We start from the raw sequence: 545,560 nt of genomic DNA on the forward strand, positions 1-545,560 counted from the left end.
GCCGTGGGGGCTGCGGGCCCGAGGCGGGGCGGGGCTGCGGGCGTGGGGGCGGAGCTGCGGGCGCGGGGCGGGGCGGGGCTGAGGGTGTGGGGGCGGGGCTACGTGCGTTGGGGCGGGGTGGGGCTGCGGGCCCGAGGAGGGACAGGGCTGCGGGCGTGGGGGCGGAGCTGACGTACAGGAAGCAGCTCCCATTCGCTCTGGGCGGTGGGCGGAGATCCGGACGGTACCAGCTGTCCCGGCCGCGGGGGGGGGGACGGCCTGGACCACCCCACGGTCGGGGGTTAAACAGTACGAGCTTTTCCAGGATACTGATCTCTCCGGGCAGAATCCTGCATTAAACAGTGTTTCCAAGGTGGAAGGGAGACCGTTTAAACGCCTCGAGACCCCTGGCTGCAGGGAGTGGTACCTTCCTCATTTCAGCCATTTATTTCCCGCTCTGGTCCTAGTGGTTCCAGTCAACGGGCGGGACGGGACGGAGGGGCCCGGAAGAGGCGCCGTGCACTTCCGGGTCGAAGAGCGCACGGCGGCGGCGGCGGTGGCGGCCGGGCCGGGCCTAGCAGCGACTCTCGGTCGGGCAGCGGCGGCGAGCCCTCAGGAGCGGCTACCGGACGCGAGGTTTCCGGGTACGTGCGGCGGCCGCGCCGGCCCTGGGGCCCCTGCTCCTCCGGGCCGCGGGCCGCCTGTGGGCGCCACGCGCTTTGTCTGCGGCCTGCACCGTGGGGCGAGGCCTGCTCCGCGCTGGCCGCGGGCCGGGAGGGCGGGCGGGCGCGCGCGTTGGGAGGCCCTGCCGAGACTGGGAGGCCCGTGGCCTGCGGGCGGACGTCCGGGGCTTGCGGGGACGCGGCGGGAGCCCACCTGCCTCGCCCCGTGGCACCCACGCGCGTGCCCCCTGCGAGTCCGCGCTGCCGCGTTTGGAAGAGAGCTGTGACTTCGCTGCCTTGTTTCCAGCCTCTGTGCGTGGTTGCCTTCCTGGGCTTCGAGCCTTGTCTGCATGTCCCCAGGCCTGTGTGGCTGGCGCTTTTCCTATTCCTTAACTTTTGCAGTTCTCACAACAGCCTCTCTGGAGTAGGCTTTGTTCCCGTTTTACCGATGAGGGGATTGGAGCCCAGAAAGGCTAAGCAACTGCCCAGCGCCACACAGTCGGGGAGGGGCAGAGCCGGCAGCCGGGTCCGCGCCAGCCCCGACTCCGACCGTGCTCTTTTTGACGCGGCTTGTGTTACCCCTTCTTCGGAGTTGACGTGCTTTACTTGTTTGGACAACAGCAGAACAGCAGTCAGCTGGGTGAACCACATTCTGGCCTGTGGTCACTGGACAGGCTCTGAAGCTGAGCTGAGGTTTGACTTCGGGGTTGGCATACTTGACCTCTCTCCTGGACCATCCGGTTTTCTTTCTTATGGGAAGAATGTTAAGTCAGAGTACTAGTGGATGGATGACACCTCAGCATCATGGCTACGACAAGCCTGGCCGTGGCCCTCAGCAGCGCTGCGTTCATCTCAGGCCCGCGGAGACCTTTGTTCACACCTGACTTTTTGACTATCATTGCAGTTTACAATTTTGAGGTCTTCTAGCTGATACAGCAAATGGTGAATACAAGAATAAAAGTTGGCCTGAGTTGAGATGTTGGACTTGGCTGCAGGCTTGTTCAGTGCCTGAGATGGGCACTCAGGTTCCGGGACTGGCATGAAAAGGGATTGCAGGCACCCCGGACACCAAAGGCCCTTTTCCTTCCTCAGTGACAATTGGGACTGCCAGTGCGTTGGTTCCCCTGAATTCGAAGAGAGAGAGAGAAATAGCGTTTCCGGTTTTCTTTTCCTCTTTAATCCCCCAAATCTGGAGTCTAAGCAGGAGAGCTACAGTGATCCCTCCACCCCAGAGCTCTGCTAGCCCAGCCAAAGGTGGCCAACAGCTGGGAAGGGCTGTGGTCTTTTCTGCAGAAATGGCTTCCTGGCCTGTGGCCTGGGACATGGCAGAGGTGGATATGGGGAAGGGAAGATGTGGAGTTGGGGCTGCTGGTGCAACCAGGAGGTCCTAAGCTAGGGGCTCCCATTAACCCGCGTGCTGACTACAGGATTCTTGGTGGTCCCAAAATGTCTTATTTCTGGTGGTTGTGCTAGAGGGTATCTGCAGAGACTTTCTAGGTTATTTTCTAGTCTTTGGCAAAATAACCCCTAGTTACTGTTGTGTGATACCCAGGAAAGGATGTTGTTCAGCCTCACATAACCTGAACCTTCCTGCTGCTGTGGTGGAGGATTGTAAGAGGCCCCTGGAGGCTTCCCTCACCAGCTTTGGTAAAGTTCAAAGGCCTCAGGACTTAGCCCCACAGGTACACGGACTCGCAGAGTTCAGTCTCTCTCCTGAGCTGGTATTTGTAGCGAGCTCCTATGTGCGAAACCCCACATGGCCTCACTGGTCTCTTCTGGCAGCCCTGGGGCAGGCCCAGCCATTGCCTGTCGCCCTTCCTATCCCTTGGAGGTGGTCCTCAATCTCAGTGCATCAAGGGAGAAGCCAGGAGCTATTTGTTCACATATTATGGCTCACTGCAGCCTCAACCTGCTGGAGTGAAGTGATCTTTGGACCTCAGACTCCCAAGTAGCTGAAACTACAGGCGGTTTCCACCACACCTAGCTGGTTTTTAAATTTTTTTGTAGAGACAGGGTTTCGCCATGTTGCCCAGGCTGGTCTTGTAACTCGCAGGCTCAAGTGATCTGCCTGCCTCAGCCTCCCAGAGTGCTGAGATTACAGGCGTGAGCCACTGCGCCCAGCTAATTCACTTTTTTTTTTTTAGGAGACAGAGTCTCGCTCTGTCACCCAGGCTGGAGTGTACTGGCGCAATCTCAGCTCACTGCAACCTCCACCTGCCAGGTTTAAGCAATTCTCCTGCCTCAGCCTCATGAGTAGCTGGGACTGAGGCGCACGCCACCACGCCCAGTTCATTTTTTGTATTTTGGTAGAGATGGGGTTTCACTGTGATGCTTAGGCTGGTCTCGAACTCCTGAACTCAGGCAGTCTGTCCGTCTTGGCCTCCCAAAGTGTTAGGATGACAGGCGTGAGCCACCGTGCCCGGCTGTCGATTCACTTTTTTTTTTGAAACGGGAGCCTCGCTCTGTCGCCCAGGCTGGAGTGCAGTGGCATGATCTCCACTCACTGCAAGCTCCACCTCCCGGGTTCACGCCATTCTCCTGCCTCAGCCTCCCGCGTAGCTGGGACTACAGGCACCTGCCACCGCGCCCGGCTAGTTTTTTGTGTTTTTAGTAGAGACGGAGTTTCACCATGTTAGCCAGGATGGTCTCGATCCCCTGACCTCATGATCCACCCGCCTCGGCCTCCCAGAGTGCTGGGATGACAGGCGTGAGCCACCGCACCCGATCCGATTCACATTTTTTACTTTCTGTGTGAAATACATCATCAGAGTGAGGATTTGCACTCGGAGTAGTTGGACCCTGGGACTCCCTCCAGCCCTGCTCTGTTGTCTCTTAGGTGGTCTCCTTTAAGTGTTCCCCGGTAGATTCATGTGAGAGAATCTGCCTCCCTCTTTCAGATATATTTCTCCAGGGCAGGGACTGCATTCACCTTGTGCTGCACAAAGTAGGGGCAGGGTAGGTGTTGGAGCAGGTGTCCCAGGAGGATGTGGGGTCCGTTGTTAGGGTGGTCACAGCTATTGCCAGGGAGTTAAGGTCCTCTTAGCTGCGGCCTGAGAGCTGCGGCCACTCTAGGTCTCAGTGCACACCATGGGAGAGGGGTCACCCTCCTGGGTGGGCCGTGGCCCTTGTGTGTCTCTGAATGGGAGAGGGGTCACCCTCCTGGATGGGCCGTGGACCTTGTGTGTCTTTCAGAGCCGGTGTCTCTAGGATTCAGACGCAGGACAAGCAGGGTGTCTCTGGAGTTGCTGGGTCCACCAAGCAGCAGGGCTGCAGACTCCCTTGAGTGGGAATCTTGGCCAATTGTCTTCACCTTAGGGTGGCAGGTAGAAGAAAGGTCAATTACTGATTTGGCAAAACCACTTCTGCAATCGCTGTTTCCAGGCGGTAGTAACATATGGCAGTTGACAGTTTGGTGGAGTTGACATTCCTCAGTATTTTAGAAGGCATCATCTTAGAATCTAGGGTTGGCCGGGCGCGGTGGCTCACGCCTGTAATCCCAGCACTCTGGGAGGCCGAGGTGGGTGGATCATGAGGTCAGGAGATCGAGACCATCCTGGCTAACACAGTGGAACTCCATCTCTACTGAAAAATACAAAAAAAAATTAGCCGGGTGTAGTGGCGGCCGCCTGTGGTCTCAGCTACTCGGGAGGCTGAGGCAGGAGAATGGCTTGAACCTGGGAGGCAGAGCTTGCAGTGAGCTGAGATCGTGCCACTGCACTCCAGCACTCCAGCCTGGGCAACAGAGCAAGACTCCGTCTCAAAAGAAAAAAGAATCTAGGGTTTTGCACTGTTTTGTCAGATGGGAAGTGAGGCCGTCCTGCTCTCTGAGCCTTAGCCCCATTAGGGATAGTTGTCCAGGGGTGTCCAGACAGCAGTGGCGGTGACAGCCCCTTTCCCCAGTTGCTGTGGTACATGTGCAACCCGCGGTGGTGGCAGGAGCTGAGCTCCAATGCGAGGAGGCCCTGAGCTCAAGGGCCCCTGGCTCGGGCCCCCCACTTCCTGGCCTCTTGTGTGATGCGCTTTTGTCTGACCATGGATGGAGCTTGGACCTGGTGGGAAACAGTGCTACAGGGCCGGCTTCACTGCCTTGCCGGATTCCTGACTCACTCTCCTGGTCGAGAGACCTTTCCTCCCAGGGTCACCTGGGAAACAAGGTGGCTAGCACTGATGAGAAATGAACCACGTGCACGCATCTCATGCCTTATCTGGGACCAAAGTTTGAGGCCCTGTTGTGGAAGGAGGAGCGTGTCCAGCTAGATTTCCCAAGGCTTTGTACGGCGTCCTGTGTAGCTTCACAGTGACCTTGCAGAGTGGGAAGGGCAGGGGTCCTGGCTGATGGGTTAGTGCCTTGAGCAAGTGGCCTTGGGAGCCAAGGGGTAGGCCTGGCCTCTGTGCCTTCTGCATCCTCAGCTCTGGGTACCACCGGGGACTCAGCAACACCCTGGTGGATGGGGTTGGGGTGCGGTCAGAAGAACCTCCGGGCCTCCCGACACTGGCCAGCCTTGGCAGGGAGAGCACCCTACGTGTCACCGAGGCCCCTCTTGTGCCCAGCTGATAAAGCCCGGCTCTGCCTCAGCTCAGGATGAGGCCATTTTGTTTGTATATGGTGTTGTGATTCGTCAGGAGTGTTGCAGTTCAGTGGTCAGTGACCTTTTATTTATTTATTTTTTTTGAGAGATGGAGTTTCACTCTTATTGCCCAGGCTGGAGTGCAGTGGTGCGATCTCAGCTCACCGCAGCCCCCTCCTCCCGGGTTCAAGCAATTCTTTTGCCTCAGCCTCCTGAGTCGCTGGGATTATAGGTGCCCACCACCACGCCCAGCTAATTTTACTTTTTTTTTTTTTTTTTTTTGAGACGGAGTCTTGCTTTGTTGCCCAGGCTGGAGTGCAGTAGCGCAATCTCAGCTCACTGCAACCTCTGCCTCCCAGGTGCAAGTGATTCTCCTGCCTCAGCTTCCCAAGTAGCCGGGATTACAGGCACCTGCCACCACGCCCGGCTAATTTTTATATTTTTAGCAGAGACAGGGTTTCATCATGCTGACCAGGCTTGGTCTCAAACTCCCGACCTCAGGTGACCCACCCACGTCGGCCTCTCAAAGTGCTAGGGTACAGGCGTGAGCCACTGCACCCTGCCGACCTATTTTTTTTTTTTTTTTTTTTTTAGTTAAAAACAATTTTTTTTTTTTCCTGGCCGGCTGCAGTGGCCAGCTGGGATCTGGCTTTTCAGGTAGCTGTGTAAATGTGAATCGTGTGCAAGGCTTACTGGTGAGGGTTGTTGCGTGTGTGATATCTTAGGGCTCACCCTCCACGTGCTGTGGCGGTGGATGTGACACTGGGATGCGGCCTGTGGGGAGAGGTCATCGCTCTTCAGAGGGCTCTTTGCAGCCTGGGACAGTTTCGAAGTTCCCTGACTCTGGTTTCTTTCAGAGCTGAGCTCAATGTGCAGCAATGGATGACGAAAGCCTGGATGAGCTTGTGGCCCGGAGCCCAGGGCCGGATGGACGCCCACAGGTCGGCCTTGCGGACCCGGCAGGTGACTTTGGTGAGCTGCCCAGTGCCGGGTAGGGGCGTCCCCAGGATGAGCAGGGTGCCTGGTGTTTCCCTTTGGAGGTCATCTGTGTGTGTCGCTTGTCAACTTTCAGTCTAAAAAAATTATCCTTTGATTTTAAATTGTGGAAGTAGCGTATTCTTTTGTCTAATTTTTAATGCAAACAACACAAATGTTGAACGAAAGGATGTTCCCTTTCCCTGCGTGTGCCCCCACCTTGCCAGCCCTGGGGAAGCTGTTAGCCGTTTGGCAGGTGCTCCTAATGCCTCTACGCCTGTGCAAAGCTTCCCTGCTCTCTGCTGCATAGTCTTGATGCCCCTGCGGCCTGTGTCTCACCCTGGTGTCTAGAGGAAAGCAGCGAGGGCAGCAGTGGGGACTCCGGGGACGACAGTGACAGCGAGCACGGAGATGGCACAGACGGAGAAGATGAGGGGGCGTCTGAGGAGGAAGACCTGGAAGACAGATCTGGTGAGACAGCTGGTGTTCACGCCGGCTCCTGTGTTTCCTATTGTCATGGTGGGGACAGCCTTTTATAACACATCCTCTGTGAGAGTGCTGTCATCACCACAGCTGGCCCCATCCCCATGGTCACCTGCAGTGAGGCCTCGTCTTCAGCTGTGATGACGGCTCACTTTATTCGTAGTCCTTTTTTTTTTTTTTAAGACGGAGTCTTGCTCTGTCGCCCAGGCTGGAGTGCAGTGGTGTGATCTCAGCGCACTGCAAGCTCCGCCTCCTGGGCTCAAGCAGTTCTCCTGCCTCAGCTTCCCGAGAAGCTGGGATTACAGGCCCCTGCCACCACGCCTGGCTAATTTTTTTTTTCTTTTTTTTTTTTTTGAGATGGAGTCTCGCTCTGTCGCCCAGGCTGGAATGCAGTGGCCGGATCTCAGCTCACTGCAAGCTCCGCCTCCCGGGTTTACGCCATTCTCCTGCCTCAGCCTCCCGAGTAGCCGGGACTACAGGCACCCGCCACCTCGCCCAGGTAGTTTTTTTTGTATTTTTTAGTAGAGACGGGGTTTCACCGTGTTAGCCAGGATGGTCTCGATCTCCTGACCTCATGATCCGCCCGTCTCGGCTTCCCAAAGTGCTAGGATTACAGGCTTGAGCCACTGCGTCTGGCCTAATTTTTGTATTTTTAGTAGAGATGGGGTTTCACCATGTTGGCCAGGCTGGTCTCGAACTCCTGACCTCGTGATCCACCCGCCTCAGTCTCCCAGTGCTGGGATTACAGGTGTGAGCCACTGTGCCCGGCTGTAGTCCTTCATTTTGAAGTTCAGTTTGACAACGTAGTAGGTCTCTTCTCTGTTGAGGGCAAAAAATTAAAATGTCTAAGAACACTGAACAACATGATGTGATGTTTTTGGAGAGAATGTAACCGAACTGGAATTCCCCATGGAAGGAGCAGCAAGATCTTGGCAACCGCCTGCCCCCCACACCCCGACAAAGGCCTGCCATCATCACCTAGGTACAGGATGGGTTTAGCGTGACCTGGGGTTTGCCATGACCTGGGACCTCCTGACCCACTTGTAGTTCATACATTCATCTGAGCAGAACTCCTAAGAGAGCTGACAGATGCATTGTGCGATTTTATGATTTTATTAAGAAATTCAGGCCAGGCTCAGTGGTTCATGCCTGTAATCCCAGCACTTCGGGAGGCCAAGGCAAGTGGATCATCTGAGGTCAGGAGTTCGAGACCAGCCTGGCCAACATGGTGAAACCCCATCTCTGCTAAAAATACAAAAAATTAGCCTGGTGTGGTGGCACACACCTGTAATCCCAGCTACTCAGGAGGCTGAGGCAGGAGAATGGCTTGAGCCCAGGAGGCAGAGGTTGCAGTGAGTAGAGATTGTGCCACTGCACTCCAGCCTGGGCGATAGAGTGAGATTCCATCTCAAAGGAAGAAAAAGAAATTCTGGCTGGCTGGGCACGGTGCTCACGCCTGTAGGCCCAGCACTTTGGGAACATGAAGCAGGTGGATTTCTTGAGCTCAGAAGTTGAAGACCAGCCTGAACAACATAGCGAGACCTCATCTGTACAAAAAATACAAAAATTGACCAGGCGCGGTGGCTCATGCCTGAAATCCCAGCACTTTGGGAGGCCGAGGTGAGCAGATCACGAGGTCAGGAGATTGAGACCATCCTGGCTAAGACGGTAAAACCCTGTTTCTACTAAAAATATAAAAAAATTGGCCGGGCGCGGTGGCTCACACCTGTAATCCCAGCACTTTGGGAGGCCAAGGCGGGCAGATCACGAGGTCAGGAGATCGAGACCATCCCGGCTCACACAGTGAAACCCCGTCTCTACTAAAAATACAAAAAATTAACTGGGCGTGATGGCGGGCGCCTGTAGTCCCAGCTACTCGGGAGGCTGAGGCAGGAGAATGGCGTGAACCCGGGAGATGCAGCCTGCAGTGAGCCGAGATCACGCCACTGCACTCCAGCCTGAGCAACAGAGCGAGCCTCCGTCTCAAAAAAAAAAAAAAAAAAAATTAGCTGAGCATGGCGCCTGTAATCCCAGCTACTAGGAGGCGAGAGAATTGCTGGAACCTGGGAGTTGGAGGTTTCAGTGAGCCAAGATTGCCACTGCACTGCAGCCTGGGCAACAGAACGAGACTCTGTCTCAAAAAAAACAAAAACGCCCCACAAAAATTACCTGGGCACAGTGATGTGTGCCTGTAATCCCCACTACTCAGTAGGCTGAGGTTGGAGGATCGCTTGAGCCCAAGAGGTCCAGGCTGCAGTGAGCTGTGATCGTGCCATCACACTCCAGCCTGGGCAAAAAAAAAAATTCTCAGCTCACTTACGATTGGTTGATGATTGTATGTACCCTTGAACTTCTTTTCGGAGAACAGAGCTTTAAAGGGCAGGTCTGGGCTGGGTGTGGTGGCCCAGGCCTATGGTCTCAGCTACGCAGGAGGCTGAGGTGGGAGGACCCTTGAGCCCAGGAAGTTGAGGCTACATTCTAGCCTGGGTGATGGATCGAGACGCTGTCTCAAACAAAACAAAGGGGAGACAAGTCTGTGGGGTGCACTAGTGGTACCTCCTTCCTTGTGCCCATTGCTGTCACCCTCAGTGGTGTGTAGCCTGTGAGGCCACCAAGGAGGTGGCCCTGCCCCCCGACCCTGCCCCTGCCCTGCCCTGCCCCGACCCTGCCCCTGCCCTGCCCCGGCCTTGCCCCGACCCTGCCCCTGCCCTGCCCTGGCTCCACTGTGGTGGCTTCCTCAGAGGGAGGCTGAGCTCAGCCTCAGAATTTTGCCTTTCTACTGCTTTCCTTCTGACATCACCCTCGGTTTGGAAAATCCGTGGTCCTCAAGTGGCTACTGTGATCTGTGTGTCACAGTCTTTCAGGATAGCCTTGTGGTTATCAGGGTTAGAACGTTCCGGAAAGGTAGCCCTCCTGTTTTTGAGACTGTTGGTGAGGGAATGGCGCTCATGGCCTGAGCCAGTGTGTGTTGGCCGTGTCCTTCCAGAGTTCGATGTTTAGCTCTGCGCGTGACGTGCTCTTGCTGGTCTGCTGGGTCTGCAGGTCCCAAGGGGGCTCCCCTGCTTACTCCCAGCGTTGGGTTAGGGCTCTGGTTCGTCTGTAGCAGGTCTCCGCACGGATTCTGGCATTGCCAGGGCTGAAAGCGTGGGCCATCAGGGTGACTCTCTGTCCTTGAGATCTGAGGGCACTTTGGATGCCAGAGACTCTGGGTTGCGGGCTGGAGTGAGGGTGACAGGAGCCTCAGCAGGGCCCCCACCGTGTCTGCGCTCACCTTCTAGCAGCAAACCCAGTGCATCAAGCAGCAGCTGGGGGACAGGGTCATAGACATTGAGAGCTGTGGGCGTCCGGGAAAGGGACAGGCTCCATGGACCTGGGGTGGGGACAGGCTTCTGGAGAATACAAGCTGCCACCTGAGGGGCAGGAGGAGGTGGCTGGGCAGGGGCGGCAGGGAGGCCAGGGCTGGGGGATGTGAAGTGACAGAAGGTTTACAGAGACCTGGAGCCATGAGGGCTGAGCGCCCTGAAGGAAGGGGATGGGAAGGCACCAGAGAGGTGTTGGTGTAGCCAGTGTCTGCAGAACTTGAGTGAACACCCCTCTCCTCTTTATTCCTCCAGGACCTTTTTTTTTTGTTTTTTGAGACCGAATTTCGCTCTTGTTGCCCAGGCTGGAGTGTAGTGGTGCGATCTGGGCTCACTGCAGCCTCCACCTCCCGGGTTCAAGCAGTTCTCCTGCCTCAGCCTCTCAAGTAGCTCGGATTACAGGCGCATGTCACCACACCTGGGTAATTTTTGTGTTTTTATTAGAGGTGGGGTTTCACCATGTTGACCAGGCTGGTCTCGAACTCCTGACCTCAGGTGATCCACCCACCTTGGCCTCCCAAAGTGCTGGGATGACAGTCCTGAGCCAGTACGCCTGGCCAGGACTGTTTTTTAAACAGGAAGAAGTAGCCAGTGGGTCCCTAACTGGTGGGAAACATGTTGAGGAAGGAGTTACTCCATGGGCAAGGCCCGCGTCGCTGGGCCCGGGAACTTTCGTTCTTGTTGCTTTTCCCACCCTGGTGTTTCCTGCTGGAAATCACTTGTTACACTGCCCTCTCCAGCTTGAGGTAGTAGCTCTTCAACTCTTTTTTTCTTTTTGAGACGGAGTCTCGCTCTGTCGCCCAGGCTGGAGTGCAGTGGCGTGATCTCAGCTCACTGCAAGCTCCGCCTTCTGGGTTCACACCATTCTCCTGCCTCAGCCTCCCGGGTAGCTGGGACTACAGGTGCCCACCACCATGCCCAGCTGATTTTTTGTATTTTTATTATGTATATATTTTTGAGATGGAGTCTTTGTCACCCAGGTCGGAGTTCAATGGCACAGTCTAGGCTCACTGCAACCTCCGCTTCCCAGGTTCAAGCGATTCTCCTGCCTCAGCCTCCCGAGTAGCTGGGATTACAGGCACACACCACCACACCCAGCTATTTTTGTATTTTTTGTAGAGACGGGTCTTGCCATGTTGGCTAGGCTGATCTCAAGCCCCTGACCTTGCGATCCACCCTCCTTGGCCTCCCAAGGTGCTGGGATTACAGGCTTGAGCCACCACGCCCGGCAATTTTTTGTATTTTTAGTAGAGACGGGGTTTCACCGTGTTAGCCAGGATGGTCTCGATCTCCTGACCTTGTGATCCGCCTGCCTCGGTCTCCCAAAGTGCTGGGATTACAGGCGTGAGCCACTGCGCCCAGCCAGTAGTTCTTCAACTCTTTTTTTTTTTTTTTTTTTTGAGGCGGAGTCTTGCTCTGTCGCCCAGGCTGGAGTGCAGTGGCCGGATCTCAGCTCACTGCAAGCCCCGCCTCCCGGGTTCCTGCCATTCTCCTGCCTCAGCCTCCCGAGTAGCTGGGACTACAGGCGTCCGCCACCTCGCCCGGCTAGTTTTTTGTATTTTTTTTAGTAGAGACGGGGTTTCACCGTGTTAGCCAGGATGGTCTCGATCTCTTGACCTCGTGATCCACCCATCTTGGCCTCCCAAAGTGCTGGGATTACAGGCTTGAGCCACCACGCCCGGCCAGTTCTTCAACTCTTAACATGGAAGATGAAAACTTAAAACTCTTCTGCTGCCTCCCTCGCAGCTCTCACTTCTCCCAGCCTCTTCAACAGTGTAAATTCCTGTTCTGGGTGTGCCTTTCCCTTTGCGGGATAACAGCAGGGTCCTGGGAGTGATGCCCCAGTGCTGGCAGGGTCCTGCCCGTATGCGTGGAACCAGGAGAGTCTTGGGGCTGAGGAGGAACCTGCCACCCACACCGAGTCTGCTCCTCTTCCCATGTGAACTTGTGTTCTGTTTCTTTTAGCATTGTTTCAGTGGAGTTGGGTAGGAAGAAGATAGCAGTGCACGTGTGGGCTCTGCCGTGTTGAACTCAGAGCATTTCCCTGCTGCTGGTCAGGGTGTAGCCTCAGAACCACTCCACATTGACCAGAGCGGTTGTGGTCAGTGGCCCAGTTAGGAGCCTGTGCTCTGCCTCCCACAGGGAAGAGGAACGGGTGACCTCAGAAGGAGGTCCCGTCTGCGGGCAGATGGTTCATGGTCCTCAGGCTTTGAGAAGGGGGTGTTGGAAACGGGGGCTGCTCTCAGGGGGCTGTTGCACTGAGGGGCTCGCTTGGAGGCTCCAAAATGAACCTGATGATCTCTGGGACCTGTGCTGGGCCCCAGGGTTGCCGTGCCTCTGGAGGTCTGCCTCAGCCCCAGGCTCAGCTTAAGAGGAGCTGGTCTGGCACTCAGGACGCTCAACTTCCCACGCCTCGGTGCAGGGCGCCCGAGCCTTCAGGATAGGTGCGGGGAAGGGCTCCTGGGGTTGTGGATGTGCTGAGCGTGGACGTGGAGATAAGTGGCAAGATGTGAGCCCACAGGGAGGCGGGCTCTGCATCGCAGGCAGACCTGTTGTCCGGAGTGCAGCCCGGGCCGATGTGAGCCCACAGGGAGGCGGGCTCTGCGTTGCAGACCTGGTGTCCGGAGTGCAGCCCGGGCCGATGTGAGCCCACAGGGAGGCGGGCTCTGCGTTGCAGACCTGGTGTCCGGAGTGCAGCCCCGGCCTGCTTGCCTCCAGTGCCACAGTTCATGCTGCCAGGCCTGCTTGCACCAGTTGGAACATTTCCTCTCTCTCCAGGTTCCGAGGATTCTGAAGATGATGGGGAGACGTTACTGGAGGTAGCAGGTACTCAGGGGAAACTGGAAGCTACCGGCTCTTTTAATTCTGATGATGATGCGGAGAGCTGCCCGATCTGTCTCAACACATTCAGAGACCAGGCCGTGGGGACGCCAGAGAACTGTGCCCATTACTTCTGCCTGGACTGCATTGTCGAATGGTCCAAGGTGAGTTCACCTCTGGTTGGGTTCTTCCTCCCTTCAGGATAGCCTCCCTGTTTATAGGTGACCCAGCCTGTGGTCAGCCTCTTGCGAGGTTGTAGCTCTCTGCTCTGTGGCTGACCCTGGAGCCACAGGATTGAGTCTGGCTTGGCCTTTGCTTTGTGAGCACCATGGCTCCTGGGGGTGTGGGTGAGCTCATGTGAGGTGTTTGTGGTGCATTGGTCAGTGGCAGGAGAGAGGACGGCTGTGGATCTCTCAGGACCAGCTGCAGAAACCCTGGATGACTTAGGGGCCATCTCGGCCTGCAAGCCAGAGGCAGGTGTGCTGTGGTACTTGGGCGGTTTGCTGCCTTGACATGTGGTTCTCAGTTGATACAGAAAACACCTGTAGTAGCCGGGCGCGGTGGCTCAAGCCTGTAATCCCAGCACTTTGGGAGGCCGAGACGGGCGGATCACGGGGTCAGGAGATCGAGACCATCCTGGCTAACACGGTGAAACCCCGTCTCTACTAAAAAATACAAAAAACTAGCCGGGCGAGGTGGCGACGCCTGTAGTCCCAGCTACTCGGGAGGCTGAGGCAGGAGAATGGCATAAACCCGGGAGGCGGAGCTTGCAGTGAGCTGAGATCCGGCCACCGCACTCCAGCCCAGGCGACAGAGCGAGACTCTTTCTCAAAAAAAAAAAAAAAAGGAAAAAAAAAGAAAACACCAGTAGGGTACAGCACTCAGTCACAATAACCGGCATTGACTTTTTTTTTTGTTTTTTTCCTTTTTGTGGAGAACGGGTCTCGCTGTATTACCCAGGCGGGTCTCAAACTCCTGGGCTCAAGCTATCCTCCCGCCTCTGCCTCCCTGAGAGCTGGGATTACAGGCGTGAGCCACCGCGCCCGGCAATAACAGGCATTGAAAGGGACTGTCCTTTTTTTTTTTTTTTTTGATTTTTTTTTTTTTTTTTTTTTTTTTTTTTTGAGACAGAGTCTTGCTCTGTCGCCCAGACTGGAGTGCAGTGGCCGGATCTCAGCTCACTGCAAGCTCTGCCTCCCGGGTTCACGCCATTCTCCCGCCTCAGCCTCCCGAGTAGCTGGGACTACAGGCGCCCACCACCTTGCCCGGCTAGTTTTTTGTATTTTTTAGTAGAGACGGGGTTTCACCATGTTAGCCAGGATGGTCTCGATCTCCTGACCTCGTGATCCGGCCGTCTCGGCCTCCCAAAGTGCTGGGATTACAGGCTTGAGCCACCGCGCCCGGCGGGACTGTCCTTAAAACAGGTGAAGAGAGTTTACTGTAAACATGCAGTGTATTTTATATTTCAAAATGAACCTTTAGAAGCAATCGGCTCCCCCTGCCCTTTCTGAATACTTGATTGTGAAAAATGTCAAAAAAGTAGAGCTTACAGTGTGAGGATGACTGATGAGTCCCCAACTCATGCGCAGTCCTCTGTGCTCAGGGCTCAGCTGTGACACGGCCACCTCTTGACTCCTCCGCTCCCTGCAGCTGCACCGGCAGCCATGCTGCCCCGACTCTCCTCAGAGCCAGGACCTCACCCAGGATTCCTAGTGTCTGGGTCTTCCTGCTCTGTCTCCCTGAGTAGCTGAAACTGCCTGTATGCTTAGTTTGAAGCAGTACCCAGACATTGCTAATGCTGCTGGTGGGGGCAGGCTGTGACATCACCCAACGTCTGGCTCTAGTACTTCCTAGTCCTGTTCTGTTGTGGTGGGTCCACAGCCCACAGTAGATTAAGGCTCAGATTTTTCTTTTTTTGGGGGGGGGGGTTCGCTCTTGTTGCCTAGGCTGGAGTGCAGTGATGCGATCTCGGCTCACTGCAGCCTCCACCTTCCGGGTTCAAGCGATTCTCCTGCCTTAGCCTTCCGAGTAGCGGGGACTACAAGCACCTGCTACCACACCAGGGTAATTTTGTATTTTTAGTAGAAACAGGGTTTCACCATGTTGGTCAGGCTGGTCTTCAACTCCCGACCTCAGGTGATCCGCCCACCTTAGCCTCCCAAAGTGTTGAGATTACAGATGTGAGCCACTGCACCCGGCCACTTTTTTTTATTTATTTTTTTGTAGATGTTTCTTTTGGCAAGTGAAGCTTTCATTTAAATTGAGGAACAAGATACAGTGTTTGCTGTGTATTTTCTGTCTGGCATTTATTAGATAAGTATTGGGCAGGAGAGGGAGGGCATTTACAAATAAGTTTATCAGTATAGAAATCTTACAGATGAGTCCAGGCACAGTGGCTCATGCCTGTAATCCCAGCACTTTGGGGGGCCGAGGTGGGTGGATCATGAGGTCAAGAGATCGAGACCATCCTGGCCAGCATGGTGAAACCCCATCTCTACTAAAAATACAAAAATTAGCTGGGCGTGGTACCACGTGCCTGTAATCTCAGCTACTGGAGAGGCTGAGGCAGGAGAATCGCTTGAACCTGAGAGGTGGAGGTTGCAGTGAGCTGAGATTGCACCACTGCACTCCAGCCTGGCAACAGAGGGAGACTCTCAAAAAAAAAAGAAATCTTACAAATAAACTGTTAGAATGCTGCTTAGAAAGATTGCTGGATACAAGGTTAATAAAGATTAAACGTTGTATTTAGAAATAAGTCATAAAGAGACGTGTAAGACATTTAAAGAGCTTTTCCAACACAGCTGTGATTGAAGGAAGCAAGGCCCCTTCCCTTTCTTTCTTTTTTTTTTTTTTGAGACGGAGTCGCGCTCTGTCGCCCAGGCTGGAGGGCAGTGGCGCAGTCTTGGCTCACTGAAAGCTCCGCCTCCCAGGTTCACGCCATTCTCCTGCCTCAGCCTCCTGAGTAGCTGGGAGTACAGGCGCCGCCACCGCGCCCGGCTAATTTTTTGTATTTTTAGTAGAGATGGGTTTTCACCGTGTTAGCCAGGATGGTCTCGATCTCCTAACCTTATGATTCACCCGCCTAGGCCTCCCACAGTGCTGGGATTACAGACGTGAGCCACCGCGCCCCGCCAGCCCCTTCCCTTTCAAGACGGCTTACTCCGTAGAGAGGTCGGGCGGGGATGCTGATTCCGTCCGTCCGAGCAGGAGTTCAGAGCTCTTGATGTGTTGTGAAATCAACACACAAGGACAGGAAGGCACCAGGAATTGCCAAGATAGCTTTGAAAAGGGGAGAAATTGCCTACTGGATATTATGATTTATAAAACTACAGTGATTGACCTGGAATCAGTACAGGAATGAAAAGCAGTCCTAGGGGTTTTGCAGGGGCCCTGAAAGAGACCTGGACATACTCGGGGAGACAGGCGGTGCCTGTGGGACTGATCAGCCTGGGGGCTGCTCACAACACACACACGATGCTGGATGGATTCAAGATTTGGAATTAGAAAGCGAAGCTGAAACTTTGAAAGGAAAGCATGGCAGCTCTGTGATAAAAAAAGGGAAGGATTTCCTTTTTTTTTTTTTTTTTTTTTTTTGAGACGGAGTCTCGCTCTGTCGCCCAGGCTGGAGTGCAGTGGCCGGATCTCAGCTCACTGCAAGTTCCGCCTCCCGGGTTTACGCCATTCTCCTGCCTCAGCCTCCAGAGTAGCTAGGACTACAGGCGCCCGCCACCTCGCCCGGCTAGTTTTTTGTATCTTTTAGTAGAGACGGGGTTTCACCGTGTTAGCCAGGATGGTCTCGATCTCCTGACCTTGTGATCCGCCCGTCTCGGCCTCCCAAAGTGCTGGGATTACAGGCTTGAGCCACCGCGCCCGGCCTAAAAAAGGGAAGGATTTCCTAAACAATCTGAGAGAATGTCTGCAAACAGGCTCTGAGCGTGCGGGGCTTAGCCTGAGAGAATGTCTGCACACGGGCAGTGTGCGGGGCTCCGCAGCAGGGCTCCTCTGGGAACCCCAGTCCCACCACGGGAGGTGCTGCTGCACGCCCCTTGAGCTGGTGGGGAGGATGGCGCCCCGGACTCCAGAGGGGAGATATCACACGTACAACCTCAAAGGCACACGTATTCGTGGGTTTTTACCTGAGAAACAGAAGTGCACCCACACAAAGACACGTCCGTCGATGTGCACCACGGGGGATGGACACGGGCCGTTTGTGTGGTGGCATCTCCTCACTGCTAGGGAGGGCAGAGTGCCGTGAGCAGGAGTCCATGCTGTGACTCCAATCCTGAGAAACCCCAAGGAAGACGCACCTAACCACACGGGAGACAACAGGAAGAAACAGCCAGGTGGGAGAGGGAAGGGCCCGAAGACCAGGGTGGGGACTCTGCAGGATGTACATTTGTCAGGGCCCATTGAATTATTCAGTTAAAATCAGTGTTTTCTTGTGTATGGTATAAAACTAACTCAAAGATCTTATGTGGGTCAGAATACTATTAATAAAGGCAAAAAAATTTTTGCCACACATACCTGACTGTTATCCACACTATGAAAAGAAATTTTTTTTGAGATGGAGTTTGGCTCTTGTTGCCCAGGTTGGAGTGCAATGGCGCCATCTCGGCTCACTGCAACCTCCGTCTGCAGGGTTCAAGCGATTCTCCTGACTCAGCCTCCTGAGTAGCTGGGGTTACAGGCACGCGCCACCACGCCTGGCTAATTTTGTATTTTTAGTAGAGACGGCATTTCTCCGTGTTGGTGAGGCTGGTCTCGAATTCCCGACCTCAGGTGATCCACCTGCCTCAGCCTCCCAAAGTGCTGGGATTACAGGCCTGAGCCCCTGCTCCCGGCCTATGAAAATAAATTCTAAAAATTTACTAGTAATGTCCAACAATCTTTTGGAAAAGTTGGCAGAAGATTTGAACAGGGCTCACTGCAGAGGGACCTGTGCACGATGCTGCCCCCCTGCCTCCCCGTCCTCCCTTTATTGTCACCAGATGCTTCGCGTTCATGGAGCTGCTCTTCCCCTACCACCAGGGCTGGCAGCTCTGCAGGGAGGCATGGCTCGTTGTGCTCCCTTCACTGCCATGTTGCCAGAAGCTTAGTGGAGGGCCTGGCACACGGAGGCACTTAGCAGATACTTGATTTTCAGTGTAAAAGAAATTTTTGACCTCTAAGTGAAAGTGATTTATAAGATTCTCATCCTGTTTTTATTTCTCACAGAATGCCAATTCCTGTCCAGTTGATCGAACTCTCTTTAAGTGCATTTGTATTCGAGCTCAATTTGGTGGTAAAATCTTAAGGAAGGTGAGTGTGAATGCTGCTGTGGAGACCCCAGGCGTGCTTATATCCCTACCCTGTGGGACAGAGTGCCTTCCAAAGTGGGCTTGCTCTCCTGAAATGAGTGTTGGTTAAATGCTTCATAGCAGTCCACTCAAGTGCCCCTGTGGCCATGAGCAGGAAACCTGGAGCTTGAGTTGTGCCCTGTCTGGGGGTTTGTGGTCCGGGTTGGGGGTGAGAGGCAGAGATGTTGCCAGCTCCTGGGATGTCCCCTGGACCCCAGCCCTGTACCCATCACATCAGGGAGCGGCTCTCTGGCCCGTCTGCTCAGAGCTCTTTATTTTATTCTTGAGACACCATCTTCTCTTTCACCCAGGCTGGGGCGCAGTGGCACAGTCACAGCTTGTTACAGCCTCAGCCTCCTGGGCTTAAGCCATCCTCTCCTGCCTCAGCCTCCTGAGTAGCTGGCTCCACAGGCCTTTGCCACCACACCTGGCTTTTTTTTGTTGTTATTTAAGTGGAGACGAGGTCTCACTGTATTGTCCAGGTGGGTCTCGAACTCCTAGGCTCAAGCCGTCCTCCTGCCTCAGCCTCCCAAAGTGCTGGGATTACAGGCGTGAGCCACTGCGCCCAGCTTTTTTTTTTTTTTTTTTTTTTTTTGGAGACTGAATCTTGCCCTGTCGCCCAGGCTAGAGTGCAGTGGCACAATCTTGGCTCACTGCAGGTTCACGCCATTCTCCTGCCTCAGCTTCCCAAGTAGCTGGGACTACAGGCGCCCGCCACCACCACGCCCAGCTAATTTGTTGTATTTTTTTTTTTTTTTTTTTTTTTTAGTAGAGACGGGCTTTCACATGTTAACCAGGATGGTCTCAATCTCCTGACCTCATGATCCGCCCAGCTTGGCCTCCCAAGGTGCTGGGATTACAGGCGTGAGCCACCGCGCCTCGCTTCCTTGCTTTTTTTTTTTTTTTCTTTTTTTTTTAGAGGCAGACCTTGCTCTTACGTGGCAGTCTGGCACCTGCTGCCTTGCCCTGCTTGATGACTTCACTTAGGGGCCACGGGGCTTACCCGCTCCTTTCCATGCATCATACTTTGCTTTCTGTTGAATATTTTCCTCTTAGATCACCACCCTGAGATGGCAGAAAACATAAAAATTCTTGTGTGCATGTCGAGGGAGACCCTCTGGGCCTGTGGAGCCCACTTAGGAATCTGAAGCCGATCAATCGATTCTGGATTAACTGTGTATCGTGATGGGAATTGACCATAGGGAGTCTGGGTCCCGTGTGGTGTGTGATCGCTTATTCTGTCCTAGATCCCAGTGGAGAACACCAAAGCGAGTGAGGAAGAGGAGGAGGACCCCACCTTCTGTGAGGTGTGCGGCAGGAGTGACCGCGAGGACAGGCTCTTGCTCTGTGATGGCTGCGATGCGGGGTAAGGGACGCTTGGGACTGGCACACGTGCCCTGCTGCGTGCGAGGTGGGCCAGGGGCAGGAGGGACGCAGAACCTCGTCCCTCTGTGAAGTCTGAGTCCCAGCACCTGGAACTGAGCTCACCACCCTCAGCAGCGCGGTTCAGTCCTGCGGACCATGGGCACCTGCAGGCCTTCCTATTACACCCATTTACACCTCTATCTTTCCCCAAAAAACATTCTGAGGCTGCTCACAGAAATGCAGGTAATACATCAAGACAAAAAAGAAAACAGCCAGACAGGAGGCTGTGGGGCTGGCCAGCCAGAGGGTGGGACATGTCTTGGTCCCGGCCTTTCTGCGTGGGGGAGTGGCTCTGCCTGCGTCCATCATCCTGGCTGCCTTGGTCCCTCACCTTTCACCCTGCTCCTCCTCCCCCAGTTACGCTGCACCTGCTGCTCTCCCTGGCACAGCTGAGTGCCTGCTCTGGCCCTGTGTGGCCCTGGCTTCCCTGGAGCCTGTGACACTCGTCTCCACATCCCTGCTTTGTCTCGTTGGCTGTAGGCAGGTGCCTCCTTCCCCATTAGCCTCCTGCGAGGGGCTCTCCCTGTTGATTTGAATAATTTTTCTGCTGTGATGAAATTATGGCGAGAGGATTCTGGAAATCTTTCCCTTTTTGAAAGAACCAGTGAGGCTGCTCGATCTGGAGCCTTTTCTTCGGCGGAAAGTAGCTGGGTCAGGGTTTGGACTATGGAACAGCCAGAGCCAGGAGGCCTGGACGTGCCGTGGCTGGAGCCGCACAGAGGACGGGCTCCTGGTGAAGGCCTTTGCTCTGTGGTGGGTGGTCCTGGTCATCCCAGCTTTGACTCGCCCTTGACCACAGCTGCTTGTGCCCCCACCTGTCACCTCGTTCTTAGCCACATAGGCCTCTGCTCCGCTCACGCTGCTGTTGGTGCAGGAATCGCTGGCTGTCCTTTCGCAGACACTGCAGGTGCCTCGTCGAGGGTCCTACAGGTCACCACCATGTTTGTCTCATCGTCAGTTCGCCCTCCTTGTGGCCTGTGGGAGTATAGGGGCCTTGCAGTACGCTCCACCGGCCCCTCCAGGTCCCAGCCCCTGCTTGGTCCTGCCCTCTGCTCTCAGCAGCCAGGAGACGGCTATGCCCTGCTCACATTCGCAAACATCTTGCCTTCCCTCCTTTCTTACGAGTCTGCGCCTAAATCCACGTTTTGTGACAGTTTCCTGAGTGCTCTCCCCTGATGGTCTTCACCTCCTTGGAGTTCCTGGGAGCGTCTGCTGCCAACTGCCCTGGCGTGTGCTGAGCTGGTGCCGCAAGTCTGAAGGGCAGAGCTGCTGCCTTGAGTATCCTAGGAGCCTGGTCACTGCAGCCCTGGGCACAGTGCTTATTGGCTGTTGATGACTGAGTTACACCTTGAATATACACAGAATGCTTTTTTTTGTTTGTTTTGTTTTTTGTTTGAGACGGAGTTTCGCTCTTTTTGCCCAGGCTGGAGTGCAATGGCGCGATCTTGGCTCACCGCAACCTCCGCCTCCTGGGTTCAAGTGATTCTCCTGCCTCAGCCTCCCGAGTAGCTGGGATTACAGGCATGCGCCACCATGCCTGGCTAATTTTGTATTTTTAGTAGAGACGGGGTTTCTCCATGTTGGTCAGACTGGTCTTGAACTCCTGACCTCAGGTAATCTACCCGCCTCGGTCTCCCAAAGTACTGGGATTACAGGCGTGAGCCACCACGCCTGGTCAAGCGCAGAATGCTTAAAAAGAAAAAAAAAAAGGTGGAGGAGTGGCTTAGCGCTCCCTGCCTGTGTGTAACACTGGTCCTCTACCTGTGGCTGTGGCCACTCTGGGCATGTGAAGGAGGGGCCTGGGCTGGTCTAGAATCGCTGGACACGGCCCAGGAGGCCAGGGTGTGATAGGAGAGACCTGGTCCTGGCTGCCATAAGCACCATCCCAGGCAAGTCCCTCATCTCAGGCCGGGGCTGTGAACCTTCTAGCGGCCAGAGGGCAACTGGTTGGCCAGATGAGGCTGTCAGTTTTCAGGCACAAAGCCTAGTTTTCATGTTAGCTTTTATTTTACTCATTTACTTATTTTTTTCGAGGCAGAGTCTTGGTCCGTCACCTAGGCTGGAGTACAGGGGCGCCATCTCGGCTCACTGCAACTTCTGCAGTGAGTCACTGCAGCCTTGGTTCAAGCTTCAAGTGGCTCTCCTGCCTCAGCCTCCTCAGTAGCTGGGATTATAGGCATGTGCCACCACATCCGGCTAATTTTTGTATTTTTAGTAGAGACAGGGTTTTGCCATGTTGGCCAGGCTGGTCTTGAACTCCTGGGCTCCAGTGATCCGCCCACCTCGGCCTCCCAAGGTGCTGAGATTAAAGGCGTGAGCCACTGTGCCCAACCTAGTTGTAGTACCTTCCAACAAGGCTCTTGGGGAAGTTTAAAACTTAATTAAGGCCGGGCGCGGTGGCTGAAGCCTGTAATCCCAGTACTTTGGGAGGCCGAGACGGGCGGATCACGAAGTCAGGAGATGGAGACCATCCTGGCTAACACGGTGAAACCCCGTCTCTACTAAAAAATACCAAAAAAAACTAGCCGGGCGAGGTGGTGGGCGCCTGTAGTCCCAGCTACTCGGGAGGCTGAGGCAGGAGAATGGCGTGAACCCAGGAGGCGGAGCTTGCAGTGAGCTGAGATCCGGCCACTGCACTCCAGCCTGGGCGACAGAGCGAGACTCCGTCTTTTCAGACTTTGGAATTCTTTGAAAGAAGGTACTGCTTAGTTCTTGCCTTTGCCCGCAGAGAACTTGTGTAAGAGCACATGTTAGGAGGGGACCTAGTTAGGGCTCTTTGTAGCTCCCCCGACCTGCCGCCCCTCTGTGCTGGCCTGGCAGGGCGTGTCATGCGTGGGGGGAGTCTGCTTCTCTTCCTGCATACCTGTCTCCTGTCTTTCTTGTGTGAGGCCCTAGCGAGGGTCACATAGCGGACACCTTCTCCTAGGTGCAGGATTCTTGGGGGAATGGGTTTACTTTTGTTTAACTCATATCTTAGATCCTAGGACAGTTCAGCACTGTGGTTAGTAAGTGGTAGTTAAGGTCAGTTGAATTCAGGCTCAATTTTTAGGGTCACCATCAGCTTGACTCCCTTGCCTTGATTGTTTTTGCCTTACTCAGGGCTGTCTGGGGTCTTTGGGGTGAAGTTTCAAGGATCTTGGCGCAGACTCCCGAGCCTCGGCTGCTTGGAGGGGCCCAGACACCTCACACCAGTGGCAGCACTTCCCAAATTACTTTCCTGGAAGGCCTGATAGAAACAATTAAAATATAGTTTCCTTTCAGCAAAGAAACCTTCGCCTTCTTCACTGGCTTGGTGTGAAGTGCAATGTTTGAAACCCCGTGAGTGCGGGTGGGTGAGACAGGCCTTTCTGGGAAGGGCCCCCATAGGCAGCACCGACCGCAGGAGCTCACCTGAGCCACTGTCGGCCTCTGGGTGGGCGTCGTGGTCAGCTCAGCTGCTGTCAGGATACCACAGGCTGGGCAGCGTAAACCACAGGTCTTCCTTTTCTTGGTTTTGGAAGCTGGACCTCTGAGATAACAGCAGGCCTGGTTCCTGGGGAGGCCCTTCTTCCTTCTCACAGACGGCCACCTCCCCACTGTGTTCTCCCCTGGCCTTCCCTCCTCTGAGGACACCAATCCTGCAGCCTTGTTCAGCCTGAATTACCCTCTTAGAGGTTCCATCTCCACCTGCTGTCACATTGGGGGTTAGGGCTTCTTAGGAATTGTTGGGGGACGCAGGTCAGCCCCTAACAGAATGCGTCGTGGACTTGGGTGCCGTTGGAGGCCTGCTGTGTGGTCCCCTCACTGGAGGAGGTTTGGGAAAGCTGTGAGCAGCACCCGGACGCTCTGCTCTGGCCCTGCTCTCTCCTGTAGGTACCACATGGAATGCCTGGACCCCCCTCTCCAGGAGGTGCCGGTGGACGAATGGTTCTGCCCGGAATGTGCTGCCCCTGGCGTTGTCCTTGCCGCTGGTGAGGACGCTGCTCCCATCTCAAGGCGCGCATGGGCCTTCTCACCGTCCGCTCTGCGGCCCCGGGGTTAGGGTCGGCTGCGGCGTGGGGAAGACATCTCAGGCTGTCTCGGGCTTGTCTTCTCAGGGCTGTGTGTGGTGTCCATTGGCTGGGAGGGTTCCGGTCCTCAGTGGTAGAAGCACCGGGCTCCATGAGCAGCCCTGTGTCCTGTGCACAGGCCAGCCTAAGCCAGGGCGGCTGCGTGGCCAGCAGCCGGGGGGGAGCCGCTGGGGAAGGTGTGTAGCCTGAATGTGGCACATCAGCCTGGTGGTTCTTCCCAGATGCGGGTCCCGTGAGTGAGGAGGAGGTCTCCCTGCTCTTGGCCGATGTGGTGCCCACCACCAGCAGGCTTCGGCCTCGAGCAGGTAGGACCCGGGTGATAGCCAGGACGCGGCAGAGTGAGAGAGTGAGAGCAACTGTGAACCGGAACCGGATCTCCACGGCTAGGAGGGTCCAGGTGGGTGGCCCAGCCCCGACGCCCGTCCCAGAGCCCCAGCTGCCCAGAGTGGTCTCAGGGGCCAGGTGGCTGGGAGAGGCGTCATTGGCACTGTGGGGTATGCCTGGCCCCAGTGGCTTGTGTTCCTCGGCCTGCTAAGGGGAGCAGATGAGTGCACCCCGGGGTGAGCCCAGCGGCCAAAGGTGGGGCTGCCTCTCTGAGCAGCTGGAGCCAGGTGCTGAGGGGCAAATGGAGCCTGGCCCTGGGGATGGGGGCTCTAGGAAACCCCCTTGTTCCCCAGGCCACATGCCAGCACCACTCCCTCCAGGCACCTGTGAGCGCCTTCCTCTTGGGCTAGACCTGGTGCTCGGTTTCAGGTGCTCCCTGCGGCCTCAGTCCTCACAGCAGCCTTTCCCTGGGCATTGGACAAGCAGGAGGGTCTGGGCTGTGGGCATCTGGTGTGTGCCCTTGGCAAGCCTAACGCTGAATTTGGAGTGGACTGAGAAGGCTGGGTGGGGCGGGGGCTGTCCCTCTCCAGTGCCCTGCCCAGCACCTGCACCGCCCCCACCACAGTGACTGGTGCTCTCCCCTGTGCCCCTGGGATGCTGTCTGTCCCCCACCTGCCTGCCCCTTCCCTCATCCCTGCTGCATACCGTCCCCACACCTGTGCAGGAGCCCAGCTCTCAGGGCTTGCCATGGGCTCTGCTCTGAGCTCCGCCCTGTGCCCTTCCTCCTCCACCAAGAACTCCACTGTCCTTGGTGTCTGCCTGTCCTCGCCCTCCGTTCTGGCCGTGAGCTTGCCTCTCAGAGCTGTCCTGGGCTGTCCTGGCCTTGCCCCCGTGGGAGTGCTGGGCAACCTCTCTGGCAAGGGAGAGGAAGGCTGGGCCGTGGCTGCTGTGGGTGGCGGGTGGGGAGGCTGTCCTGCTTCTTTGGCTGCCATTGCAGGCTGTGCTCTGGGCTCCATTTGGGGTCTGTGCTGGCCCTGCTGAGGCCCCAAGGGCATCTGACGGCACCGCCCCTTTGCCTATAGCACACACCAGGACCCCTTGGGTCTTCCCTGCTGGACGAAGCCATCGAGGCTGTGGCTACTGGCCTGAGCACCGCCGTGTATCAGCGCCCCCTGACATCGCGCACTCCTGCCCGACGGAAGAGGAAGACAAGTAAGCCTTGCGGGATGGACTCTCCTGCCAGCCATGTGCCGGGACCCACGCCCAAGGTCCACTCACTGCTTCCCTCAGGGCCAGGGCTGTGGGCATTTCCGTTTCTTCTTTCTGCAACTTAATCTTCTCAGCTGGAAACACTACACGGCTGGGAGGTGTAGGTCTGACGTGCAGATCTGTGACCGCACTGCCTCTGGTGTTGTACCAGCAGGATGGTGCCGGCCTTCCCGAATTGTTCCCCTCTGCTTTCTGGAAGGATTGCTTCCTGAGGTTCGTGGAAGCAGTCTTGTTATTTTTGCTGTAAACATTTGTCAGAATACGCTCTGAAGCCATCTGGGCCTGGACTTTTCTGTGGGGGCCGAGTTGAGATGAGTGATTTCACGTCTTGTCTTGCTTTTGCCCTGTTCAGGTTTTTCAGTCCTTTTCTGTGAGTTTTGGTCATTTTGTCCCAGTGCTGGTTAACTTTAATTACTTGGTTCTCAGAGGTCCACTGTGAGGTGACTAATTCTCCCTTAAAACTAATGGGCAGCTCCTGCGGAGAGCCGTCGACCGCATCTTGTCAGACACCCCAGGAAGATGAATTTGGACTGAAATGCTGGGTGTTTTTGCAGTTAAACATTTTTTCATCTTGATGTCACTACAGATGTGCAGCGAGCTCGTTTGTGTTAAGATCTCTCAGCAGAGTTCTTCTCTGGTGTTTCTACCGAGGGGCACAGCTATAGGTTGTTTCATTTTACCTTCCATTGTCACCGTGTGCTTTTTTCTGATTTAGTTTTCTTTAATAGTTTCTCTCTCTCTTTTTTCTTTTTTTTTTTTGCGGGGGGGAGTCTCACTGTGGAGCTGGAGTGCAGTGGTGGGATCTCGGCTCACTGCAACCTCCACCTCCCCAGTTCAAGTGGTTCTCCTCCCTCAGCCTCCTGAGTAGCTGGGACTGCAGGTGCACCACCACCATGCCCAGCTCATTTTTTTTATTTTCGTAGAGACAAGGTTTCACCTTGTTGGCCAGGCTGGTCTTGAACTCCTGGCCCCAAGCAATCCACCTGTCTTGGTCTCCCAAAGTGCTGGGATTATGAGTGTGAGCCTTGGCGCCCGGCCCTGCTTCACGATTATGTAAGATATTTAATGGTACACTCAGGGAGGTCAGGCTCTGTTCTTAGATGCTGCTCATTTTCTGTCTCTTCCCCCAATAGGAACACGTTATTTTTATTCCTTTTTTTATTGAGACAGGATCTCATTTTGCCCAGTCTGGAGTGCAGTGGCACGATCTCAGCTCACTGCAACCTCTGCCTCCCAGGCTGAAGCAGTTGTGGTGCCTCAGCCTCCTGAGTAGCCTGTAATCCCAGCACTCTGGGAGGCTGGGGCAGGTGGATAGCTTGAGGCCAGGAGTTTGAGATGGCGCCACTGCAGTCCAGCCTGGTTGAGAGAGTGAGACTCTGTCTCCAAAAATATATATACAAATATATGGTTTATTTCTCCGTTTATAAAACTTTAGGGCTGGACGCAGTGGCTCGCGCCTATAATCCCAGTACTTTGGGAGGCCAAGGTAGGTGGATCACGAGGTCAGAAGATTGAGACAATCCTGGCTAACACGGTGAAACCCCGTCTCTACTAAAAATACAAAAAATTAGCTAGGCATGGTGGCGGGCGCCTGTAGTCCCACCTACTCAAGAGGCTGAGGCAGGAGAATGGCATGAACCTGGGAGGCGGAGCTTGCAGTGAGCCGAGATCGCGCCACTGCACTCCAGCCTGGGCGACAGAGTGAGACTCTGTCTTCCAAAAAAAAAAAAAAAAATACAAAAATTAGCCAGGCGTGATCGTGCATGCCTGTAATCCCAGGTACTCGGGAGGCTGAGGCAGGAGAATCGCTTGAACCCAGGAGGCAGAGGTTGCAGTGAGCTAAGATCACACCAGTGTATTTCGGCTTTGGTGACAGAGCAAGGCTCCGTCTCAAAAAAAAAATAATCTGGGCAGGGGCAGTGGCTCACACCTGTAATCCTAGCTCTTCAGGAGGCTGAGGCAGGAGGATTGCTGGAGCCCAGAGACCAGCTTGGGCGACATGGTGAGCCCTATCTATAAAGACAATGAGCTGGGCACGGTGGTACATACCCATAGTTCAAGCTGCTTGGGAGGCTGAGGCAGAAGAATCATGTGAGCCCAGGAGTTTGAGCCTGCTGTGAGCCGAGATCATGCCACTGCACTCCAGCCTGCGTGACAGAGCAAGATCCTGTCTAAAAAGAAAAAAAAAAAAAAAAAAAAAGCAAGGCAGGCAGTGCGTGTGGCGTGTGGTACTGCTGTGTTGGCTCCTGGGCTCCATCCTCTGGGCTGGACTCATGGGAATGGGGTGGGGAGGGCCCAGCACAGAGAAGCACAGACTTCAACCTCTTCTTCTTAGGAAGACGGAAGAAAGTGCCGGGAAGAAAGAAAACCCCATCTGGACCATCCGCCAAAAGCAAGGGGTCAGCGACAAGATCTAAGAAACGCCAACATCGAGTGAAGAAGAGAAAAGGGAAGAAGGTAAAGGTGAGCATTGGCTGGCAGCGCCTGAGCCTCCGCCGGCCTCAGCCCCCTCGCGGTTACGGAGCGGGGATCGTCATCGTCACTGCTTTTCTGTATTTACTCAGTGATTTGCTGATGGAAATGAACATTTCTGTAACACAGACTGAAGATGGGCTTGAGGCCAGCTGTTTCCTAAGGCACACTGAGGGGTTGAGGGCTGGTCGTGTGCCCCCCAGGAACCTTCCTGAAGCCATCCATCCGCTGGTCGGGGAGCCAGGTGTGAGCCAGGCCAGTGCATGCCCTCTGGCAGAGACCCCTGGGAGCAGCTGTGGGTTTCAGGCAGACCTGGCTAGCCTGGCTCTGAGGAGTGACACAAGCCGTGTCTGACAGGCCCTGTCCACCTCCTCTGACCCACGCTCGCTGGGCCCTGGGGGCGGCCTCCTTGGTATATACATCGTGGCCTTTGTTGTCCCAGGCCCCTTTCATCTGAAATCATGGACCAGACATTTAATATTTATTTTTAGTTGATCCCTAATTATTGTCGGTGTTTATGGGGCGGAGGGCAGTGTGTCATTCGTGTGTGTGTTTGTGATGCTCAAACCGGGACTAAATGCATAACCTCCTCGGACTGCACATTTAAAACATCTTAATATATAAAAACTTGAATTGCGGCTGGGCGCAGTGGCTCACGCCTGTGATCCCAGCACTTTGAGGGGACTGAGGCAGACAGATCACCTGAGGTCAGGAGTTCAAGACCAGCCTGGCCAACATGCTGAAACCCCATCTCGACCAAAAAGACTAAAAATTAGCCAGGTGTGGTGGTATGCACCTGTAGTCCCAGCCTCAGGAGGCTAAGGCAGGAAAATCACTTGAACCCCGGGAGGCAGAGGTTGCAGTGAGCCGAGATGGCGCCACTGCACTCCAGCCTGGGAGACGAGAGAAAAACTCTGCCTCAAAAAAAAAAAAAACTGAGTTGCAGCCGTTGTTCAAGTGTTTGCTGAATCTTTTTGTTTGTTTGTTTGTTTTTGTTTTTTGAGATGGAGTCTCCCTCTGTCCCTGGGCTTGAGTGCAGTGGTGCGATCTCGGCTCACTGCAGCCTCCGCCTCCCGGGTTCAAGCGATTCTCCTGCCTCAGCCTCCTGAGTAGCTGGGATTATAGGTGCACACCACCACACCCAGCTAATTTTTGTATTTTTAGCGGAGACAGGGTTTCACCATGTTGGTCAGGCTGGTCTTGAAACTCCCGACCTCGTGATCCGTCCGCCTCGGCCCCCCAAACTGCTGGGATGACAGGCGTGAGCCCCGCGCCCGGCCTTTGTTTTGTTTTTTGAGACTGTGTCTCTCTGTGGCCCAGGCTGACGTACAGTGGCGCAATCCCAGCTCACTGCAGCCTTGACCTCCCCAGGCCCAGGTGAGCCTTCCACCTCAGCTTCCTGAGTAGCTGGGATAGCCCACCATGCCCAGCTAATTTTCGTATTTTTTGTAGACACATTGTAGACAGAGAGGTTCGCCATGTTGCCCAGGCTGGTCTTAAAACTCCTGGGCTTAAGCAGTTTGTCCACCTCAGCCTCAAAAAGTGTTTTTGTTTCTTTTAGGTTGGGGCGGAGACAGAGTCTGGTTCTGTTACCCAGGCTGGAGTGCAGTGACATGATCCTGGCTCACTGTAGCCGCCTTGACCTCCCAGGCCAAGGTGATCCTCCCCCATCAGCCTCTCAAGTAGCTGGGACCACAGGCTCACACCACCTCACCCAGCTAATTTTTTTTTTTTTTTTTTTTTTTTTTTTTTTGGTAGAGACGGGGTCTCACTATGTTCCCCAAGCTGGTCTTGAACTCCTGGGCTCAAACGATCCTCCTGCCTCGACCTCCCAAAAGTGCTGGGATTACAGGTGTGAGCGCCATGTCGGCTGCATTTTTATGTGAATTTATACTCGAGATTATTATTCATTTCCTAGTGAATATAAACTTATATAGTACACATTTATATAAAACTATATTTTAGTTTTTTTTGTTTTTGAGATGGAGTTTCACTCTTGTTGCCCAGGTTGGAGTGCAGTGGTATGATCTCAGCTCACTGCAACCTCGGCCTCCTGAGTTCAAGCAATTCTCCTGCCTTAGCCTCCCAGATAGCTGGGATTACAGGCATGTGCCACCACGCCCGGCTAATTTTGTATTTTTAGTAGAGATGGGGTTTCTCCATGTTGGTCAGGCTGGTCTTGAACTCCCGACCTCAGGTGATCTGCCCGCCTTGGCCTCCCAAAGTGCTAGGATTCCAGGCGTGAGCCACCATGTCTGGCCCCCTTATTTTAGTTTGTTTTTTTTTTATTTTTTTATTTTTATTTTTTATTTATTTTTGTTGTTGTTGTTGAGACGGAGTCTCGCTCTGTCCCCCTGGCTGGAGTGCAGTGGCGCGATCTCGGCTCACTGCAAGCTCCGCCTCCTGGGTTCACGCCATTCTCCTGCCTCAGCCTCCTGAGTAGCTGGGACTACAGGCGCCCGCCACCACGCCCGGCTAATTTTTTGTATTTTTAGTAGAGACGGGGTTTCACCATGGTCTCGATCTCTTGACCTTGTGATCCACCCGCCTCGGCCTCCCAAAGTGCTGGGATTACAGGCGTGAGCCACCGCGCCCGGCCATTTTAGTTTTAAATGGAGTATTCGAACATCTGGTTATTCATTCAGACAAAATTCCTGGAGTGAGTAGAAGCTAAAGCCATGACCAGGTGTTGGATAAGGACCTACCGTTTCCCAGTTCTCTGGTCCCCTGGGCTCTCCCTTTGCTTTGCAGGGTGCCCTGAGCCTGGGTTGGAACCTCCTCTTCCATCCCTGTGCCCAGAACACTCCTGGGCGTCCTCCCGAGCTTTTTGTCCTCGGCTGGCCTGCGTGCCGTTTCTGTGGTTCGTTTCTTCTCCTGCAGACAGCATGCTGGGACCCCTGCCTGGGGGCCTGGTGGCAAGTGAGGGTGCTTGCCCTCCGGAGGGGCGGCGCCTGCCTTCAGGCCGTGCTGTCCCAGCCACAGCGGGAGGCTGCTGTGTCCGCTGTGCCTGGAATCAGAAGGAAATAGCTAGTAACTCTTAGGAGTTTTCATAATTTAGGAATAATGACAGCGCTTAAAATCTAAATGTGTGTCTTCTTCTCAAGGGTTTTTTGGTTTTTTTGGTTTGTGTTTTTGTTTTTGTTTTTGAGACGGAGTCTCGCTCTGTCACCCAGGCTGGAGTGCAATGGTGCGATCTCCACTCACTGAAGCCTCCGCCTCCCAGGTTCAAGCAATTCTCCTGCCTCAGCCTCCTGAGTAGCTGGGATGACAGGCACCCGCCACCACGCCCGGCTGATTTTTGTATTCTTAGTAGAGATGGTTTTGCTATGTTGGCCAGGCTGGTCTCAAGCTGGCCTCAAATGATCTGCCCGCCTCGGCCTGCAGAACTCTGGGATTCCAGGTGTGAGCCACCGCGCCCGGCCTGGCCTGCAGAACTCTGGGATTCCAGGTGTGAGCCACCGCGCCCGGCCTTCGAGGGGTTTTACTGCCGGCCATCAGTTGAATTTTTTGTTTCCCTCTGTGAGTTTTCACTTAATGCTAAGTACCATGTGATGGTGATGGTGACGCTGCAGCACCCCGGTAGCCTCTCATAATCTGCAGTGAACTTCGCAGCCGACGTGTGCGGCGCTGGGTGTGCGTCTCAGTGATCAGTGCCTGCAAAGCCTGTTGACTTTGGCTTAGTGTTTTCCCGCCTAGTGTTCACTGTTGCTGATGAAGCCTTCACATAGCATTTACAGAGCCCTCGTGGATGCCATCCCTGTCTCTCTGTTCATCTTTTTCTTTGTTACTGGATTCAGAGTGAAGCCACCACTCGCTCTCGAATTGCGCGGACGCTGGGCCTGCGCAGACCTGTTCACAGCAGCTGCATCCCGTCGGTGTTGAAGCCAGTGGAGCCCTCCTTGGGGCTGCTGAGAGCGGATATTGGAGCTGCATCTTTGTCTCTGTTTGGAGACCCCTATGAGCTGGACCCCTTCGACAGGTGACCGAACTGGTGATGGTCCTGCCTGGGCACCCGCTCCTCTGCCTGGGGCTGTGGGCATGGTACCTGAGGTGCATGTGGAGGCGTTAGGTTTTGTGTTTGTGAGTGAGGGTGACCATTCCTCCACCACCACACTCAGTGCGGGTGGGCAGCGTGGAACTTAGAGGTCTGGTGCGGGGCCGGAATCACACGTGCCGCCACGTGGCCAGTGCTCGGCCATCCTTCTCCGTGCCGTCTCCCTGGGCTGGGGGTTCTGGGAGCTGGGAGTCACCTGTTCCCTTTGGCCCGTGTCCTCCCCTCTAGCAGTGAAGAACTTTCTGCAAACCCTCTTTCCCCTCTGAGTGCCAAGAGACGGGCTCTGTCCCAGTCAGCCCTGCAGTCCCACCAGCCCGTGGCCAGGCCCGTCTCCATGGGGCTTTCCAGGTGTGTGAGGGCAAAGGCTTCTGGGGAGGTGAGGGCAGCAGTGGGGCAGCGGATGGGGGTTCCAGGGTGGGGCTGTGACAGCCTGGCTCTCTGTGGCCCTGGGTGGCCTCAGCACCTCCCCTCAGCTGTCACGCTGATCAGTCGGCTCTTGGCATGAGGCAGTGCTGCAGCCTGTCCTGCGTCAGAGGCCACGGCCTGCCCGTGAGCGTGGACTGGAGTTGCTGCAGCTCCACGAGGTGGCCCCTCTGCCCCCCACCCTGGCTTGAGAGCCACCAGCACAAGGACACCGCCTCAGGCAGGAGCAGTGGCTCTGGTGAATAAGGCTGTTATCAGAGTTCACCTTTTGGCCAGTTCTTTTGTTTCGCCACAAGAACAAAAAAAGAATTAACCAAAACCAACAGAACAGGTAAAGATGCTTGTCTGTCCCCCCCACCGCCCGTTGGTGGAGTTGGGGGTGGCAAAGGCACCAGAGGTGACTTCTCCCAAAAACACCTGGTGTCCCTGGAGCCAGAGCTGCGAGGTGGGGCTCCCTCCCTCCCTCTGGGAGGCCCTGGTGGGCACCTCTTAGAACAGCAGCCAGAGCCAGGACTGTGGGGGAGGCGCAGGCCCCGCCCAGCCCCACTCTCCCCAGCTCCTGCCTGCTGCAGGGCTCTGCCTGGGTGCCGGCCCTCAGGCTGTGGGAGGCAGTGATGGCAGGACCTTGGGTCTGTGCCCACAGGAGGCATCTCCCTGCTGCGGTGCCGGAGCCAGACTTGGAGGAGGAGCCAGTGCCTGACCTGCTGGGCAGTATCCTGTCGGGCCAGAGCCTCCTGATGCTGGGCAGCAATGACGTCATCATCCACCGTGATGGCTCCCTCAGCGCCAAGAGGGCGGGTGAGCCCCTCCCTGCCACAGCTGCCTTCCTCTGTGGGCTGCTGGTCCTCAGGCTGTTCCCCAGCACTCAGCCCATGTCTCAGTCACAGAAGATGTAATTGAAGTTGGGGGACTATTCCTCAGCCATTTTTCTCCGTTGATTTCCCTTCTTGAGCAGTTTCCCAGTTAGCTCTGAGTTCTTACCCAGCCCCACAGCTTCAGAGTGGAGCCCCTAGTACCTGGTTAAGAACATGTCCTACTGGGGGACTGCCCCCGCCCCGGTTCATATCGCGTCCTAATGGCCTCAGGCACTGTACCTTGTCATCCACAGAGTGGCTGTTGAAGCAGCTCTCCGGGTGTGGAAAGGCAAGGTGTCCACCTCAACAGGCAAACGGGAGTTTAAAGCACACGACCTCACAGAAAACCAGTTGTGATAAAAGTTAAAACACTGACATTTAAGAGTGGGTGGGAAATGATTGCCATTGACTTTTTTGTTTTTTAGCTCCAGTTTCTTTTCAGCGAAACTCAGGCAGTCGGTCCAGAGGGGAAGAAGGATCTAAGGACTGCCTACAGCCCCGAGCACTGCCCTCAGGGAGCCCAGCCCAAGGCCCCTCAGGAAACAGGCCACAGAGCACAGGGCTAAGCTGTCAAGGCAGGTCCTGCATCCCCGCCCGCACCTCGGGCGCACCTGTGAGGCTGGACTCGTCAGCAGCCCCTGGGTCGGTTCAGGCTCGGAACTTGTCCAATGGGAGCGCGCCTGGCTTCAGACAGAGTCCCAGCCCCCGGTTCAGCAGCACCAACAAGCACACTTTGCCCCTTGCTTCTGCCGCGTCTAAGATCTCAAGCAGAGATTCTAACCCCCCGTGTCGCAGTGCGGTGCCAGGGCCTCCCCTGAAACCCGCGCCCAAAAGAACAGACATCTCTGAGCTGCCCAGGATACCAAAGATCAGGAGAGAGGACGCTGGCGGCAGATGGGGCGCGGCCCCAGCCCACGGGCAGAGCATCGAGATCCCCAGCGCCTGCATCAGCCGGCTGACTGGCAGGGAGGGCGCCGGGCAGCCAGGGCGAGGCACGCGGGCAGAGAGCGAGGCCAGCAGCAGGGTCCCCCGGGAGCCCGGCACGCACACGGGCAGCTCCCGGCCCCCAGCCCCCAGCTCCCATGGCAGTATGGCCCCGCTGGGACCATCAAGAGGGAAAGGGGTTGGGTCGACCTTTGAGAGCTTCAGGATCAATATTCCTGGAAACATGGCACATTCCAGCCAACTCTCCAGCCCCGGCTTCTGTAACACGTTCCGGCCAGTGGACAACAAGGAACAGAGGAAGGAGAATCCCTCGCCTCTCTTCTCCATCAAGAAGACGAAGCAGCTCCGGAGTGAGGTCTACGACCCGTCCGACCCCACCGGCTCCGACTCCAGCGCCCCGAGCAGCAGCCCCGAGAGGTCTGGCCCTGGCCTCCTGCCCTCTGAGATCACACGAACCATCTCCATCAAAAGCCCGAAGGCCCAGACGGTTCAGGCTGTGCGCTGCGTCACCTCCTACACAGTGGAGAGCATCTTTGGGACAGAGCCTGAGCCCCCTCTTGGACCGTCCTCCACTGTGTCCCAGCTCCGGGGTGCAGTGGCTGCTGAGGGGGCCTCTGACACGGAGCAAGAGGAGCCTGCAGAGAGCCAGGGCCTGGCTGCCCGGGTGCGGAGGCCATCCCCACCGGAGCCCTGGGAGGAGGAGGACGGGGCGTCTTGCAGCACCTTCTTTGGCTCTGAGGAGCGGACAGTGACCTGTGTGACTGTCGTGCAGCCAGAAGCCGCACCCAGCCCGGACATGCCGCAGGCAGCCACCCACAGAGTGGTGGAGCTCAGGCCCCCTTCCCGGTCCCGCTCCACATCCAGCTCCCGCAGCAGGAAGAAGGCCAAGAGGAAGAAGGTGGCCAGGGAGCACCGACGGACGCGCTCTGGGACACGCTCTGAATCCAGGGAAAGGAGCTCGAGGTCAGCGTCACCGTCAGTGGGTGAGGAGCGCCCCAGGAGGCAGCGGTCCAAGGCCAAGAGCCGGCGGTCCTCCAGCGACCGCTCCAGCAGTCGAGAACGAGCTAAGAGGAAGAAAGCCAAGGACAAGAGCAGGGAGCACAGGCGGGGCCCCTGGGGCCACAGCCGGAGGACGTCCCGGTCGCGCTCGGGGAGCCCGGGCAGTTCTTCCCACGAGCCCCATGAGAGCAGGAAGAGGAAGAAGAGGAGATCGCCATCCAGGCCTCGGGGGAGGGAGTGCTCCCCCACCAGCAGCCTGGAGAGGCTCCACAGGCACAAGCACCAGCGGGAGCGCAGCCACGAACGGCCAGACAGGAAGGAGAGTGCGGCATGGCCCCGAGAGCGGAGGAAGCGGAGGTCCCGGTCCCCAAGCTCCGAGCGCAGGGCGCGGGAGCACAGGCGGCCACGGTCCCATGAGAAGCGGCCGAGGCCCCGGTCCCGTTCCCCAGAGAGGAAGGGGCCTGTGAGGGAGGCTTCCCCAGCACTCCTTGCACAGGGGGAGTCAGGGCGGGAAGACCTCCCCACCAGGTCACCAGCCTTGGGGGAAGCACATGTCTCAGTGGAGGTGGCTACCGCAGACAAGGCCCCCCTGCAGGCCCCCCCTGTCCTGGAGGTGGCAGCCGAGTGTGAGCCCGACGACCTGGACCTGGATTATGGCGACTCTGTGGAGGCGGGGCACGTCTTTGACGATTTCTCAAGCGAAGCTGTTTTCATCCAGCTCGATGACATGAGCTCGCCACCTTCTCCCGAAAGCACAGACTCCTCCCCAGAGCGAGACTTCCCACCAAAGCCCGCGCTGCCCCCAGCCAGCCTGGCCGCCATCCAGAGGGAGGTGTCGCTGATGCACGATGAAGACCCTTCACAGCCCCCACCCCTGCCAGAGAACCCCCAGGAGCCACATTTGCTCAGGCCGGATGCGGCTGAGAAGGCTCAGGCGCCCGGTCCCCTGGATGTGGCGCCTGTGGGGAAGGAAGATGGCCCCTCCATGAGCGGGAGGGTACACGAGGCAGCCCGGCCTGAGGAGGTGGTTTCGCAGACCCCCCTGCTGCGGTCCAGAGCCCTGGTGAAGCGGGTCACCTGGAACCTGCAGGAGTCGGAGAGCAGCGCCCCTGCCGAGGACAGAGCCCCCCGTGAGTAGGGTCCCGGCCCCCACTGAGGACAGAGCCCCTAGTGAATCCAGCCCCTGTTGAGAACGGGAGCCCTGAGTGAGTGGGGCCCGGGACACCACAGGGAGCTTCTGGAGCCAGGGAAGACTGGGATCGTGGGTGTGGGGGTCTCCTGCAGGTGGGCAGAGCCGGTCATGGTGGGGGATCAGTGGCTAGGAGCTGGCACACCTCGCAACCTCCCCTTGCTGCTGGGGGTGGATCTGAGGGCTGCTCTGTGGTCCTTGCTCCTGGCGCTTTTCTGGATTTTTCCAGCTGTGAAACAGCATTCTGGGCAGGGGCGGGCACAGAGCACCCACCTCCCTGTCTGTCGGGCCCCCAGGGGCACTGTTTCACAGGCCACAGAAGCCCCGAGAAGGAGCCTGGGATGTGGAGGATGTGGCCCCCACAGGGGTCAGGCAGGCGTTCTCCGAGCTGCCCCTTCCCAGTCATGTGCTTCCGGAGCCTGGGTTCCCAGACACAGACCCCTCTCAGGTGGGTGCCTGGGCTGGAGGGCTGTGGGCTGTGGGCAGTGGCCTGGCACCCATGCCACACACGCCACACTCAGCTGGGGCTGAGGCCTCACAGCTCCTGGGCAGAGCTGCCAGCCGTAGGGCCCGGTGCTCAGCGGGGATGTCCTTCCCAGGTTTACAGCCCCAGCCTGCCACCTGCCCCAGCCCAGCCCTCAAGCATCCCACCCTGCGCGCTGGTCAGCCAGCCCACGGTCCAGTTCATCCTGCAGGGGAGCCTGCCGCTCGTGGGCTGTGGGGCAGCACAGACCCTGGCCCCAGTGCCCACTGCCCTGACCCCAGCCTCAGAGCCAGCCAGTCAAGCCACTGCAGCCAGCAACTCAGAGGAGAAGACCCCGGCTCCCAGGCTAGCTGCAGAGAAAACCAAGAAGGAGGAGGTGAGTCCTGCCACTTCCCACTTTCCCCACGTTCCTGTCTTATTTTGAAACTAACTCTGTCAGGGCTGAATTTAGGGGCGGAAGCCAGTCCCTGTGCCTCCGGAACTGGAAGGGTGTCCAGAACCGCAGTGCCTCTGGCCAGAGGGACTCCAGGCCCCTTGCCTGGCCACTTCACACATTTGTCCCTCTCTAGTACATGAAGAAGCTGCACATGCAGGAGCGTGCTGTGGAGGAGGTGAAACTGGCCATTAAGCCCTTCTACCAGAAGAGGGAGGTGACCAAGGAGGAGTACAAGGACATCCTGCGCAAGGCCGTGCAGAAGGTGGGCTGCGCGCGAGCCTGTGTGTGGGGCTCGGGGTCACGGGCAGCCCGTCGCTGCTGTCTGGTCAGCACGGACTTTGGGGTGACCATGAATGCAGGTCCGAGGTCAGCCAGCCAGGTCAGGTGGCTGTGTTGCCACATCCTGCAGGCCTGGGGTCAGGTGGGTTTGCCTGTGGCTGTCCCTGGCAGATGGTTAGGAAGAAGGGTGCCTCAGTGCCTGTGAGGCCCACACAGATGTGTTTTGTGATATGTGAAATTACCCAGCCCACGCCTAGCTTACAGGTGGGAGAACAAGACGCCCAGAAGTGAGCAGGTGCCTGGTGACGTCTCAGCCTGTGCTCCCCCCGACACCGTGGGCCCCTCGGTGGCCCTGTGAGCGGCATAGCGAGCAGGACGGGGGTCTCACATGTCAGGAGGGCAGGTGGGGCAGCCTCTGCCGCTGTCTGCGTGCCGCACGCAGGGCCTGCTTCTGAGCAGGGCAGGCGAGGGACCCCAGCTTTGGCCCTGGGCTCCAGCCCGGAACATCGGGATGGGAAAGGGTGTTTGGTGATTGCTCCTCTTTCTCCAGATCTGCCACAGCAAGAGTGGGGAGATCAACCCCGTGAAGGTGGCCAACCTGGTGAAGGCGTACGTGGATAAGTACAGGCACATGCGCAGGCACAAGAAGCCAGAGGCCGGCGAGGAGCCGCCCACCCAGGGGGCCGAGGGCTGAGGCCAGGCAGTCACGGGCCTTGCCCGGGGAGCTGTTGGGAGTAGTGGGAAACGGGGGCACCAGCATGCCCGCTATCAGGTTCCTGCGCTGACACCTGGTCTGTGCACCTGTCTTGCTTACAGTTGAAAACTGGACACTTTTGTATGTATATTATAGATACACTGTTTCCATTCTAATTTATCAAAAATGGATTATCTTTAGAAACCTCTTGATTGATTTAATACTTGGAAGATAAAGCGTTTGGTGGCCAGGAGGGGCTCCCGGTAGGGTGGCGTGTCCTTGATAAATCTCTGGTGGCCTTCCGCCAGCAGCTGCTGTGTACCTCTGCCTCTGAATTAGGAATATCTTTACTTTCTCTTTTCCAATTACATTGTGCTCTTGTAAATAATTGCTCAAGTTTGCACTCAACACAGTTGCCTCCTGGAGGCAGGGTGCAGCAGTGGCAGCCCGAGGGCTGGTGACAGGTGTCGGGTGTGGGAAAATGTCGTCCCTGCCCTTGGCACAGCTGGTGGGAGTGGCTTTGGTGGCCACCTGCCTCTCAAGGGCCTTGTTTGAATCAAGGCTTGGCTGTAATGTGTGTGGTGAAGACAGAAGTGAGTTGGTGTGCAGGGAGGTCCCCTCCCTCCCTGGGCCTCACCCGTGTTCAGCCGGCACCCATTTCCCCGCCAGCCAAGACGTCAGTGCGTGTTCTGGAGTTCTCTTTATTAGATTGGGCTCTAGACGGGGTGCTCCAGCTCCATGAGCAAGCACTCAATGTCATCATAGAGGCTGTTGGTGCTGGACAGACAGAGGCTGAGGCTGCTGCTATCCAGGGAAGACACACCCTCACGTTGCGTGCCCTCCAGGTGCACTCGGCACAGCCAGGGCTCCAGCTGCCAGGAAGGCATCGGGCGTCTGTCAGTGACCCAGCGTGTGGCCTCCCCTCCCCCTCCCCAGGCCCTGAGGCTCTGGTCTCACCTTCACAAGGACCAGGCTCTTCTCCTTGGGCCTCCTGGCTGACAGGTCCTGCCCGAAGCCCAGGTAGATGGTATAGCATGGGGAGCCGCGGCGCTGCCGTGCCCGGAATTCCACCAGCTCTGGAGAAGGGGGCTCTGCTGAGTATCTGGCAGACCCATGCTCCCAGGGGCTCCTGGAGACAGCCCCCCAGGCAGGAGCCTCACTGACCTCGGAAGAAGACTCTGAAGTCAAAGATGGGGGTGTCGCAGTTCCGAGGCAGCAGGCAGGCTGGGGTGGAGGGGCTGGCAGAGCCCGGCGGGCCACCCACCTCCCAGTACACCTTGCACTTGCCCATGCGCCGGGCCCACAGCTGTGGCCCCCGAAGCTCCAGCTGCAGCCCAGGGGCCACGTGCCGCAGCAGTTCCTCCGTGTAGCGCAGCTGCTTCTGGTCGGGGAGCTCAGCAGGGCTGGGGAATGCTACCTGCTGGGGGTCTGTGGCCTGGACAGCTGGGTCGGGGGGGCCATACAGGAACATGCAGCTCGCGTGCCCCACCACCTTCTGCAGCACTGTGCGGCCCTTGTACATGATGGTCACGTCCAGTGCCCCTGGACTGGGCTCTGTGTGGAGACCAAGCTGTGAGCGGCGGAGGTGGGCAGGGACAGGCTGCCCCCTTCCCGGGACCCACTCACCTTGCACTGCAGTGCAGGCACTTGGGGAGGGTGCCAGGTACGGCTCTGCCTGGTGCGGGGGCTCTGGGGCCGTGGCCTCGCCTGCTTCGAGAAGGGAATCCTGTGCTGGCACCTCATCCCCAGCCCCTCCCTGTGCCCCAGGCCCCCCAACCCCTACCCCTCTCACCTGTCATAAGGGCCGCGGGCTGGGGCCCGGGGCTGGTGGTTGCCTCTACTGACCATGCGCACAGCTCCCCGGCAGGGAAACCTGGGCCTGAGGAGGGGAGTTCAGTGGGAACGGTGGTCCCTTCCTACTTCTCCAGCTCCCCAATCCCTAGCCCCCTTCTTAAGTGTCCATCCAGGTGCACTGGCCCCTTCTATGCTTCCCCCCCACCCCCCGACGGCACTGCCCATACCTCCAGCACAGGCCCCAGTCAGGGGAAGACCCTCTTGTCCCTCTCCAGGAGCCTGGGCTGGGACTGGATCTGCCCCCCATGACGCTGTCAGCAGATGGTCCGCCAGGCAGCTCTGTTGCACTGCCTGGAGCAGGAGGTCCCCCTTGTCACCAGCTGGGGCAGGGAGGGGGCCTGGGGCTTGGAGTCCAGCATCTCTGTGTGCCAGGAATGGGTCTGGGGGCCTGCCCTGTAAGGAAAAGTTAGGGTCAGCATAAGCAGCTCCGTGGCCTGGCAGGAGGAGAGAGGCAAGCAGAGAGAAGACTACCTGCGGTGGCCGGACAGCCGCGGGGGCCTCTGCCTCAGTCTGGTCCGTGCCTGGGCCTTTGAGGGAGAATGGGGCAGGTGTTAGGCCCCGAGGCCAGGGTGAGAGACGCAACGAGAGCCTGGCGTAACCCGCACCAGCTTCCTCGTGCTGCGGCCTGAGGAGGTGGGGATGCGGCTCCAACTGTCCTGGGCCTGCTGGCAACCTCTCCCAGAACAGCTGCTAAAAACCCAATTCTGATCCAGAGAATGTTCTTTCCCCAGGCAGGACGAATTCCAACGCGCTTAGCAGCCGGCGTGGCTCACCTCGCCAGCACAGCTCCGGGCCCAGCGCATACACCTTGTGCGGGTCGGCCGGGTCCCCCGAGTTGTCTCGCAGCATCACGAAGCGGCGCGTGCTGTGCAGTGCGCAGCGGAAGTTGGTTTTCCAGCCAGCGCGCTCCGCAGCCTCAGCCTCGGGGGGCGGCGGGTCACCGCCTCTGCTGCTAGGCGGCCACCTGCCGCGGGCCACGGCCCAGGCCTGAAGAGGGGGACAGAACACGTGGGCTGGGCCTGCGGGGTCCTAGGCGGGTCCTCCTACCCGGGGCGAGGCCGGGGTCCCACCTTGAAGATGCGCGCGTCAGCCTCGCTCAGGTCCTTGCGCGCGAAGTGCTTCCAGGGCACGCGGAAGCAGGTGCGGGCCTCGTCCAGCCACTGCAGCCCCTCGTAGCAGCCGCTGCTGATCTCTCCCAGGAGCCACTCTCCGAACAGCACGCGTGGGGCCGCCCTGCGGGTGCCCGGCCGCGGAGAGTCAGGGCCGGCTGCAGGGCGCTCGGGGATGGGCATCTGGAGAAGGTGGGCCGGGCTCTTACCTCTCAGGAGCCAAGGCCATTGCTCCCTCTGCAGGGGCAGTTGGCTGGCGGTCAGGTGTTAACAGGGGAGGTAAGGGCTCCTGTCACTGCAGACGCCAGGCCGCGGCCACAGGTCGTGTGGCCAGGTGCCACAGGTGGTGGGGGTCACAGGTGCGGACTGAGGCCTTGTAGCCAACGACGCTGCCTCGGTGTAGATCTCTTGGCAGAGGGGCTACAGGTGTGACTGCAGGTATGGCTGGCGCGCACACATGAAGTCACAGGTGTTGAACCAGTGTCCAGGCCTGCCGGGCCGGTGCAGGCCGGACCCTGCGGGGACGGGAAAGGCCACGTCCGGGGCGGGCCAGGCTTCCGAGAAAGCGAAACCTGAAACAGTGGCGCTTCGCACCCTCCCCGATCCCATCTCCGTCCCGTTCTCATCTCCGCGGAACCCCGCCCCCGCCCCCGCCTCCGCCTCCCTCACCTCCCGACCCTCATCCATCAGGCTCCCCCAGCCCTTGGCTCTGCCCTCCCGGTGAGTCTTACTCCCGGACCTGCGCCGCGTGGGTCCGGGGTCCCGGGTACCTGGTGCCAGCGCCGCCGGGGCGGGAGGGCTCTCACCGCGGAGAAGCGGAGGGCCGGCGCTTTTATGGTGCCGGGGGCGGGCCCCAACGAGCTGCAGGTGCAGCCAAGGAGGTCACGTGACCAGGCGGGCGTTTTCGGGAAGGGCGCGCGCAGCCTGTTCCTGCTCTCGGATGCGACCAGCTGAACCCCGCCCCGGGCAGCGCGGAGTAGGGAGTGGCGGCGAGGGGGCAGCGGTGGGCCCTGTCTGCCTGTGTGGCTCAGCCCTGCAGGGTCCAGCCGCTTCTACACGCCTGGGGCCAGGGGCGCCGGCAGTCATCGGAGGTGGGGGACACAGTGGGATAAGGCGGGGACCCCCGAAACGTAAGCGAAACCGGACCCCAGGCAAAACCAGGCCCTTCTTGTGGCGCTTTTTTTTTCCTTTCTTTTTTTTTTTTTTTTTTGAGACGGAGTCTCGCTCTGTCGCCCGGACTGGAGTGCAGTGGCCGGATCTCAGCTCACTGCAAGCTCCGCCTCCCGGGTTCACGCCATTCTCCTGCCTCAGCCTCCCGAGTAGCTGGGACTACAGGCGCCGCCACCTCGTCCGGCTAGTGTTTTGTATTTTTAGTAGAGACGGGGTTTCACCGTGTTAGCCAGGATGGTCTCCATCTCCTGACCTCGTGATCCGCCTGCCTCAGCCTCCCAAAGTGCTGGGATGACAGGCTTGAGCCACCGCGCCCAGACCTTGTTGCGCTTTTAGAAGTGGGTAATGGGGCCGGGCACGGTGGCTCCTGCCTGTAATCCCAGCACTTTGGGAGGCCGAGGCCGGCCGATCACTTGAGGTCAGGAGTTCGAGACCAGCCTGGCAAACATGGCGAAACCCAGTCTCTACTAAAAATACAAAAATTAGCCAGGCGTGGAGGCGCAGGCCTGTAGTCCCAGGTACTTGGGAGGCTGAGGCGGGAGAATCACTTGAGCCCAGGAGGTCGAGGCTGCAGTGAGCTGAGATGGAGCCACTCCACTCCAGCCCAGGGGACAGAGCATGACTGAGTCTCTAAAAAAAGGAAGTGGGTAATGGGAGGTGGACATGCCTCGAAAAAGGGGCAGCTGCACCGTTTGGGTTCCTTTTTTTGAGATGGAGTTTCGCTTTTGTTGCCCAGGCTGGAGTGCAGTGGCACAATCTTGACCCACCACAACATGTGCCTCCTGGGTTCAAGTGATTCTCCTGTCTCAGGCTCCCAAGTAGCTGGGAGTACAGGCATGAGCCACCATGCCCGGCTAATTTTGTATTTTTAGTAGAGACAGGGTTTCTCTAAGTTGGTCAAGCTAGTCTCGAACTCCTGACCTCAGGTGATCCGCCCGCCTTGGCCTCCCAAAGTGCTGGGATTACAGGCAGGAGCCACCGTGCGGCCCCCTTTGGGTTCTTTAGATTGTTCGGACAAGAATATCAGACGCTCTCACAATTAAAACATTTGGAAAGGAATTAATAGTGTCTTCATCGGGGCAGTGCTGACGACCCACAAGGGACCCCTTGATGGTTCTGGGCATGGGCGGCCAGCCTGGGCTCTGGCCTTGGGAGAAGCGACCGGGAGGTGTCTCTCACCCCTAGGCCTCCTGGTCCCGCTCCTGCTCAGGACACACGCGCGCACCCACCCCCAGCGCGCCTCAGTCCAGGCCTCTGGATGGGTGTTTAATGCTGCGCCCCAACCCAAGCATGTCGATTTCAGAAGGGGACTAGGACCCCCGGCCCAGCAGATGTTTGAGACCACTGGCTTCCAAGCGCATCGTCTTGGGGATTTGCGTTGGCTCCTCAGCCTCCCCAGGCAATCTCTGTGTAGGGTGGGCAGTGGTAGGTCTGAGTTGAGCGGGTGCCTGAGATCCCCAGTGCAGACTGGGGGAGGGGAGTGCCCTCTCGGGCTGTGGTTAGAGCAGGAGAGGAACTTCGCGGGCCAGCTGGCACGGAAGCCTCGGGAAGACAGTGGGCACAGCAGGTGGTTTACAGGAAGCGTTGCAGCCTTCGGGTGGGGACAGCGCGGCCGGACCCGCCACCCCCCTCTGCACACCCGGGCTCGAGCGCCGAGGACGATGGGGGACGCGAGCAAATGGGGCCCGCACGGACCCGCGCGCCCGCCCCACGCCACGGCCTGGGTTTCGGGAGCCTCGCTTTATTCTGCCTTGGGTCGGGGGTTAGGGGAGCGGGACCTGTAGCGCCCGCGCGGCAGGGGGAGAGGGTGGAGGGGCCGCTTAGATGTAGGAGTCGTCCCCGTCGGGCTCATCGTGGGGACCCTGTGCCCTCGCCCTCGTCGCCGCTGCCGGAGTCGCTGGCGCCATCCACGTCCAGGGTGGGCGTGTTGAGAACGACCACGTCTGCCTCCGCCCCGATGTCCTCGCCGAACCACACGGCCTTGTACCCGCCCTCCGGCCGCCGCTCCTTCGTCAGGATGGACCTCACCGCTGCGGGGCTTCCCCCGGCTCGGGCCGCTGCCGGGGCCTCAGGGGCACTGCCTGGGGGCGCGGGGCCAGGGGGCGCGGGGCCAGGAGGCGCGGGCTCCGCGGGCGTCGGCGGTGCCTCCGCGGGCTTGGGGTCGTGCGTGGGGCTGGGGGTGGGCGCCCAGTTGGCCTCGTGGTCAGGGAGGACCGCCTGGTTGTCATAGCCTGGGGGCTGGGGTTCCTGCTAGCGGGAGTGAAGGCGTCAGCGGGGTCCCTGGGTCTCTGCTGCCTTGTGGCCTCTCCACACCCTCATTCCACAGCGGACACCCCTCCGCCTCCACATATTCCCCTCTGTCCTCCCCTCTCCTGTCCCCCACTCCCTGCGGGTCGCCTGCCCTGCCCTCCACCTTGGGCCTTACCGGAGCTTTGCCAGAGCAGCACTTGAGCCGGGAGCCGTAGTGCTTGTGGACAAGGACAGTGAGGCCAAGGAGAGCCAGCAGCAGCAGTGCACTCAGCACCCCACCCAGGGCTGCCATGTCCACCACCGAGAAGCGCTTGTCCTCTGAGGGGCCGCCACCTGGTATCGTTTTGGAAAATGCCATCACCCCGCACTGTTGAGCGCCCCAGGCATTCCCCATGCCAACCTGTGCCAGGCTTGAGACACTTGGAAATCACCTAGGCCTGGGCTGTCTCCCAAATCTCAGGCTCTGCTGACCCTGGCTCGAGGGGCCTGTGTGTCCCAGTGAGACCCTGGGCTCCCCCCGCAAGGAGGCCAGGCTGCTCACAGGAGGCGCAGGGGCTTGCAGGGTGAGCCGGCAGCTGTGGGAATCACGGGATTCGCTGGACCCCAAATCTGGCCTCTGTCCTACACACATCACAGTTCACCTCACTGGGGGCCTTTGGCCTGTCTGTGTCTGTCAGTCCCAAACAGACCCCTCTGGGATTTCATAGTCAGGCCAGGTCAGCCTGGGGTGGACCCTTGCTACAGCATTTCCCCTACCACCCAGTGACCTGAGCCAGGGAGGGAAGGCAACGGAGTGGGTGCTACCTGAGGATGGGGTGTTCCTGCTGGGGGTCATCGGCAGAGCGGTTCCTGGCTCTGGGGTCTGAGCTGTGCCCCCACCGGGTATGGCTGGTTGGTGGGAGGTGCTGGTTCCCACACCGGGGGGCATCAGCTGAGAGGTTCCTGGTTTTGGGGTCTGTGCTGTGCTGCCACCGGGTGTGGCTGGTTGGTGGGAGGTGCTGGTTTCTGCACCCGGGGGCCTCCCGGGTGTGGACAAGGTTGGTGGCCTCAGAGTTGTGCCAGAGGGTGGATGAGGGCCTGTGCCTCCCCCAGAGCTGGTTGTGGAGGCTCCCTGGGAGGGCACAGGGGGTCTGGGGGCCTCGGAAGTGGTGCTGGTCCAGGGCCCAGTTGTTCCTCCAGCCTCTGGGGATGGGGGCTCACCTGTGGAGGGGGGCTCCTGTTCGGAAACTTGTATCTCAATGACTGTGGTCGCAGTGCCAGAGGTCACCGTGTTGTTGGCCTCAACCTGGGGCAGGAAGGGGCTTGTCCCTCCTGGGCACGTCTTTAAGCCCCACATCCTTGGAGATGCCCACCTGCCCTGCCCTTCACCTCTGCGTAGAAGGCCCCCGCCTGGGTCAGTGTGGTGGTGGTCAGCACAACCTCTCCCTCCATCCGGAAATGTGAGTGGTTGGTAATTCGATACGTGATGGCCGAGTTGAGGTCCTGGACAGGGTCTCATTGAGTCCCCGGCCAGGCTGCCTCCCACGTGCAGCCCTGACTCACCCACAGAGGGGAGGCCGGGTGAGCACAGGGACCCTGGGCAACAGGAAGGCTGCCGTGGGGGTGGCAGGCATCAGCCTTGCATGTGCTACCTACCGAGAACTCCGGGTCCCGAGCCTGGATCCTCAGAGGCTGAGAGGGGGCAGCTGCATCCTTGACCACAACACCTGCTCCGGCGCCAAGTGCCACGGTGCCACGGTACAGGCTCTGGGGGAAGCGGGGTGGGCTCCCGGCTGCAGCCATAGCCTCCACGGTGACCTGGGTCACTGAGTAGCGGGCAAGGTCGGCCTGCTGGCCCTGGAGGCAGGGGAGGCAGCCGTGACTCGTGGGGTTGACGGTGGAGCTGGCGCTGAAGCCTGGGGCTCAGGAAGAACAGATGCAGACTTGGCAGGGGCCCTGCCCTGCCCCCCAGCCCTGACCCCCGCCCTACCTTCCACCCTGCCCGCACTGCCTTGCCCCCCATGCAGGTCCGCACCTCACCTTCACCAGCAGAAGGAAGGTCGTGGCGCTGGGGACACTCCTGGCCATGGTGAGGTTGCCGGAGTCTGGGTGGATGACGAATGTACTGTTCACGTTTCCTGGGAGGACGATGGAAGTGCTCAGTCCCAGCCCCCAGCTCTGCCTTGCTGTCAGGTGCCCCTGGGGCTTCCCCAGCCCCAAGGTGGGGATGGAGACAGGGACAGAGAGGGGTCCGGGGCATTGTTGAGGGCTGGGCCCCACTCACCACTGAAGATGCTGTAGATGATGGCTTGATGGATGCCGCGGTCTCCATCCTCGGCATAGATGGGTCCGGGACGCAGGACGAGGGGGGATGGCTTCAAGGATGGTGGAGAGGAGGGCACGTCGTGGGGCTGGGGTGGATGGCCCCAACCTGGCCCCTCTGGCTCCCCATCAAGGTCAGCCAGGGCAGGGCTGGCTGAGGAGGGGCCCAGTCCCGCTGGTGGCCGGGCGTCCCTGCCTGCCTGGGACTGTCCCTTGTCCCAGCATCACCATGAGTCATACCCCGTGGGTCCCTCACGAACGAATAAGTCAAGTTGCCCAAAGATACTGAGTCCCATTTGCACAATGCTTGTGTTGACGGCTAAGCAAACATTTAGGAAGCGGGGGGCTCCCGGGTCTGCATTTCTGCCTCTCATGTGCTGTGTGGTGGCCCCGGGTGCCTTGGTGCCGTGAAGGTTTGCAGACAGCCTGTGTGGGCCTAGTGGTGACTGTGAACAGGGCAGAGATGTCATCATCACTTAAGAATTCCAGGGCCTGCCGGGCGCGGTGGCTCAAGCCTGTCATCCCAGCACTTTGGGAGGCCGAGACGGGCGGATCCCGAGGTCAGGAGATCGAGACCATCCTGGCTAACACGGTGAAACCCCGTCTCTACTAAAAAAAATACAAAAAACTAGCCGGGCGAGGTGGCGGCGCCTGTAGTCCCAGCTACTCGGGAGGCTGAGGCAGGAGAATGGCGTAAACCCAGGAGGCGGAGCTTGCAGTGAGCTGAGATCCGGCCACTGCACTCCAGTCCGGGCGACAGAGCGAGACTCCGCCTCAAAAAAAAAAAAAAAAAAAAAACTCCAGGGCCCCAGCCCACCTCCCCAGGCGCCTGAGACCGCCTGGCTCTGGGGCCCACACTCCTCTCTGTGTGTTCAGGGTTCGCTCCCTCACCCCCTCAAGATGGGAAAGATGGGTTTACAAGGAGAGTCTGTATTTGTTTCAAAATCACAACCAAAATTGGCCCCACCCCCTGACCCTGACCCTGCCCTTCTGATCCTGGCCGTCCCTGCCTCCAACCTGCCTAGAAGGCCCCGCCCCGTGCACTGTCCCTCCCTCCCCATTACCAGTGTGTGCCCTGTGGGGACAGCCCCGTGGTACTGAGCTTGGATGCAGACGTGGCCGTCTGAGAAGGCGCAGGGCAGGAACCAGGGGGGCCGCAGGTCGGCAGGCACCACGTTCAGCACCAGCGTGGCGGTGGCCGTGTGGCTGGGCTCCACATTCTCCTCCGCAGTGTCCTGCAACAGCCAGATCAGGCCTGGGAGCAGCTGGGGCCAGGGGGGCCTCAAGCATGTGGGACTCAGGGCTGGGGTGAGCCGCTCACCCGCACCAGCAGCCAGAAGGCCATGTTCGGCCGCTCGTAGAAGTCCAGGGTCCGGTCCAGCCTCAGGGCGGGATGGTTTACACCCACCAGAGAGAAGTAGTCACTAGCACCCTGGGGAGGATCAGGGAAGACAGAGCCTAAGAGCCTGGGAGGGCGAGGGCGGCTGTGGGTGTCAGAGGCGAGGGGCTCACGCTGGGGCAGGGCGGGCGGCACTGACTGCGGTCACTTCCTGGAGGGTGTAGAACAGAATGTCATCCTTGTCTTTGTCCTCGGCCTGCAGTTCTGTCTCAGGGATGATGGTGGAGTTCACTTTAGTGTCCTAGGGAGGGAGAGGGGCTTGGTCTGGCCACACTCCTGGCCCCTTTGGACCCCCGCTGTGGTTGAGCCCCCGGCCACCACTCGCCCCTGCCCTCACCCTGGGCTCCCGCACCCCCTGCCCAGCCCCGGCAGCTTCGCTGGCCTCACCTCTTCCACCCTTATCTCCTTGGTTGTAAAGGGGAATTCGGGGGCGTTGTCATTGACGTCCAGCACTGACACGAACACCCTCAGCTGGGTCACCTGCAGGGTGTGGCCGTCAGCCTCTCCCACAGCTCCTCCCCATCGTGAGTGAGGTGCACCCCTCGACGCTATCCTTCCCCATCATGAGTGAGGTGCACCCCTTGATGACTGTCTGTCCCCATCGTGAGTGAGGTGCACCCCTCGACGCTATCCATCCACTCACTCACTCAGTGGTGTTGGGGGGCTGCAGGGGGGCTGCACAGCTCTAGGTGCTGGGATGCAGAGATCACAAGAGACAAATCTCTGCCCGGTGGTGCCTGTCCTGGCAGGACTTACAACAATAGACAAAAAGGGCTTTATAAAGCCAGGAGGTGGCAGGTGCGCCACAGAAAAATAATGCAGGTACTTGGGGATGCAACCAGCAGAATCTCAAGTGAGGAAAGACAATCCAGTTCTTTTCCTTGTTTTTTTGTTTTTTTGGATACAGAGTCTCATTCTGTCACCCAGGCTGGAGTGCAGTGGCGTGATCTTGGCTCACTGCAACGTCTGCCTCCCAGGTTTAAGCGATTCTCCTGCCTCTGCCTCTCGAGTAGCTGGGATTACAGGCGCCCGCCATCACACCCGGGTAATTTTTTATTTTTAGAAGAGATGGGGTCTCTCCATGTTGGTCAGGCTGGTCTCAAACTCCCGACCTCAGGTGATGTGCCTGCCTCGGCCTCCCAAAGTGCTGGGATTACAGGTGTGAGCCACCGCGCCCAGCCGACAACCCAGTTTCTTCACAAATAAATCTCCAAGAGAAAAGATGGGAGAAAGGGAAACGTGAAGATGAACAGAAACTCAGGAGAATTATCAGCTACGTGCATAACATGGACCCTGATTCAAATAAACAATTATTAAAAAACCCTTCAGAGACCACGGGGAATGCGGCATCCTGGACATTCGAGGTAGAAAGTGACCACTTTTCCCAGGTGTGACGACATTGTGGTTATGTTTTAAAAAGAAGAGTCCTGGCGGGCATGGTGGCTCACGCCTGGAATCCCAGCACTTTGGGAGGCCGAGGCGGGCAGATCACCTGAGGTCAAGAGTTCGAGACCAATGTAGCCAACATGGTGAAACCCCGTCTCTACTAAAAATACAAAAATTAGCTGGGTGTGGTGGCGGGCGTCTGTAATTCCAGCACTTTGGGAGGCCAAGGTGGGTGGAGGCCAAGGCAGGAGAATCGTTTGAACCTGGGAGGCCGAGGCTGTAGTGAGCGGAAATCGTGCCACTGCATTCCAGCCTGGGCGACAGAGGGTGACTCCATCTAAAAAAAAAAAAAGAAGGGTCCCGGCCAGGCACAGTGACTCATACCTGAAATCCCAGCACTTTGGGAGGCTGAGGCGGGCAGATCACCAGGTCAGGAGTTTGAGATCAGCCTGACCAACATGGTGAAATCCTGTCTCTACCAAAAATACAAAAATTAGCCAAGCGTGGTGGCGGGTGCCTGTAATCCCAGCTACTCGGGAGGCTGAGGCAGGAGAATCACTTGAACCCGGGAGGCGGAGGTTGCAGTGAGCCGAGATCTCACCACTGCACTCCAACCTAGGTAACAGAGTGAGACTCTGTCTCAAAAAAAAGAAGGGTCCCTCTCTATCAGGGACACATCCAAGATATGTGTGGGTGATGTGCTGTGGTGTGTGGAGGGCACAGAGCCCGCTGTCTGCTGGTAGGTGGGGGGGGCCTGTGCTGGCCCCAGGATTCTGCAATTTTCCTTAATAAAGTCGAAAAAAATGCCGCTGGTCAAGAAGTAGGATGCTGGGGGAGTGGGGCTGGGATGCAACTATTCCCTAATAGAGCAGTTGGGATTTCTCTGAAGACTGCAGACCTGAGCAGGTGAGGGAGGAGCGTGCCTGCGGGAGCTCTGAGGCTGCAGCAGAGCCTCCGCACAGTACACCTGGGTTGGACTCTCGGTGAGAAAGGAGCTACGGAGGGCTGGGGTGGACTGGGCAGCCTCGGTTTACGGCATCCACAGAGGCTGTTCCGCGGCATGGAGTGGACTGGGACCGGCAAGGGGCACCAGGGAAGCCAGTGGGTAGCTGAAAGTTTCCCAAAATGGGTGCTGGTGTCCCGGCCCTGGTGGGACTGGAGGTGGGCAGACGGTGGATTTCTGGGTCGAGCTGGGGCAGAGCCAAGTGATTTACCAATGAGGGGCTTAACGGGGGACGTGGGGAGGGAGGGTGAGTGGAAACCAAGGTGGTCCCAGTGGCTGGCAGGATAAAGGTGCCTCCCTTGTGGGGGCAGTGGTGGTTGAGGGAGTGGGTGGGAGTCTTGGGCACACTGGGTGGGGGTATCTGCTGGACAAGGGGTCAGTGACGGGGATTCCACAGTACAAGGCAGAGTCTGGACTGGAGGAAATGTGAGCATCACTCTCGGAGGGATGGCATTTGAAACCACACCCTAGGTGAGATCATCAAAGACTGGCCCTGGACCGGCAGGGCAGAGCCCAGCTGAGGTGGCCTGGTGGGCGGGGAGAGCGGGGCAGGGAGAGCGGGGCGGGACTCACCAGTGTGCTTCCGCTCTGACACAGCAGCTGAGCCTCAAGTAGTGAGTTCTCCTGTGGAGGCAGATGGGTCTGCAGTCACTGTCCTGCCCCACAGGTGGTGAGACTGAGGCCAAGGGGGCAGGTGCTGGCCCAGGGTCCCCATCATCAGTGGTCAGTGCTGAGGGTGTGGGCCCAGCCTTCATCCCGAAATGGCCCAGCCTTCTAGGGCAGGCACCACCAAGCATGGGTGTTAGTGGATGCCTGCAGGCATAGAACTCCTGGGCCCTCGGGGAAGGTGTGGCCTGAGGATCCAGGTGCCCTTCTCCCGGGAGCCCCCACTCCCCACCCACCTGCCGCCCACACCTCGTAATCAGGAGTCACGTTGAGAAACAGCTGGTTTCCCTGGATCCGAAATGCGAAGGGGGTGGACAAGGACCCGAGGATCACCTCCTGGCCCTCCGGGACATGGATGTCCACCAGCGGCTCGGTGACATTTGTGTTCTCCTCGACTTCAAAGAAGGACTTGTTCACAGAGCAGTCTGTAAGGTTGCAGAGGAGGGGTCAGCACCTCCCAGCCCCTGGCTCTCCCCCTCGTGCCCCCACCTACCTACCCCTGCCCGCACGTACACTGGGCCTGGGCCTGGGCCACGGCCCCCGGGGGTCGGCCAAGCAGCCCGGTGAGCAGCAGGGGAGGCCACAGCAGGGCCCAAGACCCCATCTTGGCGGCTGTCACCTGGCGGGAGGGTCCGAGTGGGTTTGGCGTCCAGGACTGGCGCAGTTCCTACTTCAGCGACCTTCGCCCCAGCCAGACGCCGCCCACTTTATGATCCTTTACAACCGGCCTCTGCCAAGGGGGCTCCCGCTGGCCGGCGGGTCCAGCCCACTGCCAGAAGGGGGGCAGTCATTTGGCCCAAGTTAGACTGAGTACAGGGATCAACTAGGGAGCTCAGGCCACAGGCACCGAGGCACAGGGCGGAAAGGACTGGAGAGCGGCTCGTGGGCACCATGGGGCTAGGGGCAGGGCAGGGGCAGAGCCAGGGTGTTGGAGAGAAGCCCTTGGTGTTGGAGTGTCTGAAAGCTGCCTCCCTAGCCCAGGCTGCCCTTGCTTGGCTCCTCCCCTAAGCTCTCCCTTAGGCAAAATTCCTAAGGCCAACCCTTGGGGCTCAGAACCGGGTGTTCCCCAGGGAGTACCTCCCTGCCTGCCTGATGCAGGTTCTGAAGGAAGAGGCTCTCCTCACTGTGTCCTAGGACACCCCTGCCTGCCTGCCCCAGAGACAAGCCAGCTTCTCAGGGTGGGGCTGGACAGGGCCTTAGTGACCAAGGCTAAGGCGGGGCTGTGAGGGGCAGCTGGGAGCTCCTGGGCAGCCCTGGTGCCCAACAGGGGGTGAGGTGAGTCTTGACACTTGCCCTGCTCTTTTCATTGGCCCCACAAGCCCCCAGCTCTAGGGAGAGGCCACTAGCTGGGGTGGGGGCGAGGAAGGGGCTGTCATGAGGCGGGGAGTGGAGTCAGTCCCCTCCAGGCCTGTGCACCGAAGCTTCTGGCCTCTCGTGGCTGGGGCTGGGCTCAGTGCAACCCTGCACTGTACCCTCATGGTCGCCTGCAAGCCCTGCACGCTCCGTACTCCGCAGGCTCTGAGGGGTCAAGCCACTGGTCTGAGGCCACACAAGACAGCGGGTCCGGAGTCCTCATGCCAGAGTGGACTCCTGGCACCCCAGGTGACACCTCTGCCCTCCCCTCTTCCTGCCTGCCTGAGCCTCCCTGGCCCTTCCACACCCTCCCCACTGCCCCTTCTGAAACACTGACCACACGGCCCCCGGCAGGAGCTGAGAGTATGTCCGGGCTCCCCCTGAGCCCTTGAATGTGTCCTAATGATGACAAGGGGTGGGGCGGGGCCCTGCGGTGCTTAGTCCATGTACAGGAGGCGGCCCTGATGCCAGAGATAAGGATGAGGGGCCGGCTGTGGCCGTCAGGTGTAAAGGGCAGCTGGGTGTGGTCACAGTCCCTGCTGGGTGGATGGGGCCCCCTTCCATCTGACAGCCCTGCTACACAGGGGTTGCCTCGATTACACCAAGTGGACACGACCAACTCCCAGTGTCTGGGTCTGATTTCTCCTTTATTGGTGCCGAGTACCACCCCTCCCCCTCTCCCCCCAGCCTGCCCACCGCCCCAGATGCAGCTCCGCTCCTAGGCTGGGCAGGTGGTGAGGGGGTTCCTTCCTCATCTCGCTCTCAGGGTTCCTTCTCCAGCAGCACCGGCAGGTTCTGAAACCATAACCCCAGGCCGGGGCCCAGGGGGCAGCCAGGGAGACCAGGCCCCGCCCAGGGGCATCCTGCAGAGACAGCACGTGAGGGGCTGGGGGCTGGGGCTGGGGCTGGAGACCCCGGCCCCGCCGCTGGAATTGGACCTCCGGTGGCCACTAGCGCTGACCCAGGGAGGCCACGGACAGAAGGAAGGGTCTGGGGTGGGGTCTGGAGTGGGGTCTGCGGTGGGGCGGGCGCTCACCAGGCCTGCAGGGTGGGCGTGTCGGACCCGGACGGGCAGAGCAGACCCGCGCCGAGCCTGGACCAGGCCGTGCTGTTCTCTGCGTCCTGCTCGCTGTCCCCCGCCCCAAAACAGAGTTAGTCCTGGAGCTGGGGGGTCGCGCGTTGCTGCTGGGGCACCACGGCAAGACCCCCGCCCCACCCGGCCTCACCTGCGCTTCCCCACCAGGCCCTGCAGCAGCCGCTGGAGCCGCGCGCCCTCCCGCAGGCGGCTGAGCTCGCTGGTGAACGTCCCGTCCGAGTGTCGCCGGGCCCTGGGGCGGTCGGGGGTCGGGGTCAGGGCCGCGCGGGGGGCGGGTGGGGCCGGGGGCGGACGGGCCTGGCGGGCGGCTCACCTGGGGGGCGCGGGGCGCGCGGCGGAGCCCCCGAGGAGCAGCAGCAGCAGCAGGAGGGGCCGGGGGGCCATGGCGGGGTCGGGCGCGGGAGCTGAGCGCGGCGGCCACGGCCAGGGCCCCGCGAGGCCCCTTTATGGCGGCGCCCGGAAGGGGGACGGCCCGGCCGCGCCCAGCGATCCCGGGAAGGTCAGGGCCGCCCCCCCAGCTGTCGCCCCGGCCCGGCCTCCCGCCCCCTCCGCCGCGCTGGCGCCCCTCGGCCGGCTGGGGGAGGGGGACGTCCCGGCCTGGGGGGCGACGGGGACGCGGGCCCGGGACCCGCAGAGGGAACCGCACCGCGAAGCCTCGAGCCTGCGGGGCGCGGGGACGGAGGGGCCGTGGGACTTGGGGGAGGATTTGGGGGGACTGGGGGACCCCGGGGAAGGGGCGGCGGCAGGAGCTCCGGAGGCCCCTGGAGCACCCGGCTGGGGCGAGTTCGTCTCCGGCTTCAGCGTTGGGACAGCGCCTCTGGTCCCGGGAAGGCCGGAGCGGTGTGACTTTGTTGTGGGGGCCGGTGTTGCCATTTTATCCGCTTTGAAGTGCACGGTTCAGGATCATTGGGTTCGCTGACATTTCCGTGCATCCGTCCCCACCATCCGTTCTCAGACTGTGCGTCCTCCCAAAATCCGTTCTCAGGCTCCTCCGTCCTCCCAAAATCCCTTCTCAGACTCTCTCGTCCTCCCAAAATCCCTTCTCAGACTCCCCCGTCCTCCCAAAATCCCTTCTCAGGCTCCCCCGTCCTCCCAAAATCCGTTCTCAGGCTCCCCCGTCCTCCCAAAATCCCTTCTCAGACTCCCCCGTCCTCCCCAAATCCCTTCTCAGGCTCCCCCGTCCTCCCAAAATCCCTTCTCAGACTCTCCCGTCCTCCCAAAATCCATCTTAGACTCCCCCGTCCTCCCAAAATCCCTTCTCAGGCTCCCCCGTCCTCCCAAAATCCCTTCTCAGACTCTCCCGTCCTCCCAAAATCCATCTCAGGCTCCCCCGTCCTCCCAAAATCCCTTCTCAGGCTCCCCCGTCCTCCCAAAATCCATCTTAGACTCCCCCGTCCTCCCAAAATCCCTTCTCAGACTCTCCCCCGTCCTCCCAAAATCCCTTCTCAGGCTCCCCCGTCCTCCCAAAATCCATCTCAGACTCTCCCGTCCTCCCAAAATCCCTTCTCAGACTCTCCCGTCCTCCCAAAATCCCTTCTCAGGCTCCCCCGTCCTCCCAAAATCCCTTCTCAGGCTCCCCTGTCCTCCCAAAATCCATCTTAGACTCCCCCGTCCTCCCAAAATCCCTTCTCAGACTCTCCCCCGTCCTCCCAAAATCCCTTCTCAGGCTCCCCCGTCCTCCCAAAATCCATCTTAGACTCTCCCGTCCTCCCAAAATCCCTTCTCAGACTCTCCCGTCCTCCCAAAATCCCTTCTCAGGCTCCCCCGTCCTCCCAAAATCCCATCTCAGGCTCCCCCGTCCTCCCAAAATCCATCTTAGACTCCCCCGTCCTCCCAAAATCCCTTCTCAGACTCTCCCCCGTCCTCCCAAAATCCCTTCTCAGGCTCCCCCGTCCTCCCAAAATCCCATCTCAGGCTCCCCCGTCCTCCCAAAATCCATCTTAGACTCCCCCGTCCTCCCAAAATCCCTTCTCAGACTCTCCCCCGTCCTCCCAAAATCCCATCTCAGGCTCCCCCGTCCTCCCAAAATCCCTTCTCAGACTCCCCCGTCCTCCCAAAATCCATCTCAGGCTCCCCCGTCCTCCCAAAATCCATCTTAGACTCCTCCGTCCTCCCAAAATCCCTTCTCAGACTCTCCCCCGTCCTCCCAAAATCCCTTCTCAGGCTCCCCCGTCCTCCCAAAATCCCTTCTCAGGCTCCCCCGTCCTCCCAAAATCCCTTCTCAGACTCTCTCGTCCTCCCAAAATCCCTTCTCAGACTCTCTCGTCCTCCCAAAATCCCTTCTCAGGCTCCTCCGTCCTCCCAAAATCCCTTCTCAGACTCCCCCGTCCTCCCAAAATCCCTTCTCAGGCTCCCCCGTCCTCCCAAAATCCATCTTAGACTCCCCCGTCCTCCCAAAATCCATCTCAGACTCCCCCGTCCTCCCAAAATCCCTTCTCAGGCTCCCCCGTCCTCCCAAAATCCCTTCTCAGGCTCCCCCGTCCTCCCAAAATCCATCTCAGACTCCCCCGTCCTCCCAAAATCCATCTCAGACTCCCCCGTCCTCCCAAAATCCCTTCTCAGACTCCCCCGTCCTCCCAAAATCCCTTCTCAGGCTCCCCCGTCCTCCCAAAATCCGTTCTCAGGCTCCCCCGTCCTCCCAAAATCCGTTCTCAGGCTCTCCCGTCCTCCCAAAATCCGTTCTCAGGCTCCCCCGTCCTCCCAAAATCCCTTCTCAGGCTCCCCCGTCCTCCCAAAATCCCTTCTCAGGCTCCCCCGTCCTCCCAAAATCCCTTCTCAGGCTTCCCCGTCCTCCCAAAATCCCTTCTCAGGCTTCCCCGTCCTCCCAAAATCCCTTCTCAGACTCCCCCGTCCTCCCAAAATCCGTTCTCAGACTCTCCTGTCCTCCCAAAATCCGTTCTCAGGCTCCCCCGTCCTCCCAAAATCCCTTCTCAGGCTCCCCCGTCCTCCCAAAATCCCTTCTCAGACTCCCCCGTCCTCCCAAAATCCGTTCTCAGACTCTCCTGTCCTCCCAAAATCCCTTCTCAGACTCCCCCGTCCTCCCAAAATCCGTTCTCAGACTCTCTCGTCCTCCCAAAATGAAGCTCTGTCCCCATCAAACGCCCCCTCCCCTCCCCAGCCTGGCGCCCCGTCCACTTGGTGTCTGTGGATTCAGCGCCTGCAGGGACTGCGCGCAGGGGGAGCCTCACGGGATGTGTCCTTTGGAGACCGGCTGGTTTCTCAGCTCAGCGTCCTCCGCCTTTGCCGCCGCGGCCTGGCCTGTGTGGGAATCTCCTTCCCTTTAGGGGGAACCGTGTCCCGCCGTGTGCAGGGACCGCGTCCACCGCGTCCATTCATCTGTGGGCCTCTTCATGGACACCTGGGCTGCCTCCCCTTTGGGGCGAGGGCGAATAACGCTGCTGTGAACACGGGTGTGCAAACGGCCCTTCCCGATCCCGTTTTCAAGCGTTCTGGGTGTATAGTTGTGAGGGAATTGCTGGGTGACAGAGTAATGATGTGTTAAATATTCTGAGGAAAACAGCCAAACTGTTTTCCACAGCAGCGTCTCAGACGGACACGTCCCCCAGAAGCGCAGCAGGGACACGGCTCTTGTCCTCGCCACTTTCTGGCTTTTTGTTTGTTGTGTACTAACGATGCTGGTGGGTGCAATGTGGTGTCTGGCTGCGGTTTTGATTTGCGTCTCCCTAATGACCGGCACCTTCTCGGGTGTCTGTGAGCCATTTATACCTAATGGAGAGGACGGAGAAATGACCGTCAAGCCCTTGATGTTCTGCTGTGGTTGCGAGCCATGCACTGTATCCGTCTGTTAAATCGACCACACTATTTACCCCAGCATTTGCATCACAGCCCCGCCAGCCACGTGGGACGGACGTACCTTCCTTCCTTCCCTCCTTCCTTCCTTCTTTCCTTCCTCCCTCCCTCCCTCCCTTCCTCCATTCCTTCCTTCCTTTTCTTTTTTAGATGGAGTCTTATTCTGTCACCCAGGCTGGAGTGCCGTGGGGCCATCTCCGCTCACTACAACCTGCAACCTCTGCCTCCTGGTTTCAAGCAATTCTCGTGCCTCAGCCCTCCAAGTAGCTGGGATTACAGGCACCTGCCACCATGACTGGCTAATTTGTATATTTTTAGTAGAGACAAAGTTTCACCACGTTGCCCAGGCTGGTCTCAAACTCCTGACCTCAAGTGATCCACTTGCCTCGGCCTTCCAAAGCACTGGGAATTACAGGCGTGAGCCACTGCACCTGGCGGCCTCACTTTCTCTGCACACTGTCAACATCGCTGCAGTTGCTATTTTTTTTTTTTTTTTTTTGAGACGGAGTCTGGCTCTGTCACCCAAGCTGGAGTACACTGGCCAGCTCTCAGCTCACTGCAAGCTCCGCCTCCCAGGTTCACGCCATTCTCCTGCCTCAGCCTCCGGAGTAGCTGGGACTACAGGCGCCGTCACCTCGCCCACCTAGTTTTTTGTATTTTTTAGTAGAGACGGGGTTTCACCGTGTTAGCCAGGATGGTCTCGATCTCCTGACCTCGTGATCCGCCCGTCTCGGCCTCCCAAAGTGCTGGGATTACAGGCTTGAGCCACCACACCCCGCCTGCAGTTGCTATTTTTAACCTTCAGCCATTCTCTCTGCGGCAACACCTCCTTGTGGTCTTGGTTGCATTTCCCCAGTGGTGGGTGATTCGGAACCTCTTTCCAGGTGCTTGTTTCCATTTGCACATTGTTGTGGGTTAAATGTATCTTTACATACATCTCTTGCCTGTTTTTAAATTGTTCTCTACTGCTGAGTTGTTTTTTTTTTTTTTTTTTTTTTTTTATTGCAGGAAAATACGCAAAACATGAAACTTACCAATTCAGCCATTGTAAACAGTCACGGAATTGTACAACCATTACCACTATTTGTTTTTTTTTTTTTTTTTTTTTTTGAGACGGAGTCTCGCTCTGTCACCCAAGCTGGAGTGCACTGGCCAGATCTCAGCTCACTGCAAGCTCCGCCTCCCGGGTTTACACCATTCTCCTGCCTCAGCCTCCCGAGTAGCTGGGACTACAGGCGCCCGCCACCTCGCCCGGCTAGTTTTTTGTATTTTTTAGTAGAGACAGGGTTTCACCGTGTTAGCCAGGATGGTCTCAATCTCCTGACCTCATGATCCGCCCGTCTCGGCCTCCCAAAGTGCTGGGATTACAGGCTTGAGCCACCGCGCCCGGCCCATTACCACTATTTAGTTCCAGAACTTTTCACTCCCCAGATGGAAAACCTCAAATCCAAAAAGCATTTACTTCCCCTTCCCCAATCCCTTCAGCTTCTGAGTAACAATGAATTTGCTTTCTGTCTCTCTGGATCTGCCTATTCTGGGTATTTCATACAAATAAAATCATAAAAGCTGGGCATGGTGGTGCATGCCTGTGGTCTCGGCTACTTACTTGAGAGGATGAGGCAGGAAGATGGTTTGAGGCGAGGAGTTTGAGACCAGCCTAGGAAACATAGCAGGACCCTGTCACTATTTTTATTTATTATTTTTGAGATGGGGTTTCACTCTTGTTGCCCAGACTGGAGTGCAATGGCGCAATCTTGGCCCACTGCAACTTCTGCCTCCTGGTTTAAGCAATTCTCCTGCCTTGGCCTCCGGAGTTGCTGGAGGGATTAGAGGCATGCACCACCACGCCCAGCTAATTTTGTATTTTTCATAGAGGCGGGGTTTCGCCATGTTGGTCAGGCTGGTCTCAAACTCCTGACCTCAGGTGATCCGCCCGCCTCGGCCTCCCAAAGTGCCGAGATGACACGCATGAGCCACCACGCCTGGCCCCAGAGTTTCATTCATTTTAATGGCAAAATCACACTGCATTTGGTTCATCCATGCACCTACTGAGGACACTTGGTTTATCTCTACCTTGTATATATTGTGTGTGTTTGTTTGTTTGTTTGTTTGAGACGGAGTCTCACTCTGTTGCCCAGGCTGGAGTGCAGTGTACAATCTCGGCTCACTGCAACCTCAGCCTCCTGGGTTTGATCCCCCTGCCTTAGCCTCCTAAGTAGCTGGGACTACAGGCATGCACCACCACACACCCCCCAATCTTTGCATTTTTAAAAATTTTTATTTATTTATTTATTTTTGAGATGGAATCTCGCTCTGTCGCCCAGGCTGGAGTGCACTGACCTGATCTCGGCTCACTGCAACCTCTGCCTCCTGGGTCCAAGCTATTCTCCTTGAATACAGGCACCTGCCACGTCTACCGTAATTTTTGTATTTTTGGTAGAGATGGGGTTTAACCGTGTTGGCCAGGTTGGTCTCCAACTCAGGGCCTCAGGTGATCCACCCTCAGCCTCCCAAAGTGCTGTGCTGGGATTATAGGCGTGAGCCACCATGCCTGGCCAGGACGTTGTGTATTTTCAGTAGAGATGGGATTTCACCATATTGGCCAGGCTGGTCTCGAACTCCTGGCCTTAAGCAGTCTGCCCACCTCAGTCTCCCAAAGTGCTGGGATTACAGGCGTGAGCCGCCATGCCTGGCCAGTACTTTGTATTTTCAGTAGAGACGGGGTTTCACCACATTGGCCAGGCTGGTCTCGAATAGGCATGAGCCACCATGCCCGGCGTCTTTTGTATATTGTGAATAGTGCTGCTGTGAACATTTACATACAAGCTTTTATTTGAACACCTGTTTTCACTTATTTTGGGTATATAACATATCCACGGAGTCATATGGCAACTCTGCGTGGAACTTGTTGAGGAACTGCTGGACTTTTTCTAACAGTGACTGTTTTACATTCCCAACAGCAGTGAATTTTTCCTCATCCTTAACGCTCGTTAGTTTTATTTATTTATTATCATGGCCATCCTAATGGATATGGAATGGTATCTTATTGTGGTTTTGATTTGCATTTCCCCAGTGACTAATGAGGTTGAGCATCTTTTCAAGTGCTTCGTGGCCATTTTTGTATGTGTGTATATATATATATATTATTTGTTTGTTTGTTTTGGAGACGGAGTCTCGCTGCTGTCACCCAGACTGGGGTGCAGTGGCGTGATCTCGGCTCACTGCAACCTCTGCCTCCCAGTTTCAGGCGATTCTCCTGCCTCAGCCTCCTGAGTAGCTGGGACTACAGGCGCATGCCACCATGCCTGGCTAAGTGTTTTGTATTTTTAGTAGAGATGGGGTTTCACCATGTTAGGCAGGATGGTCTCGATCTCCTGACCTCATGATCTGCTCACCTCAGCCTCCCAAAGTGCTGGGATTACAGGCGTGACCCACCGTGCCTGGCCATATTTTTTTTAAGATGGCGTCTCGCACTGTTGCCCAGGCTGGAGTGCAGTGGTGCGTTCTTGGCTCACTGCACCCTTTGCCTCCCCGGTTCAAGTGATTCTCCCACCTCCGCCTCCCAAGTAGCTGGGATTATGGGCACCCACCAGCACACCCGGCTAATTTTTGTGTTTGTAGTAGAGACGGGGTTTCACCATGTTGGCCAGGCTGTTCTCGAACTCCTGACCTCAAGGGATCCGCCTGCCTTGGCCTCCCAAAGTGCTGGGATTACAGGCATGAGCCACTGCACCGGCCATTTGTGTATCTTCTTTGAAGAAATGTCTGTTCAAGTCCTTTCCCCATGTTCATTATTTATTTTATTTTGAGGCAGCCTGGAGTACATTGGCTCAATCACAGCTCTCTGCGGCCTCAACCGCCTGGACTTAAATGACCCTCCCACCTCAGACTCCTAAGTAGCTATAACTATAGGCTCATGCCACGACACCCAGCTAATTTTTAGTAGAGACGGGGTTTCTTTCTTTTTTTCTTTCTTTCTTTTCTGTTTTTGAGATGGAGTCTTGCTCTGTCGCCCAGTGGCACGATTTTGGCTCACTGCAAGGTCCACCTCCCAGGTTCACACCATTCTCCTGCCTCAGCCTCCTGAGCAGCTGGGACTACAGGCGCCACCACCACGCCCGGCTAATTTTTCCTATTTTTAGTAGAGATTGGGTTTCATTGTGTTAGCCAGGATGGTCTCGATCTCTTGACCTCGTGATCTGCCCGCCTCGGCCTCCCAAAGTGCTGTGATTACAGGTGTGAGCCACCGAGCCTGGCCTGTTTTTGGAGGATCTTCTATACATAAGACCATGTCATCTGCAAGTAGAAATAGTTTTCTTTTCCAATTTTGGATACCTTTAATTTCTTTTTCTTGATTAATGCTCTGGCTAGAACGTCCAGAACAATGTTGAACAGAAGCAGCAGCAGTGGGTATCCTCGTCTCTTTAAAAGGCTTTTAGTTTCTCACCAATGAGTATGATGTTAGCTGTGTTTGTTTTTTGTTTGTTTTTTGAGACAGTCTCCCTCTGTTGTTCAGGGTGGAGTGCAGTGGTGCGATCTCGTCTCACTGCAGCCTCCACCTCCTGGATTCACGTAATTCTCGTGTCTCAGCCTCCTGAGAAGCTGGCGTGCGCCACCATGCCCAGCTAATTTTAATTTTTGTATTTTTAGTGGAGATGGGGGTTTCAACATGTTGGGCAGTCTGGTCTTGAACTCCTGACCTCAAGTGATCCACCCTCCTCGACCTTCCGAAGCGCTGGGATTACAGGCTGCGTCACCGTGCCTGCCCTGATGAAGTTGTTTCTACTCCTAGTTTATTGAGTCTTATTATCATGAAAGGATTTTGAATTTTATGAAATTTTTTTTCTGCATCCATTGAGATGATTGTGTGGGTTTTTCTTCATTCTGTTAATCTGGTGTATGACATTGAATTTCGTCTGTTCACTCACCCTTGCATTCCTGGGATAAATCCCACTGGGTTATGGTACATAATCCTTTAAAAAATGCTGCTTTTCAACCGGGCGCGGTGGCTCATGCCTATAATCCCAGCACTTTGGGAGGCCGAGGTGGGCGGATCATGAGGTCAGGAGTTTGAGACCAGCCTGGCCAACATGATGAAACCCCATCTCTACTAAAAATACAAAAATTAGCCGGGTGTGGTGGTGCACGCCTCTAATCCCAGTTACTTGGGAGGCTGAGGCAGGAGAATTGCTTGAACCCGAGAGGCGGAGGTTGTGATGGGCCGAGATCGCGCCATTGCACTCCAGCCTGGGTGACAGAGCGAGACTCTGTCTCAAAAACAAAACAAAGCAAAATACTGCTTCTCTGACGGGCAGCACTTTAAAAGGGATTGTGTTTGCTCATATTTTGCCGAGAACGTTTGCATCTATGTTCATAAAGGATACTCATCTGGCATTTTCTTTTTGTGATGTCATTAATGTTGAGTTTTGAGAATTATTAGTATTTTTTGTATGCAAGCCATTTGCTGGATATATGATTTGCTAATTTTTTAAATTTTTGTTTCTATGTTTTTATATTTATTTATTTATTGAGACAGAGTCTTGCTCTGTTGCCCAGGCCGGAGTGCAATGACGTGATCTCTGCTCACCGCAACCTCTGCCTCCTGGGTTCAAGCAACTCTCCTTCCTCAGCCTGCCAAGCAGCTGGGATTACAGGCACGCACCACCACACCCGACTAATTTTTTGTATTTTTAGTACAGATGAGGTTTCACCATGTTGGCCAAGCTGGTCTTGAACTCCTGACCTCAGATGATCCACCCGGCTTGACCTCCCAAAGTGCTGGGATTACAAGAGTGAGCCACTGCACCCGGCGTAGACAACCCAATTTTTTTTTTTTTTTTTTTTTTTTTGAGACGGAGTCTCGCTCTGTCGCCCAGGCTGGAGTGCAGTGGCCGGATCTCAGCACACTGCAAGCTCCGCCTCCCGGGTTTACGCCATTCTCCTGCCTCAGCCTCCCAAGTAGCTGGGACTACAGGCACCGCCACCTCGCCCGGCTAGTTTTTTGTATTTTTTTTAGTAGAGACGGGGTTTCACCATGTTAGCCAGGATGGTCTCGATCTCCTGACCTCGTGATCTGCCCGTCTCGGCCTCCCAAAGTGCTGGGATTACAGGCTTGAGCCACCGCGCCCGGCTTGAGTTAATTTTTTAATGTGTAAGGTATGAGTGGAGGTCCTTATTAAAAATTGTTTAGGCTGGGTGTGTGGCTCATGCCTGTAATCGTAGCACTTTGGGAGGCTGAGGTGGGAGGATCATTTGAGCCCAGGAGTTTGAGATCAGCTGGGCTAACATAGCGAGACCCCCTCTCTACAAAAAATAAGAAAATTAGCTGGGTGTGGCACCACTCATCTGTGGTCTCCAGCTGGGGCCGGAGGATCACTTGAGCCCAGGAGATTGAGGCTGCAGTGAGCCATGATTGCAGTGAGATGCGATCACATCCAGTTACATTTGATTTTCAGATAAACAACAGAAGTATATAGTATATGCTGGGGGCAGTGGCTCATTCCTGTAATCCCAGCATGTTAGGAAGCCATGGCAGGTGGATCACCTGAGGTTAGGAGTTCGAGACCAGCCTGGCCAACATGATGAAACCCCGTTTCTACTAAAAATACGAAAAAGTTAGCCAGGCGTGGTGGCAGGCGCCTGTAATCCCAGCTACTTGGGAGACTGAGGCAGGGGAATTGCTTGAACCTGGGAGACAGAGGTTGCAATTGCAGTGAGCCAAGATTGTGCCACTGCATTCCAGCCTGGGCGACAAGAGTGAGAAACTCTATGTCAAAAAAAAGAAAAAAAAAAAAAAAAAAAAAAAAAGAAAGAAAGAAACTGGAGTTGTCTGTCTTTTCTTATTGTTTTAAAAGCACTCTTTATATATTCTGGATCTGCATTCTGTACCAGAGATGTGTACTGCAAACATCCTTTCTCCACCTGGCTTTGTTTTCACCCTTGGTGGTCGCAGACATCTTGGGGGCCACTTGAAGGAACTCTAAGCCAACCAGAGGCTGGGCTGGACTCACCATTTGGCACCCAGTCGGAGACCCCAGGGCCACCCTCCCCGGTTCCATCCTGGGAGAGAAGAAACGTCCACTGTCCCAGTCTCTTCTGTGGTGACTTCTTTTGCACAAGGGTTCACGGGCAGGAGTCTGGTCTGCACAAGAGGGACTTAGCCTGAGTGCAGCTGCACCTGATGTCTGTGCACACCTGGCCCTGGTGCAGGCCCTTCCCCTACAGACCCCGGGACCTTGGCTTGTGACCCTCACGGTGCCTGCTCCTTCTCAGAGCCCTCATTTCTCCCTTTAATGCACACCCCGTCAGTGCCTCGTCCAGCCTGTGTCCTCCATACGTTTGAGGTCAGGGGCCTCAATTCCTAGCACAGCCCCTCCACTCCAGTCCTCTCAGAAACAAAGACAAGAGCGTCAGCATGTGCATCGCCTGGGGTCCCACAGAGTGGTGACCCCTTTTAGTGCCTTCTAGGCCCCTTTAGTGACAGGACTACAGAAAATACCTCTCAGGTCATGGGTCACCCCGATTTGATGAAGAGTCCATAGAATTGTCTCTGCTGCACTTTGCAAGCACTTTCTCTTCTGCACGTTTGGAACCTGCCAGGGCCTGTCTTGTCTTTCTCGTTGCCTCCTCGCGGGCTGATCCTACTGTCCGGTCCCTGGACCCCCTGCCCAGGGTCAGAGGGATGCCTACCTAGCTCAGGGTCTTGGGCTGGAGCGACTGGAGGAGGGACCAGGGTCGACCGCTCAGCTGTCCGCCCGGGGTGCAGGGTCGGGGGAGGTGCTGACCCACTATCGGAGGCGGCCACGGGAGGACCAACTGTGCAATGGGTGGGGCCGCGGCTGACTGTGGTGGTCGCGGGGGCTGAGGACCAGAGGCTGCTGGGAAGCAGGGGTACGAGCCAGGCGTCGGCGGTTGGGTCGGGCGCGGAGTCGTGGGCAGGGGGGTGCGCGCGAGGTGCAGGCGAGTCCGCCGGGTAGGCGGGCAGAGCCTAAGCTCCGGTCTTCCCGCGTCTGGCGGAACGGGCCTGGGAGGGACGTTTTCCCAGACACCAGGTGGACTAGGTGGACGGCCCGAGGGCCGGGACGCACGCAGGGGCCGGCAGGATGGCGCTGGCGTCGATGCCCGCGCGCTTCAGGGCCTGGACTGGCTGCCCCTCCATCCTTGTTGGTTTCTCGGGGTGCGGACCCCGCGCCGCACCGGGCGATGCTGGGTCTGCCGGTGGCCACCACCTCGCTTCATTCTCGTCTCTTTGGGCCGCCGCATTCGTCCGCCTGCCCGTCTCTCCCTGCGCAAAATTCCAAGATGAGCAAATACTGGGCGCACGGTGGAGCGCGGCGGGGCCCCCCCTGAGCCGGGGCGGGGCGGGGGCGGGACCAGAGTCTGGCCGGGGCGTGCCCGAGGGGAGGGACTCCCCGGCTTGCGGCCCGGCGCTGTCCGCGGTGCTCAGCGCCCGCCCGGGCGCCTGGGGCCGGCGCGCCATGGGGAACCGCAGCACCGCGGACCCGGACCGGCTGCTGGCCGGACGCGGGCCGGGCGCGGGGGCGGCTGTGGGGCTGGCAGGGCCGGGCGCGGCGGCGCTGGTTGGGGGCGTGCTGCTCATCGGCGCGGTGCTCGCGGGGAACTCGCTCGTGTGCGTGAGCGTGGCCACCGAGCGCGCCCTGCAGACGCCCACCAACTCCTTCATCGTGAGCCTGGCGGCCGCCGACCTCCTGCTCGCTCTCCTGGTGCTGCCGCTCTTCGTCTACTCCGAGGTGAGCCGCGTCCGGCCGCACGAGCATCCTCACCTGCTCCTCGGTTCTCCGTCCCTGTCCCTGCGGAGGACCCGGCGCGACCCGGCCCCTTTCTGCTCCGGAGCCTCCAGCTGGGGCGGCGGCAGGGGCGCTGCGCCTGGTCCCTCCGCGCTACACCCACCGCCGCCACCTCGCGACTTCCCCCCGCTGCGCTGTCCCCCGACCCCCGTTCCTCTCCTCCCTTCCCCTTCTGTCTTGGCGTCTGCTGTCCAGGAGATGCCGGTCCTTCGATCTAGGGACCCCAGAAATAGGCGACTTTGTCAAGCCAGCCCCCTCCCCCCGCCCGGTAGCTGGATTTCACCCCCAGGGCAACCAGCTAGACAGACAGGCAGATGCGGGCTCGGCCCCCTGGCTGCCCTGGGACACACATACGCACACACACACACTGCACACAGCCACAGACCACCACGCACACCCCGTGCGGATGCTGGCTCATCCCCAGAAGGAGGCTCACAGCTCACAGGGGAGACCTGGGCTGGACAGAACCCAGGGGAGGGTGTGTGGGGGCCAGGCCCCTGCTGGGGAGAGGCCCCTGCTGGCCAGGCCCCTGAGGAGAAGCCCGAGGGGGAATTGGGGGATGGATCCCACACTCCACACCAGGTCTGGCCCTCGGGAGGGTTGGACTTGGTGCCAGCCCCTCTGCAGCCAGAGAAAAGCAGCTTAAGGCTGAGCTGGGGACGCGGTGTCCCGGACTGTGGAGGAGGGGGGACTCGGGGTTTCCCCTTGGTGGACACGGTGAGTCCTGGCGGCTGGGGCAGAGACCAGCAGCACGGGACACGCATGACCTGTGCTCCTTTCGAGCCGCAGACGTCACAGTGACGACGTTTAAGCTCCTAATCTTCCCAAATCGGTGGGAAGGGATTAAGGGGGCTGCCTGCTCCTTTGCCCTTGGAGAGAGTCACTCCACGTGGAGTCCTATGCTGGGCACTGGGCAGGTCTTCATATTTTTAATTATAATTTATCTTCAAGACAATTATGTGGATACTATCATCATCCTCGTCTTACAGATGAGGAAACAGAAATGAATCAATGCGCCCGAGTCTCCCACAGAGAGCTTCACCAGACAGGCTGGCTCATGCCCTGAATGACGGAGCAGCCAGCTTCATGTCTAGGCCCAGCGGGGACCCTGACTACCCCAGGCTGGGGAGGGGGCTCTCCTTGAGCCCGATGACATCGGGCCCTGCCCCCAGGGAATTCCCCAGGCCGTTCTCATGTTTGTAACAAAAGGGAGACCAACGTCAGGAACGGTGGCTCATGCCTCTAATCCCAGAACTTTGGGAGGCCAAGGCAGGAGGATCGCTTGAGCCCAGGACTTTGAGACCAGCCTGGGAAACATACCGGGCCGGGTCTCTACAAAAAATTAAAATATCGGCCGGGCGCGGTGGCTCACGCCTGTAATCCCAGCACTTTGGGAGGCCGAGGAGGGCGGATCACGAGGTCAGGAGATCGAGACCATCCTGGCTGACACGGCGAAACCCCGTCTCTACTAAAAATGCAAAAAATTAGCTGGGTGTGGCGGCGGGTGCCTGTAGTCCCAGCTACTTGGGAGGCTGAGGCAGGAGAATGGCGGGAACCTGGGAGGCGGAGCTTGCAGTGAGCTGAGATCCGGCCACTGCACTCCAGCCTGGGCCACTGAGCGAGACTCCGTCTCAAAAAAAAAAAAAAAAGAAAGAAAATATCAGCCGGGGATGGTGGCATGCGGCTGCTGTCCCAGCTATTCGGGGGAACTGAGGCAGGAGAATCGCTTAAACCCGGAGGCGGAGGTTGCAGTGAGCTGAGATCGCGCCACTGCACTCCAGCCTGGGCAACAAGAGTGAAACTCTGTCTCAAAAAAACAAACAAAAAGAAAAACAAAAAGAAAAAAATAAAATAAAATAAATCAGCCGGGGGGTGGTGGGGCGCGGCTGTAGTCCCAGCTACTCTGGAGACTGAGGTGGGAGGATCGCTTGAGCCCAGGAGTTCCAGGCTACAGTGAGCCATGATGGAGCCACTGCACTCCAGCCTGGGTGACAGAGCGAGACCCTAACTCCAAACAAAGGGAGACCTGAGTGGGGAGGGGGTGTTTCTCTGACCGCTCCTCTGGCCTCTGGTTCACAGCCGAGCCCCCTCCTCCATATTCAGCCCTGGAACTACCCATAAGAGTGGGGGTCACAAGGGCCCGCGGTGGCTGGGAAACCTCAGGGCCTGTGGTGTCGCCGCGCAGGTCCAGGGTGGCGCGTGGCTGCTGAGCCCCCGCCTGTGCGACGCCCTCATGGCCATGGACGTCATGCTGTGCACCGCCTCTATCTTCAACCTGTGCGCCATCAGCGTGGACAGGTGCGCCGCCCTCCCCGCCCTCCCCGCCCGCGCCCCCGCGCCCCTCCCGCCGCCGCCGCCCTCACCGCGGCCTCCGCGCTGTCCGGCGCACCCTCGGCGCTCCCCGCAGGTTCGTGGCCGTGGCCGTGCCGCTGCGCTACAACCGCCAGGGCGGGAGCCGCCGGCAGCTGCTGCTCATCGGCGCCACGTGGCTGCTGTCCGCAGCGGTGGCGGCGCCCGTGCTGTGCGGCCTCAACGACGTGCGCGGCCGTGACCCCGCCGTGTGCCGCCTGGAGGACCGCGACTACGTGGTCTACTCGTCCGTGTGCTCCTTCTTCCTACCCTGTCCGCTCATGCTGCTGCTCTACTGGGCCACGTTCCGCGGCCTGCGGCGCTGGGAGGTGGCCCGTCGCGCCAAGCTGCACGGCCGCGCGCCCCGCCGACCCAGCGGCCCCGGCCCTCCTTCCCTTGCGCCCCGCCTTCCCCAGGACCCCTGCGGCCCCGACTGCGCGCCCCCAGCGCCCGGCCTTCCCCAGGGTCTCCGCGGCCCCGACTGCGCGCCCCCAGCGCCCGGCCTTCCCCAGGGTCTCCGCGGCCCCGACTGCGCGCCCCCAGCGCCCGGCCTTCCCCAGGGTCTCCGCGGCCCCGACTGCGCGCCCCCCGCGCCCCGCCTTCCCCAGGACCCCTGCGGCCCCGACTGCGCGCCCCCAGCGCCCGGCCTTCCCCAGGACCCCTGCGGCCCCGACTGCGCGCCCCCCGCGCCCCGCCTTCCCCAGGACCCCTGCGACTCCAACTGTGCGCCCCCAGACGCCGTCCGAGCCGCTGCGCTCCCACCCCAGACCCCACCGCAGACCCGCAGGAGGCGGCGTGCCAAGATCACCGGCCGGGAGCGCAAGGCCATGAGGGTCCTGCCAGTGGTAGTCGGTGGGTTCTTGTCCTGGGGGGCGGGAGAGAGAAGGGGAGGAGTACTAGGCGCGGAGGGGCAGGGGGCTCTGACGTGGCTCTCGGCGCCCCCAGGGGCCTTCCTGCTGTGCTGGACGCCCTTCTTCGTGGTGCACATCACACAGGCGCTGTGTCCTGCCTGCTCCGTGCCCCCGCGGCTGGTTAGCGCGGTCACCTGGTTGGGCTACGTCAACAGCGCCCTCAATCCCGTCATCTACACTGTCTTCAACGCCGAGTTCCGCAGTGTCTTCCGCAAGGCCCTGCGTGCCTGCTGCTGAGCCGGCACCCCACCCCCACCCCCCGCGGCCTGGGCACCGGCCTGGTGGGCCAGGCCTCAGGGACCAAGGATATGGGGAGGACGGTTTTGTACGTTAATTAAACAAATTCCTTCCCAAACTCAGCTGTGAAGGCTCCTGGGGTTGATGGGGAAGGGGGGAGGAGGGGCTTCTGCCCCAGTGGTCCCAGGCCCCCCAGCCAGTTAACCCTCCTTCCCGCCAAGGAAGCCCACAGAGCAGACCCCACCAAGCCGGCCGCCTGCTCAGGGTGAGGGGGAAACGGGCCCCCGGAGATCCACTCAGTTCAGGAGTGCTCTGGCCCAGCCTCCCCTCTCTGCAGGCACCGAGCAGGGCAAGATGTCTCCTGGGGAAGCCCAGTTCCAATGGGAAGAAACGAATGAGGCGAAAGGGGGTGGGGGGGGTCAGCTGCCAGGCCCTGCCCAGGCCAACTCCCACCTCCAAGGACGAGGCACAGGGTCTCCTGGCTCTGCTGTCCCAGCAGACCCAGGCAGGGGAGCCTGACATATCATTTTAGAAGCTGCCTTGAGGTCAGAGCACAGCTCCCTGCCAGTCCCTGGCCAGAGGATGCCCCAAGCCCCACAGGAAGGGGCCTGTGGTGATGGGTGGGGTCCCACCAAGAGGCTTCCCTGGAGGGAGCTCCATGCTCAGCCACCCAGCCAACCTCTGCCCAGCATCCACCCCATGTGGCTGGGCCAAGGGGTAGGAGCAGGGAGGAGGCAGCAGGGTCAGAGGGTGGGCAGAGCAACCCAAGCCGCCTGTCTGCCCTGGGCTGCCTGGCTTCCTCAACCATAGTACAGCCCCTGACCCTGGGGGAGGAGGGGTGGCTCCCAGGGCCCTCAGTGCAGCAACAGCCCATCCTGGACTGGATCCAGCTTCTCCCAGGCCCAGGCTGTGGGAGAAATGGGGGGCCCTCCGCCTCCCAGTCCTGCTGGCTGGAGCTTTACTGTGCTGGGGATGCGGCATCTACAGCCAGGGCGGCCAGTCATGGTGCCAAGCTCCCATCTGAACATTGAGAGACTGGGCTGTGCAGTCTACAGCAGTGGGTACAACCTCAGCTAAAATACTCAGTGCAGGCTGGGTGTGGTGGTCACACCTGTAATCCCAGCTACTCGGAAGGCTGAGACAGGAGGATCCCTTAAAGCTAGGGGGTCAAGGCTGCAGTGAGCCGAGATCGCGCCACTGCACTCCAGCCTGGGTGACAGGGTGAGACCCTGTCTCAAAAAAGAAAAGAAAATAAATATTGGGTGGAGAGACGACCAAGCCCAATTACAACTTCAGTGCAGCTGCCCTGTCCCGTCTGCTGACCACGTACTTCTGTCACGGCTTCAGCGGCTGCCTCCTCCTGGACACCTTCCCTGACTACCTACTTCCCAGGACCAGCCTGTCCCAGCCAGCCCCTGGAACAGACTGAGTCACAATGGATTCTTGTCGGACACCCATGAGAGTAAAGGAGGGGCTCCCGCCAGCTTTGTCCCAGGACCCACGGCCCCACACATGCCTCACTGACAGTGCTGGAGGCCACGGGAGGTGCACACACATCTGGGGATCCTGGGGGTGCTGACAGCCCTGGGGCAGGGCGACCTCTGGCCATCACCCTCCCAGGCTTGGAAAGGAGGAGCTGTGGGAACCTGGGATCCCAAGAGATGTGTGGTGCTCCGGCTTCTGTTTTACGGAAAATCGGGGAAGAGTAAGTTGCCCCCACAATTCCAGGGAATACCCCCACTCCACTCCTGCAGAACCTGGTTGCAGGCGGCCAGGTGCATCACTGCTGGTGGGGGTCACTGTGCCAAGGGCTCCCATGGTGCCTTCCCCACCAGGCGGGGGTTTGGCCACTTCCTGCGGCTGTGCTCTCCGCACAGAGATGCTGGTGTTTTCAGCTTTGGGGGATTCTTCTTAAGAGGTGCAGGTCCTCACTTCCCTGCCACCTTTATGTTGGTTAAAACCCCAAGGAGCAGGCCCAGCCCTGCTGCCTCACGGAGGTCAACCCACGGCCCGCCTGCCCGGACAGTGCAGAGGCCAAGCAGAGCCTCTAAGATGCCTCCACCTTGTGGCAATGGTGGACCCTGCTGGGTTGGACGAAAAGCCACTCAGTGTAGAGTCTCAGAGGAAGGGCCAGGCGGGGTGAGGGTCAGAGGAAGGGACAGGTGAGGTGAGGGACAGGAGGGACAGCATCTCGGTGGGGGAGGCAGGAGGGACAGGCGGGGTGAGGGCAGCATCTGGAGTGCGTGCTGCAGCAGGCCAGACACTTCTTCCAGCCTCCACTGCTCACTGGCAGCACCAATGGGGCAGCACCGAGTGCGCCTAAGCAGGACGATGAAACATCAGTGGGGCCTGGCCCGGCTGGGTGGAGACTTTACTAAGTAAATAGGCCAGGGCAGTGGCTCACTCCTGTAATCCCAGCACTTTGGGAGGTCGAGGTGGGTGGATCACCTGAGAAAGGAGTTCGAGACCAGCCTGGCCAACACGAAGAAACCCTGTCTCTACCAAAAATTCCTAAACTAGCTGGGTGTGGTGGTGTGCACCTATAATCCCAGCTACTCAGGAGGCTGAGACAGGAGAATCGCTTGAACCTGGGAGGCGGAGGTTGCAGTGAGGCAAGATTGTGCCACTGCACTCTAGCCTGGGTGACAGGGTGAGACTGTCTCAAAGGAAAAAAAAAAAGAGAGAAAACCAGAATAAACCAGGTGGTCCTGAGAAACCCAGAGACTCAAAATATGGTGGGGGGGCCTCTGCAGGGCCCCCAGAGCCAGTGAGCCCTGCCCCCGTGCACAGCCCCTTCCAGGGGGACTCTGGCAGCCTCTTGTACAGCTCCAGCTGGTGCAGAAAGCGCTTCAGAGGCAAACATCAGAATCGTTGGTGCAGGCTCCTCCTGGCGCTGCCAGCCCACCCCAGGTGCCTGCTGAGCTTTTGCTGAGTCTGTACTTTCTTGCCCCAGTGCAGCCACAGCCGTGGAGCCTTCAGTGTGCAGAGAACACAGGCCATGAGAGCAGAAGCTTCCAGAACAAGAGTGATGCTTCTCCAGCAGAGCTCTCAGTCAGGAGGGCAGGTGGGTCCCATGTCCAGGCCCAGCCCAGTGCCCAAACACGCTGGACATGTCCCCTTGTGCCCCCTGTGGGCTTCAGTCCTTTCTCTTTCCTCCACCTGGCACCAGGGCCATGAGAAACAAGCGGGAGACCAGGAGGCCATGAGGCTCTGCATGTGGATCCCTGGACCGAGGACACCAAGCTGTCCACATGGACTGAACAGGCTGCACTAGGCCGTCGGGCTCGCTCAGGAAGCCTGGGCACAGGAGGGTACCGGGTGCACAGAAACCTGGCGGGAAGGGCCGCAGGCCTGCTGCACTTGCCAGCAGCCACGAGGTTCTCATGGAACAGAAGGAATGAAGACCTCCTGGACTACAGGTGCCACCAGACGCCAGGGCTCCAGCCTGGCCGCGCTGCCCCGTGCACTGGAGATGCGGTGGGCTTGGGATTCCCATCTGCACAAGGAGGAAGGGGAGGAAACGCCCAAGGGCTGGCACTGAAACCGGCCGCCCGCGTGGGGCAGGGAGACCTTATTTACACTTTATTGACAGACACAACACGTATGTACACGCGTCGCAGCACAGGCCCTGTGGGCAAGACCGGACGCTCATGATCCCAGGGATAAAAAATCTCTCCGCGAGCGGGCGGGGGGCCCGGGCAGGGGGAATCCGCTCCCCAGGGCACCATTCGCTTAAAGTGTGTTAATAACTTGTCCAGCAAGTTTCTTTACCTTCCCACACCCCTCTTCTCAACGTCCCCCCAGAGTCCTCAGGGGGGCCTTCGACCTGCAAAAGCCTCACAGGAGTGCGAGGGGTCCCAGCTCCCAGGGCGGCCGATGGAGCCTCACACGGTCACCTTCTCCATCACGCTTTCAGCCACGTGGACTTCGTCTGCCTGGACCGTGACAGCTGCTGACTGGCCACATATGTGCTGGTGATCCTTCCAGTCCTGGAAGGGAGGACACATCCATGTCCGTGGGGTCAGTGGGTGCAGCAGGGCCTTAGAGCAGGGTCCCCAAGGTGGACCCCAGGCCCCTCACCCCAGAGGGTGCAGCCCCCTGTGAGCTCACCTGGGGGTGCTGAGAGAATGCCCTCCCCAGTGCCCGCACGCCCACACTCTGATGGCCTCTGCTCCAATACAGCCTTCCCCACACTCTCTTGGTTTGAGGAATTGGATCAAAGGGCAAACAACAGGTGGGGCATGGTGGCTCACGCCTGTAATCCCAGCATTTTGGGAGGCCCAGGCAGGTGGATCCCCTGAGGTCAGGAGTTCGAGACCAGCCTGGCCAACACGGTAAAACCCCGTATCTACTAAAAACACAAAAATTAGCTGGGCATGGTGGCAGGCACCTCTGATCCCAGTTACTCGGGAGGCTGAGGCAGGAGAACTGCTTGAACCTGGGAGGCAGAGGTTGCAGTGGGCCAAGACGGTGCCACCGCACTCCAGCCCGTGGGAGAGAACAACTCTGTATCAAAATAAAAGTCGAACAACAAACCAGGGTAAGACTCTCCAAAGCAGTTGTTTTGTGTTAGGGATGTAAACAAAAAATATCAGACATGCAGAAAAACATTTAAATATATGATCAAGTTCTGTGGGTTTTCTTGTTGTTTTTGGGACAGAGTTTTGCTCTTGTTGCCCAGGCTGGAGTGCAATGCGAAATCTCGGCTCACTACAACCTCCACCTCCAGGGTTCAAGCAATTCTCTTGCCTCAGCCTCCCTAGTAGCTGGGATTACAGGTGCCCGCCACCACACCTGGCTAATGTTTTACATTTTTAGTAGAGACAGGGTTTCATCATGTTGGTCAGGCTGGTCTCGAACTCCTGACCTCAGGGGATCTGCCCACCTCAGCCTCCCAAAGTGCTGGGATTACAGGTGTGAGCCACTGTGCCCGGCCCCAGTTCTGTTTTTAATGGCAAAGATGAAAAAACAAACTGGAACCACTCTGTGGCTGCAGAGGGGCTCTGCAGAAAGAAAGTGGGGGATGGTGCTTGGGAGAAGTCACAGCTCCGGTGAGGTCAGCACACCGAACCAGGCCCCACCTCCCTGCTACCTCAAGCACCTCAGAACACAGCAGAGGTCTAAAGGAAGCGCCAGGTGCTGAAGCTGAGGCGGCCTTGTCAGACAGAGGCAGCTCCGTGCACGAGGGCGTGATAGGTACATATGTAACACACAGAGCAGAAATAAATGCATCCAAATGGTGACAGGGTTATTCCCTAGAGGGCAGAATTCCAGCTGATTATAATAAAAAAGCAAAATTAGGCAGGGTGCAGTGGCTCAGGGCTGTAATCCCATCATGTTGAGAGGCCGAGGTGGGCAGATCACCTGAGGCCAGGAGATCAGGAGATCACCTGAGGCCAGCCTGCCCAACATGTCAAAACCCCATCTCTACTAAAAATACAAAAACTAGGCACCTGTGGTCGCACACGCCTGCAATCCCAGCTACTTGGGAGGCTGAGGCACGAGAATCACTTGAATCTGGGAGGTGGAGGTTGCAGTGAGCTGAGATTGTGCCTCTGCACTCCAGCCCAGGCAACAGAGACTACGTCTCATAAAAAAAAAAAAAATTACCTGGTAATAGACTATAAATCTACATGGCATGAAAACACACATCAGCAAACCGCTGCATTGGGTGCAGACCCACCGCCCGCCCCTCCCTGGCCTCCACTCCGGGGCAACCAGGAAGGGTTCCGGTTCCTGCCCAGACTCTGTGTGGGGCGAGGGGCCTGCACCCCGCATGGGAGCTGCCCCCACTGAGAGGATGTGGGCCCCGGATAAGGCCCCAGGAGTTCTAGATGCTTCCTTCTCTGGTCTGCAGGTTTGAGCCACTGCCTGGGGCCTGCGCAGACGGAGGGACAGACTACCGAAGCTTCCATCAAGTTCTCCAAGCAAAGAGGCAAATGCCCAGGGTTGACTTTTAAAAATCAGACATACTGGAGTTCTTTTTTAAAGCAAATTTTTCCATCTTAAACATCAATGTGATGCTTCTTACAGTATAATGTTAAAATACTTTTGAAAAAAAAAATTATCTGAAAAGCCAGAATTAGAAATTAGTGTTTTAGTTTTTGAAAAACAGAAAAAAATGGTTAAATTCACAAGAAGGTAACAGTGAAAGTGCCTGGTGCAAATAAATGACAAAAGCCAACATCACAGAGTTAAAAACAATGACTTTGGGAGGCTGAGGTCACCTGAGGTCAGGGGTTGGAGACCAGCCTGAGCAACATAGCAAGACCCTATTTCTATAAAAAAAAAAAAAAAGTGTTAAAATTAGCTGGGCGTGGTGGCTCATGCCTGTGGTCCAAGCTACTTGGGAGACAGAGGCAGGAGGATCACTTGAGCCAGGAGGTCAAGGCTGTAGTGAGCCATGATGGCACCACTGGACTCCAGCTTGAGTGACAAAGCGAGACCCTGTCTATAAAAAACCTAAAATAGGCTGGGCATGGTGGCTCATGCCAGTAATCCCAGCACTTTGGGAGGCTGAGGCAGGCAAATCACGAGGTCAGGAGTTCAAGACCAGCCTGACCAATATGGTGAAACCGCATCTCTGCTAAAAATACAAAAATTAGCTGGGCGTGGTGGCATGCACCTGTTGTCCCAGCTTCTTGGGAGGCTGAGGCAGGAGAATTGCTTGAACCCGGGAGGTAAAGGTTGCAGTGAACTAAGATCATGCCACTGCACTCCAGCCTGGCAATAGACCTAGACTCAGTCTCAAAATATATAAATAAATAAAAATACAAATACAAAAATTAGCCAGGTGTGGTGGCACGGACCTGTAGTCCCAGCTACTAGGGAGGCTGAGGCAGGAGAATCACCTGAACCCGGGAGGTGAAGGTGGCAGTGAGCCAAGACTGCACCACTGCACTCCAGCCTGGGTGACAGAGCCAGACTCTGTCTCAAAAACAGAAACAAAACCAAAAACAAACGAACAAAAACCAAAAATAAGTAAGTCATGAAATGAAAACAGTGACTAAAAATCCAATTAAGCAACAATCCAAATCTGACTTACAGTGATCGAGGCCTCACAAATGAAAATAATGATGCATGGGGCTTGCTTTAAAATGCTTAGCCCTCAGCCCAAAGAGGGGGGGACAAGCCAGAAGGGCAGGTGCTAAAGCAGCTGACACAGGTGAGGGTGACGGGCCTCTCCTGGGCGATCCCACTCATGTGCACGTGTCACATTTTTCAAAGTTAAGGGTTAAAAGAAAGTGCTGGCACCACAGCAGGGAGGTGACTCAGTCCGGGCGGTGCTGGGAGCAGGCCACAGGCAGGACACCCGGGCTGGGTGGAGAAAAATGCCCAGAGCCCCCAGACCGTCCTGGGAACAGGCCCTGCTGTGGGGACTGCAGAGGTGCCCTGTCTACAGGCGCGCATGTGTGGAGAAAGCATAAAGAGCACGGGTGCCAGTGAGACTCCGTCTCAAAAAAAAAAAAAAAAAAAAAAGAACGAGATGTGTTCATTTTGTTGGTGAAAGGAGCTCAGTGAGTGCTTATACTGGGGCCCAAAAAGCTTCTGCCAGGAATGTATATACTCGGCCTCTGCAGTACGCTTTCTCTGCTTGAGGAAATTCTGTCCTCCCACTGAAATTGAGATAAATTAAAATGTATATTGTAATACCTATAGCAGTAAGAAAGTAACTCATAACGTAAAAGATACTGTTTAAAATTGTTCAACAAAAGAACTGGTACACTAGAAAATACACATTTAACAGAAAAGAAGTTAGTGAAAGAACAGAGGAGCAAGACATGAGACATAAACTGCAAATATAAACACAAATCCACTCACATCGATAATTACATTAAACATGAGTAGATTAGGTTTTGAGAGGTGGCTCATGCCTGTAATCCCAGCACTTTGGGAGGCCAAGGTGGACGGGTTACTTGAGTCGAGGAGATCAAGACCAGCCTGGCCAACATGGCAAAACCCTATCTCTACAAAAAATACAAAAATTAGCTGGCCATGGTGGCGCATGCCTGTAATCCCAACTACTTGGGAGGCTGAGGCAGGAGAATCACTTGAACCTGGGAGGCGGAGGTTGCAGTGAGCCGAGATTGTGCCACTGCACTCCAGCCTAGGAGACAGAGCAAGACTGTATCACAAAAAACAAAAAACAACAAAAAAACGGGCATGGTGGCAGGTGCCTGTAATCCCAGCTATTTGGGAGGCTGAGGGAGGAGTATTGCTTGAACCCGGGAAGCGGTGGCTGCACTGAGCTGAGATTGTGCCACTGCACTGCACTGCACTGCACTCCAGCCTGGGTGACAGAGCGAGACTCCCCTTCAAAAAAAAAAAGGCTGGGCGCAGTGGCTCACACCTGTAATCGCAGCACTTTGGGAGGCCGAGGCGGGCGGATCACTTGAGGTCAGGAGCTCAAGACCAGCCTGACCAACATGGTGAAACCCTGCGTCTACTAAAAGTACAAAAATTAGCCGGGTCTGGTGGCACCCTCCTGCAGTCCTAGCTACTCGGGAGAATGAGGCACGAGAATCCCTTGAACCCAGGAGGTGGAGGTTGCAGTGAGCCGAGATTACACCAGTGCACTCCAGCCTGGGAGACAGAGCGATACTCTCTCAATTCAAAAAACAAAACAGGCTTAGTGCCTGTGTGGTGGCCCACACCTGTAATCTTAGAACTTTGGGAGGCCAAGGCGGGTGGATCACCTGAGATCAGAAGTTCGAGACCAGTCTGACCAACACAGAGAAACCACATCTCTACTAAAAATACAAAAATTAGGCCAGGCACGGTGGCTCCCACCTGTAATCCCGGCACTTTGGGAGGCCGAGGCGGGTGGATCATCTGAGGTCGAAAGTTCAAGACCAGCCTGACCAACATGGAGAAACCCCGTCTTTACTAAAAATACAAAAATTAGCCAGGCATGGTAGCGCATGCCTGTAATCCCAGCTACTTGAGAGGCTGAGGTAGGAGAATTGCTTGAACCCGGGAGGCGGAGGTTGCAGTGAGCTGAGATCGCGCCATTGTACTCCAGCCTGGGGAAAAAGAGCGAAACTCCGTCTCAAAAAAAGATACAAAAATTACCTGGACGTGGAGGTGCACGCCTGTAATCCCAGCTACTCAGGAGGCTGAGGAAGGGGAATCACTTGAACCCAGGACATTGAGTTTGCAGTGGGCTGAGATAGCGCCACTGCACTCCAGCCTGGCGACAGAGTGAGACGCTGTCTCAAAAAAAAAAAAAAAAAAAAACGCTGGGTGCGGTGGCTCACGCCTGTAATCCTAGCGCTTTGGGAGGCCGAGGCGGGCGGATCAAGAGGTCAGGAGATCAAGACCATCCTGGCTAACACGGTGAAACCCCGTCTCTACTAAAACAAATACAAAAATTAGCCAGGCGTGGTGGCGGGCGCCCATAGTCCCTGCTATGTGGTCCCTGCTACATGGGAGGCTGAGGCAGGAGAATGGCAGGTGAACCCAGGAGGCAGAGCTTGCAGTGAGCCGAGATCGCACCACTGCACACCAGCCTGGCCACAGAGCAAGACTCCGTTTCAACAACAACAACAACAACAGCAGCAGAGGCTATCAGACTAGATTAAAACCTAAGATCCAAGCACATTCTGTCTCTAAGGGAATGCTTAAGAGTCAAGGACACAAATTGGAAGTAACAAGATGTTTGTTCATTTATATATTATTTAAAAAATAGAAACAGGGTCTCGCTTTGTTAGCCAGGCTGGTCCTGGGCTCAAGTGATCCTCCCCGCTTGGCTTCCCAAAGTGTTGGGATTACTGCTGTGGGTTACCGCACCCAGCCAAAAAGATGTTTTCTAAAAAGATGCAGGCTGGGTGCAGCAACTCACGCCTGTCTTCCCAGCACTTTGGGAGGCCAAGCAGGGGGCAGAACACTTGAGTCCAAGGGTTCGAGACCAGCCTGGGCAACATGGCGAAACCTCGTCTCCACTAAAAATACAAAAAATTAGCTGGACATGGGGTGTGTATCTGTAGAGGATGCAGTGAGTCAAGATCATGCCACTGCACTCCAGTCTGGGTGACAGAGTGAGACTGTCTCAAAAACAAAAGATGCAAACATTAACCATAAGACAGGTGGAGTATCTATACTACTATCAGAAAAAATATATATATTATTTTTGAGACGGAGTCTCACTCTGTCACCCAGGCTGGAGTGCAGTGGAACAATCTCGGCTCACTGCAACCTCCGTCTCCCAGGTTCAAGCAATCCTCCTGCCTCAGCCCCCCTAGTAGCTGGGATTACATGCATGCACCACCACGCCCGGCTAATTTTTGTATTTTTAGTAGAGATGGGGTCTTACCATGTTGGCCAAGCTGGTCTCAAATTTCTAACAGGTGATCCACCTGCCTCAGCCTCCGAAAGTGCTGGGATGACAGGCATGAGCCACCGTGCCCAGCCAGAAAAAATAAATTTTAATATAAAAACTTCTATTGGCTGGTGTAGTGCCTCATGCCTATAATCCTAGCACTTCGGGAGGCTGAGATGGGAGGATTGCCTGAGGCCAGGAGATGGAGACCATGCTGGTCAACATAGCAAGACCCCATCTCTGTAAGAAAAAAAAAAAAAAAAGACATAAAAAATAAAAAACTTACTGAGACAAAGAAGGATGTTTTATAATGATAAAAGAGCTAATTCATCAGGAAGACACAATAATTATAAATTAAACATTTATGCACCTAACAACAGAGTCCCAAAATAAATGAAGCAAAAACAGGCAAAACTGCAGATAAAAACAGATAATTCGGCTGGGCATGGTGGCTCATGCCTGTAATCCCAGGACTTTGGGAGGCTGAGGCAGGCGGATCATGAGGTCAGAAGATCGAGACCATCCTGGCTAACACAGTGAAACCCCGTCTCTATTAAAAATACAACAAATTAGCCGGACATGGTGGCAGGCGCCTGTAGTCCCAGCTACTTGGGAGGCTGAGGCAGGAGAATGGCGTGAACCCGGGAGGTGGAGGTTGCAGTGAGCCAAGATCGCACCATTGCACTCCAGCCTGGGCGACAGAGTGAGACTCCGTCCCAAAAAGATAAAAAGAAAAAAAAAAACAAAACAGATAATTCAACAGTTAATAGCTGACAAGTTCAACACTTCACTCTAAATAAGGGGTGGAACAAGTAGAGAAAATCAGCAAGAATATGAAAGAGTTGAACAATACTATTAACCAACCTAACTGATATCTATCTAACACTCCACCCAACAGAGCAGAATATATAAGCAACGTTCTCCATAAGACCATACGCTAGGCCCTAACACAAATCTCAATACATTTAAAGGTACTGAAAAATACTAAGTATGTTCTTGAACCACAATGTAATTAAAGTGGAAATCAATTATAAAGGTACATTTAAGAAATCCACAAATATTTGAAATTAGTATACTTCTATTTCTTTTTTAGATCTACTCCTGAACCCAGCACTCACTTCCAAATAACTCACAGGTCACAGAAAAAAATCACACGGCAAATATTTTCAACTGAATAAAATATTCAAACTGAATAAAAATCAAACACAGGCCAGGTGCCATGGCTCGCACTCGTAATCCCAGCAATTTGGGAGGCTGAGGCAGGCAGATCACTTGAGGCCGGAAGTTTGAGACCAGCCTGGGCAACATGGTAAAACCCTGTCTCTACTAAAAACATAAAACTTACCCATGGGTGGAGGTGCAAGCCTGTAATCCCAGCTACTCGGGAGGTTGAGGTAGAAGAATCACTTGAACCCAGGAGGCGGAGGTTGCAGTGAGCCGAGATTGCGCCACTGCACTCCAGCCTGGTCTACAGAGCAAAACTGTCTCAAAAAGAAAATGGACAAGGAAGGCAGAAGGGCATACTTCCCAGCTGCTTTGAAGGCCAGCGTTGCTCTGATACCAAAATGAGACAAAGACATAGCAGGACAAAATACAGACCAGCATCTCTCATAAATATGAGAAAAAAAAACAAACACCAAAAAGATTAGTAAAGCTGCTGGGCACAGCAGCTTATGCCTCTAAATCCCAGCACTTTGGGAGGCCAAGGTGGGCAGATCACCTGAGCTCAGGAGTTTGAGACCAGCCCGGGCTAACATGGTAAAACCCCATCCGTCTCTATTAAAAATACAGAAATTAGCTGGGTGTGGTAGTGGTTGTAATCCCAGCTACTCGGGAGGCTGAGGCAAGAGGATCGCTTGAACCCAGGAGGCAGAGGTTGTAGTGAGCTGAGACTGCACCACCGTACTCCAGCCTGGGCAATAAAATGAGACTCTGTCTCAAAAAAAAAAAAAAAAAATTAGAGTGACTAAATGCTCCTGAGTACTCTGATTATGGTAGAAAAAGTTATACAATGCTGAACTACCATTTTTTTTTTTTTTTTTTGAGACGGAGTCTCGCTCTGTTGCCCAGGCTGGAGTGCAGTGGCCGGATCTCAGCTCACTGCAAGCTCCGCCTCCCGGGTTTACGCCATTCTCCTGCCTCGGCCTCCCGAGTTGCTGGGACTACAGGCGCCCACCACCTCGCCCGGCTAGTTTTTTGTATTTTTTTAGTAGAGACGGGGTTTCACTGGGTTAGCCAGGATGGTCTCGATCTCCTGACCTCGTGATCCGCCCGTCTCGGCCTCCCAAAGTGCTGGGATTACAGGCTTGAGCCACCGCGCCCGGCCCGAACTACCATTTCTAGCCTACAAAAGTTCTCTTGAATTTTTGTGGAGCAGAGGGCTGAATAACAGAAACAGAGGAACTGTGGACAGTCTCTCTCGCGTGGCTCTGCAGGGGTGTGGATGGCTGGGAAGCACTGACCAGCAACCCTCAGGGTTTCTGGCCACCACGTGTGGGGCCTCCCATGAGAGCACTACCTGGCCATGGCTCATGCGAGCCTCCTGCAGGGTCTTCGTGGAGCCAAGCAGCAGCCCCGGATTCCCAGAGGGAGGGACAGGGAGGGGAGTCAGGCAAGGTCCGAGGCACCAGGAGCACACGGGGAGGGAGGGCCACCCAGGGGTCTTCACAGTGAGGGAGGAGGCAGGGGCACTGAGCGCGGTGTGGGTGAGGCCTACCTTGCGCTGGCAGAAGGTGGAGCAGTAGTTGACCTTGTGGCAGCCGGTACACTCACTCATAGCCTCCCGGCCGCAGTTAACGCAGGACTGCTGCAAGAAGGACACAAGAGGCCAGTCAGTGACGTGGCTGCAGAGGGCCCGAGACACCGGGGACAGAGGCAGGTGCAGGCGGGAGGCCCCGAGGTCTCCCCATTGGACTCCTGACTGCGCCTCTGCCCCAATGCTGCTCAGAACGTTCTCGTCACCTCCAGAATCAGCTCTTTCCTGGCTTCAGTGCAGTTTGCCCCCTACACTCATTCACTGGAAGATCAGCATGGCCCGGGAGCAGTGGCTCACACCTGTAATCCCAGGACTTTGGGCGGCCGAGGCGGGCGGATCACCTGAGGTCAGGAGTTCAGCACAGCCAACATTGCGAAACCCCGTCCCTACTAAAAACACAAAAAATAGCTGGGTGTGGTGGTGGCCGCCTGTAATCCCAGCTACTTGGGAGGCTGAGGTGGGAGAATCACTTGCACCTGGGAGGCAGAGGTTTCAGGGCGCCGAGATCGCACTACTGCATTCCGGCCTGGGCAACAGAATGAGACTCCCATCTCAAAAAAAAAAAAAAAAAGGAAAATCAGGGCCGGACGTGGTGGCTCACACCTGTAATCCTAGCAGTTTGGGAGGCTGAGGTGGGCAGATCACGAGGTCAGGAGATCGAGACCATCCTGGCTAACATGGTGAAACCCCGAGACCGTGCCACTGCACTCCAGCCTGGGCGACAGAGCGAGACACCATCTCAAAAAAAAAAAAAAAGGGAAATCAGCATGGAAATCTTTCTCCAAACTCCAAGGAGCTTCACTCCAGCCAGGCCAGCACAGAAAATCAAACTCAGGAGTCCACCACTCCCAACACTCCTGAGCAGGTAGCCTGGGTGGCGCCAGCCTGGGTGCACCGTGGCAGGCGTGTGTCCCAAACTGCCGCAGCGGCACCACAGCAGACATCCCCACCCCACACCCAAGCCGGTTTCTGTGGTGGATTGAAAAGATGACATGGGGCCGGGCGTGGTGGCTCACACCTGTAATCCCAGCACTTTGGGAGGCCGAGGCAGGCAGATCACGAGACCAGGAGATCGAGACCATCCTGGCTAACACGGTGAAACCCCGTTTCCACTAAAAATACAAAAAAGAAGCCGGGCGTGGTGGCGGGCGTCTGTAGTCCCAGCTACTCGGGCTGAGGCAGGAGAATCCCTTGAACCCGGGAGGCGGAGCTTACAGTGAGCCGAGACTGCGCCACTGCACTCCAGCCTGGGCGACAGAGCGAGACTCCATCTCAAAAAAAAAAAAAGAAAAAAGAAAGGTGACACCAGAGGTTTGTGTACTTTCTCCTGGAATTACATTGGAGCTTTTCTTTCTAATCAGCGCATAGATCAACATGCTGTCAATGATTAACGTTTGTGGCATGACTAAGGTGCTTGACAGTTGTGAGTTCCGCCGTCAATGCTCTGGGAGAGGGAGAAGGCCACTGGGCCTAGGAGAGGCCTTGGCGCCGGGACCCGCAGGCCCGCTACGCGCCCAGATCATCCGCAGGCACTGTGGGAGGGGCCGTGGCCAGTGGGTGAGTGGCAGCCTCTGCGAGCAGCTCCGGAAGCGACCCCAGCGCGGCCTCGCCCTTCCTGCGGTTCCTGCGGTTCCTGCGGTTCCTGCGGGCAGACCTGCTCTGAGGCTCTGTTCTGATGCTTGCTCCCTTCTTCGCAAACGTGAGCTTTAGCATTTTTCCAGTTGTGAGACATTCAGAGCTCCAACATTCAGTCACTCACTTCAGAAAACAGGAGGCATTTTGGTACGAATTTAGGTTGTCCCCTGCCTCTACTTTATTTATTTATTTTTATTTTATTTTATTTTTTTTTGAGATGGAGTCTCAATCTGTTGCCAGGCTGGAGTGCAGTGGCATGATCTTGGCTCACTGCAACCTCTGCCTCCCGGGTTCAAGTGACTCTCCTGCCTCAACCTCCCGAGTAGCTGGGACTACAGGCACCTGCCACCACATCTGGCTATCTTTTTGTTTTTAGTAGAGACAGGGTTTCACCATGTTGGCCAGGATGGTCTCGATCTCTTGACCTCATGATCCACCTGCCTCGGCCTCCCAAAGTGCTGGGATTACAGGCTTGAGTCACTGCACCCTGCCTTTTATTTATTTATTTATTTATTTATTTTTGAGATAGAGTCTCACTCTGTTGCCCAGGTTGGAGTGCAGTGGCGCGATCTCGGCTCACTGCAACCTCCACCTCCTGGGTTCAAGCGATCCTTGTGCCTCAGCCTCCCCACAGCTGGGACTACAGGTACGCACCACCACGCCCAGCTAATATTTTTGTATTTTTAGTACACATGGGATTTCACCATATTTGGTCAGGCTGGTCTCGAACTCCTGACCTCAAATGATCCAGCTGAGTTGGCCTCCCAAAGTGCTGGGATTACAGGCATGAGCTACCACACCTGGCCTGTGCCTCTACTTTAAATGACAAAATATTTCTTAAAAAGTCTGTAACTACACAGAAGTTTCTCGAAGAAGAACACAGCTTCTGCAGGGCTTTATTAACATCCTGGGTTGCTCTGTGGATGGCCGGGTCAGGAAGGACCCTGGTCCAGCCCCTCAGAGACATAGGTCAGGTGGGGTGGGAGGCTGGCGGGAGTGTGGTCGGCGTGCCCCCACGCTGAGAAGGGCACGAGGCTCCGTGTCCAGCAGTCCCTGTGCCCCACACACCAGGACGTCCTGTACTTGCCCCCCAGCATGGTTCCTGGAGGACAGCACCCCTGAACTGAACGGAAAGCCTGTCCTGTTGCCTCGCAGGCACCTCTTTGGCCTCAGCTGGGACTTTCGACCGCTCAGCCCTTTCGCAGTATGCCCTTTGCAGAACTTTAAAAAAAATAAATAAATAAATAACGTTTTAGGAAGATTAGAAGGAACTTTGGGGTCTGAATTAGAGTCAGAGGCAGTAGCATGAACTCATGTTCTCTTCACAGATACAGAAACGGCTGCGGAGATGTTCATACACACAGGTGACACCCTCGTCCCTGCTCTGCAGCTGAGGGCCTCCAAGCGACAACATCCCAGCAGCACCGGACCCACCTGGCACCCAGGCCTCACTCTCTTTAAAAAAAAAAAAAAGTAAGAGAAATGTAAATCAGACTGGATTACTCTCCCTTGAGCAAGCAACAGAAATAAGAGAAAACCCTCGTAAAATCAAGCAGATCGATCTGAAAGCTGAGCCGCACGCTAAGGAGATCAAAGGATTAGTCTAATAGCATCTTTTTGAGCTGAGACAGTTTGCCGTTTCTATGAAATGACCATGATACAGATCTCTGAGGAAGCATGGGGCAAAATCAAATTTACAACCTGCCCCACCCCTGCCCCCGGAAGCCCACACACCTCATCCTGCTGGTCAGGCTGGGTCCCGCTGGTCAGGCTGGGTCCCGCTGAGGTGGGAATGCGAAGCCACCTCTGTGCTTTTCCCAGCCTGCCCCGCCAGTGCCGCTTCACCCTGTCCCAGGCACCTGGCCGCCCCTCCCGTCTCACCACACCCCCAGCTCCCTCGGGGGACTCCAAGGCAGCGTTTCTGGGGGCTTCCACACTGCCAGCCGTGCTCCGAAGAGTTCCCTGGGGACGTGGGGATGCCGGGCTGCTCCCGATTATCCCAAAGACACCAGCAACCCTCGCTCACTGGGCCACGGCAGGACATGGGTCCGGCTTTGGAATCTGACCTTTGATGCAGAACAGGTGACTGAGAGCTGCCTTGGGTCTGGCCAGGCCGATCTGGCTCACGTGAATGTTAGGCTGACACTACAGAACAAGGCAGGCAAAAGCCCTCATTTACAAAACCCCCATGCCTGGACTTCAGGGAAATGTCACCGAAACACAAGCCCCTCTCGGTGCTGCCTGTGGCACCGGCGGCCTTACTGTGTCGGGAGACGCCCGCGGGGAAGCAGCTGCTCTGGGGTCTGGCTCCACCCTTCCAGATCCCCAGGCACGGAGGCACCATCCGGGCACAGCACAGACCTATTTCTGAGCTCCCTAGGAGTCAATGACATTGTTATTTACTGTCCAACTTACATATTCTTCTCCCTTTCATACACTTCTGTGCTGTGCTATATTTAACACTTTAAAAGGAAGTTAGGGAGACTGAAGAAAGCCTGAGAGAGAGCTACTAGGAACAGGGACATGCTGGAGGAATGGGGTTTGGGCTCAGGGCAGCACGGCCAACAAGTTGGGGCCACGGCAGTGAGTCCAAGACCCTGCAGCCACTCGGCTGGCTTCCACTGGACACTGTGCCCTTGACAGCCAAGGGCATCTGCTCTTCTGCTTTGCTGAATCTCTGCAGAGCTCATTACATACACACGAATGCAGATTTCCCATGGTTAAAACTGGCAACAATCTCCTTAATAGCTTCAGCTGGGCTACATTTGTTTTGTTTTTTTTTTTTTTAATTCCAGATAAAAGGCCGGGTACGGAGGCTCATGCCTGTAATCCCAGCACTTTGGGAGGCCAAGGCAGGCGGATCACCTGAGGTCAGGGGTTCAACACCAGCCTGGCCAACATGGTGAAACCCCGCGTCTACTAAAAATACAAAACTTAGCCAGGCATGGTGGCAAGTGCCTGTAACCCCAGCTACTTGGGAGGCTGAGGCAGAAGAATCGCTTGAACCTGGGAGGCACAGGTTGCAGTGAGCTGAGATTGTGCCATCACATTCCAGTCTGGGCAACGAGAGCAAAATTCCGTCTCAAAAAAAAAAACATTCCAGATAAAATGTCAAAGTGGCAGCATCAGGCCTGCCCTCCCACTGCTGGAGGCACAGGAGCTCTGTGATGGGTGCTCATGAGTAAGGCTTCCTCATCCCCACGCGTGGACTTTTCCATTCAGAGACAGTGCTGTCCGTCTGTCAAACCTTGACTTTCCAGCACTAATTACAAATAACTATTTAGTGGCACAAAATAAGCTTGTCCAACCCACGGCCGGTGGGCTGCATGCAGCCCAGGATGGCTTTGCATGAGTCCCAACACAAATTCATAAACTTTCTGAAAACATTATGGGCCGGGCACGGTGGCTCATGCCTGTAATCCCAGCACTTTGAGATGCCAAGGAAGGTGGATCACGAGGTCAGATGTTCAAGACCAGCCTGGCCAACATGGCAAAACCCTGTCTCTACTAAGAAAAATAAAAAAACTAGCCTGGCGCAGTGGTGCGCACCTGTAATGCCAGCTACTCGAGAGGCTGAGGCAAGAGAATCACTTGAACCCGGGAGGCAGAGGTTGTGTGTGGTGAGTTGAGATCACGTCACCGCACTCCAGCCTGGGCAACAGAGCAAGACTCCGTCTCATAAAAAGAAAAAACAAAAAAAAGATGAGATTTTTAATGTGTGGCCCAAGACAATTCCTCTTCTTCCAGTGTGGCCCAGGGAAGAGAAAAGATTGGACACCCCGGCATAAAGCCTTCCTTCCACTCTGCAGTGGCATGGGATCAGGGAACGGAAACTCACTTTCATCCTACTGTTGGCGGGGAACCATTCAGTCCTCCCTACAGGGCAGGAGGAGGCCAACATGCAACCACCTTCCTCCCCTCGCCGACTTCCAACTCCCGCCCGTCCCAGTCCGCACCCCCAGGCTCCTGGAGGCTGCTCTGTGCTGCTGTCGCCACAGGCTGAAGGGACACAGTAGTCCTTGTAGGATGGGCCTCACCGCCGAGCTCTTGTAAGAGGCCTGTGGGGCTGATCTCAACAGAATCTCCGCGTCTGATTCAGAGCCATCATCCACCAGACCCCAGCGGCCTTGCTCCAGCCTGGGTGCTGTAGCCATGATGTCACCACAATGGTCCAAGTGACCATCACCTTTGCTAGAATGGCTGCATGCACACGGCATGAGAACGGGCAACCACGTCTGCAAGAGCCCGTGACTGTTCACCAGGTCAGCCCTCAGCAGGGCAGCAGGGCTGTCAGCAGGCAGCAGAGGGGTCAGCAGGCAGCAGAGGGGTCAGCAGGCAGCAGAGGGGTCAGCAGGAGAGCAGAGAGGTCAGCAGGAGAGCAGACGTGTCAGTAGGCAGCAGAGGGGTCAGCAGGAGAGCAGGGGGGTCAGCAGGGCAGCAGAGGGGTCAGCAGGAGAGCAGAGTCGTCAGCAGGACAGCAGGGGGCAGCGGCACCATGAAAATCTCTTCTAGTCAAGTGAGCCTGCCGCAGCCCCAGAGGGCACGATGCCCGTTCCCAGCCTCCCTGAGCACAACCGCCGTCCTGGGGCTCTGAAAGGGATGGTATCTTGTTCTTCACTGCTGGCCTGGGGGCCAAGAGCAGGGGCTCATGCCTAGAGTCCCAGACTCTGGGAAGCTGACTGGGCGAATTTCTTGAGACCAGGTGTTCAGGACCAGCCTAGGCAGCATAGCGAGATCCTGTCTCTATAAAACACATAAAACTTAACTGGGCATGGTGGCTTACGTCTGTCATCCCAGCACTTTGGGAGGCCAAGGAGGGTGGATCACTTGAGGTCAGAAGTTCAAAACCAGCCTGGCCAATATGGCGAAACCCCATCTCTACTAAAAACAAAAATTAGCCAGGCGTGCTGGTGCGCACCTGTAATTCCAACCACCTGGGAGACTAAGGCAGAGAATGGCTTGAACCCGGGAGGTGGAGCTTGCAGTGAGCTGAGATCCTGCCACTGCACTCCAGCCTGGGTAACAGAGCAAGACTCATCAAAAAAAAAAAAAAAAAAGACGCCTCTGGAGTGAATATCAGGCTTTTGACCTTTCCTCCTCCATCTCCTCAGTGGTTTTTCTTGCAAAGGTCTGGTCTGCTGGACTCTAGGAGATGGCCCCATCACAGGAAGCACTGTGGTCCTGTCTGCTAGCGTGGCTTCCCGAAGTTGCAAGTCCATTTATTTAAGATGTCTCAAGAAAAGGGACAAAACAGGGCTGGGTGCAGTAGCTCACGCCTTATAATCCCAGCACTTTGGGAAGCTGAGGCGGGCGGATCATGTAAGGTTGGGAGTTCGAGACCAGCTGACCAACATGAAGAAATCTCTAGTAAAAATACAAAATCATCCAGGCATGGTGGCACGTGCCTGTAATCCCAGCTACGCAGGAGGCTGAGGCAGAAGAATCGCTTGAACCCAAGAGGTGGAGGTTGCAGTGGGCTGAGATCACACCATTGTACTCCAGCCTGGGCAACAAGAGCGAAACTCTGTCTCAAGAAAAAGAGAAAAGAAAAAAAAAAAAGTTCACTTTTGTAGCCACCAGAAAAAAGAAAAAAAAAGAAAAGAAAATGAAATCCACTGTGTCTGGGCCACCATGCAGGAGTGTGAAGCAGCGTCCACTCCAAGCCATGGCACTGAGAGGAGGAAGAGAGAAGACAGGGCGTCACACTCGGTCCCTCTAAGTCCTCACTCAGCGATTCAACTAATGGCTTTACAAATGACACGTCCGATACACAGCTTGAGAGAAAGGGCACACAATGCTTCTAACACTTCCTGACATTTCTAACTCCTGACATTTTCAGAAGCATGGGATGTTCACTGCAACAGCTGCTTCCAGCTGAGAAAGGGGCTGCCCTTTCTAACTTTTTAAAAGGCTTAGCCGTCTACCAAATGGGATTTTAAGGAAAAGGGATTTCATGTCACGTTTCTTTCACAGAAGTACATAAAATTACAAATAAAATTCAAAGCCCAGCCTTTCAGGGCGGGGACCCAGCTGATCCAGTAGCATCAGACACTCTGACTGCCAAATGGGCAGGGGAGAGAGGCAGCCAGGTGACGCAGCAGGGACAGGTGACGTAGCAGGGACAGGTGACGTAGCAGGGACAGGTGACGCAGCAGGGACAGGTGACGTAGCAGGGACAGGTGACGCAGCAGGGACAGGTGACGCAGCAAGGAGATGGAGCCAGGATGGCTTCTCCCAGAGGCCGCTCCAGGCCACCAGAGGTGGGTGGCCACAAAGTGGTAGGAGGCTGCAGTCACCCTGGCCAGAGCTGACAAAGCGCCTGGAAAATGAGGGGAGAAACCCCAGAAAGAAGTAGGCACAGAGAGAAGACATCCCCATCCAGCACATAAATGCTCCCCACGTACTTGTCTGACCCTGAGCTGCTGACGCAGTGTGTGGGGAAGACACCAGGGGCCCAGCAGAAATGGACAGCTGGAAGACGGAGAACACTGAGTTGAGACGGCGGCTGCTGTTCACCACCTGAGAGTCTGGAGTTTCAACCTTCACAAGTTAGAGGCTTAAAAACACCACAGGCTTCCCAGGAACATCCAGAAAAACCACACCTTCGCAGATCCAAGACTCAGGATGTGTCAGGAAGAAGCAAACCCAGTCAGACCTGCCCTAACAGCATAAACACTGAGCCTCTGCAGGGTGATCGGCGGGAATTCAGGCTGCGAGAACAAAGCCCACACTCTTCAGGGGAAGACAACAGAATCCAACAGAATTCAGAGTCTCTACCATATAAACTCCACCATATTAACAGTATAACAACTAAAATTCCAACAGACAATCAGGAAGTACTAGATGTGTGAAGAAGGGATGACAGGAACCATGGTGAAGGGAAAAATTAGCCAAAAGAAGTATATCCTGAGACCAGGTGCGGTGGCTCACGCCGGTAATCCCAGCACTTTGGGAGGCCGAGGTGGGTGAAACACCTGAGGTCGGTCAGGAGTTCAAGACCGGTCTGGCCAACATGGCAAAACCCCGTCTCTGATAAAAAAAAAAATACAAAAAATTAGCCGGGCATGGTGGTGTGTGCCTGTGATCCCAGCTACTCAGGAGGCTGAGGCAGAAGAATCACTTGAACCAAGGAGCTGGTGGTTGCAGTGAGCTGAGATGGGGCCACTACACTCCAGCCTGGTGACAGAGCAAGACTCTGTCTCAAAAAATAATAAATAAATAAATAGGCCAGTGTGTTAGCTCATGCCTGTAATCCCAGCACTTTGGGAGGCCCAGGCGGGTGGATCACTTGAACCCAGGAGTTCAAACCAGCCTGAGCAATATGGCAAAACCCCGTCTCTACCAAAAATACAAAAATTAGCTGGGTGTGGTGGCGCACACCTATAGTCCCAGCTACTCAGGAGGCTGAGGCAGGGGAATTGCTTGAATCCGGGAAGCGGAGGTTGCAGTGAGCCAAGACTGCGCCACTGCACTCCAACCTGGAAAACAAGAGTGAGACTTGTCTAAAAACAATTTAAAAAAAAAGAAGAAAAAAAAAAATATATATATATATATGTATGTATGTAAGTGACAACCCAGAATTCCACGTCACTCAAAAATGTCCCTCAAAAATAAAGGTGAAAGAGGGAAATTACAGATAAAAACAGAATTCAAGGCCAACAGACCGATATGAAAAGAAATGCTAAAAGTACATCTTTAGGTTGAAGAAAAACAAGATTTGAACCACACTATGAACCACCTTGACGTTACAGAAAACGAAAACCAATGACTGAATAAAACTCTTTTCGAGGGTATATGTAATACTCACCACAAAGAATATATCCATGATCATAAAACACATCTTTTTGATTTTTTGAGACAGGGTCTCCTTCTGTTGCCGAGGCTGGAGCACAGTGGCGTGATCACGGTGCACTGCAGCCTCTATCCCCTGGGATCAAGTGATCCAGCTAATTAACGAAACATTTTGGCCGGGCACAGTGGTTCACGCCGGTACTCCCAGCACTTTGAGAGGCTGAGGTGGGCGCATGGCTTGAGCTCAGGAGTTGCAGATCAGCCTGGCAGCACAGCGAGACCCTCTCTCCACAAAAAATACAAAAATCAGCCAAGCATGGTGGCACATGCCCATAGTCCCAGCTACCTGGGGGGCTGAGGCGGGAGGACTGCTTGAGCTTGGGAACTTGAGGCTGCAGTGAGCCGAGGTCACATCTCTGTACTCCAGCCTGGGTGACAAAGTGAAATCCTCTCTCCAGCTTACTCGGGCTCTAGTAATTTCTCTCTACTCTATTCATGTCACCCACCCAAACCTTTACATTACCTAAAAATCTTCAATCTAAGTAAAGGGTTCATATGAAGTAGAGACTTCATATGAAAAGAGCTCAAAGGGCCTAAGTGACCTTTTGCTTGTGCTGCAGTAAGAGGAAGCTGCAGGAAACATGGGCACGACGCCTGGGAGCCTTCCACCACGCACAGGAGCCGCCTTCTGAAGAACGTGCCAGAAGCTGGCAGGGCTTTGTAACAGCAGATGGAGGGAGCGCGGCACCAGGAAGGCGCTGAGCATTCGCCCTGCCAGTCACTGATACTCAGACTCAACAGATGATGTTCTCCAAATGTCATAAAATGTAAGCACATTTCACTAGGGGAAGACAACCTGAAGTATGAATAACGTCTAGACAAGCTGAGTATTCAGAATGGCTGATGTGCATAAAATCGTTTCCCTTTCCGAAACAAGGAACCCTTCTTTACAAAACCAAAACCGCCTTGACACTAATAGCTGCCACTTTTCTGTAGGAAAAGCTTCATTTGTAAATGACTCTCCACAGTTCCCTTCTCCAGAAAGGTGGGGCAGGGGCCTTGTGGGCCGAGGTGGGTCTTACACGGCTGGGCACAGGCGCCAGGGTGGCCTGGGGGACTCAGCACAGGTCGTGTCTACCCATTTATTCCAAGGTTACCTCCTTGCGCTCTGCGTCAGTGTGGATCTTGGCCTGGTTTGCGGCAGCTTCTCGGTAGGTGCTGGCATGTTTGGCTTGCTCAAACAGCGTCTTCAGCTGCTGCGCGGTGGTGAGCAAGGAGTTGACCATCTCCTCCAGGTACAGCCAGCTCCGCGGCTCTGACAGCTCCAGCCCATTGACCAACGCGGGAGGTGCCGCTTTGGTGGGAGTCGGGGGTGGGACGGCAAGCGCAGGCAGGGATGTCAACACTAGAGCATTTGGAAAGCAAAATAAACCAAGAGATGAATCAATGTCCTAGTTTCAAAATGGCCTCCGTTAAAAATTCTCAGCCGGGGCCGGGCGCGGCGGCTCACGCCGGTCATCCCAGCACTTCGGGAAGCCAAGGCGGGCGGATCATGAGGTCAGGAGATGGAGACCACCCTGGCTAACACAGTGAAACCCAGTCTCTGCTAAAAAAATGCAAAAAATTAGACAGGCGTGGTGGCGGGCACCTGTAGTCCCAGCTACTCGGGAGGCTGAGGCAGGAGAAAGGTGTGAAGCCAGGAGGCGGAGGTTGCAGTGAGTCGAGATTGCGACACTGCACTCCAGCTTGGGTGACAGAAGGAGACTCTGTCTCAAATAAATAAATAAATAAATAAAATTAAAAAAAAAAATTCTAATCACTCAGTGCAGTGGCTCATGCCTGTAATCCCTACACTTTGGGAGGCTGAGGTGGGAGGATCACTTGAGCCTAGGAGTTCAAGACCAGCCGGGCAACATAGCAAGACCTTGTCTCTACAAAACAAAAATCAAAAACAAAAACAACTAGCTAGGTATGGTGGCATTCACCTGCGATCCCAGTTACTTAGGAAGCTGAGGCGGGAGGATGGTTTGAGCCCAGGTGGTCGAGGCTACAGAGAGCCATGAATGCACCACCGTCCTTTGGCCTTGGTGACCTAATGAGACCCTGTCTCAAAAAGAAAAAATACCAGGCATGGTGGCTCACACCTGTAATCCCAGCACTTTGGGAGGCTGAGGCGGGCAGATCCCTTCAGGTCAGGAGTTCGAGGCCAGCCTGATCAACATGGTGAAACGCGATCTCCACCAAAAAATACAAAAATTAGCTAGGCGTCAAAGTGTCTATAATCCCAGCTACCTGGGAGGCTGAGGCATGAGAATCATTTGCACCCGGGAGGCGGAGGTTGCGGTGAGCCGAGATCATGCCACTGTACTATAGCCTGGGTGACAGAGTGAGACTCCACCTCAAAAAATAAAACTCTCACACAATGTTGGGAAGTCAGGTAAAAAACTGACCAACAAACAACAAATCACTGCCCGATGACATCTCCCCAGCACCTGACACCCCCCAGCACCTGACACCCCCCAGCACCTGACACCCCCAACACCTGACCACCCCCAGCACCTGACACCCCCAGCACCTGACAGTCCCACCTAGCACCTGACCCCCCCAGCACCTGACAGCCCCCTAGCACCTGACACCCCCAGCACCTGACATCCCCCAGTACCTGACACCCCCCAGTACCTGACAGCCCCACAGCACCTGACACCCCCAGCGCCTGACAGCCCCACCCAGCACCTGATACCCCCCAGCACCTACACCCCCCCAGCACCTGACATCCCCCCAGCGCGCAAAAGAGGCAGGAAGATGTCTCATCCCTTCCCGCTCCACCCACCCAGCTCCACGTTGTAAAACTCATCCGAATGTGGCTGCTGGACCTGGAAACGTTCACGGAATCAGCGCTGAGGACAATGACCGGGGAGAGAAGCAGCTAAATCAGGGTCTTGCTCTGTTGCCCAAGTTGGAGGGCAGTGGTGTCATCTTGGCTCCCGGCCTCCCGGGTTCAAGCGATTCACCTGCTTCAGCCTCCCAAGTAGCTGGGATTACAGGCATCCACTACCACGGCCGGCTAGTTTTTATATTTCTAGTAGAGATGGGGTTTCACCATGTTGGCCAGGCGGGTCTCCTGACCTCAGGTGATCCAAGGGCTCCCAAAGTGCTGGGATTACAGGCGTGAGCCACCGCGCCCGGCCCCAGGCTAAATCTTCTAAAGAGTCAGGCTGACAAAAGAACCCCTGCTTCCAATTCCACTTACCTGGAAAGTCTTCCTGGGCGCCTGCAGTCACACATAGGGGGTTTATTAAAGACAATGGTAGGTGGGTTTCTTTTCTTTTCTCTCTCCTTTTTTTCTTTTGAGATGGAGTTTAGCTTTTGTTGCCCAGGCTGGAGTGCAATGGCGCCATCTCGGCTCACTCCGCCTCCCGGGTTCAAGTGATTCTCCTGTCTCGGCCTCCCGAGTAGCTGGCATTACAGCCATCTGCCACCAGGCCTGGCTCATTTTGTATTTTTAGTAGAGATGGGCTTTCTCCACGTTGGTCAGGTTGGTCTCGAACTCCTGACCTCAGGTGGTCTGCCCACTTCGGCCTCCCCAAGTGCTGGGATTACAGGCATGAGCCACCGCCCAGTGGGGTTTCTTGCAATTGGAGAAGGAAGTTACAAAGTGGGAAAGGAAAGGAACTAGAACAAACCCTGAGGTTCTGCACTGGAATTAGAGACACTGGGGCAAACTCACAGCTTGCAACACACACAGACCTGGAGCACAAACGTGCACATGTGCACAGGAGAACGTTTCCGACTTCTGCCCACCAGGGGCACCCGGGGACAGAGATCCAGGAGCCACATGCACACCTTGCACCAGGGGTGAGCGGTTGATGCGAACCCCCAGCCCTCCTGGAGAAAAAGCCCTGATTTCAAGCATTTGCTCATTTCTTTGTATAAATACTTCCAGGCTGGTCTCAAACTCCTGGCCTCGGTCTCCTAAAGTGCTGGGATAAAATGGGTGATTTAATCACCCCTGTAATTGGGATTACACGTCTGTAATCCAAGCACTTTTGGAGGCCGAAGCGGGCAGATGATGAGGTCAAGAGATGAAGACCATCCCGGCCAACATGGTGAAATTCCGTCTCTACGAAAAATACAAAAATTAGCCGGGCATGGTGGTGCGCACTTGTAGTCTGCACTCCAGACTGGGCAATAGAGCAAGACTCCATCTAAAAAAAAAAGGGGGGGCCGGGCACAGTGGCTCAGGCCTGTAATCCCAGCACTTTGGGAGGCCAAGACGGGCGGATCACGAGGTCAGGAGATCGAGACCATCCTGGCTAACACGGTGAAACCTCATCTCTACTAAAAAACACAAAAAACTAGCCGGGCGAGGTGGCGGGCGCCTGTAGTCCCAGCTACTTGGGAGGCTGAGGCAGGAGAATGGCGTAAACCTGGGAGGCAGAGCTTGCAGTAAGCTGAGATCTGGCCACTACACTCCAGCCTGGGCGACAGAGCGAGACTCCGTCTCCAAAAAAAAAAAAAAGGGGGTGAGCCACCATGTCCAGCCCTGAGGTAAGCTTTAAAGATGGAAAGAGTTTAGATAGGTGAAAGAGAGAATAATGAAACAAGCAAATGAAAATGATACGGTAAGTTTTTCATGAACAAGTTTCTTGCACTGTCTGTGATAGTGAAAAATGGAAAACATGCATTTGCCACCAGCAGGGGAGGGTTCAATAAATCATATATTGATCATTTAAAAAAGTATAACGCTTTAAAAAAGTATAACGGTGGCTGGGCACGGAGGCTCATGCCTGTAATCCTAGCACTTTGGGAGGCCGAGACGAACGGATCACGAGGTTAGGAATTTGAGACCATCCTGACCAGCATGGTGAAACCCCGTCTCTGCTAAAACTACAAAAAAAAAAAAAAAATTAGCCGGGCATGGTGGTGCACGCCTGTAGTCCCAGCTACTTGGGAGGCTGAGGCAGGAGAAATGCTTGAACCTGGCAGGCAGAAGTTGCAGTGAGCTGAGATCATGCCACTGCACTCCAGCCTGGGCGACGGAGTGAAACTCCGTCTCAAAAAAAAAGAAAGTATAATTATACAGAAATCTTGGCTGTATGTGGTGGCTCACACCTGTAATCCCAGCACTTTGGGAGGGTGAGGCAGATGGATCACTTGAGGTCAGGAGTTCAAGACTAGCCTGACTAACATGGTGAAACCCCGCCTCTACTAAAAATACAAAAATTAGCCAGGTGTGCTGGTGCATGCCTGTAATCCCAGCCACTTGGGAGGCTGAGGCAGGAGAATGGCTTGAACCAGGCAGAGGTTGCAGTGAGCCAAGATTGTGCCACTGCACCCCAGCCTGGGCAATAGAGCGAGACTCCATCTCAAAAAAAAGTGCAGTTAAATGAAAAATCAAAGTTAGAATGTGTTTACAGTGTATCATCATTTTAAAGATTTAGGCCAGGCCGGGCGCGGTGGCTCAAGGCCTGTAATCCCAGCACTTTGGGAGGCCGAGGCGGGCGGATCACAAGGTCAGGAGATCGAGACCATCCTGGCTAACACGGTGAAACCCCGTCTCTACCAAAAAAATACAAAAAACTAGCCGGGCGAGGTGGCGGGCGCCTGTAGTCCCAGCTACTCAGGAGGCTGAGGCAGGAGAATGGCATGAACCCGGAAGGCGGAGCTTGCAGTGAGCTGAGATCTGGCCAGTGCACTCCAGCCTGGGCGACAGAGCGAGACTCCGTCTCAAAAAAAAAAAAAAAAAAAAAAGGCCGGGCGCGGTGGCTCAAGCCTGTAATCCCAGCACTTTGGGAGGCCGACACGGGCAGATCACGAGGTCAGGAGATCGAGACCATCCTGGCTAACACAGTGAAACCCCGTCTCTACTAAAAATACAAAAAACTAGCCGGGTGAGGTGGCGGGCGCCTGTAGTCCCAGCTACTCGGGAGGCTGAGGCAGGAGAATGGTGTGAACCCGGGAGGCAGAGTTTGCAGTGAGCCGAGATCCGGCCACTGCACTCCAGCCTGGGTGACAGAGCGAGACTCCGCCTCAAAAAAAAAAAAAGATTTAGACCACATGTGATACCAATCTTGGTTTTTCTTTCTTTCACCAGACACCGAATGCCCATGCCAGCACTGGGGAGACCAACACCTGCCACTGGGGGTGTCTACTTTCAAGAGGATAACAGCAAACTCACCAGAAAAAACTTCAGGCTTCACAGGCCAATTGGTTTCTAGGGGTGTGCCCTGCTGTTGTACCAAAAGCAGCTTCCACAGCACACACATGAATGGAAGTGGCTGTGTGTCAATAAAACTTTATTTACAAACATAGGCAGTAGGCCACAATTTGCCAGCCACTGATCTAATGCATCAATAACAACAACAGGCCAGGCGCGGTGGCTCAAGCCTGTAATCCCAGCACTTTGGGAGGCCGAGACGGGCGGATCACGAGGTCAGGAGATTGAGACCATCCTGGCTGACACGGTGAAACCCCGTCTCTACTAAAAATACAAAAACTAGCCGGGCGAGGTGGCTGGTGCCTGTAGTCCCAGCTACTCGGGAGGCTGAGGCAGGAGAATGGCGTAAACCCGGGAGGCGGAGCTTGCAGTGAGCTGAGATCTGGCCACTGTGCTCCAGTCCAGGCGACAGAGCGAGACTCCGTCTCAAAAAAAAAAAAAAAAAAAACAACAACAACAACAAAACAAACCAAAACGAATCCCATTGCACCTAGAAATTCTTTCATAGGAAGCAGTTCTGAGGACAATAACCTGTACATGTGGGAATTCTTTCAAACCTACCTATTTTGGGATGTGACGTTGGCAACGCAGCTTCTGGAAACGGTGCGATCTGGCAGCTGTCCTGATAGCCAGGGTAGTGAGGCTCAGGATGGCTGGCCCTGCATGGGGGCTGCACACTGGCCTCTTGGACTGTTGGCGAGAAAAGGGACAGGGAACCTTGGGACGAATGTCCGCACAGCAGACCCTAAATATCACACTCTAAGGCTGCGCCATTCAGTACACATAGTAGCTTATGGCCACACGCGGCTACTGAGTCCCTGAAAGGTGGCAAGCCTGAATTGTTGACATAGGATTGGGGCTATATCAGTTAAAATAAAATAGATTATAAAAATCAGTTGTAGCTCTTTCCTTTATTTTCCTCAGTGTGGCTACTAGAATATTCTCCAGCACACATCCGGCTAGGCTGCACTTCTGTTGCACAACTGTAGTCAGAAGCAGAAGCCGGCAGACAGAGTATTTTCAGCTTTGCCGGCCCTGGCGTCTGTCACAAGTAACCCACTGCCACACGCCAACCCCACCCACACTGCACCGCCCAACTGACGTGGCTCACACGCCGTCCCCACCAACAAACGCCTGGTTCAAGGTCCCTCTCGAGGTACCCAGCAGCCTACGAAGCCCAATATGGCACTGGGGATGTGATGTCATGGTCAAGGATATGCTGAGGACATGTCAGGCAGGCACTGGAGCAGCTCACCTGTGGCTCCTGCGAAGACGTCACCCTGGGCCGGACTCTCGGATATGACAGCAGTGGCCTCTACTGTGGATGCCCGGTCAAAGGTCAGTGCCCCCGAGGTTGTGATCTGTCCCGAAGGGGTCACGGTGACTGGAAAGGCAGAAGCACATTTCACGCGGCCAGGCAATGGCACCCACGGCACACAGGTCCTGTGCCACCCGCAGGCACCAATCCTTGAGGGGGCCTGGGCTGAAGTGCAGGCAATGGTAACCGTACCCTTCCATGTGAAGGACACGTGGGAAATCCCAGACCTTGGAGAAGACCTCAGAGGAGAAAACCAGGATGGCCAGGATGGCAACTTGCCACCACCAATTGTTCACTGTTTAAACTGTGTTCCCCAGCATGGAAACGTGCTGCCCAGCCAGAAAACAAACATAAAATAAAACTTCCAATGATTTTTAAATACTTTGTGGCTCAAATTAAGAAAAAGTCTTTAATCCAAGCTGAAGGTAAAAAGCAGCCATGTCCCACAGCAAGGCTGCCTCTTCAGCTCAAAAAAAAATCCTGGCGACAGATCTCGAGACTCTGCTGCTGTGGGACTCTTCCCGCACCCACCACCCAGGGCCTCGAGAAGGAGCCGACAGGGTGTTTTAGAAAGACCTTGCTCTATAAAAGCAAAAACCCAGACTTACATTAGTTAACAAAAGCCTGTTACAAAGACATTTTCTCCTATTGCTACCTCTCCCCGTTTAAATCCTGTCTGTACAAAAAAATAAAAACATTAGCTGGGCATGGTGGCATGTGCCTGTGGTCCCAGCTACTTGGGAGTCTGAAGTGGGAGGAGTGCCTGAGACTAAGAGGTCAAGGCTGCAGTGAGCCTGGATCCTGATGCTGCCCTCCAGCCCCGCCAGAGTTCTGTGCAGCCCTCATCCAGCGCACTGAGAATCCCTCACCAAGGACACCCTTGTCAGGAAACGTCCCCCGAGCGTGTGCTGGGCACTCGGCTGTGCTGACACTGGGAAACAGCCCGGGACGAGGCCGACAGCGCCCAGATCCCAGGGATGTAAGACAGAGCTGGGCACTGGGACAGCCCTTCCCACCCGGGGGCCGCACTGCAAAGGAGCATGAAGGCGTCGACATCCCTCCGGCCACGCGATGTGCTTTAGAAATGAGAATCCCACGTGGCCGTGGGAGTGGTGACGAGAGAAGGCGATGCACTCAGGTCCCCTCAGTGAACCAGAGCCACGTTTTCTCAGACTCACAGGTGGTGGCCGCGGTGGCCGGAAGCAACGTGATGTTCTTGGGGGAGTCCTTCTTCACGGGAGTTGTGGGCAGCTCGTTCTCCTTCTTGCGCCTTTTGTAAGGCACAAAAAGCCTGACTGGGCCACTCTGGGGGAGAAAGGAGACAGGCCACCGCGTTGGTGTGTGCAAAAGCTATGCTGCGCTTGCAACTCCTTACGTGGGGGCACCATGGGGTGTGTGAGTCACATGGTGAGACCACATTAAGATGGTAAGCGCCCCTAAAAATCCCACCTCTTTTTTTTTTTTAGACGGAGTTTCACTCTAGTTGCTCACGCTGGAGTGCAGCGGTGCGATCTCGGCTCACTGCAACCTCCGCCTCCTGGGTTCAAATGATTCTCCTGCCTCAGCCTCCTGAGTAGCTGGGATTACAGGCACGCACCACCACGCCCGGCTAATTTTTGTATTTTTAGTAGAGACGGGGTTTCTCCATGTTGGTCAGGCTGATCTCAAACTCCCGACCTCAGGTGATCCGCCAGCCTCAGCCTCTCAAAGTGCTGGGATTACAGGTGTGAGTCACCGTGCCCGGCCAAAATCCCACCTCTTTAGGCCAAAAATCCCTTAACATGACAGAAAGGATACTTTAAAAAATAACATAGGAATACTAGTGCAGCAAAATAACAAAGTGTCATCGACAGATTAAAGGTCAGGAATTCAGGGCCGGGCGCAGCGGCTCAAGCCTGTAATCCCAGCACTTTGGGAGGCTGAGGTGGGTGGATCACGAGGTCAGGAGATTGAGACCATCCTGGCTAACATGGTGAAACCCCGTCTCTACCAAAAATACAAAAAATTAGCCGGGCGTGGTGGTGAGCGCCTCTAGTCCCAGCTACTGGGAGGCTGAGGCAGGAGAAGGGCGTGCCTAGGAGGCAGGGCTTGCTAGCAGAGATCGCGCCACTGCACTCCAGCCTGGGGGACAGAGCGAGAATCTGTCTCAAAAAAAGAAAAAAAAAGGTTAGGAATTCCTAAAAGACAGAAAATAGATGGGGGCCAGGGCCAAGCAAGGGAGGAATGAGAAGAAGCCACAGAGGAGAAAGTTGGCAGCACAAGGGCATAGCTTCAGCAGCACCGCACCAGACAGGAGGAGGCATGGGATCAATTAAAGAAAACGGTAAAAGTCACCAAAGATCTCCCCATGGAAGAGGCCAAACCCTCACGGAGCTGGGCCTGGGACACTCCCGCCTCCGACCTGAGACCCTCGCAAGCCCAGCACCACACAAGGCTGCTGGACACATGCTCAGAACGTCTCTTCTGTCAGTTCAAACCTGTTGAAACTCTAGTGAATTTTTCATTCAGTTATTCTTCTTTCCAATTCTACAATTTCCATTTGACTTTTTTTTTTTTTTTTTGAAAGACAATCTCACGCTGTTACCCAGGCTGGAGTGCAGTGGCGCGATCTAGGCTCACTGCAAGCTCTGCATCCCGGGTTCACGCCATTCTCCTGCCTCAGCCTCCCAAGCAGCTGGGACTACAGGCACCGCCACCACGCCCAGCTAATTTTTTGCATTTTTAGTAGAGACGGGGTTTCACCATGTTAGCCAGGATGGTCTCAATCTCCTGACCTCATGATCCGCCCGCTCTGCCTCCCCAAGTGCTGGGATTACAGGCGAGAGAGCCACCGCGCCCAAGTGATTTTTTTTTTTAAATAATTTCTGGCCGGGCGCGGTGGCTCAAGCCTGTAATCCCAGCACTTTGGGAGGCCGAGACGGGCGGATCATAAGGTCAGGAGATCGAGACCATCCTGGCTAATACGGTGAAACCCCGTCTCTACTAAAAAATACAAAAAACTAGCCGGGCGACGAGGTGGGCGCCTGTAGTCCCAGCTACTCGGGAGGCTGAGACAGGAGAATGGCGTGAACCCAGGAGGCGGAGCTTGCAGTGAGCTGAGATCCGGCCACTGCACTCCAGCCTGGGCAGCAGAGCAAGACTCCGTCTCAAAAAAATAAATAAATAAATAAATAAATAATTTCTATCTCTTCATTGACATTCTCCAGTGAGGAGACAGTGTCTTCAGACCTTCCATGCAGTCTCTAGCTGTGGTTTTCTTTAGTCCTCTGAACATACTGAGGATGGCTGTTTTAAAGCTTTTGCCTGTTAAACCCAATATCCCGGCCTCTCCAGGTTATTTCTGTTGCTCTCCTCCTGTGTATGGTTCACGGTTCTTTGCATGTCTTAGACTCTTTTGTTAAGAATCAGACACACAGGTGATATACTGTAGCAACAGTGGAAAGCTGTTCTCCTTTCCCCCAGCTCCTTGCTGCTGTCTGCTTGTTTATTATTCAGGGATGGGGCTGGACTGTGTAACTGAAACTGTTCTCCTGGGGCGGCCTCGGCTGCCGTTCCTCTGAGGGCTCAGCCCTGGGGGTGCAGTCACCTCTGGTGGTGGGGATTTTGCCTGTCTCTCTCCCTCATCTCTGTTAAGCTGTTGGTTTAGTCAAGTGTCAGAATCAGCTAACTGCCAGCCGCCTGCTCCATTACTCCCAACAATGCCCTGGGGCACACAGCGCTCCACTGTCTGAGCCAATTAAATTAGGGCTTCTTTACCAAGAGGTTAGATCTTGAAGGCTTGTTTCCCAGGTGGGTTCTTAGCTGTGGCTTTCCTCGCCTCTCTGGTAAACCTGCTGACCTAGTTTAGTTTCTTGCTCTAACAGAACTGCTGGCCTCCTCTTAACTGCTTACCACCAAAATGTCCATTGTTTTCCAGGGCACTTTTAGGCTTGAACATCCCCATACTGTTTCAAATCAAGTCAGTTCCTTTGGGAAGGGCTTTGGAACTCTCTGTTCTTACAGCCTCTCTCTCTTTGGGGCTGAATGTCGGAGCCCCTACTCCAGACCTGGAGGCGGGAACAGTGCCTGAGTCTATCAGAGGGACTCTGTTGCATCAGCCGGGCTCTGTGAGGGGGGGCGGCAGCCTCTCACCGCATGGACGCTCCACCCTATGGGCAATCTGGGTTGAGGGAAATTGGGGCCTCCCTATACTTGGCCTCCCATGTCTGAGTAACGCCTCTGCCCTCTGAGTGGGGCTGACTGAAGAGATTTTCAGTCACACTTCCCAGGAATCTACTGCAAATTGGAGCTGAAGGGGTTGAGAACCGCTAGTGGCCTGCCCCTCCCAGTGAGATATCACATCCCTTGACCGGGAGCTGCAAGGAGTGGGAACCCTGTTCTCTTGGTCACAACCACCCCGAATGGAGCCTCCTCCATAGGGAGTTGGGGGCAGAAAGGGAGGGAAGGAGCTGGTCCTAGCTTAAATGTCACAATCCTCACTGCTCTTTCCAAGACTCAGGACATTTTCTTGGATGTTTCTTTATTTGCTATATGCACCTAGGACAATTTCCGGAGACCTTAAAGGGTTATTTTTTCACAGTTTTCACTAGTTATTTCTCTGGAGAGTTGGTCCACTGAGCTTATCACACCACCATTCCCCAAGTGGAAGCCAAAAGTTTTAAAATGTGATAAAGTCCAATCTAAGAAATCCTAGTTCTAACTCTAGGTCAGGAAGATTTTCCAATGTGCTTTCTCCTAAAAATGTTATAGTTTTACCTTTTACTTTAGATCTGTGACCCATTTTGAATTCATTTTTGTACCAAGTGTGAAGTTCAGGTCATCCTTTGTCTCTGCCGATGAACGTCCAGTTGCTCCAAGGCCATTTGCTGGAGTCTACGACACTCTAGTCTGACCCAGATTTGGGGGTCTCTGCTTCTGCCAATGCCACACTGTCTTGATTACTGTCACGAGCTAGTAAGTCTTAAAACCCCGCAATGTGATTCCAACCATTTAAATGTTTATTTCAAAACTGTTTTGGCTTTTTAAATTTCCTTTACCTTTCTATATAAATTTTAGAATCAGCTTGTCTGCATCTAAAAAGAATCCCGCTGGGATTTTGATAGTAATTGTGTTAAACCTATGAACCAACTTGAGAAAAAGTCACATCTTTACTATATTGAGTCTTCTAATCCACGGACACAGGATGTCTGCTGATGTATTTCAATCTTCTCTGGTCTCTTTCTTTAGCATTTTTTTCAGTACCTTCCACAGACAGACCCTGTTCATGACTTCCTAGACTGACATCGAAGTACTTCAGCGTTGGAGCCCCTGCAAATGATCTACCCGCAGGCTCAACTGCCAATGGGACCGACGCCTCCTCACAGCCCAAAGGGGACCGACACCTCCTCCCGGCTCTTTTACTCCTCCAGCATCTCTAAGAGTCTCACCTACTGGCTTTTCCAAATCAACTTCAAAATTATTTTACATTCACAAAATTGTTTTTTCCACTAGAATCACATGAAATCTATATACGAACTAGACAATTCTAGGACGTTTACTGTTTCACCCCAAGAACACGGTAGGTCTCTCCATGGTTTTTTTTTTTTTTTTTTTTTTTTTTGAGGTGCAGTGGCTCACGCCTGTAATCTCAACAGTTTCGGAGGCCGAGGCGGGCAGATCACCGGTGGTCAGGAGTTTGAGACCAGCCTGACCAACATGGCAAAACCCCATCTCTACTAATAATACAAAAATTAGCCGGGCTTGGTGGCTCACGCCTGTAATCCCAGCTACTCGGGAGCCTGAGGCGGGAGAATTGCTTGAATCTGGAGGTGGAGGTTGCAGTGAGCCGAGATCGCGCCACTGCACTCCACCCTGGGCGACAGAGTGAGACACCGTCTCAAAAAAAAAGAAAAAGAAAATTATTTTGGGTCTTTGTCAAATAGTTAAGAATTCAGAATAAAGAAATACATCAAAAAGACATTAAAAGCTCTATTCATGAATAAGTTTACAGTAGCATTTTTCTGACACGTTATAAAATGCAGAATATCTAACAGCACACATACAAGGAAAAGTGCATATGTTTAGTTTTAGAGTTAAGGCGGTGACATTATAACCGCTTTTCATTACTTAAGATTTCCATAAATGTTCTTTGAGCAACATCTTGGGGGCCAACCACGTGCCCCCGCATCGAGACATCAGGTTTCATTGTGGTGTATCAGGGAGCAGGGGACAGAGCAGCCCAGGAGAAGCGAGGACAGTATCCCTCTCCAAGGCAGAGGGCAAGAGGGAAACAGCCAAGGGGCCAAGGGCTGTGGGACCCACTCAGCCACCCCCAGCCCCACCAAGTGCTCCTGCTCCAGACATGCTGGCAACTTACTAAGGTCATGTCGTCGCAGCAGGCAGCACAGGTGCAAGAGGCAGCGTGAGGGTTTAAGATCCCGTCCTGAAATGTAAAAAGAAGCACCACGCATTAGAAAGTCAGCCCCTAAATGTGAATCATTCAATAATAGAAGATTTCAACCACTTCTACCATTTACCTGTCATTCATAAATACAAAAACTCTTTTTTTTTTTTTTTTGAGACAGTCTTGTTGGGTTGCCCAGGCTGGAGTGCAGTGGCACGTTCTCGGCTCACTGCAACCTCTGCCTCCCTGGCGCAAGCGATTCTCGTGCCTTAGCTTCCCAAGAAGCTGGGATTACAGGCTTGTGCCACGACACCCGGCTAATTTTTGTATTTTTAGTAGAGATGAGGTTTTGCCATGTTGGCCAGGCTGGTCTCGAACTCCTGGCCTCAAGCAATCAGCCCACCTCGGCCTCCCGAAGTGCTGGGATTACTGGAGTAAGCCACCGTGTCCAACCTCATAAAGACAAAAATTCTGAGAAATGAGGGCCGGGCATGGTGACTCGTGCCTGTAATCCCAGCACTTTGAGAGGCCGAGGCGGGCAGCTCACTTGAGGTGGGGAGTTCGAGACCAGCCTGGCCAGTCTGGTGAAACCCGATCTCCATTACAAACAAAAATTGGGCCAGGTACTGTGGCTCACGCCTGTAATCCCAGCACTTTGAGAGGCCGAGGTGGATGGCTCACTTGAGGTCGGGAGTTCGAGACCAGCCTGGCCGACAGGGTGAAACCCCATCTCTACTGAAAAAAAAAAAAAAGCCGGGTGTGGTGACGGGCGCCTGTAATCCTAGCTACCTGGGAGGCTGAGGCAGGACAATCCTCTGAGCCTGGGAGGCGGAGGATGCAGTGAGCCAAGATCAAGCCACTGCACTCCAGTCTGGGCAACAAGGTGAGACTCTGTCTCCAAAAAAGAAGCAAACAACAACCAGTAATTTCCAGAGACTTCTCCTTTTCACAGTGCCATTATTGGTGGCAGAACCTATCTCTTTCCTTTCAAGATTTGCAAAAGGCCCTAGAAGAATTGCTTCCTTAACAACACACAAGGGGCCGGGCACGGTGGCTCAAGCCTGTAATCCCAGCACTTTGGGAGGCCGAGACGGGCGGATCACGAGGTCAGGAGATCGAGACCATCCTGGCTAACACGGTGAAACCCCGTCTCTACTAAAAACTACGAAAAACTAGCCGGGCGAGGTGGCGGCGCCTGCAGTCCCAGCTACCCGGGAGGCTGAGACAGGAGAATGGCGTGAACCCGGGAGGCGGAGCTTGCAGTGAGCTGAGATCCGGCCACTGTACTCCAGCCTGGGCGACAGAGCGAGACTCCGTCTCAAAAAAAAAACACACAAGGAGCTGAACTGGAATAGAAATTAGAAGTCTAAGAGAGGTTAGGTGACTTTGAAAGGGTCACACGCATTCAAACAGGAACGATTATCTTAACTTCCACTGTTTTCATTTTTTGTGTATTTGACACGCCCCCTTCCTGCAGCTGCTCTGTGCCAGGCACTGTGACCTCATGTACTTCTCCCAGCAATCCTCACAGGGCCACGATCATCATCATTCCCAATAGAAAAATCCAGTAACTGAAATACGAGAGGGTCAGTCACTCATCCAAGGCCACACAGACATGAGGTGGAGGCTGCAAACCCCATGTGTCTGACCCCGGGGCCTGTGCCCTCCCTCTGACTGGGCCACCTCGGAGATCCCGCATCCAAGCTGCGTGTGGAGCACAGGTGAGGACGCACGGACGATACCTGGATGAGGCACTGCAGGGGTCGGCCTGCGTAGCGAATGCTTCTTTTCCAGTCCTTACTGCTGGCTCTTCCTGCCATGGCCTCAAACTCGGTGGGACTGTACCAGTTCTCCCCCTGCTTGATGCACCGTCCACGGCCGCCTGCAAGGAAGAGCAGCAGTCACGATGACAGCAGGTAGGAACGTCGCCTCTGCCGTCGCCTCCCTCCTGGGACCTCCTCCGCCAGTTCCACCAGCACCAGTACCCCAGCAGCTTGTGTGATCTCACCCACCCGTGTACTTGGCCCTGACAGGGCCACCACGGATCTGCCTTTGCAGCCTGTGCCTCTGATCCCCTACGTGATCTCTCCAGCCACTGTCCGCAGGCACTGCAGGCTCGATCAGGTCCCACACTGAGCACCTCTAGTACCCACTTCCAGAGCCTTTGTCTACAAGTCCCAAGCTGACCTGGCAACTTGAGAAACACGTCCCAGCCCTGCCTCCCTCCCACTCCTTCTTGCTTGTCTCCTATCCCGTAGGTCACGATGGTTTTTCACCCCTAAAGGGTTCCCAGGCCCAGCCCTGCCTAGTGCCTCTCCCAGGCCTCAGCTCTAGTTCACAGGAACTGGGTGTCACTTGCACCTTCTGTCTTGTTGTTTTTTTCTTTTTGAGACGGAGTCTCGCTGTTGCCCAGGCTGGAGTGCAGTGGCTCCATCTCGGCTCACTGCAAGCTCCGCCACCCGGGTTCACGCCATTCTCCTGCCTCAGGCCTCCCAAGTAGCTGGGACTACAGGCGCCGCCACCACGCCCGGCTAATTTTTTGTATTTTTAGTAGAGACGGGGTTTCGCCGTGTTAGCCAGGATGGTCTCAATCTCCTGACCCCTTGATCTGCCTGCCTCAGCTTCCCAAAGTGCTGGGATTACAGGCGTAAGCCACCGCGTCCGGCCCTGTCTTCCTAACTAGTTCTAGGTGCCACGATTTTTATCTTTCTCAGCCCCCAATTTATCCTAGGGGGGCTACAAAGGGAAATACAACTTTGGAGTCTGAAGCGGCAGCCCTCACCTGAGCCAAGCCTGTTCTTGTACAGAGTGCCGCTGATGTTCCGGCACCGCACGGGCAGCTCACTGTCGTACACAGAGGGGTCCCAGTTGTATTTAGTTCCACCTTTTTCTTGGCCGGGAGCCAGAGGGGTTGGAGGAGACTGAGGACCTTGGGCAGAGAAAGTGTGTGAAGGTGAGAGGCCGGACGCCAAGAAGTACATACAGCATGCACTCACCTCACAGACACCCACCTCCCCGGAAGCACCACCTCCTTCAACGGCGGGAAAACTCTTCTCCGCCAGGAAAATTCCACTGCTTCTACTTAAAATCCATTAATATTTGATATTCCAAATTTACCACAAAAAGAACTAAATAAATTCCTGAAATAAATTCTAGCTATTCTGAAACATGTTTTGCCCAGGCCTGGGGAGCAGGCACTGCTGTACCTGGGGTGAGGGGAGCTGCCGGGCCCTTCAGCCCGGTGGTCTCCACGATGCTCCCATCTGTGTGGACGACAATCAGTGTGGCTTTTTCGGTGTTCAGGCTGTCCCCGATCTGAAGGGCCGTCCTACCAGACTAGAAGGAAAAACCGCTCCGTCAGGTCACGTCCGAGCATGACACGAGGCATGTCACTGAGCCCAGCTGGGCCGTCCTCCAGCAGGGCTCTATGGCTGTTCTCACCAAGAAGGGACGTTCGCCTAGGCACCCCATATCTTCTCCAAAGGTATCTCTCAAAGACTCAAAAACAGAGCCAAGAACAAGAGCAGGCAGTGCCGAAGTCTGTGTGGTGCTGAGGAAAATGCCTGCCATCACTTGTCAAAAGGAAAGAAGACATGTGCTCCACGGATAGGAAACACCCTGACTTCTGCCTGAGCAGCTCCCACAAGGTCACCGTCCTCATGCAGGGTCTCCAACAGACCGCGCTGGCCACCACAGACGAGGCCTTGTGCAGGACCACCCTCCAGAGCCCCTTCCAGATGGCGACTGGAGACCGGGGCCTCAAGTCATCTGACAAACTCTGGTCTGCAGGCTCTGCCCCAGCAGTGGGCAGACCAGAGACTTCCAGGGGCCTCCTCGAACCCAGCGTTCTGGGTGCCCCAAGGTTTTAATTCTGAATACAAAACCAAACGAGGCAAAGCGAGAAGACAACTGTTTCTTTTTTTTTTTCTTTTTTTTTTTTGGAGACGGAGTCTCACTCTGTCCTGAGGCTGGAGTGCAGTGGTGCCATCTTGGCTCACTACAAGCTCCACCTCCCGGGTTCACACCATTCTTCTGCCTCAGCCTCCCGAGTAGCTGGGACTACAAGCACCTGCCACCAAGCCCAGCTAATTTTTTGTATTTTTAGTAGAGACGGGGTTTCACCGTGTTAGCCAGGATGGTCTCGATCTCCTGACCTCGTGATCCGCCCACCTCGGCCTCCCAAAGTACTGGGATTACAGGCGTGAGCCACCGTGCTCGGCTGACAACTGTTTCTTACATCTGAAAATGTCACTGTCGAATCAGGGCACTTGAGGAGAAGGTTCTCATGCAGTTGAGGGTTCCCCGACACACATGCCTGGCGCCTGGGCTCACGGAGGCCCAAGGGCCAACACCTCACAATGGGGGTCCTACCACTGTGCCTGAGTCACCAAAGACCAGCAGCTCTTCACAGGAGAAAGGCAATGTCTTGTGTCTGTTTAAGAGTCACAGAGTATTTTTCTTAGGAAGGGAACATACAGTTATTTCAGACCGTGTCCCGCTTTGTTGTCAGTTTCTAAACAGGAACACACCAGTCTCTGGTCTTCCTGGCCTGGAGGGGAGAAGACTAGCCTCGGCCTCTGCAGGCACTTGCAGGATACCGCCGCTCCATGTCAGCATGTTCCAGGCACCCGCAGGTGCCTTGGGTTTCAGCCCTTCCTAGGAAATGAGGCGCCCAGACCCCGCTGCCAGGAAGGAGCAGCCTGACTGAAAGCACAGATCACCGCATGGCCATGGGTCAGCCTGTGTGTGTTCTCACACCCATCAGAAATAAACCAAGTTTCTGGGCTGGGAGCAGTGCCTCATGCCGTAATCCCAGCACATTGGGAGGCCGAGGTGGTAGCTACCTGAGGTCAGGAGTTTGAGACGACCTGGACAACATGGCGAACCCAGGAGGTGGAGGTTGCAGTGAGCTGAGATCACTCCACTGCACTCCAGTCTGGGCAACAGAGCAAGACTCTGTCAAAAAGGAAGGAAGGAAGGAATGGAGGGAGGGAAGGGAGGGAGGGAGGGAAGGAAGTTTCCAAGTTTCTTATGTTTTTACTGAAGTCCTTCACAAGTTTTCTGTTTGCTGCCATTCTAACAATAACTCTGATTTCTGGCCGGGTGTGGTGGCTCACGCCAGCAATTTGGGAGGCCAAGGCGGGCAGATCACCTAAGGTCAGGAGTTTGAGGCCAGCCTGGACAACATGGTGACCTATCTTTACTAAAATTACAAAACTTAGCTTGGCATGGTGGCACACACCTATAATCCCAGCTCCTCAGGAGGCTGAGGCACAAGAATGGCTTGAACCCAGGAGGCAGAGGTTGCAATGAGCCGAGATCGCACTACCGCACTCCAGGCTAGGTGACAGAGCAAGACTCCGTCTCAAAAACAAAACAAACAAACAACCACTCTGCTTTCAGGTATATGAGGATGATGTCCCAGGTGCGTGACCAAGGCTGAAAAGACTACAAGTAACAGGTGCCAGTGGTCCCAGGGAAAACCCCTTTCTGGAGACTGGACCCACCCCGGCATCTGCCACTTGGAAACAAGGTTGCCTGTCCTGGTTGACCCAATGTCCCCAGGTCGCCGAAGGCCCCACATACAAAACATAAAACAAGCTGATACAACATGATCACGAAAGGGCTCTGAAGGTGGCAGAGACACTATCTGAAACATAATTGGCTTTCAGCAGTTTCCTAAGCAGAGGGCAGTCAGGCGTGCAGAATGAAGGAGGGTGGGAGACTGCGCCATAAACGCTATGAGAACAGGATATGGGGGAGGGAAACGCCCCGCTTCTTTTAGCTGGCCCTGCAGCTACAGGAGCAAGGAGCGCAGGCAGCGCCGGGCCTCGGGCAGAGGCTGAACTGTGGGCGGACGGCAGCTGGGCTGGGTCAGGAGCTGGGAGTCCCCACCCGATGCAGGCCACCAGCCCATCTGATGAGGTGTGACTCTTCACCCCACCTTGTGAGGCAGCTTCTGCCTCAGCTCTAAGTTCTCCCACCCCAGCACAGCCTAAAGGCTTCTGAGAGCAGAGCGAGCCAGTGCCTCCCTCCCCAGCTCACAGAGCAGACACGCACCATGGGCTGAACCCCAGGAGAGCCTCAGGGAAGCCCAAGGCCCCCAGCGTGGCACCACTCACACTGGGCTATGCCCCTCAGAGCAGCTTACGCCCTTCAGAGCAGCTTACCAGAACATGTCCTGAGATGGACGCCGCGTTGGCCACAGACGTGGTGAAGACATTGTCTGCAGCAGCCCCCACGTTGGCCACTGTCACTGTGGTCACCTCTGCAACAGAAGGAGCCTCATTTAAGAAGCAACGAGAGCCAGAACGGACAAAGTGAGCAGCCTCACTCAGGCGCTTCAAAGACAGTGACTCCCCCTGGGGTATGTGCACTTGTAACCTGGAAGATCTTGACACTCGCATGAACGGCGCTCGACCTTTATTTCTATTCCACAGTCTAAGTCACTCGGCTCTTCCAGGAAAGAGAGAAGAAATCTATTCTTCCCCAGTAATGCCTTTTATGTGCAGTAAAAAGTGCACACAACAAACCCACCCGTCCCTATGCCCCAGCCAGCCCCAACTCTACCAAATCACCACTGGGACTCTATCTCCCTCTGCGGCACGGCTGTGTCCTGCCAGTCAGGTGTGCCCTGCGCCTACAACGAGCTCTCGGCCTCCCCACAGGTGAGGACACTCCTGGACCCACTCTTGCAGCTCCATTCCTGCCTCTCCTCCACCACAGGGGTCAGGCCACCACCGTCAGGTGACCTCAGCCCCATGCTCACCGCCATTGCCCTTGGTCTCTGACCACTTCCTCCTAAAAAGTACATCTGCCGGGCGCGGTGGCTCAAGCCTGTAATCCCAGCAGTTTGGGAGGCCGAGACGGGCAGATCACGAGGTCAGGAGATCGAGACCATCCTGGCTAACACGGTGAAACCCCATCTCTACTAAAAAATACAAAAAACTAGCCGGGTGAGGTGGCGGGCGCCTGTAGTCCCAGCTACTCGGGAGGCTGAGGCAGGAGAATGGCATAAACCTGGGAGGCGGAGCTTGCAGTGAGCTGAGATCCGGCCACTGCACTCCAGCCTGGGCGACAGAGTGAAACTCCGTCTCAAAAAAAAAAAAAAAAAAAAAAAAAAAGTACATCTAACCTGCCTGTGCCACTTGGTGCCACCCCACCGCACCCCCTACAACATGGAACTCGGCCCCCTGGCATGCAGACAGGCCCTCTGGCAGCGTCTGCACACAGGACAAGTACCACAGAGGTCAGCTACACCCCACCTCCTGCCCCTGTCATCCCAGATAGGTCCTGCAGCTCCAGCCTCTGCGTGTTGCAGTGTTTCTAGAGAAACACTTTCTGCCACCAACACCCCCACACTCTCCTCTCTGCCTCTGCGAAGGCTTCCTGTGATGCTCCTAGGCCAAGCAAGTGGCTCTTCTGTCACCGAGTTCTAGAATGTCCTGTGCCCAGGGCAATCTCTGGCACACAGCAGATGCTTAAAAGATACTGGTTGAGGCCGGGCGCGGTGGCTCACGCCTGTAATCTCAGCACTTTGGGAGGCTGAGGCGGGCGGATCACGAGGTCAGGAGATCGAGACCATCCTGGCTAACACGGTGAAACCCCGTCTCTACTAAAAATACAAAAAATCAGCCAGGCGTGGTGGCAGGCGCCTGTAGTCCCAGCTACTTGGGAGGCTGAGGCAGGAGAATGGCGTGAATCCAGGAGGTGGAGCTTGCAGTGAGCCGAGATAGCACCACTGCACTCCAGCCTGGGCGACAAAGTGAGACTCCATCTCAAGAAAAAAAAAAAAAAAAAAAAAAAAGATACTGGTTGAATGCGTCCTGACCATACCATTAACCCAGCACTCACCAAACTGCCCTAAAAAATGCCTGTTTGCAGTCAAGCGCGGTGGCTCACGCCTGTAATCCCAGTACTTTGGGAAGCAGAGGCGGGCGGATCAACTGAGGTCGGGAGTTCGAGACCAGCCTGACCAACATAGAGAAACCCCCCATCTCTACCAAAAATACAAAATTAGCTGGGCATGGTGGCGCATGCCTGTAATCCCAGCTACTCGGGAGGCTGAGGCAGGAGAATCGCTTGAGTCCGGGAGGAGGAGGTTGCAGTGAGCCAAGATCCCGCCACTGCGCTCTAGCTTGGGCAACAAGAAGGAAACTCCGTGTCAAAAAAAAAAAAAAAGCCTGTTTGCTGTCCTTCTCCACGACCAGATCACACCAGGTGCCGGGCTCACTCATCCTCGCCTCTCAGCACCACAATCCCCAGCAGGCGGCGTGGGGCCACAGTGAGAGCTGAACGCCAGGCCCGCCGCAGCCCTGGGAGCATCCGCCCAAAGCCTCCTCAGGCGGCAGCGTGTCCTGCTGAGTTACTTAAACCTGGAAACCACTTGACTTCAGCTTTTACCACATAAAAAGACAACTACCATATTTTTCAGAAGAAAACATACGTCAACATATTTCTCTGACATCACGATGAACAGCATCACTTTTCTTTTATGCATTCAGAAAAATACGTGCAAAAATGACAAAAACCTGAAGTCAACCTCATGGCTCCAAATCCCAATGTCAAACCAGAGTTTAGCCACGAAAGCCAACCCGAGAGTCACAAAGCTTTCCCTCCCTTTTTCTTCTTAAGCAACCAAACAAGCAGCAGTGACCCCCTTGCCTTTGAGGGCCATTCAGTTGACCAAGGGCAGCCCAGACGCTGCTGGGACAGCCCCCAGGCCAAAGACGCACCCAGAGCACATGCAATGCCCTGACATACCTGGGACACCAGGACTGGGGTCCAGTTCCTAAACCCGCAAAGCTCCTTAGGAGAAAAGTGCCTCACAACGCAACAAGGAGCTCCTCCAAGGGTCTGAACACTGAGCTGCGAGTCCCTGGGGGACACTCGGGAGCTCCAATGGGGAAGAGTGCAGTGCGTTGGGAAGCTAGTGGGCAGGGAAGTCTATGCCCCACTGACACGAGGGCGGGACACAGGAGGTGCTGGATGGCAACAGCCCCGTAGGGCATCTGTGAGCTCTGCCCCGGGCTCCCAGTGTTTTGGAGCCTGAGGAGGCTGCTCTGTGTGGCAAGAAACTATGAGCAGCTTACAGAAAAATATGGGCTGGCAAGCCACGGCAGCCTCCCCAAAGGGAGCCTGACAGGAAGGGGGCAGAAGGAGCAGGTCCTTAGGGAAAAAGGCAAGAGGAAGAGGGAGGACTGGGATAGGAGCCTGCACAGGTAACTCCACGGTCCCCCTGGGTCACCACACAGCCACGCTGACCTCTGGCATCATGGCCTCCAGCAGGCTGCCCACCCCTGGCTCCTCAGTGCTCAGGTCATACTTGAACTGGCCCTCAGGACGTGGGGGGGTTCCTGGTGACCACAGATGCCCACCCACCCCCAGGCTTCTCCAGGACAGGTGGGTGGGGGGAGCCAGGATGAAGGCAGGGCAGGGGCAGGGCTGCACAGGGGAACCAGTAGGAGGCAGGGCTGCCACAAAGAAAAGGGAGGTGGGGCCGGTGTGTGCCGCGCAGGGCCAGGCCAGGTGAGGCTGGGTGGGTCACCAGGGGCAGGTGTGCGGGGCAGGTGGGGCAGGCTGGTCACCTGGGGCAGGTATGTGGATCAGGTGTGCGGGGCAGGTAGGCCAGGCTGATCACGTGGGGGCAGGTGGGGCAGGCTGGAAACGTGGAAGAGGTGTGCGGGGCAGGTGTCTGTGGCAGGTGGGGCAGGCTGGTCACCTGGAGCAGGTATGTGGGGCAGGTGGGAGGGGCTGGTGGGGCATTGTGGTCATGTGGGGCAGGTGTGAGAGGTGTGCGGGGCGGGTGGGGTGGGCTGGTCACGTGGAGCAGGTGTGAGGAGCAGGTGTGGCGGGCTGGTCACGTGGGGCAGTTGTGCGGGGCAGGTGTGCGGGGTAGGCGCGCTGGAACCGGACGAGGCGAGAGGCCGGTGGGCGCACTTGCCTGCGAAGGCTGCGGCAGCAGCGGTCTCATCGGGGCCGGGCAGGGCCTCGGCGCCCATGTCCATGTGCCCGGGCTCCGCCGCCATCACCGCCACTGCCGTGACCCGCGGAGTCTCCCGCTCCGCCTCCGAGTCTGCGTCCTCCTCCGAGTCCTCGTCCCTGCTCAGCACCGGCTCCTCCGCCTCGCCTCCCGCCGCGGCCGCGGCCGCCGCCGCCACAGCGGCCGCGGCCGCCACCGCTGCCGCTTCAGCCAGGCCCAGCTGCTTTGCCGCCGAGTCCGAGTCCTCCATCCGGACTCCGCCGAGCCTTCCCGAAGGCGCCGTCCGGGGCCGCCCGAAGCACCGGTCGCTGAGCCCGAAGCGGGGCCCGAAGAGGACGCCCGAGCTGGGCCGAGGCCGCCCGAAGCCGCCGCCCGAAGCCGCCGCCCGAAGCCGCCGCCCGAACAGGGACCGAAAAGGCAGCCAGCTGCCGAGCAGACCCGAGCCGAGTCTGCCCGTAGAGCGGAGCCGAGGCGAACCGAGGCTGCCCGAATAAGAGCCGAACCTGCACGAAGCCGCCGAGCCGAGACCGAGTCCTGAACCGAGGTGGGTCGAAGCTCCCCGAAGTGGGAAGCCGAGTCAGTCCGAATAGGTCCGAGTCTGCACGAGGGCTTCCGAGAGACTGAGCCCCGGCTCTCCTCACTGCCTAACAGGCTGAGACGGCTGTTGTCCCCGGCCGACAGGGCTGGACGGCTCTAGGCAGATTCTCGCCGGCGCCCGGCGCAATTCTGCCTCTCAGAGACAGAGCTTAGTGCCGCGGGTTTCGCCCCTTCCCGCTGCCGGCGGGAGCCGAGTCAGCCCGAGGCCGAGCCGAGACGAGCCGAATGTCCCCGAGCCCGAATGCTCCCGAACCTCGGTTCTCCGCCTCCTCCCTTCCGAAAGTGCCCGAGCGGTGCCGGACGGACTAATCGAGCCTCGGCCGTGGCTCGGACGTCCGCTCCCGAAACGCGGCGCGGTCGGGCCCCTTCGTCAGGAGACGCGAAAATGGCCGAAGGAGCGCGAGCAGCGCGGGCCGAGAGGCTGCCGGGATCGCGACAGACCGGCGGGCGGGGCGGGTAAGATGGCGGCCGCGCGGCGAGGTGAGCTCGGGCGGGTGGGGGCTTCCGGGCTAGCCGCGGCGGGCGCGGCGTTTCCCTGTGGTACAATCCGGTTTCCGTCTTCGGTGCGCACACGGGGCTGTGCTACCATCTCTACGCGAGCGAGACAGCTCCGTCACCCCATCGAGAAGCGCGGCCTGGCCTGGGTGGCGGGCGTCCTGCGCCCCGAGGAGCTCGCCCGCGCGCGGGCGCCTGGGCCCGGGCAGGGTGGGTGCGGAGCGGCTTTGGAGCGGCTCTCGGGGACCCGGTCCCCGACAGCTCTTGTCCCGCGCGTGGCTTTTGTGAAGACACGTGGGCAGGATGGGCGCGGGGTTTCGGTAGCCTTGGAACCTTCGCCAAAGAAACCGCGGGTGCCCCTGCCGCCGCCGTCCTGCGTGAGAGACTCGCCTCCGAGGGGAGGAAGGGACAGACCGAAGCAGTCAATCGGCCGTCCTGCAGCGGGGCCGCTTTCTGCTGTCTGCGGGTGCAGCCAGAGCTCTCAAACGCGGGCGCTGAAGTGCCAGACCTTCGAGCGCGTTCTCTGGAAATTAGGTGCTTTGTTTTAAAGGAATAACGAATGGCCGTTCCATAGGCAGGGCAGCCTCTAGTAATCAGGTTTGTGTATTTTCATTAGGTTAAAAATTAAGTTTAGGTTGGGCGCAGTGGCTCACGCCTGTAAGCCTGGCACTTTGGGAAGCCGAGGCTGCAGGATCATTTGAGACCAGCCTGGGCAACATAGCAAGATACTCTCTCTACAAAAAAATTGTAAACATCAGCCGGTCGTGGTGGCGCACCCCTGTGGACCAAGCTACTTTGGAGGCTGAGGCTGGCTGATCGCTTGAACCCAGGAGGTGGAGGCTACAGTGAGTCGTGATGGCGCCACTGCACCCCAGCCTGGGCGACAGAGCGAGACCCCCCACTCTACAAAAAAAAAAAATTAAAAATTAGCCCGGGGAGCCTGTGGTCCCAGCTACGTGGGAGACTGAAGCTGGTGCATCACTTGAGCTCAAGAGATTGAGACTGCAGTGAGCTGTGATCACATCACTGCACTCCAGCCTGGGCAACAGTGCGAGACCCCCTTCTACAAAAAAAAAAAATTAAAAATTACCCCGGGGAAGGCCGGGCGCAGTGGCTCATGCCTGTAATCCCAGCACTTCGGGAGGCCAAGCAGGGCAGATCACCTGAGGTCAGGAGTTCGAGACCAGCCTGACCAACATGGAGAAACCCCGTCTCTACTAAAAATACAAAATTAGCCTGGTGTGGTGGTGCATGCCTGTAATCCTAGCTACATGAGAGTCTGAGGCAGGAGAAGTCACTCAAACCCAGGGAGGCAGAGGTTGCAGTGGGACAAGATCGCACCATTGCACTCCAGCCTGGGCAAGGAGCGAAACTCTGTCTCAAAAAAAAAAAAAAATTACCCCAGGGAGCCTGTGGTCACAGTTGCGTGGGAGGCTGAGGCTGGCAGATCACTTAACCCCAGGAGGTTGAGGCTGCAATGAGCTGTGATCACGCCACTGCACTCCAGCCTGGGCAATAGAGCAAAACCCTGTCTCTAAAAAAATTAAGTGTATACCAGAGCAAGATCTCGTAACACACCTTGTCCGTTACATCAGGGAAAACATTTGTTCTCTTTTACTTCCATGTTTAACTTCGCCTGACACAGCTATTCATAGCCACATTGTGATTACAGTAAGTCACTGACCAAAAATGTCCTGAAAGCCAGGGCTACGTTCAGTCAGAATGAGCTCCTGCAGGTCTAGAATTGTTAGAACAGCCGCCCTGTAACAGCTGGTTATAGCCGCCCTTCATATTAATTATTTAAATGTTACATCACTTAAGACTTTTATACAGTTTCCCCCAAATGCCACAACTTCAATCTGTAGCAATGAGCAACTAGCAGACACATTGGAAGTGTTTAAGAAGCCAACCTCTAAGAAAAGGAACAGAAGGAACAAAAACCCCAATTAATGCGAAATCATCCCAGATAATGACAGGTATTTAGGTAGCCTGGTTTAGCTAGGGCCTGGAAAAGAACAGATCGGGTTTAAAGAGTGGTCTGCCGGTAACACGATGCAACGCGGTTTGCCGTGCACTTGGCTTCCTGCTTCCAGCCTGTGGCGCCTCTTTCAGGAGCCCAGTTCTGAGTCTCTGATGCCGATGTCCTATATTTACCGACTCAAGACGCTTGCCCATGTGAGAGTCCACAAACTCTGGCACAGAAGGCCCCAGATCTGCTCAAGAAGCTGTGGGATCAGCCACAAAATCTCACTAACGCCAGGTTTCTGTCCTGCCCTCCCTGGCATTGAAGTGGAAATGGAACAGAGAGGCTGTGTTCAGGTTGCTGTCCTGCCTGCCGCCCAGCAGTGCAGCTTGAGCCTCCTTTTATGAGAGGTTTCCGCCCAATTCTAGATCTATATTGATGCGTTTACACATGTAGAGACGTGCACATATCACATGTGCAACTAGCGTGAGCCCTTTTCAGACAATTAGTCCGACCCAGGTCACCGTGGATCCAGGATGAGTCAGGGGAGTCTTCATATGCAAAACCTCAGAATCGAAAATGCGGAAAGAGGCTCCATTCACTCCTCAGGCTTCCTGTCATCTCAGGTCGGGGTGGGAGAAGGCCTAAGAGGTTGCATGATAAAAAGATTGGACTGCTGCATTGCTAGTTTTGAAAATTCTTATTTTTGGAGGGATGTTTGGGGATAAAATTCCAAAGGAAAGCAAATGTCTCTTATAAATTATGAAAAAAGTTTTGTTACAACCTAAGTCAGAAAAGATTTTCTTTTTTTTTTTTTGAGACAGAATCTCGCTCAGTCGCCCAGGCTGGAGTGCAGTGGCCGGATCTCAGCTCACTGCAAGCTCCGCCTCCTGGGTTCACGCCATTCTCCTGCCTCAGCCTCCCGAGTAGCTGGGACTGCAGGCGCCTGCCAACATGCCCAGCTAATTTTTTTGTATTTTTAGTAGAGACAGGGTTTCACCGTGTTAGCCAGGATGGTCTTGATCTCCTGACCTCATGATCCGCCCGCCTCGGCCTCCCAAAGTGCTGGGATTACAGGCGTGAGCCACCGCGCCCGGCCGAAAAGGTTTTCATTAGTCATATATGTGTGGCAAATACAGAGAAGCCACAGACAACGAGGGGAGCTGCGGTTTGGGTAGGCTCAGGGTGCTGCTTTCCCTGAGGGCCAGCTGGGTTTGGCCCAGGGTGAAGTGGAGCATTCACTTCCCACCACGGTTCCTCCCGTACTCGCTGTCTCCAGCCTCAGGTTCTGAAAGGCAGAGACTCCTAGCCTCGTTGAAGGATGGCTAGAGAGCCACGGGAGATACCTAGGGGCAGGCCCACGGTATATGTTTACTGCTTTCTACAAATATGAGATCTAAAGAGAATAAAGCAGGGGTGGTTCCTATCAGTGTGGAGCGAGCCCCAGGAAAGCCTCCTGGTGGCTGTCGGGCCTTGCTCACGGCCCCTTTCTCTTTCAGGGAGAGGCTTCTCCACAGTGGTATCCTGCTGCGTGCCCCTCCAGGACAGCACCCAGAGGCCCGAATTGCTGCCACGCAGAGAGCGCTCGGCCTCACCCCACGTTTTCCTTAAGTTCTGTCTAGTAATTCCACTTTGGAGAGGAGGGTGTTGCTTGACAGATTTAGAGAGTTGATGTAACTTCCTTGGATCAGTTGTGTTGGCTCCATCCCCTACCTGCTCAGCCCTGCACAAAGTGGCTAAGCACGCCAGACTGCCCGGCTCCGAAGAGGATGGCCACCTGCCTCTGTCCCGGCCAGTCGTGGCAGGAAGATGGAAATTCCTCACTTTGAATGTCCCTAGATTCATTTTATTTTTGTTTGTTTATTTTATTTGAAGGACGGAGCCTTGCTCTCACCCTGGCTGGAGTGTGGCAATCACAGCTCACTGCAGCCTCAGCCTCCTGAAGCTCTGGCATCACAGGCGTGAGTCACTGTGCCTGGCCCCATAGACTCATGTTAGCATAAACAAATAGGAAATGTACACAGCTCAGGAAATGGCTAATAGATACTTAAGTCCCCCCAAACAGAAATATATTTCCTCTGAAGAGCGCAGTGGCTCATGCCTGTAATCCCAACACTTTGGAAGGCTGAGGCGGGCAGATCACTTGAGGCCAGGAGTTTGAGACCAGCCTGGCCAACATGGTGAAATTCTGTCCCTACTAAAAATACAAAAAATTAGCTGGGTGTGGTGGTATACGCCTGTAATCCCAGCTACCCAGGAGGCTGAGGCAGAAGAATCACTTAAACCCAGGAGGCGGAGGTTGCAGTGGGCCAAGATTGTGCCACGGCACTCCAGTCTGGGCAACAGAGCAAGACTCTATCTCAAAAACAAAAAAAAAAAAGAAAATGACAAAGTTATTTTTTCTCTCTAACTCATAACTGGGGCCAGAGTCAGGGTGACATCACTGGGAGTGCCAGTGTGTGGAGGCTGTCCCCTGACCAGTCCACAGTCACCAAGGGCAGGGGCTGCGGTGCACAGACTGCATTGTTCTGGCGTGGAGGGGGGTCCCACAAAGGCCTTGCCAGCTCATGGGACCCCACTGGCAGCCAGCACAGTGGCAGAAGCCTCCGATGGGCAGTGAGCCGTTGCCAGGACCCTGTGGTCCCGTGGTGTCTGTGGCCACCAAACAGATGACAGAACCAGCCCCTCTTGTTCAGCCGCCTGGGAGGCTGCTCCCAGGCCCATTGAGCTTGAGGATTCTTAACCACTCACCAGCTCTCTTCAGTTCCCCTTCAAATGCTGTTTTGTCTCAGCGGAACGTACTACACCCTGTATTTCCTCGCCACGCTCCTGATGATCACATATAAAAGTAAGTCAGGCCGGGCGCGGCGGCTCACGTCTGGAATCCCAACACTTTGGGAGGCCGAGGCGGGCGGATCACTTGAGGTCAGGAGTTCGAAACCAACCTGGCCAACATGGGGAAACCCCATCTCTACTAAAAACACAAAAAGTAGCCGGGCTTGGTGGTGGGCGCCTGTAGTCCCAGCTACTCAGTAGGCTGAGGTGAGAGGATTGCTTGAACCCACAAGGCAGAGGTTGCAGTGAGCTGAGATGGCGCCATTGCACTCCATCCTGGGTGACAGAGCAAGACCCTGTCTCAAAAAAAAAAGGAAAAGGAAAAGGCAAGCTGAGGTGGCTGCTGCTGCTGTGCCAGGTAACTTGTGTTCCGTCTGCACCTCTGCTCTCCAGGTCAGGTATTCAGCTGTCCTCACCACTACCTGGTCCTTGATCTTGCTCTGCTGTTTCTGATGGGGATTCTGGAAGCGGTGCGGTTATACCTGGGTGAGTGGACGTTAGCACCGTGAAGAACCTGTCCTAAGAGTTGCTATCTGTTAGCACAGCCTTTCAATAGTGATTATTTTATAGTATGGTTCTCGGAGACGTTTTTTATCCAAACTGCTTACCCAGTTGCTTTGCAGGCTCACCTTACAGTGTCATTAAGTATTAATTGAGAAGTTTTGTCCCAGAGACAGACAACGCTGGGGGCATCGTTGGGAGAGACTGTGTTTGGAAGTGTGTCTTGTAGAAGTCACTGGTTAATGGCACTGAGATCAGAAGCCCAGCCCACCACCACATCCGGAGCTCTGGAATATTCACCAGCACCCCCTTCCCCTTGGCCTTAGCTGTCGGAGGAGAGAGCCCTGGAGAGTTCTGCCAGGTCCCAAAAGGCAGCAGAGTCTAGAGGGGTGGGAGCCCCCAGCCTCCCGAGTCCAGCTCTAGGGATCCCCAAGTCTGCAACCCCTTCAAGTGACCTACTTTTTTTGAGAGGTCTCACTCAGTTGTGCAGGCTGGAGTGCAGTGGTGCAATCACAGCTCACTGCATCCTTGACCACCTGGGCTCGAGCAATCCCCCTGCCTCAGCCCTCCCCCTCTTCCCAAGTACCTGGGACTATAGGCACCCCCCACCATGCCTGGCTAATTTTTTTTTTTTTTTGTAGAGACAAGGAGACAGGGTTTCTTTTTTTTTTTTTTTGAGATAGAGTCTCACTCTGTCGCCCAGGCTGGAGTGCAGTGACGCAAACTCGGCTCACTGCAAGCTCCACCTCCCAGGTTGACAGCAGTCTCCTGTCTCAGCCTCCTGAGTAGCTGGGACTACAGGCGCCCGCCACCACGCCCGGCTAATTTTTTGTATGTTTAGTAGAGACAGGGTTTCACCATGTTAGCCAGGATGGTCTCAATCTCCTGACCTAGTTGTCTGCCCGCCTCGGCCTCCCAAAGTGCTGGGATTACAGGTGTGAGCCACCGCTCCCTGCTGGAGACAAGGTTTCACTATGTTGCCCTGGCTGGTCTTGAACTCCTGGGCTCAAGCAGTCTGCCCACCTTGGCCTTCCAAAGTGCCTGACCTCACTCCCCTTTTTTTAACCACAGTTTGTTCAAGGATATATTCTTGTACAAGATTCAAGGGGTGCAGAAGTAAAACATGGAAATTTGCCCTCCCCAGAGCTCACCTCTGTGGCCAGTGGGGTGCAGGCTTCCAGCCGTCTGCGTGCTCATGGTCATAACACGTGCACCTAAACACATGTGTATGTGAAACATTGCTCTACCGTGGGGAACGCAGTGGGCACTTCCAGGGCGCTTTGCGCTTGCCAGGCTGGAATCTTGGACCCCTCTTGTTCACAAACAGATACATCTCTGATGCTGGATGTCCAGTGAGGAACCGAGGCTGCAGAGAAGGGTGTCCCCCACCCTTCCTCTTGTTATCAGGCCTCAGACACACTAGGAGGATGGAGGCGAGTTCTCTCAGTTGCCCATTCCACTGAGGGGTGCCCGGCCGTCAGTGTCTTGTCTGCACTTACAGATGGTCCTGGAGCCTCTACAGCTTGCCCCCCAGAGTGGGCACTGCTGGGAGGGTGCGAGCGCCACTGCTGCACGGAGGCCCGGTTCTTGGCCGGATCTTCGGGGACCTGGGCCTGCCCCAAGGTGGTGGGGACAGGGTGTTGTCTGGCCCTGCTGGGGGCTGCTAGGCCAACGGGGACCCTCCCCAAGCGTGCCGCACGCTGCAGGGTCTCCAGGCACCTGGGCTCAGCTAGTGACTGACACATTTGTTTGCTAAATACGCAGTTTCGTTTTTAATACGTATTCATGAAATTTTCCAGACCTGGCCTTGGACCAGAGAAAAATATTTTGCGAATTTTTCAAAAAAATCCCTTCAGTTCCACTTGGAATTAGGAAAAGGTGGCAGATGCAGTTGAATCATTTTAGAAACCAAATTCACCCTCGCCCACACAGCCGACCCAGAAGACCCAGAGACAGATCACACTGGTTTTACAGGGGCACTTGCCCCAGGAGGGGCTCATGCCCGTGCTGCACATGCTCTCTGGCTCTCCTGAGTTCTGGGTGGCCATGGGGGCTGTTTCCCTGGAATTCCCCGGGCCCCGGAGGAACATAGGGCAAGGATCTGCTCTGGTCCCAGCAGCCTGCCAGGTACCTGTGGGCGGTGGGCTCTGGGGATCACCATCCACCACCTTCACTCCCCCTTTTGCTCTGTTCTCCAGGTACCAGGGGCAACCTGACAGAGGCTGAGAGGCCGCTGGCCGCCAGCCTGGCCCTCACGGCCGGCACCGCCCTCCTCTCTGCCTACTTCCTGCTTTGGCAGACCCTGGTGTTGTGGGCCGACTGGGCCCTCAGTGCCACACTCCTGGCCCTTCACGGCCTGGAGGCCGTCCTGCAGGTGGTTGCCATTGCAGCCTTCACCAGGTAGCTGCGGGCACCCAGAACACCCCACACTGGGGCCCTCCTCCTGGGCCCGACCAGTCCCCCAGCTGTCACCTCCCCGTTCCTGGACAGGAAGGCACTTTTCCTAGTGCCTGTCCATCGATGGTTTTGGATGGCTCCATCTGTCCTGGCAGGGGTGGAAGCAGGAGCCAGAGCAGAACAAACTGCTGGAGGCCCTGGTGTTGGGAACAGCTGCAGGGAGGGTAGGGACCACACAGAACTGCCTTCAAGGTGAGTCCTAGGAGCGCATACTCAGCCCTGTCAGTGGGGTCTGGCTTCAGCAGCCAGGCCTCCATGGACCCCCATGGGCCTCCAGGGCTGAGAGGGAGGACAGAGCCCTTCAGAACAGAAGCCTCGTCTCACCGCCTCCCCCATCATCCCCTAGTTCCCTGATGGTCCTAATTTGTGTTCTGAGACCCCAGTTTACTCCGTGGCCAGGCCCCAGCTGTGTTTCCAAGTCCGGCTGGAGAAGCAGGATGGGGTAGGCCTTGTGCTCTGAGTGCCCCCAGCTCTGCCTCACAGGCAGGCAGGCCCCGGGGGCAAGAGTGCACTCTGGGTTCCTAAAGCAATAAATGCAAACAAGCCAACAGCTCTGGTGCTTGAGAATTTCCATCTCAGCCACACTCCTCCCTTTAGGGGCTTCGGAGGAGAGGTCAGGGCTGAGGCCGGGGATGGGACTGCAGGAGAGAGAGCAGCTGCGGGGGCCCACATTCTGAGCCTCCGTCCACTCCAGTTTTAGCGACTTTTGCCTTTTGCACTGAGTGCTAAACAAATTCTAGCTCTGTGATTTTTTTTTCCCATTCCCAGATTTACTGTAAGTTCTCCTTAAAAAGTATCTAAGCTGTTAATAGTAGCTTTCCCTTCATTTGGTTCTATTGTGTGTTTTCTATGTTTGGAATAATCACATCCTAATATCTATAGATATTTTCTCTTCACCGCATTTTGTAAATAAAGAGATGTGTATGCCTCCTTGAATTCTCCTAATTATGGCCACCTCCCCGACCCCATCACCGGTTCTCCCACCCTTCAAGAGAGCACACCCTGCTTGCCAGCTGGTCAATTCCTGGCTGGCCTCGCCCTCGGGCCCTGGCTGCTGGGCGCCTTCCGTTCGGTGGACTCCTGAGGGCAGGAGGCTGCGGGACTGTCCTGGGCCTCCACTGGGGCTCTCTCAGCTAGGGTGGCTGTGGCTGTAGCACCCGGACAGACTTTCCTGCCTGTCTCCGTGGAAGCGATAAGAGCACCCCGTTGTCCTGGGCGGACTTGCTTTGACCTGCATATCACCCCCAGAGGCCACAGTGAGGACCTGCAGGCTGACTTGCAGGACAGCCCTCAGGACCCGCTTCCCACCCCTGCGCCCTTGCAGCAGAACCACACACGCCAGCGCCTGAGCTCCTTGGGCCCCCTCCCTCACCAGCGCCTGCACTCGCAGAGGACCGGCTGGGCGTGCCTGCCATCTGAAGGACTCAGCCCATGAACCATGCAGACCAGGGAAGGGCCTCCTCCCCAAGGCTGGAGACCTGTTACCTTCATGGTTAATGGATCCTGACACCTCCAGTCTCAGTGGGCGCACAGGCAGTGGTCACCTGTTCCACAGGGAACGCCATGGCTGCAGGTGGCCCCGGAGTGGATGGAGCCTGAGAGACCATCCTGTACCGTCTCCTGAGGGTAGGCTCTGCACTCACAATCGTGTTGACAGGCACCCATTCAGGAGTGGAGAGGGACACCCCCCCCGGCTGTGCCCTCCAGCGCCTGTTTCCCACTTGGCCACTCCCAGCTCTGCTTCCAGGAAGGGTGAGGGCAAGGGTGCACCGTGGGGTTGGCGTGTGTGATCCCTGAGCTCTGGGTCAGGGCAAGCTCATGCATGGAGCAGGATCATGGCATGCAACCTGCAGGATCAAACTGCAAAGGCCGTAAACCAGGAAGCCAGGCCTTGCCCGGGCTCAGGGGCAGGCACTGGGCCCGGAGGAGGAGGGCCACTTCCTGCCACCCCTCCACCGAGCTCACCTGTGGCACCTCCCCAGGAAGTGCTCTGGCCAGACCAGGGTAAACACGCTAGCCCTGCCCCTCTGGGACCGGGGACCGGGGACCCAGACTCTTGGGCCACACTCATTCCCACCCCTACCCAGAACGGCAGCCGGAGCCTTGGGTCCCTGCATGGGCCTGGGGTGCCCTGTGCCCCTTCACCTCCTCATCCAGTTTACTGCTGTGGCAGCCGGTGCTACCCGCTGTGTCCGCTGCACCCTGGCCTGTTCTGAGCGGTCAGAGCAGCTGGGCAGCAGGACCATCCTGGGAGCCAGGTAGATGAGGACAGAACCAGACACTCCCCGTGTAGTGGGCAGAGGGTGGGGCCTGGGCCTGGCCACTGGGGCAGTGCAAGGAGAGGCATCCTGAGAGGGCCTCAGGTGTCCCCACCAACCCCGACACCCCATCTCTCAGTGTCCAGGCTGGGCAGAAAAGGGGCCTTGGAGGAGCCCCTGCACTGTGAAGAAGGGAGGCCCCGTCCCACTCCGGGAGCTCAGGGCCCCAAGCCTGGGTCTGTGGCATGGTTAGGTCCTGCCTGACACCCACCCACTCACAAGCCTCTACCCAGCTTCCCCAGACCTGGGGCAGGCCCGCTAAGGGAAGCGACTCTGCTCCACGCCTGGGGCACCTGGCTCGGCGAGGCTCTGACCTCCCCAGGGCTGGGGCCCTTCCAGCATCACGCCAGCGCTGCCCCCGAAGTCCCATTGGCAGCATCCCCCTGTCCCCCCCGGCCTGCTGGGGCGCAGCTAGGCCCTGTCCAAGGAAGAGCTCGAGGCCTCGCCCTGCTCATCCCGCCCTGCTCATCCCGCGGAGGCGGCCCTGCGCCCCGCCTGTCCCCAGGGCCCCAGCGCCAGGGGCGAGGCCCGCAGAGGGGCCCCCCAGGTGGGTGTTGGGGAGGGCGGAGAGGGCTGGGGCTAGAGCCCAGGCGGGGGCGGCGGCGGCGGCGGGGCGGAGCTGGGTCCGAGACCGGCGGGGGCGCCTCCATCCCACGCCCTCCTCCCCCGCGCGCCCGCCCGCTCGCTCTCTGGTGACTCCGCAACCTGTCGCTCAGGTTTCTCCTCTCCCAGCCCCGCCCCGGCCCGGCCCCGCCGAGCGTCCCAGCCGCCCGCGAGAGACCGGGCGCCGCGGCCGAGGCGCGAACAGACGGACGCACGGGCGAGCGCCGAGGGGACAGGCCGAGCGCGGGGCGCCGGGAGCAGGTGAGCGCTGCGGACCCGGGGGAGCGCGCCCACCCGGGCCTCAGTTTCCCCGGTGGCGATGGGACGCGGGGCTTCTGGTTCCGGACACCGGGCCGGGCGCGGCGTCGCAGGGCGCGGAACACTTGGAGGGCGGCTGGGCCGGGGGCGCGGGGCAGGGGGCTGGGGTCCTGGCCGGGCCCCCGCCTCTCCTGGACGGGTCCTGCTGCAGCCCGGCCTGCCCGCGTCGGTCCTGGGCGGCGGCTGGCGAGCAAGGATATTTTTAAGCCAGCGATGGGTGACTCACCCGCCCCGTCCTGCCCCTTCCCAGCTCTGGGGCTTGGTGGGGGCAATCCCTGCGTGCGGAGAGCGCAGGTGGTACGGAGGCTTCTCCCGCTTCTGTGGGCCGCAGGACCTTCCCGAGGTGAGCACCGCACGCCCACTCCCTGTGGGCCGGAGCCAAGAGGTACTTCCTGGGTGTCGGAGCCCAGAACGAAGCCAGTGGCCCGGGAAGCACCAGCTGGGTCAGTCTCCAGGTCAGGGTCGGGGGTGGGAGTTTCAGGGGGGAGGAGAGGCTGGGACGGGGGCTGCAGAGGCCCTGCCAGGTGAGGCAGCAGGGTGGGCTGGCAGGAGCCTGTGGGCAGGCGAACTTCGGCCATCCTAGATTCCTGGTCTCTGGGTCCAGCTGCCTGGCGTTGCCCCTTGCTGTGGGGTGTCCCTGGTGGCAGGGGAGGGGGAGGCAGGGCCAGGCATGCCTGGACCTCTGCCCCCACCCACCCTGTGCCCAATCCCAGGGAGGCAGGCCCAGCTGGCGACGGCCCCTCCCCTCACGGCCCCTCCTCCCCTTGCTGGCCCTCCTTGGTCCCAGCCTCTCCTGGGCCTGCTTAGCACCCAGGCCTTGTTGGCACAGCGCTCCCACGGGGCCTTCTCTGCCTGCTTGGGTCTCCTTCCCTACCCTCAGCTTCCCCAGCTTATCCCTTTCTCCTTCAAGACATAGCTTCCAAACCAGGACACGGCCAGGGCCTGAGGGGCACCCCCATTCCAGGGCCCCACCCGGCTCCCATGAGGGCAGCCTGGAGCCCCCATGACTCAGCTGACCCCTACCCAAGGTCACTCAGCATGTGGAGCTGGAATTTGAACTTGGAGCCTGTCTCTCTACCCTCTTGCCCTGCTGGGACCGCCTCCCCTCCACAGCCCGACTGACAAGGCACCCGGCTCTGCCTCACTTCACACCGGGAAAATGACCACAGTACAAAGTGCAGCCTGGGCCTCCAGGGCTTGGACCCCACCCCCAGTGGGCCAAAGAAGCCTCCCCAGGGGGCGGGGCTCCCACGGGTCAGGAGGCAGCCCCATACCCAGGTGCTTCAGACCCAGACACCACACCTGGACCCACCCCACTGCAGCCTGGCCCTGCCTGGGCCTGAGGTCCCCCATACCCTGGAGGCAACCGAAGGACGGGAACCTGGCCTTCCCCGGGGGGGTCGTGTGTCACAGCCCTCCATGTTTGCGTGCCTGCAGGCCTGGGTGCGAGGGTGCGTTGGTGTCTTGCCCAGGTGTGTGCCTGGACACACGTGCCTGGCGCCCTTGGTGAACCCCGCCAGGAATCCCATTAAGCAAACACTCAGGCTTGCCACTGAGCCCGTGAACATTCCAGACATTCTCCACGGAGAGAGAGACAGAGGAAGTGGCCACGCCCCCTTGGTGCACCCAGCCCCTCATGGCAGAGGCAGTGCCCCCGGGCCCCCCAGACCCTCCCTCTAGGCCAAACCTGGTCAAACCAGAAAGTCCTGGGTGCTGCGGGCCACTCCCTTGACCCTCCATACCAGCAACGCTGGCCGGTGACCCCCACCCTGGCAGACCCAAACTCTGAAGCCACAGGGGACGGCCCTGTGGCCCTGGCAGGAGGCGGATGGTGTGGACCTGTGGGGAGCTGGTCACAGAGCCACAGAACAGCCAGGTTCCCACAGGGCATAGTCCCCTTGGGGCAAGTCAGCCTGGTTCAAGGCCATCAGGCTCTGCCCATCACCCTGGGAAGGCCCCAGGGTCCAGCCCAAATCAGACCCACCTGCCTGCCTTGGCAGCTGGGCCTTAGTTTCCCCAAAATGCATCAGGGAAGAGGGCGGCGCTGGGAGCCCAGAGACAGGCTCTGGGGATTCTACCCCTGGGGAGGCCAGAGGCGCCAGCTGCCTACCCCACAGCCACCCTACCTCGTTGCAGGGGCAGTGATACTGTGTGTTGGGGCCACTGGACTGGCTCCCAGTCTCAGCCCCCACCACACCCGCCCTCCAGTCCCTCCCCTGGGCTTGGCTGCCAAGGGTCCTGTGCTGGCCGCCTGGACACATCCCTGCCCTCGGGGTGAGGACACGCCACACCCCGGGACCCCAGGGTTTCCTGCCCGCACGGACTGTTCCCAGCCAGGCCTCCCAGGCCCAGGAAAGAACTAAGAGCTGGCCTCTTTGCTGGGGCCTGGACAGAGGTGGCATGCGTGGGTGGCAAGTCCACATGCATGTGCAGGAGCCCCTTGGGGTGCAGGCCTGGGGTGGGGCAGGAGTGGCAGCTCCAGCCGGGCTCCCTCTGGACTTCAGGATCCACCCCCACCCCCAGCTCTAGCCTCACCTCTCCTGCCATCCTGCAGCTCCCACCCACCCTCCCCCAACCCCCACCACACCCCCTCCCCACCCCCATCACACACTCCTGCCCCCTCCACACCCCCCACCACACTCCCGCCCCCTCTCCCCACCCCCTCCCCCAACACCCCCAGCATGTCCCCCTCCCCCTACCCACCCCATCCCCTCTCCCCCCAGCACCAGGGCCTTGAACTCAACGCTGCCCAGCTTGGAAAGTGCCTTCTCCCCCCAGGACCCTCATCAGAGCCTCCCAGGCAGCCTCTGGGGGTCCCTGTGGAGCACCTAGGGTCTGGGGCATGATGAGGCTGAACGACTGCCAACTGGGACGTGGGGCCAACTGGGATGTGGGGCAGGAGTTCTGTCCCCCAAGAGACCCCTGCCCAGGCCAGGCCAGTCAGGGCTCTGGCCCAGGGAAGGAGGGGAGACGCCAGCCAGGCCGGGAGGAACTGTCAGCACAGCCCCTCTGTCCACCCAGGTTTGAGACAGGCACTGGCCTCAGACCCGGGCCACACTGAGGTCTGCCCTTCTCCTGCTGGCCGCTGCCCGGGACACCATGAGCCAGTCCGGGGCTGTGAGCTGCTGCCCGGGTGCCACCAAGTGAGCCCCCCCGCCCATCCCGAATACCCCACCCTCACCCTCCGAGCAGTCCCCGGGGAGGGGTGCAGTTCGGCCCTGCCCTCACAGCCCCTCCCCTGCAGCGGCAGCCTGGGCCGGTCCGACAGTGTGGCCAGGATGAGCCCCAAGGACCTGTTTGGTGAGTGAGGTTTGAGAACGTGCTGGACGTCACGGGAGAAATGGGCGCTGCGTCCAGGCTGGGGACAGCCGCCCCTGCCCCACAGCTGTGCCTGGCCTGGCCCAGGGGATCCCTGGGTGCCCAGGGAGGCTTCTGGACCCTAATCAACCTTCTGAAAGCTCCTGGCCGCTGGATCCCCTCCCCCACAGCTGTAAGGGGAGAGGCCTTTACTAATAATTCAGGGAGCATCAATATTGATTCCGCTGCACTCCTTGCTGCAACCTGATCACAGGGGGGTTCAGGCAGGATGAGCCGCCAGCTGTCTGCTCCAGGAGGGGGGCCTGGCCAGCCCCCACTTTCCTGCACTCTGCCCTTCCCCAGACACGATCCCACCCTCTCCCTAGCTAGATGCACCCTTCCCTTGTGACTTTGGACAAGGTGCCTAGTCTGGAAAGCGAGAAGCCCTGGGAGGGCAGGGATGGTGAAGCTGGCAGCTCTCAGAGTGGGAAGCATGGCTGCGACCCCCTCCTGTCCCCTCACCCTCTGGGACAGGAAGCCCCCCGGCACAGGCTCCCCAGTCCCCACTCTGAGCGAGCCCGTCGCCTTCTCGGAGCTGCGTCCTTCTCCAAGGGGGCTTCCTGCAGGTCCTGATTTCACACCCACATCCTTCCTGGTGGCCAAGAGGTCCACGGAGCAGCCCCCTCTCTGCTTGACTTCACCTTCCCTTGTGGGTCCAGTCCCAACTGGATGGAGGGCTGTGGGTCCCGCCCGTGGGGGTGAGTGACTGGTGTCTCCCGGTTCAGAGCAGAGGAAGAAGTATTCCAACTCCAACGTCATCATGCACGAGACCTCGCAGTACCATGTCCAGGTAAGGCCCCGCCACCAGGTAAGGCCCCGCCCCCAGGACATGGCTGTCCTCATGCTCCCGTCTCCACAAAAAATAAAATAATTAGATGGGCATGGTGGTGCCTGCCTGTAGGCCCAGCTACTGGGGAGGCTGAGGCAAGGGGGTCACGAGCCTGGGAGGCAGAGGCTGTAGTGAGCCAAGAATCACGCCACTGCACTCCAGCCTGGGCACCTGGGTGACAGAGCTAGAACCTGTCTCAAAACAAACGAAAGAAAGAGAGAGAGCTCCAGGGAGAGTGGTCAGCCCAGGTTCCGACACCCACAGGGGCCGGGGGAGGCCAGAGCCAGAACTGCCCACACTGTGCCGGGCTCAGCCATGGGATGGGGGAAAGCGCCTCTCTGGTTCCAGTCCCGGGAACTTGCGGTCTGAGGGGTGAGGCAGCCCAGGGTGTGCTGGTAAAACACTGTGGCTGCTGCACAGCCGTGGATGGGAAGAGCCGGTGGAGGAAACGATCATCCTGGCCCCAAAACAAGGAACTGGATCGGGAGGGAGCAGGCAGAACAAAGACGCCCTTGATGGAGGCTGCAGGGAGACCCAGGCTGCTTCTCAGGGCCCAGACTGGGCTGCCTGCGCCCGCAGGACCAGCAGCCAGCCCCGAGGGCTTTTCTGTTTTCCTAGGTCAGTTTCATTGACACAGAGAACTCAGGAAACATGTTTTTTTTTGGTGTGTGTGTGTGTGTGTGTGTGTGTGTGTGTGTGTCTTCCTCTCTCTCTTTCTCATTTGTTTTGAGACAGAGTCTAGCTCTGTCACCCAGGTGCCCAGGCTGGAGCGCAGTGGTGCCATCTTGGCTCTCTACAGCCTCCGCCTCCCAGGCTCGTGACCCCCTTGCCTCAGCCTCCCCAGTAGCTGGGCCTACAGGTGAGCACCACCATGTCTGTCTAGTTATTTTATTTTTTGTGGAGACAGGATCCCTATGTTGCCCAGGCTGGTCTCAAACTCCTGGGCTCAAGCAATCCTCCCACCTCCCAGCCAGGCCTGGTAGCGTGAGCTTGTAGTCCAGCTGCTTGGGAAGCTGAGGCAGGAGGATCACTTGAGCCCAGGAGTTCAAGCTAGGATCCCACCGCAGCCCTCCAGCAGCCTGGGCAACAAAGTCTTAGGCCAGGCGCGGTGGCTCACGCCTGTAATCCCAGCACTTTGGGAGGCTGGATCACCTGAGGTTAGGAGTTCGAGACCAGCCTGGCCAACACGGCAAAACCCCATCTCTACTGAAAATACAAAATTAGCCAGGCATCACGGTGCACACCTGTAATCCCAGCTACTCGGGAGGCTGAGGCGGGAGAATCGCTTGAACCTGGGAGGTGGAGGTTGCAGCGAGCCGAGATCATGCCACTGCACTCCAGCCTGGGGCACAGGGCAAGACTCGGTCTCAAAAAAAAATCCAGAAAAAGAAAAGGCCCCTGTGCCCGGGTACGAGCTGGGCTCCCGGTTGTGCTCCAAGCCTGGGTGCGAGCTGGGCTCCCGGTTGTGCTCCAAGCCTGGGTGCGAGCTGGGCTCCCGGTTGTGGTCCAAGCCTGGGTGCGAGCTGGGCTCCCGGTTGTGCTCCAAGCCTGGGTGCGAGCTGGGCTCCCGGTTGTGCTCCAAGCCTGGGTGCGAGCTGGGCTCCCGGTTGTGCTCCAAGCCTGGGTGCGAGCTGGGCTCCCGGTTGTGCTCCAAGCCTGGGTGCGAGCTGGGCTCCCGGTTGTGCTCCAAGCCTGGGTGCGAGCTGGGCTCCCGGTTGTGCTCCAAGCCTGGGCGAGCTGGGCTCCCGGTTGTGCTCCAAGCCTGGGTGCGAGCTGGGCTCCCGGTTGTGCTCCAAGCCTGGGTGCGAGCTGGGCTCCCGGTTGTGCTCCAAGCCTGGGTGCGAGCTGGGCTCCCGGTTGTGCTCCAAGCCTGGGTGCGAGCTGGGCTCCCGGTTGTGCTCCAAGCCTGGGTGCGAGCTGGGCTCCCGGTTGTGCTCCAAGCCTGGGTGCGAGCTGGGCTCCCGGTTGTGCTCCAAGCCTGGGTGCGAGCTGGGCTCCCGGTTGTGCTCCAAGCCTGGGTGCGAGCTGGGCTCCCGGTTGTGCTCCAAGCCTGGGTGCGAGCTGGGCTCCCGGTTGTGCTCCAAGCCTGGGTGCGAGCTGGGCTCCCGGTTGTGCTCCAAGCCTGGGTGCGAGCTGGGCTCCCGGTTGTGCTCCAAGCCTGGGTGCGAGCTGGGCTCCCGGTTGTGCTCCAAGCCTGGGTGCGAGCTGGGCTCCCGGTTGTGCTCCAAGCCTGGGTGCGAGCTGGGCTCCCGGTTGTGCTCCAAGCCTGGGTGCGAGCTGGGCTCCCGGTTGTGCTCCAAGCCTGGGTGCGAGCTGGGCTCCCGGTTGTGCTCCAAGCCTGGGTGCGAGCTGGGCTCCCGGTTGTGCTCCAAGCCTGGGTGCGAGCTGGGCTCCCGGTTGTGCTCCAAGCCTGGGCGAGCTGGGCTCCCGGTTGTGCTCCAAGCCTGGGTGCGAGCTGGGCTCCCGGTTGTGCTCCAAGCCTGGGTGCGAGCTGGGCTCCCGGTTGTGGTCCAAGCCTGGGTGCGAGCTGGGCTCCCGGTTGTGGTCCAAGCCTGGGTGCGAGCTGGGCTCCCGGTTGTGGTCCAAGCCTGGGTGCGAGCTGGGCTCCTGGTTGTGCTCTAAGCCTACAGGACTCTGCCCTCTTGAGGAGGATCCTGGAGCCTCTCAGCCTGGCTCCTGGACTTTGGCCCCAGCCAGCAGGAGCCTTTCCCATCTGCCCAGAGGCCAACAGAGTGAGGAGTGAGTGGTGGGTGGGGTTTTCCTGCCCCTCCCTGATGAGGACACTGGGGCCCAGAGAGAGGGTGAGAGTCTGGTGGGAAATCTCTCCAGCCAGGTGGGAGCCACCTGAGCCTGGGTCCGTGGTTTGCTTTTTTCTAAATTATCCCACAGTAAAAGCCATGTGCATGTAGGGGTGTGGTTCTGTTAGCACCACAGTCAGCCCCATCAGCTCCATCACTGCAAACCTGTGAATCCCCAACATTGGTGGCCACCCCCAACCTCTGGCAACACTGCCTGCCCTTCATCACCACAGTTTTTGTTTGTGTGTGTGTTTGTTTGAGACAGAGTCTCGCTCTTTCAGCCAGGCTGGAGGGCAGCGGTGCGATCTCGGCTCACCGAAACCTCCGAATTGTTCAAGCAATTCTCCTGCTTCACCCTCCTGAGTAGCTGGGATGACAGGCACGAGCCACTGTGCCTGGCTAATTCTCGTATTTTAGTGGAGACGGGGTTTCACCATGTTGGTCAGGCTGGTCTTGAACTCCTGACCTCGTGATCCACCCGCCTCCGCCTCCCAAAGTGCTGGGATTACAGACGTGAGCACAGCACCCAGCCGCATCACCACAGTTTTGTCTTTTTGAGAATATCCTATAAATGAAGTCATATAATTTATAGCCATCTGTGTTCTGGTTCCTAAACTTACTTTAAGAAAACTCTGGGGCCAGGCACAGCAGCTTCTGCCTGTAATCTCAGCACTTTGGGAGGCAGAGGCAAAGCAATCACTTGAGGTTTGGAATTCAAGACCATCCTGGGCAGCGAGACCCAGTCTCTACAACAAAAAATTAAACATTAGCCTGGTGGGCACATGTCTGTCATCCCAACTCCTCAGGAGGCTGAGGCAGGAGGATTGGTTAAGCCTGGGAGGTCGAGGCTGCAGTGAGCTGTGATCATACCACTACACTCCAGCCTGGGCAACAGAGCAAGACCCCGTCTCAAATAAATAAAAAGAAAAGGAAAACAGTGTAGAGGAAGGATCCGACTGGGCTATGCGGCATCTTCCCCAGGGCCCCTAGTGGCCATTTCTTCCCTAGTGGCCATTTCTTCCCAGGGCCCCTAGTGGACAGGACATGTCCTTATGGGTGGCTGGGGGTTCTCTATAGAGAGATTTGGGTGTGTGGACTGGCCAGCTCTTCTCCCAGTCTGTGGCTTGTCAATGCATATGCATCACTGTCTTTTTTTTTTGAAGATGGAGTCTCTGTCCCCCAGGCTGGAGTGCAGTGGCACGATCTGGGCTCACTGCAACCTCTGCCTACGGGGTTCAAACCATTCTACTGCCTCAGCTTCCCGAGTAGCTGAGATTACAGGCATGCATCACCACGCCTGGCTAAATTTTTTTTTTTTTTTTGAGGTGGAGTCTCGCCCTGTCGCCTAGGCCGGAGTGCAGTGGCGCAATCTCGATTCACTGCAACCTCCGCCTCAAGGATTCAAGTGATTCTCCTGCTTCAGCCTCCCCAGTACCTGGGATTACAGGCGCGCGCCACCACGCCCAGCTAATTTTTTGTATCTTTAGTAGAGGCGAGATTTCACCATGTTGGCCAGGCTGGTCTCGAACTCCTGACCTCAAGTGATCCACCCGCCTCAGCCTCCCAAAGGGCTGGGATTACAGGTGTGAGCCACCGCGCCCGGCCTAATTTTTGTATTTTTGGTAGAGATGGGGTTTCGCCATGTTGGCCATGCTGGTTCCCAACACCTGACCTCAGGAGATCCACCTGCCTCCCAAAGTGCTGGGATGATGGACTGAGTCACTGCGTCCTGAGTCACTGCATCCGGCCTCCATCACTGTGGTTTGATAAGTGGAAATCAATTTTGATGATGTCCGTGTGTATGTTTTTCTTTTACAGTTTAGGGTTTTGGTATCCTATGACTAGAAGAAGTCATCCCTTGACCAAATTTCTGCAGATTTCTTCCGTGTTTTCTTTTATTTTTTGTAAATTAGGAATTAATTGTGGAAGTTCCTGTGTTTCCTTTTTTTTTTTTTTTTTTTTTTGAGATAGAGTTTTGCTGTGTCGCCCAGGCTGGACAGGCTGGAGTGCAGTGGTGCAATCTCGGTTCACTGCAACCTCCAACTTCTGGGTTCAAGCAATTCTCCTGCCTCAGCCTCCTGAGTATCTGGGATTACAGGCACCCACCACCACGCCCGGCTCATTTTTTTATTTTTAGTAGAGACGGGGTTTCACCATGTTTGCCAGGTTCTGGATCTCCTGATCTCAGGTGATCTACCCGCTTCAGCCTCCCAAAGTGCTGGGATTACAGGCATGAGCCGCCCCGCCCGGCCAGTTCCTGTGTTTTCTTTTCGATGCTTCACAGTGTAGGCTTTTGCGTTTAGGGCCAGGATCCATTTTATTTTATTATTTTTTTTTGCGACGGAGTCTCAATGTACTAGACCATACTGATTGTTTTGAATGTTGAACCAGCCTAGTTGTCATTTATTCCAAGTGTGTGATCTTTTTTCCTGTGTTGAGGTACTGATGTGGTAATAGTGTGGTTAGGAATGTTTTGTGTTGATGTCTGTTAGACGTACTGGTCTGTAATTTTCTTATAATGTCGATGGCAGGGTGTGTGGTAGGGTTATGTTGGTTTTATAAAATGGGCAGGTAAGTATTCCCTCCTCTTCTGTTTTCAGAGTTTGTGGGCCAGGCACGGTGGCTCACGCCTGTCATCCCAGCACTTTTGGAGGCTGAGGCGGGCAGATCACAAGGTCAGGAGATCGAGACCATCCTGGCCAACACGGTGAAACCCTGTCTCTACTAAAAATACAAAAAATTAGCTGGGCATGGTGGTGGCCGCCTGTAGTCCCAGTTACTGAGGAGGCTAAGGCAGGAGAATGGTGTGAACCCGGGAAGTGGAGCTTGTAGAGAGCCGAGATCGCACCACTGCACTCCAGCCTGGGCGAAGAGCGAGACTCCGTCTCAAAAAAAAAAAAAAAAAAGAGTTTGTGAAAGCTTGTTATTGTTTCTTCCTTAGATATTTGTTAGGATTTGCCAGTGCCGCCCTCAGAGTGCAGGATTTTCTTTGTGGGAAGATTTTGGTTATTAATTCCTTCTCCTGCCTGAAATGTCTGTAGTGATGCCCCGTCTTTCGTTCTGGTTTTTGAGAATTTGTGTTATCTCTAGTATTTTTCTTGATCAGGCTTGCTAGGGATTTACCAATTTTATTTACCTTCTCGTAACTAACTTTGGGCTCTGTTGATTTGTCTCTATTGATGTTGATGTCTGTATACAAGTGCGCTAACCTCCTCTTAATTTTCTACCTTCCACTTACTGTGGGTTTTATTTCATTCACTTTTTCTTTCTTTTTTTTTTTTTTGAGATGGAGTCTCGCTTTGTCGCCCAGGCTGGAGTGCAGTGGCACCATCTCGGCTCACTGCAAGCTCTGCCTCCTGGGTTCACGCCATTCTCCTGCCTCAGCCTCCGAGTAGCTGGGACTACAGGCACGCACCACCATGCCCAGCTAATTTTTTGTATTTTTAGTAGAGATGGGGTTTCACCGTGTTAGCCAGGATGGTCTCAATCTTTTTTTTTTTTTTTTTTTTGAGACAGAGTCTCGCTCTGTCACCCAGGTTGGAGTGCAGTGGTGTGATCTCGGCTCACTGCAAGCTCTGCCTCCTGGGTTCACGCCATTTCCTGCCTCAGCCTCCCTAGTAGCTGGGACTTAAGGCACCCGTCACCACGCCCGGCTAATTTTTTTTTTAAATTTATTTTTAGTAGAGACAGGGTTTCACCGTGGTAGTCAGGATGGTCTCGATCTCCTGACCTCGTGATCCGCCCACTTCAGCCCCCCAAAGAGCTGGGATTCCAGGCGTAAGCCACCGCGCCCGGCATTGATTCACTTTTTCTACTTGCTTAAGGTGAAACCTTAGATTGTTTATCTTTTTTTTTTTTTGTATTTTTTCTGAGATGGAGTCTCGCTCTGTCACCCAGGCTGAAGTGCACTGGCGCAATCTCAGCTCACTGCAACATCTGCCTCCTGGGTTCAAGCGATTCTCCTGCCTCAGCCTCCCAAGTAGCTGAGGTTGCAGGCGTGCACCACACCTGGCTAATTTTTGTATTTTCAGTACAGACAGAGTTTTGCCATGTTGGCCAGGCTGGTCTCAAACTCCTGAACTCAAGTGATCCGCCCTCCTTGGCTTCCCAAAGTGCTGGGATTACAGGCATGAGCCACCGTGCCCGGCCAGATTATCGATCTTAAGTCATTTTTCTTTTCTAATATATTCATGGAAAGCTCCACATTCCCCTTGCAGCCCTGGTTTAGTTGTATTCCACAAATTGTGATATGCATGTTCAGTTCGGAATGTATCGGGGAAACCTCAGGATCCCTGACTTCCCGCAACAAGAATGCCTTCTAGTTTTCTTGTGACTTCATCTTTGATGCATGGGTTATTTAGAAATATGTTGCTTTATTTATTTCTTTCTTTTTTTTTTTTTTTTGAGACGGAGTCTCGCTCTGTCGCCCAGGCTGGAGTGCAGTGGCTGGATCTCAGCTCACTCCAAGCTCCACCTCCCAAGTTTACACCATTCTCCTGCCTCAGCCTCCCGAGTAGCTGGGACTACAGGAGCCCGCCACCTCGCCCGGCTAGATTTTTGTATTTTTTAGTAGAGACAGGGTTTCACCATGTTAGCCAGGATGGTCTTGATCTTCTGACCTTGTGATCCGCCCGTCTCGGCCTCCCAAAGTGCTGGGATTACAGGCTTGAGCCACCGCGCCCAGCCATGTTGCTTTATTTCTAAACATTTAAGGATTTTCTGTTTTATTATTACGGGTTTCTACCTTAATTCTGTTATGGTCAGAAAACATATTCTGTACTGTTGCAGTCACTTGAGATTTACTGAGACTTGCTCTGTGGCCCAGCAGCCTGGTTTTGCTTGTTTGGTTATATTGTGTGTTTCAGGTTTTACTCTGCCTCTCACAGAGACATAGCGGCCTCATAGTCCCTTGCATGTTTCTGCTCACTTATTCTTTTTTTTTTTTTTTTTTTTTTGAGACAGAGTCTCGCTTTGTCACCCAGGCTGGAATGCAATGGCATGATCTCGGCTCACTGCAACCTCTACCTCCCAGGTTCAAGCGATTCTCTTACCTCAGACTCCTGAGTAGCTGGGATTACAGGTGCCCACCACCATGCCGAGCTAATTTTTATATTTTTAGTAGAGATGGGGTTTCACCATGTTGGTCAGGCTGGTCTCGAACTCCTGACCTTGTGATCCACCCGCCTCGGCCTCCCAAAGTGCTGGGATTACAGGTGTGAGCCACCATGCCCGAGCTTTTTTTTTTTTTTTTTTTTTGAGACAGAGTCTTGCTCTGTTGTCCAGCCTGGAGTGTGGTGGTGGGATCTTGGCTCACTGTAACCTCTGCCTCCCAGGTTCAAGTGATTCCCCTGCCTCAGCCTCCCGAGTAGCTGGGATTACAGGCGCCCGCCACCATGCCCGGCTAATTTTTGTATTTTTAGTAGAGACAGGGTTTCACCATGTTAGCTAGGCTGATCTCGAACTCTTGACCTCAGGTGATCCACCCGCCTCAGCCTCCACAGTGCTGGGATGACAGACGTGAACCACCGCACCCAGCCACACAAACTTTTATGCTTTGCGTTTCATGGTTGTCTTTGACTGTCCTATAGTTCACGTCAGTGTTTATCCAGCTGTGCCAGCATTGTGCACCGAATGGCCGACCTTTCGTAGGAGGGTTTTACTCAGCGGACAGGGCAGCTTGGCTGGAGGAGGGGGCCTGAGCCAGGCCTGGAAAGAGGAGAGATGGAGGGCACAGGGCAAGGGCCAGGCTGGCCGCAGATCCTCAGGGATGGGTGCATCCCATACGCACTTGTTGAGGGTCCGCTGTGCACCAGGCTCTGCCCTGGACCTGGGAACACAGCTTAGCAAGTGGCAACTGGAACCCTGCCTGGGAGTAGCAAGCACGCCAGACACATAGCACGCCACGTGCAGTGCGACGTTGGGTCTGATTCAGGGAAACAGGGCAGGTCGGGGATGGGGTGATGGCTGGCATTGTAGCCAGGTGGCCACAGAGGGGACGTCTGAGAAGGAAGAGAGCTGGGGAGGCTGGCGCAGCCAGTGCAGTGGGCGGGTGCTGAGCCTGTGCCAGGAGGTGGGCAGTGAGGATGGTGGCGCGGGGCCAGGCAGCAGTTGGAATTCTTTTGAGGGTATTGTCAGGACACAAGCATGGTGCCCACAGATGCCTGCCAAGGCAGAATAGAGACTTCCCCCACCAAAGGCGGGGCCGGGCCCCCGTCCTACCGCCCTACCCAGGGTTGGCTGTGGCCCCTCAGCTCCCCAGGTTGTGACCCCTGGGGGCTGGGCTTTCAGCACAAGGAGGGCTCTGCCTAACAGTGACCGCCCGCCCACCCCCAGCACCTGGCCACATTCATCATGGACAAGAGCGAAGCCATCACGTCTGTGGAGGATGCCATCCGGAAGCTGGTGCAGCTGAGCTCCAAGGAGAAGATCTGGACCCAGGAGATGCTCCTGCAGGTGAACGACCAGTCACTGCGGCTGCTGGACATCGAGTCTCAGGTGGGGCCCAGCGCCCGGGGGGAACAGGTAGCACGGTGGGTAGAGGCGGCAGCAGCCACTGGCTGCAGCCCACATGTGCGGCCAGGCCTCTCTGCAGGGCCGGCCATGCCCCATCATTCTGCTCCCTGGAAGAGGATGGGATGAGGGTGGGCAGAGAAGGCCGCATGGAACTGAGTCCAGGGAAGTTTGGAAGCCTGGGTCAGCCTTGCTGCACAGCTGCGGGGCGTGTCAGGGCCTCATTCTCATCTTTGGGAGCCCATTTCCCAGCAGCGCCAGAGGGGCTTGTGCTCCAGGCGTGTCCACAGTTCTGGCCACTCCCTGCCGGTGTCTCGCGGCTGCTCACAGCTCCGGTCACTCCCTGCCGGTGTGAGTCGTGTCGGCGCGACGTGTCCCCGCAGGAGGAGCTGGAAAACTTCCCGCTGCCCACCGTGCAGCGCAGCCAGACGGTGCTGAACCAGCTGCGCTACCCATCCGTGCTGCTGCTTGTGTGCCAGGACTCGGAGCAGAGCAAGCCCGACGTCCACTTCTTCCACTGCGACGAGGTGGAGGTGAGGTGGCACCGGGCAGGGCAGGGCGGGGCTCCGCAGCGTTGTGCGCCGCCCTCCCGGCTGCCTGATGCCCGCTTTCCCAGGCAGAGCTGGTGCACGAGGACATCGAGAGCGCGTTGGCCGACTGCCGGCTGGGCAAGAAGATGCGGCCGCAGACCCTGAAGTAGGGCAAAGGGAGAGCAGGGTCGCAGGGGGCAGAGAGAGGAGGAGCTGGGCAGGGAGGGAGGGTCAGGTGTGTTCCCGTCGGGGCTGAGCAGGACCCCCTCGCCCTCCAGGAGACACCAGGAGAAGATTCGGCAGCGGCAGTCCATCCTGCCCCCTCCCCAGGGCCCGGCACCCATCCCCTTCCAGCACCGCAGCAGAGACTCCCCACAGGCCAAGAATCGCGTGGGCCCGCAGGTGCCACTCAGCGAGCCAGGTAGGCTGAGGGGCTGGCGGTGGCTCCACAGGGCTCATTGTGAGGGGCTCGGTGAGCAGCCGCCATGTCCCCCATCAGGTTTCCGCCGTCGGGAGTCAGAGGAGGAGGAGCCGCGGGCTGTGCTGGCTCAGAAGATAGAGAAGGAGACGGTGGGTGCCTGGGCATGGCAGGTGGCCCCTCCCTTCCAGGTCCCCAGCAGTGGGCACTGGTCCTTGCCACCCCTCCGGCCAGTCCCCAGCCTGTGGCTGCCCCTCCGCAGGTTTGGGGCCATCCCTGCAGCAGGGCGGGGCAGTGGGGAGTGTCTGAGACTGACCCCGACCCACTCTGACCCCAGCAAATCCTCAACTGTGCCCTGGACGACATTGAGTGGTTTGTGGCTCGGCTACAGAAGGCGGCCGAGGCTTTCAAGCAGCTGAACCAGCGGAAGAAGGGAAAGAAGAAGGGCAAGAAGGGGCCAGCAGGTGCAGGGGACAGGGACGGGGCCAGGGACAGGGCCACTCATGGAGCTGGGGAAGGTCTGGCCCACACAGATGGGCTGCATGGGACACAAGGTGCAGGGTCTGGGGAAACCAGGGCCAGCCCAGCTCACATGGTGCCTCCCATGCCAGAGGGCGTCCTCACGCTGCGGGCACGGCCCCCCTCTGAGGGCGAGTTCGTCGACTGCTTCCAGAAAATCAAGCTGGCGATTAACTTGCTGGTGAGTCCTGCGGCCCCAGCCCTGGCCCAGCGTCTGTGCTGAGGGGTGGGTGGAGGCCCTGCCCCGGCCCCTGCTCACTGGTTCCTGCCCCCAGGCAAAGCTGCAGAAGCACATCCAGAACCCCAGCGCCGCCGAGCTCGTGCACTTCCTCTTCGGGCCTCTGGACCTGGTGCCTGGGGCCGGGCAGCAGGGGCGTGCGGGGCGGGAGCCCAGAGGCCTCTGGAGTATCTCTCTCCCCGGGGTGGGGGTCGGGGCAGCAGGTGCCCATTTTGGGCAGCCTGGGTCATGCTCTGTGGCCACACTCCCTGGGGTCCAAAGTCCCTTCCCAAGGGCCAGCCTGTGGAGCTGCGGGGGTGCTGGATGGGGTCTGTGGGCCCGTCTGTTCAGTCCCTTCTGAACCTCGCTGTGCTCCAGATCGTCAACACCTGCGGTGGCCCAGACATCGCATGCTCCGTCTCCTGCCCACTGCTCTCCCGAGATGCCGTGGACTTCCTGCGCGGCCACCTGGTCCCTAAGGAGATGTCGCTGTGGGAGTCCCTGGGAGAGAGCTGGATGCGGCCCCGGTATGGCAGGGCAGAGTGGTGCCGGAGCTGCATGGGGGCCAGCACTGCACAGGGGCCAGCATGGGGGTCCTGGTTGGGCCAGTTCTGGAGGGGCAAGGCTGACTTCAGGACCTCCCACCCCAGCTCCGAGTGGCCGCGGGAGCCGCAGGTGCCCCTGTACGTGCCCAAGTTCCACAGTGGCTGGGAGCCCCCCGTGGATGTGCTGCAGGAGGCCCCCTGGGAGGTGGAGGGGCTGGCATCTGCCCCCATCGAGGTGAGAGCACCAGCAGCCCCCATCCCCACCCCAGCCCCAACACCACCCCTCCCCAGAGCTCCCCTCCCCGGTCCCGACACCCACCCCTCCCCAGAGCTCCCCTCCCCGGCCCCAACACCCACCCCTCACCAGATCTCCCCACCCCGGCCCCCACACCCACCCCTCCCCAGAGCTCCCCTCCCCGGCCCCCACACCCACCCCTCCCCAGAGCTCCCCTCCCCGGCCCCCACACCCACCCCTCCCCAGAGCTCCCCTCCCCGGCCCCCACACCCACACCTCCCCAGAGCTCCCCTCCCCGGCCCCCACACCCACCCCTCACCAGATCTCCCCTCCCCGGCCCCCACACCCACCCCTCCCCAGAGCTCCCCTCCTCGGCCCCAACACCACCCCTCCCCAGAGCTCCCCTCCCTGGCCCCAACACCACCCCTCACCAGAGCTCCCCTCCCCAGCCCACCTCCACCCACCGCCCCTTCAGCTGCAGCTCAGCTGCCCCCAGCCCCGCCAGGAGAGGCAGCCCGTGCCGGCATCACCAGGCTTCAGGCTCCGTCACCCTCAGTGGTGCGTCAGTCACAGCACATTAGCCGAGCCCCTGTCTTATGCCCCCTTGTCCTGGGACCCAGTCTGCCCCTGCCCTCCTTAACCAGCCCTGCCCCATGTCTAGCTCAGGCCGCCCACCTTCACCACAGGTGAGTCCAGTGAGCCGACAGTCCATACGAAACTCCCAGAAGCACAGCCCTGCTTCAGAGCCCACCCCCCCGGGGGATGCCCTACCACCAGTCGGCTCCCCACATACTCAAAGGTAAGCCCCCCTCAAAGTGAGGGAGCGTGAAAGTGAAACCCTTCAGAACCTACAGGCTCTAAAAACATATGGGTACGCTGCCACCAGGTGGTAGCAAGTGCATTGGTCAAGTGGTTTAAAATACCACTTTTCCAGATTTGAAGCAGTTTTAACTGTATGATATATAATTAAAGGAAACATTTCAAAAGTCATGCACACATTCTCTACCCTAATATATCAGCTCTGTCTGTGCGTCCACATGTATGTTTTAGAACCAAGGTTAGAAACTTAATAAACCACTGAACTTGAGTGGTTTCACCAAAAACTGTCATCCTGTTGTGACTGCTTCAGGCCCAACCTCTGGTAGAGCCGCAAGAGGAGACTGGGGTCCTGGGCTAGTGAAGCTCTCCCCTCCCTCCACCCCCAGCCCCCACCGTTTCCACAGAGGACAAAGAACAAGCCCATGGCACTACGGGGAGTCCTGTCTTTCCTTGCCTCCCCTCTTCCCTTCTGTTCCCATTCCTGGTTCAGGATCTGTATGGGAAGCCCCTGACCCTGCTTCACCCCAGGATTCAATTTTGGGGGGAAGGGGGGCCAGAAATCCATCTTCTAAGCAAGCATGGCCTCCCCTTGCCCATAATGTCAGCCTGGCTCCCATGGTCCCTGGCCTAGGACCACCCTTAGAAACATTTTACCCTTTGACTTCAGTTCCTGGTCTGTCCACCCTGGCTCTGTCCTGACAGTCCATGGCCCCTTCATTTCCCTGAGCGCCTGGACATGGGAGCTGCCCTGATGACCAGGGCCACACTGACCAGGACGGACAGACGGCCTGGCCAGGTGACAGCCACAGGCCTGCTACATGCCAAAGCCAGGACCCCTCACCCACACGTGTTTGAGGTGCAGGTCCCACGCCACAGAGAGGAGCTGGAGACCCATCCTCCACTGGACCATTTGGGCTGTGTTCAGTCCTCAGAGGGGCTGTGGCTCTGAAGACATGCTGGCCCTCACTGGCCAGCTGGGGGGAGCTGTGACCCCGGCATTTCCCAGGAACGCCCCTGGCTCTGGTTCCCCTGGGGTGCTGGACTAGAGACCCCTGAGGTGGCCTGGGATGGGCCAGCCTTGTTGTGCCACAGGCCCCTGCGCCACTCCCACCTCCTGCCTGCCCCGCCTCCACGCCAGGCCCCAAAGCTCTGGGGCTGTCACAGTTTCCATTCCCGGCTGACGCTGCCTGCAGCCTCTCTCCACGGTGACCTCCAGAGCAGAAAAGAGGCAGCCAGCCGTGCACCTGGGAAGCTGCTGCCCCCCAGCCGCTGCCCAAGTCTCAGAGAAGACCCCAACCAGCCTGGGCCTCAGCCCCTCCTGTTCCTCACAGGGGCTACCAGCCAACACCAGCCATGGCCAAGTACGTCAAGATCCTGTATGACTTCACAGCCCGAAACGCCAACGAGCTATCAGTGCTCAAGGATGAGGTCCTAGAGGTGAGGGGGCTGGACGAGGGGGTCCAAGAGGGGGAAACGGGGCAGGTCTTCAAGGGAGGGGCTATCAGGGGAGGCGGGGAGCGGTCTAGGACCAGGCTGGGTGATGCCAGGACGGGGCACAGCTGCCTGCCCCTTTCTCCAGGGTCCCCGCCCCTGGGCTCTGATCAGGATCCGCAGCCTGTTGGAGGGGCCTCCCCATCTTGGGGATCTCCAAAGGCATGCAGGGACCCCTGTGCCAGGCTGGGGGGAGCGTCTGCACCACATGGACCCAGCAGGGGCCTGTCATTCACACCCACCCAGGAGCCCCCACGTCTGCACTGGCTGCATCTGCCAGCCGGAATCCAGGCCACCCACTGCGGGACAGAAAGTGGAGCAGGCTGGGGGGAGTGGGCCACATCCACAGCCTGGTTAGGCGGTTCATGCCTGTAACTGCAGCACTGGGAGGCCAAGGCAGGAGGATCCCTTTAGCCCACGAATTTGAGACAAGCCTGGGCAATACCTAGAAACCCAATCTCTACAAAAAATAGAAAAATTAGCTGGATGCGGTGGTGTGCGCCTGTGGTGCCAGCTACTGAGGAGGCTGAGGTGGGAGGATCGCCTGAACCCAGGAGGTCGATGCTGCAGTGGGGAGTGATTGCACCACTGCACTCCAGCCTGGGCGGCAGAGTGAGACCCTGTCTCAGAAAAAAAAAAAAAAAAACGGTCTCCCAGACTCCCTGAGGCAGGGTGGGGGAGGAGTAGCCCAGCGAGGGATGGAGGAGTGGAAACAGGGCTGCGGAGGGGATGGAGTGAGGCGGGGGTCTGGGAGACCCTAGGGCACGCCCCGACCTCTGTAAAGCGGAACCAGCGGGTGGTCCCAGCCCCGCAGAGCCTGGGTGTGGGGAGGGGCTGACGGCGCGCCCCACAGGTGCTGGAGGACGGCCGGCAGTGGTGGAAGCTGCGCAGCCGCAGCGGCCAGGCGGGGTACGTGCCCTGCAACATCCTGGGCGAGGCGCGGCCGGAAGACGCCGGCGCCCCCTTCGAGCAGGTGAGCCCGCGGGGGTCCCTGGGGTCGCAGCCCCCGAGCGTCCTGGAGCAGCCCCGCCTGCGCCCAGCCCCGCCCCAGGGCCAGCCCCGCAGCTGAAGAAGCTGGGGCAGGTGCAGGGCTCCCTGGGCAGAAGGGAAGGGCTGGTCCGCAGGCCAGGGGAGGGGCGGGGTCCCGGGCAGGTGCTGGGAGGCGGGGGCGGGGCGTGGGGAGCCTGATCGCCTCCCGCCCCCGCAGGTCGGTCAGAAGTACTGGGGCCCCGCCAGCCCGACCCACAAGTTGCCCCCAAGCTTCCCGGGAAACAAAGACGGTGAGAGCTGCTGTTTCGAGGCGGAGGTCCCGCGTCCAGGCCACCTGGGGGAGGGAAGGGTGGGCAGGTCCCTGGGCCGGGGGCGGGGACAGGGGCAAGGCAGCGGGGGGCCTGAGTCGCGCCCCCCCTTAGAGCTCATGCAGCACATGGACGAGGTCAACGACGAGCTCATCCGGAAAATCAGCAACATCAGGGCGCAGCCACAGCGGCACTTCCGCGTGGAGCGCAGCCAGCCCGTGAGCCAGCCGCTCACCTACGAGTCGGGTCCCGACGAGGTCCGCGCCTGGCTGGAAGCCAAAGCCTTCAGCGCGCGGTGAGCGGGGCATGAGCGAGGGATCCGGGTGGGGGTGGGAGGCGCGGCCCAAGGTGCGCAGCGGTCGGGGCGGGGCCCAGGCAGCCTCGCCCACGGTGCGGCCCTGACGCCCACCCGCCCGCCGCCAGGATCGTGGAGAACCTGGGAATCCTGACTGGGCCGCAGCTCTTCTCCCTCAACAAGGAGGAGCTGAAGAAGGTGTGCGGGGAGGAGGGCGTCCGCGTGTACAGCCAGCTCACCGTGCAGAAGGCCTTCCTGGAGGTGAGCCCGCCTGCGCTCCCGCCCCCCCGCCCCTCCCGCCCCCCCTCCTGCCCCCCCCCGCCCCTCCCGCCCCCCCTCCTGCCCCCCCCGCCCCTCCTGCCTCCCCCCGCCCCTCCTGCCCCCCCCCGCCCCTCCTGCCCCCCCCCGCCCCTCCTGCTCCCTGCGCCCTTCCCGCCCCCGCCGGTTCCTGGGGTCGCAGAGCAAGGGGGAGGCCGGCACCCGGACCTGTGGGACCTCCGGCTGAGGCTGCCCCCATTTCTCCCTAGAAGCAGCAAAGTGGGTCGGAGCTGGAAGAACTCATGAACAAGTTTCATTCCATGAATCAGAGAAGGGGGGAGGACAGCTAGGCCTGGCTGCCGCGGGCGGGGGCCTGCGGAGGGGAAGCCCACCCCCAATGCATGGAGTATTATTTTTATATGTGTATGTATTTTGTACCAAGGACGCGGAGGGGGCGCGGTGCTGGCTAGGGGTCTCTGCCTCTGTCTGGAGGCACAAGGCCCATCCTTAGGACCACCAGTACCCAAGGCCCCAGCCCACACCAAGACCAGTCTCAGCCAAACCTGCCCCCTGGTGGTGCCAGCCCCTTGTCCGCCTTCCCCTGAGGCCACAGAACTCCCTGGGGCTGGGCCTCTTTCTCGGCCTCCCCTGTGCACCTGGGGGGTCCTGGCCCCCGTAATGCTCCCCCATCCCCACCCACTTTTACATCCATCCACACCCCAGGGTGGGCTGGAGCTCCAGGCTGGCTGGGCTGAGCCCCGCACACACGCAGGGTTCTGCTCCCTGAGGGGGACCTGGGAGGGGCTCCAGCAGGAGGCTGTGGCTGCCATTGGGGGGAAGTGGGGGAATGACACACGCTTCACCTGCAAGGGCGAGGATGCAGCAGACACCATGCAGGCTTCAGACACCCCCAGCGCCCACCCTCACAGGCCCAGGAGTGGAGCTTTCTCTGGCCAAGTTTCAGGCCAATGATCTCCGCATGGTGTTGGGGGTGCTGGTGTGTCTTGGTGCCTGGACTTGAGTCTCATCCAAGAGATAAGAGGTGGCCCAGGCACCAAGGCGAAACAATTAAACCAGTTAAGTCTCCCAGGAGCCGTGTGTCTCAGTTCCCTGGGAGAGAGAGTGGACCCTGGAGTCCCTGAAAACTGCACCTTTTCTAAAAACTGCTGGGCAGAGGGCGGGCCATCAGCCAGGCTGCTCGGCCCCTGAGCTCACAGGGGACCCTGCCCACTTCTCTTCCTGTGGCCCTCCCAGTCCCGGTGACCAAAAGGCCCAAAGCCTGTCACCCAAGCCCAGCTTTCACTGGGCACAACCCTAGTGGGAATGGTGGGGACAGAGCTAGCTCGGCCAGATGTTCGGCAGGCCCCGGGAGGGGCATGAGTCAGAGGGCAAGGCCGAAACTGGATTTGGAGATCTTAGCCCAGGCTGACGGAGGCTCCCGAGAAGGGGGAGCGGGCCACACTCAGCGCCCTGCCGGAGAGAGGCACCTGACCGCCCATCTGGCGTCCACCTGAGCCGCACCCTTGGAGGAGCCTTTGGTGCCCTCTGCCGGCCGCTCCATGTGCTGCTGTGGGTGGCCACCAGGGGTGCCCTCGCCCTGGATTGGTGGCAGGAGGCAACCCATAACCCATGTGTCCCCATAGCAGCCGTGCACCCAACCCTGGTGCAGAGCATCTGGGGACGAAGTCCTGGGGTCTTGGCCTGGACAGGGGCAACTGTGGGGCTGGGCTGGAGGGGTGTGTCCCTTGCCTGGTCCACCACCCAGCCAGGCCTGGATACCAGGCCACAGAAGCCCTGACTCACAGCTCAGGCCACACTGGGCCAAGTCGTAACCACAGTGTCTGGTTGGGACAGCGGGGAGTGTCTGGTGCCCTCTGAGCCACGACCTGGACTTGACGGCCACCACCGCTCCTCCAGGCCCCCAGAAGAGGCCCCCAGACCCTGTCAGATGGACCCTGCGGAGAGAGACAGGCCCAAGAGGAAAAGGGGAGGGATGGGGGCGCTGGCCCTCCTCCCTGCAACCCTCAGCTCCTGCTGTCTGCCGAGCCCCCATCTCGGGACTGGGATAGGCACTGGGGCTACATCTGCTCCTAAAGGGGCTTCTGTGGGCCCCGGGATGCCGGGCCTTGGAAGGGAGGGAGGCTGCCCACTCCCCGACCACCCCCAGCAACAGGGCCCTGCCTTCACCAGGATGGTCTGGGCTTCATATGCAGCCTCCAGGCTGGGCTGCTCTGCTCCTGAGGGTCCCAGATGTACACCTGCTTCCGCAGTCCCCTCCCTGCCCACATCCCCCAGCCCCATTTAGAGCCCCCCCGACCTGCTATGCCCCACTCTGCCTGCTGGACAGCTGAGGAGGCCCCAGGAAGCCAAACCCCCAGACTCCAGCCCCCAGATCCCAGCCCTAGGCTTCAAACAGGCTCCCACCCCAGGAGCCCTGAGTCCGAGGTACCCTGGCCCCAGCTGTCTGCTCAGACCTCTGGACTTCCGGAAATTACCCCCCTTTCTTCCAAGGGGCTTCCTGCCACCTCCTGAGACCTCCCTCAGGAGCAGATGGGACCACCAACCCCACTGGCCTGGTGATGGGTACAGGGTCACCTGGCATAGGGTGGGCTGGCTGTGTTCCCTCTGGCTAGCCGCCCCAGGGGTGAGGATTACCCCCCTTCCTGCCCTGAGGGCATCACTGTTGGGGATCTGTGGTGTTTTGAGTGCTGCCCATGGCCTCCGGAGGCCCCAGCGGCAGCCCTGTGAGGCAGGCGTGGATAAGAATGACCCATAGACAGACCAGGTCACCTGCTCGAGGCCTGAGTTTGGGGCAGGGGCCGGGGTTAACATGCAATCTCTCTTAGTTCCAACGTGTCTCTAACCACTCACCCCCTACCCAGCCTCCCTACCCACCTCCCCATCAGGCAGGTCCACAGAAAGAAAGAGGGTCTGCTGGTGCTGGCCCCGGTGGGACCCGGGTTGCCAAGGGTCTGGCTATGGGTGTGGGAGAGTCCACACTGGGTGAGGAGGGAGGGCGGGGCTTTGAACCTCAGACCTCAGGGTGGGTGGCCTGAGCTGCCAATGGGGCCGCCAGTAGCCACAAGTAAATATCTCCACCAACAAGGCCCATCTGTCTCCAGACAACCATGTCTTTGTGGCACTCGCTCCCATTCTGTCCACCCCCACAGCTGGCCCTGTCCGCCCATTGCCCAGTCAGGCCCCGCAGGACCCAAGAGAGGCTTCCCATGCCATTTAGGAAGGGCTGTCTCTTCTTTTAAAAAAAGTAACAAAACGGTTGATTTCCCAAGAGGCTGACACAGCAGCACGTGCGGTAAGATGTTCCTCACACCTGTGCGGATGCCGCGGCCCCAGCCCAGGGCACCCGTTACCTGGGAAGGTGGTGAGAATGGTGCTGGGAAAATGTGTGGGGAAACACAACAGGGACCCCCACTAACCCCACAACGCTGAACCAGCCCCAGAAGTACTAGACGTCATGAGAGGCAAAACGAATGAGTTCACAGAAGATGCCAGGATATCCATGTGACAAAGGGGAAGAAGAATTTTCTGTCCAAAACTTCAAAAGCAGTGGAGGCCGGGTGCGGCGGCTCACGCCTGTAATCCCAGCACTTTGGAAGGCTGAGGCAGGTGGATCACCTGAGGTCAGGAGTTTGAGACTAGCCTGGCCAACATGGTGAAACCCCGTCTCTACTAAAAATACAAAAATTACCCAAGCATGGTGGTGCGTGCCTGTAATTCAAGCTACTTGGGAGGCTGAGGCAGCAGAATCACTTGAACAACCCAGGGGGCAGAAGTTGCAGTGAACCAAAATCATGCCCCATTCACTCCAGCCTAGGCAAAAGAGCAAAACTCCGTTTCAAAAATAAAATAATAACGATTTTTACAAAGGAATCGATGAGTTTGATTTTGGCAAAATTAAAGACTTGCAGCCAGGTGCGGTAGCTCACACCTGTAATCCCAGCACTTTGAGAGGCTGAGGCAAAAGGATAGCTTGAGCCCAGGGGTTCGAGACCAGCCTGGGCAAATGGCTCGACCCTGTCTCTACAAAAAAAAGTTATTCGGACGGGAGCGGTGGCTCACGGGTGCGGCGGCTCACGCCTGTAATCCCAGCACTTTGGAAGGCCGAGGCAGGTGGATCACCTGAGGTCAGGAGTTTGAGACCAGCCTGGCTAACATGGTGAAACCTCATGTCTTCTAAAAGTATAAAAAATTAGCCGGGCATGATGGCAGGCACCTGTAGTCCCAGTTACTCAGGAGGCTGAGGCACAAGAATCGCTTGAACCCGGGAGGCAGAGGTTGCAGTAAGCCAAGATCGCGCCACTGCACTCCAGCCTGGGCAACAGAGAGACTGTGTCTCAAAAAAAAAAAAAAAAAGAAGAAGAAGAAGAGAAGAAAAGAATTATTAAATTAGCCAGGTGTGCTGGTGAGTGCCTGTGGTCTCAGTGCCAGTGCTACTTGGGAGGCTGAGTGGGGAGGATCCCTTGAGCCTGGGAGGCAGAGGTTGCAGTGAGCCAAGACTGCACCACTGCATTCCAGTCTTGGTGATGGAGCGAGACGACTCCTCAAAAGAAAATAAAAAAAAAAAACACAAAAATTAGCTGGCACAGTAGCAGGTGCCTGTAGTCTCAGCTACTTGGGAGGCTGAGGCAGGAGGATCACTTAAGCCCAGGAGATCGAGGTTGCCGTGATCACACCACTGCACTACAGCCTAGGCAACCGAGCGAGACCCTGTCTCAAAACAAACAAAATGTATAACTATTATAGAACTATGCTCTTTAAGTGTGAAAGCGCTAGCTCCCCAGACAGCCACGAAGCCACGGGTCATTGACACAGCCAAGTGGGCGCCACTGCCGGAGCCGGAAGCCGCCGGAGGGTCCTCGCAGGACCTGAGTGGGCGCCACTGCCGGAGCCGGAAGCCGCCGGAGGGTCCTCGCAGGACCTGAGTGGGCGCCACTGCCGGAGCCGGAACCCGCCGGAGGGTCCTCGCAGGACCTGAGTGGGCGCCACTGCCGGAGCCGGAAGCCGCCGGAGGGTCCTCGCAGGACCTGAGTGGGCGCCACTGCCGGAGCCGGAACCCGCCGGAGGGTCCTCGCAGGACCTGAGTGGGCGCCACTGCCGGAGCCGGAAGCCGCCGGAGGGTCCTCGCAGGACCTGAGTGGGCGCCACTGCCGGAGCCGGAACCCGCCGGAGGGTCCTCGCAGGACCTGAGTGGGCGCCACTGCCGGAGCCGGAACCCGCCGGAGGGTCCTCGCAGGACCTGAGTGGGCGCCACTGCCGGAGCCGGAAGCCGCCGGAGGGTCCTCGCAGGACCTGAGTGGGCGCCACTGCCGGAGCCGGAACCGGCAGACAGGAGGGCTAAGGGTGGGCGTGTGGAAGGTTTTGGGTCTGGCTTAAGGTGAGTCTTTAGCAGGCGTGGTTAGGACTGGGCATGTTTGGGACGGAATTGGCTCAGGATTGACGGATTTATGAAGGGTTTGGAGGGAGTCTGGAGACTGTGAGCCCAGCTGAGCTCTCCACTCACAGGTCCTAGGCAACGACTCTCAGAAGTTCCCAAAATAAGCCACTCACAACCTCATCTTCCTGGGTAAGTTTCCTCGTATGTTCCACAGCTCAGTGGTCTACTCTTGTTTTATGTTTTGTTTTGTTGTATTGTGTGTGTGGTTTTTTTTTGAGACGGAGTCTCGCTCTGTCGCCCGGGCTGGATTGAGTGGCCGGATCTCAGCTCACTGCAAGCTCCGCCTCCCGGGTTCACGCCATTCTCCTGCCTCAGCCTCCCGAGTAGCTGGGACTACAGGCGCCGCCACCTCGCCCGGCTAGTTTTTTTTTTTTTTTCTTTTTCTTTTGTATTTTTAGTAGAGACAGGGTTTCAACGTCTTAGCGAGGATGGTCTCGATCTCCTGACCTCGTGATCCTCTCGCCTCGGCCTCCCAAAGTACTGGGATTACAGGCGTGAGCCCCCGCGCCCGGCCTGTTTTGTTTTGTTTTTGGGGCAGCCTCTCGCTCTGCTGCCCAGGCTGGAATGCAGTGGGGCAACTGGGGTTCACTGCAGCCTCGACCTCCTGGGCTCAAGGGATCCTCCCAGCCTCCGCCTCCCAGAGCGCTGGGATTATAGGCGCGAGTCACTGCACCCGGCTCCATCTTTTTTTTTTTCCCCCAAAATTGGCTGTCAAGAACAAGGATAATTGGAAAAAAAAAAAAAAGGAAAATTTACCGTCTTTAACCATTTTCAGGTGTACAGCTCAGTGGCATTAGAAAGTGGAAAAACTCACACCGTGTTCCCTCTGCTCTCACTGCACAGCAATAATCAGCACAGAGAACTTTTGTTTCTCCGCACACCGAGCAAGCAGCCAGCTCCGTTTTCCCGCACACCCAGCAGGCCGTCGGCTGTTTCTCCCTCTCACCGAGCAAGCCCTCAGCTTTGCCACGGACACCGGCTGGGTGTTCTCCCTTTCAGTTCGCTTCCGATGCTGTCTACCTGCAGTCAGTTCGCTTCTGAGGCTGTCTGCCTGCAGTTAGCCCCAGATCCACAGGCTGGGGGCTCAGTCCCACAAAACTGCCCCACACTTCCCACCAGTTGTGAGTCCAGGCCTCTGGAAGGTGTCACCAAATGGCATTAAGTTGGGGTTCCCGCCACTGCCCTCTTTGGATTTGATTAATTTGCTAGAGAGGTTCACAGAACTCAGGGAAACACGTTTACCGATTTATCACAAAGAATATTTAAAAGCAGAGAAAGACAGCCAGATGAAGAAACGCACAAGGTGGGGTGTGGAAGGGCTCCTAGAACAGGAGCTTCCGTCCCCGTGGAGTTGGGGTGCTCCACCCTCCTGGCACGCAGAGGAGTTCCTGTTCACCTTCCTGTTGGCCCCCATATGTTCAGTTATCCGAACGCTCCCCAAGCCCTGTCCGCCTGGGACTTTTGTGGAGACTTCATTGGATAGGCATGATTGACAGCCGTGTACAAATGGGACTGGACCAAAAGGGTGTGATCTAAACCCAGCAGGGCCTGTCTGTGCAGATTCTTCCTGGCCTCTCTGTGCAGCATTCCTTCCCCCAGGGTGTGGGGCAGGGCCCCTTCTGAAATGGGGGTCTTGTGGCCCACAGTCAGACAAGGTAGGTCAGAGAATTTATTTATGGCCAACTCCAAGACAGAAAGGCAAAGGGAGGTTAGAGTCCAATTTTTAGTTTTTTGTTTGTTTGTTTTTCCTTTGTGAGACAGAGTCTTGCTGTGTTGTCCAGGCTGGAGTGCAGTGACGTGATCTCGGCTCACTGCAACCTGCGCCTCCTGAGTTCGAGTGATTCTCCTGCCTCAGCCTCTCAAGTAGCTGGGATTACAGGCGTGAGCCACTGTGCTCTGCTAATTTTTTTGTATTTTTAGTAGAGATGGGGTTTCGCCATGTTGGCCAGGAGCAGTGCCAGGATGGCGGCTCGCTGCAAGCTCCGCCTCCCGGGTTTACGCCATTCTCCTGCCTCAGCCTCCCGAGTAGCTGGGACTACAGGTGCCCGCCACCTTGCCCGGCTAGTTTCTTTTGTATTTTTCAGTAGAGACGGGGTTTCACCGTGTTAGCCAGGATGGTCTCGATCTCCTGACGACGTGATCCGTCCGTCTCGGCCTCCCAAAGTGCTGGGATTACAGGCGTGAGCCACTGCAACTGGCCTATTTTTAGTTTTTTTGGCTGGCTTTGGGGAAAAGTGGTTCTGGTTTCTATGGGAGAAAGAGGAACCAGAGACAGAAGGGCAGAGAGAAATTTTGCTTCTAAGGCTTAAACCGTGTCAACATTATAACGAGACTGTAACAAGAGCTGTGGGAGGTAGAAGGCAGGAACCCTGCATAAAAACCTCTGTGGGGCTGGCAGGTGTGCTGGCTCACGCCTTAATCCCAGCACTTTAGGAGGCTGAGGTGGGAGGATCACTTGAGCTCAGGATTTTTTTTTTTTTTTTGAAATGGAGTCTTGCTCTGTTGCCCAGGCTAGAGTACAGTGGTGCGATCTTGGCACACTGCAACCTCTGCCTCCCGGGTTCAAGTGATTCTCCTGCCCCAGCCTCCTGAGTAGCTGGGATTACAGGCGCCCGCCACCACGCCTGGCTAATTTTGTATTTTGGTAAACAGGATTTCATCATGTTGTCCAGGCTGGTCTCGAACTCCTGACCTCAGGTGATCTGCCCTCCTCGGCTTCCCAAAGTGCTGGGATTACAGACATGAGCTGCCTTGCCCAGCCGAGCTCAGGATTTCAAGACCAGCCAGGGCAACATAGTGAGACCTCGTCTCCAAAAGCTATATATACACCTCTATCAATACATGGATTGATCAATCTATCTAATCTGTATCTATATTTGCCTATCTCTGTATCAATCTACCTGCCTATGTATCTATGTCTTTGTAATCTATATCTGTCGCTCTATTATTTATCTAATTTATCACAATATCACAGGATTAAGTATACTCGTAATGTTGTACAGCCATCATCACCACCGTCTCCAGAACTTTCTCATCTTGCAAAACTGAAACTCTGTCCTCATAAAACACTCACTCCCCATTTCCCTCCTCAGTCCCTGGCACCCACCATTCTGCTTTCTGCCTCCGTGGGGCCACTCTCTGGACCTCAGATGACCGAATCGCACAGCGCTTGTCCTTTCGGGACTGGCTTGTTGCACTCAGCGTAATGTCCTCAAGGTTCATCTGTGTTGTAGCCTATATCAGAATTCCTTTTATTTTTTTATTCTTTTTTATTCTTTTTTTTTTTTTTTTTTTTTTTTTTTTGAGATGGAGTCTCGCCCTGTCACCCAGGGCTGGAGTGCAGTGACTCCATCTCAGCTCACTCCAACTTCTGCCTCCCAGGTTCAAGCGATTCTCCTGCCTCAGCTTCCCAAGTAGCTGGGATTACAGGTGCCTGCCACCATACCCAGCTAATTTTTGTATTTTTAGTAGAGACAGGGTTTCACCATGTTGGTCAGGCTGGTCTCAAACTCCTGACCTCGTGATCTGCCCACCTTGGTGGGCTCAGTGACTTATGCCTGTAATCTCAGTACTTTGGGAGTCCAAAGTGGACAGATTGCCTGAGGTCAGGAATTTGAGACCAGTATGGCCAACATGGTGAAACCCTGCCTCTACTAAAAATACAAAAATTAGGCTGGGCATGGCCGGGCGCGGTAGCTCACACATGTAATCTCAGCACTTTGGGAGGCCAAGGCAGGCAGATCACAAGGTCAGGAGTTTGAGACCAGCCTGGCCAACATGAGAAAACCCCATCTCTACTAAAAATACAACAATTAGCCAGGCATGGTGGCACACACCTGTAATCCCAGCTACTCGAGAAGCTGAAAAAGGAGAACAGCTTGAACCTGGGAGGTAGAGGTTGCAGTGAGCCAAGATTGTGCCACTGTACTCCAGCCTGGGTGACAGAGCGAGACTGTCCACCCCCCAAAAAAATTAGCCCAGTGTGGTGGTAGGCACCTGTAATCCCAGCTCCTTGGGAGACTGAGAGAGGAGAGTTACCTGAACCCGGGAGGCGAAGGTTGCAGTGAGCCAAGATCATGCCACTGCACTCCAGCCTGTGAGACAGAGCAAAACTCTGTCTCAAAAAAAAAAAAATTAAAAAAAAAAAAAAAAAAAGGCCGGGCACGGTGGCTCATGCTTGTAATCCCAGCACTTTGGGAGGCCGAGGTGGGCAGATCTTGAGGTCAGGAGATCGAGACTATCCTGGCTAACACAGTGAAATCCCATCTCTACTAAAAATACAAAAAAATTAGCCAGGCGCGGTGGTGGGTGCCTGTAGTCCCAGTTACTTGGGAGGCTGAGGCAGGAGAATGGCATGAACCCGGGAGGCGGAGTTTGCAGTGAGCTGAGATCACACCACTGCATTCCAGCCTGGGCGATAGAGTGAGACTCCGTCTCAAACAAAACAAAACAAAATGGGCCGTGGTGGCTCATGCTTGTAATACCAGCACTTTGAGAGGCCAAGGCGGACAGATCACCTGAGGTCGGGAGTTCAAGACCAGGCTAACCAACATGGGGAAACCCCGTCTCTACTAAAAATACAAAATTAGCTGGGTATGGTGGCGCATGCCTATAATCCCAGCTGCTACTTGAGAGGCTGAGGCAAGAGAATCGCTTGAACCTGGGAGGCAGAAGTTGCAGTGAGCTGAGATGGCGCCATTGCACTCCAGCCTGGACAACAGGAGAGAAACTCTGTCTCAAACCAAAAAAAAAAAAAAAAAAAAAAGAATTCAAGGCGAGTCCATAATGTGAAAACAAGTTTATCAGTCCAGGCACGGTGGCTCACGCCTGTAATCCCAGCACTTTGGGAGGCCGAGGCGGGTGGATCATCTAAGGTCAGGAGTTCGAGACCGGTTTGGCTAACATGGTGAAACCTCATCTGTACTAAAAATACAAAAATCAACCGGGTGTCGCGGCGTGTGCCTGCAGTCCCAGGTACTTGGGAGGCTGAGGCAGGAGAATCACTTGAACCCAGGAGGCAGAGGTTGAGGTGAGCTGAGATCGCACCATTGCACTCCAGCCTGAGCAACAAGAATGAGACTCTATCTCAAAAAACAAGAAAAAAAGAATAAATAGAAAAGTTAATCAGAGAAGTAAAGAAACTAAAGGACGTCTACTCCATAAGCAGAGCAGGGACATGGCGCATGTGCCACTCTACTGAGCATACTTAAGGTTCTTTCTTGATTACATGCTAAACAAGGGTGGATTATTCATAGTTTTCCAGGAAAGGGGTGGGCAATTTCCAGAACTGAGGGTTCCTCCTCTTTTAGACTGTATAGAGTAACTTCCTGACATTGCCATGGCATTTGTAAATTCTCATGGCCCTGGTGGGAGTATCTCTTAACATGCTAATGCATTATTATTAGCATATAATGAGCAGTGAGGACAACCAGAGGTCACTGTTTTTTTTTTCCTTTTTCTTTTTTCCCCCGAGGGGGAGTCTTGCTGTGTTGCCCAGGCTGGAGTGCAGTGGTGCAATCTGGGCTCACTGCAAGCTCCGCCTCCCAGGTTCATGCCATTCTCCTGCCTCAGCCTCCCGAGTAGCTGGGACTACAGGTGCCTGCCACCTCGCCTGGCTAATTTTTTGTATTTTAATAGAGGCAGGGTTTTGCCATATTAGCCAGGATGATCTCAATCTCCTGACCTCGTGATCCGCCCGTCTCGGCCTCCCAAAGAGCTGGGATCACAAGTGTGAGCCACCACGCCCAGCCGACCAGAGGTCACTTTCATCACCATCTTGGTTTTGGTAGGGTTAGACTTCTTTATCATGACCTGTTTTATCAGCAAGGTCTTTGTGACCTGTATCTTGTGCTGACTTCCTGTCTTGTCCAATGACTAAGAATGCCTGACCTCCTAGGAATGCAGCCCAGCATGTCTCAGACTCATTTTACCCTGCCTCTATTCAAGATGGATTTGCTCTAGTTCAAACACCTCTGACACCTTGGCCTCCAAAGCACTGGGAATCCAGGTGGGAGCTGCCACACTCTGTATATGTGGGCCTTCTTTCACTCACCACATCCCTTGGGAGCCATCCCTTTGTATAGTCGGCAGTGTTCCCCTTTGTGGAGAGGCTGCTCCCCTTTGTATGGTGGACAGTGCTCCCTTTGTATGGTGGGTAGTGCTCCGCTTTGTATACTGGGCAGTGATCCCTTTGTATGGTGGGTAGCGCTGTCTTTGTGGAGGGGCTGCAGTTTGGCCCATTCTCCTGCTGATGGCCATTTGGGTTGTTTCCAGTTTGGACCTTTTGTCAGTAAAGCCACTATGAAGATCTGTGTGCCAGTCTTCTTGTGGATAACTTTTTATTGAGGAGTGGAACTGCCAGTTCCCACGGTAAGTACATGCTTAAGTTTATGAGAAATCATAGGACCATTTTCCACAGCTCATTTTGTTCCACTTTCTCTTTTCTTCTTCTTCTTCTTTTTTTTTTTTTTTTTTGAGATGGAGTCTCGCTCAATTGCCCAGGCTGGAGTGCAGTGGCACAATCTTAGCTCACTAAAACCTCCGCCTCCCAGGTTCAAGCGATCCCCCTGCCTCAGCTCCTCTAGTAGCTGGGATTACAGGCACATGCCACCTTGCCCGGCCTTTTTTTTTTTTTTTTTTTTTTTTTTTTTTGAGACAGAGTCTCACTCTGTCGCCCAGGCTGGAGTGCAGTGGCGCAATCTCAGCTCACTGCAAGTTCTGCCTCCCGGGTTCACGCCATTCTCCTGCCTCAGCCTCGCAAGTAGCTGGGACTACAGGCGCCTGCCACCTCGCCCGGCTAATTTTTTGTATTTTTAGTGGAGAGAGGGTTTCACCATGTTAGCCAGGATGGTCTCGATCTCCTGTCCTGGTGATCCGCCCACCTTGGCCTCCCAAAGTGCTGGGATTACAGGCGTGAGCCACCACACCCGGCCTTTGTTCCCCTTTCATTCCCTCCAGCAGCACATGGGTATTCCTGCAGCTCCACGTCCTCACCAGCACTTGGTGTTGCCAGTCCTTTGTTCTCACTGTGATCCATGTGGACAGATCTCATGGCAGTTTTCATTTGCATTTCTCTGATACTGTATACCACCAAGCTTGTCCAGCCCTCAGCCTGCAGGCAGCATGTGGCCCAACACGAATTCTCAACCTTTCTGAAAACATGAGATTTTTTTGCAATTTTTTTTAAGCTCATCAGCTATTGTTACTATATTTACATGTGGCCCAAGACTGTTCTTCCAGTGTGGCAAGGGAAGCCAAAAGATGGCTACCTGCTGGCTAGGCGCAGTGGCTCACGGCTGTAATCCCAACATTTTGGGAGGCCAAGGCGGGCGGATCACGAGGTCAGGAGATCAAGACCATCCTGGCTAACACGGTGAAACCCCGTCTCTACTAAAAATACAAAAAGTTAGCCGGGCGTGGTGGCGGGCGCCTGTAGTCCCAGTTACTCGGGAGGCTGAGGCAGAATGGCATGAACCCAGGAGGTGGAGCTTGCAGTGAGCTGAGATCGTGCCACTGCACTCTAGCCTGGGCTACAGAGTGAGACTTCATCTCAAAAAAAAAAAAAAAAAAAAAAAAAAAAGATGGCCACCTGCTCTATACCTTCTTCTGTGATGTATATTTCCTATTTTTGCATTTCAATGGAGAGAAGAAAGTCCTCTCAACAGCTGCTGAAACAGGTGGAGAAAAACTACTTTCCATTTCCAGGTCACAGAGACAAAAATCAAGGGGGCCTGGCACGGTGGCTCATGCCTGTAATCCCAGCACTTTGGGAGGCCAAGGTAGGAGGATTGCTTGAGCTCAGGAGTTCAAGACTAGCCTGGGGAATATGGTAAGACCACATGTCTACAGATAATACGAAAATTAGCCAGGCATGGTGGCGAGCACCTGTAATTCCAGCATTTTAGGAGGCTGAGGCTGGAGGATCACTTGAGGCCAGGAGTTGGAGACTAGTCTGGGAAACATAAGGAGTACCTGTCCCTATAGAAAATTTTAAAAATTAGCGAGGCACAGTGGTGTGCATCTGTAGTCCCAACTGCTCAGGAGGCTGAAGTGGGAGGATTGCATGAGCCCGGGAGGTGGAGGCTGCAGTGAGCCATGATCACACCACTGCACTCCAGTCTGAGTGACTGAGCTAGACCCTGTCTCAAAAAAATAAAACAACTGGAGTGGCCTCAAAGACTCTTAACATAAAAGCTGAAAACCAAAACATCTTCAGAAGACATCATAAGAAAATATTTTTGACACTTTGGAGCAAGCAAAGACTTCTTAGAGAAGATACCGAAAAAGGAGTAAATATAAAGTTAAAACTTGATACATTGAACTTAATCAAAATAAAAAGCTAATTTTCAGGCCAGGCGCGGTGGCTCAAGCCTGTAATCCCAGCACTTTGGGAGGCCGAGACGGGCGGATCACGAGGTCAGGAGATCGAGACCATCCTGGCTAACACGGTGAAACCCCGTCTCTACTAAAAAATACAAAAAAATTAGCCGGGCGAGGTGGCGGGCACCTGTAGTCCCAGCTACTCGGGAGGCTGAGGCAGGAGAATGGCATAAGCCTGGGAGGCGGAGCTTGCAGTGAGCTGAGATCCGGCCACTGCACTCCAGCCTGGGCGACAGAGCGAGACTCCGTCTCAAAAAAAAAAAAAAAAAAAAAAAAGCTAATTTTCATTAAAGACACTGCTAAAATGAAAAGGGAACACATACTGAGAGGAAGTATTGGAACCACCTTTGCAAAATTATAACTAAGGAAATTATGACAGTGAAAGATAACAGACAACCAATTCCATCTTGCTTGTAACCGTCAAACGGTCCTTGTCCATTACTGGCCAAGGGCCAAACAAGCCTTGGGAAGGAATTTATAGTTTAAATAATAGCCGTTCCCCAAAACTAGAATGTTCTTGTAAAATGAATGAAAGGCCATCAGCCACCAAGTTAGGATGACGGGGGCTGGAAGTCTAAATATTACCAGCCATTATTCCGGAGGTCATAAGATTTGCAACTTCCCCAGTTACTTGTAAAGATACCAACACTGTTGTGAACCTAGGGTTGGCTCTTTTTTTTTTTTTTGAGGCGGAGTCACGCTCTGTCGCCCGGGCTGGAGTGCACTGGCCGGATCTCAGCTCACTGCAAGCTCCACCTCCTAGGTTCACGCCATTCTCCTGCCTCAGCCTCCCGAGTAGCTGGGACTACAGGCGCCCGCCACCTCGCCCGGCTAGATTTTTGTATTTTTTAGTAGAGACGGGGTTACACCGTGTTAGCCAGGATGGTCTCGATCTCCTGACCTCGTGATCCGCCTGTCTCGGCCTCCTAAAGTGCTGGGATTACAGGCTTGAGCCACCGCGCCCGGCCTTTTTTTTTTTTTTTTTTTTTTTTTTAATGGAGTCTCTTCCTGTAGCCCAGGTTGTACAGTGGGACGATCTCAGCTCACTGCAACCTCCACCTCCTAGGTTCAACCCATTCTCCTGCCTCAGCCTCCCAAGTAGTTGGGATTACAGCTGTGTGCCACCACGCCTGACTAATTTTGTATTTTTAGTAGAGACGGGGTTTCGCATGTTGGCCTCCCTGGTCTCCAACTCCTGATCTCCTTATCGCCTGCGTGGGCCTCTCAGTGTGCTGGGATTACAGACGTGAGCCACCGCGCCGGCCTAGAATTTGCCTTTTTTTTTTTTTTTTTTTTTTTTTTTGAGACGGAGTCTCACTCTGTCGCCGGGGCTGGAGTGCAGTGGCCGGATCTCAGCTCACTGCAAGCTCCGCCTCCCGGGTTCACGCCATTCTCCTGTCTCAGCCTCCCGAGTAGCTGGGACTACAGGCGCCCGCCACCTCGCCCGGCTAGTTTTTTGTATTTTTTAGTAGAGACGGGGTTGCACCGTGTTAGCCAGGATGGTCTCGATCTCCTGACCTTGTGATCCGCCCGTCTCGGCCTCCCAAAGTGCTGGGATTACAGGCTTGAGCCACCGCGCCCGGCCTAGAATTTGCCTTTTAAGACGTCTTTTCGGCCGGGCCCGGTGGCTCACACCTGGGATCCCAGCACTTTGGGAGACCGAGGTGGGCGGATCACGAGGTCAGGAGATCGAGACCATCCTCGCCAACATGATGAAACCCCGTCTGTACTAAAAATACAAAAATTAGTCGGGCGTGGTGGCGCGCGCCTGTAATCCCAGCCACTTGGGAGGCTGAGACAGGAGAATCGCTTGAACCCGGGAGGCGGAGGTTGCAGTGAGCCAAGATCTCGCCACTGCAATCCAGCTTGAGCAACAAGGGCGAGATTCCATCTCAAAAAAATATTTTTTTTTCAGGTTTTTGTAGTTCTGACAACCGGGACCTGCCAACCAGTGTGTGGCCTCTACGCAGGAACTGACTCACCCTAAGCGGACAGCTTCGACTCCCTGTGATTTCATCCCTAGCTGACCAGTCAGCACTCCTGACTCACTGGCCCCCTACCCACCAAATATCCTTAAATACTCGGATCGCCGAGTTTTGGGGGAGACTGAGAAATAAAACTCTGGTTTCCCAAACAGTCGGCTGTGTGTGAATTATGCTTTATTGTAATTCCCCTGTCTTGAAAATAGACTTCTGTACCGGCAGCGGGCAAGGCGAACCCATGGGGCGGTTACAGTGTCTGCAACACAGACACAAGCGACAGAGACTTGATCAAAATATACAAGGAAGGCCGGGCACGGTGGCTCAAGCCTGTAATCTCAGCACTTTGGGAGGCCGAGACGGGCGGATCACGAGGTCAGGAGATCGAGACCATCCTGGCTAACACGGTGAAGCCCTGTCTCTACTAAAAAAACTACAAAAAATTAGCCGGGCGACGTGGCGGCGCCTGTAGTCCCAGCTACCCGGGAGGCTGAGGCAGGAGAATGGCGTGAACCCGGGAGGCAAAGCTTGCAGTGAGCTGAGATCCGGCCACAGCACTCCAGCCAGGGTGACAGAGCGAGACTCTGTCTCAAAAAAATATATATATAATATATAATATATATAATATATAATATATATATATATATATATACAAGGAACTCCTGCAAGTCAGCGATGGTAAGAAGCCGGGCAGCTGGGCCTCCTACGCCTGCCTCGCCGTTCGGCCGGACACCTCTGGGCTTAGGACTCAGGGGTACAGATTCCCAGAAGCATGTTCCCCGCCGCGTCCGGCGCCCAAGCTCTGCAGCCGCCCCCTGCTCTGCCTCCCGCACCTGCAAGGCGTCCCCCGCCGCTCCCTCCCCTGCTTCCTGCAGCGGCCCCCGACCCCAGTCCTGGCCCCACCACGGATCTCGCCTCGCCTCGCCGGGTTCGGCCCTGGCGGGTTCGGCCCCGCGGGGTCGGCGCCTGGGCTGGGTCCATCTCCTCCAGCCCTCCCGGTGCGTCCCGCAGGGCAGGAAGGAGGCGAGGGCCAGCCGCTCCGTGTCGTGCCGGTGTTTTCCCAGGTCCGTCCGCGGCAGCTGCTGCGAACCCGGGGAGACCCCGCCCGTAGGACCCGCGCGGCGCTCTCTGCCGTGAGATGCGCGACCCGGCCTTGGGGCTGGAGCCCGTCCCCGGGGGCGGGGCTTCGTCCGGGCGCGTAGGGACCCGCCGGCCTCGCCCTCCCGCGCCGCTCTCCGATTGGCCGGCGCCCGCGGGGCATTGTGGGCCGCCCGCGCGCCCGTCGCGTCGCCGCCGCAGCAGCAGCCCCCTCGGCCTTGCTATGTCGAGCTCACCCGTGAAGCGTCAGAGGATGGAGTCGGCGCTAGACCAGCTCAAGCAGTTCACCACCGTGGTGGCCGACACGGGCGACTTCCACGGTGAGGACGGCGTGGAGTCCGGGCACGCGGCGCAAGCGCCCTCCGGAGGCCCCGGCGCCCCGATTTCCCCAAGTCCCCAGTTCCGGGACGCGGACCGGGTGGCGGTGCCCCAGGCGGCTCGGTTCCGGGGGGAATGAGCGCAGGTGCCGGATGCTTGGGCCAAGGGCGGCCGTGAGGGGAGCGGGGCCGGGGGCAGCAGTGAGGAGCTGGGGTCAGCCGTGAGGGGCTCGGGGCTGGGGTCAGCGGTGCGGGCGGGACCGACGGGTCCTTGCGAGCCGTAGGGCACGAAACCGGTATCCCAGCCTCGCCCTCGCCCTCCTCCCAGGGTGGGTCGGCTGCGCCCTCAGGCCCCGCCCCCGGGACTGGCTGTGGGCAGCCCGCGGGAGCCCCTCTGCACCCTCATGGATCGAGGCAGCTTTCAGTGACTTTGAGTTCAGGAGAGATTCGGGGTAGAGCTTCGAGCTGACTTCCACGTGGCCGGTTTGTGGTCAGTGAGCTGCAATTTTGTTGGGCTGATGTTGTCTGTAGAGCGGGGACATGAGCTAGCTCTGACCAGAAGCTGCCAGTGCCGCCACCGCCCTTGAGCCCTGCGGTGCCCAGTGGGACAACCCCGTGGGCGGCAGGTGCCCGGCCTGGTGGACAGCCACCGCCAGGCGCACCGGGTGGGTAAAAGCCGGTGCCCATGACAGCACAGGGTTGTTCCACTGTTAAATACTGGATTTTCCTGGGCTTGAATTGTTTACATTGGAGAGAACTTGGAAAATACAAAGAAGGGTTATTTTATTAATACTTAGCTCTTCTGTCCTCTGCAGTGCAGAGTAGACGAGCCTTGTGTCTATGTTTTGTTGAGAACAAGTGATATTTTTTAAGAAAATCATGAAACGCTTCATGGATGAATGCTGTGAGCACCTAATACGGAAGTGACTTCCTCTCTTTTCTGCTTTCTCATGGTGACTTGAGAAACAGGCTTTAATTCCTCTTCGGTAACTGAGTAAGGGCATTGTTTATCTAACAGAGCCTAGAGAGTGAACTGGCATATTTGGCTGCTTAACCGTCAAAGATGGGGATTCAGCGACTGGCTTGGGGTGCTACAGTCTGCTCCAGACCCCTCTTTGGGAGATCCAAAGCTAGAGCTGTGAGTCCCTCACACACACAGCCCCCTGTTGTAGTCCAGACCTCTCTCTCTATAAGAAAGAAAGCTCCAGAAAAGGGGCTACACATTTTTCTGCTGCTCAGTTTATTCCCTTCTTTTTTCTTTTTTTTTTTTTTTTTGGTTGAGACGGAGTCTCCTCTGTGGCCCAGGCCAGAATGCAGTGGCGTGATCTCGGCTCACTGCAAGTTCTGCCTCCCGGGTTCACGCCATTCTCCTGCCTCAGCCTCCCGAGTAACTGGGACTACAGGCGCCCGCCCCTGCACCCAGGTACTTTTTTGTATTTTTAGTAGAGACGGGGTTTCACCGTGGTCTCGATCTCCTGATCTCGTGATCCGCCCGCCTCGGCCTCCCGAAGTGCTGGGATTATAGGCTGAGCCACCGCGCCAGCCTTGTATTGTTTTTTTAAATAAATCTTCTGGCCCGGCGAGGTGGCTCACGCCTGTAATCCCAGTACTTTGGGAGGCCGAAGCAGGTGGATCACGAGGTCAGGAGTTTGACACCAGCCTGACCAACATGGTGCATCCCTGTCTCTACTAAAAATATAAAAATTAGCTGGGCGTGGTGTTGCATGCCTGTAATCCCAGCTACTTGGGAGGCTGAGGCAGGAGAATCGCTGAACTCAGAAGGCGGAGGTTGCAGTGAGCGCCACTGCACTCCAACCTGGGCAACAGAGCGAGACTCCATCTCAAAAAAAAAAAAATCTTCTAAACCCAAGTCCTGACATATTTTTTTTTAATGAATATTAACAAAAAAATACATTCATTGATAGTATATGTTCATCAGTGTTATGTAGTTGTAAAATAATCTGTTGGGTTTGTGATCTGTGTTTTGTGAAGTGAAGGTTCTTCACTCCTTGTGGGAGGGAGGCACAGGCCTCTGGAAATAGAAGAAAACTGTGAATGCTCTCCCCACAGTGTGACTGTGACCCTCCCCATTTCTCTTCCCACAGTGTGACCCCCTCAGTTTTCTTCCCACAGTGTGACCCCCCCAGTTTTCTTCCCACAGTGTGACCCTCCCCAGTTTGCATTCGGTTTAAGGGACCCTGGACCCTGAAACCCATTTTTGCCCCAGTGGGCCTTGGTTTTGTTTTAATTTTGTAAAAGCCATTTGCTAAAAGCTGACTTTATCAAGGGGTGATTTTACAGGATGAAATGGGCTGTTTTCAGTGCCTCATTCAGGGCATTCTGGCAGACCTGCGTCAACACTGTGCCAAGACAGGCTTTTTCTTAACTTGTCATGTTGAAATGGGTATAGATACACAGAAGTTGCAAAATCAGCCCATACAGTCCTATGAACCCTTCAACCACTGTCCCTCGTGGTGACATCTCATGTAACCATAGCATGGTATCCACACCGGGAAGTGGGCACTGCTGTGATGCTGATGCTGTTACAGACTGCAGGCCTGGCTCAGGGCTCCCCAGTTTCCCCCTGTACTGGGGAAAGGAGACTATGTGACAGTTTCATAAAGTGTGTAAATTCCTGTGACTGCTGTGACAGGACATAGCTGTCCCATTGTCACTGAGATCCCCGTGTTCCTGAGAGACACCTCATTCCCTGTTCCTTGGCAACCTCTAACCTGTTCTCTACCTCTATAGTTTTGTCATTAAAAGACCCTTTGAAAGTACTTATTCCAGCCTTGGCAACATAGTAAAACCCCATGCCTACACAAAAAAAATAGCCAGGCATATTGGCGCACACCTGTAGTCCCAGCTACTCAGGAGGCTGAGTTGGGAGGATCACTTAAGCCCAGGAGGTTGAGGCAGCAGTGAGCTGTGACTGCACCACTGCACTCCAGCTTAGGAGACAAAGCAAGACCCTGTCTCAAAAAAAAATACTTATTTTCCAAATAAAGTTACTGAACTGGCTAATCTGGAGCGATGGGCCATTCTATGGGTGTCAGTGGGCATACCTCTTCACCTCCACTCTCCATCTGGACAGCCTGATCAACAAAACCCCAGGTTAAGCCTCGTTGGCTTCTTTGAATTCCTAGCTTGGTTACTTGAGAAAGAACTAATGTGTTAAAAGAATAAAGAAAATAATTCTTGGGTTTTTGTTTTTGGGTTTTTTTTTTTTTTGAGATAGGGTCTTGCTTTGTCACCCAGGCTGTACAGTGGTGCAGTCACGTGGTGCAACACGGCTCACTGCAGCCTTGACCTCCTGGGCTGAGGTGATTTCCCCCACCTCAGCCTCCCAAGTAGCTGGGACTACAGGTATGCGCCACCACGCCCAGCTAACAGTCCTTGTTGAAGATAACCATGTGGTATCTGTGTTGAAGTCAAAATGTAGAGACGAATCTCTAAATTTAACTTTTTATTTGGGAAGAAAAAATTGCAATTCAAGCAGACTGGGTGGTCTTCGATCTGTCCAAAGAACAAGAGAAAGTTGGGGCCAGCCTCAGTGGCTCATGCCTGTAATCCCAGCACTTTGGGAAGCTGAGGCAGGTGGATCACCTGAGGTCAAGAGATCGAGACCAGCCTGGCCAACATGGTGAAACCCTATCTCTACTAAAAATACAAAAAATTAGCTGGGTATGGTGGCAAGTGCCTGTAATCCCAGCTACTTGAGAGGCTGAGGTGAGAGAACTGCTTGAACCCAGAAGACGGAGGTTGCAGTAAGCCGGGATTGCGCCACTGCACTCTAGCCTGAGCGACAGAGCGAGTCTCCATTTCAAAATAACAATAATAATAATAAACCATGAACCTCATTTGAAGGTAATTGTTATGTGTGCATGCATGCATGCGTGTGTGCACAGTTCCTGTCTCATAACTCCTACAGTCCTGTTACAATGTTGGGGCACTCTAGGCCTCAGGAGCAGGCCTCGGAAAACAGAATTTCCGTCGCTGACCTTCTTCTCCTCTCTTACTTGCTCCTTTCTCTCTCCAAGGGAGGAATCTTTCCTCCCTTTCTTTCTGTTTTGGAGCTGTCCATAAAGAAATTCTCTACTTGCTTTTCTTTTTTTTCTTTTTTCTTTTTTTTTTTTTTTTTTGAGGTGGAGTCTCACTTTCTCGCCCAGGCTTGAGTCAGTGGCGTGATCTAGGCTCACTGCAAGCTCTGCCTCCCAGGTTCACGCCATTCTTCTGCTTCAGCCTCCTGAGTAGCTGGGACTACAGGAGCCCGCCACCACGCCCAGCTAATTTTTTGTATTTTTAGTAGAGACGGGGTTTCACTGTGTTAGCCAGGATGGTCTTGATCTCCTGACCTCGTGATCCGCCCGCCTCAGCCCCCTAAAGTGCTGGGATTACAGGCGTGAGGCACTGCGCCTGGCCCTCCACTTGCTTTTCTAATTGTGGGTCCTAAGACCCTCATTTCAGAAGGGGTCCCACCACATAGCCTGGAGGAAGGAATGTTGCACAGAGGACAGTCAGAATGTGAACAGAGAGGCGTTGCTGGGTTTCCTTGCTCATTAGATGATAATAATTCAGTCATGTCTCTCCAATGGAGTCTCCATAAAAGGCCCAAGAGGACAGGGTTCAGGGAGCTTCCAGATACTCCCTGAATGATGGAGTGAGACTCTGTCAAAAAGAAAAAAAGCTACTCGGTGGCTACAACTTTGGACTTTTTGAACTGTTTAGTTGGTTACTCTGAAGAAAAAAACTTTTTTTTTTTGGTCCTTGCAACAGAGTCTTGCTGCCATTGCCCAGGCTGGAGTGCAGTGGCACAATCTCAGCTCGCTGCAACCTCCACCTCCCGGGTTCAAGCGATCTTCCTGCCGCAGCCTCCCGAGTAGCTGGGATTATAGGCATGCACCACCATGCCTGGCTAATTTATATATATATATATATATTTTTTTTTTTTTTTTTTTTTTTTTTTTTGAGACAGAGTCTCGCTCTGTCGCCCAGGCTGGAGTGCAATGGCCGGATCTCAGCTCACTGCAAGCCCCGCCTCCTGGGTTTACGCCATTCTCCTGCCTCAGCCTCCCGAGTAGCTGGGACTACAGGTGCCCGCCACATCGCCCAGCTAGTTTTTTGTATTTTTTAGTAGAGACGGGGTTTCACCGTGTTAGCCAGGATGGTCTCGATCTCCTGACCTCGTGATCCGCCCGTCTCGGCCTCCCAAAGTGCTGGGATTACAGGCTTGAGCCACCGCGCCCGGCCTAATTTTTATATTTTTAGTAAGGACACGGTTTCACCATGTTAGCCAGGCTGGTCTCGAACTCCTCACCTCAAGTGATCCACCCCCATCAGCCTCCCAAAGTGCTGGGATTACAGGTGTGAGCCACTGTGCCCAGCCACTGAGTAGCATTTTATGACTGGGTTTATCAAAGCAAAGAATGTCGACTTTGATCACCAGTACAATTTGAACAAAAACTTGAGACGTTGTCAAAGTTGCCCACTCCAACTAAAAGGATTCTTAGATCAGGTTTTGTCAAGTTACCGGGAGAAGCTACTGAATGCGATATTTATTTATTTGTTTGTTTATTTATGAAAGAGGGTCTCTGTCACCCAGGCTGGAGTGCAGTGGTGCGATCTCGGCTCATTGCAACCTCCACCTCCTGGGTTCAAGCGATTCTCTTGCCTCAGCCTCCTGAGTAGCTGGGATTACAGGCATGTGCCACCACGCCCATCTCATTTTTGTATTTTTAGTAGAGACGGGGTTTCATCATGTTGGCCAGGCAGGTCTCGAACTCCTGACCTCAGGCAATCCACCAGCCTTGGCCTCCCAAAATGCGGGGATTACAGGTGTGAGCCACTGCACCCGGCCTGAATTTATTTTCTTAAGAGATGGGTTCTTGCTCTCTCGCCCAGGTGGGAGTGTCGTGGCATAATCACGGCTCACTGTAGTCTCAACCTCCTGGGCTCAAGCGATCCTCCTGCCTCAGCCTCTTGAGTAGCTGAGACTACAGGCGTGCTAATTTAGTCATTTTATGAAACCTAAAGAGAATGATTGGTGAGTGATGGCAGTGGGTAAAATTAGTCTTAAAGTTGCAGCAGTGCGGTTCAGCAACTATTAGATAAGCTGATTTCCGGTTAGAGGCCGCTTCGGCAGCTAGGCTTGCAGATAATTATTTTTGGAGCAATGCTGTGTACCCTGAGTGCTTTTCCCCTTGGCTTTTTGACTCTTGTAGCTGATCTCTGTAACCCAGAAGATCAGCGTTCACAGGTGGGTCATTGACTCTAGACCGTGCGCCTCCTTGTGGTGGTATGGCAGCGGGAAGCATATTTTCCTACGGCCAGCGTTCTCCCAGTTGTCTCACCTCTCACTCCCATGCTGTTACAAGTCAGCTCTTGCAGGGGCATATTTGATCTCTGGGCACTTAGTGCTGTTGTTTCATCATTGTGCAAACAGCCGCATCTTGACAAACCTTCGGTGACCAGGAAGGTGTGAGAAGTGTGGGCTGGACCCCACTTTGGGAAATGCTCTGGACTCCCCTAACGTCCTGGGGACTTACAGGGTTCCTTCACGTGTTTCCAGTTGGAGGCAAGCGCTCCACTTACTTTGGCTTTTGAAACTATTTCCCTAGCCATCGACGAGTACAAGCCCCAGGATGCTACCACCAACCCGTCCCTGATCCTGGCCGCAGCGCAGATGCCCGCTTACCAGGAGCTGGTGGAGGAGGCGATCGCCTATGGCAGGAAGCTGGGCGGGTGAGTGCCTGGACTCGGGAGGGTCCCAGCTAGGCCCTCATGCTAGTCTAGTTGGCCTTGTTTCCCTCCCTAACTGAATTTTAGCTCTCAAACACCATGAACTCAAGGGAAGAAAAAACCCTGTCTTTCTGCCTGTTTTTGTTTATCAAAGTGTAACCTGCATGGAGTGACCTGCACCCGTGGTGAGCAGCTTGGAGTCTTGCCAATGTGTGCACACCCAGTGAACACCACCCCAGTCCGGATGCAGGGCACTCGCAGACCCCCAGAGGCCCTCCTCCCCTTCTGCAGTCAGTCTCCCCAGCTCTGGTAATACTTATCTTCTGGCTGTCATTTTATTTTATGTTTTATTTTTCAGACGGAGTCTCGCTCTGTCACCCAGGCTGGAGTATAGTGGAGTGATCTTGGCTCGCTAGAACTTGCGCCTCCCCGGTGCAAGTGATTCTCCTGCCTCAGCTTCCCAATTAGCTGGGATTACAGGTGTGCGCCACCACTCCTGACTTTTTTTTTTTTTTTGAGACAGAGTTTTGCTTTTGTTGTCCAGGCTGGAGTGCACTGACATGAACTTGGCTCACTGCAACCTCCACCTTCTGGATTCAAGTGATTCTCCTGCCTCAGCCTGCCAAGTAGTTGGCATTACAGACATGAGCCACTATACCCGGCTATAATTTTTTGTATTTTAGTGAAGACAGGGTTTCACCATGTTGGCCAGGCCAGTCTCGAACTTCTGACCTCAAGTGATCCACCTGCCTTGGCCTCCCGCAGTGCTCAGATTATAGACATGAGCCACCGTGCCTGGCTTTTTAATTTTTTTTTGAGACGGAGTCTGGCTCTGTCACCCAGGCTGGAGTGCTGTGGCCGGATCTCAGCTCACTGCAAGCTCCGCCTCCCGGGTTCACGCCATTCTCCTGCCTCAGCCTCCCAAGTAGCTGGGACTACAGGTGCCGCCACCTCGCCTGGCTAGTTTTTTGTAGTTTTTAGTAGAGACGGGGTTTCACCATGTTAGCCAGGATGGTCTCGATCTCCTGACCTCATGATCCGCCTGTCTTGGCCTCCCAAAGTGCTGGGATTACAGGCTTGAGCCACCGCGCCCGGCTGCTTTTTAATTTTTTAATAGCTTTTATAACTCCCAGAATGTTCTCTGGCACCTGTTTGCAGTAGGTCCCACCCCCTTACCCAACCAAGCACCTGTAGAGCACTCTTCATGCTCATGGCTTTGCATATTTTAGATTCTCTTCAGGGTAATAATTCAAAGCTTGAAGATGGTGCCGAGCAGGCAATGTGGGCACCACACAGGAGCAGGTAGGTGCTGGCTCTGGTACTGGCTTTGCTTAGGTCCAGGTGGCTGGTGAGTGGGAAAGCCACTCTGGACGCTGAGTCTGACCCTCTCCTCTCTCATCGTAGCTCCCCTTTTCTCCTCTCATGGTGTTGCGCCCCTGTGGCATCCGCGAGGCCTTGGTGCTCTTGTTATTGGATGACACTGTTGCCTTTGCTTAGCTGGGTGATCAACAGATGAGCCCTGCCCCCATGTCCAGGTGGCCTAATAATTTTTTTTTTTTTTTTTTTTTTTTTTTGAGATAACGTTTGACTCTGTCAACTAGGCTGCAGTGCAGTCTCACAATCTCAGCTCACTGCAGCCTTGATGTCCTGGACTCAAGCCATCCTCCCACCTCAGCCTCCCAAGTAGCTGGGACTACATGCAGGTGCACGCTACCACACCTGGCTAATCTTCATATTTGTTTGTAGAGGCAGGGTTTCACCATGTTGCCCTGGCTGGTTTCGAACTCCTGAGTTTGAGCAGTCTGCCCACCTTGGCCTGCCAACGAGGCAGGGTTTCACCATGTTGCCCTGGCTGGTTTCGAACTCCTGAGTTTGAGCAGTCTGCCCACCTTGGCCTGCCAACGTGCTGTGATGACAGGCGTGAGCCATCGCACCCAGTCTGGCCCAAGAATTCTGACCCCCGAGCATCTAGCTGAAGATCTTCCTGTGTGTAGTGGGCTAACGAGGCCACTCAGATTTTGGAACAGCATCATGGACTTCACCTAGTGTCTGTCCAGTGACTTTGAAGAGATGGAAAATATAATCATATTTTGCAAGTGCCAGAAGATAGAGGGATGCAGTTTGGGATGACGAAAAGAGCTCTGGAGAGAGATGGTGACGGCTGTACAGAATTGTGAATGTGCTGAATATACTGAAAAATGGCAGGTTGGGGGCAGTGGTGCTCGCCTGTAACCCCAGTGCTTTGGTAGGCCAAGATGAGAGGATCCCTTCAGCCTAAGAGTTCGAGAACAGTCTAGGCAACAGGGCGAAACTCTATCTCTCCAAAAAAATTTAAAAATTAGCCGGTCATGGAGATGTGCACCTGTAGTCCCAGCTACTTGGGAGGCTGAGGCGGGAGGATCACTTGAGCCCAGGAGGTCAAGGCTGTAGTGAGCCGTAATCACACTACTGCACTCTAGCCTGAGCGACTGAGTGAGACCCTGTCTTGGAAAAAATTTAAAAAAAAAAGGATAAGATGGGAAATTTTACCTTATATGTACTATTTGGCTACAATAAAAAAATGTTTTTTTTTTTTTTTTTTTTTTTTTTTTTGAGGCGGAGTCTCGCTCTGTCGCCCAGGCTGGAGTACAGTGGCCGGATCTCAGCTCACTGCAAGCTCCGCCTCCCGGGTTTACGCCATTCTCCTGCCTCAGCCTCCCGAGTAGCTGGGACTACAGGCGCCTGCCACCTCGCCCGGCTAGTTTTTTGTATTTTTTAGTAGAGACTGGGGTTTCACCGTGTTAGCCAGGATGGTCTCGATCTCCTGACCTCGTGATCCGCCCGTCTCAGCCTCCCAAAGTGCTGGGATTACAGGCTTGAGCCACCGCGCCCGGCAAAAAAAATGTTTTAAGAGAAAAGATGGAAGGAAATTTGGCAAAGAAATAACAGAATTCATTTTGTAGACTCTTGTGCACTTGAACCTTAGAAGCTTCTAACCTGCTTTTTTCCCTTTGAATTTCAGGTCACAAGAGGACCAGATTAAAAATGCTATTGATAAACTTTTTGTGTTGTTTGGAGCAGAAATACTAAAGAAGATTCCGGGCCGAGTATCCACAGAAGTAGACGCAAGGTAAGGATGCTTGCTCCTGCGCTGGACAGGCTGGTCAGGTGTCCACAGTTGCACACGTGGACGTCAACGTGAGGTCAAGCGGCTGCTCCACCCATAGTCTCCATCCCAGGGGCCCAAGAGGTTTATTCTGAGCTTTCCCACAGTTGGTACTGACGACCAAGAGCTCCTTGTTTAGCAACTGATCTCTAGTGGTTTTTATTTTTATTTTTATTTATTTATTTATTTTTGAGATGGAGTCTTGCACTGTCACCTAGGCTGGAATACAGTGGTGCAATCTCAGCTCACTGCAACTTCTGCCTCCTGGGTTCAAGCATTTCTCTGCCTCAGCCTGGCAAGTAGCTGAGATTACAGGCACTCGCCACCACAGCCCAGCTAATTTTTTGTATTTTTAGTAGAGATGGGGTTTCATCATCTTGGCCACGCTGATCTTGAACTCCTGACCTCATGATCCACCCACCTCAGCCTCCCAAAGTGCTGGGATTACAGGCATGAGCCACTGTGCCTGGCCGCTAGTGTTTTTTGTTTTGATTTGTTTTGTTTTGTTTGTTTTTTGAGACGGAGTCTCGCTCTGTCGCCAGGCTGGAGTGCAGTGGCCGGATCTCAGCTCACTGCAGCCTTCGCCTCCCGGGTTCAAGCGATTCTCCTGCCTCAGCCTCCCGAGTAGCTGGGACTACAGATGCCGCCACCACGCCCGGCTAATTTTTTTGTATTTTTAGTAGGGACAGGGTTTCACCATGTTGGCCAGGATGGTCTCGATCTCTTGACCTCATGATCTTCTCCCCTCAGCCTCCCAAAGTGCTGGGATTCCAGGCGTGACCCACCGCGCCCGGCCCAGTGTTTTTAATACAAAGTGTGGCCTGTGGATCCCCCTGAGGATCTTTGTGAGGCTGGGTGTGAGTCGCTGTCACAGCCATTTTGCAAACCTCAGGTGAGGGGAAGGTTGGGGGCAGTGGTTGGTGCTTACAGTGGTGCAGCTCAAAACTGACCTGGGCCGACGCCCGGCCTCCAACTTGCTCTGCTTTTGGGCAGCCTGCATGATCTGAGGGGATGGGTCCTTGCTCCTACAGGCTCTCCTTTGATAAAGATGCGATGGTGGCCAGAGCCAGGCGGCTCATCGAGCTCTATAAGGAAGCTGGGATCAGCAAGGACCGAATTCTTATAAAGCTGTCATCAACCTGGGAAGGAATTCAGGCTGGAAAGTAAGTGGTCCCCCACAAGGAAGGAGCTTTCAGAGACTTTTCCTCTGTTGTCGGGGCAAGGTGTACGTGGCATCAGGCAAGTTTGACTCTCAGCCCTGGGGAATGCCAGCCTGGGGAGCACAGCCCACAGCTTGGACTTGACCAGCTGGTGCCAATCTAGACCTGCCCTCTGCTCCAGAGCCAGCTCCCTGACTTGCTGGTGATCAGAAATGAGGGATTTCCCAGGAAGTACCATCCACCCACCCAGCAGAGAAGAAAAGCCACGAGTTAACACCTGCAGATTCTTTCATTCCTCTGTCCTGATCAACATAAGCCTGTATTTACATGATTTTTAAAAAGTAAACTATTGTTATATAAAATATATGCTGCCTGGGCAAGATGGCTCATGCCTATAATCCCAGCAATTTGGGAGGCTGAGATGGGAGGATCACTTGAGCCCAGGAGTTCCAGACCAGCCTGGGCAATGAAGTGAAACCTTGTCTCTACAAAAATATAAAAAAATTTTAGGCCGGGCGCAGTGGCTCACGCCTGTAATCCCAGCAGTTTGGGAGGCCGAGGCAGGCAGATCATGAAGTCAGGAGATGGGGACCATCCTGGCTAACAGGTGAAACCCCGTCTCTATTGAAAATATAAAAATTAGCCGGGTGTGGTGGCGGCGCCTATAGTCCCAGCTACTTGGGAGACTGAGACATGTGAATGGCGTGAACCCGGGAGGCAGAGCTTGCAGTGAGCCGAGTTTGCGCCACTGCACTCTAGCATGGGTGACAGAGTGAGACTCCATCTGGAAAAAAAAAAAAATTAGCCGGGCGTGATGGCACACACCTGTGATTCCAGCTACTTAGGAGGCTAAGGTGGGAGGATCGCCTGAGCAAGAAGAGGTTGAGGTTCCAGTAGCTGTGATCGCACCACCGCACTCCAGCCTAGGTGACAGAGTGAGACCCTGTCTCAGAAAAACCAAACCAAACGTATGTATGTTCAGAATGGAAGAGACAGAAAATGTGTAAAACAAAGGCCGGGCGCGGTGGCTCACGCCTGTAATCCCAGCACTTTGGGAGGCCGAGACGGGCGGATCACGAGGTCAGGAGATCGAGACCATCCTGGTTAACCCGGTGAAACCCCATCTCTACTAAAAAATACAACAAAGTAAAACTCCTGTATGATGTTCTCACCCAGGAGCAGCCAATGCTACACTCAAATAATTCACATCAGGAAGAAGTGTTTTGTTTCCACATCTGTGTGTTTACATGTTCTACCACGTGCCATCACTGACCGGCTCTGAGATAGCATCTCACTTTTTCACCATGGCTGGAGTGCAGTGACACAAACTCAGCTCACTACAGCCTTGACTCCAGGCCCAAGTGATCTTTCCATCTCAGTCCCCCAAGTGGCTGGGATGACAGCACGCACACCACTCCTGGGTAATTTCACCATGTCCCCCAGGCTGGTCTCGAATCCCTGGGCTCAACAGATCTCTACCCATCTTGGCCTCCCAAAGTGCTGAGATTACAGGCATGAGCCATTGTGCCTGGCCTCGTTTGTGGGTTTTTTTTTTTTTTTTTTTTTTGAGATGGAGTTCGCTCTCGTCCAGGCTGGAGTGCAGTGGTGCTATCTCAGCTCACTGCAACCTCCACCTCTTGGGTTCAAGTGATTCTCCTGCCTCAGTCTCCTGAGTAGCTGGGATTACAGGCAGGCGCCACCACGCCCGGCTAATTTTATATTTTTAGTAGAGATGGGGTTTCTCCATGTTAGGCTGGTCTCAAACTCCCAACCTCAGGTGATCCACCGCCTCGGCCTCCCGAAGTGTTGGGATTACAGGTATGAGCCACCATACCCGGCCCATTTGTTTTTATATGTTGAAAAATACTCCATTTCATGGATAGGCCAGTTATTCATCTGTTGATGGACACCTGGTCGGTTTCCACCTCTTGAGCTGTGATGTATAGTGCTGTGGTCGGTTTCCATTTCTCGGGCTGTGATGTATACTGCTGCTTTGAACACATTTGCTGCTTTGAACACATCTGCTGCTAGGAACACAGATGTGCCAGTTTTGTCCTGGACACGTTTTTGTTTCTCATGGGCGTATGCCTAGGAGTGGAGTCTCTGGGTGACTGCTGGAGGAACTGCAGGCTGTTTCCCAACTCAGCTGTGCCATCTGCTGTCCCCCTCGAACAACCCCGGGTGGCCATGTGGCAGAGGCGCCTGGGGAGGGAACTTGTGTCTGGAGGTGCCTGAGCAGTCTTGGCTGTCTCATCCCATGCCCCAGCCACATGGCAAAGTATGGGCACTGCCCTGTCCTTGGGGATCAACCCCAGGATGTCCAAAGTGCACTGGGACTTGGGCAAGGGGCCTAGTGTGGCCAAGAGGCTCCTCTCAGCAGAAACCAGGGTGCTGTGGGCCTGCTGCGGGGTGGCCCCAGGAATGGCTAGGGTGGAACAGGGTGAGGACTGGAATGTGGTCAGAGACAACCCAGTGGTTCTAGCCTGGGAGCTGAGCCCTGGTGAGTTCTGGAATGAGTTGCTGGCCTGGCACAAGAGCACGGGCACCTTGGAGGGCCTCCCTTGACTTTGTCTATTGTGTAATGTGGGTTGGAGAAAATCCTGGTCACCGATAACCCACTATCCATTTAGAACCCTCTTGAGTGTTACAGATTTGTTCTTAACAATGGCATGAGCCTGTTCCTGCCGTTTTTGTTTAAGGCCCGTGAGCATGTTTGGCAGCCTTGGCTCTGGGTGGGCACCTGGCCTGCACTCACCTGCCCCCGCCCCACAGGGAGCTCGAGGAGCAGCACGGCATCCATTGCAACATGACGCTACTCTTCTCCTTCGCCCAGGCTGTGGCCTGTGCCGAGGCGGGTGTGACCCTCATCTCCCCATTTGTTGGGCGCATCCTTGATTGGCATGTGGCAAACACCGACAAGAAATCCTACGAGCCCCTGGAAGACCCTGGTGAGGGTCCCTCTGAGGTAATGGGGTAAGGGGAGCAGCCTCAGCAGCACCTCAGGCAGGAAGAGCCCAAGATGGAGCTGCCGCATCAAAAAGCAGTGAGGTGCACAGGTCTGCGCAGGGCAGGCAGGGGTGGCGGCTCAAGGTAGTGCAGCCAGCAGGCATTGGGAGGGCAGGTGCGGTGGTACCTCTGCTGAAGCCTTCCTGGTCACAGCTTGGTTTCTTCCCAGGGGTAAAGAGTGTCACTAAAATCTACAACTACTACAAGAAGTTTGGCTACAAAACCATTGTCATGGGCGCCTCCTTCCGCAACACGGGCGAGATCAAAGCACTGGCCGGCTGTGACTTCCTCACCATCTCACCCAAGCTCCTGGGAGAGCTGCTCCAGGACAACGCCAAGCTGGTGCCTGTGCTCTCAGCCAAGGCGGGTGAGGCCCCACTGCCCAGCTGTGGCTGCTGCGCGGGCAAGGCCAACACCGCCCTGCCGCGCTGCCCTGTGGGTGATCCCTCTCTCCTGTGGGGCGAGCACATCTCGGGAGACATCAGGGTGAAGCAGACCTCAGTGGAAGGCTTGGCTTTACTAACAAGTCTCACTAAAGGCGTCAGCCGAGGCTCTGTGGGCTGAACCCCACTTCCAGCAGGAGCCTTGCTGGGGCTGAGGCCTGGCCCTGGTGGAAGATGCTTGGGTGCAGCAGGTTCAGGCCCTGAGCCCAAGGGGCCAAGGTGGGCAGGGACATGGGCAGGCATGGAAGGCGGGGTCTTGTCCCGTAGCCCAAGCCAGTGACCTGGAAAAAGTCCACCTGGATGAGAAGGCTTTCCGCTGGTTGCACAATGAGGACCAGATGGCTGTGGAGAAGCTCTCTGACGGGATCCGCAAGTTTGCCGCTGACGCAGTGAAGCTGGAGCGGATGCTGACAGTGAGTGTTGTGTGTGGGGGGCCACATGTGCCAAGCCCCATGAGAGCCCGGGCCTGGGTGTCAGGGTTCAAGCTGGGCACCGTTAAAACTTCGGTGAGACCCCAGGTCTCATTCACGTGCTGCCCAGCAAGCGGGGCCTGCTGAGGCCATCCCAGGGTGGAGGGTGCCTGGCACCTAGGGCTGCCCCCAGGATGCTTGGTGGGTCCTGGCTCCTCTCTGGCCTGTGTGGTGACTGTGGTGTTGGCCAGCCTGTGGCCCTGGCCCACACAGAGTGCAGACCCCACAAGGGCCTCCCTCCTTCCACATGGTGCCTTGTGGGGCTTCAGGGTGCAGAAGGCAGGATTGGGAGACACAGCTCATGCTGTGTTTGTTTCTAGGAACAAATGTTCAATGCAGAGAACGGAAAGTAATGCAACTCTGAGGGTGGACTCCAGATCTGCACCGTCGGCCAGCTGGGGTCTGACTGCACATGGCTTCTGATGAATCTTGCGTTTTTTACAAATTGGAGCAGGGATAAATCATAGATTTCTGATTTTATGTAAAATTTTGCCTAATACATTAAAGCAGTCACTTTTCCTGTGCTGTTTCATTCACTGTCTCCATCCCCTTTATCCCCTAAGCATCACTTGCCCCAGCTGTGACGGGCTGTAACCGAGGTTAGGACTTAAGAGATGGGGTTGGGGTCAGGGTACTCCAGACACAACCCACTGCCTGGGCCACCACCTGGGAACCCAAGTCAGGGTTGTTGCTGGGAGGCCTTTGATGGGGCGACCCTTCCTGGGTAGGGACCCGCCTGAGCCCTGAGGCCTGTAGAGTGCATGGGTGGAGTTAGGCAAAGGGCAGGCTTCTGATGCCAGGGGCTCCCAAGGTGCTGTCCCAGGTGGGCCACAAATGGACACTGAAGCAGTCTCAAGCGTGGGCACATGTGGGCACTCCCAGAGGAGCGGTCCCAGCCGCACCCTCCCTCCTGCTTTTGAGGGCCTGGGCCTCCTATGCCCTGTCAAGGCTGCACTGCCTATGCCCCCCCGCCCCCACCCCCCTCCTGACCTGTTATGGCCAAGACCTTGCATGGGATGCCAGGTTCCTGCATGGGGTCATGGTGCCACCTTGTGGGGGCAGCACACGCACCAGCCACTGGCCTTCAAGTCGCCACCCCCATTTCTTTTTGAGACAATCTCATTCTGTCGCCTAGGCTGGAATGCACTCAGGCAGTGGTGCAATCTCCCTGCAACCTCTGCCTCCCAGTTTCAAGTGATTCTCCTTACCTCAGCCCCCGCAAGTAGCCGGGATTACAGGCACCTGCCACCATGCCCAGCGAGACAGGGTTTCACAATGTTGGCCAGGTTGGTCTTAAACTCTTGACCTCAAGTGATCCACCTGCCTCGGCCTTCCAAAGTGCTGGGATTACAGGCATGAGCCACCGTGCTTGGCCTTTTTTTTTTTTTTTTTGAGATGGAGTCTTGCTCTGTCACTCAGGCTGGAGTGCAGTGCTGTGATCTGGGCTCACTGCAACCTCCGCCTCCTGGGTTCAAGAGATTCTCCTGCCTCAGCCTCCTGGGTAGCTGGGATGACAGGTGCCCGCCACAATACCCGGCTAATTTTTTCATTTTTAGTAGAAACGGGGTTTCACCATGTTGGCCAGTCTGGTCTCAAACTCCTGATCTCAAGTGATGTGTCCTGCTTTGGGCTCCCAAAGTGCTGGGACCACTGCGTATGGTTCTCCGTTTTCGTTTTTCTTTTTTTGAGATGGGAGTCTCACTCTGTCACCCAGGCTGGAGTGCAGTGGCACGATGTCAGTTAACCACAGCCTCCGCCTCCCGGGTTCAAGCGATTCTCCTGCCTCAGCCTCCTGAGTACCTGGGATTACAGGTGCCAGCCACCATGCCTAGCTAATTTTTGTGTATTTAGTAGAGACTGGGTTTCACCATTTTGGCCAAGCTGGTCTTGAACTCCTGACCTTGTGATCCACCCACCCCGGCCTCCCAAAGTACTGGGATTACAGGCATGAGCCACCCCGCCCGTCCTCTCCCCGTTTTTCTTTTTTTTGAGACAGTCTCTCACTCTGTCGCCCAGGCTGCAGTGCGGTGGCACGATCTCGGCTCACTGCAAGCTCCGCCTCCCGGGTTCATGCCATTCTCCTGCCTCAGCCTCCTGAGTAGCTGAGACCACAGGCACCCGCCACCGCGCCCAGCTAATTTTTTGTATTTTTAGTAGAGACGGGGTTTCACCGTGGTCTCGATCTCCTGACCTCATGATCCGCCCGCCTTGGCCTCCCAAAGTGCTGGGATTACAGGAGTGAGCCACCGCGCCCAGCCCCCATTTTTCAATACAGGGCTTTCACTCTGTTGCCCAGGCTGGAGTGCAGTGGTGCAATCATTGGCTCACTGTAGCCCACCTCCCAGGCTCAAGTGATTCTCCTTCCTGTAGCTGGGATTACAGGTGTGCACCACCATGCATGGCTAATTTTGTATTTTTTGCAGAGATGGGGTCTCACCACACTGCCTAGGCTGGTCTCAAACTCCTGGGTTCATGTGATCCTCCTGCTGCAGCCTCCTAAAGTGCAGAGATTACAGGTGTCAGCCACTGCACCCGGCCACCTTTTTTATGGATCCTAACCCGAACCTGAAACCCAGTGCAGCAGGTCAGCCCTGCAAATAGTTCGTCAACTGGAGTTTGAATGCAATGGATTGCACTACGAAGGGCTTGGTGGGGCTAGAGATTGGCGGTCTATGGGGTGGTCCCTCTGTTCCCAGAAGCATTACAGGGTGACTGCCACAGAGAGTCTTGGTCAGGCTACAGGGAGAACAAGGCAAGGGGGCTCCTGGACCCACACCTGTCCAGCCTCCCAGTTGTGGACATGAAAGTCCAGCCTTGCCAGTGATCCAAGGACTGCCCTGGGCCCCACCCAGAGGTCAGCAGGGGACCTCCCCACGACTCTAGGGCGGCCCCTTCCTCCTCCCCTCCCTGAAAGCCTCTGCCAGGTCTAGACCCATGTGCCCCATGCCTTTTTGCAGGTTGCAGGTTAGTCCTTCCTGGCTCCAGGGATACCAGGCACTGCAAAAAGAAGGTCCCTTGAGCCCCCATTTGCTAGGGTCTGGAGCAGCTTCTGGACTTGCCCCCACCCCTCCAAAGGCACTGGGCTGTACGATGGAGCTGCAGCTTCTCACCCTGAACCTAAAACAAGCTACCCTACCTTACACCAGGCATCTGGCCGTCTCTCCTCAGTTCCAGCCTGGGTTGGGCACGCCTGGCCCACCCAGGGTGCAGAGGAGACAACCCTGGGGCAGAGCAGCAGACCAGAGGCAGCTGGGCTGCCAGTGCCCCTGATCAAAACCAGTGCAGGGCTCCTCCCCACACCAACCTCCACTGCTGAGGAGTCCCTCCTATCCTTCAAGGCTTCCCACAGTAGGTCAGGCCTCTGCCTCTGAGCCCGTCAACAGGCTAAGTCCTAAGAGGACATCAAAGGTCCTGTGGCTCCCAATTATTAACAGCACCAGTATCTCCAAGGAGACCCAGCAGAACGAGGCTCTGGGGATGTGACTACGTTTGTGTCGTTTGCAAACACCAAGTTCACCCACTTGCCCCTATAATTCAGTCATCTTAGAACTGTGAAACCATCACCCCAAAATGAAATCTCAAACCTATTTGTCCCCATTCCCAGCCTCAAACAATCTACTTTCTGTCTGACTTCCATTTTCTGGATATTTCACAAAAATGGAATCACAGGGCACAGGCCTTTTGAGACAGGCTTCTTTCACTCAGCATTCTGTCCGGGTCCGCCCACATCACAGAACGTAAAAGAACTTCACTCCTAGCTGGGCATGGTGCTGTGTCCTGCAGTCTCATCTACTGGGGAGGCTGAGGTGGGAGGATCACTTGAGGCCAGTTCAAGGCTGCGATGAGCAGTAACTGCGTCTGCGAAGTCGATGTACTCCAGCCAGGGCAATATAGCAAGACCCTATTAAAAACAACTTCATTCCTTTTTAATAGCCAAATAATCCTCCATATGGATACATTACTCTTACCGACACCAATGATTACTAAACATTGACAACTCATTGTATGAAAACAACTTATCCATTATCATGAGCAGTTCTGCTGTGAACACCGGGCACCATCTGTGTGGAGCTGCATGGTTTTATTCCTCGTGGGTAGATGAACACACACTGGTACATGGGGAAATCCTCACCCACCCTCCGCTGCCCTTCCGGAAGTTCGGTCCTCTTGCTTTCCTCCTCCGCCCCAGCCTGGTGCTGCCCCAAGCCCTGCCCTGGCAGAGAGAGAACTGGGCACAGCAGGGAGGCTCTCTGAGCCAGAGACTTTGCACGCAGCTGAGGGATGACGCGGGCCTGCAGGCGGCTCACTCGGGGACAGGTCTGTAGGACCCTGCGTCAGAACCCACTTCACATCCCAAAGCCACACCTGCCTTGATCTTCAATGCTGGGCTCAATGTCAGATCTGGCTGACCAGAGGAGCAGAGGAGCTCAGTACAGCTCACTGGCTCTTCATCCACCCTGCTGTGGCCTGAACACCTGCCCCCAAAACCCACCTGCTCAAGTCCTCACCTGCAAGGGGATGGTATTAGGTGGGGCATTTGGGAGGTCATCCAGTCACAGGGCAGGATGACTGGGCCTGACCGGTTTACAGTATGTTCTTACAGGAGCCCAAATGGACTAAGACATTAAGATATGAGTTTGTCTGTAATCCCAGCACTTTGGGAGGCTGAGGCGGGTAGATCACAAGGTCAGGAGTTCAAGACCAGCTTGACCAAGATGGTGAAACCCCGTCTCTACTAAAAATACCAAAAATTAACCAGGCGTGGTGGCGGGCGCTTGTAGTCCCAGCTACTCGGGAGGCTGAGGCAGGAGGATCACTTGAACTCGGAGGGCAGAGGTTGCAGTGAGCCGAGATCGCACTACTGCACTCAAGCCTGGGTAACACAGACTCCATCTCAACAAAAAAAAGACATGAGCTTAAATTTTTTTTTTAAAAAGGACTTGTTGGCTGGGTGCGGTGGCTCACGCCTGTAATCCCAGCACTTTGGGAGGCCAAGGCAGACAGATCACAAGGTCAAGATATCAAGACCACCCTGGCCAGCATGGTAAAATCTCATCTCCATTAAAAATACAAAACTTAGCTGGGCGTGGTGGTGTGCACCTGTAGTCCCAGCTACTCAGGAGGCTGAGGCAGGAGAATCACTTGAACCCAGGAGGCGGAGGTTGCAGTGAGCCAAGATTGTGCCACTGCATTCCAGCCTGGCGACAGAGTGAAACTTCATCCAAAAAATAAAATAAAAATTAAAAAGTACTTGTTAGCTGGGCATGGTGGCTCAAGCCTGTAATCCCAGCACTTTGGGAGGTCGAGGCAGGTGGATCATCTGAAGTCAGGAGTTCAAGACCAGCCCGGCCAACATGATGAAACCCCGTCTCTGCTAAAAATACAAAAACTAGGCCGGGCACGGTGGCTCATACCTGTAATCCTAACACTTTGGGAAGCCGAGGCAGGAGGATCACTTGAGGTCTGGAGTTTGAGACCAGCCTGGCCAACATGGTGAAACACGGTCTCTACTAAAAATACAAAAAATTAGCCAGGCGTGGTGGCGCATGCCTGTAATCCCAGCTACTCCGGAGGCTGAGGCTGGAGGATCGCTGGAACCTGGGAGGCGGAGGTTGCAGTGAGTCAGGATTGTGCCTCTGCACTCCAGCCTGGGCGACAAGGGAGAAACTCTGTCTCAAAAAGTAAATAAATAAAATAAGACATAAAGTACTCGTCCAGAGAAGTCCATCACCACATGGGGGTGAGAGTGGACCCGGGACAGAGCAAGGCCCTGCAGTCAGTGCTAAGTGGGCATCTTGACTAATCTGGGAGGCACTGGAGGGACGCGGCCTTCAGGGCGGGGATGTGGCTGCAGTGCTTTCTTCTTCCACTTTTTTCTGCATTCTCCTTATTGAACGGCTTTATTAATTTTTGAGACGGAGTTTCACTCGTTGCCCAGGTTGGAGTGCAGTGGCACAATCTTGGTTCACTGCAACCTCCGCCTCCCAGGTTCAAGCAATTCTCATGTCTCAGCCTCCCAAGTAGCTGGGATTACAGGTGCCTGACACCACGCCCAGCTAATTTTTGTATTTTAGTTTCACCATGTTGGCCAGGCTGGTCTCAAACTCCTGACATCAGATGATGCGCCCACCTTGGCCTCCCAAAGTGCTGGAATTACAGGCGTGAGCCACCGTGCCCAGCCAACTGAATGGTTTTATGATCACAAGAGGCCTCCTGGCAGGTCACTGGCACCAGGAGCCACCCTGGTGCTTGGGAATGGCTGTGGCTGAGATGGGGAGGTGGGCAGGAGGAAGACCTTCGATGGCTCAAACTGGGGAACTGTGAGGAAGAAGAGGGCCTAAGCTTCTCCTAGAGGCCCTAAGCTGGGGCTAGCAGGCAGCCCGCTGGAGGGCCAGGGCCCAGGCCAGGTGCCCAGCAGGCCAGACCACTGTCTGCTCTTGACAGCCGCTGTACTCGAGGCCACTCTGCAAGGCCGTGGGGAACAGCACTTTCCTCTCATTGAGAATCTCATGGTCTCATATTCACAACTAAACATGCCTCTTGATGCTTAGACAGGACAGGGTGCATCGCTGAGGTGCTTACACTTTGAAACCACATGCCAGGAAGACTTCAACAGGAAAGTAGTGCCAGTGCCGGTCAGCCTCGGGGCGGGAGGCTGCTGCTCCCAAAATATTCCATTCACCTTTGGCCGAAGTTCTGAGCCAGCTCCCGCCGACTGGGTCCTCCCCTCAAGGGCCACACCAACGGTGAAAGAGGTGGTGGGTGGCAGACAGGCCACGACAGGGCAAGCCCCCACAGAGGACCCCCGAGCCGACTCTGTCTAGTCAACAGTGACCGCACTTGGCAACCAGTCCTCCCTGGAAAACCCGGCTTGGAGTTCTCGAGGACCACCTGGCAGCTAGCACACCTCCCCGGGCACCTGGGGTCTCTTCTCTGCCTCCTACCAGAGAACATGCAGGGGGATGGGGGCTTAGACCCTCCAGGAGAGCCGACACCCCCTTGAGCTGATTCCAGGCCTCCAACAATCCCATCAGGGCCAGACCGGGCTGCCATCCACGGCCCTTGTCAGGAGGGAAGAGGTGGGGTCCCTGAAGCCTGAGATGGGGCTGTCTGCCTCTGGAGACACCTGGGCTGTCTCGGGGGTGCATCTACCCAGCAGGTTCATTTCCTGCAGGACAGACGTGTGGTCAGGGCTTGGGCAAAAGCAGTGGGTGCAGCTCTGCTGATATGGCAGGAATGTGCCCAGCCCTCACCGGCTGCCACAGAGGAAGAGCAGGTTCTGCACGGCCGGGACAGTGGAGCTGGCATTCTGGCCCGTGACCAGGTGGCGGTCCAGCACAACGTGCACGGCGTCAGGCTCGCTTGCTGGGGAGGACCAAGGGCACCAGCCTCAGGCAACGTCCACCTACCCACTGAGAGCCCCAAGCTCCAGGCAAGCGCCCAGGGTCAGCAGTCGGTCAGCCTGTCTGGGTCTGAGTCAGTGCCATGGGGGTCTGAAGGACCCAGGGCCCAGGAGGCTTCTCCCCCAGGCTGCCGCAGACAAGCCCCCCACCCCATCTACTGTAAGTGCAGTGGGCACCCTCAGAGCTCACCACTGAAGCAGGCGCCCGAATCCTTCACAAAGTCCTCCACCACGAGCGGCAGGCGGGCGAAGCCGGGGGCCCTGACGAGCTCACACACAGAGGGCTGTGGGAGGGGAGTGGGGGCTCCTGAGCCAGGCCCAGGCCCTGAGGCCCACCCGGGGGTCAGGAAGGTCAAATCAGGGCCGGGAGCCTCACCCAACCAAGTGGGACTGGGTGTGTCACTGCTCATAACAGGGACAGCTGCTAAGGCTGGAGGCCAGAGAGATGACGAAGTCCAGCCACCTTCCCATGGGGTGTCCCTGAGAGCGACAAGGCCACTACAGGAGGAGGGGCAGCTCCCCCAGCACCAGAGCACACAGGTGACTAGAATGAGAAGGGCTTAGTGGGGTGAGCCCCTTGGGGCGGGGCACCCTCTGGGCAGGAGTGAATCTAAGCACTCACTGGAGGGGTCACGCCCACTTGTAACCTGAGACTGGGTTAGTGTCACCCCTCAGGGGGCAGCACTGAGTACCCACTGAGGAAGGGTCCCCTCAGCAGGGAAAGTGACATCTGAGCTGGGGGCCAGTATAACGTCCAGTGAAACCAGCCTCGGCACAGCAGCCACCACTCCCTACCTCAGGGCCTGTGCATCAGCTGCTCCCACAGCCGTCCCCGGTGTCCACTGGGCCCACTTCACAGTCTTTGGGCCTCAGATCGACACAGGCTGTGTCTCCGAGGGCACCCCGGCTGGACTCTCAGCCCCTCCGACTGCACACACAGGTCTGATGCCCCTCCTTCCCCACGTCCCCTGGTGAGTGGGCCTAGGCTTCCAGGAGACTAGGGGCCAGAAGTTCTGGAGTCTCCGTCCTCATCTCTGGCTGTCGTGGGGGAGGACAGAGCAGGGAGCACAGAGTGCCTTTGTCCTCCAGGCACTCACCCCTGTCAGGCTGTAGCCGTGGAATACCCAGGATCTGTCCTCGTTGGTGGCACAGCACAAGGCGGCAACACCGTGGCCAACGGCGCAGATGGGCTCTGAAAGCGGCACAAAGCGTTGAGGCCCTGGGCCCCGCCCCCTGCACCCTGAAGCCCCCCCCGCCAGACGCCCCTGCTTGTGGCTCCCCCAGGCCTGTGCCGCCTGCCTGGCCCCCTCCTCCCAGGTTTCCCTGGAAACCGGGCTCAGCACCTGAGGTGTCCTGGCTCAGCCTGCATAGCTGGCAACAGGAATCTGCTCAGGGCAGCTGGTGCTTCAGGACTAGACTCTGGTTTAGAGCCCAGATCTCAGGTTTTGGCGGCTGAGACACACGGAGAGGAGGTCCTGAGGTTCCAGGTCTGTTTACCAAACCCCAGGACACTGCCCGGCAACCCCACTGCATAGCTGGCCAGGCCGCCCACCACACTGGCAGGTGCTGTGGGTCAGGCCCCTCCCCGGCTAGACAGGATGCCCCTGTGCAGGTGGGAGGTGAGTCTAAGATAGTGCCTGCGCCTTGCGGTGGGGCCACCTTGGCTCCATCCGAAAGGCTGAGTGTGTTCCCATGGCTGAGGTGGCCACAAACAACTGCTGCCTGTCCAGGCCATGCTGCAGACAGCGGCCCAGCTCCCACCCACAAAGGGTGCTGCGTAAAGCACTGGCTTGTCCACCCCGGCCAGTGGACACACTCATCACACCCCAACCCTGAGCCGGGGCAGCTGCCAGGTCTCCTCAAACAGCTTTCCTCCCTGCACCCCTGCCAGCCTCGAGCCACAAGCCCGGCCCTGGATGCCAGGCTCTCCCAGAAGGAACCAGGCCGGTGTCCTGCCTTGCTCAGGAGGGCATGGCCACCCACCCTCAGGAGACTGCCCAGAGGCCTGCAAGATGGTCACCAGAAGAGAACAAAGTGTGTGTCGGGAGAGGCGGCGGTCACTGCCTCCTGCCCACGAACCACTGCAGTGGCCACTGACCAGTGACCCAGAAATGCCTCCCTGGGGTCTTCCCACCTCTCTTCTGCTGGTGGGAGACCCATTTTTTGTAGGGCTGCACATCCAACCCCTCCCCTGAGTCCCAAGGGTCACCTACTGCTCTCAGAGTGGAAGTGCTGCAGGATACGGGCCAGGGAGCCACTGCTGGCCAGGTCGGTCAGGGCCCCAGGACAGCTGGGGATCAGGAGGGCATGGTACCGGGCACCTGGGGGGAGACCACAGACCAGGGAGCAGCCACACGTCAATCAAAGTGAGACCACCTGCAGGACCAGGCCCAAGTGCGTGGCCAGGGCAGACCCTCCACAGGGACCAGCCGGCCGGGTGATGCCATCTGTCCCTTTTCCTCCACGGGCTACAGCTCCCAAGGGCCCCCTGACTTTCCCATCTCTACACACTCATCACCTCTCCTCCTCAGAGGAGCTCAGAAACTCTGGGGCCCAGGATGTGGGGCTGGAGGCTGCCCCAGATGGTCACAGGGCTTCAGGGGCAGAATCAGGGAGCTCACTAAGACCCCAAACCTATCTGGAACCCTTGACCCTCCAAGGTCCCAGGCACCCCACCCCAAGGAGTGGGTCCCAGACCTACCATCAATGGACTCGAGCTTGGCGGGGCTGGCATAGGCCTTGAGTCGGAAGTCTTGCACCCAGCGTGCATTGCTCTCAGTCACATCCACAAATTCCATGGCTTTCCCCTGGAGGAACAGAGCCCAGGGGCCAAGGATCAGCACCAGGAATATCCCTGTCGGCTCAGAGGGAGCCTGAAAATGCTGACGAGGAACCAACAGCATCCCCTTGAGGTACAAAGGCACCCGACCACCCAGCCTCCTCCACTGGGTCTCCCAGGTTGGGGTGGCCTGTCCCAGCAGCAGCCTCAGTGGTTTATTTCCTATCCAACCCACCAACCAAAAATGTGTATACATCATAAATAAAAACCTGCAGTGACGAACACATAATGAATGCATCCTTACTGTGACTTATCTACATCTGATATCCCTGGGTCACCCTCGATTGGAGGGTGAAGAATTGCTCCCAGTGGAAATATGTGTGCCCCTTACAGCAGGGCTGCGCTTTGGTCTCCAGCTCACACACGTGCAGGACAGACCCGCAGTGAAAAGGTCTCCCTTGGGCCGGGTGCGGTGGCTCACACCTGTGATCCCAGCACTTTGGGAGGCCGAGGCGGGCGGATCACCTGAGGCTGGGAGTTCAAGACCATCCTGGCCAACACAGTGAAACCCTATCTCTACTAAAAATACAAAATTTGCCAGGCATGATGGCATGTGCCTGTAATCCCAGCTACTCGGGAGGCTGAGGCAGGAGGACTGCTTGAACCCGGGAGGCAGAGGTTGCAGTGAGCCGAGATCACTCCAATGTACTCCAGCCTGGGCGACAAGAGTGAAACTCCGTCTCAAAAAACAAAAAAGAAAAAAAAGATAAGAAAAGAGGCCGGGCGCGGTGGCTCAAGCCTGTAATCCCAGCACTTTGGGAGGCCGAGACGGGCGGATCACGAGGTCAGGAGATCGAGACCACCCTGGCTAACACGGTGAAACCTCGTCTCTACTAAAAATACAAAAAAAAAACTAGCCGGGTGAGGTGGCGGCGCCTGTAGTCCCAGCTACTCGGGAGGCTGAGGCAGGAGAATGGCGTGAACCCGGGAGGCGGAGCTTGCAGTGAGCTGAGATCTGGCCACTGCACTCCAGCCTGGGTAACAGAGAGAGACTCCGTCTCAAAAAAAAAAAAAAGAAAAGAAAAGAAAAGATAAGAAAAGAAAAGGTCTCCCTCATCACAGGTGGGGTCAAAGCCCAGGAAATGGGGACCGGGACAGGAGGACACAACCAGGGTTTGGTTACAGACCCTTCACCCCTCTACCAACTACAGGGGCTCCCCACTCCTCCCAGGCAGCAGAGGCACTCTCCTGACCTTGCCCCCAGAGAGGTGGAGACAGACCCCAAGTGTCCAGTGGGGAAGGAGAGGCTGGACTTACCCCAGGGGTGGCCACCTGCAGGTTGAAGGCGGTGCTGGCCATTGTGAAACAGTGGAGGAAGGACTGGGCCGACACACCTGCAGAGGGTCCCAGTGAGTGTGGGCTCCACAGGACTAGCCTGCCCCGCCTCAGGGGGCTACCCAGACCCCAGAACACCCTGAGGAGCAGCCCTCTCCCCTACACCCAGGGCCCACTACTTGAAGCCCTGGGGCAGGGCCAGCCACCCATTCACGTCCAGGAGGCGGAAGCTGGGAAAGCTGAGGCAGAGGGGCACAGCCAGGTATGCCAGACCTGTAGGCCATCCCGAGGCCTGCATCCCCCCTGGCAGGCTCTTTCCCCAGCCTGGCACTGTCACCTCCAGCCCCAGCCAGAAGCCGGGACAGGATGCAGCCCACCTCAACTGTCCATGCCACTCCCACACCCCAGCCTCATCCTGGTGCTACCAGAGCCATGAGAGGCCTTTCTGGAAGGCAAACCTGGGTGTGAGGGTCACAGACTTCAGCTCATCCTCTCACCGAACCACCAGGGACTGAGGCCCTCAGGCACCACGGAGAATGCAGAAGTGTCCTGGCCCCTCCTCACTCACTGCAGGGAAACTGCTCAGGAACCCTTTCCTCACACGGGTTCTGGGACTCTGTCCCTCTCCTCCAGCTTTTCCCAGCCTCCTTCTGCCCCTCAAAGAACTTTTAAAAAAGAAACCCAACACACCACGCCCAATCCAGAAGACTCTGGGGGCCACTGTCCTACCAGGGGAAGGACACAGCCCTGCCCACTCTGGCTGCGGAGAGCACATACAAGTTTATTCCAAAGTAGCGTGAGCTGCATCTTTCTACATTTATTTTAATTCTGGGGCCCAATCTATCACTAGGCTGGAGGGCAGTGGCACGATCTCGGCTCACTGCAACCTCCGCATCCCAGGTTCAAGCGATTCTCCAGCCTCAGCCTCCCGAGTAGCTGGGACTACAGGCGAGCGCCACCACACCCGGCTAATTTTCATACTTTTAGTAGAGACGGGGTTTCACCACGTTGGCCAAAAAGGTCTCGATCTCTTGACCTCGTGATCTGCCCGCCTTGGCCTCCCAAAGTGCTGGGATTACAGGTGTGAGCCACCGCGCCCGGCCTCTTCATTCTTATATAAGTTAATACATATTCACTGTAAAATGTCCTGTAAGACGCCCAGTAGCCTGCCGCAGGCTCTGTTCCCCCAGCTGCCGGCCTTTCCGGCCTCCTGAAGTGCTGTCCCCAGCCTGCTGGCCCTAAGACCCCATGTCCCCAACATGCGGGACCTGCTCTGGAAACAGGCCCCAACCCACACCCCCAGGACTGAACCCCACTCAAGGCTCCTCCCACCCGCAGTCTGGCGGCACCGCTCAGGACCCCTGGAGCTCAGCACATCGTGACGCCACAACCCCATAGCCCCACCTTCCCTGTCCACACTTGAGGACCTGCAGACTTCAAGAGGGAGACCTCCGGATCCCAACGCCAGCCCCCAGCTCTCCATGGTGCGGTGACCTTGGGCTGGTCACTTCCCTCTGCAAAGGGCTCAGAACAAAGCCAGGCACCCTCGGGCTCCGCTGCTCATCCCTCCCCGGCTGCCCGGAGACCCTGCAGGCTCAGCGCCAGCGGACGCACCCCGCTGCGCTCAGTCCCGCGCGAGCCCCAGGCCAGCAGCGCCCTAGTACCCTTGCCCCAGGACGGGGGCCGGAGGGCGCCTTCTCCAGGAGGAGGCTCCGGGCCTCCTCAGGGGCCGGCGGTTCAGAAGGCCAGGGTCCCCGCGGCCGCCCGACCTCAGAGCGGGTCAACTCCCCGAACGCCCCGTCCCCACACCCGGGCTCCCCTCTTGAAGCGCAGCGGCCTCGGGGACCAAGCCCAGGCACGCGGTTCCCTCCGCTAGAAACGTCGGGCCCGGGCCGTCCCGCCGCGCAGACAATACCAGGAGGAGCGACGCGGCGCCTTGATGCCCCGCCCCCGCCCCAAGCTCCATCCCGACCCCCCGCCCCGAGCTCCATCCCAACCCGCGACCCCTTCCCTGTCCCCGTCCCGGTCCCCGCCCCGAGCTCCATCCTGACACCGACCCCGCCCGCCCGCCCATCCCAGTCCCCTGCCCGGCGCCCTCAGCGGCTTCGGCTTCCGGCGCCACGTGACGCGCGCCCACCGTGTCCCGAACCTCCCGCCCCGGGCAGCCCCGTCGCGGACGCTCTTCGGACACCGGTCCCGGCCGCCGGACCTCACCTTCCGCGGCGCCGCTGGCCACGAGCAGACAGGCCGGCCGGCTAGGCAGCCGCTCCGACGCCATGGCGCGGGCTCGGCGCTGGGTCTGCGCGTGCGTGCGTGCGCGTGCGTGCGCGTGCGCGACGGCTGGGCGCTCCCGGGAGGACGCGGGTCACGTGCCGCGGCGCCCGGGGGCGGGGCTCGGGCGGGGCTGGGCGCCTGCGCGTTTGTACCCGGCCCGGGTCGACTGCCCGCCCCTCCGCGCGCCCGGGCAGTTCTCGGTAGCGCCTGCTTTGGCCCCGGTGGGTTCGGCATCCGAGCCTGGCGGGGGCCAATAGGTAGTAGGGTCGCGAGGGTCCTCCCCGGCCGGATGCGCAGCCTGAGCGCGCGCGGGATAGGGCTCCTGGCCTGGGGTGGGGTGCGGGCTTCAGCAGAGCCAGGCGGCGGCGTCGGGGCGCGAAGGTGCCCGTGGTGTACCGGTGGCTACACCCGAGGAGCAGGAAAGGCCCCGGGGCTGCGAGGTCAGAAGCTCCGCGTGTCCCCAAAGACCAGGGCGGGGGGCGGCGGGGTGGGCTCCGTCGGTCCGGACGTCGCGGGGAGTCCTGCAGGGTTGTGGGGCGTCGGGCTGAGCTCCTGGGAGGACGGGGTGTCACTTCCTGAGGTGGGGACACCTCGGGCGTGCTGGCTTTGGTGAGGAAAATTGAAGTAGTTTTTCCCTTTTTTTTTTTTTTTTTTGAGGCAGGGTCTCTGGAGTGCAGTGGCATGTTCTCCTCTCCCTACAGCCTCTGCCTACCGTGTTCAAGCGATCCTCCCACCTCAGCCCCTTGAGCAACCGGGACCCCAGGTGCACGCCACCACGCCCAGCTGATTTTTTTGTGTTTTGAGTAGAAACGGGGTCTCACTGTGTTGTCCAGGCTGGTCTCGACCTAAAGCGATCTGCCTGCCTTGGCCTCCCAAAATGCAAGGACTACAGGCCTGCACCACCGCGCCCGGCCTGAAGCAGTTTTTCCTTAGACTGTAGTTGGAGGGGGTGGTCGGCAGACAGGCAGGCAGGCTTTGAGGCCAAAAGGGCGCTTGAGACAGAGCCAGCAGGTGAGCGGGCCGTTCAGGCCCCTGGCTCCCTGCTGCCAATATGGAGGTCTCAACAAACCTCTGCTCCTACCAGGGGAACCGTCGTGGTTGGGAACAGCCAAGGTGAGGGCTTCCGTGAGTCCCACCCCCTCAAAACCACTGGCCTCCGCTGGGTGCGGTGACTCACGCCTGTAATCCCAGCACTTTGGGAGGCCCAGGCTAGTGGATCACGAGGTCAGGAGTTCAAGACCAGCCTGGCCTAGAAAACCCCGTCTCTACTAAAAAAAAAAAAAAAAATACAAAAATTAGCCAGGTGCGGTGGCAGGCACCTGTAATCCAAGCTACTCGGGGGACTGAGACGGGAGAATCGTGTGAACCCAGGGGGCAGAGGTTGCAATGAGCCAAGATCACGCCACTGCACTCCAGCCTGGGTGACAGAGTGAGACTCTTTCTCAAAAAAAAAAAAAAAACCACTGGTCTCTGGTTCCCCCTGGCCCAGCCTGGAGAAGGGTCCCTGACCCCTGTCAGACAGGCAGTGAACCCTGCCTCACCTGACGCAGAGCCCTCCTGCCACAAGGGAAGTGGGAGCTGGAAGCTCCTGGCACAGGCAAGGCCGAGAGTTGGGCTGGGTAGCAGAGACAGAGCTCAGTGAGTGTCCAGTGTTAGGCGGCGGTGGGTGTTAGTGGGTGGAGGTGTCTGAAGCCTTGCAGGCCTGCGGTCACAGCGCAGGCTGGGCCTAGTTCCTTGGAGAGCTTTCTGAATCTGCACAGGATCTCGTCCCCCACAGGCACACTGTGGGCCTCAAACCCGGGAGCAGGAGGGCTAGGTTGGAGCAGATCTCCAATAGTGTTGGCATGTAATCTACACGTGTCCTCCTGTGTACTTTAACTCATTTCTAGATTACTTATAATACGTAATACAATGTAACTGCTGTGTGAAGAGTTGCTGTATCTTGTTGTTTAGGAAATAACAAGAAGAAAAAAAAATCAGACACAACCACTCATGTTTGTTTTTTCAAATATTTAATATCCTTGGTTGGTTGAATCCATGGATGCAGAACCCATAGATCCTGAGGGCCGACTGTACCCCCTTGCTGAGAACGCCCCTCACACAGTGGCTGCCCTGGGTGCCCTCTGTTAGCTCAGCCCGATTACCAGGTGGACCTCTGGTTGGGGGCTGGGACCAGGAGACATGGGTTCCTTTCTTGGGAAGGGGCGTGTTGGACAGTCCTTGACTTTCCCAGCGGGGGCTCGGCCGGGTTCCCCTTTGACCAAGGCTGGGCTGGGTGGTCTGGAGACTTAGACCCCAGCACCTGTGAGTCATGCAGACCCAGAAGCAGGAACCAGACAGTAAGTGACAGCTGCTAAGACGCAGGGAGTCTGGGCCAGGGCTGTGGGCTGGGGCACGAGGGTACCTTCACCTGGGCGTCAGAAGCACTTGAGAGAACAGGAGCTGCTGGCTCTGACATCTGCCCCCCTGGCATGAACTGGCCAGAGACGTGAGACACGGCAGGTGCCGGCCTCTGTGGTCTGGAGGGGGTTGCAACAAGGAGGTAGGCCCTGTCGTAAGTTGGCCTAGCCTAGTGCCCAGGACATGGAGGACAGGGTGCAGCAGCCCCAGGGAGGGGCATGACAGTTCCCTCCCAAACACACTTCTGGAGCTGCTGCACTCGGGGGTGACCCTAACCTACCTTGTGCCTTCCTTCCCATGTGCTGGGGCGGGTCCCAGGGGGTGGCCTCAGCACTGGCTGCACCACACACATCTCTCCTGCCCCGATTGACTCCCACCTGGGGCACACAGTTGGGCAGCACAGGCCCCGCTCTGCCCAGCGAGCCTCTAGGGCAAGTGCAAGTTCAGCCTGGGCCTGGAGACAGCAGATCAGAGCGTGTCCAGGTGCTCAGGGACTGGTCACTGAAAGGCAGGGAGACTGGTCCCTGCCCATCCCTCCCTGGGACCAGGGAGACACGGAAGACCCGAGTCAGGCCAGGACCTGCAGCAGCCCAGGGTGGGAGTCCGGAACAGTGAGTGCCCCCATGAGCCTTGCTCACTGTGCCCTGCTTTTGGAGGATTCTGCCTGGGCCCCTGCCCGTGTCTAGGGGAGGGCCCGGAGGTGACCAGCAGCCTCACCAAGAATGCAGTAGGGTGGGAGTCCCGGAAGAGGAGGTGCACCCTCTCAGCAGTGGGGAGGGGATGCTGGAGAAGAAACAGAAACCTCCCCCCAGCCCACCCTGTTCTGCACCAGGTGATACCTACCACATGCGCCCCAGGAAGCCACACGTATGTCGCTGGCTCCTAACATGAGAATGGGGGACCTGACATGCTGGTGCAGGTTCCCAGCAAGGCTCAGAGCTGCAAGTCTCCAGGCAGTTCCCGCAGAGCCTGGGGGGCACAGCCTGCCTCAGACAGTCCCTGGACCCCGGATCCACGGACGCCTCTGTCCCTAGAGATGATGCTGCACATCAGCGCTTTCCCGTTTTCCAGATTTCCTTATAAGCGATTTGACTTCACAGCATGACCTTTGTATACACATTTTCTATCTGGTGTTTGTTTAGACCTCAGAAGTGTTCTGAGGCCAGATGCAGTGGCTCATGCCTGGGATCCCAGAACTTTGGGAGGCCGAGGTGGACAGATCACCTGAGGTCAGGAGTTTGAGACCAGCCTGGCCAACATGGTGAAACCCCCGGCTCTAAAATAAAATAAAATAAAAATAGCCAAATGTGGTGGTGGACACCTGTAGTCCACTCGGGACTACAGGCTGGGGCAGTACTCCGGAGGCTGGGGCAGGAGAATAGTTTGAACCCAGGAGGCGGAGCTTGCAGTGAGCCGAAATCGCACCACTGCATTCCAGCCTGGGCGACAGAGCAAGACTCTGTCTCAAAAAACAAAAAAAAGTGTTCTGTAATAAAAGTGAACTGATAAACTCTGGGCATCCCTGAGAATTTGTTTTCCTTTGGGAAAGGTTCCTACACTGCTGAGGTTTAGGGGCACTGTGAAGCAGAAGCCAAGCCTCGGAATCCCAGACGGAGACTCCGACCTCCTCCCGGGAGGGAAGCCAGTCACTGAGCACCTGCGGGAGATTAAAGAGAGAAATAGGGAGGTGAGATCATGGCAAAGCCACAGTTGCAGGCAGTGGGGCGTGGCTCAGAACAGGCTGTGCTGGGAAGTGGGAGCAGGAGCTGGCGCCGCCTTGCGGGCTGGCAGAGGACCATCCACTCCCTGGCATCGGGGCAGTCCGATCTCATGGGAAAGAAACGTGAGACCCCTGGCTCGCTCCACACACAACCTAAGTGCCAGATGGATGAAAGGCCTGCGCGTGAGTGAATGCCAGGAATATGAGACTCGAACGTGGCAGGATATCCTTCTGCCCACGATTCTAAAAGCTTACTCGGTAATGGGAGAATGGTTCCAATTTGATAAACTCAGGGTTTTAGAACGTCTGTGCTCCAGAAACACTGGAAGGCCAGTGGCTACTGACTGGAGGAGAGAATTGGATGCTGCAAGCAGCAAAGGGCTCGGGACACAAAACACCGCGAGAAATCCAACAAATGAGGAGGAGGCATTCCTGCAAAGAAAAGACACACAGGCTGAGGGCAGTGGCTCATGCCTGTAATCCCAGCACTTTGGGAGGCCGAGGCAGGTGCATTGCCTGAGGACAGGAGTTTGAGACCAGCCTGACACACATGGTGAAACCTCGTTTCTACTAAAAATGCAAAAAAAAAAAAAAAAAAAAAAAAAAAAAAAATTAACCAGGCATGGTGGCAAGTTCCTGTGGTCCCAGCTACTTGGGAGGCTGAGGCAGAAGAGTCGTTTGAACCCGGGAGGCAGAGGTTGCAGTGAGCCAAGATCATGTCACTGCACTCCAGCCTGGGCAACAGAGCAAGACTCCATCTCAAAAAATAAAAAGGAAGGGAAGTTGAACAGACTACAGCATGGAGGGACCCTGAGTGAAACTGGCCAATCAAAAGGACAGATGTTACATGATACCGTTTATCTACAATGCTAGATTTAGGAGAGCCGTTGAGGCAGAAAGTAGATGGTGGGTGCCAGGGGTTGAGGGGAGGGGACGGGGAGTCCCTGTGTAATGGGGACAGAGTCTCTGGAGCGATGCAACGTTCTGGAGGTGGACGGTGGTGATGGATCCCCAGGAGGCTGCTGAACTGTGCACTTCAAAATGGTTAAGACAGTGGACTTTGTGTTTATACAATAAACCCAGAAAAGACGTGCATGCTATATCACAAACCCAGAATAGGTTTTACAGAGATTTTCTTGGTGTTTTTGTTGTTGTCGTTTGAGACAGGGTCTTGCTGTGTTGCCCAGGCTGGAAGGCAGTGGCACAGTCATAGCTCACTGCAGCCTCAACCTCCCTGGCTCAGGCAATCCTCCTGCCTCAGCCTCCTGAGTAGCTGGGACCACAGACGCACACCACCATGCCTGGCTAATTTTTATTTATTTATTGAGATGGAGTCTTGCTCTTTCACCCAGGCTGGAGTGCAGTGGTGTGATCTCGGCTCACTGCAACCTCCGCTTCCCGAGTTCTAGCGATTCTCCTCCCTCAGCTTCCTGAGTAGCTGGGATTATAGGTGCCCGCCACCAGGCCTGACTAATTTTTGTATTTTTAATAGAGACAGGGGTTCACCATGTTGGTCAGGTTGGTCTCGAACTCCTGACCTCGTGATCCACCTGCCTTGGCCTCCCAAAGTGCTGGGCTTACAGGCATGAGCCAGTGTGCCTTGCTATATTTGTATTATAGAGACAGGGGTCTCACTATGTTGGCCAGGCTGGTCTCAAACGCCTGAGCTCAAGCCATCTGTCCACGTTGGCCTCCCAAAGTGCTGGGATTACAGGTGTGAGCCACCGTGCCCGGCCTGCAAGGATTTTCATTCCTGCTCTGTCTAAATTAGTTGACAAAGTTTTGGAATATCTAAGCATTGTTTAATAGAGAATCGCTAAGTAAATGAGGCAGCATTGTGAGTGGAATGTCAGCACCAAAGTACCAAGCCTTGTGGTTAAAGATGGCAGACCATTTTCAGTCCTCTCGGCCCCTTTCAAGTCCCCTGCTATATCAGACAGGGTTGGCTGGTTGGTTTTAAAGAACAAGCCACAGAAGGGAGAGAATGGGTGACTGGAAGGCAGGCCAAGAGTGGTGAGGGGCCCTGCTGGCCAGTCAGAGAGGTAGCCTGGCACCCATGGGGCAGGTGAGCTGGGAGTTGGAGGTGTCAGCAGCGTCTGCACAGAGCCTTCTCCTCTATACGCTGCACTCAGGTCAGCAGGCTCAAGGGGTAGGCTGCCTCCTTGACTTGTAGGATGCAGCGGCATGGGTGGATTAAGGGAGGCTTTCGCAGGGCAACCTGGGTGGGAGGAACAGGGTCAGCTTAAGCTGGTTCTACCCCGTGGGCCCTCTGTATCTGTCTGGGCTTCAGTGTGGGTGCATGGACGAGGACTGCTGCTCTGGGGAGGGAGTGTACCAGAAGGGCAGGAGGAAGACACGGCTGTCCCCCACACCAGCTGGAAGAAGGCTTCGGGGAGGAGGTGATCAGGGAGCTCTTGTCTGCCAGCCTCAGCCACCCGTCAGGTGAAACCCAGGGGCCAGGATGACAGAGGTCAAAGGAGCCCTTCCCAGGCACCGCAGGCTTTGCTCCCTGTTGGCCCGCATGCTGCAGCCTCACCCGTGGCCAGGCCCACCAGGTGGACACCTGGTCAGAGTGGGCTGGGTGCCATGAATGAGGTGTTGAGGGGAGCCACTCCTGCACTCAGGATGTGGGGGCTTGCTGCAGTGGAGCTACGGAAGGGCCCCTGCCTGGCTGGAGAGCTCGGCCTGAGCAGCAGGGCTTGCCCTCCCCGCACCCCATGTCCTCACTGCTCCTTGGTCCTGTAGCCCTCGGGTGCCCACCTTGGGTCAGGACCCACAGGAAGGCCAGGGAGGAGGATGGGGCAGGGTGTGGCTCCGGGCTGAGCCCCCCAGGGTAAGGGCATAGGAGTGGCAGGGGGTCCCGTCAGAGGGTCCTGGATGCAGCACCCCTCCCCTGGAAAGCCTGGGGTGTGGACGTGAACCCCTCATTCCCCAGTGGGAAGCCCCTGCGTCTCCGCCACATGCAGATGAGGATGCAAGCCCAGCCTTTAGACAACAGAGTTTATTTCAGACTCAGCCTCCACTCAGGCCCAGGGTTCCTGTGGCCGCTGGCCAGTGAGGGCAGGCCGCGTTCTCACAGTGCCCACCACCACCTTCCGGGAGCTTGCCTGCTGCCGCACGCCAAAGGCCACGCTGGGACTGGATCCGCTAAGGAGGGGCTGCACAAGGGGCCTCCCCAGGTACGGTGGGCTGAGGACAGTGTGTGACGGTTGCCGCCAAGCAGTTCTACTCTACCTGTTATTGCATTTATACGCTGGTTAGACTCAGATGGTGCCAGGTGCAAGCTGAAGGGGCAGTCTAGCAGGGCAGGGCGGGCACAACTGTGAGGGGCCCTCGACATCCTGCCTCCCCATCAGCATCGGAGCTCCCCTGGAGCACAAGCTGGGGAAGGCGACCCTTGGGCAGCACCCCCTCCACAAGCAGGCCTCAGGCTCCGTCTTCCCACCCAGCTAGGCTTGGGTGGCGTGGGGAGGTGGCACTGAGGCTCTGCTGACGTGACTGCCCATCCCAGGTCTGTCCCACTGCATTGGCCCAGGCAGACCCCCAGGGGTACACAAAGAGCAGAACTGGGGCAAGAGGAGTAACAGTGCCCTTTAATGTCCCCACGAGGGCCGGGCCCAGGCAGAACCCATCCCGGCACCACCACTCAGAGACCAGCCCTGGGGGCCCAGGATCACCCAGCCGCTGGGGGGTGGGGGGCCCACACACGGGGTCCACTCCTTTCTTGCGGTCCCCCAGCTGTGCCTTCTCCCCGCATCCTGTGCTGTGGACCCCGGAGCCTGGACTCTTTCTGCCCTGGAGGTTGGGGAAGTCCTGGGTCAGCAGAGGTGGGCTTGGGCATCCTCTCCACTTTGCGCGTGTGTTGGGGGCATATGTAGGTGTGTAATGAATGTGCGTGTGTACACGTAGATAAGGGTGAACGCTGCATGCACTGGCTTCCTCAGGTCTGTACAGGAAGTGGCTCCGTGCCCCCCGCCTGGCCCCCAGGTATTATTTTTTCCGGGCCAGGAAGGCCACACCAAGAATCAGGGCTATGGCTGCCATGGCCACACCTCCAGCCACCAGCAGGGGGTTCAAGTTCTCGCAGGACCAGGGACCTTGGCCCCCAGGCACCCCACCGGCAGCTCCGTCCTCCTCCGCCCCGTCCCCAGGACCCTTGGCCTCTGGGGTTGCATCGGGACTGCTGGGGGCCGCGGGGGCCGCCGGGGCCGGCTTCAGGTTACTGTGGTTGTTGAGAAGGGCAGGGTCAGCCTTGGCTGGGGTCTTCTTGGCAGGTACGGTGGTGGGGGCCGCTGGCGGCTGCTGCTTCTCGGCTGGGGCCTCCTTCTTCGAGGGCTTGGTCAAGGGGGCCTTCCCATCGGCTGCCGGGGGTACCTTGGCCTCGGTGGTGGCCTGGGGCGCCTTGGTGTCAGGCTTGGGGCTGCTGGCCGACTTCCCTCTGGACTCCATGGTAGGCGGAGCGTATGGGACAGGCAGGTGGGTGCACCAGAGGGGCTCAGGACAGCTCGTCAGCCCTGTGCATTCTATGGGCCTGGAGGGAGACACAAGGGAGGCTGGTGTGGGTCCAGTCCCCCCTGTGCTGCCCCGACTGCCTGGTCCCCAGGCAGCCCCTGCCCAGTTCTCTGGAGTCCCCGGAGCCCCAGCTCAGGGGCCTCCTGTGGGCCTCTGACGCTTCTCTTTCACAGCCTGGCCTCCGTCTCCATGACCACTCCGCGAGGAACCTCGCCAGCCACAGAGGCAAGGGCCACGCACAGGTGGGAGGAGCTGGGGCCCCCCGGTGCTCCGTAAAATGGCCCACGCAAATGCCATGTCCTCCTACCAGCCAGGGGCAGGAGGCTCTTGGTGGGGAAGTGAGGATCAGACCCCGAGAACTAGAAGGAAAAGCAGTCTCCCCTCCAAGGAGGGGAGGTGATGGGAGCCGCAGTGGGAGAGCCGACTGCATCCCCTCCTCAGGAGAGCGCTCCTGCTTTGCAGAGATGGACACTGAGGCACCCAGGCTGAGACATGGCCAGGATCCTGGTGAAGGAGGGCGGGGAGGGGCAGGAGCTGGGATCTCAGGCAGCCATCAGGGTGGGTGGGCCCACGAGATAACAGACTTGAGAAAACCGGGGTGTCTCTCCAGGAAGGCAGCATAGGGCTGTGCTTGCAAGGGCCATCTGCTCCTCCCCAGCCTCTGAGGCCCCCTCCCCAGCACAGGTCCTGCCTCTCTCCAGCCCTGGGGCAGAGTCCTTGCGGAGCCCAAGGCTGTGCTGTCTCTGTGGGCAAAGGGTTCCTGGCATTAAGCAGGGTGGACACACGCTGCTCTTGGCCGGCGAGTCAGGGTGGAGGACAGGGTTCTGGGCTGTGGGAAAGGCCGTGCCCAGATTCTCAATGACTCAGGCAGAGGTGGGAAGAGCCCTGGGGGCCCAGCCGCCCCGAACCTGAGTGGGTCTTGCCCCAAAGCCTCAGAGGCCGCCTGTCTACCTCTCCCAGGGAATGATGAGAAATCCCCCGACCTTCAGAGAAAGGGAGGCGCGTTTCCCACCCCCCCCGCTAGGTGCACTGACCACACTGAAGGTCACCCGAAGGTCACAGCGTGATGAGGGTGTCTCCAGGAGAGGCCCAGCTGCTGCCGACCTCCCAGGGAAGCCCAGCCGCCCCTTCACCCCTGCAGTTCTGGGGGGCGCCCAGCTGCTGGGCATCAAGTTTGCAAAGAGCAGGTGGTCTGCCCCCCAACCTCGCTATTTGTGTCACTTACATCCCGGCCACCGCCTCCCTCTCCCAAGAGCAGCTGCACCCTGGAGAACTGGGGGGCCCGCACGCAACCCGGTGACCTTCAAGGCTCAGAGCCGCCTCCTCGCCCCGCAGGACCCCGCGCCTGCCCCGCCCCGCCGGCCGGGAGCCCCCCGCCTTACGCGTCCTCCGTCCTCCCCCGGGCTGCGCGCTCCTCCACGGGACGACGGCGGCTGCGAACGCGGAGGAGAGCTCGGGAGTTTCCCACAATGCACTGCTCCCGGCGCAGGAGGGCGGGGAGGGGGAGGGGGAGGGGGAGGGGCGACGGGCCCCGCCCCGCCGGGAACTGCGGGGTCCGCAAACCCAGCTCCACCCTAGATGGTGGGGGGGAGAACCTTAGGGTCAGGGAGAGCAACTGCAGGGTTCAAGTCCCATCTGGGACTGCCAGAGGCAGGAGGCGGGTCCCGCCCAGCATCCCCTCCAGGCTAGGGTGCCCCTTGGTCGATGAGTGGGTGCGCAAGCATAGCCCCGCAATCTGAAGGAAGCCAGTTATGGGAAGAGGGGACTGCCCTCCCCTGCCCCCAAGCAGACCCCCAGACAGTAGCATCTACTTAGAATATTTATTTATCCTCTGACATGACAAGACACAAAAAGTTACAACTTCTTAAAACTCTTCAAAAGAAAAAAATATAATTCTGTAAAGCAGCAGCAGCAGCTTCCAAGGTTCAGATGTGACGGGAGGGGCAGCTCCCAGGAGCAACCGTGAACTGGAGGGGTCCAGGCCTGAGCCCCAGGTAGTGTCGCTGGGAAGGGGCCTCCGTGGAGGGCCCCGGTTTTGGGGACACAGCACCAGCACATCAGGGTCTGTCACCAACACGATCACATGGCCAGGGCGGAGCAGGGAGAGCTTCGGCTCACAGCAGGGCTGGGCCTGGAGACAGCCGGGAATGGGGCTTCTGAAGTGTGGTCAGGGGCCTTATGCCCGGAGGCAGGAAGGATGGGGCTTCTGGAGCGTACCCAGGGGCCTTATGCAAAGGCCGAAAGAGGAGGGTGGGCCCTGAGAGGACTTGGGGTGGGCGGCAGAGCAGGGCAGGCACCCTCAGGCTCCACACTGGTCCCCTTGCCTGCCCTGCTCCCTGACCAATCTCAGAAGAGAGGCCAGGCTGGGTAACTAAGTTCCTGGACGGGGTCAACAGAGCCTGGGACACACACAGCACACAGAGCGCCTGGCCACAGCAGGAAGGGGGGCAGTCCCCGGCAGCCCCATCCCCAAGGGTCAGGCCAGATCCCCACAACACACACACACACACACGCACGCACACAGACCTCACAGTCTGGGCCCCAACCTGGGGTGGGAGCTGAGGGGCCCACCACAAAGTCCCACAGTGGGTGATTGGCTTGCCCTGAGAGTCAGACCCCGGGACAACCCCTCACTTGGGATTCCTGGTTCAACAGAGAGGGCAGGAGACCCCGGTCCTCTTCCAAGGCTGGCCAGGGAGGCAGAGTCCAGTCCTGCCAAGGCGACAAGAGCGGCTGGGGAAGGACGGAAGGGCTGGAGAGCCGCTTGGGCCCAGCAGGTTCAATAAATAGGTTTGTGCAGGGTCCATGTGTGGACCAGGACGGCCGTGGAGACTGGAACCGGTGGACTGGGGGTATGGTCCAGCCTGCCCAACCCAGGCCTGGGGGCCCCTAGCCCAGAGACCAGCTCTGTCCCGGGGGGTGTTCAGGCCAGGGCAGGATTGGGGCAGGGGCTAGCTTGAGGAATGTAAAGATTTCTGCATTTTCTACATAAACAAGACATTGATCCCAACGATGCAGGCAGCACCCCGGGGGGCTCACGTGTGCACCACCTATGTGGACCCTGCACCCCGTCCCCTGCCGCCCCTGCCGACAGGAGGGCTGGGGAGTGGTCTTCCCTTGCTCCGTCCTGGGCTAGCTGCCTAGCTCCAGCCCCACACCAGCCCTGCCCGGCTGGCTGGGGTGGAACGGGTGCTGGGCTCAGGCCTGGGGGTCCTGCAGTAGCCCCAGCAGGGACTCTGCGATGCCCAGGAAGTAGACCACCTGTGCAATGCCAAAAAGGGGTGCGATGACCAGCGCGCGGCAGTAGGCGCCCTTCAGGAAGGCGGAGGGGCCCTCGTGCCGCAGGATCTTCCTGTGGAGGAAGGAGGGGAGGGTCAGCCCGGTACGCAGGCCCCCAGGCCCCACCCCCTCTGGGACCTCCCCACCTGGCACAGTCCAGGAACCCAGAGTAGGTGTCCTCATTGACGCCTCGCTGAAGTGACTGGAGCCGCGTCTTCACCACTGCAAGGGACGCTCGGGTCAGTGTGAGCCTGGCCAAGGGCTCAGTCCCACCCCATCCCCAGCCGGGCGCTGTCCCATGCGCTGACCATCACAGGGGTTGACGGCCACAGCGGCGGCACTCCCGGCCACACAGCCAGCCAGGAAGGACACGTAGAAAGGCGACTTCTCCTCGGACGCCGGGCGGCCCAGCTGGTTCAGGTTGGCAAAGAGCGGGAAGTAGACCACGGAGAAGGGAACGTCCCTGTGGGGAGTGAGGTGGTCACGGGGACAGGACGTGGTAGACAGGAGGTGGTGGGTTGGGCAGGCCGGCCTCCCCCCTGCCATCCACCCTGTGCCTCCTACCTGAGCAGCGTGGCCCCAAGTCCCTTGTAGAGACCAGCAATGCCGCGGCTTCGCAGCAGGTCACGGGTCAGCTGGGTGGCCGTAGGCCGAGGGGCAGCTGCAGCCTCCACTGAGGGCTGGGCACCCCCCTGGGCCGAGAGCTGGCCCTGGGCAGCCAGGATCTTCCTCTGGGCGGCTGTGGACAGAGGCTGCTGTCTCTTCCTCTGTGCAAAGCGGGCAGGGGACACACTCTGGCCCTCCCTGTGTCCCTGCCCTCCCCTCGCCCTCACCCCTTCCTGTACCTCTGCCCTCTCCCCTCCTTCCTCCCACCCTCACCGATGCGCCCTGCATCCTGCAGCTGGATTTTCAGCATCTCCATGGGCGTGGTCACAATCACCTGGCAGGTGCCAGCCCCACAGCCTGCCAGCATCTCTTTAAGCAGGGTCAGCTTCTGCCTGTGGTAGGGGCAAGGCCGTGGTGAGCGGGAAGAGACAGGCCTACCTGCCACTCTCGGGGCTGCACACCGTGCCTGGGCACAGAGGATGGTGGGAGCTGTGGAGGCAGATGCAGGCCTGTGGGGGTACAGCCCCCAGCCTCTGGCCCCGCAGCAGCAGGCAGGGGGGAGCCCGATGGACAGATGGCCCCACAGGCAAGGGCCTGGGGAGGGCAGTGGGGCTGTCTCCAATAAAGGAAAATGGGAAATTGGGGGTCGAGTGCCCTAAAAACGGGCTGCCCTTGCAGCCCCTCTCCAGCAATGGGGGAGCCAGTCAGTGCCCTCAAGCCCTGGCTTACACAGGCAGCAGCTGGGAGCCAAGGCCAGGCCAGAGCCCCACTGATTTGGCATCTGCTCTGCTCCCCTGGTCAGAGGAAAGGAGGGAGGCCACCCCACAAGCTCAAAGAAGCCCCAAGGAAGGGGCTGAAGACAGGCGGAGCCCCCAGGCGGGACCCAGCTGGCTGGGTGGACCCATCCTTTGTCTGGAGCCTAAGACCCCTTGAGTGTCTGCCAGGCAGGGCCCTCACCCATCCTTAGAGAGCTGATGGCGGAAGAAGTCATTGGCTGCCAGCTTGATGGCCTTCTCGGGGGTGACGAGGGTCAAGTTCACAGCGGCTCCTGTGGAGCAGGGGGTCAGCTGGGGGACATGCTTGGTGGCCTGGGTGGGGAGGTGCTTGGCCAGGACTTGCTGCCTGGCTGTCAAAGCTCTATCCCAGTCACTCCTGGCCACCATCTCCTGCCCTCACTCACATTTGGGCCTGGTATGTGCCAAGTGGTGCGGGGCCAGGCAGGGATGGGGCAGCACCTCTGGTTCAGGCTTTCCCATGCCCACTGCATCTGTCTCTGATTCTGGACAGCATCTTGCTGCTAATGGCATGGGGATCATCCTGGAGCCCCTGAGGCCTCCCTGGGAAACCCCTCCCTCCCTAGGGAACAGAGGGTGCTTGTGCTGGCAGCGGACTGGGGCCAGAAGTCACCCGAGCATGTGTTCTGGAGTGGGCCAGAGTTCGGGGGAGGCTGTGGAGAGCCCCCATCTCAGTGCCGAGGGCTCAGGGCTGCAGAGCTTCTACCAAATCCAGACTCCGGACTGCGTCCTAAGCCGATTTGCGGTAATTCCCCCTACTCCCTCCCATCCCCAGCCATAGATGGGGTCCAGCCTGTCCCAGAAAGCAGAGGCGGCTGTGGCCACCACAGAGGAGACAGATGTACTGTGGCATCCCACGCACCAGACACTAAGCGGGGGCGGGAAGTTGCCACGGGAGGGGCTGAGAACTGCCACTCACCAGAGATCCAGTCCCCTGCACAGGCACAGCCCCCCCAGACATGTCCAAGCTCACACACCAGGCCCAGGCTGGCTGCCCTGCCCTGCCTCCCCCACCGCTCCTTGCCACGACTCGCGGGCGCCATCCAGGCCTGCCCATCTCGAGACAGCCAAGTCAGCCTTACCCCGGTACATGCCGAAGTATCCCTCGGAGCGGATGGTCTTGATGAGGCAGTCGGACCTGTGGCCAAGGGGACAGGGTGAGCCGGAGCCAGCTGGGGCCAGCTGGAGGCCAAGGTCCCTGGACTGTCTAGGGCTGACGTAAGAGGCCAAGTCCTCAGCCCAGCCCTGACCCCAGTCCTGACCCACATGGGATCTCCCCCAGGCCTGCCTGCCTCCAGTTTCCCTTCTGTCAAACAGGGTGAGGGGCACAGGAGCAGCGCCCCCCCGCCTCGCCTCCCGTGCTGCCACATGCTGGGCCTGCTCCCCACGACCGCCTGGCACACTCACATGCTTGTGTACATGCGCTGGCCGTTCTGCTGATTCTGCAGCCGGGTCTTGGCCAGGTCGATGGGGAACACGCAGGTGACTCCGATCAGCCCGGCGATGCCGCCATTGATGAGCTTGGCTGGCAGGCTGTGGGGACAGGAGTGTCAGGACGGTTTCTGCGACCGTGGGTCAGGGTGGGGGCGGGGCAAGCAGCCAGGACTGGAATCTGACCTGATCTGCTTATCAGCCATTTAACTGGATCGTGCCCAGGGAGGAGCAGAAGAGGTGAACGCCAGGCCAGGCGGGGTGGAGGTGGAGGTGGAGGTGGAAGAGGCCTTGAGAGAGGCTGGGATCCAGGGGGGTTGGGCGGTGCTCCACCTTCAGGGGAATTTCCAGGCTTCAGCAACCGCCCCTTCTGTCCTGGAAGGAAGAGGGGATGGGAATGAGTGAGGGTGGGGCCGCCCGAAGAGTAATCCTCCCCCAGCCTCCCTCTCACATGCAGCCTGTCACCCACCACCCCAGACGGGAGCCGTCACTGCGTCCTGAGAGTGCAGCAGCAGGAGGCACCTGCCACCCAGTCCCATGCCCTCCCCTGGGACCACCTGGCTTCCTTTCAATCCCCCCCTCCCCACCACTAGCGTCTTCCCAGCCAGCCTCACACGCGCGCTCACGCTCGGGCTCACGTGCACCCCAGCCAGCTCCGGCTTTTAAAGGGCCAGGCACCTCTGAGAGCAGTGCCAGGGGCCGGTGCCAGGGTGCCTACCGGAGCACCTTGACCTGGACAGCTGTGGTGACCATCCCCCACATCCTTCAGCACAGAAAGCAGCAGCCAGCACCTGGCCCCTTCGAGCTTGGGGCTGAGGTCCCAGGTGCCCTAAGACCCCCCCCCGCTGACCTGGGCTCAGCCATCCCGGGTATAGCTCTCCTCCCACAGCAGCTCCACCCAGGGCCTGCAGAGCTCCTCCCCAGGAAGCCCACAGCCCCCACAGCCAGCCCCTTGCCCACCTTTCTCCCCTCCACCCCTCCCAGGAGTTTCACTCATGGATACACAGAAGCCAGTGATGGGACCCCTGGAAGCCTTGGGGGTGGGGGATGGCTGGCCTTCTGAGGCCCCCTGTGGCTGGCACCCCCATCCACTACAGAGGAGAGGAGAACGGGCCTCTCCCACTAAGCGGCAGAGCTGGGGAGCCACAGCCTCAGGGGCCTCCCATAAGGTCATGGCCATAAAATCCCAGCGTCGGGGGCCTTCCCTCCTCACCCTGGGTCCCCCAGAGGCCAGCTGTTTCGGGCACCGGCACCGCCGTTGCCCAGGGCCACACAGCTGGCTCACACCCACAGATCCTCAGGGACTCCTGACCTTCACCTCGGTTTTCCAGGGCTGGGCCCTCCACCACCGACCCCCACTCCACCACCTGCCCGCTGGTCCTGTTCTCACTCTGCCCCAGGCACTCACTCTGGATGGCTTCTCCACACTCCAGCCCGGCACTCACACAGGAGGGGAAGCTGCCGGGGGAGGAGGCGAGGGGCCGCAGGGATTGGCCATGGGGCGGGGTGGGGCGGGCCTGCAGGGGGCTACTTTCTCTTTCACTTTGGGCAAGCGGAGGCTTCCTGTAGCCTTGAGAGGAGGGATGAGCAGGGGCGGGTCTGACTCAGGCTGACCTGGCACAGCCACACCACCCACCAACAGGGACCTCAGCGCGTGGCCACCACGCCCCCAGCACACATGGGTTCCTGTCTGCTGCCTGTGGGTTGAGCCCTCCAGCATTTCCTGGCCTGGATCTGTCTAGGGCTGGTACTCTGAGGATGAGGCTTTCTCCGGGCCAGGGTACCCTATGTGTACCTGGACAGGGAATCCGGTGCTGTGGGGCAGAGATGGGCTGACACCCACTCGTGTCTGTGGGATCTGTCAGGGCAGATGCATGTCAGGGCAGCCTCATGCTGGGCCACACAAAAAAGCCTGCTATCCATAGGGAAGGGCTGGCTGGGTCTCAGAGGCCGCTGGTGCCACCCACAGGTCCTGCTCACCTGACAGGTCCAGAGGGCATAGGAGCTGGCATGCCCAGAGCCCTCTGCCCCACCCCCGTCCCACTCAGGGCTTCACCGCCAGGAGACCTGCCTCTCCCTGCCTCAGCCAGTGGTGGTGACGAGCTGACCTCTGAACTTCAACCTGATCTCTCCCAGCAGCCCGCCCCCCCCCGCCCCGGCCCACTATTTGGGTGCAGACTGGCCACAGCTCTCCAGGCTGCTCTGGGCCCTTCATCTCTGCTCTAGTCCCTCCCAGGGGTGTACCCTGGCCCACCAGGGACTGAGCAATCCCCTTCCTCCTGGGAGCCTATCTCCAATCTGGGATGAGGACACCTGCATGATGGGAGCAATCCTGGAAATCAGTGGAGAGCAGCCATTAGTCCCAGGAAGAGAAGCAGGCCTAGAGATCCCAGGGCGGAGAGGCAGGCCTGGGCCCGCACAGCACCCACTGCAGCAGAGAGGAGCTTCTGGGTGGAGAATGAGGCCAGTGAGGGGCTCTGCCTAGGGAGGAACCAGCAGGGGTTCCGTCTGAACGCCAACCCCACCTTTCTCTGTCCTCACTCGGCAGTTCCCACCCCTGGCTTATGAGACAGCTGGCCAGGGCCCTCCCCCTGCACTGATGTTGCCATAGAAACCCTGCAGCCCCGGCCGGGCCCAGGGCTGTGAGCCATCACTGTCCCCCCTTCATAGTCAGGCAAACCGAGGCCACAGGCAACCCAGGGAGACAGCAGGAGAGCAGAGACCACACCACGGGAAAATACCGCTGCTTCCGAATCTGCAGGGGTAAAATCCTCCTCCCAAGAAGCCGCCAGGCTCCTCCTACCCCCAAGAAAGGCAATGGGGGTGAGGCTCCGAGTCTGGCTGGCGGCTCCCCATTCAATCTCCCGCTGTCCCCGTCCTCTTGGGGCGGTGCTTTCTATCCTGCTGGCTGGAGGGTCCCGGAAGGGGTCTCCAACTTCGCGATACCTCGGCCAGAGGACAAAGGAGAAGCAGGTGGCCGCTCTCTGCGCTCGGAGGCCGGCTCAGGCCCCTGCCCCACTGCTGGGGCTCGGCCGACCGCTCCGTCCTCCGCCTGGCCACCGCGACTCCGGCCACGCACGTGTCCACAGATGTCCGGTGAACGCCCACGTGTGCGTCCCACATGGCGCGGTCTCTCTTCCTTGGACTCGGGCCCCAGACATCTACCCTGGGGCACACGTGTGTGCGGTAGCGCGCCCGACACCGTCGGGGCCGAGCACGGCCTCTCACGCCAGGGCAGCCGCGGATCCGAGCATCCGCTGGCCCAGGACCCCCCGTCCCGCCCGCCAGGCCACGTTGTTCGGGCACCTGTCACCTTCCTCGGCCGCCGCGGGACCTCTCGCCCCCGCAGCCCGGCCGCGCTCGGATGGGCGCAGAAGGGAACCGCCGGGCACTCACCGCGCTCGCCGCCGCCGCCGCGCTCGCCTCCCCGCCCCGCCGCGCTCGGCCAGCACCTAGGCGGGGAGGCGCGTCCGCTCGGCGCCGCGCGCGCTCCGCCCTCGGCCTCCTCTGGGCTTCGGCTCCCCCTCCCGGCCGCCGAGGCTACTGCGCCCAGCCAGGCTACAGCCACGCGCCCACCCGCCTCCTCGCCCCGGGTCCCCCCTCCCCGGGCAGGGTGGCAGTTCTGCGCGTAGAGGCCGGGCCGCGCGTCCCCAAGGTCCTTTCTTGGTTTCCAGGCCTCAGGCCCCTGCAGGGACAAGGACCGGCGGGGCGCGGGCAGGTGGCAGAGCGCCGGTGGATGAGGGTGCCCTGGGGGAGGCGTGGCCTCCAGTACAGACACAGGTGCTCCGTGGAACTGCTGGGCCAGCGAAGTGGAGAAGTGGAGGCACAACCCCGCCTGCCGAACAGCGACTTTGTATCTAAAGCACCCCACTCGTGGCTGGGCACAGTGGCTCACGCCTGCAATCCCGGCACTTTGGGAGGCCAAAGCAGGCTGATTTCACTTGAGGTCAGGAGTTCGAGACCGGCCTGGCCAACAAGGTGAAACCGCCCCCTCCTCCTCCGCGTCTACTAAAAATACAAAAATTAGCCCAGTGTGGTGGCGAGTGCCCCTAGTCCCAGCTACTCAAGAGGTTGAAGCAGGAGAATTACTTGAACCTGGGAGGTGGACGTTGCAGAGAGCTGAGATCATGCCACTGCACTCCAGCCTGGGTGACAGAAATTCCATCTCAAAAAAAAAAAAAAATTCCCACACGGGTTACTTTGTAGCACAGCTCCTCACTCCCAGGAAGATGAGGACCCACAGGAGGCCCCAGGCACAGTGGGAGAGAACAGGACCAGGCTGTCAGGCATCTGTGCACAAAGGGCTCCCTCCCCGCAGGGTCCAGGCCTCTGATTACCCCGCCACCCCCACCCTCCAACGGCTTCTCCATCCAACAAATAAATCGAGCTCTGAGACGGTGAAACAGTGTGCGTTTGTTGCCCACGGGGACCCCTGTCCCCACACACTGGAGAGGCTCAAAGGTGGGGGCTCTGCCCATCCGCTGGGGAATGTCTGGGCCAGCCCAAAGTCTGTGGGGCCTAGGCCTGGGCAGGCTCTGGGGGCTGTGGAGCTGACGAGCCAGGCAGAGCGGGGTCCTTGGGGGCCAAACCCGTGCGTTGGATGCGGTCCTGGTACTTGCGGCAGCCGAGCTCCAAGACTGTGCGCACCTCTTCTGCCACGTCCTGCCGGTCACTCTGCTCCAGGGCCTGCACCAGGAGTCCCACAGCCCCTGGCTGCCCAGCCTGGCGCTCAGCCCAGGAGAAGAGCATGTGGCGGATCTGCCCATCCAGATCATCCCTGCAGGCAGAAGACGGGTGACAGAGGGGTCCTACCCACCTGCCCAGGACCCGCCACCACACTCTGCCCTGGAGCGTGGGGGAGTTCCCGGCTCCTTGGGCCAACTGCGGCCAGATCTTTCCTTTCCAGCCTGGTGTTTGCCCTTCGCCCACCTCCCCTGGAAGAAACTTCTGTCAGCATCAGGTGGGCCCTCCAGGCAGCCAGGGCTCAGCCCTGGGGCTGGCAGCCAGCGGGTAGTGGGAATCTCACCGGAACTCGTGCCGGATGCGCTGCAGCTCACGGTAGGACACGCCCAGGTGCAGGGCCACAGTTGGCCAGTCTGGACCCAGGCGCCCAGCCACGCTCAGCAGGTTGCTCTGTGTCAGAAAGCCAGTCTCAGCATCTCCCAGGTTCAAGGGCGCCAAGGAGAGGCCAGCCCCCCACCGTGGCTCCTCGGAGCTCCGAAGTCTCTATTGGAAGGAAAAAGTGCAGTAAGCCCTGGGCTCCACCCCAACTCCACCACGTCCCCCTGGTCACCCCTAGGCCTCGGTCCTGCCCCGCCCCTCTGCTGTCCCTCAGTCCCACCGGCAGCTTGATGGGCAGAGTGGCCATCCACAGGGCGTCTGCGCCCTTCCTCTGCCGGGCAGCCTCAGCCTCCTCGGGTACCTGCACAGGCACCGCGCCACGGTAGAAGGACACCTGAAGGGGCATCAAATGGGGTTCAGAGCTCGGTCCTCTGCCCAAGTGGCCTGGGGGGCCTCTCCCCTCGCCCACCCCCTCACCCACCTGGCCCCGCACAGCCTGGGCCTCCCGGTCCAGGGTGGTGGTCACGTATACCTCCTTCACATTCTTCAGGTGTGAGTAGAAGACAAAGCAGATTCTGCCCTCCACACAGTCAGGGCGGTCTAGGGGGCAGGGGTGGGCTGAGCAAGGAGGGCGCAGGGAGGACGGTAAGGCTCCCTCTCTAGGACAGGGAGGTCCTACCAGCATCCACGTTGATGCCGCGCTCGAAGGCCGCAAAGAACTCTTCACCCTCGAACATCTCCACCGTGTCAGAGGGCTCGGGGCCCCGGTACCGCTCCAGCAGCCGCCGAAGGGTGGCATCCACCTGCAGGGAAGCCCGTGTAGCTTGGGACCCAAAGCCCTGCACCCCAACCCAGAGAGCCCTCCAGCCCACGCCCTCACCTTGTTTCGGGGCAGGCACTGCAGAAGGACCTGCTCAGGGTCCCGGCGCCGCTGCAGAGCGATGAGGTTCACACGGTGCAGCCGCAGCCGCTCCCAGGCCTTCCGAGCCAGGCCTCCCACGCAGTTCTTGGTGGTGTACCAGAGCCAGTACCTGGGAGGGCTGGGGGTGAGGGGGGGCTGTACAGACTGGGGGAGGGGGGCTGAGAAAGCTGGGGGGCACTGACCAGGAGAAATGTGTGACCTGGAAGCGTGCATACAGGTGGGTGAGCTCCAGGACCACCTGAGCTGTGATGTCATCCCAGGTGGCTGCAGGAGGGGCCCAGTACAACAGGTGCAGGCGGGAGCGGTCCAGACTGAGGCCTGGGGATGGGAGGGTCAGCGGGCTGAGACCGCCTGGCTGGAGACTCCCCACACCCTGCGGCCACAGGGCCACCCCTCACCTGTGACGCCAGAGGGCAGAGGCAGCTGCACGGTGACTGGTTGGAGGAAGCTGGGGGGACCGCTCTGTGAGAGGCACAGCAGGGGGCTGACTGCAGCCTCTGGTTCTCCCAGGAGGGCCTGCAGTTCTCGGCCAGCCATGCGCACCACCTGAGGCAGATGGGCCCCTGAGCACCTGCCTGTGGGCCGAGGCGCCACCTGCTACCCTCGGTGCTGCCCTGGCCATACCTGCATGGAGACTCGACGAGGTTCCTCAGTGGCCCCAGGGGGGAAGATGACCTTGACCCCAGGATGACCCGAGGAGCACAGCAATGTCCCCTCTGGTGGCACCAGGCAGGCATTGGACACAGGGCGGGAAACCACAAGGAACCAGGAGAAGTGGGGTGCCTGGCAGTGAGCCCAGAGGCGCTGAGACGGGGGAGCAGGGAAGTCAGAGGAGCCTGGGTCAGGACACAGGAAGCAGGATCCAGGAGAGATGGGGCGGGGTGGAAGGTGCCCGGGACATGGGGGAGCGGGATCCAGGAGGGACGGGGCGGGGTGGAAGGTGCCAGGGCGAGGCTCTGGGCAGGGGTGCATGGCTCAGGGAAGTGGCTCCCCAGTCGCCACCGGCAGGCCTGGGTGGTCCTCACCTGGGGTGCCTCTTCCTCCAAGTAGGTCTCCAGGTCACCCCAGCTGTTGTCATTCCGGGTCCTGACCACTACTTCACGGCAGCGCCGGGCCCGTGGTGGGGTGAAGAGCAGCCACAGCCCCACATCCTGCCAGGCAAGGGCAGTGTGAGGGCTGGGGCCAGGCCTGGGCCCACACACTGCCCCCCGCCACACCCTAGCCATGCCTGCTGGAAGGCCACCCCATGGGGCTGCAGCTCCAGCACGTGGCTGAGCAGGGCATCATGAGGACCCAGGGGGACGAGGCCTGGCTCTGGCAGCAGCAGCCGATAGCGGATGGTGATGGGGGTGGCGGTGGCTCCCGCTGGGAACTGCAGGCGGACACCACAGGCCAGGGTCACTGAGCAGCCTCGAGGGGTCACAGGAAAGCTGAGTGAGGAAGGAGCGAGCCACGGGTTAGACCCAGAAGGGCCTACGTGTCGGAGCCTGGACCCAGGAACTCTGGAGAAGGTGTCGGAGGGGCTGGGGCGACAGGCAGACAGACTCCCCTCCAGCCCCCTCAACCCACCCCATACCTGTCCAAATCCGAGGTCAAGAACAGTCTGGGCATTTCTGGAATGAGAGCTGCCACTGTGGAGGGGATAGACGTGTGGTCAGGACAGTGAGGAGACCCACATCCTTTCCCAGGTCTGCCCCGTTTAGCACCAAGCCCACCTGGTGAACTTGGGACGTCTGGTGAGGCCTCACCCAGGGGGTTCCCCTGCAGGCGCACAAAGGGGGCGTCTAGCAGCTCAGGGGGCAGGTCCCGGAGCTGGTTGTCCCTCAGGTCGAGCCGGGTGAGGAGTGGGAGGCGGGCCAGGCTGGCTGGCACAGACGCCAGGAGGTTGCTGTGCAGGACAAGGAGCCGCAAGGACCGAAGACCCGCTGCGGGCAGGTGCTGGCTTAGGCTCGGCACCAGCCCGGCCCGTGGCACTGGGACACTCCTGCCACCGCCTCCCAGAGCAGCCGTTTCAGACTGTCCACAGCTGGGCTCAGAGAACTCCGACAAAGCCGCTGAGGGAGTCTCAAAGGCCAGGGAGGTGGAGGGACTCCCAAGAGGCAGCTGTGGACCAAGCCTGTGGGTGCAGAGGCCCCTGCGGAAGACGGGCAGGCTTCAGGGGTCCTCCCGTGGGGCCAGTGTGCCAGGGGCGCAGCAGCTACTCACCCAGGGAGGCCGGGAGGCTCTGTAGCCGGTTGGAGGCCAGGTTGAGCTCCAGGAGGCTGCCCAGGCCTCCAATCTCAGGAGGTAGCGTATCCAGCAGGTTCTGAGAGAGATCGAGGCGCTGCAGGGTGGATAGGGCCCCTAGTGCTGGGGGCAGCGTCTGCAGGCAGTTGTGTGTCACCGCAAGGAAGGTGAGGGCGGGGAGGGCCCCCAGAGCCTCAGGCAGCTCAGAGAGGCAGTTGTGAGACAGCAAGAGTGCACCCAGACCTCGCATCCGCAGGACACAGGCCGGCAGCGTCTCCAGGCTGTTGAAGCTCAGGTCCAGGTGGGCCAGATGGGCCAAGCCACTCAGACTAGAGGGCAGGGTGGTCAGGGCACCCCGGAGACAGGCACCCAGTGTGTCCCGGCGTTGCCCTCCTGGGAAGGGGGGAGGCGGATGTGGCCCTCAGAGCCAAGTCCCAGATCGACCCTGCCAGCCAGAGAAAACAGCTGCTCGAGAAGCACCGACCTCCCACCCCACCCCCACCCCAGCCAGACAGGGACTGACAGAAACACTGGAGAGGTGCCTGCAGATGGAAGGAGGCAGGGATGGAGACCACCGGCTCATCTCAGCTGAGAACCATCACCCAAAACCTTCCCCAGGAACATCATCTGCACTGTGGTAGGGAGAGACCCCCGCTGGGCAGCTTCAGGGTCCGGGAGCCAGGGCCCAGCCAGCCTCACGTTGGGGGTGGTGATCGCCGAGGATGGCGATGGGGCTGGACATGACCAAGAGCAGAACAGTTCACACCTGGGGAGCCGGGAGGGGCGGACTGGAGCTGGGGCTGGGACCCGGGTTTGCCTTTGAGAACGTGCAGCAGAGGCAGGGCAGAGCAAGAGATGGAGACAGGGCCCAGAACAGGTGGAGCTCACCTTTGAGGACCAGGGAGCGGAGGCAGGACAGGCTCTGAGGCAGCTGGGCCAGGGTGGCCTCCAGCAGCTGAGGGTCCTCGTGAGTGCTCAGACGCAAGAATTCCACCTGCAGCAGCTGAAGAGGCTGCTGGACACACAAGTGCAGCAGTCGTTGGCAGCCCCCGGGATACAGGTCCAAGCTCAGCCAGTTGCCGCCCAGGAAAGGCAGCGCCCTGGACCCTGCGTCCGCATCCTCCGAAGCATCTCCTGCAGCAGCAGCTGCCTCCAGCTCTGGCCCCTCCACCGCTGCAGCCATCGCCCACCGACGGTCCTTGGAGGCCAGACATGTCCCAGCACGCAGGCAGGCCTGTCCAGGCAGGGCCCAGGAAAGCTACAGAGACAGGAGAAGTGAGCGGGAGTCGGGGTGGGCCCTCCTCTCTTTGGGGAAACAAGGACTCTGGCTGGAGTGGGGAGCTCTTGAGCCATCTGGGCCTGGGCTGCAGAGTGGGGGAGACCTTGTGGTCACCCTGAACCCCCAAGGCCTGGGTCACCACTGGAAAGAGGGTTGGAGAATGGGACTGCCATGGCTCACAAGAGCACCGGGCAGTGAGACCTCACTATTAGCAGCACAGCCGGGGGAGGGAGGCTTCAGTTCTGGTCCTGGAAATCTGGCCAATGGAGCCGTGGAGCTGCGAGGTCATCGGGGCTGTCCCCCAGCTCTGGAGATGAGCCCCCCCCTTCTATTTACATCGGCTTTACCAGGAGGGCCGTGACCCTCCTCTACTGCCCCGAAAGTTAGGGAAGGCGGTGTAAGGGTTAGGGCCTGGGACGTAAGCCATTGGGCAGCTTCGGGGTCCTGGGGCCGGGACCCCAATTCGTGAGCCCTGGAGGAAAGCTCTCCCGCCCTTTCCAGTTCGGTCCACTGGGGAGGGTGGTGCGCCGCGCACGACAGCTCAGATGGCGTGGGGGGCGGGCTCCAGCCCCGAGGCAGGCTCGGGATCCCCCGGGCGTCGGGGATGGGAACGGCCCCCACCCTCCTGAAAGCAGACGTTCCCCCCGCGGCAGCCCCCCGCCCGCCCGGGCCGGCGCGTACCTGCGCTCCAGGCGGCGCGCAAACGGGGGCTGCTCAGCGCGCGCTCGGCTCCTGGGATCCCGCCCGCGCGTTTATGGGTGGGCGGGGACTGCAGACCCCGCCCCTTGGGCCCGCCCCGTCAGAACTCGCCCCCTGCGCCGGGATGGGGTCCACGGGGGCGGTGTCTCAGCTCCTCCTCGACCCGCCTTTCCTCCGCCCGTCGCAGCCCCGGAGACGCGGACGCGACCCGTCCATCTGCCGAGCCGCCCGCGTAGCTGCGCTCGGCTTCCTGTTAGTCCACGGGGACGGAGCCGTCCAGCCTCCCCCGCCCGGAAGGCTGCGAAACCCGCCCTTTCCGAGGTTCTCGGGGTCCCGGGCCGCTCCGAGGCTGCAGCCCCGGCCACAGGTGCGTTCCCAGGCCGGGGTGACAGGCGTACTCTTGCGGCTGCCCCGCACCCACCCCTGCTACAAGCCGGAACAATTGCAGTGCTTTTCCCAAACCAGCCCCAACGGCCTCCTCCGGGAAGCCTGCCCGGACCTCCTCTCTGGACCTGCAGAGACCCTTCCTTTCGAGCCATCACTCTGGGCCAGAAGCAGTGAGCCTCCTGGCACTGCCTCCTTGAATCACGTAGGGGAGAAGGAGGTTTTAACAGAGAAGATATTGAGCGGACGCGGTGGCTCACGCCTGTAATCCCAGCAGTTTGGGAGGCCCAGGCAGGTGGATCACGAGGTCAGGAGTTTCGGACCAGCCTGGCCAACATGGTGAAACCCCGTCTCTACTAAAAATACAAAAATTAGCCGGGCGTGGTGGTGCGCGCCTGTAGTCCCCAGCTACTCAGGAGGCTGAGGTAGAAGAATGGCCTGAACCCGCGAGGCGGAAGTTGTAGTGAGCAGAGATGGTGCCCCTGCATTCCGGCCTGGGCAACAGAGTAAGACTCCATCTCAAAAAAAAAGAAAAGAAAAAAAAAGATCAGATACTGCCCGAGGCTTACCCGAGGCCCTGTAGCTGGTGAGGGTCAAAGCCAGCGGAGAACCTGAAATTTGCCCTGCCTTCCCCACCAACACGATACCCTCAAACGGGCCTGTGCTTCATTCACCAGCTTTCTCGCCCAGAAGAACAGGTGCTTGGGGGAGGGAACAGACACCAGCAGCTATGCCTGCTTCTTTACTCAGGTCACATCAGTGGCTCCTTCTTCCTTCCACTTCCCAGCTAGCACTATCCCTCCCTCTGGGACAGGCAGGTCTCTTCCAGGACTCCCTGCTTCCATTCTCCCCAGCCCCTTCCACGTAGGGCCCGGAGGGATCTTTTTAAAAACTACCACAGGCGTGATGCTGTGGCTTACACCAGTAATCCCAACATTTTGTGAGGCTGAGGTGGGTGGATCACTTGAGATCAGTATGGTGAAGCCCTGTGTCTACTGAAAATACAAAAATTACCCGGGTCTGGTGGCAGGCGCCTGTAATCCTCCCAGCTGGAGGCTGAGGCACGATAATGGCTTGAACCCAGGGGGTGGAGGTTGCAGTGAGTTGAGATCTCCGCACTGCATTCCAGCTTGGATGACAGAGTGAGACTCCCTCTCAAAAACAAACACAAAAAGCCAGGCGCGGTGACTCAATTCTGTAATCCCAGCACTTTGGGAGGCTGAGTCGGGCAGATCACGAGGTCAGGAGATCGAGACCATCCCAGCTAACACGGTGAAACCCCATCTCTACTAAAAATACAAAAAATTAGCTGGGCGTGGTGGTGGGCGCCTGTAGTCCCAGCTACTCGGGAGGCTGAGGCAGGAGAATGGCATGAACCTGGGAAGCAGAGGTTGCAGTGAGCCAAGATTACGCCACTGCACTCCAGCCTGGGTGACAGAGCGAGATGCCATCTCAAAAAAATGATAATAAAAATAAATTTTAAAAATCCACTTATATCTGCTGCTCATCCAAGTGTAAATTCAGGGCAACTTAAATCTATGTCTAGGACATAATCCTCAAGCTTGGCCCACATAAACTACTCTGTATTTATATTAAATTTGTCTTAGCATCTTCCTTTTAGGTAGGTACTTGAAATTTGAAAATACGCTGAATGAAAAAAGCCAGACACAAAGGCAAAATACTGTATTATTTCAGTCTTACGGGGTGCTACCATTGTCAAAATCATAGGAACAGAAAGTAGAATGTGTTTATCAAGGGTGGGGGAGCAGGGAATAGGGACTTTAATGCGTACAGTTTGTTTGGGATAATAAAAAAAAATTAAAAAAAAGTAAAAAAAGAGATGGGGCTGGGCACAGTGGCTCGTGCCTGTAATCCCAGCACTTTGGGAGGCCGAAGTGTGCAGATCACTTGGAGTCAGGAGTTTGAGACCAGCCTGGTCAACATGGTGAAACCCCGTCTGTACCAGAAATACAAAAATTAGCCAGGTATGGTGGTGGGTGCCTGTAATACCAGCTACTCAGGAGACTGAGGCAGGAGAATCGGTTGAACCCAGGAGGCGGAGGTTGCAATGAGCCAAGATCATGCCACTGCACTTCAACCTGGGGAACAGCGAGACTCCTCAAAAAAAAAAAAAAAAATTGGGGGGCCGGGCACGGTGGCTCACGCCTGTAATCTCAGCACTTTGGGAGGCCAAGGCAGGCGGATCACGAGGTCAGGAGATCGAGACCATCCTGGCTAACACAGTGAAACCCTGTCTCTACTAAAAATGCAAAAAATTAGCTGGGCGTGGTGGCCGGCGCCTGTAGTCCCAGCTACTTGGGAGGCTGAGGCAGGAGAATGGCGTGAACTCGGAAGGTGGAGCTTACAGTGAACCGAGATAGCGCCACTGCACTCCAGCCTGAGCGACAGAGAGAGACTCTATATCAAAAAAAAAAAAAAAGTTGGGATGGATAGTGGTGATGTTTGCACACCAATGTGAAGGGACTTGCTTAAAACATTGAATGAAACCATAATCCTGGCCAGGCATGGTGACTCTAGGATTACACCTGTAATCCCAGCAATTTGGGAGGTCCAGGTGGGACGATCGCTTGAGCCCATTCCTCAACAACGCTCTCTACCAAAAAATTTTAGCCAGGTGTGGTGGCACAGGCCTGTGGTCTCAGCTAAGAGGCTGAGGTGGGAGGATCACCTGATCCCAGGAATTTGAGGCTGTAGTGAGCTGTGATCCAGTCACTGCACTCCAGGCTGGGCGACAGAATGGGGCCCAGTCTCAAAAATTACAAAACAAAAAAAGTCACATTGTTCCCAAGATGGTTTCCCGCCTTTATCCCAGAAGTGTGACCTCGAGCAAGAAAACCTTTCTGTACCCAACTGCCTCATATATAAAATGGAAGTAATGACACCGAGGGCACAGAAGGCGACCGTGAAGTCGAGTTCCAGTGCTTGATGTATACACATCCCAGGGTTTGCACTGTTGTTTGAGCCCCACAGGAGCAGGCGCTGCCTGCTAGCACCTTAGATACCTCCATCTGACCCCTCCCTGTTCCTGGTGCTAGCCCCGGATATTGGCAGGGTTGGCTCCTTATCTCTCATCTCAGACTTTCTCAGGCTGCCCAGACCAACTCGCGCTCTGTCCCTATCCCTCGCATCGCCTCCTTATTCACCTCCTGCGTCCTCGCACAAGAACTAAAGTCCTTAGGAGGCAGGGCCAACCCTGTTCCCTCCCAGGACCCGAGAATGTGGCAGGGTCCCCTGATGTGCTATGTCCACATGGACACCAAGGTCAGTTCTGGGCCAAAGCGGCCAGCGCAGGGGCTGACCGCTCGGACCTCACTCTTCCCAGGGGTGAGTGGGCGACGCTGCCTCACGTCATTGTCCTGCCCTCTAAGGCTCGCGCTCGTCCTCTGGCAGGACGCCCTGGCCCCGCAGGACGGGGGTGGCCTCCCAGGTAGGGCTGCAGTCGCTAAGTCCGAGGCGGCTGGCTCACCTCACTGAGCCCGGCTGGACATGGGGCCTGCGATCGCCGCGGCCAGGGAACCACCAAAGAGTCAGGGCGAGCCTACCGCGAGCAGCCTCCGCTCGGGCCCACGTGCCGTTCCGCGTAGGCCGGCGGCGCAGGCCACTTCCGGCAGCGGTGCACCATGGGACTTGGAGTTCGCGGGCAAAGATTGCGTCCCGGGCGTGGCAGCCGCGCTGCATGTTGGGAGCTGTAGGCGCCGCGTGGCATGCTGGGGGCGCTAGGTACCGAAGGCAGATGCAGTCTCTTTGGGCTCGCTTCGTCCGTCGCCACCACGAGTTTCGGGGGACCTTCGCCCCATGCTATAAGAGCAGCCACTTCCGGAACTACTGCACTTCGCCTGTGCCGCGGAAACTGCCAAAGGGGGCGGGGGGAAGTGTCAATGGCTTCTCCTCCGTCGTCATTGGCTGAGCGCCTCGTGACGCCATTCTGAGGCGCCTCATGCGGCGCCCCGCTCGGGTCCCGGAGGCTTCTGGGTAGCGGTTTACCCCCGCCCCTCGCGTCGGCGCCTTCCTTTTCCTCCCTGACACTGCAGAGGTCGCACGCGTGAGGGCTCTCCGCCGCCGCCGCAGACGCCGCCGCGTGAGTGTGGTGACCCGGCCTGGGGTGCGGGCTGGGGACGCGGGGTCCGCGGGGATGCGAGGTGGGCGGCGGGGTCTTTCCGGGACGGAGGCCTGCTGGTCGAGCCCCACGCGGCCTCGTCCGGCGGCCCCGGGGTGGGCAGGCCGGAGGCCACCGGGGTAACTCCCCCGTCGTGTCCTCTCCGCCCGCCCCAGGATGCGCTACGTCGCCTCCTACCTGCTGGCTGCCCTCGGGGGTAACTCCTCCCCCAGCGCCAAGGACATCAAGAAGATCTTGGACAGCGTGGGCATCGAGGCGGACGACGACAGACTCAACAAGGTAGCTGCCGCCCTTGCCCCGCAGCCGCCGTAGAGCCCCAGTGTTCCATACAGGCGGTTTTTCTGCCTGATCCGGCCACATGCTGGAGGGTTCGGGGAGAGGCTTGTTTCAGTCCAGTTGGCGATTTCTCGGGTAGAGAAGTAAGCAGGGTGGGGGCCAGGTGCAGTGGTTCACGCCTGTAGTCCCAGTACTTTGGGAGGACGAGGCGAGCGGCTCACCTGAGGTCAGGAGTTCGAAACCAGCCTGGCAAACATGTCGAAGCCCCATCTCTACTAAAAATACAAAAATTAGCCAGGCGTGGTGGTGGGTGCCTGTAGTCCCTGCTACTTGGGAGGCTGAGGCAGGAGAATCGCTTGAACCCGGGAGATGGAGGTTGCACTGAGCCAAGATTGTGCCACTGTACTGCAGACTGGGTGACAGAACGAGACCCTGTCTCAAAAGGAAGAAATAAAAAGTAAGCCGGAGGGGTACGAGGCAAAGTCGTGAATAATGAGCGTTGGACGTTTAATACAGATGAGATGCATAAGATGCCTTAAAAAACAAAGAAAAAAGGCAGTCCTGGCGAGTGGCTCACCCAGCACTTTGGGAGGCCAGGGCGGGTGGATTGTTGGAGCCTCGGAGTTCAAGACTAGCCTGGAAAACATCGTAAGACCTGGTCTCCAGAAAAAGTTAAAAAAAAAAAAAAATAGTTGTAGGCAGTGGTGCACGTCTGTAGTCTCATTACTCAGGAGGCTGAGGTGGGAGGATCATTTGAGCCTGGGAAGTCAAGGCTGCATGGAGTAGTGATTGTGCCACTGCAGTCCCACAGAGCCAGGCCCTGTCTCTGAAATACAATAAAAAAAATCAGCTGGGTGTGGTTGCTCACACTTGTTGTCCCAGACTGAGGTGAGAGAGTCGCTTGAGCCCAGGAGGTCAAGGCTGCAGTGAGATCCCACCACTGCACTCCAGCCTGAAATCAAAGGCAGTTTCATTGACAGCTTATTTTGCCCGTGTTGAAGATACCTGTGAGTAGTCAACATAAGCGGTGAGACACCGTGTGTTCCGTTCTCAGTCCTGAGTCTAAGAAACCTAGTGTCCATTTATTTTTATATCACTTACCAAGTGAGGGTGGTGGCTCCCTTTGGGCAGTGCAGGTCTAGAAACTTCGGGGCGTATTCCTATGTGGGGGACCCAGTCCTGCTGTGATTCTGGAAGGGATAGGGCCAGGGATACACTTGCACTTCCCTGGTAACAGCTGTGTGATTGTCTGCTCCAGGTTATTAGCGAGCTGAATGGAAAAAACATTGAAGACGTCATTGCCCAGGGTGAGTTGATGTGGAGGGGCTTTCGTTTGTTTTCATGGTCCATCCTAATCCCTGCCGGTCCGTCTGTGGCCTGCCAGGTTTCGCTTGTGGACCAGAGCACCCTAGAAGCCTCACCCGAGGAGTCGGCAGGGCTCCAGTGGGCTCGTGTCCTGGGTGCTTCTAGACACTCCCAGGAGCAGGGCAGCAGGGGGCACCCTGTGTTCCTAGTAGACGTTTAGGTGGCCCTGCCTCTGAAGCCTGGCTGCCCCTAGCCCTGAGGCCGTTCCCCAGAATTTCTCTGAAGCTTGGTGTCTGGAGAACTGAGTTCATGTCAGCAGTTCTTACCGCATGTTTTCTGTGAAGGAGCTGGGGGCAGGGACTGCGGGTGCCAGGGATGGTCACAGGCTCCTTGCCTCTTTGTTGGGCAGATGGTTTTTTGTTGGCGTCAGCTGAGCTGGTGGGAGTTGTTTGGAAGTTGAGCTGATGGGGCAGCTGTTCCTGTTTTCCATGCATGTGACCAGGACAGGGCCGGCTCAGCAAACGGGCCAAGCCATGAGCTCATGGCTGTGGCCAGAGATGTGGACATTAGAGCAGCATGCTCATTGTCCAGGCTGAGCACAGTGGCTCACGCCTGTAATCCCACCACTTTGGGAGGCCGAGGCGGGCGGATCACAAGGTCAGGAGATCGAGACCATCTTGGCTAACACGGTGAAACCCCATCTCTACTAAAGATATGAAAAATTAGCTGGGCGTGGTGGTGGGTGCCTGTAGTCCAGCTACTTGGCAGGCTGAGGCAGGAGAATGGTATGAACCTGGGAGGTGGAGCTTGCAGTGAGCCGAGATTGCACCACTGAACTCCAGCCTGGGCAACAGAGCAAGACTCCGTCTCAAAAAATAAAAAACAAAAAACCATGGTTGTCCAACGGATATCTGAGGGTGGAGGTAGGGAAAGTGGGCAGGCAGGCAGTGTGGGCCTAATTCCTAGAAGGCAAGTTTCTGGAGAGGAAAAGTCCCTGTTGAGGAGTGGCTGGGGGAGGGAGTGTTCCAGAATAACGGGAGACACTGGCGTATGGTGGGTCCATATATGTTGGGTGCTCTGTGCTATCCCTGGGGCCATCTGACTTCCCTGTGGAACAGCCTCCCAGACTGGGCAGCTGCTCTGGTCTCACCTCTCTGCTTTCCGTAGGTATCGGCAAGCTTGCCAGTGTACCTGCTGGTGGGGCTGTGGCCGTCTCCGCTGCCCCAGGCTCTGCAGCGCCTGCTGCTGGTTCCGCACCTGCTGCAGGTAAGTGGTGGCCTGGCGAGTGGGCAAGGGGCTGGGGCTCAGACTGTTGCTGTAGTGGAGTCTCCATGGGGGGAATGGCCTGGCACTTGGGCAGTGCTCACCATGCCTCTCCTTTTTTCCACAGCAGAGGAGAAGAAAGATGAGAAGAAGGAGGAGTCTGAAGAGTCAGACGATGACATGGGATTTGGCCTCTTTGATTAAATTCCTGCTCTCCTGCAAATAAAGCCTTTTTACACATATCTCAAGTATTCCATGAGCACTTTGTCAGACGGTAGCCTCTGCCCAGGTTCGCATCAAAGAGGGCAGGTTTGGGGCTGAAGTGTGGACAACATGGTGTTGGGGAAGGGTTTCTGGTGCAAAATGAGCATGAGGAGGGGAGTCTGGGCATCACAGCTGCCTGGGACCCCTTCCTGTGGGCCTTAAGCGGTATCCTAGCTCTTGAGTAGACCCCAGCAAAATGTGAACGGGTTGGGCACAGTAGTTCGTGCCCATGATCCCTGCACTTTGGGAGGCCGAGGAGGGACGATCACTTGAGGCCAGGAGTTTGAGACCAGCCTGGGCAAATAGCAAGATTCCATCTCTAAAAAACAAACTATCCAGGCGTGGTGTACACCTGTAGTCCCAGCTATGAGAAGTTGAGATGGAAAGATGACTTGCCCAGGAGGTTGAAGTTAACAGTGGGCCATGATAGTGCCACTGCGCTCCAGCCTGAGCGGCAGAAATCCTGCCTCTAAAAAGAACAGCAGAGAACCTGATTTGAAATGGAGTTTGCGTAATCGGGGCTCTGTCTTTGGGGTGGCTTGGTGCCTGGCCTTGCAAGGACAGGATTGGTAGCTCCTGGGCTTTACAAGTGAATGCAGGAAGTGAGTCCAGTTTGGGGGTGGTGTACGCCCCTGGGTTTCCCTGCAGGGGTCATGGCTCCGCCATAATACCCTGAGCAACTTGGGCAATCACTCCTCAGGCTTGTTTTTCTGCCGTTCACAGCCAACGCCTGCCTTACTGGGCAGATGTGCCCAGGGCTTGTGGGCAGTGACCACAGGGCCATGTGTTCACTGAACTAGGTCTTTTCGGGGTGGGCCTGCCCTCCCCTGACAGGCTCTGGCCTGGAATATGGGGCTAAGGACAGGCCATCACCCACCCCTCCCAGCCTCTCTGCCCTCCTGGCCCTACTCCGTACACTGTCTCCCGGGCCTCATGGTCTTTGCCTGCCAATGTAGGCACCCAGAAGATGGTCTGCTGCTCCCACCCTGGGCTTGGGGTCAGCAATCCACCAACTGGCTTTGGTGTGGGGAGCACCTGCTCTGTGATCACCTTAGTTCTGGGAGGATAAACAGGAGGGTATAGCACAGAAGACAGTTGGGGTGACTTGGGGAGGCCTCCCTCAGATGGGGAGCCAAGACCTGCAGTAAGGCAGAGTCCCTGGAGGGGAAGCAATGTGGGTTGTCAGGGGAGCCGGGGAGCCACAGAAGGTACTGAGATGGAGAGGGATCCAAGGTGATTTTTATTTATTTTGTTTTTTTTCTTCTTTTTGAGATGGACTTTTGCTCTTGTTACCCAGACTGAGTGCAGTGGCACGATCTTGGCTAACTGCAACCTCCGCCTCTCTGGTTCAAGTGATTCTCCTGCCTCAGCCTCCTGAGTAGCTGTGATTACAGGTGCCTGCCACCAGTCCCGGCTAATTTTTTGTATCTTTTTGTAGAGATGGGGTTTCACCACGTTGGGCAGGCTGGTCTCAAACTCTCGGCTCAGGCAACCCACCCGCTTCGGCCTCCAAAGTGCTGGATGTGCCCGGCCTTAATAATATTTTTAAAAAGGCCTTTTTGGATGCCCGTAAAAGCAGAGACTAGGGTGGGAGTAAAGCCAGGTGAGCAGTGGAGGAGGCTGGAACCTGGGTAGTAGGGGTGGGGCAGCAGATGGAGGAGGAAGCAAAGAGAAATGACCCTAGCAAGGTACAGCTAAGGAGTGCAGGGAGCAGTGCTCCCTACAATGGGGCAAGGGTGAGGCTGGGGCTGTGGATGGCCCAGGCTTGGGGAGCAGTGCTCGCCACAACAGGGCAGGGGTGAGGCTGGTGCTGGGGATGGCCCAGGCTCGGGGAAGGGGCCCGCAGCAGGAGTGAACCTAGGCTTCAGAGTGCAGACCTGGCAATTCCAGCCTTGGATCCCGAAGGGAGGGGTCCTATTTCGCCCGGAGGTCACCATGAGCGGGGGACGTCACACTGCCTGGGGTTTCTCATTGAGCTGCCCCTTGGAGCTTGTCCTAATGGCGGGGTGCTCCCAGACCCTGCCAGGATTCTGGGAAGGACTGCCCAGTTCCTGGCTCCTGAGCCTCCCAGGGGCCTGGAGATTATGTACCCAAAACAGCCTGACCCAGTGTGGAAATGGGAGCAGAGGTCTCCCTGCACTGGGGCAGCACCACCCATCAAGGCGACAGTCCCTCAAATGGGGCTAAGGCTGAACCCTGGCCTTTCCCAGCCTCTCCTTGGAGAGGGAAGGACCCTAAGTCCCTGGCGTCCCTGTCAGTGGTTGTCCTGACGAGCCCCTGGACTTCCATCCCTACTTCACCATACCCTGAACCCTGCTGGCTCCAGCAGCATCGCCAGAATCCAGTCACAGGGGGCTCCTGACACCTGGCTCCGCCCTCCATACCCTGGCCCTCCCTCCCCAGTCCCACAGTGCATTTGCCGCAGTGTACCTCCATCCGAAGATTTGGAAGAGGCCCCACGTGCGCCGGAGAGTCTTGTTTGGTTTTTGAGACAGGGTCTCACTCTCACTCAGGCTGACATGCAGTGGTGCAATCATGGTTCACCCCCAGCCAGGCCAGACTCAGTCGATCCTCCAACCTCAGTCTCCTGAGTCACTGAGACTATAGGTGGGCACACTACACCTGGCTTAGTTTTTGTTTATTTATTTATTTTTTATTTTATTATTTTACATATATATATATTTTTTTGAGATGGAGTCTCACTCTGTCGCCCAGGCTGGAGTGCAGTGGTGTGATCTCGGCTCACTGCAAGCTCCGTCTCCCGGATTCACGCCATTCTCCTGCCTCAGCCTCCCGAGTAGCTGGGACTACAGGCGCCCGCCCCTACGCCTGGCTAATTTTTTGTATTTTTGGTAGAGATGGGGTTTCACTGTGTTAGCCAGGATGGTCTCGATCTCCTGACCTCATGATCCACCCGCCTCGGCCTCCCAAAGTGCTGGGATTACAGGCGTGAGCCACCGCGCTTGGCCTTTATTATTTTTTATTATTTATTTATTTGTTTGTTTTTTTGAGATGGAGACTCGCTCTATCGCCCAGGCTGGAGTTCAGTGGCTGGATCTCGGCTCACTGTAAGTTCCACCTCCTGGGTTCACACCATTCTCCTGCCTCAGCCTCCTGAGTACCTGGAACTACAGGCGCCCACCACCACGCCTGGCTAATTTTTTGTATTTTTAGTAGAGACGGGGTTTCACCGTATTAGCCAGGATGGTCTCAATCTCCTGACCTTGTAATTTGCCCGCCTCGGTCTCCCAGATTACTGGGATTACAGGCATGAGCCACCGCTCCTGGCACTTATTTTTATTTATTTATTTATTTATTTATTTATTTTTGAGGCAGAGTCTCGCTCTGTCGCCCGGGCTGGAGTGCAGTGGCCAGATCTCAGCTCACTGCAAGCTCCGCCTCCCGGGTTTACGCCATTCTCCTGCCTCAGCCTCCCGAGTAGCTGGGACTACAGGCGCCCGCCACCTCGCCCGGCTAGTTTTTTTTGTATTTTTAGTAGAGACGGGGTTTCACCATGTTAGCCAGGATGGTCTCGATCTCCTGACCTCGTGATCCGCCCGTCTCGGCCTCCCAAAGTGCTGGGATTACAGGCTTGAGCCACCGCGCCCGGCCTTATTTATTTATTTAAGATGTTGTCTCGCTCTGTCGCCCAGGCTGGAGTGCAGTGTCGCGATCTGCGCTCACTGCAAGCTCCGCCTCCCGGGTTCACACCACTCTCCTGTCTCAGCCTCCTGAGTAACTAGGACTACAGGCGCCCACCACCATGCCCGGCTAATTTTTTTTTTCGGCTAATTTTTTTTTTTTTTTTTTTTGGATTTTTTAGTAGGGACTGGGTTTTACCGTGTTAGCCAGGATGGTCTTGATCTCCTGACCTCGTGAACCACTCACCTCAGCCTCCCAAAGTGCTGGGATTACAGGCGTGAGCCACTGTGCCCGGCCTATTTTTTAATTTTTTTTGTAGGGATGGAATCAAGCTATGTTGCCTAGGCTGGTCTCAAACTCCTGGACTCAAGCAATCACCCCACCTCAGCCTCCCAGAGTGCTGGGATTATAGGTGTGAGCCACTGGGCCCATCCTAGGAGTCTCTTCAAGTCAAGTATGGTCACGTCCTCCCTGCTTGACCCTCTCCCACCGCTGGGGCTCAGTTACTCTCTCCCCCTCACTCCCCCACAATCTTCGCCTGTCCTGGTCGGCTGCCTGGAGGGGCTACAGCCCTGTCTGCTCATTTACCCTTCAAAGTCCAACTTATCCTTGCTTCCCACAGGGGAGCACTCCAGAACCCCTGAGGTGCCCCACAAGACCTCCTCTCACTCATTTTTTCATTTTTCATTTTTTTTTCTTTTTTCTTTTTTTTTTCTTTTTTTTTTTTGAGACAGAGTCTCGCTCTGTCGCTCAGGCTGGAGTGCAGTGGCGGGATCTCAGCTCACTGCAAGCTCCGCCCCCCAGGTTTACGCCATTCTCCTGCCTCAGCCTCCGGAGTAGCTGGGGCTACAGGCGCTGCCACCTCGCCCGGCTAGTTTTTTGTATTTTTTAGTAGAGACGGGGTTTCACCTTGTTAGCCAGGAGGGTCTCGATCTCCTGACCTCGTGATCCGCCCGCCTCGGCCTCCCAAAGTGCTGGGATTACAGGCTTGAGCCACCGCGCCCGGCCATTTTTTTTTTTCCTGAGATGGAGTGGGTTGGAGTGCAGTGGCACGATCTGGGCTCACTGTAAGCTCCGCCTCCCGGGTTCACGCCATTCTCCTGCCTCAACCTCCCGAGTAGCTGGGACTACAGGTGTCTGTCACCATGTCCAACTAATTTTTTGTATTTTTTTAGTAGAGATGGGGTTTCAACATGTTAGCCGGGATGGTCTCCATCTCCTGACCTCGTAATCTGCCCAGCTCGGCCTCCCAAAGTGCTGGGATTACAGGCGTGAGCCACCGTGCCCGGCGTTTTTTTTTTTTTTTTTTTTTGAGAAGTCATGTTCTGTTACCTGGCCAGGCTGGAGTGCAGTGGCACCATCTCAGCTCACTGCAACCTCTGCCTCCCAGGTTCAAGCGATTCTCCTGCCTTAGCCTCCTGAGTAGCTAGGACTACAGGCGTGTGCTACTGCGACTGGCTAATTTTTGTATTTTCAGTACAGAGGGGGTTTCGCCATGTTGGCCTGGCTGGTCTTGAACTCCTGACCTCAGGTGATCTGCCCGCCTTGGCCTTCCAAAGTGTTGGGATTACATGCGTGGGCCACTGCCGCGCCCAGCCTCTTTTTATTCTTTCTTTTTTTTTTTTTTGGAGGGGGGGGACAGAACCTGGCTCTGTAGCCCAGGCTGGAGTGCAGTGGTGCAATCTCAGCTCACTGCAACCTCCACCTCCTGGGTTCAGGTGATTCTCCCACCTCAGCCTCCCAAGTGGCTTGGATTACAGGTGTATGCCACCCTGACTGGCTAATTTTTGTATTTTTAGTAGAGACAGGGTTTCACCAGCCAGGGCGGTCTCAAACTCCCGACTTTCCGTAATCCGCCCGTCGCGGCCTCCCCAAGTTCTGGGATTACACGTGTGAGCCTCCATGCCTGGCTTCCTCTCATTTTCAGCCTATGTAGATGCCTACCGGCCCCCAGTAGGGCTGGGGCAGGGTTGACTTTCCACTGCTCTCTGGGATGGCTGGGAGCATGGAGGCTGAGGACTGGGCAGCATCCCCCTAGATCGTCCCATTCTGGGAAGGCCCTGCTCTGGCTTCTCTAACTCAGCTTGGGTTGGGGGCAGCCCCAAGCTCCGTCCCAGACCCTCTGCAGCCCTGACAACAGCTAGGGCAAGAGATGACCTCAGCCTGGAGAGCCAGTGTTCCTGGGGAGACAGAATCTCATTGCCTCCCACCCCACCCTAAGAGAACCTCTCGTTTGGGGGTGGGGTGAGGTTCAGGGACGGATCCTGGATCCACACCAAGCCCGATTTGCTCCACTGACAAGGAGAAAAATGCGGAAAAGGGACGGAAGGGTGACATCACCCAGGATTGCTCCACCTTTGGGGCAATTATCAGGGGGCGGGGCGGCCCCAGTCAGATGCAGACAGCCCCAAAGCCTGAACAGGCAGGGCGGGACCCAGGTACAGACCCAGGTAAGAGGCCAAGGTCGGGAGGGGTCGCGAGCGCGGGGCAAGGCTGACGCCCCACGTCAGGGCGCGTGGGTCTGCGGAGCTGGGGTCCCCCACGAAGGGTTTGCGGGACTGGCATCCGGCCTTGGATGTTTATGGGTCCGTCTGTGGGTGAGCCAGTGGGTCCCGGGGCTCCCGAGGCCTGTGCGGCTTTCAGGTCTGGGGTGCTGCTGGTGAGTCTCTGCCGGTGACTGCCGGTGACCAGCTTCTCTGTTCCGGGTGGGTGTGGGAGGCGGACCCGGTGGGGAGGACCGGCGGCTGCCCTGAAACCAGAGCCCCCTCTCGCGGGTACCCAGGTCTGTGTGAGGCCTCCAGCCCCCAGGCTTGGGGGCCTGCGCCCGGCCCACCCCGCTCCCGTAGGCGAGTGCCCCATCCGTGCCCAGCAGGGGCGGAGGGAGGGCGGGAGGCTTCGCTGGGCCGCAGCGGAGGGCGGGGCTCCAGCGCGGGGGGGCGGGTCAGGGACGGGGGCGTGGCCCGAAGGCACGGCCGTTCCCCGCGCGCCCCGATTGGTCTTCGTGTGCCGGCCCCGCCCCCGCCGTGAGTTCACACTTAAAAGCGCCGCCTCCGCGCCGTCCGCGTAGCTTCCTCGCCTCGGCCAGCGGAGACCCCGAGCTAGAGCGGCAGCTGGACCCGCCCGGTCCCCGGCTCCAGCCAGCGAGCGGCGAGCAAGCGGCGCAGAGAGGCCCGGCCGCCCGCGGAGCCCGGAGCCCGGCGGCCGCCGCCGCGATGTTTCCCCGGGAGAAGACGTGGAACATCTCGTTCGCGGGCTGCGGCTTCCTCGGCGTCTACTACGTCGGCGTGGCCTCCTGCCTCCGCGAGCACGCGCCCTTCCTGGTGGCCAACGCCACGCACATCTATGGCGCCTCGGCCGGGGCGCTCACGGCCACGGCTCTGGTCACCGGGGTCTGCCTGGGTGAGCGGGGCCGGGGGCGGCAGGCGGGGCTGGCGGGAAGGCCGCGCGGGGCCGGGGGATGGTCTCGGTGAGCGGAGGGGCCCCGCGGCGAGCCGGTGGGTACCGTGGGGAGGGCTCCTGTCCGCGCCTGGGGAACCTGGCGAGGATCCAATCCGGGTGGTTGGCCCGGGGGCGGAGCCTGGTTTGTTTTCCTCCGAGGGTGCCCGGGGCCCGCCTCTCGGGCGCAAAGGTTGAGGGACGGGCAGGTGCAGCAGAAGCTGCTTAATTGGACAGAGAAAGTAACTCGTGGGCGGGACCGTGAGAATCCAAGGAGGGACCTAAGTCACCCCGTGGCCCTGGATATTACACCCGGTGCCAGCGGTCGGTCACAGTGTCCTGGGCCTCTGCAGTTCCAGGCTGCTATCAGAGGGCCTGGCATGGGGGTGGCCTCTGAGAGGCGTCTGGGAACCGTGACCTGGTCCTTCCCAAGGGCCCGGAGGAGGAGCCCCGCTGAGGTCAGGGCTGGACGCGAAGGGGCTCTTCTGCCCTCTCCTTGCACACGGTGCCCTGTGGCCTGGCTGCCCGCTGAGGCCCACCGCGTTTGCACACTTCATGGTGGGGGTGCTTCTGGGCTCTGGTGCCTGTGGTCAGGAGTGGATGGGTCTCTGGGTGCTGGGCTGGCCTCGGCTCCCATGAAGGAGCAGCATTTACAGCACACAGCTTCAGGAGTCCTGGGAACTGCTGCCCAGCTCCTAGCCTGTGAGGACACCCGAAATGACGGGCACCCTGCTCAGCAGGAGCTTGTCCGGGGTTCACCCCTGCCCTCTTCCTCTGAACTTTGTCCTGGGAGAGAGGGGGCTGGACCACAGAAGTGAACCCCCCAGGTACCAATAACTAGAGCTGTTATTGGAGGCCCTCAGACAAGCGCCTCAGTCGGCCTCCTGGCTTCAGGACACATCAAGGTTCCTGCTGCCCGAGCCAAGGACACTTCTCCCGTAGCTTCCCCACCCTGCTCCCAACAAGACTCCTTCTCACGGGTGGTCTTGCACAGCTGGAGCCCATAGTGCAGCAGGTGCTGTCTGAGGAGCTCCTGGTTCCACATGCCCCACTCCTGACAAGAGTGATGCACTGGAGGAGGGGCTTGGACCTCAGCTCTTCCCACAACGCTCGTGACCACTTCCAGGGACTAGCCCCAAGCTGGCCAGCACCCTTGGGCCCAAAAGGAGTGTTTGGGGTGCTTCCTCTTGGCTGCAGTGGGACACAGGTGTGCCTTCTTAGGAACTGGGTCCTGACTACTTCCAGCCCAACACGCCCGGGCCTGTGAACTGTGACCTGTGGGCCGGGCTGGGCTTTGTGGGTCTGCCCCATCCCCCCACTGCTGAATCTGGCCAAGTGGGTGAAGGCTAATGCTGGTCAGAGTTGAGTCTCTGCCTTGTCCCCACTCCTGGGCTAGATGCCACACCAGGCCCAGTGACTCATGGGGACAGACAGTTGGGAAATACCAGGCAGAGGGCAGGTCCTGGTCTCAGCTGGCCAGCCTCAGCTGTCTGCCATCTCAGGGAAGGTGGCCAAAGTCCCAACTATGAGCCAGGCCCCAAATGCACTGGGCCTCCTCCAGGGTCTGTATGCCATGGAACCCTGGACATGGGGCTATGAAGGAAGGTGGGCTGCAAAGCCCAGGAGCACGGGCCCCTAACCTTGGCCTTGTGCCCCAGGTGAGGCTGGTGCCAAGTTCATTGAGGTATCTAAAGAGGCCCGGAAGCGGTTCCTGGGCCCCCTGCACCCCTCCTTCAACCTGGTAAAGATCATCCGCAGTTTCCTGCTGAAGGTTCTGCCTGCTGATAGCCATGAGCATGCCAGTGGGCGCCTAGGCATCTCCCTGACCCGCGTGTCGGATGGCGAGAATATCATTATATCCCACTTCAACTCCAAGGACGAGCTCATCCAGGTGGGGCCTGGTGGAACCACGCTTGGGGGCGGGAGCAGTGTGAACCTCAAGGACCCTGCTCACTCTCTCCCACTCTGTCCCTGTCCTGAAGGCCAATGTCTGCAGCGGTTTCATCCCCGTGTACTGTGGGCTCATCCCTCCCTCCCTCCAGGGGGTGGTGAGTATCCCTAGCCCTGGGCATCTTCCATGGGGTGGGCCGTGGGATGAGGGACAGAGGGGGAGGCCGCCGAGAGCCATCCTTCAGGCCCTTGCCCTGCCACTGCCTGTTACCCCATTTCCCCTGTGTTACTCAAAAAGCAGCCATGGCGACGCACACTTCCTGCCCTGCCCCCCGCCATCCCTTCCTCTGTCCCTGCCCTCCCCCGACTGCCATCTGCTCAGTGCCCAAGCTGGCCCACAGTCAATGCCCAGTGGGTAAAATGCCCAAATGAAATAGCCACTGAATGGGGCCCTTGGTGGCCGGGTGGGGTGGCGGTGGGGGGGTGGAGCTGGCCAGTGCAGCCGCAGGCCCTCACGTACAGTCCTGTTTGTGTGTCCCATGGAAGCGCTATGTGGATGGTGGCATTTCGGACAACCTGCCACTTTATGAGCTTAAGAACACCATCACAGTGTCCCCCTTCTCGGGCGAGAGTGACATCTGTCCACAGGACAGCTCTACCAACATCCACGAGCTGCGGGTCACCAACACCAGCATCCAGCTCAACCTTCGCAACCTCTACCGCCTCTCCAAGGCCCTCTTCCCACCCGAGCCCCTGGTGAGCTCTGCTCCGGGGACTGTGGCCTTCCCAGCCACTCCTCACTGAGCACCAAGGGAGAACACTGCTCCTTTGACTTCTGAGTGCCCAGGGTAGGGTGTGGTCTGTACAGCCTCTTCTGAGGGCTGGGGGAAAGTGCGCAGCCTCTCTAGGGGCAGATGGCCCATCCAACCTCTGTCCAGGCTCCCCGTCCAGCCTCTCTTTTTTTTTTTTTTTTTTTTTTTGAGATGGAGTCTCGCTCTGTTGCCAAGGCTGGAGTGCAGTAATGCGATCTCAGCTCACTACAACTTCTGCCTCCTGGGTTCAAGCTATTCTCCTGCCTCAACCTCCCAAGTAGCTGGGATTACAGGTGCCTGCCACCATGCCTGGCTGGCCTCAAACTTTTTTTTTTTTTTTTTTTTTGAGACGGAGTCTCGCATTGTCATCCAGGCGGGAGTGCAGTCGTGCGATCTCGGCTCACTGCAAGCTCGGCCTCTCAGGTTCACGCCATTCTCCTGCCTCAGCCTCCCGAGTACCTGAGACTACAGGCACCTGCCACCATGCCCGGCTATTTTTTTGTATTTTTAGTAGAGACGGGTCTAGGATAGGTTTTGGGGTGGGGGCTGCGGGTGGTGAAGGGAGGTGGCTCTCAGGGGCGCCAGGGACTCCAAGGGGCAGAACACGCATCCCTGGCTCTCTCTACTCCGTTTAACCCTCTTCACCGCAGGTGCTGCGAGAGATGTGCAAGCAGGGCTACCGGGACGGCCTGCGCTTCCTGCAGCGGAACGGTGCGTGGACCCCGGCAGGACAGGGCGGGGTGGGCTCGGCTCTGCTGCACCCTGAGGGTCTGATGAACTGGGAATCCCTTCTGGCCCCCACCCCAGGCCTCCTAAACCGGCCCAACCCCTTGCTGGCGTTGCCCCCCGCCCACCCCCACGGCCCAGAGGACCAGGATGAGGCCATGGAGAGTGCCCAAGCGGAGGACCACTCACAGCTGCCGGGGGAAGATCACATCCTGGAGCACCTGCCCGTCCGACTCAATGAGGGTGCACACCTCGGGGACTGGAGGGGAGGAGGGGAGGCAGGAGGGGAAGATAGAGGACGGTGAGCCGGGGAGGGAAATCTAGGGGGTCGTGGGCTCCTCTGCCTCCACTGGCCACTGACCTCCCGCCTACCCGCAGCCCTGCTGGAGGCCTGCATGGAGCCCACGGACCTGCTGACCACCCTCTCCAACATGCTGCCCGTGCGTCTGGCCACTGCAATGATGGTGCCCTACACGCTGCCCCTGGAGAGCGCTCTGTCCTTCACCATCCGGTGTGGGGGCCGGGGGGTTGGGAGAGGGGCCCTGGGGACGGACTTTGGGATCATCCGCGAGTGATGGTCACCAGGGAAGGTGGGGTGGGGTGGGCAGTACCGAGTCAGGGCACAGACAGGGCCCGGCGGGTGGGCGTGCGAGCCCCTGAACGTGCTGCTTGCCCTGTCCCCAGCTTGCTGGAGTGGCTGCCCGACGTTCCCGAGGACATCCGGTGGATGAAGGAGCAGACAGGCAGCATCTGCCAGTACCTGGTGATGCGTGCCAAGAGGAAGCTGGGCAGGCACCTGTCCTCCAGGTGAGCCGCCGACCGCGTGTCCACCCGGGGCCCACGGTGCTAGTGCCGGGAGCTGAAGCCCTCCCTGCCACGTCCCTGCCCCGCAGGCTGCAGGAGCAGGTGGAGCTGCGCCGCGTCCAGTCGTTGCCCTCCGTGCCGCTGTCCTGCGCCGCCTACAGCGAGGCACTGCCCCGCTGGATGCGCAACAACCTGTCGCTGGGAGACGCGCTGGCCAAGTGGGAGGAGTGCCAGCGCCAGCTGCTGCTCGGCCTCTTCTGCACCAACGTGGCCTTCCCGCCCGAAGCCCTGCGCATGCGCGCGTCCGCCGGCCCCGCCCCCGCCCCTGCCGATTCCGCCCCCGCGGACCCACCCGACCTCGCGGACCCACGCGACCTCGCGCCCCCGCAGCACCCGCCGGGCCTGCCCCCTTGCTGAGCGCCCCTGCTCTCTCGGCCCGGCCTGTGATCGGGGCCCTGGGGCTGCCTGAGACCCCAACCCTCTCCAGGGATCCTGCCTGAGATGCCTCCTTTACCACTGCAGAGTGAGGAGATGGGAGGAGTTACAGCTGCCAAGAGGGGCCTTTACCGTGGGTCCCTCGCCAGCCACTCACCAGCTGCACTGAGTCGGGAGGTTTCCACACCTCTCCCCTGGGCCTCTGAGGCCCCGCGCACCTGTGCCTTAATCTTCCTTACCCTGTGCTGCCTGAGCACCTCCCCCGCCCCCTTACCACCGAGAACTTTGCAGCTTCCCTTCCCGCCCCATTTTTTTTATGTCCTGCTGAAAAATGTGTGTGCAGAATTATTTATTTTCGCGAAAGCACATGTAATAAATGCTGCAGCCCAGCCTCTGCCCACTTCGCGTGTATGTGACTGCCCGCTTGCTTGCAGATCCTGGTGGCCAGGGTCTGGCCCTGCCTCGACTGACTAGCGTCTCCCCAGCTGCAGGCCGGGTCTCCCAGCATCGCACTCCTGGACCTGGCATTTGGAACCTGCCAGGTTGCCCTGGGAACTCCCCGCTACAGGCACATGTGAGCCTGCTGCATTCCTGCGCACCCCCCTGTCTAGGACCCATCCACATGCCCCCCAACTTGCCCTCTGCCTCCTGGCTGACCCTTGGCCACAGCCTTCTGAGGGCCAAGGGAAATATTTGGGACCAAGATCTTTGGTAAATAAAAACCAAAATGTTTACAAAAGGTGTCACCTGCCCCTCCCCACACACAGCGGGGATGTGGCTGCTTTCAGGCTTGGACAGCTGTGGGGGCTGAAGTTCCTGAAACTGAGCACAGGGGACCTGGGAAGGCTGGGCGCTTGCTCCACTTGGGCGTTTGGCCCAAAGTTCTCTGTCCCCCCACCCTCACAAGTGTCTCTGGCCTGGTGCACATACCTTCTTGTTCCTGTGCCCAGCCAGTACACAGGTTGGGGCTGGGATATGGAGGCAGGTGAGGTCCCAGCTGAAGGGGACTCAGCCTTGTGCTGAGGAAGTGGTTCCCTGACAGCATTCTCTGCATGACGGGGAGGCCATGAGGGGAAAAGGCCAGTCCTCCTTGGTAACCAAAAGGGCCCCATGGCCTGAGGGTGCTGGAGTGGAGCCCTAGGCCTGACTGGCTGTCCAGAGCTCTTAGCCCTGTCAGTCAGTCCCCACCTGCTCCTCCCAGAAGGTGTGGGGTGGCTGTGGTGGCAGCCCCCTGCCAACAATAACGGTTGGTTCTGGGATCTGGGACTGGGCGAGCCGGCCAGGCAGGTCCCTGGTGCGCCTGTGCCAGAGGCCACCCCCCTCCCCTTGGTTTCAAGGTCCCGTCCTATAAGCCCAGCCTTTTGTGGTTCAGCTGGGTCGCAGGCTGGATCCCAGGCCCCTTCCTTGAGAAGCAGAGGCCTTGCACCTCTCCAGGGTTGCTGGGCGGGAGAGTGATTCCAGCCCTTCAGGTGGGTGCAGGGGCCAGACGGGCTGGGGAGGGCTCCTCGGTCTTGGGTGGAATTTTCTCCCCACATGGGAGGGTTTCATTCCAGCCTCAGGCAGCTCCTCCTTCCAGTCCTCTCCCAAGGGGAGCCCCAGTCAGGGCTGGGCCCCAGAAGGAGAACCAGGAGGGGCTGTGGAGGTGGGACCTCCCTGTGTCCCCAGCTCGTTCACCCGTACATGTACACTGAATACTGCTAAGTTAAACATTTTCTAGCATTACATGTTCATTGTTGTTTTGAGATGGAGTTTCGTTCTTGTCGCCCAGGCTGGAGTACAATGGCACAGTCTCTGCTCACTGCAACCTCTGCCTCCTGAGTTCAAGTGATTCTCCTGGCTCAGCCTCCCCAGTAGCTGGGATTACAGGTGCTCGCCACCACACCTGGCTAATTTTTTGTATTTTTAGTAGAGATGGGGTTTCGCCGTGTTGGACAGGCTGGTCTGGAACTCCCGACCTCAGGTGATCCGCCCCTGCCTCGGCTTCCCAAAGTGCTGGGATTACAGGCGCCTGGCCTACATGTTTATTGTTTAAAAACTGGGAAAGTATCGAGAAGAAAGTAAAGGCTCCCCACCCCTAGAGATAACCACTTAAAGTATTTGGTCTGTTTCCTGCCCGGCTTTTTCCTACACACACTTTTTGGTGCCTTAAGTCAGGCTCCCCACGGACAGGAGCGGCCCCTCCCAGACGCTGGTGTCTGCGCCCGCCCCCCGCAGCCTTGTCCCTGCTCCGGGGGGTCCCTGGGTCTCCCGGGCACATCGCTGTTCCACTGCTCGCTCGAGCCTCCACGGATCGGCAGCCGGGGCAGCGCAGAGAGGCGGGGACAGGCGACAGCCGCTCCTCCGGGGGCCGGCCCAAGCAGGGGTCTCGGTGCCTGGGAGGCAGCAAGGGTCGCTCCGGGCCCAGTGCCCCCGGCGCCCCGTCCGGGTCCCAGCTAGGGCGGGGCGCGCCCAGCGTTTCCGGGAGGAGCGGCCCGGGCGCACGGCAGGTGCGGCGGCGCAGTTCGCAGGTAGGCGACCGCTGGTCCCGCCGCTGAGGCCCCTCCACCGCCGCCCGCCCGGCACCCCCTCGGGGCCGCCGTGGCCCGCGCCAAACCTGAGAGTCTCGGTCGGGAACTCCAGTTACCCACTCGGGGCGCGCGGCGGCAGGGGTAAGGGCGGGCTTGTACCCCAGAGTTTCGGGGCGCGCAGGCGGCTGGCCGCCCCACCCAGCCAGCCCATCCTCCCAGCTCCCTGGGGCCCTGCCGCCACGCGGCTTCCGGCCTGGGTGGACCTCCGGTCTAGCCGGCAAGCCGGAGGGAGAGGCGACAACGTGGCTTGGAGGCAATGGCCCTGGCCTCTTGTGTCCCCTTCTCTCACCTGCCCAGACTTGCCCTCTTTGAAGGTCGCCTGGGCTAAGGAACCTGGAAGGACCCTGGGCGGGGAGTGAGGGGAGAGGATCACAGCTCCCTGGTTGGGGAAGGCGGGTTTTGCTGGGGAGCAGCTTTGGGAAATCCGGGATTAGGACACTGTGTGAAGGACAGGTGGCTCTGGTTAGGGGGAGGGGTGTCCCTGCAAGGAGGTGGGAAGGGAGGCCCCAGGGAGTTCTGGGACAGGGAAGGGCCTTAGTGTTGGGGGGCAGGGGTGTTAGGTCTTGAATCTGAGTGTTTCTGAGTGGAGCGTCAGAGGCGCAAGGCTCCGCAGGCTGGGACCTTGCCCCTGCAGGGTGTCCGCTTAGTTGTGGGGAGGGAGGGGCCAATGGGCAGAAGGGAGAAGTTTGCCTTGCCTGCCAGCTGTCATGAGGCTGGGCCACACAGGCCCAGGCCAGGGGCTAAGGACTTGGTCAGGACTGGTTGAGCCCTCACTTGGGATCAGATCTCCAGTTGCAGAGCGTGACGGGCTCCTCCCTCACTGACCTGAAGCCAGCTCCTCTCAGCTTTCAGGATCCCACCTTCCTTATCACCAGGTTTTCTCCACTGGCCCCTGAGATTGCCCTCACCTCCAGCCCCTCTCCCAAAGTCGGCAGCCCCTCCTAGGGCTGTAGCCTGTCCCTGGGTTCCAACCTCCTGAGATGCCAGACCCATTGGGGCAGTACTCACAGGTCCTGAGCCTGCATCACCCACCCCAGTGATACCCCAACCCTGCAGCATTTTCCTCCCCCACCCCCTTGGCCCCACCTTGCCTTCCGCCCACCTTCCCACCTGCTGCAGGGAGGGCTCTCAGCTGAGCCGTCAGACATATTTGCACCCCATCTTCTCCCTTCCTGAATTTCTTCTGACCCTCCCTTGGCTTCACAGCACCTGAAGGCCAACTGAGGCCCTCTGCTCCCATGGCCAGCCCTGGAAAGCCTGGGGCTGATGAGGACCAGGAGGAGGAGGGGGAACTCGAGGGGGGCTCTGCAGGTCCATGGGCTACAATGCTGGAGCAGGCCCAGGAGCTGTTTCTGCTGTGTGACAAGGAGGCCAAGGGTTTTATCACCAGGCACGACCTGCAGGTGAGTCCCCTGCCCCAAGAGACTGCTTCGGCCCTGGTTGACCACAGCAGCTCATCTCTGCTCTCCTTCCCTGACCAGGGTCTCCAGAGCGACCTGCCCCTCACACCAGAGCAGCTGGAGGCCGTGTTTGAAAGTCTGGACCAGGCTCACACTGGCTTTCTCACTGCCCGGGAGTTCTGTCTGGGCCTGGGTGAGCCTGAGGTCTGCCTATCTCCCACTGCCCAGAGCTGGAGGCCTGATCGGGAGGCCTGGCACCTGTGGCACCCCGAGGGCTGCCTGTGCCTCTCCTCCTCCTCCCTCCAGGGCCGGTGCTGGTGTCTGCACGCACTGGCGCTTGGGGGCTCCCAGCTGCTGTCCAGTGTGTGGAGCTGACCTTCCTGCCCCCCACCTCCTCTCCTGTGCTAAGCTCCGGAGGGGCTGGGAGCCGGCCTGTCACCTCTTGTTCCCAGGCCAATAGGACCAGAATAAGGAAGAAAAACAGGAAACTGGGCCCTGAGAGAGGGCAGGATACTTGTTGGGAGGGTGAACGGGGACAGAGCCAGGGTGGCGACCCACAGCGGTGGTAATCCCTCGCTCCATGCCCACAGGGATGTTTGTGGGGGTGGAGTCGGCCCAGGGAGCGATCCCCCGCAGGACTCCCGAGGAGACCTTTGAGTCGGGCTGGGGCTGGCTCGACGTGCAGGACACGGGGGCCTCTCTGGATGAGGAGGAGGAGGAAGAGGAGGAGCGATTCCACACTGTGTTGGAGCAACTGGGGGTGGCCCCGGTCCTGGGCGAGTGAGTCGGCGCTGGCCCCGCTCCCACTGCCCCCTCTGCTGTTTCTCTGCCTGCATGCTGTCTGCCCTTGTCACCTGCACAGGGTGTCTGCCCTTGTGTTCCTGCACAGGGTCTCTAGGGCGGGTCAGGCCTAGCCTAGCGTCAGCTGCGACTCCTTGGGAGGGACCCGGCGTGATTTCCCGCAGAATTTGCATTTCATGAGGCAGCAGCCAGGGCTGCAGGGAGGAGGGGCAGCGCCGGGCGCGGGGCCACATACTGGCACTGCCCGGCATAAGCACACCGACCACGCACGCCGGGCAGGGGCGAAAGCGCTCACGGGAGGGATGCCCTGCACCCTGCAAGTGCTCCTGTCCTGCCCAGGGACGAAGGAGTCTCCTAAGGGTTTGCCGTTGGCGGAGGGAAGCCTGCTCCCCGCCTCTGCCAGCTCCAGCCTCAGTTCCCGCCCGCCCTCCAGGCAGCGGGCTGTGAGGACGCTCTGGGCCCGGCTGCAGCGCGAGCGCCCCGACTTGCTGAGCTCTTTCGAGGATGTTCTGATACGCGCGTCAGCCTGCCTGGAGGAGGCGGCCCGGGAGCGCGACGGCCTGGAGCAGGCGCTGCGGAGGTGAGGGCCAGGGTGGGGTCTGGGAGCCAGTGGAGGGCCTCAGGGTAGCAGCAGAGGTGGTGCCGGGGGGCTGTAGCACTGGCAAGTTCTCATCCGGGGTCGCCTGGTCCCCCGAAGGCGCGAGAGCGAGCACGAGAGGGAGGTGCGCGCTCTGTACGAGGAGACGGAGCAGCTTCGCGAGCAGAGCCGGCGCCAGCCGAGTCAGGTGGGTCTCGGGCCCCGCCCCTCCCGCCAGGCCCAATCCCACCGCGCTGGCCTCCCTGGCTCCGCCTTCTCCGAATTAATCCCTCCCCGACGGCCCCACCTCCGCGGGCCCGGGCTGCCCTCAGCCCTAGGAGACCCCGCTGGGCCTCACCCATCACCCCCGCCCGGTTTTCTCCACCCGACCCCGCTCCGCCCTGGCCCACTCCCAGCCCCTGGCCCTCCGTGTACCTCTTTTGCATGGCCGGGCGGCCAGCGGAGGCTCAGTGGTCCTCCCTGCGTCCCAGAACTTCGCCCGCGGGGAGCGGAGAAGCCGCCTGGAGCTGGAGCTGCAGAGCCGCGAGCAGGACCTGGAACGCGCGGGCTTGCGGCAGCGGGAGGTGAGCACCTGGCCCCTGCCCCGTCCCCAGAGTCACCCGTGCACTCTCCCTCTGTGTCTCAGCGTCCCCAGTCCCCGGGTTGTCTGGAGCCTGGGGCCCGCGCAGCACCCCGGGGAAGAGGGGCCGTTCCATGCCGGTCTCCATCCTTCCACGCTTCCACCCTCCAGTTAGAACAGCAGCTGCAGGCCCGGGCTGCGGAGCACCTGGAGGCGCAGGCCCAGAACTCCCAGCTGTGGCGGGCGAACGAGGCGCTGCGAACGCAGCTGGAGGGGGCGCAGGAGCAGATCCGCAGGCTGGAGAGCGAAGCGCGAGGCCGCCAGGAGCAAACCCAAAGGTGCCGGGGGACGGGGCTGGGGCGGGCCCCGGTATGTGTCCCGCGGGCGGGGCCGACAGGCGCTCAGCTCTGGGCCACTTTCATCCCCATCTCAAGTCCCAGGCCCGCCCAGTGGGAGGGAGGGTCTTCTAGGGGGTCCTGGGGCTCCCCAAGGAGCCTTCCTGCAGCCGGATCACCACCTCCCACCCACAGAGAGGTGGTCGCCGTCTCCAGGAACATGCAGAAAGAGAAAGACAGCCTGCTACGGCAACTGGAGCTGCTCAGGTACAGTCAGGCTCAGGTCAGAGAAGGAAGGGGCTCAGCAGAGCTTGGGGGCTCCAAGCTCCCCAACATTCTTGGCTGCCGCTGTACTCCACTGGAAGTCTTTTCTTATGTCTGCCTTTCACCCCTCACGCTGCAGTCCCAGCCAGACACCTCTCTCTTCAGTCTGAGGGGAGTCGGAGCCCGCCTCCCCCCAATCTTGAGACCCCTCAGACCCTCTCAATGTCCAACTCCTCCTTCCCTAGGGAACTGAACACACGGCTGCGGGATGACAGGGACGCCTGCGAGGCCAGGCAGGTGGGTGGCAGCCGCAGGAAGGCTCTGACAACTGCCCACCTGCCTGGGCCCACCTGCTGCTGCTGCTGCTGCTGCTGGCCTCGGCCCCACAGACGCGGCTCTGGCCACCTTCCCAGTACCCGGTGACCAGCTCCGAGTGACTCACAGAGCATCAGCTAGAAGCTGCTCTTCTGGGAGGCTTGTCATGGGTAGGGGGTGCCCACTCAGGATGCGGGCTCTCCCCAGAGGGCCCCAGGCTCACCTGACTGAAGAACTGAAGACATGAAGGACCTAGCCTGGGAGTGGTCAGGGTCCAGGGAGTGGTCAGGGTCCCGTGTGCCCTCTGCCAGTCTTCGCTCTGTCCCCGATCAACCCCAACTCAGTTCAGCAGAAAACCCCCCTCCTCAAATAAAACCTACTGACTGCCCTGCATCCTCCTGGGCCTTCCGTGCGTCTGGGAGCCACAGCCTGTGTGTACCACATGCATGAGGTGGGCACTGTGCACACGTGCTGTGTGGGTGAACACAGGGAGAGCGGGCCTGCGGCGATGGGGCTGAGGTCCTGCGTGTCCTCTTGTGTCCCTGGTCATGCCCCAAACTCACACTACCCATCAAGGCTGGAGCCTCCAGAAGGCCCTCACCAGTGTGTGGATCAGGGTTCCCCACTGTCTCACCAGGGAGCCTGGGCAGTTCCTAGCCTCAGTCGGCTACCCCCTCCCATGCTGGTCCTCACCTGTGGCAGTGATGAATGAGCTTGGTGGGTGGGGAGCCCCCTCCTTCCTCACTCCCACTCTGGGTGTCTTGCTGCAGCCCTAGACCGGCCCTACCATTCCTCCCTCACCTCCTCGCACCGCTCCCAGTGGCCCCTTCCAGTCTGGAGGGCATGGGCCCCCCAGAACCCCATGGGTATCTCTCGCTGGGACCCCAGGCCTGCCCGGGTCTCCAGGCTGTCCACACTGCACGCAGAGTAGCCCCTCTCCTGCATCTACCCACAGCGCTAGGCCCTCCCCTCCCCCAGGCCGGCATCCGTTCTGCCGACCCCTGCAGCCTCTGGGCGGTTCCTGGGTGCTGAGAAAGAGATGGGGGTTGGGCATGGAGGAGGGCCCGGTCGCCACAGCCCAGGGCCTCTGGCTGGGCTGGTCGCCGTCTTACCTCCAGGCCCGCCTCCCGCCCAGCTCCTCTGTCCCTGGACCAGATGAGCCCTTGATGGGCTGTTGGCACCCCCAGGGCTGCAGCTCGCCCGGCCTCCGCAGTGTCGGGTCGACCCCCAGCGCCTACACCCACCGGCTCCCGACCGCCACGCGGGTTCAGACCTGCGGAGCTCCTGCCGCCGCGGGCGGGGCTTGAGGCCGGGGCGGGGCCGGGGCGGGCCGGGGCGGGGCGGGCGTCCCCCTCGCAGGCGCCGGGCCGCGCATTCTCAGCGCTGGGAGCCGCCGCCCCCGCAGCCGCCGCCGCCGCCGCCCGGTCCCGGACTCCAACGAGTGGTAGGTGAGTGCGACGTCACGGCGGCCCGGCCGAGCGGCGCGAGGGGAACGAGGGGAACCCGGAGGCCGAAGGCCCTGCGCGCCCCAGTCCCGGAGGCCCAGCCGCAGGCGCCGGGAGGTTCCGGGAGGCCGCACCCACCGCCTGGCCCAGCTCCTTCGCTGGCCCTTCCGCGGGAGGCGGACGCGCGTCGGGTGAGGGAGGCGCAGTGGCAGGGAGAGGCGCGCCCCGGACCCTCGGACCGGCCTGACGGCACCCTTCGGCCCAGGGGTCCCGGGACGCGCAGCCTGGACACCCTGCTCATTGTCCCTGGACACGGCCGCCTTCCCTCCGCCCGCAGCCGCCCCCGCCCGCGTGCCTGTGGGCGCGCCATTGGCCGCGCCGGGCGGGGTCGGCGGCGGTGACCTCATTGCAGTGCCCCAGGGACGCTTGGCAGGCGCGGAGTCCCAGGTCCCCCCGACTGGGGCTCCCCCTGATAGGGCGCGGGTCGCCCAGGGGCCTGGTGCGGGTCCCGGGGACTCCGGGAGGGCCGGAGAGCTATTTTTGGATGGCCTTTTCCCAGGGGGTTCAGAGGGACTAGGCATTCCTGGGAAGAGGGGCCACTCCTCAGCGGGTCGCCTGTGTCCTCGCGGTGGAGGCCGCATCTGTGCCCTGAACCAGCCTCTCCAGAAAGCCTGGGACCTCACAGCCAGGCCAGGGGCAGATCCGTGAGGGGCTCACACATCCCCCCACCTCGGTGACAGACACACATTCCCGCATCAGTGGCAGGCACACCGCCCCTCTGGTGGCAGGGTCTGCTCGTGCCACCCCTCGTGGGTGTATTTAGGCCCCGGGCTTCATGGAGGGTGAATGTCCCCTCTCAGCTCAGTGGTCAGGTCTGTCCCCCCCAGCTTCATGATGCCTCTTTCCCAGGCTGTAGCTGCTGCTGCTGTTTGGAGGGGAAGGGCCAGTGATGGGCCTGGAGCGAAGGCCAAGAGTGGGGCACCTGGGGAAGGCATGAGGTCCCTCCCAGGATCAGACACTGTCCGGGAATGTCCTCTGCCCTGGGAGGCCAAGGCGGGTGGAACACCTAAGGTCAGGAGTTCAAGACCAGCCTGGTCAACATGGTGAAACCCTGTCTCTACTAAAAATACAAACATTAGCTGGGCGTGGTGGTGGGCGCCTGTAATCCCAGTGACTCAGGAGAATGAGGCAGGAGAATTGCTAGAACTCAGGAGGTGGAGGTTGCAGTGAGCCGAGATCGAGATCCTACCATTGCACTCCAGCCTGGGTGACAGAGCGAAACTCTGTCTCAAAAAAAGGGAAAAAAGAAAAGACATGTTCTCTGCCTTGCCCCACCCTAGCCCAGACTAAAATACCAGGCTTGGCCACTCCTCTCTCTGCCTCCAGAATGAACCCAGCCCACTCTGGCCCTTGGGCCAGACCTGTAACCTGTGACCTGACATGTCCTTGCTCCTCTAGCCTAGCGTCCTGGGGAGCTTCTGTCCACGTGTCCTGCAGAGGAGTCGTTCCCAGCCCGGTTGGTGTGTGCTGGGCAGGGTGGGGCAGAGCAAGCGGGGCGGTGAAAGTCCAGGCCTGGCTGTGCTGTCTGGAAATGTGGCCCGGGGCACTCACCTGCTGTCTGCATCCCATGCCCTCCCTGCCTTCCCTGTGCTCACAGCTTACCCACTGCTGCATGTTGGGCAGGGCACGGGGCCTCTGGGGAGGGGCACAGCCTGTCTGCGCTGCCCCCTCGTGTTGGTGTGGCTCCCCTGTCCAGGAAAAACCCTCGCAGTCTGCCAGGCTCCACCTGCCTCCACGCTCCATTCTCCCCACTCCGGCCAGGAGGAAGGAAGGGCTGCCCTTTAACAGACCGTAAACAGGCCTGGAGAGCCTTAGGAAGGGGCTGAGCTGGGGCCTGTCTGAGCCCCTGCCCCTCTGCTGTCTCTGAGCGGCCTCCTCTGCCCTCACTGCAGGCCAGTAGGCTCCTGTCAGCCTGTGACGTGGGGCCTCGGGAATGCTGTGGGGGGCGGGCAGGCTGGCATGAGCTCACCCGAGGTACCCGCTAGGGCTTCCTCCCCGGGCCGCCAGCAGGGGTGAGTCAGCAGTGATGATGGGAGGTCCTCCATGACCCCCATCCTATCTGTGGGCACCAGGGGTCTCTCGTGGCTGCACCTGGTCAGGGCTCCTGAGTCGCCAGGAGGTGACACGTCCTGTTCCCACAGGGGCTCCTTCGCAGGTCTCCCAGGACAGTGGCTGGCTCCACCCGACTCCTGGGCTGGCTTGGGCATCTGTGTTCCCTCCTCCTATCTGTCCCCATCAGGCCCCGCTGACCCCTCCCCTGCCTCCCCAGCCCCAGGATGGGTGAGTTCAACGAGAAGAAGACAACATGTGGCACCGTTTGCCTCAAGTACCTGCTGTTTACCTACAACTGCTGCTTCTGGGTGAGGAGGGATCGCCTTGCCCCCACCCCCGCCCCTCCTGGACCACCATCAGACCTGGGCAGACGCAGTGAGTGGTGTGTACTGCTTGTAGCTGGCTGGCCTGGCTGTCATGGCAGTGGGCATCTGGACGCTGGCCCTCAAGAGTGACTACATCAGCCTCCTGGCTTCGGGCACCTACCTGGCCACAGCCTACATCCTGGTGGTGGCGGGCGCCGTCGTCATGGTGACTGGGGTTTTGGGCTGCTGTGCCACCTTCAAGGAGCGTCGGAACCTGTTGCGCCTGGTCAGTAGGGTGCAGGACCACGGGGCGGGGTGGTTTGGATGGGGCCCAAGGGGGTTGTGGCTGCAGGCTTTGAACCTGTGCCTTGCTGTGCTCACCTGGGGGGTCACGGTCCTTCCACCCCTGCCTAGTCCTGTGGGTCCCCACATTCCCGCTGGACCAGCTGAGGGAAGACACTAGCTCCATAAGAAACCTTCAGGGAGGGTGGCCGCCCCCAGCCCCCACCTGGAGCCTGGGGAGCCGGGGTGGGGACTCTGCTCTGAAGTGCCCAGGCACTAGGCCTCAGAACTAGGCCTCCTTGTGCACCCCTCCCCCCCCACCCAGTACTTCATCCTGCTCCTCATCATCTTTCTGCTGGAGATCATCGCTGGTGTCCTCGCCTATGTCTACTACCAGCAGGTGAGGGGCCTGGGCAGGCCGTTCAGAGACACAGACATGTACAGGTGGGGTGGACAGACACAGATGCACATGCATGGCTAGCCCCAGCCCCTATCCCCACGGTCCCAGAGCTGACCAACGGGTCACTGGGCCCTGGAGGTGGGGTTTAGGTCTCTGCAGGAGCACATGGGGTCAGGCAGGTGTCCAGGGGATCCGGAAGCCATCTCTGCCTCTGCCGCACTCCACTGTCACCCTGGTGACGGTCCTGGCACTACCCAACCTCCCCTCACGCCGAGGTCTGACCTCAGCCCTTCCCTCTGGCTCTGAGCCGGGACCTGGGCCTCCCCGCAGGCCATCCTGGGGCTCTGCCAGCCCCAGTTTGGAAGGTCTTAGACTGAGACTGAAGTTTCTTGCACCCCAACCCCAGCTGAACACAGAGCTCAAGGAGAACCTGAAGGACACCATGGCCAAGCGCTACCACCAGCCGGGCCACGAGGCCGTGACCAGCGCTGTGGACCAGCTGCAGCAGGAGGTGGGTGGGTGGTGCTAGGAGGGCGCATGCATCCCCAGGGCCTCCCTGGACCTCTGCAGGAGCCTCTGGTCCCAGGTCTCACCCCCAGCCTTGTTCTTGATGCAGTTCCACTGCTGTGGCAGCAACAACTCACAGGACTGGCGGGACAGTGAGTGGATCCGCTCAGGGGAGGCCGGTGGCCGCGTGGTCCCCGACAGCTGCTGCAAGACGGTGGTGGCCAGTTGTGGGCAGCGGGACCATGCCTCCAACATCTACAAGGTGGAGGTGGGTGGGCAGCGGAACCACATCTCCAGTATCTATGAGGTGGTGTGGGGTCACCCCAGTGGCCGGATGTGGGCAGTGAGACCATGCCTCCAATATCTTAGGAGGAGGTGAGTAGGCAGCCCAGTGGCTGGCTGAGCTGTCAGTTGCCTGGCTGCCTAGGTGCTAGGGGTGGGCATGGCCACACCCTGAAGGTGGTGGGGGCCAGTGGGAAGTGCCCCCTGGGCCCACCTTCAGCACCCATCTGTGCCCCACAGGGCGGCTGCATCACCAAGTTGGAGACCTTCATCCAGGAGCACCTCAGGGTCATTGGGGCTGTGGGGACCGGCATTGCCTGTGTGCAGGTGAGGGCACACGGGGTGACGGGCATTTTGTTGGGGACATGGGGCAGGGCAGTGGCTGCTGGCCCCACGGCATCTACTTATGCCCGCCTGGCTCTGCACACAGGTCTTTGGCATGATCTTCACATGCTGCCTGTACAGGAGCCTCAAGCTGGAGCACTACTGACCCTGCCCTGGGCTTGGCCGTGGCTCTGTGCCTTGCTGCTGCTGCACCCAACTACTGAGCTGAGACTACTAAGTGCCAGGGGCTGGGCTCCCTGATGACACCCACCCTGTGCCATCACCATAACCTCTGGGGACCCCAATCCCAGAGGCAGCTTCAAGTGCCTTTCGCTGCACACCAAAGCCCAGCAGGGAAGTGAGGGGGGCTGGTGGGACGACGGTATCAGGGGTGTTTTGTGGGGCTCCCTGAACACACTGCCTGGTGGTCACATGCAGGCTGGAAGGGGCCTTGCTGAGTGGGGCAAGGCCGAGTGTTCCCAGCAGGGGGAGAAGCCCTTCACACCCCAGGCCCTTCAGGGACTGGGGCTTTGCCTTGCAGCCACATGGCCCCATCGCAGTCGGAGAAGCCGAGTAAGCTCTGACCCTTGGGCCTGGGCCTCTGCCCCTCCCCCCCAGGCCTCGTCTCCGTCAGAGCCCCTGCTGTCTTCCCCACCGCGGTCACTGTGCACTGCCCCGTCCATGTGCCTGTGCGGGGCAGGGGCCTCCTGGTTTTGTTCACTGCTGTACCCAGATGCCTACAACCATCCCTGCCACATACAGGTGCTCAATAAACACTTGTGGGGCAGATGGGCGAGCTCGCTGTGCTGGTGACAGACAGTGGTCTGTTCTCAGGGCCCCTCACGTCCAGCAGGGTAGACGGACCCCCCCTCTCAGCGTCAGGACAAAGAAGGGCAGAGCCAGGACACAGCCCCCATGGGGCTCCAGGGAAGGGGGAGGTCTGATGCCAGGGACAGCCAAGCACAGGTCTCACAGCAGAAAGAACTGAGCATGTTCCTAAATGGTGAGATGGTGGTGTGTTCAGAGCCCCTGGGGGAGAGGAAAAATGGGTTTCCAAAGACCCTTCTCGTCATGGTGGGGAGCAGACATGAAAACGGTGCAGACTGGGGACTGTGCCCAGGTAAGAGAGGCGTCAGGCAGATGGGTGGGGGAAGTAGAGTGAGGGGGTTTACATGGTGAAGCCTACAGGCCCTGCTGGGGGCGAGGGTGGGAGGTACCAGAGCCTGGTGTCTGGCAGAGGTACCCTGGAGACGGGAGCCAGGGCTCAGTCACTATACCCCTTGCTGCCCAGGCTCCTGTCCCTAAGGCTCAGAACTGAAGACCCTCAGGCAGACCCATCCTCCCCCACCAGAGGACACCACGCCAGGTATCTCAGCAGCAGGGCCATCTGACCTGGGGTGCTTGCTGGTAGCACTGCCTGGACAGCAGGGCCGCCTCCCAAGCCAGCCAGGGGCGTCTTAAGGCCTGCCCTCCCTGCTAGGCTCGGGTGGGACCCTCAGGGACAGGCAGCAGTGGGCAGGGGCCAGCAGGTGCTGGCAGCCGTGACCATAGCAAAGACTGGGCCCCAGAAGATCTGGTTCTTTTTTTTTGGAGATGGATCACTGTCACCCAGGCTGGAGTGCAGTGGTGCAATCTCAGCTCACTGCAAGCTCCCCCCTCCCAGGTTCATGCCAGTCTCCTGCCTCAGCCTCCCGAGTAGCTGGGACTACAGGCGCCCGGCACCTCGCCTGGCTTTTTTTGTTTTTGTATTTTTAGTAGAGATGGGGTTTCACCGTGTTAGCCAGCATGGCCTCGATCTCCTGACCTCGTGATCCGCCCACCTTGGCCTCCCAAAGTGCTGGGATTATAGGGGTGAACCACTGCACCTGGCCTAAATCTGGCTCTTCTGATTCCAACAGAGAGGGTGCAGGAGCCTCTGTGCTCAGCCTGAAGAGCACCCAGAAGGAGGGAACCTCAAAGAGCCCCAAGATGGAAGGCTGTCCTGGCAGCTCCTGCTGCCGGGGTGCCTGTGGAACAGGCTGGCCCCAGGGCTGGGAGCGTTCATGGCCCAGTCGGCTTCCCTGGGCTGCCGCAGTGTGAGAGCTGGGCCTAGTCCTGGCCCCTGACATCCTAGTGAGGGCTGGGACCTTGGTAGTTCTGAAAAGCCTTTACTGGCTGGTTCCTTCCAGAGTGGGGGATGGGACACACACACGCTGTGGCAAGGCATTGCGCCAGCTCCTGGATGCCTCAGCCTCGTGAACTTGGGGCAGGATGCTCATGGCCCATGGTCAGCATGGCAGGTAGGCGGACTCCAGCCTGATCACTTCTCCAGGGGTGCATAATTGAGCAGCTTCTCGATCAGGTCCACGTGGGCCAGCAGCATCCGGCGGCAGCAGTAGCGCTTCAGGCCCAGGGCGTCCAGCGCATCCCTGTGTCAAGCGAGGGGAGGAACAGAGAGGCCAACTGAGTTCTCCACGGTCTGCACAGGCCTGGAGCCCACATCCAAGCTGCCTCTCACTGCCTGCTGGCCTCACCCCCCTGCTACCGGCAAGGCGAACACATTCACCCGGATCAGAAGTTGAGACCTAGCAGTTCGATCCTGGCTGGAGTAACCTGGCAATGCTGAGATCCCTGGATGGAGCGTGAGGAGCCTCCTCTCCCACCTACTCTGGCTGTACATATGTGTGTCTAACACGTGTAAGAAATACAAATGAAACGAAAACTGGAAGTAATTGGGGGGAGCATAGAAAACCAAGGCCACCAAGGTCCTGACGTGCAGCTGCCCTCATCCCGTGCAGCTGCCCTCATCCCGCACCAGCCACAGCAGGGTAGCTCTCCAGGGCCCTGCCCTCAGCTGGTTCATCCCCCACGCCGGCCAGAGCAAGCCGCCTCTGCCGCTGTGGGGTCTTTCCTCACCTCTGCTGCCTTCAATCAGGGGGAGACTGCTTCTCCAGGGAGCCACCTCTCCCATTTCCCAAACCAATTAGAAGCTTTAATTTCCCTGGGACCAAGGTCCAGTCACCATCAAGACCTCCAGAAAACTCCCACACTGATGGCTCCAACGTGCAGAGACAGAAGCTTGGGAAAGGGGAGGCCACATGGGAGGCCCCTGCCATTCATATCCCTGGGAAAGGGTCTGGACAGACCACCAGCCACTCACTATAGCAGCCCACTCGCTTTCCTCATTCGTCCAGCAAGCTGCACTGAGAGCCTATGGCAGGCTGGCACACACGAGCCTGGGGATTCACATGTGACCAGGACTCAGCAGGCAAGGGTCAGACTCCAGCAGGGGCACCAAGACTCAGGCATGGTGGTGACAGCAGTACTGAGGGACAAGCACAGGAGGATACCTCCCCCACAAAGCCCGATGATGAGGGTGGTCAGCAAGTCTGCCCTACATTTCTTTTTCTGTGTGTGTGTGTGACACGGAGTTTCACTCTCTTATCCAGGCTGGAGGGCAGTGCCGTGATCTCGGCTCACTGAAATCTTCACCTGCCTCCCAGGCTCAAGCGATTCTCTCACCTCAGCCTCCCAAGTCGCTGGGACCACAAGTGTGCACCACCAAGTCCGGCGAATTAAAAAGATAAGAGGGCCAGGGGCGGTGGCTCACGCCTGTAATCTCAGCACTCCAGGAGGCCGAGGCAGGTGGATCACTTGAGGTCAGGAGTTCGAGACCAGCCTGGCCAACATGTTGAACTCCTATCTCTACTAAAAATACAAAAATTAGCCGGGCATGGTGGCACACGCCTGTAGGCCCGGCTACTCGGGAGGTTGAGGCAGGAGAATTGCTGGAGCCCAGGAAGCAGAGGTTGCACTGAGCCGAGATCGCGCCGCTGCACTCCAGCCTGGGGGACAGAGCGAGACTCCGTCCCAAAAAAGAAAAAAAAAAAAAAAAGAAAAAATTTCTGGAGATCAGGGTCTCCCTAGGTTGTCCAGGCTGGTCTCGACCTCCTGGGCTCAAGCAAGCCTCTCGCCTTGGCCTCCCAAACTTCTGGGATTACAGGCGTGAGCCGCCGCGCCCGCCTGTCCTGCAGCGAGGTTTGCAGGACATGGGGTGGGTCTGGGGGCAGAGACAGGAGATTAGGGCGGAGGCCAAGGGCTTTACTGCGGGTGACAAGACGCTTGCCACCCTCCAGGCCACCTAGAATCCCCAGGACACCACTGGTTTGAAGCCCAACTCCGCTCTCTCCCCAGACTTCAGGAGACAATGTTCTCCCGAAAGCAGATCACAGAGCCGGGCCGGAGTGGCCGGGCATGAAGCTGCTCATGGAGCGCCGGCCCCAGGCAGCGCTGCGCCTCCCGCCCCGGCCCGCACCCCAGGGCGGACTCAGCCCCCAGGCCCGGCCCCAGCCCGCGCCTCACCCCTCAGTGTACTCGGCCTGCAGCAGCCCCAGGTAGGCCTCCCATTTGTTGCCGACGATCTTGCCGCAAGTGAAACACCGCACAGGAATGATCATGGCGGCGGCGCGTCCCAGACTGCCCGGCCCGGTCCGGCCGCACGGGAAGAACTCCCCCAGGCCCCGCCCCGGGCGCGTCCACTGTCGCGGGGGGACCGGCTCTGCTGGTTCTCCGCTGCCCCGGCCGTTCATCCACTGGCCCCGGCGCCGCTGGCCGCAGTTTCCGCCGCCATGGGGATTCCCCATGCGGCCCGGGGCTCCTGGGCCTGCGCGGCCGCGGCAGCAACAGACGACACACCCCCGCCCACCATCTTGGTGCGTCCCGGAGCTACGGCGTCTGAGCAGGGCCGAAAGCCGCGGCGGCGGTTCGCGTTTCTCGTGTCCGCTTGACTGACAGCTGCGCGGCGGGAGCGGACGAAGCGAGCGGGAGGCGAAGGCGCAGGTACAGCGCCCGGGGGTCGTGGGGGCGTGCGGCCAGGGTCTCGCGGCCCGAGGTGTCCGACCGGGAGCGGCTGGAGCCGGACGCGAGCGGGGCGCGCCGAGTTCGAGCCCAGAACCGACACGCAGCAACAAGTGGGGTCCGGCGCGGGAGCTTGGGGAGAGGGCGGGCGGGGACCGGGGTGGGTCTTCCTGCTGCTCTTCTTGGCCCCGCCGGGTAGTGGGTCTCTCCGCCTCTACCCGCGGGGTGTCCGGGGCTCTCGGTGCCGAGTTCGGGGGTCCCATTCTGGACGCGGCCCAGCCCCTAGGGGCGCCGCCCTGGCCTCGGCCGCGCAGTTACGGCCCCCGCCGGCTGCTCCCCGCCCCAGGCTCTTGTCCGCGTTCTTTCTGCTCCTTCCCAGGAAGGGGTCGGGGTGCGCCCTCCCCGGTCCCGGCTCTGCTGGGCTGCTCGCCGTCCCGACGCTGAGACGCGCCTCTGAGCACGGGGAGAGGGGGCCTGATAGGGAGGACGGGAAGGGCGTCGTGGAAGAGGTGCTCTTCGAATTGAACCTTGAAGACCCCGGCATAGGGGACCCCTGGGCAGACTCCCGGAGGCTGCACTGGCAGGACCCGCTGAAGGCCGCAGCTCTGCTTTGCCCTGGAGCTCAGGGCCTACGGAGGACGAGGGTCGGGGAGCCCGTGTCTCTCGGATGGAGTGCGGGGGGGCTGGCACCAGCACCCTTCTTGCTGTGCCCCTGGGGTGGGGGTGAGGAAATGGGGGGTCGGTGTAGCAGTAGGAGGCAAAGAAGACTCCTTGGAGGTACGAGGTGGGCTGTGGGGAGTGGGTGGGCTGCAAAGTGGCACCCATGAGGGGGCTCTGGGCTGGGGCTTCCAGCTGGGGTGGGACCTGTGCTGGGTTCCAGGCATCAGCTGCCGCTTTCTCAGGGCAATGCTGGGTCTGCCTTAGTTGCAGGGGAGGAGAATGAAGGGTTTTCTGGGTCCAGAGTGGTGCTGGCCAGATCCACTGCACACTTGGGATTTCTGCTCCCACCCTGGCCAGGGCCCTGGGCAGCTTCCCCAGTGGCATTTGTCATACCTCACCCAGCCACATGCAGGGCCACGAGCGGAGGCCACTTCCCTTCCCTGACCCCCTCCCCCCAGGATGAGTGGACGCACATCCTGCTCTGGGCAGAGGGGTAGGACAGGGGCCGTGAGTAACGGTGGCCTGGGATCAGAGCCAGGCTCAGCTGCAGAGGCTGCTGGTGGCTGTGGAGGTGAGGGAGGCAGGGGGGTCCGGGATGTTAGCAGGGTGGGCCCTGGGGAGTGGGTGGGGGCCCGGAGACTTCCTGGAGGAGGGTCCAGGGCCTGTCCTGCCCCTGTTCCTGCCTGCAGGAGTTGTTTACTCGGAGCACGGGGCGGGGAGAGTAAGCTGCCTTCCAAATCCTGGCTTGGGCCGAGCTGACATTCTTGAAATTCCAAGTGTGTACGCTTCCTATCCCTCCATTTCCTAGCAGAGCCCCTGAGACCTGGAGACTGCCCCCAGCCTCAGGCTCTGTGCACCTCCCCCGAATCCCCACCACATGTGTGCGGAGGCTCCTGGGGAGCCCAGGCCTGTCCTCAGCCCTGACTGGGTTATACCTGAGGACCATGGGGAGCCTGGGGCTGCCTCAGCCCTGGCTGGTGCGTCCCCCTGAGAGCCTGTGGGGCGGAACAGCCTGGGGCCTGGGCCCGGCCCTCCTCAGGCTAGCGGGGGTGGGAGGCAGCCTGGTGGGGGGGCAGGGCACTGTGCTGGCCAGCAGGGGCGGGTGGGGGCCTCTCTCTCCTGGGTGTGGAGTGTTGGTACGGACTCGGCCTGGCTTCTCCGGAGGGCCTGGGATGGGGCCAGGAGGGCGAGGCACTGGTTTTGTAGAAGGGGGCGTTGTGGAGCCTCCTGTGGTCAGGACTGGGCACAGGGAGCGGAGGGTGGGCTCCCCCAAGCACTTCCTGCTAGAGGAGGGGTCACTTCAGGGCAAGTGACCAGGGGAAACCCATGATTGAAGTTTTAGCTGCTGAGCCCCTCCCACCCCGGGTGTTGCCCTGGAAACAGGCCAGCCACGGGACTCGGAGGGCTGGGGGCGGAGCACGGGCTGCCCTCTGGCTGGGATTCAGCTGAACTTGCACTCTGGTCTGGGATCACAGCCTGTGTTCCCCTATCTGTGAAGCTCAGGTGGGACCAGAAACTGCCCACCAGGAGGGCTGCATCCCTCCTGCCCCTGAGACTGGGCATGGCCTTTGGCTGGGAGAGGGTGATCATGGTGTGTGTCCCCAGCCTCGCCCCCACACCTGTGCCCTCTGGCCCTGTCCATGCCTGGGACAGATGTGTGCTCATCCTGAGGATGTTGTGGGGTGGGGTGGGTGCACACGGCGTCACGAGCACACGAGCCGGACACCTCAGCGGTGCACACAGCCAAGGCCACTACCCACCATACCCACGACATCCGTGTCCTCCCTGCAGTCCTGGGAGACCGGCATTTTGAGCAGTGGGCTCTGTAGATGGGCTGAAGGCTGAACCGGCCCCAGCCTAACCACTCACATGCCTGGGCTGGTGGCATTTGGGGATGTCCCTGCCTGCCACGCAGCTGCCCAGGCCTGATGTGCCCCCCAGACTGTTCTGAAGGGGTCTAGGTTGCACGGGTCAGGGCCAGGGCTGTGGTGGGATGGCACCTGAGGTGTGGCTGCTCCTGGAGCCTGGGGGTTGTGGGAAGGTGCCCCCCACCCAGGATCCTAAGTGTGTTGCGTTCACCCCCAACTCCCAGCAGAGAAATACCCAACAGTGCAGGGGAGGGTTACAGGGAAGGCCTGGAGTGTGGGGTTGGCCTCGGTGGTCCTCAGAGGAAAGACTGGGGAACCTCTGGACTGTCTGTCCCTCCCCTGGGGCTGGTGGGGGGATCAGAGTGTTGTCTCCAGCCTCCAGGGCTCAGGTTTGGGTGGGAGAGGCCTGGTCCCACCCAGACTCTATGTGCAGCCCCCAGTCCCTGCTCCTTGTGTGCACGAGGGGGTGCTAGCTTGCTTGGGACCCCCCGCCCAGGGTGAGGGCCTGGGACAGGCACTGGGGCCCCGCAGGGGCTGAGGCAGCCAGGAAGCCCACAGCGTAAGCTGTTTGTGTTGGCGGGCCTCCCTGCTTCCTCAAAGCTACCTCAGAGCCTGTGAGCCTGGGGAGTCAGGGTGTGTGGGCTTGGCTCTGCTATCTGTCCTGAGCTGCCCCTGCTGGGCCATGTGGAGACCCCGGGCTCTGGGCTGGGCCAGGACTGAGCTGCTGCTGGGGCTCAGAGAGGCCGCTCCACTGGCCTGGCACCCAGGCTACTGCAGACAGGCTGTTCTGTCACGTGGGCAGGCCCCTCGTGGGTGTCTGAGGTCTCCTTGCAGCTCAGTCCCCCGGGCTTTTCCAACCTGCAGAGCTCTGGGTGTCTGTCTTGGGGCCCTCGCTCAGCCAGGGTTGGGTTGGAACCTCTGTGGTTCCCTCCTGCCCTCGGGCTACTGGACGGACAGTTAGCTCACTCCAGAGAGCCGGGTATTTGGGGCGAGGTGTTGCGGGGTGGAGCCAGCAGGGCAGGGAGTGGTGGGCACTGCGTTTGGCTGCCCAGGTGAGTTTGGGGCCTCTCCCTGGCCAGAAATCCATGAGTGCCAGGAGGAGGACAGACTCCCCAACCCATGGTGGAGGAGGGCCTTGAGGGGCCTTGCTGACAGCTCCATGGGGAGGGCACGAGGCCCCCTTCCTGAGCTGGGGTATCTGCTCAGAGCCCAAGGCAGGGTGGGGTGGGAGTGCTCGTGCCTGGCAGGAAGCAGACAGCAGGCTGGTCCAGGGGTCTGGGACCCCAGCAGGGAGGCACTGCTGCGTGTCTGTGTGGGTGCAAGCGTGTGCCTTGGCCTGTGTCTCTGCATGTCCCTGTGCTGTGAGTATATGTCTTTGAACATGTGTTCTCTGCACACCATGTCTCTGTGAGTGAGCCTATGTCCCTGCCTGGCTGTCTCAGAGGCCTGAACGGGCAGAATTTGGTGATTTCAGTCACTGATTCAAAGCTCTCCTGGTTGGGGCTACTCCTCAGTGGTCTTTGCCCCCGAGTCTGGTGGTGTATCCCCTGCCCACCCCCGACTGTCCCTCTGCCCTGTAGGGACCTGGCCCCAGGTGGGGGTTCCCTGCCCTTGTCTAGGAGCATCTCTGGCTGTGCTGAGGGTGGAAGCCAGGGCTCCACTCTGCCCATCTTTCCTTCCGCAGAGCTTGGGGCTGCCTTGGTCGCACCCACCGCCTGCCTGCCCACTGGTCAGCCTTCAGGGACCCTGAGCAGCGCCTGGCCTCTTTCCTGTGGCCAGCCCAGGTATGTCACAGCCCGGCGGGGCTGGATGGTTGTGGCGGGCAGCAGTGGGCTTGCCTCTGGGTCTCACTTTGCCGGCCCAGGGGCCTTGCCAGCCGGACACTTTGACAACACACCTGAGTGTGTAATCGGAGCTCCCGTGAAGGGGGGCTGGACTTTGGAGACAGGGTCCCAGAACACCCTGGCTGGGTGTTGAGGAAGGACCCTCCCCGACTGAGTTCTGACCCTGTGGCCTTGCCCGGGCCCCTGCCTGTGTCTGAGCAACCCAGTGTGAATCCTGAACTTGGCAACAGCAGCAAGCCCAGGCCCTGCCCCTACTGGCCCTCGGTGGTCTTGTTTGAGGTTTTTGATGTCTTCTTGAATAGGCCTCATCTGCTCACCTGGGTGATGTGTGCAGGGCTTTGTAGATGGGAAAGGGGGTGGCAGGGGTCTTCGGGGGCACTGGGACTGCATCCTGGGTGCTGGGCTCAGTGCAGGCACCCAGACCAGCTCTCCCTTTGCCCTCCCACCTGCGTGGGACCCTCGAGCCTTGCCCGCCACTTCTCCTTCCAGCCCCAGCCACAGAGGGATGCAGGAGAGATGGGGCAGGGGTGCCACTGGCTAGCCTGGCAGCAGATGTTCTCCTTGGGGTGGTTCAGGTGGTGTTTTTGACTGCAGCTGGGGTCTGGCTTCTCCCAGTCAGCCTGGGGTCCTCCCAGGTCCCCGTGGTACCTCCCCTTGCCTGGTCCACTACTAGGTGCTCTGAGCACTGCCCAGGTCACATGCGAGCTCCCTGGAGGCGCTGCCCACGGCTGAGTGTCTGCCCTCGGGTTGTACCTGCATGGTTGAGGGAAGGGGGCCGGGCGTCATCTGCTCTCTGGGGAGAGCTGCGGGTGTTTCTGTCACGGTCGGGGTCCCAGGGTTCCTGGGGTCTCTGCTGGGCCCCGATGCGTGGCCTCCGTTCTGACCCATTCCTGGGGCCCAGACCCACCAAAGAACCCTCAGGGGAAGGACAGGGTAGGGGCCATGGGAAGCGCCAGGATGGCCGTGTGGGCCTTCAGGGGACCTCCAGACTAGCCTCCTGTTCAGGGGTCCCCCTGTCCCCTTCCCCCAGCGAGGACCTGGGCATGGGGTGCTGCCCTGGGGCTTGGGCTGCAGTTCTCTACAGAGCCCTTGGGGGGCAGCAGAGGCTTGGGGCAGGTCCTCAGGGGTGGGCAGAGGTGCAGGACCTCCCTGGGCACCCAGGTCTCCCACTGCAGTCCTCCCCAGACCTGCCAGCTCCCACATCAGTTACTCCAGGAGGACCCAGGCCTCCAGAGATGGCCAGCCCTGCCATGGAGCACCCCTTGCCCTCCCTTAGCGGTCTCTCCCTCCTCTTCCTCCTTCCCTTCCTCATTCCCCACCTCTGGGCTTCATGTCACCTGCCAGGAATCTGGGTCACATGCTGGTGTCTTCCCAACACCGTAGGGCCCTTGTGCCCTGCAGTGGTGCTGGGGCTTCAGAGACGTGGGGTAGGCTGCGGGGCACAGCTGGGGGCCTCTGTCCCCATCTCCGGCTGTGGGAGGCGTGTGCGCACCCGGCGTGATGACACCCAGGAGTGCAGGCACATCTGCGCACGGGGCCAGTATGTCTGTACCTGTCGGGGGCGGGGTGAGGTCTCTTACAGGCTGACTTCCAGCCTGGGCTTGAAGAAAATGAAATTCTGGGCCTCTTGTTTAAAAAGTATCAAGAATTTCAAGACGGGAACAGCAGAGCATCAAGCCAGCTGGAGTGGGTGCGAGCAACTGTCCTTGAAGCCGGCCCCGCTCCCGCCTTGGGGACTACACGGGGCGGAGGCCGAGCCGTGCCCACCTGGAACGCTCTGGGTCTGGCCTGGGGCTGCCAGCCTCCCGCGGGGCTGCCTGGTGGGGGGGATGTCTCAGCAATCACACCTGCGCTCTTCTGCGTTGTGGAACCTCTCGTATAGTCAAAGACTCAACGGCACCCGCTCCATGCACTGCAGGCTGACCCAACCCGCGCCCCCCCGCCGGCACCCAGGGCTTCCCAAAGCGCCCGGGGCGGGGCCGCCCCAAGTTGCCACCAGACAGTAGCGGGGTCACCCTCCATTTGCGTAGTGCTTTGCGTATTGTTCGCGTGGTCAGAGGTCTCCAAGCCCGACCCGGGGCCGGGGTCCAGGCGAGGTACCGTGGGGGGAAGGGCTGCGGGCGTCGCTCGCGGGCCAAGAGCTGCCCAGGTCTCATCCCCAAGTCCCGGCCCCGGCCCCCAGTCCCCTCAGGCGCCCTTCACGAGCATCTTCCTGCCGCGCGTGCAAGGCGGGGAGGGCTGGGGCGCCGGCGCGGGCGGAGGGGCCGGGGTCGCGGCTGGTGCGTTGCCGGGGTCTGCGATTGGTCGGCCCGGGCGGAGCGCTGGGGTTTGCCGGGCGGTGCGGGAGGAGGGGAGGGGGTCCGCGCGTGGGCGGAGCCGCCGGGGATTGGCTGGGAGGGCGCGGGGCGGGGCGCGCGAGGTCGCGGGGCGCGGGGGCCGCAGCGCGCGGGCTGGGCAGGTGTCGGGGTCCCGCAGCCGGGGTCCGTGCGGATCCGCGCGTCCCGCTGCCACCGCGGGGGCCAGACCGGGAGCGGGAGCGGGGCCGGAGCAGGCACTGGCCGGCGGGATGGGGGTTTCCGGGGCGGCGGGCGTGGGGCGCTGAGCGGCGGCCCCGGCACACCCGGGCGAGATGCGCCGCTCCAGCACGGACGAGTCCACGTACCGGCGCAGCCCCTCTCCGGAGGGCAAGGAGCCGGGCTTCGCGCGCGGCGGCCCCTTCCGGCGCTACAGCAGCCTGTACGGGCGCGCGGGAGGCGGGGACGCCGGGGGCGCCTTCTTCGGCCTGCACGCGAATCCCGGCCCCAAGGCGGCCCAGGCGCGCTACACGTCGCCCAAGGGCAACAAGTACGTGGTCTTCTACCTGGACCTCTCCTTCATCTTCCTCCTAGAGCTGAAGCGCTGCGGCATGGCGCGCGCCTGCCTCCAGGCCGTCAAGTATCTCATGTTCGCCTTCAACCTGCTCTTCTGGGTGAGTACTGGGGCCGGGGTGGGTGCCCGGGAAAGACCCGGGGTCCCTGCCGCGGCGGGTCGCGGGGTCTGGGAGGCCGGAGTCGCTGCCCCAGCCGGGCGTTGGGTGCGGTTGGGGGATGGTCCAGGAGGACCCAAGACCGCTGCTCCGGCTGGGGGCTGGACTGGGCGGGTGGGGAAGGTTTTCGCCATCACTGGGTCTGACCCCTGCACTCCGAGAGGCTGCCCCACGCCCCGGCCCCCTCTCCTCTCCTCTCTTGATGGGACGGGACACGTTGCACACGTGCGCGCCGGGCAGGGCCACCCGGGCACTGCGCCTCCCCTAGGGTCGGGATTCGAGTCCCGGTCGTGGCCAGTTTTGCGCGGGGCCCCGGTGCCTCCCCTGGGCCCGCCCCCTCCTCGGTGCAGCTGGCATCCTTACCTGGGCCCCGCCCCTCCAGGCAGGCGACCTGCCCGCCGGCCAAGGGACTCACTTCCGAGGGGTTGAGCCGGCTGCCGCCAAGGTTCCCCAGTCGCCGGGAGGCGCTGCGGAAGGGAATCCCGGACACTGAGCAGGGCCGTGGGCCATGAGTGCTCGCGGCAGACCCTGGCTTTCCCGCGCCTCCGGCAGCAGAGGCTTCCCTAACTTTTGCCGAGGTGGTGTCAGGTGTGCTCAGACCTGGAGTGGTGTCCAAGGTGGGCCCTGTGTGCTGGGCGGAGCAGAGCTGAAGTAGAGGGAGGATAAGGTTCCACCCCAGCCCCAAGTCATTAGGAGGTGGGGCAGGACTCCCACCTGGCCAGGAGCCGCGGCCCTGTCCTGTTCCTGGCCCCTGTGGAGGGCAACTGGAGTTGGGGGTGGCCAAGGATGACCTGGGCCGGGCCTGGGGCTTTGCTGGCTGGGCTGGGGGAGGTGAAGTGATGCCAAGGTCATTCTGTGCCCTATCCTTAATTCCTGAACCAGCTCCTGCAGTTGGGAGTCAGGGGTGTGGCCTCAGCTTCTGCCTGGGCTCTGGGCTTCAGGAGGCTGTCCATCTGCATGAGATCCAGCTGGGGCCAAGTACCCAGAAGCCTGGGTCCGCCTTCCCACTTCTCCCCTCCTGAGCCCTGGCTCCTTCTCTCACCAGCTTGGGGTGGGGGCTGGGGGGGTCCTGGGAGGGACAGCCAGCCTGGGTTGCCAGCCAGGTGTGACCCAAGGAGCCTCCTGCTCCAGACATCCACCTCCAGAAGGAGTCACCCCAAGGGTTTGTTTTCTGCAAGAGGCTCTTGAAGGGGTGACGCCCAGGCCTGAGGGGTGCCTTGGAGGTAGGGGTGGTGGGAGACATGGGTGTGGGCTGGAGCTGGTGGGTGTGGGGGGTGGGCTGCAGGTGGCTGAGTGACCAGAGTGTTTCTGTGATGGGGGACGGGGCCGAATGACTGAAGGGCAGTGGGTGTGGGGGCCCGGCAGGCAGGCAGGTCCGGGGAGGGGAAGCCCTCTCCTCTGTCCACCCCCCTCCCCTCCTCCGTGGCCTGGACACCTGCCTTCAGGAAGAGAGAATAGGGTCCTGGGGGGGGATCTCTCTGCCCTGAGAGCAGCCCACCTTCATGGAAGACCCCAGGTGGACCTCTCTTTGCTCTGTGAACCCCAAAGAGGCCTCCATTTCTGCCGCTGGCAGACACACTCCACCGTCCTCAACCTGGGAAGGAACACACCAGGAACCCTCCTGGGACCCTGTTCTGGGCTGGAAAATCCAGTTCTCTCTTTTTTATTTTTATTTTTTGAAATGAAGTCTTGCTGTGTCACCTGGAGTGAAGCAGCGTGATCTCGGCTCACTGCAACCTTCCGCCTCTGGGGTTCAAGCGATTCTCCCACCTCAGCCTCCCAAGTAACTGGGATTACAGATGTACATTACCACGCCCGGCTAATTTCTGTATTTTTAGTAGAGACGGGATTTCACTATGTTGGTCAGGCTGGTCTTGAACTCCTGTCCTCATGATCCACCGTCTCTGCCTCCCAAAGTGCTGGGATTACAGGCGTGAGCCACCGTGACCGGCCCCAATTATTTTTTATTATTCAATCACCACCTGCTGCCCAGTCCAGCAAACTGGAGCCCCACTGGCCTCATACACCAGCCTTGACGCCCCCAACCCTGGGCTGGTGCCCAGTGGGGGTCTGAGGGTGGGAGCAGGGCAGGGGAAGTAAGAATGGGTGGGGGTTTTGTCAGGAGAGTCTGTCCTGGGCTGACGTCCGCACCTGCTGTGCCCTGAGTCACTGTGAGCTAAGCCCCCTCCTCCTGGCGTGAGGTTATTTCGGGAGTCAGGCCTAGTGCCCCTTCCCCAGGCCTCCTTTCCTTTTGGGGGTGCCAGCTCCCTGTAGTAGGGCTTTTGCATTTCCTACTCATCTGTCCTACCGGGGGACAGAACCGGCCCTTTCCTCCTCAGAATCATTTCCTCCATCTCAGGAGTGAAACTCAGGGGTTAAGGTGGTGGGAGGGGCATTCCCCTGGTGGGACCCCAAGAGCCCATGTGTGTCTGTCCTGACCCCCTGCTGCCGGAGTCTTGCTGGGCCTGTGGGGAGAGCATGGGGGAGCCCCAGTGGGCAGCCAGTGACCAGAGCCATGGGCAGTGGTGGGAGCCGGGACGGGGTGAGGAAAGTTGTGTGTGACTGGGGGGCTGTGCCCGTCCTGGGTGTGGCTGTGGGTGTGGAGGCAGGGGCTGAGCCCTGTAAGTGGTACAGGTGTGGCCAGGATGAGGGGTCCTGTGGCACTGGGAGGAGTTGGGGGGCTGAGAGTGGAGCACCTGTGCCTGGCTCCTGTGCAGCGGTCAGGATGCAGTGACAGTTCTGCAGCTTCCCTCTGCCCCCACCGTGCCTGCCTGCCCCTTAGCTTTGCTCTCCTGTGCCCTCAACCCCAGCCTGGCACCTCTCTCTCCTCCCTTTGTCTTCATGCTCTTCTCAAAACCCCCCTTCTTCCAAATGCAGACCCTCCAAGGCCCTGACAGTACTCCTGGCTTCCAAGGTCTCTTTGGGTCCAGACCTGAGCCCCCCTCCACACCCATGGTCAGGCTGGGCCCCTGGCTGAGACCACAGTCACTAACTGGGCCTGGGACAGCCTCGGGGCCTACTTGAGGCAGGAAAGGAAGGGGCTCGCTCCAGAAGACTGATTGACATATTTCTTTACAGCGTTGGTTTGGATTTCCGGGGCAGGCATCTTTGTTGGGGTCTGGTAGGGTAGGGCTGCTCGCAAGGGTCTATACTCAGAGCCTCCAGCTTTGGGTGGAGTGGAGAGGGCTCCTGGGGCAGCCAGGGTGGGGAGGTAGGATGTGTCCTGGCTTGGTGGTGGGGCACCCGGTGGGGCCTTCAGAGTTTAGAGCAGTGGTGCCAACTCCTAGCCCCATGGACATCTGGGGACACACTGCCTGCCTTCAGCAAATAGGAGCCCCACCTGGTGACGGCAGCTCCACTGGGGCACAGCCACTGAGCCTGCCTTTGAGCCCTCCCTGCACAGGGTTAGCTGCCTGTGATGGGGCCTGGGAGTCTCCTGGGAGCCCCATTCTGGGGGAAGGTGGGTGCAGGGCCCGTGAGCCTGAGCAAGGTGTCCTGGGTCCAGGCAGGTGCCGACACAGACACAGGTCAGCAGTAGTGAGGGCATGGGGGCTCTGCTGCCCCGGGACCCCTACCTTCAGGCCTCTGTGCTGCCTCGTCAGCTCAACCTCTGCCAGCAACGCTCTTCCCTTAATGGAAGTGGAGGTCCCAGGGGCGGAGGGGAGAGGACGGGGCCTGCTCTTCCTGCCGGTCAGGGGTGGAGGCGGCTGAGCTCCTTAGCAAGGTGCCACCACCAAGGGCTGTCCTCCTGCCCGCCTGGCCTCGGCTCCTTCCCGACGCTGCTTCTCAGGGTGGGTGCTGCTCCCTTTCCTCTCCCCGCTCCAGCACCAGGAGCTCAGCAGAAGCTCAGGCCCTCTCTGCACTGTGTGGTTAGGGCCCGTCTGGGGGGCCGGGGTGGCGGTCGGAGTCCTGTCTCCCACTGTGGGACGCCGGGCAGGTCCTGCCCTCCTTGGGGCCTCATTTTCTCATCTGTGCCATGTGGGGCAGTACAGGATGAGGTCCCCAGGTGCTGGCCTGACCCGGGGGGTGAGTGGAAATGTGGGAGGCCCGTCAACCCCTTGCCACCTGCACTGACCCCCAGGGAGACACCCCAGGTGGGCAGTGTGTCGGAGCCAGGTGGTCCAGGGCCCCAGCCTGGAGGGGACACGGGGACTGTCCTGACTCTGTCCTGCTTGGGCTGTCAACCCTGGATGTGTGGGGGCCCCTCAGCCTGACTGCCCACTCTCTTGTTGTCCCAAAGGAAGGTCCTGGCTGCGCTTGGGGCCTCTGCTCTGAGATCGGCAGTGAGCCTGGTGGAGGGGTGCAGCGGGGGCAGTCCTTGGCTTCCCCTCCCCTGGGATGAGCTGAGGCGATGTCTGGCAGATGCCATGGCGGGCCCGCCTGCGCTGGCCTCTGGGCAGCACAGTGTCCCCAAGGGTGGCAGAGGGCTCTGCCTCCAGCTCCCAGGCCTCTCTGAGGTGTTTAACATCCCAGGCCAGCCTTTGGGGTGGGGATGGCGGCGAACTCCCAACATCCATTTCTGAAGGAAGGCCCTGATGCCAGCAACCACAGTGTGTCTGAGCCTTGGGAAGTGTGTCGCTCCCTGTGGGTGGGGAGCAGCAGCGGTCGGTTGGGGGACGCTGCCTGCCCAGCTGCGGGCTCCAGGTAGCTCTGGTGCTGTTGGGGGTAGGTCAGACTTGTCCACCTGGTGACACAGGCCTGGCACCATGGACCTCTGCAGGTTCCAGGTCTCAGCTGGTGGCAGGGCAGGCAGGCTGGGCCTTGGTGTGGAGTGGGCTCTCCCCGGGGGCAGAGATGTGGCATTGGCAGCTCAGGGCTGCAGGGGGCAGGCAGAGAAGTCAGGAGGCCCACGCAGGGGGACGGGAGTGAGCGTGGGGGCCTGGGCTCCCAGCCGCACCTGTGTCATGTGAGCGGTGGCCCTGGCCTGGTGATGGCCGGCCTGCCTCCTTGCAGCTCCTACACAGCCCTGCTGCACCCACAGCCCTGCTGGGTCACAGTCTCCTCCTGGATTCCTCCCCGCCCTCCAGCAAACTCCTACTCACCCTGCAGGACCCAGCATTGGCACCCTGGGCAGGTGCCCCCGACGAGGGCTATTCCGCTCTCCCTGCCTTGGACACTGGCCTCAGGATGGGCCTTGCTCACTGGGTGGGGCTGGTCTCCTCATCTGTGGGCCCTGGGGGAAGGGTGAGGGGTTCAGGGGTGAGGGAACAGAGGACAGATGGGGGTGTGGAAACAGGATGTTGCTCGGGACCCACAGCTTTAAGGAAACAAATCACAGTGAACCACACGTTGTAAGTGGACAGACTTGTAATCCCTGGAAACCAGCATCCCAGCCATGATGGGATGTTCCTGCCAGCCCAGAGGGTCCTGAGGCTGTGCTGGCTGCCAGCATCTCTGTCTCTGGACAGAGCCCTGGCTCCTGCGGGGACTCAGCCCCCCCATCCTATTCCAAGGACGTGGCTGGCAGCCCAGCCATCTGCCACACAAAGACACGTGGCCGGAGGGGCAGTGGGCTGAGGATGGGCAGCCGGTCAGCGCAGCCCCCGCGGGCCTAGAGGGAGCACACTCCATGGACTGCAGTGACTGCACCCCGGCCTGAGGCCTCCAGGAGGCTCAAGGGGGCCGTCCCCCAGCACCTGCCCAAGAGGCTCAGGTGGGCTATCCAGACCAGAAAAGAAGGGCAGAGCGGAGAATGCACAGGCCTCAGCAGCACCTGCACACGCTCAGTGCTGGGGGACGGCCCCCCGAGCCTCTTGGGCTCCTAGTCTTGGGCTGAGCCATCAGTTGCTGCTGAAGATCAGGGTGAGCAAGTGTCTGATGGACTGAGCCTGGGGCCAGGTGTGCTGGACGGACATTGGCCAGAGATGGTCTCAGGCAGGTACTGGGGACAGGTTCTGGGCAGCGGACAGTGTGAGCTGATGCCTGGGAGAAGGACGGGCCCCAGGCACCGCTGACTCGAGGTGAAGAGGTCTGGGATGCAGCCGCTCGCCTGGGCTGTTCCCTCAGCTGCCATCCAGGGTTCCTCTCCCATCTGTCATGGGGCGGGGTCAGCCTCCCACCTGAGCTTGTGTCTGGCCTGGTGGGGGCAGCAGTGAGGGAGAGAGGTTTTCAGCCTGTTCCTATTTGTATTGAGTGGTTGGGGATGGGGATGGAGTTCCTCTGGTTTCCGGGCCAGGCCCAGATGCTGGGTGGGACCCTGGTAGGGTACGCAGGCTGCCAGCCACACCCCCAGCTGCTTCCCCTCTGGCTGCATTTGACCAGAGGGACCTGGCCCTCCTGGCCTCAGCCCTGCTCATCCTGCCTTTGATGTTCTGTCTACAAGCAAATGGGGTGCATTTTCTCTTGCACTTTGAGGCTATAATTTTCCTGCCAAAATGTTTTAAAAGCTGCACACACAGAAACACTTTCAGAATTGCAGGTAATTTTATTAACCACGTGCACACGCTTTATCTGTGTCGGTCTACTAGCGTGCAGGTGCAGCACGCTGGGGCCTCGGGGACGCTGGGTCGCAGGGCAAGACTGTGCGTGTGTGGCCACGTGTGATGGTGTGAGGCGTCTGTGGCAATGTGGGCTGTCTGCCACAGTGTGTGTGACCGAACCCGTCTGGTGACAGCGAGTGGGTGGGTCTTTCCTGCCGTCTCGGGTGGAGGTGAAGGATGTTTCGTGGAGTGTTAATTAGGGAAATCAGTTCCCACCAGGGCTGGGGCCATTGTGGAAGGGGTCCAGGGCTGGAGGTGTAGGGCCCCTTCCTGCCCAGCCCCCGTGGAACGGGGGTGTCCCACACCTGGCTTGGCACCAGTCACTCTGCACACGTCCTCCCTGTGCCCTTCGATGCATCCCCTTGGGGCGAGGGGAGCTCGGAACTGCTTATTTTCCTGCTGACAGGAGAGGTCTGCCGTCCTTGGAAGGCAGAGGCGGACGGTGCAGGCAGTTTGGTTTTTTTTTTTTTTTTGAGACTGAGTCTCTGTCGCCCAGGCTGGAGTGCAGTGGCACTGTCTCGGCTCACTGCAAGCTCTGCCTCCTGGGTTCACGCCGTTCTCCTGCCTCAGCCTCCCAAGTAGCTGGGACTACAGGCGCCTGCCACAGCGCCAAGCTAATTTTTTGTATTTTTAGTACAGACGGGGTTTCACCGTGTTAGCCAGAATGGTCTCGATCTCCTGAATTCGTGATCCACCCACCTCACCCTCCCAAAGTGCTGGGATTACAGGTGTAAGCCACCGCGCCCGGCCCCAGTTTGGGTTTTAAATGACAGTTTTCTCTGTTGCGCCAGCACCTCCCCTAAGTTCAGGGACCTTCACCCCCCAGCCTGGGCATTTTAGCCTGGAATGCAACTTGCGGGGTTGCTTGGTGCTTGAGGCCAGGATATGCTCTGAGCTGGCGATGGCCATCTCTTCTTCTGGGGCCTCTCGTTTCCCTCTGACCTTCTGCCCTCATCACCTGGTGATCTGGACCCAGGGCCATATCCCTTCTTCGCCCAGTTCTTGGGGCAGTGACCATGTCAGGCCATGTGTGGTGCCCTGTCTGCCCCTCCATGAAACCTGGGAACTGTGGGAGAACATGGGGACAGCCCAGGGGCAGGCTGGGGTTCCTGTGTGCTCCTCAGGAATGCCCCTCAGTTCCACACGGCCTTGTCTGAACTGGTCTGTACCTGGTGCGCATGTCCTTGTGCCCAACGGTCTGGAGGGAGCACTGAGTGAGCCGTTGCCTCCAGGCCTCTCCCGTGGTCCAGGATGTTACAAGGGACACCTCTCCAAAGATGCGTGGGTGGGGGTGCTGAGTTAGCAGTCGGCACCCTCTATAGCCCGTCCCCCAGCTGCTGGTGCATCCCGTAGCAGGGCCAGGTCCCCCAGGAAGTGGGGGCATCTCTGTAGAGTTGGCAGACCCTGCCCATCCTGGGGTTGTGGCCCAAGCCCGGTGCTCCTTGTGAGGACAGATTCTCTTAATTAGGGATGTCCCCGGCACTTGTGCCACAGAGCTGGCCTCTGGTCCTGCACACTCCAGACACATCCACCCTGGCTCACACACCCCGCTCACAAGCACCCCGGTTTCCATGCACCCCAGGCTCCCATGCACCCTGCTCATATGCACCCCAGTTCCCATGCATCCCCACTCACACGCACCCTGGTTCCCACACACCCCAAGCTCCCACGCACCCCGGCTCACATGCACCCCTGCTTACATGCACCCCCATTCACATGCACCCCAGGCTCCTCCGCATCCTGGCCAACAAGCATCCTGGCCCACATGCACCCCAGGCTCCTACGCATCCTGGCCAACAAGCATCCTGGCCCACATGCATCCCTGCTCACATGCACCCTGGCTCCCACGCACTCTGGCGCAGATGTACCCCTGCTCACACGCACCCCGGCTCACACAGCCCCCCTGGCTCACATACATCTCTGGGGTCACATGCACCCCAGCTCACACCCATCCCGACTCGCACCCCAGCTCACAGGCATCCTGGCCCACACACACCCTGGCTCACATGCACCCCGGCTCACACGCTCCCTGGTCCCCATGCACCTCAGCTCACACGCACCCCGGCTCACACGCTCCCTGGCCCCCATGCACCTCGGCTCACATGCACCCCGGGCCCACACGCACCCCCTCTTGTACCCCAGCTCACATGCACCCCTGCTAACACACCCCCTCTCACAGGCACCCCGGCTCACACATGCCCCAGGCTCATGCATCCCTCCCCTGGTGCATCTCTGGGCCGCCCTCTGCCAGGCTGTGCTGGCTCCCATCCCCAAGCCTTTTCCTGGTCTCCTAGGAAGCCTCCCCTCTCCCCCTAAGCTGCTTCTGGAGCTGGGTTTGCTCAGAAGCAACACCCAGGCTGGGCACTCTGCCCAGGTCTCCTATTGGCTCCTTAGCAGCACCCCTGGAGCCATGAGGGGCTGTGTGGTCAGAGCCAGCAAGTTAGCCCCTGCCTTGGTACTCCGAATCCTGGGGCCCAGAGCACAGGGGTGACCCGTCTTCCTGCACCCGGTCTGTCTAGCGCCCCTGCGTCCCTGCATCCCGTGCCTGGCCTGCTGGGGAGGGGCTCTGGGCTTGGGTGTCAGAGCTCAGCAGGCACCAGGAGCACAGGGGTGACCCGTCTTCCTGCACCCGGTCTGTCCAGCGCCCCTGTGTCCCGTGCCTGGCCTGCTGGGGAGGGGCTCTGGGCTTGGGTGTCAGAGCTCAGCAGGCACCAGGAGCCAGCGGCTCGGCAGGGCTTCCCAGGACAGGCCCTGAGCCAGCAGCCTCCGGACGGCATTCTGGTGTGAACGTTCAGCAGAGATGCTGCCTTGGGAAGGCCGGGGAAGGACAGCCTGCATGCTCCCCAGGACGGCCTGAGCACGTGTGGGACTTGTGGGCCCCAGCAGGGGGGATTCTGCTTTGAGGGGATTTCACCCTGAGGAGCCCAGAGGGACCCAAGACACCAGTGAGAGGCCTGGCCTGAACCTCTGGCCACCAAGTGACCACGCCGGCCTTGGGCAGGGAGCCACGTCCCATCTCCCCAGCATAGGCTCCTGCCTGCCTGCCAGCCAGTGAAAGGGTGGCGGTCTCCAACCTGCAGCCTGGCCTGGCTGATGCACTGCTCAGGGAGGGGCAGGGGAGCGTGCACACGAGGAGGGGGCATCTCCCACCCCCAGGCCCCCTGAGGCAAGAGTCTTGGGGCCCATGGGGCCTGCGGGAGCCCTGCCAGGGTGGAGGCCCCAGGCCTGTCGTGAACCGAGCTGGTGTGGCGGGTGGGGGTGGGCCGGCTGCTGGTGGCCAGCAGCTCATCTCCCAGCCTTGGTTTCTGTCTGGAAAGTGGGGTGTGAGTCTGCCACTGGGGCTTGGGAGGCTTTTATGGGGTGACTTGGGGCTTCTGGTAGCCCCCAGGGAACCCCCAGAGCCTGTGGTCTGGGTGCTCTGAGGGGTTCCATCGGGTAGAGGGGTGGCTTTGCCAGCCTCCTCCCAAGTCCCGTCTGATCGGGTGGGGCAGGGATCCCGCAGGGCTGTGTGGCCCTTCCCCAGAACCAGTCCACCGTCGGCAGCCCAGGACGTCTACCCACCACCCGCCTGGGCGCCCACACTGCGGACCAGGAGCTGGTCAGCGTTTTCCGGTGACTGCTTACCCCGTGCCCAGGTCTGGAACGTATCTTCCGTCTCCCCCTGAAACGGCCCAAGCCCGAGGCCTCAGCGTCTGAGGGTGGGGGTCCGACAGGACCCCTGCTTCCCTTGAGGCCTTGCTGAGCTGGCAGCCTAGCACCCTCTCTCCGGGCGCAGGACCCCCTCGTCTCCCCCGCCTCTTCCTGTTTTAATTGATTTTTATAAGAACAAGCACTTAGGAAACACAGTAAGAGCTCCAGCGGTTACAGAGGCTGCGGGAGGTGCTCCTGGGGGACCTGCCTTCTCCGTTCCCGCCAGTGCCTGTGTGGCTGTAAGAAATCATAACTTGGCTGGGCACAGTGGCGCATGCCTATAATCTCAACACTTTGGGAGGCCAAGGCGGGCGGATCACGAGGTCAGATCGAGACCATCCTGGCTAACATGGTGAAACCCTGTCTCTACCAAAAATACAAAAAGGTAGCCAGGTGTGGTGGTGCACGCCTGTAGTCCCAGCTACTTGGGAGGCTGAGGCAGGAGAATCACTTGAACCTGGGAGGCGGAGGAGGTTGCAGTGAGCCGAGATGGCGCCACTGCACTCCAGCCTGGGCAACAGAGTGAGACTCCATGTCCAAAAAAAGAGAAAGAAAGGAAAGAAAGAAAAGGAAGGAAGGAAGGGACACAGGGAGGGAGGGGGAGAGGGGAGGAAGGTAGGGGGAGAGAGGAGAGAGAGACAAAGTGTGAGGGAATCAGCATTTCTCCTGCCATGAGTGACAGGGGACAGCCGGGGACATCACAGAGACCTTCTTGGGAAGTGCGCACCAGAATCCTGAGACCACCTGCCAGGAAGCCCCATCCCGGAGTGAGGGCAGGGCTGGGTCTCCCTGATAGCACAGTCTGGAAAGGCTGGAGTGGCCTGTCAGGTGGGGAGTGGGCTTCTGTGCTGGGCAGACCAGAGGGTGAAGTGGGGTTGGGGGTGTGCAGGCTGCGTCCTGGGGCCTAAGGTCCCGCCCCTTTGGCTGCAGACCTGGGGGTGGGCAGATCCCTCCTAGAGGGAGTTTCAGGGGCACAAGGGAGCCCCCACCACTGTGGCCATGGATTGTGGGTTTGGGGATGGGGTGCCAACCCAGGGTGTCGGGAAAAGACTGGCCTGCCCTGGACACCCGCCAGGGCTGCCGTGGGATTCAGCAGGACTCCGGGTGGTTCTGCCTCAGGCTGGCAGGCAGTGTGGCCTTGGCTTGCGGGCCGGGCTCTGCTCTGGGGTCCAGAGCTTGTGTTGGGGCCTCACCCTGTCTGTGTCTCTCATGTTGCTGTGCCCCAGCTGGGGGGCTGTGGCGTGCTGGGCGTCGGCATCTGGCTGGCCGCCACCCAGGGGAGCTTCGCCACGCTGTCCTCCTCCTTCCCATCCCTGTCGGCTGCCAACCTGCTCATCATCACCGGTGCCTTTGTCATGGCCATCGGCTTCGTGGGCTGCCTGGGCGCCATCAAGGAGAACAAGTGCCTCCTGCTCGCTGTGAGTGCCGGGGTCCAGGTGATGCTCCGGGTGGGACGATGCAGGGTGGGGCTCCGGTGGTCCCCAGGCCTTGTCTGCTGCAGGGACCTCCAGATGTGGGCACCACCTCTGGGGCCTGACCTCCAGGGTGGGAATGTGGCCACTGTTGGGTCTTCCAGGCTGCATTGGGGCTGGGGGCTGATTTGTGGAGTAGGGGCGGAGGCGGGGGTCACTCGAGAACATGCTGTAGCTTGTCAGGAGCCTCTCTTGACAGGACACTGGCCCTGGTGAGCACAGGCACAGCCCCATACACGTGTGCACAGGCATGCACAGCCTTTCACGGGCTTGTGGTCTCCAGGACTCATTCCTGACCACCCCACCCCCACTGTGGCCCCTTCCCCAGCTCCTTGTCCAGGGCCTGGTCTCTCAGCTCCCTGGGACTGTCTGCTGGGACCCTCCCAGCCCCCACCTCGCCTCAGGGATGGACTTATAGGCAGGGATGTTTATCCTCCTTGGAAATGTTCATCACAGATCATTAAAAAGGAAAAGGGCTCCTAGATGGCAACACAGGCTTGCTACCGATTAATATGCCTGGCTGAGGCTGTGGGCCCGAAGCAGGTCTGCAGCCTGCTGAGGTCCTAAATCATGAGGCTTCAGATCACCTCTTTGTCTGAGAAGCCCTGGATGGGGTAGGGCCTCCCTTAGATCGCCTCAGCCAGCCCACTCCCCTCCGTGCCCCTTCCTGGGGGTGAGCCCCACATCTCTCAGCCTCCCCAGCATCCGTTGGGGCCCAGAGGCCCCTGGAGGCAGTCGGTGGGGGTCTGTGGCAGCCCTGCTGGGGCTTGGAGCTCCTCCAACAGTTGAGGAAGCTGCTGTGTGTGGGCCCCGCCAGGCCTGCAGGGACAGAAGCCCTACCCCCTTTCCCACAGGTGACTTGGGACCAGAACCCTGGGTACCTCCTGGGGGTGAGGGGCTCCTGTGTCCTTAGCCCAGGACCCTGTCTGCCCCACTCACGCCTCACGCCCACTCTGCCTGGGCCCCCCAGTTCCTGGACACACCCTGTCCATGCCTACCCTCCTCTTGCGGGTGTCAGTGACCTCTGTATGGAGGAGCAGCAGGGCTGGGGTCAGGCTGAGCTTCAGGGCTGCCGCCAGGAGGGGGAAGCTTGTATGGTCAGAGGTGGGGCTTGCAGCCTGTGGTCTTGCTGGAGGGGGCATCAGCCACCCTGGCTGCCCTGAGGGCTGTGACATGGGAGTGGAAGGGGCCTCTGCAGCCCAGGTGTGACAGGCACCCCGCGAGGCACTCGCCAGACACTCACAGGCCCCCGGATGGAGGTGTCTGAAGCCAGCTGACAGGGGCTAGAGCCTCGGGAACAGGGACTTGTGCCCACTTGGGGGTGTCTGGGTTGCCCCAGGGATGGGGACAGGGGAGGGGAGCCCAGGCCAGCCTGGGGCCCTACACTCAGGGGCTGAACAGGACACGACAGTCACAGTCCCTGGACCTGGGGCCGAGGTTGAGGGTTCTGAGGTGGGGGTGGCATTCTGGGGTCTCGGATTGGGGGCCTGGCAGGGGTTTCCTGGCAGCACCAGGTATCCATGAGGTGTGTGGCCCTGGCCCCTGGCATGCTATGGGGTGGAGGCCGTGGGGCCTGGCAGGTCCCTGTCTGAGCCTGCCCCCTCCACAGTTCTTCCTGCTGCTGCTACTGGTGTTCCTGCTGGAGGCCACCATTGCCATCCTCTTCTTCGCCTACACGGACAAGGTATGGCTGCCTCAGCCGCAGGCCCAGCTGCAGGGCTGGGGGCTCCATCCTGACTCCCAGGGAGCACCGTGGGCCCGGTGTGGACAGAGTGGCCCCCCATCTGCCCTCCCTGGCGGCCAAGACAGCGGGTGTGGATTTACCAGGCCTGGAGGGGAAGCACCCCCAACCCTGGGAGGCTGTGCTGTGGCTCTGTGGTGACTGGGGCACAAGGGCACTGCTCCCCCACCCGGAGGGCGCGCCTAGGTCGTCCCCCGACACAGCGTCCCGGGCTGTCTGCTCCCAGCGCCTCGTCCTGGCTGCTCACCGTGGGGTTCTGCTCTGTAGAACGGCCTCTTCTTGGTCACTCATTTATATATTCAGCCATTTGTTTATACTGGGATGAAGTCACGGCTATTGAGGCTGCACTCTGAGCTAGAACACAACACTGCTTTGTTTTGTAAATCACACTGTCCGTCCTTGGCCCTGGGGAGCTCTTGCCGTCGGCTGCTGGGTCCCCTGACGTGCCCCCATCAACAGACTTTTCATTCTGGGGCCACATCCTGACTTCCTGGCACTGTAGGGCGCTCCAGGCTCCTCCTGCATTCCCTGCCCTGGCCCGGGAATCAGCCCCTTTTCCAGGATGCCCTGGGTCCTCACTGAATATTGGGGACCGTGGCCAGGGTGCTGGGTGGGCTTGACACTCATAGCTCCTGGCTTTCAGCTCACAGAGCACGGCTGCACGTGTCCTGACACGTGGAGTCACCTGTATCCCTGTCTTCTGTCCCCCCAGGACCCATGGTCCTCCCCCAGCCTGGGGAGGAAGCCCGGAGGTGGGGACCCTGGGCCTCAGGGCTGCTGGGAGGACATGGGGCTGGTGTGTCTGCAGCTTGGTGGGCTAGGAAGGGCAGGAGACACTTCAGGACCAGGTGCAGGCTTAGGGGCCAGCGAGGGGGTCTGGATGAGGGAGGCGGGGTACAGTGGGAGGGGCCCTGCTGATCCCCCCGCACCCCCAGATTGACAGGTACGCCCAGCAAGACCTGAAGAAAGGCTTGCACCTGTACGGCACGCAGGGCAACGTGGGCCTCACCAACGCCTGGAGCATCATCCAGACTGACGTGAGTCCTGGGCAGGTGGGCAGGGTCAGCGGGTGCCCCCTTCCCTCCCGCCTCAGCCCGACCTGAGCTTGTCCCCCAGTTCCGCTGCTGTGGTGTCTCCAACTACACTGACTGGTTTGAGGTGTACAACGCCACGCGGGTACCTGACTCCTGCTGCCTGGAGTTCAGTGAGAGCTGCGGGCTGCACGCACCTGGCACCTGGTGGAAGGCGGTGAGACCCCCACACTGGGGGCTGGCGGGGGCCTAGAGGGTGGGACTGGCAGGCCCTTCCATGACATGCAGGACATGCCTCCTGCAGCCGTGCTACGAGACGGTGAAGGTGTGGCTCCAGGAGAACCTGCTGGCTGTGGGCGTCTTTGGGCTGTGCACGGCACTGGTGCAGGTATGGCCTGGGGACTGTAGACTCCCTGCTACCCCTTTGCTGGGGCCTTCTGAGCCCAGGGAACAAAGTAGCAAAGGCCTTGCCCCCAGGAACCCATGATCAGGGGAGGCTGGGGCAAAAGCAGGAGGATGAGTTCGGGGGGATGGGCAGGGACGGCCTGTGGGGACGGTGGGCTCCCTCCTAGTGGACAGAGGCAGAGGCTGGTGTGCGGTGGAGGCTGGCGGCCGTCTGTGCTGGTTGGTGGCCCAGGACTGGCCAGTGTGTAGAGAGTGGCAGCTGGGGTCCTGGTGCCTGTGGCCCCTGCTCTCCAAACTCCACAGCCCCCAGGAAGTCCTGGGTGTCCTCATGCTTGCAAGGCTCAGGGGAGGGTGCTATGGCTTGAGCCGCAGGGGTTGGGTGGGGGGTGTGAGCCACCAGGAAGCTGAAGGACTCTACCGCTGTGTCCCCTGCTCCGGGGTCAGGGCCAGGGCACCTGCTGAGGACAGGGACCGCTCTGGGCTTGAGGCCTGAGGCCATGGAGCTGCCGTGCCCAGCCCTCCTCCCTCCCCACAGATCCTAGGCCTGACCTTCGCCATGACCATGTACTGCCAGGTGGTCAAGGCAGACACCTACTGCGCATAGGCTGCCCGCTTCTCTGCCTAAAGGACGCCCACAGGGAGACGGCCGTGCCCACAGCTGCCTTTCCCACCACCAGCCTCGGTGCTCTGCCCCATGCTGGGAGGAGGAAGGGAGGGACAGGTGCCCGGAGCCCCCGGAACAGTGTTTCTGGAAGGCCTGGCTGAGGTGGCTTCCAGGCCTCCAAACCCCCCCGGGAGGGGTGGCCACATGCTGGTATGGGACCCAGGGCGGGGGGGCGGTCTCCAGCACTTTTTATATTTACGCATTCTCCAAAGCAGTGTCCACACGGGGGCCAGCCTGTGGCCCCCAGCCTCCCGGGAAACGGGTTGGGGCTGCAAGAACAGGGGCTTGGCATCCTGGAAGTGGCCCCACTGGTCCTGGTGCTCCAGGCAGGGCCATGGACCCCTTACCTACATTCCACAGTGGGCCCGTGGGGCTCCTGGTGCATCCTAATAAAGTGTGAGCCACAGCCCTTGCGTCTACTGCTAGTCTGCCTTCCCTACCCCATCTTCCCTTCTGGCACCCAGGCCTGGGGCAGGGCAGCCTCTGGCATGAGGCTTAGGCAGAGCCCTGTGGCTGTGGGGTCACCTGGTGCACAGGCCTGGGGGAGCCGCCTGCAGAGGACTCTCCAGACTTCTGGTTTTAAGGAAATCGTGACATTAGCTCTAAGAAGTGATGATGAGGTCAGACACGGTAGCTCACACCTGTAATCCCTTTGGGAGGCCAAGGTGGGTGGATCACTTGAGGTCAGGAGTTTGAGACCAGCCTGGCCAACATGTTGAAACCCTGTCTCTACTAAAAATACAAAAATTAGCCAGGTTTGGTGGCGGGCACCTGTAATTCCAGCTACTTGGGAGGCTGTGGCAGGAGAATCGCTTGATTCTGGGAGACAGAGTGGTGAGTGGAGATCGCACCACTGCACTCCAGCCTGGATGACACAGGAAGACTCCATCTCAAAAGAAAAAAGATAGTAATAAGAAAATTTTTAAAAAAGTGGCAAGGGCCCTCAGCCGGGGGGTGGGGGGCGCGTCCCTGAACTGCCGGCCTGTGCTGGGGGTGGCTTCCCTCTGCTTCACCCCCAAGACCAGGGTCTTCCTCCCCAAGTGGGGCTCTCCTGCTTCACCCCCACCCCAGGGCCTCCTGAAGCAGGGCTCCTTCCACATCACCCCCACCCTGGGGCCTCCTGTCGAGGCGTAGAACTCTGCCCTTTAAGTGAGCTGGCAGCACAAAGCAGTTATCACAGGGCACAGAAAAAACATGCATCAAGGTGCGTGCCACGGGATTCTCACAGCCAGGGTGAGGGTTGTGTGGGGACACTGACCACAGAGATGACGGTCAGTTCAGGTTGGGGCATCTGATCCCCAAACTGTACCCCACAATCTCAATTTCCAGCTAATTCCTGCCTCACCCTCTGCCCATCACCCTGGAGACACAGCCTGCTCTAGGCATCCTATCCTATGTGGCATCCCCACCCCTGCTTGCACCCAATGCTGATCTGGCAATGCCTAGCTCCAGGCCCACACCACCCTCCCAGACCTGCGTGTCCCCTGCCCTCATTCTGACGGAAGCCACAGGATCCCTGAGAACCAACTCAAATGTTAAAGTCAGCGCCTCTGGGGACACAAGGTCAGTGCCCCAAAGCCACTGGCAGCTTTTGTTTTTTTTAGACAAGGTTTTTGGAGTGTAGTTGATCACAGCTCACTGCAGCCTCAACCTCATCAAGCGATCCTCCCACCTCAGCCTCCTGAGTAGCTACGCGTACAGGCACATGCTACCACATCTTGCTAACTTTTGTATTTTTAGGGGATAGAGACAGGGTTTCACCATGTTGTCCAGCATTCCTCCCGCCACAGCTTTCCAAAGTACTGGGATTACAGGCATGAGCCACTGCACACACCGCTTGTATCTCCTACACCCATGTCAAACAGCAGCAAAACGGTGGGAAGGGCTGCACCTGCAGTGTGGCGGCTCGCAGGCCTCCCTGACGTCCAGGCCTTTCTCAAGCGTGGGTGCCTTGGGGCCGACCCAGGACCCCCTCCCCAGCTTATGTCCTGTGGAGGAGACCCCACCATGCTGCTTACCACCGGCTGGAGATGTCCTGACCCCCCTGCCCACCACACCCTGATGTTACTGACTCTGAACCAGAACACAGTGCCCACCCTGGCCTCACTGTCCTCACCCCACGGCATTTTCAGGCACGCCCAGGCCCATCCACTCCCTGGACTCACTTCTGTCCCCCCAGGAGACCCTGCCTGGGATGTGTACCCACCTATGCCCTCTGCCGCCCACCTCAGCCTTGTGGGTCCCAGTGGTGAGGAGGGGAGTTCTCACGGCCAGCCAAGGACAGGATGGCAATGAGGGGCAAGGGAATGAAAGCTGCCAGGCCTTGGCTCATGCCTCCAAATTCCCCAGGGCCTCCCCAGAGCCTGGACACTGCTGCACTGGGGGGTGGGTGCAGACTGCCAGCCACGTGTCCTCTGCCCCACCCTCACTGGAAACGGCTTCCCGATGTGGCCCATGGGTCCTGCCGTTGCCCCTTACCATGCTCCCTGATGTGGCCAGGCTGGCCTGGGGGTCACGCTACCTGAGGCGGCAGAGCTGAGTCAAGGTCCAGGGCCAGTTTCTTCTGTGCCCATTTCCAGGGCAGCCCCTGCGCCCTTGCCGCGCTGGACTCGGTGGGGACATCTGGGTGGCTCTCTACAGATGTCACACATACGCTGTGGCTGGCGAGGTGGGTGGTGACGTGGGCGTGCAGCTCTCAGCTCTGTCACTGCCAGACCCTGGGGTGATGCTGGGCAGAGCTGTCCCTGCCAGGGCCCTCGAGTCCGGGAGTGGGCGAGTCTGGGATGGTTCCAGAGCTTCCAAACCCACATCTGGCCCAGGATGTGAGAAGCAGCCCAGAAAGGCCTGAGCCAGGCTCTCCTGGTGGGGCAGGTACTGTGGGTCCTGCCTGCCCAACCGACAGGAGGCAGCCAGCAGATGCCCAGGTGGGAGGGGCTTGAGCTCTCGGGGTGCCCCCCAGCCAGCACTCATCCCAGGGCAGGGACCCCTCATGAGAGGGTGGGGAGTCACACGGTGCCCAGCACCCCCGAATGAGGATGGCAGCAGACCCGTCACAGCAAACGGAGTGGAGGCCTGTATTTCACACCTGCTCACTCATTCCATGGCTTAGAAAAGAACACGTCCACCACGGAGGCTGCAAAGCCCGCCTAGAGCAGGTCGTAGAAGTAGTCCAGGCCCTGGCCCAGCTCCCAGATGGAGACCCCAACGCCCAGCTCCCGGGCCAGCTCCAGCCGCACCTGCAGGGACTGAGCACAGATGGAGGTGTGAGCGCCTGCTGGGGCCTGTCCCCCAACACCCAGGAGTGTCCTCCAGGCCGAGGGGCAGCACTGTCTAGACCCCAGGGACCACAGGCCAGTGCCTGCTGTGCTGTCGCATGCCCCATCTCTCCCCTGGTCCCATGGCTGGCAGCACACGCACCTTCAGGGTTGGGTAGAAGACGACGTGCCTCCCACTGCGGCTCCTGCAAGACAAGGGGACTGTCGGCCCGTCCGCCACCTCTGCTGGTTCCAGGCCTCCTCCCCTCACAGCCAAGGTCCATGGCCTGGACTATTCCCACCCGCCAGGTGGCCACCTGCTGTCCAGCTGTGCTCCAAGGCTGGGAGCAGCAAGTAAGCTCATGACCCCAGGACCCCCTGGGCCCTGCTGGCTCCCTCATCTCCACCTCCAGGGTCCCTCCCTGCACACAAGGCCGAGGCGGACCACACACTTCCCAACACTCACTTCTTGTACTCGAAGAAGTGCTCCGAGGCCTGGCTGTCCCACACCATCCGGGGCCTGTGGTCCTTCAGTGTCTGGATGTACCTGGGGAGACCAGGGTGTGGGTTTGGGGGCCCACCCAGCTCCCCCAAAGGCTGTGGCTATCAGCAGGGGCAGGGCCACTTGGGGCAGCAGGTAGAGGGAGCCACTGTCCCCAGTGGTCTGGGGGACGATGGCTGGTGGGGTGGCCAGAGCCTCAGGTCCTGTGAACCCTGTATTTGAGGAAGCACATCCTCCAGGAGCTTCCTCAGGAGAAGCTGCCCCAAGTCCTCTTAATGGCCTGGAGAGTGACACAAGGCCTGAAATTGCCTCACCCTGGGGATGGCCCTCAGGCTACACAGTGGCTGCTGGACGGGGCTCCTCACTCTGTCTAGACCCCAGGTGAGAGGCTAACCAGACAGGCCTCAGGCCGCCCTGGCCCCGCTGCTGGCCCTGGACTGATGGGCAGTGCCTCATACTGGGGATGGCTGCCTGGGGCAGTGGTTTCTGCACCCTTTTTTTTTTGAGATGGAGTCTCGCTTTGTCACCCAGGCTGGTGTACAGTGGTGCGATCTTGGTTCACTGCAACCTCTGCCTCCCAGGTTCAAGTGATTCTTCTGTCTTAGCCTCCTGAGTAGCTAGGACTACAGGCGCGCACCACCACACCCAACTAATTTTTGTATTTTTTAGTAGAGACGGGTTTCACCATTTGGCCAGGCTGGTCTGGAACTCCTGACCTCGTGATCTGTCCGCCTTGGCCTCCCAAAGTGCTGGGATTACAGGCGTGAGCCACCATGCCCGGCCTCTGCACCCTTTCAAAGGCTAAGTCTGCCTCAGTCTTGAACAACCACCGCCCCATGCCCAGGACTGCAGCAGGGCCCCCCTGAGCACCAAGAGCCAGTGGTTTGGGAACCACCCCCTCTGTCACAGAGGACAGGCTCATTCCCAAGGTGCTGGGGACACAATAGCGGTTTCCAGGTCATAGGGGACCTTGAGTGTAGGCACATCTCACACTGCACATTTGGGACCAGGGCAGGTGGTTCCAGAACACTATGGACCACAGCCACCAGCAGCAGTGACAGATCGTTCTGGAAGCTTCTGGTCTCCACAGACAGGAGTGTGTGCAGGTGGAGGCAGCTGACAACAGAACATGACCAGTGGCTGCTGCGTGAGGAAAGTGCCCCCCACGTGCCTGGGGCTGCAGCCTCAGGGAGGAGGCCTGGAGTGGGGCCTACAGCCCGGACACCATGCGGGAGGGGAGGATAGGCAGTTGGCAGCTACAGGGGTACAAGGACCTGGGCTGTGTGGCATGGACATCTGCAGGACCGTAAGGGTCATGGCTGGACACTGCAGGGTTTATCCAAGTGAGAAATGGCAGCCACAGGACCACACCTCGAGCCACCTTCCTGCTCCTGCCCAGGAGGAATGGGATGTCTGAGGATCCCAAACGGGAGAGGCTACTGTTGTCCTGAGCGGGGCAGAGTCCCCTTGACACTGGGAGCCTCTTCCAGACTAGGGCACATCACTTCAGAGCTGTGAGCGGGAGCAGCTGCCACCCGCCCAGCAGTGCTCAAGAAAGTGCCAGACCCCATCGGGTAGCTCTGGCCTTTTGGGGCATGGGGGCTGCTCTGCAGACATCAGACCCCGGTAGACACATGGCAGGGAGGGTGGGAATTAGCACTCGGGCGGCCTCCCCAACCCAGACAGAGTTTCCCTTAGATGCCTATTTGTTTTTTTGAGACAAAGTCTCACTGTCACTCAGGCTGAAATGCAGTGGCAAGATCTTGGCTCACTGTAACCTCCGCCTCCTGGGTTCAAGCAATTCTCCCACCTCTGCTTCCCAAATAGCTAGGATCACAGCCACCCGCCACCACGCCCAGCTGGTTTTTGTATTTTTAGTAGAGATGGGGTTTCTCCATGTTGGTCAGGCTGGTCTTGAACTCCTGACTTCAAGTGATCTGTCTGCCTTGGCCTCCCAAAGTGTTAGGATTACAGGTGTGAGCCACCACACCCAGTTCCCCTAGATGCTGGGAATGGGACGGCAGCCGTGGCTAGCAGCTCCAGCCATCCCAGGCCTGGAAAAGCACTGCTGGACCCCTGCCCTCCTGAGGCTTGGCCAGGCCCCTCAACAGCCATATGCAAGCATGGTCTTTCCAGAAGCCCCTCCAGGCCAGGCAACATCACGGAGGCTGCCGGCACAGCCACAACCCCATTGACAGCGCCATAATGACTGCCGTCTCCTGAACTGAAACACGGCTCAAGGTGGTGTTGGTGTCATTTGCAGCTTCCCCTCAATATCTGCTGGGTGGCTCTGTGAGAAGAATGGGACATGCAGGGTCGTGGGCAGATGCGTCAGGGCAGGGATGGCCCTCGGGCTGTGGGGAGCTCTGGCCACGCCACACACTCCTCCTCCTGGGGGGCCTCTGTGGTCACTGCTCATAATCTGCTGCCTCCAGGAGGAGGTGAGGCTGTGGGTGGCCAGGACTCCTGAGAGCACCGAGTGCCTCCCACTCAGGAGCCCCAGTCTGGTGGTTTGGTGAGTGGGTAGTGACCACGCTGTGGGGGCGGCCATGACCAGGGCGTTGTCAGGGACCCCAACCCCGGGAATCGCTACTCCCAAGCAGGCCCTGGGGACGAGGAGAAGATGGAGCCCAGGTGCTGGGTGGGGGTGTGTGCCCAGCTCCCAAAAGCCCAGGGAGGGTCCGAGAGTCACTCCTGGGGAGGGAGGGTGAGGCCACCGGGTGTAGGGGTGGGGCTGAGTGAGGAGGGGTGGCTGCAGGCACAGGGAGGGAGTCCAGGCCCATAGCGGAGGGAGGACAGTCTTCAGAAGGCCACAGACACACAGAGGGGCTGGGTCCTTGGGGGGCCTGAGTGGCCACCCAGGCTGGTAACTGGGACCCCCTTGAGGGCTTATAAGACCCCAAGGAGCATGGCTGGTGTGATGGACAAGCACACCAGGGGGCCAGGCTCCTAGGAGGAACAAGAGCCACACAGGTCTTTAGGGGAGCAGGCACCAGCCTCGGTGAGTGGGGAGCGGGCAAGGGGCCTGCCTGGGAGGAAGGAAGGGTCACAGAGAAGGCAGGGGAAGTTGCAAGTCCGAGGGTGGGTGTGGGGAGCACCACAGGAGCCCAGGGGAGGGACAAGCACATGGACGGGGAGGAATAAGGACTCAATTAACACGGACAGCCTCGGCCTCACAGAAACATCCAGAACAGACAAACCTACAGAGACGGTGGACTGGAGATGGGCACAGGCTAGGGCAGGGAAAGAGGGCACAACTGCTAAAAGGCAGAGGGCTTTTGGGGAGCAGTACTGAGGGTTGCACAGTTCTGTGAGCATACTAAATGCCACTTTGAAATGGTGCATTTTGTGGTAGGTGAATTTCATCCAACCTCAAAAAAAGTTACAAGGCCTCAAATGGAAAGGGTCAAGGAAAGCCAAACAGGATATACACACAAAACACACCGAGACACGCCACAGAGGAATTCAGGAGGACCGGGGACAGAGGTCTGACGCGTTTCTAGGGAGAAAGCAGATCAAGTGTGAGAAAGATGTTCTTGGACCTCCTGATGTAGGGGGCGGGGGTCACCCCACGGAGACCAGCTTGGAAACTTCTCTTGGAGAAGGTTCCAGAAAACCAAAATAAGTGGGACGAGGGGCTTGCTCCAAAGCCTGGGGAGTTTGCCAAGGTCTAAAAGGCAAGGATGAAAAACAGAGATGCCCGAGGGGGCTGGGCGCGGTGGCTCACACCTGTAATCCCAGCACTCTGGGAGGCCGAGGTGGGTGGATCACCTGAGGTCAGGAGTTCGAGACCATCCTGGCTAACACGGTGAAACCCTGTCTCTGCTAAAAATACAAAAATTAGCTGGGCGTGGTGGTGGGCGCCTGTAATCTCAGCTACTTAGGAGGCTGAAGCAGGAGAATTGTTTGAACCTGGGAGGTGGAGGGTTGCAGTGCGTTGAGACTGTGCCACTGCACTCCAGCCTGGATGACAGAGTGAGATTGTCTCAAAAAGAAAAAAAAAAAAAAAAAAAAAAGCCTGTTGGAGGGAGGGAGAGAGGGAGGCGGCACTGGCGGGTGGGGGAGGGAACTCCCAATACCTGGCCTCCACTCTGTGCTGTGGCCCCGGTGGAGTGGGCGTGCCGACCCCCCAGAGCAGCCAAGTCTGAGCAATCCCTCCACCCTGCTAACCAAAGAGGCCCACGGAGGACTGGCCCACATGGACACACTGCTGCTGTCATGCTGGCCTGAGAGCCCGGGCTCATGACTCTCAGGAGGGCAGTGGGCCATGCTCCTCCACTGCCCTGAGCGGCGCCGGGCCCAACCCTACAGTCTTGGCCTAGTGGCTGGCAGGAGCCCTGGTCATCCACCAAGAAGGGCGTCCCACTCTTGGCCCCTAAGTGGAAGCCAGCTCATAGGAGGCCTTAGGGGAGGCCAGCATCAGAGGCTGATGGGCGCCGCTCTCCTTGAGTCTGCCCAGGCAGCCTCCTGAGACACAGGGCTGACGAGAGCATCTGACCAGATGTTCCAGGACACCTTGACTCCATGTGCAGAGCCAGCCTGGGCTGAGCAAGGAAGGAGCCTGGGGGGGTGGCCCCAGGATCTCAGCAAGGCAAGGTATGAGAACTCTAGGCCAGCTGGGATGGGGAGACATGGGATAGGACAAGGAGTGGGAGCTATGCACCTGTATCTCACCTGCCTCCAGGTGTGTGCCTGTGTGTACCTGTGCCACAGCTGGGGCCGGGAGCTATGCACCTGTGTCTTGCCTGTCTCCAGGTGTGTACCTGTACTATAGCTGGGGCTGCCTCACCCGAGGACGCAGTTACCAGATATGGTGACGGAGCCTCCAGGACCCTTCCTGGCCACGCCCAGAACTGAAGTTGGGTGGCTGCCTCTCCCTAGACTAAATTTTTTTTTGTTTTTTTGAGATAGGGTCACCAGGCGTAGTGGCTCATGTCTATAATCTCAGCATTTTGGGAGGCCAAGGCAGGTGAATCACCTGAGGTCAGGAGTTCCAGACCAGCCTGGCCAACATGGTGAAACCCCGTCTACTAAAAATACAAAAAATTAGCCAGGCATGGTGACAGACACCTATAGTCCCAGCTACTTAGGAGGCTGAGGCAGGAGAATTGCTTGAACCTGGGAGGTGAAGGCTACAGTGAGCTGAAATCAAGCCACTGCACTCCAGACTGAGCGACAAGAGTGAAACTCCATCTCCAAAACAAAAAGAGATAGGGTCTTGTTCTGTCACGAAGGCTGGCATGCAATGGTGTGATCATAGTGCACTGCATGCAGCCTGGACCTCCAAGGCTTGAGCGATCCTCCCACCTCAGCCTCCTGAGTGGCCAGGACTATACAGGTGTGCAACACCACACCCTGCTAACTTTTAACATTTTTATAGAGATGGGGGTCTTGCTATGTGGCCCAAGCTGGTTTCAAACTCCTGGCCTCAAGTGATCCTCCCACCTCGGCATCTCAAGTTGTTACGATGACAGGCGTGAGTCACCACACGCAGCACCCCTTGGATGTGACCAAGCAGCTGCTAGGGCTGTACTGGCTCCAAAGGTATAGCAGTGTAATCACCCAATCATGGTATGCTGTGAGCCGCCCTGAGCTGCCATTAGGAAGCCATTCTGTGTCCTGGAGGCAGCAGGCAGAAGACAGCCTGGCGGCACACAGCTTCCTGCAGGGAAAAATGCACGAGGCCCGGCTCTGGTCTCAGGAGTATGTGTGGAGAGAAGCCCTTCGTAGGACCCCTCAGGAGCCCCCACAGGGCTCTGCAGCCAGCTCCAAGGAAGTGGTCCAAGGGAGTAGAGCTGCTGCTGGCTGGTGGGAGGAGGGGCTTGCAGGCTCCGCCCAGGGCCAGGGCTGCTGTGGGCAATGGTGAGGCCCCCAACCCCAGGCCCAGGCCTCCTCCTGGAGGGAGGACATAGCTGACAGCTGCCCCTCCCCAAGCCTACCCTGCAGACACTGAAACCCCAGGTCAGGTGCTCCTATCTTCACCCGTTTCAGTCGCCTCTCAGAGCTTGAATTCAACCAGACAGCCCTCCTCGGTGGGTGGCCATCCTTTTCCAGGGCTGTCCTGTCTGAAATGTGGGATCCAGCAACGTCCTGAGACCGGAAGCCCCGAGGCTCACCGTCTCCCTCCCATGGAGGCGGGCGTGGCTAGTCCACAGATACATGCCAGCCAGTCCCTGCACCCAGCCCCACTGGGGACATGCACAGGAGCTGCTGCTAGCCAGCCAAGGCTGGACAGAGCCCAGGGCTCCCAGAGGCACAGGCTGGAGACACCGAGGGCCCTGGGCATGGAGGAGACCTGGCCCCTCGTCACTGGCTAGCAGAGAGCGCTGGGGTGTTGGGAGAACATGGTGAGCGTGAGCCTGGGGATCGGGGCTGGGGTTGCTGAAACCCTTGGCGCCGCATGAGGCCGAGGGAGTCAAGTCCTGGGGTGGCCATGAGGGGCTTGCCACACCATTCTATGCACTTTTATGCTTGAAGATTCTCACAGTAAAAGATTCACAAGACAGGAGGAAAACGCCCAGGTCCACCGAGTCGCAGCAGCAAAAGACGCCAGGGCAGTGATGAGGGCCACGTGCCTAAGATTCAATCCCTGCTGCTTCCAGCCCCCAGACATCCCCTGGGGGGTGACAGACAGGATGAAGGGACAATGGGCTCCACTCTGCAGAGGACACAGGAGGCTGGAGGAGCGAGGAGGCTGGGGCTGGACCACTGGCTGGTGTGGGTGGCAGGCGCCGCATTGCTTGGCGGTGCACGTGGTGTGTGGGGGCATGTGAGGCTGGGGGCGTCTTCTGCTCTTTAGGGTGGCTGCAGCTAATAAGTGAGATTTCAGCTAGAAAAGCAGACATTTGGTGCCAACAGAAGGTGAGAACAGAGGGTGAGGAGAGGCGTCTGAGCTGATGTCGCCAGAGCTCAGCAGGAGCACAGTTGCGAGGACCGATAAGCCTCGAGAAAGGGCTGGGAGAGGAGCCCCAGCTTCTGGAACAGATAGGGAGGACCCACAGAACACCCCACAATGGGTGGCCCATCTCACCCTGTGCACGCTGCAGGCAGTGAGCCCTTGGGCTGGACTTGATGTCCGGAGTGGATGCCACCTGTCCAGGGCAGGACCACGGATGGGGTGCAGATGAACAGTGCAGCTGAGAGGGAGGTCGGGGCTTGGGGAGGGGCCAGACGCCACCAGGGCAGAGCCAGGGTCAGGAAGAATGTTCTGAGGAGCTGTGAACACGGCCCCCCCCCCCGCGCGGACATTCAGGCGGAGACAGGAGTGCCGTCCACTCGCAGAGGGGACTCTGTCACAGTTGGGAGCTAGGAACCTACCCAGGGAAGACTCTGGTGGCTGTCAGGCATCAAACTCCCAGCGGCAGGGATGCCTCCACCTGTGATCCTTGCCAGTGTCCCCCCTGGACTAGAGTGGGGGCGCCCTCCCTGCCATACCCTTGAGGCAGGAGCCATGGCTGTGCAGCGTCAGCGCTCTCTCGGCCGGCTCAGCAGCTGTGAGGATGCACGTGTGAGCAAGCCTTGGCAGCTGGTTATTTATTCCAGCCTTGTGGGAGGTGGCCCCGCTGAGCTGGCATCTGTGCTGCTGCCCTGGCCAAGGTCTCTGGGCAGGGTCAGACAGGGCAAGAGCTACTGGCCACCCAGGATGGGACGTGGGGACAGGCACTCTAGGGGCCCCTGAGACCCAGATCTCCCCACGGCCTGCTCCCCTTAAGTGGTCCTGCGTCCAGGCTGGAGACTGCCAGGTGCCCACACCCCTCCTCTGTGCCACTCAGGCCCAGGGGTCATTAACAAGGGCACTTTGGGTGGGCGAGGAGGGCAGATTAGGAGGGGACTTCTCCGATGGGAGTGAGGACCCAGAAGCAGTGCCTTTCTTTCCTGACTGGGTACACCCAGATCCCAACTTGTGCAAAACTGGGGGGTCTTGAGGGCATATACCCCCACACACTCACGTACACACCTTTGTAATCAGAATTCCTTGACCCCAAACCCACTAGCCAGTTCTCAGAACAATCATGGGTGGGTGCAACTGCCCAGGGGAGGCTGCTGAAGGCTTTGGTTGTTTTGGAGACAGGGTCTTGCTCTGTAGCCCAGACTGGAGTGCAGTGCAGTCCCCACCTCCACAGCTCAGGCATTCCTGAGTAGCTGGGACCACAGGTGTGCACCACCATACCTGGCTACTTTTTTTTTTTTTTAAACTATTTGTAATGACGGGGTCTATTTTACACAGAAGGTCTCGAACCCCTGGGCTCAAGCAATCCTCCTGCCTTGGCCCCCCAAAGTGCTGGGATTACAGGTGTGAGCTGTTGTGCCAGGCCACACTGATGCCTTGTGTGACCTGACCCAGGCTCTTGTGCAGTGAGTGAGCCCCAACTCTTCACCCTCAGATGGTGTGAATGGCTGAGCTGTTCCCCTAAAATCCACAGGGTGAAGTGTGTGATGTCTTGAATGTTCTCTGCAAAATTCACACTGAAATGGGATCCCCACTGTGGCACTGTGGGGAGGCAGGGTCTTTAGAAGGTGACTGGGTCATGAGGGCTCTGCCCTGGTAAATGGATTAATCCATTCATGGACTAGTGGGTAATGGACCAGTGGGTGACCATGGGCATGGGACTGTGGCTTTCTAAGAAGAGGAAGGTGGCCTGGGTAGCTCGCTCAGAGCCTGTACCACGGGACGCCCTGCACTGCCTCTGGACTCTTCGGAGTCCCCACCAACAAGAAGGTTCTCACAGAAGTGACCACGGACCTTGGAATTCTCGGCTCTATAAGAAATAAATCCCTGTCTGGGTGCAGTGGCTCACACCTGTAATCCCAGCACTTTGGGAAGCCAACCCGGGTGGATCACTTGAGGTCAGGAGTTTGAGACCAGCCTGCCCAACACAGCAAAACCCCATCTCTACTGAAAATATAAAAATTAGCTGGGCGTGGTGGCACGCACCTGTAGTCCCAGCTACTCAGGAGGCTGAGGCAGGACAATCACTTGAACCCAGGAGGCGGAGGTTGCAGTGAGCCGAGATCGCATCATTGCACTCCAGCCTGGGGACTCTGTCTCAAAAAAAAACAAAAAACAAAAACATGGTGGCACATGCCTGTAATTCGAGCTACTTGGGAGACTGAGGCAGGAGAATCGCTTGAACCCGGGAGGCAGAGGTTGCGGTGAACCAAGATCGTGCCATCACACTCCAGCCTGGGCAACAAGAGCAAAACTCCGTCTCAAAAAAAAAAATAAATAAAATAAAATAAATTTCTTTTTTTTATAAAGTACTCAGTTTCAGATATTCTGTTATAAGCAACAGAAAACGAACTAACACAAGTCCTAATCCCCAGTGCCTCAGAGTAGCACTATATTTGGAGAAAGAGTTTTTTTTTATTCTTTTTTTTTTTTTTTTTTTTGAGACAGAGTCTCACACTGTCACCCAGCCTGGAATGCAGTGGCGCAATCTCCACTCACTACAACCTCTGCCTCCCGGGTTCAAACGATTCTCCTGCCTCAGCCTCCCAAGTAGCTGGGATTACAGGCCTCCCGAGTAGCCTGCCATCACACCCCGGCTAATTTTTTTTTTTTTTTTTTGAGATGGAGTCTCGCTCTGTCACCCAGGCTGGAGTGCAGTGGCACGATCTCGGCTCACTGCAGCCTCTGCCTCCCGGGTTCACACCATTCTCCTGTCTCAATCTCCTGAGTAGCTGGGACTACAGGTGCCTACCACCACGCCTGGCTAATTTTTTGTATTTTTAGTAGAGACGGGGTTTCACCATGTTAGCCAGGATGGTCTCGGCTTGTGATCCGCCCGTCTCAGCCTCCCAAAGTGCTGGGATTATAGGCGTGAGCCACGGCACCTGGCCACGCCCAGCTAACTTTTTGTATTTTTAGTAGAGACAGGATTTTACTATGTTGCCCAGGCTGGTCTTGAACTCCTGGGCTCCAGTCATCCTCCTGCCTCAGCCTCCTGAGTAGCTAGGACCACAGGCCTGAGCCTGCACTGAGAAAGTCTTTCAAGATGTGAGTAAAATGATGTCACAAGGGTGGGCTGTAATGCAACATGACTAGTGTCTTATAAGAAGAGGAAATAAGGGCCGGGCACGGTGGCTCACGCCTGTAATCCCAGCACTTTGGGATGCCGAGGCGGGCGGATCACGAGGTCAGGAGATCGAGCCCATCTTGGCTAACATGGTGAAACCCTGTCTCTACTAAAAATACAAAAAATTAGCTGGGCGAGGTGGCGGGCACCTGTAGTCCCAGCTACTTGGAGGCTGAGGCAGGAGAATGGCGTGAACCCGGGAGGTGGAGGTTGCAGTGAGCCGAGATGGCACCACTGCACTCCAGCCTGGTGACAAGCGAGACCCCATCTCAAAAAAAAAAAGAAGAGGAGATAAGGACACACACAGGCGCACACGGGACCCTGTCAGGACACATGGAGAAGGGAGTTATCTACGAGCCTAGGAGAGAGGCCCTGGGAGGAGCCGACCTGACCTTAACGGCACCTTAATCTCATCTCCCACCTCCAGCCCCCAGGACTAGACGAAGCTATTATTTCAGCTGCCCCACCTGTGGTACTTTGTTACCCTTGAATAGTGCGGTGGCGACTCAAGGTCAACACCTATCTGCCTTCCAAAAGCCCAATCAGAAGTGAGGCTTCCCTGAAGGCCTGGTGAGCAGAGCCCACAGCTGGAGCTGAGTCAGGGCTGGGTGCATGGGGAAGCCTCTTGCTTTGCACAGGGGACCCTGGGCTGGGAGTCCAAGCTCCACCCAAAGGCCCCAGAACCAGGCACTATGTCAGGGATGTGGTAAGGTGGGGAACAGGAGCTGTGCTTCCAGAGCCTTCCTGGGATTCCCAGCGTCAAAGGAGGGCTGTGGTGGGGGAGGGTGCAGCACGACTGAAAGAACAGTTGGGCAGACAGGGTGGCTGGGCCCCTCACGCTGCATTGCAGGAACATGAGAGCTGGCACCCAGTGACTGACCCGTGCCCCATCTCAGCAGGAGCAGGGGACCCAAACAAGCCAGGGGCCCTGGGGCAGTGCCCTCACCGGTGTGGAGCCCCGCGTGTCTCAGCGTGTGGCTGACTCACTGGGTGAGACGCGGGACAGAAGACGCCAGGCTCCTCGCCCTGCCTGATGCCCAGGCTGGCCCCAGGCCCTCCTCAGCCAGCACCCGCTCGCTGTCCGCCCCCGCAACAGCGTCAGGCCCTGCTCAGCGACCCAGAGCCCACCTAGGGCCAGGAGCCAGAGAACAGTGGGAGCCCAGGCCTGTGCTGGACCCCAGGACCAGCTGTGTGGACAGAGAGGAGTGTGCACGTAGAGTGTCGGGGGAGGGCCTCCACATACAACCCTGGTCTTGCAACATGGCCCACCTGACATCTGCCATGGAGGGGCTCACGGAGGGCACCCCTGGAGGCCAGGCAGGGAACACTGCCCCGACATGCTCCTCTATCCACTGCCGCCACCCTCAGGACCCGCGAATCCAGCAGGTTACCTCTGCCCCTCCCCACGGCCGACCAGGAAGAAGCAGGGGTGATGGTCTGGCCTCTGCTCACCTGCCTGGGCTGACACACACATACCCCTCACGGAGGGCAGGCCTGTGGGGGACCTGCAGAGACTCACAAAGACGACAGCTGAGGCCTCCACAGAAAGGACCAGGTTCTCCAAAAAAGCGAGCAGCTAAAACTGTTTCTAAGAAACTCAACTACACCCAGAACAAAGATTAAGATGATTTATAGAAATGCTAGGCCGGGCGCGGTAGCTTACGCCTGTAATCCCAGCACTTTGGGAGGCCGAGACGGGCAGATCGCGAGGTCAGGAGATCGAGACCATCCTGGTTAACCCAGTGAAACCCCGTCTCTACTAAAAAAATACAAAAAAAATTAGCCAGGCGAGGTGGCGGCGCCTATAGTCCCAACTACTCGGGAGGCTGAGGCAGGAGAATGGCGTGAACCCAGGAGGCGGAGCTTGCAGTGAGCCGAGATCGCGCCACTGCACTCCAGCCTGGGTGACAGAGCGAGACTCTGTCTCAAAAAAAAAAAAAAAAAAAAAGCTAAAACACCCAGCACTCAACATGGTAAAATTCGCAATGCCCGAGGCATCAACCCAAGAGTACCAGGCCCACAGAAAGGCAGCATAATAGGACGCCAAACAAGGAGGAAAAGCAGTCTACTGAAACTGACCCCAATATCAGAACCAGCAGACACGAGCACTCAGCAGTTATTACAATTGAATCCCAATCTGCAAAAGTTTAGTAGAGACATGGAAGAGGGAAAGGGGACCCCAAACAAGCCTCTAGAGAATTGCAACATGTTGGCCAGGCTCGGTGGCTCGCGCCTGTCACAGTAGCACTTTGGGAGGCTGAGGCAGGAGGATGGTTGAGCCCAGGAGTTCGAGACCAGCCTGGGCAACATAGTGAGACCCTCCCATCTCATAAAAAATAAAACAAGATTGAATTACAACACATGAGGTGACAAAAGCACTGGATGAGATTAATGGAAGGTTGGGTGGTGAGAGAAATGACTGCGTCAGGCTCGATGGGATTCAGGGCAGGTTGGGATTAATGGCAGGTTGGGCATAGGAAGAGAAATGGCCAGGCCAGGCGCGGCGCTCACACCTGTCATCCCAGCACTTTGGGAGGCTGAGGCAGGAGGATCGCTTGAGACTAGGAATTTGAGACCAGCCTGGACAACATGGCAAAACCCTGTCTCTACAAAAAAGTACAAAAATTAGCAGGGCGTGGTGGCATGCACCTGTGGTCCCAGCTATTTGGGAGGCTGAGGTGGGAGGATAGCTTCAGCCCAGGAGGTTGAGACTGCAGTGAGCTATGATCACACCAGTGCACTGCAGCCTGGACGACAGAGTGAGACCCTGTCTCAAAAAAAAACAAAAGGAAACAGAAAAAAGAATCCCGGCCGGATGCGGTGGCTCACACCTGTAATCCCAGCACTTTCGGAGGCTGAGGCAGGAGGATCACAAGGTCAGGAGATCAAAACCATCCTAACATGGTGAAATCCCATTTTTACTATAAACACAAAAAATTAGCAGGGCATGGTGGCGGGCGCCTGTAGTCCCAGCTACTCAGGAGGCTGAGGCAGGAGAGTGGCGTGAACCCAGGAGGCAGGGCTTGCAGTGAGCCGAGATGGCGCCACTACACTCCAGCCTGGGCGACAGAGTGAAACTCCATCTCAAAAAACAACAAAAAAAGAGATTCCCAAAAGGTAAACGGTGTATTCGTGAGCTGTGGGACAAATTCAATGGATCTAGTGTTTGTGGTCTCCAAAGGAGAGGACAGAAGAAATAAAAAATATTTGAATAATTTGGCCCCAAATTTTCCAAATTTGCTAAGAGTACGAATGCACAGATTCAAGAGGCTCCATGAACACTATGCAAAAGGAAAAGGAAGACATGTCAATCAAATTGTCCAAAACCAGCCATAAATACAAGATAGTCCTAAGAGCAGGGAGGACGGCAACACAGGCGGGAGAACGAGGTGGCGGTGAAACGCCGTCTGTCTGAATGAGAGGGCGGCAACGTGCTTAAGGTGCTGGTGAAAAAACCGACAGCCAGAATTCTACAGCCAGGAAAATGTCCTCCAGAAATGAAGTAAAGTAATGCCAAAAAGAAACCACACTGGCAGAGCACACCAAGAACACACAAAGCAGGAAATCAGTCCTGGGCAGAGGAGAGGAGCATTCAAATTCAACACAGGAGGCCCCGGCCGGCCTGGGTGCTGTTGGAGAGGCTGACAGGTGGGGGAAGCCTCAGTCCCAGCCTTGCCCCGATGTGGGGACAGCTGACGTGGCGGTGTCGTGGGTGGCGACCACAGTGGGGGCTGCGGTGGGGCGGGCACCAAGCAGGACTGACTCCTGGCCCAGCCCCTATCTCTGACTCTGTGGGGCATGAGCCCCAGGGGACCGGGACCCTTCCCATCACTCCGTCTCCTTACACCCACACCCACCCACACCCAGTGACACCTTCAGCACGGCAGGGAGAGCCCTTGGCTCACCTGGCCCCAACAACAGGCTCACGGGCATCCTTGGAGGTTGCGTAGTCCATACCATAGAAGTTGAGCCCCAGGAGGATTTTGCTTCGCCACTTGGACTTGGGGTCCAGGACCTGGACGCAGGCTCGAACCCAGGACAGGGGTGCATTAGGGCCAGGCCTGCAGGGCAAGGGGTGAGCGAGTTTCAGCAACAGGGAGGGCGCCGCACCTGAGCCACTGTTGGGGCCCTCCACCGAGGGGTGCATTCTCCCCATGCTGCGGCTAACACCTCTAGAAAGTTGTGAAGAAGGCCGGGCGCGGTGGCTCACGCCTGTAATCCCAGCACTTTGGGAGGCCGAGGCGGGCGGATCACAAGGTCAGGAGATCGAGACCACAGTAAAACCCCGTCTCTACTGAAAATACAAAAAAAAAGCCGGGCGCCGTGGCGGGCGCCTGTAGTCCCAGCTACTCGGGAGGCTGAGGCAGGAGAATGGCGGGAACCCGGGAGGCAGAGCTTGCCGTGAGCCGAGATCGCGCCACTGCACTCCAGCCTGGTGGACAGAGCGAGACTCCGTCTCAAAAAAAGAAAGTTGTGAAGAATAGAAGTGACCCATCATAACGGGCTATCAGCAGAGCGGCCCCAGGAGGCACACCACATCCAGGGCCAGGAACTCATATGTGGCCCCCACCCCAGAACCACAGGCAGGAGTCCACATGACACAGTGGGAAGGTCAGCAGACATGAGGCCTTCTGAGCATCCTTCCTGCGGTGTCCCTGCCTGCGCCGTGTCACATGGCCCACCCACAATAGCGTGGCTCAGGCCAAGGAGGACAGGGTGGCATCGGGCAGCAGCAGGACTGTGCCTGTGCCCCGCCCGGGACCCGGCTCCACCAGAGGCAGGGCCCCATCCACAGGACCACCACAGGGCATGGGACAGGTGCAGTGCCACTGGCTTCCCCCAGGTGGGCGTCCAGGTTCAGCAGGTGGCCTTGTGCACAGAACCACAGGTAGGAGGGCGTCAGCTGTGCCCAGGAACCCCCCAGGTCCACACTGACTGCTGCGCTGTGGAGTCTGCTGTACCCTAGAAGCCCCCAAGCCCACACTCACTGATGCGCTGTGGAGTAGTCGTAGGTCATGAGGCTGAAACCATCCAGCACGGGGGCCAGTTGCTCAAACTCCTTGTGCGTGAACATGCCCAGCTGGTCGGTCCTGCAACAGACAGGTGCAGCCACCTCAGGCTGCTATGCCCTGCCTGAAACCTCTCCCCAGCTGCGGTGCAGCTGGGGTGAAAGCAAGCTGGCTGTGGGGGACTTGGGTCACTTCTTCCAAGGGGAAAAGTGTCCTCCTGGGGTGGGGACAGCCTGCAGCTTGGTCGGGGCCACAGAGCCTGGGGGCTGGGAGACACTGGGATGTGGTCATGGGGGCCCAGAGGCCTGAGACCAGGATACAGTTGAGAATGACAGGCCTCACGGTGGGGAGACCTGGGCCAGGGCTGCCCGTGGAGGGGCAAGGTCTGTGGAGAGTGGCTAAGAGGATGGGCCACTGCCGAGAGCTGGAGTCGCTGAGATGGAAGTGACTGATCCAGGCTCCCAGGAGCGTCCCCTCCCGGGTCTGCACCAAAGCCTCCCTGAAAGCAGAGGCAGCTCCTGGGACACAGCCCTCAAGCCCACTCAGGGTCAGCCTGGCCCAATCAGACTGTCCAAAGCCCTCACTGGACCTCAGCAGGTAGATGGGAAGTACAAGTGCTTGGCTCCCAGGGATGGAGCAAGGCTGTGTGGCACATTCCCTGGTCGGCTGCGGACACCTGTGGCATGGGAACTGCAGAGGAAGCAGTCCTGTTCTATCTGCCTGGCCCCTGGGCCATCTCTGGATGGCAGCCCTTCCCTCGGAGACCTGCTCCTTCCTGACCTAGATCCACTGGGAACTAGTGTCTCCTGGGGCAGCCCTCCTGCCTGGCCCAGGGAGAGTTGGGCGCTGGCCTATGGCCCCTCCACACCCAGGTCTGTAAGCCAAGGGGAGATGGGAGTGGTACACAAAGGTCAACACTGAGGGGGCCAAGGGACCCCACAGCAGCAGGACACAGGACAACAGCATGGGGGACGCGGCCGGAGGAGCGGCATTCACCAAAGTGAGGTGGGGCCCCTGTGAGGCAGTGAGCCCTGATCTCCCTCAGCTGTGAACCCTCTTCTGCTCAAGGGCCACTGGGCTTCCAAATCTGGACCATGCCAAGGGCCTCCGTGCTGGGGCTTCTGTCAGGGGCTTCAGGGCCCAAGACACCCCTGCAGATCCCTGGACCCACCTGGCAGGTCTGAGGAGCCCCTCTCCAGATGTACAGTTTTACCCCAGCCCCTGCCTTGAGTCTACTAGGACCAAGGTCTGGGCCTTCCTCCTCTGCTGAGCACCAGGAGACCCAGGCCCCAGAGTCTGTCCGCCCCATGCTGTCCCGGCCTGCGGGTACATGGAGCATCATCAGTGGTCCCCTCAGCCCCGACCTCTTTTCCTGATGCCTGCCAGCCCCACCGCTCAGGCATGGTCAGCCTCCCTGGATCCCTGAGAAACACCTGCCAGCGCTATGCCCATCACTCCTGGTGGCCTCCCTCAGTGCCTGGGCCCCTCTCTCTAGCCAGGTGCCCCTAAGACCTCAGCCCCAGATCCAGCTGTCCACTCAACCCTTCCCGCCCTGCAACCTCCCTCTGGGCCGAGGCCTCCACCCAGGTCCTCTCACCGACACCCAAGGTCATTTCTATTTTTGAGATGGGGTCTCTATGTCACCCAGGCTGGAGTGCAGCAGCACAATCCTATCTCGCTACTGCCCTTGAACGTTTGGGCTCAAGCAATCCTCTTGCCTTTTTTAGTTGATTCAAAAAGGAAAAATGGTTGCGTGTGGCGGCTCACACCTGTCATCCCAGCGCTTGGGAGGCTGAGGCAGGTCGATCTCTCGAGCCCAGGAGTTGGAGTCCAGCCTGGGGAACACAGCAAGACTCTGTCTCCACAAAAAAATGAAAACATTAGCCAGGCGTAGTGGTGAGTGCCTGTAGTCCCAACTACTTGGGGGGCTGAGGTGGGAGGACGGCTTGAGCCAGGAGGTGGAGGCTGCAGTGAGCCATGACCACGCCACTGCACCGCACTCCAGCCTGGGCGACAGAGCAAGAGCCATGACCACGCCACCACCGCGCCGCACTCCAGCCTGGGCGACAGAGCAAGAGCCATGACCACGCCACCACCGCGCCGCACTCCAGCCTGGGCGACAGAGCAAGAGCCATGACCACGCCACCACCGCGCCGCACTCCAGCCTGGGCGACAGAGCAAGAGCCATGACCACGCCACCACCGCGCCGCACTCCAGCCTGGGCGACAGAGCAAGAGCCATGACCACGCCACCACCGCGCCGCACTCCAGCCTGGGCGACAGAGCAAGAGCCATGACCACGCCACCACCGCGCCGCACTCCAGCCTGGGCGACAGAGCAAGAGCCATGACCACGCCACCACCGCGCCGCACTCCAGCCTGGGCGACAGAGCAAGAGCCATGACCACGCCACCACCGCGCCGCACTCCAGCCTGGGCGACAGAGCAAGAGCCATGACCACGCCACCACCGCGCCGCACTCCAGCCTGGGCGACAGAGCAAGAGCCATGACCACGCCACCACCGCGCCGCACTCCAGCCTGGGCGACAGAGCAAGAGCCATGACCACGCCACCACCGCGCCGCACTCCAGCCTGGGCGACAGAGCAAGAGCCATGACCACGCCACCACCGCGCCGCACTCCAGCCTGGGCGACAGAGCAAGAGCCATGACCACGCCACCACCGTGCCGCACTCCAGCCTGGGCGACAGAGCAAGAGCCATGACCACGCCACTGCGCCGCACTTCAGCCTGGGCGACAGAGCAAGAGCCACGACCACGCCACTGTGCCGCACTTCAGCCTGGGCGACAGAGCAAGACGAGGCGTCGGTATTGCTGTGGACAGGGTGCTTGTGTCCCCACAAATGGTGATGCTGAAGCCCTAACCACTGACGTGATGGTTCTGGAGATGGGGCCTTTAGGAGGTGGTTAGGGCTAGACAAGGCCATGACGACGGGCCCCAAGGCAGAGTTTTTGTCCCTATGAGAAGAGACACCGCAGCTCTTTGCCACGTAAGGACACAGCAAAAAGGTGCCAACTGCACCAGGAAGAGGCTTCGCCAGAAGGCAGCCTCCGGGCTTGCCAGCGCCTCTCCGAGTCGGTCCCAGACAGCCCCTTGGCCCCTCCCACACAGAGCCCCCCGGCTCACAGCCCACAACACTCAGGCCCTGGCGGCAGATGCCAGGTGGCGTGGGCTGTCGGTTCCATCCCACCCCGGCTGCTCCTGAACTGAGATCTCCCAGTGACTTGCATTTGCGCTTCCCTCATGAATAACGTGGTTGAGCATCTCCCAGCCTGCCCACCAGCTCCACGCACACGTCTGAGGCCTCTCGTGGCTCCGAGTCCAGGTCTCCTGCCCGCTTTTCTGTGGGGTCTTTGTTGCTTGCTTGCTTTTCTTCTCTTCTGTTTCTGAGTCAGGGTCTTGCTCTGTTGCCTCCTGAGGAGCTGGGACCACAGGTGCCACCACGTCCGGCTAATTTTTAAATTTTTTATAAGGCCGGGCGCAGTGGCTCAAGCCTGTAATCCCAGCACTTTGGGAGGCCGAGGCAGGCGGATCACGAGGTCAGGAGATTGAGACCATCCTGGCTAACACGATGAAACCCCGTCTCTACTAAAAAATACAAAAAACTAGCCAGGTGAGGTGGCGGGCGCCTGTAGTCCCAGCTACTCAGGAGGCTGAGGCAGGAGAATGGCGTAAACCCGGGAGGGGGAGCTTGCAGTGAGCTGAGATCCGGCCACTGCACTCCAGCCTGGGCGACAGAGCGAGACTCTGTCTCAAAAAAATAAAATAAAATAAAATAAATAAATAAAATTTTTTATAAAGATGGGGTCTATGTTGCCCAGGCCGGTCTCAAACTCCTGGGCTCAAGCGATCCTCCCGCCTCAGCCTCCCCAAATGCTGGCATCACAGGCGCGAGCCTCCACACCCAGCCCCTTGCTGCATTCCCACCACCGTGTTCGCATTTTCTCTCCCTCCAGCTCTCTCAGGTGGTCATGTGCTCTTGGTCAGTGGCGTGGGCAGCACCGCTCCTCCTGGCGAGAGGCTGGTCTTCTCACTCCTCACTCTGGTATTCAGAAGATACCAGAAGGCTGGTATCTTCTAATGTGCCGACATCCTGGTCAGAGTTGTCTGTGTCTGTCAGTCACTCCTTCCTCTCACGTGCCCCACGGTTCTGCTTCTAACTTGGGCCTTTGCTGCACCCAGGACCGTGGCCAGCATGACTGCCTGTCCCTTTGGCTCCTCCTTTGCCAATCTCATGGCAGCCCTGTCAGTCGCAGTTTCTATTCTGCAGGGGCCTATCCCAGTCCAACTCCTCCCCTGTGGCCATGATGCCCTTCCGAGCACCCAGTCCTGTTTCACACGCTGCTATATCAGACATGTGAGCTCCTGCCGTGAGCCGGGCTTGTGTGCCACCCCCACATCCACAGTGCTGCAACACCCCTGTCCCTCTTGTGGGCACCATACTTTCTACCATCTCATGGCCTTGGCCTCACCAGACACTCCTAGCAGAGCTGGCTTCACTCCACAAGGCCTTGGTAGGTGAGGCCATGTGTCCAGGATCTGGCTCCCACCGGCTACAGAACGTGGCACAGAAACCACGAATGCCCCTCATGCCTCCACCAGAAATGCAGCTCCACGATGTCCCCAAGCAGGAAGGGGCAGTCCTGCCAGGGGACAAGGCTCCACACTGCGCCCCTTAGTGCAGCATGCCAACACGCCACACGCATGTGGCACAGCCTGCGTTTTCCCTTCGGGGCTCATGTTGCTGCCCACTGACTCAACAACTCTGCTACAGCCAGGCACCAACCACGGCCACAGGCTGGGAACGGTCCTCACGCTTTCAAGGGTGGTAACAACACGAGGGAACAAAGCAGGCCCCGTCCAGAGGCGGACGCAGCTCACAGTGGTGATCAGTGGGGGAGAGGGGAGGGAACCAGGCCTGCGCCCCTGGTCCTGCCACCCCCTACCTGGCGCTGGCCCTGGGGACCACCCGGGAATGTGGACCTCCTCTTATCCGCAAGAAAGACTACAAAGGGGCCACTCCCAGGACCGCCCCTCCCCAGCCTGTGTCCCTCACCCAGACAGCCACGAGAGCCGGCAGGGGAGCCATTTGTCTCTGTGCCCCATGGCACCCGGACAAGAGGGGATCACCACGGCTGAGAAATGAGGTAACAGCTTGTCATGGATTAGACGCAGTGTGACTTCAGATGAACAGGAATTACCGCTCACACCGAAAACACCATGTTCTGAATTCATTTCTGAGGAATGAAAGCCCCGGGAGGAAGGAAAGAAAGAAAAGGAGCTCATCACAGCCAGCTGCCCACCCTCCCATCGCCCATGTCCTGGGTGGGCCCCATGCAGGCAGCAAGGAAGGTGAGTGCCCACTCAGCCTCGACTGGATCCTGGGCCTACACCAACGCCAGTGCCCCTCCAGATGGCTGGACGCACTCTGCTCTGCCAGGGCTGCCCCTGCACGAGCTTGATGCTGAGACAGGGCGCTCTGTGCCCCAGGGCCCTGGGGGTGCACTGCCCAGCTGGCTGCCTCACACTCTCCTCCCCAAGTCACCCTTTCTTTCCCTCTTTCCAGAAAGAGGGGATGAACAATCCCAGGTTGGGGCCTAACCAGGTCCCTCCAGCCACGTGGACCCCACAGCTGCCAGAGGCCAGGGTGGATGCGGCCTCCAGAACAGCGTCCTCCCACATGCCGAGGGGAGATGGTAACACAAGTGAGCCCACAGTCTTCTGCCACGTACCCACACTGTCCCTCCAGCACAGCACGACTCCCACGTTCTACCTACGACCTCCCTGAAACCCCCACCCACCCACCTTGGTCCCAACACTAGGCCCATGTGGCAGATGCCCCCTCTTCCCTCGGCTGACCAGGTACCATCTCCGGGTGATGTCTGCCTCACTGCATCGACGCCAGGCAAAAGGAACGTTGGCTCCACGTCACCCCCTCCCGCCACCATCTGCTGGGGTGGGCCCATCTCTTCCCTTCTCCTGCACTGCAGCTACCAGACCCTATGGGCTTAGCCTCCATCTCTCCCTAGATTCTCATCTTCCAGCCACCCAGCAGGGGAGGGCCGTAGTCTGTCCCCAGTTGACCTCCCTCCAGGCTGACTGTGAGGAAGGTGTGGGCTCAGACTGTGGTCCCCAGTCCCTGCCAGCCACACCACCTGGCCCCGCAGTTCCCACCTGCAGAGCCAGGCCCCACAGCAGCCCTGAGGGAATGCCAGTTCCCAATCCTAAGAGAGATGGTGGCATCAGTGTCAGGCCCCACAGCAGTCCTCAGGGAATACCTTTCCCCAATCCTAACAGATGCTGGCATCACTGTCCCTGCAACCTCCCACGCTCAGGGCATCTGCCCCCAGCAGCCAGTGCCCATATCTGTTCCTCCACCCACAGCTCCCCTCCCCCTCTGCCTACCTGTCGGAGATTTCTGAACCTGTCTCCCATGGCCTTGGGTCGCCTGACCCATCTGCTGCTGCCAGCCTCCTCACCCCCTCACAATGGCTGCTCTACTGTCCATCAGCCTGCAGGCCTAGCCTGCTCCCTGACTGGCCTGTCAGCACCCTTCAGCTCTTTGGGGACTGACCCCAGCCTGGACCTCAGCCTGTCCACACTGCACAGAGTGCCTACAGTCCCCCCCAAGAGGCCTCAACACAAACTGCCAGCACGCAGCCTGCCCCATCCCCCGAGGCTGCAGACAAGAGGCAGGTAGGCGGGGAGCAGGGGCCTCTGTGCAAACGTGTTTGCTGGGGATCTGGTGATGGCACCCCCATGCGTTACCTTTCTCTGACTGCTGAGTCGGGCTCCCCATACAGTGATGGCCTGCCCTAAACCATGGGGCTTAGAGGAGATGGCCAGCGTCATGGCCCCACCCACCTCAGAGTGGACCACTGCCTACAAGGCCAGCAACAGCACCAGCAGGGCCCAGGAAAGAACCCGGCCCTCCCTGGGTTTCTGAGATCAGCTCCCTGGACCCAAGAGGGTCCCAGTAGCTAAGGACGCCCAGAAAACAAGAGGGGCCAACTAGAGACTAACCCAAGGGCTCCGCTCCCCACATAAGGGTGGCACCACCACACTGGCACCTGGGGACAGTCTGCTGGTCCCACTGGCCTGTGGGGTTTACACTGTGGCTTTGCCCCTGGGTCTCCTCCGTTGCCGAGACTGTGACCGTGGAAGCAGGGCTGGAGGTCAGCAGAGTGCTCAGTTCCAGGACCAGACCCCCTGGGGTCTGTGGCAGCTGAGTTAGGGCTGCCTCTGTCTGCTGACAAAGGACACGATAAATTTGCATTTGGCGACTTGGGGTGCCCCTCCCTGCAGCACGCAGACCTCCCTCCCGGGGCCATTGTTCCACGGACAGCGCCCCTGGAAAGAGAGAGCCCATGTGTTGGCAGCGTGGCTCTTGTGAGGTGAATGACAAGCAAAATTATGTTCTGCTGCAAAAGTGCCAGGGACAGGGATTTATGAGGCTTCTCTGCAGTAGCTACTCTTCCTTCAGAGTGGGGTTGGGAGGATAAACACAGATGATAAAACAGCCCTCCTCACCTCTGGGGGTGCAGCCAGAGCCTCGGGAGAACCCAAGGGAGTCTTAGCACCTTCACGGGCCCTGCCGACTGGGAGGGCACAGCCCCGCGCTCCAGGTGAGCAGGTGCACAACAGCAGCGCCCAGCCCTCTGCCCAGCTGGGCCCCACTTCCCCGGGGACCCCCACGGCGAGCCTTGGCCCCGCCCCCAGTCTGGTCACAGTGCCCACAGCCCTGGCATGCATCCCACCCTACAGCTGCAACCCCCACCAGCGCCATGCAAAGGGAGCTGTGAGCTTTGGTTGCTGTGGGGTGAGGGGCAGGGATCTGGCCCAGCTCAGACTGTCCACTTCCTGCCTAGGGCCAGAAGCTCAGGCAGAGGCTGCCACCAGCAAAAGGCAGGCACCTGGCCCTCTGCCCCGGACTCAGTAACTGCCCTGGGCTCCTGAGCTGGTCCCCACCGATGGCTGCTTCTGCAGCTCCCCTAAGTACAAAGGGCAACCCGGGAGCTCCATGAAATCTGTGCCTCACAGAGGTGGCCAGGCTCATGGCCTCTGGACAGGGAATGTCTGCCACCCCAAGGAATTTTCTCCCAGCCCCAAGCCTGCAAAATCCTCCCAACCACCTGAGACAAGTGCTGTCAGCTCAGGAAGGGCATGTCCTCACAGCCAGCACCTGCCAGCCCCCTTCAAACCCTGGGAACACAGGTCAGACATTAAGTGTCTCACGTTGGAAAAGGCTGGCCATGGTGCCTTGGGAGGCCGGGGTAGGACGATCGCTTGAGCCCAGGGGTTCAAGACCAGCCTCGGCAACATGGCGAAACCTCATTTCTACAAAACAAAAAACAAACAAAAAATTAGCTGGGCGTGGTGGCATGTGCCTGTGGTCCCAGCTACTTAGGAGGCCGAGATAGGGGAATCACTTGAGCCTGGGAGGCAGAGGTTGCAGTGAGGTAAGATCGCACCACTGCACTCCAGGCTGGGTGACAGAGTGAGACTCCATCTCAAAAAAAAAAAAAGAAGAAAAGAAAAGAAAAGAAAAAAAAAGATGCAATGTGGGGGATGACACAGGCCCCAAACCCAGAAGAGAGGTGAGACTCCAGGCCTGGACTTGGGCCCGTTCTTGCTGGGGAAGGTGAGGTTGCTGGGCTGCGGGAGCACAATCGTCAAGGCAGAGCCGGGCTCCTCCCCGCTAGCACCACCCACAGATCAGCCCAGCTGGCACATAAAGGAGAGGGAGGGGCCAGGGCACACAGCAGTGTGGGCTCGGTCTGGGACAGGACCCCGAACGCCTGGTCACAGGTAGAGCGAGTCCTGTCTGCACAATGCTGGGTACGTGTGCAAGCTCAGGCCATGCACAAAGCAGCCCCCAGGGCTCAGCTCTCAGCACCCCTTCTGCTTTCCACTTTCCAAGGTCTTCCATCAAAGGGTCAGTCTGGGCCCACCAGGAACTAGGAACTGCGTTGTGCTGGGAGCCAGAAGGGTCTGAGCACAGCCCGCCCCAGCTCCAGGGAAGGAACCTGGCCACGACAGCGGGAGCGGGGCACAGGTCTGAAACCCGGTCTGCAGGACATGCTGCCATGTCTGTCCCAGCGCTGCCTTGCCCGGCTGAAGCCCACACTGATCAGCGGAGAGCCCTGGAAAGCTTGGAGAGAAAAGTCGGTGGACCGTGCAAAACGCCCTCAGCAGCCTCCAGGCTGTGAGGGAGGCCACCAAGCTGCCTGCTCAGCCAGGGGTGCCACCCTGAGGGCATGGCCGGCCTGTGCTGGGACAGGCGTCTGCAGGGTGGCAGCCTCCTGTGAGCACAAACTGGCTCTTCTGTGAGTCCCTCTAGACATCCTCGGGCTTGGGGGTACACCCAACCACACACGGTGAGTGGCCCACAGTCACTTCTCTGCCTCTGAAGGGACAGAAGGCTGCAGAGGTGCAGAGGGTTGGCAGCTTCTTTCCAGAGTCTGCCTGAGGGGCTGCCCTGGGCAAAGCCCTGGGTCTTTTGCCTCGACACCTTGGGGTGCCCCCAGCCAGGCCAGCCCTGCCTGGGCTCTGTGACTCCCCAACCCAGCCTGCTTCTGTCCACTTGGCCCCCAGGTCTGCCCCTGGGACTCACGTGCTGACTTGGAGCCTTCTCTGGGCCCAGCACAGGGGCACAGAGTGTGTGTGGCAGCTGAAGCCTCTGTACAGACGGGCTGGGGTTTGGGTGTTGAGCAGGAGGGCGTGGGCCCTTGGCCAACACCCTGTACCGGCTGCCCCAGACCCCAGAGACCTCCACAGTCACCCCCACACCTCCAGAGCAGCACTTACCCGGGGGTGATGGCAGGTGGGATGACCAGGAGGGCCAGCAGCCGGGCCTGGTGCAGAGCTTCGGCCAGGTGAGTGAGCATGTGGATGAGGCCCCTGTAAGAACCGAGAGGTGGGGTTGGCAGTGCCTGGCACTGAGGCCTCTCCCAGGGTTCTGCGACACCCACTGCCTCAGGGAGGGGTGGGGCTGGTCCCCAACCTGACACCCTGCAGCAGGGCAGGTGAGGCTGCGAGTCCCTTCGTGGGAACTTCCTATCCATCTCTGGATGTAGCCCCAACAACACTGTCTCATGCCCCAATGGGCCCCCCTAGAGTGGGGGCCTATGCAGTACCCTAGGAACCCCCAGAAAGAGGGGCTCAACCAGAGACAGCCCCACGTATCCACACCACACTTCAGACACGGCAGATTTAAAAAAAAAAAAAAAAAAAAAAAAGACACACCAGTTGAGGAAAGGCCCCCAGCAGGTCCAGGACACTGACCCGAGGGCAGCCGCAGGGCACTCCAAGGGCCACACCTGCCTGGTGTGGCTGAGGGAAGGAGGGGGCAGGGCAGTGGGCAGGGGAGGAGACAGGGAGCAGCAATGAGGCCTCCTCTGGACCCTGGAGTGGAGCAGTGCTCCCCAAGGGACGGCACTAGCCTCCCTCCTAGCATGGCCTGGGAGCAGCCCTCAGGACCCAAGCCTGCCATGTGCACACGCTGGTGCCCAAGAGTCTACCTGCAGGTGGCCGCTTTGCAGAAACTGGCCTGGAGCACATGCTGCTGCAAAGTTGGGTTTCAGGGTGAGGCGTCCACACTGGGCCGGCTCTGGCTGTTACCGAGCATGGGAGACTGTCACTGTCACGCTGCAGCCCCGGGAGCCCCATCTGGGGAGGAGACCCAGACCCACCCCTCAGGGGATGACAGGAGGGCTGAGGGCAGGGCAAGAGCCGGCCCTGCTGGCCTCAGGTCCCGCCCTGCTCCAGCACAAGCCTCTGTGGGGCTCGGTGAGAACCAGGTTAGGTCAGGATGGGGTGATGGTTCCTTAGCCAGTACCCAGAGGTCCTGGTGCTCCCGATGGTGCCAGGACCAGGGCCTGCATGTGCAACTGCTGCATAGTGGCAGCTCCTGTTTCCCTGACATGGCCCAAATGGGACTGTCATTTTCCTTTTTCTTTTGAGACGGAGTCTTGCTCTGCCACCCAGGCTGGAGTGCAGTCACCGGATCTCGGCTCACTGCAAGCTCCGTCTCCCGGGTTTATGCCATTCTCCTGCCTCAGCCTCCCGAGTAGCTGGGACTACAGGCGCCCGCCTCGTCGCCCGGCTAGTTTTTTATATTTTTAAGTAGAGACGGGGTTTCACCGTGTTAGCCAGGATGGTCTCGATCTCCTGACCTCGTGATCCGCCCATCTCGGCCTCCCAAAGTGCTGGGTTTACAGGCTTGAGCCACCGCGCCCGGCCTGGGACTGTCATTTTCCAAGCTAAGCCCCCATCAATTCCTGGGTAACTCTGGCCCAGATCATCCGGTGTTAGTTCTGCCGGCTGCAATGCAGGCACAGTCCTCAGCAGGGAGCAGAGTCTTTGGGCAGCCTGTCCTCACGCCTCTGCAGCTGTGTCCACAACTCTATGGGTGCCAGAGGCTATCACGCACTGCGTGCCACTTAGAGGTGGTGGTCAAGGAGGGTGCTGCCCCCGCCCCTGAAACGCCAGAGCAAAGTGAGCAGAGTAAGCCCTGCCCAGATGCCTGGGGAAGTTGACCCTACCTGGGGGTCTCCTGCCTGGCTCCCAGCCTGTGGGCTTTGTGCTGTCTGCAGGTACCCACAGCTCCTGAGGACAGTGGTGGGATGGCCTTCTTCCAGGGCCACACCAGACCTGAGGGCCAAAAGGTGCCCCCACTCTGTGAGGGGCCCAGGGAGCCTGGGTGTCCACCCGCAGTCAGGCTGTGTTGCCCAGATGTACCTGGGCCCCCAGGAGACAACATGGGCCCTGGAGGCGATGTGGGCTGCAGCTACAGTGGTGCAGCATTGCCCGGAGTGCTCCTCACGACAGACCCCCTCACATTGCCAGCTGCTGGCACTAGTGGCTCCGAGTGCCCCTATCACAACCCCTCTGGATGTAGGGACAACAGTAAGAGGCTGACTCAGCGCTCAGGAGGGACCAGAGGCAGCAACACCCCTGCCAAGGACACTGCCAACAAACTGCAGGAAAAGCTGCCCTGAGCCTCTGTACAGGGCCCAGTGCATGGGACCAGAACCTGCTGAGCCCAGCCTTGGGCCTGGCACACTGGGGCTGGCGTCAAAGTGGTGGTCAAAGGCAGGACTGTGCTGAGGTAGCTCCGAGGCAGCAGAATGCCCAAAGGAATCTGTGGAGCCTGGATACTGCCTGCCCCTGCCATGCTGGCAGCTCCCCACCTTCCTGCAGGAGCCTGGACACGAGGTGCTCACAGGCTGCTCCCACCCGTCCTCCCCTGCCGCGGCCACTCCGGCTCGGCAATTCCCCTACTGCCTCCTGCCCTCCCACCCTGACGTTAATGACCCGTCAGGAGCCCTGACACGAGGTTGTCTCAGCACCCTCAGCCTCCACCCCAGACACGAGGCTGTCTCAGTGCCCCCACGCCACCCCAGACATGAGGCTGTCTCCTGAGGAGCCTCTGGTGCTGTCTCACTGCCTACCTAATGCCCTGAAACAGAAATGAGTTACGGCAAATCTGATTAATAGACCCATTCTCCCAGGATGAGTGAGAAGGCTGGAAGCTGGCAGACTCTGTCTCCTGCTGAGACACCCCTCCCCTCAGAGGGTAATGGAAGGTCAGCCCCAGCAGGGTCCTCTGCCCACTGCTCAGCAAGGAGCCCCCTCAGGCAGGGCCTGGGATTGTCCCTCAGCCAGGAGCGCAGGCACCTGATCCTCCCGCAGAGCTGGGGCCCCTCAGGGGCTGTGCAGACGACAGGTTCCCCACAGTCTTGGGGACATCCTTACCCCCACTGCAGTGCCCCTCCCAGCCTCCCTCCACGCAGCTCCTTGTCCTCCTGCTGCTGCCAGGCCTCCCAGGAGGAAAGCAAACAGAGGAGCCTCTCGGACACATCCAGTGAGGGGCACACTGAGGGGTGCTGGCTGAGGGAGTGGGGTCTGGGCACCAGGATTCAGTGGGGAGCACACTGAGGGGTGCTGGCTGAGGGAGTGGGGGGTCTGGGCACCAGGAAACAGGACTCCAGGGCTCTTCTGGAGCCTGGGCCTGGGAGCAGTTCCAGGAAGAGCCTTGGACTGCTGCCTCCCAGCCAGTGAGTCCCTCAGAGCCCAGTGGGAGGAGCGGCGGGGCTGCAGAGGCTGGAGCCACCCACAGGGGCAGGACCTGTACGGGCTCCAGGCTGAGGGTCCTCTGAGCCCCTGGGCGGGAATCCTGCCCTACCCCTCATGGGCTCTGCCTCAACAATGTCCCTTTCCTTCCTCAAACTTAAGATCTGTGTGGGGACGCTGCCCCGGGTTGGCAGAGCCTGGACCTGCAGCTCCTCTGCCCACAGCAGCAATGGGATGAAAGTGCCATGGCTGCTGCAGGGGACACCATGGAGCCTGAGCTCAGGCCTGGGCTCTTAAAGCACAACCAGAACTATTTCAGGTGGCAGGGCCGGGGAGCCGATTCCAGAACCTACGGCTCGCACAAAAGGCTGAAAAGCTGGACAGCTGCCACAGGACTCTGCTGTCCAGGCACCTGCGGTAGAGACGATGCCAGCCTCACTCGCTGCAACCAGTGGAGTGAGAGGAAGCCACCTGTCCCGAGCACATTGAGGACGCCCCTACCAACATCTTGGGCAGCAGTACTGCCCCCCGCCATCTTGTGGGGCAGTCGCCCACTCTGGCAGAACAGGAAAGGTGGCTGTTTCAGGTGAGTTGGCTGGGCTGCTTGGGCAGGACCAAGGAAGAGCCATTCCTCAGGGCTGTGGCCAGTACAGTCCAGGCGGGGGAGCACTTTCCGTCACTCCCTCCAATCCTGGTCAAGTGGCCCACGGGGAGTGGGAACCCGCACGGGTCATGGGAGGGCTGGGCTCTGATGTGGCAAAAGGAGGCGTGAGGGAGTGCCGTGGCCGCCTCCCAGTGGTGTGGACTGCTGCAGAGCCTGGGGGCCTGGGAGGCATTCCCCAGAGGCCACCATGGCAGTCCACACCATGGGTCCCGGCCATGCTCAGGGACACCCCCAGGAAGGTTCCCCCATGTTGTGAGGAGTTTCTGCTTGTGTCCAAGTTCAACCTGCTGTCACCACCTGGGCCATCTTTCTCTTGCCAAGTCCTCATGAATGAGGGTCCTCGAGTTCCTCTGACCACCCAAGAGAGGCATCAGGGCCGGTGCAGCAATGAGTTCAGAGCCGGCTGCGTGCCACAGGCTGCTTCCACTTTTCTGAGCAGGTGTCCATCTTTTGTGCAGCCCCATCCCCAACCCAGGCACAGGGACTGTGGAAGGAAGGCCCTCCCCAAACCCCTGGTCTTTCCTCCAGCCTCCTTCAAACACCAGGGCCAGGAGGAGGGCCCCCCACCACCACCTGTGCCCACTCACACGCGCTTCTGGCTTAGCAGCTGGTTCCAGACCTCCACCACGAAGCCATCAAAATGCTGGTTCTGAAAGAAGCAGTCACAGGTAAGGAGGGCCTGGAGGTCCAGGAGGAGGAGTGGAAAGACAAGAAGCCTGCCACCTCGGCCCACATGGTCAGGTTGTGGCCTGGTCACTCATGAGGCAAGACCCAAGCCTGGGCTGTATGCCCAGAAGTGCCTGTCTAAAGGAGGAAGTGTGGGGGTCCCAGAGGAACAGGAGTGGAGGGGCCAGTGCTCTTCTGCATCCCGCCCACACATGTGCCTCCCCCAACTCCACCCCGGGGGCATGGGGGCTCCCTGACCCCTGCAACCCAGACATACTGGCAGCCAGCAGGGCTGGGTCCCCTCCCAGGAGGGTAGCAGGCAGCTGGGCTTTGCCCAAGGGAAGCACCCTGGCCCAACAGACAGGTCTCCCATGCCTGGGACCTCCAGAGGAACCGTGGTCAAGAAAGTGAGGAGCAGCCTGAGCCTGGCTGATGCTGCCTTCCCTGGAAGACAGGGGCCGCACCAGAAGGTGCCCAAGGAAGAAGCCAGAAAAGCCGAGTGGAAGCCTCGCAGGAGGCCCAGCCAGACGGCCAGGTGGGACCTGGGGGGGCTATGCTCAGAGGCTGGAGCAGCACACAGGCCTCACCTTTGCCACCTGGACCACGGTCTTGCTCAGCTCCTCTATCTCATCCTCACTGTCTAAGACATTCCGGAAATCATCGTAAGTCCAGTCCTCAAACAGGAGCCGAGGCACTGCGGTGGCAACAGACACACATGGGGGCCGTGAGTGGGAGATGCTAGAGGCTCCTAATGCTTGCTGCCTCAAAAGGGCATCCCCTTGGCCTCCAGAGGGAAGTGAGACCAGACAGTGAGGGGCAGGGAGGCCACCTGGAGCAGCCACGCGTCCAGAGAGGATGTCCCAGAGCCTCACAGGCTGGAGAGGGAGGGGTGGTGGGGAAGGAGCGAGCAGATGCTGACAGTCCTGATATCCTGACAGCAGCTCCCCACAGGGCTCCGCATGGTAGTGGCCCCACCTTACAGGAGGGAGGCTGGGACAGACTCCAGCTACTCCAGCTCAACCCTGTCACCTGCTTCTAGCATCCCCCAGAGTCTCTCCCTCAGCAACTCGTACTCTTAATCCACTGCCTCTGAGGTTGCCACTGGACGTGGGGACACATGTCTCCCCATCCCCAGCCATGAGCTACAGGGGCACAGGTGAGCCAAGGTCAGCATCACCCTCAGGCCGAGCCCAGGGCTTGGTCCCAGCTGCCCTGATAGGACTCATCAGGTGAATGAAGGAAGAAATGGAAGGGAGAACAATGAAGGCAATGACACTGGCCAAGGAGGTGCTGGCTTTGGAGGGCCACAGCCTGTGTGGGGAGGAGAGCCCAGGACTCCAGCCAGACCAAGGGCTGTGAATGCCAGGCCAGGCCCAGCCTCATCTCGGAGCAGTCAAAGTAACCTGTGCCGCGGCAGCACAGCTGGGTGATCAGGAACATGTGGAGACCCCAGCGCCCACTTGTCCACCCTCGGAGGTCGTGCCATCAGGGCCTTCACTCCTGGCCTGCCAGACTCACCTATGTGCAGGCCCTTGGCATTCTTCCTGATGGCTCGCATCCACCCTGTGGGACATGGAGGGGACAGTCAACAAAGGGACGCGCGCCCAGCCGGAAGACCCAGCCTATCTGAGGAGGAAAATGTGGCAGCTACACCATACGCAATGGGAAGGACGGGGCGGGGAGGCAGGTGTGAGAACCCACCCCTCCCTGGCCCAGGGCTGGCCCTCCACACTCCCTTTCTGACCCCAACTCTCACCCTTCTGGCCAAGGTCCCCTCCTGACCCTGCAGAGAAGCTCTGAGCTTGCTCTCCCTGAGCTGGGACAGATAAGAGCCTGTGGCCAGCCAGGGGGACAGGCAGTTGCATCCCAGGGCCTGGGGAAGGTCAGGGTTTCTCCGAGCTGAGGGATGGCCAGACCCGCCAGGCCCTGACACTGGCCGACACTCCATCACCTCCCCACGGTTCTCTCAGTGTCAGGGAAAACCACTCCTGCTCTCCAAACTCCAAAACTGGCTAACACTTCCCCTGCCATTTCTCTCTGTCTGAGACCAAATGTAAGGTGTGGCCATGTAAACTTGGGCAGATGTCATCAGGATGTGCCATCAGGAGGCAGCCTCTGCCTGAACCCCACCCTCCTCCCTGGCATTGAATGAAAATTGCTGAGAGGGACAGAGGAGGAGAGGCCAATGGCCTGTGCCCTTTACGGCCCAGAGGCCGCCCGAGTCATTGTAGAGCCCGTCCTGCTCATGCTTGTGTGCGGCCCAAAAGAGAAAGGGAAGGCCCACCTCACAGCCACCTGGACCACGCAGCAGAGCTGGGCACAACACTCTGAGGCACCAACCTGGCCTTGCAGAGGATCCCACAGTGGCAACCACCTCAGAAACCCCCTCCACCAGGCCTGCCCTGCTCCACTCCCCTTCCCACTCAGGACACCAGCCCACACCATGGGCCTGCTCTCCAGGCTTGGCCACAAGGGGTGAGGGCAGGGGCCTCACGGCCATCACACTCACACACCCACTGTCTCACACTTAAACATGTCCATACTCACAGTCACATTTAACACTCACAATCTCTTCTCTCCCACATCATCAGTCTCACACACACTCACATTCACACTTAAATCACACACACACACTCCCATACCGAGACACCCACAAAGAGAGACACACCCATTTACACACACCCCTGCTCTCACACTCACACTCTTTTCAGCCTGTGGGGCAAGCACAGTCAAGCAGGAAGGATGAGAACCTTGGTCCACGTCGTGGAGGCCCGTGACCTCAAACATCTCACGGCCACGTCTCTTCAGCTGCAGCCAGACGGGCGAGATCTGTGTGAACTTGCTCCCAAAGACCTTGGTGACATCGTAGCCATGGCTGTTCCACTGACAAAAGATGGAGACATGAGATGGAGGACGGGTGAGTGAGCGCCTGCCTCAACGTGGTGCTGTCATTCTGGCGGCTCTGGACATGCCCAGGGCCGGCCAGTGTAGACAGATCTCAGCCCGGACTGACATCAGCTCCTGGCCTGGGGTATCCTTCTCCCACTCTGGACTGCCACTCACAGCCTGGGACCCAGGCCACGACATCCCTTTCACCAAAAGTGACCAGTGCTTGTCTCAAGCCCTGCCCAGAGCTAGTGCACACCACTGCTGCAGGCTGGCAGCTGGGAACAGCAAGAGAAGAGGACGCTGGGTGTCAGAACCCACCCCTCCCTGGCTCAGAGTTGGCTCTGCACACCCGCTTCCTGACCCCAGACAACCTGAGAGCCCACCTTGGGATTCAGGGGGAACCCACAGAGGTCACCACACCACAGCAAGCCACTGGAGAGACCCCCAAGGCCTTACACTCTGCCATCTCCAGAATGGCACCTCTCCCACTGTAGCCTCACAGCAGTGACAGTCCCGGGAGATCGGAACACAGACCCCCATCACTGACTGGCCAGAGGAGGCCACCGCGGGGCCAGGGCAGCCCGCCTGAGCCTCAGGACCTCCCTCTGCACTGCGAGGGCCCCAACTTACTGGAGTGACATAGCCCAGTACGTCTCCAGCAAAGTGTCTGTCCCGGGCCTTTGCCGAGCAGTAGCTGCGATGCTCAAGAACCACGCTCTCAGCTTTGAGGTCCGTCACCACCAAACCCCGGTCTTGAACTGGCTTATCTGAAAACTGACTCTGAAATAAAAGCAATGAGACAAAGCCATCAGCCATCTGTCCTCAGTGTAGAACACAAAACCCCACCCAGCAAGCCCTTTCCATTCAGCCAGCAGCCGAGTCTCTGGATCAACACAGTGCTGCTGACCTGCAGACGCTGCACGTAGAGGATCGAGACCACAGCAGGCAATTCAATTCAGAAGGGCTCTGGCTATCAACAGACACTGGCCGACTGTACAGGGCCTTTCCCACCCTTGCTCCGAGCCGGAAGGCGCGCAGGCAGCCAGACAGCTATGGTGGCTCCCTCCGCTCCGAGCCGGAAGGCGCGCAGGCAGCCAGACAGCTATGGTGGCTCCCTCCTTGCATGTGAGGGTGGATAGTCTTGCACCAGCTCTGGCCACTTTATACCCATCTGGGCACTCCAGGGCCACACACTTTGCTGGACAAGAACATGCCAGGTGGGCTGGGCGCGGTGGCTCACACCTGTAATCCCAGAACTTTGGGAGGCTGAGGCAGGTGGATCACCTGAGGTCAGGAGTTGGAGACCAGCCTGGTCAACATGGTGAAACTCCATCTCTACTAAATATGCAAAAATTAGCCAGGCATGGTGGCAGTCGCCTGTAATCCCAGCTACTCGGGAGGCTGAGACAGGAGAATTGCTTGAACCTGGGTGGCAGAGGTTGCAGTGAGCCAAGATCGTGCCACTGCACTCCAGCCTGGGCAACAAGAGCGAAACTTCATCTCAAAAAAAAAAAAGAACATGCCAGGCACACGCCACCATGCTGGCCAACCACTGCCTGCCACCGCCCCCACCAATGCAACCCTGCTGGCCAACCACTGCCTGCCACCACCCCTGCCAATGAGAGTCTTTTCCTGCCATGTCACACCTCCCCCTACTCCACCTCTGCTCCTGGAAACCTTCCATCCAGTTATCAACTCGTCTCTTCTGTCCACACTCTGAGGCCTGGCTCAGCCTTCCCTTGACCTCGCCCCAAGAGGCTCCGTGAGAGAGAGATTTCCACTGCATAGTTTATTTGCCCCCAGACAGCACAGAGAGCATCTGCCAATCCAGGACTAGGTCATAGGAACCGTCCTGTGGCAGGGTCTAGCCAGCGGCATGGGGACTGCTAGGACTGAAGGGTGGTTCTATGAGTTTACACCTTGAACATGCAATCCCAGGGCCATCCCAGGGGAACACCCCAAAAAGCATGAGGCAAACACAGCTCAAGGCCATGACACAGACGGCAAGATGAATATGTAGGTGATATAAGCAAGAGGTGGAGGACGGAAATTGGCAACTGGCACATAAAACAAGCCCCATGTGGGTGAGTGGGGAGGCACCCTACCCTCAAAACTTGGCTCCAGAGGCTGCTCACTCAGAGGCACTGACTGGCCAGAGCACCAGAACCACACAGGCCGCCCACCAGCTGCGGGCTCATCAGGTACCTTTGTGAGGAGCCAAGCCCCTCGAGCCTCCTGACTCACAGGCCCCAGTGGACAGAAAGGAGAAGAGGATGATGGATCAGCCCTCAGCCAGGACAGTTGCCTCAAGTTCCCAGGCCACCCCTACCTTCTCCAGCAGCGTCTTTGAGGCGGCTTTTTTGGCATCTGACTTTGACAGCGTAGTATGAACAGGGCTGCAGGCCAGAGCAAGCCAGAGGAGGTTGAAGAGTGTCCGCATGGTAGGTATGTCACAGGAGGGTCCAACCTCGGGGTCCAGAGGGCTGCAGGGAGAGCAGAGCACATTCAAACAACCAGTAGAGATAGGCAGCACATGGGCAACCCCTTTGCTGAGGGGACCACTTTCTCCTAATAGGGCCTGGGTCCTCATGGCACTGGGCGAGGCCTTGGCCACTGGGACACAGCCTTGCCCTGGACCAGCCCTGGTGGCCAGAGTCCATTCTCCAGTACTCCTGGGCCTCCTGACTGAGCCACCACTTCCTCCTAGACACCCAGAAAAGAGCTTCCTCACCATCAGCCACAGAGCCCTCCCCTCACAGTCCAAGGCCGCCCTGACCACCACTAGCCATCTAGGAGAGCATTGGTCCCCACCTCCTCCTTCAAACCCAAAGAAAGCCAAACCATGGTAGGGCTTAAGTGTAAAATAATGAAGTCACGAGCTGGGCCATGTCGTGGCTCACACCTGTAATTCCAACACTTTGGGAGACTGACGTGGGAAGATTACTTGAGCCCAGGAGTTCGAGACCAGCCTGGGTAACATAGTGAGATCCTGCAAAAATTAAATATTTGGGCCGGGTGCAATGGCTCATGCCTGTAATCCCAACACTTTGGGAGGCTGAGGCAGGCGGATCACCTGAGGTCAGGAATTCGTGATCAGCCTAACCAACATGGTGAAACCCCACCTCTACTAAAAATACAAAAATTAGCTGGGTGTGGTGGTGTGCACCTGTAGTCCCAGCTACTTGGGAGGCTGAGGCAAGAGAATTGCTTGAACCCAGGAGGCAGAGGTTGCAGTGAGCCAAGATCACGCCACTGCACTCCAGCCTGGGGACAGAGCAAGACTCCATCTCAGAAAAAAGAAAAGAAAAGAAAAGAAAAAAATCGTAGACTCAGAGAAGCCTACGATAATGACGACGATGGTGGTGATGCCACATAAGTACTAAGAGAAAATATAGATACCCATTTATGCAATGTCAGGGTAGAGAAGGCTTTTCCAGCTCTATGAGCAACGGGACAGATGAGGAAAGAAAACACCACTGGAGTAGAACTACATACAAATGTAAGACTTTCATTCAGGAAATAAAGAAGGAAATGTGAAGACAAATAATAAACCAAAGAATATTTGGAACATACTTGACAATAGTTTTCTACCCATGATCTACTCATAACATGCAAATAAATCTCACAAATCAAGAAAAGGCACTTGAATAAAAAATGTCCCGGCTGGGCGCGATGACTCAAGCCTGTAACCCCAGCACTTCGGGACGCCAAGGCGGGCGGATCATGAGGTCAGGAGATCAAGGCCATCCTGACCAACAACGTGAAACCCTGTCTCTACTAAGATACAAAAAATTAGCCAGGTGTGGTGGTGCACGCCTGTAGTCCGAGCTACTCAGGAGGCTGAGGCAGGAGAATCACTTGAACCTGGGAGGAGGAGGTTGCAGTGAGCCAAGATTGCGCTACTGCACTCCAGGGTGGTGACATAGCAAGACTCCAACTGAAAAAAAAAAAAAAAAAAAAAGTCCCACAGCCGGGCGCAGTGGCTCACACCTGTAATCCCAGCATTTTGGGAGTCTGAGGTGGGCGGATCACCTGAGGTCAGGAGGTAGAGACCAGCCCGGCCAATGTGGTGAAACCTCATCTCTATTAAAATACAAAATTTAGCCAGGCGTGGTGGTGGGCACCGCAATTCCAGCTACCCAGGAGGCTGAGGCAAGAGAATTCTTGAACCTGGGAGGCGGAGGTTGTGGTGAGCCAAGATCTTGCCACTGCACTCCAGCCTGGGTGACAGAGTGAGACTCCATCCCCGCCAAAAAAATGTCCCACTATAAAAATATCAGATGAAGCCGGGCGTGGTGGCTCAAGCCTGTAATCCCAGCACTTCGGGAGGCCGAGATGGGAGGATCACGATGTCAGGAGATTGAGACCATCCTGGCTAACACGGTGAAACCCCATCTCTACTAAAAAGTACAAAAAATTAGCCGGGCGAGGTGGTGGCGCCTGTAGTCCCAGCTACTCGGGAGGCTGAGGCAGGAGAATGGTGTAAACACGGGAGGCGGAGCTTGCAGTGAGCTGAGATCCGGCCACTGCACTCCAGCCCGGGCGACAGAGCGAGACTCCGTCTCAAAAAAAAGAAAAAAGAAAAAAAAATCAGATGAAAAGAGGTATAACACAGAGACACCCAGAGCCCCAGAAATGAGCAGCTTAGCCTGATTAGTGACAAAGAACCGAACAAACCCTGAAATAAGACGACATCTCCACACGCTCTGTGAAGAAGTGGAAACAGTGATGCTATCACAGGAGCTGGACAACAGTGACTCTGCTGAGCTGTTAGTGGAAATTCAAGTTGAAAAAGCTTTTTTGATGACAATCTGGTCATGAATATACTTTGCAACATGTACTTCCTTTTTTACTTATTTTTGTTATTTTGTTTTTTCTTTTTTTTTTTTTTTTTTTGAGACGGAGTCTTGCTCTGCCGCCCAGGCTGGAGTGCAGTGGCCAGCTCTCAGCTCACTGCAAGCTCCGCCTCCCGGGTTCACGCCATTCTCCTGTCTCAGCCTCCCCAGTAGCTGGGACTACAGGCGCCCGCCTCGTCGCCCGGCTAGTTTTTTGTATTTTTTAGTAGAGACGGGGTTTCACCATATTAGCCAGGATGGTCTCGATCTCCTGACCTCGTGATCCGCCCGTCTCGGCCTCCCAAAGTGCTGGGATTACAGGCTTGAGCCACCGCGCCCGGCCTATTTTGTTTTTTCTTTTTCCAACATGCATTTCCTTTCTTTCACAAATTCCACACTGGGGGAATTTCTTTCTTTTTCTTTTTTTTTTCTTTTGAGATGGAGTCTCGCTCTGTCTTCCAGGCTGGAGTGCAGTGGCATGATCTCGGCTCACTGCAACCTCCACGTCCTAGGTTCAAGTGATTCTCATACCTCAGCCTCCCGAGTAGCTGGGATTACAGGCGTGTGCCACCACATCTGGCTAGTTTTTATATTTTTAGTAGAGATGGGGTTTTGCCTTGTTGGCCAGAATGGTCTCGAGCTCCTGGCCTCCAGTGATCCGCCTGCCTCCCAAAATGAGCCACCATGCCCAGCCATGGGGGATTTTCCACGTATGTAGAAAACATGAGGATGTTCATGGACCTGGCTTTCCCAGATGCTGGAACACCGACAGGCACGGCCATGCTTGTGACGTGCCAGTCAATGAAGACACTACAAAGCAGCACTGACACAGTGCAGTCCCACAGAGAAAGCATGTAGGGAGGGGTGCTAAAAATCAAATGATGTGCCCTTAAGGTGGAAGCTTAAGAAACAAAACAAAAAAGTAACCCAAGAGCGGGGGCTCATGCCTGTAAACCCACCACTTTGGGAGGCCAAGGCGAGTGGATCCCCTGAGGTCGGGAGTTCGAGACCAGCCTGACCAACATGGAGAAACCCCGTCTCTACTAAAAATACAAAATTAGCCGGGTGTGGTGGTGCATGCCTGTAATCCCAGCTACTCAGGAGGCTGAGACAGGATAATCACTTGAACCCAGGAGGCAGAGGTTGCGGTGAGCCAAGATCGCGCAACTGCACTCGAGTCTGGGAAACAGGAGCAAAAACTCCATCTCAAAAAAAAAAAAAAGAAACAAAACAAAAAATAAACGAGCAGGCTATCTGGAATTACCGGTCATTCTGTTTCTTCTCTTCTGCTTTATCTGTATCTTCTGGTCTTCCTGCACTAAACTTTTATTATACTGTTTACTTTTAGGTTCTACGGACCACCAACAAATGTGATTCTATTTTCTGGCCGGGCGCTGTGGCTCACGCCTGTAATCCCAGCACTCTGGGAGGCCGAGACAGGCAGATCACAAGGTCAAGAGATCGAGACGATCCTGGCTAACATGGTGAAACTCCATCTCTACTAAAAATACAAAAAATTAGTCGGGCATGGTGGCGGGCGCCTGTAGTCTCAGCTACTCTAGAGGCTGAGGCAGGAGAATGGTGTGAATCTGGGAGGCGGAGCTTGCAGTGAGCCGAGATCGCGCCGTCTTGAAAAAAAAAAAAAAAAGTGATCCTACTTCGCATCTTTCACTGGGGTTGGGGGCGGCGGCAGGGGGAGCTGAACAACTACCACAGCCCAGCCGGGCTGTTAGTCCTTCATGAAGCTTCGGGACACTGCTGAGAAGTTCTTGGCTAGTTTCACAGCTCTGGCAGCACAGATCCCTCTAGACCAGCTGAGGGGCCCACACAGCCTGGGCAGAGACAGAGACCTGAAAGGTGGGGAGCTCAGCCCAATCCACTACCCAGCAAGTGGGCACATGGCCTTCCCCTCAGGTCACAGGGTCCTGAGGATATGGGAGCTCAGGCCCAAGAGGCTCCGGGAAGCCCAGCCAGGCAGGTGCACCTGTCAGAAGATGCTGCCAGAGCCAGGCCTACCACAGTGCCTACCCTCCTACTCAAAAGACTTCCCGGCCAGGAACCTGTTTTCACTCCCTCTGAAACCGTCCCCTTGACCCGCTTCCTTCTGCAGAGGCACACGCTGTCCCACTTTGCCCTGTCTCTTCCCTGGGTGAGACTGGTGCTCCTAGTGCAGACTGAGGGGACTGTGGCTGCCCCTGGGCAGGGATTTTGCATGCTTTGGTACCCAATACACCCACAACACACCTGCGTGGGAAGAACGCGGTCCTAGAGCAAGGTCGACCAGTGAAGCTCCCCCACCTAGGAGGCAGGGAGCCACGAGACAGCCTGACCTGCACGCTTACGGGAAGTCAGGAAGGGAATTCACAGGACAAGCACAGCAGCACCCAGTACATGGAGCCACAGGCAAAGCAGTGAGTGCTTCAACAGCCACGGCAGTTCCGAGGGCTGTGCAGAGGGAATAAGAAGGCCCAGGCACAAATCACCACCCTGTGCCCCAACGCCCAACCTCTCCAGCCCTTCTCCTCAGTGACACATCCCAGAATCACAACCAAGGGCAGCAGCCTGCTGTCACCTGCCCCTAGCCCCACTATCTTTCTGCTGCAGCTGAGGCTTGGTCTGAGTCAGCAACAGCCCCAGGGAAGGAGGGGGAGGGTTCTGGCCACGACACAGGGAAGACGGCCCAGAATTACTTGCCTGGCCAGGCTGCAACGGCGGCTGCCTCAGTTCCCAGGCACCCAGTCTTTGACCCCAGCCCATTCCATGACCACTGGCTCCTTCTCTGTCTTCTGGGTGGAAATCTGGGTCAGGGACGAAGGAAAGGAACGAAAAACCAAATGGGTGGTTCTCCAGGAGACTGGCTCAGGAGTAATTTGAGGGCACACTCAGGTACCAAATGACCAACCACTATGGGGCTGGGTCTCTGCCCCTACCTGCCGTCCTGCAGATTTGAAACAGGGCCACTGTCCACCCACCTAGAGGCCCCTCTGCCTATGACCTCCCTGCCCCCCAACCTGTGATTTCACACTTCAGGGAAGGAAGAGGAAAGTGTGGAAGAGGAAGACAGTCCTGTCAGCATGTGTCCAGCAGAGGGGGCACTAGGAGAACCTGACTGAGCACAAGGCCAGGGCCGGTACTGCCCCTGTCCACTCACACTCAGCTCGCCAGCTCAGCGATGAGGTGCTCGGATACAGGCTGCTCACAAATGCTGGGCTGCTTCTCTGACTTGCCATGGAACTTTCCAGACAACGGCCCCAGGGAGATGGTGTGTGTGATGTGTGAGGGATGCTCACACTGCAACCAGGTCCTTGTCTGGGCTTTGGTACCTCCCCGGCTCCCCACTGCTCACCAGCCGCTCTGCTCTGAGGCCTGTGAGGACACTCTCCATCATGCTCTTCACGTAACACCGACTCCCAGGCTCGCACACACTTTGTTCCTGCATCAAAACGTGTTTTTTCCCCAAATGCCAACGACCTTCCCTTGGGCAGAACGGCTCCGCACACAAAGGGAATGTGGTGTGTTATGAAGAGGCACAGGCCCCGACCCTGGTCATCCAAAGTGGTCCCAAAAACCATTCTGTAACAAGCTAAGGTGGAGAGCTACTGCTCCCACTTTCCTGCACTCCCAGTCCGTAGGCCCAGGACCTCCTCGGTGGTGGTGATGGAAAGGATGGGAGTCACAGCAGGGGCTTTCCAATGCTTTTCATGGAGACCAGCAGTAAGAAATGCACTTTACATCACAGCCCAGCACACGTGTATGTCATGTGCGCACACATGTAAAGCGACAGCAGCCAATCAGAGCTAACTCCATTCTGTGATGGACACACTGACAACTCCTGTTCTGTTGTGTTTTGAAGAACTGGTGTATGGTGGCTCCGGCCTGTGATCCTAGCACTTTGGGAGGCCAAGAGTTCTTGACTGGTTTTGGCAACAAAGCAAGACCTGGTCTCTACAAAAAATATTTTTCTGCCGGGCGGATCACCGCATCAGGAGTTCAAGACCAGCCTGGCCAACATGGTGAAACCCAATCTCTAAAACAGAATTAAAAAATTAGCTGGGTGCAGTGGTGTGCGCCTGTACTCCTAGCTACTCGGGAGGCTGAGGCAGAAGAATCCCTTAAACCCAGAAGCGGAGGTTGCAGTGAGCCGAGATCGCACCACTGCACTCCAGCCTGGGCGACAGGGTGAGACTTTGTCTTAAAAAAAAAAAAAAAATTCTTAGCTGGGTGCGCTGGCGCACACCTGTGGTCCCAAGTGGCTAGGAGGCTGAGAGATGACTTGAGCACAGGAAGTCGGGGCGGACGGGCGGGCGGGTCACCCTCCAATTCCGACAGTCTAATGGAAGCGTCAAGGTCTGGGGCTGAACCAAGGGTGGGATCCGGTGTGATGCGCCCGCCTTTCGCGGGGACCGCGTACCCCTCACTGGGAGGGCAGCCCGCCTGGAGCCCTCCCGCCTCTGCTCCCCCGGGGGTCCTGGGGACCCAATGGCCACCACTTTGCCACACGAGCCGCGCGCTCACACACTCCTCACCCGCCGGCCACATCCCTTATCTGCGCAGTCAGGCCCCTTCCACCCAGCGCGCCTCGCTCTCAGGCTCGCTCGCCCTAGCGCACGCGCTCCACCTCCCACTCGCGGTTCCCCCGACACGCGCCCGCGTCCACACTCGCCCTCCACCCCCGCCTCGCTCACCCTCGCACTCACAGCAACCTTCTCTCACCCTCGCTCACCCTCGCTCTCACACCCTCTCACACGCCTCCTCACACACTCGCTCTCTCTCACGCGCCCGCGCGGCGTCGCCCGCGACCCCATGCCCGTCCCGCCCGGGGCCGAACCTCGCTGCCCGGCGCGCCCACTTCACGAAAGGGAAACTGAGGCCGTGCAAGGAGGAGAAGCAGATGCCGGCCGCCGCGGGGCTCACCTGCATGTCAGGGAGGCCTGACGGCCACACACTCACAGCCGGAAGACGCTCCAGCGCGCCGGAAGTCCCGCCCCAGGCGCCCGCGCGCCGCCGTCGCGCACGGCATGCTGGGACGGAGAGGGGCTGGGCCGGGACTGGGGACGGGCCGGGGCGGGGCCGGACCCCGGGCCAGGGGCGTTCACCTGAAACTCCTGTAGTGCTCGCGCTGGAGCCGGAGCCGGCTCCCAGGTTCCCGGCCCAGGGGGCACTAAGTTCCCAGCGCCACGGCTCCAGGGCAGGCCTGGTGCCCTCGGCGTGGGGCCGCACGGGGCCTCGGGCTCCAGGGCCTCTGCCCTGCTGGGCGGTGCCGGGAGAACCCCGCGGTGGGCTCCGCCCCGGCACACTCCTCCCGGGACCCGGAGTCCCCGCCAACTCCGGCCGCACCGCCGCCTGGGTGGGCCATCTCCATCCCCAGGCCGATGGCGCCCACGACGCAGTCTCCAGCGGGGACGGCCCGAAACGCGCGCTCTCTCGGTCCGCAGCCCCGCCTTGCACATTGCACAAGCCGGAGCCCCTGGAGGCAAACCGAGTTCCCGACTCAGCCCCTCGTGCTTGGATGAACGCGCGCGTGGCCAGCACTTTCGGTAACCGCGCATTCTACGCGGCACAGGCTGTCCGACCGCCACACCCAGCCCTAGCCGTTCCCAGCGCAGTTTCCTGCAGAAAACCGCGCGGCGGGCCTCACCCTGCCCCGCTCTGCCGTTCCCGGGCCGCGCGTGGGCTCCGAGACACCCTGCACGGCTGCTTCCCCATTTCTGCTGCTTGGGAGCTTTCTCCTTAAACTAAGCTTTGTTCTTTCTTTCTAGTCACGTTTCCTTCTTTCCCTTCCCGGTATTTTCTGCCAGCTGACGCCCAAGCCTTTCCTAGAAGGGGCTGGGAGCAGCATGCAGTGCGAGGCACGTCCCCCACCAGCTGTGGGCTTTCACCCAGCTCAGCACTAGCTCTCAGCAAACGGCTTGGATGGTGGCCTGACACCTGACCTTTGGGGGTGAAGACCTAAAGTCGGCAGAGCTCTGGAAAGGGTCCCAGTAAGCTATGGCAGTGTCCTCAGGGACATATGCGTAGTCCCCGCAATGCTAAGGAGGCCATGCAACTTGTCTTAGGAAAGGCGCTTAGCCATTTTAGGATCACATTGAAGTAAGAGGTCTTTGGCGCTAAAGAATTGCAGAATCGATCGGGAGCCACCGCCTTTAATCCCAGCACTTTGGGAGGCCAAGGCGGGTGGATCACTTGAGGTCAGGAGTTCCAGACCAGCCTGGCTAACATGGTGAAACCCTGTCTCTACTAAAAATACAAAAATTAGTCAGGTGTGGTGGCGCACGCCTGTAATCTCAGCTACTGGGGAGGCTGAGGCAGGAGAATTACTTGAACCTGGGAGGCGGAGGTTGCAGTGAGCAGAGATCACTCTGCACTCCAGCCTGGGTGATAAAGTAAGACTCAGCCTCAAAAAAAAAAAGAAAGAATTGCAGAATCTACTTAGGGTTCACTCTGGGCCAGAACTACAGACCCCAAGAGCAGATGGGGCCCGCAGATGGGAGGATAGGAAGCCCAGAGCTAGGCCCCTCTGCAGAGCTCCCACCGTGTCCGGTTCCTGGGGTAGTCTTGTCAGTTGCCAGCACAAAGTGGTCCGCCTCCCAAACTGCATAGTTTGTGCCAATGGGCCCTGTGTACCTGGATTGAAAACGGACTTCTTTAGGTGGGCACCCATCTTTTAGCCTCAGGAAGATGTTGAATGAGACATACCAAGATTTAAGAGAATCAGAACCAAAGTGTTAGCATTCATGTATTAAGTGAAACTTGAACACATTTCGTATTTCATGTTTTTGGAACATCTAAGATAACTTGCAGTTTACCACGTTGTATGAGTTTTTAGCTGGGTGCAGTGGCTGACCCCTGTAATCCCAATGCTTTGGGAGGCCAAGGCAGGAAAATCACCCCCCCCCCAAAAACAGTATTACAATGAAACAGGGTTTCACTCTGTCACTCAGGCTGGAGTGCAGTGGATCATGGTTCACTGCAGCCTCCACCTTCTAGGCTTAAGCAATCCTCCTGCCTCGGCCTCCCCAAATGCTGGAATTATAGACATGAGCCACCTCACCACGCCAATGCATGAGTTACTGAAGCACCCAAGATTCTGTTGTCAATTCAGACAACCTAAAGCATGCAAAAAAACCTAAAGCATACAAAAAGGAGTGAAAAGAGACTTCATTTATAAATTGTTTGAAATGTTGAAAATTGCTTGAGTTTGTAGATGGGACCGAATATTATGCAGAAGCCCCTTTAAAGTGGCCACAGGCCAGGCGGGATTGCTCAAACCTATAATCCCAGCACTTCGGGAGGCCAAGGTGGGCGGATTGCCTGAGCTCAGGAGTTCAAAACCAGCCTGGGCAACATCTCTACTAAAATACAAAAAATTAGCTGGGCTTGGTGATAGGCACCTATAGTCATAGCTACTTGGGAGGCTGAGGTGTGAGAATCGCTTGAACCGGGAAGGTAGAGAATGCAATGAGCCGAGGTTGAGCCACTGCCCTCCAGCCTGGGCAACAGAGTGAGACTCTGTTTTAAAAAAAAAAAAAAAAAAAAGCCGGGCACAGTGGCACCTGCCTGTAACGCCAGCATTTTGGGAGGCCAAGGCAGGTGGATCACTTGATCTCGGATTACCTGAGCTCAGGAGTTCAAGACCAGTCTGGGCAACATGGTGAAACCCCACTCGCTACTAAAAATACAAAAAAATTAATCGGGCATGGTGGTGTGCACCTGTAATCCCAGCTACTTGAGAGGCTGAGGTAGGAGAATTGCTTGAACCTGGGAGGTGGAGGTTGCAGTGAGCTGAGATTGCGCCATTGCACTCCAGCCTGGGTGACAGAGCAAGACTCCATGTCCCAAAAAAAAAAAAAAAAAATGACTATAAAGTCTTCTAGGCTTACAAAGGGAATAATAGGGGTTTGTAAAATTGAACTTAACAGGTTAATAAATTGGGTTTTGAATTTATAACTTCAATGTATTGAAATTAAATTTTAATAAATCAAATCCTAACTGTTGAAATGTAATGTAAATCCAAGCATAACCACCTTGCCCAGGCACTAAACCGGCCCTCAGTCCCCATTCCCAACCCTCCCTACCAGGGGTGGGTGTGGGGTGCTCTGGCGGAGGTCCAGGCTCTGCCCTGTAGGCCCAGGTCTGACCTGCCCTGAAGCCCTCCTGCTTGCCCACGGCTTGTCTGCAGTGGGCATGGGGGGACAGAGGAGGGCAGGGGCAGCCCGGTGGGGTGAGGAGGCCTAAGGCCTGTAGAAATGAGTGTTTTTGCTACCGACTGGATCCCTGGCTCCTGCTTTGGGAGACCCCATGCCTTACCTGGCATGTTCCTGGGTCTCCAGCCTGAGGATACCTCTCAGAGACATTCTCAAAAGCACTGGAAGGCTGAGAGTGGTGGTTCACGCCTGTAATCCCAGCGCTCTGGGAAGCTGATCACTTGAGCCCAGGAGATCAAGGCTGCAGTGAGCCGTGATTGCACTGCTGCACTCCAGCCTGGGCGACAGACAGGACCCTGTCTCAAAAAAAAAAAAAAAAAAAAAAAATTACTCACACCTGGTTGTTGGAGGTGCCTGGTGGCTGTGAGGTCTTTGGGGCTGGGTTTTCGACTTCCCCGGGTTGGCCAGTGCTCCCGGGTGGGGTCGCAGGCAGCTCTGGGCGACTCCTCATTTGCGGAGTCAGCATAGGCAGGGCCCTTCTCGACAGTGGCAGCCTCGTGACTCTGTCCTGTTCTAACTAGGAGACCTTGGCCTGGGTCACCCAGAGGGCAGGACCTGGGCCACTATTGCTGACCACGTCCTGTCACTCCTAGGCCTTGAAACATTCCAGTTTAGAGGCCGGAAGCCCAGGAAGAGAAGGACACACACCAGCACTCGTTGCTGCCGAGCCCTCCCCACCCGTGGACGGAGACATCCTCTCTGGGTGCTGGGATAAGCAAATCCAGGGCCAGCAGGAGGGAGAAGTGGCACACTCATGCCCGGCGGAAGCTTCTGGATCCAGTGCCAGAGCCAGCACAGCAGATCTCTGTCTGTGTCCCACGTGTGGGCCCCTGTTGGCCTGGCCAGCACTTGCCAGTGACAGCTGCGTGTAGGTGTCTGGTTGGCTGCTGGGCTGATGCTGAGCCCCGAGGCAGGCATATGTGGTGGTACATGGCCCTAGCTGTGTGTATTTGCCTTTTGCAAAGGGCTGTGCGTCATGGCATCATCGTGGGTTTCATGCTTCTGTCTGTCACACAGCCAACTTAAAGTACCGCAAGCTGGCCGCGTGTGGCGGCTCACATTTTGGGAGGCTAGGACGGGCAGATTGCTTGAGCCTCAGGAGTTTGAGACCAGCCTGGACAGCGTGGTGAAACCTCGCCTCTACAAAAACATTTATAGATTAGTTGGTCGTGGTGGTGCGTATCTATAGTCCTAGCTCCTCGGGATGCTGTGTGGGAGGGTCATCTGAGCCCAGGGAAGTGAAGGTTGCAGGGAGCTGTGATCACGCCACTGCACTCCCGCCCAGGTGACAGAGCCAGACCCTGTCTCAAAAAAAAAAAAAAAAAAAAAAAAAAAAATCTGAAAGCAAAGGGGAGGGGCTGGCTGCCTGGCCTTGATGAGGTCAAAAGGTAGCATTTCTCCATGGTGGTGGGTTGAATGGTGGCCCCCGAAAGCTTCTCTAAGTCCTCGCCCCCATACCCATGAATGCAACCGTGCAACTGTATCTAGAAATAGGATCTCAGCCGGGCACAGCGGCTCACACCTGTAATCCCAGCACTTTGGGAGGCTGAGGCAGGTGGATCACCTGAGGTCAGGCGTTCAAGACCAAGCCTGGCCAACATGGTGAGACCCCATCTCTACTAAAAATACAAAAATTAGCCAGGCATGGTGGCATGCACCTGTAGTCCCAGCTACTCCAGAGGCTGATGCAGGAGAATCCCTTGAACTTGGGAGGTGGAGGCTGCAGTGGGCTGAGATTGCGACACTGCACTCCAGCCTGGGAGACAGAGTGAGACTCTTGTCTCAAACAACAACAACAAATAGAAATAGGATCTCTGCAGAGGTAACCAGGGTGAGGGTCTTGGGATGAGATCATTCTGGATATAGGGTGGGCCCTAAATCCATTGACAGAGGTCCTTGTAAGAAGAGAGGGAAGGTTGGGCACAGTGGCTCACGCCTGTAATCCCAGCACTTTGGGAGGCCAAGGCGGGTGGATTACTTGAGGTCAGGAGTTCAAGACCAGCCTGCCTAACATGGCAAAAACCCATCTCTACTAAAAATACAAAAATTAGCTGGGCGTGGTGGCACACGCCTGTAGTCCCAGCTACTCGGGAGGCTGAGGCAGGAGAATCGCTTGAACTCAGGAGGCAGAGGTTGCAGTGAGCCAAGGTCTTGTCACTGCACTCCAGCCTGTGCAACAGAGTGAGACTCCGTCTTTTTTTTTTTTTTTTTTTGAGACGGAGCCTCGCTTTGTCGCCCAGGCTGGAGTGCAGTGGCCGGATCTCAGCTCACTGCAAGCTCTGCCTCCTGGGTTTACGCCATTCTCCTGCCTCAGCCTCCCGAGTAGCTGGGACTACAGGCACCCGCCACCTCGCCCGGCTAGTTTTTTGTATTTTTTAGTAGAGACGGGGTTTCACCGTGTTAGCCAGGATGGTCTTGATCTCCTGACCTCGTGATCCGCCCATCTCGGCCTCCCAAAGTGCTGGGATTACAGGCTTGAGCCACCGTGCCCGGCCTCTAACTCTCTTTTTCTCAGACCAACCTTAAAATTGATGAATATTCCATCAGCTCACCTGACTGGGCCTACAGAGAAGCCTGGGCTGGAGGCCAGGTGGGTGGGTGCTGGCCCGGAGGGAAGTGCTTGCTGCAAAACCCCCTGGTCAGGGAGCCCCTCGGATGCTGGGAAACTGACTGTGAGCAGGGCTGGTCTGACCAGTGGAGCCAGGGGGCATTGCTCCACGGGGGTCTGAGGGAGCCCGAAGGCTGTAGACTCCTGCTCTGGGGCTAACAGGAGGCCTGGAGTGGCAGCATCTGTAGGTGGGGGAACAACAGGATTTTCATGGCACCTCCCCACCCCTCCCCCAGCTGGTGTCACCTGCTGTATGGCTCCTGTGTGGCTCTGGGCATTTCCTGATGACTGATGGTGCCTGTGGGAGTGGACTTGGCGGTACTGATGAGGGGACACAGGACAGAATGGGGGACATCCTGACATGCCCTGGAGCCCCAGAGGCTGCATGACACCCCCCACGTTGTCCTTGGGGTGCACCTTACACGCTGAGGCCTGGTAATCATTCGGTGTTCCTTAGGATCTAGGTTTGTCTGGGTGTGGCAGAGCCCCCAGCCACGCTGTTCCAGACGGAGTGTAGCCATCAAACTGTTCTGAGGAAGGTGTGGAAAGGCAGGAATTCAACATCCTGCCCCAGATGGGCACACATCACCTCTGTTACGGGGTGAATTTTGTTTCCTAAAAACATATGTTAGCCGGGCGTGGTGGTTCACACCTGTAATCCCAGCACTTTGGGAGGCCGAGGCAGGCAGATCACCAGGTCAGGAGATCGAGACCATCCCGGCTAACACGGTGAAACCCCGTTTCTACTAAAAATACAGAAAATTAGCCGGGCATGGTGGCAGGCTCCTGTAGTCCCAGCTACTCAGGAGGCTGGGGCAGGAGAATGGCGTGAACCCAGGAGACGGAGCTTGCAGTGAGATTGCGCCACTGCACTCCAGCCTCGGTGGCGACAGAGCATGGACTCCGTCTCAAAAAAAAAAAAAACCCACATATGTTAAGTCCTAGCCCCAGTGCCTCAGGATGTGACCTAATTTGGAGGATTGTGGCAGATGTAATTAGTTCAGATGAGGTCACTAGGGTGGGCCCTAATCCAATAGCACTGGTGTCCTTTTTGGAGGAGGAGATTATGGCCTTACGCAGTGGCTTGCACCTGTAATCCCAGCACTTTGGGAGGCCGAGGCAGGCAGATCACTTGAAGCCAGGAATTCCAGACCAGCGTGGACAACACAGTGAAACCACAGCTCTAGGTCAGACGTGGTGGCTCACTCCTGTAATCCCAGCACTTTGGGGAGGCCAAGACGGGCAGATCACAAGGTCAGGAGATCGAGACCATCCTGGCTAACACGGTGAAACCCCATCTCTACTAAAAAATACAAAAAAAACTAGCCGGGCGAGGTGGCGGGCGCCTGTAGTCCCAGCTACTCAGGAGGCTGAGCCAGGAGAATGGCGTGAACCCGGGAGGCAGAGCTTGCAGTGAGCTGAGATCCGGCCACTGCACTCCAGCCTGGGCGACAGAGCAAGACTCCGTCTCAAAAAAAAAAAAAAAAAAAATATATATATATATATATATGTATATATATATATATACAGAAAATCAGCCGGGCGTGTTGTCTCAAAAAAAAAAAAAACAAAAAAACAAAAAAAAAAACAGAAAATCAGCCGGGCGTGTTGGCAGGCACCTGTAGTCCCAGCCATTTGGGAGGTCGAGGCAGGAGAATGGCATGAACCTGGGAAGCGGAGCTTGCTGTGAGCCGAGATTGCGCTGCTGCACTCCAGCGTGGGCGACACAGCAAGACTCCATCTCAAAAAAAAGAAACCACAGCTCTACTAAAAATTAAAAAAAAAAAAAATTGGCTGGATGTGGTGGTGCGTGCCTGTAATCCCAGCTACTCAGGAGGCTGAGGCTGGAGAATCACTTGAACCTGGGAGGCAGAGGTTACAGTGAGCTGAGATCACGCCATTGTCCTCCAGCCTGGGGGACAAGAGCAAAACTCCATCTCAGAAAAAAAGAGGAGATGAGGACACAGAGGAGCACCCTGTGCAGACCCAGGGAGAAGATGGTATCCGTAAAGCCAGGGAGAGAGGCCTCAGGAAGAGCAGGCCTGGTGGACATCTGGATCTTGGATTTCCAGCCTCCAGGACTATGGGAAGACAAATGTCTGTGGTTCCAGCTGCCCAGGCTATGGGACGCTGCAGGGCAGTCCCAGATACAATCTCCCTGCATATTCTGTTGTCACCAGGCAATGCCTAGCTGCAAAGGAGGCTGGGAAATGTAGTCTTGATTCTGGGTGGCCACACGCCCACCAAGTCAGGAGATCAGCTACTGTAGAAGGAGGGGAGACTCAGCGGCAGTGGTGGCAGTGGTGGACTCGCAGTCTCTGCCTTGCAGCGTGTGTGCAGGTCTGCAGAGCACACAGAGTACGTGCTGCTTCCTGCTCGTTGGGTAGTCATGTGACAACTGAGTCCCTGGGAATAAACCAGCAGAGAGCTCAGCTCTGCAGGGAGGTAATAAAGGTGTCCTGCCATCCCTGCCAGGCTGAAGCAATCAGCAGTGCTGACACTCTCTGTATATTTGGAGTGCCAGAAACTGTGGGTTTTTTCCTTCTTTTTTTTTTTTGAGAGTCTCACTCATGTCACTCAGGCTGGAGTGTGGTGGTGTGATTTTGGCTCACTGCAACCTCCACCTCCAGGATTCAAGCAATTCTGGTGCCTCAGCCTACCAATAGCTGGTATTACAGGTGCCCACCACCATGCCGGGCTAATTTTCATATTTTTAGTAGACATAGGGTTTCACTATGTTGGCCAGGCTGGTCTCAAACTCCTGACCTCAAGTGATCCACCTGCCTTGGCCTCCCAAAGTGCTGGGATCACAGGTGTCAGCCACCACGCCTGGCCAGCTGTGGGTTTTTTCTTAGCTTATATTCCTTCACTCTTCCTTTTAACGTTAGAATTCCCAGAGCTGGGCCAGGCGCAGTAGCTCACACCTGTAATCCCAGCACTTTGAGAGGTCAAGGCATGGTCCTGGGCTGATGCGATTTGCTGCTGTGGGAGAAATGGCCAGGACAGTGGCTTCCCTTGGCATCACCAGTGAGTGAAGCTACAGAGGTTCGTGACAGTCCCCCAACCCCACTTTGCTGCCAGGCTGGCTGGGCATTGGAGCAGAACGGGTGTGTGCTGTGCATCCACACGGTGTGGTTGGTGTCTGATGGTGTGGAAGTCCAGCGCGGGATAGTCAGGCTGGCAAAATGGGTCACACCTCAGAACTGCCTTGCATGCTCTTAAAATCCCCAGCACTCAGGCTGTACACCCTGGCCCGTCCCATCAGACCCTCTGAGGGTGTCACTAGTCATCAGCCACTTCACTGGTCTACCCCTTGGGTTAGGAAGGGGCTCTCAGGATTTCCACGTCGCCTTCCTGTTACAGTAGGTAGCCAGTCAGACACTAATGGGGTGGGAGGGGGCTCCCCCGCTCCCCGCTCCCCCGCTCCCCGCTTCCAACCAGGAAAGTCAGTCGACCATCAGGTGATGGTCAGGGAGCTATTTGTTTGTTGTTGTTTTGTTCTTTTTTTTTTTTTGAGATGGAGTCTTGCTCTGTCACCCAGGCTGGAGTGCAGTGGCACGATCTCGGCTCACTGCAACCTCCGCCTTCTGGGTTCACACCATTTTCCTGCCTCAGCCTCCCGAGTAGCTGGGACTACAGGTGCTCACCACCGTGCCTGGCTAATTTTTTGTATTTTTAGTAGAGACGGGATTTCACTGTTTTAGCCAGGATGGTCTCGATCTCCTGACCTCGTGATCTGTCTGCTTTGGCCTCCCAAAGCACTGGGATTACAGGTGTGAGTCACCGTGCCCAGCCTTTTTTTTTTTTTTTATTTTTTGAGACGGAGTCTCACTCTGTTGCAAGGCTGAATTGCCTGTTAGTTTGTTTTTGAGATAGAGTTTCGCTGTGTTGCCCAGGCTACAACCTCCGTCTCCTGGGTTCAAGTGATTCTCCTGCCTCAGCCTCCTGGGTAGCTGGGACTACAGGCATGCACCACCTTACCCAGCCAATTTTTTTTTTGGAGACGGACTCTCGCTCTGTCACCCAGACGAGTGCAGTGGTGCAATCTTGGCTCACTGCAACCTCTGCCTGCCTGGTTTAAGCAATTATCCTGCCTCAACCTCCCAAGTAGCTGGGACTACAGGCATGCACCACCATGCCCTTCTAATTTTTTATTTTTATTTTTATTTTATTTTATATATTTTTTGAGACGGAGTCTCGCTCTGTCGCCCAGGCTGGAGTGCAGTGGCACGATCTCGGCTCACTGCAAGCTCTACCTCCCCAGTTCACGCCATTTTCCTGCCTCAGCCTCCCAAGTAGCTGGGACTATAGGTGCTCGCCACCACGCCCAGCTAATTTTTTGTATTTTTAGTAGAGACTGGGTTTCACCATGTTGGCCAGCCTGGTCTTGAACTCCTGACCCCGTGATCCCCCTGCCTCAGCCTCCCAAAGTGCTGGGTTTACAGGTGTGAGCCACTGTCCCTGGCCTTGACCATACATCTTATGCAGGAGCTTAGGGGGCTGCCCCTCTGTTGGCCCAAGGGTCCCCTGAGCAGGTATCCCCCACCAGAGGCTGCTTGGGACAGACCTTGATGATGTCATCACCCTGCTGCCTAGTGAGGTGTCTGGCCTCCTTGGCCTTGGTCACCTCCGGCTGCTCTTCTCCTTTGAGAGCAAGGGGCCCACTGATGTGGCTGCACCCCCACAGCCTCAGAGGACGGCCCTGAGAGCCTGTGAAGGTGCTGGCCCTGTGCAAGTGACACATTTCCAAGCCTTTGGCAGAAAGGGTCTCCTAAGGAGAGGCTGGGCAGGTTCAGTCACTGAGTCCACTGAGCCCCTTTCTCTGCATTATGTCCAGGGATTTCTGGCTTTGTAACCATGTTTTAGGGGCCGCCCTGCCTGTAGCTTCCAGGAATTTGGCCCAGCAGCAGCCAGAGGGACCCTGGGCTGCCAGGCCAGCTCAGTTGATCCAGACACTGTGGGTGTCACAAGGGACCCAGCTGTTGCCCGGGGCCTGTCTCTAGGAACCCATCCTACACGTGTTCTGTGGGGTTTTGTTGACAGAAACTCAGCTTCCCGCCAATCACAGGTGCCCGGTCTTCCCCCTCGGGTGCGATTGTGGGTGTGGATGTGTTGGGGCCTGACTCTCCCAGGATCGAGGGCCGAGCTGGGCAGGGGCTCTTGGGAAGTGGGGCTTAGGGTCCCAGGTCACCTAATGGACCCCATGCCAGTTCTCTGGGCCCCGCACAGCACTCCAGCTCTCCTGCCAGACGTCTGCGGGGTGGGGGGAGGTGGGGCTGCACCTCCCACCCTCACGGCTGCTTTGCTGCTGTCTGGGCCCAGCTGTGAATGGCTTTGCATTCCCTCGGCTTTGCGGTGGTGGGAAAGATGTGCGGTCGTGGCGGCTCCCACCCTTCCCACGATGAGCACTCAGGAGGCTGAGCTCATCCTCTCCTTTGAGTGGGCTGGCTATACCTGAAGCACCCACCCACCACAGAGTTCCAGAATGCTCCCCTCATGCCTCCCACCCTTCCATGGCAGGGGATAGTCAGTTCTCACAGCCTTCCCTGAGCGTGTCAGTTCTGGGGACCGTAGGTGCTCAGATGATCATGGGGGGCCATGGGGTCTGACCATGCCACCTCACTGCCTGAACTCCCGTGAGTGCCCAGGGCCCAGCTGTACATGGAACAGGCTGCCAGCCCCTCTTCTGGAAGGGTCATTGTCTGCAACACACACCAGAGATGATGAGAAGGAAACTGGGTCATTTGTAAAACGGACAGGTTCAGGTCTGGGTAGGACCCAGGGCATGGTCAGCTAACGCTGCAGCGGCTGTCTGTTGGGGAACCCCACTGCAGTGACACAGCACCTTCACACCTCAGCTCGGAGGCCCGGCCTGTTTCCCTTCATGATGCACACGTCGGGCTTGCATCTGCGGACCCTGGCTTCCCCACGAAGAAGCCGAGAGGCGGAGGTTGCAGTGAGCTGAGATTATGCCATTGCACTCCAGCCTGGGCAACAGAGCAAGACTCTGTCTTGAGGGGGAAAAAAAAAAAAAGAAAGAAACTGAGGCTGGGCACAGTGGCCTGTAATCTTAGCACTTTGGGAAGCCAAGGTGGGAGGCTTGCTTGAGCCCAGGAGTTCAAGACCAGCCTGGGCTGGTCTAGTGAGCCCCATCTCCACAAAAAATCAGAAACTTAGCCAGGTGTGGTGGCATGCACCTGCAGTCTCAGCACTTTGGGAGCCAAGGCAGGAGGATGGTTTGAGCCCAGAAGGTCGAGGCTGTAGTGATTCATGATTGCACCACTGCACTCCAGCCTGGGAGACAAAGGGAGAGACCCTGTCTCTAAAATTAAATATAAATAGGCTGGGCATGGTGGTTTACGCCTGTAATCTCAGCACTTTGGGAGGCCGAGACGAGCGGATCACAAGGTCAGGAGATCGAGACCCTCCTGGCTAACATGGTGAAACCCCATCTCTACCAAAAATACCAAAAAATTAGCTGGGTGTAGTGGCAGGCACCTGTAGTCTCAGCTACTCGGGAGGCTGAGGCAGGAGAATGGCGTGAACCAAGGAGGCAGAGCTTGCAGTGAGCCAAGATCACGCCACTGCACTCCAGCCTGAGCGACAGAGCGAGACTCCGTCTCAAAAAAAAAAAAAAAAATTAAGAAGAAAAATAAAATTAAACATAAACAAATAAACACGCCAGGCATGGTGGCTCACACCTGTAATCCCAGCACTTTGAGAGACACAGGCAGGCGGAATGCTGGGATTACAGGAGTTCAAGACCGGCTTGGGCACCATGGCGAAATGCCATCACTACAAAAAATAAATAAAGAAAAAAGAAAATAAAAAGAAGAAACTGTTTCCTAGCACTGCACGCTCCCAAAGCTGGCCTCTTGCTAGCCGAGGAGTGGCAGTGATCAGGGAGGTCCACACAGACTCAGGCCCAAGGCTGGGACTGGAGTAAATGATTTGGAGGGCTTGTGTGTCTGCAAGGGCAACAGCACTGGAAGGAGGTGGGGGTTCTTTTGCATGGCTGCACGTCGGGCCCTCTGGGACCCCTCAACACTCTTGCATGGACGGGAGGACGTCTGTGGGAGTCCCAGAGTTGGCACTGTGGAGTCTTCCGAGCGGGCAGAGGGGGACGCCTGCCAGGCCCAAGCCCTCCTGTGGGCAGCCCCTGCAGCCCCCACAGTGCCCTGCTCTGTGAGTGGCTGCTGGCGGGGGGCGGGGGGGGCACAGTGGTCTGCTTGTTTCGGTCTTCTGCACTGCCACTGCCAATGGGAGCTTGGATTAGGCACGCCAGTCTCCTGGCGCCCAGAGCACACACTCTGCCCATGTGTGTTAGTGGACGGTCCTCGTGACTCCTGGGACTGTCCCGGAGAGCAGCCCAGGACCCCTCACATGGCACAAGTCGCTCTTGTGTCCAGAATGGCCTCTATTTGTCATCAGGGATGGGGAGGGAAGCTTGGTGGTGGAAGGGAGCAGCTGAAGAATGAACGGCCCCGGGACCACTTTCTCTGCCAGGAGGGGATGGGAACCCCGGAGGGGCGTACCCTCCTCCAGGAAGGCCTCTGCCGGGTCAGCTCCGTGACTCTGTCTTGGAAAGTGATGAACTTGGTTGCCTGACACCGACTGGAGTCTGTCACAGATCTTGATTTTCCCCAGGAGCTCTGGAGGCCCAGAGCCTGGGTGTGGCACCTGGTTCATTGGGGCGGGGGCATGGGTCCTGCCCCCACCTCCTAGCCCGGCTCCACCAGGGCTAAGCTCTCATCTGGGGCTGCGGAAGTGAGCCAGGGTGGGGACAAAGTCCTGGCTGGTGGGTCTGGGCCAGTTCCAGGTACAGGGTCCAGATCCCCCCACTCCAGGAGGAGGGAGCTTCCTCTTCAAAGCCATCTGGCTCTGGGAAGGACAGCGAGGCAGGGCCATCTGCTTCCACACGCCCTGGGGTCTCTTCCTGGCCTAGGCCCAGAGCTGTGCAGCCTGGCCCAGAAGGTCCTCCCTCCCACTGCGTCCACGGGGGATCCCTAGGCCTCCAGCTTGCAGCGGTGCAGAGGGCTGGGGAGCAGAGGGGGCGCTGGCAACAGTGGCAAAAAGTCCTGGCGCCAAGGGACTGGATGCGGTAGTGAGCTGCAGCCCCCGGCCGCCATCACTGGGGTGGGGTGGGCGGTTGTTTCTCTGCAGGCCCAGGTGATGTGGTGGGGACACCTGGACTGCCACACAGACGCTGGGTTGGGTCGGGCACGGGGCCCGCCTCGCCCCCAGCTCGGGGACCGCAAGAGATGTGGCCCTGGCCGCTCAGGGCGGCAGAAGGGGCGGCTCAGCCCCACAGTCTCAGGATACGGGGCTGGGGGAGGGTTTCCTCGCCAAAGGCTGTCCCCGAGGCTGTGACCCCTTCGCCCAGAGCCCCAGCTTCCAATCCTGGCGCCGCCCTCCCTGCCCCGGCCCACCCCGGACAAACAAGGCCCTGGCAGCGGAGCCCCTCCGCCGCCCAGCGCTCACAGGTTGTTTCTTCCAAGTAGGAAAACGCGGACCTGCTCGGGGCAATCTAGGGGGACCGACGCCTAGGGCGAGGCTGCCCGCGTGTGCCTGCGTGGCCGCCTCTTTTGCAGTGACCACCAACAGTGAAGGCGGCGGCCGCCCTGCTCACGCGAGTTCCCGCCCGGATCCACGCCCTTCCCGTGGGGGACGCGGGCGGCAGCGCCAACCCGGCGCGGCACCGGGACGCGAACCCGCCACGGCTCCAGCGGCTCCGTCCGTGGCGTCCGCCTGCAGGGGGCGCCCCCGCGCCTGCCTCGACCGGCTCGTCCCCGCGCCGCGGACGCGCGCGCGCTGTCTCACGCGACACCCGCCCCGGCCGCCGTCCGTCGCCGCTCTCGTGCGTGCGCGTGCGTGCTAGTGCGGGCGTCGTGCGTGCGCGCGCAAGGCGGCCCAGAAAGCGGCGCTGGGAGCCTGAGGCGACGGTGGTTAGGCGGCTCCCAGGCGGCTTGTCCGCGGCAGTGACGGCGACCGCGCTCCCCGCTTCCCGCTCCCAGCGCTTCTCCGCCCAGGCCCGCCAGCGGAGGCCGCTCCCGAGCGCCGGAAGATGCCAGCCGTGTCCAAGGGGGACGGGATGCGGGGCCTGGCCGTCTTCATCTCCGATATCCGCAACTGTGAGTGGCGGGGGCGGCCGGCGGCGCGGGGCGCGGGGCGCGGGGCACGGGACCGGGGCTGTGGCCGGGGCCGCAGGCGGAGACAGGGTCTGGGAGCCGAGGCCCGGGGCGGGGGCTCGAGGCGGGGGTGCAGGCTGCGATGCGGGCGGGGCCCGGGGCCTGAGAGTGCGGGCGGCGCTCGGGGTCTTGGGGTACCGGGTCTGGGAGTGCGGACCAGGGTGCGGGGTGGGGGTCCAGAGTTTGGGGGTGCGGACTGCGCTCAGGGTCTTGGGGTATCGGGTCTGGAGGTGCGGGCCAGGATGCACAACGGGGCCCTGGGTCTGGGGTGCGGGGTAGGGGGTACAGGGTTTAGGGGTGCAGGGTCTGGGGGTTTGGGGTACGGTCCTTCATTCACATCTCCACTCCCGTTTGCTGGTCCGCGCGGGGGGCTGCGGCACCCCCAAGGGGGTTCCAGGCCAAGACGCCCCCCCCAGGATGATGTCACCTCGGTCTTTCTAGTACTGGAGCGTTTAACCCAGCATTTTCCAAAACGGCGTGGATTTTAGCTTTGGGAGCAGAAATCTGGAAATCGGTGTCTTCCTAGGAAACAGCTTTGTGAGCTGGGTTCTGGCGGCTTATTATCCCCTGATTAGATCTCACCCACGACGATTAAAATGACTCATTCCCGGAGGGAATCTGGACACCAGCAGGCAGTCAGCAGTCGGGGTGTGGGACGGCCTCGCTGCCTGCTGCTCCAATCACAGACCTCGTTCTCAACCCCATGCGTGTCCCCTCGGGGTGGAAAAAATCCACACCAAATCGTGAAACAAGCCAGGAAGGCTTGGCCTGTTAGAAGGATGTGCAGGGTGGCTGGGTGGGTGCACCGGTCCACAAATTAATTTGACTTTGGTGTGCAGAACCTCCTCTTGAAACAAAGCCGATTTCCTGTCTGGTGTGTTCATTTTTTTCCTTGTTATCCAGCAAATAGTTGACTTCATGATTTTTTGTTTTTGTTTTTTTTGAGACAGGATCTTGCTCTGGCGCCCAGGCTGGAGCACAGTAGTGCCATCACGGCCCACCCAACCTCCCAGCTCAAGTGATCCTACCTCCTCAGCCTCCAGAGTCGCTGGGACTACAAGCGTGCACCACCCATGCCTGGCTGATTTTCGTGTTTTTTTTTGTAGAGATGGGGGTCTCGCCGTGTTGCCCAGGCTGGTCTCGAACTCCCCAGCTCAAGTGATCCACCTACCTTGGCCTCCCAAAGTGCTGGGTTTACTGGCGTGAGCCACTGCACCCTCATAATTTTTAGTGTATATTTTGAGGAATTTTTGTGATCTTCCCTTTGAATTCTCATCTCCTTAGACTGGGTGGAGGATCAGGAGGATGGTCATTCTCCCACACTCTGTGTTAAGGGTAGAAGTCCATCTAACCTTTCCCCTACTTTGTTAAAAAAAAAAAAAAAAAAAACATAGAGCTGCCTGCAGTGGCTCACACCTGTAGTCCCAGCACTTTGGGAGGCCGAGGCAGGTGGATCTTTTGAGCTCAGAAGTTTGAGACCAGCCTGGGCAGTGTGGTGAGACCCTGTCTCTACAAAAACCATGAAAATTAGCCGGGCGTGTTGGTGTACACACCTATAGTCCCAGCTACTTGGGAGGCTGAGACAAGATCACTTGAGCCCAGCAGGTCAAGGCTGCAGTGAGCTGAGATCATGCCACCATACTCCAGCCTGGGTGACAGAGTGAGACCTTTCTCAAAAAAAAAAAAAAAAAAAAAAAAAAAAAAAAAAGGCTTAGAAACACAGCCTCAGATCAGCACTTTTACGAGTAGGGTTTTTTCTCTTGCTTTGTTACGTAATGAGACTAACATGCATTTTGTAAAACTAAGTGTGTGTATTATTTGTTAAGGGGACTCCTTGGACAAAGGCTGAGCACCCTTAAGTTAGCTGCGATGTCTGTCCTTCCATTTTTGAGGAAAATTGTGTTAGGCAGGACGATGGGATTGGAAGGCATTTCCTTAGACAACAAGTCACCCACTTGTTAGATATATTGTCTGTGCGAGGGCCTGCGTTTGACAGGATGGCACCTACCACAGGGAGCGCAGTACAGCCGTCCTCCCTTATTTGTGGTTTCACCTTCTGAGGTTTCAGTTACCTCTGGTCACCTGTGATCTGAAAATAGGTGAGCACAGTACAATAAAATATTTAAAGAGACCACGTTCATGTAACTTTTATTTTATTTTATTTTATTTTTTTTTGAGACGGAGTCTCGCTCTGTCGCCCAGGCTGGAGTGCACTGGCCAGATCTCAGCTCACTGCAAGCTCTGCCTTCCGGGTTCACGCCATTCTCCTGCCTCAGCCTCCTGAGTAGCTGGGACTACAGGCGCCCGCCACCTCGCCCGGCTAGTTTTTTGTATTTTTTAGTAGAGACGGGGTTTCACCGTGTTAGCCAGGATGGTCTCGATCTCCTGACCTCGTGATCCGCCCGTCTCGGCCTCCCAAAGTGCTGGGATTACAGGTTTGAGCCACTGCGCCCGGCCATGTAACTTTTATTACAGGATATCATTACAGTTCTCTTTTATTATTGGCTGCTGGTAATCTCTTATTGTGCCTAATCTGTAAGTTAAACTTTTTCCTAGGTATGTGTGCGAAAAAAGCAGCTTGTATAGGATTTAGTATTATATGAAGTTTCAGGCACCCACTGAGGGCCTTAGAACGTATTCCTGTGGATATGGGAAAGCTGCTGTACTCTATAAATACTTGACTGTATAGAGCAGACTTTCTTCAACTCAGCAGAGCTGACATTTGGGGCTGGATCACCCTTTGTTGTGGGGGCTGTTCAGTACCTTGTAGGATGTTTATAGCAGCACCACATGCCTCTGTTTTGGTAAGAAAGAATGTCTCCAGGCATTGACAAATGTCCTCTTAGGGCAAAGTTGTCCTCCGTGGAGAACCACTCATGTATCCTGATGAATAAGACAGCCCCTCCCCTGAAGGAGCTAGTAGAGGAAGGGGTGCTTCGTCCTAGCTGGGGGAGCCAGGTCTCTTTAATACGGCCGCCTTCTCAGAATCCTCTTTCCGACGTTGCTGTTGGATGGCCTCTCATCAGCTGCAGTGCTCACTGTTCTCCTTCTGGGCAGTGGCTTCAGCTTGTGGTGCTGTTTTTCACCCGTGCGGCTCCATCTCCCCCGCTGCCCTCTAGGGTGGGCTCTCCAAGGTGGGCACCCTGTCTCGCTCATCACATTATGGCTGCTGCTCTCCTCATGGTGAGCGTCTGGCATGCGAGGTGTACCCAGCGAATGGGTAGATGAGTGAGCCAGAGAAGACCTCACATGGAGGGTGATTCTTGGGCTGGTTTTGTACAATGGGCAATTCAGGCAGCAGACCAAGGTATTTGAGGAATAGCAAATAATTAATGTATATATGTATTGAATTAATTAACGTGAGCTGGTGCCTGGAGATGGGATTGGAGGGCCAGCCGGGGTTTGAGCTCATCTGAACCTGAGCTCCATGTCCCAGGCAGAGGCGTCCCCGATTCCCCTTTCCCTGGCCAGCTCTGATTTTGTGTGCAGTTTTCCTCTCGTGAGGGTGAATGATAGGAGTCGTCGGGCCCTGTGGAAAGAGGACTCTGAGCTGACAGCCAAGGCTCTTGACCCTGCCTCTGCCTCTTAGAGCAGCTGCACACTGGCCATGGAGCCTCAGTTTCCACAGTGGACAGTTGAAGGGGTGGATTTAGAGCTGAGATATCATTAAAGCTGCATGAGTGGAGGCCACTAGCCACAGAGCCTCAGTTTCCTCAGCTGACAGTTGAAGGGGCGGATTTTGAGCTGAAATATCGTTAAAGCCTGTTTCAGCTCCAAATTTGCATCTTTCTGACTAGTTTCTTAAGTTTTCCTCCCTTAGCCTGGGCAATATAGTGAGACCCCTATCTTTACAAAAGAGAAAAAAGAATTAGCCAGGCGTGGTGGCACGCCCCTGTGGTCCCAGTTACTCAGTGGACTGAGGTGAGAGCATTGTCTGAGCCCTGGAGGTTGAGGCTGCAGTGAGCTAGGATTGCGCCACTGCACTCCAGCCGGGGCAGCCTGAGCAACAGATTGAGACCCTGAGACCCTGTCTCAAAAAAAAGTTTCTCTCCTTCAAGACCCAGTGCCAGCCGGGCACGATGGCTCACACCTGTAATCCCAGCACTTTGGGAGGCTGAGGTGGGCGGATCACCTGAGGTCAGGAGTTCAAGACCAGCCTAGCCAACGTGGTGAAACCCCTTTTCCACAAAAATGGAAACATTAGCTGGTGGGCGCCTATAGTCCCAGCTACTCGGGAGGCTGAGGCGGAAGAATCGCTTGAACCCGGGAGGTGGAGCTTGCAGTGAGCCAAGATCGTGCCATTGCGCTCCAGCCTGGGTGACAGAGTGAGACTCCGTCTCAAAAAAAAAAAAAAAAAAAAAAAGCCCTGTGCCAAGTATCTGAGGGAGTGGACAGGGAGCACATGGACACATGAACTAAGGATGCTGTATTTTCACTTCAAGTAACCCACTCCCAGCAGACTGGCTTGGGGCGTTACTCCTCTTAGCAGAGGCAGCAATGAACATGCTATGGGATTTGAAAAGGGGCCTTGTGTCAAGCTCTGCCCCTCAAAGTTGTAGCTTTTGTGGCTCAGGTAGTGAACTAACTTAATGTCTCCTAAAATTAACTTCATCCTTTCTGATTGACTTCAACCCAGCGACCCTGCATTTTCTCAGTATGAGTTCAGCGTGTGAGAGTTAATGAACTGTTTCTTTTTTTTTTTAAATTGGCATTAAAAAATCCTAGTCCTTTTATTTAGTCCCAGTTTTAGAATCTTTAGTTTGAAATAATTACAGCTTTACAGGAAGTTGCAGAAAATGGACAGGGAGATCCCTGGCATTCTTCACTGTACCTTTCTTTCTTTCTTTTTTTTTTTTTTTTTGGGACGGAGTCTTGCTCTGTTGTCTAGGCTGGGGTGCAGTGGCGTGATCTCAGCTCACTGCAACCTCTGTCTCCTGGGTTCAAGTGATTCTCCTGCCTCAGCCTTTTGAGTAGCTGGGATTACAGGCGTATGCCAACACACCCGGCTAAATTTTGTATTTTTAGTAGAGACGGAGTTTCACCATGTTGTTCAGGCTGGTCTTGAACTCCTGACCTTATGATCCACCCACCTTGGCCTCCCAAAGTGCTGGGATTATAGGCGTGAGCCACTGCGCCTGGCGCCCTACCTTTCTTAATGTGGACATCTTGCATAACTATAGGACATTTTCAACACAAGGAAACGGACGCTGGTACACACCGCTAGGCTTATTCAGATTTCATTAGATCTACGTGCACGTGTGTGTGTATGTGGTTCTATACAGTTTTAGCACCTGTAGCTTTGTGCGACCCCCATCTCACTCAAGATACAGAACTGTACCATCATCACAAAGCTACCCTTTATAGCCACACTCCTGAGACTAATCTGATCTCCATCTCTGTAATTTTGTGATCTCAAGGATGTCATATAAATGGAATCACATCATACGTGATCTTTTGAGGCTGGCTTTTTTTTTCTGTCAGTGCAGTCCCATCGAGGTCCATTCAGGCTGGTGCATTGATTGGCATTGTATTTGAGCAGAAGATACCAAGAAAACAAAATAACTGCTGAAATTGGGAAAACAAGACAATAGTTATTTGCTATTTATTCAGTTATTTTGGAACTTTCGTTTGTTTTTTCACAAATGACATATCTGCAGAGGAGAGTCATATCTAACTTAGTTAATGCATGTCTTTATGCATTGCTGTTGACATGCTGACACTAGAATGTTGTTGGAGAGGCACAACACTGCTGAAAATGTTGTCAGGCTCTGAGAATTGACTGCCAAACAATCAGGACTGTGAGGAAAGGGAAGAAGTGATAATCCTTGTGAGCCCGGGTCAGTTTGCCAGGAACACAACTTCAGGCAGGAAATGACCGTTTTTATTTCTCTGCATGTGGTGCTGGTGTGGTGCAAGTGCTTGGAGGCGTTTTCTTTAATCCACCCAGGTCTTCACATGAAGGGGAAACAGATGGAGAGATGTTATTAGCAAGATGGCAAAAATGAACTTCCATGGTCTTGAAGAAAGTGGTGCAGTTTTGCTGCAGGTTTCACGATGAATTAGAATAATTATCAGTGCTCTGCTCACTGTGGTTGGCATAAAACTCGGTCCCTTCCATTTCTTTTCTTTTTTTTTTTTTTTTTGAGACAGAGTCTCGCTCTGTCACCCAGGCTGGAGTGCAGCAGTGTGATCTTGGCTCACTGCAGCCTCCACCTCCCAGGTTCAAGTGATTCTTGTGCCTCAGCCTCCTGAGTAGCTGGGACTACAGGTGCCTGCCACCACGCCCAGCTAATTTTTGTGGAGATGTGGTTTCACCAAGTTGGTCAGGCTGGTCTCAAACTCCTGGCCTCAAGTGATCCGCCTGCCTTGACCTCCCAAAGTGCTGGGATTACAGGCGTGAGCCACTGTGCCCAGCCATTTCTGTTAACTTTCTTGAAATTAGATACCTTTGAATTGTGTTTCAGTGTGACTAAAGTTAAAAAGATTTTATTTGTTCATGGAATTCCAGTTATGGAATCATAAATTAGATATGGAGAAACTGAACACTAAATTTTAAACTCTGCTTAAACTTCAGTGTAAAAAACATAAAGTTGTACTGATTTTCGTGCATGGGAGTGAGGATCAGAATCAGAGTTGGTCAGTCTGCTTTTGCATTTCTTAAATAACCTTCACAGTTAAAAGCTCATTTTGTCCTTTTGACTGTACATTCCTAAAAAGTGCTGACTTTTAGAAAAGAATGCTCTTCTTGCATGTCTTCTTTTGCATGCTTCTGCATAATTTGTGTTCTGTAGAAACCAGTGTAGGAAGTGTGTCATGGTGGCTGTGGCGAGGAGGAAGGAAGTCTTTGCTCAGGTTGGATTTTTCTTGCCAAGGTTGGTGGTCACTGCTTCTGGGACACCCTGGTTCTCTTCGCAGTGTTTTCCTTCTGGCTCCTCTGAAGGTCGGGATCACTTTCTTTTATGACAAGTTGAAGTGTCCTGGTGATGAACATATTTTGTGCCAGATACTTACTATTACTTCTCTTTCCTCTTAAAATGACTTACACTCTGTTACTTTTGGTAACAATCTGTGTCAGGATTTTGTAGTCGAAGAGTTCCTGGAAAGGCTGTCATTGAAGGATTAAATGGCATTTCCTTGGCTCTTAAAAAGTCAAATAGGCCGGGTGCTGTGGCTCACGCTTGTAATCGCAGCACTTTGGGAGGCCGAGGCAGTTGGATCTCCTGGGGTCAGGAGTTTGAGACCAGCCTGACCAACATGGGAAAACACATATCTACTAAAAATACAAAATTAGCCAGGTGTGGTGGCACGTGCCTGTAATCCCAGCTACTTGGGAGGCTGAGGCAGGAGAATCGCTTGAATCTGGGAGGTGGAGTTTGCAGTGAGCCAAGATCGTGCCACTGCACTATAGCCAGGGTGACAAAGTAAGACTGTCTCAAAAACAAAAAACAAACAAAACCCCAGAAATGAACAGTTTTTACCAGGCCACATGATGTCTCAGATTATGAAACCACATTTGCTGATTCTGGCAGCATGTTCCTTCTTCAGAACCTTCCTGACTTTGGCTTGAAAGTTGAGCTGGTTGAAACGTCTTGAAAAGCAGTACGTGCAGTTTTGTCACGAGAGAATTTCTGGGTGGGCGGGACAGGTTGAGGTGGGTGTTCCCATGTAGAAGTGGGGGCTGAAGCTGTGTGGTGAGATGAGCTCTTTGCTTGGGACAGGGTTGTAAGGGTCTGGGCAAGACGCACAGAAGAAATAACATGTGAGTAGGAAGCAGCCCTGTTTTAAAATAGTGCCCTGGAGTCTTGCATTGGGAAGAGGACCAAGAAGAGTGTGAGGCAGTGAGATGCCCAGCACCAGGGCGGGAGAGGCGAGTTCCAGTGACTTGTGGGCACCTCAGGAGCGGGGATGACCCGAGAGACACAGGGAGCTTGGAACCACCCTTCTGCATTCAGACATCACTTTCTGCCGTCTTTGCACGCTTTTTCCTGAAACGTTGTTGGCAGAGGGGAACTTGTATCTTCTGTTCAGTTGATTCTTGATTTTAAACATTTGTTGCCTTTTGGAGCCAGCATTTACCTGGTGATTGGAGTGTGGGAATGGTTGGGGGTATCAAGGCTTCTGCAGGCTGGGAAGGTGGCAGGAGCACAGGGTACAGGGGTGGGCTGAGGGGCTGGTAGGCGCTGCAGGATTTTAGGAGGGGTGCTGTGCCCACAGCTGCCGTGTGTCCCCAAGTCCTGACTTCACTGCTAGGTTCTTTCTGCCCCGTGTAGCTCCCTTAGCCCCGCCACCCCATACCTCAGGAAACTCCAGGTCCAGCGGCAGACCTCCTGCTGGATGCGTTCTTAGAAACAACCCTTCTAGCTGGGGGTTTGGGTCAGATCCTGATTCTGCTCTCCTTTGTTTTCCACTTTTATTTTTTAAAGCCAGAACATTTATTGCATGACTAATCGCTGACATTCTTAAGATGAACTGGATGCTGCAACAGCTGCCCTCTTGGGTTTAGGTGTTGTTCCTTCACGGAATCCATGCCTGAATCTGCGGTATACAATTTTTAGGTGCCTCATTCGACCAGTTCCAGTGGTATTTCGTCTTTTAGCCTTGGCACTCCAGTTATACTTTCTCTTGCGCTTGGCAGGGTAGCCACATTTGCCACAGGTCGACTTCTGAAGGTGGTAGGCCTTAGAGCCACAGCGGCGGCACAATGTGTGCGTCTTATTACGACGCTTTCCAAACGATGACGTTCCCTTCGTCATCTCGCTTCTGCAGCCGAGACCAGAGAGCTGTTTTCCACTTTTAAATTTTTTATATGTATTTTTGTTTTTAAAATTTAGAGACAGGGTCTCACTATGTTGCCCAGGATGGTCTTGAACTCTGTGGCTCAAGTGATCCTCCCCCATCAGCCTCCCAGAGTGCTGGGATTTATAGGTGTGAGCCACTGGGCCCAGCCCTTTCCCACCTTTTCAAATTGCAGCCCTGTCAAGAGCCTGGAGTCTTCGTCTTTGACTGAAATTCAGACTCCGAGTTGTGATTGTTTTGCATTCATCTCTGTGCTTGACTTCAAGACACTTCCATTTACCTTTCTTCTCAGCCACCCTAAGCTTTGGTGTCTGTCTGCGGGTTTGCTTAAAAGTATAGAGACTAGGCCGGGCGCAGTGGCTCAAGCCTGTAATCCCAGCACTTTGGGAGGCCGAGGTGGGCAGATACTGAGGTCAAGAGATTGAGACCATCCTGGCTAACACGGTGAAACCCCGTCTCTACTGAAAATACAAAGAAAATTAGCCAGGTGTAGTGGCGGGTGAGTAGCTAGTCCCCGCTGCTCGGGAGGCTGAGGCAGGAGAATGGTGTAAACCTGGGAGGTGGAGCTTGCAGTGAGTGGAGATGGCACCACTGCACTCCAGCCTGGGCGACAGAACGAGACTCCATCTCAAAAAAAAAAAGTAAATAAATAAAAAGTGTAGAGACCAACAGCCAACATGGGTTGCCTGGCTTTTGTTTTGCGTTGTGGGGTGTTCTTCTTACCTTTAAAATCCCTCTGATGGCAACACAAGGGTGTAATGCGGATTATTTAGCGTATGTAAAGAACTTTGAGCTCCTTGGGGCAGGCGGCACTGTGTTAGGATTTGTGTTTTGCTTTTTCTGTGGACTGCCTTCATGTTTCGTGTAACGTAGCTTAAATAGTAAGTACATCTTTCTTTTTTTTTGTTTTTTGTTTTTTGTTTTTTGAGACCGAGTCTCACTGTTGCCCGGGCTGGAGTGCAGTGGCCGGATCTCAGCTCACTGCAAGCTCCGCCTCCCGGGTTTACACCATTCTCCTGCCTCAGCCTCCCGAGTAGCTGGGACTACAGGCGCCCGCCACCTCGCCCGGCTACCTTTTTGTATTTTTTAGTAGAGATGGGGTTTCACCGTGTTAGCCAGGATGGTCTCGAACTCCTGACCTCGTGATCCGCCCGTCTCGGCCTCCCAAAGTGCTGGGATTACAGGCTTGAGCCACCGCGCCCGGCCTCTCTTTTTTTTTTTTTTTGGAGACAGACTGTCATTCTCTCACCCAGGCTGGAGTGCAGTGACATGATCTTGGCTAACTGCAGCCTCTGTCTCCTGGGTTCAAGCAATTCTCCAGCCTCAGCCTCTGGAGTAGCTGGGATTACAGGAGTGCACCACCACAGCTGGCTAATTTTTGTGTTATTAGTAGAGATGGAGTTTCACCATGTTGGCCAGGCTAGTCTTGAACTCCTGACCTCAAGTGATCTACCTGCTTTGGTCTCCCAAAGTGCTGGGATTATAGGCGTGAGCCACTGTGCCTGGTCTTTTTTTTTTTTTTTTTTTTTTTTTTTTTGAGATGGAGTCTCGCTGTGTCGCCCAGGCTAGAGTGCAGTGGCACGATCTTGGCTCACTACAACTTCCACCTCCTGGGTTCAAGCAGTTCTCCTGGCTCAGCCTCCTTAGTAGGTGGGATTACAGGCATGCACCACCATGCCCAGCTAATTTTTGTATTTGGGTAGAGATGGGGTTTCACCATGTTGGCCAGGCTGTTCTTGAACTCCTGACCTCAAGCAATCCACCTGCCTCGGCGTCCCAAAGTGCTGGGATTACAGGCGTCAGCTGCCGCACCTGGCCTAAGTTTTGTTTTTTTTTGTTTTTTTTTTTTTTTTTTTTTGAGAAGGAGTCTCACTCTGTCTCCCAGGCTGAAGTGCAGTGGCATGATCTTGGCTCACTGAAACCTTCATCTCCTGGGTTCAAGTGATTCTCCTGCCTCAGCCTCCTGAGTAGCTGGGATTACAGGTGTATGCCACCATGCTGGCTAATTTTTGTATTAGGTAGAGATGGGGGTTTCACCATTTTGGCCAGGCTGTTCTCAAACTCCTGACCTCAAGCAATCCACCCACCTCGGCCTCTCAAAGTTCTGGGATTACAGGCATGAGCCACTGTGCCTGTCCAGTTTTGTATTTTTAGTAGAGACGGGGTTTCGCCATGTTGGCCAGTCTGGTCTCCCAAAGTGCTGGGAATTACAGGTGTGAGCCACCGCGCCTGGCCTGTTCTTTTTTTTTTTTTTTTTTTTTTAAAAAGAGATAAGGTCTTGCTGTCGCCCAGGCTGGAGTGCAATGGTGTGATCATAGCTCACTGCAGCCTCTACTTCCTGGACTCAAGCAGTCCTCCCACCTCAGCCTCTTGAGTGACTGGGACTATAGGATGTGCCACCTCGCCTGGCTAATATTTTAAATAAATAAATTAGTTATTTATTGACAGGGTCTCATTCTCATTGCCCAGGCCGGAGTGCAATGGTGCGATCATAGCTTACTTCAGCCTTGACTTCCTGGGCTCAGGTGACCCTCTTGCCTCAGCTTCTTGAGTGGCTGGGACCACACACCTGGCTAATTTTTAAAAAACTTGTTTGTGGAAATAGGGTTTTGCTTTGTAGCCCAGCCTGATAACGAACTCCTAGGCTTGAGCGGTCCACCTGCCTCAGCCTCCCAAAGTGCTAGAATTACAGGTGTGAGCCACCATGCCTGGCTGGTTTATTATTAGATGCTTGACATTGTGAATTTCACCTTCTAGGAGCAGAATATTTTTGTGTTTCTTGTAATATTCTTGGGCTTGGTTCTGGGATGAAACTGAGTTCTTTGGGAACAGTGTGATTCCTGCAAGTCTGCACCACCGCAATCTGTAGTCTGGGGCTAATTTTGCCTCACTCGAGGCAGTGTCTTCTCTGAATGCTTCTTGAGGCCGTTGTTTGATGTGGTTTTTCCTCCGGCTGCTGGGCCCTGTGCTCCAGCAGGGGTTCTTCTCTCCTCTTTCCTGAGACTCTTCCCTCTGCTCAAGGGAGTTTCCCTTATTTGTATTTAATGTATTTATATTTATTTATTTATTTGTTGAGATGGAGTCTCTGTTGCCCAAGCTGGAGTGCAGTGGTGTGATCTCAGCTCACTGCAGCCTCTGCCTCTGGGTTCAAGTGATTCTCCTGCCTCAGCCTCCCAAGTAGCTGGGATTACAGGCGCCCACCACTACGCCTGCCTACTTTTTGGATCTTTAGTAGAGACGGGGTTTCACTATGTTGGCCAGGCTGGTCTTGAACTCCCGACTTTAGGTGATCCGCCCGCCTCGGCCTCCCAGAGTGCTGGGACTACAGGTGTGCGCCACCACGCCCGGCCTGTTGTTATTTACCATTGACCACAGCGCAACACCATTGTCAGTCTCCAGAAAGAGGCCTTCAGGGCAGTGGGCGCATGTCAGATCTCTGCCATCTTCTCAAAGCACACTTCGAATGGTACCTTTTAAAAGTTCACTTTTGGGGCCAGGCAAGGTGGTTCGTGCCTGTAATTCCAGCACTTTGGGAGGCTGAGGTGGGAGGATCTCTTGAGCCCAGGAGGTTGAGGCTGCAGTGAGCCATGTTTGCACCATTGTGCAGCCTGGGCGACAGGATGAGACGACCTTGTCTCAAAACAACACCAGCAAATTCACATTGGCTTACGGTTGGGTAAAACCATCTAACACAAACCGTGTGTATAAAAAAGTATTGACTATCTCATGTAATTGATTGAATGTTATACTGAAAGTGGAAAACAAGGTGATCGTATGGGTACTTAACGTACGATTTCTACCAAATGCGTATTGCTTTCCTGCCATTGTAAAGTCAAAAAATCGTGAAGTTGCGCCATCACAAATTGGAGACTGACTGTACTTATTTACAGATAAGGAAACTGACATAGAGAGGTTGTAAGTTAGCCTAAGTCACGGAGCTCCCGAGAGGCAGAGCCGGAGTTTGAACTGCATCAGTTTGCCCGAGATGCCTGCCCGCCACCTTTCTGCCTCTGTTTGCCTTGAGCACCAGGCAGCCAGGTTATGCTTCTGCCTGGAGGGAGCAGTCTCATTTAAAAACAAGAAACAAACGCATGTGTGTTGGTCTGTCTTTCCTGTGACTTCTCTGTGCCCCTTTGTATTTGAGGAGTCACTGGGGCGTTACTTTATGATGGTGACAGATGCTCTGTTGGGGCCTCTCACCTGGGTCGCCTGTGTGCTGGCTGGTGCCGCACGGGAAGGCCGGCCTTTCCTTACGGATGCTGCCTTGGCTGCACCGACCCTCCCTGTGGCTTCTCCTGTTGCCTGAAGTCCCCACCAAACCCCTCTACAATGCTGAGGTTTTAAAGCTTTTCAACTTATTTTTAATCCCGTTAACCCCTTGTAGTTTATTTTCTTGTGAGATGGGTCTCCATCATTCCTCACATAGATTACCAAATATGTTCCAGAACATTTATGAGGTAATGCTTTTTTCTCCTTGCGATGCAATGTGACTGTATTCTCAAATGTTTGTGTGTTTTTACAGGCTCCTTTGCTTCTAGTCTGCTCCATGAAAATGTTGATATGTTTATTTTTAGTTAATAGGAAGTAACTGGGCAGGTCTTCCCAATAGCATTCATTTTTTTGTGATTTTTTTCTTGTCTAGGCTTGTCCTTACTTAAATGTTTTAAAAGATTAAAAAGGTTAAAGAATATAGTTTAGGCCGGGCGCGGTGGCTCAAGCCTGTAATCCCAGCACTTTGGGAGGCCGAGACGGGCGGATCACGAGGTCAGGAGATCGAGACCATCCTGGCTAACATGGTGAAACCCCGTCTCTACTAAAAAAAATACAAAAAACTAGCCGGGCGAGGTGGCGGGCGCCTGTAGTCCCAGCTACCTGGGAGGCTGAGGCAGGAGAATGGCGTAACCCGGGAGGCGGAGCTTGCAGTGAGCTGAGATCCGGCCACTGCACTCCAGCCCGGGCGACAGAGCGAGACTCCGTCTCAAAAAAAAAAAAAAAAAAAAAAAAAAAAAAAAGAATATAGTTTAAGGCCAGGCGCGGTGGCTCACACCTGTAATCCTAGCACTTTGGGAGGCGGAGGTGGATGGATCACAAGGTTGGGAGTTTGAGACCAGCCTGGCCAATATGGTGAAACCCTGTCTCTACTAAAAATACAAAAATTCCCCGAGTGTGGTGGCGGGTACCTGTAGTCCCAGCTACTTGGGAGAATCGCTGGAACCCAGGAGGTGGAGGTTGCAGTGAGCCAAGATTGCACCATTGCACTCCAGCCTGGCAGCAGAGCGAGACTCTGTCTCAAAAAAAAAAAAAAAAAAAAAAAAAAAGAATATAGTTTAAGAAGTTAATTATAAAACATTGTCCCTGCCTTGCCCACATTTCTTTCTTTCTTTTTTTTTTTTTTGAGATGGAGTCTCGCTCTGTTGCCCAGGCTGGAGTGCAGTGGCGCGATTGCAGCTCACTGCAAGCTCCACCTCCTGGGTTCATGCCATTCTCCTGCCTCAGCCTCCTGAGAACCTGGGACTACAGGCACCCGCCACCATGCCTGGCTAATTTTTTTTGTATTTTTAGTAGAGATGGGGTTTCACTGTGTTTACCGGGATGATCTCGATCTCCTGACCTCATGATCCGCCCACCTCGGCATCCCAAAGTGTTGGGATTACAGGCGTGAGCCACCGCGCCCAGCCGCCTTGCCCACATTTCTAAACCCGAGTCAATTATTTTCATTTTATAGCTGTTTATTCTTAAAAATTTACTTTAAAAATGATTGCTTGTTAAGTCTAAATTACATGTTCCTACTATTTATGGGGGTTCTTCCCCCATTTAGTCATTACTTACTGACTTTTTGAGACGGAGTTTTGCTCTTGTCGCCCAGGCTGGAGTGCAGTGGTGGGATCTCGGGTCACTGCAACCTCTGCCTCTTAGGTTCAAGTGATTCTCCTGCCGCAGCCTCTTGAGTAGCTGGGCTTACAGGCGCCTGCCGCCACTCCTGGCTACTTTTTTGTATTTTTGGTAGAGATGGGGTTTCACCGTGTTGACCAGGCTGGTCTTGAGCCCCTGACCTCAAGCGATCTGCCTGCCTCGGCCTCCCAAAGTGCTGGGATTACGGGCATGAGCCACTGTGCCTGGCCTATTTATTGATGCCTTACTATAGAAGATGAGTCTTTTAACTCTTACTCAAGTTTCTCTTCTCCTGTACTCCTATATGTGTAATATTTTACTTGATTGATGTCTGAAAATACTGTTCTCGGCGGAGAATACCAGTTCAACTTTTGGTTCAATTTTTAATTTTTTAAAGAGTTAACCATTGCCTTTTGTTTTGCTTACCTTTTTTTTTTTTTTTTTTGAGACAGAGTCTTGCTCTGTCACCCAGGCTGGAGTGCAGTGGCGCGATTGCAGCTCACTGTAACCTCTGCCTCCCGGGTCCAAGCGATTCTCCTGCCTCAGCCTCCTGAGTAATTGGAACTACAGGCGTGTGCCACCTGCCCAGCTAATTTTTGTGTTTTTTTGTAGAGATGGAGTTTTGCCATGTTGACCAGGCTGGTCTTGAACTCCTGACCTTAAGTGATCCTCCCGCCTTGGCTTCCCAATGTGCTGGGATTATAGCTGTGAGACACTGCGCCGGCCAGTGTCTGAAATTCTAAGACGATGTGCCCAAGTGTGGCATTTGGTGGCCTTATTCAGTCTAGAAACTCTTGCCTTCATTGCTAGTGGAAAATATTCTTGTTATATTTCTTTGCTAACCTCTTCTGTTTCATTTCACTTTCTCTTTTCTCAGTATTTCTCTGTGATAGTTAAAATTATACCTCTTAGTGAAGATTTTCCTGCCTTTCTGTCTCTCGTGTTCTGTTTCCACAACTCTCAAGTTTGTCTCGTAGCCCTTCTTTTGCATTTTTAATTTCTGCTGTCACTTTTATAGCTTGAGAGCTTTCTTATGACCCAAGTGCCCCTTTTTTGGTGGCATCTGTTTCTTCAAGCTGTGTTTTATCTCATCTGTGTAAAGGTGTTTCCTTTGGCATTTCCTTCTGTGCATTGTCTCATTGCTTTGAATACCTTTTGTGTAGGTTTGTTTAGTCTCTGGCCCATGCTGTGAGGTTCTGAGCTCTCACTTTGTGCTTGGTGGCCGGTGGCTGTCCACCCACGTTTACTGGTACCTGCTCACCTGAAGGGCTTTGGCAGCAGCCTTCGCTGCGGGTGAGGTCTGAGGGGGAGCCTGAATGCTAGTTCAGTTCTTCCAGAGGACTCACTACTCTCTTCTCTTGCTTGGTGAGCAGGTGGGTGTTGTGAGTCTGGCTGCCATTGTTCTGGGATGGGATATCTCACCCTCGGGGAGCCTGTCACTGCGCTGTGCTGCTCTCACGGGGCCCCTTGCTTCACACTTAGTGGGGCTCAGAGCTTCTGTGTTCTCACTTTTCCAGCTTGTCTTTTGCTGAGATGGAGGCTGAGGGGCCTGCCTGGCCACAGGGTCTCATGGAAGGCATCTGCTGCTCACTGTACAGACTTGAGGCCCATCCTCCTGACGTTGGTCTCCTGAGGTTCCTTTCATTCCCAAGCCTTTTCGGGGTCTCTGTTGGAGACGATTTGCTTCTTACTTGTCTTCCCTCCTGCAGGTTAGCTGGAGTGCAGCTTGCTCTCCATGGCTGAGGCAGTTACTGCTTGACCGTTGCTTGACGGTGTCCAGGATTGTGATCACTCTGTTGTCCTTGATGACTGATTGTTTCTACACACATGCCCCTGCCCCCATTTATGACTCGTGATATACTCTTGGTTTATCACTGCCTGAGAGAAGGCCTTGGGGAGGAATAATTTGACTTCATGTAATTTTTATTTTTTTTAGAGATGGGGTCTTACTATGTTGCCCAGGCTGGTCGTGAACTCCTGGCCTCAAGTGATTCTCTTGCCTCAGCCTCCCAAAGTGCTGGGGTTACAGGCATGAGTCACTGCATCTGGCCACTTTCTTATTCTTTTTTTTTTTTTTTTTGAGAGTCTCACTCTGTTGCCCAGGCTGGAGTGCAGTGGCGTGATTTTGGCTCACTGCAACCTCTGCCTCCCGGGTTCAAGCAATTCTCCCACCTCAGCCTCCCGAGTAGCTGGGACTACAGGCGTGTACCACCATGCCCGGCTAATTTTTGTATTTTTAGTAGACGTGGGGTTTTGCCATGTGGCTAGGCTGGTGTTGAACTCCTGACTTCAAGTGATCTGCCCACCTTGGCCTCCCAAAGTGTTGGGATTGCAGGCATGAGCCACCATGCCCGGACTCTCATGCTTATTGAAGTAGTAATACCTGACTTATAATCAAATTTGGGCAGGTGGTTCTGAGAGCTTGTGTGGCATGTATTTCTAAGTGGAATTTTAAATAGAATTTAAAATTCTATTCATTTAAATAGAATGGTGACTTGGCATTTATTCCTTATCTGAAGTAAGCAAGTAGGAAGGACCTTGTTCCCTGTTCAAGGGAATGAACGGTGCAGTATATTCTTTGCAAACCTCCATATGGGATTAGTCTGTAGTGCTCTGAAACCCAGAAATCAAAGGAAAAGCGTGGGGCCTTTGACCGACTGACCTTTGTTTATTGCTAGTAATAGAATATAGTAAATGGAAATTTCTCTCAGTAGTTTAGTCAGTAGACTGTGTCATTTCTCTCAGTAGTTTAGTCTGTAGATTCTGTCATTTCTCTCAGTAGTTTAGTCGTAGATTCCGTCATTTCTCTCAGTAGTTTAGTCGTAGATTCCGTCATTTCTCTCAGTAGTTTAGTCGGTAGATTCCGTCGTTTCTCTCGGTAGTTTAGTCGGTAGATTCCGTCGTTTCTCTCAGTAATTTAGTTGGTAGATTCTGTCGTTTCTCTCAGTACTTTAGTCTGTAGATTACATCATTTCTCTTAGTAGTTTAGTCGTAGATTCTGTCGTTTCTCTCAGTAGTTTAGTCGTAGATTCTGTCGTTTCTCTCAGTAGTTTAGTCTGTAGATTCTGTCGTTTCTCTCAGTAGTTTAGTCGTAGATTCCGTCATTTCTCTTGGTAGTTTAGTCTGTAGATTCCATCGTTTCTCTCAGTACTTTAGTCTGTAGATTCCATCGTTTCTCTCAGTAGTTTAGTCGTAGATTCTGTCGTTTCTCTCGGTACTTTAGTCTGTAGATTCCGTCGTTTCTCTCAGTAGTTTAGTCGTAGATTCTGTCGTTTCTCTCAGTAGTTTAGTCGTAGATTCTGTCGTTTCTCTCGGTAGTTTAGTCGTAGATTCTGTCGTTTCTCTCAGTAGTTTAGTCGTAGATTCTGTCGTTTCTCTCGGTAGTTTAGTCGTAGATTCTGTCGTTTCTCTCGGTAGTTTAGTCGTAGATTCTGTCGTTTCTCTCGGTAGTTTAGTCATAGATTCTGTCGTTTCTCTCGGTAGTTTAGTCTGTAGATTCCGTCGTTTCTCTTGGTAGTTTAGTCGTAGATTCCGTCGTTTCTCTCGGTAGTTTAGTCTGTAGATTCCATCGTTTCTCTCGGTACTTTAGTCTGTAGATTCCATCGTTTCTCTCAGTAGTTTAGTCGTAGATTCTGTTGTTTCTCTCAGGTAGTTTAGTCGTAGATTCTGTCGTTTCTCTCAGTACTTTAGTCTGTAGATTCCATCGTTTCTCTCAGTAGTTTAGTCGTAGATTCTGTTGTTTCTCTCGGTAGTTTAGTCGTAGATTCTGTCGTTTCTCTCAGTAGTTTAGTCATATTCTGTCGTTTCTCTCAGTAGTTTAGTCGTAGATTCTGTCGTTTCTCTTAGTAGTTTAGTCGTAGATTCTGTTGTTTCTCTCGGTAGTTTAGTCGGTAGATTCTGTCGTTTCTCTCAGTACTTTAGTCTGTAGATTCTGTCATTTCTCTCAGTAGTTTAGTCGTAGATTCCGTCGTTTCTCTTGGTAGTTTAGTCTGTAGATTCCGTCGTTTCTCTCAGTACTTTAGTCTGTAGATTCTGTCATTTCTCTCAGTAGTTTAGTCGTAGATTCCATCGTTTCTCTCGGTAGTTTAGTCGGTAGATTCCATCGTTTCTCTCAGTAGTTTAGTCGTAGATTCTGTCGTTTCTCTCGGTAGTTTAGTCTGTAGAGTCCGTCATTTCTGTCAGTACTTTAGTCTGTAGATTCCGTCATTTCTCTCAGTAGTTTAGTCGTAGATTCCGTCGTTTCTCTCAGTAGTTTAGTCGTAGATTCCGTCGTTTCTCTCGGTAGTTTAGTCATAGATTCCGTCATTTCTCTCAGTAGTTTAGTCTGTAGATTCCGTCGTTTCTCTCAGTAGTTTAGTCTGTAGATTCCGTCGTTTCTCTCAGTAGTTTAGTCTGTAGATTCCGTCGTTTCTCTCAGTAGTTTAGTCTGTAGATTCTGTCGTTTCTCTCAGTAGTTTAGTCTGTAGATTCCGTCATTTCTCTCAGTAGTTTAGTCGGTAGATTCTGTCGTTTCTCTCAGTAGTTTAGTCGTAGAATCTGTCATTGGTAATGATGGGTCAGTCCAGTGGAGTTTGAATACTTGACTTTTGCAAGAGATTTGTTTAAACCCTGAACTGAAATGTTTTTTCTCATGTGTTTTTTGATGGCTTTAAAAAATAATTTCAGCCTTTATTTTAGATTCCAGGGTACATGTGCAGGTTTATTACGTGGTCATATTGTGTGATGCCGAGGCGGTTTATCATGGTGGATGATAAAAGGAGACTCCCTTAGGTTGGGTGTTCCTGAAAGACCTCTCTGTGGAAGTGACATTTCCGCTGGGTCCTGAAGCTGCCTGGGACCAGCCTTGTCCCAGCCTGGAGGGGAGAAGGGCTTGAGGTGGTGGAGATCTTGTTGTATTTCAGGACCTGAGAGGCTGTACCGTCGGAACTCAGTGAGCAAGGAGAAGAGCTGGTATAAGCCGGATTGCTGGGGGAGGCCAGGACGTGCTGGGCCTTGAAGGCTGTGGCGTGAGTCTGATTTCATCCTAGGTGCCTTCTAGGAAGCTGCCAAAGGAAAGTGAGTGAGTGACAGGTCTGATGTAATTATATGAGACTATTACGCTGTAGCAGGACAAGCCACAGACAAAACCCCTCAGACACCCAGTTAAAGAAGGAAGGGCTTTATTCAGCCGGCAGCTTTGGCAAGACTCACGTCTTCCAACAACCGAGCTCCCTGAGTGAGCAATTCCTGTCCCTTTTAAGGGCTCACAACTTTAAGGGGGTGCATGTGAGAGGGTCGTGATCGATTGCGTAAGCAGGGGGTACGTGACTGGGGGCTGCAGGCACCGGTAATTAGAACGGAACAGAACAGGATAGGGATTTTCACAGTGCTTTTCTATACAATGTCTGTAATCTATAGATAACATAACCGATTAGGTTGGGGTGGATCTTTAACTACCAGGCCCAGGGTGTGGCACCGGGCTGTGTGCTCGTGGATTTCATTTCTGCCTTTTAGTTTTTACTTCTTCTTTGCAAGCAGAAATTGGGTATAAGACAAGATGCGGGGTGATCGCCTCCCTTGATGCCAGCTTCTTTGTGGAAAGTAGGTTGGAGGTGAGGAGTGGAAGGTGAAAGCTGCGAGAGTCCCGACTGGAGATGCAGGTGGCAACTGAAATGACCAGAAGAGAGCACTTGTTTGGAGGAAAAGCGGACAGGTCGACAGTCAGGATGGATGTGATGGGGCCCCGAAGGAGAGGATGCTGTAGAGATTGACGTGGCATCTCTGGTGATCCTGTCGCTCAGGAAATGCTAGTTGTTTTCCAGCCCTATTGCTCAGAAGCTCTTGGGACAGTTTTTGGTGCATTATGAGTACTCAGATGTGGTGCTATTATTGGGTACCTGCTGTCTGCAGGGCATTTATTCTTACCAAGTATTTATTGAGTGCCTGCTACAATGCCAGGCACTTCCCGGGATTCTGGGAATGTGGCAGGGAGTAAAACAACTCCATGTTCACATGGAGCTTACATTCTAGTGGATAGAGATCGAGAAGAAAAACAGAGTTTAGTGGGATGTTAGGAGATGATAAACACAACAGAGAAATTATAAGGAGGGAAGATGGTCGGGTAAATGAGGCTACAGGTGTTCAGTTTTAAGTAGAATGATCAGGGCTGGCCCTGCTGTGAAGGCAGCAGTTGAGCAAGGACCCAGAACTAGTGAGGCAGTGGACACGTAGAAGTCAGTGGGGAGGGCGTCTTGGCAGAGGGAGTAGTAGTAAGTGCAGAGGCCTTTGTTGGGGAGGATGACAGCTGCACGGAAGAAATAGCAGGAGGCCCATGTGGCTTTAGGACAGCAATCCTGGGTGGAAAGGCAGTAAGGGGTTAGGTTAGGAGAGAATGGAGGTGGGGGACAGGTGGAGTAGGGCCTTTCATAGAGCTTTATAAAGATGATGGCTCTTACTAGAATGCTAAACACTGACTGTCCTTGAGTAGCTCAGGCCTTTGTAATGCAGAATGGTAAATGGTGTGAGGGGTGAACAGCTTAGGAGAGGTCAGGCGTGGAATGCAGGGGTGATGCTTGGCTCTGGTCTTGCTAGGCTGACGGGATGTGGGGGATGGTTTGGAAAAGGTGGGCAGTACCGTGTGCCACACTGCAGAGAGGCAGGAGCAGCAGCAGGACACGTGCAATACATTGAGGGGGATTCCTAGCATGGGTAGGGCCTAGTAGGGCATGGGAATGTGGCTGGAGACCAAGGTGGGAGAGGCAGGCCAAAACCAGATGGTAGGGACCTCCTGTCTAGGATGTGGGCTGTTTAAGTATTTTAAGCAGGGGAATGACACTCAATTTTTAAAAATTTTTTTGAGATGTAATCTCTCCCTTGTCACCCAGGCTGGAGTGCAGTGGTATTGATCTCAGCTCCCTGCAACCTCTACCTCCTGGGTTCAAGTGATTCTCCTGCCTCAGCCTCCCAAGTAGCTGGTATTATAGGCGTCCACCACCACACCCGGCTAATTTTTGTATTTTTAGTAGAAATGGGGTTTCACCATGTTGGCAGGCTGGTCTTGAACGCCTGACCTCAAGTAATCTGCCTGCCTCGGCCTCCCAAAGTGCTGGGATTACAGACATGAGCCAATGCACCCAGGCTCAATTTCTGTTTTGCTAGTGGAATAGTCATTTTGAGGCCAGGCAAGGTGGCTCAGGCCTGTAATCCCAGCACTTCGGGAGGCCAAAGCTGGAGAATCACTTGAGTTCAGGAGTTCAAGACCAGTGTGGGCAGCTTAGTGAGGCCTTATCTCTGCAGAAAATTAGAAAAGAAAAGGAAAAGAACGGTCATTTTGGATATAGAGGATGGGTTTTAATGAGGCTTAGAGGCAGGAAAGCCAGTTAGGAAAAGATCAATTGCTTTGGTCCAGAGGAGGTGGTGAGGATCTGGAGTGGAAAGGTAGGAGTGACGTGTGGAGGTTTAGAAAACAGAATCGACAGAGGCACGCGTGCTAAACACTCCTTATTCGTGACAGCTTTGAGTCTGCATCAGAAATGCCACTTAGCCAGAATGGTGGAGTGAGGCTTCTGTAATCCAGTCCTTCATAAAAGCAGTGAAAGCACTGGCAAAAATGGTCAAAATCAACTGTAGGAACTCAAAATTAACCAAAGGTTGCGACACTCTCAGGAGCATTTATCTGTGAACAACTGTGGAACCTCTAACTCAACCTCCTCCCATTCTCCTCTCCCGAGCTCCGTCGTAACCATGGAAACCAGCTGCCTTATTACCATGGTAGCTGGGAAAGCCAGCAGCCTAGCAGCCAGTGGAGGGGACGCACGAAGGCTGGAGCTCCTCAGCAAGTCCCGGCTGCAGAGCATGTCACTCTCGGACCTGTCCCATTTACTGAGCTTGCCATCATATGAGCTAGCTCAGTGGGAAAATCCTGTTTCTGAAAGAGACTGTCAGTTGAGAATTCTGTGTCCAGCAAAACTATCCTTTGAAAATAGAGAAATTGGCTGGGCACGGTGGCTCACGCCTGTAATCCCAGCACTTTGGGAGACGAAGGTGGGTAGATCATCTGAGGTCGAGAGTTCGGGACCAGCCTGGCCAACATGGTGAAACCCTGTCTCTACTAAAAATGCAAAAATTAGCCGGGGATGATGGCGCACGCCTGTAATTCCAGCTACTCAGGAGGCTGAGTCACAAGAATTGCTTGAACCTGGGAGGCGGAGGTTGCAATGAGCCAAGATTGTGCCACTGCACTACTCCAGCCTGGGCGAACAGAGCGAGATCCTGTCACAAAAAAAAAAAAAAAAAAAAAAGAAATTAAGATAGTTCCAGGTAAACAAAATAAACAGAGGACAACCTCCCTTATATACATAAATGGGCAGATCACTTTAGGTTGGAAGTTTGAGACCAGCCTGGTCAACATGGCAAAACCCCATCTCTACTAAAAATACAATAATTAGTTGGGTGCGGTGGCGTACTTGGAGATAGGCCAGATGTGGTGGCTCATGTCACCTGTAATCCCAGCACTTTGGGAGGCCGAGGTGGGCAGATCACTTGAGGTTGAGAGTTCGAGACCAGCCTGGTCAACATGGCAAAACCCCATCTCTACTAAAAATAAAAAAATTAGGCCTAGAGGTGTGCCCTTAGGGCCCCAGTTACGTGGGAGACTGAGACAGGAGGATTGTTTACCCTGGGAGTTTGAGGCCGCAATGAACTATGATCACGCCACTGCATTCCATCCTGGGTGACAAAGCAAGACGTTGTCTCTTAAAAAAAAACTTGGAGATAAATGTAAATAAAAACACAGCATTCCAAAAATTAGACACTGCAGTGATAGCAGGGCTTGGGGGAAATTTATAACTGTAAATACCTACATTAAAAAAGACAGATCTGAAATCATTAACCTACTGTTTCACCTTAAGCCACCAGGAAAAGCAAGAATAAAACCGAAAGCAAGGAGAAGGAAGAACATAACAAAGATGAGAGCAAAGATGGTTTATTTGAAAAGATCATCAAAATTGACAAACTTAGTGAGACTGATCGAGATAAAAAGAAGACTCAGATTGCTAAAAGCAGGAATGAAAGGGGAGATTATTATTCACCTTACAGAAATAAAAATGATTGTAAGATAATTCCATGAATAATTGTGTGACAAAATATTAGATAACTTAGTTGAAGTGGACAAATTTCTAGAAAGTTGTGACTGAAGCTAACTCAAGAAGAAATAGAAAATCTGAATAGTTGCTCACTTTGGCAGCACGTATGCTAAAATTGGAACTACGGAGATTAGCATGGCCCCTGTGTGAGAATGACACACAGATTTGTGAAGCATTCCATAAAAGCAAACCCAAAACTACTTATTATAAGTAGTTAGATTGAATTAATAATTTGTCACGGCCGGGCGCAGTGGCTCATGCCTGTAATCCCAGCACTTTGGGAGGCCGACGGGCGGATCACGGCACTCTAACGGACCCCGTCTCACTAAAAATACAAAAAACTAGCGGGCAGTGGAGGCGCTGAGAGCTTCTGAGAGCTGCAGCCTGAGCGGCCACTGCACTCAGCCCCATCTCAAAAAAAAAAAAAAAAAAAAAAAAAAAGGAAATCTGAATAGCTCACTTTGGCGTATGCAAAATTGGAACTACGAGATTAGCATGCCCTGTTGAAGACACACAGATTGTGATTCCATAAAGCAAACCAAACTCTTATATGTAGTTAGATGAATTAATAGTTGTGGCAGGCGCAGTGGCTCATGTGTAATCCCAGCACTTTGGGACTCCTCGGATCACTGAGCAGAGTTCTAGACACCGGCCAATTGGAGAATCTATAAAATACAAAAATTACCTGGCATGTGTGCCAGATCCAGCTAGGTGGGAGAATCTCTTGATCCAGAGTGGAGATTGCAGTGAGCTGAAATCGCACCATTGTGTTCAAGCCTGGGCAACAAGAGTGAAACTCCATCTTAGAAGAAAACCCAAAAACCAAAAAACAAAAAAAATCTTGTCACAACAATAAGCTCTGGGACAGGTGGCTTCTCTAGAAAAATTCCACTTACTGAGCTTGTCATTATTTGAGTTCTACCAAACACTTAAATAATTAATACCAGCCCTAGCTGGGCGCGGTGGCTCACGCCTGTAATCCCAGCACTTTGGGAGGCCGAGATGGGTGATCATTTGAGGTCAGGAGTTCAAGACCAGCCTGGCCAACATGGTGAAACCCCATCTCTACTAAAAATACAAAAATTAGCTGAGTGTGGTGGTGCGCCTGTAGTCCCAGCCACTCTGGAGGCTGAGGCAGGTGAATCACTTGAAACCGGGAGGTGGAGGTTGCAGTGAGCCAAGATTGCATCACTGCACTCCAGCCTGGGCGATGGAGTGAGACTCTATCTCAAGAAAAGAATTAATACCAGTCTTTTACAAACTCTTTGGAAAAATAGGAGGGAATACTTAACCCATTCCATAAGGCCAGTGTTATGCTGAGATCAAAACTAGACAAAGACATGACAAGAAAGGAAAATTACAGGCTATTGTCATGAATATAGAAACAAGAATCTTCAACTAAATGCTAGCCAGTTGAATCCAGCAACAACATATAAAAAGGATTATACAGGCCAGGCGTGGTGGCTCACACCTGTAATCCCAGCACTTTGGGAGGCCGAGGCAGGTGGATCATGAGGTCGGGAGGTGGAGACCAGCCTGGCCAACATGGTGAAACCCCGTCTCTACTAAAAATACAAAAATTAGCTGGGCCTGGTGGCATGTGCCTGTAGTCCCAGCTACTCGAGAGGCTGAGTCAGGAGAAGCGCTTAACTTGGGAGGTGGAGGTTGCAGTGAGCCGAGATGATGCCACTGTACGCCAGCCTGGGTAACAGAGCGAGACTCTGTCTCAAAAAAAGAAAAAAAGGATTATATACCAGATTCAAGTGAGAATTGTCCCAGGAATGCAAGGTTGGTTTAACATCTGAAAATCAGTCAATGTAATACTTACATTAATAAAAAAAATACCTGATCATCTCCATAGATGCAAAAAACAGGACTGGAGGATTAAAACTTAATACACAAATGGTTAAGACAGTAAGGTACTAGTATAAGGACAGATACATAGATACTGAGATAACATTGAGAGTGCAGAAGTAAACCTTTACATTTTTGGTGAATTGATTTTCAGCAGGAGTGCCAAGACAATTCAGTGGTGGGGGAAAAGAATCATCTTTTAAACAAATGGTGCTGGGATGATGGATCTACATGTAAAAGTATGTAAATGGACTCCTACCTTACACTATGCACAAGAAATAACTCCAAATGGATCATAAACCCAACTGTAAGAGCTGTGAGACTTCTACCAAAAAAAAAAATAGTAAGTTTTTGTGACTTTGGATTTTTTTTTTTAGGCAGAGTCTTGCTCTGTTGCCAGGCTGGAGTGCAGTGGCGTGATCTTGGTTCACTGCAACCTCCGCCTCCCAGGTTCATGCGATTCTCCTGCCTCAACCTCCTGAGTAGCTGGGGCCACAGGCCTGCACCACCATACCTAGCTAATTTTTGTGTTTTTTGTAGAGATGGGGTTTCGCCATGTTGGCCAAACCCCATTTGCTTGCCTCGGCTTCCCAAAGTGCTGGGATTACAGGCATGAGCCACTGTACCCGGTCTGGAATAGGATTTCCTAGGTGACAACAGATGTGCACATGACCAAAAAAAAAAGTTGATTTGGACTTAATAACGTGTGCTACAAAATACTATTGAGAAGGTGAAATGGCAACCTGAGAATGAGAAAATATTTGAAAACCATGCACCTGATAAAGGGCTTGTTATCTAGAATATATAAAGAACTTCATGACAAGACAACTAAATTAAAAAATTGATGAAGTGTTAGGGGCCGTGGGCGCGGTGGTCACACCTGGAATCCCAGCATTTTGGGAGGCTGAGGCAGGTGGATCACCTGAGGTCAGGTGTTCAAGACCAGCCTAGCCAACGTGATGAAACCCCGTCTCTACTAAAATACAAAAATTAACTGGGTGTGGTGGCACCTGTAATCTCAGCTTCTTGGGAGGCTGAGGCACAAGAATCACTTTAACCTAGGAAGTGGATGTTGCATTGAGCTGAAGTCATGTCACTGCACTCCAGCCTGGGCAACAGAGTGAGACTGCATCTCAAAAGAAAAAAAAATTGATGAAGTATTAAAATATACATTTCTTCCAAATTGATTTACGAATGTTCAGTAAGCATATAAAAGCCATCAGAAAAATGCAAATCAAAATCACAATGAGATACTGCATCACACTTACCCAGATGGCTGTAAGAAAGAAGGTGAGGCCAGGCGCTCACAGCTGTCATCCCAGCACTTTGGGAGGCCAAGGTGGGTGGATCACCTGAGCTCAGGAGTTTGAGACCAGCCTGACCAATATGGTGAAACCTCATCTCTACTAAAAGTACAAAAATTAGCTGGGCGTGGTAGCAGGCGCCTAGAATTCCAGCTACTTGGGAGGCTGAGGCAGGAGAATTGATTGAACCCGGGAGATGGAGGTTGCAGTGAGCCGAGATCGTGCCACTGCACTCCAGCTTGGGCAACAGAGGGAGACTCCATCTAAAAAACAAATTAAAAAAAAAAAAGATGGACAATAACAAGTGTCATCGAGGTTATGGAGAAATTGGAACACTCATTCTTGTCTGGTGGTGATGGAGAATGGAGCTGCCCTTGGAAAACATCTTGTCAGGTGCCTGAAAATGTTAAACAGGAATTCCTATGACCAGGAATTGTATTCTTAGATATGTACCCAAGAAACATAAAAACATATGTTGATAGAAAAACTGGAACATGAAACGTTCATAGCGATGTTATTCATGATAGCCAAAAAAGTGCAAGCCATCCAAAAATCCATCAAGTGATGAATTGATAATGAAATATGGTATAGCCACACAATGGAAATTTACTAAGCATTAAAAAGTAATGAAATAGTAATTAATACTACCTTGAAAACGATGCTAAGTGACACAAACCAGTCACAGAAGCCCACGTATTATTCCATTTATATGAAATGTTTAGAAGATGTAAATACATAGAAATTGGTAAAAAGTCCACTGCTACTTGCTAGGGTCTGGGAAGGGGTGATTGGTGAGTGAGTGGCTGACTCCCCTTGTAGGGAGGTGAAAATTTTCTGAAGTTAGATTGATGGACAACTCTGTGACTGTACAAAAAGCCATTGAATTACATGCTTTAAATGAGTGAATTGTATGATATGTGAATTATTTCCCAATAAAACTGTCAAAAAAAGATATGCTTGTTAACATTTGTCAGAGCCACACATGCATTTACCTCTGTGGCTTTGTAGTGGAACCGTTGTTAGTGCTCTCTGTGAACCCTTTTATTCCGGTTTGCTTCTCTGAGGGTTTCTGTACTGAGTCTCGTCCCTCCTGTGCGTGAATAAAGAGAACGAGCCGGGTGTGGTGGCTCACACCTGTAATCCCAGCACTTTGGGAGGCTGAGGTGGGTGGATCATGAGGTCAGGAGTTCAAGATCAGCCTGATCAACATGGCGAAACCCTGTCTCTACTAAAAATATGAAAGTTAGCTAGGCGGGTGGCGGGTGGCTGTAATCCCAGCTACTTGGGAGGCTGAGGCAGGAGAGTTGCTTGAACCTGGGAGGTGGAGGTTGCAGTGAGCCAAGATTGTGCCACTGCACTCCAGCCTGGGCGACAGAGCAAGACTCCGTCTCAAAAAAATAAAAAAAAAAGAGAACTTGTGAGGTTATCCTTGGTGATGGGCACAGTAGCTTCTCGTGACTGGACCAGTGCTCTGCTTCTTATCTCACACTTCTCATGCAGCTCTTTCATTGATGGTACTCCTATTTGAAGAAGAGAAACTGAGGCAGATTGTGGTTAAGTTGATAGCCCAGAGTCACATAGCTAGTCAAACATGGAGTGACATTCCAGTCTAGGCCTGATTTCAGAGTTTGCTTGGCTGACTGCTGTGCTAACCACCTTAATAGTGATGTTAGCAATTACAGCTTCCTTCAAAAATTCTTGGGCTTGGTCAGTTTTGGACTTTTGGGTGACTTGGTGGAATCACTTGATTTCTTTGAGGCAGAGTCTCATCTTGTTGCCTAGGCTGGAGTACAGTGATGCTATCCTGGCTCACCGGAGCGTTGGCTTCCTGCGCTCAGGTGATCCCCCCACCTCAGCCTCCCTAGTAGCTGGGACTACAGGTATGCACCACCACACCTGTCTAATGTTTTAAAAAAATTATTTGTAGGGGCCGGTCTCCCTGTGTTGCCTAGGCTGGTCTCGAGTTCCTGGGCTCAAACAGCCCTCCCACTTCGGCCTCCCAAGGTGCCGGAATTAGGCGTGAGCCACTGTGCCCGGTCTGAAATCAGTTTATATACAGACTAAAACTCTGTAGACCAAGTTTTGTTGCCCATTGCAAGGACATAAGATTTTGGTAGTTTGGTATTTTATAATAATCTGTTACAGGCTCCTTTACTGTTTGTTTTGGAACTTGGGCTGTTCCCAGAATGCCGATCCTCTCTGTTGATTAGTTCAGCCTGTAAACAAGAGATCATTAACCAGCATGCAGTTCCTGAAGAATGACCAGGGACAACAATTCTGAAACTTCGAGAGCTTTTCCCAAGCCCGCCGCTGTGGAGTGTGTCCTTGCTACTTCATAGAGTGCAAATTGTAACCCGCTTTTGCTGGTAGCTGTGGCGTGTGCAGGTTACTCATTAGCCACCAGAATTCCTAAGTCCACTGTGAAAATTCCCTGATGTAAGTGCAGTACCCGTACCCTTAGTGCTGATGGGCTGGCTGCTGTTCAGACAGGAACAGTGCAGGATGGCCACGGCCAGCGTCTCTTTAACGAAGATCAGACTCTGTGTGTGGCTGGGCTTATTGCAGACAGGGACAGTGCAGGATGGCCACGGCCAGCATCTCTCTCTTTTTTTTTTTTTGAGACAGGCTCCTGCTCTGTTGCCCAGGCTGGAGTGCAGTGGCACCATCTTGGCTCACTGCAAGCTCCAACTCCTGAGTTCATGCCATTCTCCTGCCTCAGCCTCCTGAGCAGCTGGGATTACAGGCACCTGCCACCACGCCTGGCTAATTTTTTTTGGTATTTTTAGTAGAGACGGGGTTTCACCGTGTTAGCCAGGATGCTCTCGATCTCCTGACCTCGTGATCCACCTGCCTCGGCCTCCCAAAGCGCTGGGATTTCAGGCGTGAGCCACTGTGCCTGGCCCGGCCAGTGTCTCTTTAACAAAGATCAGACTCTGCGTGTGGGTGGGCTTGTTGCTGTGGGTCAGTTACTCTTGCTCATGATTTACCCTTTCAGAATTCAGCTCCTCCCCTTCTCCTCAAGCTAATTTATCTAAAAAGATAAGAGTTTTTGCTCGATCTGTTCCTGGCAAGGTGGGGTGGCTGAAGTCCTCCTGTGAAGCCCTCTGCCTTATGGAGATCAGTGCAGTGTCCATGGCACGAATTGGCGCCTGGCCAGTAACAGGAACACGCCCTGCTCCTTTACAGGGGAGTCCCTGATAGACCCTGGAGTGCTCAGATTGTTACCTGCGTCCATCACAACTGCAGGGGTGCCACACTGATCATGCAGCTTCTACTAGAGCATTTCTGGTAAATTTCGGACATGGTGGTTGACTTGAATGTGTCAGTCTTGCCTGCACGTCATCATCCGTGATCCCAGCCGTGGTCGTGCTGGATTGTCTTTCTTGTTTTTGAGACAGGCTCTCTCTCTGTTGCCCAGTCGCCCAGGCTGGGGTGCAGTGGTGTCATCTTGGCTCACTGCAACCTCTGCCTCCCGGGTTCAGGCGATTCTTCCACTTCAGCTTCCCCAGTAGCTGGGATTACAGGCGCACGCCACCATGCCCGGCTAATTTTTGTGTTTTTAGTAGAGATGGGATTTCGCCATGTTGCCCAGGCTGGTCTCGAACTCCTGACTTCAAGTGATCCACCTGCCTCAGCCTCCCAAAGTGCTGGGATTATAGGCGTGAGCCACTGCGCCTGGCTTGATTGCTTTTTTTTTTTTTTTTTGAGACGGAGTCTCACTCTGTCGCCCAGGCTGGAGTGCAGTGGCCAGATTGTGGCTCACTGCAAGCTCCGCCTCCCGGGTTCACGCCATTCTCCTGCCTTAGCCTCCCCAGTAGCTGGGACTACAGGCGCCCGCCACCACGCCCGGCTAGTTTTTTTGTGTTTTTTAGCAGAGACAGGATTTCACCATGTTAGCAAGGATGGTCTCAATCTCCTGACCTCGTGATTCGCCCGTCTCGGCCTCCCAAAGTGCTGGGATTACAGGCATGAGCCACTGCGCCCGGCCCTGATTGCTTATTTTTATGTGAAATTAGTTTTCCTGAACTGTCAGAGGAGACATGGTCCGGGTGGCTTTTCTACTGTTGAGAGCCCTCCTCTGTTGTCTTCACACAGTGGCCTGCCTGGCAGCTGCAGTTAGAAGTCCCTGGTTGCGTCCTGGCTCCATCCTCACGCTGTCACTGCACCTCCTCTTTTCCCTGCTTTTGCGTCGTCTCTGCTCAGTAGGGGCGCTGGGCCAGGTCACTCCAGCCCTGGTTCTTGCATCACACTCAACCCTGTGTGGACACGGGCTGCTTGGGCTCTCCTGTCCTCAGGTCTGGCCGAGACTGTTTTTTTTTTTTTTTTGAGACAGAGTCTCACTCTGTTGCCTAGGCTGGAGTGCAATGGTGCGATCTCAGCCCACTGCAACCCCCGACTCCTGGGTTCAAGCAATTCTCCTGCCTCAGCTTCCCAAGTAGCTGGGATTACAGACGCGTGCCACCAGGCCTAATTTTTGTATTTTTAGTAGAGATGGGGTTTCACCATGCTGGCCAGGCTGGTCTTGAACTCCCGACCTCAGGTGATCCACCCACCTCAGCTTCCCAAAGTGCAGCCTCCCAAAGTACAGGCGTAAGCCACTGTGCCCGGCCTGTCTACTTTCTCCTGCACAGACATGATGCCGTGAGGTTGTGCGGCCCTTGGTGGCTTTCTTTTTGAGGGAGCTGGAGCTCAGAGGCACAACAGAGTGAGTCAGAGGCTGGGCTTGGATTCCTGCCTAGCGTGCCGGCCCCCAAGTTCACTCTTGTCACCACCCTCCATGCTTTTCCTCAGGGGCTGGCCTGCCCTCATTTTAAAGTGTGTGTGTATGTGTGTTACGTATGTATATTTGTGTTTCTGCGTGTGTGTGTACATGTGTGTATGTGTGTGTATTTGTGTTTATATGTATGTACGTATATGTGTGTGTTGTATTTGTGTTTGTATTTGTGTGTATAAGTAGTATTTGTGTTTGTGTACATGTGTGTGTTTTTGAGTATCTGTATTTGTGTTTGTAAATGTGTGTATATGTATATTTGTGTGTGGTGTGTACATTTGTGTACTTGTGTTTATTTGGTTTGTGTGTTTGTGCATGCATTTGTGTGTATATATGTGTATTTGTGTTTGTATAAATGTGTATTCATGTGTGTTTGTACATGTGTGTATCTGGTGTGTACGTGTATTTGTGTGTATTTGTGTATTTGAGTATGTATTTGTGTATGTGTATTTGTATGTGTGTACATGTGTATGTGTGTGTGTATGTGTGTATTTTTGTATGTGTTTATGTATTTGTGTGTGTATTTGTGTATGTGTGTGTATTTGGTGTGTACGTGTATTTGTGTATGTATTTGGTGTGTACGTGTGTGTTTGTGTATGTGTGTGTATGTGTGTGTATGTGTGTGTATGTTTGTGTATGTACGTGTGTATGTGTATTTGTGTATTGTGTATGTGTGTGTGTATGTGTGTATTTGGTGTGTATGTGTGTGTATGGGTGTGTGTGTGCATTTGTGTGTGTGTGCGTTTGTGTGTGTATTTGGTGTATACGTGTGTGTATGTGTATTTGTGTGTATTTGTGTATGTGTGTATTTGTGTATGTGTGTGTATTTGTGTGTATTTGGTGTGTGCGTGTGTATGTGTATTTGTGTGTGTGTATTTGTGTATGTGTGTATTTGGTGTGTACGTGTGTGTGTGTTTGTGTGTGTATTTGCATGTGTGTGTATTTGGTGTGTACGTGTGTGTGTGTGTATGTGTGTATTTGGTGTGTATGTGTGTGTGTTGAAAATTGGGCAATTACAGCTGTGGATGAGAAGCTGTGTCTTGTCTGTGTTTTTTGTTCCACAGAGGAGAGGGGTTTAACGGCTTGTTTCTCCTGGCGGTTGCCTCTATAACTCTAAATTTTGTGCTCTTAGTTTTAGTTTGTGGTTTCACAACCTTACATAAAATCTGTAGATTCCGCTTAGGAAAGTTGATGTAGCTCATGTAGTATTATTTTCTCTGTCTCCTGCCCCCAGGTTTTTATTATTTCTGCTTTGGATCTGAGCTCTGTTGATTCTGGACAACATGAGCTCCCCGTCAGAGTGGCTTCTTTCCCTGGTGTTTGGGCGGGTAAAGTGGAGGCACATGACAGGGAGAGAGCACAGATCCCCGGCTGCAGACTTAGTAGCACAGATCTGTGTACACCTTTGTGAGAAGCACACATGTATACCACACATGTACACACACAGTGAGTGGCGCGCACACGTGCACACAGTGGCATGCACACGTGAGGCACACGCACACTGGCACACTGCACCCATTGCAGAGTGCTTCACCCATGCGCAGTCCCAGCTGTGTGAAGCTGCCTGCAGGCTTTGTGTGGCAGAAGCTCCCAAGACACTGTTTTCATGACTTTCAGCCAAGTTCAAAAGACCTGCCATCCTGGGGGGCATCAGGCTGCCAGCATCCTCCTGTGCCTGCTGCCCTGCTTTCTTGTGGAGCCATCCGCTGGTCAGCCATCATACAGAGAGGAGTGGGGATGCTGAGACTCTGGGCAGCCTGCCCAGGGGTCACTGCCGTGAGCAGCTTTCAGGGCTGGGAAGAGACGGGGACAGGAGGTTTGAGTGTGTCTGTGTCTTGTTGAAGGTCCTCTGAGGGCAGAAGCTGGTGGGGGAGCCACCACACAGGCACTTGATTTTCCTGTTCTGACCACCTGTCCATCTGGAATTTTCTAGGGCAGGACTGGCTCAAAGGAGTGTTTGTTCAATTCAGGAAACATTCAGCCTTATTTGTTAGCAAATGTGTGGTAAAAGACAAACGATGTTCTGGAGGAGGGAGCTTGTCTTGTGGGGGAGGCAAGATCAGTTTTGGAAGCAGCAGTGGTTGAGTTAGGCCCTGTGACTGCGTAGGGCAGGGATGAACTCCTTGTCCTCTGATCTGTGCGCACCAGGCCTGGCGGGGCCGCTTGTGCCATGTTCTGATATGGATGGGTTGCTGCAGAGGCCTTTTACTTCAGCCAGAGATCCTTAAACCAAAGACTCAGTTGAGAAGGTTTTTTAAATAGTCAAATTTGTTGTTGCTTTAAAAAAGTGACTTAGGGCCAGGTGCAGTGGCTCATACCTGTAATCCCATCACTTTAGGAGGCCGAGGTGAGAGGACTGCTTGAGCTCAGGAGTTCGAGACCAGCCCAAATACCACAGTGAGAACTTGTCTCTGTTTTTTCTTTTTTCTTTTTTTCTTTTTTGGGACGGAATCTTGCTCTGTCACCTCGGATCACTGCAACTTCTGCCTCCCGGGTTCAAGTGATTCTCCTGCCTCAGCCTCCCAGGTAGTTGAGACTACAGGCATCTGCCACCACACCTGGCTAATTTTTTTTTTTTTTTTTTTTTTTTTTTTTTTTTTGAGACGGAGTCTCGCTGTGTCGCCCAGGCTGGAGTGCAGTGGCCGGGTCTCAGCTCACTGCAAGCTCCGCTTCCCGGGTTCCCGCCATTCTCCCGCCTCAGCCTCCGAGTAGCTGGGACTACAGGCGCCCACCACCGCGCCCGGCTAGTTTTTTGTATTTTTAGTAGAGACGGGGTTTCACCATGTTAGCCAGGATGGTCTCAGACTCCTGACCTCAGGTGATCCACCTGCCTTGGATGAGGCACCTCCGCTCCTGGCCATATTTTTAATTTTTTAAAAAATAAGAATAAAAAGTGACTTAAATGTACACAAACTTGTTTTTGCACACAACTCACCTTACCCTGTGTGATGAGTAATTGTATTTTGACAGTGCTTGTTAAACGTGTGTCCCTATTAAGATCACTTTGTACTCTTTAAGCCTTAGTTTTCACGGCTGGTCCAGGTAGAGTTAAACTACACGTGGTCTCATCTCTCTCCCATGCCTGGCTTGTGACGTACATGCAAGTATTTGTTGAGCAAGGGCCATTTAGCAATAGATTTAGCATGTACTGGAAGTTTGATTGTCGCATGTCTGATGTGCATTTTCCCTCTTTTGTGCAATAGAGAATTCCCAAATTTCATGGGTGTGAGCTGAGAAAAGACTTTAAGCTATGATTCCTCTGCTGTCCCACTATAACACAGAAGACTTCTGTGACCCCAAAATACGTGGGGATTTCTCCCCATCAGCAAACAAGCAATCAGTTCTGCAGTGGGCACCAGCTGGGGATCCTCCAACTCGATTCTGACACCACCTACATGGAGGTAGTGTCAGATCCCACAGGGCAGTCCCAGGACTGCCCCCTACTTCTCATGTTAGCCTCAAGCCTCAGGTTGTGACCTGTGCGCCTGCATGACAGACTGTGAATGGACATCTCCTGACCCCTCTTTGGATCCAATTAGTTTGCTAGAGTGGCTCACAGAACTCAGGAAACACGTCTCTTTGATCATAAAGGCTCGTACGAAGGGTGCAGGAGAGGTGATGCGTAGGGCGTGGTACTGGGGCATGGCCGCTCCATGGCCCTCCAGGGATCCCCCTGTGTTCAGTTATCTGGACGCTCCCCAAGCCCTGTCCGCCTGGGCCTTTTGTGGAGACTTCATTGGATAGGCATGATGGATAGCTGGGTACAAAGGGACTGGACCAAAAGGGTGTGATCTAAACCCAGTAGAGCCTGTCTGTGCAGATTCTTCCTGGCCTCTCTGTGCAGCATTCCTCCCCCGGGGTGTGGGGCAGGGCCCTTTGAGAAATGGGGGTCTTGTGACCCACAGTCAGACAAGGTAGGTCAGAGAATGTATTTGTGGCCAGCTCCAAGACAGAAAGGCGGGGGGTGTTAGAGTCCCTTGCTAGCCTCAGGGCCTGCCTTGGGGAAAAATACTGGGAGCTGTGAGAGTTGTGAGCCAGGAACTGTGGACAGACCCATCATGTCCATATAATATCACCAGGAACTGTGGACAGAACCAGCATGTCTGTATAATATCACCAGAAACTGTGGACCAACATGTCCACGTAATATCACAGTGAGAGTTGTGAGCCAGGAACTGTGGACAGACCCAGCATGTCCGTATAATACCACAGTCGGATATTATTAAAGTGGACTTGACCAGATTTTGTAGGAAGACCCTTGTGTTCCTACAAACCATTGTTTGCCCTGCAGTGCAGACCTACTCCCTGTATCGTAATCCCTCCTAGCTTCATCTGCTTTCCTTACGCGGTACATGGTGATTAAATAGGTGTGCGACTTCTTGATCAGTAAGTCTTCTGCCAGACTGTGTCTTCCATGAGGGTAACAGAGACCATGTCTGTTTTTGCTCATCCTTGTGCCTTGGTGCCCAGCACAGTGCCCAGCACAGTGTGTGGACAGTTGTAGGTGCCCAGTGGATATTTATGGAACAGATGCATCAGTCTGTCTTTAAGGTTCCCTCTAGCTGTGGACTGAGTTGCCTCCGTGGCTCCACCCCAGTTCATATGCTGAAGCCCCAACCCCATTGTGACTGGATTTGGAGATAGGGCTTTCAGAAGGCGGTTGAGGTTAAATGAAGTCATAGGGGTGGGGTCCAAATCTTGTAGGACTGGTGGCCTTATAAGAGGAAGAGAGAGCATGCTTGCTTCATAAGCATGCATCAAAGAAAGGCCACGTGAGCACATAGAACGTGGCTGTCTGCAAGCCAGGAAGAGAGCCCTCACCAGAAACCACCCTGCTGGTGCACTGACCACAGACGTCCAGCCTCCAGGACTGTGAGATAAACTTTCAGCCACCCAGCCTGGGGTGTTTTGTCATGGCAGCCAGAGCAGACTAAGGTACCTGTAACTAAGTAAGAGACATGAAACTAAGTAAGAGACATGAAATTGAAATGTGTCAATTCAGGTATTTTGATTGCCGTTGGGGATGGATAAGCCAAAAAGAAAGACTGTTTTAAATGACTAGATTTTATAACAGATAGGTCGTAATATCTATCAACAGATAGACTGAGTAGATCAGTCTTTCCTGCTTTGGACAGAAGCTAGCCTTTGGGCCTGTTGGTGGGAGCACTCCTAATGTTATTAATGATATTAGTACCTAACCGTATTTGTTGAGGACTTTTCTTGTAGGAATGCTCATCCCATCATGAGGGCCCACCTCATGACCCCATCTAAACCCAGTCACCTTCCAAAGATTCCATCTTCAGATACCATGACATTGAGTTTAGGGCTTCAACATGCGAATTTTGGGGGGACAGAAACATTCAGTCCATACCGCAGAGGAGGCAGGCTGATGGGCCCAGCCTTTATTTTAACGGGCACATCTGAGCTGAGTCTTGAAGGATGCGTGTTGCAGAGGCTGCATCTGTTTTGCGACTGCAGTTGATCCAGGAGGAAACTGTGGAGGTGAATTTATAAAAGAAAATTGGAAGCCTATAGTAGTAAAACTGTGTACTTTTGGCAGTGAAAGTTGATTTTAGGAGTAAACCGCTGTATTATTAGGGGATGATGATTTATCATGGCAAACATCCGGCAGGTATTTGAGTTCTGAGCTTGGTAAAAAGGTGGCGTTAGAAATGGTGCTGTGGAGCACCCCTGGGTGTGCAGCGGCCGGCTGGGGTGGTTCAGGACGTACGTGCTCCTTTGCTCTCCTGACCCAGGCGCTCCCCTTGGCTGGGTCCTGACCCCAGCCCTGCTGCAGCCCCTTTCTGCCGGCTCTGGGTTGGAGGCAGGTGTCTGATTTGGCTTTTCTCCTGCCTTGAAGTGGGGCCTCAACCCATTCGTGAATTCTGAGTGTCAGTCTTATCAGGGAAATGGTGTTTCTTTAGAAATCAGTTAAAATAAAAATGCCTTTTGGTTCTTTTTTTTAGGCAAAAGTAAAGAAGCAGAAATAAAAAGGATAAACAAGGAACTGGCAAATATTAGATCAAAATTTAAAGGTAAGTATGTTTAACCTTTTCCAGGAAATGTCCTGTTGTAAATTTTCTGTAATAAGAACCCAATCTTTTAATACTGTCTTCTTTTCCCCCACACTGAAGTGAAGTTCTCAGTTTCTACAGTTTCTGTCAGGGCTCTATGTCAGAATTAGGTAATGACATGTGTGCAGCTGGTTAGGTGCGGCGGCCCCTCCTGGTGTCTGGTCTTTTCCTGGAGCTGGAACAGCACCGGTGCAGTGCCCGGCTGCATGTCACAGTGTTAGCCACCAGGCCAGTGTGCTGGGGGTTCAGAGGACAAACACCAAGTATGGGAAGCGCTCTGCGCAAGGCGCCACCAAACATTCCTGCTGACGGTCAACAGGGACCTGACCCGCTCTCGGCAGACTACCTCTCTGTGAGCCAGTGTGTGGGCTGAGTGCCTTCCCTGAACATCCTTACTTGGAAGAATTGTGAAGTATAGACTTAGTTTTCAGCCCTTAGGACATTTGTGAAAGCCCAGTTAATCCTTCAAGCCTTAGTTTTTCAGTTAACGTTTACAGATTTGCGATCTGGCTCACCTCCCTTTGCATACCTTAGCCACAGTGTAGCTGAAATTGCCCAGGCACAGTGAGTCAGGGAGAGGGCTGAGCCTGGCCCCTGTAGAACTGGAGGGACAGGCAGAACACAGCTTGGGGACTCCTGGAGTTTCATGGGATGGGTGCTTTTGAGGGCTTGAGAATGGAGAATGGATATCCAGTAGTTTCTTTTTTTTTTTTTTTTTTTTTTTGAGATGGAGTCTTGCTGTGTCGCCCAGTGTGGAGTACAGTGGCATGATCTTGGCTCACCGCAACCTCTGCCTTCCAGGTTCAAGCGATTCTCCTACCTCAGCCTCCCAAGTAGCTGGGATTACAGGCGTGTGCCACCACACACCTGTAATTTTATTTAGTAGAGACAGGGTTTCTCCATGTTGGCCAGGCTGGTCTTGAACTCCCGACCTCAAGTGATCTGTGCGCCTTGCCCTCCCAAAGTGCTGGGATTACAGGCGTGAGACACTACTGTGCCTGGCCTGGCTGATTTTTGTACTTTTAGTAGAGACGGGGTTTCTCCGTGTTGGTCAGGCTGGTCTCGAATTCCCGACCTCAGGTGATTCACCCGCTTTGGCCTCCCAAAGTGATGGGATTACAGGCATGAGCCGCCATGCCCGGTGTGCACATTGTTACATTGTTCTCAAATGTAAAATGGGGAAACCAGTGATCTCAAATTGGGTTCTCCAGGATGTGAACTCTGAAATGGGCTGTGTACAGAAGATTTATTGGAGAGTGACACCAGTGAAAAGTAAAGGGCAGAAGCAGAAGGAGATGTGGGTCTGACAGAGTCGCTACCACCTGCCCATCAGGCAGCTCAGGAGCCCAGATTGCCGGCTGGAGGCGGTGGCACTGGGTTGAAAGGCCTGCACCCTGGCACCCTCTCACTCAGCCGTGGCTCTCCACCTGGGGAGCCTGACCCTGACAAAGCCAGCCCCTGCCAGCCGGCCTTACTCTTGGTACCACTGGGCCTTCATTGAACGGGATCTGTGTCTGCTCATTGTGAGGAAATGAGGAAATACATAGAAACTGCTTGAAAAGAAACCAGCGCCCAGCCAATGTTAATCCATTTTGTTGTTGTGAAAAGGATTCATGGCCTTTAGAATGCTAAAGATTAAATTTGAATGGAAGATTTTTATAGGTTTCAGAATAATAATCTAATTTGTTGAGGTATAACTTTAAAGACTTTGTTAGGCTGTTAAATTTACAAACTCTCTGGCCAGGTGTGGTGGCTTCACGCCTGTAATCCCAGCACTTTGGGAGGCTGAGGTGGGTGGATCACTTGACGTCAGGAGTTCAAAACCAGCCTGACCAACATGGTAAAACCCCATCTCTGCTAAAAATACAAAAAAATTTAGCTGGGCATGATGGCATGTGCCTGTAATCCCAGCTACTCCTGAGGCAGGAGAATTGCTCGAATGCGGGAGGTGGAGGTTGTAGTGAGCTGAGATCGTGCTGTTGCACTCCAGCCTGGGTGACAAGAGCAAAACTCCATCTCAAAAAAAAAAAAAAAAAAAAAAAAGGGAGCCGGGCATGGGCTCACGCCTGTAATCCCAGCACTTTAGGAGGCCGAGGTGGGCGGGTCGCTTGAGGTCGGGAGTTCAAGACCAGCCTGGCCAACATGGTGAAACTCCATCTTTACTAAAAATACAAAGATTAGCTGGGTGTGGTGGCGTGTGCCTATAGTCCCAGCTACTTGAGAGGCTGAGGCAGGAGAATCGCTTGAACTGGTGAGGCGGAGGTTGCAGTGAGCCGAGATTGTGCCACTGCACTCCAGCCTGGGAGACAGAGCAAGGCTCTGTCTCAAAAAAAGAAATTTTTTTTTACAAACTCTGTATAAATATTTTGGGACTGAAGGAGACTTCATGCCTGTCTGGCTGTCCTCGATAGGGAAGGTGGCCCCTCCTACACAGTGACATGTTGGCTTTTGTTGAGCGCGCGTGTACCCTGGATGGTGGCAGCAGACACAGAAGAAAGTCTACTCCTTGTCTGTAAGAAATGTGCTGCCTGAGGCCTGCCCTGTCAGCTGTGGGTAGATGGGGTGACTTGGAGCTGTGCTCTCCAATTTAGCAACAGAGTCTCAGTCACACTCCTAGGTCTAAATGTTCTGGCAGCCTCACTGGAAAAGAGTAAAAAGGAGCAAATGAAATTAATCATATATTTTATTTAGTTCAGTATATCTAAAATATCGTCGTAATCAATTGAAAAAAACTGGCCGTCATGGTGGCTCACACCTGTAATCCCAGCTACTCGGGAGGCTGAGGCAGGAGAATCGCTTGAACCCGGGAGGCAGAGGTTTCAGTGAGCCGAGATCATGCCAGTGCACTCCAACCTGGGTGACAAAGTAAGACCCTGTACCAGAAAAAAAAAAAAAAAAAATTAAAAAAGCAAGGTACCGAGTTATTTTACACCAGGTCTTTGAAGTCTGGTTGTGTGTGTCACACTTAGAGTGAGTCTCACTTTGGACTGGCTGTTTCACTTGCTTACTGACTGCATGTGGCATGAGGCTGCTGTGTGAGCACTGCTGATTTAGACCAACCCTTCTGCTGAAAACAATTGATCGATTGATTGATCTGTTGATTTATTGAGACAAGATCTTGCTCTATTGACCAGGCTGCCCATTGCAATCACGGTTCACTGCAGCCTCAACACCCTGGGGTCAAGTCATCCTTCCACCTCAGGCTCCCAAGTAGCTGGGACCACAGGTGCCACCACCATGCCTGGCTAACATGTAAAACAAGTTTTTACATGTTTTACATGTTTCTTGCCATGTTACCTGGGCTGTTTTTAAACTTATGGGCTCAAGCGATCGGTCTGCCTTGGCCTCCCAAAGTGCTGGGATTATAGGCATGAGCCACTGCGCCTGGCCCCTAGGAGTGTGGGTCCACTCGTGGGTGGAGGTGGGAGGCTGTCAAACACCCGAAGTGTATAGAGCGGCCTCCACAACAGAGGTGTCGGCCAGGGTGTCCGTCGTGCCAGGGCTGAGGAGCCTTGTCTAGAGGGATGATAGTCAAAGACTGGAGACCCCCTTCGAGAGTGAGCTGAAGGCCTCACCCAGAGGTAATACCCGTAGGGCAGAGTGAACTGTCAGCGAGCCAGTCCTCTTCCAGACTTGCAGCCGGGGTCTTGACATGGGGGTGCTGTACACAACCTCAAAATGTTAGGACAGTTACAACTAGGGAAAGAATCGATATCCAACAAAAATACCTTTTAAGAATGAAGCTAAAAAGTACCTGCTGAAGACAGAAATGGAAAGAATTTCCTACCAGAAGGCCTGTGCTAAAGGAAATTCCAAAGGAAATAATCCCAGATGGAAGTGTGGAGATGGAAAGCATGGAATGGGCAGGACAGCGGGAGATGTGTAGGTCACTCCAGTGCATTGTGTCTCATGGTCATGTCTGTCTGTGAAGTTTCTTCAATAGTGCTGTGAACTTCAGAGAGTTGAATTCGTATTTGTTTGCCATGAAGAAAACTGTAGGCCCAGATGGCTTCCCTGTGATCTTTATCCTTTAATAAGGGTTGTTAGGTGTGACCATCTAATGTGTGGCCTGAGGTGTGTGGACAGAAGTGTTCCTATCAGTCCTAACCTCAGCTTTAAGGGAGTCTCCCCTCTGGGCTCTTCCTACCTCCGCTATGGCAAGAACGTGCTTTGGGTAGCGTGGGCCCAGAGCACAGCCATGGACAGCAGGCCCGGCCAGATCTGACGGGGTCTTGACGGTGGCCTGTAGATGCATGGGCAAGAAATCAGTGCTTATGTGCACCTGCCATGCTTGCAGGAGCCCAGGGGAGTTACTGGGATGTTCAGGGGTGTGGCCTCCATCTTTAAGCCTTTAGAAAACAGCTGTTGTGTTCTCATACTCTGCAGTAGAGACATGGTAGTTTCTTTGTTTCTTTTTTAAAGAGACAGGGTCTTGTTCTGTTGCCCAGGCTGGAGTGCTGTGGCATGATCCTAACTCACTGCAGCCTTGACTTCCAGGGCTCAGGTGATCCTCCTGCCTCCACCTCCCGAGTGGCTAGGAAAACAGGTGTGCACCACCACACCCAGCGAAATTTAAAACTTGTTGTAGGCCGGGCGCGGTGGCTCAAGCCTGTAATCCCAGCACTTTGGGAGGCCGAGACGGGCGGATCACGAGGTCAGGAGATTGAGACCATCCTGGCTAACACGGTGAAACCCCGTATCTACTAAAAAATACAAAAAAACTAGCCGGGCGAGGTGGCGGGCGCCTGTAGTCCCAGCTACTTGGGAGGCTGAGGCAGGAGAATGGCATAAACCCGGGAGGCGGAGCTTGCAGTGAGCTGAGATCCGGCCACTGCACTCCAGCCTGGGCAACAGAGCGAGACTCCGCCTCAAAAAAAAAGACAGACAAAAAAAAACTTGTTGTAGAGATTGGGTCTCGCTGTGTTTCCCATGCTGATCACGAATTCATGGCCTCAGGTGAACTCACCCACCTCGAGTGAATCCTCCCAAAAATGGTGGGATTACAGGCGAGAGCCACTGCACCTGGCTGGTCATTTCTTTTTTTTTTTTTTTTTTTTTTTTTTTGAGGCAGAGTCTGGCTCTGTCACCCGGGCTGGAGTGCAGTGGCCAGATCTCAGCTCACTGCAAGCTCCGCCTCCCGGGTTTACGCCATTCTCCTGCCTCAGCCTCCCAAGTAGCTGGGACTACAGGCGCCCGCCACCTCGCCCGGCTAGTTTTTTGTATTTTTTAGTAGAGACTGGGTTTCACCGTGTTAGCCAGGATGGTCTCGATCTCCTGACCTTGTGATCCGCCCGTCTCGGCCTCCCAAAGTGCTGGGATGACAGGCGTGAGCCGCCACGCCCGGCCGTCATTTCTTATTATCGATCGGCTCTGGGAGTTTCCCAGGCAGTGCACATTAATTTGCTAACTAGGCCGGGCGCAGTGGCTCATGCCTATAATCCTAGGACTTTGGGAGGCCAAGGCAGGCAGATCACTTCAGCTCAGTAGTTCAAGACCAGCCTGGGCAACATGGTGAAACCCTAAAAATCTCTACTAAAAGTACAAAAATCAGCCGTGCGTGGTGGCATATGCCTGTGGTCCCAGCTACTCGGGAGACTGAGGTGGGAGGATCACTTGAGCCTAGGAGGTTGAGGCTGCAGTGAGCCGTGGTCATGCCACTGCACTCCAGCCTGGGTGGCAGAGCGAGACCTTGTCTCAAGACAAAACACTTTAGTTTTTCTTTCACTCGGGCAGCCTATTGTTCCTTTTACCATTAGTTTGCTTGATTATTAATTCATTGATGTAAAAGGCAAAAACTGAGCGACTGCCTTGTACCACACACGGTTGTTGGGGCTGGTGTGCGTTGGTGAGGAAGTGGAAGGAGTCCCCACCCTGCCTCTGAGGGTGTCAGCCCCGTGCAGGCTGTGGGGGTTGGAGAGAGTGGAGCCAGCAGCGCCTCTGCCTGGTGACCAGATGGCTGGTGACCAGTTGGGTCTCTGTCCCTCTTCCCAACTTTCAGGTCAAGAGAAAGCCTTGAGGCTCTGGTTCCTGACTCACTCTCCAGTTTATCTTACTCGGCTTGGTATTTTGTTATAAAAAAATACCAGGCCAGGCGCGGTGGCTCATGCCTGTAGTCCCAGCCGAGGTGGGCAGATCACCAGGTTAGGAGTTTGAGACCAGCCTGACCAACATATTGAAACCCTGTCTCTACTAAAAATACAAAAATTAGCTGGGTGTGGTGGCGCGTGCCTGTAATCCCAGCCACTTGGGAGGCAGAGGCACAAGAATCACTTGAACCTGGGAGGCGGAGGTTGCAGTGAGCCAAGATTGCGCCACTGCACTCCAGCCTGGGTGACAGAGTGAGACTGTCTCAAAAAAAAAAAAAAAAAAAGAAGCAGGTTGCAGTCATTCTGAGGTAGACATTTTGTCACATTTTATCATCTGTGAAAGATGGTGCTCATGAACCTGTGTTGTGACCTTATGTTGCCCCAGACCCCTGACGCTCCGTGTCTGCTGTGCTGTTTCATTTTTATAATAACCTGCTAAGGAAGTTGGGCTCAGAGAGGTTAAGGGATACGGTAAGGGAGGCTGGAACCGGGTTGCGTCTGCTTTTATTTATATCGTCTGGTCTGTTAAATGATGTTAATTTGCTGCTGACAATGAACGGACTTCTCATGAGCTCCTCGGAGTCCAGCGTCCAGCTGACTTGCTGACTGGCGATGCACCATTCCCCAGGAAAGTGGCTGGTCTGTATTCTACACAGCCTGAGAGGTTGTCCATGGAGGTGTAAGCGCCCCAGCCCTTCACAAGAAGGGGGCCAGAGCAGCTGGCGTGGTTGGGCTGTCTTCTCAGTCTGCGTTCCTTCACGCTGTGGCAGCAGAGTCTCCGTGAGACTCGGCCTCGAGGCCGCCTTTCCCGCTCGCCTCCACAGCCTGCTGGAGGCTGGCTCCGAGGGGCCCTCCCTCACCTCTCAGGTGGGATAGGAATGCAGAGCGGCCCCTTTTTTTTTTTTTTTTTTTTTTGAGACGGAGTTTCGCTCTTGTTGCCCAGGCTGGAGTACAATGGCGTGATCTCGGCTCACTGCAACCTCCGCCTCCCAGGTTCAAGCAATTCTCCAGCCTCAGCCTCCCGAGTAGCTGGGATTACAGGCATGCACCACCATGCCCGGCTAATTTTGTATTTTCACTAGGGATGGGGGTTTCTCCATGTTGAGGCTGGTCTTGAACTCCTGACCTCAGGTTATCTGCCCGCCTTGGCCTCCCAAAGTGCTGGGATTACAGGCGTGAGCCACTGCGCCCGGCCCAGAACGGCCCTTTAAGGGTCGGTTTTATATTTTGGAATTTTATATTCTGCCAGTTACATGTTTTGAACCTGCTCTACCGTGATCCTTTGTGAGGGACTCAGGCAAACTGGGATGAGGCAGAGAAACAGAAGCCCTAGGGGCCATTGCGTGTGGGCCTTGTTTTCATGACTAGCTGATTTGCCCTAGAATGGCTGTGAAGTGGCAGATAATTTAGACTGTGTTCATCTACCCAAATTAATAAACTGATTTCAAAGACAAGCTTGATGGTTGAAGGCAGGGTTTGCAAGTTCCGTCACAGCAGGGCCCTCTGTGGGATTTTGGCTGGTCGGAGTGAGGCCCTGTGAGGGCCAGCTGGGCTGCACCTGCCCAGGGTTGTCCTGGGAGGGCAGAACTCTTGTTGCCAGGTGTTCTGGTGCCTGTTTTTGAAAGGGAAATAAAAAACTTGGATTCTGATAAGTACCAAGAGGTTAGAAAGGTTGTCCATGCTCAGCAGTGTCTGCAGCTGCACGTGCCTAGGCCCGGCCACCCCTCTGCTGGAGGCCTGTGCGTTCTGCCTGCTGTTCTGCTGCACTGCCCTCTGCTCTCCCCTCTCCCCTGCCTCTGCCCGCCTGGAATAAAACCTCTTCCCCACCTTTTCTGTAGGTGACAAGGCTCTTGATGGCTATAGTAAAAAAAAGTACGTCTGCAAGTTGCTCTTCATCTTTCTCCTTGGTCATGACATTGACTTTGGACACATGGAGGCTGTGAACCTGCTGAGTTCAAACAGATACACGGAAAAGCAGATCGTGAGTATCGCTGCAGATGGAGGTGGTGGAGGACGGCCTGTGCCTGGCAGGACTGAGGCCCCGTGCCCGCGTAGGGTCGCCGCTTCCTTCTCTGCCCACAGCTGACATGAGCCACGTGGGTCTGCTGCAGATGGAGACGCATGCCCAGTCCGTGTTAGCACCTGCTGCCAACACCTTGAGGGCCCCCTTCCCGCCTCATCTGGGTGCTCTTCAGGAAGCCCCATGCCCTCACAGCGTTCCTCCTCCTGCATGCGGTTCTCCTGGTGAGGTGGCCATGCCTCCTCTTCCTCCTTTCTTCGAAACCTCCCTTCCGGCGAGTTTCGGGACTTCCTCCTGGTTGGTCTGGAGAGCGGTGCACGTGGCCCAGCATTTGATGTGGTTGGTGCCCTGTGCCCATGAGGTCGGCCTCCAGAGGAGGGATGTCTCCCTGCCACAGTGCCTGGTTGACACACTGTCCGGAGTAGACCCGTCCCGTGGCCCCTTGGACCGCTTTGTTTCTGCAGTAGGCACTGGATGCACATGGCTGGGTCTTGGTGTGGAGGGTGCTCGGTCCACCATCTCCCCAGCCACGCACAGTGTCCTGTCACTCTGTGGAGGGTGCTTGGTCCACCATCTCCCCAGCCCTTGCCAGGCTGATGCACGCTGTCCTGTCACTCTGCTTTTGAAACCTTCATGGGCTCTGCAAGTTGAGCTGTGTAGTCTCTTGTAGTTACATTATTTTTGTGTTTTCCCTGGTGGTATAAAGTAACATTTTCTTCCATTTGTCAAAAAATTAAACTTAGGGAAATTAAGAGAGACTCTAGATGTCTCAGGGGTTTTAATAAGTATTGGTATTTATTCAACAAGCATTTGTGGAGTGCCTGTGGTGCACCAAGTAGTATTGGGGGACATGGGGGATTAGCCTCGAGGACAGAGGCACAGGGACCAGAACTTGGGCCCTGCCCTTGTCCTGGGGGAGATGGGTGTCACATGGCTCCACAGACATAGAATTTGAAAGGATTTGAGAGAGGGAGTGGGGTTGGGTGCATTGAGCTGAGGCTGGAGGGAGGGAAAGTTAACTGGGGGGCTGAGGGTGGGAGGAGCAGGGCGAGCAGAGCAGGTGGTGCCTGGTAGTGGCCTGGGCTGCGAGAGCAGGGCTGAAGGGGCAGTGGTGTTTGGAAGGTCGGGAGCTCCCTGGTGGCATCTTCCTGGGAGCTGTGGGAGGCTGGGCACATCTTTAACCTGGGTGGTCAGTGATGGATTGGGTCTGGAGAAAACCACTGTTTCCCCCTGGGTGGGGAGGGTGTGACCTGTGAGGATGGCTGGGAAGAAGTGGCAGTGACACGGGACTGGGGTTTGCCCTGAGTCGGTGGGGGTGGGGGGAGGGGGCGGCATGAGGCTGTGACACAGGCAGATTAAAGAGTGGGAGGGAACAGGCAGCTGGGTTTCTGGAAACCACTGTAGCTAAAATCAGCCTGTCAGTGAAGGTTCCCTCCCATCTTAAGTCGAGGATAGTGTGGTGCCCGGAACACTCAGACGCGTGGCCCACAGTGGAGTGAGTGGGACTGGGGGGTCCAGTTCCTGTTGGCGTCTGGCTCATGGCATCCTAGTCAGATGTGCCCACAGGAACGCTGCGGCATGAGAGCGTCGTAGCAGAGGCATCCCGGTTCCACTGGAACAGACGTGTGCCGAGTCCTGAGAGCCGCAGCTCCCACAGCAGTGCCCTGGGTGCATGGGTGGTGCTGGGGCTGCTTCCGCGTCTGTGTGTCACTGCTTGTTGGGTGACTCGGGGCCACAGGCGGAGTTGGATTGTCACGAGGTTTCTCTTCTCCTGTCTTTTGGAATGCAGGGCTACCTTTTCATCTCTGTGTTGGTGAACTCAAACAGTGAGCTGATCCGCCTGATCAACAACGCCATCAAGAATGACCTGGCCAGCCGCAACCCCACCTTCATGGGCCTGGCCCTGCACTGCATCGCCAGCGTGGGCAGCCGGGAGATGGCCGAGGCCTTCGCCGGGGAGATCCCTAAGGTCCTCGTAGCCGGGTATGTGCCGGGCTCCTGCCGAAGATGTGCTGCTTTCATGCCCAATGCATCAAATATGGAGCTGCTTAGCCCAGGAAATGTTTTACTCTTCCCATCTTATGGGAGATGAGATGTAGCGTAAGGTCGGATCCAGAATTACAAGTTTAGGCTGGGCGTGGTGGCTCATGCCTCTAATCCCAGCACTGTGGGAGGCCAAGGTGGAAGAATCACTTGAGCCCAGGAGTTCAAGACCAGCCTGGACAACACAGGGAGATCCCATCCCTACAAACAGTTTAAAAAAATTAGCCAGGTGTGGTGGTGTGCTCCTGTCATCCCAGCTACTCGGTAGGCTGAGGCAGGAGGATTGCTTGAGCCCAGGAGGTCAAGGCTGCAGTGAGCTGTGTTCATGCCACTGCTCTCCAGCCTGGGCGACAGAGCGAGATCCTGTCTCCAAAACAAAAAGAGAATGACAAGTTTAGATTTCAAGTAAAGTGCAGTCAGAGTTTCCCTCTCCAGTACCACTGAGATTCAACACAAATCAAAGAAGACCCTGCCGGCCAAACCAAGGAGAGGCTTCAGCCCACAGGGCACTGGGTAGAACATCTCGGGGCAGCTTCTCCTCGCACCCTTTCCCAAGGGCTTCATGCGGAGAAGCTGAGCACCACACCGAAGTGCCCTTGGCCCTCTCTTCCGTCCCTTGTTAGTTTGGAGAGAAGCCTTGTGGGGCTGAGTCACCAGCTCTGGAAGAGCTTAAAGCAGCCCTGGGGTGTCTGTGCCACAGGCAGGGCCCCCACTGGCGTGTTCCAGGGTACCCTGTGGAGTTGGGAAACTGACGCCCTGCCCACATGGTGCCACCCAGCTGAGCTGGGCCTCAGACCACAGGAGATTGGGTGGACATCCACACAGACTACACAGTGAGAACCGGAGAGAAGGTAGTGGGAAGGCATGAGAGAAACAGGCCTAGACCCGGCATCTTAGCTGGGCCACATTGGCTTTGTGAGGGCACTGGGCCATGTCTTGGGGCATTTTTGGTTGTTAGAGTGGGTAGAGACCAGGGTGCTGCACCCCACACCACACAGGACGCCCCCTAATAGAGAATGAGGCAGCCTTCTGTCAGCTGCAAGGCAAGGAGGATATCCCACAATAGAGAATGAGGCAGTCTCTTGTCAGCTGTGAGGCAAGAAGGAGCCTGCCTGGCAGGGAGACCGCAGCACAATCCCGAGAAGACAGATATTCAGAAGCACAAGAGCTCAGAGATGGGTAACCCCGCAGTAGGATGGACAGGAGCAGAACTGCAGAACCGGGAGAGCAGGTGCAGTGCCTGAAGGCACCGTTGCTCCTCAGGCTATTCAGTCACAGGTGGGAGAGCACATGGTGGGTGCCCTGAAAACGGTGTCCAAGATGGAAGGAAGGCGGCTTGAATAACCAGAGGACGCTGGTGCAGGAGAGGGAGGGTGGGGCTGGGGATCGGAGTCAGCCAGAATGTCCAGTGGATTCTGCCTCAGGGCCACGGCCTCCTGGCCCTCCCTCTCCTCCTGCCCCAGGGTTGTTGCTTGCCTGTCTGTTATCTGTTTCCACCCTAGGCTCTGAGGTTTTTGTCCACTGCGGTGGCTGCTTTATACCCAGCATCTTGAACAGTACCAGGTCCCTAGTAGGTGCTTGGTGGGTGTCTGTACAGGAGTGGAATGCAAGACAAGGCCACCCCTGAAGCGCATGCAGATTGATGAAGTGGGGCATTTCCTGAACCGAGCACCTGCTGCAGGAGCCAGGGACAGAGGAGAGAGGAGCCAGGGCGAGGAGGGGTCTCCAGGGGCCTGTGCATTGCATCTGCAGCTGGAAGGGAGCAGGTGGCCCGTGTTGTGGTGCCTGAGTGGGCCCGTGTGGATGAAGGTCACAGGCAGGGTTTTCCTACCTCAGAGAGCTCAGGTAACATGGTACCCATGGTACCTTCCTTGAAGAAAAGGGCCAGTTGTTGAAATCCATCTAAGTAGTGGATGACTCAAAGTAACCTGCTCAGGCTGGGCACGGTGGCTCACGCCTGTCATCCCAACACTTTGGAAGGCCAAGGTGGGTGGTCCTGAGGTCAGGAGTTTTGAGACCAGCCTGGCCAACATGGCGAAACCTCGTCTCTACTAAAACTACAAAAATTAGTCGGGCGTGGTGGTGCTCTCTTGTAGTCCCAGCTACTCAGAAGGCTGAGGCAGGAGAATTGCTGGAACCTAGGAGGTGGAGGCTGCAGTGAGCTGAGATCGCACCACTGCACGCCAGCCTGGGCAACAGAGTAAGACTCTGTCTCAAAAAAAAAAAAAGAAAAAAAAAACCGGGCGTGGTGGCTCATGCCTGTAATCCCAGCACTTTGGGAGGCCGAGACGGGCAGATCACCTGAGGTCAGGAGTTCGAGACCATCTTGGCCAACATGGTGAAACCCCGTCTCTACTAAAAAGACAAAAATTAGTTGGGCGTGGTGGCACCCTCCTGTAGTCCCAGCTATTTGGGAGGCTGAGTGCAGGAGAATCGCTTGAACCTGGGAGGCAGAGGTTGCAGTGAGCCAAGAGTGCTCTGCTGTATTCCAGCATGGTGAAAGAGTGAGATTCTGTCTCAAAAACAAAAACAAAAACAGAAAAAACCATGCTCAAGAAGGAGGTGCTGTGGTTGGAGGACTGCTGGTGTGTGTGTGTCACCTAGAAATGGAAGGACAGTGGCTGCTGAGGAGGTCAGGTCATTCCTAGGGCCAGAGGTAGGGATGGGGGGCAGCGGCCAAGGCAGAAGAATGGGGGTGGTGTCTCTGCTGGGATGGATGGAGTTGATGGAAAGAGAACCACCGTGGAGGTGCAGAGTCGCCGTGGGGTCCTTGGTCTCCCTCATGTGAGCTGACACTTTAGAGTAGTGGTGGGGTCCTCGGTCTCCCTCGTGTGAGCCAACGCTGGAGAGTAGTGGTGGGGCCCCCATTCCCCTTGTGTGAGCCGATGCCAGCCCTTGCAGATCCTCCTGCTCTGAGGAGCGTGGTGTGCTGGGCGCCCTCCTGTGTCGGCATCCATAGCCACAAGCGGGGAACCTGGTTGGTTCCTCTCTGTTGAAGGACTGCTAGGGGCCGAGTCATGGGGTCCTGAAGCTGCCTGGCAAGGACAGCCCTGCCGGCGCCTGGTACACACCCTTGACGTGGCCTCAACCACGCATCCACGTGGACGCACAGCAGGGTGTGTGTGCGGTTCCTGCTCTGGGCTGATCTTGTGAGAATGGGGTGAGCCGGAAGAGGGACACAATGCCTACTTCTCCTTTCAGGGGCCGTTTGCACCTAGAAGGGGAATTTTTTACTCAAAGTAATTTTTCTTTGGAATAGTATGGGGGAGATTTAGGAATAAAAAAGCCAGAAGGTAAATGGTACGGGTTGTCTCTGCACACTTTTCTTCCTTCCATGTGGAGCAGTGGATCCAGCTGATTCTGTTAAGTGCTTGGAGAAGAGACTGGCCCTTTTTCAGCTGTGTCTCCACAGCATCCACCCCAGGATCCCTGTTGTCTTCCCAGCTGCTTAGCAGAGTCTGGTGGCGGGAGGGCGAAGGGGGATAAGCAGAGCATGGAACACGGCTGTGGCCTGAACAAGCGTGTTGGCAGCAGAGCAGGAGAGCCCATGGCCGGCTCTCTTCCCACCGTGTCTGCAGGGACCCAAAGCCCTTTGCTCCGGGGGTGAGGGCACGGGTGGCCCAGCCCACTGTTGAGGGTGGGGCGTGGTGGGGTGAGGGCGGGTGTGGGGAAGGGGAAGATCACCAAGCAGATGTGGAGCTCCATGGCGCTGCAGGGCCCTCCACACATTTCTGTTGTGATTGTGGATTAAGTTGTAACAATAACGAGAGCTATTGTTCAAACAACGAATGAGCAACATGAGCTGCATGTGGTCGGCTGGTGGTTTTGGTGGTGAGAAGGTTGGCAGGGAGACCTTTGGAGCAGGGCCCATGTGTGCTGAGAACGCTGCTGCTGCCCCCTAGGTGGCCCTTGGCAGGCGGTCCTGAGTGCTGTCCTGGCCCCTGTGCCAGCCCCACCCCCGCATCTCCTGCTGGCTGTGGGGGGTGCTCCGTGCAGCTCTGTGCTGTGCTCAGCCCGTTGGGAGTGACTCTGCCGTCTGTCTTTCAGAGACACCATGGACAGCGTGAAGCAGAGCGCGGCCCTGTGCTTGCTGCGCCTGTACAGGACGTCCCCTGATCTTGTCCCCATGGGCGACTGGACGTCCCGAGTGGTGCACCTGCTCAATGACCAGCACTTGGTAAGCGCCCTGGGCTTCGGTTCTCCCCACTCCCCAGGTGACCTTTGGGATGGCCGTTGTGAAGACACCATGGGGCGCCTTCTCGGGATGCCCAGGAGAGGCTCTTGCAGGGGCTGCTGTGGCTCTGAGTGCCTTGGCCATGGCGACCCTTCCTGGGGCTGGACGAGTAAGACTCCACCTCTGCTCATCCTGTGGCCAGGCGTTGGCTGAAGCCCTTGTAGCACGGAGGCTCTGCAGACACCCACAACTGAGACACGTTTCCTGGAAACACCTGTGTAGTACAGGAAGCTCCTGCCTGGCGTCCTGGCTGCCTGTGCCCTCAGCTCGGCTCCCATGTGCAGTTCACTAATCCACATGCCTACTCCACGGGCCAGGCCCAGCGGTCATCCCCATGGTATAGGCATAGACCGGGGGGTGGAGGTTTGCAGCGATTTGGTGATGTGTATTCAGGTGCCGTGAGAGGCAGGTGTGGGGTAGGGGCCGCGCCAGCGTGTGAGCCCCAGGGGCTGGGGGTTCACAGAGCCGTCCACCGCATCCCGCAGGGGTGGATATGGGCAGAGTGGGCTTGTCCTGTCTGAACTCTGCTGTATGAGTAAGAGGGTCAGAGTTGGCAGGAGTGGAAACATTTCCTGCTGTGTGGGGAGGTGTGTGGGCCGGCCACGCGTTCACAAGGACACAGGATCGAGGGCAGAGAACGCCACTTTCCCGTGTTGCCGTGAGCCCCATCCTGGCGAGGGAGCCTTTTAGATGGCGCTGCTGGAGGCTGTCGTCCACCATTCCGTGGACCCCCGGAGGACCTGGGATTTTCCAGCTTTGCAGTCAAGGAGGCTGAAGCTCAGAAAGAGGAAGTGTCCTCACAGCCCCAGGCCTGTACCCGGAGTGGGCGTGCTGGGGCCTTGGGCGTCCGAGAGTGTGCAGGTGAAGCAGCTGTGTGGGAGCCGTGAGTCGGCAGGGCCTGGTCAGGGAGGCAGGCCCTAGGCTCCTGCTCCACATGGCAGCCGGGCACTGGGCTGCTGAGGGGCTGGGGCTGCCTGCTTTCCCCCGGGCCTTCTGCAGACAGGATCTGGGCACGCTCCGTGGGACTGGCCGGGGCCGCTGTCATTGCTCCTGCCTCGGAGGGAAGCTTCTGCGGCCGTGGGGTCACCCCGAGTGCTTTTCAGGCTGGCAGAGCCTTGCCTCGGGGCCACGAGGGCACCTCTCCTTGGATGCTGTATGATTCTGTGACCCCGGCTACTTGGTTTGCTTTTTGTATTTTTATGCATGTGGCTTTATTTCACCAGGCGCTTGAGTCGGCATATTCTTGGTTAAAGGCAACAGAAACTCTTCCTGAAGGGGTGCCACAGCCAACCCCAGGGTGGGCTCCCTGCTGACCAGCACTTTCCCATCTTACCTCTCCCAGCTTGTGCGCCCACGCCCCTGGCAGGCTGTCTTTTGTGTGGCCATGGCTTTTGTCGAGCGCCTTCCACCTCTGACAGTGAAGGCCTGAGGCTTGGCTTCTCTGGTCTCAAGTCATGAGTCCCCAAGAAAGGTGTCGTTTGCTCACCTAGAGTGAGTGAGCTCCCCCATGTGTCCTTCAGGGAGGTCTTGTGAAGTGGGGCAGGAAGCGTGGGCAGGATCAGGTGGGTGAGGGTCAGAAGGTCAGCGGTCAGGCATGCACCCAGACCTTGGGCATGGTGGGGAGGGTGGTGATGTGGCCTGAGTGCTGTGTGGGCACCATGCTGAGCCTTGGGTCCTGTAGCCTGAGGGTGGCCTGATGGAGCAGACAGGTTGGAGTGGACGAGGACAGCAGACACCATGGAGAGAAGGGTTGGGGGGCCATGCCAAGAGCTGGAGGCCACTGAGGAGACACTGAGGTCGCCGCGGCGCCAGCTGCCGCCACGGGGTGGGGCCACGTGTCGCGTGCCCGAGTGTGCTCGAGAGGCCTCTTGCAGTCTCAGTGCAGGGGGAGGACGTCCTAAGTGAGAGGCTGAGCTCAGCGCCCATGAGTGCCTGTCAGCCTGTCACAGGGGCATTCTAGATGCGTGTTCCCTGGGGGAACACACCCTGAACATTCAGGAGTCCCGTGGGGAATGACTCTGCCCTCGTGGAAGTTACATATACAGACCTGCAGTTTCTTACAAGTTCTTTATTGGACTTGGCAAAATCTGTTAGCACTTTGCTCACCGAGAAACACAGGAAGAAGACCAATCAGAGCCATTTCTTTCTTACAGCTTTGACGTTTTCCTTGGAAAGCCAAGGGCACAGGCATAGCAGGTCTCTGCGGAGAGTGCTGTACTGTAGTAGCTGCACCCCAGCCAGGCTCAGGAGCCGTGGTGCAGGGTGAGCAGTGGGGGGGACTGCATCAGTCATTCGAGTAGACATTTTGTTTGAGACAGAGTCTCGCTCTGTCGCCCAGGCTGGAGTGCAGTGGTGTGATCTCAGCTCACTGCAAGCTCTGTCCTCCCGGGTTCACGCCATTCTCCTGCCTCACCCCCCCGAGTAGCTGGGACTACAGGCGCCCGCCACCTTGCCCGGCTAATTTTTTGTATTTTTATAGAGACAGTGTTTCACCGTGTTAGCCAGGATGGTCTCGATCTCCTAACCTTGTGATCCACCCGCCTCGGCCTCCCAAAGTGCTGGGATTACAGGTGTGAGCCACACTGCACCCGGACTTGACATTTTCTTTGAGACAGAGTCTCGCTCGTCGCCCAGGCTAGAGTACAGTGGCGCGATCTCAGCTCACTGCAAGCTCTGCCTCCCGGGTTCAGGCGATTCTCCTGCCTCAGCTTGCTGAGTAGCTGGGATTACAGGCGAGCACCACCAAGCCCGGCTAATTTTTGTGTTTTTAGTAGAGACGGGGTTTCACCATGTTGGTCAGGCTGGTCTCGAACTCCTGACCTCAGGGCATCTGCCCGCCTTGGCCTCCCAGAGTGCTGGGACTACAGTGTGAGCCACCGCGCCTGGCACAAGTAGACATTTCCTGAGCTCACTGTTTACATCTTCAGAGTGAATTGGTATCATTTGTTTTATATATTTTTAAAAAATTTATGGGAGAATGTCTTTACGTAATTGAAGTCTTTTTTCTTTTTTTTTTTTTGAGATGGAGTCTCGCTCTGTCGCCCAGGCTGGAGTGCAGTGGCTGGATCTCAGCTCACTGCAAGCTCCGCCTCCCGGGTTTACGCCATTCTCCTTCCTCAGTCTCCCGAGTAGCTGGGACTACAGGCACCCGCCACATCGCCCGGCTAGTTTTTTGTATTTTTTAGTAGAGACGGGGTTTCACCGTGTTAGCCAGGATGGTCTCAATCTCCTGACCTCGTGATCCGCCCGTCTCAGCGTCCCAAAGTGCTGGGATTACAGGCTTGAGCCACAGCGCCCGGCCTGAAGTCTTTTTTCAAGAGATCTGAGTGACTGAATCCCTAGTGGCTGTCCTGGAGCAGCAACAGGCTGCCCGGTGCTGTGTCCTGGAGCAGTAACAGGCTGCCCGGTGCTTTGTCCTGGAGCAGTAACAGGCTGCCCGGTGTTTTCTCCTGGAGCGGTAACAGACTGCCCGGTGCTTTGTCCCGGAGCGGTAACAGGCTGCCCGGTGCTGTGTCCTGGAGCGGTAACAGGCTGCCCGGTGCTTTATCCTGGAGCGGTAACAGGCTGCCCGGTGCTTGGGGAGGACCACTTGTGCCCTGGGACCCGAATCCGTTCTCACTGAGGCCAGGAGGAGCGGGGAGGGAAGACTTGCGTGCTGGGCCTGGTGGCCTCATCCAGTCTGTGGTGGTTCAGTGATTGCCAGGGCCACTTTCCAAAAAGGAGAACGGAAAAGGACTTCTCCAGTTGCTGTTTTCTACAGTCTCATTTCTGGGTTGTAAAGATTCAAGTCAGTCTAAGGGTAGTGTCTCCCTCTACAATGAACATGAGTGATTAAACCAGAGGCAGCAAGTGCGGATGACGATGGTGGCCAGGCCAGGAGAGGACAGCAGGCCAGGTGGCGTGTGCAGCCCACATGCTTGACCTGCATGGTGGATATGGCCCTCTGGCTCTTTGACGCTGGCAGGGATCTGGGCTAAGCATGACGGAACTTCCCAGTTTTTAAGGAGAAGCTGGAAAAAGAAAACCTACATGTGCCATCTTGGAGAACATTGTAGGTTTCTCGGGGTAGGCCTGAGGCCGAAGTAGCTGTGGGCTGCCAGTGTGCAGCTGGTTGGTTTAAGGTTTTGTTTGGAAGATGAGTTAACACAAGTGGTTAGCTTCAGTTGTTTTGACTGTTGTGTGTGTGTTTTCTTTCAGGGTGTAGTAACTGCAGCCACAAGTCTGATCACCACTTTAGCACAGAAGAACCCAGAAGAGTTTAAAACCTCCGTGTCTCTGGCTGTCTCCAGGCTAAGCAGGGTAAGTCTGTTTGTGGGGGAGCAGAAGTCAGGGTGGGTTTTGTCTTGGTTATTTAATTATTAGCTTACTTGTAGAATGCAAGGTATTTGGTCAGTTTATAAATTCAGAGGTGAAAACCAACTTGGCTTCTGTGTCAGCCTTCTTTTTAATTGAGAACTGTTCCGTCTGTAGAGAAACACAGCTCCCTGTTCCCATCGTGTGAGCAAGCACCCAACACCACGTGCGTGGAGGAGGGGCATCCGGGGGTCCCGTGTCCCCCACTGGGGAAGCGTGGCTGGCACTTCGTGGACCTACCATGTGGTGTGCACGCTGGAGCCTGCTGTTCAGCTTCCTGTTTTGAGTTTTATGCAGATGGACCTGCAGCACACGCTCTTTTGTTTTGTGTGCAGCTGTTACACATTCACATTTGATGCTTCATGGAATCGGCTGTGTGAATTGACCCCTGCAGTTTACCCACTGTCCTGTTGAACACTTAGCTCCTTGCCCTCTGAGGCTGCTGTGCATCCTCCAGCATGAGCAGCCTGGGATGTCCCTCGGTTTCCATGTACGTGAGGTGCCGCGAGTGTCTGCTGAGATGTGGCATGGTTCAGCTGGGGGCTGTAGCTCCTGCACCTGAGGAGGCGGGTGTTGCCAGACCAGCTTCCCCTGTGGTGCACCTGGCTCTTGAAGCAGCAGCAGGAGGCGCAGGCGTGGCACGTGTGGTGTTAGTCCCTTGGGTTTTAGTCATCTGGGTGTATAGTAGGATCTCTGTTATTTTTTTTTTTTTGAGACGGAGTCTCACTTTGATGCCCAGGCTGGAGTGCAGTGGTGCAATCTCGGCTCACTGCCACCTACGTCTGCTGGATTCAAGGGATTCTCCTGCCTCAGCCTCTGGAGTAGCTGGGACCACAGGCACCCACCACCACGCCTGGCTGATTTTAGTATTTTTAGTAGAGATGAGGTTTCACTATATTGGCCAGGCTGATCTCGAACTCCTGACCTCAAGCAATCTACCTGCCTTGGCCTCCCAAACTGCTGGGATTACAGACATGAGCCACTGCACCCGGCCTCTTTGTGATTTAAATCTACATTTTCCTGATTATCAATGAGGTTGAGCAACTTTGCCTGTTGATTGGCTATTTGGCTGTCTCGTTTTGTGAAGTGCCTAAGTCTTTTACCCATTTTTACCCTGGATTGTCCGTTTTTTGTGTTGAATATTTCGCCATTAGGCATGATGTCTGCTTTAGAATTCTGTTGTTGTTGGTACTCTTTGTCACATTAAAGAAGTTCCTTTATCTAGTTTGCCAAACAATTTTTATCGTTAACTGGTAAAACCACTTGAACTTGGAGTTTTCTTTGTGGGAAACTTTCTTTTTTTTTTGAGATGGGGTCTCGCTTTTGGTGCCCAGGCTGGAGTGCAATGGTACGATCTCGGCTCACTGCAACCTCCACCTCCCAAGTTCAAGGGATTCTCCTGCCTCAGTCTCCCAAGTAGCTGGGATTACAGGTACGCGCCACCATGCCTGGCTCATTTTTTAGCAGATACGGGGTTTTTCTGTGTTGGTCAGGCTGGTTTCAAACTCCCGACCTCAGGTGATCTGCGCACCTTGGCCTCCCAAAGTGCTGGGATTACAGGTGTGAGCCACTGCACCTGGCCGGGAAACTTCCTTTTTTTGAGACGGAGTCTCACTTTGTCCCCAAGGCTGGAGTGCAGTGGTGCAATGTCCGCTCACTGCAAGCTCCACCTCCCGGGTTCACGCCATTCTCCTGCCTAAGCCTGTAGCTGGGACTACAGGCACCCGCCACCACGCCTGGCTAATTGTTTTGTATTTTTAGTAGAGACGGGGTTTCACCGTGTTCGCCAGGATGGTCTCGATCTCCTGACCTAGTGATCCGCCTGCCTCGGCCTCCCAGAATGCTGGGATTACAGGCAGTGAGCCACCGCGCTGGCCTTGGCTGGGAAACTTTCTAATTGTGAATTTAATTTATTTTATAAGTTGTGGAACTGTGCATGTTTTCTTTTTCTTTTTTGTTTTTGTTTTTTGAGTCGGAATCTCACTCTGTTGCCCAGGCTGGAGTGCAGTGGCACGATCTCGGTTTGCCGCAACCTCCACCTGGGTTCAAGCGGTTCTCCTATCTCAGCCTCCCGAGTAGCTGGGATTATAGGCCCTCGCCACCATGTCCAGTTGATTTTTGTATATTTTTGGTGGAGATAGGGTTTCACCACAGTGGCCAGGCTGGTTGCGAACTCCTGACCTCAAGTGATCTTGCCTGCCTTGGCCTCCCAAAGTGCTGGAGTTACAGGCAGGAGCCACCACGTCTGGCCTCCTTTCCTCTACTTTCTTTGGGTTAATTTGCTAGTCTCTTTTTATTATTTATTTATTTATTTATTTATTTATTTATTTATTTTTGAGACAGGGTCTTGCTTTGTCGCCCAGGCTGGAGTGCAGTGGCACGATCTTGGCTCACTGCAAGGTCTGCCTCCTAGGTTCACACCATTCTGCCTCAGCCTCCCAAGTATCTGGGACTACAGTTACCCGCCGCCACGCCTGGCTAATTTTTTGTATTTTTTAGTGGAGACAGGGTTTCACCGTGTTAGCCAGGATGGTCTCAATCCCCTGACCTCGTGATCTGCCCACCTCGGCCTCCCAAAGTGCTGGGATTACAGGTGTGAGCCACTGCGCCCGGCCTAGTCTCTTCTTAAACCCTTGAGATGAATTTTTGTTGCTTTTCTCTTTATATCTGTTTCAAATATGTACAGTTAAGGCTATATATTTCTCTCTCCGCCTGCCCTTAGCTACGTACATGTTTGAGAGACAGCTCATGTTGGCCGTGTCTCTGTCTCGGAAGTGCTGTGATTCTTGCCTTTCCTGCTTTGTGTTTGTGCCTTTCAGCTCTGTCTTTGACAGGCAGCCTAGAACTTGCCTCCCTGTAGCAGGAGTCTGTGACCCAAGTCTGGGCTGGCATCTTGCAGCTTAGGGCAGGAGTCAGGGTGAACTTTTCTAAATGGGTTCACTTATGGCCTAAAAGTGTCACACATGTGAGCTTTGTAGGAAGGGAGGAACTACACTGACCTCCCAGAAACAGGAGACACCAGGCTGTATGTCAGTGGAGATGTGAGGTGGTCGTGATTGTCACTTGTTCGGGAGGTTGACAGGATTTGCCAAGCCAAAGGCCGCATTGGACAAAGAGATGGGATGTGAGTGAGGCGGGCAGCCTCCTTGCCCCAGTGAGCTCACCGTCTGGATTGGCCTGTGGTCGGGGGGAGCTGTGGGGTTGTGGGGTGGGGTCAATGCCGGCTTCTGGGAGTGGGGGTGTGCTTCTTCCTTCTGAGGAGCCTAAAGCTCTCTCTTTCGTTTCATCCATGTTCTGGTCCACAAAGGAAAGACTGTAGTTTCAAATCCAGGTGCTATGGTATCTTGTACCAAGTGAGGGTTGCCACTCAGCTGCGGCAGCGTGTTGCCAAGTGACAGCACAGCCCTCTCACAGCGATCCTGGGGGTACCAAACAGTGTCAGACGCTCCTGGCACATGAAACAAAACCATTTTTCCAGCTCAGGCATGACCCGAGGAGTGAGTATGGCTTTTCTTTGGGTCCCTGCAGCGGGGGCTCGTGCCCAGCAGTGTGTCTGATTGCCTTTGCTGTCTTACAGATCGTGACGTCCGCATCAACAGACCTTCAGGATTACACTTACTATTTTGTCCCGGCTCCCTGGCTGTCTGTCAAACTGCTGAGGCTGCTGCAGTGCTACCCACCCCCAGGTAACGCGCAGGCTGCGGCTCCTGAAGCTGCACCAGCGCCGGTCTGATTCCCTGTCTGATTTAAGTGGTTTGTTTATTATTTTAAGAAGTGTGTTATTAGCCCTGCCTCTTGATTGATCGACCTTTCTGCCAGTGCTGCCGTATGCGCTGGCTTTTGTGGAGCAGTTATTGCAGAGCCTACAGTTTTGTTAGGGTTTGGGTCTATTGTGCTTTTATAGTATCAGATCTGTGCAGGTTTTCTTTGAGACGGAGTCTCCCTTTGTTGCCCAGGTTGGAGTGCAGTGGCGCGATCTCAGCTCACCGCAACCTCTGCCTCCTGGGTTCAAGCGATTCTCCTGCCTCATCCTCCTGAGTAGCTGGGATTATAGGCACCTGCCATCATACCCAGCTCACTTTTGCATTTTTGTAGAGACGGGATTTCACCATGTTGGCCAGTCTGGTCTTGAACTCCTGACCTCAGGTGACCGGCCTGCCTCGGCCTCCCAAAGTGCTGGGATTACAGAAGTGAGCCACTGTGCCCGGCCTTTCTCAGTTTTATAAATGCTCCCAGCTGGGTACACAGATGTGAATGAACTATATTAAAAATGCTCTCATGATGTATGGGTGCAGCCGGGAGGGGCAGGGCGGGCTGTGGGCCACTGGAGCCTGGTGAGCACCATTCTGTCTTGCCCAGAAGACCCTGCAGTGCGAGGCCGCCTGACTGAGTGCCTGGAGACCATCCTGAACAAAGCCCAAGAACCACCCAAGTCAAAGAAAGTCCAGCACTCCAATGCGAAGAATGCCGTGCTCTTCGAGGCGATCAGCTTAATCATTCACCATGACAGGTGTGTCGGCTGCCTGTGGAGAGGACTTCCTCTCGCGCACGCACACACGTTCCTTCTCGTTGGCTTGAGACTGGGCTGATCATGTCTAGTTAGTTTGTCCACTCCACGGGCCTCCCCTTCGTCCTGCCTGTGTGCTCCCTGCTGGACCCTTTTCTTTCTGTGCAGCTCGGCTCGTCCTGCTCTGAGCTCACCATGGATTGCTTTGCTGACTGTGGTCTCATCCCCCCAAAGGGCCTTTTCCTCCTTCTCCTGAGCATCCCCACTCCTGACTGGCTTCTCGTGTCATGGAACGGAGAGGAGACGGGGATGGGGTGGGGGGCGTGTGCACATGTCCTGTGACTTTGCTGAGCGTAGAGCCATACTTGGTGGGTCCAGGGTCCCAGGGCAGTGCTGGAAACGGCTGTGCCCATCCACACAGCACAGAGGCACAGGGTGGGTGGCGGCTGCTCCACACAGCCCAGAGGGTCTGCCTCCTCTGCCCCCACCACACAGCCCGGAGCGTCTGCCTCCTCTGCCCCCACCACACAGCCCGGAGCGTTTGCCTCCTCTGCCCCCACACCTTTTCTGCTCAGCAGTTGAGGTGCACTGCATGTGGGCTGGCGTGGGTCTTGCGTGTGGTGCCGTGCTTTAGGGTCCTGTGAGAATGAGATCGCAGCTCCCACCAGGCTCCCGATAATGAGGAAACATGCCAGGTTGTGGGCAGACGCTCTCTACAGCTAGTGAACACCACCCATTTGCTGCTACAGCATTTTTACAAATGATGAAAACTCAGTCTGAGAGTCACACTTCAGAGCTGGGAGCTGTTAAAACTGAAATTTCCCATTTAGAGGAAGCTCTGTTGTTACGTGAGGAGAAGCCACGTTCTGAAGAGACGGTGGAGTGAGTGGGGCAGCAGCCACACTCCCGGCCTTCTCAGCCTTCTCCCTGCCCCGGGCTGGTGCCTCTGGCTGAGACCCCATTGCCAGTCACAGCTTGACCGGCCTCCTGCGAGCCTCATGCAGATTGAGGCTCAGGAGGTGCTGGGAAGCTCCAGTGGATGCATGGGCTGCTGACTGTCACCGGGGGGATGCACAGAATGGACGCAAAATGGACGTCAGGGGTAGGGGTCGGGTGCATCTGGGGAGGCTCCTGAGTTCCCACTTGAGCAGTGCGGTGGCGGTGAGTGCGGTGTGACTTTGCTGTCTGCCATCTGGACCCGTCGGGGAACGCAGGCTCTGTCCAGTTTGTGTCGCACTTGCTGAGGAAACCGCCCCCCCACTTCCCCTCCCTCCATGTAGTGAGCCGAACCTGCTCGTCCGTGCCTGCAACCAGCTGGGCCAGTTCCTGCAGCACCGCGAGACCAACCTGCGCTACCTGGCCCTGGAGAGCATGTGCACGCTGGCCAGCTCCGAGTTCTCCCACGAGGCTGTCAAGACACACATCGAGACTGTCATCAACGCCCTGAAGGCGAGTGCCCTGTCCTTGGGGTCTGCTCACTCCCTGCGCAGGTGCTGTGGGCCTTCCTGTGAAGGCTGGGGGGACGCAGTGCTTCCTGACTCCCCGCAGAGATGGAGATGGTGGCTGGTGCTGCTGGCCTCTGCCTGTCACCTACTCTTGGGAGGTCACACCACAGTTGAGGGCCATGCTGCCTGGCGATGGCCAGGACGGCTCTGCTCTCCTGGTTAGGCTGAGCACACGAGTCCCTGGCAGCCCTTTCCCTGCTGGGGGCAGGTCCCCGTGTGCCATCCTGCACATGCATAATGCCAACAAGTAGAAATGGTTCTTCTTGGTAGAAAGATGAAATTTTTTTCCCTTATCTCTGAGAAAATTCTCCTTTTGCAAAGGAAACTCACTTTATTTGGGGATTAAAATTTCAGAGTGGGAAGACCCAGTTGAGGCTGTGGCCATTGCCAGCCTTTGTGAGTCTCCAGAGAGACCCCGAGGGTTCGTTCCATGTAGGACGTGTCTGCCACAGCCTTAGTCACCGGTGTGCGTGTGTTAGGAAGTGGGAGGTGGGGAGCTGCACGTCTCCCCTCTGGCTCAGCCTCAGGCTGTGGCAGGGCCGCTCCCAGCCCTCCGCACATCTGTGTGCAGCGCACGGGTGTTCTGGGTGGCGTGCGAGGGGCTCATGGTGGGTGTTTGGTATTCTGGATTCTTCTTGGTCCTGGTTCGGTGTGTGTTTTAGTCAATCCCTATTGTCAGAAAGGCTGGACACTCATTTGCATACGGCCAGTGCTAGGGCTGGTGGTGCCCACTCTCCTGCCCTTGGCTGGGAGCAGAGCTATGCAGACCTCGGGCTTTCTCATGCTGCAGAGCCTCTGGGGGGCTCATCAGCACGGGCTCCGGGGTGGGGCATGAGAACCTGCCTTGGGGCAGCTCCACGGCAGTGCCGGAGGCCGCGGGGTCTTCGGCTACATGGAAGAGAGGCCTTAATAACCTGCACCAGGCAGTGCGCTCGATCCTAGTGAAGCCGGCCTGTGCGGAGGGAGGCGTGGGCGAGGAGGCGGAACTCTATTTGGGGCCGTCCACACCAGGCAGTGCGCTCGGTCCTAGAGAAGCTGGCCTGTGCGGAGGGAGGCGCGGGCGAGCAGAGGGAACCCAGGCAGTGCACTGGGACCTAGCGAAACTGGCCTGTGCAGTGGGAGGGCCGGGTGAGTAGGCGGAACTCTTTTCCGGGCCATCCAGACACATGCGGCCCGAGTGCAGGTCAGCTTCCTGGACCTGGATGTGTGTGTGAGGGAAGCTCAGAGTGGGCATTGAGATGCGGTACCAGGCCTGTCCCCAAGCCTGGGCCTTGCTCCTGCGGCCTCTTACTCTGTGGTTTGTTCCCCAGACCGAGCGGGACGTGAGCGTGCGGCAGCGGGCCGTGGACCTCCTCTATGCCATGTGCGACCGCAGCAACGCCCCACAGATCGTGGCCGAGATGCTGAGCTATCTGGAGACGGCCGACTACTCCATCCGAGAAGAGATTGTGAGTTCTGGTGGCCTCTGAGTCCTCTCCTGCCACAGGCACGAATCTCAGGGGCAGGATTTCCTTCGTGCTCTGTGATTCTCTCCCGCAGGGCTTGATTGAGAACCCATGAGATGCTGGATACAAGGCTCCTCTGCCTCTGTGTTTCAATCCACATTTTCAAGCTGGGTGTGGTGGCACCTGTGATCCCAGCTACTCCTGAGGTGGAGGCGGGAGGATCACCTGAGGCCAGGAGGTTGAGGCTGCCGTGAGTCGAGATCATGTCACTGTGCTCCAGCCTGGGCAACACAGCGAGGCCCTGTCTTTAAAAAAAAAAAAAAAATCAGCATTTTTGGTAGAGTCATTTGGTCTTGAAAATAACTATTGGCCGGGCGCGTGGCTCACGCCTGTCATCCCAGCACTTCAGGAGGCCGAGGTGGGCGGATCACGGGATCAGGAGATCGAGACCATCCTGGCTAACACGGTGAAACCTCATCTCTACGAAAAATACAAAAAATTATCTGGGCGTGGTGGCGGGCGCCTGTAGTCCCAGCTTCTGGGGAGGCTGAGGCAGGAGAATGGTGTGAACCTGGGAGGGGCGGAGCTTGCAGTGAGCCGAGATCACGCCATTGCACAGAATGAGACTCCGTCTCAAAAAAAAAAAGGATGAAGACTGAGCATGACCCAAAACTTGAGGGAAGGAACCCTTGTGGAGGCCACATGGTCAGCAGAGAAGAGGACCCGAGGCCTCCACCACGCTCACAGGCCTCTCAGGCTCGCCATGTCTGTGGATGGTTTAAGGGGCAGGCCCGGGTGTCCTCGTGTGGGGTTGGCCACGGTCACCAGCCAGGACCGCAGCCTCTTGTTGAGGCTGAGACCATGCCTCCATTGTGTAGAAAACACTTCGTTATTTGTCTTTTTGGGCAAAGTACAGCTCGAGGCCTCCTTGGGAGCTTTGCTGAGAGCCACTGTCGGAGCTGGTGGCAGGTGACAGGGTCGCTTTGGGCGGGTGTGCGTCGTTATGCCCAGGTGAGAGACTCAGGTTTTCAGGGGTCTTTAGTGAACGGAGGGGCCCAGGTGCTGGGACTTCGATGCTGAGGGGTGAGATTACCACAGTCTGAGCTTCAGTGAGGCACTGCAGACCTGCAGAGAGCGGGGGCCAGGAGGCAGCTCTCACGCTGGACTGTCCACCCTCCAGGACAGTGGGCCTGGGAAGTTGAGGGGCACAGGGACAGGGGTGGGCTGACTCCCGGCAGGAGGCCCCAAGGGCAGGCACCGTGGGGAGGGTTTGGTGTAGGGGGCCAGGCAGGTGCTTGTTGACTGCAGCCAGTGGTCCCTCTCTGGCCTGGTTGGGGCCAGATCTCAACACTTGTGGTGGGGTGGCGCTGGCTCTGGGGACAGCCTTCACAGGAGCTTTGTTCCTGATCGTCATGCTGAGTGGTTTGAACAGAGACAGAAGCAGTGTGCTTCTGACTACAGTTGTGCAGATTTTGAGGTCCTGGGCATTCTTCAGCCCGGGATCTGCTCTCGCCCCTCTACGTGATGAGCGGCAATCCTCAGCTGGCTCCTGCTGTGAGGAGTAAGACAGGTGCTGTGTCTCAGGCCGCATAGTGCTCCCCCAACTGTGTCGTTTCAGCCGGGCATGGTGCTTCCCCCACCCCGTTCTTTCAGCCGGGCATGGTGCTCCCCCCATTCCGTCCTTTCAGCCGGACATGGTGCTCCCCCCACCCCGTCCTTTCAGCCGGGCATGGCAGAGCATGTTCTCTGGCTGTGCTAGGTGCTAAGTGTCCAAACTGGACGTGGCCCACTCCCTGCCTACTCAGCACCTTCCTGTCCACGGAGGGGGACGGATTGAGAGCAGGACTGTGGGTTGCTGCACTGTGGATGGGATGGCTGGAGGAAGTGCCCATGTTCTGGGGGCCTCAGGAGGCATTACACTCCTGGGGGGCTGTGTGGACTTCTGCAGAAGGCGGTAGTGACCTGGTCTGGAGAGGATGATGGTGCAGAGGCCCCTGGGAGGGCAGAGCCGCCATTCGTGGAGGGGCAGGAGGTGACTGAGCACAAGGTAGGGAGAAGGGCATGTGAGGCAGAGGTGGGGCCGGCCAGTGAGGCCGGAGGGCCTGGTGCGCAGCTCCGGGCTGAGGCTGGGAGGTGGGGACCCGGCCAGTGAGGCTGGAGGGCCTGGTGCGCAGCCCCGGGCTGAGGCGGGGCTCAGAGGCAGTAGTGCGTTTTGGAATGACACCTTGGAAGTGTCATGGAGTCAGGTTGGGATTTGGGAGTCCAGGCTCCAGGCAGCGACTCTGGGGTGGGGGGCACAGTCACCAGTGCCTGAGAGGCCAGCAGCAGGGTGTGGAGAGGGGGCAACGGTGTGGGGAGGGGCAGGGTATTGGGGTGCCCTCGGGAGGCATGTGGTCTTGATGCCTGCTGGCGCTGGTGTTGGCAGCTGGTGCTGTTGGAGGGGGGCTTGGTTCCAGGTGAGGTGACTTTGGGGAGATGAGTTTGGTGTTGGACAGCCTGGCAGAGCTCCAGGTGAGTGGCTGCCACGTGGGTGTGGGCTGGGCAGGTGCCTCCAGGGGGCACCCATAAGAGTGAGCCAGAGAGGGGAAGAAAGGGAACCCCCAGGTGAGGCTCGCAGGAAAGACTGGCCAGAGCCGGAGGAAACCACCAGAGAAGTGGCCGCCAGGAGCCCAGGGTGGCACGATCAGAGGAGTGCTACCACCAGGTGTCGGGGCTTTGGGAGACAAGGGCTCAGGTGGGAGGTGGCCTGGCTGTGGCCGTGGCCTTCTGTGCACTGGTCTCCACCTCTTCCTGGCTTTCCTTGTTTAAGTCAGGGAATCTTTTTTTTTTTGAGACGGAGTCTGGCTCTGTCCCCCAGGCTGGAGTGCAGTGGCCGGATCTCAGCTCACTGCAAGCTCCGCCTCCCGGGTTTACGCCATTCTCCTGCCTCAGCCTCCGGAGTAGCTGGGACTACAGGCGCCCGCCACCTCACCCAGCTAGTTTTTTGTATTTTTTAGTAGAGACGGGGTTTCACTGTGTTAGCCAGGATGGTCTCGATCTCCTGACCTCGTGATCCGCCCGTCTCGGCCTCCCAAAGTGCTGGGATTACAGGCTTGAGCCACCGCGCCTGGCCAAGAATCTAGTTCAAGCTTTCTACATGTCCCAAACTTTTGTAGACACATTTAGGTGCTTTTGAAACCCTCACTTTGACTTTGGATGACAGTTTGGTTTTGGGATTGCCATGGCCTGCAGGTGCCGGCCCTCAGCAGCCCGTCCTCTGCAGGTGCTGAAGGTCGCCATCCTGGCAGAGAAGTACGCGGTGGACTACACCTGGTACGTGGATACCATCTTGAACTTGATCCGAATTGCTGGTGATTACGTGAGTGAAGAGGTGTGGTACCGAGTCATTCAGATCGTCATCAACCGGGACGACGTGCAGGGCTACGCGGCCAAGACTGTGTTCGAGGTATGGCCCGCAGGACGGCAGAAAGGATGGGGTGGAGGGCAGTTGCGGAAGGTGAGCAGTGAGTGGTTCCAGCCTGGCTGGGGGGAGGTGCCGCGGGCTGTCGCTGACCCCTCCTGCCCCTCAGCTCTTCCCTGAGGCTCTAGTTCCTCTGCTGTTGGCGCCCCTTGCTGAGTCCCAGTTTCTTCTCACCCTAACTCTCAAACTTCTGGCTCTCTGGGAGCCATCTGAGAAAGCCGGCCCTGTGTGTGTGAGAGCATGCTGGGGCCTGCCCTGTCCATCGGAGAGGATTAGGCCACCGGGAAGGGGTGGGCCATGAGGATGCTGGCAGAACCTCCCTGGCCGGAGCCTGTTCTGGACGCTGCAGCTCCCTCCAGGGCAGGTCAGCGTGTGGCAGCCTCGGGTTCCTTGCTGCTGACATGGGTGCCGAGGAAGGCAGGGATGGGCACTTGGACTGGGGTCTCCAGGAAGCTGAGGGGCTGGTGCTGCTGTAGGGTGCACCGCGCCAGGACGTGCCTGCCTCGCCTTAGCTCTGGACACTTGGCTGCCACCCCGGCTCATTATGTTTGTGCTTCACAGGCTCTTCAGGCTCCCGCGTGCCACGAGAACCTGGTCAAAGTGGGCGGCTACATCCTGGGGGAGTTTGGAAACCTGATAGCCGGAGACCCGAGATCCAGGTGAGAGGACCTTTGCGAGTCGGAGCCATGTGCGCTCTAGCGGGCTTAGGTGGCTGGTGTCCTCAAGAGGCGAGGTGCCAGCTGGCTTTGTTGGGAGGCCTCGCAGAGCTGCGTCTGCTCCCAATCGGCATCTTTTTGTTTTCCTTCAGTTGATAGAAAAGCAGGGATTCTAGGAGAAAATGGAGACATGGGGTTTATGGCTGACTTTGTGAAAGGGGTGCCTTGCAGTGGGATCTGGAGCTGGAAGAGGGTCCTGACCAGCGGCCTCTGGTGCAGGCAAGGGGGTCTTGCTGCTGTCCCTCCCCTGCGGGGACGTGCTGGAGCCTGCGAGGGGATGATGGCGTTCCTGTGTTGTGCTCTCCCCACACCCCCAGCCCGCTGATCCAGTTCAACCTGCTGCACTCCAAGTTCCACCTATGCAGCGTCCCCACCCGCGCACTGCTCCTGTCCACCTACATCAAGTTCGTGAACCTCTTTCCGGAGGTGAAGCCCACCATCCAGGACGTGCTGCGCAGCGACAGCCAGCTGAGGAACGCAGACGTGGAGCTGCAGCAACGCGCCGTGGAGTACCTGCGGCTCAGCACTGTGGCCAGCACCGACATCCTGGTAGGAGGCCCCCATCCTTCGGGCTGGCTTGACTGAGGGTCGGAGGTCAGGGACTCTGAGCAAGCCCACCTTGTGTTCTTTCCAAGGCGACCGTGCTGGAGGAGATGCCCCCGTTCCCGGAGCGGGAGTCCTCCATCTTGGCAAAGCTCAAGAAGAAGAAGGGCCCCAGCACAGTGACAGACCTGGAGGACACCAAGCGGGAGAGGAGTGTGGATGTGAATGGGGGCCCCGAGCCTGCCCCGGCCAGCACCAGTGCCATGGTGGGTTCCTCACCTGCTGTGTACCCAGACCTGTGAGGGCCTCACCCCCAAGACTTGGGACCAGCAGAGCATTTCCTGTCAGGGAGGAGCATGTACTGAGAACCCAGGTGCCGACTGTGTCTCTGGACACCCCGCTGGCGTGTCCCAGGGGCCACTGTCCCTGCTGGGCGAGGTGCTTCCTTCAGACCATCGTCTTGTCCAGCTCAGCTCCCACATCCGCTGTGGTGACTTGTTTTAGGGGAAGTGGCCGTCCCTCTCCTATAGGACTGCCTCCCCAGGCAACTGTCCACACATGCTTTGTTGATTCAGAGAGGACCTCTCCTGCCCTGCTCTTCGAGGGTTTCTCTAGTGAGTTGGGTGAGGTCTGGTTTTCCTTGTATGTGTGATGTGATGAGAATAGTCCCGTGGCTGAGAGCGTCCTGTGGTATTTGTCGGGAGAGAAGCGTGGTTGGGAGAGAAGCGTGGTTGGGAGAGCTGTGCTTTGCTGGGCTCTGCTTGCCGCTGTCCCCTCTGCACTGTCAGGGAGGGCTCCTGTCGGGGTCACACGGACTTTCTGTCTGTCCAGTTAGAGGAGCTCTGGAGAGAGAATCTTCTCAATCTTCTCTCCAGGACGCAGGTCCAGTGGTGGCAACCAGTGCTGCTGCCCACTATCAGCAGGGCTTTGTGGGGTGAGCTCCTGTGGTGGTGCCTGCCCTGGCAGTTTGCTGGTTGGGAGGGGTGCTCGTGTTGGAGTCCTGGCACTCCTTGGCAGGGACCTGCTTATGTTCTCTGCTGACTGTGTGTCCTGCTTCTCTGGCTGACAGTGCAGGGCCTGCGATGGGGCCAGTATCCAGGCTCAGCCTGACATTGCGCCCAGTGGCTTCTCCCGCTCCTCCTCTTCCTCCCCCTGCTCGTCTTCCTCCCCCTCCTCCCCTTTGTCCCCCCTCCTTCCCTTCCCCCTCCCCCCTTCCTCCCCCTCCTCCCCCCTCCCCCTCATCCCCCTCTCTCTCCCTCCTTCCCCTTCCTCCTCCTCCTCCTCTTCCTCCCTCCCTCCCCTCCCCTCCTCTCCTCCTCCCCCTCCTCCTCCCCTTCATCCTCTCCCCCCTCCTCCCCCTCCCCTTCCTCTCTTCCCCCTTCCCCTCCTCTTTCTCCTCCCCTCCTCTCCCTCCTCCCCCTCCTCCCCCCTCCTTTCCCCCTCCTCTCCCCTCCCCCTCCTTTCCCCTCCCCCTCCTTTCTCACCTCATCGTCCTCTCCCTCACCTTTCTCCTCTCCCTCCCTCTTCTCCCCCCTCCCTCCTCCCCCTCCTTTTCTTCCCCCTTCCCCTCCCCCTCCTCCTTCCCCTCTTCCCCCACCTTCCCCTCCTCCCCCCTCTTCCCCCACCTTCCCCTCTTCGCCCTCTTCCTCCACCTTCTCCTCCCCTCCCCCTCCTCCTCACCCTCTTCTTCCACCTTCCCCTCCTCCCCCTTCCTCTCCTCCCCTTATTCCCCCCCCGCTCCCCCTCTCCCCCTTCCCCTCCTCCCCTTCCTCCTCCCTCTCCCCCTCTCCTCCTTGCCTTTCTCCTCCCCCTCTTTCCCCCTTCCCTCTTCCCCCCTCCCTCCTCCCTCCTCCCTCTCCTCCTCCCCTCCTCTTCCTCTTTTTCCTCCTCTTCTTCCACCTTCTTCTTCCTCCTCTCCCTGCTCCTCCCCCTCCTCCCTCTCCTCCTCCCCCTCCTCCCTCTTCTCCTCCCTCTCCTCCCCCTCCTCCCTCTCCTCCTCCCCACTCCTCTTCTTCCTCATCCCCACTTCTCTTCCTCCTCCTCTCCTCCTCTTCCTCATCTTTTCCCTCCTCCCCCTCCCCCTCCTGGCTGAGCCTGACATCTCATTGAGCAGTCTTCCCTTCCCCTCTTCCTCCCCCCACCCCACCCCGCCTTGCCTCGTGTCCTCCATGCAGCCCCTGTCCCCCTTGCCCTCTCTCTGCGTTGTTGGTGGCATGCTGCTGTGCCTGCCCTCTGGAGGCTTGAATTGCCTGAGAGCTGATCCTGGAGTGAATGAGGTGAATGAAAGATGTGGCTGTTTCCACCCAGGTGGGCATCTTCCCTTCACGCTTAAGCACCTTCATGCTTGTGTTTCTCACGTGCCCTGTGGAGCTGGTGACCTGCTTTTGATCCTGTCTCCTCCCGTGGGATGTCAGTAGCCAGGTGCCTGGTGCTGCAGGCCTCTGTCATTCCTCTAATCCATCTCTCCCTGTCCTTCGAGCGTCTTGACATAGGTTTCTGGAGACAGAAACTTGCTTGTGGAGATTTGTCTGTGAGCTGCCGGAGCAGGGCCCTCCCCGTGGGCACTGGGCCGGCAGTGGCTCTGCCCTGCAGAGAGGAGGACCCAGCTCCAGTTGGGTGAGGAGGCGAGGGCAGGAAGATGTGACCCAGGGGAGGCTGGTGTGCAGGGATTCCTGGTCGCCGGCTTTCAGCAAGGGCACTGTGAAGCCTTCCACGGAAACCTGGAATTGCCTGTTTGAAGCTGGGAAGGCACCAGGTGCTCTCACTCCCCTCCAGCTGCTTTGACGTGAAGAGGAACTCGCTGAGGGAGCACGGAGAGGGGCTGTAGGATGGTCTTCAGGCTCTATGTGGTGTTTCTTTTTCATGTGGGTCCTGAGAAATGAGGTGTGCCCATACCCCAGGCCTTTGATCACACCCAGGTTTGTCCAGTTAGGCTCAGGGTGGACTTTGGAGGGCCTGGCCTTGACTGTGGCTTTGGGATCAGATGGAAGCTTCTGGACCCTGGGAGTGAGAGCAGTGTGCTGCCATCTGAAAAGGGGGATGAGGGTACCGTGAGGTTCAGCATTTCTGTAAGGTCTCTCTTGGGAGGGGTCCCCCTTCCGGGCTCATTCAGTGGATTTTCGGAGTTCGGCTTCACTCCTGATGGTCAGTGGCACCTGGCGGGTGGGTTCCTTAGGGAGGTGTCTGTGGCTGAGGCACGCAGCTCCATTCTAAGCCGAGAGCTGTGGTGTGTGGGCCCCTGCGTTCTGACCAAGAGCTGTGGTGTGTGGGCTTCCTTGCCATCCTGTGCTTTCCAGTCTGTCCTCACTGCTCACAGGAGCTCCAGTGAGAGGCCCCTCCCTATGGGAGACACTCCCAGCGAAATCCTCTTGCTCAGGGTCTTCTGCATGGGCCGTGAAGGGGCCTCAGGGTGGCATCAGCACGTGTGCCTTTCCCATGAAAGGCAGTGGCTTTATCTTGGTGTCACGTTGGCCAAAATGTCTTTTATTTAAGATCATAGATGAGGCCAGAACATTTTAGTTCTTCCGAGCATCCTCTCTCTGCACACAGCTCCTTGGGGGAGGCTGTGGTGTGTGTGTCCTCGGGTGTGCCGGGGAGCACGGGGCTGTGGGGGTCAGAGGCCGCCTGGTCTCACATGCAGGAGCCTGGGGCCATTGTAGGCAAAACCTTCACCCCTCAAGTTGTCCTGCTATTGGAGGGAGGAGGCGAACTGGTGTGGCCCAGGAGCCAGGCCTGCTCCCTGAGGAGGGTCTCCCAGGCCTGAGAGGGTGAGGAGGGTGAAGAACCCAAAGTGGGCTTCAGGACTCTTGTCCTGGGGCCTCGCTGTTACCGTCTGTGGCACCGTTTCAGGTTCAGATTCATTTACTAGGGCAAAGGGTTTTCCTACTTTAGAAAGCAGTTAAAAGCCATAGACGGCCGGGCGCGGCGGCGCACGCCTGTCATCCCAGCACTTTGGGGGCCGAGGCGGGCGGATCACTTGAGGTCAGGAGTTCAAGACCAGCCTGGCCAACATGGGGAAACCCCGTCTCTTCTAAAAATACAAAAATTAGCTGGGCGTGGTGGTGGGCGCCTGTCATCCCAGCTACTCGGGAAGCTGAGGCAGGAGAATGGCTTGAACCCAGGAGACAGAGGTTGCAGCGAGCTGAGATCGCACCACTGCACTCCAGCCTGGGCAACAGAGCAAGACTCGGTCTCAAAAAAACAAAAAACAAGACCAAAAGCCATAGATGTATTTGAATCAGTGCAGGAACCAGAGGTAACATCTGTGACTAGATGCAGAGGAGGAATTGTCTCCATTTGGGCTGCAGGTGCGTTGCCAAGGCCGATGGCTTCCCACACAGCTCACAGCTTTGTCAGGCTGTGGAGACCACAGTGTTGGCGGGCGCTGTCCCAGGCATGGGGAGCGAAGTGCCACCCTCAGACGGTTTCATCGAGACACACCTTGGACATTTTTGGGACTCTTCTCTGCCAGCTCCTCTGTGACCTCCCACCCTTGGAGCACACGAGACCCATGTCATCTTCTCTTGCAGAGGCATTCAGTCGCGAGAGCAGACCTGGGAGCTTGCCCCGTTTCTGACTGCCCTGCATCCCCATTCTGACTCTCCGCCCCTATTCTGACTCCTACCACCCCCATTCTGACTCCCCCGCCTGCCCCCATTCAGACTCCCCCTGCCCCCATTCTGATTCCCTTCGCCTCCATTCAGACTCCCCCGTCCCCATTCAGACTCCCCCTGCCCCCATTCTGACTCCCTTCGCCTCCATTCAGACTCCCCCGTCCCCATTCAGACTCCCCCTGCCCCCATTCTGACTCCCTTCGCCTCCATTCAGACTCCCCCGTCCCCATTCAGACTCCCCCTGCCCCCATTCTGACTCCCTTCGCCTCCATTCAGACTCCCCTGTCCCCATTCAGACTCCCCCTGCCCCCATTCTGACTCCCTTCGCCTCCATTCAGACTCCCCCGTCCCCATTCAGACTCCCCCTGCCCCCATTCTGACTCCTCCTGCCCCCATTCTGACCTGCACCTTTTTTGCATAACACACTTTGTGATGCCTCGTTTATCTTGAAGTAAAATTCATATATCACATACCCACATATGTAATTTTTTTGAAAGTGCAGTGTGACAACTTAACTTTGCATTAATGTAAAATGGCATTCAGATGGAGTCTCAGATAATTACACACTAATTTTTTACCTTCTTAGATGTCCAATGGAACATTCTAAAGTTACTCAAAACAAGTCTTCAAGGCAGGGTATCTTATGTCTCTGGTTTTTGACTGTGAAATGCCAATATTGTTGTGATAGTCAGAACCCTCCACATCTCCAGAAAGCTGTTAGCTGAGTGGGGGGTTTCTCCACCAAGAGCCCCTGGTGTACAGTGTCAAAGTGTGAGTGTCGCCAGGCTGTAGTTCAGTGGTGTGATCTCGGCTCACTGCAATCTCCGCCTCCCGGTTTCAGTTCTCCTGCCTCCACCTCCCGGGTAGCTGGGATTACAGGCATGTGCCACCACACCCAGCTAATTTTTGTATTTTTAGTAGAGATGGGGTTTCCCCGTGTTGACCAGGATGGTCTTGATCTTCTGACCTCGTGATCTGCCCCCACCTCGGCCTCCCAAAGTGCTGGGATTACAGGTGTGAGCCACCACGCCTGGCTGAGTATCCTTTTTATAGGGAGTACCTGAGTCCTTCTGGTGCACAGGCTGCTGCAGGGCAGGACCCGTGGAACCCACAGCAGCTCTGAGCTCCGGAGGTCAGGCCACTGGGGCATTGCTGGGGAGCCTGCTGCCCTGTTGGATGGGTAAGCATGCGATGGACTGCACGGCCGCTTGTGCCTGTTGTGGGACTTTAATCATGAGATCATAGGCGCTCTTTCCTTGTGCCTTTGTCCAGGATCAAAGAGCAATTACTGGGGCCAGGTGTGGTGGCTCATGCCTGTAATCCCAAGACTTTGGGAGGCTGAGGTGGACAGATCACCTGAGGTCAGGAGTTCAAGACCAACCTGGCCAACATGGCGAAACCCCGTCTCCACTAAAAATACAAAAATTAACTGGGCATGGTGGCGGCCACCTGTAATCCCAGCTACTTGGGAGGCTGAGGCGGGAGAATCGCTTGAGGTGGAGGTTGCAGTGAGCCTGCACTATTGCACTCCAGCCTGGGCAGTAGAGTGAGTGTCTCAAAAAAAAAAAACAGGGACAGTCTCTTGCTATGTTGCCCAGGCTAGTTTTAAATTCCTGGGCTCAAGCAGTCCTTCTGCCTCAACCTTCCAAAGTGCTGGGATTATGTGAGGCACCACGCCCAGCCAAAAAGCGGTTATTTTTACAAGTCTCTGTTCTGTAGACTTTCAGTGATTAATAATGATTTAATGATTAAACTAATAATGCGCCCGAGGAGCCTCGCTCTGTCGCCCAGGTTGGAGTGCAGTGGCGCGATCTCGGCTCACTGCAAGCTCCGTCCCCCGGGTTCCTGCCGTTCTCCCGCCTCAGCCTCCTGAGTAGCTGGGACTACAGGCACCGCCACTGCGCCCGGCTAGTTTTTTGTATTTTTAGTAGAGACAGGGTTTCACCGTGTTCGCCAGGATGGTCTCTATCTCCTGACCTGTGTTCGCCAGGATGGTCTCCATCTCCTGAACTTGTGGTCCCGCCGCCTTGGCCTCCCAAAGTGCTGGGGTTACAGGCGTGAGCCACCGTGCCCGGCCTGCTTTATCTTATTTCTTTTTTTTTTTTTTTTGAGACGGAGTCTCGCTCTGTCGCCCAGCCTGGAGTGCAGTGGCCGGATCTCAGCTCACTGCAAGCTCCGCCCCCCAGGTTTACGCCATTCTCCTGCCTTAGCCTCTCAAGTAGCTGGGACTACAGGCGCCCGCCACCTCGCCCGGCTAGTTTTTTGTATTTTTTAATAGAGACGGGGTTTCACCGTGTTAGCCAGGATGGTCTCGATCTCCTGACCTCGTGATCCGCTCGTCTCGGCCTCCCAAAGTGCTGGGATTACAGGCTTGAGCCACCGCGCCCAGCCTATCTTATTTCTTAAACCATGTATTTATTTTTTATGTCTTTCATGGCAAAATTTTCTGAGAATTTTTTTCATTCAAATAGCATTTGTGAAAAAGTGTCTTAGTAGGGTGTCTTGGTGAAATTATGACTAATGTTTTAAGTGCAGTTATCTTTAGGCTGGACTCTGGGATGTACTCAGGAAGTGGCTGTTAGCCCTCCCTCTCTGGTCACTCACTGAGCCATGTGCCGCCGGCCCAGCCCTGGGAGTGCATGGATGCCAAGGGGGCGCCGTGGGGGAGGATGTGCAGGTGTGAGCTGCCGGGGCCGGCCAGGCCAAGGAGGCTCTCTGCTGATGCTCTCCTTCCTTCTCTTCCAGTCTACGCCTTCTCCGTCGGCAGACCTGCTGGGTCTGGGGGCCGCCCCCCCCGCCCCTGCGGGCCCCCCACCCTCCTCCGGCGGCGGCGGCGGGCTGCTCGTGGACGTGTTCTCAGACTCGGCCTCTGTGGTCGCGCCTCTCGCTCCTGGCTCCGAAGACAACTTTGCCAGGTAGTCAGGTTTCCTGAGTCCTGCAGACAGGCACGGGACTGCCGTGCCCCCTGACTTCCGGTGTGGCCGCGGCCAGCTGGACAGAGGTGGGCAGCGGAGTTTACCTCCCAAATTACTGCTTGGGGGAGAGAGTGGGAGCTGCTGTGTCGTGGGTGGGTTTGCTGTGTCACTCCTCTCAGAACCTAGACTTGTGGACTGCAGTGTGCATTAGATAAAGGGCTGACATTCCTCTCAGGAGGAAAAGAGGACATGAAAGAAGCCACAGGGTCTGGCCGGCGGCTGTGTCTGATCATGCTTCAGCTGCTCTTTCTTTGAGTGTTGATAAACACTCTTTGTAGCTACTCGTTTCCTCTCTTCGCCTCTTTCCTGTCTAGTTGGGCTGCTTTTCACTCTGACTTAAGCCATCTTGTCTGTGTCTGGCCTGGAGGCCTGGTCTCTTGTCCTTGAGTTGCTCACTTGCCAAGTCCTCCTGTGAGGCCTGCCCTGCTCACACCTTCGGCCTCTACCCTGTGGTTGCCCCCGAGGGCAGCCTGACTTTGCTGTTTGTCCTGCTCTAATTTCTGTCCAATGCATGGGCACCTCCCAGCTCCCCACATGCAGTGGTCTCTGCCAGTGTCTCCACGGTCTTCAGATCATCCGTGCCGACCACTTTCCCTGGCGCGTGCTCTCACCAGCTCTCTCTGCTGGGCTCATCAGCTGTGCATTCCCCTTGCTGGCTGCTCTCAGCCGTCTGCTTGTTTTCATGTCTGGCGGAGGTCTGAGGCGTCCCATTCCCGGAGTGGACGTCCCTCCCCCTCCCTCTCCCCCTCCCCTCCCCCCTCCCCCCTCCCTCCCTCTCCCCTCCCCCCTCCCCCTCCCTCCCCCTCCCCCCTCCCCCTCCCTCCCCCTCCCCTCTCTCCCTCCCCCTCCCCCCTCTCCCTCCCCCTCCCCCTACCCCTTTCCCGTCCCCCTCCCCCTCCCCCCTCCCCTTCCCCCGCCTCCACTGCCCTGTGGGTGGGAGTGCAGGTGCCGGTTTCCGTCCCAGATGGAGGTTAGAGAGCCTTTGAGGAATGGCCTTTTGGTCCCCCGTTTTGAAGACTGTAATAGAATTCTGGTGTTTTAAAATGCTTTTCAGTTCTTTGTATTCATGTTGCATGTGAGTTCTGTTTCCTGTTACATGTTGGAAAAGGACTTAGGAGAGGCAGGCCAGTGTGGTGTTTGGTGCAGATCGCCACTTGGCTGAAAAGAGTCTTCTTACTGCTCTTAGAGTCACTGTGTTTGCGATTGAGAATCCAGGTTCCAGGGCTCCGGTGGTGGCCACTTCTCAGTGTCTCAGTGGCAGGAAGGGACCGGGGCTGGGCAGTCCATGGCAGGAAGGGACCGGGGCTGGGCAGTCCGTGGCAGGAAGGGACCGGGGCTGGGCAGTCCGTGGCAGGAAGGGACCGGGGCTGGGCAGTCCGTGGCAGGAAGGGACCGGGGCTGGGCAGTCCGTGGCAGGAAGGGACCGGGGCTGGGCAGTCCGTGGCCCTTCCCTGCTGGGCGCATGCCTGCCCCGTCTCCATATGGCTGTGCTGGGAGCTGCACATGGCCTTGTGCATGCCTCACATTGGGTGGCGCCGTCTCCAGCTGGCCGGGCCTTGGGGCTCTTATGCATGTGGCCGTCTTGGCTTTGATCTGGCTACAGAGGGTCATCAGGTGTCTGCGTGTGTTTGGTGTAGATGGAGGCACAGAGTGTCTGGACGAGCCGGCCGCGGTGGCTGCTGGAACACGGCTCACAGGACAGGGCGGCTGCATTCTTGTGGCCTTGCAGAGTGGTTTGCATTTTCCCCAAAAATTCCTCCAGGCCAGGTTGTAGTTGGGATGACCCTTTAAAAAGCAAGCAACCAAGCAGAGATGCTGACCACGAGGGCCCCTCTGTCACGCTACGTCATGGGTGATCAGTCGGAGCCCCTCCCATGTCCTTGACAGATTTCACTTTAAAGTGGCTTAGGCCAAACCACGAGTGTAAACTCTGTGGCCTCTTGTGTGGAGAGACCGTTGGCTGTGGGCGGAGCAGCGATCCCAGGGCACGGTGAGCACATGGACACCTCTCCCTCGGCCGGCTCCTCCTGTTAAGTGACCTCGGCTTTGTTGGTGGCCTGCTGTGGCAGTCCTGGGTGAAGCGCAGTAGACGTGTTCCAGGCTGTGTTGTGTGTTGGTTGGACCACACTTGACTTTTGAAGCTTTGCGTGTGGCTGGAGCTGGACCGGCAGCCTGCCGGGCTGTGCAGGGGGCGGCTGTGGCCTCCAGAGGTGTGCGCGGGGACTGCGGCCTCAGTGGCTCTTGTGGCTGCGGCGGGCTGGAGTGGGGCAGTGTGAGGCGAGCAGCGCCCTCCCGGCCCTGAGAGCAAGCCAAGGGCCGCCTGTCACTGTCCCTTGCTGTCTGTCTCTGCTTCCTCCGTCTTCTTCCTGGCCTGGTCTCCGTATGGCAGGATGCCGACGAGCTGATCTTCAGGTCGGCAGCACTCAGACCTTCCAGGGTGGCAGCTGTGGTGCAGTTAGTGGAGACTGGGTGAGCGTAGGAGTGGCTGACCTTGATCTCGGCGTCAGCACAGGTGGATGTGGAGATTTCAGAATTAGGCCGCTGCCATGCAGCATTTACTTCTTAGGCACTGGGGTGGGTTGGGGGAGGGGGCGGCACCGTGACCTCCTGCCTTCCCACCCTGTGGTCTGAATCAGTGCCACATCCATCTCTGTGCTGGGTTCACCCAGGAGCCCTGTGCTGCTGCCCTGCCTCCCTCTCCTCTCTTCTGGATCCAGGTCACTGTGGAGTTATAGTTTTCTAGAGGAGGTCAGAAAACTTGAAGCTCTTCTGAGAGAAACACAAATGAAAACTAACCAATGCTCTTTTATTTTCCCCTAACTCGGTGTAGTGTAGATAGGTGCCCTGTGGTGAGCAAAACCCTGGGCTCCCTGTGCAGTGTAGACATGAACCGTGCATGGGCGAGAGGAGAGGCCAGGGGGAGATGGGGGCGCCCAGGGCCCTGCAGGGCTGTGCCGCTGGCGGGTGGATGGCTGTGCGTGTGCATCAGCGGGGAGCAGCCAGGCTGTGATGGCGAGGCACTCGCTGGGTGGAAGGCCGGCTCCCGGGTTGGGTGGAGTCTGTGGCATGGCCAGAAGCTGTGTGCATGCCTTCGCGCCCGTGTCCTGTCTGGGGCCGTGAGAGGCCATTACATGTGGACCAGCGTGTTCCTGGAAAGCAGCTGCACCAACTGCCTTCACAGGTCTCCCTGGAGCTGTGCCCGTGCCCCTGTGCCCTGCTCACTGTCCTCCTGTGGCCATTTGTCAGGATGGTCCTTGGGATCGTTTTCTACTTGTTTCTTCCCTTGTGTCCATAGAGGTTTTTCTGGCCTCCTCGTGCTAGGAATTTTTTTCCAGAACAAACCCTTGTGTTTTCTGCAGGTGGCTTTGAGTGACACATATACTGTCCCTTTCCCCCTAGGTTTGTTTGTAAAAACAATGGTGTGTTGTTTGAAAATCAGCTGCTTCAAATTGGACTTAAGTCTGAATTTCGGCAGAATTTAGGTATGTGTTTTAATTACTTAATGAAACCCTCTCTTAGAACTCCCATAACTCAGTAAGAAAGCAGCCCAGTTACAAAATGGACCAAAGAACAGCCTGGGCAACAAACCGAGACTCATCTCTACAACCAGAGGGGCGGCGAGGGTGGGGTGGGTGCAGAGTTTTTGAAGAGACGTTCTCCAGGGAGAATACAGGAATGCTCAGTAAGCACCTGAAAAGATGTACAAAGTCATGAGGGAAATGCCAGTCAAAACTACAGTGAGACACCACCTCAGCCCATCAGGACGGCTTACGCCTGTAATCCCACAGCGAGACACCACCTCACCCCGCCAGGATGGCTGTTATAAAACAAACAGGTAGCCTGGGCAGTGGCTCACGCTTGTAACCCCACCATGTTGGGAGGCTGAGGCAGGCGGATCACTTGAGGCCAGAAGTTCGAGACCGGCCTGGCTAACATGGCGAAACCCTGTCTCTACTAAAAGTACAAAAATTAGCTCTGCATGATGGTGCATGTCTGTAGTCCCAGCTACTTAGGAGGCTGAGACAGGAGAATCACTTGAACCTGGGAGGCAGAGATTGCAGTGACCGAGATCATGCCACTGCACTCCAGCCTGGGCAACAGAGTGAGACTCTGTAAATAAATAAATAAACAGACTGGCCTGGTGGTGTGGTGACTTAGGCCTGTAATTCCAGCACTTTGGGAGGCCGAGGTGGGAGGATCACTTGAGCCTAGGTGTTTGAGACCAGCCTGCACAACATGGTGAGACCCCATCTCTACAAAAAATACAAAAATTAGCTAGATGTGGTGGTGCACACCTGTGGTCCCAGCTACTCGGGAGGCAGGCGGGGGAGGATCGCTTGAGTCCAGGTGTTTGAGGCTGCAGTGAGCTGAGATCATGCCACTGCACTGCAGCCTGGGCAGCAGAGCGAGACCCTGTTGTTCGCTCGTTCGTTCATTCATTCATTCATTCATTCATTCATTCATTCATAATAATGCATACATCAAAGCAAACCACGAAGGAAAAGGAGTGTCTGCAGGGCATGGTGACGCTGGAGCCTTGTGCGCCACTGGCAGGAGTGTATAGTCGTGCAGTTACTGTGGGAAGTTCCTCAAAACACAAAAGAAAGTGGAATTACTCTGTGACCCAGCAGGTTCACGTGTGGGGACAGACCCCAGAGAATCGAAAGCTGGGTCTTAAAGAGGTACCTGTCCACCCATGTCCATAGCAGCATTCACAATCCCCAGAAGTTGGAAACAGCCCAGATGTTCATGGGTGGATGACTAGATAAGCAAAATGTGGTCCGTCGATGCAGTGGAATATTATTCAGCCATCAGACGGCAGACAGGAATGAAATTCGGATGCATAAAACAGCACGGATGCACCTTGAGGACATGGTGCTCAGTGACACGGGCCAGACACAGGGACAAATCCTGTGTGGCTCCACTCATGCGGTCCCTAGAGCAGTGACTCTGTAGAGACAGAACGTGGTTCGTGGGTGCCAGGGCCTAGGCCAGGGGGATGGGGAGTTGGTGTTTAATGGCGACGGAGTTCAGTTTGGGAAGATGAGAACTTTCTGGAGATGGTGGTGGCAGTGGCTGCACAGTGTGGCTGCACTTCCTGCGTCCTTGTGTCCACCTAAATACGGCTAGGAAGGTGAATGTTAGGTTATGTGTATTTTACTACAATTTAGAAGAAGGACATAAAAAAGCCTTTGAGTGTAAAAAAAACACTGTGCATGGAACCCTGTGGCTACGGGGGCCCCGGCTGCGGACCTGCCTCCTCTCAGTGCCTGCCTTGAGCCTCCTGAGGACTGCTCTGTCTCTCGCTTGTGAAAAACACGGAAAGAGTGTGAAAAAGGAGAATTAGTCGCTTGCCCACCAGGGATCTGTTAGAAAAGTGAGGGTTGTCAGAGTAATTCTTGTGGGAAATGCTGCATTGAAAACAGATGGTACTTTTAGTCCTGGTTTAAGTTTTTAAACTCTGGGCCATGATAGCTTCACCTAGGTGTTGGTTTTGGTTTTTTAAATTGTGGGAGGAGTGATGCCAAAGTGATGCCCTTTTTAGAATATTCGAGGTTTCCTTTCTGAATTCAAGGGGCATACAGATGTTCACAAAGATTTGTTACTGTGATATAAATAAAAACAGCGACACATCCAAAATGTGCACCTGTGCTGTGCATGAGCTGCTGCAGTGAGGGCCAGTGTGCAACACCAGTCCTGTGCTGGACGCAGGCCCAGCCGGGTCCCCTGACGGGAGGCAGCCAGGGCCGGTGCCTGTGTTTACGTGTCGCAGACGTGGGGCAGGGCCGGCAGTGGCCTGTGTGATTGCGGCGTCCCTGGAGACCCCTCCAGCTGGAGCCCAGCCTGCGGACAGGGCTTTCTGTAGGTCCTTCCCTGTGCACACGCGTGTGACCTCATCCGTCCCGTGTGGGTGTGCAGGAGGGGCCGAGGGAGGAGGGTGCTGGAGGGCTGAAGTTACCTCTGAGTGGAGGAGATACCCCGCCCGTTTCCAACACTGGTGTGCTCGTTCTAAAACTGGAAAAAATTGGTTCTTAATTTTAACAACAGTCGTGCATCACAACAGTGGATTTTGATTCAGCTGAAGATGGGGGGGGGGCTCTTGTTTTTCAGTGTAAATATTCAGGGTAAGCGTGAAATGATGTGTGTGAAAAAATGGTTTTTGTTTCCTTCTAGGTCGGATGTTTATCTTCTATGGTAATAAGACCTCCACACAGTTCCTGAATTTTACTCCAACACTGATCTGTTCAGATGAGCTTCAGCCTAATATCCTTGGTTTCATTGCCCCTGTGCCCACAGACAGCACAATGTGGGACTTAGAGGAGGCTTTTGAGGAAGTTTTTTGGTTTTCTTGTTTTGTTAAAATAGCAAGATAATTCCAGATGCTATATGAAAATCAGGCAATCATAATCTGCCTGTGGTGTTGGGCAGCAAAAAGAAAACAGGCAGTCTTCCATATTGGAGTGTCAGTTTTTGATAATGCATCTAAAAATACTGTGCACAAGTCTCTTCCCCTTCCATTTGGCTGGTTTGAGTCCCTTTCTTTTTCAGCTGGTCTTACCCTCCTGTGACATTGTCTTTAAATCCCTCCTCTCTGAAGCCTCACAGAGAGAGCTGCTGCTTGCAGAGCATGGGAGGTGCCGGCGGGGACTGGAGCACGGTGCGCACACCCCGGCCGAGCTTGTGTGTGCTTCTGGCAGAGCTTTTAGACTGAAGATTTTCCCTTCGTAATGCCAGAAGTGTTACTAGAACTTTCCCAGCTAAAAGAGGGAGATGCTAACATCTCTTCCTGTAAGGATAGGCCCACCAAGTAGAGTTAGCGTGAAGACCCCAGCTTGACCAGAGACGGTGACACCTGGGGGTTTATGGTCCGAGACCTGAGTGAAGCAACATCGTCCTTGCCACTGGCTGGTCTGTGTTCATTTTAACGTGAACACGTTTTAATGCAGACCGTTCAAGCTGTTTCAAAACAGTCATTAAAAATACACATGTAGGATCACGTGTATTAAAGACTTCGCTGAGAATCCAGAGTGGAAGCTGACTCCTCCTGTGCCCCTCTTTAGGGGTCTCTCCCTCGGGGTCCGCTTGGCTGAAGGCAGCAGCGAGCCCAGCAGCTGAGTGGCCAGCAGCACACGACCCAGAGGTAGGAGAGGCCTGCACCCTGCTGCCTCCTGGACCCAGCTTTGTTGGTGTCGCTGTTTCTTCAGGAGAGGCTGTAGGCAAACCCTTGTTTTCCAGCACGAAAACAATGCTGGTCCCAGCAAGGTGGGCTCTTTTCTGAGTCTCGCTGTCTCAGGAGCCTGCTATTCCCAGGATTCTTGAAGTTTTCCTGCCCTACTAAGCATCAGTTTCTGCTAACGGTGACAAAAATTGTGTGTGTAAGAACCAGAGCCAAGGCTCACAGAGTGAAAACAGAAGTAGAACAGCCAGTAGATAGTGTAAGCGACTTTTTAAAATGGAGGAGCCATTTTGGAAGCGTGAGAAGCAAACAGTGTTTTGAGGATTGTCTGGGTGGAAGGGCAGGGCTGGGTGGTGTGGCCGCCCCTTGACCCGTAGCTGGTGGTCCTGGAGCGTGGTGAGTGTGCGCCCTCCATGGGTCCTGCTGGGGCTCTAGCCCAGCCCGTTTCCGCTTCTGCCGCTGGGGCTTGCTTGGCTGGATTCCTTAACGCACACACACCTGAACCTGCAGACCAAGCCCGTGGACCCGACTGTGGAGGGGGGTGCGCAGGTGCAGCAGGTGGTCAACATAGAGTGCGTGTCCGACTTCACGGAGGCGCCCGTCCTCAACATTCAGTTCAGGTAAGAGCCATCTGTGCGCCCCGGGCCAAGGATTGTGTGGGCGCCTGAGCTGTGTGCCTGGGCTCCATGACTGTGCCGCATGTCCTTCCTGAGGGGACCCAGGGCATGCGGGTACTCATGGTGCATGGATGCGACCTGAGCTGTTGCTGCCCTCAGCTCTGCAGGGCGCAGAAAACAAGGGGAGGTGAAGCCCTGGGCTCCGGGACGGCAGGTGGCGGCTCCCACATGGGACCTTGCTAGGATCTTTCTGGGCACAACGGGGCCTTACCTCATGGGGTAGCAGACAGGGCCCCATGCCACCTGCCCGGCTTGGTACCAGACAACAGCTGCGAGGTGAAGGCGGCTGATTTCCTTCGGACCCTGGCCTGAGGGGTGCGTTTTTTGTGCAGTTGGACTCAGATCATACCACTTTGCTTAGTTTTTAAAAGCATAAGATTTTCCTGTTGCAACTGTTGGTTACTGTCACTTTTCAGTGGCTACAATAGCGTGTACACGGTCAGCCCGTACCCTGCTGGGTGTCTGCAAGGTTATGAATGTTGAGAAAAGCACACTTCCTAACATTAAAAATACAGAGAACTTAAGGATTGTATACTGTAGAATTTGGGGACATAGACATGCAAATTTTTGTTTCATTCTTTGTGCAAATGCCTTTGCTTTTTTGAAGAAAAAAAAATCACACTATTTGCACAGACTTGGAGTTCTGGGAAACAGATAAGTGGGGAGAAGTGAGGCACAGGGGCATCCTGCCTGTGTACACGGCCCTGCCTATCCTGTCTGTGGGTGACACTGTACACTGAGCCACACATGATCTGTGGAGACTCAAGGCTCGGCTCCCCACGCTCTGGTGGGTGGCACTAGGTGGAGACGCTTCTCACTCCAGGCTCTTTCCCGGCCCCTGGGGCTCTCAGAGGAGGAGCTGACTGTCTCTTTCTGCTGCTGCTGCTGGCAGGTATGGGGGCACCTTCCAGAACGTGTCTGTGCAGCTGCCCATCACTCTCAACAAATTCTTCCAGCCGACAGAAATGGCTTCTCAGGATTTCTTTCAACGTTGGAAGCAGTTGAGCAAGTGAGAAACCTGTTGTCCTGTAGGGGTCGGGGGTGGGGATGGGGGTCATTTGAAAAGATGGGCTTTGGTCTCTGGCCTGGCTGAGAAACTTGCCTTTGCTGTTTCTCACAGTCCACAGCAGGAGGTGCAGAACATCTTCAAAGCAAAGCACCCAATGGACACAGAAGTCACCAAAGCCAAGGTAGGGCATCTGGAGGGACGGCGCCGGGGACACGCTGCCCGCAACCCAGCGCCAGGGTCTGGAGGGACGGCCCGGGGGGACACACTGCCCGCGACCCAGCGCCAGGGTCTGGAGGGACGGCCCCGGGGGGACACACTGCCCGCGACCCAGCGCCAGGGTCTGGAGGGACGGCCCCGGGGGGACACACTGCCCGCGACCCAGCGCCAGGGTCTGAAGGGACGGCCCGGGGGGACACACTGCCTGCGACCCAGTGCCAGGGTCTGGAGGGATGGCCCTGGGGGATGTGCTGCCCGCGACCCAGTGCCAGGGTCTGGAGGGACGGCCCTGGGGGACACGCTGCCCGCAACCCAGCGCCAGGGTCTGGAGAGCCGTTGCCCGCGACCCAGTGCCAGGGTCTGGAGGGACGGCCCTGGGGGATGCGCTGACCACAACCCAGCACCAGGGTCTGGAGGGACGTTGCCCGCGACCCAGTGCCAGGGTCTGGAGGGACGGCCCCGGGGGATGCACTGCCCACGACCCAGCGCCAGGGTCTGGAGGGATGGCCCCGGGGGATGCGCTGACCGCAACCCAGCACCAGGGTCTGGAGGGACATTGCTCGCGACCCAGTGCCAGGGTCTGGAGGGACAGCCCCGGGGGACGCGCTGCCCGCGACCCAGCGCCAGGGTCTGGAGAGCCGTTGCCCACGACCCAGCACCAGGGTCTGGAGGGACGGCCCCGGGTACACGCTGCCCGCGACCCAGCACCAGGGTCTGGAGGGATGGCCCCGGGGACACGCTGCCCGCGACCCAGCACCAGGGTCTGGAGGGATGGCCATGGGGGACGTGCTGCCTGTGACCCAGCTCCAGGATCATCATTCTCCTGTTTCTTTGGACAGATCATTGGATTTGGTTCTGCACTTCTTGAAGAAGTTGATCCTAATCCTGCGAATTTCGTGGGAGCTGGAATCATCCACACAAAAACCACCCAGATCGGATGCCTGCTACGCCTGGAGCCGAACCTGCAAGCCCAGGTCAGGCCCTCAGGAAATGGCTGAACACACTTGAGTTGCTTTTTATTCTGGCACAATGTACATGGTGAGGTGTGTAGCTCTTTAGTGCAGTTCGGTCAGTTTTGACAGATGTTGTGTGCCCGTTTAACCACCACCCTGGCAATACATGGTAGCGTCCCAGCCTCCCCACAGCTGGCCACCTGGAGCATCGTCCCGCCACAGAGCAGCCTGGCCCTGGGCGGTGGCTCTCCCAGCTGTTCCTCTCTGTCACTGCGTTGTTCCTTCTTGCCACGTCCCATTCTGTCGATGGACACCTGTCTCTGTTTCACTCGGGCGGCACCCAGGAATGCTGCTGCTGCCGCCCGGGGCCTGTGTGTGGTTAGCGCTACAAGAAGCCGTGCCACTTCACACTCCCGCCAGCTACGTACGAGGCACCAGGCGCTCCCATGCCAGCCCTCAGTTTTCATGCTGACAGTGTGTGTGGTGCTCAGGCCTCTGCCGAGCTGTGGGTGCCTCCAGAGAGTGGTCCCTGGGCGTGGCCCACAGGGTTCTGCATGGCGGGTCCTGGACCCGAGGGCTGTGTGAGCCTTGGCATGCCCGCTGACCCGCTGTGCTCTCTGTTTCAGATGTACCGGCTCACGCTGCGGACGAGTAAGGAAGCCGTTTCTCAGAGATTATGTGAATTGCTGTCAGCGCAGTTTTAGTCTTGAGGATGGAGGACCAGGCTCGTGTGTCTCGCGTTGTCTTCGTCTGTGCCGTTTGTCTTCGTGGCCATCCTGTGATGAGCACCCCCGCTGCCCCAGACCTCTCCCCTTTGGGCTGGACAGGAACACACGTGTGTGGCTCAGGAAGAAAAGCTCAGCCTGGACTGCGGCAGCCTCGGCAGAAGGTGGATCTTGGGATCAGTTTTTATAAAAATCAAGATAGTTCTGTGGTTAAATCTACAAATTAAAGGGAAATTAGAAGTTGGCGTGAACGTGGCGTTTGTGGGAGTGTCACTGAGATGGCCCGTGCTGCCGCCCTCCCCGCCTCGGAGCCTCTGGGAGCAGCAGTGCCGCTACATGTGGCGTGGGCTGAGCCTTGGTGTGTGGCCGTTCTGGTGGCTACACACCTGGCATCGTCCTGGGCCCTTGGGGGGAGCACGGCTACCCCTGGTTTTGCTGCAGTCCCAGCTGGACAGTTTTCCCAGGCAGGATTTTAATCTAGACTTTAGAAGCATTTGTATTTGTAATGACTTCTGGCAAAACCACGTGTCCTGGCTGGATGTAATTGTTTTCCCAGCTCCTGTTTGTGGAGGGTGTCTGTTATGCTCCTGCAGTCCCCAAGGCCTTAGATGTGCAGCCAGGCAAGGAGCGTCCTTCCGGCCCTGCAGGGCCCCCAGGACTCCAGGGTAAAGCGTGGGCTGGTGGCGCAGACTCAGGTGTGCTTATCTCTCTCCTGTCAAGAGTGGGTGTTCCAGTGAGCTGAGATCCGGCCACTGCACTCCAGCCTGGGCGACAGAGCGAGACTCCGTCTCAAAAAAAAAAAAAAGAGTGGGTGTCCCCAGGCCACGGTGCAGGCTTGAGTCCTTCCGCTGGCCCCATCCAGTCGTCCCTGGAGGGGCTGTGGAGGAGGGAAGCCTCCGTGTGGTCAGGAAGTGAAGGGGCCATTGGCCACACGCTGTGTGCCACCTGCGGCTTGTGTCTCACCTGTCGTCCAGACTCAGCACCCAGGCTGCACGTCTGACACCTGAGAGGCGAGAGAGTGGGGCTGGCCTAGGAGCCAAGGCTGGGGCCCTGTGCTCTGTCCCCAGGACGGTGGCCTTGTTTGTCCTAAACACACCCAGCACGGGTTCCGGCTTCCTGACATGCTGTGGAGGCAGGGAGGGTGGGTGGCCACATGTGCTTGAGCCTGGCCCTCAGCCACCTGCTCTGCGGGTCCCTGGGGCAGCTGCAGGGGCTCACGGACCCATCAGGTCTCCACAGCTCCCCTGCAGTGTGTGCAGCCCACGATGTCTGTGGCTCTCCTTCCAGCGTGTCGGACTTTGATCACAGGATAGCCATGTCGGTGGCGTGCGCCTCTCGCGCTGGCCATTCTGGGTCTGGTGGTGCCAGGTGTCGTGACGCACCACGCTGGGCTTGTGCTGCAGCTGGGTGGTGTGGCCCTCATTCGTGTGTTCCAGCTGCTGGGCAGTGAGTGCTCTGCCCGTGTGCTGCGCCTGCCGGCTGCGTGTGCTGCCGTGGATCTCCTGCGTCCCTTGACCCCTCCCGCCATCAGAGGAAAGTCCGCTCCCCGAGGCACCGCTTCCCTGTGTGGCTGCAGAGGGGCCCTCAGTGTGGCACTCCTCGTCAAAGAAAAATAAAGGCTAGAACAGCACCCCAGATCGTGTACTTTCTTTGGGGGGAAAGCATCCCACATAACCCTCAGAGCTCCCCGAGGGCTGTGTGAGCCACAGACCCCAAGGTCCCTGGCCTGTGGGCCCACAGGCAGTGGGCATCAGAAAGTGACCTGCCCTTTGTTCTGCCAGTTTGATTCTGGGTGTGCGGTGGAATTTTTTGGGACTCAGGTCATGCGGGAGCCCCTCCAGCCTGGCCTCAGGGCTCCCCGCGGTACAGTGTGTTGGGGTGCAGCCCAGGGCTCCTTCCTGGGGAACGGGCCTGCCAAACCACGTGGCTATGAGGAGGCTCCGTGGGGGATCCTCCTGTTGATCTGACTACAGAAGGGGCTCTCGGGCAGATGGGGGTGGCCCCTGGAGGACAGTGGGCTTCGCCAGATATGGGACAGTCCTGGTGGAGGGAGGGCAGGGGGCCAAGGCCAGAGGCAGCTTCTTTTCCCAGCCCGGACCCTCCTGGGGGCAGCCCCGCCCAACCTCAGATCCCAGGGGCCCACAGGGTGCAGGTGTGGGTCGGGTGCCTAATGTCTAAGGGACTGGGGAGAGGCAAAAGCAGTGCTCAAGTGCTCGGGGACCAGCCTCTGTGCCTTGACAAGAACCAGTTTATTTGGAGTCTCTGGCCGGGTGACGCCCTCTCCCGAGGTCAAGCTGCTGGGGACAGGTGTGGTGCTGCCGGGGGCCTTCTGCCTGGCTGGGAGCGGGGGTGGCTGCCCTGCCCTTGCTGCCACCCTGTGCCCTCCCTGACTCTGGGGAGCTCCTCTTCTCTGTGTTGGTGGCTGCCTGGGCCTCTTGCCCCCATCTCAGCACAGGTCCTGACGGGTCTGGTCCAGCGTCTGCTCTGGCCTCATCTGCAGGGTTCTGGGCCCAGCAGGGCTGGGGCCAAGTTCAAGGGCTGGGAGGTGTTGGATGGCAGACAGGTGGTCGGGAGTGCCCTGTGTGCCTGGGAGGGTCCGTGGCCACTGCCTGCCTCAGTCCCTCTCTGCTGGCTCAGGGTCTGCAGGGGTGTGGTGGTCTGGGCCTCTGCTTGGCAGCCCCTCTCCCACTGGTGCCCCAGGTGAGCCACGGCCGGGGGCACTTGGGGGCCAGGCCTGGTGACCAGGAAAGCAGCTGCTGGCACAAGTGGGAAGGGGGCCGGTGGGTGTTTGTCCTGTCCGTCATCTGCAGTCCTTCAGCCCCAGGAGAGCAGGCAGCGACCCTGCTAGTCTCCACAGGCCACAGAGCTGCACTCGCAGCGGCTGAACACCTGCAGGGTGAGTACGAGCCACTGGCCAGGCGCGCTGGGGTCTGGGCAGGGCAGCTCCAGCTGCTGCTCATGGGAGTGGAGGGGGCGGCAGCAGCCGCAGTGGGCGTCCATCTGCTGGGTGATGGTGTTGAAACTGTCGAGAAGCCAAGACAGAGCAGGGTCATGGCTGCTGCAGGGCATAAGGCCCCTCCCTCCCCAGGGCAGCTGCTCCACAGAGGCCTGGACCTCCCCGCTGAGCTCCTGGCTCACAGGGGCCCAAGGCCAGTGTTGGGCAGATGGAGCGCAGAGTGGCTAACCTGGCGGGGCAGCAGGCACCTGGGTGGGGAGCCCAAACTTTCCCTGGCACCTCTCTGAGGTGGGGTTGTGAGCACCTTGCTGGACATGGGGCAGGCCTCCCGCCTATGGACTCACCTGGCGGCAGAAATGCAGGTGCCCTCACAGCGGGTTACTGTCACGTTCGCCATGCACCCCTTGAACGTGATCTCCTCCTGCCGCTCCTGCACGCTGCAGACCCCTGGGAGTGGACGGTCAGCAGCGCTCAGGGTGGACATGGAGCGAAGAGGGAGGGAAGCCCTGGCTAGAGAACGGGGTCCCCACCTGTCTCTGGACTCTCCTGCCCAAGGTGTGGTCTTCCCTTGTGGAGCCCCACAGAGCTCAGACCTCAGCCATACCCAAAGGCAAAGGCCAGCAGCATCCTAGTTTGTTTTTTCCCCTCAAAGTCGCTCTGCTGGAGTCCATCAAGGTAGAGAATTTTCTCAGTGGGCTCAGCAGATACTGAGCCCTGGGCCTGTGTGAGCCACCCCTGGGCCCCAGCTTTCCTGATGCCCCACCCCAGGCCTCGACACCGACCTGTGGGCTGAGCCCTGGGCCTGTGTGAGCCACCCCTGGGCCCCAGCTTCCCTGATGCCCCACCCCAGGCCTCAACACCGACCTGTGGGCATGGGTATCTCTGGTTGGCCGGACCCAGGACCTGCAGGGGGGCCGAGGACACCGTGTCAGTGACGCCAGAGAGGGGGACAGATGGTGTCGTGGGAGCTCCATGTGCCCCAGCTGGGGAGGAGGGAAGTGGAGCAGGCCCCGTGGTCTGGGCTCCTGGAAGGGGCGGGGTGGGGACCCGTGTGGAAGGCCCAGACAGCCAGCCTCAGTGAGAGGCCTGGGCACGTGGCAGGCAGCACGGAGCAGGGTAGACTGATGCAGGCAGTGGCAGCATCAGCATTAGAAACCGCCACTGCGGAGCGTGGGTTTAAAAGTGGAAAGGAGTCCTGGGGTAAAGGCTGGACTCTGCTGCCTGTGTGCCCTCCCCTGGCTGTGCCCAGCTTCATTTCCTGGCCACAGAGAAGACAAGTCGCCTGGAACCTACCTGTCCGCTGCAGAGAGCTTTCTCCAGGAGGGGGCAGGACTATGTGTGCCTCCACAGGCCCTGCCGTCCCTAGCTGACCTCCCCTCCCAGATGGTTCCTGCTCCCTCACCTCTGCTTTTTGGGGTCACCTCCCTGGTTACAGCTTGTACCCAAGTCCTGGTCTCAGGGAGGGACCCAAACCGAGATTCCCTCAGCCTGCAGCAACGAGCTGCTACCCACGTGAGAGACCACGAAGCCAGCCGTGGCGTTGCCACCTGGTGGAGGTCGATGCATGTGAGGGACCCAGTCCTGGGTGGTTGCTGTGAGAGGAACACCCAGGAGGGAAGGGAGGGACATCCCTGGAACGTGAGGTTAGGTGGACGTGGACGAGGCCTGAGGCATGTTCTGTCTCCAGGCGTCCCATGGCCTGGGGAGCAGTGGACTCGCTCATAGGCATGAGACCAAGTGGAGGCTGGGAAGAGCCGTGGCCCAGAGAATTGGCATGAGTACCACGGAGCAGGCGCCCTGGTTGCCACGTCCAGCTTCACCTTCAACAGGTCCTTCTGTGCCGGACTTTTATGTCTCTCTCTGCACTTGGAGGAAGGGCTGTGCTGCTTGAACCCTGGGGTCCGGCCAGCCCTGATATCCTCTGAGCACCCAAAGGGGCAGCCGGGGAAGGCTTTTGGCAGGTATCACGGAGGGGAGGCCAGGAGTGCAGCAGTGACCGGGGCATGAGTGAGCCAGTGCAGGGAAAGGTCAAGGTTAGCTGGGGAAGGGCCAACGGGGAGGCCGGGCACTTGCTTGGCCAAGAAAGCGTTGGCATAGGGGTGCCCAAGAGAGGAGAGGGGAAAACCCGTCAGGTGTATAGGGAAGGTGGGGAACAGGCATGTGGTCCTGGGATCATAGGACCATGAGGGGTAAACTGAGGCAGTGGCTGCCTGGGAGTCACGAGCACAGAGGTGAGGCCAGTAGGAGGGCCACAGAGATGCCACTTACCAGGTGAGGTGGGCGTAGGTGTCCCGAGAGAAGATACCGGGGCAGAAGCAGGGGCGCTTCCATGTGCAGTGAGGGAGCTGGTCAGGAACTGCGTGGTAGGCAGTGAGGTGGGACCAGGGTGCCTGGTGGTAAGGTTGGTGACTGGAGAGCTGGGGATACCCGTCACCCCCCAGGTGAGTGACACAAAGCCTGACGTGGGAACTCGGGTGGTGAGAGAAGTGGACCGTGAGGTGGTGGACTGAGAGGAGAAGGCAGGGGCGGTGTGGGTGCTGGCCGTGGTCCTGGGCGTGGACGGAAATGCAGTGGTGCTGGAGGCTGGGTGACTGGATGGGGTGGGAGACACAGTAAGAGTGGATATGGGGAGTAGAGCAGAGAGGGTGAAAGGAGAGGAGATAGTGTGGGGGAGAGAGGCCCTAATGGTGGTAGAGGCAGCTGGAGAAGAAGGAAAAAGAGGAGATACAGACCCTGATGCAGTCGTGGGATGAGTGAAGAACGAGTGCGAGCTCGAGCTCAGGGTAGTGGAGTGCACGGGGGCGGACACGACAGAGAAAGATGTACCAGCTGAAGACGAAGTCTGGGGAAAGGAGTGGGAGGAGGGTACATGAGAAGAAACAGAAGACTGGGCAGAAGGAGTGGGAGAAAATGAGGAGGACAGCTGAGTAGTTGTAGAAACAGGAGTGGTTGCAGAACTCAAGTCGGGGAGTTGTGTGGTGGCAGAAGGTGGTGACGGTGGCCTTGAGCTAGAGTTCTGGGGCCACCACGAGGAGGAAGATAAGAAGGAAGAAGAGGCTGTGGTTGTGCTGAGTGAGCTGTGGGCTTGGCTGGTCCCGCTGGTAGTCACTGTCATTGGTGGGGCTGTGTGGGTGGACCCTGTGGCCTTGACCGTTGCCGATGGAGAAATGGTGCCTGTTGGCATTGAAGGGATGGAGGAGAAAGTGGACATCTGCAGGTGGGTAGGAGTGATGACTATGTGATTAGTTGGAGTCACCAAGGAGGTGGAGAAAGGTGGAACGTGAGTGGGAAGTGTGGTCTGAGGCTGTGATGGGGTTGGATAGGTAGTGGTGGTCTGGAAGGATGTAGCAGTGATAGGACCTGTGGAAGAGACGGGATTGCTCCCCGTAGGTGGGGAGTGTGTGGTGAAGGGTGTGGGTAGCCTGCTGCTGGTGGCCAAGGTGGTGTGGGCCACAGGGGTGCCGGTTCCTGTAGTTGTGGGGTTGGGGGTGATGGTGGTAGAAGTTGGGGTGACTTCAGGATGGTGTGTGGAGGAAGAGTGTGAATGTAGGGATGTAGAGGTTTTGGCTGTGCTGAATGAGCTCAGGGCTTGGCTGGTCCCACTGGTGGTGGCCGTCATTGGTGGGGCTGTGTGGGTGGACCCTGTGGCCTCGACTGTTGTCGGTGGAGAAATGGTGCCTGTTGGCATTGAATGGATGGAGGCAGAAGTGGACATCTGTGTTTGGGTAGGTGTGATGACTGTGTGAGTAGTTGGAGTCACCAAGGAGGTGGAGAAAGGTGGAACGTGAGTGGGAAGTGTGGTCTGAGGGTGTGATGGTGTTGGATAGGTAGTGGTGGTCTGGAAGGATGTTGCAGTGATAGGACCTGTGGAAGAGACGGGATTGCTCCCCGTAGGTGGGGAGTGTGTGGTGAAGGGTGTGGGTAGCCTGCTGCTGGTGGCCAAGGTGGTGTGGGCCACAGGGGTGCCAGTTCCTGTAGTTGTGGGGTTGGGGGTGATGGTGGTAGAAGTTGGGGTGACTTCAGGATGGTGTGTGGAGGAAGAGTGTGAATGTAGGGATGTAGAGGTTTTGGCTGTGCTGAATGAGCTCAGGGCTTGGCTGGTCCCACTGGTGGTGGCCGTCATTGGTGGGGCTGTGTGGGTGGACCCTGTGGCCTCGACTGTTGTCGGTGGAGAAATGGTGCCTGTTGGCATTGAATGGATGGAGGCAGAAGTGGACATCTGTGTTTGGGTAGGTGTGATGACTGTGTGAGTAGTTGGAGTCACCAAGGAGGTGGAGAAAGGTGGAACGTGAGTGGGAAGTGTGGTCTGAGGGTGTGATGGTGTTGGATAGGTAGTGGTGGTCTGGAAGGATGTTGCAGTGATAGGACCTGTGGAAGAGACAGGACTGCTCCCCGTAGGTGGGGAGTGTGTGGTGAAGGGTGTGGGTAGCCTGCTGCTGGTGGCCGAGGTGGTGTGGGCCACGGGGGTGCTGGTTCCTGTACTGGTGGGGTTGGGGGTGATGGTGGTAGAAGTTGGGGTGACTTCAGGATGGTGTGTGGAAGAAGTGTGTGAATGTAGGGGTGTAGAGGTTTTGGCTGTGCTGAATGAACTGTGGGCTTGGCTGTTCCTGTTGGTGGTTGTCGTCATTGGTGGGGCTGTGTGGGTGGACCCTGTGACCCTGACTGTTGTCGGTGGAGGAGTGGTGCCTATTGGCACTGAGTGGATGGAGGAGGAAGTGGATATCTGCCCGTGCGTAGGGGTGATGATTGTGTGAGTAGTTGGAGTCACCAAGGAGGTGGAGAAAGGTGGACCATGAGTGGGAAGTGTGGTCTGAGGGGGTGATAGGGTTGGATAGGTAATGGTGGTCCTGAATGATGTTGCAGTCATAGGACCTGTGGAAGAGACGGGACTGCTCTCTCTAGGTGGGGAGTGTGTGGTGAAGGGTGTAGGTGGCTCGCTGCGGGTGGCCAAGGTGGTATGGGCCACAGGGGTGCCGGTTCCTGTACTGGTGGGATTGGAGGTGATGGTGGTAGAAGTTGGGGTGACTTCAGGATGGTGTATGGAAGAAGTGTGTGAATGTAGGGATGTAGAGGTTTTGGCTGTGCTGAATGAGCTCAGGGCTTGGCTGGTCCCACTGGTGGTTGCCGTAATTGGTGGGGCTGTGTGGGTGGACGCTGTGGCCTTGACTGTTGTTGGTGGAGAAATGGTGGCTGTTGGCATTGAATGGATGGAAGCAGAAGTGGACATCTGTGTTTGGGTAGGTGTGATGACTGTGTGAGTAGTTGGAGTCACCAAGGAGGTGGAGAAAGGTGGAACGTGAGTGGGAAGTGTGGTCTGAGGGTGTGATGGGGTTGGATAGGTAGTGGTGGTCTGGAAGGATGTTGCAGTGATAGGACCTGTGGAAGAGACAGGACTGCTCTCTGTTTGTGGGGAGTGTGTGGTGAAGGGTGTGGGTAGCCTGCTGCTGGTGGCCGAGGTGGTGTGGGCCACCGGGGTGCCGGTTCTTGTACTGGTGGGGGTGGGGGTGATGGTGGTAGAAGTTGGGGTGACTTCAGGATGGTGTGTGGAGGAAGTGTGTGAATGTAGGGGTGTAGAGGTTTTGGCTGTGCTAAATGAGCTGTGTGCTTGGCTGGTCCCACTGGTGGTCGCTGTCATTGGTGGGGCTGTGTGAGTGGACCCTGTAGCTTTGACCATTGTCGATGGAGGAATGGTGCCAGTTGGCGTTGAGTGGATGGAGGTAGAAGTGGACATCTGTGCGTGGGTAGGGGTGATGACTGTGTGAATAGTTGGAGTCACCAAGGAGGTGGAGAAAGGTGGACCATGAGTGGGAAGTGTGGTCTGAGGGTGTGATCGGGTTGGATAGGTAATGGTGGTCTTGAACGATGTTGCAGTCATTGTACCTGTGGAGGAGACGGGAGTGCTCTCTGTAGGTGAGGAGTGTGTGGTGAAGGGTGTAGGTGGCTCGCTGCTGGTGACCAAGGTGGTGTGGGCCACAGGGGTGCCAGTTCCTGTACTGGTGGGATTGGGGGTGATGATGGTAGAAGTTAGGGTGACTTCAGGATGGTGTGTGGAGGAAGTGTGTGAATGTAGGGGTGTAGAGGTTTTGGCTGTGCTGAATGAGCTGTGGGCTTGGCTATTCCCACTGGTGGTTGCTGTCATTGGTGGGGCTGTGTGGGTGGACCCTGTGACCTTGACCGTTGTCGGTGGAGGAATGGTGCCTATTGGCACTGAGTGGATGGAGGTAGAAGAGGACATCTGTGCGTGGGTAGGAGTGATGACAGTGTGAGTAGTTGGAGTCACCAAGGAAGTGGAGAAAGGTGGAACGTGAGTGGGAAGTGTGGTCTGAGGCTGTGATGGGGATGGATAGGTAGTGGTGGTCTTGAAGGATGTTGCAGTCATAGGACCTGTGGAAGAGACGGGAGTGCTCTCTGTAGGTGGGGAGTGTGTGGTGAAGGGTGTGGGTAGCCTGCTGCTGGTGGCCGAGGTGGTGTGGGCCACAGGGGTGCCGGATCCTGTAGTTGTGGGTTTGGGGGTGATGGTGGTAGAAGTTGGGGTGACTTCAGAATGGTGTGTGGAAGAAGTTTGTGAATGTAGGGATGTAGAGGCTTTGGTTGTGCTGAATGAGTTCGGGGCTTGGCTGGTCCCACTGGTGGTAGCTGTCTTTGGTGGGGCTGTGTGCGTGGATGCTGTGGCCTTGACTGTTGTCACTGGAGGAATGGTGCCTGTTGGCCCTGAGGGGATGGAGGAGGAAGTGAACACCTGTGCGTGAGTAGGGGTGATGACTGTGTGAGTACTTGGAGTCATCAAGGAGGTGGAGAAAGGTGGAACGTGAGTGGGAACTGTGGTCTGAGGGTGTGATGGGGTTGGATAGGTAGTGGTGGTCTGGAAGGATGTTGCAGTCATAGGACCTGTGGAAGAGACGGGAGTGCTCTCTGTAGGTGGGGAGTGTGTGGTGAAGGGTGTAGGTGGCTTGCTGCTGGTGGCTGAGGTGGTGTGGGGCACAGGGGTGCCGGTTCCTGTACTGGTGGGATTGGGGGTGATGGTGGTAGAAGTTGGGGTGACTTGAGGATGGTGTGTGGAGGAGGTGTGTGAATGTAGGAGTGTAGAGGTTTTGACTGTGCTGAATGAGCTGTGGGCTTGGCTATTCCCACTGGTGGTTGCTGTCATTGGTGGGGCTGTGTGGGTGGACCCTGTGACCTTGACCGTTGTCGGTGGAGGAATGGTGCCTATCGGCACTGAGTGGATGGAGGAGGAAGTGGACCTCTGTGCGTGGGTAAGGGTGATGACAGTGTGAGTAGTTGGAGTAACCAAGGAGGTGGAGAAAGGTGGAACGTGAGTGGGAAGTGTGGTCTGAGGGTGTGATGGGGTTGGATAGGTAATGGTGGTCTGGAAGGATGTAGCAGTGATAGGACCTGTGGAAGAGACGGGACTGCTCTCTGTAGGTGGGGAGTGTGTGGTGAAGGTTGTGGGTAGCCTGCTGCTGGTGGCCGAGGTGGTGTGGGCCACGGGGGTGCTGGTTCCTGTACTGGTGGGGTTGGGGGTGATGGTGGTAGAAGTTGGGGTGACTTCAGGATGGTGTGTGGAAGAAGTGTGTGAATGTAGGGGTGTAGGGGTTTTGGCTGTGCTGAATGAACTTGGGACTTGGCTGGTCCCACTAGTGGCCACCGTCATTGGTAGGGCTGTGTGGGTGGACCCTGTAGCCTTGACCGTTGTTGGTGGAGGAATGGTGCCTGTTGGCATAGAGTGGATGGAGGTAGAAGTTGACCTCTGTGCATGGGTAGGGGTGATGACTGTGTGAGTAGTTGGAGTCACCAAGGAAGTGGAGAAAGGTGGTACGTGAGTGGGAATTGTGGTCTGAGGGTGTGATGGGGTTGGAGAGGTAGTGGTGATCTTGAAGGATGTTGCAGTCATAGGACCTGTGGAAGAGACAGGAGTGCTCTCTGTAGGTGGGGAGTGTGTGGTGAAGTGTGTGGGTAGCCTGCTGCTGGTGGCCGAGGTGATGTGGGCTACAGGCGTGCCGGTTCCTGTAGTGGTGGGTTTGGGGGTGATGGTGGTAGAAGTTGGGGTGACTTCAGAATGGTGTGTGGAAGAAGTTTGTGAATGTAGAGATGTAGAGGTTTTGGCTGTGCTGAATGAGTTCAGGGCTCGGCTGGTCCCACTGGTGGTAGCTGTCAGTGGGGCTGTGAGCATGGATGCTGTGGCCTTGACTGTTGTCACTGGAGGAATGGTGCCTGTTGGCCCTGAGGGGATGGAGGAGGAAGTGAACACCTGTGCGTGGGTAGGGGTGATGACTGTTTGAGTACTTGGAGTCACCAAGGAGGTGGAGAGAGGTGGAACGTGAGTGGGAAGTGTGGTCTGAGGGTGTGATGGGGTTGGATAGGTAGTGGTGGTCTTGAAGGATGTTGCAGTCATAGGACCTGTGGAGGAGATGGGACTGCTCCCTGTAGGTGGGGAGTGTGAGGTGAAGGGTGTAGGTGGCTTGCTGCTGGTGGCTGAGGTGGTGTGGGGCACAGGGGTGCCGGTTCCTGTACTGGTGGGATTGGGGGTGATGGTGGTAGAAGTTGGGGTGACTTGAGGATGGTGTGTGGAAGAAGTGTGTGAATGTAGGGATGTAGGGGTTTTGGCTGTGCTGAATGAACTTGGGACTTGGCTGGTCCCACTAGTGGCCACCGTCATTGGTAGGGCTGTGTGGGTGGACCCTGTAGCCTTGACTGTTGTTGGTGGAGGAATGGTGCCTGTTGGCGTAGAGTGGATGGAGGTAGAAGTTGACCTCTGTGCATGGGTAGGGGTGATGACTGTGTGAGTAGTTGGAGTCACCAAGGAGGTGGAGAAAGGTGGTACGTGAGTGGGAATTGTGGTCTGAGGGTGTGATGGGGTTGGAGAGGTAGTGGTGATCTTGAAGGATGTTGCAGTCATAGGACCTGTGGAGGAGATGGGACTGCTCCCTGTAGGTGGGGAGTGTGAGGTGAAGGGTGTAGGTGGCTTGCTGCTGGTGGCTGAGGTGGTGTGGGGCACAGGGGTGCCGGTTCCTGTACTGGTGGGATTGGGGGTGATGGTGGTAGAAGTTGGGGTGACTTGAGGATGGTGTGTGGAGGAAGTGTGTGAATGTAGGGATGTAGAGGTTTTGGTTGTGCTGAATGAGCTCAGGACTTGGCTGGTCCCACTGGTGTTTGCTGTCGTTGGTGGGGCTGTGTGGGTGGACCCTGTGACCTTGACCGTTGTCGATGAAGGAATGGTGCCTATCGGCACTGAGTGGATGGAGGAGGAAGTGGACATCTGTACGTGGGTAGGAGTGATGACAGTGTGAGTAGTTGGAGTCACCAAGGAAGTGGAGAAAGGTGGAACGTGAGTGGGAAGTGTGGTCTGAGGGTGTGATGGGGTTGGATAGGTAGTGGTGGTCTGGAAGGATGTAGCAGTGATAGGACCTGTGGAAGAGACGGGACTGCTCTCTGTAGGTGGGGAGTGTGTGGTGAAGGTTGTGGGTAGCCTGCTGCTGGTGGCCGAGGTGGTGTGGGCCACGGGGGTGCTGGTTCCTGTACTGGTGGGTTTGGGGGTGATGGTGGTAGAAGTTGGGGTGACTTGAGGATGGTGTGTGGAGGAGGTGTGTGAATGTAGGGATGTAGAGGTTTTGGTTGTGCTGAATGAGCTCAGGACTTGGCTGGTCCCACTGGTGGTGGCTGTCATTGGTGGGGCTGTGTGGGCGGACCCTGTGACCTTGACCGTTGTCGATGGGGGAATGGTGCCTATCGGCACTGAGTGGATGGAGGAGGATGTGGACATCTGTATGTGGGTAGGAGTGATGACAGTGTGAGTAGTTGGAGTCACCAAGGAAGTGAAGAAAGGTGGAACTTGAGTGGGAAGTGTGGTCTGAGGGTGTGATGGGGTTGGATAGGTAGTGGTGGTCTGGAAGGATGTAGCAGTGATAGGCCCCGTGGAAGAGATGGGACTGCTCTCTGTAGGTGGGGAGTGTGTGGTGAAGGTTGTGGGTAGCCTGCTGCTGGTGGCCGAGGTGGTGTGGGCCACGGGGGTGCTGGTTCCTGTACTGGTGGGGGTGAGGGTGATGGTCGTAGAAGTTGGGGTGACTTCAGGATGGTGTGTGGAAGAAGTGTGTGAATGTAGGGATGTAGAGGTTTTGGCTGTGCTGAATGAGCTCGGGGTTTGGCTGGTGCCGCTTGTGGTTGCTGTCATTGGGGGTGCTGTGTGAGTGGACACTGTGCCTGTGGCCTTGACCGTTGTAGGTGGAGGAATGGTGCCTGTTGCTGTGGAGTGGATGTAGGCAGAAGTGGACACCTGTGCGTGGGTTGTGGTGATGACTGTGTGAGTACTTGGAGTCACTGAGGAGGTGGAGAAAGGTGGAATGTGAGTGGGAAGTGTGGTGTGAGGTTGTGATGGTGTTGGATAGGTAGTGGTGGTCTGGAAGGATGTTGCAGTCAAAGGACCTGTGGAAGAGATGTTACTGCTCCCTGTAGGTGGGGTGTGTGTGGTGAAGCCTGTGGGTAGCCTGCTGCTGGTGGCCCAGGTGATGTGGGCCACAGGGGTGCCGGTTCCTGTACTGGTTTGTTTGGGAGTAATGGTGGTGGTAGAAGTTGGGGTGATTTCTGGTTGGTGTGTGGAGGAAGGTTGTGAGTACAAGGATGTAGAGGTTTTCGCTGTGCTGACGGAGCTGTGGGCTTGGCTGGTGACACTGATGGTCACTGTCCTTGGCGGAGTTTTGTGCGTGGATCCTGTAGTCCTGAATGTTGTTAGTGGAGGAATAGTGCCTGTTGGTGATGGGTGGATGAAGGTGGAAGTGGACACCTGTGCATGGGTAGAGGTGATGACTGTGTGAGTGCTTGGGCTCACCAATGAGGTGGACGAAGGTGGAATGTGAGTGGGAAGTGTGGTCTGAGGGTGTGAAGTGGTTGAATAGGTAGTGGTAGTCTTGAAGGATGTTGTAGTCACAGGACCTGTGGAAGAGATGGGAATGCTCCCCGTAGGTGGGGAATGTGTGGTGAAGGGTTTGGGTGGCCCGCTGCTGGTGGTCAAGGGGCTGTGGACCACAGTGGTGCCGGTTTCTGTACTGGTGGGATTGTAATTAATGGTGGTGGTAGAAGTTAGGGTGATTTCAGGATGGTGTGTGGGAGAAACATGTGAGTGAAGGGATGTAGAGGTTTTGACTGTGCTGAATGAGCTGTGAGCTTGGCTCGTCCGAATGGTGGTTCCCGTCATTGGTGGGGTTGTGGGCGTGGACCCTGTGTCACTGACCGTTGTTGGTGGAGGAATGGTGCCTGTTGGCGTTGAGTGGATGGAGGAGGAAGTGAACATCTGTGTATGGGTAGGCGTGATGACTGTGTGAGTACCTGGAGTCACCGAGGAGGTGGAAAAAGGTGGAACGTGAGTGGGAAGTGTGGTCTGAGGGTGTGATGGGGTTGGATAGATAGTGGTGGTCTGGAAGGATGTTGCAGTCATAGGACCTGTGGAAGAGATGGGAGTGCTCCCTGTAGGTGGGGAGTGTGTGGTGATGGGTGTGGGTGTCCTGCTGCTGGTGGCCGAGGTGGCGTGGGTCACAGTGGTGCTGGTGCCTGTACTGGTGGACTTGGGAGTATTTGTGGTGGTAGAAGTTGGAGTGATTTCTGGATGGTGTGTGGAGGAAAGGTGTGAGTGGAGGGATGTAGAGGTTTTGGCTGTGCTGAATGAACTGTGGGCTTGGCTGGTCCTACTGGTTGTTGCTGTCATTGGTGGGGCTGTGTGGGTGGACCCTGTAGCCTTGACTGTTGTCTGTGGATGAATGGTGCCTGTTGGCGTTGAGTGGATATAGGCAGAAGTGGACATCTCTGTGTGGGTAGGGATGATGATTGTGTGAGTACTTGGAGTCACTGAGGAGGTGGAGAAAGGTGGAACTTGAGTGGGAAGTGTGGTCTGAGGGTGTGATGGGGTTGGATAGGTAGTGGTGGTCTTGAAGGATGTTACAGTTGTAGGACCTGTGGAAGTGATGGGAGTGCTCCCTGTAGGTGGGGAATGTGTGGTGAAGGGTGGTGGTGGCCTGTTGCTGGTGGTCGAGGTGGTGTGGGCCACAGGGGTTCCGGTGCCTGTACTGGTGGGGTTGGGAGTAATCGTGGTGGTAGTAGTTGGGATAATTTCAGGATGGTGTGTGGAGGAAGTGTGTGAGTGTAGGGATGTAGAGGTTTTGGTTGTGCTAAATGAGCTGTGGGCTTGGCTGGTCACACTGGTGGTCCCTGTCATTGGTGGGGCTGTGTGTGTGGACCCTGTTGCCTTGACCGTTGTTGATGAAGGAATGGTGCCTATTGGTGTTGAGTGGATGGAGGTGGAAGTGGACATCTGTGCATGGGTTGAGGTGATGACCTTGTGAGTACTTGAAGTCACCGAGGAAGTGGAGAAAGGTGGAACGTGAGTGGGAAGTGTGGTGTGAGGTTGTGATGGGGTTGGATAGGTAGTGGTAGTCTTGAAGGATATTGTAGTCATAGGACCTGTGGAAGAGCTGGGTCTGCTCCCTGAAGGTGAATGTGTGGTGAAGGGTGTGTGTGGCTCACTGATGGTGGTCAACGTGGTGTAGGCCACAGGGGTGCTGGTTCCCGCACTAGTGGACTTGGGAATAATGGTGGTAGAGTTTGGTGTGGTTTCAGGATGGTGTGTGGAGGAAGCATGTGAGTGGAGGGATGTAGAGGTTTTGGCTGTGCTGAATGAGCTGTGGGCTTGGCTGGTCTGAATGGTGGTCCCCGTCATTGGTGGGGCTGTGCGTGTGGACCCTGTGGCCATGTGCGTTGTCAGTGGAGGAATGGTGCCTGTTGGCGTTGAGTGGATTGAGGCAGAAGTGGATATCTGTGGATGGGTAAGAGTTATGACTGTGTGAGTACTTGGAGTCACTGACGAGGTGGATGAAGGTGGAACATGAGTGGGAAGTGTGGTCTGAGGATGTGATGGGGTTGGATAGGTAGTGGTGGTCTGGAAGGATGTTGTAGTCATAGGACCTGTGGAAGTGATGGGAGTGCTCCCTGTAGGTGAGGATTGTGTGGTAAAGGGTGTGGGTGGCCTGCTGCTGGTGACCGAGCTGGTGCGGGTCACAGGGGTGCCGGTGCCAGTACTGGTGGACTTGGGATTATTTGTGGTGGTAGAAGTTGGGGTGATTTCTGGATGGTGTGTGGAGGAAGCATGTGAGTATAGGGATGTAGAAGTTGTGGCTGTGCTGAATGAGCTGTGGGCTTGGCTGGTCCCACTGGTGGTCCCCGTCATCGGTGGGGCTGTGTGGGTGGACCCTGTGGCACTGACTGTTGTCGGTGGTACAATGGTGCCTGTGGACATTGAGTGGATGGAGGCAGAAGTGGACATCTGTGCGTGGGTAGGGGTGATGACTGTGTGAGTGCTTGGAGTCACCAAGGAGGTGGAGAAAGGTGGAACATGAGTGGGAAGTGTGGTTTGAGGGTGTGATGGGGTTGGATAGGTAGTGGTGGTCTTGAAGGATGTTGGAGTCATAGGACCTGTGGAAAACAGGGGACTACTCCCTGTAGGTGGGAAGTGTGTTGTGACCGGTGGTGGCAGCCTGCTGCTGGTGGCTGAGGTGGTGTGGGTCACAGGGGTGCCGGTGGCTACACTGGTGGACTTGGGAGTAATTGTGATGGTAGAAGTTGGGGTGATTTCTGGATGATGTGTGGAGGAAGCATGTGAGTGTAGGGATGTAGACGTTTTGGCTGTGCTGAAGGAGCTTTGGGCTTGGGTGGTCCTACTGGTTGTTGCCGTCATTGGTGGGGCCGTGTGGGTGGACCCTGTGGCCTTGACCGTTGTTTGTGGAGGAATGGTGCCTGTTGGCATTGAGTGCATATAGGTGAAAGTGGACATCTGTGCATGGGTAGGGATGATGACTGGGTGAGTACTTGGGTTCACCAAGGAGGTGGAGAAAGATGGAATGTGAGTGGGAATTGTGGTCTGAGGGTGTGATGGGGTTGGATAGGTAGTGGTGGTCTTGAAGGATGTTGCCGTCATGGGACCTATGGAAGAGACAGCAGTGCTCCCCGTAGGTGGGGAGCGTGTGGTGAAGGGTAGTGGCGGCCTGCTGCTGCTGGCTGAGGTGGTGTGGGCCACAGGGGTTCTGGTGCCTGTACTAGTGGCGTTGGGAGTAATGGTGGTGGTAGAAGTTGGGGTGAATCCTGGATGATGTGTGGAGGAAGCATGTGAGAGGAGGGATGTGGAGGTTTTGGCTGTGCTGAATGAGCTGTGGACTTGGCTGGTCCCACTGGTGGTCACTGTCATCGGTGGGGCTGTGTGCATGGATCCTGTGGTTGTGAGCATTGTCGGTGGAGGAATGGTACCTGTTGGTGTTGAGTGGATGGAGGCAGAAGTGGACATCTGTGGGTGGATAGAGGTGATGATTGTGTAAGTACTCGGAGTTACCGAGGAGGTGGAGAAAGGTGGAATGTGAGTGGGAAGTATGGTGTGAGGTTGTGATGGGGTTGGATAGGTAGTGGTCGTCTTGAGAGATGTTGTAGTCGTAGGACCTTTGGAAGTGGTGGGACTGCTCCCTGTAGGTGTGGAGTGTGTGGTGAAGGGTGGTGGTGGCCTGCTGCTGGTGGCCGAGGTGGTGTGGGCCACAGGGGTTCCAGTGTCTGTACTAGTGGGGTTGGGAGTAATTGTGATGGTAGAAGTTGGGGTAATTTCTGGATGATGTGTGGAGGAACCATGTGAATGTAGGGATGTAGAGGTTTTGACTGTGCTGAATGAGCTGTGGACTTGGCTGGTCCCACTGGTAGTCCCTGTCATTGGTGGGGCTGTGTGTGTGGACCCTGTGGCCTTGACTGTTGTTGATGAAGGAATGATGTCTGTTGGTGTTGAGTGGATGGAGGTGGAAGTGGACGTCTGTGAGTGTGTAGGGGTGATGACTGTATGAGTACTTAGATTCACTGAGGAGGTAGAGAAAGGTGGAACGTGAGTGTGAAGTGTGGTCTGAGGGTGTGATGGGGTTGGATAGGTAGTGGTGGTCTTGAAGGATGTTGTAGTCATAGGACCTGTGGTTGTGCCAGGACTACTCCCTGAATGTGGGGAATGTGTGGTGAAGGGTGTGTGTTGCTCACTGATAGTGGCCGAGGTGGTGTGGGCCACAGGGGTGCTGGTTCTTGCACTGGTGGATTTGGGAGTAATGTTGGTGGTTGAAGTTGAGGTAATTTCAGGATGATGTGTGGAAGAAGCATGTGAGTAGAAGGATGTGGAGGTTTTGGCTGTGCTGAATGAGCTCGGGGCTTTGCTGGTCACACTGGTGGTCACCATCATCGATGGGGCTGTGTGCATGGACCCTGTGGTCGTGAGCGCTGTTGATGGAGGAATGGTGCCTGTTGGCGTTGAGTGGATGGAGGCAGAAGTAGACAAATGTACGTGGGTAGGGGTGATGACTGTGTGAGTAGCTGGAGTCACCAAGGAGGTGGAGAAAGGCGGCACGTGAGTGGGAAGTGTGGTCTGAGGGTGTGGTGGGGTTGGATAGGTAGTGGTGGTCTGGAAGGATGTGGCAGTCATAGGACCTGTGGAAGAGACGGGACTACTCCCTGTAGGTAGGGAGTATGTGGTGAAAGGTGGTGGTGGCCTGCTGCTGGTGACCAAGGTGGTGTGGGCCACAGGGGTGCCCGTGCCTGTACTGGTGGGGTTGGGAGTAATGGTGGTGGTAGAAGTTAGGGTGATTTCAGGATGGTGTGTGGAAGAAGCATGTGAGTGTAGGGATGTAGAGGCTGTGGTTGTGCTGAATGAGCTGTGGGCTTGGCTGGTCCTGCTGGTAGTCACTGTTGTTGGTGGGGCTGTGTGGGTGGACCCTGTGACCTTGACCGTTGTTGGTGGAGGAATGGTACCTATTGGCACTGAGTGGATAGAGGAGGAAGTGGACCTCTGTGCGTGGGTAGGGGTGATGACTGTGTGAGTACTTGGAGTCACCAAGGAGGTGGAGAAAGCTGGAAAATGAGTGGGAAGTGTGGTCTGAGGGTGTGATGGGGATGGATAGGTAGTGGTGGTCTGGAAGGATGTTGCAGTCATAGGACCTGTGGAAGAGACAGAAGTGCTCCCTATAGGTGGGGAGTGTGTTGTGATCGGTGTGGGTGTCCTGCTGCTGGTGGCCGAGGTGGTGTGGGTCACAGGGGTGCCCGTGCCTGTACTGGTGGACTTGGGAGTAATGTTGGTGGTAGAAGTTGGGGTGACTTCAGGATGGTGTGTGGAGGAAGCGTGTGAGTGTAGGGATGTAGAGGTTTTGGCTGTACTGAATGAGCTGTTGTCTTGGCTGGTCCTACTGGTTGTTGCCGTCATTGGTGGGGCTGTGTGGGTGGACCTTGTGGACTTGACTGTTGTTTGTGGAGGAATGGTGCCTGTTGGCATTGAGTGGATGGAGGCAGAAGTGGACATCTGTGCGTGGGTAGGGATGACTGTGTGAGTATTTAGAGTCACTGAGGAGGTGGAGAAAGGCGGCACGTGAGTGGGAAGTGTGGTGTGAGGGTGTGATGGGGTTGAATTGGCAGTGGTGGTCTGGAAGGATGTTGCAGTCATAGGACCTGTGGAAGCAATGGGACTCCCCACTGGTGGGGAGTGTGTGATGTGTGGGGTTTGGGGCGTTGTGTATTCAGTAGTCATTCCTGTTTGAGTTGTCTCTGTGGCTGTAGGCCTCGTGGGTTGTCCTGGCTGTGGGGTGGTTGGGCCCGTGGTGCTCTCTGGGGTTGGACGTGGGCCTGTTGTCTGGGTGGCCGTTGTTCCTGGCAGTTCCTGACTCGTCGATTTTGCTGTGGGAATTGGTGAAGTTGTCATCGTTACTGTTCTTGTTTCTCTACCGTGACCTCTGCTGGCCTTTTGTCCATGTGACCTTTTTCTTGCCTGTCTCTGGTCCTGTGACATGGTCCCTGCTGGGCACTCCAGCCTGCCCCAGTGTCTCCAGCTCACCTGGACCTGCTCCGCATCCTGCCCTGAGCTGAGTGCTGACTCCTTCAGCGCAGCTGCCACCCTGTGACTGGAGCCCAGGCCCTACTTTATGCCCCTCTGGTTCCTTGTGGCCCTGGTGGTGGCCCCTGCCCTCCTGTACCTCTGCTCCCCAGGCCTGCCTCTGTGGGTGCAGGGCGGCCCTCCCTCGCATCCAGCTCCAGCGTGCACTGTTGGGCTGCCTTCCCGCTTGCCCTCTGGGAAATACGGGGTCTCCTTTGCGGCTGAGTCACCAAATGTGAGCTGGAGGTGGGACTGGGTGCGTTCGCGATTGTTGGCATCCTATGGCGCCGTGACTTACGCAGCGTGGGGCTTGTCCCTGATGTGGCTGGTGGTGGTGGTGTCACCGTGGTCCGTGTTGTGGACTGAGCTGTGGACGTTGTGGCTGGGCTGGAGGTCGATGCCGTGGCCCTGGTTGTGGCCTGGGTCACTGTGGGTTTTGTGGCTGTCGAGCTCAGTGTGGCTGTGGGAGGCAGCCCTGATGTGGCTTGTGGGGTGACGGCCGTGATTGGTCTAGGTGGTTCTGCAGAGGACAGCCGCCCGGAACATCCCCTTCCTGTGGGCCTGCATCTCAAAGGCTTGTGTCCCAGCCCCCTGCCCTGCTCCTGGGATCCCTGGCCTGCTGTCCGGGACTCAGCCTCCTTGGAGGGGCTCTTCCTCTTGCCTTTGTTAGGTCTTCCCGCCGTACTCCTGGCTGTGGCGGCCAGAGCTGGGGCAGTGACCACACGCTCATGGGGCTGCAGCTGCTCCTGCACCCACCCTTACTCAGCTGAGCGGACTGTTGTCCTGTCCCCTCCAGGGTCCCTGGGCAGCAGATGGGGCCCTGCTCGGTGTCGGGCAGGGGCAGGCTGCCTGGCAGAGGCCCTGTAGGTCCCACATGGTTTCTAGTGACAGCAGCCAGCAGCAGGGAATGCCCCGTGCCGTGACCAGCTAAAAGTTTTTCTGAAAAATCCCCAGTTTGGCTCCCAAGCATAGGAAATTCTATGCTGAGAATCTGCTTAGTGGCAGATCTGAGCCAGGACGCGGGGCCATCCCTGAACCCACCCCAGAGGTGTACCTAGGACCCCCTGCAGCTGCCCTTTCCATGGGCTCATCTGGAGGCTCCTTACCTCCCGAGGAGGCTGTGGGCTTGGAGGATGTGAGCGTGGCTGGAAGGAGGGGTGTCTGAGTGGGGCTGGCAGGGGTGCTTTTGGAGCTGGATGAGGGTCCGGTGGAGCTGAGAAGCCCGATGGTGGTGGAGGTTCCCGTTGTGGGCCAGACTTGTGTGGGCCGTGAGCCTGGGTGGATGGACATGCCATCAGGGCTGCAGGGCACTGGCACATCCTTGGGGAGCACCCTCCCCGCTGCCTGCTTGGCCCTGAAGCCGGGCAGCCCTGCAGGGGCTGATGTGCCAGGCACGCAGTTGAGGGCTGGCCCGTGGCTCTCTGAGTGCAGCCTGGCTCTTGGCCGGGCCTTCTGCATGGCGGCGGTCACCTGTTGAGGCCCCACTGTGTGCTCATCCGTGGGTCCAGCCAGGGCCACAGGGACCAGGCTGCTGCCTGGCTGTGGGCTGAGCTCCTCCCCCAGCTCTGATTGCCAGGTTAGACCTGGGAAGGGCACAGGTACTGCCTGCCCCCTCCCTGCTTCCCACCCAACAGATTTGTCCAGGGAGCCGGGGGGAGCCCAGGAAAGGGCCCCGTCACCTTGGCACCTAGTGTGCGTGCAATCACCTGTGGTGGATGGCTGCGGTGTGGTGGCTGGCACTGCAAGAAGACGGCGTCAGCTCCCTGTGGCGCTCGAAGCCTCCCCACCCCACGGGGCCTCCGGGAGCTCCAAGGGCCTGAGTCAGAGATGCTCACCAAGGATGAGGTGGAGGGGATTGGAGGGGCTGAGAGCCCACCCTTCCCTCTCTCCCTTTCTCCTTCCCGGGATGATTCCCACTCTCTACCCCAGGCACCCTGGCAGGCCTGGTGAGGGTAGGGGGAGCTGGGGGCTGGTGGAAGAGGGATGGGAGGGCCCAGCGGGGTTCAGTGCTGTGTTTTTCTCTCTGCTGCCATGGGCTGGAGGCTGCCTGAGTCTCTGGAGACCCACGGGGCTAGGGTCCCGGACAGTGGAGTCCCAGAGCTCACAGGTAAGGGCGCACAGCCCCCAAGGGCTCTCTCCCTTGTTTGTGGGATGCAGACATGCTTTCTGCCTCCATGTAGGCAGGGGCAGGGGTTCTCAGGGCAGCTGACTGGACTTACTGCAGGGCACGCACACCCCCTCCTTGTGGTCGAAGTACTCATCCTGGGAGCAGTTGTAGCAGCCTAGGGTGGAGAACGGCCAGGCTGTGTGACCAGTGGCCAGCCAGGCCCACCTGCATGTTTCCTGCCCTGGTGACCTCCTTCCTCTCTGCCTTTTTTTTTTTTTGAGTTGGAGTCTCGCTCTGTCGCCCAGGCTGGAGTGCAGTGGCGTGATCTTAGCTCACTGCAACTTCTGCCTCCTGGATTCAAGTGATTCTCCTACCTCAGCCTCCCAAGTAGCTGCGATGGCAGGCGTGTGCCATGATGCATGGCTAATTTTTGTATTTTTAGTAGTGATGGGGCTTCGCCATGTTGGCCAGGCTGGTCTCGAATTCCTGACCTCAGGTGATTTGCCTGCCTCGGCCTCCCAGTGTGCGGGGATTACAGTTTCACCCGCGCACCTTGCTCTAAGCCACTCCTTTCCCGCCATGCCTTCCTCAGGCTTTGGTCTCTCATCCCCTGCTTATCACCCGAGGCTGGGGCTTCAGTGCCATCTTCCAGTCCTCACCTCCCCCTGGACCTCAGACACTGGCCCCTCTTCTGTGCTCCCCAATGCCCTGAGCCCCAGTGCATCTGTTCCTTGTGTCCGGATGGCTCCAGACATCACCCTCCTCCATCGCTTGGGCCAGCACCTGTGAATCCCAGGACCATCTGCGTTCAGACATCTGCCCTGGGGCAGCCACAGGCCTCACAAAGACCCCTGCATCCTGGCCACACCCCATCCCACACCTCTGTGTACCCCACACCCCTCTGTAGCCCCGCGCCCCTCACTTGCTCGCTCTGCCCACTGCCCTGGCTTTCTCAAGGGTTCTGGGCACGAGGCTGCTCCTGGCTGTTCCTCTGGACACTTTCCTGGCTCCCCTCCTCACCTTTCCCATCCTCACCCTCACATCTGCCTCCCACCAAGGACCCCAACCACCCTTTGTGGCACGGAAGCCATGGGGTAGTTCTCCCACCCCGGCCTGTCTTTCTCCCCTCCATGGTGGCGCCTTGGCCAACACTGGTTCTGCCTCCTTAGGCACTTCTCCCTGGCTGGGAGGGAAGCTCCAGGGTGCAGGACTGTTTGTTTTGTGTAAGGCCAGGTCCCCTGACCTGGAACTGACCTGGAGGACAGAGGTGCTCAGAACGCATCTTCTGAGCGAGTGAATGACTGTGTGTGTGAAAGAATGAATGCGCAAGTGAATGACTGCATCAATGTGTATGAGTGAATGTGCTTGAATGAATAAGCAAGCATGAATGAATGAATGAATGTGCATGGATGAATGTGTGAATGAGTGAATGTGCATGAATGTTCAATGAATGCGTGAATGTGCATGAGTGAATGAACAAATGTGCATGAATGAATATGCATGAATCTGCGTGAATGTGCCCGAGTGAATGTGTGAATGAGCATGAATGAATGCATGAATGAATGTGTTGAGTGAATGTGTGAATGAATGAGCATGAATATGTTGAATGAGTGTGCGTGAGTGAGCGTGAATGGATGAATGTGGAGTGAATGTGCGTGAATGAATGTGCATGAATGAATGTGCATGAGTGAATGTGCGTGAGAATGTGAGTGGATGAACAAATGTGTGTGCATCAATGAATATGCGTGAATGAATGTGCATGAATCTGCGTGAGTGTGACTGCGTGAATGAATGAGCATGAATGAAGGTGCGTGAAGGAATGCGTGAATGCATGGATGAACAAATGTGTGTGAATGAATGAATATGCGTGAATGTGCATTGATCTGCATGAAAGAACGTGAATGTGAGTGAGTGAATGAATGTGTGAATTAATGAATGTGTGTGAATTAATGAGCATGAATGAATGTGTGAATGAGTGAATGTGTGTGAATGAATGAGTGAATGGGTCCCCCTGTGTATCTGCGTCACCTCCCCGCCACCTGGCACCTTCGATGTTGCTGCCTGGGACACTCTGTGGTTGGCCGGGGCAGAGGCAGGGCTGGTAGTGCCATGTGCAGTTGGCCTCCTGGGTGTACTGGTACTCGCCGTGGCTGTCTTGCGTGTGCGTGTTGTAGAAGCCGCAGTAGATGGCTGGGAGGAAGGGACATGTCAGCTGGCGGGGTTCCTGGCCCTGGCCCTGCCCCTGACCCAGTGGTTCCCCTGGGCATGCGTGGAACCTGAGCGTGGGCGGGGAAGGCCTGGGCCCTCTTGGCAAAACCTCCCCTGGGCAGCTGGGGGCTGCAGGAGGACCAGGGTGGCCCTGCAGGGCACAGCCTGGTGCCTGTCCAGGGAGAGGGGCCTGTGGGCGAGGGCAGCCCTGCGCTGGCCCTTAGTGGTGCTGGGTGTCAGGGGCTGGAGCAACCTGTGGGTGGGGTGGTCACTCACGGCAGAAGGCTGGGGTCCTCCAGTCCACACACACACCCTTGTCTAGACAGGCTTGGGCGTAGGCGGCCACAGCGTCGCACAGACACTCACAGTCCCCACCACTGTCACACCCACATGCGTCGCGCACGCAGGCCTCGTAGTAGGGCAGGTGGTATACCTGCAGGGGCATGTGCCAGTCAGTGTCTGGCTGTCGGGGGATGGCGGAGCACCAGGCTTTGCCACCTGCAGTGCCCTCAGTGTGGTGAGGCCAGAGTGTGGCGGTAAGGGCGCTGGGACTGGGTGAGCGGCAGCACATGGACCTCAGCCCTGACCGCCAGCCACCCTCCCAAAGCCGATGCTGCCATGGAGGCCTGACCCAAGCTCACGCCTTGAGATCCGCCATCGGGACCAAGGTGCGCTGCCACTAACCATGGCCACTGCAGCCCTGCCCAGGGTCTCCGCTCCCCCCACATCACGCTCACGCTCAGCGGGCCAGTGCCATGCTGTTCCACCATGGGTTGCCCCCATCCTCTCAGTTCTTACTGCACCCCAATGACTGGATCACACCCTGGGCTGGGAAGTACATGCCTGCATCCTGGAGGTCTCCCTGACCACCGGCTCCTGAGCAGGGGCCCCCACCAGGCCATGCTGCCCCAGGGGACTCGTGGCACTGTCTGGTGGTGCTATTGGCATCTGGTGGCCAGAGGCCGGGGGCTGCTAAACAGCCACAGTGCATGAGTCGGCCCCACGTCAGGGCCCTGCGCTCAGGCAGAGGGTCTGAACCTCTCCGCACCGTGATCTGGCTGGTCTGGGATCCCATGGAGGGAGAACCGTGCCTGGCTTCCCCACCTTGGGCCAGACAGGGCCCAGCCCCCACCCCCTCCCCCACCCCCATGGGACATTTGTGGAGGAGCAGGCGCATAGCCCTCTGCCCAGTGCCCACCTTGCTGTGGCAGGCAGCAAAGGTCTGGCTGTTGATGATGCTGCACTTGCGCTCAGCCCAGGAGCTCCGGAAGGCATTGAGGCTGCAGGGGTCCGCCACGAAGCTCATGTCCCCGCACAGCGGGCTCTCCTTCCACGAGTTCACGAACTCCAGCTCGCTGGACGCCACGTACCTGCTGCGCGTCTCAAAGTCGTCCTTCATATTCCCGTTGAAGTTGCCACACAAGCCGCAGAGGGGATCCTGCAGGCAGCGGCATCAGGCCGGGCCCAGGGACTGTGCCATCCATCTCCACCCCTGCGTCGGGGAGGGTCTGGGAGGATGCAGAGGGCGTGTGGTACCTGCGAGGCACGGGTGATCCTGATGAGGATGGTCATGTGCCTGTTCCAGATGAGTGTCAGGTTGTACCTTCCAGGGACACTGATGTCCACGACAAGGCTCAGCGTGCCTGGCCTCACACTGAGCTGCACGTGGGACTCCTCCCCGGTGACCGTGTAGTTTCTGTCTGCCAGCACCACGGACAGGCCCTGTGGAGTAGGGTTGGCATGGGACTGCCTGTCTCCCCCGGCCCCTGGCACAGCCGTGCTGGACTGAGCTCTCAGAGGCAGAGCTGCCACGTCTGTTAAGGCCATGCACAGGAGCGTCTGCTGAGAACCAGCTTGGGGCAGAAGGACCTGGCATGCCTGGAACAGGGCTGAGGGCTGAAGCTCGCGCTTCCTGGAGAGTCCCTCCCCTCTGCCTGGAGACATTGCGCAGCCCCTGAAACCCTGTGGGGGACAAGCACCCCTGGTCCTGAGTGTCTGGCCAGGGAGGGGCAGCAGGCGCCCCTCAAGGAGAGGCAGGCGGGGAGAGTTGCACCTCGGGGCAGGACCTGGAGGCTCCAGTGGGCAGGGTCCAGCTGTGTGGCAGGGGCCCCCTACCGCCCCTCCTGCCCTGCCAGAGTCTGCCTGGCTACTCACCCCCAGGAAGATCTTGATGGCGCGTGAACACGTGACCCCGGAGTTCCCACAGATGACGTTCTCTGTCAGGATCTTGAAGGTCGGCTGTGAATCGTTGGCACCACACCCGTCCTGCAGGGAGAGGGCACTGAGGAGGAGCCCTGAGGGACGTGCCTCTGAGTCCCCGGGCCCCGCGGCCCCGCGCCCAGTGGTTACCGTGGCCAGGATATACTCGCAGTTGCCGTCGAATACGAAGCGTTGGCCGTCAAAGGTGACAACGTGGCCCTCCCCGTAGAGGGTACAGGTGGACGGGCAGTGGGTGCCCTGCTGGCAGTCCCACCTCCCTCTGGAGCAGGTGCTGTGGAGACAGCAGGTGTGGGTGGCAGGCCCATGGCCCTCCTGCCATACTGGGTGTGGTCCCTGGAGAGGCCAGGCTGCACCTCAGGATGCCCACACCTCCGGGACAACCCCACCCTGGGCAGCCCCTGCCTGCCCCAGATGGCCCCAGGAGCCCATGGCATCTGGAGCGAGGCTTTGTCTCACCAGGTCCTGCAGTCGGTGTGGAGCTCAGCTCCTCCAGGGTAGGAGACCCCTGAGAACTCACACGGACACTCCTCAGGGGGCACACACTGCCCGTCAGCATTCTCGTAGAGGCCCTCGGCGCAGACACAGCCAGGCTCACACTTGGTGGGCACCTGGAGGGAGGCAGGTCAGCGGCCCCTGGAAGGGTGGCCTCAGCCAGCCACTGCCCAGCCCTGGGCCCTTCTGAGACCACCTGGCATGTCTCTCAGGCCCTCTCCCTGAATACAGCCCTACTCTGTGGCCATTGTGGGCAGCTGGGCTCATTGCCTTAGCAAAGCTTCCCCCACCTTGTGGAAGGTGCTGGGACTCTGTACCCACCCCTACACGTGGACAACACCCCCCCGCAAGCTGGTGCTGGCCACTGTCCTCAGGGATCCCTGCAGACGAGCCCCTGAAGCTTCCAGCTGCCCGGCCACAGGGCCGCTCCCACCTCCTGGCCAGCCCCAGGCACCCGCCGCAGGGCAGAACATAGCCGGGTCTCCCGGGGTTCTGGAAATCCCCTCATGGCCAAGGTGGGGCCTGGGCGTTCCCGCTCCTTGCGTGCCCCCTTACGCAGGCAACACCAGTGGCCAGCATCTGGCATGTGGGGGCACAGGCTGCCCCAAACTTGTTCTCCGAGGACTGGTTGCAGGACTTGAAGGTCTTGGGGGCCTGGCAGGAGGCTGCAGGAAAGAAGGGCACGCAGTCAGGACACTCAGAGGAAGCCGGGGGCCCCTCACAGTCCCAGCCTGTGGCCGGTGCTGCTGTACGTACCCAGGAACATCTGTAGCCGCTGCGGACAAGTCAGCCGCCCGTTGATGCAGTAGCTGCAAGAGAGAGGCTGCGTGAGCCCCCGGGGCCCGGCAGGGACCCCCCGCCTGGCCCCTGCCTGGCCCCTCACCAGGTGACGCCGTTGATGATGGTGGACTGATCGGCCAGGATGAACTTGTAACCCTCCAGTGTGCACGGGCACTGGGCCTTGCGCACACACTCGCCCTTGTGGTTCAGGTAGGTGCCATTGGGGCAGTTGCAACCGTCCACGGGCACTGCGCTGGCATGGCACTCGGCGGCACGGTCCGACAGCGACAGGCAAGTGCGCCCACAGGCTTGGCTGTTGTAGCTGAAGGTGGTGTTGCCCGTGCAGGGGACGGCTGTGGGGGACCCGGGCATTAGACCCTCCGGGAGGGGCCGGCCGGGGAGGACGAGCTTGGGTTCCACTGCCTGCCGGGCACTGCAGAGCCTCAGAGCTTGAGGCCCCAGGACACCCCCTCATGAGCCCAGCCTGCTGTGATCCCGTTCAAGCCCCGCCGGGCACTCACTGCAGTTGTCCACGCTGCTTCTCCAGCCCCAGAGCAGGACGCCCCGTGAGGAGCAGGCGTGTACATAGTCGCCCAGGGCGGCACAGATGTGGGGGAAGGTCTCCTCGTAGTTGCAGGCCTGGTACACGCACCTCTGCGGGCAGAGAGCCAGCATGGGCTGGTGGCAGGCACCCTGCCCTGGGGATGTGGGGGCCCCAAACCTATGCCCTTGGGTGCGTGAGACCATGTCAGCCACCACGGCCTCCCCTGCAGCCCTCCCAAGGCGCCCTCGGGGCCTCACCTTGTAGAAGGGCGTGGGGTTCACTGTGGCATGGCACCTCTCGAACACCGTGCCAGTCCTCAGCAGCATGGAACAGTGGGTCTCCGCACACACCTCTGGGGACGACAGGCCCGGGTGTGAGTCCCGGCCCCTCCCCATTCCAGCCACGTCTCTTCCCAGGGACCCCCCACCCTGGCAGCTGGGCCTGTGGTCGAGTCCAGGGGTCTGTCAGAACTGGGTGCTGGGGGGCAGCCGGGGGAGTTGGGGGCCGGACACTCACTGTTGAGCTGGCTCATGGAGCAGGGGTCAGTCTCACGCTCCAGAGCGGCTGGACAGTTCCCCGCCCGCCAGGAGTCCACAAACAGCGAGGCGGTGCCCTCGGCAATACCCACGCTGGTGGTGAAGTCGTCCGTAGTGTCCCCGTTGAAGGTGCCGCAGAGCCCTGAGCCGGCGGGCCTGAGTTCAGCTTGAGCCCATCCCTCCTGCACCCATTCCTGCCCACACGCCCTGGAGCTCCCGTCCTTCCTCTAATAGCACCCTGGGTGAGAGGCTGCGTGGACCACATGTGCCTGTTACCCCCGAGGACTCCCCGGACACAGAGGGTTGTGTGAACCTCTCTTGGACCTTTCTCCTCCCCTGGTCATGGCCAGGCCCCGTAGGGATGAGGCAACAGGGCCACCCGGAGGGGCAGGGACTCACCTCTGGTCTGACCTCTGAACTGGGGCCCAACAGTGATGTAGGCCTGAAAGACGGGGCGCAGCTGGACCACGAGTTCCAACCCGAAGCTGGTGGCCATCTGGAGGTGGGTGGACGTCTGCCTGAAGACTGTGATGTTGCCTGCAGGACACAGTGCTCGATGGACCGTCTCAGTCCCCTCCCTGCCCACTGCAGCCCACCCCGAAGACACAGTTCTGGGGGGCCAGGGACTGGGCCAGGACGTACGAGTCTTGTATGGCAGCCACTTGGCTTCTCCATTGTTGGTGACCACCTCGTCCTGAGAGATCACAATTTTGTCCTGGAGAGAGGGTGACCTGAGTCAGGGCGCAGGCACCAGGGAGCGGAGCCCTGCTGGCAGGGATGGGTGCAGGAAAGGCCTTACCTGCCTGGAGAGATAGACCACAGCCACCAGGGAGGTCTCGGAGTGTGAGAAGCCGGACTTGTCATACACAGCCATGAGGGCACCGTCCTCAGGAAGCTGGGGGCTCTGCGAGGGGATGGCGCTCAGGCATGGGTGGGGTCACCGGGAGTGCCCCTCCCCATGGGCCACGGGGCTCGTCCTACCTGGAGGAGGATGTAGGTGCAGGTGCCGTGGAAGCGGTAGGGCCTGGCGTCGAACGTGGTGACGAAGGAGCCACCTTCCAGCGAGCAGTGGCCAGGGCATGGCCGCTCCCTGCACGCCCAGCGGCCCTGGGTGCACTGGCTGTGGGTGGGCATGGGGGCAACCGCATGGTGGGCAGGGCCGCTGGAGCTGGACAGCACACCCCTACCCGCCCTAGGCCAGCGGAACTCCTGCGGGCCAGCCAGAGCCCCCTCCAGCGCCTCACTCACCAAGTTTGGCAGGCGGCTATTGTGACCTCCCCGGGGGCATACATGGCACCGTTGAGCAGACAGGGGCACTGGGTGACGGGCACGCAGGTGTGGTTACTGGAGAGGTCATTCAGGACCGTACCTGCAATAGAGGGGCTTCTTGGGGCTTGGGTGGGACTGACTGCCTCCCACTCTCCTGTTGGGCAGCCCCTCCCTGGCTCCAGGGAGACGCCCCCCCCGCCCCCGCAACCTGGCTCCAGGAAGACGCGCCCTCCAGCCTGGGCCACGACTTCTCACTCCAGCTGCACTTGCATTTGCAAGTCTATGTCAGGCCCTGTGCGTCCACAGCCCTTCGTGCCAGTGTGCCCCGCCCAGGCTCCTGGTGAGTGGCGGCCTCCAGCAGGCAGGGATGTGTAACTGTCCCATGGGCCCAGCTCAAACCCTGCCTTCTCTTGGCAGCTCCCCGACTCCATTGAGCAGCCCTCACTGCCTGTGGGTTTGCAGGGGTGGCCATGGCTGGGAGACCTGCAGGCTGCAAGCGTCCGGGTGGGAAAAGCCTGTCCCAGGCAAGAGGTGCCGGAGCTGGGGCTCAGATGGCAGAATGTTGGGGTGAGCCGGGTCGGGGTGGGTGGAGTCTGATGTCCCCTTGTCCCTGGGCTCTCTCCGGGGTCCCGGGGAGAGTTGAGTGCCTGCCACTGCCCTCACCTTCCGGGCAGAAGCACCCGAAGGTGCAGGAGCTGGAGCAGCTGTGCTGCGGGTTGGAGCAGGTCTTCACGCAGGCCGAGCCGCACTCCTGGTACACCTGGTTGGCTGGGCACTGACCCACAGCTGTGGGCACACACGACTTTGGTGAGAGGGTCCTCCCCGACCCCTACCTCTCCCACCCCAGCTTGGTGGAGGACTTAGCCCAGCCCCTCCTCCATCTAGAAGCAGCAGCCAGGATCTCCTGTCTCTCAGATGAGGAGGGATGCAGCCATCACATCAGGCAGTCCAGGGGCTGGGAGAGCTGGGTCTGGAGCCCTCGGCCTCCCTGCCCCTCCCCTACCCTTCCCTGGACTCACAGCACAGGCCGGGGCCCCGCCAGCGGCGGACGGGCTGGCCCACCATGCTGCACTGGCGGGAGTACTCGGACAGGGTGGCACAGCTGCTGTTCTGTGGGCCCGGCTGGGTGGCTGCGGCCACGTCTGCCTGGCAGCTTAGCATGAAGGGCTCCTTGGACACGTTGCACTCGGGGGCCACCAGGGTCAGCAGCTGGGTGCAGATCTGGGCCTGGGGGGGCCACTCAGGGTCATGGGGGCAAAGGCCACACCCCGTGCCACCATGACTGGGGAGGTCAGGGCAGGGCGTCTGTGCTGGGGCTGCTTGTGGGGGACCCTGGTGGTCTCGCCGACCCTGTGAGACCGGGGGTCAGCCCCACCTGGAGCCCCCTTGCTTACATGCTGGGCCTGCCGGACGTGGGTGTTAGGGATGTCCTCGGAGGTGCAGATCTCACCGGGGTCGTCCAGCTTCTGGAGGGCAGCGAACTTGTGGGGTTCCAGGAACTTGCCTGGGGGTGGGTGCAGGACAGGGGTCAGCACTGTGGGGGCTGGGCCTCAGAGGCACACCTGCCCTGCCCCCCACCTAGAGGCCCCCCAGCCCCGCCCCCCACCTACCCTCCTTGCTCAGAACAGAGGCCCCCCAGCTCTGCCCCCCACCTTGAGACCCTCAGCCCTACCCCTACCTACCCTTGTTGCTCAGAACAGAGGCCCCCCCAGCCCTGGGCCCCACCTAAAGGCCCCCCACCAGAGGCCCCCCAGCCCTGCCTCCACCTACCCTCCTCACTGACAAACTCATTGGTCACATTCCCGTCAAAGTTCCCACAGAGCCCACACATCTGGCCCATGTACTTCCGCTCCACCAGAACCTGCGGGAGACAGCTCTGCTGGGGGCCAGGGAGCTAGGGGACCGGGGTGCCCCTCATCCGCTGTGGAGGGCTCTCAGTTCCTGCTCCTGGACCCAGAGCCCCCACCATCCCCCCACCCTGCTCGTCTGCCTCTTCTCGTGGGAGCCTAATTTTCCAGTGGAGAAGCCGAGTCACCCACAAAACCCAGTCCTAGCTCATGTTGCTGGCCAGGGGTCAGCACTGCTTGGCACGAAGGGCCTGGCTGCATGGCAGCTGCATGGCTGGGACCCCCAAGGAGGGCAGCCCCTCCAGAGTCCCACCTGCCCGCCCGGTGCTGGGGGTCTCCAGGCCCACCCTGGCCCCTCTCTCCTCACCATGAGGTGGCTGTCGGGGCCCCACATGACCTCTAGCTCTAGCTCCAGCTGCTTGGCCACCAGCCGCACACTCTGGCCAAAGGGTGTGATCTGGAGCCCATTGCTGGTGTAGGGCAGGCCGATGACCCTGTGGGGCGAGGGCAGTCGGTGGTGGCCCCTCAGTCCTCCGGCCCCCGGGCCCCAGCCCACCTGGCCTACCCGATGTCCTTGACTGAGATGGTAGCTTCGCTCACGGTGACGACGGAGGCCCCCAGCTCCACGATGATCCGCGAGATGCTCCCGTCTGGACCTCGCCGCAGCTGGACACTGAAGGTGGGGAAGGCGTCCTTGCACGTGGCCGCGAAGATGTAGTTGCACGTCCCCGAGAAGTCGTACACATGGTGGTCGAAGGTGGAGAAGTGACCAGCCCCCCACGTGGAGCACTGGCCTTTGTCTGGGGCTACAGAGACAGCAGTGCTGACACAAACCCCTGTGTCCCCACCATCCTGGCTGGGCAGGGCTAGGGCAGGCAGAGAGGTCACTCATCTCCCTGGGCCAGGATTTTAGAGTTGGACCAGGCTGTGGAAACCCCAGACATGGGCGTCTTAGTGAACCTGAGTGCTGTGGTATATGCCTGGCCAGGAGTCAGCACTGCTGTGGGCATATGTACACATGTGTGTGTGTGTACACGTATGTGTGTGTTGGGGGTGTGTGCATGTGTGTCAGGTGTGTCCATGCATGCATTGGGGGTGTGTGTGTTGGAGAGCTGTGTAGGCGTGTACAATATATACCTGCATGTGTTTTGGGTGTGTGTGATTGGGTGTGTTGTGTGCATGTGTGTGTTTGTGTGAGCTGGGCATGTGTGTTGAGTGCATGCGTGTGCATACTGGGTGTGTGCGTGTGTGTTGGTGTGCATGTGTGGGGCACGTGTCTCAGGTGTGTGTAGGGTGTGTATAAAGGTGCATGTGTGTGTAGGGTTGTGTGTTGGGTGTGTGCACATAAGTCATGCATGTTGTGTGTGTGACGTTTGCATGTCTGGGATGTGGGTGTTGGGTGTGTATGTGTGTTGGGCTGTGTTGGGTGTGTGCATGTGTATGTCAGGAGTGTGTAGGTCGTGTGTGTTGGGTGTGTGTGCATGTGTTGGTTGTGTTGGGTGTGTGTGATGTGTGCTCATGCATGTGTCATGTACATGTGTATGTCAGGTGTGTGCATGTGTGTTGTGTGTGTAGTGCATGTTGGGTTGTGTGTGTAGTGGGTGTGTGTGTGTATGTCGGGTGTGTGTAGGTCGTGTGTGTTGGGTTGTGTGTGTGTAGAGTGTGTTGGGTGTGTGCATGTGTGTTGGGTTTGTGTGTGGAGTGTGTGTTGGGTGTGTGTGTAGGTCGTGTTGGGTGTGTGTGCATGTGTGTTTGGTTGTGTCTGTAATGTGTTGGGTGTGTGTGCATGTGTGTTGGGTTGTGTGTGTAGAGTGTGTTGGTTGTGTGTTGGGTGTGTATGTGACGTGTGCTCATGCATCTGTGTCATGTATGTGTATGTGTCAGGTGTGTGCATGTGTATATTGGTATGTGTGCATATGTTGGCATGTGCATGTGTGTTCATGTTTGTTGGTGCATGTATGTGTGTGTATGTGTGTGTATGTGTGTTGGATGTGTGTGTCTTGGGGGGCCCTCTCTCCTGCGCACCGGACCTGGGTGGTCTGGGCGGCAGGATCAGTGGCCGCTGCGCTCTTACCTGTCTGTGGAGAGTCCTTCAGCCTCCAGAGGCCTGGGCTGGTGTAGGAAGTGGCGGCCAGACCTGTGTGGACGGGACCCGCGTGCGGTTGGTGTGGGGCTGCCCTGTCGTCCCTGAGGGCGCCGCTCACCTCTGCTGAGGGCTGCTCTGCCTGTGCCCTGCACACACTCGGAGTGCGAGAAGCCTCCATGGCTTGTGGGGCTCGAGGCCTCAACCGCAGGCCAAGCGCTCGGCCTCTCGTGTTATCCTTCACGAGCCCCGGCTTCCTTCCCTGCTCTCGCTCACTTCCTCGTTCGTCCACTCAGTCCCAGTTCAGCCATCAGCCCCTTGGGGTTCGGCAGATGACGGGCACCCTGTGTGCAGGGTACTCGTCCCTGGGGCTCCTGGGCAGGGCAAGGAGGGGCTGGTGTGGGTGGCAGGGGCTTGAGAGTGGAGCCGACAGAACGGGCTGTGCCTACCTCCCCAGCTTGGCCGCCTGGTTTCCCTGAGGGGTCTGTGCCAAGGCCCCGCAGCCGGTTCTTTCTGCCCTCAGGGGCTCTAAACATGGCCACTTCCCCGCACGTCAGCCTTGAGACAGCCTTGATGTCGGGCCTGGCACTGAGGCCACTGTTGTCAGAGAAATGTCCAGATAGCCCAGTCATGGTGACTCCAGGGCAGGGCAGCAGGGGATGCCCCACCCTGACTTGCGGAGGCTGGGGTGGGGCCGACACCCCCCAGGTCCCATCCCCTTTACCCAGAGGGAGACTTCTGCCACCTCTGGGTAACTCCCCGGACCCTGCTTCCAGGACTGTAGCCCTTCTTGTGGCTCCCATGGGCCCCCGATGTCTGAGTACTGGTGGGGCACCTGAGCAGGACCCGTGACCTCTCCAGACCCTTGTCGGGGCCGGGACCCTCCTTGTCTCTGCACATTGGTTAGCAGGGCACTCATGGCACCTCCCTCCAGATGTAGCTCTGAGATCCCGTTCCTGCCACTCTCCACCTGCGCTCCCACCCCCAGCTCTGCCCACTTTCTGGGACTGACTTGGTGCTGCCCCCGTTACCGCTGTACACCTGTGTCTCCGGTGACGCAGGGGCAGGGGCCTGTCAGCTGGGGCATGGTGTTACCCATGGTCCAGGGAGGAGCCAGGCTGCCTGCCCCTTGGCCGCCTGGGTGAGTCCTCTCTGGCACAGGCAGGAGGTGTTGGGTATTTGAGAGACTGGATTTAAGGAGAATGCTAGTCTTGGTTGTGGGGGACACACATTTGGCTGTGGTCCCCTTTGGCCTTGAGATCGTTTTCTGATGGGCTGCACCTGGCTTATCCCCAGTGTAAGCTGAGTTTACTCCAGACTTGGGTGGGGGTGGCTCATGCTGGGCCCTGAGCCTGGCGAGCACCCACCCCTCACCCATCCCCCTCCTGGGGGTCCCAGCAGGTGTCGCGGTCCTCAGCCCCCTGCCATTCCTTCCAGGGATGATCCGTGGAGCTCAGAAGCACCTGCTGTAGGAGTGTGCAACACACAGAACCCTCAACCACGGAACTCAGTGGTTCCTGGGACGGGGCCCTCACTGGCCTCTGGTGGGGAGGGGTGGGAGAGCTCTGAGCGGGAGGAGGAGTCGGCTGCCTGCCCCTAGGCCAGCACCTCTGGAGGTTGCAGAGCTGTGACAGGTCTCCCCTGGGCAATGCCCCCTGCAACTCAGTTTCTCCACCTTTCAGATGGGGATGGCACTTGGTGGCCATCCCCGCTGCAGCACAGACACCTCAGGCCCATGTTTCGGTGCCCTCGGCCCTGCCAGGCTGGCTCCACTGCCCTGGGTGGGTGCCTCATTGCTGCGTCCCCTGTGCCCCCCACCGCCCTCGCCCTGCCCCACCCGCAGGAGGTTCCCCGGGTCCACTGGCTCCAAGTCGGCTGCCTCCAGCTCTGTCTGAAGCCCAGCGGGAGGCTCCTGCGTTCCTGCCCAGACTGGCTGTGCTTCCCCTTGGCTCATCCCTCGGCCAGGCCCATGGGCCTCTGGGCGGGTTGGTCTGCCACCCCCGGCCTCTTAGCCCCTGGACAAGCACGAGGCGGCAGGTGCGTGCTGTTCCTTCTGCACGCTTGGCGGCCACCCACCCCTGCCTCCCGGCCCACCGTGGCCCAGGCCTGCAGCACAGCTGCCCGACCCCACACTCTGCCGGCTGAGGCCCCTCCCATGCTGGCAGAGGCGGCGCTCAGAGAACATTTGCTGGGGTAACAGGCGGACACCCCCACTTGGCCCTCCACCCTCTGCACTGCCCACAGCCCAGACTTCCAGGCCCTGGGCCTCATCACACCTCCCTCCCTGGCTCCAGGGTGGTGGCCCGAGGGACTAGGGGTCGCGCTCTGCTGCAAGTTCAGCCCCACTTTCTGGCACTTGTCCCCAAGCTGTGCCAGGTGTGCAGGTGGGGGCCAGGGTCCCAAGCAGAGGGTACTACTGGGAGGGCTCAGAGACCCCCACATCTCCCACTGTTGAAGGGTGGTGTCCGGCGTGGTGGGGAAGGGGCTTCAAGGGAAAGAAGGGGCGGGGCGGGTTTGGGGCACCCCTGGGGGGTTCCCACTGTGCTCTGAGCCCGAGGCCCCAGGTTGGCAGCAGCTCTGAGGGCAAGCTCTGTCTGGTCAGTGTCCACCCCAGGGGGCTCCTGGCTGTGGAGGAGGGTCAGGGGCCAGCTTGGGGAGGAAGGAGGAGCACGGAACACAGAGGCCCTTGGGCTGGTGCCTTGGTCGGCAAGAGGGGTCTCCCCAGGCCTCAGGCTGTGGCCACAGAGGGACCCCTTGGGGCTGGCTGCTTCTGGGGGCCTGGGGCAGGACTGGTGGCCACCTGCAGCAGCCTCAGGGCAGGTGGTTGGCAGAGGATCCAGGATGTCAGTCCCTCCTGGATCTTGCCTGAGCTGGGCAGGGGAGCGCGGGGGAGAGGGCAGGCTGCCTGCGGCGGTTCAGAGCCCAGAATGGCTGCTCACCTTCCCCTCCCTTCCCCCCACGGCGGCCACACCAGGGGAGGCAGCATCCCCCACTACTGTAGTCTAGGAAACTGAGGCCCACGGCAGCAGGGACTGGGCCTCTGTCCCTCACACTCCAGAGACCTCTCGGGACTCAGGACCCCACTGGGGGAGGGAGAGCGCCAGGCCTGGGCACCAGCACACCTGCCCACTGTTCCTGCGGGACCTCCGGACCCTACTCCAGCCGAGCGTCCTCCCCTGCTGGCCGCTGTGTCAGCTCACAGGAAGGTGTCCCTGCTGAGGCCTCATGGGGTCCCTGACCCCAACTGGCGGAGCCCAGCGCCGAGGCTGCGAGGGGGACCCGGGCCCGGCAGCAGGGGCTGGTCACGGAGCCGAGGTGGGGCCTTCCGTCCATCAGTGTCCATGTGGGCCAGCCAAGTTGGCAAGGCGAGAAGGCCCAGAGACTCCCGCACCCAGGGCCCCTGTGAGGGCACCGCAGGGTCCGGCACCCCTTGGCTTCACTCACCAGTGCTGAGCAGGGTTCCGCAGCAGGACAGCAGCAGCCACGGCCGGAGCATGGTGCACAGTGGAGAGTAGCTAGCGCTGGGCCCGGCAGGCCTGCTGCTGCCACCCGTGCGGCTCCAACGGCCAGTCCGGGGAGCCTTATATAGGGTGGCGGGCCCTCCCCCGCCGCACCCGCCTGCGCCCCACGGTCCAGCCCCTTAATCACCACTGCTGGCGGGCGCAGTGGTGGCCAAACAGGATCTGGGCCTGCTTTATCAGAACCTGGCTTTCTTTGGAAAATCCTGCAGGCAGCGGTCCCATTATCACCCACTCCCAGCGGGGCCTGACGCACGCACACCCCCAGAGGTCCTGCAAACACCCCCCACATCGGGGCCATCCCGGCCCGGGCCCTCCCCGCTGCTGGGTCAACGTGGGCCCTGTCAGCCACACGCCTGGTGGCCGGGATGGGCCTGCTGGGGGAGGTAGGGGCCCTGGGGCACCTGCTCTGCCCCTTCCGGGGGGACCAGTGCTGACCCAGCTGGGGGGAGCCCTGCTACACCTGAATCCCAGGGCCCCCGAAAGGCGCTGGGCCCACCCCTCACCCTGAGTTCCCTGCCCAGCAGGAAAGATCACCCAGCAGGAGGGACCATGCCAGGGGGTGTTGAGGACTGGGTGGACCCTGCCAGGGGGCATTGGGGAGCAGGGGATTTGCCGTCTGGGACAGACAACAGCCTTGGGGCTCAAACAGGCTGCCCTGGAGGCCTGAGGAGCTAACTGTGTCTCTGTGGCCTGCCGGGTCCCAGACTCGCTCCTGAAGACCCCTCCACAGCTGTTTTCTCCCCTGAGCACTGTCGGCGGCCGTCTTGGGCACAGAAGCTCAGGGGCCGCTTGTCTGCTGGGGCATCTCTGCAGGGCTGTGGGGTTGCCGGTGTGCTCCTGACCCATTCAGACAGAGGGGCAGGAACTGGGATGACCAGGGGGCCTCACCTGTGGAGGCACGTGCCACGCCCGAGGGGCCAGGGCAAGGTCTGGTGACATCGGGGTGGTGCCGGTGGCTGGCAGTGTAGGAGGGAGGTGGAGGTCTGAGCGGTCGCCAGGATTGCCCCAGCCTCGTTTGGGAGCCCAGGGACCCCTCCCGCAGGGGATTTTGGCCCCCTACCCCAACAGGAGCCCTTGCTGGCCTTCAGGCTGTTCCCACCACATGCCAGCATCCCGGCCTGAGCCAGGAGGGGCCCCGAGGCCACCTGGTCTCCCTGGGCTGGGCTTCCCACATGGGGCTGCACCCCCATCCCACAGGTGAGCTGAGCCCGCTGGCTGGGACCTGGGCCTGCCACCTCTGTCCCACCTGTGCCCACACGCTGGGGAGCCACCCCACCTGCCCCTGGAAGAGGCCCCAGAGCCACACGTGCCCCACATGGTAGGTGGCAGGTGTTTCACTTAAATCAGCTTCAGTTTTGCAGAACATTGCTTGAAACTATAAGTTATTTTCGTAGGAAATTGCTGTACGTGTGCTACCCACCCCAAGAGCCCCACACCAGGCATTCTGGGTGCTCCTGCTCTCATCTGTTCTTTTTGTTTTTTATTTTTGTAGAGACGAGGTCTCACTTTGTCCAGGCTGGTCTTGAACTTCTGGGCTCAAGAGATCTCCTGCCTCAGCCTCCCAGAGTGCTGGGATGACAGGCGTGAGCCACCGCGTCCGGCCTTGGCTGTCCCTTCTTAACACGCTCAGTGGCCCCTGTGGTTCAGGTGAGAAACTGAGGCACAGGAGTGAGGCCCTTGTCCTGTCATGCTGAGGCGGGATGGACACAGGGCTCACAGCTGGCCCTTGTTCTGAGCTGGGGCCTCTCAACCCGGGCTTGAGGTGGGGACGAAGAGGGGCCGAGATCTTAGGGCCCCCTTCCCTGGGTGGGGTCACTGCACCAGGGCAGCTGGCACTGAAAGGGGCCTCATGGGCAGGTGGCATGGCTGGAGCCCTGTGGCCGCGTCAGCCCGGCTGTTGTGCTTGTCTGACCGCCTGTCTGGGCTCATGAGAACCTTGACCTTGAAGGGCAGTTATGGCCGTGACGTTCAGCACGTGAGTCCCCAGTGTCCCCTAGAATTGGGGGATCCCTGCAGCTTGCACAGGTGTGGGGCGGGTGGGGCCGGATGCCACCAGCCTGCAATGGGGCTGCCCACTGAGCCTGTGGTGAAGATGCCTGCTTGCAGGCATGTGATGTTTGTGCGTGTGTGCGCTCGTGTATGCATGTGTGTGCACGCACATGTGTACCTGTGTGTGCGCGCATGTGTGCCTATATACCTGTGTGTCTACGTGTGCCTGTGTGTGCATGTGTGTGTGCCTGTGTGCGTGCGTCTGTGTGCATGTGTGTGCACACACGTGTGCCTGTGTGTGCATGTGTGTGCCTGTGTGCGTGTGTGTGCATGTGTGTGCACACACGTGTGCCTGTGTGTGCATGTGTGTGTGCCTGTGTGCGTGTGTCTGTGTGCATCTGTGTGCACACACGTGTGCCTGTGTGTGCATGTGTTGAATTTCCGGTGAAAACTATGCATCCCAGAATTTATTGTCCCCATGATCTCAGGACCACTTGGGTGTGTAGAAGGCCCTGGCCCTGAGCCCTGGTGGGGGCTCCATCGTGGCACCATGGGGCTTCCGGAGCCTGGGGGTCCCTCTCTCCCAATGCACTCGCTTGGTGGCAAATGGCTGGGAGCGGCATTTCTGTCCTGGCCGGGGAGCACTTGAATGCGCTGAGCAGTCGGGGAGATAAGCGTGCGAGGTGTTGTTCCTGGAGCAACCTGGTGATAGGAGCCGTGTCTCCGCCTGGCTGGAGAACAGGGCCTGAGGACGGGACAAGTGGGTGATTGTCCCCTCTCATGCCCATTGCTGGCCCTGCCCTCTACGTCCATCTGTGTGGCCTGGCCCTGAACAGCAGTCCCTCTGGGCCTGGTGTGGCTGTGAAGTGGGAACACAGGGTGGGCCCTGGGTCCCAGCTTCCCGGCTGAACTGTGAGGGTGGGCGCTGTCTCCTAGACCCGAGGGGCTCCCCGGACAGGTGTGAGCAGACCTTCACTTGGACTTGAGGCCTTCACCCTGCAGGTGTCTCCAGGAGGCTTCCCTCGCGGGAGGCTGAGGCCCTGGGTCTGCTGGGACTCGTATTCACGGAGGCGCTGGGATGGACCTGCTGGTGGCCACCTGCCCCTCGGCCAGCCCCTTCCCCGCCTCTGCCCTGCTGGGCCCTGTGGTCAGATGTGACGTCCCCTGGAGGAGAACAGGTGGGGCTTCACCCCCAGAGGCTTGGCAGCTGGTCCCCATCAGATCAAAGGGCTGAAAGCTGTGGCTTTGGGGAGTGTTCGGGAAAGATTTCAAGCCCAGGAGTGGGCACGTGCCCAGGCTCGGATCCCTGCCATATCCCGTCCGAGGCGCGGGCCCAGTGCTGGCCAGCAGAGCTCAGCATGACCAGCCAGTGCCCAGGTGCATGCCCGAGGGGGCACGCCACGGCTTCCTGTTGATCCGGATGCCCGATGTCTTGGGAGGCACTGACCCTGTGCCAGGTCCTGGAGCCCACTGCCTGGGGAGGCGGTGGGAACCCCGAGACCCTGGGGACAGAGTGGCTGGATGCAAAGTCCCCCAAGGGGCAGGGGGATGGCAGGGAAGGGGTGTCAGGCCTGGGGGGAGGTCACCTGCCCCACCCTCCCTCCAAGGCCCTTGTGTGGCTGGGTGGGGCTGGCCCTGGGGCTTCTCCCTCTCCCCCATCCCTGAGCGTCACTGGTGACCTCCCCATGGGCTTGTCCAGCTTGCCAGTACCCTGCGGTTTTGCCTCCTGAGCACGTTAACACTCCTAGTCCAGTTCCTACCTGTAGCCACCCCCATCGAATCTGGCCTGCTGTGGCCCCCACCCCGCAGCCACGAGTGTGTGGTGCCCACTCATTGTCTCCAGCACCTCAGAGGAGGCCCTGCCTGGCTCCAACACTCCCTGACCTCTGGCCTCTATTCCCCTCCCTGGCCAACTCCTGCTTCTCCACCAGCCTTGCAGACCCCCCACCTCAGCTGCTGGAGTCCACCCTGCTGGAGGTAGAAACAGAGCCAGCTGCATGCCACAGGTGAGGGCCCTCCCCAGGGCCTGGGGAGGGGCAGCATGACCCTGGGAGGGCAGCTGCAAGGGCCGGACAGTGCACCTCACCCACGCGACCACCAGCCCACCCTCCTCAGTGAGACCCCACAGCCCCTGTCCAGTGATGTTTGAGGGCCAGGGCTCCCCGGGCATCTACCTGTCTGCACTTTCAGACTTGACTGCTTGCCGGGCGCGGTGGCTCACGCCTGTAATCCCAGCTCTCAGGGAGGCAGAGGCGGGAGGATAGCTTGAGCCCAGGAGTTCGAGACCTGCCTGGGTAATATCAGCGAGACCCCGTTCTCCACAAAAAGGAAAAAAAAAAAAAGACAGACTTGACTGCTTGGTGCCTGGGCTGGCCCCCCCCCACCATATCCCTGGGACCCCCTTCAGGAACCGGACACTCAGGTGCGCACAGCCCCCACCCCCAGCCCAGCCCCAGCCCTGTGCTGTCCACTGCCCACAGTCCACTGTGTGGCTTTGAGTGGACCAAAGGTCTTGTCTGGCTGCAAGAGGGGCCCTGGTAGTTGCTGGACCTGGAGGTGGCTGGGATGCTGGCCTGGCCCCCACGTCCAGGGCAGGTTGAGGAGTGGCCAGCAGGAACTACTGCCTGAGGCTGGGCTCAGCCCAGGCTGGTAGACTCACCTTCCAGAAAGGGCTGGGGAACTTGCCACCTGCCCTCCTCCAGAGACGGTCCCTCGTCCTTTTTGTCTACTTATGCCCCGTGCAGGAAGCAGGTCAGTGTGGGCCGGGGCCCTCAGGAGCAGACGCGTTTCAGCTGGGGGCGGGGGCAGGATACGGGCTGCTGGGGCCATTGAGGCAGCACCATAGGAGGGGTCCTGGCCAGGCCACCCCTCCCTCCAGGTGGGAGCTTAGCTGGGGTGGGACCCCCACCTCCCTGGGTGAGCATTGCCGGCCGGTAGCCTTGGGCAGGCACCCAGGAGAGGCCCCTGGCCTGAGCTCCTCTCACACTTGACTTGGGTGCCTCTGAGCCCCAGGGTCGGTGGCCGAGTCATCTCCCCACCTGGCACCCCAAATGCCTTCTCCCCTTTTCCCATCTCGTGAGAGGTGGCTGTGTGCCACAGGTGAGGGTACAGAGCCCCCAGCTGCTCCCTGGGAGGAGCAGGGCCTGTCAGACCTGCCCCGAGAGTGTCACCCCCTGCCGTGGGGCCCTGAGCAGGCCCTCGAGGGACAGGGCCTTCTGTGCCGGGGTGACTGTGCCCCACCAGCCCCGAGGGGAAGACCAGGATCCTGAGGGCTGGGCTGCACCTCCGATGTCCTGGGGCAGATGTCCATGCCTTGCCAACTCCAGGCCTGAACCCAAGGCGCCCTCATCTGAGCACCCAGAGGGAGAGGCTGCCAGGACGGCTGGGTGTCCAGCCGACTGCCCCGCACGGGCTCTGGAGCTGATAACCAGCAGATGAGGAGTGAAATGCAAACAGATAAGGTTGTTGGGAACTGGGCGCCCTGGGCTGCTCTGGGCTGGCAGCCGTGAGGCACCACACTGCCCGGGGCCAGGGGTTATTGGGGCACCTTTTGCCTTCGGTGAGCGTGGCTGGACGGGGAGTTCGCGAGGGCTTCTTCTCCGAGGGTGACTGGTGAGGGGGCTTTGAGGAGGGTGGGGGGACCTTGGACTGCTGACTCTGGGACTCTGGAGGCTGCTGGTCAAGTAGGGGTGGAGGTCAAGCTGGAGCTGAGGCTCATGAGACCACCTCTTTCCCAAGAATCGTCATCCCTCTCATGGGGGTGACGTTTATGGGGTCCCTTTGGGGAGCCCAGCAGGGCCCCAAAAGCAGAAGTCAAATGGTCTCTGAGGGCAGGTGCAGCTCACAGCAAGGGGGCCGTGGGCAGCCCAGGGCGAGACGAAGGACTACCAGGACCCCCAGGTGAGGAGCAGGACTGGGTGGGGGGTGGGGCCAGGTCATCCGGAGGTGTTGGAGACTAGGCTGGAAGGTGTCCTGGCCTAGAGTGAGCTGGGAGAGGTGGGTAAACTGAGGACCAGAGCTGGGGGCGGGGAAGGGACCCTGAGCCAGCCTTGGGGGCGGTGGTGCTGTGTGCTGGTGCAGAGTCTGGGCAGGTGCCCGGCAGAGGTGCCTTTGCCAGCAATGGCGTTGGGGCCACAGATCCTGCAGAAAATTTGAAGAATTTGTTTTTTTCCCCAGAAAGGCTCCAGGTGTTGCAGCCAGACCCGAGTCTCTCTCAGGAATCACGTCCAGGGCCTTTCCCAGGCAGTGAGATGTGCAGTGGGGGCAGCCACTGAGGCCCAGGCAAGCAGGGGTGAGGGGGCAGGTCCGGGTCCAGAGGGTCCTGGGGGATGCTGGCATGGCTGGCGTGGCCTGCGGAGAGCCAAGGAGCCCCCAGGCTCACAACAGCTGGCTCTTCGGGTGTTGTTCAGCGGGAAACACAGTGGAGGCCAGAAGGGAACAGACGGGTTTCCCAGCCACTCACACCAGCTGCCGGCCCAAGGGAACTTTGGGTCTGATCTGCTGCCCAGCGGCCGTGAGTGCTGTGTGGCCCATGGGGGGCCCGTGCACATGGCCCGCAGGGTCAGGAGTTGGGGGCCCAGAACACACAGGCCTGGCAGAAGCCCAGGTGGCACAGACGTGGCCCTACAGCCGGGCTCGGGGCTTGGGAAGCCAGAGGCTCAGGCCCTCCCAGCTGGCGTCAGGGCTGATCGGGGCTGAGATCGGTCATCAGAGCAGCCCATGTCCACTGTCCACTGTCTCAGCAGCTCCCTGGGGGTCCCCCAAAGCCCAACCCTCCCCCAGATGGAGGCACAAGCAGGGCGGCCGAGGAGCACCCCCCGGCTTACCCACGGAGCCTGGCTCAAGACTGGTGGCCAAGTGCACCCTTGCTGTAGTGGGCAGCTGCCTCCAGTCCGGACGTCACCGACTCTTGGGGGCATGGCCAGTGCCCGAGGCGGATGCGTGTGCACACATGCTCCCAGGAGCTGTTTGTAACAACCCCAAACTGGAAATGACCCAGGTGTCCATCGGTGAACACAGCGTGGCCCGTTCGTCTGCTCATCCTGTTTCAACAATTACAAACAAAGCAGCAGAACATGCATGTCTGTCTCAGAGGAGCCTGTGCTGCCACTTCTCCCAGTGTGAACTGGCTGGATCACGTGGTTGGCATCTGAATTTTTCAGAAACTGCCAAACTGTTTAACGGGATGGCTGTGCCGTTGTGCCTCCCACCCGTGATATGCGTTCCAGCCCTTCCTCACCTGCCTGTATGCTTGGCGTCGTCCGTTTTTAAAATGTCAGCCATGCTAACAGGAGGGCAGTGCTATCTGACTGTGGTTTTAATTTGAATTTTCCTAACGACTAATGACATTGAGCATCTCTTTATTTGTTTATTTGCCATCCGCGTATCTTCTTTGGTGGAGGGTCCGGTCTAACGTGTTGTCCATCCGTGTGTCTTCTTTGGTGGAGGGTCCGGTCTAACGTGTTGTCCATCCGCGTGTCTTCTTTGGTGGAGGGTCCGGTCTAACGTGTTGTCCATCCGTGTATCTTCTTTGGTGGAGGGTCTGGTCTAACGTGTTGTCCATCCGTGTATCTTCTTTGGTGGAGGGTCTGGTCTAACGTGTTGTCCATTTTAAAATTGGGTTGCTTCGCTGTTGAGAGTTCTTTCTATATTCTGCATTCGAGTTCTTCACTAAAAATACATACTTGGCAAAGATTTTTCTCCCAGTCGGGGCTTGTCTTTTTATTCTCTTAATTGTGTCAGAAGATACTATTAAGTGTCAAAACTTCTGTTCAAAAGAGCGAAAGTTCGTTCTTTCCCTCCCTCCCTCCTTTCTTCCTTTCTTTCTCTTTCTCTCTCTGTCTTTCGATGGAGTCTCGTGGTCTGTTGCCCAGGCTGGAGTGCAATGGTGCGATCTCGGCTCATGCAACCTCTGCCTCTCCGGTTCTGGCAATTCTCCTGCTTCAGCCTCCTGAGTAGCTGGGACTATAGGTGCGTGCCACCACGCCTGGCTAATTTTTGTATTTTTAGTAGAGATGGGGTTTCACCATGATGGTCAGGCTGGTTTCAAGATCCTGACCTCAGGTGATCCACCCACCTCGGCCTCCCAAATTGCTGGGATTACAGGCATGAGCCACCTAGACTGGCCAAAGTTCTTAATTTTGACAAAGTCCAATGTATTATTTTTTACTTGACTCATCGTGCTTCTAGTGTTGTATCTAAGAAATCTTTGCTTAAGCCAAGGTCATGATTTTATCATTATGAAATGACCTTTATTGCCGGTTCCTTGCTCTAAAGTCTACCTTGGTATTAATGTTGCCACTTCATCTTTCTTCCTGTGTTAGCCTGGTTGGTTTTTTCTATTCGTTTACTTTCAATAACTGATGCGTGTCTTTTCCTTACAGTGAGATTCTCTGGGCAGCTTATAGGGTGATCTTGCTTTTTATTCTAGTCTGACAATCCACATCTTTTTACTGGGGGTGTTTAGACTATTACATTTAATGTAATTGTTGATGCGGCCAGGTTAAAATCTACCATCTTCCTGCTTGTTTTCTGTTTCTTCCATTTGTTCTTCGTCTTTCTTTTCTACCTTCTCTTGGATTGACTGGTTTTCCACAGTTCAATTTTATCTCCTTTGTTTGCTTATCTGCCATAACTTTTTATTATTTTAGTAGTTTTCTTAGAGTTTATAGTACATCTACAACTTGCCATAGTCTACCTTCTAAAGATATTACCACATTCCACATATAGAATAAGAACCTTCCAGGCTGGGCGCGGTGGCTCACGCCTGTAATCCCAGCACTTTGGGAGGCCGAGGCGGGTGGATCACAAGGTCAGGAATTCGAGACCAGCCTGGCCAACATGATGAAAACCCGTCTCTACTAAAAATACAAAAATTAGCTGGGCGTGGTGGCAGGTGCCTGTAGTCCCAGCTACTCAGGAGGCTGAGGCAGGAGAATTCACTTGAACCCAGGAGGCAGAGGTTTCAGTGAGACAAGATCACACCACTGCACTCCAGCCTGGGCAACAGAGTGAGACTCTGTCTCAAAAAAAAAAAAAAAAAAAAAAAAGTGCCTCACAGTTCCCTCCTCCTGGGTTGTGCAATTCTTGTCACACATTTTACTTCTACACACGATTCATACCACACTACGTTGTTGGTATTTTTGTTTAGTTATTTTAAAAAGAAGTTTAAATAGTAAAAAACTTCTATATTTACCCATACAATTACTGTTTCAAACGCATTATTCCATCATGTGGATCCATATTTCTTTCTTTCTTTCTTTCTTTTTTTTTTTCGAGATGGAGTCTTGCTCTGTCACCCAGGTTGGAGTTCTGTGGTGTGATCTCGGCTCCCTGCAACCTCCACCTCCTGGGTTCAAGTGATTTTCCTGCCTCAGCCTCCTGAGTAGCTGCAGCTGCAACCTCAGGCACACCCGCCACCACACCTGGCTAATTTTTGTGTTTTTAGTAGAGATGGGGGTTTACTATATTGGTCAGCCTGGTCTTGAACTTGTGACCTCAAGTGATCTGCCTGCCTCTGCCTCCCAAAGTGCTGGGATGACAGGCATGAGCCATAGGGCCATATTTCTATCTGGTATCCTTTTCCACCCGCCTGAAGGGCTTTCTTTAACATTTCTTAATGTATAGTGCAATTGTTATTTGTCTGAAAATATCTTCATTTAGCCTTTGTTTTTGAAAGATGTTTTTCTAGGATGATAGCTTCTACCGTTTGTACTGTAAAGGTGCTGCTCTAGTTTTCTTACTGGCACGAGTTCCCAAAAAAAACCCCAAATCTGTTGTTATTTTAATATGTTTCCTCTTTGTGACACGCCCGCACCCTACAACTTCAGATTTTCTCTTTAACGCTGATCCTGTTTGACTAGGATTTGGTGTCATTTTCTTCATGTTTCTTGTACTTTGGGCTCATTGAGCTTCTTGTATCTCTGGGTTTTAGTTTTCATTCTTCTTATTATTTTTTTGAGACAGAGTCTCGCTCTGTTGCCCAGGCTGGAGTGCAGTGGTGCGATCTCGGCTCACTGTAACCTCAAACTCCGGGGCTCAAGCGGCCCCTCCATCTCAGCCTCCCGAGTAGCTGGGACTACAGGCACCTGCTACCACGCCCTGCTGATTTTTGTATTTTCAGTAGAGATGGGGTTTCACCAGATTGGCCAGGCTGGTTTTAAGCTCCTGACCTCAAGTGATCCACCTGCTTCAGCCTCCCAAAGTGCTGGGATTGCAGGTGTGAGCCACTGCGCCCGGCCAAGTTTTCATCAGATTTGAACAAATTTTGGCCATGATTTCTTCAGTTTTTCCTCCTCTCTTCCTTCGTGAGCTCCGTCTGGAGACGTGTCAGACTGCGCGAAGCTTTTCCACCTACTGCTCACTATGGAGCTGTTTATGTTTTGGATTCTTTTGTCTTCCTGTGTCTCTCTTACGTCTTCGAGTTCACCACCCTCCCCTTCTGCGGTGTCCCATCCGCTGTTAATCCTGTCCAGTGTGTTTCATCTCATACATAGTCATTTTCATCTTTAGATGTTTAGTTTGGATCCTTTTTATGTGTTTCATGTTTTTTACTAAATACGTTCAATTTTTAGCATAGCATTTTGCTGACATGGAATACTGTCGTAACGCCTGTTTTAATGTCTTTATCTGCTAATTCCAACATCCGTGTTGGTTTTGTGGTTTGGATTTAGTGGAATTTTCTCCTGGTGATGGGTGGAGTTATCGCCTTTCTTTACCTGCCTGGTACTCTTTGAATGGCTGTCGGACTTCGTGAGTTTTACCTTGTGGGCTGCTGGATGCTTTTGTGTCTTGGAGCTTTGTTCTGGGATGTAATTAAGGGATTGGAGAGGGGCCTCCTGGGCCTTTTGTGACTTGTAGGTGGCATCAGGGCAGTGCCAAGTCCAGGGCAAACTACTCCTCACCACTGAGGCAAGACCCTGAGGGACAGAGACTCTGCCCACTGCACCGTGAACTTTGAGTGGTGAGGGTTCTCGGTGGCGCTGGCGGGAGCCGTGCTTTTCCCAGCCTGTGTGAGCGCCGCTGCTCTCGGGTGGTTGTTCACCAGCCTTAGTCTCCTCCTAGGCACGTGCTGAGTGGGTTCTCTGCCAAACACTCAAGATGGACTTTCTGTAGATCTCTACGCTTTGCTCTGGGCAGCTCTCTCCTTGCCAGTGTCCTGTGCACTCCAGCGGCCGAGGTCTCCGTGGCCTCTCAGCTGAGCTCTTCCTGAGTTCCCCTTCCTGGCCCCTTGGCCTGAAAACCCTCGCAGTGGTGACTTGGGCAGTTTTAGGGCTCCCCTTGTCCTGGAAACCCTCCAGGTGGTGACCTTGGCAATTGCAGGGCTCCCCTTGTCCTGGAAACCCTCCAGGTGGTGACCTTGGCAATTGCAGGGCTCCCCTTGTCCTGGAAACCCTCCAGGTGGTGACCTTGGCAATTGCAGGGCTCCCCTTGTCCTGGAAACCCTCCAGGTGGTGACCTTGGCAATTGCAGGGCTCCCCTTGTCCTGGAAACCCTCCAGGTGGTGACCTTGGCAATTGCAGGGCTCCCCTTGTCCTGGAAACCCTCCAGGTGGTGACCTTGGCAATTGCAGGGCTCCCCTTGTCCTGGAAACCTTCGCGGCGGTGACCTGGGCAGTTTTAGGGCTCCCCTGTGTGTTTCCTGTCTGCCACGGACTGGACGTTTGTGTCTTCCTCACCCTCCAGTTCCTATGTTGAAATCCTAGTGCCCAAGGTGATGATATTAGGAGGTGGGGACTTGGGGAGGTGGCAGAGCCCTCAAGAATGAGGTTAGTGTCCTTACAAAAGAGGTCCCAGAGGCCAGGGGTGGCGGCTTACGCCTGTAATCCCAGCACTTTGGGAGGTCAAGGCAGTTGGGTCACCTGAGGTCAGGAGTTTGAGACGAGCCTGGCCAGCATGGTGAAACCCTGTCTCTACTAAATATATGAAAATTAGCTGGGCTTGGTGGCGTGCACCTGTAATCCCAGCTACTCAGGAGGCTGAGGCAGGAGAATCACTTGAACCTGGGAACTGGAGCTTGCAGTGAGCCAAGATCGCGCCATTGCACTCCAGCCTGGGTGACAGAGCGAGACCCTGTCTCAAAAAAAAAAAAGACCTCAGAGAACTCTCCTACCCCTTCTGCCAGAGGGGAAGGGGACCCAGCAAGAAGGTGCCGTCCGTGAACCAGGGAGTGACCTCACCGGACATCAAATCTGCCAGAGCGTCGACCTTGAACGTCCCGTCCTCCGCAGCTGTGGAGATGTGTGTCTGTTGCTTTTACGCCACTCAGGCCATGGTGTTTCCGGATAGCAGCCGGGTTGGAGGGAGCCGCTGTCTCTCTTCGTTGCCTGATGTCCAGCATCTTGACAGCTGTTGTTTCCCATGTTTCCTGGAGTCTTTCAGTTGCTAAATCCGGCCTCTGCTACTCTCTTTGCTTGATGAAATAGAATCTTGGTACTTTAACACAGAGTGGAACATAGTCACTAAATAAAACCTGGAAAAATGTAGAAGAGTAGCAGGCAGCGAACACACCCCAGCCGCGCGGTCCACCCAGCTGCAGCCCCCAGCGCCGCCTCCTGGCCCTGGTTTCCCTGCCCATGGGGCTGGGCAGCATTGCTGCAAATCTTGAATTGCTTTCCTGGGGCCACCATGATCAAGCAGCACTAACCGGGCAATGGCTCAGGTTCTCTCTGCGTCCTGGGAGCTTGAGATCCAGGAGTGGGTGGGACAGAGAATGGTTCTCCCTGGGTCACTCTGGAGCACTTCTTAAGGTGGGCCTCTTAAGGGAGCCCTGGCTCCCACCTTTCCAAAGAACGTCCGAGCCACACCTGTCTCCCCCAGGCCTCCAGTTGGTGCCCACGTGCAGCCCCCGCCGTGGGGTCACCCTGGGGTAAGGGTCTCTCCTCCCCTGCTCACCTTCTGCTGGGCCTTGGCATCCCTGGGATGAAGGTGGCACCCTCGTGGCCTGGGCTTTGCCGGCCCACATCAACCCCCAGCCCTCTGCTCCTTGGTCTCACCTACAGCCTACAGAAGGTAGGTGAGTTTCCTGGTGATAATATAATAATAGCAATGATGATCATGATGATTATGGCAATAACGATTATGACAGTCAACACTGCCACGTGCCAGGCTCTGGCCCTTTGCATGTCTGGGCCAGCTGTGCAAGGCACTGCTGGGGCTCCCAGGCTGGGAGCCAGGGACAGGCACTGCCATAGCACCCAAGGGGCCCCCGTGCCCCCCCAGCGTCTGCTGGGCCTGAACCAGCTGCTCCGTAAGAGCTTTCTGCCGACTCTTCTGCTGGGCAGCATTTTAATCTGCTGATACAAGAGCGTTGTCGCCTCCTCAAAGCCTGTGTCTATGGCCGTGGGCAGCTGCCCGTCCCCGTGTAGGCAGAGCAGCGTCATGCCCTGTGGCCCCAGGTCCGGCTCCTGGGTTCTGGCTGGATGGGGCCTGGAACCTTCTGGGAGTCACCACTGACTGGCTGCAGCCACCAGCTCCCCAGCAAGGACGCCCCTTCTGCAGGAAAATGGGGACGTCTGGAGCATTCTCTGGACAGCAGGAGATGCACGTCAACAGGCTGGCCCCGCCTCTTCCCTACCCGGAGTAGTGAGGGGGGATTCTGGGGACTTTCCCGGCCCCCATGGGCCTCGTGTGTCCTGGTGCCCATGTGTCCCCAGTCCCAGGGTCAGCCACGGTGTGGACCCCTCCACTTTCCTCCAGGCCTGAGGTGGGACCCAGGTGGTCTATCAAAGAGGAGCCCAGCCCAGACCCTCGCCCTGGGGGAAGGAGCCCACCAGGCACCCTGCCTTCCTGCTGCCTGCCGGGGTGAATCTCAGGGGACCCCGGTGCAGGAGGGTTGGCTCCGAACTGGCCTCTGGGGTTGCCCTTCCCTCTCGCTGGGTCAGAGGTACCCAGGCAGGGAGGGTCCGGGCCGTGACAGAGCCTGAGGCATCCCCAGTCAATCCTGGCAGCAAAGGGTTCCTAGTGTGTGGCTGGCGGGACACTTCTGCCATCACTGGATTTACTGCAGGTAGAGACGTCTTCTGTGCTCCCACAGATGAGGAAACAGGCACAGAGACGGGGCGGCCTGCCCAAGGTCACCAGGGAGGGAGTGGAGACGCTGGATGCCCTTGGGCCCAGACTGCAGCCTCCCCTCCCCGATGTGCTGCGGCCCCCAGTGTCCCGGGCCCCACGTGGTGCCTGAGCCTACAGGTGTCAACAAAGGCCCGAGGTGCAGGGACAAAGGCGGGGACGGGCCCGAGGTGCGGGGACAAAGGCGGGGACGGGCCCGAGGTGCGGGGACAAAGGCGGGGACGGGCCCGAGGTGCGGGGACAAAGGCGGGGACGGGCCCGAGGTGCGGGGACAAAGGCGGGGACGGGCCCGAGGTGCGGGGACAAAGGCGGGGACGGGCCCGAGGTGCGGGGACAAAGGCGGGGACGGGCCCGAGGTGCGGGGACAAAGGCGGGGACGGGCCCGAGGTGCGGGGACAAAGGCGGGGACGGGCCCGAGGTGTGGGGACAAAGGCGGGGACAGGCAACCCCTGCAGTTGGAGGGGGTTAGGAGGCCACAGGTCAGTCCCCGGGAGGGCCAGGCAGGAGGTGGGCCCAGCGGGGCTGAGAAATGAGGGGCCAGTGCCCCTACACTCCCTGCAGGGGATGTGAGAGGGTGAGTGGTTGCTCAGTCACGCCCACACCCATGCATACAGGACTCACGCCCGCCCGCCTTGCCCGCCCACCTTGCTGTCGTGCCTTTTCATGGCTCACACTTGGGCTCGCACAGCTTCTCCCATTATTCAGGTGCTGCCGGGCCCTGCAGGGTTCAGATCGTCCCTGTGCTACTTGGCAGGGTCACCCTCACACCTGCCCTGGCGGCCCCACCTGCCCAGCTTCTCTCCCCCTCAGTGCTGTCTGTCCTGGAGCCTCCCACCAATGGGAGCAGAGTGCTCCTTCCTGGCTGCGGCTGCCTGTGCTCCACAAGATGCCTGAGAGCCACCCAGGCACTGGACTTGCCAACACGCAGGCACACGCAGGCACACGCCTGGGCCGCATGACCCTGAACACACACCTTGCCCAACCCTCCTCCGGGCCGCGGTGTGGGCGCCAGGTGCCACCTGCTGGCGGACTGCAGCATCACGGCTCTTGCCCTCCGGAACCTTCCACAGCGCCACACCAGCCTCTGGTCTGGCTGCAGATGGCTTGGGCTGGGCAGGGAAGCATCCGCTGTCAGGGAGCCTGGGACCACAGACTTTGCTCCAAGCACTTGGGGCGGGTAGGGGCCAGGTCCAGTCTGAGGAGCCCTGGCTCCCTGAGGTAGACAGAGCCGGGCAGACGTGGAGGGGACATGGGGGCTGCAGCCCTGGCCCCACTGCCCGACTCTCCCTCAGCATTTTGGGAGCCGGCAAGATCCAAGGGGGTCCCCAAGGCCCTGAGGCTGCACCGAGCACCCCTTTCCTGCTCGTTTTCAGACGCAGTGATGCCCTGGACACCCGGGGAGAGGTGACCCCCCAGCAGGAAGCTGGGCCTGGTTCTGTCCCTCCACAGCCATAAGGCCTGGCCAGGACGCTGGGAGCACCACACCCTAGAGACTCAGCTCACCAAGGACTCGGCGGCGGCTTCCCCAGCACCTGGGAAGCTGGGTTCCCCACCCCCTGGACTCCCACCCAGACATCATCTCAAGCCAGGTCTGTCTGCATCTCCTCGTCACTGCCCTGGGTCCTCCACTCCTGGGTCCGACCCTTGTCTGTGGCAGCGTCCCAGCTGCTGTGTCCCAGGCCCCACATCCGCTGCCCTTGGCCCACCTTCTATGTGGCCCATTAGAGGGGTGTGGGGGCTGCAACCTGCTTCTGCTGAACTCCTGGGCCTGGCAGGGGGCATCAGGATTCTGCACAGAGAGGCAGGGGTCCCGGCCAGACATGCAGGTTCAGGGCCTTGGGCTGAGGACTGTGTATTATCCTGGCCCAGGCGAGTCTGGGGGTGTCTGAGGGGTGGTGAGACTTCTGGGCAGATTGTCCCTGCCCTGCTCTGCTCTGCCCCACCCTGGCTGGCCCTCCTGGCTTCTCAAGGTGCTCCTGGCCACGATGGCACAGTCCCCCAGGCCCAAAATGTGCCCTTATGCTGCCTGAGTGCCAGTGCGGGGGCTGGTAGCACCCAAGGCCACGCCCTCCCCTCCGCGTCCTGGGGTACCTGCACCCACGTTGTGGCCACAACTCCCTGGCTCTACCAGCTTCTTGTGACCCCTGAGGCTCCCCAGCCCCTGGACCCCCATGGAGAGTTCCCTCCCCACCCCTGTGCCCACTCCTTGGGAGACTGGCATTAGATCTTGGCTGTGGGACAGGGTGGGCCATTCTGGGGGTGAGACCAGGCCTCTCCCACCTGGGGGACCCATCCTGGCACCAGCCCTGGGCGGGTGACAGCCTGGCTTTCCTGTGTCCTCACCGCCCGCTCTTCAGCAAGGTAGGGATGTGGATGACAGGACTACTGGCCACAGAGGGCCTGGTGTGGGCAGCCGTCAGGACGAGGGTAGTGTGGGCGGCCACGGCAGTTGGTGCTACTGCTGGGAGGGGCCGAAGGTGAGGCCCCTTCTGGGCTGTGAGGCCCTGCAAGCCACTGCCCCCATGGGGTTGCAGTCACGGAGCTGAACCGCTGCCAGCTTTCCGCCCCCTCCCTGTCCCTGCTGCTCCCCGGCAACTGTGTCCCAAGTCTGACACCCTGTCGGAGGTGGCACCTCCCTGGGCACGGGCACTTGGACGCTGGTGCCTCCCCTGCTGCAGACCCCTTTGCTGTGGTCAGGGCCTCCTCCCTGCCCTGGCCTCGCCTGTGACCACAGGCCTGGTGGGGCCCTTGATGGCCGCAGAGGGCACAGGCTGGGGCCAGGAGGGCACCATCTCCTGGAGCACAGAGATGCTGGAGTGAGTGATGGAATCGTCCATCAGCAGCAGCAAGCTTTGCTGAACACCAGCTGTATGCAGAGCAAAGGTGGGCCAGCTGGGAAGTCCCCAGTGTCCCCAGGAGCCTGCACCCCTACCTGGGGGATGCCTGAGCAGTTCCTCCCTCCTTTACTTCCTGCCCTCTCCTCACCTCCCCTCCTTCCTGCAGTTCTCACAGCTGTCTGGGGGCCTCCCCTGGTGCCTGGTTGAGCTGCAGGGGGAGATATGTGTGGACACTGCAACCCTCCCGAAGCTGGGCCTGGAAGAAATGACTTCCCCAGAACCTTATCTGGGCCACAGAAGGGGGTTGGAAGCGGGGGTCTTGCCACCGTCCCGTCCTCTGCATGCCAGGCGTGACCTGGGGCAGGGCCAGGGCAGGCTGCCTGGACACCATGGACCTGCCCAGCTGTAGGGCAGAGATGTCCTGCAACCCCACCCATGGCCCAGGCCTGTGTGGCTGAGTGGACTGAGGACAGCTGACCCCCTTGGTGACTGCCTGGGCCCAGAGGGGAGTGGTCAGTGGGGTGTGGCCAGCCCTAGGGGAAGGATCCAGGGACTGCATCCACTTAGGGATAGGAGGCAGCTAGCGGAGCCCTCCCAGCTGACCAGGGGAGGCCCTGTGGGCACAGGAGGGGCCCCAGGTGCAGGTGCAGGTACAGGGCTGGGCGGCCCTGTGTCACCCAGGTGGTGTGTCTTGCCCTGTTTGATGGCTGACAAAGTGCCCTTGAATGTGTCAGACCCAGCGTGGCCCCAGGGTCCTGACCAAACGTATCACCCCAAATTACCCTCACCCCAGCCTATCCCTGCCCTAAATTCACCCCAAGCCCCCACCCAAACTCCTTGACCCCAACACTTTAACCCTAGACCCAGCCCTACACTCCAAGCCCTAATCCCTAACCGCTAGCCTCACCCTAACTTTCCTACCGGATGCCACCTGGCAAACATCCTCCTGGCCCCTATCCAGGGGCCCTCCCCTGGGGCTCCAGGAGGCAGTGGGGTCCCTGGGAGGCTGCTCCCTGCAGAACACGATGGACAGACGCCTGGGCACCGGGCCCCAGTGCCCTCCGGCTTCATTAATCCTCCACAGGCACTTCCCCCTGGGCCAGAGGGCAGCCTGGCAGCCCTGGACTCTGGGAGGGCTGAGTCTGGGGAGCTGGAGGACGTCATCTTCCACTCTTGATGATGCCACCCCAGGCCTACAATCTGGACAGTGGGACAAGCTGCCCATTTCCTCCATCTCCAGTAATGAGAAGCAAACGCTGATCCTGGCCCGTCTCCTGGCTCCCGGGTCCCTAGGTTCCCACTGCCCCTGCCAGTTCCCGGAAGATGCCAGCAGGAGGGAGGGCGGTGGAGCTGGACTTGTGCCCACAACAGGATCTGGCCATAAACGTGGTCAGGGCGGGGCTGTGGGGTGGGCAGCTGAGCCTCCTTGTGAACTTTCTTCCCCGCCCTGGCCCGCAGCTGTCAGCTCTTCCTGGGAACTGCAGCCTTTGTTTGTTCCTTGAAGGAGCTGGTGCATTGCCTGTGAGCTCCTCTGCAGGCCTGGGGGTCCGCCTGCTGTCCACCCCCGAAACCAGCTCCATCCAACAGCAGGCTGCAAGCCTGGAGAGGCCTTCAGGGACCAGGTAGGGAAACTGAGGCCCCAAAAAGGCAGGGAACAGGTGCAGGGGGCCTGTCCCACCTGCGCTGGGACTGGGCCAGACGAGTCTCCTCCAGGGCCCAGCCCCATCGTGGACAGAGGAAGCTGATAGTCAGGAAAGGCAGGAGTGGCCTCTTCTAAGAATTTCAGCTCTGCCGGGGCTGAGGGTGGTGATGCTGACAGCATTTCCTCCAGCTCCCACCTGCCTGCTCCAGGGAACTCCCCACCCAGGCATTGATGTTCACCTGGTGATACTAATGATTGTCTCAGGTGACAGATTGTCTCAGCTGCTCTCCCACATGGTCCACGGGTCCCTGGAGGTTCCCCGGATTCTTTCAGGGGAGACCATGGGCCCTAAACGATCTTCATAACAAAACTGAGAAGCGGCCTGGCCTCTTCACGGCGCTCCTGTGTGCTCAGACCCAGCATGGCCCAACGGGGCAGCGCCTTCCTTCCCTGCTGCTGCTCCAAGGGGAGGAAGGGCCAGGGTCAATCCGGGGTGCTCCAGGTGGACAGCAAACGCCCCTGAAACCAGGTGCCAGTTGCGTCCCCCTGAGATGCCCCCACCCCAGTCTCCTGAGCCTCATTAGTCATCCCTCATTTTCCTTTGGGGACCCCAGGCCCTGGCTCCTGTCTGGTTAGAGGCTGAAGGGGTCTGAGCCACACCTGACCTAGGGGACCTCCAGAGGGGTCTTGGTATCCTCTGACTTCTGTCTCCAGAAAGGGGCTCAGAATGCAGCTGAAGCTTTCCCCGGAGCCCAGGGTGTCTGTGTCCGAGCCACAGCCAGAGTGTGCCCTGGAGAGCCGCTGGGACACGGGTGAGCTCTCGTCATCCTGTCCCCACTCCAGGCTCAGGCTGGAGCCGTGATGGCACCACTGCACTCCAACCTGGGCAACAGAGTGAGACCCTGTCTCTATAAAATAAAAACACAAATAAAGAAGAGCATGTGGTTTCTGCAGTTTCCTGGCCAAAAATGCATAACCCCAGTCTCAATCGTAAGAAAACATCCCATGTCCCCAACAAGGGGACACTCTACACACACCTGCCCAGCGCCCCTCGAAAGTGTCAAGGGCGTGAAAGACGTGGAGGGATGCAGGAGATGGGAGAGCCAGCGCGGCCTGTGGTGTGTTCATGACGGTCACAGGTCAGCGCCCACGGCTGCCCAGCAGCCATGCCAGGCAGGCCCCAGGGGCCCAGGAGGAAGCTGGGATGTGGCAGGATGGAGGTTCTGCATGGCCCCGCAGCACAAGTGCCTTGCTGACTCCAGGGTCAGCAACCCGCCCCCCTCATCGTGCCATTCCCCGGGGACGGATCCTCGCCTGCCTCGCTGGCCCTCTACAGACAGGACAGGGACGGGTCGTCAGCTGTCACAGAGGCCCTCACAGTTTTCTGAGTGTGGACTTGCTGTGCCTGCCCATGACTCCGTCCATGGACTCGACAGCACCCCACTGTCCATCACACCCCTACCAATGCCGCTTCCCGCAGCAGGACTCATCCCATGCTCAGGCCGTGCTCCCAGGAGCAGCGGGTTAATAGAGCATGGGACAGCCCCTGAAGACCAGCTATGGTGCCGGCTGGGAGGCCCCACGAAAGGATGGGCGCAACCCCACGGAACAGACCAGATGCTCACCATCCATGCCTGGTGCCGCTTCTCTGTGGCAATGGTATCCAGGAGTCACGGGTGGGAGTCATGGCCACCGTCCCTGTGGCACCAGCCACCTGCTCACACAGCCACCGTTCACTTTAGCTTGGAGGTCCTGCTTCCTCAGGGAGGAGTGCTCCCACCAGGGTCGAGGTGCTGGCCGTGTGGAGTTCGACATCGGGACTGTCCCCAGGGGCCTCTCTTCCCATTGAATCGACAGAGAGAATGTGAGCTTGCTGTCCGGCGAGCGGGGCCAGGGATCCTGTCCGCCGAGGGGACGCCGAATCGCTGCGGAGAGAGGACTAGACCCAGAGTCCAGCCAAGACCAGAACTGAGACCAGGCAACCAGCAGGGCCCGCACAATAAGAATGCTTCATTTTGCAAATGTATTTTGTTATTTTATTCTTTTATTGTATATATTTATCATGTCCAACCTGATGTTTTGAAACGTGTTTACATTGCAGTTAAATCAAGTGGCATAACACACATGAGTTCACATACTTCCCGTTTTTTTGTGGTGAGAACACTCAATCTACTCGCAATGATTTTCTTTCTTTTTTTTTCTTATTGATTTTCAAGGACGCAATATGGTGTTATTAACTGTAGTCACCATGCTGTGCAGTACATCGCTTGAATTTATTCCTCTTGTCTAACGGATTTTTTTTTTTTTTTAAATGGAATTTCGCTCTGTCGCCAGACTGGAGTGCAGTCGTGCGATCTTGGCTCACTGTAACCTCTGTCTCCCAGGTTCGATCAATTCTCGTGGCTCAGCCTCCTGAGTAGCTGGGATTACAGGTGCATGCCATCACCCTTGGCTAATTTTTTTGTTTGTTTGTTTGAGCCGGAGTCTTGCTTTGTTGCTAGGCTGGAGTGCAGTAGTGCCATCTCGGCTCACTGCAACCTCTGCCTCCTGGGTTCAAGCAATTCTCCTGCCTCAGCCTCCTGAGTAGCTGGGATTACAGGCACCTGCCACCACACCCAGCTAATTTTTGTATTTTTAGCTAATTTTGTATTTTAGAGATGGGGTTTCACCATGTTGGCCAGGATGATCTTGATCTCTTGACCTTGTGATCTGACCGCCTCAGCATCCCAAAGTGCTGGGATTACAGGCATGAGCCGCCGCGCCTGGCCTAATTTTTGTATTTTTAGAGACGGGGTCTTATCATGTTGGCCAGGCTGGTCTCAAACTCCTATCCTCAGGTGATCCACCTGTCTCAGCCTCCCAAAGTGCTGGGATTACAGGCGTGAGCTACTGTTCCCGGTCTGTAACAGAAACTTTGTACCCTTGGACCAACCCCTCCCCAGTTCCCAGCCCCTATATCCCCGGGTCCTCTCTGCTTCTGAGTTCAGCATTTCTAGGTTCCATGTATGAGTGAGATCACGCCGTGTCTTTCTGGGCCTGGCCTCCTCCATTCCGCATAAAGTCCTGCAGTTCCAGTGACACATTCCCTCTTCTGTGGAGGAGCAGTTCTCTGACGTGGATGCCCCTTCCCTGGCTGCTGGACGCTGAGGCTGGTTCCATCCAGCCGTAGTGGACAGCGCTGTGGCGAACATGGGATGCAGGCATCCCTTCCGCATACTGATGCGGCCTCCACGTGTTGCACTCGGGAGTGGGATGGATTACATGGTGGTTCTGTGTTTAGGCTTCTGGGAACCTCCATACTGTTTTCCATAATGACCATCGTCACAGACTTATCATGAAATCATTTTAGACTTGTAGAATCCTTGTAAAAATAGTATAGAGAATGGCGATCTGTCATCTCTGGGCAGGGGAAAGGGAGCTGGGACGACCAGGCAGGAGGGAGGTTTGCTTTCATGATCTATTCTTTACCTAGTCAAAAACAATACAAATAAAGGCCAAGGCAGTTGGGTCACTTGAGGCCAGGAGTTTGAGACCAGCCTGGCCAATGTGGTGAAACCCCATCTCTACTGAAAATATAAAAATTAGCCGGCTGTGGTGGGGCACACCTGTAATCCCAGTTACTCAGGAGGCTGAGGCACGAGAATCGCTTGAACCTGGGAGGTGGAGGTTGTAGTGAGCTGAGATCGTGCCGCTGCACTCCAGCCTGGGTGACAGAGTGAGACTCTATCGGAAAAAAAAAAAAAAAAAAAAAAAAAAAAAAAAAGGCCAGGCGCAGTGGCTCATGCCTGTAATCCCAGCACTTTGGGAGGCTGAGGCAGGTAGATCATGAGATCAGGAGATCGAGACCATCCTGACTAACACGGTGAAACCCTGTGTCTACTAAAAATACAAAAAATTAGCCAGGCTTGGTGGCGGGTGCCTGTAGTCCCAGCTACTCAGGAGGAGAATGGTGTGAACCTGGGAGGCGGAGCTTGCAGTGAGCCGAGATTGCACCACTGCACTCCAGCCTAGGCGACAGAGTGAGACTCCATCTCAAAAAACAAAAAAACAAAAAAACCCAGAAAAAAAAAAAACACAAAAACCCCCGCAAAAAACCCATTAAAATTAAAATAATTTTAAATTTTAAAATAATGTTTAGTAAAAAATAATGTTTAATATTTTAACATGAGAAATATTTATATGGTAAAAAATAAGGAAAAAGGAGGATCATTTAAAAAAGAGAAGAAAATAGAGTCAGAATTTATCTGATCTTTAGTGAGGAGCACTTTTCTAAGCATACAAAGGAAGAAATAAGAAAAAACAGAGATGAATGTGTTTCCTCCCTAAAAACGCGTGCGTAAGAACAAGGGTTTGATCCTCACTGACGGGATCCCAGGTGCTGACTCAAGTCCAGCAGGCCCCAGAGCTGGAGGCTGAGTGCGAGCCACGGAGGTGACCTCCATGGCAAGAGCAGCGCGGGGTCCGTCCCACGGAGGCAGAAATGTGGTCGAGGGGTGTGGGAGGACCATGAGGAGGTCATGCTGGATGTGCCGCAGGCGCCCACCAAGCAGAGTCTGCCTTTTGAGGTGTGGTTTGGGAAGTTAGCAGGGCGCTAACCGCCGGCTGCTCCATTGGGTGCAACATAGACAGAAAAGGGGTCACATTAAACTGGAAATGCCAGACCTGCCTCGGTTTACTGTGGAGGACAGGACCCAAAGGCCTCGGGAGATTGGAAGGCTAGGATGGGTTTGTCACGTAAGACCTCCCCCACACAGAAGGTCCAGAAGACAGACCTGTCCCCACACTGGGAACCACATTAGTGAGGGGGATAGAGATAAGGACAGATCCCTGGGCCACTCTTCTCTGAGGGCCGCAGACCTCACAAGTGGGAGCCACAGCCACTCAGCTGGAAAAGAGTCGCAATGGGAAGAATGGACCCGGGACAGCCGAGCGGAGGCTCTCAGCCGTCAGAGGCGAGCGGGATGCGGGCGCTGTGATGAGCAGCAGAGGCAGAATGACAGTCAGGCCGGGCTGACCTCTTAACCACGGCTCTCCTAGGAGGAAAACAGAAAGCCTGGGAAGATGGTACTGGATCTGTGGGAGGCCGAGGCGGGGGCGTCACCTGAGACGGGGAGTTCAAGACCAGCCTGGGCAATATAGTGACAGCCCCATCTCTAAAAACTAAAAAATTAGCTGGGCATGGTGGTGCACACCTGTGGTCCCAGCTGCTCTGGAAGCTGAGGCAGGAGGATCGCTTGAGCCCAGGAGTTCAAGGCTGCAGTGAGCCAAGATTGCATCACTGCACTCCTGCCTGGGCAACAGAGCAAGACCATGCCTCACAATAAATGACTAAATAACTAAATAAATAATCATGTTCTCAGCAAACATTTAATTTCCCCAATATATTGTGGGGGAAAAGAAGCTATAAAACAATCTACAGTAATTACCAGGAGAACTTAGGAGGACTCGCACGTGCCCATGCCTGGCAGAGATTCACGAACACCGTTCACCCCCAGCAAGGGTGCTGCCGTCCAGAACCCATCACAGACGAGCAACTGTCAGGCCACGGCACCCAGCAGCCGGGACCCCTCCCCACCTGGCACGATGCTGCTGCCTGGGGACCCCAGGCTGCTGACACCGGATGCTAGAGCTTCCGAACAGGTCTCTGCATCTGGACGTTCCCTCAGTGCCTGTGTGTTGCTTTATGTTCAGAGACGTCAAATGTCATTTAATGAAAAGACTCCGGCTACAGAATTGTCCCCAGGAATGCCCACTACGATGTCAGGTATCCCCCAGGACTGCACAGAAGGTGGGAAAGATGTTGAAGGATTAAGAGGCTTCTCGGGGGAAGGGGAGAGGGACGTTTTTCTTCTGCCCACGGACGGTTCTGTGTGTTCTGATTTCTGTCACAAGTGCCACAGCTCTGCATGGAAAACAGCACAGACTTTGGTGTCCCTCCCAATTTCTGGTACATGAGTCAAGGGCTTCCCTAGCATCATCGTTGAGGGCAGGGCAGCCCCGGGTTCACAAAGTAAAGATGGAAAGGGCCAGGCCTCGCTGCAGGGTCACCCTGAGGCCATAAAATCCTGCACCTTATGCCTCAGGCACCATTTAATACAATTAAATAGTGCAATAAAGGAAGTGAGTAATAAAGAAAGCAAATGTCAGCCAGCAACGTCCGGCACAGGCCACACCCGGTGTCCAGCCCTACTGGGGTGGAGTCTGAGACCCCTGGGAACCCCAGAGTCTATGCACCGCTGTGCCCAGCTAATTTTTTTTTAACATTTCTGCAGAGACAAGGTCTCCCTAGGTTGCCCAGGCTGGTCTCAAACTCCTGACCTCAAGCAGTTCTCCTGGCCTCAAGCGGAGAGAACCACTTGGCCTCCCCAAATGCTGGGATTATAGGTGTGAGCCAGTGGACCCAGCCACGTGCTCTTCTTACGTAGCTTATCAGAGCGTGTGACGCCGCCTGTCCCATTGCTGGGGATGTTAACCTTGACCCCTTGGTTCAGGTGGCATCTGCCAGGTCTCTGCACTACAGTTACTATTTTTGCTGTGTTGTAATTAGTAAATGTCTTAGGGAAGATACTTTGAGTTCATGTAAATAACTTGTTTCTCTTCTAACCTCAGCCTACCTCTGTAGACAGCTGTGTCCATATTTCTGGAAAAAAAAAAAAAAAAAAAAAAAAAAGAAGACTGTGAACCAACATCCCTCATAAACACAGATGTAAAAATTCTAAACAAATTTAAAAAAATTTATTTTACTTTAAGTCCTGGGATACATGTGCAGAACGTGCAGGTTTGTTACACAGGTAAATGTGTGTCATGGTGGTTTTTGCTGCACCTGTCAACCTGTCATCTAGGTGTTAAGCCTGTCATCTAGGTGTTTGTCCTGATGCTCTCCCTCCCCTCACTTCCCACCCCCAACAGGCCCTGGTATGTGTTGTTCCCCTCCCTGCATCCATGTGTTCTCATTCTTTTTTTTTTTTTTTTTTTGAGACGGAGTCTCGCTCTGTCGCCCAGGCTGGAGTGCAGTGGCCGGATCTCAGCTCACTGCAAGCTCCGCCGCCCGGGTTCACGCCATTCTCCTGCCTCAGCCTCCCGAGTAGCTGGGACTACAGGCGCCCGCCACCTCGCCCGGCTAGTTTTTTGTATTTTTTAGTAGAGACGGGGTTTCACCGTGTTAGCCAGGATGATCTTGATCTCCTGACCTCGTGATCCGCCCGTCTCGGCCTCCCAAAGTGCTGGGATTACAGGCTTGAGCCACTGTGCCGGGCCCATGTGTTCTCATTCTAAACAAGATGTTTTCAAATCAAATCAAACCATTTATTAAAATTATAACCAAAGGGGATTTATTCCAAGAATCCAGAGTTGGTCTAACATTAAAAATCAACGCAATTCATCATCTGAACAGACTAAAGATGACAAAACGTATGATCATCCCAGTCAATGCAGAAGAACGCACTTGACAGAATTCAACACCCACTCTTGGTAAGAACTCTCCTAAAAATAGAGGAGAATGCTGGGCGCAGTGGCTCAAGCCTGTAATCCCAGCACTTTGGGAGGCCGAGGCGGGCGGATCACAAGGTCAGGAGATCGAGACCATCCTGGCTAACACGGTGAAACCCTGTCTCTACTAAAAAATACAAAAAACTAGCCGGGCGAGGTGGCGGGTGCCTGTAGTCCCAGCTACTCGGGAGGCTGAGGCAGGAGAATGGCGTAAACCCGGGAGGCGGAGCTTGCAGTGAGCTGAGATCTGGCCAGTGCACTCCAGCCTGGGCGACAGAGCAAGACTCCGTCTCAAAAGAAAAAAAAAAAATAGAGGCGAACTTCCTTGTCCTCATAATGGCATTTACAGAAAGCCTGCAGGTGACATCACACTTACACACTAATGCTTTCCCCTGAAATCAGGAACAAGACCGAGATACATGCTCTCACCACTGCTAATCAACATGGTGCTAGAAAGCATAGCCAGGCAATCGGAAGGTGGATACACTTAAAAGATCTAGATTGGAAGGGGGGAGTGAAACTGCACAGATGATGTGACTGTGCATAGTCGAGAATCTATAAAAGGCAATGGCAGTTGTCCCTTGATATCCACGGGGCATTGGTTCCAGCACCCCTAGGACACAAAATGTGTGCATGTGCTAATCCTCTACATAAAATGGCATAGTCTTTGCATATAATCTACATACATCTTCCCATGTACTTTATTTATTTATTTATTTATTTATTTATTTATTTTTTGAGACGGAGTCTCCCTCTGTCGCCCAAGCTGGAGTGCAGTGGCCGGATCTCAGCTCACTGCAAGCTCCGCCTCCCGGGTTCACGCCATTCTCCTGCCTCAGCCTCCCGAGTAGCTGGGACTACAGGCGCCCCCCACCTCGCCCGGCTAGTTTTTTGTATTTTTTAGTAGAGACGGGGTTTCACCATGTTAGCCAGGATGGTCTCGATCTCCTGACCTCGTGATCCGCCCGTCTCGGCCTCCCAAAGTGCTGGGATTACAGGCTTGAGCCACCGCACCAGGCCTATTTATTTATTTTTTTAAGGCAGAATCTCTCTCTGTCACCCAAGCTGGGATGCAATGGCGTGGTCTAGGCTCACTGCAACCTCCGCCGCCCGGGTTCAAGCGATTCTCCTGCCTCAGCCTTCTGAGTAGCTGGGACTACAGGTGCCTGCCACCACACCTGGCTAATTTTTGTATTTTCAGTAGAGAGCCCAGTGTCCATTAGCAGGAAATGAATGAGCCCAGGAAGGAATGAGCTATTTACACAGCAATGCTGGATGCATCTCCTCATAATTATGCTTAGTGGAAGAGGCCAAAGAGTGCATACTGTATAGTTCCATTTACACAGAATCCTAGAAAATTCAAACAAATCTACAAAGTCTTAGAAAATGCAAACAAATGCCAAGGAAAAGAAACCCTGGGTACCTCCCGAGTGGGGAAGGGTGGGAGAGAGATATTCCAAAGGAGTGTAAGGAGCCCTGTGTGGGCGATGGGTGTGGACATATTCACCATCCTGATTGGGGTGGTGGTTTCACAGGCTCAACCTATTTATGTTAAAACTGACCAAATCATACACGTAAACATGTGCAGTTTGTTGTATGTCAATTCCACCTCAGTTAAGCTGTTTTAGTCTGTGTCAATGCACTTTTCTCACCAGTAAATCCTAAGTGTTTTCCTCGTTGCAACATAAAATCCTAGTCATAATTTATAGTGGCTGCATGTTATTCTAGAGTTGTTTGGCTCTTAGAGATTTAAAATTAATCAGAAAAATGTATTAGAGCCCAAACTATAGTGACAGTAAAAAATGACCAGTGGTTGCCAGGGATTTGTGGGGAAAGATGGAATAGCTGAGACAGGGCATGTATTAGGGTGGTGCAACCATTCTGCATGCTACTGTCCTGGTGGATATTTGACACTCTACATTTGCAAAATCCAGAAAACTTAATAGAGCAAAGGGTGACTCTTAATGGACGCAAATGTAAAAATATTCAGGACGTTGAGGGATGCCACAGATGAAATGCAGAATGTGGCAAAACAATCTAGCTGTATTACAAATGCAGGAAATAAACTCACAGAAGGGAGCGGAGGTGGGGGGATGTTGAAGGGCCCTGCCCTTTGGGCACCTCAGCAAGGAGCAAGGGGGCACTGAGTTTCCTGCCTTGGGGCTATGACACCACCCAGGAACCCCTGATTTTTCTGTTACTTATGATTGGGGTTTCTCCAAAAAGCAACAGTCTCCTTTGCAAGAAGTGGCCACACCATTATCAAGCGGTGGACAGTGTAAGTTTGGGGCTGGGAAGATGCTCTGGGGACCACACTGCAGCTCTGCCATTCTTGGGCTGGGTGAGCTGAAGGAGTGCTTTCACCCTCTCTGAGTCTCGGTTTCCTTGTCTATAGGATGGAGTGAGGTGAGTGCTTTCCTCCCAGGGTTGAGGGCTCCAGTGAGCTGGGGCTATAGAGCACTTGGCCTGTACCTGCACATCGTGAGCCCTCGTGAGGTGGAGTCCTGTGGAGCTGCCACAGAAGGCAAACCCCAGTACCAGGGGAGATTTCATTTGTCCATCCATGTACCCACCCATTAATCCATCCATCCACCCATCCACCCACTCATCCATCTATCTGTCCATTTGTCCATCCATCCATTCATCCATCCATCCATCCGCTCATCCATTCACCCACCCACCTACCCATCCACTCACTCATCCTTCCCTCCCTCTGTCCATTCATCCAGCCATCCCTTCATCCATTCATCCATCCATCCACCCACCCAGCTACCCATCCACTTATCCATTCCTCCATTCATTCACCCACCTATCCATTCACTCACTCACCTATCCATCTGTCCATCCATCCTTTCCTTCATCCATTCATCGACCCATCCACACATCCATCCCTCCATTCATCCATGCCTCCATCCATCCATCCATCCATCCATCCATCCATCCACCCACCCACCGACCCATTCATCCATCCCTCCCTCCCATCCATGCCTCCATCCATCCACCTATCCATTCACTCATCCATCCATCCATCCATCTCATCCCATCCATCCACCTACCCACTGACCCATTCATCCATCCCTCCCTCCCTCCCATCCATCCATCTTTCCATTCACCCATTCATCCATCCATCCACCCATCCATCCATCCATCCACTCACCCACCCATTCATTCATCCTTCCATCCATCCATCTTATCCATCCACCCACTCATTCATCCATCCCTCCCTCCCATTCATCCCTCCCTGACCCATTCATCCATCCCTCCCTCCCATCCATCCATCCCTCCATTCACCCATCCATCCATCCATCCATCCATCCATCCATCCATCCATCCACTCATTTATCCATCCATACATACATCCATCCACCCACCCACCCATCCATCCATCCATCCATCCATCCATCCATCCACCCACCCATCCACTGACCCATGCATCCATCCTTCCCTCCCTCCCTCCTATCCATCCATCCTTTCATTCACCCATTCATCCATCCATCCACTCACCCACCCATTCATCTATCCATCTAACCGTCTCTCTCTCCCTCCCTCCCTCTCCCTGCCTCCATTCATCCACTCATTCACCCAGCCAATCACCCATTCATCCATCCATCCACTCATTTACTCACTCATTTATCCATCCATCCATCCATCCATCCATCCATCCATCCATCCATCTCATCCATCCACCTACCCACTGACCCATTCATCCATCCCTCCCTCCTTCCCATCCATCCATCCTTCCATTCACCCATTCATCCATCCATCCACTCACCCACCCATCCATCCATCCCTCCCTGACCCAGTCATCCATCCCTCCCTGCCATCCATCCACCCCTCCATTTACCCATCCATCCATCCATCCATCCATCCATCCATCCATCCACCCATCCATCCCATTTATCCATCCATCCATCCATCCATCCACCCATTCACTCATCCATCCATCCACCCACCCACCCACCCACCCACCCACTGACCCATTCATCCATCCATCCACCCAACCACCCATTCATCTATCCATCTAACCATTCCTCCCTCCCTCCCTCCCTCCCCTCTCCATTCATCCACTCATTCACCCAGCCAACCACCCATTCATCCATCCATCCACTCATTTACCCACTCATTTATTCATCCATCCATCCATCCATCCATCCATCCATCCATCCATCCATCCATCCCATCCATCTACCTACTGACCCATTCATTCCCCCTTCCTGCCTCCCAACCATCCATCCATCCATCCATCCATCCACCCACCCACCCACCCACCCAGAAGCAAAGTTATTGAGTGCATCTGCTGTGAGGGTGACCATGGGGAACCCACATGGGCTGCTGCCCTTGAGGTATTTGGAGCAGGACAGCCAGAAAGGGTCACACAGTGTGGCCAGGGTGGTGAGGACAGTGTTCAGTAGGAGGATGTGACACCTGGACCAAGTCTTGAGGGGCAAGCACCCCAAGGTGTCTGAACTCCTGAAGCACAGCTATCCACCTGATTGCCCTGGCCCTGGGCTGCCCTTTCCTCAATGGAGCCTGCCCAGTGCCTGCCTGCCCATTGGAGGCCTGGCCTGGTTGAGGCCTCTCTCGATCCCTCACCTGAGAACAAACACCTCTCTATGCTCACTTGCTCACCCTCCACCCCTCACACAGAAGTGGCACCTATATCCTGCCTTTCACCTCTGCAGTCCTTGGGAAGTGACACGCACACCTCTAGGTGTCTCAGAACCTTTGGAGGCCCAGAAAGTGGACGTGCTTGGGGGTCTGAGTCTGCCCTGTCTTTCAAGGCCCTGCACTGATTGCCTCGCCAGGGTCACATTCGAGAAATCCCTTCACAGCAGCATACAGCCCAGTGCCATGCCAAAGACTGGAGCCACAGCCAGACAGGCCGACTCACACAGCCACCGTTTGAGTGACCGGGACAGGTGCAGGGGACACACCTGCTGTCTTCGGCTCCCCCAGCAGCCTAGGGTTCTCTCTTCTCGCCTCCCTCCCCAGCCTCCTCTTCCTCTTCCCCTTCCTCCTCCTCCTTTCCCTTCTCCCTCTTCCTCCGGTGGCTCTGACCCCTGCATGGCTACCCCTCACCGGGCTTCCTGGTGACTCAGGTTTGTGGATACACGGCAGGAGGGCTGTCAATTCAGGTGCTGTGTGACGTCTGTGCTGCCTCCTCCCTACAGTCACTACTGCAAATTCCGTGCAGCCCTTGGCAACAGTGTCTTGTCAGGGTAAACACAGCGGGCGTGGGCGGACTGGGGAGAGGCTTGGGGGACCAGGATGCTGTCTGTGTGGGAGGTCGTACTCCATGCGGCCTCTGGCTCTGAGTCCCAGCCGGGGCCTGAGGCTGGGAGCTGACACGGGGCTGGGGCTGTCGGCTCCTGGCTCGACCGTGTCTGGCCCTCCGTTTGGTGGGTGGTCATTCCCACCACTGCTGTCACGTCCTTGTCACAGAAAGCAGAATCGACAAGCATTTTCCTTGGAGTGGTCAAAGCCCCCACTCTCTCCCTCCACTGGGGCCCCTCGAACCCCATGGGAAAGCCACAGGGTGGCGATAGGTTCCCGGGGCAGTACGGCTGCCCACTCTCCCACTCTACACTTGCTGGAGGCCGACATTTCAGTAACCAGCAATGGGGGCCACATTTGGACTCATACAGGAGAATGGCTGCAGCGCTGCTGACCCGCCCGGCCCCCATCACCTCCACAACCCTGGTAGATGCTGCGAACCTGGCAGTGGGGACCGGCTGAAGCTTGGAGGCAAAGAGGTTGGGGACACTCTCGCTTTGGGGGTGCCGGTGACTCCACAGTCACCCCGGCCTGATGGAGCCCTCACCGTCTTCCCCAGAACAGCTCCCTTTCACCATTAGGCATGGGGTACAGCTCTCTGCGCCCTGCACCATGCAGGGCTGCCTGTGAGCTCAGACAGGGCTCCTACCTGGGACCGTGCCACGGGCCAAGAGGGGTGTTAAGGTCCGACCCCCGAGCCTGGGCACCACCACTGCCTGCCCAGAGGGGACACAGGGTCAGATCCAGGGGACCCACCTCAGGCTTCAGGGCCGCAGGAGCTGTGCTGGGCAGCTTGTGCTCGGCTAGGATTCCTGCAATCCCCCCAGGGCAGGGGGAGCCTGGCCTGGAAAATCTCTGCCCCGAGGCCCCCCTGGAGCATGTCAGGGTCGGGGGGCTGCAGTTGGGGCCATCCTTGGGTTTCCCCAGGGCTCAGTGCCAGTGGGTGGAGGCCCACACCGGGAAGTGAACAATGGTCCCCTCTGGCCTGGCCCAGTTGGCTCCGGTTTCCTAATCCCTGGTCCTCCTGGCCCGGGCCACACACTCAGCTTCCTCCACGTGCCCAGGTCCTAGCAGGGAGTGCAGACCCTGGGGCCTGGTGCTGGCAGGCACCACAGGAGGGCAGGAGGGGTTTTGTCCCAGGCCCCAGGTCCAGGCAGCAGGTCAACCAGGGAAAGAGGCTTGGTGCCTTGGGCCCCGAGTCTCCAAACTGTCAGGGTGAGTCTCCTCCCCACTGCCATCATGCTGCTGGCATGTCCCCCTCTCCTTGGGCCAAAGCTGGGAACTCAACTCAGGGCCCATTTCTATTTTCAGGAGGAGAAAATTGTAGAGAGAGGGGAGGGCCCCCAGACCTCAGTTTACCCACTGGTGACACAGGGGTGCCTGCCTGTGCCCTCCCGGGCTGGGGCAAGCAGTGGTGGGCCCAGTGGTCTTGTGGCTTGGGGTCGGTATGAGTTCTGGTTCTCTAGGCTTTTCCAGACAACTGCTGGGCTCGGTGGGCGAGACCGAGGCTTATCAGAGGCCCAGCCTCGGGGGCAGGGCCCCCATCATAAGTGAGAGGTGGCTCGCGGAGCCTGGGCACGCTATCACCTCCTCAGCTCTCAGCCTCGAGGTCCTCATGTGGTCCCTGGGAGAAGGGGCAGACAGCCACTTCCGGCCACCAGCCAGCTCCCTGTGTGCCTCATTCTGTAACACGTCCCCTGGCTGGGCAGGTGCTCCTGGAGTTCTAATCACATGCAATTCCAGAGAAGGAATTTCTCAGCCTGGGAAAAGGATGGGCTTAGAGGGTGGTTGGGGGCTGGGGCCTCTGACACTGCTCCGTGAGCCTGGCCAAGAGTCCCATGCAAGTCAGTGGCCTCCCTGGACCCCGAGGGATCCCATATCCTCCCTGCCTTCGGGGAGGCCCCTTTCTGGAGTCAGGCCTGGAAACTGCCCCAGAGCTTGGGCCCCAGAAAAGGGTTGGTCCTCCCAGGGTAACATGAGCCTGATCAGGCCTGGGGACCTGCTTAGCGGGGGCCTGGGGGCCCGTGGGGGGCTACGGAGCCTGACTGGACATGCTTCTGGCAGGACGCCCCTCCCCCGGCCACCCTGGGCTGTCCTGCTAGTAGCTGGGCGCGTTCCCTGGGTGTGTGTTGGCACTCAGGCCACAAGGCTATCTTATCCTGAAGAAGGCTGTGTTTACCCAGGGAGCCATAAAGAGATGACCTCTGATAACCTGAATCAATATTTCCCCACTGGGGCTTGGGCCACTGCAGCTGTCTTCTTGATCATCTGGCAAAGGCCACACCCACCCCTTGACCCTCCCCTGCCTTCCTGCCCCCGTGCCAGGACATATAAGGACCAGACCCCTGCCCCCGGGCGCAACCCACACTGCCCTGCCAGCCACCATGGGGCTGCCACTAGCCCCTCTGGCGGCTGTCTGCCTGGCCCTGTCTGTGGCAGGGGGCTCGGAGCTCCAGACAGGTGAGAGAGCAGACACAGGGGTCTGGGGCCTGGCAGAGTGTCCTGGGGGCAGGGCCGGGCGGGCAGGCGAGTGGCATCTGGGAGGAGGAGGTGGTCCCCATGTGCATCCCAGCAGCATGGGTGGCTCTGCTGAGGCTCCTGGCCTGGGTTGGTCCCCTGCAGCCCCCGGCCCTGCTGACTTTTAAGCGGCTGGAAGGATGGGGTTCCCTTGCCATTCCTCTGGGGTTGACTGCCCGATGACAGTGTGGGTCTTGGGGCCAGCACCAGGCGGAAACAGCAGCCCAGGCCTCAGTGAACTGTGTCATTGTCCATAGGGGAGGAAGGGGCGGCCAGGACCCCACCAGAAGGCCCCATTCTCAGGTGGCAGAGACCATTGAAGAGTTGGGGCAGCACAGCCCTTGCTGGGGAGCAGGGTGCCCAGAACCTCCTCTCTTACACCCCGCTGGGCACCCGGCCACACTCCTCACCAGGCCGGGAGTAGAAGCCCTGAGACCGCTGTGGTGGGGTGACCAAAGACCAGCAGAGGGCCTGCGGATAGGAAGGAAGCTTTCCCGGCCAGGGGCCCTGTGCTGGGCTGGAAGCTGCTTCCAGCTGTTTCCACAGGGCCCTCCTCTGGAGGGTAGCCTGGGCAGCCTTCCCCCACCGGGCCACTCACCCCTCATTCACTGCTGTTCCCTCAGAGGGCAGAACCCGAAACCATGGCCACAACGTCTGCAGCACCTGGGGCAACTTCCACTACAAGACCTTCGACGGGGACATTTTCCGCTTCCCCGGCCTCTGCGACTACAACTTCGCCTCCGACTGCCGAGGCTCCTACAAGGAGTTTGCCGTGCACTTAAAGCGGGGCCCGGGCCAGGCTGAGGCCCCCGCTGGGGTCGAGTCCATCCTGCTGACCATCAAGGATGACACCATCTACCTCACCCGCCACCTGGCTGTGCTGAACGGGGCCATGTGAGTGTGGTCGGTGGCACCCCTTCCACATCCTAGCAAAGGGGGCTGACGGTTCCCAAAGGGGTCTTCCTTGTAGCCCTAGGAGACCCCTTCTGCCCTGGCACACAGCTCAGGAGAACAGCCTTGAGGTTTGGGTTCGGGTCACTAATTCGTTCAACAAACACTGATGAGCCCCCACCATTCCCCCCATAGGCAAGGGGTTTCAGTTATCCCTTTGCCTGTGTCCCTGACAGCCCCTCCCCTCAGAGCCCACCAGGCTCGGGACAGCCTTGGCACCCCTGGAGGCTGCCTGTGTCTGGTCCTGTGCATGGAGTGGCCGTGTGCGCCCACCCCAGGCTAGAGTTACAGAAGTTGGTGCAGGGGGGCTGTGGGAGCCCCTTCCCCACTCCCAGCTATTGTTTCCCTATTGTCTCCAGAACAATGAGGCCCTGTAAGTGCATTCCTGTCTAGCGGGTTCCCCACCTGCAGGACCTGCCCCTCTTCTGCCTGGGGATATTCAGTTTCCTGCAAGGGGCTCCAGCACAGGCATGGGCAGGCGGGTAGAGGCCCTCAGGTGTGGCCGGGCGGGTGGGTAGAGGCCCTTGGGGACCGAGGGACAGAGGCTGGGGTGAGTGCCTCTACCTGGCCCAGCAAGGGGCATTGGTAGGCGGTGGTGCAGGGCCTCTGATAGCCTCAGGGGCAGTCTGGTGAGGGTTTGGGACCCCATGGGGTGATGTTCCACCAAGCAGGGGGCCTGGAAGGAGGCTGGGCAGCCTGGCCCTCCCTCCTCTCCCAACCTGGTGCCCTCAGGGCCTCTGAGAGGGGACCCTGCCCAGGACCGTGCCCCGAGGAGGGAATGGAGAGGAGGGCATGCAGGCAGGCGGTGGCTCTGCTGGGGAAGCCCAGCCAGCGGAGATGGACAGGTGCTTTTTGGCCACTGCCCATGTCCCTCCACCCCAGAGGCTGGCCAAGTTGGTGGCCCCAGGGCAGGAGCTGGGCCTGGCAGAGCCACCGCCACCACCCCAGGTGCCCAGCTTCAGTCTCCTTTGGGCGGCGGGGTCCCGGGAGGACAAGCTGGGGCATGGGTGCCTGGGTGGTGGACCCAAGAGTGAACCTGACGTGCCCCCGCCAGGGTCAGCACCCCACACTACAGCCCCGGGCTGCTCATCGAGAAGAGCGACGCCTACACCAAAGTCTACTCCCGCATCGGCCTCACCCTCCTGTGGAACCGGGAGGACGCCCTCATGGTGCTCAGGGTTCCCGGGCTCCTGGGGCTGCTCAGGCCTCTGGGTGGACCCCAAGGGAGGGCAGGGAGGGCAGTGGTCGGACCCCTCACCGAGAGGGCAGGGGTGGGGCAGGGCCTTGGCAGCGCAGGGCGTCGGTGTAGGACTTGGGGGGCAGCAGCAGAAGCCGGCCTGGCCCTGAACCCCCAGGCCTCACCCTCCCCGCAAACACACTCAGCTTCTCAGGGACCTGCCCTTCCAGGCCGCTCCCTGGCTGCTGACCCCAGCCTTCCTGCCCCACCTTTCTGTGGCTCAAACAAGCCTCGAGTCTTGGGGGTTCCTGGCGGCTGCCCTGGAGGCTGTGGGTGGGGCGAGAGGTCAGCTCACCTGCTCCCTCCCCCAACAGCTGGAGCTGGACAGTAAGTTCCAGAACCACACCTGTGGCCTCTGCGGGGACTACAACGGCCTACAGAGCTATTCAGAATTCCTCTCTGACGGTGAGGCCCGGAGGGCTTGGTGGGGGCAGGGTGGGCTGCGGGCCCCCAGGGGCCCCCGCTGAAGGACTGTGCATCCCCAGGCGTGCTCTTCAGTCCCCTGGAGTTCGGGAACATGCAGAAGATCAACCAGCCCGATGTGGTGTGCGAGGACCCCGGGGAGGAAGTGGCCGTCGCATCCTGCTCCGAGCACGTGAGTCCTCTCATTCTGGGGTGGGAGTCCCGGCGGAGCTGGCCTCTGAGCTGCATGACCACCCTGCGTCTGTCCCCAGCGTGCCGAGTGTGAGAGGTTGCTGACCGCCGAAGCCTTCGCGGACTGCCAGGACCTGGTGCCGCTGGAGCCGTATCTGCGCGCCTGCCAGCAGGACCGCTGCCAGTGTCCGGGCGGTGACACCTGCATCTGCAGCACTGTGGCCGAGTTCTCCCGCCAGTGCTCCCACGCCGGCGGCCGGCCCGGGAACTGGAGGACTGCCACGTTCTGCCGTAAGCCCCGGCACCCTGCAGGCAGGGGACCCCATGCTGGTGCTTTCCCCAAGCCCGGTTGGGAGCTGTGTCCGAGCCGGGCACTGGGAGCCAGGGGGGACATTCACCGCACCGGGCACTGGGAGCCGGGGGAACGCTCACTGCGGGCTGAGAGCCCTTCTCGGTGCACTTCGGCGTGGAGCGGCTGCTGTGCCCCAGGCTCACCCTCACCGTGTGGCCTCTGTGGTTCCAGCCAAGACCTGCCCCGGGAACCTGGTGTACCTGGAGAGTGGCTCGCCCTGCATGGACACCTGCTCACACCTGGAGGGGAGCAGCCTGTGCGAGGAGCACCGCATGGACGGCTGTTTCTGCCCGGAAGGTGCGTGTGGAGGAGGGCCCTGCCCTGGCACTGCCCGCTGGACGAGAGGCCTGCAGCTCTGGCCTCGGGTTCTCACCTGCGCTGAGGGGACGGCTCCGCTAGGTGGTGGGCGCAGTGGCAGCACAGAAGTGCTTCTCCTTCCACCTGATACCAGGGGCAGGTCCGAGGAGAAGGGGCCTCGGTGTGAGGCCCTTCCCAAAGGGTGGCTTCAAGGAGGCTGAGAAGGGAGTTGCCTTCCTGGTCATCACCCTGGGGATAGACCTCCCCCTGCCCGGCCCCTGACCCGGAGCCTGGCGGCCTTTGGGAGGAGCTCGATTGTCAGGGGCAGGAAGGTGGCCTGGAGGCTGGGGCCCCATGGCCAGACCCCAACCCAAGGACCAGGGGGGTACCACAGGCGTCGGTGCAGGGGACCAGTGGTGGCTGCAGGTGGGAGGCCTGGCTGGCAGGGTGACGTCGCCTTCCTGGCTGTCCCAGGCACCGTGTATGACGACATCAGGGGCAGCGGCTGCGTTCCCGTGAGCCAGTGCCACTGCAGGCTACAAGGACACCTGTACACACCGGGCCAGGAGATCACCAATGACTGCGAGCAGTGGTGAGTCCTGGGGCCAGGGCTGGGTGCGGCAGAGGCTGGGGCGGCTGAGCCCTGACCCTGTGCCCCGCCACCCAACAGTGTCTGTAACGCTGGCCGCTGGGTGTGCAAAGACCTGCCCTGCCCTGGCACCTGCGCCCTGGAAGGCGGCTCCCATATCACCACCTTCGATGGGAAGACGTACACCTTCCATGGGGACTGCTACTACGTCCTGGCCAAGGTAGGCTGCCCAGGGTCAGGGGTGTGGGGCAGAGCTGGGGCTGGCATCCAGGCCCTTGGCCATCCAGGGGTGGGTGGGCTGGCTGTCCCTGAAGCAGAGGGTGCCCGTGGGCTGTCCTGGGGCAGGTGACCGTGCTTCTGCTCCCTGGCTGGAGGATAAGAAGCGGGCCTTCCTTTCTAAGCCACTGCCGGGTCCTAGGGTGCAGGGTGCGGCCCGTCCCGGCCCTCAGCTGCTGCACTGCCTCTTGCCTCATCACAGGGTGACCACAATGATTCCTACGCTCTCCTGGGCGAGCTGGCCCCCTGCGGCTCCACGGACAAGCAGACCTGCCTGAAGACCGTGGTGCTGCTGGCCGACAAGAAGAAGAATGTGAGTGGTGCCGCCCCCCTCCTTCTGGAGCCCCAGGTCCCCCAGCGGGGGCCCTTCTCAGCCCTGATCAACCTTGGCCTTTCCCGCAGGTGGTCGTCTTCAAGTCTGATGGCAGCGTGCTGCTCAACGAGCTGCAGGTGAACCTGCCCCACGTGACCGGTGAGTTGTGCCCCAGGGAGGGGCCCAGGCCCTTCAAGCTCCGCTGGGCTTGCAGTGATTCGGGCAGTCCAGCCGTCTCAGACCCAGGAGGCTGGGTGGAAAGGTTCCATGGGAGGAGGGTCCCTGCAGCACCTGGCAGGCTCTCTCCTGGGTCCTCTGCTGGAGGGGGCGGTGGGAGGGTGACATCCTCCTGCTGCTCACCTGGGCCAGGCAGGCCCTGGGAGCCCCGCCCCTCACTGTGCCCCTTACCGTGTCCCTCACCGTGCCCCTGCCTGCAGCGAGCTTCTCCATCTTCCGCCCGTCTTCCTACCACATCATCGTGAGCATGGCCAGTGGCCTCCGGCTGCAGGTGCAGCTGGCCCCAATCATGCAACTCTTCCTGACGCTGGACCAGGCCTCCCAGGGGCAGGTGCAGGGTAAGTGGCCCCTACCGGGATTGCCCCAACAAAGGCCCACAGGGGGGCCTGCTAGCCCCAGACCCTTCCCAACCCTGTTCTGGCCCCTCAGGCCTCTGCGGGAACTTCAACGGCCTGGAAAGTGATGACTTCAAGACGGCCAGTGGGCTGGTGGAGGCCACAGGGGCCGGCTTCGCCAACACCTGGAAGGCACAGTCAAGCTGCCATGACAAGCTGGACTGGCTGGACGATCCCTGCTCCCTGAACATCGAGAGTGGTGAGGCTCGGCAACATGGGCGCCCCCACCCAGCCTGCCTGGGGTCCCGGCCCATGGTCTGGAAGGGCAGATGGGGCTCCCAGCAGGACACATGGGTGGTGAGGGGCAGAAGTTAGGTGGCTCTCCTCCAGGGGCAGCCCAGCACCAGCTGCTTCCTGCTGTGGCTAGTTTATGGCGGCCATGGTGGCAGCCTGCCAGGTGACCCGGAAGAGGGCCTGGCCTGGTCCCTACCTGCCCCATCACATCCGGGATGCTGGGCCCTTGAGGGTGAGAGATGGGAGGTGGTGGGTGCCCTGCAGGGGTCTCTATCCAGCCTGGAGCTGCCTGGAAATTTGACTCAGTGGGAGGAAGGGGCCTGGGCATGGGTGCACAGAAGGAACCATATCTGGGGCCTAGGCAGCCGGGCAGCAGGGCCCAGGGCATCTCAGGGGGGTCCCAGGCCCCGCTGAAGTTCTGACCCCCACTCCCCAGCCAACTACGCCGAGCACTGGTGCTCCCTCCTGAAGAAGGCAGAGACCCCCTTTGGCAGGTGCCACTCGGTCGTGGACCCCGCTGAGTATTACAAGGTGGGTGGGACTCACACCCCCAGGCCCCCATGCCACCTGTGAGGTGGACTCAGGGCACCCGGCCAGGCCCACTGGTTGCTGTGTGCGTGTGAGCTTGCGTCTGTGAGCGCCGGGCCATGCTCTGCCTCCCTGCCTCACTGCCCGCCCACCTTGCTCTGTCGCCCAGAGGTGCAAATATGACACATGCAACTGCCAGAACAACGAGGACTGCCTGTGCGCCGCCCTGTCCTCCTACGCGCGCGCCTGTGCTGCCAAGGGGGTCATGCTGTGGGGCTGGCGGGACCGTGTCTGCAGTGAGTGCCGTCCCTGTGGGCTGACTCCTGGGGATGGGGTCCAGGCTTTGAGCTCCTGGGACGGGGCTGGGGGCCATGAGCATGGGTGGTCCAGGGAGGGGAGTCGGCCCCCTGCAGCCACGGACCAGGCTCCAGCTTCATCGGCCAGTGGTAGTGGGAAACCAGCTCCTCCTACAGCAAGGGGCGGCCACATAGCAGGGGTGGAACCTGGGGCCGGCCTGGAGCTGTGGAGGCCCAGTGTGGAAGTGGGTCCCAGAGTGTGCACTCCCTGGTCCCCTGGCCGCCCTGGGGATGGGAGCTGGGCGTCTGGCTCCTCCCGCCCCTCACGCCACCCCATGGTCCTCTGCAGACAAGGATGTGGGCTCCTGCCCCAACTCGCAGGTCTTCCTGTACAACCTGACTAGCTGCCAGCAGACCTGCCATTCCCTCTCTGAGGCCGACAGCCACTGTCTTGAGGGCTTTGCGCCTGTGGACGGCTGCGGCTGCCCTGACCACACCTTCCTGGACGAGAAGGGCCGCTGCGTGCCCCTGGCCAAGTGCTCCTGCTACCACCGCGGCCTCTACCTGGAGGCGGGGGACGTGGTCGTCAGGCAGGAAGAACGATGGTGGGTACCTGCTTGGGTGTCACGGTGTGGCGTGGGGGCGGGGGAGCTCCTTCTGAACCTGCCCCAAGCGGAGACCTGGGAGACTCTACCTGGGGAAGCTGAGACACCCAAGACTGAGGGGTGCCTGGGGTGGGGGGCGCTGACAGTCACCAGGCTCACATGTGTCCTGGGGAAGCTGCGGGCTGTCTGTGGCCGTCTTGCATGGGCCCCACTCATCCCCGGCCTTTTCCACAGTGTGTGCCGGGACGGGAGGCTGCACTGTAGGCAGATACATCTGATCAGCCAGAGTAAGTGGCACTGCCCCGGCCACCCCTCCCTGCCTGCCCGGCCACCCTCCCTGGCCACCTCTCCCCGCCTGCCCTGGCCACCTCTCCCCGGCCACCCCTCCCCGCCTGCCCCGGCCACCTCTCCCTGGCCACCCCTCCCCGCCTGCCCTGGCCACCCTCCCTGACCAGCCCTCCCCGGCCTGCCTGAGACCCCCCAGTTTCAGCTGGAGCTGTGGCCCCTCTGTCCCATAGGCTGCACGGCCCCGAAGATCCATGTGGACTGCAGCAACCTGACCGCACTGGCCATCTCGAAGCCCCGAGCCCTCAGCTGCCAGACGCTGGCCGCCGGCTATGTGCGTGCTGGGGGTGCTGCTGTGGGCGGGCAGGGATTCCTGGCTGACTGAGCCCGGCTCCTGTACTGTGCCCCCTGCCAGGGTCTGGGTGCTGAGTCCTGAGGACACAGGACCTGTTGATGCTGTCCCTGTCCCTGGGAGGGAAGTGGCAGCCTGTGAACCACTAGGGCACAGGGGCCAGTGTAGGGCCCTCAGCCAGCAGCCCTTACCAGTCTCCCTGCCCAGTGGCGGGCCTGAGGGGAGGGAGGCCTGAGCCCAGGCTAGAGGGAGTGGTGGGAGGTATGGGATGTGACAGAGACTGCATGGTCAGGCCTTTCCTGGCTGCGTATCCAATCCTGATGGGCTACAGGTGGGCTGCAGGGAGGGCAGTGCAGGGAGGGCTGCAGCCTCACCTGTCCACCCCTCTCTGGCTATTTCCAGTACCACACAGAGTGTGTCAGTGGCTGTGTGTGCCCCGATGGGCTGATGGACGACGGCCGGGGCGGCTGTGTGGAGGAGAAGGAATGCCCTTGCTTCCATAACAAGGACCTATATTCCCCCGGGGCCAAGATCAAGGTGGACTGCAATACCTGGTAAGCTGGCCCGGCCTGTCCTGGCTACCTTCCAGGCCCCACGTGCTCTGCAGGGGTGGCCACTGGAGAGCGGGCCAAGGGGCAGGTGCCTCTCCTGAGGGGGTCCGCCTGGGTCTTGCGAGATCCTGTGGCAGCCCCTGTCCCACGGGCAGGGTGGTCTCTCATGTCAGCCGCTGGTCTTGAAGCCATGGGGGAAGGGACATTTGGAGCCACTTTTGGGGCCTGCAGGTGTTCTGTGTGGGAGACACAGGGAGCTGTCTGCACGGTGTCCAGGGTCTTCTCCAGGCACCCATGAGCGGGTCCTGGGTCCCTTCAGGCTCCTCTCCTGTCCTCCTCAGCACCTGCCAGAGGGGACGCTGGGTGTGCACCCAGGCTTTGTGCCACGGCACCTGCTCCATTTACGGAAGTGGCCACTACATCACCTTTGACGGGAAGTACTATGACTTTGACGGACACTGCTCCTATGTGGCTGTGCAGGTGCGGTCACGGGCACTGCCTGGCTGGGCTGCTTGTGGTCAGGGACCCTCTGCCTGCCCCGAGCCCAGTGCTCAGCTCCCTGAGAAACCCTGAGACTTGGGAAGGCCGGCCTTTCCTCAGCCCCAGACCCACACCTGCACCTGCAGGAGGATTCGGTCTTCTAGCCAGGGCTGGGTGGGGGTGGTAAAACCCCTCTGCACTGCCCAGTTCTGTGGTTCTCCTCTGGGTCCTCCCTCCTCTGGGTCCTCCTCTGGGTCCTCCTCTGTGGTCTTCCTCCGGGTCCTCCTCTGGGTCATCCCTCCTCTGGGTCCTCCTCTGGGTGCACAGGGCGGGTGGGGTTGACCACCCAGCCATGGGGACTGAGGGCACCTGTATGGGGAGCTGAGTAAGGGCCAGGGCTAGGCCGCTGCCCATGAGGCTCTCCAGATCCAAATCCCACAGCCCTTTGAGGCACTGTGATCCCCAGGGACAGGGTATGGGCCTGCAGCTGGGTCAGGTCCTCGGATGGGCAGGGCCAGGGCCTGGTTTGTCTGCTCAGTGGCTGTGGCCCCGCCAACTGGGGCGGGTGTGCCCTGGGACACCTGGGGCCCAGCTGTCCTGGCTGACCTTGCCCTCCTGGCCCCCAGGACTACTGCGGCCAGAACTCCTCACTGGGCTCATTCAGCATCATCACTGAGAACGTCCCCTGTGGCACGACGGGCGTCACCTGCTCCAAGGCCATCAAGATCTTCATTGGGGTGAGTGCTGCTGGCCCCGGGAATGTATGAGCCCTGCGGGACCCTCAGACCAGCCAGTGACTGGGCCTTTCCTCTGGGCAGAGGACGGAGCTGAAGTTGGAAGACAAGCACCGTGTGGTGATTCAGCGTGATGAGGGTCACCATGTGGCCTACACCACCCGGGAAGTGGGCCAGTACCTGGTGGTGGAGTCCAGCACGGGCATCATCGTCATCTGGGACAAGAGGACCACCGTGTTCATCAAGCTGGCTCCCTCCTACAAGGTGGGCTACCTCCCTGCCTGCCCTGCCCTTTCCTGTCCTCTGCTGGCCAGCCCCCCACCCCCTGCCCTGGTGTTTGCGGGACAAGCCCCCGCCCTCCCTCCAGCCCCTTTTAGGAACCCCCGGGGTGCTTGTCTCTTGCAGGGCACAGTGTGTGGCCTGTGCGGGAACTTTGATGACCGCTCCAACAATGACTTCACCACACGGGACCACATGGTGGTGAGCAGCGGGCTGGACTTTGGGAACAGCTGGAAGGAGGCCTCCACCTGCCCGGACGTGAGCACCAACCCCGAGCCCTGCAGCCTGAACCCGCACCGCCGCTCCTGGGCCGAGAAGCAGTGCAGCATCCTCAAAAGCGATGTGTTCAGCATCTGCCATGGCAAGGTGGGCTGGCCAGGCCACGGCGGGACAACTAGGCAGACCAGGGCTGTAGGTGGGCGGTGACTATGGGCGGGGCCTTGGGCGGGGCTAACTAGGCAGAGCAGGGCTGCAGGTGGGTTGCAGCTGTGGGTGGGGCTGACTAGGCATTGCGGGGCTATGGGCTGACTGTGGATGTGGTTAGGGTGCCGTAGAGCACGCTAATGATCAGGGCGTGGCCACAGCAGGGTGAGGTCTTGGGCGCTCTTGGGGCTGGGGTCTTCTCCACACGCTCCTCCACACCTTCAGGAGTCGCCCTGCTGCATCACCACACTAGCACTTGTCCTCCAGCTTTGGCTCTGGCTGCTGCATCCTTTGGTCACGTGACCATATAATCAGCCTCCCCTCTGAGACCCTGGGCTGGACCCCCAGCCTCCCTCTGCCTCCCCAGGCTCAGATATTCACCTGGAGGGAGAAAGGACATGTGCCCCCCATGCTCGCACATCCCCAGCTACAGGCAGCTGGGGAGGATGGGTTCTAGGATGGCCATGTTACAGCTGAGGATGCAGAGGGGCTGGGTGATGGGTCTGCACAGCCACAGCAGGACAGGCAGTCTCTGGACCCTCTCCCCAAGGTTGGCCCTGCTGGGGCCCTGGCTGGCTGGTGCTGGGTGACGTGCCCTGTCCCAGGAGCAGGGCTGGCCTCTGGGTCCTGAGCTCCAGGGCACCGGGGGAGTCCTGGCCCCATGAAGGCAGCACGGGCCCAGGACAGACCAGGGTGTTCTTCCCAGGTGGACCCCAAGCCCTTCTACGAGGCCTGCGTGCACGACTCGTGCTCCTGTGACACGGGTGGGGACTGTGAGTGCTTCTGCTCTGCCGTGGCCTCCTATGCCCAGGAGTGTACCAAAGAGGGGGCCTGCGTGTTCTGGAGGACGCCAGACCTGTGCCGTAAGAGCCCGCCCGAACTGGACCCAGGGCCAGGAGGGGGATTGGAGGTGCTGTATTGCGGGCCGGGGCGGCACTCCTTGCCCATCCAGGTGATGGGTGTGCATCATCCACCCTTTCTCCGACTTCTCCAGTGTCCTTCTTTGGGGCCCTATGGGACCTGGGTTGGCAGAGCAAGCTTGATACGTCTGCGCCCCAGCCCCCCACCCCAGATTCACCCTCACCCCGGCCCACGCCTGAGCGAGCCCCCCTGCGTCTGACCCTGGCCCTGTCTCCCCCAAGCCATATTCTGTGACTACTACAACCCTCCACATGAGTGTGAGTGGCACTATGAGCCGTGTGGGAACCGGAGCTTCGAGACCTGCAGGACCATCAACGGCATCCACTCCAACATCTCCGTGTCCTACCTGGAGGGTGAGCAGGGTGGGGCGGGCCTCCGCAGGGGTGACGGCTGAGGGGCCTGGAGGGTGAGCCGGGCGGCACTCGGGAGAGGCAACAGCCCACTGGCCTGGAGGGTGAGCCAGGTGGCCCTCGGGGGAGGCGACAGCCAATGGGCCTGGCTGTGTGGGGCTGAAGGCTGATGTTGTCTGGAGACTCATGGGGACACCCGGAGGGAGGCCTGACCCTCAGGGCACCCACACCCCAGGGTGGCCAGGCTCCCTGTGCTGCAGGGTCAGGAGGGAAGCAGGCTGGCATGGAAACTGGGAGTGGCAGGGGTGGGAGGTGCTGAGGTTTGTACAGAGCAGGGCGGGTTGGGGAGCATTTCAGACAGGTCGGGGAGGCCCCTGCTGGGTGCTGGCGTCTGAGCTGAGAACCAGTGACGTGAAGGAGGGACTGGTAGGAAGTTTGGGAGGGAGTATCCCGCCATGGGAGAGAAACATGGGTCTTGGGACTCAGGGCTGCTCAGGGGCCTGATGAGACTGCGCAGGGCTCCTCAGCAGGGCATGGTTCAGAGCCCAGTGGGGTGGGGAGATCCAGGCCCTGCCTTTCCAATCCCTGGCATTCCCAGAGGGGCATCCTCTGGAGAAGGGCCTGCCAGGGTAGGGATGGTGGGTGGGGTGTGGTGGATTGCGGTGGTCCCAACCCCATGCCCTGTGTCCACCAGGCTGCTATCCCCGGTGCCCCAAGGACAGGCCCATCTATGACGAGGACCTGAAGAAGTGTGTCACTGCAGACAAGTGTGGCTGCTACATCGAGGACACCCACTACCCACCTGGAGCATTGGTTCCCACCGAGGAGATCTGCAAGTCTTGGTACCTAAGCCCACGTGGCAGGGGACCTGGGGGAGCTGCACATATGGGCACATGAGTACACACACACGTGTGAGCACACAGTGCACACAATACACGGACACAACCATTCCACTTGGGTGCACATGCACACAAATGCACACAGCATACCACATGCACACAGTCGCACGCACAATGCACACATGCACACAAATGCACACAGCATACCACATGCACACAGTCGCACGCACAATGCACACATGCACACGTGAATGGACGCTGACACACAGGCACAACACAGTCACACATGCACACATGTACACATGTCTAGACACAGATACCCAGGCACACAGTCACACAGTCACACATGTACACATGCATGGACACAGACTTGCAGGCACATAGTCACAAGTACACACATGCACACATGCACAGACACACGCAGGCACACAGTCACATTTGCACACAGTGCACACATGTACACATGCCTGGAAACAGATACCCAGGTACAGTCACACATGAGTACACAGAGTCATACATGAACACATGCACACACACATACACTCAGTCACGCCATGCACACACGTACACACAGTCACACATGCACATATGCTTGGACACATACAGGCACACAGTCCATGTACACATGCACACATGCACAGACACACAAGCACACACAGTCACACTTGCACACAGTGCACACATGCATGGACACTGACACGCAGGCACAGTCACACATGCACACATGCACACATGCACTCACAGTCACACATGCACACGCTCACATGCATGGACAGTGACACAGGCACACACAGTCACACATGCACACATGCTCACATGCATGGACAGTGACACAGGCACACAGTCACACATGCACACATGCTCACATGCATGGACAGTGACACACAGGCACTCACAGTCACACATGCACACATGCGCACATGCATGGACAGTGACACACAGGCACACACAGTCACACGTGCACACATGCCTAGACACAGATACCCAGGCAGCACTCATGGTTACACAGTCACACATGCACGCGTGCATCGACGCAGACACGCAAGCACACACGGTCACACGGTCATACAAAGCACCACATGCACACAGTGCACACATGCACACATGCACACATGCAAAGATACAGACACCCAGGCGCATACTCAGTTACATAGTCACTCACGTACACATGCATGGACACAGACACACAGGCACACATAGTCACGCAGTCATGCACGCACACAGGAGCAGGCCACAGAGGCACCAGTCCCTCACTGGGGTGGGGGGTCTTCTGTTCTCATACCGTCCTCTGGGCCTGGCTTTTTCCTTCCTCTCCTCACGCCTGCTCTGTTCCCACAGTTAGAACCCAATGGGGGGGCTCTTCCAGAGCTGGCTTTGGGGCAGTGCCTGGGGGCTTTGGGCTCGGTACTAGCCACATGGGAAGCTGGGGGTCTGAGCAGGGTGGGCGCAGCATAAGTGGAGTGGGACTTGTAGCCATGTGCTTGCTTTGCAGTGTGTGCACCAACTCCTCCCAAGTCATCTGCAGGCCAGAGGAAGGTGAGTTGCCCTCTGCTGCCAGCCCTGTGGTGGCCGGGCCCATCCTGGGGAAGCCTGTGGGGCCTTGGATGGGTGGGGGGTGCTGCTCCCCTCCTGGGCTCTACCCTTTGGTCCCCCCGAGCTCAGACCCACCTCCGATGTGTATCAGCCCCGGGGGGTTGCCGTGACGCATGTTGTTTCTTCTCCTGGGGTGCCGGTCTCCTGTGGGGAATTTCCATCACCCTCTCCCCCGATCCAGCTTCTGCATTCTGGCGAGATTCCCGTTATTCAAAGAGAGGGGCTCCGGGACGGGTGCAGTCTCACTGGAGCATTTGTTGGCTGCTTGTGGGGGCTCAGGCACACCTGGCCTTCCCCCTACCTTGCTCCCGATGAGGTGATTCTTGCCCTCACCCTCACCCCTAGGAAAGATTCTCAACCAGACCCAGGATGGCGCCTTCTGCTACCAGGAGCTCTGTGGCCCCAATGGGACGGTGGAACAGCACTTCTACATCTGTCCCACTGTGCCACTCTCGTCCACCCTGACTACCTCCACCACCGTCCCCCTCTCCACCACCCCCACCACCTTCACCACCACCACCACCACCACCACCACGCTGACCTCCAGCACAGGTAAGGCCCCCGGTTTCCCCCGTGCTTCCTCAGGCTCTCACCTTCCCCTGCATCCAGCATCCAGCACACAGGGCTCTTTCAGGGGCAGGCCCCGGCCCGGTGCAGCCAGGCTCTGGCCTCTGCACACCAGCTGCAGAGTGAGGTGACAGTGACATTCCTCTGCACTGAGGTGTGAGGGGCGTGCCCTGGCTCCCCTGCCCTGGTGCATTCAGACGGCAGCAGACTGACCACATCCCCAAGCCCAGACCAGAGTGGAGGGTCATCTGGGGAGATTTCTGAAAACCAGCAGGAAACTATCCCTAAGGGTTAGAGAAATTTCCTTACGTTCGCATGTGTTTGTTCTGGTTGAAATCCTAGCTACCACCGAACAAGCCACCAGGGGTATGATAGCCACAACAAAATAAACTTTTAAAAAGTAAGACAAGATTTTGGCCGGGCGCGGTGGCTCAAGCCTGTAATCCCAGCACTTTGGGAGGCTGAGACGGGCGGATCACGAGGTCAGGAGATCGAGACCATCCTGGCGAACACGGTGAAACCCCGTCTCTACTAAAAAATACAAAAAACTAGCCGGGCGAGGTGGCGGGTACCTGTAGCCGGGCTACTCGGGAGGCTGAGGCAGGAGAATGGCGTAAACCCGGGAAGTGGAGCTTGCAGTGAGCTGAGATCCGGCCACTGCATTCCAGCCCGGGCGACAGAGCGAGACTCCGTCTCAAAAAAAAAAAAAAAAAAAAAAAAAAAAAAGTAAGACAAGATTTTAAAAGATCTTGAACTATATAATGATATCCTCTTTTTTTCCTGCTTTATTGCAGTTTTATCAACAACGCCGTGTAAATGACGGTGATGATATTCACGATGAAAAGTGGGGTGGGAGGAGTGAAGTCTCATAAAATCACCTGCAGGATGCTTCCTTCAGGGCCCAGATGGGAGGCTGGCAGGGCAGGACTCCCCTGCTTATGGACCAAAGATAGGTGTATTTTGGTGACTTCATGGTTTGCTGAGGCCAGGGCCTCAAGTGAGACCTGATTGGCTGTCGGTGACAATCTTGCTGGTTAAGAGTGGAGACGAAGCCCCTTCCGGCACACTTCTTTATTGGAATGGGCAGCTCTCTTGTTACTGATTCTTTGAAAAAAGTATTGAAAATAGCTGAGGAAAGGGTCCTTCACACCCTGGGTAGCCCTGTCTCTTTGGGCTTAGGTTTTCACTGGCAAAATGAGGATGGAAGTGGTGTCCAGCCCTGAGCTCTCTGACCCTGCACTCTGGTTTTTTGGCAATGACAGGGAAAAGAGAGATTGCATCTGGGGCACGGTCATGGAGGCCCCTGGGTTCTCTGAATCCTGGTGGCCTCCTGGAGGTGCCCCTCCCCAGGTGCAAGTGACAAGAGCTGGGTTTTGCTTCCCTAGAGACGTGCTGCTTCTGGTCTGACTGGATCAACGAGGACCACCCCAGCAGTGGCAGCGACGGCGGCGACCGAGAGACATTTGATGGGGTCTGCAGGGCCCCTGAGGACATCGAGTGCAGGTCGGTCAAGGATCCTCACCTCAGCTTGGAGGAGGTAGGCCAGAAGGTGCAGTGTGACGTCTCTGTTGGGTTCATTTGCAAGAATGAAGACCAGTTTGAAAATGGACCATTTGGACTGTGTTACGACTACATGATACGTGTCCATTGTTGCCTGCCCACGGCTTGTACCACCACCGCTCCACCAACCACCACTCCCAGCCCCCCAACAACCACCACAACCACCCCTCCACCAACCACACTCAGCCCCCAACAACCACCCAACAAACAAAACCACTTCAGCCCCCCCAACCACCCAAACTCCCGCCTACACACCAACCACAACCACCCACCACCAACTTATCCCACCACCACTCACCCTCCAACACACCACGGCCACCCCTCCACAACCACCCCTCTAGCCCCCAACACCACCACAACCACCCCTCCACCACCACCCCTCTACCCCCCACAACCACCACCCACCCTCCCCAACAACCACTCCCACCTCCAACAACCACCACAACCACCCCTCCCAGCCCTACAACAACCACCACGGCCACCCCTCCACCAACCACCACTCCCAGCCCTCCAACAACCACCACAACCACCCCTCTACCAACCACCACTCCCAGCCCTTCAACAACCACCACTCCCAGCCCCCCAACAACCACCACAACCACCCCTCCACCAACCACCACTCCCAGCCCTCCAACAACCACCACAACCACCCCTCCCAGCCCTCCACAACCACCACAACCACCCCTCCACCAACCACCACGGCCACCCCTCCACCAACCACCACCCTATCCCTCCAACAACCACGCCCGCCCTCCAACCACCACACCACCAACCACCCCTCCACCACCACCACTCCTAGCCGTCCAATAACCACCACAACCACCACTCCCAGCCCTCCACCAACCACCACAACCACCCCTCCAGCAACCACCACTCCCCCCCCAACACCACCACAACCACCCCTCCACCAAAACCACTCCCAGCCCCTCCAACAACCTACCACAAACCACCCCTCCCAGCCCTCCAACAACCACCACAGCCCCATCCCCCTACCACCAACCCCCACTCCTATCCGTTCCAACAACCTACTCACAGCCCTCCACCAATCACCACAATCACTCAACCCTCCACTAACCACTCACTATCCTCCAGCCCTTCCACAACCACCACAACCACCACTACCCAGCCCTCCAACAACCAACCACCATGTCCACCCCCCACCAACCCACCACTCCTATCCCTCCAACATACCACCTCCCAGCCCCCAACAACCATCACAACCACCCCGTCCACCAACCACCACTACCAGGCCCTCCAACAACCCACCACAACCCCCACTCCTCCACAGCCTCCAACAACCACCTAACAATCACCCCTCACCCAACAACCACTCCACCAACCACACACTCCCAGCCCTCCAGCACCACCAACCGCACCACAATCACCCCCTCCACCAACCAACGACTCCACACACCACCACTCCCAGCCCTCCAACAACCACCACAACCACCCCTCCACCAACCACCACTACCAGCCCTCCAACAACCACCACAACCACCACTCCCAGCCCTCCAACAACCACCACAATCACCCCTCCACCAACCACCACTCCACCAACCACCACTCCCAGCCCTCCAACAACCACCACAATCGCCCCTCCACCAACCACGCCTCCACCAACACCACCCCTCCCAGCCCCTCCAACAACCACCACAATCACCCCTCCACCCCACCACTCCACCAACCACCACTCCCAGCCCTCCAACAACCACCACAACCACCACTCCCAGCCCTCCACCAACCACCACAACCACCCCTCCACCAACCACCCCTCCCAGCCCTCCAACAACCACCACAACCACCACTCCCCCCAACAACCACCACGGCCACCCCTCCACCAACCACCACTCCTATCCCTCCAACAACCACTCCCAGCCCCCCAACAACCACCACAACCACCCCTCCACCAACCACCACTACCAGCCCTCCAACAACCACCACAACCACCCCTCCACCAACCACCACTCCCACCCCTCCAACAACCACCACAACTACCACTCCCAGCCCTCCAACAACCACCACAACCACGCCTCCACCAACCACCCCTCCCAGCCCTCCAACAACCACCCCACCATCACCCTCCACCACCACCCCACTCCACCAACCACCACTCCCAGCCCTCCAACAACCACCACAACCCACCACTCCCAGCCCTCCACCAACCACCACAACCACCCCCACCAACCACCCCCCCAGCCCCCAACAACCACCACCTCCCCCTCCACCAACCACCACTCCAACCAGCCCCACCTCCCAGCCCTCCAACAACCACCACAACCACACTCCCAGCCCTACAACAACCACCACGTCCACCCCTCCACCAACCAACCACCCTATCCCTCCAACCACCCTCCCTCCCCCCAACAACCACCACAACCACCCCTCCACCAACCACCACTACCAGCCCTCCACCAACCACCACAACCACCCCTCCACCAACCACCCCTCCCAGCCCTCCAACAACCACCACAATCACCCCTCCACCAACCACCACTCCACCAACCACCACTCCCAGCCCTCCAACAACCACCACAACCACCACTCCCAGCCCTCCAACAACCACCACGGCCACCCCTCCACCAACCACCACTCCTAACCCACCAACCACCACTCCCAGCCCTCCAACAACCACCACAACCACCACTCCCAGCCCTCCAACAACCACCACGGCCACCCCTCCACCAAACACCACTCCTATCCCTCCAACAACCACTCCCAGCCCTCCAACAACCACCACAACCACCACTCCCAGCCCTCCAACAACCACCACGGCCACCCCTCCACCAACCACCACTCCTATCCCTCCAACAACCACTCCCAGCCCTCCAACAACCACCACAACCACCCCTCCACTAACCACCACTCCCAGCCCTCCAATAACCACAACCACCCCTTCACCAACTACCACTCCCAGCCCTCCAACAACCACCACTCCCAGCCCTCTACCAACCACCACTCCCATCCCTCCAACAACTACTACTCTCCCTCCATCAAAAACTACTTCTGCATTTTCAACATTCTCAACGACAACCCCTACTACCCCTACTACCCCATGCGTGCCTGTCTGCAATTGGACTGGCTGGCTGGATTCTGGAAAACCTGACTTTAACAAACCAGGTGGAGATACGGAATTGATTGGAGACATCTGTGAACCAGGATGGGCAGCTAACATCTCTTGCAGAGCCACCATGTATCCTGATGTTCCCATTGGACAGCTTGGACAAACAGTAGTGTGTGACGTCCCTGAGGGGCTAGTATGCAAAAATGAAGACCAAAAGCCAGGTGGGGTCATTCCTATGCCCTTCTGCCTCAACTATGAGATGAACGTTCAGTGCTGTAAGTGTATCACCCAACCCACGACCATGACAACCACCACCACAGAGACCCCAACCTCAACACCCACCAAAACCATCACCACCACAGAGACTCCAACTCTGACACCCACCACCACAGAGACTCTGACCCCAACACCCATCACCACCAGCACTACAGTGACCACAACAACCCCCACCAGCACACAAACCCCAACCCCAATGTCGACCACCACCACTACAGTGACCCCAACCCCGACACCTACTACAACAGAGAACCCAACAGCGACACCTATCACCACCAACACTACGGTGACACCAACCCCAACACACACAAGCACACAGACCCCAACCTCGACACCTATCACTACCACCACTACAGTGACATCAACCCCCACACCCACCACCACACAGATCCCAACCCCGACACCCACCAGCACACAGACCCCAACCCCAACACCCATCACCACCACCACCACGACAGTGACCTCAACCCCAACACCCACCAGCACACAGACCCCAACTCCAACATCCATCACCACCACCACTACAGTGACCTCAACCCCAATATCCACCAGCACACAGACTCCAACCCCAACACCCATCACCACCACCATGACAGTGACCCCAACCCCGACAACCATCACCACCACCACTTCGGTGACATCAACCCCAACGCCCACCAGCACACAGACTCCAACCCCAACACCCACCAGCACACAGACCCCAACCACTCCAACAACACCTATCACCACCACCACTACAGTGACCCCAACCACAACACCCACCACCACCACCACAGAGACCCCAACCCCAACACCCACCACCACCACTACAGTGACCCCAACCCCGGCACCTACAACCACAGAGACCCCAACCCCAACACCTACCAACACAGGGACACCAACCCCAACACCCACTGGCACACAGACCTCAACCCCGACATCCATCACCACCACCACTACGGTGACCCCAACCACAACATCCACCAGCACACAGACTTCAACCCCGACACCCATCACCACCACCACGACAGTGACCCCAACCCCGACAACCATCACCACCACCACTTCGGTGACATCAACCCCAACGCCCACCAGCACGCAGACTCCAACCCCAACACCCACCAGCACACAGACCCCAACCACTCCAACAACACCTATCACCACCACCACTACAGTGACCCCAACCACAACACCCACCACCACCACCACAGAGACCCCAACCCCAACACCCACCACCACCACTACAGTGACCCCAACCACAACACCCACCACCACCACGACAGTGACCCCAACCCCGACAACCATCACCACCACTTCGGTGACATCAACCCCAACGCCCACCAGCACACAGACTCCAACCCCAACATCCACCAGCACACAGACCCCAACAACTCCAACAACACCTATCACCACCACCACTACGGTGACCCCAACCACAACACCCGCCACCACCACCACAGAGACCCCAACCACAACACCCACCACCACCACGACAGTGACCCCAACCCCGACAACCACCACCACCACTACAGTGACCCCAACCCCGACACCTACAACCACAGAGACCCCAACCCCAACACCTACCAACACAGGGACACCAACCCCAACACCCAATGGCACACAGACCTCAACCCCGACATCCATCACCACCACCACTACGGTGACCCCAACCACAACATCCACCGGCACACAGACTTCAACCCCGACACCCATCACCACCACCACGACAGTGACCCCAACCCCGACAACCATCACCACCACCACTTTGGTGACATCAACCCCAACGCCCACCAGCACACAGACTCCAACCCCGACACCCACCAGCACACAGACCCCAACCACTCCAACAACACCTATCACCACCACCACTACAGTGACTCCAACCACAACACCCACCACCACCACCACAGAGACCCCAACCCCAACACCCACCACCACTACAGTGACCCCAACACCGACACCTACAACCACAGAGACCCCAACCCCAACACCTACCAACACAGGGACACCAACCCCAACACCCACTGGCACACAGACCCCAACCCCGACATCCATCACCACCACCACTACAGTGACCCCAACCACAACACCCACCACCACCACGACAGTGACCCCAACCCCGACAACCATCACCACCACCACTTCGGTGACATCAACCCCAACGCCCACCAGCACACAGACCCCAACCCCGACACCCACCAGCACACAGACCCCAACCACTCCAACAACACCTATCACCACCACCACTACAGTGACCCCAACCACAACACCCACCACCACCATGACAGTGACCCCAACCCCGACAACCATCACCACCACTTTGGTGACATCAACCCCAACGCCCACCAGCACACAGACCCCAACCCCGACACCCACCAGCACACAGACCCCAACCACTCCAACAACACCTATCACCACCACCACTACAGTGACCCCAACCACAACACCCACCACCACCATGACAGTGACCCCAACCCCGACAACAATCACCACCACTTCGGTGACATCAACCCCAACGCCCACCAGCACACAGACTCCAACCCGGACACCCACCAGCACACAGACCCCAACAACTCCAACAACACCTATCACCACCACCACTACAGTGACCCCAACCACAACACCCACCACCACCACCACAGAGACCCCAACCCCAACACCCACCACCACCACTACAGTGACCCCAACCCCGGCACCTACAACCACAGAGACCCCAACCCCAACACCTACCAACACAGGGACACCAACGCCAACACCCACTGGCACACAGACCTCAACCCCGACATCCATCACCACCACCACTACGGTGACCCCAACCACAACATCCACCAGCACACAGACTTCAACCCCGACACCCATCACCACCACCATGACAGTGACCCCAACCCCGACAACCATCACCACCACTTCGGTGACATCAACCCCAACGCCCACCAGCACACAGACTCCAACCCCAACACCCACCAGCACACAGACCCCAACCACTCCAACAACACCTATCACCACCACCACTACAGTGACCCCAACCACAACACCCACCACCACCACCACAGAGACCCCAACCCCAACACCCACCACCACCACTACAGTGACCCCAACCCCGACACCTACAACCACAGAGACCCCAACCCCAACACCTACCAACACAGGGACACCAACCCCAACACCCACTGGCACACAGACCTCAACCCCGACATCCATCACCACCACCACTACGGTGACCCCAACCACAACATCCACCGGCACACAGACTTCAACCCCGACACCCATCACCACCACCACGACAGTGACCCCAACCCTGACAACCATCACCACCACCACTTCGGTGACATCAACCCCAACGCCCACCAGCACACAGACTCCAACCCCAACATCCACCAGCACACAGACCCCAACAACTCCAACAACACCTATCACCACCACCACTACAGTGACCCCAACCACAACACCCACCACCACCACCACAGAGACACCAACCCCAACACCCACCACCACCACTACAGTGACCCCAACCCCGGCACCTACAACCACAGAGACCCCAACCCCAACACCTACCAACACAGGGACACCAACCCCAACACCCACCAGCACACAGACCCCAACCCTGACACCCATCACCACCACCACTATGGTGACATCAACCCCAACACCTACCACTACAAGCACGGAGCCCCCCAGCCCCACAAGCACAGCACCCATTTCTGAGTCAACCACATCCAAACCCCCACCTGAGTCCTCAACCCCTCAGATATCTCAGTCCACCTCTTCCCCTCCCACGGAGTCAACCACCCTTTTGAGTACTGCACCACCTACTATTGAGACGACCAGCACGGCCCCACCCTCCACACCCACGTCACCTACAGCCACCACGACGGGAGGCCACACACTGTCTCCACCGCCCAGCACCACCACAGCCCCTCCAGGTAAGCAGAGCCACTCGGTTCCTCCAGCCTGGGATGCTTCCCCCTCCCCTTGTGCCAGGCGGGACTGTCCCAGGAAGGCTCAAGGCAGGTTCTGGGCACCTCTCTGCCCACCAAGCATGGTTACTATGTGGGCAGGAGCTGCTGACACTGTCCAGTGATGGGCAGTGAAGCCAAAGGCCACCCCACTGCTTGCCCATATGACGGCCTTCTTAGGAGCCGCTGACAGTAGCCAGTGCTGGGCAGTGGGGCCAAAGGCTACCCCGCTCGCCCATAGGACAGCCTTCTTCAGGGGCCCACTGCTGTGTGATGTGGTGCTGTGGGAGCCCACCAAGGCTGGGGGGCAGAGAGAGGCTGCCAGTGAGGTGCCTGCAGGTCCTCCTGCTTCTGGCTATACCCCCTCCTCGGGGCCTCTTTCCGGCAGACAGCGTGCCACAGCCAGTGCCTTCTGGACAACTCTTGCTGGCAGTCAGCTTGGCCAGCAAGCTGTGTTGCTGCCGGAGCACCAGGTCATCTACGGGCTCTCGTGACACTCGGCTGTGGTGATGCTGGGCCTGTCGCTCCACCCTGTCTGGTGACTCAGAACCTGGGAGGTGGGCGCGAGGCCCTGGTCCTCTAGTTCTGCGACCCGGTCGGCTGTCTGGCTCCCTTGCAGCTGGGGAGTGGTGGTTGGGACCCTGCGGTGTCTGAGATGCGCAATGTCTCAGCCCTCACTGGTGTCTCCTGCTCTCACAGGCACCCCCACTCACAGTACCACGATTGGGTCATCTTCACCCACCACCCCCAGCACTGTGCAGACGACCACCACCAGCGCCTGGACCTCCACGCCGACCCCAGTCTCCACACTCAGCATCATCACGACCACAGGCCCGACGCACAGCCCTGCCTCCATAGCTCCCTGCTGTGTTCTGAACGACACCTACTACGCACCAGGTGCTCAGGCTGTTCACATCCTGGGCTCGGGCGGCCGAGGCTGGTTTTGGCCCCGGCATGTACCGGTGGGTCAGGCGCCAGGGCTGAGATCGCAGTGGGAGCGTCTCAGGAGGCGGCAGCTGTCGAGGGTGGCTGTGTCCAGGGCATAGCTTCCCTCGGGTGGCCTCTGTGGGGACCTCCGTGCGGTCCAGCAGCTAGCCCTGCCTCTGGACGGTGTGGTCATGGGTCTGTCTCCCTTCGCAGGTGAGGTGGTGTACAATGGCACACTCGGAAACACCTGCTATTTCGTGAACTGCTCACTGAGCTGTACCTTGGAGATCTATAACTGGTCCTGCCCATCCACACCCTCCCCAACGCCCACGCCCTCCAAGTCGACGCCCACGTCTTCCAAGCCATCGCCCACGCCCTCCACGCCAACGTCCAGCACCAAGCTCTACGATTGCCCAGACTTTGATCCTCCCAGACAGGTCAGTGGGCTGCAGGTGGCTTTGTCCCCATGGCACTGAGCGCGGCATGTCCGGGCACCCAAGGCCCCAGGCACCACTTCCTGCTGGTCGTCTGAGGGCCGAGGCCTCCTGCAGCCCCTTGGGTGCGGGGTCTGCCAGGCCCTCCACCTTTTCACCGTGCCCTGCCGTGCCCCACTGTGTCTGGCAGGGTGGCTGGCTGCAGTGAGGTCCTTGGAAGCCACCTCGGCCTCCAGCCTCCTGGCTCAGCACCCGCCCCTCCCGAGCACAGACCACCCCGTCCTGTGCCGGTCCCACTGACCACCCCTGGCCTCCTGCCCCCAGGTGAACGAGACTTGGTGGCTGTGCGACTGCTTCATGGCCACGTGCAAGTACAACAACATGGTGGAGATCGTGAAGGTGGAGTGTAAGCCGCCGCCCATGCCCACCTGCTCCAATGGCCTCACCCCCGTGCGCGTCACGGACCCTGACGGCTGCTGCTGGCATTGGGAATGTGACTGTGAGTCTGGGGCCCCCAGGCCCTCCCCGCATCTCCTGCCCTCTCCATGGGTGGGGACTGCAGGGCCCATCTCCCAGGGGCAGAAGGGCTGAGGCTCCTTGGGCACAGACCCCACTGCAGTGTTCACTGAGGCTGAGTGACTTCTGAGGGTCTCCTCAGCCCTGCTTTTGCCTCATTGGCGGGGAGGTCCTGGGTAGGTGGAGGGCTTGCCTGGTGGAGTTAGGGTCCCTTCCTGGGACAAGGTGCTTCTGAGGCGAGAGGGGGCTGAGTTGAGGTTTGAACCCTGGTCCATCCTGCAAAACGGGCTGCTGTGGGTGCACCAGGGCCAGTGCAGCTCAGACGTCCCTGTGCCCACACACGGGAGTGGGGTTTCAGGCCCCAGCTTCCTGCTGGCTCTTCCTGACTGCGCCCCGGCCCAGCTCTTGCACCCGACCCCGGCTGAGGGGCACAGGCGACACGGCTCACTCTGGCTCCCTCGCAGGCTACTGTACGGGCTGGGGGGACCCGCACTATGTCACCTTCGACGGACTCTACTACAGCTACCAGGGCAACTGCACCTACGTGCTAGTGGAGGAGATCAGCCCGTCCGTGGACAACTTCGGAGTTTACATCGATAACTACCACTGTGACCCCAACGACAAGGTGTCCTGCCCCCGCACCCTCATCGTGCGCCACGAAACCCAGGAGGTGCTGATCAAGACCGTGCACATGATGCCCATTCAGGTTCAGGTAGGCACAGCATGGCCGCTGGAGGCTGGCACGGAGGTGGGCGCTGACGTGGGCCCCAACGCACCCTGATTCCCCAGGAGCCAGAGGACTGGGCTGCGGGGGTGCCCAGGCACAGCCTCTCCCAGAGCCAGGCTGGAAGGTGGGATGGGGTGGGTGCCTGGCTCCAGGACCATCAGCTCTGCCCTCCAGGTGCATCCTGGGCCCCTCAAGCCCTGGCACGCATGCCACGCTGGGCACAGCAGAAGCTGCCTCCTGAGGACAGAGTCAGGGACAGGGCTCTGCACACCCTTGACTGAGATGCCCCTAGTTGCAAGGGAGTTATTGGTTCTGAGGCTCAGGAGGCCCCGGGAGCCTGTGTGGGACTCCACAGTCCCCAGGTGCTCCCAGGAGAGCTCCTTCACTGGCTCACCCATGGGACCGGGGTCTGGTTAGGAGCAGCGGAGTAGGAGCAAGAAAGGGGGCAGAAAAGGAGGGGGGGTAGACAGGGCCCTCTCCCTGCATGTGTAGGTTGGAGAGCAGGCAGGGTGGGGCAGCCCTGGAGCTCTCCCAAGGAGAGGACTGAGGCAGCTCCGCGGTGTGTCGGCCGCAGGTGCAGGTGAACAGGCAGGCGGTGGCAGTGCCCTACAAGAAGTACGGGCTGGAGGTGTCCAAGTCTGGCATCAACTACGTGGTGGACATCCCCGAGCTGGGCGTCCTCGTCTCCTACAATGGCCTGTCCTTCTCCGTCAGGCTACCCTACCACCGGTTCGGCAACAACACCAAGGGCCAGTGCGGTGAGTTCCGTGGCCCCCATGGCTCCTGAGGCCCCCTGAGGCCCCCCGAGGCCCCCACGGCTCCCATTGCCTGCCCTGTCCTGCCCCAGGGTGGGCGGCTGGACCAGGCTGAGGCTGAGGCTGTGTGTAAACACCCACGGGCCTGCTGTGGGCCTCTTGCCTCTCTGCTTGGGGGTGCTGTGACCATCACCCGGGTTCGGTCCCTGTGAGGAGCCAACAGGAAGGGGCCTGGTCTCTGCCCTTTATCCCGGCTGGCCGGTCCTGGGCATCTGGGCTGGAGAAGGGCAGGGCTTGCCCTGTCTGCAACATGGCGTCTCTCACTGATACAGGCACCTGCACCAACACCACCTCGGATGACTGCATTCTGCCCAGCGGGGAGATCATCTCCAACTGTGAGGCTGCAGCCGACCAGTGGATAGTGAACGACCCCTCCAAGCCACGCTGCCCCCACAGCAGCTCCACGACCAAGCGCCCGGCTGTCACTGTGCCCGGGGGCAACAAAACGACCCCACACAAAGGCTGCACCCCATCTCCCCTCTGCCAGCTCATCAAGGACAGGTGACCCTGCCCGGGCCTGCCTGCGGCCGTAACACCAACAAGCTGAGGCCTCTGTGCCCCAGCCCCCAGCTCTTGCAAAGAGGAAGGAACTAGTGCATGCGGCCTGGCACTGGGGCTGGGAAGGCAGGAGGCCACGGAACCAGGGCCAGGAGCTAGGTCGCCGTGGCGTCCAGGACCCGGGCCCTTGGGTTCCACTAGGGCTAAGCTGCCATGTGCCTTTATTGAACTCCATAATCTCTCCTGGCTCCTGGGAAGGTGCAAGGCTGGCCGAGTGTGAGACTCAGAGTAGACCAGTCAACCCAGGACAGAACTCAGGGCTGATATTGGGGAGGCAGATTTGGGCTTTGACAGAGGGAGGTGCTCCTAATGCTGGCAGCCATGGGGTTCAACACCCCGTCCCTGGAAGTACAGGGGCCAAGTACAGGCTGGGTGTCCATCTGCCAGGGTTGTTGGAGGGGGTCCTGAAGCTGATGACCATGTAGACGTGGCTTCTATCTGGGAGCCGGGCTGCAGAGCCACCTTGCTTGCCCATTCCTTGGTCTGTCCCTGACCCGTCCCCTGGCTGGCCTTGTCCCTTGACCCTCCGTCGGCCACAGGTGCCTCTCTGGTGGGTGCTGGACTCCAGGAGGACAGTCCGGACAGAGATGCTGGGGTAGGGAGTGGGGGAGAGGCAGCTGCCACCTGAGTGTGACCTGTGCCTCTCCCTGCACAGCCTGTTTGCCCAGTGCCACGCGCTGGTGCCCCCACAGCACTACTACGACGCCTGCGTGTTCGACAGCTGCTTCGTGCCAGGCTCGAGCCTGGAGTGCGCCAGTCTGCAGGCCTACGCAGCCCTCTGCGCCCAGCAGGGCGTCTGCCTCGACTGGCGGAACCACACGCATGGGGCCTGCTGTAAGTGTCCTTCTGCCCCTGCCCTGGAGCTGGGGGTCTGCAGGCCAGACGTGGTCTCTAGGCTCTGCCGGGTGCTGTGCCCAGCCTGAAGCTAGACCCAGGTGGGCTGTGGCCAGGGATGCAGAGATGGTGGGTGTGAGACCAGGGCTGGGGCCATGGGTGGGGAAGGCTGAGCTGGAGGAACTGAGGTGCTGGGGGTTTTGCCAGTGTCGCTAAACGCAACTGGGTGCCCACCACCTGGCTCGGGACAACCGTGAGGGCAGAGGCTGATGCCCCAGGCAGCTGGCCACCCTCCTCTGTGTGTGGGGCACTAGGCAGCTGTCACTCAAGGGGGTCCAGGCTCCTCCGCCTGACATGAGGCAGCCCTCTGACCCCTGCCCCTGCCCTGCAGTGGTGGAGTGCCCGTCTCACAGGGAGTACCAGGCCTGTGGCCCTGCAGAAGAGCCTACGTGCAAATCCAGGTATGTTGCTTGAGGGTCCACCAGGACCGTGGGCTTGCCCTCTGCAGTGCAGAGGGTGGCATCATCTGGGCATAGCAGTCCCATCTGCCAGCTCCCCAGCCCCACCCCACCTGTCTGACAATGCCCTCCCGCCCCCAGCTCCTCCCAGCAGAACAACACAGTCCTGGTGGAAGGTTGCTTCTGTCCTGAGGGCACCATGAACTACGCCCCTGGCTTTGATGTCTGCGTGAAGACCTGCGGTAGGCCACCCGCTCACACTGTCCCCTGCTGCCTCCCTCCCGCCGCCTCCTGGGTGTCCACAGAGGCTGGGACCAGGAGGCTGACAGGAGGCTGACCACCCCCTACCCCTGCTCCCTGCTGCACAAGGACTCTGCTAACACATCTTGTTTCTTCCCTCTTCCTAGGCTGTGTGGGACCTGACAATGTGCCCAGAGAGGTAAGCCCCGCCTTGGTGCTGGGGGATTCTCCCACAAATTCTAAATTCTGGGGAGTGAGGGATGGACATGAAAACGTAGAGCCTCAAAGATTGAGGAATGAGGTGATCTAAGTCCTGGATGGCTGAGTTGACAGGGACATCACCCACTCACCCACCCATCCTTCCAACCACCCACTCATTCACCTATGCACCCATCTACCCACTCACCTACCCCTCCATCCATCCTTCCACCTACCTAGTCATCACCCACTCATCTGTGCACCCACCCACCCACTCATCTACCTACACATCCACCCACCCACCCATCCATCCATCTACCTACCCAGCCAGTCAGCCACCCACCCAACCATCCTTCTGTCCCTCCATTCATCTATCTGTCCTTTCATCCTTCCATCCATCCATCCATCCATCCATCCATCCATCCATCCATCCACCCACCATCTATCTACCATCCACCATCCATCTACCATCCACCATCCATCCATCCAACCATCCATCCAACCATCCACCCACCCATCCATCCATTCACTCACCCATCCATCAGTCTACCCACCCATCCACCCAACTATCCACCATCCATCCATCCATCCACCATCCACCATCCACACACCCACATATCCACCCATCCATCCATCCATCTATCCACCCAACCATCCACCATCCATCCATCCATCCACCATCCATCTACCATTCACCTACCCACCCATCCACCCATTCATCCATCCACCCATTCATCCACCCATCCATCCATCCACCCACCCGTCCACCCAATCATCCACCATCCATCCATCCACCATCCACCTACCATCCACACACCCACATATCCACCCATCCACCCCACCCATCCACCCATCCACCCACCCCTCCATCCATCCACCCATCCATCCACCCACGCATCCATCCACCCACCCACCCACCCATCCATCCATCCATCCACCATCCATCTACCATCCAGACACCCACATATCAACCCATCCACCCACCCATCCACCTATCCACCTACCCACCTACCCACTCATCCACCCATCCATCCACCTATCCACCCATCCATCCACCATCCATCTACCATCCACCCATCCATCCATCCACCCACCCACCCACCCATCCATCCACGCACCCACCCATCCGCCCACCCACCCACCACCACCCATCCACCCATCTACCCACCCACCCATCCATCCATCCACCATCCGTCTACCATCCAGCCACCCACCCAACCATCCACCATCCATCCATCCATCCACCCATCCACCCATCCATCCATCCACCCATCCACCCATCCATCCATCCACCCACCATCCACCCATTTATCCATCCATTCTCCCTCCCTCCATTTACCACCCATTGGTCATATGATACTCTGTCTAGAAACTCTGACACGACATCTTGGCCACTTCTGTGCTGCCCGTGCTTCCTACCTGTGGTAGCATCCATGTGGCTGATTCCTTAGCTAAATTCTGCACAAACCTGAGAGGCCTGAGTAGAGCATCTACCATGTGCCAAGCCCCTGCTGGCAGATGCTGGTGAGCAGGTCATGGTCTTGTGGTATCAGTGAATGAGCAGCAACTGTCCTATCCCAGAACCTGCCTGGTGTGCTCAGGTTGACGTGAGGAGGGATGCGGTTTTCCCCCAGGATCCCTCAGCACTCTGTTCAGGGCAGCTGTTTCTCCCCACTGACCACAGCTGCAGCTCCAGGGCTGTGGTGCGACGGGGCCTGCCTGGCACCTCCTGTCCTTTCTACTCACCCCTCTTTCCCTGCAGTTTGGGGAGCACTTTGAGTTCGACTGCAAGAACTGTGTCTGCCTGGAAGGTGGAAGTGGCATTGTCTGCCAGCCCAAGAGGTGCAGCCAGAAGCCTATTACCCACTGTGTGGAAGATGGCACCTACCTCGCCACAGAGGTCAACCCTGCTGACACCTGCTGCAACATTACTGTCTGCAGTAAGGCCATCCCCTGGGGCCCGCACCACCTCTCGGATGTGCACACATCCCCGTAGGCCGGGCTGTCTGTTGTCCTCTCTGTGGCAAGTGGGGAAACAGCTGGCTTGGGGGCCTCCGATGTGCCCCTTGAGAGGGCTTGGGAGGGGGCCACTGGGCACAGTCCAGGCATCCCTGCTGCAGGGCCTGACCTGGGTGGGGAGGGGACCCTTGGTGGTGCCGGGGGCCTGACCCTGTGCCGTGGCCCCGGGGGCTTTGCCTGTGAGGAGCCACCCTCATGGCCGCATGCCCACCCTGTCTTCAGAGTGCAACACTAGCCTGTGCAAAGAGAAGCCTCCCGTGTGCCCGCTGGGATTTGAAGCAAAGAGCAAGATGGTGCCTGGCAGGTGCTGCCCCTTCTACTGGTGTGGTAAGCAGGGCTGGTGGGCGGGCAGGGGGAGGCTGCTGCCCAGGGTGGGGGGCTGGTGGGCGGGCAGGGGGAGGCTGCCGCCCGGGTGGGGGGCTGGTGGGTGGGACAGGGGGGAGGCTGCCACCCGGGGTGGGGGGCTGGTGGGCGGGCAGGGGAGAGGCTGCCGCCTGGGTGGGGGGCTGGTGGGTGGGGCAGGGGGAGGCTGCCGCCCGGGGTGGGGGCCTGGTGGGCGGGCAGGGGGAGGCTGCCGCCCGGGGTGGGGGGCTGGTGGGCGGGCAGGGGGGAGGCTGCCGCCCGGGGTGGGGGGCTGGTGGGTGGGACAGGGGGGAGGCTGCCGCCCGGGGTGGGGGGCTGGTGGGCGGGCAGGGGGAGGCTGCCGCCCAGGGTGGGGGGCTGGTAGGCGGGACAGGGGGGAGGCTGCCGCCCGGGGTGGGGTGGCTGTGGGGGATGGGCTTCCTCCTGGGGGCCTCAGATTCTGGGGACACAGATGGCTGCATGCTTGGCTGATGCACCCACCCCAGCCTTGAGCGCCCACTGGGTGTGCACTGGGAGTGGGGGTCTGGCCAGGTGGCCACCCCGGGGCAGTCTCCAATGAACAGTGTTCTCTGTTCTTTCTCCCAAGAGTCCAAGGGGGTGTGCGTTCACGAGAATGCTGAGTACCAGGTGAGCCCTGGGCTGGGTGAGGGGGGAGGAGGGGAGGAGGTCGGCTGCAGTGTGGGGGTCCTGGCAGGCTCTTGGGCTGGCTGGGGTGCTGGAGAGGCCCCTGCCTCACGTCTCTCCCTATGCCCGAAGCCCGGTTCTCCAGTTTATTCCTCCAAGTGCCAGGACTGCGTGTGCACGGACAAGGTGGACAACAGCACCCTGCTCAACACCATCGCCTGCACCCATGTGCCCTGCAACACCTCCTGCAGCCCGGTAAGCGGCCGGCCCAGCCCTGGCTCCCCACCTCAGCCTGCCCTTTTCCCTCCTCCCAGACAAGTACCCGGGCGCATGTCTGTGTCGTGACACTTTCTTTCCTCCTTTCAATGCCAACCTCTCCCTGTCCCCACCTCTCCATCCTGACACCTGTCCAGCTTGGGGCCTCTTCCAGGTGGGGGTTGTTGGCAGTCCTGCAGGCTTTGTGTGGTGTGGGGTACAGGCTGGGAGTTCAGCTGCAGTGGCATGTCTGTGTGTGCAGGGCTTTGAACTCGTGGAGGCCCCCGGGGAATGCTGCAAGAAGTGTGAACAGACGCACTGTATCCTCAAGCAGCCTGACAACCAGCACGTCATCCTGAAGGTGTGTGCTCCTGGCCCTGACATGGCCGGGTTGCTTGAGCCCAGGGCAAGGTACAGGCCACCCAGGATCCCCCAGCTGAGTCCTCCCAGTCCTGGACGCAGCTGTGATGGGCGTCCTAGGGCTGCCATGACAAATGAGCAGGCGTCTTCAGGGCAGAAAGGGATTCTCCTGGTTCTGGGGCCCAGAAATCCAAGATAAAAGGGCCTCAGGGCTGTGCTCCCTCAGAGGCTCTAGGTAAGGACCCTTCCCAGCCTCTGGTTACTCCAGGTGCCCCTTGGCTGTGGCCATGAGGTTTCCTTCCCTGTGTCTGTCTCTCCTCTCCCTTTTAAGGATTTAGGGCCCCCCCAGCAGGATGATCTCATCTTAGGATGCTTCATTTAATGACACCTTCAAAGATCCCTTTTCCAAGGCAGGTCACGTTCATAGATTTAGAGTTACAACAGACAGATCTTTGAGGGTTGTGTGGGCTCCAGACTGGTGCCTGATGTGGAGTCCCACCCGTGTTGCTTGTCCTGGGCCCTGGGACTTGCCAGGAAGCCTCCCCAGCCAGGTGTCTCCAGGGTGTCTTCCTGGCTGGGCTGGGGCTGGGCCTGTTGCCCTCCCTCACCAGAGCTCCCTGCCCCACAGCCTGGGGACTTCAAGAGCGACCCCAGGAACAACTGCACGTTCTTCAGCTGCATGAAGATCAACAACCAGCTCGTCTCGTCCATCTCCAACATCACCTGCCCAGACTTTGATGCCAGCATTTGTGTCCCGGTGAGTGGGCCACCTGGGGCCTGGCTGTGGGGAGTGGGGGCGCCTGGTGTTCCGGGGGTCTGGGGCGCCAGTGCTGCGACAGTGGCCTCGGGCCTGGTCTGAGCTGCCACAGGAGGCTTTGCCTGGGGCTTTCTGCAGCAGCTGCTCCCGCCCATGGCATGGGAGGTGCTGTCATCCCAGGAATGTGTGGGGGTCCTGGGCTCATTCTTCTTTCCCTCCAGGACTCCATCACATTCATGCCCAATGGATGCTGCAAGACCTGTGAGTACAGGGCATAGCCTGGGGGGTGGGCAGGGTCGGGGCACAAGGGCTGGTGCCCTCAGCCCTGCCTAGGGTGGCTTCAGGATGGACAATGGCCTCCGGGTGGGCAGTGAGGGCTGGGGGCTGAGGCCGAGCCTGGGGAAGGGACGCAGCGAGGGAGAGTCGCCCTCTCCCCTCGAAGATGTGGAGGCCCTGCCCTGAGCCACTGCCCCCTCTCCCCAGGCATCCCTCGCAATGAGACCAGGGTGCCCTGCTCCACCGTCCCCGTCATCACGGAGGTTTCGTACGCCGGCTGCACCAAGAGCGTCTTCATGAATCATTGCTCCGGGTCCTGCGGGACATTTGCCATGTGAGTTCCAGGCTGGGAGTGCCTGGAGGGGGTGGTGGAGGCCCCATAGAGGTGAGAGGCCAGTGCTGGCCCTGGGAGGTCGCCCCTCACTCCACCCTCCCCGCAGGTACTCAGCCAGGGCCCAGGTCCTGGACCACAGGTGCTCCTGCTGCAGAGAGGAGAAAACCAGCCAGCGTGAGGTGGTCCTGAGCTGCCCCAATGGTGGCTCGCTGACACACACCTACACGCACATCGAGAGCTGCCAGTGCCAGGACACCATCTGCGAGTTGCCCACCGATACCTCCCGACGGGCCCGGCGCTCCCCCAGGCATCTGGGGAGTGGGTGAACTGGGTGGGCACAGCCACCCTTCACTGCCCTCCACAGCTCTGCCTCCCCCGGACCCTTTGAGCTTCCTGGCCTCCTAAGCTTGGCTTCCTCTCTTCAGATATTTATTGTCTGAGTCTTTGTTCAGTCTTTGCTTTCCAATAATAAACTCAGGCAGACGCACCGCACTGTGTGGTTTAGGTTGGTGCTGCAGGGGTGTGGCTTGGCCACTGTGCATGGCGGAGGCCTGGCCACCGGGCTTTGTACACAGGACATGGGGACACCACACACACGCCACGTGGTTGGCACATCCCTCGTACCAAACGCAGGGGGGATGTGGGGGCTGCCTGCCCTCCACTCCCAGTTCTCACCCTGGGCAAAACCCCCATGGGGCCGTGGAAACGTGGTCAGATTCCCCGGTAGGAATCCGCCCAGCCCTGAATCTGTGAAAAGAGCCCTGGGTTCCTTCACAGCCATTTCCCAGGCTTGCCACGGTTGATGGGGACTTTGTGTAGCCCCGAGGGTCAGGTGGCCCTGGGGAGGGTGTATGTGTGTGTGTGTGTGTGTGTGTGCGTAGCCCCGACGGTCAGGTGGCCCTGGGGAGGGTGTGTGTGTGTGTGTGTGTGTGTGCGTGCGTGTGTGTGTGTGTGTGTGTGCGAGCATTTGCTTTTGTGCACATGTGTCTGCATGTGCCGTATGTATGTGAATTGCACCTCGCCCTGGGTCTCTACACTGGGAAAATGGAGAAAGTCTTAGTCCTCAGGTCACTGTCAGCTCCTGCTGCAAAGTGACAAAAGGCAACCAGGACCTGGTGGCCCCGTCAGGGCTTTGGGGAGCTGCCAGGCAGAGCTGCCAACGCCTTCAAACCTGCAGAAGTTCTGGTTGGCTCTGTGGACCCAGCTAGACAGGGGGCACTGGGTGTGGACCCTGGGCACAATGCCCACTCATGTTGGAGAGCTGAGACCCCGGCCTTCTAGGTGGAGCCCACGGAGGCTGCTGGGGTCAGAGCAGGTGCTTATATAGTTCAGAGAGGAGTCTGGTGTCTCCTGTCAAAGGCAGGTGTGTGCGGGGAGGCCGAGGCCCCTGAGCACAGTGATCCAATCTCGAGCATCCTCTGAGGTCAAAGGGGAGGACATCTGTCCCCAGACCGCAAGGCTGTGCCACACCCTTTACCTGTGTCGAAACCCTCAGGAGGGCAGACACCTGGGCTGGGCTCTGCACTTCCAAAGCCAGGGTGCAACCGGTCCCCAGGGCACGACAGGTCCCCAGGGCACAACCGGTCCCCAGGGCGCAACAGGTCCCCAGGACACAACAGGTCCCCAGGGCGCGACCGGTCCCCAGGGCGCGACGGGTCCGCCAGGTGCAATGGGTCCCACCCCCTGGTGTCCTACCTCCCAAGTAGCTGTACAGGCATGTGGCACCATGATTGGCTAATTTTTAAGAACTTGCTTTTTGTTCTTATCTTTCAAAACAATCCTATGTTTTACTAAAGTAACATGCACGTGATTTTTGAATAGTTTTGTTTGTTTTGTAGAGACAGGGTCTCACTATGTTGCTCAGGCTGGTCTCAAATTCCTTCCTGGGTTCAAGCGATCCTCCCACCTCAGCCTCCCAAAGTACCAGGATTACAAGCATGAACCACTGAGCCTGGCTCCTGGCGGGGGGCTGAGGCCACTGCCCTCCCCTAGCTGCTGCCTCCCCCATCTGACCCCAGGGAGGGCAGGGTTGAGGATGGCAGTGGGGCAGTTGCCCCCTCCCCCATCTGACCCCAGGGAGGGCAGTGGTTGAGGGCCGGAGTTGAGCAGCAGCCCTGTGGGGTCCGAAGCCAGTTGGGACATCCCAGCTTACCAGCGCCACCCAGGGTCCTGGGGCCGGCTCAGGCCTGGGGCCTTTCCACTTCCCCACTTGGCTCAGGAGAGCCTCCAAAAGGACCTGTTCATCCCCTCTGGTGGCCCCAGGAGCCCACACTGTCTAGGCCTAGGGACCTCCTGGGCGGTCAGTTGGCCTGGGCCTGCCATGGAGCCCCTGAGGCCACCCCAGAGCCTCTGGCATAGCCACGTGGGGATTCTGGGGGCTTCAGAACTGGCCCTTCCATGAAGCGGTCAGCACGACCCCCAGAGCCAACCCTGGGTCATTTCGAGGGTGACCTGTTTCCGGCCCACCCCCAAAACCTATATATCTGCCTGGCTGTGCCCACTGGGCCCAGCAGTCCCTGCACAGGCCAGGAAATGGGCAGGGCAGGGTGGGGGCACTGCAGTCAGAGACCTGGTAAGGAAGAGGTGGTCAGGCTCCCTCCAACTTCCTCATCTGTCTCCCAGCTTGCAGCTGTAAAGAGGGGTTTCTCTTGGTGATGCAGCGTGGACACGGGTGCGGTTGGGCCCCTGCCTGCTCTTCCCTGCTGTGCCCTTTGAAGCAGAGGCTACCCGGGAAGCTCAGGAGAGCATGAGCCCTGACCCCAGTCCTCCCCCAGACAGCCCTGCCCCTTCCTAGAGCAGGCCCCACCCCTTTCCTAGGACGGGCCCCTCGCCTTCCCCAGAGCAGGCCCCACCCCTTTCCGAGAGGAGGCCCCGCCCCTTCCCCAGAGCAGACCCCATCCCTTTCCTAGGACAGGCGCCGCCCCTCCTGCCCACTCAAGATCTTCCTTTTGGGTTCTCTTGTGTCCAGAACTCCAGTGCAGGTGTTGTGGGCTGGGAAGGAGCTGCCCCTTCAGGTGGAGGTAGGATTGGTGCCAATGGAGGGGCAGGGAGACGCAGGGGCTCCCTTACCACCACGTCCAGTCACTGTGCAGCCCCTAACTTTATCCCCAGCGGCCTCCTCTTCCTCACATAGCTCATGCCCCCAGCTGGGTCCTCCTGGGTCTCCCTAGGGGTGGCCTGGGGCAGGGGCTGCCTGGCCTGTTTCCCTGGGCTCCCCACAGTGGGCTAAGCCCACAGCAGAGGAGATAGGGAGCCAGTCAGCCAGGTGGGCAGCCCGCTACCCCCTTGGAGTAGCTGGAAGGGTTGGGACCACGTCTCTCATTCTCTGGAAGAAGCTGGCTGTTCCCACAGCGGCCTCCCTGTTTCTGGGAGCAGACGGAAGGCCCAGCGCGCTCCTCCCTTCCCCCAACGTAGACTTGCTATTGTTCGCTTGGCTGAAACAAGCCATGCGCCTGGCTGTCAGGTGCTCCGGGCTGTGCCAGCAAACCACAAACCAGGGGCTGAAAGCCACAGGAAAGCTCTATCCCACAGTTCCAGAGGCCGGAGTCTGAGGCGAAGGCGTGGCAGTGCCGCACGGCCCCTCAGGCTAGGGGAGGATGCTTTCTGCCCTTCTAGCTGCAGGTGGCTCTGGGCATCCCTTGGCTTGTGGCTGCATCGCCCACACCCTGCCTCCGTATCCGTGGGGGCTTCTCCCAGGTATTTCTCCCTTTGCATCTCTTCTAAGGACACTGGTCGTTGGATTTAGGGCCCACCCGATCATCCAGGCTGATCTCCTGAGGTCCACAATTTAATCATATCTGCAGAGACCCTTTTTCTTTTTCTTTCTTTGGAGACAGATTCTCGCTCTGCCACCCGGGCTGGAGTGCAGTGGTGTGATCTCGGCTCACTGCAACCTCCGCCTCCCCAGTTCAAGCAGTTCTCCTGCCTCAGCCTCCTGAGTAGCTGGGATTACAGGCATGCGCCACCAAGCCCAGCTAATTTTGTATTTTTAGTAGAGATGAAATTTCACCATGTTGGCCAGGCTGGTCTCAACTCCTGACCTCAGGTAATCTGCCTGCCTCGGCCTCCCAAAATGCTGGGATTATAGGCGTGAGCCACTGCACCTGGCCCCGAGTCTTGGTGGCTCGCGGCAGCCGGGTTCTGTCTGGTTCATGCTCCGTTTGTGGCTGCGTGACCGGTGCCCTCCTCCACATCCGGTCACTCTAGGGCCTAGGCTGCGGGAGCAGCTATCACCTCCGTGGTCACAGTGTGGGGACGGGAGACCGAGGGTCGTGCCCATGTCTGAGTCCCCTGAGAGGTTCTGGCTCAGCTCAGACACTAGGGCCCTGGGGCTGCAGTACCACCACCAGGCAGGAGAGGGTGCCAGAGACGCGTGGAGGATTTAAAAACGGAAGGATCTCAGGTGCAGACAGGTGTCTGATGGGAGTCCACAGCATGTCTCAACCTGCTATTATAAAAAATGCAAGCCCAGACGAGAAGGAAGCCATCTTAACCTGTTTAGGAATGTCTGCCCAGAAACTGCAGCACACATTGGACCCCTTGCTGGGACTTGGGAATCACTCCCACAGAAGCCAGGAGACACGGGAGATGTTGGCCACGGCTGTGCCTTCCCTCTATGGGGTGCTGGAGGCTTCCCCAAGGCTGTGAGATGAGAGCAAGAAGAAATGAAGACCAGCAATGGGAGACAAAACCATCCTGATTTGTTTCATTTTTATTTATTTTTTGTAGAGACAGGGTTTTGCTGTGTTGCCCAGACTGGCCTTGAACTCCTGGGCTCAAGTGATCTGCCTGCCTCGGCCTCCCAAAGTGCTGGGATTACAGGTGTGAGCCACTGTACCTGGCCCTTATTTCATATAATACGATTATCAAGATGTAAAAGCCAGCTGGCCGGGCGCAGTGGTTCACGCCGGTATTCCCAGCGCTTTGGGAGGCTGAGGCTGGCAGATCACCTGAGGTTGGGAGTTCAAGACCAGCCTGGCCAACACAGTGAAACCTCATCTCTAATAAAAATATAAAAATTACCCAAGTATGGTGGCGGACACTTGTAATCCTAGGTACTCGGGAGACTGAGGCAGGAGAATGGCTTGAACCTGGGAGGCGGAGGTTACAGTGAGCCAAGAACCCACCACTGCTTTCCAGCCTGGGTGACAGAGCAAGACTCTGTCTCAAAAACAAACAAACAAACAAAGAACAACAACAAAAAATGAATGTAAAAGCCAAGAGAATTTTTGACTTTAGTATTTGAACTAATGAGAGGGTTCTGTAATATTGCTGGAGACGAGGTTGATGAAGGAAGAACAATAGCATATGTTTGCACCAGTGGAAACCAAGTTGAAATATAATAGAAAAATACCTCGTTAACAGCGGCCTCAAAACCTACGAAGATTCTTATGTAGAAAATGTCAGATGGAAGGTGTCCAGGCCATTACAACATTGCAAAGGGCATGAAAGAAGACTTGACTGATGGAGAGGTATGTCATGTTCATGAATGAAAAGTGTCAGTTTTGAAAACTGAGGCTAATTTTAAAAAGTGAAGAACGAGGTCGATTGAGGTCGATTCTCTGCAAACAGCCGTTCACGAGCCCAGTTGAGTTTTTCGTCCAAAAGTCCACGTGGAAGGCCAGAGAGCCAAGCAGAGCTAAGCGAGTTTCAGAGAAGAATCACATGGGACGCCTGCCTCTCAGACAGCGTGGCATTGGTGCAGGGATAGGCAAGCGGATGGCTGGAACAGCCCGTGCACTTACGATGATGCTTTGAGGCAGATGGGTGCTCCACGTCTACAAGGAAGGAGGGCTGTCCCCTTAGTGTGCTGGGCCGGGCTGTCCCCTGAGTGTGCTGGGCCGGGGCTTCTCTACATGGGGAAATTAGGTGCCTGCTTCACGCTGTAAACAAAAATAAAATACCAGATAGATTAAACAACTCAGATGTGAAAAGTTAAACCTGAAAACGTTTAGAAGGAAAACAGGCATAATGTTTATGACTTCAGGGTAGGAAAGGGTTTCTTAATAAGTCGCTAAAGTCACAAACCATCAAAGTAAAGGGAGAGGCATTTGACCACATTACATTTTAAAAACTGTGTTTGAAAAAAGACAACATAACAAAGTAAAACTACAAGCCAGGGAGTGGAAGGAGGTCATCTCTGTGCATCCAGCGCTGAGGCCAGAGTCCAGGAGATCTAGCAAACAGACAAGCAGCCCAAGGTTGAGGTGGGGGTCACACAGGAGGAGACGGGGACAGGCAGGGGTCACACAGGAGGAGACAGGACAGGCGGGGGTCACAGGAGGAAACGGGGACAGGTGGGGGTCACACAGGAGGAAGCACAGACAGGCAGGGGTCACACAGAGGAAACAGGAACAGGTGCAGGTCACACAGGAGGAGATGAGGACAGGCAGGGATCACACAGGAGGAGGGCAGGGATCACACAGGAGGAGATGGGGACAGGTGGGGGCCACACAGGAGGAGACGGGGACAGGTGGGGGTCACACGGGGAGATGGGGACAGGAGGGGGTCACACAGGAGGAAGTGCGGACAGGTGCGGGTCACATAGGAGGAGACGGGGACAGGCGGGGGTCACACAGGAGGAAGTGTGGACAGGTGCGGGTCACATAGGAGGAGAAGGGGACAGGCGGGGGTCACACAGGAGGAAGTGTGGACAGGCGGGGGTCACACAGGAGTAGACGGGCCTAGGTGGGGGCCACACAGGAGGAAACACTGACAACACTGAATAGCCAGCAGGGAGGCTCGGCCACCGGGATCCCAGGAAGGGCATGGTGATCCTCGAGACTGGCTGAAGGTTCTCACACCTCCAGAGAGAACACGCTCGTGGCGTTCAGGGGAGAGCGGTTGGTCAGGGCAGCCAAGCTGAGGACACAGTCCTGCTTCTGGGCACCCAGGCAGCTGCCCACCCGGGAGGATGGAGACTGGAAATGGCCTGAATGCTGGTCCGCTAGGCACGGGCTGCTCCTCTGGGCATATTCATCCCCTGGATGGGGCCCAGCACTAAACTGGAACTGCCTGTCTTGACAAGGAGGCGTCGGAAACCCAGCACGGAGCAGAAAGGGTGAATCTCGGGTCTCTCGTCCTGCACGCTGATGCTGCCCGTTTCTGTGAATGTGAAACAGGACCCTATTGCTGGATACTTACAAAAGTAGTAAAATCATAAAATATTTTGCGAGGCACTGGATTCAGGGTCATGGTTGCCTCTGGAGAGGGGTGGGGGGCAGGGAGGGGCACCCGCTTCTGCCCGCGATGTTTATTCCTTGATGGAAAGCACCTGAGCTAGAGTGGCAGGTCTGATATTAGTTACAGCTGATGGCGAGGAGGCGATGGTCATGTCCATTCCATTACTCCGTTCTTCACAGGGTTTGAAATCATCCATAACAAAAAAGTCGGAGGGGCCGGGCACAGAGGCTCATGCCTGTAATCCCAGCACTTTGGGAGGCTGAGTTGGGCAGATCACCTGAGGCCAGGAGTTCGAGACCAGCATGGCCAACATGGTGAAACCCCATCTCTACTAAAAATAAAAAATTATTTAGCTGGGCGTGGTGGCGCTTGCCTGTAATCCCAGCTGCTCGGAAGGCTGAGGCAGAAGGATCACTTGAACCCAGGAGGCGGAGGTTGCAGTGAGCTGAGATCGTGCCACTGTACTCCAGCTTTCATGACAGAGATACTTTGTCTCAAAAAAAAAAAAAAAAAAAAAAAAAAAAGAAAAGAAGAAACAAAGATTTAGCACTATTCATTCATTTGAGGAAAAAAAGTGGCCAGTGTGGTGGCTCATGCCTGTGATCCCAGCACGTTGGGAGGCAGAGGCGGGCGGATCACGTGAGATCAGAAGTTGGAGACCAGCCTGGCCAACATGGTGAAATCCCATCTCTGCCAAAAATACAAAAATTAGCCGGGCGTGGTGGTAGGCGCCTGTCATCCCAGCTGCTCGGGAGGCTGAGGCAGGAGAATTGCTTGAACCCGGCAGGCGGAGGCTGCAGTGAGCCAAGATTGCGCCACAGCACTCCAGCCTGGGCGACAGAGTGAGACGCATCTCAAAAAGACAAAAACCAAAACCAAACCAAACCAAAACAAAAATAGTGAGTGGGCCCCGTGTGTGTGGGCTGAACTGTTCAGCAGGGACTCCATGGAGTCCAGAGCTGAGACCCTGGGAAGCTGGCAGGTTCTGCCACGGGAGTGGGGAGGCAGGCGAGGGAGGTGAGGCAGGCGAGGCAGGCTCTGCTCACCCTACGGGGCAGGGGTGCTCCCTGCCCACCTCTGCGAGGCCAGGTTGCTATGCCGGTCCCCGTGTTCCTGCAGACAATCCCTCTCCATCCTGAGACAGCCAGGGCCTGCCCCCACGGCAGGGACCAGAGGCCAGGGCTGAGCGAGGCTGCAGAGCAGCTGGCCTGTGGCAGACCCTGGGAGAGAAGCCCCCAGCCATGCTGAATGCAGGGTTCCACTGGCCACCCCTGCACCACAGCCCCTAGCGAGCCCAGAAGGAGCTGGGGGTTCTCTTTGGGGAGTCTGGGCTCATTGCCTCTGCTGTCCTGGTGGGTTGTTATGGCAGAACTGTGCCCCACCCCCATTAATATGTTGGAGTGATTTGCATTTGGAGATGGGGTCTTCACAGAGGGAGTCAAATCAAAATGAGCCAGTAGGGGAGGCCCCGATCCCATCAGACTAGGGCCCTGGTGAGAGGAAATGAGGACGTCGACAGGGGCCGCCCTGTGAGGACGCAGGGAGAAGGTGGCATCTGCAGACCCAGGAGAGAGGTGTGGAGGGCCAGCCCTGCAGACCCCTGGATCTTGGACTCCAGTCTCCAGGGCCGGGAGAAGTGTGTTCTCCCTGAGCGGTCTGGTCCATGCTCATATATGGGTCAACCTGGACTTCACGGGACAGGACCCAGGCGGACAGAACGCAGAGCTCAGAGAAGCCGTGGGGTTCCCAGCCACCCCGCCGAACAGCTGGAGGGAGAAGAGGCAGCATCGTTAGGGAGGTGCTGGCCCCTGTGGGATGTTTAACCCCTTGCTACCATCCAGGCTGCAGGGGAGGGTGGCTGGCTGCCACCTTCAGTTAATAGGTGGCAAAGCTGGCTGAAGTGGGCCAGCGGCCTTGGGGGTCCCACAGCTGGGGCTGGCAGTGTCCCTCACCGTGCTGCCCCCCATGAGGCGTGGGTCACCTGCTCAGGGTCCCCCCAGCCCCAGCTGCCCCAAGTCCACGGTCTCTAGCCCTCAGCTCAGGGCGCTGAGACCCGTGCCCACCCCACTCTTCTTTTTCTGCCACGTGGCCAAGGGGCCGCTTGTCTGTTTAAACCCGATAAAAATGGGCAGATGGCTCCACGCAGCCAAACCACCTGCTTCTGCGCTGCCAATTGGTGCGTCGGGCATTTTCACCCTGGGCCCTGGAAGAGACTGTGGTGCTGGTGCTGCCTGGTGTCGGAGGGGCTCCTCCCAGTGACCTTGGGCCAGCGGTGCCCTCTCAGTGCCCTCTCATGTGGGGGCTGTCCCAGGTTGTGCTGCGGGCCGCAAAATCGTGGCTTATCTTGACTCAGTGGGCTCCAAGGGGGGGTGAGTCACCCGGCCGCCTCCCCCACTTCCTGCACAGGCAAGGTTGGTGCCAGCTGGCCAGGGACACGGAGAGAGGCTTGGTGGCCCTGCGGCAGGGTGGGCAGGGGGCCAGGACACCGTGTGCCCCAGGGCTTCTTAACTTGCAACCCTTGATCTCGGCTTCCGGGGCCTCCAGAAAGGGACAGGGGCTCCTTGCTTATCCCTGGCCGCTTGGCTCTGGGCTCTGTGGTTTGATCCGTGTTAGAGGGATGGTGACTGGAGACCCTTCACGCTTGGTGTCTTTGGCCTCAGCCGCAGGGTCCAGGACAAGGCATAGCCAGCATGTTCTAGCCAGGGCCGCCCGGGACGGCCCTACCTGACCAGCAGGGTCTTCCCAGAGGACAAGGTGGGTGCCCCGCTCCAGTGTGGTTTGGACTGGCTGGGCAGGAGGACTCCTGTGGCCTGTGCTGAGGGAGGTGACTGAGAGCCCAACTTTGCCCAGCTGACTGCTGGGAGAGGGGTCTCTATCCTGGCACGCCTGCCCAACCATGGACGGCTCCTGCCCAGCACCCGCTGGCCTCATGTCCGTCACACAGCCCACTTTTGATGGCCCTGCCCCACTGGCCACCCCTCAGCCCCTGGGTCACAGAGCGGCTTTCTTCTCTCCTGGGACCCCCGCCAGCCAGGCCCCTCCCCAGGGAAGCCTGTTTCACTGCCCAGTTGGCACTGCACCCTCACTTCTGCCCTCCACACCGGCCTCTCCAGCTGGCAGTCACCCCTGCTCCGCCTGAAGACTGAGGGCCCCAGCAGACTCTGGGCTGGAGCCTGAGGACTTGTGTGGTCTTTCCTGCGGTGTGCCCCCGCAACACCCCTGCTCAGACTGGGCCTCCAGGACCCCTCCCCGAGAGGGAGCCGGGACAGTGTAAGTTTGGGGCTGGGAAGATGCTCTGGGGACCACACTGCAGCTCTGCCATTCTTGGGCTGGGTGAGCTGAAGGAGTGCTTTCACCCTCTCTGAGTCTCGGTCTCCTTGTCTATAGGATGGAGTGAGGTGAGTGCCTTCCTCCCAGGGTTGAGGGCTCCAGTGAGGTGGGGTGTAGAGCACTTGGCCTGTACCTGAATATCGTGAGCCCTCGTGAGGTGGAGCCCTGTGGAGCTGCCACAGAAGGCGAACCCCAGTACCAGGGAGATTTCATTTGTCCATCTATCCATGAACCCACTCATTCATCCATTCATCCATCCGTCCACCCACCCACCCACCCACCCATCCATCTACCCACCCACACACCCACCCAACCAACCATCCATCCATCCACCCACCCAGCCAACCATCCATCCATCCATCCATCCATCCATCCATCCATCCAACCATCCTTCCAACCATATAACCATCTGTCCATCCATCCATTTGTCCATCCATTTGTCCATCCATTTGTCCATCCATCCATTCATCCATCCCATGCATCCACACACCCATGGATCCATCCATCCATCCATCCATCCATCCATCCATCCATCCATCTATCCATCCATCCCTCCACCCATCCACCCACCCACCCATTCATCCATCCATCCATCCAACCATCCACCCATGCATCCATCCACCCACCTCTCCATCCATCCATCCATCCATCCATCCATCCATCCATCCATCCATCTATCCATCCATCCCTCCACCCATCCACCCACCCACCCATGCATCCATCCATCCATCCATCCAACCATCCAACCATGCATCCATCCACCCACCTCTCCATCCATCCATCCATCCATCCATCCATCCATCCATCCATCAAACCATCCAACCATCTGTCCATCCATCCATTTGTCCATCCATCCATCCATCCATCCATCCATCCATCCATCCATCTGTCACATCTTGCACCAGGATACCAGCATTCACAATCAGTCTTCCAGCAAGTCCTAGACCCAAAACAGCTGAACTCAGACAAACTGCAGGCACCTCAGAGCCCTTCCCGCCCAATGGGAGAGCATCAGAGAGGACTTTCTGACTTCCCTTCCTGTGGCTGAGTGTGTGCAGTTTATTGATAAGCTGGATGCAGGCTCACTGGGAGAGCCGAGGGTGCTGGTCCCAGCCTTGGAGCCCATGGGCCCTTCCAGAGTTGCTCTGCCTCCTTGGCCCACTGGCAGGGGCTGCCCTCCCCTGCCTCTTCCCCTGAGTGGCCATGCCAGGGCAGCCATGATGCCATGATGGACCCAGACCAGCTACTGCTTGGGGGAGCCCATGGGTATCCTCAGACACCTGGAAGACCCTGTCCTCCTGCCTGAACCCCTGGTCCCTCACGCTGGATGCCAGTGCTTGGAACAGCAGCCTGAGGGCCTCCAGGGCCCCAGCAACCACCTCCTTCTGTTTGGGATGTGGCCTGAGCCTGCCCCACGCCTTGCTCTTCCTCTCTGCTGCGGTGAGGTTGGGTTGGAAATTCTAATTCTGGCTTACCACGGATCCATGCTCATTCCCACCTTTCCTTAGTGCAACTTCGAGCTTTCCTGAGGGCCCTTCTCACATTCCCCATGTCTCTGAGGCCTGGGGAACCCAACGACAGTTTAGTCACGTCTGAGGGTGTGAGTGACAGTTTTGCTGGGTGTAAAATTCTAAGCTCAATGTTATTTTTTTTTCAGCACTTTAAAAATAGCATCCCTTGTCTTTTTGTAACCAGAGTGACAGAGAAGTCCAAGTCAATTCACTCTTCCTCTCCCTCTGTCCCTCTAACAAGGGACTACTGTGTCCCTTGGTGGTGCATGCACCTCTCTGGTGCAGCCCTGGTGGATCCCGCATCCCTGTTTGAAGGCCTGGGTTGGACACTGGCTCAGTTGACCACAAGCTCAGGGCAGCTCTTCCTCTTCCCTGTCCACCATCGTGCTTGCTGGCCTCCAGCCCTGCCTGGGGTCCCGAGGCACCCATCTTCCTGGGGTTGCAGACCCCACTGCCCAGTGGCTCATGTCTAGGCGGGTCTGGGGGCCTCTGTGTCTCCAGGGCCAGTGGTGGACGTGGGTTAAGTCTGCAGGTGCCAGCTCTTCAGCCTTTTAGGAGTTTTGTCCCAGGAGGAATTTTGCCTCCCTGATGTGGGATGCCTCCAGGCTTGGCCAGGCCCACCCACCTCCCACTCAGCAGCTGCTGGATCCCAGGCCCCCAGCCAGGCAGGCTCCCACTCCTGAGCCCTTTAACTCTGAGTGATCAGATTTCCGGGGTGTGTTGTGATGTGTGTGTCCTGCTTGGACGGCGGGAGCCAAGCCGTGTCCACGCATGGCTCCATTAACTGCCCATGGCTGCTTGGACACCCACAGGCCATAGGCATGCAGTTCTTCTGTGTCTCTCCCAGTTTCTTATTTATCTCATCTGGTCGGGGCAAAAGCACAAACTGCGGTTGTCCAACTGATGCACCCCTGGGTGCACCAACCCCGCGCCACTGGGCTGCTCAGTGGGGGTCATGCCTGCCCAGCCCCCTTGTCCCACAGTTTTGGCTGTAGGGACAGTGGTGTTGGAGGCCAGCTGGAGGGGGCCCTCCATGGGCTTACTGAGGCTGGCTAAAGGGGCTGGGCCATCGAGACGAGCAGTGGTGGGCTGGGTGGGCCACACCAGGGCAGAGCTCCTTGTTGGTTACGCCCGAGACCCCAGGGTCCATGGAGTGGATGTCTGAGCCTGGGGTCAGAGTCCCAGCTGCTGTCCTGTCTCTGCTCTCATCAATACAGGTTTGTAACCCCTTTTTCAGTGCAGGGGTGGGTTCACGGAGGTCACTCTGCACCCCAATCCCCGAGAGCCCTGGCTGAGGTCACTCTGCCCGATCCCGACAGCCTGGTCACTCTGCACCCCGATCCCTGACAGCCCTGGTTGAGGTCACTCTGCACCCTGATCTCTGAGAGCCCTGGCTGAGGTCACTCTGCACCCCAATCCCTAAGAGCCCTGGCTGAGGTCACTCTGCACCCCGATCCCTGAGAGCCCTGGCTGGTGGTTGCACTCATTTGGGATGGGGAGGCGTCTC

The 545,560-nt window shown here is 57.5% G+C and overlaps 26 protein-coding genes, 1 long non-coding RNA gene and 2 other non-coding genes across 91 annotated transcripts; 16 read left to right on the forward strand and 13 right to left on the reverse strand.

Moving 5' to 3' along the window:
- The first annotated feature begins 455 nt into the window (after window positions 1-455).
- Window positions 456-38,443, forward strand: PHRF1 (PHD and ring finger domains 1). Of its 4 annotated transcripts, none has more exons than XM_030918540.1 (18): window positions 456-623; window positions 6,067-6,181; window positions 6,536-6,655; window positions 12,805-13,010; window positions 18,061-18,144; window positions 19,430-19,548; window positions 23,460-23,557; window positions 23,878-24,053; window positions 25,063-25,192; window positions 27,585-27,712; window positions 31,519-31,700; window positions 32,004-32,123; window positions 32,842-32,996; window positions 33,478-36,126; window positions 36,482-36,633; window positions 36,881-37,045; window positions 37,239-37,367; window positions 37,935-38,443. In XM_030918540.1, the coding sequence occupies exons 2-18, from the start codon at window positions 6,088-6,090 to the stop codon at window positions 38,076-38,078; spliced, it is 4,851 nt and encodes a 1,616-aa protein (XP_030774400.1). In that variant the 5' UTR covers window positions 456-623; window positions 6,067-6,087; the 3' UTR covers window positions 38,079-38,443. The 4 variants fall into 4 exon arrangements, with proteins under 4 accessions (XP_030774400.1, XP_030774398.1, XP_030774399.1 ...); XM_030918538.1 differs by having other exon boundaries at window positions 32,007-32,123; window positions 36,785-37,045; XM_030918539.1 differs by having other exon boundaries at window positions 6,067-6,172; window positions 36,785-37,045.
- Window positions 38,444-38,743: 300 nt separating this feature from the next.
- Window positions 38,744-41,953, reverse strand: IRF7 (interferon regulatory factor 7). 6 transcript variants are annotated; one of them, XM_010352604.2, is made up of 11 exons: window positions 41,812-41,953; window positions 41,251-41,556; window positions 41,003-41,165; window positions 40,706-40,919; window positions 40,404-40,459; window positions 40,100-40,325; window positions 39,871-39,957; window positions 39,705-39,788; window positions 39,243-39,632; window positions 39,036-39,154; window positions 38,744-38,950 (listed from the first exon to the last, which is right to left on the reverse strand). In XM_010352604.2, exons 2-11 carry the CDS (start codon window positions 41,268-41,270, stop codon window positions 38,795-38,797), a joined length of 1,515 nt encoding a protein of 504 aa, XP_010350906.2. In that variant the 5' UTR covers window positions 41,271-41,556; window positions 41,812-41,953; the 3' UTR covers window positions 38,744-38,794. The 6 variants fall into 6 exon arrangements, with proteins under 6 accessions (XP_010350906.2, XP_010350979.2, XP_030774416.1 ...); XM_010352677.2 differs by having other exon boundaries at window positions 41,781-41,915; XM_030918556.1 differs by having other exon boundaries at window positions 41,773-41,846.
- A 1,297-nt stretch (window positions 41,954-43,250) lies between these two features.
- Window positions 43,251-52,086, reverse strand: CDHR5 (cadherin related family member 5). Of its 3 annotated transcripts, none has more exons than XM_010389629.2 (14): window positions 51,730-52,086; window positions 51,466-51,641; window positions 51,124-51,174; window positions 48,549-48,641; window positions 48,301-48,402; window positions 48,084-48,194; window positions 47,827-47,997; window positions 46,725-46,815; window positions 46,481-46,578; window positions 46,097-46,297; window positions 45,830-45,943; window positions 45,662-45,746; window positions 44,637-44,794; window positions 43,251-44,458 (listed from the first exon to the last, which is right to left on the reverse strand). In XM_010389629.2, exons 1-14 carry the CDS (start codon window positions 51,818-51,820, stop codon window positions 44,060-44,062), a joined length of 1,941 nt encoding a protein of 646 aa, XP_010387931.2. In that variant the 5' UTR covers window positions 51,821-52,086; the 3' UTR covers window positions 43,251-44,059. The 3 variants fall into 3 exon arrangements, with proteins under 3 accessions (XP_010387931.2, XP_030774401.1, XP_010387653.2); XM_030918541.1 differs by having other exon boundaries at window positions 45,266-45,746; XM_010389351.2 differs by having other exon boundaries at window positions 43,251-44,461; window positions 45,266-45,746.
- Window positions 52,087-53,197: 1,111 nt separating this feature from the next.
- SCT (secretin) lies at window positions 53,198-54,118 on the reverse strand. Its single transcript, XM_030918559.1, has 4 exons — window positions 53,979-54,118; window positions 53,796-53,897; window positions 53,606-53,698; window positions 53,198-53,432 (listed from the first exon to the last, which is right to left on the reverse strand). The coding sequence occupies exons 1-4, from the start codon at window positions 54,047-54,049 to the stop codon at window positions 53,321-53,323; spliced, it is 378 nt and encodes a 125-aa protein (XP_030774419.1). The 5' UTR covers window positions 54,050-54,118; the 3' UTR covers window positions 53,198-53,320.
- Window positions 54,119-65,952: 11,834 nt separating this feature from the next.
- Window positions 65,953-69,894, forward strand: DRD4 (dopamine receptor D4). 2 transcript variants are annotated; one of them, XM_030918558.1, is made up of 5 exons: window positions 65,953-66,225; window positions 68,468-68,580; window positions 68,690-69,097; window positions 69,242-69,483; window positions 69,577-69,779. In XM_030918558.1, exons 1-5 carry the CDS (start codon window positions 65,953-65,955, stop codon window positions 69,777-69,779), a joined length of 1,239 nt encoding a protein of 412 aa, XP_030774418.1. The 2 variants fall into 2 exon arrangements, with proteins under 2 accessions (XP_030774418.1, XP_010354203.2); XM_010355901.2 differs by having other exon boundaries at window positions 68,690-69,483; window positions 69,577-69,894.
- A 3,444-nt stretch (window positions 69,895-73,338) lies between these two features.
- On the reverse strand, window positions 73,339-116,567 carry DEAF1 (DEAF1 transcription factor). The gene is made up of 12 exons (XM_030918554.1): window positions 116,139-116,567; window positions 112,366-112,463; window positions 109,402-109,531; window positions 108,978-109,124; window positions 107,938-108,077; window positions 106,169-106,234; window positions 100,992-101,118; window positions 99,751-99,879; window positions 99,057-99,185; window positions 93,436-93,683; window positions 82,814-82,903; window positions 73,339-73,768 (listed from the first exon to the last, which is right to left on the reverse strand). The coding sequence occupies exons 1-12, from the start codon at window positions 116,425-116,427 to the stop codon at window positions 73,664-73,666; spliced, it is 1,698 nt and encodes a 565-aa protein (XP_030774414.1). The 5' UTR covers window positions 116,428-116,567; the 3' UTR covers window positions 73,339-73,663.
- TMEM80 (transmembrane protein 80) lies at window positions 116,567-125,961 on the forward strand. Its single transcript, XM_010389263.2, is given in 6 exon segments — window positions 116,567-117,180; window positions 117,182-117,254; window positions 120,732-120,751; window positions 121,987-122,080; window positions 122,461-122,553; window positions 124,767-125,961. Coding segments are annotated over 6 exon segments (651 nt in total). The 5' UTR covers window positions 116,567-117,015; the 3' UTR covers window positions 124,973-125,961.
- A 2,102-nt stretch (window positions 125,962-128,063) lies between these two features.
- EPS8L2 (EPS8 like 2) lies at window positions 128,064-149,475 on the forward strand. 12 transcript variants are annotated; one of them, XM_030918547.1, is made up of 22 exons: window positions 128,064-128,207; window positions 128,515-128,707; window positions 130,401-130,538; window positions 131,286-131,407; window positions 131,509-131,564; window positions 132,347-132,411; window positions 141,582-141,743; window positions 142,142-142,291; window positions 142,375-142,454; window positions 142,567-142,709; window positions 142,788-142,858; window positions 143,044-143,170; window positions 143,318-143,406; window positions 143,501-143,575; window positions 143,821-143,969; window positions 144,093-144,222; window positions 144,909-145,021; window positions 146,373-146,478; window positions 147,386-147,505; window positions 147,740-148,125; window positions 148,254-148,386; window positions 148,653-149,475. In XM_030918547.1, exons 4-22 carry the CDS (start codon window positions 131,364-131,366, stop codon window positions 148,731-148,733), a joined length of 2,280 nt encoding a protein of 759 aa, XP_030774407.1. In that variant the 5' UTR covers window positions 128,064-128,207; window positions 128,515-128,707; window positions 130,401-130,538; window positions 131,286-131,363; the 3' UTR covers window positions 148,734-149,475. The 12 variants fall into 12 exon arrangements, with proteins under 12 accessions (XP_030774407.1, XP_030774410.1, XP_030774405.1 ...); XM_030918550.1 differs by having other exon boundaries at window positions 128,515-128,607; XM_030918545.1 differs by having other exon boundaries at window positions 128,596-128,719.
- A 15,960-nt stretch (window positions 149,476-165,435) lies between these two features.
- TALDO1 (transaldolase 1) lies at window positions 165,436-181,105 on the forward strand. Its single transcript, XM_010389145.2, has 8 exons — window positions 165,436-165,614; window positions 172,229-172,352; window positions 175,351-175,458; window positions 176,526-176,657; window positions 179,427-179,602; window positions 179,830-180,027; window positions 180,371-180,516; window positions 180,894-181,105. The coding sequence occupies exons 1-8, from the start codon at window positions 165,518-165,520 to the stop codon at window positions 180,924-180,926; spliced, it is 1,014 nt and encodes a 337-aa protein (XP_010387447.1). The 5' UTR covers window positions 165,436-165,517; the 3' UTR covers window positions 180,927-181,105.
- A 5,051-nt stretch (window positions 181,106-186,156) lies between these two features.
- Window positions 186,157-194,415, reverse strand: GATD1 (glutamine amidotransferase like class 1 domain containing 1). Of its 4 annotated transcripts, XM_030917408.1 has the most exons (8): window positions 194,304-194,415; window positions 192,072-192,148; window positions 190,677-190,782; window positions 190,189-190,296; window positions 189,073-189,167; window positions 188,166-188,259; window positions 187,827-187,938; window positions 187,431-187,741 (listed from the first exon to the last, which is right to left on the reverse strand). In XM_030917408.1, exons 1-8 carry the CDS (start codon window positions 194,365-194,367, stop codon window positions 187,735-187,737), a joined length of 663 nt encoding a protein of 220 aa, XP_030773268.1. In that variant the 5' UTR covers window positions 194,368-194,415; the 3' UTR covers window positions 187,431-187,734. The 4 variants fall into 4 exon arrangements, with proteins under 4 accessions (XP_030773269.1, XP_030773271.1, XP_030773268.1 ...); XM_030917409.1 differs by having other exon boundaries at window positions 186,157-187,938; XM_030917410.1 differs by lacking the exon at window positions 192,072-192,148 and having other exon boundaries at window positions 194,304-194,413.
- Window positions 194,416-201,472: 7,057 nt separating this feature from the next.
- CEND1 (cell cycle exit and neuronal differentiation 1) lies at window positions 201,473-204,465 on the reverse strand. Its single transcript, XM_010388841.2, has 2 exons — window positions 204,378-204,465; window positions 201,473-203,014 (listed from the first exon to the last, which is right to left on the reverse strand). The coding sequence occupies exon 2, from the start codon at window positions 202,930-202,932 to the stop codon at window positions 202,474-202,476; it is 459 nt and encodes a 152-aa protein (XP_010387143.1). The 5' UTR covers window positions 202,933-203,014; window positions 204,378-204,465; the 3' UTR covers window positions 201,473-202,473.
- A 336-nt stretch (window positions 204,466-204,801) lies between these two features.
- Window positions 204,802-212,604, reverse strand: SLC25A22 (solute carrier family 25 member 22). 7 transcript variants are annotated; one of them, XR_004053550.1, is made up of 10 exons: window positions 209,292-209,480; window positions 209,082-209,207; window positions 208,757-208,812; window positions 207,838-207,928; window positions 207,154-207,272; window positions 206,839-207,013; window positions 206,583-206,737; window positions 206,421-206,496; window positions 205,630-206,347; window positions 204,802-205,126 (listed from the first exon to the last, which is right to left on the reverse strand). XR_004053550.1 is itself a non-coding variant. In XM_030917595.1 (10 exons), exons 2-10 carry the CDS (start codon window positions 209,309-209,311, stop codon window positions 206,194-206,196), a joined length of 972 nt encoding a protein of 323 aa, XP_030773455.1. In that variant the 5' UTR covers window positions 209,312-209,480; window positions 212,502-212,604; the 3' UTR covers window positions 204,802-206,193. The 7 variants fall into 7 exon arrangements, 6 of the variants coding, with proteins under 6 accessions (XP_030773455.1, XP_030773456.1, XP_010387010.1 ...); XM_030917595.1 differs by adding an exon at window positions 212,502-212,604 and having other exon boundaries at window positions 204,802-206,347; XM_030917596.1 differs by adding an exon at window positions 212,412-212,433 and having other exon boundaries at window positions 204,802-206,347.
- Window positions 211,923-212,561, forward strand: PANO1 (proapoptotic nucleolar protein 1). Its single transcript, XM_030917597.1, is given in 4 exon segments — window positions 211,923-212,073; window positions 212,076-212,291; window positions 212,294-212,491; window positions 212,494-212,561. Coding segments are annotated over 4 exon segments (633 nt in total).
- Window positions 212,605-213,504: 900 nt separating the features above from the next.
- PIDD1 (p53-induced death domain protein 1) lies at window positions 213,505-219,821 on the reverse strand. The gene is made up of 16 exons (XM_010388374.2): window positions 219,275-219,821; window positions 218,203-218,572; window positions 217,294-217,707; window positions 216,804-217,013; window positions 216,665-216,719; window positions 216,317-216,518; window positions 216,114-216,239; window positions 215,713-215,892; window positions 215,487-215,634; window positions 215,271-215,406; window positions 215,047-215,197; window positions 214,846-214,969; window positions 214,648-214,766; window positions 214,447-214,560; window positions 214,132-214,331; window positions 213,505-213,882 (listed from the first exon to the last, which is right to left on the reverse strand). The coding sequence occupies exons 2-16, from the start codon at window positions 218,495-218,497 to the stop codon at window positions 213,624-213,626; spliced, it is 2,733 nt and encodes a 910-aa protein (XP_010386676.1). The 5' UTR covers window positions 218,498-218,572; window positions 219,275-219,821; the 3' UTR covers window positions 213,505-213,623.
- A 2,773-nt stretch (window positions 219,822-222,594) lies between these two features.
- On the forward strand, window positions 222,595-226,902 carry RPLP2 (ribosomal protein lateral stalk subunit P2). 2 transcript variants are annotated; one of them, XM_030917598.1, is made up of 5 exons: window positions 222,595-223,775; window positions 223,970-224,093; window positions 225,349-225,397; window positions 226,563-226,661; window positions 226,786-226,902. In XM_030917598.1, the coding sequence occupies exons 2-5, from the start codon at window positions 223,971-223,973 to the stop codon at window positions 226,860-226,862; spliced, it is 348 nt and encodes a 115-aa protein (XP_030773458.1). In that variant the 5' UTR covers window positions 222,595-223,775; window position 223,970; the 3' UTR covers window positions 226,863-226,902. The 2 variants fall into 2 exon arrangements, with proteins under 2 accessions (XP_030773458.1, XP_030773459.1); XM_030917599.1 differs by having other exon boundaries at window positions 226,789-226,900.
- Window positions 225,433-225,566, forward strand: LOC115893766. The gene has a single exon (XR_004053821.1). It is a non-coding gene; the product is annotated as a small nucleolar RNA SNORA52 (small nucleolar RNA).
- Window positions 226,903-232,993: 6,091 nt separating the features above from the next.
- On the forward strand, window positions 232,994-239,066 carry PNPLA2 (patatin like phospholipase domain containing 2). Of its 3 annotated transcripts, none has more exons than XM_010388211.2 (10): window positions 232,994-233,014; window positions 233,632-233,963; window positions 235,658-235,890; window positions 235,982-236,047; window positions 236,436-236,645; window positions 237,352-237,412; window positions 237,509-237,670; window positions 237,806-237,938; window positions 238,112-238,234; window positions 238,321-239,066. In XM_010388211.2, the coding sequence occupies exons 2-10, from the start codon at window positions 233,777-233,779 to the stop codon at window positions 238,646-238,648; spliced, it is 1,503 nt and encodes a 500-aa protein (XP_010386513.1). In that variant the 5' UTR covers window positions 232,994-233,014; window positions 233,632-233,776; the 3' UTR covers window positions 238,649-239,066. The 3 variants fall into 3 exon arrangements, with proteins under 3 accessions (XP_010386513.1, XP_030774850.1, XP_010386588.1); XM_030918990.1 differs by having other exon boundaries at window positions 232,996-233,014; window positions 235,771-235,890; XM_010388286.2 differs by lacking the exon at window positions 232,994-233,014 and having other exon boundaries at window positions 233,633-233,963; window positions 238,321-238,587; window positions 238,620-239,066.
- A 974-nt stretch (window positions 239,067-240,040) lies between these two features.
- CRACR2B (calcium release activated channel regulator 2B) lies at window positions 240,041-245,892 on the forward strand. 4 transcript variants are annotated; one of them, XM_010388015.2, is made up of 10 exons: window positions 240,041-240,135; window positions 242,440-242,636; window positions 242,715-242,826; window positions 243,224-243,413; window positions 243,868-244,014; window positions 244,132-244,219; window positions 244,503-244,595; window positions 244,763-244,929; window positions 245,122-245,193; window positions 245,436-245,892. In XM_010388015.2, exons 2-10 carry the CDS (start codon window positions 242,472-242,474, stop codon window positions 245,611-245,613), a joined length of 1,212 nt encoding a protein of 403 aa, XP_010386317.2. In that variant the 5' UTR covers window positions 240,041-240,135; window positions 242,440-242,471; the 3' UTR covers window positions 245,614-245,892. The 4 variants fall into 4 exon arrangements, with proteins under 4 accessions (XP_010386317.2, XP_030774853.1, XP_030774851.1 ...); XM_030918991.1 differs by lacking the exon at window positions 240,041-240,135 and adding an exon at window positions 240,928-241,173; XM_030918992.1 differs by lacking the exon at window positions 240,041-240,135 and adding an exon at window positions 241,217-241,314.
- A 935-nt stretch (window positions 245,893-246,827) lies between these two features.
- CD151 (CD151 molecule (Raph blood group)) lies at window positions 246,828-251,956 on the forward strand. Of its 16 annotated transcripts, none has more exons than XM_030918996.1 (9): window positions 246,834-246,953; window positions 248,409-248,470; window positions 249,152-249,370; window positions 249,462-249,653; window positions 249,975-250,049; window positions 250,456-250,560; window positions 250,666-250,824; window positions 251,079-251,165; window positions 251,269-251,954. In XM_030918996.1, the coding sequence occupies exons 3-9, from the start codon at window positions 249,287-249,289 to the stop codon at window positions 251,326-251,328; spliced, it is 762 nt and encodes a 253-aa protein (XP_030774856.1). In that variant the 5' UTR covers window positions 246,834-246,953; window positions 248,409-248,470; window positions 249,152-249,286; the 3' UTR covers window positions 251,329-251,954. The 16 variants fall into 16 exon arrangements, with proteins under 16 accessions (XP_030774859.1, XP_030774856.1, XP_030774862.1 ...); XM_030919002.1 differs by having other exon boundaries at window positions 249,250-249,370; XM_030918995.1 differs by having other exon boundaries at window positions 249,280-249,370.
- A 1,337-nt stretch (window positions 251,957-253,293) lies between these two features.
- Window positions 253,294-255,778, reverse strand: POLR2L (RNA polymerase II subunit L). Its single transcript, XM_010387464.2, has 2 exons — window positions 255,504-255,778; window positions 253,294-253,570 (listed from the first exon to the last, which is right to left on the reverse strand). Exons 1-2 carry the CDS (start codon window positions 255,728-255,730, stop codon window positions 253,462-253,464), a joined length of 336 nt encoding a protein of 111 aa, XP_010385766.2. The 5' UTR covers window positions 255,731-255,778; the 3' UTR covers window positions 253,294-253,461.
- Window positions 255,779-255,825: 47 nt separating this feature from the next.
- On the forward strand, window positions 255,826-279,290 carry TSPAN4 (tetraspanin 4). 4 transcript variants are annotated; one of them, XM_010387117.2, is made up of 9 exons: window positions 255,826-255,980; window positions 260,211-260,310; window positions 263,259-263,338; window positions 274,791-274,982; window positions 276,646-276,720; window positions 277,713-277,814; window positions 277,894-278,025; window positions 278,113-278,196; window positions 278,749-279,290. In XM_010387117.2, exons 3-9 carry the CDS (start codon window positions 263,276-263,278, stop codon window positions 278,815-278,817), a joined length of 717 nt encoding a protein of 238 aa, XP_010385419.1. In that variant the 5' UTR covers window positions 255,826-255,980; window positions 260,211-260,310; window positions 263,259-263,275; the 3' UTR covers window positions 278,818-279,290. The 4 variants fall into 4 exon arrangements, with proteins under 4 accessions (XP_010385419.1, XP_010385667.1, XP_010385508.1 ...); XM_010387206.2 differs by lacking the exon at window positions 255,826-255,980 and adding an exon at window positions 257,110-257,229; XM_010387290.2 differs by lacking the exon at window positions 255,826-255,980 and adding an exon at window positions 257,392-257,434.
- LOC115893686 (uncharacterized protein SPEM3-like) lies at window positions 270,530-273,905 on the forward strand. The gene is made up of 2 exons (XM_030918994.1): window positions 270,530-271,601; window positions 271,651-273,905. The coding sequence occupies exons 1-2, from the start codon at window positions 271,345-271,347 to the stop codon at window positions 272,363-272,365; spliced, it is 972 nt and encodes a 323-aa protein (XP_030774854.1). The 5' UTR covers window positions 270,530-271,344; the 3' UTR covers window positions 272,366-273,905.
- On the reverse strand, window positions 274,979-277,719 carry LOC115893687. The gene is made up of 3 exons (XR_004053752.1): window positions 277,025-277,719; window positions 276,035-276,707; window positions 274,979-275,245 (listed from the first exon to the last, which is right to left on the reverse strand). It is a non-coding gene; the product is annotated as an uncharacterized LOC115893687 (long non-coding RNA).
- Window positions 279,291-280,051: 761 nt separating the features above from the next.
- CHID1 (chitinase domain containing 1) lies at window positions 280,052-324,896 on the reverse strand. 6 transcript variants are annotated; one of them, XM_010386889.2, is made up of 15 exons: window positions 324,777-324,896; window positions 323,209-323,295; window positions 322,557-322,660; window positions 317,357-317,510; window positions 315,658-315,807; window positions 314,889-315,021; window positions 313,657-313,701; window positions 312,726-312,832; window positions 312,060-312,121; window positions 307,542-307,634; window positions 297,698-297,799; window positions 296,615-296,770; window positions 282,598-282,678; window positions 282,295-282,337; window positions 280,053-282,122 (listed from the first exon to the last, which is right to left on the reverse strand). In XM_010386889.2, exons 4-15 carry the CDS (start codon window positions 317,465-317,467, stop codon window positions 282,024-282,026), a joined length of 1,182 nt encoding a protein of 393 aa, XP_010385191.1. In that variant the 5' UTR covers window positions 317,468-317,510; window positions 322,557-322,660; window positions 323,209-323,295; window positions 324,777-324,896; the 3' UTR covers window positions 280,053-282,023. The 6 variants fall into 6 exon arrangements, with proteins under 6 accessions (XP_030773888.1, XP_010385054.1, XP_030773886.1 ...); XM_030918028.1 differs by lacking the exon at window positions 322,557-322,660 and having other exon boundaries at window positions 280,052-282,122; XM_010386942.2 differs by lacking the exons at window positions 323,209-323,295; window positions 324,777-324,896 and adding an exon at window positions 323,014-323,156.
- Window positions 324,897-339,525: 14,629 nt separating this feature from the next.
- AP2A2 (adaptor related protein complex 2 subunit alpha 2) lies at window positions 339,526-428,562 on the forward strand. 3 transcript variants are annotated; one of them, XM_030917637.1, is made up of 22 exons: window positions 339,526-339,805; window positions 377,568-377,636; window positions 385,600-385,742; window positions 387,571-387,764; window positions 391,872-392,001; window positions 396,256-396,357; window positions 399,989-400,097; window positions 400,771-400,921; window positions 402,199-402,367; window positions 403,734-403,871; window positions 407,131-407,313; window positions 407,890-407,987; window positions 408,362-408,593; window positions 408,680-408,853; window positions 415,946-416,115; window positions 419,575-419,657; window positions 422,350-422,439; window positions 423,849-423,972; window positions 424,922-425,038; window positions 425,150-425,219; window positions 426,094-426,228; window positions 426,834-428,562. In XM_030917637.1, exons 1-22 carry the CDS (start codon window positions 339,739-339,741, stop codon window positions 426,909-426,911), a joined length of 2,826 nt encoding a protein of 941 aa, XP_030773497.1. In that variant the 5' UTR covers window positions 339,526-339,738; the 3' UTR covers window positions 426,912-428,562. The 3 variants fall into 3 exon arrangements, 2 of the variants coding, with proteins under 2 accessions (XP_030773497.1, XP_030773498.1); XM_030917638.1 differs by having other exon boundaries at window positions 400,774-400,921; XR_004053555.1 differs by lacking the exon at window positions 419,575-419,657.
- LOC115893524 (60S ribosomal protein L37) lies at window positions 348,271-348,642 on the reverse strand. The gene has a single exon (XM_030917639.1). The coding sequence runs from the start codon at window positions 348,613-348,615 to the stop codon at window positions 348,322-348,324; it is 294 nt and encodes a 97-aa protein (XP_030773499.1). The 5' UTR covers window positions 348,616-348,642; the 3' UTR covers window positions 348,271-348,321.
- Window positions 363,758-363,859, forward strand: LOC115893730. The gene has a single exon (XR_004053787.1). It is a non-coding gene; the product is annotated as a U6 spliceosomal RNA (small nuclear RNA).
- A 1,214-nt stretch (window positions 428,563-429,776) lies between the features above and the next one.
- MUC6 (mucin 6, oligomeric mucus/gel-forming) lies at window positions 429,777-464,385 on the reverse strand. Its single transcript, XM_030917732.1, has 38 exons — window positions 464,334-464,385; window positions 460,881-460,943; window positions 459,372-459,612; window positions 459,174-459,300; window positions 458,730-458,820; window positions 458,354-458,463; window positions 457,979-458,186; window positions 457,623-457,745; window positions 456,939-457,059; window positions 456,672-456,810; window positions 456,490-456,594; window positions 456,333-456,405; window positions 456,090-456,227; window positions 455,671-455,832; window positions 455,412-455,506; window positions 455,132-455,264; window positions 454,714-454,963; window positions 454,587-454,639; window positions 454,386-454,495; window positions 453,795-453,946; window positions 453,468-453,609; window positions 453,273-453,383; window positions 452,655-452,840; window positions 452,317-452,556; window positions 451,395-451,551; window positions 450,957-451,100; window positions 449,023-449,085; window positions 448,510-448,542; window positions 447,910-448,368; window positions 447,102-447,323; window positions 446,383-446,607; window positions 439,143-439,293; window positions 438,137-438,638; window positions 434,863-435,115; window positions 433,538-434,523; window positions 432,157-433,033; window positions 430,233-430,335; window positions 429,777-429,954 (listed from the first exon to the last, which is right to left on the reverse strand). The coding sequence occupies exons 1-38, from the start codon at window positions 464,383-464,385 to the stop codon at window positions 429,777-429,779; spliced, it is 7,578 nt and encodes a 2,525-aa protein (XP_030773592.1).
- Window positions 464,386-498,092: 33,707 nt separating this feature from the next.
- On the forward strand, window positions 498,093-532,514 carry MUC2 (mucin 2, oligomeric mucus/gel-forming). Its single transcript, XM_030917733.1, is given in 53 exon segments — window positions 498,093-498,168; window positions 498,849-499,119; window positions 500,231-500,345; window positions 500,728-500,818; window positions 500,899-501,008; window positions 501,088-501,298; window positions 501,531-501,656; window positions 502,131-502,248; window positions 502,327-502,465; window positions 502,724-502,834; window positions 502,924-502,993; window positions 503,272-503,409; window positions 503,501-503,665; window positions 504,137-504,231; window positions 504,398-504,524; window positions 504,874-505,129; window positions 505,364-505,416; window positions 505,648-505,748; window positions 506,169-506,320; window positions 506,659-506,797; window positions 507,424-507,534; window positions 507,616-507,795; window positions 507,937-508,176; window positions 508,940-509,096; window positions 509,376-509,507; window positions 510,199-510,346; window positions 511,836-511,879; window positions 512,282-512,488; window positions 513,298-513,315; window positions 513,889-514,434; window positions 514,437-514,764; window positions 515,842-516,370; window positions 516,681-517,119; window positions 517,319-521,302; window positions 522,035-522,232; window positions 522,476-522,699; window positions 523,021-523,195; window positions 523,677-523,924; window positions 524,514-524,697; window positions 525,027-525,255; window positions 525,968-526,146; window positions 526,538-526,607; window positions 526,746-526,846; window positions 527,012-527,043; window positions 528,805-528,982; window positions 529,284-529,388; window positions 530,011-530,051; window positions 530,181-530,303; window positions 530,566-530,664; window positions 531,292-531,420; window positions 531,642-531,681; window positions 531,904-532,030; window positions 532,137-532,514. Coding segments are annotated over 53 exon segments (12,429 nt in total). The 3' UTR covers window positions 532,357-532,514.
- Window positions 532,515-545,560: the final 13,046 nt, after the last annotated feature.

This window comes from Rhinopithecus roxellana, chromosome 15 (genome assembly GCF_007565055.1).
Source record: "Rhinopithecus roxellana isolate Shanxi Qingling chromosome 15, ASM756505v1, whole genome shotgun sequence".
NCBI classification, from domain to species: Eukaryota; Metazoa; Chordata; class Mammalia; order Primates; family Cercopithecidae; genus Rhinopithecus; species Rhinopithecus roxellana.

Bases quoted from the DNA above. Each gene is read 5' to 3' on its own strand.
- TALDO1 (XM_010389145.2), top strand. From the start codon at position 165,518: ATGTCGAGCTCACCCGTGAAGCGTCAGAGGATGGAGTCGGCGCTAGAC. The intron at 165,615-172,228 runs GTGAGGACGGCG...CTATTTCCCTAG, and splicing joins CGACACGGGCGACTTCCACG to CCATCGACGAGTACAAGCCC. The intron at 179,603-179,829 runs GTGAGGGTCCCT...GTTTCTTCCCAG, and splicing joins CGAGCCCCTGGAAGACCCTG to GGGTAAAGAGTGTCACTAAA.
- CEND1 (XM_010388841.2), bottom strand. From the start codon at position 202,932: ATGGAGTCCAGAGGGAAGTCGGCCAGCAGCCCCAAGCCTGACACCAAG.
- EPS8L2 (XM_030918549.1), top strand. From the start codon at position 131,364: ATGAGCCAGTCCGGGGCTGTGAGCTGCTGCCCGGGTGCCACCAA. The intron at 132,412-141,581 runs GTAAGGCCCCGC...GCCCACCCCCAG, and splicing joins CCTCGCAGTACCATGTCCAG to CACCTGGCCACATTCATCAT. The intron at 143,576-143,820 runs GTGCCTGGGGCC...GCTGTGCTCCAG, and splicing joins TCTTCGGGCCTCTGGACCTG to ATCGTCAACACCTGCGGTGG.
- MUC6 (XM_030917732.1), bottom strand. From the start codon at position 464,385: ATGCTCCGGCCGTGGCTGCTGCTGTCCTGCTGCGGAACCCTGCTCAGC. The intron at 456,406-456,489 runs GTAAGGCCTTTC...CCCTCTCTCCAG, and splicing joins TGGTCTATCTCTCCAGGCAG to GACAAAATTGTGATCTCTCA. The intron at 455,833-456,089 runs GTGAGTCCCTGC...CCGCCGGCTCAG, and splicing joins GTTCAGAGGTCAGACCAGAG to GGCTCTGCGGCACCTTCAAC.
- CRACR2B (XM_010388015.2), top strand. From the start codon at position 242,472: ATGGCCAGCCCTGGAAAGCCTGGGGCTGATGAGGACCAGGAGGAGGAG. The intron at 243,414-243,867 runs GTGAGTCGGCGC...CCCGCCCTCCAG, and splicing joins GTGGCCCCGGTCCTGGGCGA to GCAGCGGGCTGTGAGGACGC. The intron at 244,015-244,131 runs GTGAGGGCCAGG...GGTCCCCCGAAG, and splicing joins CTGGAGCAGGCGCTGCGGAG to GCGCGAGAGCGAGCACGAGA.
- CD151 (XM_030918999.1), top strand. From the start codon at position 249,287: ATGGGTGAGTTCAACGAGAAGAAGACAACATGTGGCACCGTTTGCCTC. The intron at 249,371-249,461 runs GTGAGGAGGGAT...TACTGCTTGTAG, and splicing joins CCTACAACTGCTGCTTCTGG to CTGGCTGGCCTGGCTGTCAT. The intron at 251,166-251,268 runs GTGAGGGCACAC...CTCTGCACACAG, and splicing joins CCGGCATTGCCTGTGTGCAG to GTCTTTGGCATGATCTTCAC.
- CHID1 (XM_030918028.1), bottom strand. From the start codon at position 317,467: ATGCGGACACTCTTCAACCTCCTCTGGCTTGCTCTGGCCTGCAGCCCT. The intron at 297,800-307,541 runs GTAAGTGCTGCT...TGTCTGTTGCAG, and splicing joins CCACCTGCCATCACCCCCGG to GACCGACCAGCTGGGCATGT. The intron at 296,771-297,697 runs GTGAGTGTGGGC...CTTGCCCTGCAG, and splicing joins GACTACTCCACAGCGCATCA to GCCTGGCCCTAATGCACCCC.
- DRD4 (XM_010355901.2), top strand. From the start codon at position 65,953: ATGGGGAACCGCAGCACCGCGGACCCGGACCGGCTGCTGGCCGGACGC. The intron at 68,581-68,689 runs GTGCGCCGCCCT...CGCTCCCCGCAG, and splicing joins TGCGCCATCAGCGTGGACAG to GTTCGTGGCCGTGGCCGTGC. The intron at 69,484-69,576 runs GTGGGTTCTTGT...CGGCGCCCCCAG, and splicing joins GGTCCTGCCAGTGGTAGTCG to GGGCCTTCCTGCTGTGCTGG.
- CDHR5 (XM_010389351.2), bottom strand. From the start codon at position 51,820: ATGGGGTCTTGGGCCCTGCTGTGGCCTCCCCTGCTGCTCACCGGGCTG. The intron at 51,642-51,729 runs GTACGTGCGGGC...GCAACCTTACAG, and splicing joins GGCCCAGGCCCAGGCCCAGT to ACTGCTCTGTGAACAAGTCC. The intron at 48,403-48,548 runs GTGAGGCCAGCG...CTCCCTCCCTAG, and splicing joins AGGAGATAAGGGTGGAAGAG to GACACTAAAGTGAACTCCAC.
- PIDD1 (XM_010388374.2), bottom strand. From the start codon at position 218,497: ATGGCTGCAGCGGTGGAGGGGCCAGAGCTGGAGGCAGCTGCTGCTGCA. The intron at 214,970-215,046 runs GTGAGGGCGTGG...GCTTCCCTGCAG, and splicing joins AGTGCCTGCCCCGAAACAAG to GTGGATGCCACCCTTCGGCG. The intron at 214,767-214,845 runs GTAGGACCTCCC...CCTGCCCCCTAG, and splicing joins CGGCATCAACGTGGATGCTG to ACCGCCCTGACTGTGTGGAG.
- GATD1 (XM_030917408.1), bottom strand. From the start codon at position 194,367: ATGGCGTCGGAGCGGCTGCCTAGCCGGCCGGCCTGTCTGCTCGTGGCC. The intron at 190,783-192,071 runs GTAAGTCCAGCC...CTGTTCCTCCAG, and splicing joins TGCAGGTGGCCACCCCTGGG to GGGAAAGCCATGGAATTTGT. The intron at 188,260-189,072 runs GTGAGTGCCTGG...CCCCTCCCACAG, and splicing joins ACGGCTACAGCCTGACAGGG to CCCTCTGTGTGTGAGCTCGT.
- DEAF1 (XM_030918554.1), bottom strand. From the start codon at position 116,427: ATGGAGGACTCGGACTCGGCGGCAAAGCAGCTGGGCCTGGCTGAAGCG. The intron at 93,684-99,056 runs GTAGGTTTGAAA...CAAATGCTCTAG, and splicing joins AACGTCACATCCCAAAATAG to TGTTGACATCCCTGCCTGCG. The intron at 73,769-82,813 runs GTAGGCCTCACC...CCTCCCTTCCAG, and splicing joins CCACCTTCTGCCAGCGCAAG to GACTGGAAGGATCACCAGCA.
- TSPAN4 (XM_010387117.2), top strand. From the start codon at position 263,276: ATGGCGCGCGCCTGCCTCCAGGCCGTCAAGTATCTCATGTTCGCCTTC. The intron at 263,339-274,790 runs GTGAGTACTGGG...GCTGTGCCCCAG, and splicing joins CCTTCAACCTGCTCTTCTGG to CTGGGGGGCTGTGGCGTGCT. The intron at 277,815-277,893 runs GTGAGTCCTGGG...CTTGTCCCCCAG, and splicing joins GGAGCATCATCCAGACTGAC to TTCCGCTGCTGTGGTGTCTC.
- POLR2L (XM_010387464.2), bottom strand. From the start codon at position 255,730: ATGAACGGCCGGGGCAGCGGAGAACCAGCAGAGCCGGTCCCCCCGCGA. The intron at 253,571-255,503 runs GTGAGGCGCGGG...CGCTTGACACAG, and splicing joins CAGGCCGAGTACACTGAGGG to GGATGCGCTGGACGCCCTGG.
- LOC115893686 (XM_030918994.1), top strand. From the start codon at position 271,345: ATGTCCCCGGCACTTGTGCCACAGAGCTGGCCTCTGGTCCTGCACACT. The intron at 271,602-271,650 runs GCTCCTCCGCAT...CATGCACCCCAG, and splicing joins CCCATTCACATGCACCCCAG to GCTCCTACGCATCCTGGCCA.
- AP2A2 (XM_030917637.1), top strand. From the start codon at position 339,739: ATGCCAGCCGTGTCCAAGGGGGACGGGATGCGGGGCCTGGCCGTCTTC. The intron at 396,358-399,988 runs GTAAGTCTGTTT...GCTGTCTTACAG, and splicing joins CTGTCTCCAGGCTAAGCAGG to ATCGTGACGTCCGCATCAAC. The intron at 402,368-403,733 runs GCGAGTGCCCTG...TTTGTTCCCCAG, and splicing joins CTGTCATCAACGCCCTGAAG to ACCGAGCGGGACGTGAGCGT.
- SLC25A22 (XM_030917595.1), bottom strand. From the start codon at position 209,311: ATGGCTGATAAGCAGATCAG. The intron at 209,208-209,291 runs GTCAGATTCCAG...CTGTCCCCACAG, and splicing joins ATGGCTGATAAGCAGATCAG to CCTGCCAGCCAAGCTCATCA. The intron at 206,497-206,582 runs GTCAGCGCATGG...CGTCCCTTGCAG, and splicing joins GGCCGTCAACCCCTGTGATG to TGGTGAAGACGCGGCTCCAG.
- RPLP2 (XM_030917598.1), top strand. From the start codon at position 223,971: ATGCGCTACGTCGCCTCCTACCTGCTGGCTGCCCTCGGGGGTAACTCC. The intron at 225,398-226,562 runs GTGAGTTGATGT...TGCTTTCCGTAG, and splicing joins TGAAGACGTCATTGCCCAGG to GTATCGGCAAGCTTGCCAGT. The intron at 226,662-226,785 runs GTAAGTGGTGGC...TTTTTTCCACAG, and splicing joins TGGTTCCGCACCTGCTGCAG to CAGAGGAGAAGAAAGATGAG.
- LOC115893524 (XM_030917639.1), bottom strand. From the start codon at position 348,615: ATGACGAAGGGAACGTCATCGTTTGGAAAGCGTCGTAATAAGACGCAC.
- PHRF1 (XM_030918537.1), top strand. From the start codon at position 6,088: ATGGATGACGAAAGCCTGGATGAGCTTGTGGCCCGGAGCCCAGGGCCG. The intron at 6,182-6,535 runs GTGAGCTGCCCA...CCTGGTGTCTAG, and splicing joins GGACCCGGCAGGTGACTTTG to AGGAAAGCAGCGAGGGCAGC. The intron at 32,124-32,841 runs GTGTGTGAGGGC...CTGTGCCCACAG, and splicing joins GTCTCCATGGGGCTTTCCAG to GAGGCATCTCCCTGCTGCGG.
- IRF7 (XM_010389746.2), bottom strand. From the start codon at position 41,224: ATGCCCATCCCCGAGCGCCCTGCAGCCGGCCCTGACTCTCCGCGGCCG. The intron at 39,958-40,099 runs GTATGGGCAGTG...TCCCCTCCTCAG, and splicing joins GACTGGGGCCTGTGCTGGAG to GCCCAGGTTTCCCTGCCGGG. The intron at 39,155-39,242 runs GTCAGTGAGGCT...CCCCTTCTCCAG, and splicing joins CTTCAGAGTCTTCTTCCGAG to AGCTGGTGGAATTCCGGGCA.
- PNPLA2 (XM_010388286.2), top strand. From the start codon at position 233,777: ATGTTTCCCCGGGAGAAGACGTGGAACATCTCGTTCGCGGGCTGCGGC. The intron at 235,891-235,981 runs GTGGGGCCTGGT...CCTGTCCTGAAG, and splicing joins CCAAGGACGAGCTCATCCAG to GCCAATGTCTGCAGCGGTTT. The intron at 236,646-237,351 runs GTGAGCTCTGCT...TCTTCACCGCAG, and splicing joins TCTTCCCACCCGAGCCCCTG to GTGCTGCGAGAGATGTGCAA.
- SCT (XM_030918559.1), bottom strand. From the start codon at position 54,049: ATGGCCCCCCGGCCCCTCCTGCTGCTGCTGCTGCTCCTCGGGGGCTCC. The intron at 53,898-53,978 runs GTGAGCCGCCCG...CGACCGCCCCAG, and splicing joins GCGCGCCCCGCGCCCCCCAG to GGCCCGGCGACACTCGGACG. The intron at 53,699-53,795 runs GTGAGGCCGGGT...GGCGGGGGACAG, and splicing joins GGCCTGGTGGGGAAGCGCAG to CGAGCAGGACGCAGAGAACA.